Here is a 576,716-nt window from a genome sequence, read left to right on the forward strand (position 1 = left end):
TCCATCCGTCACTCTGTTCACGCATCCAGATGTCAGATTATGACTGTGTTGGAGACTGGAGCTAGGCACTTCGGAAGACACAAAGTATATATGTGTGTGTGCGTGTGCGTGTGTGTGTGTTTATGTTATGTTTGGGGAAGGGGGAATTATTGCATATATTTTTTATGGTTAATTTTTTTTTTTTTTGACAATGCTCTGCAGCCTGCAGGGTCCTTGTTCCCTGACCAGGGACCGAACCCAGGTCCTCGGCAGTGAGAGCACAGAGTTCCAACCACTGGACCACCAGGGAATTCCCTGTTATGGTTAATTTCTCCTCCTCACCTTCATTAGGCCAACTTTATCCTGTGCTTCTTATTTGTCTAATTATGAGAAAAACATCAGACAAATTCCAATAAAGGAGCATCCTACAATATATCTGACCACTACTCCTCAAAACTATCAAGGCTGTCAAAAAGAAAGTCTGAGAAACTACCACAGTCAAGAGGAGCCTAGGAGACATGATAACTAAATGTAACATGGCATCCTGGATAGATCCTAGAAGAGAAAAAGGACATTGGGTAATAACTAAGGCAATCTGAATAAACTATGGACTTCAGTTAACAATAATGTTCTTTTTCTAAATCACTCCTCAGTTCCAGTTAGGTAATATTGTCATTCCTCATCAAGGGTGGCCCCCAAAGTTGAGATAAAGAGAGATTCTGAGGTCACAGGTGGTTAGCAAATGTGCGTGCACCCACAGAGGAGGCCTCGGCCCTGCTTGGCTTCCAACTGCTATTTCAGCCTTGGACCCAGCGTCTCTCAGAGGAGCAGGGCTTGAACCCTCGGGCAAGCAAGAATCTAGGGTGCTTGACCAGACTAGGATTTCCCACAGGACCCAAGCCCATCCCAGACCAATTGTTTTAGGCCATTTCTTAAGACAAGCCCTTCACCTCTCAAACGGCCATAGATTTTACTTGGCAAGATTTAAAACCAATCCCCTTCACCTTGTTAAACTCTCCCCTTAATTAGCAGAGGGAGAAATGCCGTTATTGGAAGCAGCCTCTCTGAAGCACACTTCCCTCTGTTTGGCAAATTAACAGCATTTGGATGAAACTCGTTTGTGGTCCCAGTCAATAGCTCCAACCATAATTATTCAGTGGTGCTTGCAGTTTTCTCTGCTGAGAGCCGGCTGGGTGTGCTGATCTGTAATTGTCTCATATGCTGATGCAGCTTTCTCTTCCCACGATTGGGGTCTGCAGCAGATTAATCGAAAGCATCTTTGGGGAAACTGGAGGATGGACTTGCCCGCATCTGAACCCTTTCAGGCCTCTCCATGTCTTTAGGAGTCAGGTGAGCCTTTTTGTTTTCTTGTTGCTACCTACCTGATGCAAAGCCAAGCAGAACTTTTGGGAGACCAGAAATACTCCCACTTTATAGGATAATCATGTATCAGGCTTCAGATCATGGATAACAGTTATGCGCCAAGGGACAGTAAGATAAACAAACATTATTAGATTTCACTAATTTCAGAATTACTGATAATTTGGATGGGACGTTGATTAATGCTCAAGCAGATCTTTTCCTAAAGGAAAATGTAAACAAAACTGCAGGGGTCGAGGTTTAAGATATTTCAGAGGATTAATTCTTTTCAACATCACCTGTCTTTTGAAAGTGTGCAGTCACATGCAAGTAGCCGATTTATTCATTCCAAATCCTTCCGGAGTCTACTAGTTGAGACACTAAACTCCAACCCTGTATTTCTGTATTTCTCTAGACAGTTTACTTAGCTTTGTTTCTTAGTTGTTTTGGGTTTGTATTGTTTTTCTGTAAAGTAGAAATATGACTTAACTTCACATGGGTACCATAAAAATAAATGAAATAAAAGATATGGCAATGACTTTTAAGTCTAAAAACTGCTATGGTCAGTTAATTATTTCACACATTAAAAAGAGTATTTTAAATACTGAGGTTACTTTCCTTTTTAATGTTTTGACTATTTAGGCTTACTCCATGTTCTTGAAAGTGATCAGATCAATTCTTTTAAGACAATACAGACTAGATTTGGCTGTATTCCAACTCACCAACAGTTACTAAACAGACAGTCTTTTTACATGAAAGGGAATATAAAACCAATGGTCTCTATGTGAACCCAAGCCTAGGTAGCTCTCACCAGTTAGACTGATTATTAAGTGTTATAAGACACTACCTTGGCCCAAAGGCACTGAGACTCTTCTAGAACATCCTAAGAGTGATGTCATGCATGACTGCCCATTGGGTTCAGTGCTGAGAAGCGCCTCGTAGGAGGCTGAGGATCCAGTCATTTTTCTGTAGGAGAAAATGGCCTGAAGACTGAGCAGGGCCCTGGGCCCATGAAGCCATGGAATCTCTTTCAAATCCTTTTGAAAGTGTCTGGGGTTCACCTCAGTTATCAACACCCTCACCTGGTTTTTCATAAATGCTCACATGCTCGTGGTCCCATACAAAATGAAGCTGCCAGGAACCTAAACTGATCCTACCCACGGGTGACGTCCCTGCATGCTGATCTGAGCCCCCTGCTAAGTGCTGAACTTCACCAACTCTTGGAAGAGCCACATCAGTGCACCTTGACATCATCCGTTTGTTTCCTCAAGAACTGAAGCACCTTGAATGGGGTTCAGGAAGAACCTGCCTTATACCAAATCCCAGAAGCATTCCAGCCTCTGTGCAGGAAGACCTCTTCTGAGTCTGCAGAGATCATTCATAATCATTCGTACTGTGTTTTCATTTTCTCACGTTCAATCTCTGTCCACCACCACCCATTCATCATATTTAAAAAAATTCAATGTGAACAGTATTGAATATCTTCTCTGACTCACTCTCTCCTTATGTCACATGAGAAATTAAAGCAAACCCGTCAAAAGTCTCTGGAAACATAGACTCGGTTGGGAATAACTGTCTCTTTAAATGAAAGAGAATGTTGAAAGCTGCTGGTTCCAATCTGAGCACGAGCAATACTTTATCCTGGAAGAATTATTAGAAAGAAAGGGACATATATTTCTGTTGACACTGTATATTAAGTGAACTTTCTAAACCCTCTTTTGTCTGTATTAAATAAATATGCTCAGAGTTTCCTACCATGTCCTTTATTTCTTCTGGTTTTAAATAAAAGGGATTAAGACGCCTAATTAAGACACTGGAGGAAGGCCTGATCAGTTTTGCCAGTGCAAATTAGTTCAGAGGCCCAGAGCTGCTCCTTTCTGTTTGCTGGTATGGGAGGGTTTGTTTGATTTAACATGATTGAGGAAATGAAATATCCCTAAGACAAAGAACCAGTATTGCACTTCTGGAGAGCGGCTGGAGGGAAATTGGAAACTAATGCACATTAGCAGTGGATCCAAAATACAACCAGAAGGAGAAATGTTATTTAGAAGGAAAGTGATGTGACTAGACTAATCCTTTGCCATAGATTGTACCTTCTTCTTCCTTTATTTTCTTAAAGGAACATAAATGAAATAGAATCTAATTTTCTAACAAGGTCCCATGAGCTTGGGGCGTTATCTTTCCTTCCTTGAGTACAGGCCAGTTTCTATATGCATTAATTATTACTGTTCACAACATCTCTATGAAATAGTTATTATTACCCCTATTTTACAGATAAGGAATCTCATTTTCCAAAGGCAGATAGTGACCTAAAGCCAAATAGTCTTTGAGACTCTTGGTTATTGTTTCTGGTTCCATCAACTCTGAGCCATTTGGTAAGCCTGAAGAGAAGAAAGGTCCCAGTCATGGAAAGTAACGGCTTGTCCAATCCTAGTGTTGCACTGGGTTGGGTTCCTATTCAGTGGATCTGGTCAGGCCAGAATAATTCCCCAAGGGCAATGGAAAAGTGGGCAACAGGGAAACCTATAAAGTGTCATCAGTTGAAGTCAAACAACAAAAATGGCCTTCTCTTGTCCCAGTTTGGTCTTGCCTTCTGTATCAGAGCTTATTTTCTCCTCTTCCTTCTCTCCTGGTGTGCACAATTCTGCACTTACCTACTCAAGACTTTCTGCTCAACTTCTATTCTCAACAGTTTCAGTAGTTTGTTTTTTATCTACATATTTAATAAAAATTCAAATTCTCGTGTTATCTGAGGGAAGGGGAGATGAGGTCTTCTCTGTGGTTGTCTGCTGCATGTGTGGGGTACTAGCACCTGTGTCATGGAATTGTCTCTTATCCCTCAAGAGTTGAGCCCATTTTATGTCTGAGGTGGCCAATCAGACTTTGAGAAGGAAGAGGATGAAAGATGGATTGCTTTAATTTTTGTCAAGCTAGGCACTGTAATGCAGAGAAAACCCAAATCACCCAGTTCCTACTACCTGGGACTTCTATGACCGATAAGCCAAAAATGCAATACACACATTTGTGTGTGTGTGTGTGTGTGTGTGTGTGTGTGTGTGTGTGTGTGTGTGTGTGTGTGTTTGTATGGCATATGAGACACCAGGAATGTTAAGGCCTAGATATCAATAGGTAACTCATAATGGCGTAGAAATGGGTGGTGGCTACGAGAGGGCAAAGTGGTTTTGAAAAATCCATCCATAACTGTGGGATCCAGGAGTCCTGGAGGAAACACTCACAGAATCATAGAAGCACTGATTTCTTTGGTTATCTTGTGATGTCTGGCAAAGTATCCAGCCAGGGTTGATAGTCTTCCAGGTGTGAATTGTTTTAAGAGTACCCAGGATTTGCTTTAATCAGGTGTAGTGAGACACACAAACATGGAAATGACTGTCATGGAGGAAGAAGTTCTTTTTACTCACAGATCCCTAGAAGTGGGAAGTGTGGTATGCCATGCAGGGGGGCCACATGGGGAAGCACCAGGGTTGGTCAGGAGGAGCAAGGGAAAAACATGGCAAGAGCCTCTATTGTGGTTCCTCTAGAAGGAATGGGTGAAGCAGAGTAAGCAGGCTTAGGGTTGTCTAGTCTGAATAATTTCTCAGGCTTTTGGGTGTTGAGGCTGTCTCTAGTTCATTGGTACCTGGCCCTGGGGTGATTAGGGCAGGACAATAGTGGCCCTGAGTGTGAGAGCTGAACAAAGATGGTGGTTCAGGGTATGGGCTCTGGATTGACTGGTTTGTATATGAAAGGTGCACTCACAGGTGAGTTGCTCACTATCTCTAGGAACTGGCTAGTCCTGGGAGGGACAGTCCCTCCTGGGTCAGCAAGACCCCAAGATGTCCAAACACCAAAATATAAGAAAACTAAAACACAGTAATATAATACATGCATGTAGAGATGTACTTCCTGCAATTACGAAAGGCAGAGGAAGGGCTACAGGGGTATTTGTCTCATGTATGTTGGGGGGACCTTGACAATAATTCTTCATTGTCCAAGAAGGTTAATGGCAGAGGGGAAAATGCTACTTTTTTGGGTTTTTTTTTGTAAGAGTACAATTCAGTAGTTTTTAGTATATCCACAATTTGTGTAACCATCACCAATATCTAATTCAAGAATATTTTCATCACCCCCCAAAAGAAACACCTTACCCATTAATAGTCACTCCTCACTCTCCCTCCCCCCCAGCACCTGGCAACCACTGATCTACCTTCTGTCTCTATGAGTTTGCCTGTTTTGGACATTTTATGTAAATGGAATCACACAATATATGATTTTTTGTGTGTCTGGTTTCTTTCACTTAGCATAATGTTTTCAAGGTTCATCCACATTATAGCATGTGTCAGTACTTCATTCCTTTTTGATGTATTCCTAATGATATTCTGTTGTATGATATACCACATTTTGTTTCTCCATTCATCAACTGAAGGACATTGGGTTGTTTTTACTTTTTTGTTATTTTGAATAATACTGGTATGAACATTCATGTACAAGTTTGTATATGAATGTATATTTTCATTTCTCTTGGATATATTCCTAGGAGTAGAATTGTTGCATATATGCTAATTCTATGTTTAACTTTCTGAGGGACTGCCAAACTGTTTTCCAAAGTGGCTGCAGGAGTGATGTATAAGTCTTCCAATTCTACCATATCATTGTAGACATTTGTAATTGTCCATCTTTTTGATAATAGCCATCATAGTGGGTGTGAAGTGGTATTTCACTGTGATTTTGATATGCATTTCCCTAATGACTAATGATGTTGACCATGTTTTCATGTGAAAGCTCTATTTAATATGCTAGCTTTTTCTTTAATGCACAGAGAATGTATAGTAACTAAGGAAAAACTAAAAAATAAACCAAAAAGGCAATAAAAATCATCCTTAATTTTAGACCTCAGAAATAATTATTAATAATACTTTTAAGTATATTCTTTTCAGATTTTTTTCTAAGAAAGACTATTTTAAAAATCATTCCATATGTACTATTTTCTAATTTATCTTTTTTTCATTTAACATACATTGTGAACTTTGTTCCATGTTAATACCTATTTTCTATAATATCATTTTTAATGGCTGCATATTACTCCCCTGCATTCTTTTACCAGGATTTATTTACCCAATCCACTATTTTGGAGGGTCTGGATTGTTTTTAATTTTGTGCTAAGACAATTTGGCAAATAACCTCCTTGTATTCAAATCTTTGGATAAATAGGTTATTCGTTCTTTAGTATAAATTTCCAGAAGTGGAATCTCTGAGTCAAACAGCATGCAAAATACCAATACTAAACTTGTGTGTCATCGAATTGCCAAACTGTGCTTTGCTGAGTCCCAGTTTCTAGTTCCACTTCAAACTTGAGACCAAGGATATGTCTGGCCAGCTCTGTTGATTAGAGAATGGAATAAACAAAGCCAGGGCTGTGCGTGTGCTCTCTGCCTGATGAAACTGGAGTACTCTTTTCAGCCAGTTTATGAATGTCCTTCCTTGATCATGAGTCAGCAGAAGGAGGGAATGTGGCCATCTTAGGGTATTTCCTTCAGGTCTCACTCAAACATCACTTCCTGGAGGAGCCCCCCTCCCTCACCTGCTAAGACAGGCCAGGGGGTCTTTGTCTACCTTGGCTGTGACCCAGAAGTTCTCTGAGGGCAGGCACGGTGTCTAACTTGCTCAATCGTTTGTCCACAGCACCTGCATAGCACCAGGAGAATGCCTGTGTGCTGAATGACTGAATTAAAAAATGAATTAATACCACTGAGAGAAAAAAACGAAGCAAGCCTTAGTCATGTTGAGCTGGACATAAAGGGAAGCGCAGCTATGACTGATGACTGCAAACAGAGACAATAGAGTGGCCGAGTGCGCCATCTCTCTGCCGGCCAAGAAGAAAACGGAGGGAGCTCACACAATTGCATGTCCACTGTGTGCTCCACATACATCATTGTATTTAGCCCTCATCACAGTAACACCTATAGAGTAGGTCTTATTACCCCCATTTTAGAGATGAGATCACTGAGAGCCAGAGAAATTCTATTCTTCTCCCAAGATCTCACACCCATTAAGAGCAGGCACCACACACCAGATCTGCCTCCCTGCAGGGCCCCTCCCTTCTCCACTATAATGTCACATTCCATTTATTCCAGAAAACTGAGAACCAAACCTGACCAGGTGTGACCTGAGCAAAGCTATAAGACCTTATATATAGCTCCAAATGCAACCAACATTGTCCCAAAATGACTCCATGGAGATGCCAAACTGGAGATGGCCTGATCAGTCTCAAAGGCCCTCGCCCTGGGAGGCCAGTTCTGCTGATGCTCCTGTCAGAGGGGCACTTATTTTTAGGACCCGGGTCGCAGTGACTCCCAGAGCTGATGGTAGGGGTAAAGTGCAGGCTGCCCGGTCACCTCACAGCAGTCAGGAAAGCGATATATCTGCCAGCTAATTCTAAGAGCTGCTTTCCCTTCATGTAGATTTGTGACTCTCCTGGGCCCTGTAGGCACATTTAAACAATGAAAGGAGATTAACCACTCAGTCAGAGACATTTTTGACATCACCACCGTAGCATTGACTTTTTCCACTTCAAACATTCTGCAGGCGTAATTTGCTGCAGGGCCGCAAAGTACACCAGAAAAGTTCTCACCCTTCCGCCGGTCCGCCTGGGGAAGTCAGTCCCAGCTTCCCGCGTCCAGTCTCATAGCAAGACCACTGAGTGAGTTTGAGCCTAGCAGAGCCAGGCCAAAGTGGCCCACTTTGGAATCACCCAGGAGATCTTCCCCCCTTTAAATGGAGATAAGTGTTTCCTGCCCAACCACAGAGCAAAGTGTGAACTTGGCCAAGATGCGGCCAGGCCTGAGGTGGGCCATCACTGCCCCCTCTCCAAGAGAAGCGTGAGGCCAGGCTGGCTTTCCTTTTGAGTTCCAGAGTCTCAGATCCACAATTACTTTTTTTGAAATTTGGGGGCATGTACACTAACCCAGTTTATTGACAGGTTTTCAAGGAGTTATGAGCAGAGTCCCAAGGGTTGGAGGTAGGGGTTGATGAGACCCTCATGCCTCAGTCTGGCAAGGCTCTTTGAAGTCTGATCTGAGACCAGAATCCGGGCTGAATGCAACTGGGTGGGACTGGAAGAGAGAGTTGCAGAGATCTGCCGAGCACCTTGCCCTAATATTATCAGTGCTTTGTAATTCTGGCAGCTTCAGGATCCTAAAATGCTGAGTCTCTTCCTCAGGAGCAGAAAGGAAAAATGGAGGGAAACCAAATGAGAGGTTTAAGCAAAGCATGGTTTTTAATGGATTGATTTTCTGCTGCCTCCAGTCCCTTCAATAGAATACATTTCTATGAACCATTACACACAAGTACTCATAGAGAACAATTATAGTCGTGACAACATAAACCTCCCTGATAGAGGCAAGGCGTAGCCCCCGAAACTCCTTAAGTAAGCTGGGGAAAGAGTAGGGAACAAATGATGAACTCTTTAGGGCACTTGTAATTATGAGAAGAGAAATTATTCTTATTTGTCTTTAGGATTTAGAGATACACAGGCAGCCACCATCTTGGCTCTGTCGTCTCCAAACTTTTTGATTATTCATCCTACCTATAAAAATGCTTAAGCCTACATCCCCAATATGTTATATGTGATATGCATGCCCTACCATACTCATTTGTTATGTACATTTTACAATATACAGAAGAAATGGAAATTAACATAGAATCAGATAGAAATCAATAGACATAGCTGTTATAATATTCTCTTCCTTCATCTCAAAGGATCCTCTAGGTACATACCATTTGGGAGACTTTTGCTCTAAATGTCACAGAGTCTGTATTGGTTTGCTAGGGCTGCCCTAGCAAGATACCAAGACTTGTTGGCTTAATCAACAGAAGTTTGTTTTCTCCCAGATTTGATGGCTGAAAGTCCAAGGTCAAGGGGTCAGCAGGTGGTTTCCTCTGAGGCCTCTCTCCTTGGCCTGCAGATGGCTGCCTTGTTGCTGCCTTTTCACATGGTGGGCCCTCTGTGCACGCACGTCCCTGCTGCCTTTCTGTGTGTCCAAATTCCCTCTTTTTATAAGGGTGATGCCAGTCAGATTGGATTAGGGCCCACCCTAAAGGTCTCATTTTAGCTTAGTCACCTGTTTAAAGGTCCTAGCTCCAAATACAGCCACATTCTGAGGCACTGGGGTTAGGGCTTCACATATGAATTTTGGGGACACAACTCAACTCATAACAGAGCCTCTTCCTGATAATAGTCTGGTGGCCTCCACAGGAAAAAGGAAAGCATGATGTCTGACACTGGGACCGAGGGGAGGGCTCTTGGGAGCTGTTCTCAAGCCATTAGCTAACCACTTGCCTCCTGGCCCCCTAGGGATAATGTTGCCCCTGTGGTATAACTGTAGGACCATCTTTCCCAGATACCAAAGTTGGTTCCTCTAATATCAGGTAGTATCAGGCCATTGGCTGACTTCCCAGAGATGACAGATCACTTGCTCCTCAACCTCAAAAAGGGGAAATGCAAGGGAACACTCAAGAGTTTTGAACAGGGCTGGGCTGTCCTCCCGCAGACTCTACCAGCTGTGGAAGCACTAGCCAGGACACTGGAGAGTCTGATATTGGAGATCCAGTGATGAGTTAGTCCACAAAACTCCTTCCAACATGGTGAGAGGGTAGGGGTCATATGCAGGGCTGGTCCTTGGCAATACTTTCAAGGAGTGTCCTTTTATGTACTCTCTTCCCTCTTTGAACATCCTCTGCCCTCACATTTTTCACGGCTATCACTATAACTCATGGAACTTCCCAGTTCATATCCCTAAGTTTATTCCTTTTTTTTTTTTTTTTTTGCGGTACGCGGGCCTCTCACCGCTGTGGCCTCTCCCGTTGCGGAGCACAGGCGCCGGACGCGCAGGCTCAGTGGCCATGGCTCACGGGCCCAGCCACTCCGCGTCATGTGGAATCTTCCCGGCCTGGGGCACGAACCCGTGTCCCCTGCATTGGCAGGCGGACTCTCAACCACTGCGCCACCAGGGAAGCCCTATTCCTATTTTTTTAAGAGGCTAAAGTGGAGTGGGGAAAAACCAATCCAAAGCAATGAATCTCTAATGTTGGGCTTTTGGACACTGAAATTGTAGGTTAGGAAATATGTGAGGATAGCAGAAACCTTCTTGACCTTTCAAATCACCCCTTGGTGAGAGATACTGATTCTGGCTGTTCCTATCATTTAAAAGCTGCTGTTTCCTCTGTGCAATAGCTCTTGTCCATTGCTTCCAAAAGGGACTTCAGTGAGAAGGGTTAGAACCTGACTCCAGATGGTACTGATTCCAAGCTAGGAAGCAAGTTGGAGCAGTGACCTCCTGGATGGGAGGGAATGGATGGGGGGGGTGTCACAAGGGAACAGATAAAGGGAAGATAGGGCTTAACGGGAGGTTAAGACAAAGCCTCTGGCATTCTACCACTTGGGTCTGCTGCTTCCTACTGGCTATTTACTCTATGCCTCAGTTTCCTCATTTTAAAATTGAGATAATTCTAGTGTCTTAAATGAGAGAACACCAGTAAAGTGCTTACCACAGTGCCTGACATATAAGTACCAACAAACGTCAGCTACTTCCATTAATATGCTTTTGCCAAATCCGAAGACCTAAAATAAGGCAAGTACGCAGCAAACTTATCCCTCTTCAAAAGTGCTGGGACCCGTGGGATGAAGGACCTCTGGTAACGATTTCTTCCTACCACAGAATATATATATGTGTGAGGTTAGGATTTTGAATTATCTACTGCAGGGTAGCAGAGGCTTTTCAGGGCAAGATGGGAACAAGAGTTAACAGGCAAATGCTTATTTTTAGTTCCTAGCAATGCTGTGAAGAGATGAGGTGAACTCTGTCCAAAGACTTTAGCACTGGACGTGATGGTGATAATGAGAGGGAAAATTGGCCAGAAAAATTTTAACCTTGAAATCAAAGCTCAGACCCACGAGCCTTAAGCTTTTGAGGATCATAAACCCCTCAGAGACTCTGAAAGCTAGGTGTGCTCTTCCCAGAAAAACCTCACCGGCAATAAAACTCTACGTAGAATTCCAGAGTGACCCTGGACCCCTTGAAGCCCATCCATGGATCCTGAGGGAGTCTGACCCCAGATTAAGAATCTCTTGTAGGAGAAAGAAAAGCCGGCAAACTGACAGAGCTGATGTCAGGAAAGATCTGGAAACAAATGCATCAGGGTCAGATGCTGAGTCAGGCACCAGATTCCTGAGGAAGCCCTCTGGGGAGCTGCCAGGCCCTGCCATGAAGTTTGCATTCAAAAGTGATCCCCTCTGTGGATACAGAGTTACATGAACACTTAAACCAACGGTGTGTACGGGGCCCTGAGGACCAAGGTGGGCAGTGGGCTGTACACAGAAAGGAGGGGACAACAGAGAAAGGGCTGAGCAGGACATGGCATCCAACCCCCTTTGGTGGAAAAACCTTCTTCTGTGACCCCAGGAGGGCAGGAGGGAGGGACAGAGCAAACATGAATGGTGACAGAAGCAGACGTTACAGAGCCTCCCTCCAGCCCCTGTCACTGCTCTGTACAGACGTGGGGTTCCCAAGAATCACCCTGGATCGCTCGCTCTCTCCCACCCTACTTCCTGGTTACCTCTCAAGTCCATCTCCTCATGCCTCTGAACCACGCCACAGCCCTCATCACTCACCGCCATCGCTCTGCCAGACTCCTAGGGTCTCCCTGCCGCCCCCCCCCGCACCCTGTCCTCTTCTTTACGCCCCACACTGCAGCCGGCATGCTCTTCCTCAAGGGAAAATCTGATTGTGCCCTCAGAATAACACGCCGCCTCCTGAACACAGCCTCCCGCATACAGCCGTGATGCTCCGGTCCCCATCCACCCACAGGCGCCTGTGTCTGAGCACCTTATGGTCCAGCCTCTCCTCAGACCTCCCAGGACCTCAGCCGTGTCCCCCAACCCCCAGGCCTGCCTAACCAGCTCCCACTCGACCTTCAGGTCTCCGGGGGACATCCCTCGTTTCCTCCTTTAGGAAGTCTTCCTATCCTCCCCTCCACCCCCGACATCTCTCACCACAACCTCAGACTCCAGCCAGCAGAACTATTGATCCTGTGGTCCCCTCACAGTGCGTTCTCCTTGGCTCCAGGCCACCTCCCCCTCCTGCCTCAGTGGCTGGTGATGGGCCCAGACAGAGCTGCTTCCAATGCCTACCCCAGCCTCCGGGGGCTGGTCATGCCCTCCACGGGCCCTCAGCCCCTGGATCTCTCCCAGCAGAGGTCTTGCCTCACCTCCTACATGCTCTTTCTGGGCTGAGCCTGTGCCTTGGGCTGTCTTGTAGAGTCCCGGGTTCCTGCAAGGATGAATGGATTAATGCACTGACACACTTAAAACAGTGCCTGGAAAACGGTGGGCACAAGAATTGGTTGTTATTGTTGTTTCTGGTGTTATCATCCTGCTCATCATATGATCATTTACAGCTATAGTCTCAGCACCTGACATGTGGTGGTAGCATCCAACAAATTTTTGTTAAGGGAATGAATGGACGATAAAATTGTGTATCATTGCAGTCATCTTTGTACTTTTTATTTTTGTTTAAATGCTTTTTTAAAGAATCACTTTATGCTCTTCAAAATACACTAGGATAAGGAATCTGGACCCGGCAACCCTTGAAACTGAGGTACAGAGAGGCTGGTCCGTAGTTACAAAAACTGCCGGCTGAGTCTGGGGACAGAGCACAACAGATCCAGGTCCTTGCTGCCCTCTCCCCCTTCAGAACTAACTTTCTAGGAGAGTTCGGTGGGGGTGGCCCACCTTCCAGAACTCCTCCTCTCCTGACCCTTCTTTCTCCAGCTCGGGCTGCTGCACAGAGAGGAAGGGGGAGGGGGGAGCACATACACTCGGTTGAGATTTCATTTACTTGCGTTCATTTGCGTCACTTAATTATTGCGGTCTTGGGCCGTTTCTAATAAATGTGTTTTCCTAACCCACGGCCTCTGGGCTATCCTTCTCACCATATCTATTATGACTGAGTGGCTTCTTGGGAACCAGAGTGACCTTCTCCTCCGAACTGCGAGCTAAGTAGGGCATACTAAAGAGCTTCCTGCCATCCGCAAGAGGGATGTGGCGTGCAAGTCCCCTGTGCTCTGGTGACCAAGGCTTGTCGTTTCACTGACTGTCACCTGCCGAAACAATGGGCCCGGGAGCTTATACAACGGTGCACCCAGCTGCAGCCCAGCGAGGAGTCAAACCACAGCCTTGGGAAGGGGCAGGAGCCTGCTTGTGGCTTTAAATATTTAGGCAACTGGAAAAGCTCATCCATCTTGATCTGTTGGCTTCTCCAGGGGGATGTGAAGGTGCCGAGATTACATTAAGCAAAAACAGCCCCACCCCGGAGACAATTTAGATCCTAGGTGTTTTGCACCAACATTCCTATTCAAAGAGAATTCAGTGCCTGTACAGGGTTTTACTTCCCTCTGCTCAATACTTTGAGTTAAAATTCTTCTTTTCTTTCCTGCCCTCCAAAATAGATCACACTGGGCAACAGAAGCTGGGTATTTAATTGCAAACTCCACAAACAAATGAGCAGCTGTCTTTGTACTGACAAATGCATGTCTTTTGTCTTTCCAGACGCTTCAATAAGAAATGCACAGTGAACAGAGAACTGTATGCTTTTTGGGAAACAGATTTACCTTCTTAATTATGTTTTTACTTGCCCTCAGATTAAAATTAGTTTGCCTTGCCTGCCTGAGCTGACACCAGCTTGAGTGGAGAGAGATGGTTGAAGAGAGACCTAGGGAGGGAAAACGAATCTGGTAGGAAACATCTGCTGCTGGGATTCTGTGAGGAGGACGTCTCTGTGGACCTGCCTCAAAGAGCTGAGAGTCACCTGAGGTCACCACCACTCCCTCACTCACACAAAAGGTATTTCTAGGGTAGGTAGCAAAGATGTCACTCATCAGTTTTCAGGGGGAATTGTCCCGGCTCCCTGGGGACAGGTGTCTCTCCAAACTCACACATCCTCAGGATTAGTCTGTCAGTGGGGAAATGGAAATCTGGGCCCTGGTCTCCATGCTTGGACAAGGATAGAGACTCGACATTCTGCTCTAAATAAGAAACAGACACCGAGGTTGGTGCTGGCAAAAGAGGAAAACTGTGGGTCAAAGACAGGCATCGTCACAGCAAGCCCCAAAATCCTCATGCAGCAGACAATACACTCAGCAAAGAGAGGTGTGGTGTGCTACCTCCAGCCTGTCACTTTCCAACCTGTGGGCTGATTTTAGAAGCTCTAGCAGGGGGGCTTCCCGCTTCCCTGGTGGTACAGTGGTTAAGAATCCGCCTGCCAATGCAGGGGACACGGGTTCGAGCCCTGGTCCAGGAAGATCCCACATGCCACGGTGCAACTAAGCCCGTGCGCCATAACTACTGAGCCTGCGCTCTAGAGCCTGCAAGCCACAACTACTGAAGCCCACGCGCCTAGAGCCTGTGCTCCACAACAAGGGAAGCCACCGCTATGAGAAGCCCACGCACCACAACGAAGAGTAGCCCCCGCTCGTGGCAACTAGAGAAAGCCCGTACCGCAACGAAGACCCAATGCAGCCAAAAATAAATTTATTAATTAATTTTTTAAAAAAGAAGCTCTAGCAGGTAGAGACACTATAGGTGTTTCTGGGTCTGCAAAACTCACCATGGGAAGCTTCTTATGAAATCTGAGCAAGAAATAACTTCCATTTCATTAAACCACTGATATTTTGGGGTCTGTCTTTTACAGTAGCTAGCTGTAACTTAAATAATGCATCTTCATATTTATGAGGTGACAGTGACAGATTTTCCTCGGTTACAGTTTCCTCCTCCCTTCAATGACCCATATTGTGAATCCAAAAAGATACCTTCTTAGTAAATAGAAATTAGTTCACTGGTTTTGGAAAACAGACAAGATACTGAAAGAGAAGGTTATTCCTTCCAAGAATATGCTGAGAAAAGGAAGGCAAGTAAAGAGAATCTTGAAAGAGATTTTAAGCTTCTTAGTTGGTAAATAAGAGTGATTCTATAGGGCTTCCCTGGTGGAGCAGTGGTTAAGAATCCGCCTGCCAATGCAGGGGACACAGGTTCGAGACTTGGTCCAGGAGGATCCCACATGCCGTGGAGCAACTAAGCCTGTGCATCACAACAACTGAGCCTGTGCTCTAGAGCCCGCGAGCCACAACTACTGAGCCCGTGTGCCACAACTACTGAGCCTGTGCTGTAAAGCCTGCAAGCCACAAGTATTGAGCACGTGCTCCACAACAAGAGAAGCCACCACAATGAGAAGGCCGCGCATCGCAGCAAAGAGTAGCCCTAGCTCACCGCAACTAGAGAAAGCCCGCATGGAACGAAGACCCAACACAGCCAAAAATAAATAAAATTTTTTTTTTAAAAAAGAGTGATTTTATAAGCCATTTCTTTATGATGCTTCCAGTATACTTGGAAGGTAATGAGTGGTGGGAAGTGACATTCCCATGTTATAAAGGAGAAAGTGAATGCTTAACTTTGCTGAGAAATCCATCAAATCAAGGCTGCTGGTTTTGTGACTCCCATTCCACTGGTGAATGAGCTTTTGCAAATAAGACTAGTGATATTACCATATCAAAGGAGGTGGGTACAAGGCTCTCCTCCACTGTGATCACACAAAGAGAAAGCTCACACTGGAATCACCACTTTCCCCACAATCCTTTCCCAATTTACATTCTAATTAGATAAATTCTAGCATAGGTGATATAACAGAGAATGAAGCCTCAGCTCCACGCCAGAAGAATCATCAGAGACATTGTAAAGAAATGGGGTGAGGGGAATCGAAAAGGAAGAAAAGAGGTGGACAGAAAGAATGCTTCTTTCTCTTGCACAAACCATCCCTTGAGGGATCATCACGAGGTCCAGGGGCACTGGACGCTCAGCTCTCTGTGCAAACGAGTCTTTAGTGGGTACCTTCCATCCCTATATCTGCTGAGATTCAGATGGGGTGGGAGTAGTGACTTGGGAGGGTACATGCCAGGCTGTTTGTTGGCATATTTTACCTACATTATCCTACCCAGTCTCTGTGCCCCTCACAGCCAGTCACAGCACTGCCCAATAGAGTTCGCACAATGATGGCAATGTTCTATAATTCTGTCCAGTATGGTAGCCACTAGCCACATATGACTACTGAACACTTGAAATGTGACTAGTGCAACTAAGGAACGACATTTTTTATGTTGCTTAATTTTAGTTAATTTAAGATTAAATCACCACATGTGGCTAGTGGCTACCATACTGGACAGCAATGTGGATTAAGGTGTTGTGAGGGTACCAGTGGAACTATAGCTCACGAGGAGGAAGGCCAAGCCCATCAATGGGAACTGCAAATATTCTTGGTAAAACTCATCTAAAACACACTGTTGGAAAATAAAGTTACTGGAGGAAAGCTCAACTCATAAGGAAATTCTACAGACAATTCTTGTGTCCCTCTCTGTTTCTCTCTTTGGTCCATCTTGGGTTGCTAAGAAACAGCGGGTCTGGGAAATTATGCAAACATGGCTCTTGAGCCCTACAGGCTGGCACAGGAATTAGCGTTAGTTAATCGTTACCAACAACCCTATGAGGTAGCTACTATCTCTATTTTTCAGATGAGCAAACTGAGGCCTGGAGAGTTTGAAAAATTTGCCAAAGACACTCAGCTAGTATGTGGCAGAGCAGAGATTTCTACCCAGATCTATCTGTTTCCAGCATATTCTCAACCATATGCATAAATGTTCCATAATTCAAGCCACAAATGTGCTTTTCTCCTCCAGTTTCTTGCACACAAAACATCTGGCCCCCTGATTGTTCTCTTTCATTTCCCCTTCATCACTGGTTTGATGCTAAGTAAAAGAAGTTTCTGGTACCACCCAGCATTTGCATTGCACTTTACAGTTTATAAAACATCCTGACATTCATTATTTCATTTGATCTCCCCATGAAACTTATGAAAAATTATTATCATTTCCTTTGTTACAGGGGGAAAATGGAAGCTTAGAGAAGCTAAGTGACCCCACAGCTAGACAGAGGTGAACTCAGGGCTAGGCTCCAACCCTTCTGACTGGGAGGTCCCAGCTCTACCCCTGCTCAAAGCTGTGCCTCAGGCCCAAGTATGTGTCAGAGAGACTCTGGGGCAGGTGGTCAACCTTCACAGAATAATAATGACCACTTCACAGAATAAAGTTTTTTAAATACATAAAATCAAATACACGAGGTTTCAAAGGAAACCAATTTTACTGAAATAGAAAAATGTGTTTAATCATGTGTGTGATACACTGTTATACATGTGCTTCTTTATTAACCAGTTCTAGTAGCTGGTCTAATAACTTTTACAATTTTACAGCAGTCGTTGGTACAAGTGATATTTTAAAGTCTGTGCAACAACAGTGATATCGTATGAAGATATCTTTGATTTCTGACAATAATGACACAGATACTGCTTATGCCATTGAGGGTTTGTGGCTCACACTTATAATTGAAGAAAATAACTTTAAAGATGAGTGAAAACAAAGATTAATATTTTTCCATCTCAGTACACAGAATCTTTGAATTCTAGCCATGAATTCTCTGGGACCACACACTTGGGACTTATCAATGTGGGAATTCAAAATCCTCAGACTGGATCCTCTTTTCCAATGTAGGCAAATAGTCCACCTGTAAGATGCACTGAATCATATCCCTAAGCTCCCTCCTATAAGATCAGGGAGGAAATCTGAGATTGCTGGCTTGGATTAAGCAGGGAGAATCAGAAACATTTTAGTGGCCATGATGGTCAACTTGGGAGCTCAACTTCAGTATGTTCTTACTACATACTAGTACCTGGGAGTCAGAGTTTTCTATGTGCTCCATGAAAATGACCATGAGCATCCCAGCCATCCGTCTTATATCCATGTGGCATCTTCCTGCCCATGGCTCAGGGAAGTATGTCCAAGTATATCCTCAGATAGTCAGAGGCTTGTGGTTTCTTCTTTTATTTTCATTTTAAGCCTTCACTTCCATAACTGATTCTGACAATCTCATTTTGATAGTTCAGAGAATAGTATTAATATCTCTGCTTTATAAATGGAAGAAATGAGATACAAAATGATTGAGTGACTGATCACACAGTTTCACTGCAGGACTCCCAACTTTCAAAATGCTATTCACTATTTCGAAATTCGAGGGGGTGAGGTGGAGAAGGCAGACACACGGGAAATGAGGCCAGGTAAATCAGGCCAGCTGGTGTGCATTTTACAAGAACGTGCTCCAAGTTCCCAGAGTAAACACTTGAAAGGGAGAAAAGAGAGAAAGGTGACCCTGAAGATTTGTCATCTCAAATTTCACAAATCACACTGCAGATGGTGGCGTGCCCAGACCTTACAGCGGCTCTTGGCTAAAAGACGATGTTGGAAGTCACTAAGCTCTCCTGGACAGATTTATAGTCATTTCTTGATGTACTCAAGCAGAGTGACTGGTTGCCCCAAAACATTCCAGAAATCACATAGAAGAACAAATAGGGAAATGGCATTTATATGAGCTCACCTTTGAGTAAATCACTTTATTATTTTTCGGAAATATCATATGATGGATGAGAAAATCACTGAAAGCCTGTTTTACCTTTCATCGTTAGTCTTAGCCCATTAACTAAATGATAAACAAGGATTTAATTAAAAGCCACTGTCAGATTTAAAACTCATGACACACACCAGAAATAAGCTCAGTAGTTGAAAGGATCACAGTATAGAGGAGCAGGGGGAATTCTGAGAGAGTTATTAAACGGGAAACTCATTCTCAACAGTGGAGAAACCTCCAATACTTGATTTTAACCTGTCAAGGATCCTTACTTTGCTTTTCATCTAGTGAGGGATTTGGAGGTTCTCAAGTATTTGAAGCAATCTCTCACGCCCTGTCCTTTTACTTCTCTCTCCGGGCATTTAGTAAAGAAAGTCTGGAGCTAAAATATGGCCATATATTTTGTGTGTAATGTAAATAAAAATCAAAATGTCTTTTCCAAGCTTGGTATACAACTGTTACCAGTGTCACTTCTGAAATTCCTTCAGGATTAAAGTGACACAGGCTTTTTGAAATTCAACAGGAGATACAACACTTCCAAGCTTTAACCACAACGAAAGTAATACTTCATACCCACAAGAGGTGCAAGGGAGGTGGGATGGGAGAAATACCAAGGATTTACTCAGTGGCCTGGGAGGTACTTGTCATACTTGCCAAAGTGCAGAAGGGACAAAACTGTATGGAAATTCTTCCTCCTGGGCTGGTGGGAACAGAGATGGACACTTGTGCCACGTGGATGTAAGATGGATGGTTAAGATGCTCATGGTCATTATCATGGGGCACATAGAAAACTCAGTGACTCCCAGGTACTAGCATGTAGTAAGAATATACTGAAGTTGAGTTCCCAAGTTGACCATCATGGCCATTAAAACGTTTCTGATTCTCCCTGCTTAATCTAAGCTAGCAATCTCTTCCTGGGTGAGAGGTTTAGAGAAGTGAGTAGAGAAAGTATAAATGAGGCTGGTTATGAAAGTCCATCCTATAGTTTGCGCATGTCAAATATGCGAGGGTGCCCACCACTAACCAACCCCCAGCCCCCCCAGAGCAGACATCAGACACAGCCCCAAATCCCCTCTACACACAGCCTCCACCAGTCAGAATTGGTGTAAGAGATAGAATCCCACATACTGTCTCAGCCTTTGCCCATCTGGTTGCATTTTTTTTATTGTTGTTTTTGCTGTTTCTCATTTTCAGTCTCCTACTTGGTAAATGGTGAAATACCCAGTGGATTACACTCCACGCTCTCTGGTGGTCTAGTGGTTAGGATTCAGTGCTCTCTCCCGCGCCCCAACGGATTACTCACATGCGTCATCATATACTTAGTATAGTGGTTATAACTCGACCATGCTCGCTCCCATGCAGGAAAACATATCCAAACACAGGTATATGTCAGGGACAATATTCTAAAAATAACATGGAAACATTTCATTTTTTTAAAGGAAACAACAGCAAATTTCCTTTAAGTATTATAAGTAAGCGATTTCTTGCCACACTCCTTCACAGTTGTGGGTCTTTCTATCTCCATGAATCACTGCCAAAGACATGGGCAAGCAGCTTCAGGTCCAGGATAAGATACTCCAGCCCTTATCCTGCAAAGCTGATGATGCTGGTGAAAGTCAGCCTCACATCCAGCCCACAGCTTAGCAGTGTTGCTCTGTCCCTTTTGACCTGTTACCTGTAGGCAAACCTTGAGACCCTGTGGCTGAGAGGCACTGAAGGACGTAGGGGCAGCTTTGTCTGCCAATGCTTCCTCATGACATGCTTCAAAGGGTCCTGGGGTTGTAATAAAGAGAAGCCGGGACCTGCCAACCTCTCCCAGCCTGCATGCCCTCCCTGGAACACACACACACACACACACACACACACACACACACACACACACACACTGCCCACCCCGAATCCCCACGGCCCACACTGGGGCCCGTTAGCACTGGGCACAAAGAAGTCTCCAGTGAAAGCCAAAGAGACAGCAAAGAGAAGTTTGAAATCATTGGATGGCTTTACAGCTCAGCGTATAACCACAGCATCTTCCAGGCTGGTAACTCTCTTCCCTCATTTGCTGTTTATCCTGCGGAATCTGAAGTTTAATGAGGTTCAGGCAAGAAAGACTCATAGAACCACAGCTGCCAGTGAAGCTTCTATGCTGGGCGGGTAGGCAGGACCAGGAGCTTAATCACAGGCATCACCAGAGCCCCTGCAAAGGGGGAGGCTATATAAGATAAACCCAGCATCCCCACTGGTCTTTGTTTCCTTTCAGGGATTCCTGATGGCCTCCTCAGTTTCCTCTGCAGGTGAGCAGGGAAGCTTCCTGACTATTTCAGCTCATCGCCAAACTCAGTAATCAGCAAAGTCAGTTCTGGGATCACAACATATCAGGGTGGTGTTTGCACAGCGAGGTCAGCTGCACTCTAACCAGAACTTGACGGAGCGTCCCAGAGGAAGAGCCCTAGAAGCTGAGAAGGAATATTCATTCATTAGAGATGCAAGAATAGGATTTTCACCTTCCTAGCAGGCCACACGGGGCTGCAGCCCTTACAGGATAATTGAAGAAACCTTGTTTCGACAGCTCCCTGGGAAAGAGGCCTGGCCTTGGCGAGACACTGGGCCTCAGTCTTCTCCTTCAGCCCGGCGGTGAGAGGAATTAATGCCCGCGTTGATGCCATACTTGGGGCCCACCCAGGTGTGTCACCGCGTGGTTTATTTCATGGTGAAACGGACGCCAAGTAAAACCCGAGATGGTAAATACAGCGGCGCCTTTGGCTGGTTGAATCGGGGGTCCAAGGCCCTGCTGACTGGACAGTGCCCCAGCTCAGGTAGCTGTCAGAGTTCATTTCGTGCTTGTCTGGGAGTTGAGGGCTTTGTTGTTGTTGCTCCTAGAAAAAGGGAGGAGTTGGGGGGTCAGATTAAAGGAAAAGGAAGCAGAAGGGAAGGCTTGATACCCATTCCTGCTGAGTCTTTGTACTTAGAACATAGTGCAAACCTGGCAGACCAAGGGACACTTGAGATTATCAGAGTCATTTTTCTTCTTTTGCAAGAAAAATAAAATAAGGAGAGCAGGGACAGCCAGAGAGGGCCTTGTGGTGCAGCTGCAGAGCTGAAGGAAGGCCGGGCTCTCGCCCACCCACAGGCCAGGAGTAATGCCTCCACCGCCCCCCGCACAATGACTCACACTGCCCTCTCAAAATCCATCTTCCAAAACACTTATTTTCACGATGCTGACAAAGTACATTGGAGACCCAGCTAAAAAGGAAACTTTAATGTCTACGACTAATCTTTGATAATGATTGTGATATGAATATTTATTGAAAATACAATTAGAAGAAAATCCTGGCAAGCTATTAAATGCAAGTCCCTCAAATGGTACCTTTTAAGAGAGCCTGTTACACATCCGTGACCAGCAGCTTCCGGCTCCATCACTCAAGTGGGCGTCAGGGCTGACTACGGGAAACTCTACCAGCTTTCCAGTCCTGGGATCTACTGAACTGTCCCATCAGCTGACACTGGTACGCACGTCCCATCCCACTATAGTCCCCCAAAGACATCAACCTCATTTTTCTTAATATTCCAAGAATTTCTATGACTGGCTTTAGAATGAGTGGAGCATTAAAGGCAATAGTAAACTTTTCCCTGCTACATCTGTTTCGTTCTTGGTGTAAACTGGTCTGCATCTGATCCCTTCATGACCACTCCCACCACCACCTTTTTTCTCCAGATCACCTTGACTGTCTCCTTCCCTTCTCAGCCACCTGTCACTACTCTTCTTACTCTCCCCTAACTCCTTAAACTGTTCTTATTTGGGCCACTACCTGGATGAGATTATACCTTGGCAGAGAGAACATCATGGCCTGATGTGTTTGTTTCACAATTCCAGAGCCAAAGCATGTGGTTTCTTGTGTCTAGAATGATGAAGCGCCAATGTTATTATGGGTCGAATCTAAAAAGCGCTTTGGGCATGTTATTCATTTGACAAATTCGGTGTCCAAGTAAAAGGCACTTGACCCTGGAGATTCTAGGAACCGCAAGATGATATTCACGTCTCATGGATGCCCCAGTTAGAGGATGCCCTTGCTCCGTCCTGTTGGTTAGAGTAAAACATTAAGGAGGAAAATACAGACTGTATCATTTTTGAGTACTAATAAGTGCTTGTTCTGGGCCAAGTGCAGAAAGCAGAACTTAACATAACTCTGACCTCTGGACTTTTAGCTACCAAAAAGTTTAAAAAAGCTAACAGGTCAAAGAGATGAGACAGAACATTCTTTGCAAAACTGGAGATAACTGTGGGAAAGACTTAACAGAGGGTACCAAGAGATTTGCAGAAGACTAGTAAATAGACAATGTTTTTACTGAAACCATCATGGTGGAGAAATAAGTGGAAGATATAAAGAAGAAAAGGAGGTGGGCAAAGGAGACCACTGAGGACCAAAACAGCTTACACTGGAACCAGGGGAAAAGGAGAAGGAGTAGCTGGAAAGAAAAGAGAAGCAGAATTGTCGAGATAAAAAATAGGGAGCCCACGGTCCGGGAGGATCCCACATGCAGTGGAGCGACTGTGCCCGTGAGCCATGGCCACTGAGCCTGCGCGTCTGGAGCCTGTTGCTCCGCAACGGGAGAGGCCACAACAGTGAGAGGCCCGTGTACTGCAAAAAAAAAAAAAAAAGCAAAAAAAAAATAGCCCATATTTGAGGGAGCCCATATTTGAACCCAGCTCTCCTCCCATTGCCACCCTTCCTCTCCCCCTCTTCTGCCTTTGGAATCACTCAGGTTCCCAGACGCTGGTGCTGATTCACAGCTCTAAGTTTTGTTCACACTCCAGGTCTGCAACGCCCCTTTCCTCTGTCTGCCTGGAGAACTCCTACACATGCTTTGAAGACTCACCACTCTGCCACTTTCTCTGATCAGCACTCTCTAAACAACCAGCCATCGCAGAAAAGTTTTGGTAATATCCCTTCTTTATAGCGAGAACATGCACCATCTATAAGCCATGTCACTTTGCACCAGGTATTTGGTTACATGGATTTTTGTAACCAGATCATAATCTTCTACGGGATGAGAACTGTGTCCAATTACTCTTTATATTCCAGATACTTAGTGCAGTTTCTAACATATGATCGGTCTCAATAAATATTTATAGAACAGTTAAGAACCCATAACTGAGTATTAGAAATCATAGGCCTCAAGAGACTGAGTTTTAAAACATTTGTATGTCTTCATTGATGGATAGAATTTGGATAAATTTAGAGTAGAGATCAGCAAGCTATGGCCTAGAAGGCAAACCTGGCCCATCACCTGGAGTTTTTAACAGTTATTTTGATGTATAATTCACATACTATACAATGCACCTATTTCAAGTGTACGATTCAATGGTTTCTAGTATATTCACAAGGTTGTGCAACCATCACCACAATTTAATTCTAGAACATTTTCATCCTGCATTAAAGAAATTTCATGATCTGCCAATCCCCTTTCCCTTCCCTTATCCACCCCCGCCCCCAGCCCAACCTAAGCAACCACGAATCTACTTTCTAATTTGCCTGTTCTGGACATTTCATGTAACTGGAATCTACAATTTATAGCTTTTTACACCTAGCTTCTTTCACTTAATATGTTTCGAATATCCGTCCATATTATAGCATTTATCAATCAGTATTTCATTCCTTTATGTGGCCAAATAATATTCCATTGTGTAGATATGTCACATTTTGTTTATTCATTCAATTGAAGGATATTTGGGTTTTCCACGTCTTGACTATTAATAATAATGCTGCTCTGAATATTTACGTACAAGTGTTTGTGGGATATATGCTTTTATTCCTTTTGAGTGTATACCTAAAAGTGAAATTGCTGGGTCATGTGTAACTCCACGTTTAATTATTTGGGATACTGACAGACTCTTCCAAAGTGGCTACCTTATTTTACTTTTTTTTTTTGCGGTACGCGGGCCTCTCACTGTTGTGGCCTCTCCTGTTGCGGAGCACAGGCTCCGGACACGCAGGCTCAGCGGCCATGGCTCACGGGTCCAGCCGCTCCACGGCATGTGGGATCTTCCCGGACCGGGGCACGAACCCGTGTCCCCTGCATCAGCAGGCGGACTCCCAACCACTGCGCCACCAGGGAAGCCCTTATTTCACTTTTTTACCAGCAATGGATGAGGGTTACAATTTCTCCACATCCTCATAGTTTCTTGTTATTATCTGACTTTTGATTCTAGCCCTCATTGGATATGAAGTGTATGTCATTGTGCTTTTGATCTGCATTTTCCTAATGCCTAATGATGTTGATCATCTTTTCACAAGCTTATTGGCTATTGGTATAACTTCTTCGGAGAAATGTTTATCAAATCCTTTGCTCATTTTTTAATTGGATTACTCTCTTTTTGTTGTTGAGTTGGAAGAGATCTTTATACAGTTGACCCTTGAACAACATGAGTTTGAACTGCACAGGACCACTTATACACAGATATTTTTTCACTAAATACATACCGTGGTACTATACAATCTGTGGTTGGTTGAATCCACAGATACCGTACTGTGGAAACGGGGACTAACTAAAGTTATACATGGGTTTTCGACTGTGAGGAGGGTCGTTACCCTTAATCCCTGCACTGTTCAAGGGTCAAGTGTATATCCCAGATACAAGTCCCTTATCAGATATGTGATTTGCAAATATATTCTCCCATTCGGTGGGTTTTCTTTTCAGATTCTTGATAGTATCCTTTGAAGCATGAAGCTTTTAATTTTGATAATGTCTAATTTATCTTTTTTTTCTTTTGTTGCTCTTGCTTTTAGTGTCATATCTAAGAATCTATTGCCAAATCTGAGGTCATAGATTTACCCTTATGTTTTCTTCTAAGAGCTTTGTAGTTTTAGCTCTTACATTTAGGCTTTGACCCATTTTGAGTTAATTTTTATATATGGTATGAGGTAAGGGTACAGCTTCCCCCTTTTGCAGGTAGCTATCCAGTTGTCCCAGCATCATTTGTTTAAGACACTTCTTTCCCCATTGGACGGTCTTGGCACCTTTGTAGAAAATCAGTTGCCCCTCAATTCTATTCCACTGATCTATTTGTCTATCCTTATGCCATCAGAACTCTGTCTTGATTATTGTAGCTTTGTAGTAAGTTTTTAAATCAGAAAGTGTGAGTCCACTTCTCCAACTTAGTTCTTTTTCCTCAAGATTGTTTTGACTCTTCTGGGTCCCTTGCATTTTCATATGAATTTTAAGATCAGCTTGTCAATTTCTGAAAAAAAAAGAAAAAAGAAGAGAAAAAAAAGCCAGCTGGGTTTTGATAGATTGCATTGAATCTGTAGATCAGTTTGAGGAGTATAACCATCTTAATAATATTTAGTCTTTCAGTTCATGACTATGGAACGTCTTTTTATTTAGATCTTCTTAAAAATTTCTAACAATATTTTGTAATTTTCAGCATACAAGACTTACACTTCTTTAAGTGTATTCCTAAGTATTTTTTGATGTTGTTGCAAATGAAATTGCTTTCAAAATATCATTGCTAGTGTATATAAATACAATTTATTTTTGTATATTGATATTTTAGCCTACAGTATTCATTTATTAATTCTAATAGCTTTTTTTTTTTTTTCTTTTTTTGCAGTACACGGGCCTCTCACTGTTGTGGCCTCTCCCGTTGCGGAGCACAGGCTCCGGACACGCAGGCTCAGCGGCCATGGCTCACGGGCCCAGCCACTCCGCGGCATGTGGGATCCTCCTGGACGGGGGCGGGCAAGAACCCATGTCCCCTGCATCGGCAGGCGGACCCTCAACCACTGCGCCACCAGGGAAGCCCCTCTAATAGCTTTTAATGGATTTTTAAGATAGTCTATATGCAAATATCATATGTCTGTTTATAATATATCACTTGCAAATAGAGCTAGTTTTACTTTTTCCTTTTCAATCTGGATGTCTTTTATGTAATTTTTCTTGCTTAACTGTCCTGGCTGAACCCTACAGTATGATACTGAATAGATGATCAGTGCAGATATCCTACTCTTATTCCTGATCTTAAGGGGAAGGCATTCTGTCTTTCACCATTAAGTATGATATTAGCTGTGGGTATTTTGAAGATGCCCTTTATCCGATTAAGGAAGTTCCCTTCTGCTCCTGGTTTGTTGGGCATTTTTATCCCCACCACCTGTTTTCATAAATAAGGTTTTTTGGGAACACAGTCATATTCATTCACTTATATATTTTCTTTGTCTGCTTTTGCCCTGTTAGTAATAGAGTTGAGCAGTTGTGACAGAAACCATATGACCCACAAAGCCTAAAATATTTACTATCTAGTCCTTTATAGAAAAACTTTAGTGACCACTGATTTAGAAGAAAAAAAGCAGGGGATGGGGAAGCATGCCTGCTCGGGAAAGGGCATTAGTAAATGTTGCAGAGGATATAAAATGGAAGAGAAAGAGAGTGGCCATATTATGGAGGCTGAGAAAGCCTGGCACAAAAGAGAGAAATAAATGAGCCACTACAGGACATTCAGAAGACCTTAGCCTTGAAGGGAGTGATATTAGGAAAATGTAAAGCAAGGGGAAGCTTGAAGAAAAGGGCAGCCCCAGGAGGATGAGGAAATAATCCAGGTGGAGGTGACTGGGGCCTGGACTGGAAAGGGAACAGGAGACTGAGTGACCTTCTAAGAGCCCTGCAGGTGGTGCTGGGAAAGAGTGCCAGGGGAGGCGTCGATAGTTCTAGTTTTGAGTCTTGAGTCAGGCCCCCTCTTGGGCAGGTCCCTTCATCAACTTGACCTCAACTTTGTCATGAAGAAAAATGAGGGGGTTGAATACCATAACTATAAAGGTCTCTCCACCTTTACTTTCCACAATTTTATGCTTTTATTCCAAGGAAAATAAAAGCATATTCTCCCTTTTATCTTACCCTGGAAGGCAGGCTTGATATTTTCCCTCACATCTTCATTTCAAGGCTAGTACACACTACACAGTCCCTTTCAGCTACTTTGTAAGTTTGATTGTAAAGGCTGTGCCTGTGCTGACACATGGTCCTCAAACTTCATCGTAGATCAGAAGCCCCTGGAAAGCGTGTGAAAACACAGGCTGCTGAGCCGCACCCCCAGAGTCTCGGAATTAGTAGGTCTGGGATGGGGCCCAGGAATGTGCATGTCTAACAAGTCCCCAGGAGCTTGCTGTTGTTGAGACCACTCTCTAAGACCACTGGGCTAAGGCAAACATGCTTCCTCCTTATCCAACCCACTGTTAAAATATGAGAGTCAAAAATTCTCTCTTTCTCTCGGCCATTTGCTATCCAGCCACATCTTCCCTCGCCAACACACAGTTCCATGTATGTAGGATTCCTGGGACTCTTCTTGATGTCCACCCAGGCCAAGTAATCTGCAGAGAACCCCAGAGCTATAGCACTTCCTGAGACCTATTTCCTATATAATAGGTCACTTGCTGGGGGAGTCACTTACCCTCCATTGACTGTTTGGGAAATGAAGGTAATTCAACATCACAGAACGCCATAAGAATTGACCATCAAGAGTTTGCCAAGCACCCTGGAGGGTGCCTGATGAAAGATGGCACTAAGAATGGCAGAGTACCGAATGTGAAAGAACGCTGATTGAAGACTGTGCACCGAGTGAGGAAATAGGCTCCTGACAAACATGTAAGGTACAAAAGTTGACATTTACAGCTATCTGGGAACAAGGATTGCATACTTCTGCTCTGAGGCATTAGCAATATATATTTCAAGACATCTTTTAAAAACCTTTTCACGGGCTTCCCTGGTGGCGCAGTGGTTGAGAGTCCGCCTGCCGATGCAGGGGACACGGGTTCGTGCCCCGGTCTGGGAAGATCCCACATGCCGCAGAGCGGCTGGGCCCGTGAGCCATGGCAGCTGAGCCTGTGCATCTGGAGCCTGTGCCCTTCAACAGGAGAGGCCACAACAGTGAGAGGCCCGCATACCGCAAAAAAAAAGAAAAGAAAAGACCCTTTTTACATTTTCCAATAATGGACTAAAAAGAAGTCTGTTCTTCTTTGGGGACTGGCTTCTTTTCCCAGCTGCTGGCGGAGTTCATACCCCAAGGCTTCTAATTTCAACTTCTTTAGAGCACATCACAACCAACAGGCACATCCCAGCTCGCAACTCCTCATCCTGCTGAGCTCTGGCCTCCCGCCACCAGCGTCTCTGATTGTGGCACTCCTGTCTTATTCTGTCCAACAGATGCCTGAAGAAAGGAGAGGCAAAGTTGACTGTGTACTTTCTGGGAATGAAAGACCAGGCTAAGTACTTGATGTGCATTATCTCATCCGGTCCTTAAAACCTTAATAGGTGGGCATAGATCCTATGTTAACCCCATTTTATAGAAGAGGAAACCAAAACTTAGCGGAGGTAGCAATGTGTCCTTAGACATATAACTAGTGAGGCAGGAACACTGGAAACCTGACACTCCAGAGCCTGGGTTCTTAACCCCCCACTCTACCACGTTGGTGGGAAAGATAGATACAAGATAGCTAGATGTGTGTGTGTGTGAGAGAGAGAGAGAGAGATAGATGATTGACTTTAACCTCCATTGTTACAGAGTCGGAAATTCAACATCCAGTAAGAAACTCATGCAGAGCCTACCACCCTTGCTGTGTTTCCTGTCATGGGCAACACCTTTCATCAGCTACTAAATGGTTACTCCACGAGGGCAGTGATCATGTCTCCTCGTGTCCCCACAGTCTAGTTCCATGTTGGGCACACAGCAAGAGCAAGAAAATATTTAGTGATTGACAGAGAAGCCAAAACACCCTATCAGAAGGAGATACTTTCCCAGCCCCTTGTCTGATTGTGTGTAAAGACCTGTGTAGGCTCATGGGTCAGTTAGAGGTTAGAACCCACCAACTGTTTATTAACAGAAATTATTTATTCAGAATAAATTTAATATAAGGAGTTGTTAACTAGGTAGAAAGTTGTTATCTAGGCATCTGCAAGAACGAGAGAATTCTAGGAGGTAGCCACTGCAGAGAACACCCCACCCCAAACCCACCACAGCCCAGGTGCCTCACTGGCAGGAATGACCTTGATAGGAACGAGAAACCAGCAGGAAGTATGTAAGAAGCACGTCCCTTCTGCCTCATCCAGCATTGCAGTCGCCCTATAGCACCCCCTATTGGAAAGCCTAACAAAGAGCCGTCTGGCAAAGCAGAAATATTCTTTTCAGAGTCCCAGCTCCAGGAAATATTATACAGAAGGGTGGGTTAGGAGTGAGAGACAGTAGCTTAATAGCTGGAACAGCTCGTGATAACGGTGGTTAGGGAATGCAAACTTTTAACATTTGCTAAAACAAGAAGTTAATTGGGGTATTTCTCTTAGCCTATAATTGTTAGCTTATGCCTTTGCATTTCCCCTCACATCTCTTCCCAGTGGTGACTCAGAACCAACTATTCTGTAATTTTGCCAGACAAACCCTACAGAGATTGGCTGTTTCCATCCAGACTTGACGTAAATTCCAGGAGCTGCCAAAGGAAAGACGTGGAGCCTTGAGTTATGAATAAACTCTTTCTCAGCAACAGCTAACAGAGATTTAAGCACTCTCCTCCGAACTGAAGTTGTTTTTTGTTTGTTTGTTTGTTTTTTCCCACAACATCATAACTCTTTAGTAAAACAACCATATTGGGTATCTAACTTCTGTACACACTAACAAAAATTACTATTTGATTCTTCTGTTTCGGACCCTTAGAACAGGCAAAATGTGTGAACAGGTAAGTTCCAGGCGCTTCTCAGATTGAGCTTGCCCTCTTCCTGTATGAGATACAAGTCTTATCTAGAGGTTTCTTGAAACCTGAATCCCTGAGTGCAGGTTTTTGTGCATGTAGATTCTTCATCCCATTCTCCAAAATGTTTCTGTGGCTTTTTTTTGCTTGTTTATCCCTGCCCCTTTCCTCAGTCAAACTCAACAGTGAAAATCAATGTGTCTTTTATATCAGGTCCTGCTTTTGTTTAAAAGTAAACTATATCTCAAGCCCTGAAACACACTGTTCTCTTGCTGCTTTGTTCTTTGCTTCATCCCATGTATTCTTTTCTTTTTTTATTTCTGTCCCCAGCATTTTTTGGTGCGATCACACATGTTTTTCACCACATCTCCCCCTATGGTGGGTGTCCAGCCTATGCCTTCTACAAGCTTTCCTTCCACAGAGTATTGCACACCAGGCTATAAATACCATCACTTGCATAGGCTACATCTGGGCTGACACTCTGCAGAGTCAAAAATCCAAAAAGAAAATATACCTTGGAGAGCTTTTCATCACTGAAAGGGAAGCCCTGACCCAGTGAAGCCTGGATTCCTCTAGAATAGTAATATGTATGCAAGATGCTGTTTGCATAAAACATTTTTTGAAAATAATCAAGACGGATTATGGGAGCTATCCTTTGCTGTAGTGCAAAGCCAATTTAAGCAATAAAATACATGGTGTGGTCACATGGAGACATACACTCTGCATGTCATGATTGCAGACTTTATGCTTCTGGGGTCTGATCTGAATGATTATGAAATAGGAGAAGAACTGCTCCCCAAAAGGATGCTGGGAAGAACAAAACAATGTGTTCACTTTTCAACAGGAAAGGATTGTTTTAAAGATGAAACTTAATGTTGTTGAGGACATGGTGGGATATGTACTGACTGGCGTATAATCTCACAGTGGTTCTGATAAACAATTTGGAACTATATATCAAGAGACTTAAAAGTGTTAACATACTTTGTCCCAGTGATTCCAATTTCATGAGTCTATCCTAAGAAACAATCAGCAATGTTATTAAAGGTTTATGTAAAAGAATGTTCATGAAAATTTACTTATAATAGTAAAAAAAAAATTATAAGTAGCCTAAATAAAGAAAAGGTCAAATAAACCGTGGCACATTCATATGTTGGAATATTATTTGGTCCTTAAAAGTCATGTTATTGAGGAAAATTTAGTAACATAAAAAGGTGCTCGTGATGTAATAATATATTTAAAAAGCAGCAGAACACAGAACTGTATATATGTATATGTGGCTTGAACCGGATGTTGCAAGAAATGAATATAATATACCTGTGAGTGTGTGCATCCCCCAAATGTTTGGTGGATTTTACTCTCTTGTTAGGCTCTACTGTAATTGCAAAAATTTTTTTTTTTTTTTTTTGCAGTACGCGGGCCTCTCACTGTTGTGGCCTCTCCCGTTGTGGAACACAGGCTCCGGACACGCAGGCCCAGAGGCCATGGCTCACAGGCCCAGCCACTCCGCGGCATGTGGGATCCTCCTGGACCAGGGCACGAGCCCGCGTCCCCTGCATCGGCAGGCGGACTCTCAACCACTGCGCCACCAGGGAAGCCCCTCAAAATTATTTTTTAAATGAGAAAAAGGTTGTTTTAGAAGTGTATCTAAATTACCTGATTATAGAAAATGAAACTAGCATATTTATCATATTCTTTAAAAGTATGATCTTAGTTGAGTTACCAAGAACAATTGTCACAGTCAGCTTTCCATTTCTTTCCTTATGCATAAAGTCCACTGAGTTGTGAACTTTAAAAACATCCCTAGGGACTTCCCTGGTGGTCCAGTGGGTTGGACTCCACGCTCCCAATGCAGGGGTCTGGGCTCGATCCCTGGTTGGGGAACTACATCCTGCATGCATGCTGCAACTAAGAGTCCGCATGCCGCAACTAAAAGATCCCGAGTGCCACAACTAAGACCCGGTGCAGCCAAAATAAATGAATAAATAAATATTTAAATAAATAAATAAATTTTTAAATCTCCATTTTTCTTGTTTTCCAAGGCTGATAGATTATGACCAGATAAAGTTCCAGTGTCAGCAGCTAGGACAGCCTGCTGGGAGTTGGCTGTAAATAGGCTGTCCTGGGACACACCTCAGAAATGTTTGAAAACTATGAGAAAGAATTGATTTAATTTTTTTAAATTGAAAGATAAAATTATGTGTAGTAAAACACATTCCTTTCGAAGAAAGTTACTAAAAAATTGAAAGCTATTATGTTTTCTCTCAAACCTTTCAGAGTAAATTGGCTGTTCGAAGGAAAACTTCTCTGGTGGGGAAGAAGGAATTACTTTCTAATAAGTTGCTTAAATATTATAATAACTGTGGTGTGGGTACTTTATTTTTCCAGAGTTCTTCTATATATGTCTTCATCAATCCAATGAGGTAGCCAGAGCAGGTATTATAAATCCAAATTGTGGAAATTGTCAGAAGGATGATGACATTTGCCCAAAGGATACAAAGATTGCCTCTGAAGACATTGAGCCTGTTGTTGCTGAAGGCTTCTGCTCAGCTCCCAGGCCAATCAGAACCTAATATTATGTTCAGAGCCCGCTCCCCAGAAAGGACTCAGTTTAAGACCCAATATGCCTGAGGTGCGTGTCCAAGGAGCTGGAGCCTTCTCCCTGATCCACAACGAAAACCACCCATCACCATGTTCTCCACTGGTCTGGATCCCAACTGGGACTTGAACCCCACCTTCCCCGGGACACTTGTTGCCTACCTACCCTAGACTGGCCCCCTTCCCTGAGGACTGAACTGCACACCATTTGGCTTGGAGTTTCCTGGCTCTGACCCTTCCCTACCTCACACACACACCAAGCATACACACACACACACACACACACACACACACACACACACAATCACCACCATGACTGCCTCCGCCATTCAGACTGTCTTACTTGTAAGCTGAGTCCTGACAGCTTGTCACCAGGTCACAAATCCATTTAGTTGCCAGAGCTATAACAGAAGATATTTGTCCAGATTCCTTTGGTCTTGTTCCTTCCTCTCTCCCTCCCTCTTTGCTTCCTTCTTTTTGATTGTTATTTTGTTGTCCTTGAACCTCACGTGCCTCACTTCAAGGCACATTTTCATTATTTGTCCATTTTATTGTCCATTGTCTAGTTTATTGATGGATCCAGACTTATTCCCAAAGTCACCCTCTTTGTCCTTCCCCACAAGGCAATTATGATATGTTTAATGCATTTCTTCTTGATTATAAGGGGTATAACAAGATGTAAATTGTTGATTTGTAGGCATATATTTTAATTGACATAAACAGTTTGGCATTATAGATCTCATTCCATTCACTTTTTTTCACACAGTATGTTTTTATGATCCATTCATGTAGCTAGGTGTTCATCAAATCCAGTGCTTCTAGCTGCTGCACCCATGGATATAAACCCATGACATTTATCCATCCTCTCCCACATTCACCACTATCTAATTGCCACGAAAAGCAGATGCGCACAGAACCCACTCTGCCTTACTCACTGCTGAACCCCATCATCCTGCTGGTGTGTACTGCTATAAGCCTGAGCGTGCCTAAAACAGTGCACGCTGAAGCATGTCAAGGTTAGGCCCTAGACCACCAGACTACGTGGCCCTACATTTCTCCTGTCTCCCAGTCCTTACTAAGACAAGCTTAGCTCTGGACATGTCTCCAGATGGCGTGTTAGACTCTGCGTGAGCTTATAACAGGGATCAGCAAACTTTTCATAAAAGGACAGAGAATAAATATTTCAGGCTTTCGCAACTATTCAACTACACTATTTTAGCATGAAAGCAGCCATAGACAATATACAAATAAATAGATGAGGCTGTTTCAATAAGACTTTATTTACAAAAAGAGACAGTGAGCTAGATTTGACCTTGAGATGGATTTGGCTGTGAGTCGGCTTTGGCCATGGCTGTAGTTTGCCAATCCTGTTTTATAGCCACTGGTCTCATGGAAGAGAAATGCAAGTCGTTAATTCTGGGTATGCTTGTTGTTTTGCTGCCATATTACTTGCCTCAAATTACTAGATTGTCTACTGGTGAGAGGTTGTAGACGTGCCGTAATTTATTCAACCACTCTTCTCTTTATAGGCAGTTAGTTGTTTCCAATATTTTGCAACTGTAAACAATGCTGCAATAAATAAACTTGTACCTAGGCATTTTTGTATCATTGGAGGTATATCTTCAGGGGAGGTTCCTAGAAGTAGGATTGCTGACCACAAAGTAAGTGCTTCTATTGTTTCATTAGGTATTGCCAAATTTCCCTCCAAAAGGGTTAGTATATATTTTTCTAATATTCTTTGTGACAAAATAGGAAGTATACATAAAGCCCTTTTGCTGCATGCCAAAGGATAATGGCAGCCTTGAGAAAAGCACTTGTGCAAATATTTAAGTTGTGAGCTAAACTATCTACATATTTCATGAAAAACCAGTTTTTATTTGAAAAACTCGACTGACATACCAAAAATGTTTATTCAGACTTGGGAGTTTGACAGATATTTCCTCAAACATTAACAAATTGAGCCTGGGGGTGGGGGGGAAGTGACAGTATGTGTTGCCAATGATAAAATCCGAGGTTTCAAGCAAAAATTAGAATTTTTAAAACCTTGTACCCGCCACTGTGAGTTTCCTAACACTTAAAGAATCTTGGGATGATATTTACTAATGTGATTTTTTGATATTGCCTAATGAAATATGTCAATATTTGCAAAATCTGCGTAACAGTGAACCAACATATTCTAAATACCCAGTGCATCATGCTATAAAATCACACACAGCTAATAAAACCACTCAAAGAGCAAGGCAGAACGAAGGATATAGCTTCACATCCCACATGGCACACAGCCTTTAAGAAACTACCACTTGTCAAGTTCTGGTGTAATATTGGGGAAGAATATCCACAATTATTTGCAAAAGCTATTAAACAATACCTCCTTTTTCCAACTACATTTTTATGTGAAGCCAGATTTTCTTCATACACCTCAGCCAAACCAAAATATCACAACAGATTGAATGAAGAAGCAGATAGAATTCAACTGTCTTCTTGTAAGCCAGGCATTAAAAACATGTAAAATAATGCCACTCTCTTCATTATTTTTTTTATTTTGTAAGTATAGGGTTTTTTTAATACATTTATTTATTTTTTGGCTGCATTGGGTCTTCATTGCGCGCGGGCTTTCTCTAGTTGCGGCGAGCGGGGGCTACTCTTGGCTGCGTTGCACGGGCTTCTCACTGCAGTGGCTTCTCTTGTTGCAGAGCATGGGCTCTAGGTGCGCAGGCTTCAGTAGTTGTGGCATGCAGGCTCAGTAGTTGTGGCGCACAGGCTTAGTTGCTCCGCGGTGTGTGGGATCTTCCCGGACGAGGGCTCGAACCCGTGTGCACTGCATTGGCAGGCAGGTTGTTGACTACTGTGCCATCAGGGAAGCCCTAGGGCTTTTCTTGAGAATGTATTTTACTTACATTAACATGGAATGGTTTTATTATCATTACTTTTGTTTGTTTTATTGTGCTGAAATATGGATAACATAAAATTTGCCATTTTAACAATTTTTAGGCATGCAATTCAGTGGCACTAGTTACATCACCCCAAATAGAAACTCTGTACCCATTAAATAATAACTCTCCATTCCCCACTTCCCCCAGATGCTGGTAACCTGTAAACTGCTTTCTGTCCCTACAAATTTGCCTATTTTAGATGTTTCATATAGTAGAATTCATACAGTATTCTGTATGAATATATGAACATACAGAATTCTATATAGTAGAATTTCATACAGTATTATCCTTAACGTGTCTGGCTTATTTCACTTAACATAACGGTTTCCAGGTTCATCCATGTTGTAGAGTATATTAGAACTTCATTCCTTTTTATGGCTGAATAATATTCCTTTGTTTGTACATATCACATTTTGTTTATCCATTCACTTGTTGATGGATATTTGGGTTGTTGTCATCTTTTGGTTATCGTGAAAATTCTGCAATGAACATTTGTGTATAAGTATCTGTTTGAATCCTTGCTTTCAATTCTTTTGTGTGTATACCTAGGAGTAGAATTGCTGGGTCATATGGTAATTCTAAGTTTAGTTTTTGAAGTATTATTGTTATTTTTAATAAATCAAAACACAACATTTTTATTTCCACTTGAATTTCTAATGCAATAAACATTGTTAGATATAACCCACATAAACCAAGGTATTTGGGGTCCTCACTAATTTTTACTGGTGTAAAGAGATCCTGAGACCAAGCAGTTTTGAGAAGCACTGCTACACAGCAATGAAAGTTAGCAGATTACAGTTTTGCCAGCAACATGGATGAATCTCACAAATATCATATTGAGTGAAGTGCTTGTAATAAAGCTCAAACAGCCAAAACAAAACTGTATCATTTCCAGATGCATACGTAACTGGTAAAACCGTGAAGAAAAGGCTACATGGGAGTAAACAAAATCAGGACAGTGATTGCGTCTGGCAGTAAGGGAGGGGTGCAGTCAGGCAAAGACATATGGAAGGATTTGGGGCTCCTAATAATATTTTATTTTATTACCTGGGTGATAATTATACGGATGTTCATTTTACCAAAAGCTATTCTTAACTTTTTTTTTTAAGACCAGAGGTCTTTTTTTTTTTATTTAATATTTATTTGGTTGCACCAGGTTGCGGCATATGAACTCTTAGTTGCGGCATGCATGTGGGATCTAGTTTCCTGACCAGGGATTGAACCCGGGCCCCCTGCATTGGGAGCGCAGAGTCTTATCCACTGCGCCACCAGGGAAGTCCATATTCTTAACTTTTCTTGTTTTGTGTATTTTTTATTGTGAGTGTGTTCACAATTTAAAATAGGTTAATAAAAAGAAAATGATTTGGAGAATGGCAACACTTGAGGTAGGCAACAACCCAGAAGAAAGATAATAGTGCCTAAAGTAGGGTCATTTTCATGGTAATGGAGAGAAAGTCACGGGGAATAGAATTATCATGACTGGCTTTGACCATTGCCTGGGATTGGGGACGGGGCCCACCTTCCCTATGCACCTTAAGACTCTTTACCTGATTAAAAACTGAGGAGCTGGGCTTCCCTGGTGGCGCAGTGGTTGAGAGTCCGCCTGCCGATGCAGGGGACGCGGGTTCGTGCCCCGGTCCGGGAAGATCCCACATGCCGCGGAGCAGCTGGGCCCGTGAGCCATGGCCGCTGAGCCTGCGCGTCCGGAGCCTGTGCTCCGCAACGGGAGAGGCCACAACAGCGAGAGGCCCGCGTACCGCAAAAAAAAAAAAAAAAAAACTGAGATGCTGATCTCTAGAAAGAGATGGAGATGTGGCAATTAAGTCAGCAACCAATAATGTCTGCCATACTTCCAGAATTAATTAGTCACATTCTCTCTGCGCCATCATCTCTTACTGAACTCAATTTATTTCCTTGATTGCATGTCAATATCTAAAGTTAACTAATGTTTATTTACTTGGTTTTTGTACATGCGATGGAATGCAAGTTCCTTGACGGCTTGGTCTATATCTCCCTTCTTCTCAATGAACCCTCCACACTTACACAGTGCTAGCACCCAATCAACACCAAGGAGACCTTCCTAGATCCTAAGCACTTTGACTTTTGGAGATCCCATTCCACTCCACATCAAATCAAATGTGTTAACGTGTACATATTAACCACATTTAATGTAACTGGTGGGGTTTTTTGAAGATTTGTGTGATCTTTACAATTTTTACACTTTTGAACTTTGTAAAAGACTTGGAAGTGGACCATAAAAAAAAAGAGATTATGGTATATCTTCAATGGAAATCTATATGCTATCTAATGCACATCCTTCCACATTATCTGATTTATAGGGTTTGCACCTCTCATCGTCTTTGAACTATTTTACAACTCTGTAAATTACAGACAACTGATAGCAATGCAAATCATTCTTGTCTATAAACATGAAAATATATTTTGTCGAGTAGAGGGACAATTGATTTTCCTTCCCCCTCTCACTATGGAAAAAGCCAGTTTTGCGTTTATTTGTAAATTCAAGTAAATGTCTAGATGAGTCTCTTTGTAATCTCTTTTGAATCAGATATAATATCTTACTGGATCTTATTAATTAATGAGTTAAATAATATTATTGACATGTGTTCATTTTATATTTGTATGAGAGTCATGCTTTTACCTTTTAAAAAATAATTATTCTTTATCAGCTTTAGAGATCTTCCACCAATGTGCCCAGTGGATTCACCTGACAGAGCAAGAAAAATTGTACTGCCAGAGACATACATCCCATGGGCAGCTGAAACCCTGGTATGTCAATTCCTGACAAAGTGATGAACCTGATGTATAATAGAAACTTATTGACTCTCAGTTTCTCTGTTGTTTTTTTTTTTCCTCTCTATTTTGTATTTTGTTTTGCTTTGCTTCATTTGTTTTTTTTTTATTTTGTATTTTGTTTTGCTTTGCTTCATTTGTTTTTTTATTAATTTATAGCTGCGAAGTTATTCCCCAGTGGTGGTGGCAATGATTGGGAATTTGGTTTTGTAGTCTGATCATTTAATGATCTCTGTAAATGAATTAATGAATTATAGAAATCTATTTTCTATTAAGAAAAAAGGGTGACAGAGAATCTGGTTGGTTAGTCTTATTTGTTTTTCTATTTGTCTATTTTGAGCTCAAAGAATTTTGTGCCCACCAGGAAGGAGAGCAGCTCTTTGATATCTGGATCAGTAGTGAATTTTTATGTTTTTTGCCTCTCATATTTCTTAACCTGTAGCTAAAATTGTAGAATTGAAGCTTTAAGCTGTCTTTATGTCTGTATATCTCTGTGTCTGTAACTCAGGCCTTTACTTCTTATAGTATAAAGTGTGAAATGTTTTCCTATCTTGAGAGGGTACTAATAAATTAGATTATCAAGTATCTTAAAGAAGCTCTATTCTAATTGACTTCAAGAGATAAATAAGTGCCTATATAAATCAAATATTCCTAAAACTTTAATAAAATGAGATTTAATTTCTAACATTTTAAATGTGCTACACTAAAAATAATCCTTCAGAAACTCAGAAACATTTTAAGAATCCAAGTTACATAATTGAGATAAATCTTTGGCAAATATGACTGGTTTGATATGTTTGGTCTAACAGAACAGTTATGTCTTCTCTGATATAGCAGAGTCGAGTATAATAGAAACATACATTTTATTTTACTTAGGTTTACTTTTTCCTATAGTTGTACAAGTTACCGATCAAATAAACTAACATTACTCTTACATAATGTAAATTGGTGTTCAAGATTGTCATAACTTCAATTCAAGAATAATTATGTTTGTAGCATGCCAGCTTAAAGATAATTTCCAGGATTCCTAGGTGGCTTAAAACTTTGAACTGGGGCTTCTCTGGTGGCGCAGTGGTTGGGAGTACGCCTGCCGATGCAGGGGACACGGGTTCGTGCCCTGGTCTGGGAAGATCCCACGTGCCACGGAGCGGCTGGGCCCGTGAGCCATGGCCGCTGGGCCTGCGCGTCCGGAGCCTGTGCTCCGCAATGGGACAGGCCACAGCAGTGAGAGGCCCAAACTTTGAACTGGCATTAGATTGAGTTAATTAATAGATATTCATTGAATATCTAGATAATTTCTAAGATAGAATATTGAAACACAATTAATATGCTCTGGAGGGGATATGTCTATGAATCATGTTAATGAATACATTCATTTTTGCTACTTCAAGAACATATAAGAGAGAAGGCTTCTATGCATGGTTATAGAAAAGTGTATTCATGAGCTTTTGTGATGCTGGTGAATGGTAAAGTTCTCAATTACCCACCCCCTCACCTACTTTTCTCTATGAATGAGAAGTTAGTTGTTTTGATTAAAGGTTATAGTTAATATAAGTGGTTGCAATTACCCTTAGGAGCAATAATAACAGAGAAACCCAACTACATGTATGTTTTGATTTTTTCAAAGAAAAAGAGTGGTTTTATCCTAAAGCAGTAGTCCTCAATTTTGTTGGTCTCCAGATCATTTTACACTTGGGACTTGTTCAGGACCTCAGAGGGCTTCTGTGCATGTAGCTTATAACTATCAATATCATATTACAAATTAAAACTGAGAATTTTTAAAATACTGATCTATTATTAAATTTGAGGATAGTAGTAATAAACAAATTGCATGTTTACATAAACAGCATCTCAGAATTATAAGAAAACTTGTTTTAATCTTGTGGACCCTCTGATGTCTGTTGTAATGCAAAGTGTCAGATTGTTTCAGAATATGAAAGAGGATGATAAAAGAAAAAACTCAGAATATGAATGCTATTTGCCTTTGTTGATAAAAACTGAGTCTGAGAAAGAAGTTACGAAATGTGTTAAAATCTCAGCAAAGTTCAGTCTATTTTGATGGGTTTGCTTCCCTGGTTTACTGCTGAGTGTCTTTGTTTACAATATAAATGATGATTCTTTACTTTTTGTGTAAATTGCTTAGAGAGAAAAAATTCTATGTCTTACCAGAATAATTTTCTGTGTTTTATTTGGACTTTATTATGTCCTTGATTATTTAAAGAGAAAAAAGAACAAAGGTTCCTCATTTATAAAAGAAGTAACGTTCTTTCCAGTTGCCTTGCGGTCGATGTGTATTTTTAAATATTTTATTATCATTTTGATTAACTAGGTAATCAAATATTGTTTCTCAGGCATCCATGAGCCTATCTTAACGATAGGCTGTCTGAACTCCTTTGAAAACTTATGTTAATTGTTCCCTCCCAGAATAGGAAAAAACCTAAAACTCTCAGGATATTTTTTTATACCTAAAACCGTCTTTAGGTTTCCCAGAGAGACCCTGGAAAAACTCACAAAGTTATTTTTTCTTTTACTTTATAAAAAGAGAAGTACTAGAAATAATTAGGTTTGTTTGATGTGTGACTATTGTAAGAGTTTCATGGGAAGCACTGTCAGCAGAGATACAGCCTGCCCCAGGTTAAATGTGTGTTAAGTGAAATGGTATTAATATAATACACTTGAGAAAGTATATACTTTATGGGAAGTCCCTGGAAATTTGTCAGTATTCGTGCTTTCTATAATATGCTTTCACCTTAGGGGAAACACTGATTAAAACTCTTAAGAAATGGTTCCTTTCAAGTTTTCCTATATTTTATTACTGTCCCGGAGATGCTTTACCTCATCATATTAAGCCACAGCAGTATGGTATTATCAGTCATAAATTCAGTTATTATTTGAAATACTTAGCCAAAACCTTACTTCTTTAATTTGAATCTAGAGGCTTCTAGGACAATGGTTCTCAGTCAAAAATATACATCAGACTTACCCACAGAATATGGGTGTATAAATGGGAATATAAATACCCATTTATATATTTTGTAAAAATTTTTTTTAAAATCCAGACTTATTTACTCTCTTCACTTGATAGGCTTGGTATACTGTGTATATGTCTCAGAAGTGTTAATTATATGTTATAGCTCAAGATTTTTTTCTTTATAGAAATCATATTCATACATTTCTATAAACCAAAAGTAGCATTTACTGACTTCTTTGGAGATAAGTTTAATCAATATCCTTAGCGATGTTTTGTCTAAATTTCTAAAGTTACTTAATTATCTTTGTTTTGCATGTCTTCAGACATTTGAAGTTTCAAAATTATCAGTAAAAAATTAAAGACAGCCATTCTCAGTCTTTGTTATCTACAGATGGTTTTCATTTTACTCTGATGCTTCCCTGAAGTGATGCTATAGGATGCAGGCCAAAATTCACATATCGAGTAAAGAAGGACAATCTCAGAATCTCATGGAAAAGGACTTTACCAGGTACTTCAAACTACTGACATTTCAAAGAGTAGACTCTCGGGTGCAGTCTTCTGTGGTGACATCCCTTAGACAACTCTCAGATGGTTCTAGTGGGCTAAGATTTCCACAACTCTTTTCCAGTTGAGAAGCGGACAGCTTCATGCAACTGCTAACCCAAGATCCAACAGAACAAGACTTAATTATAGTACTGAATAAACTGATAAGGAAACATTTATTGGCTATCTGGAATATTGTTGATTTTTTTAAAATTGTTCCATTTTCTGGATCTATAAGAAAGCCATTTCTTCTTACACTTCTGTAACCCACAACAATTTAGTAAACTCTGCCTTTGTAAACCGAAATGAAACGTATTTTAAATGATATGTGACTCTCACTGGGTCTGCAGAACTCAGAAACTCTTAGTCTCCTCACTTTTCATAGCAATATAGTTATTTCACAGTTTCCATAAGAATAGGTCCTCATTTTTACCAGAATATAATTGGACAAATTGATTGTGCAATAAAGGCCTTATCTGAAGTGCTGTATTGGAGAATGGTGTTCATTTAATCAGACGTGACCGCCACTTTTTTTTTAGGAAACAAATGTTGGCTGTATTCATAGAACTAACAAAAAACCCTCCCAGGAAAGCTGGTTCGGTTCCTGGCTGACAGGGTCCCAGGCTTTCAGGTGATTAGTAAGGTTACCTCCTAGCAGATCAAGAACTGTAGAATATTTGGGGGTCTTAAGAAGAGAGGAATTCACTTAAATTCTTAGGACCTGTGGGTAAACTCTGGTAGAGAGAGTTTCTTAGGATTGGTTTCCTAGTCTCAAGATAGTAAATAATAGACGCTTTTAAATCTGTCTGAGATTGCTCATGAAAACTCCCAGAGAGTAGTTAATTTTGTGGCATTTGTTCAAGACCGTATGGCTCAAGATTTGCAAAGCAGACTTAAGGAAGCCTATATGTTAAGTGACCACGCTTGCTGCATTTATGTAAACAATCAGGTCAAACCTAATTAAGGTCAGCTTTATTTTGTGATCAAGAATAATCTTTCAGGCTTCCCTGGTGGCACAGAGGTTGAGAATCTGCCTGCTAATGCAGGGGACACGGGTTGGAGTCCTGGTCTGGGAAGATCCCACATGGCGCAGAGCGGCTGGGCACGTGAGCCACAACTACTGAGCCTGCGCGTCTGGAGCCTGTGCTCCGCAACAAGAGAGGCCGCGATAGTGAGAGGCCTGCGCACCGCGATGAAGAGTGGCCCCTGCTTGCCGCAACTAGAGAAAGCCTTCGCACAGAAATGAAGACCCAACACAGCCAAAAATAAATAAATAAATAAACAAATAAATAATTTTTTTTAAAAAGCCAAGCATTTAAAAAAAAAAAAGAATAATCTTTCTTTAAAATTCTACAATCACAAGGGAAGGGAGAGAGACTGTCAGAAAAAATTGTGAAAGGCTTTGAAATGTACCAAAAAGTACCTCCAAAATGATTGCATGTACTCATAGGCAATTTATATGTTATCTAGAGCACATCATTTTGGCTTATCTGATTCTGTGGGATTTAAAACTTTCATTGTCTTTGAGCTATTTTACAATTTTGTAAGTTATTTTTTAAAATGATAGCAATGCAAATAATTATTGTCTGTAAACATGCAAATTAATTCTGTCTGTGGGAGGAACAACTGATCCCTTCCTTTCCTCCATTATGGAAAAAGCCAGTTTTGCATTTATTTGTAAATTCATTTCATGACCCAATTATGTCTCTGCTCTTTGAATTCTCCTTTGAACCAGTTATAGCATCTTACTGATTTCCTCATTAATTAATAAGTTAAATAAAATACTTGATGCATATCCACTTTGTATATTTATATGACAGTCACGATTTTATCTTTAAAAAAATTATCCTTTAACATGTTAAATTCTTCCCGTTGTTCTTGTGGTGTAAACTCTATTAAATTTATTATTTATACATAACTATAAAAGAGTTGAATTGTTAACAGTTGACTGATATAATGTTAGTTTAGTAGACACTTAATTAGGCATTTATTAATTTTGAATCTACAGGAAGTTACTTCCTATCTTGGAGCTAATAATTTTATTATTGTAGGTGTTAAGTATTCTTGTAGACATTTGAAAAGCTCTTAAGCCCTAAGCACCGTGCTTAGGGGGTAAAAATCAATGAAATGATTGTGTAGTCACTCAACAAATATTTGTTGAATGAATAAATGAGTGAATTGCAATAATATCTACCATTTTGGTGGCACTTCTCATGTGTCATATACTCATACCTATCCTAGAAATAAGGAATACAACATGAGAAACGAACTAGGGAAGGAGAGTTGTTGGAAATAATAATCATCATGGTTATTATTATTATTAATATTTCCACTTGATAGGTAAGGAACGGGCTAACTGAGGGTGAATAACTTGCCTGCAGTTGCACAGTTCTAAGCACCAAGGGCAATATTGAACCTGGGTCTCTGATTTCAAAGTCCATGCCTTTTCTAAATCCCAGGGTACGGTGCTGGGTCTTCTGCCTACTCTCCTGAAGGAATCCGGTCAAGGTGATTCAAAGCTTCCCTTTTGGTTCATCTACCCCCGAGCCCCATATCCTTGAACTTGGCTAAGGAGACATCTTACTGGAAAGCACAGTGCTGCTGGGCATTGGATTTCAGTTCTGCAAACAAGGGACAACCCTGGCCCTGCCGGAAGCTGTGTACTCTTAAGCAAGTTACTCAATGTCTCTGTTAAAATAAGAATATTGGGCTTCCCTGGTGGCGCGGTGGTTGAGAGTCCGCCTGCCGATGCAGGGGACACGGGTTCGTGCCCCGGTCCGGGAAGATCCCACATGCCGCGGAGCAGCTGGGCCCGTGAGCCATGGCCACTGAGCCTGCGCGTCCGGAGCCTGTGCTCCGCAACGGGAGAGGCCACAGCAGTGAGAGGCCCGCGTACCGCAAAAAAAAAAAAAAAAAAAAAAAGAATATTAATAATAGCTAACCCTAAGAGTTGTTGTGAAGGAAAATGAGATAATGCATACAGTGGTCTTGACACAGTTCCTGGCACAGAGTAAGTGCTCAATAAGCGGTAGTCATGGCAACATCTTCCCGATTTCTCCTCCTCAGTGAATCAGGCATCCTCTGAACCGTAGCAGTCAGTGGTGACAGCATTGGGAAGGAGGAATTGGTGGTGGGAAGATACAATTTGCATAAGCATTTACATATTAAGAAAACTCTTTTATTCCACAATGGAACGAGTCTTTTGAAGCAAAGCTGTACAATCTAGTGACAATTTAAACAAATTCAAATTGGAAAGTTACAAGGAAGATTACAGAAGGAAACAGGAGGAGTCCAGCCTCAATGGGTCTCAATCCCAGAGGCCCTGAGCCAAGCAGACTCCAAAATGAGCCTTAACTCCTGCCTGTGCTGAGCGGGAATCCTTCCCCAGGCTCAGCAGTAACTGAAACGAGGCAGGAGCAGAGATCACAGGGCATGGGGGCCGGATCTACACCAAGCCCCGAACTCCAGTCTGGGTCCCAGTCTCTGTTCCTGATGAAGTTATTTGTCAGCAAATGGAGTGAAGCTGTAAGGGGCTTGTGTTGGTGAAAAAATGATCCTGTCTCTAGTGTGGCCAAGTCCTGAAATAAAGCTCAACTCACTTCGGTTGCTTTTGTCCGTCCCTTTGGTCTTAGTTGCTGTGTCTGCATCCAGGGCAGCTCTGGGTTAGTGCTGACCTCCTAAGGTGGGAAAGGACCCTTCACTCACTGCTGAGGGAGTGGGATCCTGACCAGGGGTATCATCGAGCTGGCCTTGCTATACTTAGTAATTGCGTCTGAAAAGAGTTTGGGGCTGTGCAGGGAGAGCTGGGGAGATAGAGAGCTGCCATCCCACAGGTACAGAGCAGGACAACCTATCACAACCACACCGCAGCGGCAGCGTGGCCTGGACGAGGTGCCTGGGCTTTGTTTGCTGTCAGTAGAACGAGGTTCACACCCAGCTCTGTTCTTGCCCAACAGAGTGACTTAATTTACTTAAGATCTCTAAACCTGTTTCTTCATCTCTAAATTAAGGGTAATTATAAATACCCCATAAGGTTGTTGTAGGGATTAAATGAGGTAAGTAAATGGAGATTAAACACACTGGACTCCCAGAGTGTTTTGATATGAAATGAGATAATGTATGAAAACCCCAGGCACTAACGGGGCAGCTGGCTTAGTCTGAGGGACGGCAGTAAATCACCCACTCTCCCCTCCATGATCTGAGCCAGCTGAGATCTAGAAATAGATGTCAGGAAAATGGAGATCAAAACATTAGCTTTGCAGCCGTTACACCTGCAGCCAAATGGGCTTCGTAACATTTCACCTGAGGTTCAGCAGAGGCAGGAAGTGTTACTCGGGGCTGTTTCCTTAAAGAAGCATGAGGATGGGGAGTTAAGTTCTTCTGACAACCATACATGGTACTAAAGTATGGACTTTCCTCATCCAAACCCTAACCTTTCAACTTGTGGTCCTGAAACATTTCCATCACTCGCCTATAAACTGACACCTTAGCAAGGGAAGTCTTCACAGATCAGCTTTCAGAAAAGCACAGTGCTCCGAGCCAAGGATTCCTGAGTGATCAGTTTCTCTTCCCCAAACTTAAACCACATCCAGACTTTGTATTTTCATCTGCAATCCTGTAAACGTCACAGCCATGTTTGAAGTACACCCTTAGCTTTTCTCTCCTCATCTATCATCACTGAGGACCAAGTGTGATACAAAGGGAAAGGTGAAAAGCACACTCAAGAAGACCCAGCCTCCTTGATTCTCTTCAGTGGGTACTGACGTCTCATCCACAAGCCTGGCAATGGACCAGGACTAGGTTCCTTCTGGTGCAGAAGACAAAACTCCTGTCAATTAAGAACTTTTTATTTAATACTAGGTTATTTCAAATCTTCTAGGCTTTCCTCGAAATGCTGATGAGCATATGAGCTCACACACACATACACACTCACACTCATGGTTCACTCTCAGCAGGTTACTTTCTTATGAAGTCTCCTACTTCATGTAGATAACATCGTTTGGAAAGTTCCTTCAGCATCACACATTTAAAGTTACAACCCACACACATCTGCATGCATCTTCTTTGCCTTTCCCTCTGCTTTAACAAAGGAGTTCCTCCTCCAATTTAAGTCAAGGTCTTCCACTATTCTTCAGATGCCATCATCTCCCTCCTTCGCAGAAATCTTTACTCTCAGTGACCCTTCTCTCTTTTGTACATGGAGTCTCTATATTTCAATTGGTTTTTCCCCCATAACTGCTCTCCCATTAAAAAGAAAACTCTCATAGGGAACTCTACTCAACACTCTGTAATGGCCTATATGGGAAAAGAATCTAAAAAAGAGTGGATATACTTGTATGTATTACTGATTCACTTTGCTGTACACCTGAAACTAACATAACATTGTAAATCAACTATACTCATCAATAAAAATGTTTAAAAAATAAAAAAGCAAACTCTCACTCAACCCCACCTTCCTCCTCCAGCTAACACCCCACCTCTGTCCCCCCAACCAAGCTTCTCAGAAGAGCTGTCTACTCTCATTGGTTGCATCTGTTCGCCTCTCACTCACCGCTCACCACCACTGTCTGGCTTTCTACTCCCCCGCCAGACAGCTCACACAAAGGCTGCCAATGATCTCCAATTGTTAAATTCAGTGGGTGGTTTTCAATTCTCATCTCATTTAAGCTCTGAGTAGCATTTCATACTTCGAAGACTCCCTCAGATATCTCAAGGCAACTGACTTCTCAGTCTAGCGTCTAGATTGGTTCCGATCTGGTAGTCTCAAGCCCAGAAGTGGTAGCATCATCTAACCAGCTGCACCCACCAAAATTAATCGGGAGTCATCCACAACTCCCCTTTCTTTTCTGCCCTTTATATGTAATCTATCGACAAGTACTGCTGATTTTACCTATTGCAAGCACACACCTTCCCGCTCCAAAATCAGGAAAATCTCTTGCTGCTTCTCACCACACCCCTTCCTCAGCCTGAGAAAATTCCCAAATGCCAGTCAGAATCATTGCCCCTGGTTATCTATAAACCCACACACAAAAAGACCCCTTGCCTCTTTCCCATAAATTATTTTCCATTTATGAATATGCAGTGATGAAAATGTGAAGCCATCATTTTCAATTATGTTCTTTTAATTTGCAGCAATGGCAAAGGGAATGGTCTTCCATGACCCCGATACTTGCTCCCTGCTAATCGATTATTATCTTTCATCCCTGTAATCTTGACATAATATCTATAAGGCAGAAGTGTTCTTTTCTTTTTCTTCTTTTATTTCTCTTTCCTCCCTGTGGTTGATCCTTCCCATGGATTTCCAGTGTCTCCTCCTGGCTAAAGTCATTGTGGATTTCCTCTCTTCTCCAAACAGATGGCTCAGTACGATGAACTTCATAGTTCTGTCTTTGAGAGATCCAATCTTTGTATTCCTTTCTCTCCTTTCCTTTACTTTTCAATAACAGAGGCATGTCAGGACAGAAATTGCTTCTGGTCTGGTACAGGCTGTGCTGTCGATGGCACGTATATTACTGAGGCGGGGCTTCACTTTGACTTGATACAAACCCAATCAGGATATGAAACTCTGAAGATATTCGTCTTTATCTGCAGCCTCACGGTTGTTAGGAAAGTAGGAAGGATATTGATGCATACGTATCTCCTTGTCGTCCACGCCAAAGAGACCGAGAGAGAGAGGAACCCCTGACATTTATCTCGTAAAAGAGACATGTGAGCAGCCAAATGCCGTTTGACAGGACAAATTTTTACTGCGCCTGCAAACAGCCCTGAATGTTGGTGCAGAGACCGCTGAGGCTGATCAACGTTCAACGGAGATACCAGGTCCCAAGAGCTGGGGATTAAGGGCATCATCTAATACTGAACTATGGACAAGATTTGTCTCGTTGGCCCTGTATCCAAACTGGGCATTTTATTTTCATTTCCTGGATTCTCCATGGGCTCGTGTTCTTCAGGGTGAGTGGCTGTGAGCCCTTTTCCTTCCCCTAAACTCTGATCTCCAGGCTGACCTTTCACACAGCAGTCAGCTGGGTTATAGAGTTGCAGAGTTCTTGTGAAGATTTGCTAGTTCTCCTCCAAAAAGAAAATTGGACTCCTGAAGACCCACAGGAGCATCACTGCTAATAGCAAACAACGAGAAGAGAGACCTGTGTAGAGACCTTGGCGAGAAAAGCACTCCAAAGCGTTTTTGCAGCAGCAAACCACATGGGGGTGGGGGCAGGGGAATTTCCGCTAACATGCTTGACAGTTACTCTGTAACTTGTAGAGAAGCCCTGCTTACTTCAGCAGCATTATTTTTTTAGATAGAAGTGTCTGATTAAGGACCTCGCAGAGTGATGCTGTTTAATTGCCACTGGCCACAAAGGCATCTGAGAAGCTTTATCTTCTGCCTTAAGCTCTTTACCCGTCTGCCCTCCTGGGGTCCTAGTAAACCTTCTTTTCCAGGGAAGGCATCTGTAGCTGGAGTCAGGCTGCTTGCTTCCCTCGCTTCCTGGTTTGGATACATTTTAACCTTTCATGCCTCAGTTTCCTCAACCATCTAACCATTTTCTATCCATCTTTTTGAGCAAGCCCTCATGAAATGTTAGCTCTCATGATTATCATTTTTACAAATGCCATAGCAGCGCTATGCTGAGGAGTAATCCTGTCTTGGTCAGGATAAAAGATGCTGGATACAGACTTTCAGTTTTACAAGATGAAGAGTTAAGATGGATGGTGGTGATGGTTGGACAACAATATGAATGGTTTTTGTTTGTTTGTTTGTTTTTGCGGTACGCGGGCCTCTCACTCTTGTGGCCTCTCCCATTACGGAGCACAGGCTCCGGACGCGCAGGCTCAGCGGCCATGGCTCACGGGCCCAGCCGCTCTGCGGCATGTGGGATCCTCCCGGACCGGAGCACGAACCCGTGTCCCCTGCATCAGCAGGCGGACTCTCAACCACTGCGCCACCAGGGAAGCCCCAATATGAATGTATTTAATACCACTGAACTGTATACTTGAAAATGGTTAAGACAGTCAATTTTATGTATGTGTATTTTACACAATAAAAAAAAAAAAGTAAAAAGAATGAAAACAAACAAAAATTTTTTTTAAAGGAGCTGGGTATGGCAGATAGAATTCTGGTTCCCCTAAAAGGTCATCATCCTGATCCCCAGAACCTGTGAATGTTACTTTACATAATAAAAGGGATTTCACAGTAATGATTCTGTTAAGAACCTGGAGGGGGGATTACCACAGATTACCCAGATGAATCCAGGTACAGGGGTCCTTATAAGAGAGAGGCAGGAGGGTCAGAGTCAGAGAAGGAGATGTGATGACAAAAGCAGAGGTCAGAGAGGAGAAAAAACTCTCTGATGCCGGCTTCGCGGATGGAGGAAGAGGGTCAGGAGCCGTGAAGGGTCAGGGGGCCTCTGGCAGCCGGAAAAAGCAAGGAAACAGATTCTCCCATGGGACTCCAGCAGGAACCCGGCCCTGCAGACACCATGATTTTTAGACCAGTGAGACTTCTGCCCCCAAGAATTGTAAGATAATCAATTCATTTTATTTTAAGTCGGTGGTGATTTGTTCCAGCAGCCCTAGGAAACAAATTCACTGGGTAATGGTGGGTGGAGATGTGGTCCCGATCAGAAGAGGAACACAGAGGAACCTCGGCAGGGGGCAGTCCCGGGCATCGTTCCATCCGGCAGAGGGCGCCTTGTGGAGGCCTCAGCCTGCGGGGAAGAGCAGCTACTCTTCATCCCCATGAAGTCTTGGTGTCAGTGGAGGTACAAGCTCAAGGCCAGAGCGGGTTGAGGGCTTGGGGGCCATCCCCAGATGGAAGATGGTACGTGAGAACTGAAAGTCCTTTGACTGCGGCCTTCTCTCCCCTTAGAAAACCTAAGAGGAAGGGCCCAACGTGAGGCTGTGCCTGCAGCAGCTGGTCAGAGTTTCCACATCCTGCCCGCGAGCTCCTGCAATAAAGCAGAGACAGCTCGCACACATGGCTTATGAGACGGGCTCCTCTTTCTAGAGTCTCTGTACTTTCTTCATTTGCCCCACAAGCCAGTTCTCCAAAATACTTACTGAATGAATAAACAAACAAATGAACGACTAGACAAAAACAACCTAACTGTTATCACAAAATATCACTGTTTTCCTTAGCTTGGGGGTGTGGGGCTGGAGTGAGACAGAGACCGGGGGAAGGTCCTTTTTCCTTTTCATCTCCCTTGAAAGGGCCTAACTGAGCTGTCCCCTCCCACATTCACACACCGGCGGGTGTCCTTGGGCCCAGGACAAGGAAGGTGTTTCAGAGCCCTGTGCTGCTGCTGTAGTTGGTGTACCCACAAAAGCTCCCAGAACATTCGAAATCCAAAGGAGCAGATGCTAATATCCCATCATCAGTGTTGCCTTTGCCAACGGCTAAAGGAAAACAAACCTTTAATTGAGCAAAAGACCTGGCATCAATCAGCGATGTGACTTCAGTCAAGCAGCAACGCCAGATTCCTGAGTCAGACATCCAACTGTGAGAATTGTTCTCTTCTGGGGCAGAGAATGCAAAATGTGGATATATGGCATCTCTTACCCAGCCCAGGACCATAACTCATTGTGAAAAAATCCTCTCTATCTGTTTTTAAATCTTCCTGAGTTTAAGTTGTATTCTAGCAAGACTTAACTAACTTATTTTGTAACTCTAAACCCCTTCACAGAAGTGTTGTGATTTATTATACATTGATGATAGTTTGTTTCTAAGAGACAGTTGGAGATGATTTAATTAGCAGAGAGAAAGAGGAGCCTGAAGTTAACAGTAGCAGGTCGGAGAATTCTGGCAAGATGGTGGTGATGCGGCAGCACAGGTTTGGGACCTCCTTGAATCCCCACAGGAAAACAAACAGAGCCACTAAGTAGCAAAACCAACAAACCTGGCCATGAACAACATTTATGACAAAACTAGCTGATGAGCTATCCCCATAAACCCCAAATGCAAGCAAGTTGGGATAAACCCCAACAGTAGCAAGCCCTGGGTGCTCTCAGCACATGTGGGAAAGCAGAGGGAAGCCACGAGGCATCTGCGGGCCTAGAACAGGAAAACCCCACATAGCTGACAGGTGGGGCCACTTGTGGGCCTGTGGAGAACAGCCGGTGCTGGGAGGGGTTTTGCCCAATCCAACTTTGGGGGGGGGGGCGGAGCACGAGGGATCTGCAGCCAGCTCTGAACTATGACCTTTCCAAGCTGACTAGCCAGGGCTTTCTTTTAGGATGAGACCCCGCATCAAGGAAATTGCTGGGAGTGGAATCGAAACTGAGCAGGATGGTGCTTTAGACTGCCTGCTCACAAAAGCACGTAAAAATTCATCTGCAGACATTTATGCCCATGACTCTCCCTCCCTCCTTCTTAGTCTAGCAGGCTAGTTTTGCTGCTCTGGGGTCACTGTTTTGTTGCCCCATCTGGATACAATTCTGCACTTGTCACTCTTTCAGACAGCTTTGCCACCACCCTCTGGCTTCATGCATGATTTCAATCAATTATTCCTACTACTGCACTCTGGAGCCATCAAGTCTCCTCCTTCCTTCATGTGACAGGTTTTGCATAGTTGGCAACAGCTCTCACACGTCCTCTAAAAGCATCTCTCTTTGAGGCCAGGCATTTCCAGTTTCTTCGAATGCACCTTCTGGAATGTGGCTTCCAGAATCCTCAGTCCTGGCCCGTGCCTCTGGGCTTCTTGCAGTTCAGTTCATGGTATGGCAGGAAAAACACCCGTCCTACAGCCAAAGAGCTTGTATTTAAGCTCTGGAACCCCCGGCTCCTGGCTAGCCTATTACCCCCTCTGGGACTCAGTTTTCCCGTCTGCAATATGAGGATAATGTTAAATCAGAGACTTATTTTGAGGCACAGTGAGATAATAAACGGAGCTACTTGGAGAACTCTAGCACATAGACAAAATATACAGAAATGTTTAGGCATTATTTCTCCAAGTTGGTAATCGTTGGCACCCCAAGTTGCGTTCCAGAAAGAGATCATTCCAGAAGTGATCTGTTAGAAGAGGATGCGATGGGACTGTCTTCTCCCTCACTCTAGTCTCCAGGCTTCTCTTAATGCAGTTTACTACCTGGCACACTGTTGGTCCCATGGAGTTGGCAGTGAGCTCAATGACAGCCCCTCCCCTGATGTGAAGTTTCTTATCATCCATCATATTACACAGCACCCTGATGAGAAGAGTTGCTCTCAACCCATACAAAGGGCCTTCTACGTGGAATTAGATCAGTCCATCATTCTTTCCCCAACTTGATTCAAAGGAATTTTTTTCTGGGGGAGGAAATGTGTAATAGGGAAGAAACTGTATTCTATTACAAGTTAATCACTAAAGGCATGTTGCCTATAAACTTAAATTATGCATAATGGCCCATCTCTGGGAATCAGGTAATGAGCATTAAGCTAAAATACCTTTGTTTAATTCAGAGGAAACATGCTGACCAGGCCCAAGTGTGAAAGACTTCAGGAAGGAAGAAATTAACACATCCCCTCCGGAGGCTGACCAAAGGCAGGAAATGTTTGACCTTACTCCCTCCCCTTTTAGTATAAAAGAAGCCTGAATTCTAACTCAGGCAAGATGGTTCTTTAGGACACAAGTCCACCATCTTCTCTGCTGACTTTCTGTATAAAGTCACTATTCCTTTCCCCAACAACTTGTCTCTTGATTTATTGGTCTGTTGTGTGGCGAGCAGTACAAGCTTTGACTTGATAACAAATGTACAGAAATCTCTGCAACTTTCTTATTTAAAAACGTTACAGTCCTATATGTCCAATCTTCATCTTCCTCAGTATCCGTCTATCAATCTTTAACCCAAGAACCAATCTAAAATTTTAAGTTCTTTTTATCTTCTGCCTATCTCCTCTGGATAACAAACTCCACATGCCAAATGTGGGATATATACATCCTTTTTCTTGATTTAGCTTTGCCTTTTAAGTTTCACGGGGTTTCCCCTACCAACATGTCAAGGTTTGTTACACAGGTCCACCATGTGGCCCATGGATTAAGGATTGTTTCCTTAATCACTGCTCCAAAATTCAGCCATCTTTAAAAGTTGGCAATAAAGTTTTAGAAAACGCATGAGAGTCACTGTTTTAATGAAAGGGTACTTAAAAAAACAGGAGGCAAAACATGTTATTCACTTTGGTTAAATAAACAGAACCTCCTGGGAGCCTGGCTACTTGGCTTCCAAGGCCAGAATCGATGGGCCAAGTCTCATGTGGTACCAGGTACCTTGAATTGCCAGCCAAGAGCAAAGAACAGAACATGAGGACTAGTGTGGAAAATCAAAACATTTACAGTCTACTGGGGTCATTTACCCTTTCACATATACATATATCCAGATATATGATTGTCCTTATACCCAACAAGTACACTAACCTCACACACCTTCTTGGTAAAAGGGTGACAATTTATTGGTGTGTAATAATACCATCTAATCACAGTAAGGCAAGGAATAGGATCTCACCACATCAGGCTTCAAAAAGAAAAGAAGATGGTGACTAACGTTGAGCTCTTGGTTAACAGTCTCATTGGTGAAAGTCCCCAAGTGATGTTGATGGAACGTCTATCAAACCACCATTGGTATTTGAGCAGCTAAGCAGATCAGAGACCCTTGTGTGATACTTACATCCATGTGGCTAGACCCTGGACTTAACTGGGTGTATCCTAACGCACAATGCGTTTATGAAATGCCCCAGACAAGATGGATGGAGTTTCACTGTCTCAGTCCCTCCCCTCCTTGGTGTCCCTTATGCTGTTGGTACTTTGTAGTTTATTATTTCAGAGAACTGCCTTTCAACTGCTTGATCTGCAGCTTATCACCAAATGAGGTTGCAAACTCTGTGAATTCAAGAACCAGGTCTTCAGATTTCTTTCTTTCCCTCCCCACTCAGCTCTTAATACTATGCCTTTCATAAAGCAAACATCCAATAGACATTTCCTAACCAAATGGCCTAATGTGGCTTTGGAGATATTGGCATGGTGTCAGTCCTGAATTGCATGGCACTGCATGAAAAGAACTATTAACAGGGGCTAGGGTTTGGACTCTTTCCTATAAAACCATCTTTCCCTACACTTATTGCAGACCCTGTGATTTATTCATCCTTTTTTCTACCTTGGCTGGTTTTTTTTTTTTTAAATCATGCCATTAGGATTTTGTTACTCATTCAGGTAGTGAGTTGAAGAAAAAAACTTTTCTAAATTGCTAGCATTCCAGTCGTGGGTTTGAGGCCCAAAATTGCTCCTGTGCAAGAAACGGTCAAGTGTGGTTGCTCACCTGAGAAGAAGAGCAGGGTAAGCCATTTGCCCCCAATCAGAGATGGTCCCACAAAGTGCAGAGAAGGCTGCTTTTGATCTGTGGCAGCCTACAACCTGGTCATTGCCTGAGGTCTGAGTCTTGATATTTTCCCCCCATTTTCCAAGTGTCTGCTTATTTAAATTTCATAGTTATCTGGTTATAAACTCCTAGAGATTTCAAGGAAGAAAACAGCAGGTCAGCTTGAAGTTAAAGAAGATAAATGAACATAGGCCAGGGGAATAAGAGCCAATTCCCACTGAAGACTCAGCTAGCCTTACGTCATGGGGACACCAGCCTGATTGGCTCTATACCAAAATTGAACACATCTGGAAATGATCATTTTGCAGTTTGCTTGGCCTCTTCCCAATGGCGAGACCTCACTGTCCTGTCTTATGCAAACTACAAATTCACACATTTCTGGCCAAAGGGGACAATTTATTTGGCCTGGCACGTCCCTGAGGATGATATGACTTGCTGTTAGCTGGTCACCAGCATATAAACCAAAACACACAAGGAACATGCTAGAGGGGGAGACAGGGTCATCACCCACAGTCACTATCCCTTAGGGTGCCTTTGGCCAAATATAGGATGACCACAGAGATATTGCCTCACCCCGAGTCCCTCTTAAGCCTGGCTAGCAGCTCCCCAGTGGTCCATATCAGGACTATCTCTACACAGTTAACAGACAGCGGTCATTGGTCGAGTCGACCAGGGCTTGACCTCAAAGATCCCAAGTCTAGAGCCTGGAACAAGGATGTGAATGATGTTTCTGTACTTCCTCCCCGTCATACGCAGGAATTTGGAAGGTCACTTTCATCAGATCCACAGTGCCAACCATCCCCTTAATGAAGACTGAGTCCAATGGGCTCCTGGCACACACCCTGGCAGACAGATTTGTTAAAAATATGAGAAAACAAACAGGCAAAAGAAATCAAACCAAATAAACAAAACCAAAAGGACAGACCTCTTTTCCAGCTGACTGGGCTTCCCTAGGCCTGCGTCCGGGTAGTACTCTCCTTCACCAAACCCGGGCCCTGAGCCTGAGCCCAGTCTTTGCCAGAGGACTGTCCATGTCCCAACCCACCTCTGTCATGAAATGTATCACTTCTCTCTACTCTAAACCACCTCCTGGTAAAAGCAAGAAAATCAAGGGGTACAGTTAGTACCCAATCCAATTAGGATGATGATCCAAACACCACTGAGTGGGCAAACCCAAGACAGAGGAAGGAACATTGGTCTCAAGGTTTCAAGACACAGGCAACGTGAGCTGCCCTAGTGGGTAGAGCGCAGGTGAAAGGCCTACAGATGAAGTCCCACTTCGTTCCTGTTGAACTTGATTGTGGTTCTAGCTCAGAAACGTTCTGCCTGGTAGAGTGCTGGTCATCTGACATTTCAGGGTTTGGGGAATAGTCATAGTCAAGACAGTGACATGGTTTCTGTGATTTTCCTTTGGGGAAGGAAATGGTGTAAGGGAATGGACCAGAGAAGAATCATCTGGCTGCATAGAAACCATTCGTGCAAATTTAAATAAAGGGACATTTACTCAAAAGATTCAGATTAAGTGGAATCCAAAAGAAGGTGATCAACTAAACACTGGAGCCAGGACCATTCTGAGGGCATCTGCGGGAGTGCCTAGACCTTCACCTCAGTGCCTGTCCATTGACACCATTCTGCTTCCTGAGCCCTCCCTCTTCATTTTCCAAGAAAGGGAATCTCATTGGCTTCTGACCAACCTTTTTTTTATTGAAGTATAGTTGATTTACAATGTTTCTGGTGTACAACAAAGTGATTCATTTATATATATATATATATATATATATATATATATATAGTCTTTTTCAGATTCTTTTCAGTTATAAGTTATTACAAGATATTGAGTAGAGTTCCCTGCGCTATACACTGGGTCCTTGTTGTTTATCTGTTTTATATATAGTAGTGTGTATACTTTAATCCCAAAATCCTAATTTATCCATCCCCCCTTCTTTCCCCTTTGGTAACCATACGTTTGTTTTCTACGTCTGTGAGTCTATTTCTGTTTTTAAAATAAGTTTATTTCTGTTGTTTTTTTTAGATTCCACATATAAGTGATATTATATGATATTTGTCTTTTTCTGTCTGATTTACTTCACTTAGTGTGATATCTCTAGGTCCATCCATGTTGCTGCAGATGGCATTATTTCATTCTTTTTTATGGCTGAGTAATATTCCATTGTATGTATGTGCCACATCTTCTTTATCCATTCATCTGTCAATGGACATTTATGTTGCTTCCATGTCTTGGCTGTTGTGAATAGTGCTGCTGTGCACATTGGACTGACCAAGCTTCTTAGTCAACTGCCGTCAGGGCAGGAGGGAGGATACACAGTAGAAGGACTTGGCTGGGTGGGGGTCACGTATACCTTTAAGAAGGGGTTGCAGGGCTTCCCTGGTGGCGCAGTGGTTGAGAGTCCGCCTGCCGATGCAGAGGACACAGGCTCGTGCCCCGGTCCGGGAAGATCCCACATGCCGCGAAGCGGCTGAGCCCGTGATCCGTGGCCGCTGAGCCTGAGCGTCCGGAGCCTGTGCTCTGCAACGGGAAAGGCCACAGCAGTGAGAGGCCCGTGTACCGCAAAAAAAAAAAAAAAAAAAAAAAAAAAAGTGGGTTGTAGAGGCAGGAGAGGACTGATGAACAATTCTGCTGCAGAAGACCCCCTATTTACTTCTTTAGTGATGAGAAAAGATTCTTATTTGCATCACATCAATCTGAACCAGAAGGGTAGACCCGGAGCAGGAGAATCCCTCCCAACCTGATCATCAAAACAGACTGAAGCGAGACCAGGTGCCTTCAGGTCAGTAAGTACGTAGAACATCTGGGAAAGCTGAAATGGGGACTAGAGGAAAAGGGCAAGAAGACATGCACATTGCAGATTAATTAAATGTCTTTAAACAACAGACTTCCTTGCTCTCCCTCAGACCCGGTCTCAACTGTGTTCCCACCCAGAGGAATGGTTAATTGGCGGGAGATCAGCGCATTTACATAGACTCACTCCAATTTACCAGGGAGGCAGGAAGAGCCAGGCAGAAGTGGCTGGTTGACATACTATTATGCAATCATCTGGAAATCTAATTTGTGGAACCAGGAGCCATCTGTTTCATGGGTAATGTGCCAAGGTACATGCCAACATCAGAACAAGCCTTCTGCTGTTGGTAACTAATTACATCTATGGGACCAGCACAGCTTGAGATTCAACTTACGTAACGTGATCTTCCACCAAATTATTATTGCTGCTTGGGTTTTTCTCTGAGTCGGTAAACGTAGTACAAGTTTTCTAACACGGCAGCAGAACGATGGAGAGGCTGGGGTAGCCCTGTGCCCCCAAAATGTGGTAGGTCAGCAGATATGAGGGGCAACCCCATCCTTGGAGCTGTGCAGGGGACTGTGGTTCTGCTATGGCCCGTTTTCCCTCCTGAGAAACAGGGAAGCCTGACTCAGGATGAATCTGGGAGATGAGGTCAGAGCCTAGAAGGGCTTACAGGTTGCTATCAGTGTTCCTTTTATACCTTCTGAATATATTTTCTCTTTTAAGGCACTTTGCTTAGAGACTAGAGGGAGTAGAGTATGCAGGAGGTATGAAATCTATGTCTTCACCCCTGTCACTGCAGATGACATGGTGGCCAACAGTTCAGATGACGGGCTGCTCTGCTGTAATAAAATCCTCACAGGGAAAGACCTCTTGTTCCCTGGTATCACCCACAACAGCCAGCACGCAAAAGGAAGGAAGCCGATAGTAAGTGGGTCTCCACCCTCTTCTGCAACTCCTATCCCCCAATCCCAGTCCACCCACAGGCAAGTTGTTCCCACAGAACCCACACAGACTAGATTCTAGGTTTTTGTAATGTTTAATAAATTATCATGGGATGGATGGATGGCTAGATATCTAGTCTGCCTAAAGAGACTTACTCTCAAAGCCCAAGTGATGGTACTTTTTTCATTGCTATTTTTTTTTAGACTGTATCAGCATCATCAGAAATGTGCCAAGAACACTGGGCATTGTACAGACCTCTCAGTACCAGCTAATTCTGGCCTTCCAATGGGACTGGGGACAGATCTCTCCTCCTGGAGAGATCTCCTGACTCCTGGGCTCCTTCTAACCTCTCATTAAATCCCTATCATGCTGGATTGGCTCTGAGCTTTAGTGATAAATAAATAAATGAATAAATAAATAAGACACCTCCTATTTTCCTGTCAGACCAGTACCTAGCCCGCTGCCCATATGTGATGAATACTTAGCGATGATCTAGTGCAAACAAGAGGAAAAAAACAAGGGATTTAACCAGCAGGAGGGAGTATGCTTAGCACTAAAAGAGCTAAGCTGCTAATAAAAAGCATGAATCAAAGGCACTTCGGACTCTCTGGTCCTCTGGGGATCAGTGAAGGGGTGTTGCATTAAAGCGGCTGCAGAAGGGAGCCCCCCAACAGGCAGAACGGTCATTAGGCTGGGCCCATTGTGAAAGGTAAATGAGGAATATTCGAGAAGATTGACCTGGCTTTCCAGAGATGTCTCTATTATCTATGGGAATGGAGGTTTCTAGCGATGTGGGTAATCCCACAAAACAAAATATCATAGCTAACACTTAATTATGGAGTGGATTCTATGAGGCTTTTGGGGTTTTTTGTTTTTAATTTTTGAAAAAGTGGTTATAGACTACCTTTCTGATTGTACTTTGCTTGGATGACTAGGAAAATGAATTCTATGCCCCAGGTGGCATAAGCCACACATAAGCTGGGTGACACATGGCAGTGGAAGGAACGTTGGCTGAGAATTCATGGTTCACTGTGATGACAGAGGTAACATCTGCCCAGGGGTGTGCTGGTAGTAACAACTGGCTCTACAATAAAAGCCCTGGTCTTCGGTGTTTGCCACTTTTAGTGATGAAAACCCTCTTCCCACGGCTGATTTCAAGGCACCAGTGTATCACTGAATGTGAAGCTGGGAAGAGGACCTGCCCCAGCATACCACTGTGTCCTCCAGAACAGGCTGGATTCAGGGGACAGAAGCCAGAAGACTCACCAGCATTGGTGGGGGCTGGAATCTTACATTTTTGTATATCTAGTATCATGATTACATTTAAAACTTACTTTTAATAAAAATTGGTATATAAAAAAATGATGTTAAGGAATACCTAAAGTGTATGACTTAGCCCACCACCTTGAAAAAACATTTGTCAGTAAAGTTCTCAGATTGGCATAGCATTGATTTCTAAAAGCTTTTAATGACATTTAATATGTAATAGAAATTACAGGGCTGAACTATTTACAGTAGCCAAGACATGGAAACAACCTAAATGTCCATTGATGAATGGGTAAAGAACATGTGGTATATATATACAATGGAATATTACTCAGCCATAAAAAAATGAAATAATGCCACTTGCAGCAACATGGATGGACCTAGAGATATACTAAGCAAAGTAAGTCAGAAAGAGAAAGACAAATACCATATCACTTATATGTGGAATCTAAAATATGACACAAATGAACATATCTACGAAACAGAGACAGACTCACAGACATAGAGAACAGACTTGTGGTTGCCAAGGGGGAGAGAGTGTTGGGGAGGGAAGGATTGGGAGTTTGGGATTAGCAGATGCAAACTAGAGAAAGGATAAACAACAAGGTCCTACTGTATAGCATAGGGAACTATATTCAATATCCTGTGATAAACCCTAATGGAAAAGAATATGAAAAAGAATATTTACATATTAACAAAAAGAAATTACAGTGTTGAAAAATTGCACTAAAGAGATCTATCATTAACTCTAAATTTATCTTAAAAGCTTAGGAGATTTTAAGAAAAATAAGAATTTTTTCAGAATCTCTTAATTTGTATTTTAGTCTCAATTTTATCAAGTTTTTTTTTTTAAACTATGCCTTTTCTTATAGATGTCTCTGAGAGTCCCTGATATTATATGCTTTTGTACAAACGGGAAAGGTAAAGAGGCATTTTCCCCTCCAGAAGTCAGGCACAAGTAAAACTCTAAACAACAAAGCAGAATTGTCCATGCCTTTATACTGATGACAAATTGGAATTATAATGGAGTAATCACAGTTCAGGCATACAAAACTGGAGTTGGGCGGCCACTGAGGATCTGGTCTCAGACATGTCTCTGCACGAACCTGAACTTTCTTTGAACTGTACCAGACCCAAGGACACCACCAGCCATCTTCAGAACACGTTCCAGCTGCAACCTTATTGTCTCAAGCTCTCCCCTTGTAACTATGCAACCATTCTGGCCCCCAGCCAATCCTGACTTAATAAGCACCCTTACTTTCTTGCCAGCTCCAATGATAATTCTTGATAAACAACTCATGTAACTAACTGTAACCTTGCAGTTTTTACCCTTATAAGCCTCCCCCATTTTGTAGTTGAGCAGACCACAGTTCAGGTGCTTCTTGAATCTGTGTCTCCAGGGCTGCAGTCCTAACAAACCCCAAATAAACACCTTTTTATTTCAATCAGGTCTTCTTTTCTGAAATTTTGGTTAACGCTCTTCTATAACTCTTCTATATTTTTGATCTAGAAAGGTTTCTTCCAGCTCTAGAATTCTGTGCGTCTCCATTTCTATTTAAAGGCCCTAGAAATGTCCTTTTGATGGGGTCCTAGCTGAATGAGTTTTCTTTGGAGACCCTGTCCTTCAGCAATGACTGGATTTTCTCCAGTGAGTTCTGCTGGGGGCTGTGGTAACAAGTGCGTAGTGAGCTCAAGATATATCAACAAGCCCCTGGTGGACCTTCTCCCTGGGAACACCCGAAAGCTTTTCCCTCTTGCAACCAGACAGTCATCTTGTGAGGTGGGAAGAAGTGGTAAGAGAAATGGAAATGAACTATCAGGCTAATGCTCTTTTTCCTACGTCAGGAAATATAGATGCAAGTCTCTGGGAGATAATCTCTGGGACAAAGTAGAATCTAGCAAAGTGAAGCAAGTCTCCAGGGTCAATGCCCTGATGACTCATCTCTCCACTTCTGAGCTATAAGAACTGTAAAACTTCCTGGGCCGGGTGTGGCTGGGAAATTGCTCTCAAGTGTGTGTTCCATTGCCCCTCTCTCTCTCCCTGAATCTGTCTTTCGTCTGTTCACTCATCACTGTCCAACCACAACTCCTAGGAAGAGTCAGATGCTTGAGTCCCTAAAATCTGGTGCCGCTTGCGTTTCTACACATCCACCTTTATTAGGTTCTGGGAAAGGAAACCACTTTAGATCTTTGTTCAGAAGTCATATGTTTCCAATATAGTTTTATGTAGTGAAATTTTCCCTGAAGCTGGTATTTATCTAACTCATTTTTTCTAAAGGAGCAAAGTCTGCTTCAAAATAGCAGAGTTACCTGATTCTCATCTAGTGATGGTTGCTAGGAAATCAAACTAGAATCACATAAGCTCTGACTTCCCTGTCTTGGGAACTCCTGGAGAATTAATGTAGGCACAATTCATTCAATGATGAATCAGCATGACCCAGTGATATCTTTTCTCTCTTACTGTTAACTTTTTATTTAAATAATTAACTTTTATCTACAGTTTGTCTTAGCTTCCCAGTTAGTCTTTAAACTCTCAGAAAATAAGTCTCCTTGCATGTATACCTTTGACTCCCTTCTCCCAAGTGCTAGTAACCAGAGCTTAACCAGTATGCACTGATTGTATTTTGAAGTAAGGTGAGAGAAATGGGAGAAATGGGAGAAATGACCCTGGTTGGAAAAAGAAGTCTGAGGTAAGTTCCACCGATAATTAAATGCATTCTTACAGCAATTTTCTTACTTTGGCTTATATTTCTGCTTTTTGCTCTTAAATATGAGGCCACAGAAGGGAAAACTTGCTGGAATATTCAAGAATTGTTATGGAAATTGGTGCAATTTCTTTGCAGAATAACTTTGCAAGATCTGTCAAGGCTGCAGATGTACACACGCTTTAACCCACGAGTCCACTGCTAGATGTATAAAATCCTCACACAGCAGAAGAAATTCACCAAAAAAAAGTTCACCTCAACATTGTCCGTAATAGTTTAAAAAATGAAAAAAACTTAAATGTCTGTCGGGAAAAGAAAAGATAAAATTGGAGCTACATTCATACAACAGCATCGTATTAATGCTCTACCAGTAATACTATACTACCATTCGCTATGACACAATGCTCTATCACGCTGCGCCACACTACATGACAGTTAAATGAGCTGGAGTCACATATGTCAACATGGTAAATCACTGAGCAAAATAAACCTATTTGCAGAGAAATGCATACCATACAATACCATTTATATAAAGTTTAAAATATGTCAAACCAAATTGTGTATGAATACATTATACAGTAATATACAAATATTTAAAGGAATAAAATCACTAAATTCAGTACCGTGGTTACCTTTGAGAAAGGGGAAAGAAGGATGGGTCAGAAAAGTATACACAATTTTTTTCTGGAATGTTTTATTTATGAAAATATATATTTGAAGAAAGCATAGCAAAATTTATGACTGGGTGAAGCTGAGAGGTAAGAGCCTGGAGTGTTATCCTCCAATCTATTTTTAATATATGATATATTGCATTTTGTTTTCAGAAACTTGTTTTAGAATGATGAAAGACCTAAGATTCCTTTGCTGGGGCAAGTCAGCATTGCGCAAAGCTGGGGCAAGAGAATGTACTAAGGCGTTTTTAGTTTAGGGAATTACAGCTTCATTCCAAGTTCTATGTACACATTAGAAAGTTCACATGAATTAGGTCTTTTAAATACTGGCAATAAAGCAAAGGAAGGTCAGACAATGAGGCATGATTTTTTTTAATATGTAGGAAATAATAAATCTTTGTTTGAAGAATAGTTAATTATAAAAACAGTACATACTTTGACAGCTAGCAATGCCTAAAGCAACAGTTCTGAAGCTGTAATGAGCATAATAATGCAGATTCCCAAGTCCCACCCTCACCCCACCCATGCTACTTCAGTATCCCAGGGCTGGAGCCTGTCATTTCCACTTGTATCAATCCCTCCAGCTGGTCAGTGAACAGGGCCACCACAGAGTAAACTGGGACTCTCCCAGGCAGGCTATCCCACCCCCTGAACCAGAGAACGTTAGTGATTCTGATCATAACAACACATTGCAAGCATTGCAGGGTCATAGTAATATTAGCAAATAAATTGCTCCTTGAAAGTCCAAATCTCTAAAATTATCACATCCAACATACTATCCAGCATTCATTCATTCACCAGATATTTGTTGAACGTCTGTATGTGCACAGTACTTCTCTTGCCTTCCTTACTTGTACTCTATGTTAATTTCTTGACATATATATATATGTAAATTTTTACATAAGTGCATAAATGTGGTTGGCTGGTTCATCATCGTTGCTTTCTGGTTGGTTTTTTTTTTCCCAAAGTTGAACTGATGTACGAGGAATGTCTTCTTTTTTTTAAGTGGAGTCTTTTTTTGTCCTTTTTTTTGTTTAACCACCCCTCCCATGCTTCTTTTTTTCCATCCATATCAGCCACCCCTCACCCAGATAATCCATGTTAACAACCTAGTAAGTACCACTCCATATGCCGCTTTATGCCCATATGATCTTATACAGACATATAAGATCTATCTTTAGACATACACCTAAACATAGCCCATCGACAGGCATGGATGTCTCAGCGCAGTAAAAGATAGTCTCCCTCCACCAGGAGCTTATCATCTTTGGGGGAGACAATGCACATAAATGAAAATATCAAGACAAAAGAGTGGTACAGTACAACGAAAAATAGATAGAAAAGGTCTATCATCTCATATGTTGTAGGCTTATGAGAGGCAAAAAATAGAAAGTGTAAGCACTCACTGTCATTGCCACCATGTCATGGACCACTCGGATCAGAATTAGCTTAATATTTGGGTTCTGTGTGTGCAAGAGACATATTCTCCCAGGTCAAGAAGGAAACGTCTCACCCTCAGAGGACAGAGCTGAGGAGAGAGTCCCTCCCCAGGGTGGAGCTCCCAGACCCAGGAACATCTTGGGGCTGGAACAAGGTGAAGGTCAGGCAAGCAAAAGCATGTGTTTAACTTAGCAAATGCCATGGTGATATTTGCAGGCACAATCATGCAAATGTTATTTGCTGTGAGAAATGCATTTCCAAAGCAGATGCTTCCCACCATCTCTCCACTTGCCTGCCTCAAAATGAAGCAATTCCTGGGCTTCCCTGGTGGCGCAGTGGTTGAGAGTCTGCCTGCCGATGCAGGGGACACGGGTTCGTGCCCCGGTCCGGGAAGATCCCACATGCCGCGGAGCAGCTGGGCCCGTGAGCCATGGCCACTGAGCCTGCGCGTCTGGAGCCTGTGCTCCGCAACGGGAGAGGCCACAACAGTGAGAAGCCCGTGTACCACAAAAAAATTAAAAATGAAGCAATTCCTTTCTCAGCCTCCCAGGATGGGGTAGTATGTCGGAGGCCTGGGATTGAGACTTGGCAGCCAACATAAAGGAACAGCTAAAATCCTCCTCTCGGCTGGTGAGGTGAGCTTCAGCCCTGGGGGTGGCAGAGCTTGAACTTGAAGGCTTCAGAGGACACGAGTCAAACCCCGCCTTCCAGGTCAGCCCTGTGTGCTGACTGAGAAGGGAAGTGAGACTTTGGGGTGAAGCTGACCACCTTAGTGAACCCAGAATTAGAGCCTAAGGGGAGCATGCGGGGAACAAAAAGCCTAGAAAATAAATGACACAAACCAACAAACTAGGAAAAGCAGCTGGGATGGATGAGACAAAGAAGACTGCTTCTACTTGAGAATCTTCAGTTCTCCTCGTTTACCGGGCAGCATCACTTACCCAGGTGGTTAGAAATTTTTTCAGTCCTCTTGACAGAACAGGAATGGTGGGTCACAGGGCTTCCCAGTCCTTGACAGGTCCAGTATCAGATGGAAAAATAAAGAAATCGGCTAAGCAAAGAAACCTACAGCACAACGTTTACTGCTACCAAGCTTAGCCCCATATCCACTCAACAGGGATTCTAGGAACTCACTCAAATCCTCTGAGAAATACTTCTTGCAATAGTTCCAGGTAAGGTGATATAATTTACAAGCCACTGCACTTGGAATTGAATATCTAGAAAGAAGGCATATAGAACGGTGGAATGAAAATGAGACATTTTCAGTGGCTCATGTTCCAGATCCTGCACTTGCCCATGGGGTGACCCTGGGTCACCTTAACCTCCCTGAGCCTCTGTTTCTTCATCTGTAGAAGGAGGACGTTCATGTCTTCCCACTTACTTCACCTGACTGACGTGATGAAGATCATGCGTGGTGATGACCGCTAAAGCATTTTGAAAGAGTAAAGGTTATAAAATGATAAGGTCCTTATGGCACTGTATCAAATCTTCTGCTGCTGAAGATTTGAGAGGAGCCTGCACGGCCTCAGGAGAGATGTATAACAGGGGAACGTTTAGCGAAGACACCAAGGCAGTGCCTAATTACCTGCTAAACGGGGTGCAGAAGAAAGCCTTCATCATTCAGAGAAGCAAGTGATAACTCTGGTCTACAAGATACAGTTTTAGAGAGAGGTTGAGAGTTAAGTCAGTCCTCGAGAATTTAAATAACTGGGCAGTTCAAGAACCCAGGTGACCATAAACAATACGGATGACTTTATCAGAGAGTAGAAAAAAGTCATCTGTACCCCCAAGGTGGAGCGTGTCTGTGAAGCTGAACCCAAATATCTCCCTTACTGAGGGGCCTCTAGGTGTACTCTACTGATTCTCAGCCACCGCCTACCTCTGAGATAAGAGACAATGCCAAAAGAGAGCCCTCACCCTTTCATTTTCTCACATGGCTTTCACTAGATTTTTCCTATGCAGGCCCAATGTTATGAAAGATATTTTATAATTTTAAAAATTCAAGCAGTCATTCATCTACCTCCAATCTGCTGTGTAACAGGACAAGGTGTAAATGACAAAGAAGCAAGTGTAATTATTTTTCCCTGCTCATTATTTATTCATAATATAAACATCTGCCAATCAACTTTTCCTACTAGCATGAGATAACCAGTGTTACCGTGCCAAGCTAATAATATAATTCTAGCCAAAAGGCGAAGGAATTGAACATTTTGTTAGCATACACATTATTATCTGTATAAATGTACAATTTCCTGAAGACTTTATGAAATATTGAAAATAGTTCAAATATCTCTAATGAGACCTGGAAGTCGAGATCTCTAGGTCGGCAATCACTTTTCTGGAAGGTAATTTATAATATCAACCTATCAACAATAGGAAGGTTGGAAAAAATTGCCTTGACTCCCTTAGAGCATGATGCTTGAACACTCAGCTGTGGGGAATTCTTCACTCAAAGTGACCCAGAAAGTGTGCCCCTTGCCCCTACCGTCCTGCTCATTATCCTGACCCCTCCTTTCTCCCACACTCTCCAGCCAGGAGTCTTGTCTCTCCATCCCAGCCTCAGGCAGGGGTACATGCTAAGCTTCTTCCAGACCAAGAAGTACAGTGCATGGGCTAACCCATCTCTAGTCCACTTATTCAGTGGGCTGACTCGCCGGGGACCACACAGCTAGCAGGGAGCTGAGCTGAGCCTGGCATCCAGCTTCCTGCCTCCTAATCCATTTCTCTTTCCAGTTCTCTGGAAGGCAGAAATGTTCATATCTTGGTGTAAAATAAACCTAAACCTCAGAAATGCTACCATGACTTTCTTTTTTTTTTTTGCGGTACGCGGGGCTCTCCCGTTGCGGAGCGCAGGCTCAGCGGCCATGGCTCACGGGCCCAGCCGCTCCGCGGCATGTGGGATCCTCCTGGACCGCGGCACGAACCCGTGTCCCCTACATCGGCAGGCGGACTCTCAACCACTGCGCCACCAGGGAAGCCCACCATGACTTTCTTAAAGCAGTGTTGTGATAACAGACGTTTCGGGGGCCTAAGGAGGAATATTGGAAAAGAAAATTTAGATAAAGAATGTAGCGAAACATCACCAATAAAGATCAAGAATGAAGGCACCCTGGCCTCCAAAGACTAGTACCAATGCACCAGGCAGGAAGACCCCTAGAAAAGAGAAGAATTGTTCACTGGTGGAAATGTCCCTTGAGCAATGTTCGGATCTGCTGGGTGGTCTCTGGGCAGACTGTCCGCTGGGAGGGATCACCGTACAGATGACAGGTATGGGTCACCCTGGATACTAACATCTGGTTTCCAGTGTCCTGATTCTTCTTTGAGATCAGTAGGAATTCTTTGCCCCAGGCCCACCCCCCCAACCCCTGAAAATAACTGATAACAGACCTTCTGAATCCACAGCGCCAAGACCCAGACCTGGGACTGAAGGTCCCCCTGAGATACAAACCCAGCCCGAGGGTGGGCCCAGAGCAGCCTCCCAGCTGCTGCCCTTGGGTCCCCTTATCTGCACTGGAGGGTCCTTAGCACCTAGGACTCTGGAGAGAGAAGAGGATAGGGGTGTGAGCTTTGACATCAGAACCTGGTACAGCTGTGTAACTGGGGCAAGGAGTTCATCCTCTCTATTTTTTTTTTTTAAAGAAGATGTTGGGGGGTAGGAGTTTTAGTAATTTATTTATTTATTTTTGCTGTGTTGGGTCTTCGTTTCTGTGCGAGGGCTTTCTCTAGTTGCGGCAAGCGGGGGCCACTCTTCATCGCGGTGCGCGGGCCTCTCACTATCGCGGCCTCTCTCGTTGCGGAGCACAGGCTCCAGACGCGCAGGCTCAGTAGTTGTGGCTCACGGGCCTAGTTGCTCCACGGCATGTGGGATCCTCCCAGACCAGGGCTTGAACCCATGTCCCCTGCATTAGCAGGCAGATTCTCAACCACTGCGCCACCAGGGAAGCCCCATCCTCTCTTAGTGTCATTTTCCTCATCTAAGTGTTGGCAGTGGCACTAATAATAAGACCTTCTTCAGAGGGTCACCGTGAGCATTAAATGGTGCTTAGCACAGCAGCTGGTACACTGTAAGTGCTCCATAAATGTTACCTGTTGCTATTAATACCCAGCATGCTTCCACCGTGTTGCTTTGGCGAGGACACTGCCCTGTGCTTCACACGATTCAAAGACAGTTTTCCCCTCTTAACAATCTGTCCTTCAGCACCCTGGCCAGAGACTCCAGGGTCCCCCGTGACGCTGTTTTACTAGACTTTACCAGATGGGATCAGAGGACACCCGGCCTGCGCCGTGGTCTTCAGCCCATATCACCAGCCTGTGGATTTGCCTGTCTCTCAGAACAAGTGCACCCTCTGTCTCTGCGATTCTTCCAAAAAAATGAAACCTTTGGTGACCAATGGGGAGCCCTTGACTCTCACCTCTGTTCTAGCCAAATCCCAGGGTGGCAGAGCACCGTCTGCTTAATTCAGTGGGGACACAAGATCTAACCAGAGGAGAAGTGTGATGGAGGACTGCCCCAGCCTCTCAAGTCTCTTCCCTCACCTCTCCCAAAGGAAATTCAGGTTGGAAAGCATTGCTTTAGTATCACAAAACTGGCTTAATGAAGGCTCTTGAAGACAACCGAGGTAGTTGCGACTTCCGATAGGAAAGGGAGTTGAAAAAATCCCCCCTGCGCATTATTCCAAGTTGTTTTCTTGAAGTTTCCAGAGCAGTCAAGCAATTCTTTCTTTGTAAAATCCAGGAAAAGCTAGAGAGATACACTCCCTGGGAAAACAGGACTCATTTACAGAAAAGCAGGGATGAGATGAGCCAAAAGCATAAAGATTACAATTGGAAGGGAGATTATAGCTGATGTGTATTTTATAGATGAGGAAACTAAGACTTAGAAAGACGAGGCACATTTCCCCAGATCACAACAGTCAGAGGACAGACGTGAAATAATAACAGAAATAATATGGCCGATAGTGCTTATTCTAGAGCTTCCCATGTTTCAGGCTTTAGGGGACTTTGAGCTTGTGATTCAGCCTCTCTGAGCCTCAGTTTCCCCATCTGTGTAATGGGGATAGTTATAGTGCCTACCTCAACTTTATAGGGTTATTTTAAGGATGAAATGAGTTCTTCTTGTAAAGATCTCAGAACAGTACCAAGCACACAGTCAGCACCGTCTGTGTAAGTTCTGACTACTACTATTATCACAAAAATGATTGTCACTGTTAACTTTTTAGGTTGATATCAGGGAGAAGTGAAGATGTTGCCTCTCACAAGAAGGGCAAATCCCGTGGCTTCATTCAAATGTCTTTGAATGAAGACATTCAAAGGCAATGTCTTCATCAGCCAAAATAAGTGTGGTTAACACCTCTGGCAAGAAAGCAACTGTGACCCTCCACACGGGGGCACGAATGTCACCTGCCAAGAAAACAGGGGCTCCAGCCAAGCCATGGCCACCCCATAGCCAATCCAGGCAGAGCAGAAGTCCCACCCAGCAGAAGGGAAGGCAGCCAAGGAGATGATGAACACAGAGCCTGTGAAGAGGAGAACGAGGAAGAGGAAAAGTATGACAGCGACTCGGGGGAGGGTGGGCAGTGAGCAGGGAGCTGCAGCTGCAGCAGGAGCAACAGAGACGAGATCTCCCGCCGGGAAAGCTTCCCATAGGACAGAGGACTGGAGGGGTCTGGATGGTGAGGGGTCCAACAAAGATGGCCAAGCAAATGAGCTCCAAAGACAATTCAGGCAATCGATATGAGAGTTTACCTATGTCCGTGAATTACTAGGGAGTTACCTCATTTATGAAAGCATGGGTTTTTTGTTTGTTTTGTTTTGTTTCCCAGCAGACATCTCTGCAGAACTTTTTCTTGGTATCTGCTTCAGCAGCCTGGTTTGGGATCCACTGAGGTGTTTAAACTGGTTAAATACTGGGTGGGGGTTAAGGGGTCCCTGAGCACATGCAGTATTCTGCATCTGAGGCTTGGGGAACCCTCAGGTTTCAGGGTTGTGTCTGGCCGGGTGCCTCATTTTCAGTCTTCAAGCCAAAGAGGATGCTCTCATAAGGTAGGTCAGCAAGCCCCTTGTGACAAAGTTCTGTCCCAGACCCTCTCCTCTGATCCCTCAAAGCCACCTGGTCATCTGGCAGGGACCACAATCAACCGCTTCCCTACTGAATGCAGAGGCTGTGACCTTGAAGTGGGGCTGGGCTGGCCCAGGGACACCCTCCCTGCTCTTCATCCAGACCGCAGGGCCGGCTAGGTGGCATTTTAAGGCAAAAAGCACCAGGCTCCTGAAAATAGGAGGGGTTCCCTTAACACCTCTCCATATATAGGTTTACGTGTCTGGTGTCTGCATAGCCACAAAACCCCTTGTCCACAGGGACAAGCCATTGACATCTATCAACTGGTGTCTGGATTTTAGGTCTTTTCCTGAACCTGACTGATTGGGAACGATGTGGGGAGGCTGTATTCATTTACTAAGGGGCTTTTAGTACGTGAAAGTGGATCTTTTCAAATAGGCTGGAAACAATTAGACTTAGGGGGACAAATACAAGCACAGTTTGTTCTGTAGCAGCTTCAACACGCAGGCTGCTATTGTCTTCTGTCTTCTCCCCTTGGCTTCCTTCCTCCTTCGGTTTCCTCTCCGTTCATTCCCTTGATGATCCCATCAACTCCTGTACCTGCAACCATCACCTGCAGACACATGATGCCAAATGCACACTCTAGCCCCTCTTTTCCCCTGACCTTGGTTCCATGCTCCTGAACTTCTCCTGAAGGGCTGCCAGCTTCTCAAACTCAATAACCCAGAACCAAATTCATCTTCTGCGCCTCTGCTGCTCCTTCTGAGATGCCTTCCTCACACGCTATCTCTATCGTACTCTGAGCTGTGAAACTGGAGTCCTCTGGTCTCTCTCTCCCCAGCCCCCAATATTCGATGAGCTTCCAAATTCTGCCAGTTCTACTCTCCTGTTTCCGTCCTCTCCTTTCTGCCCCCCTCATCACTGCCACTTCCCTAACTGTGGTTTTCACGTCTTCTTACTAAACTACTGCAACAGCCTTCTCACTGGTCTCCCAGCCTCAGCTACTCCTTGCCTCCACCCCGGTCCTTTCCAGACTCTGTTGTCGGATTAATCATCCAAAACATCGTGTTTCTTTATATCACCCCTTCAACTGGGAGAGGGGAGAGAGGAGGGGAGGAAAGATTGTTTCGTCCAGTCATTTTCTCCAGAATGAAATGCTAATTCCTTGACCTTCAAAAAGACAAAGAAGGGTGTGGAATGAGTTTTTCCTCATGAGCCAACTCCAATTGATCAGGGCTGGCTGAGTGGAGCACAGAGTGGAAAAGGGCCCGAAGGCTGTATCCAGAGTTAATGGAAAAGATGCCCAGGTCATGTCTTTCATGAGCACTGGAATCCGGCAATGGGACACCCATGCCTTCTAAGGGCCACCCCACTTCTATGCCTCCCATCCTTTGGCCCACCATCATGTTTTTAACATTAGAGCTCTCCAATCTCTTACTAAAAAAAAAAAAAAAAAAAAAACAGGACACAGCACTGTTTCCCAAACCTACTGTCTAGCCACCTACTCCTGTGCTTTATTCACAGTCATTCCTCCTCCCTGTCGCCATTAAACTACACTTCTGTAAATCCAACCTATTTCTCAAGGCCCTACTCAAATCCCATCTCCTCCCTAAAATCATCCTCATTTTCCCCTGAATAATATCTCCCTTAAACTCTTCAATCTGTAGCTCCTCTCTGATGTCACACCTTCCTTTCTATAAGCAGCTTGACAGTAGGAGTCATATGGCTTGTCCAGTATTTTGCACGTTGATAGACAAATATTTGTCAGTTGAATGAATGGATATTCACATGCAATATGTGTCTCTAATAAGGACGCTGTCCACCACTTATTTTTCAATTAGGTTAATAATGCAAGTATCACAATTGACTCATTGGCTAATTATTAGCAATCAAAGCTATAACAGAGATGCAAGCTGAGTTCCGACTCACCTGCAATTCCCTTTATTCAAAGCCCTGGGAACTTTATTATTGAACATTCCAGTCCTTTCTCTTGCCAGGCTCCCTAAGAGCACATGTGTGGAAGATAATTGAACCTCTCTGGGGCCCGTGTTCTACTGAGGCAGACAGCGAAGGCTTGGAGAGTGTCTTGGCAGCGTGATGCCATTTGGGGAATGTATGCAGATAGCCTGCTGTTCAGTTTACCCCCTGCAAGTTCACGTTCATTGTTCTCCCTCTGGTTTTCAAAGCCTCAAAAATTAGTTGACTCAGAGCGCCCCCAAATTAAAAGTAAAAAAATACATACCCTCAGTACACTAAAAAGACAGTGGTGGGTAGTGATCCTTGAGCCCTGATTTAAGAATGGGTCACCTGTTTGGTGTCACCTGTGTGGGTCCCAGAGTGGGTAAAGCTCAGTGGTCCCCTAACCTGATTAGCATCAAAATCCACTGGGGAGATCTTTTTTTCTAAAAATACATGGAGATTACTGGGTCCCATCCTATGAGGCTTATGAGTTTCTGATTTAGCTTGGTCCAGGATGAGAGTTTGAAATACATATTTTGGAAAACTTTTCCCAGGCAATTCTGATGTGCAGCTATGTTTGGAAGTCAGTGGTATGGAGCAGGGGAATGTGTAGAAGACAGGGTCCTTGTAAAGACTGAGGGAGCACTGCGCTTGCCCACCTGGCCTTGGAGCCTGTGCCTGAGGTCCATCCTGGTCCAGCAGGGCTGGGGAGGGTCTCTTCCAGGCGGGTTCTCACCAGGAGACATTGCTAAACAAGTAGATTTCCAGGCCCAGGCCCCCTCATTCTGAGGTAGTCAGCTTTGGGGATCCAGGAATTTAATCTAACAAGCCCTCCACGGAAAACTGATGCACATGGGGGAGGGGGCTTCCCTGCCTTTACAGACTTGGGCCCAAGCCTAGCTTTGGGGTTGCCCCCTACCAGCATTGTGAGCCTTTAGCGTTGTCCCCAAGTGCCCCCTCCCCCTGCTTCAGCACAGAGAGTAGCCTTCCTAGCTGACCCACCACAATCTGCAGAAACGGCTACGATGTCTTGGTTTTTGACACCCAGAGCTACAGGGAGAGTCTTCTGTTCTGAAATGTACAAGAATTTCCTTGCCTAAAGGGAGAAAAACTTGGACCAGCTGCAAGTCTCTCTCCTGTCCACAACTACCAGCCCACAGGCGTCAAGACCACCAAGGTGGTTAGGATAAGATTGCAAAGGATAAATGGCTCTTCCTCCTCTGTCTCAAAGCCCAGATCAATGCTCCACCGCTATGGTCTTCCCTCTGTAAGGTCTCTCCTACTCTGTACTTCTTGAGAATGATTAGAGACTTCTTTTTAGAGACTTTGCATTACCCTTAATAATGGTGAGGATTCAGCCACGTGGAGCTCCACTTTAGGCAAAACCAGGCCTGATATGCCCAGCCCCTCCGCCATGCCTCACCCTGACCCAGGCCTGCTGTGGACCTGCAGTCACGGGGTCTTCCCCACTGTGGGCAGCAAAAATTCCATAAGCCCCCATCTCAAGAGGCTCCCAGGGGAGTCACAGGAGGCAAGAAAGTCACCAATGGGGTTGCAGTGGGCCATCTGGTAGAAGGAGGTGTGCACTGCGTCGTGCAAGCTGAGGGGTCACATGGGTCAAAATCACCCTGTGCGCCCACCCCTAGCCCTGGACAACTGAGGGGTCCTGGGCCCCATCTCCTCCCCTTCCAAGTGACACTGACTTAAAGCCCTTTGTACAACTCTGGGCTTCCACTCCCTCCTGGTTTGCCTTCAAACCAGGCAAACTGGGTTCAAATCCCAGCTCTGGCACTTAGGAACGGCATGACTTGCTGCAAAAGTGGGAACGTTAGCACCTGTGTCACAAGCGTGGGGAAAATACAAATGAGATAATGCATGCATGATGACCATTCTGAAAGGCCGACTTATGACTCTAACGGTGAGAATTCCAGGCTTGGGGGAGAGAAGAGCAGGGCTTTGGCAGGCTTTTGAGAAAGCAGAAACCCTATGGCTCACCTTACTTCCCAAATTGTCAAGGGCTCTGACCCCTTTCTGCCTAGGCCTGTGTTGGAGCATCCGTCTCAGCAGCAGGAATAAGCACCACCCCCCTCAGTGAGGGCCACGTGGTGCTCCCTGTGGTGCTTACCTGAGCCCCTTCACCAATCAGGAGCCATGATAAGCTCCTGTGCAAAAGCAGGAGCTACCACACCTGTAGCTCCGGGTCCTTTTGGCAGTCCTCCTGGTCCTGAAGCACTGGAGACCCAAGCTCCTCTCCACCAGCATCTATGAACCCTCCTCCTAGGTGGCTGCCAGGCCCAGGTCTGCAGACCACAGAGATGGACAGTGATGGGATGGGGTGGGGAGGCTGCCAACAGGACTGAGAGCGTGTCTGATGGACACCTGGCCAGCAAAGAGTATTAGGCAGCATAATACAGGTGTGTCCGTTGTCATAGCAACTCCCTACCCCTTCTAATAGTCTGGCCAGAGTTGGAACCAGCCCTGTTTTAGCTATCCAAAGTGGACTGGTTTCTCAGGAGGAGTCATACCACAACTTCCTTTCTATCCCATGTCCCTGGCTGATGGACATACTTGAAATTCCTAGTACCAATAAATTCTTCCAGGGTTGGTGGACAGATTCTGCCTTGTCTACTCATTGCTAAGAATGCGTTTGGCACGACTGTTGTGTAACGAACCATCCTGAAACCTCATGGCGCAAAACAGTACGCATTGATTATTGGTCACAAGCCCACGGGTCGGCAGGGAAGTCTCCTGGCCTCGGCTGGGCTCACTCATGCACCGACAGTCTCCTCAAGGAGGGGTAGGCAGCACTCCTTATCTTGGCTGGATTTTCACATGTGTCTGGGGGTCAGCAGGTTGAAAGATAATCTATGATGTCCTCAAGCCGGGACAAACGGTGCTTGATTCCTCCATGTGGCCTCTATTCTTCTGTCAGAGAATAGCACCATCCTGGGCTGGTCTCCAAGGTGGCAGGGTTCTGAAAGAGAGAACAGAATCATCAGGGACTCTTGAGGCCAGGCTCTGAACTGGCATCGTTTCTGCCACATTCTACCAGTCAAAGGAAGTTGCAGGACCAGTCCAGATTCAAGGGTAGGAAAAAATAGATTCCTTCTATTCAAGGAGAAAGATGCAAAGCTACATTTAAAACTATATATGGATGTAAGGAGGGGGAGAATTGGGGTCATTTTTGTCGACAATTTACCACAACGTGGGAAGAGTCAATGCTGTGAAACAATTTTCCTTAAAAGCCATATATACTCACTTGGCAATACCTTACCATTATTAGAACAAATTTCTAATTAGGTTAATGCCTGATGAGTGAGTGAGTGAAGGAGTGAATGAATGAATGAAATTTAGTCCCTCAGACGTGAATTAAGCACCCCCTCCCCTGCATCCCCGCCCTTGCATAATGCAGGATTCCAGTCCCACTTGGCCAGAGCTCCGCTCCTCCCTCCAGGAATCCCATCACTGGAAGGTTCCGTGATTCATGACTCAGGGTTTTCCCAAGGCCAGCAGGGTGAAGTCAGGTCAGCAGGAATGCGGTCCAGGCATCGTAACCCAATGCCAGGGAGATGCCTCAAACCACTCAGAGCTCGACAGCTTCAGGACTCCTCCCTGGGGCTCAGCAGCCCCAGAAGTTGCTGAGCCTGGAGAATGAGCACACAACAGTGTCCTTTTTAAAAAACAAGTGGCACCAGTGAGGCCAAAAAGGGAACGTAGAACATAAATATGATTTGTCCCTGGGAACACTATGCTAATGCCTGCCCCAGGGGAGAAGCTGTCCGAGTTGGAACAGGGAAGCCTGGTGGGGGCACCCTAGAGCTTTCTGCACTCTCTGCCCCTCCCCCTATGCCACAGAATCACAGACTCCACAGCTGTGTGGTTTCTTTTTTTTTTAATTAATTTTTATTGGAGTATAATTGCTTGACAGTGTTGTGTTAGTTTCTGCTGTATAGCAAAGGAATCATGTATACATATATCCCCCTTTTTTAGATTTCCTTCCTGTTTAGGTCACCATAGAGCATTGCATAGAATTCCCTGTGCTATACAGCAGGTTCTCATTAGTTATCTATTTTATTCATATTAGTGTATATATGTCAATCCCAATCTCCCAATTCATCCACCTGCTTTCCCCCCTTGGTGTCCATAAGTTTGTTCTTTACATCTGTGTCTCTATTTCTGTTTTGCAAATAAATTCATCTGTACCATTATCTTAGATTCCACATATAAGCGATATTATACGATAGTTGTTTTTCTCTTTCTGACTTACTTCACTCTGTATGAAGATCTCTAGGTCTATCCATGTCTCTGCAAATGGCACTATTTTGTATACCCGGAGAAAACCATCATTCAAAAAGACACATGCACCCCAATGTGCATTGCAGCACTATTTACAATAGGCAGGACATAGAAGCAACTTAAACGTCTATCGACAGAGGAGTGAATAAAGAAGATGTGGTACATGTATACAATGGAATACTACTCAGCCCTCTTCCGTGTCTCACTGTTGAATGGTTGTCTCCATATTCCAGACTGGGATGTAAATTGGCCCTTGTTCCCCACGTGGATGTAGGTTGTTGATCTTGGGAGTTCAGGGAGGCCCCATCTAAAAGATAGGACCCCTCAGTGTGCTAAACCAGGGGTTTCCACCCCCCAGGCCATGGACCAGAACCAGTCCGGACCAGTACCAGTCCGCAGCCTGTTAGGAACCAGGCCGCACAGCAGGAGGTGAGCAGTGAGCCAGCAAAGCTTCATCTGCAGCTCCCCGTCGCTCGCATCACCGCCTGCACCGTCACTCCCCACCGTCCTCCGCCACGGGCCCATAGAAAAATTGTCTTCCAGCAAACTAGTCACTGGTGCCCAAAAGCTTGGGGTTGCCACACTAAACGGCAGGCCCAGGGAACCTGCAGCCAACCACAGCCCCTCATGTTTGGGAGATGCCTCCTCCTTACCCACTGTGCCCAGCCTGGCGCCTAAGGGAACCCGACAAACGGCCAACTTCTCTTGGTTTTGTATTTCACTGGTACCCTAACAGCATCCTTAGGATTTGCAAAGTTCTGAGCAGAGGCAGCTTCCCTCTTTACTTTCTTAAAAGCCAGCAGGGGGAGCAGCAAAGCCCTGGGGCCTTGTTTTAGTTTTATTTTTGACATCTGGTTCTTGCATACATTATACATAATCCCTTCATGCCCCACATCACTGTGATCAATTTGTTCCTTTTGGAAACAAGACTGTAAAAAAAAAACCTAAATAATTAACTCAAGGACATCTTCCAAGAAAAATACAAGAATTCAAAAGAGTAATCTTCCGCGTGAATGATTTGGGCCTCTATTAATTATAACTTCCTATTCATTGTGATTAATGATTGCCAGGATGACATTTAGAACAGAAATCTGGGAAAGAATAACAAAGGGAAAGCTGTCTTTGCGATAAGATCTAAACATGGAATCGTCTCTCCCAGGGGAAGTGGCAGGACTTCATTTCAGGATGCTTTTAAAACTAGTCCTAGCAAAGCCTGGCAGAACATGTTGGAAGGAGCAATTGTCCTCTAGAGGGAGATGAGAAATGCCCTCAACAGTTACTTACATCTGGGCTTTCTGAAGTGACTGACAGCTGTGATAACGGTGGTGACAACAGCAATAACAAAAACAGACAATACAAATTAGGAGAGAAGTTTATTTTTTAAATAAATTATTGCAACCAGCTTAACGATTTGACAGAAGGAAACTATCTATGAGCAGTTAATGCTCGGGAATTTCAGGTTCACAAACTTTCCTCCATGATTTTTATTTGATCTATTTTCTTTTTCTCCAAGGGCTCAATTAACACATTATTTGGGTCACCCACTAAGCCCGTTGCCAAATGTGGCACATATTTCAGATGGCAGCCTGTAATTTAGGAGGGAATCCTCTGGAGGCACAATCATCAAGATCTTTAGGACACGCCACAGTTCCCTGGTGCCTTCTCCAGGGTTGTGAGGACCTGTGGGTAACACACTGCCACTGAGAATGAGATGAACCTGATCTATGTGGTATTTGGTTGCAAACAAGAAGCAGTCTGAGCGCCTCGAAGCTCAGTAGCCCTGACCTCCACCCAATCTCCTAGAAGGAGCCAGTCTTTGCCTGGTTTCTGAGGGTCCCTCAGCTTACTACAGCCTGCTGGGGAGCCAAGGGGCCCCTGGAGGCTGCACCCCCTAGCACTGCCCCGCCAGCGCCCCCTTCCCCCCCCCCCCCCGAGGGATTCAGTGCCTCAGGTGCCCCCCTGTCCAGCATGGGTAGCGGAGACAGAAACCGTGTTGAGGATCGGCACTCGCTCAGACACGATTCACCCACTGCACCGTGGGCTGCGCAAGCCACTACTCAAGGCTCAGGGTGAGTTCCCGTCAGGGCACTGCTCTTTCTACTCACGTCTCAGCAGCCAAGTTACCTGGTACACACCCTGGTCACTGAAACAACCCACTCCAATCTGTCAGATGTGGACAGGGTTTCCCTTCACCGCAGGCTAGTTAACATATATTTTAGGCCACCTGCTAAACCTACCATAGAACATTCCACCGTTCAAAGACCCAGCCAGGAGAGGCACCACCCGCTCCCTCAGTGGATTTCCTCTAAGGGCCCCGTGGTCATTTCCTGGTTGAAGAAAACTGTCAGACCTGGCTTTCTATCATTGCACTTCCGTGTGTGTGTGTGTGTGTGTGTGTGTGTCTGTGTGTCTGTGTGTGTCAGTGGTGATTGTGATGACGGTAAGGGGGCAAGAACAATAAGGTGTCTCTCAGGACCCGGATCTCTTTTTTCCCAAGCATCTCCGCCCCTATATAACCAGGTAGATGCAGACAGAGGCAATTCTACCAAGCATCAAATGCAAATGGGTATGTGCTGAATAACCTACTGAGAGATTAATTTGCGTTGGTTTGCTTCAGTGGGAGTCAAAAATGAGGGACATTTTCCCCTCTCCCGTCCAAGGCCTTTGTGTTGAACAGCTGGGCTCCCTAGTCTCGAGGGAGTTTCCCTGGCATTTGCCACTGAGCACTATGGCCCGCAGTTGTAACTGCCCAGGAGACAGCCACGCATGCGCACATGCACATTTCCCACCTTCCCCCGTCTACAAAACACCCCCATGCAGAAGCAGCACTTGGTTGGGAAGACTGGGACGATTAAGCGTGGCTGGTGAAGGAGATGAAATACTGGGAACAGCCTTTTCCAGAAAGAGAAATGGCTGGTTTCTTCAAAGCTGAAGTGTAGGAAAGGACGACAATACCACAAGAGGTGGGGGCTGGAGCCCCTCCACACACACACAGCACCCGGAGACTGTGGGATCTCTCTCTGAAGAGATGCCGTTATGTGGATGCCCAGGAGATGGCCATTAGGCCTGGCAGCTTGGGGGCCTCAGTCAAGAGCCTACTTAGCCCAGAAGCGGTGGGCCACTCCATCCTTTCCTCAGCAGTGACCCTAAGACCGTGGTGACCAGAGACCCTGCCCCAGAAGATCATGCTCTGCCTCAATCTCCTAAGGTTCCCACAAGACCCCAAGGGAGGGGCAGGGCTAACCCTTAACCCATCTTGACTTCTTACCACGTATAAGTGGGAGCTCAGGCAGATTCCATTTTCTTCAGAACAGATCATGTGGTGTGAGGCCCTTATCCCCAAATGTGGTGGAGAAACTAGGAGAGATGTGATATTTAACATCACTGCCCCCCATGGAGACCTGAGAACAGCCAACGTGTCCTGTCCCACAGTGACACAGGACGAGCTCCATGTCTTACTTTATTTCCCAGTCCTAGGCAGCAAGTGAAAATCAGACTCTACCTTCTTGAACCCCCTTCCTTGTTGCCCACTCAGGTGGGCCTCCACTGGGCCTGGAGGGAGGCAGCTGGAGCAGTACTGGAATCACGGGGACAGGGAAGCATTTTTTTTGTTTTGCTTCGTTTTTGTTTTGTTTTGTTTTGTTTTTGCGGTACGCGGGCCTCTCTCCCTGCTGTGGCCTCTCCCGTTGCGGAGCACAGGCTCCGGGCGCGCAGGCTCAGCGGCCATGGCTCACGGGCCCAGCCGCTCCGCGGCATGTGGGATCTTCCCGGACCGGGGCACGAACCCGTGTCCCCTGCATCGGCAGGCGGACTCTCAACCACTGCGCCACCAGGGAAGCCCAGGGAAGCATTTTGGCTTTAACTCCTTTCTCTCATCCTTCCTGCTGAGTCCCACCCAGAGTGGGTTCTCAGTGGGTATTGTGAGTGATGAATCAGCCAGTTTTTCTCTCGCCATCTTTAAAACCCAAGACAAGCTCCTCCCTCCCCCTCCAGAGGCTCCACCACGATGACCCCCGCTTCTCTTCCCTGCAGCGCCTCTTCCCACCCTGAGCCCTCCTCTGGACTGTCTGGATTGCATTATTTATAGTCTCTTTTATGCCAATTAATAGGAACATTGCTAGTTATTTTTATGGGGCTTGCTTGTGATTTGTTAGCTGACCATATGCTGCTGCCGGGCAAGACCACGCCCTCTACTTCACTGCTGCCTCCAGCTGATACGAGTTTAAGCGCATGTCTCCATCTCTAAAGCCTCCAGACACCCACGTACACTGTGCCCTCCGCCACCCCAAGAAGATGGTGTCTGGGGCCTGCAGCTAAATCCTCGCTACCTGCCCCCCTCATTCCCTTTGCCTTTCCTACTTAAGCCAACGTTACACCACCTCCTCATCCAGGTTTGAGAGGGGTTTGGGAAATCAAAAGTGCCTTAAATCAATATTTTGTGAACAGAACCAAATTCAAGAATGGAAGCAGCCCACCAGCTTTAGACTATTAACGCCTGACTTGCTTGGTTTGGTGCTAGAAGTAAACATTTTTCTCAGCTGGGATGGATTTATGGCCCTGCCAAGAACTTGCATGGGAAGCTGGACAACCCCTGAATCTCCTTCTGCTTTTGGTTCCCCCCAGGGGCCTATGCCTTCATGTGGAGGAGATGAGGTTATCTACTTTGCCCCCAGCTCAGCACTCCCTTCTGAAGCCAGGCATCCCCTTTCCCTTTGGCTCAGTTCTCAGCTGGGAATTTCTTGCCAACCCCTTTCTCTGAACTCCAAGTGCTGAGGGGAGGGGAAGGCGAGGCTAGAAGGACACCCAGGCTCCCAAAGATGTTTTTAGGGCACTTCAGATGCAACCAGGGAAGACACCGGCTGACCAGGGATTTCAGTAATTTGCTGTCCTGGAATTGACTAGCACCTCCCATGCTGAATAGCTCAGGGCTCACCCAGTATATTCTCAGAGCATCAGCATTCATTCACAGCCATTTTTTACACCTGATCCATTCATGGCAACAAATTCCGGGTGACACCTTGAAGCCACCACACAGCCGTGTCTTTTTAAAAGGACCCCAGGCTCCCAGCAAAGGTGTCTGCTTTCTATAGCTAATTCAACCCTCCTCCCTTCTCACGCTGCTCAAGCCAAAGGGAGACAGAAGCTGTCAATTAAACAAAAAAGAGAGAAGAACAAGGTGAGGGAGGAAAGTACCCACGGGCAGGTTTCCCATCCGTCCACTGGATGCCCCAGGCTGAGGCCTGTGTGTGCAGGGTTGCTGGCTGACGCTCTTGCACCGTCCTCCCCTTTGCCTCCTCGCAGACGGCCCTGCTTGGTGAGCACTGCTTGGCCAGGCCTCCCACTTGGCCTGGCTCCCTTCAGGAGACTGCTCATCACCTGAGACGTGTGCATTGCTTGGGTGTCTTTGCGAGTTCACAGCGGGTCCTCGGCGGCCAGCCTTACCAGGTGGAGCCAGAGGACTTCTCCTCCACCTGCTCGGGTGCCTGAATGTTACCTCCTGGTCACATCTGCTACCACTCATAGTTGCTCATCTGCATTTGCTGTTGCTTGTATTCTGGTCTCAATTTGTTACAGCCATATTCCCACCACATCTGTGTAAGTCATAGCATTTGATCTACCAAAGGGAGACGGGGACCATCCCTCTCCCACTTCTATGGTAATGACTCTGTCTGTGCCGTTAGCAGGTGGTCCAGGCCACCTACTCCCTGCCTCTGGGTCAGGCAGAGATCAGCTCTGACCAGTTAGAGGGCCTGTTCCTCTGGACGCAGTGATTGGTTCACTTCAGGGATAATCTGGGTGTTGGGAGAAGGAGGGTCCTTCTCCTTCTGCATCGTGAGAACTAAAGACCTTCCTTGCAAGTCTAAGGCTCCTAAGTGGGGCAGGGCGTGAGGTGGGGGGGATTTGCCACCCCGCAGAGAGCCGCAGTGAGAATAAAACTCGGACTGAGCAGGGAAGAGCTGAGGGTTGGAGGAAAAGTCGGATCCTGAAGATGCCATTTGAGCATTTAAAACAGGAGCCTTTCCTGGTCACGCTGGTTCCACGAGCCAATACACTGCTTTTACACTGAAGCTAACTGAAGATGGAACTTCATCACTTACAACCGCTGCCTCGCTAATGTGTCTTCAGACCCTGGAGTCGTTTCTGTATTATTCAAAGGTCCTTCAGTTACAAGTAACAGAAATTCAGTTCAAGGTAAATGCCAAAAAGGGAGGAAAATAGTAAACGCCTGGAGAGGATTTGGGAATAGACAACCAACAAGGACCTACTGTATAACACAGGGAACTGTATTCAATATCTTAGAATAACCTATAATGGAAAAGAATCTGAAAAAGAATATATAGGTATATTTTATATATATATAACTGAATCACTTTACATCTGAAACTAGCACAATATTGTAAATTAATTCTACTTCAATTTTAAATGGTTAAAAAATAATACTATTAATCATAAACGAGACCAAAAAAAAGAAAGAAAGGATTTGGGTACAACTGGCCTGGGGGACGACAGCACTGGGACATTCTTTCTTAGATGCCATCTCTGCTTCTCTCTGCAAATCCCCACAAGGCAGATTCTGTGGCGGCCCCACTCTCAAACTTCGGCCCTCACAGCCCCGTGAAGAGACAACAGTCTCAGGGAAGGACTCTGATTGTCCTGCCCTGTGTGTCCCTGGACCCGTCCTGGCAGCTGGGGATGAAGGGCTGTGATGGGTCTGTCGTGGGTCACAGGCTCACCCCCGCCACAGGCAGAGAGGAGGTCTGTCACTAGAAGAAGGTACAGGAAAGGAAGAGGCGGTGAAAACAAAGCCACCTTGACGTCCTCCTGCAGGAGGACCCCTGATAAATCCCACTCAGATACCCCACACCTGGCAGTTGGCTCGGCCCTGCACTGTGGGCTCAAACGGGTCATTTCATTAACCTGGCAATAAAGCACCCCTACCATTTATGTGACGGAACTTTCTGGACCACACTTGAGTGGTAAAGTAGGGTTTAACTCTGTGCTTTAAAGCCATACAAATGTTTATTTGCAGGTGAATTTTCTTCTCTCCGTTATTTGACAGTTTCTCTTACAGAGGAGACGAGGACATGAGAGCGTGTCTCCAGATGTCTGTCTGTTGCTGAGCCACACGGGAACCCAGCAAGCATGGTGATCTACAGCCCGGGCACACCCCTCCTATGAGACCTGGCTCCGCCCACCCACCTGGATGATTTCCTGCCTTTCAGCTTTCAGAATGCTGGTGCGCCCATGAGTGCACGTGGGTGCCTGGTGCCATGTGTGTTCTCAGATGAGGAGGGGTGTGGAAAGACAGTGAAGTGCTGGCAGATCAAGGCAGGCAGCAGGAGAAAGGCACACAAAACCGCTTCTCCTCTCTGTGTACGTTGACCTATTTGTCACACGGAGAAGAGCTGGGAACACGGTAGGAGGCTCTTATTTCTAAATATCACTCATTTTAGATGCATTTTATAATGTCAGGAAGCGGGGCCCCAAAACCTACCAGATAATCTCCTTCCAGTGAGTTGTGGGCGATCTTGCTGGCTAGAATACTGAAACGCTGGACACGCTTCTTTCAAGGGAACACAGAAATCATGATGGATGAGGGCTGAAATATGTATATGTCAGAGAGGGCAACACAAAAATTATTTATAATTACTATATGATTTAGTGAATTAATATATTAATAGTACCAAAATAAAATTTCAATTCCTCAAGTCATTTATAATAATATTTAGTAATTGTCAGTATTCCAAGTAAAGTAGTTAATTCTTTTGCTGAATCATGTGTTAGTTAACTTTAATTGGCCTTAAAAAATTTATATCTCCTTGTAATTTAAACATTCCAATTAGTTACAAGAATTTTTTTTTGTGATTCAAGTCTATTAAAAACAATTTAATAATCAGACTTTAAATATGTTCTTATTCTAATCCCAAAACTATTGTCAATACTTTTCTTAACAATATCCAAGTCTTTATATTAACCGGTGATTCCTGTTGATATGCAAAACATTTCAGTTTGCTCTTGATAACAGCTGATGATATCAAAAAAATAGGCCAGATAATGTTAATAAACAACACATAAATATTTGTAAAGTATAGCAATGTTGGCATACATGCAATAACTAAAGGTGGACACTAGAGGGAGGTAGACAGAGAGGGTAGGAAGGAAGGAAAAAGATGGGATATAAAGATGTTGTATTCGAATGAAGAGTTTGACCCCTTTGGTGCTCATTTCCTGGAGGCCTTATCTAGAAACCTAATTAGAAATGTGATGTGTGATTCATGTAACACGAATTTACTTTATTTGGAAAGAGGCCCGAGCAAGTCAGGCTTGTCTCAGAAGAAAGAAATCTCATTATCACGCTCCCTCTCCTCATTCCACTCCCCACCCAATACTTGCATAATGCATTCCAGTTTCCAAAATGATTTCATATACATTATTTTATTTGGGAGGCAATGTGGTGTAGCAGAAAGAAAATTAGACTTGAGTCAGGGAACCTAAATTGGAGATGCCGGTAACCTTGGATAAGGTACTTAACCTGTCTAGGCAGAAGCTTCCTCATATGTAACATGCCAAGTGTTAGCACAGATGACCTCTAAGATCCTTTCAATTCTAAAACTCTATAATTTTATGACATAGCCTGTTTAAGAAAGAGAGAGCGTATGTGTATGTGTGTGTGTGTGTGTGTGTACCTAAGAATGTGTGTGTCCCACCTCAAATGTGAATTTTTTCAAATAAAAACACTATTCTGCCTTCACTGAAAGCATTTTCTCCTTTTGCCTTGGAAGAATAATGCAAATGTCAGGGAACTCCCAAGTTGTGAAACAGCCCCTCCGGGACTCAGGGAGTACCAAGATTGGGTTACAAAACCTAATGTGTATATGAAATGTTTCCATTAACTTATAAAATAGAATCCCAATAAAAGCAGTGGCTTTTTATTATTATTTAGATTTAGATCATCCCCTGCAGTGCTGAAAACCCAAAGGCAACCTCCTGAGTTTAGTAAGATCTTGGAATGAAATGGAAACTGAAAGTAGCAAGGGAAATAGATGCATTAGACATCATCATCCAACCTAAAGGGCAATTTTTGTTCTTTGTGTTCTTGTGTTTCTCTAAGCCCAGCAAACAGCACAAATGCTGAAATCTCATGAGAATTGTAAAGAATTCTTAACTTGCTAATCAATTCTAACTTTTAGAATTTCTGAATTATTTTTTTGGCTCAACTCTGGCTCCTCTGTGTCGTTTTCATTCAGTTCGCGCAAAGCAATCGTCATCCCCAGCCTGGAAGAAATCCTTTAACTCTCTTGTCTGAGAGTGGATGAATGCACGCCCTGCTTCTCATCTGTGTCTCTCAGTTCCCAAACTTTTGGCTCAAGGGGGAAAAAAAAAACGGAGACTATAGGAAAGTTCGGAATGGGCATCCAGGAGCCTGGTTCAGGGATGAGAGGGGTTCTGTTTCATGGACTATCAGGTCGAGACTTGGGCGGGAGACCAGGAAGGTCAGAGAGCACAGGCTGGGAGAGACTATTCCATGGTTCCCCAGAACAACGGTGTGAGCTGCCAAGGTGAGCTCCAAAGGCAGCTCTCTGGGTCAGTGCAACCCAATCTGGGAAGAAGAGAAAGCCAGCAAGGTTGCGCAGAGGGCCTCTAGATTCTCAGGTGCTGAGCCTATACAAGGAATACATTGCAAGCGTCGGCACATCCTCCTTTCCTGAAAGGAGGACTAGCAGGTACAAACATGAGAAGCACTGGAAAGCATTTCAACCCGATCCCTAGAGCCCCTTTCTCCAGATGAGTTCCAACGTAAGGGAAATACTTCATTCAACAGTATTTATTAAGCCCCTATTGGCACAGTTCTAGGCACTAGGGATCAGTGAACAAGTCTGACAAAAATCTCTGCTCTTATGAGCTTATGTCCTTATGAGGGGAAAGAATCTAAATATATGAAATAAATACATGATCTAGTAGGTTAGATGCTGGTGGCAGCTGTTATGGAAAAAAATAAAGTAAGGTAAGGAGGATAAGAAGTATTGGGGATCAGGGAAGAACTGTTTGCAATTTGAAAGAGTAGTCAGGGGAGCCTCACTAAGAAGGTGACATTTCAACAAATATTCTAAAAAGGTGAGGGAGAGAGCCTTGCAGGTATGTAGAGGAAGACAAGACATTCCAGGCAGACCGCCAGTGCAAAGGTCCTGAGGCAGCAGCAGTATGTTCCAGGGATAGAAATGTGGCTGGACCAAAGTGAACGAGGGGTAGGTATAAGGAGGTGAGGTCAGAGAAGTAATCATCTCCAAAAGGGCATTTGATGCCATTGTGAGGACTTTGCTTTTTACTTTGCATGAAATAAGGAACCATTGCAGGGTTTTGAGCAGAGGAGTGATGTAATCTGATATATATATAGTATTTTAATAGGATTGCTCTGCATTGAGATTAGCCTGAAAGACACATATAATTCAATGTTAAATGTGACTTTCCATCTGAATGCCCTCCCAAATGGGGCGACCTCCTAAAATCCCTCATGCTAATGTTACAGCTGCACCTACAACATCCCGCTCTCAGAAGGGTCCTCTGTGCCGAGGTGATCCCGCCATGAGGTGCAGGGGGTCGGCTCCATTCCTCCTTGGCTGGAGCCACTGCGAGATGGTGCAGAAGCACCCGTGGTCCCTTCCCAGACGCGTCCCACAGACTCAACCTTCTCCGGGTCAAGGCCAGAGCAGACAGCAGTCTCACGAGAGCAGCAGGCCGTGGGAAAGCAGAGGTGGGTACTTGAACTTACAGAGGAGAACCTCCACAAACTTGATACTTCACGAAGGCCCCTTTCCCCAGACCTGGGTCTCTCTTCCCTTCTCCATCCCCATCCCATCCGTGCAGCCCTCTCCTTTGGGGTCCCCAGTCCAGTCTCCTCTTCCTCTTCACAGTGGAGACTCCAGCCTCCCCACAAGGGGAGGAGCTGTTCCCCCAGATCCTTCCCATGCCCTTCAGACTGTACACCTCAGCCTCCAGCAAGATGCCGTCTCATTAGAGGTGGGGGAACTGGGGGTGGGAGGGGCGTTTGGGTCAGTCACAAAGACTGGGCAAACTCGCTGCATTTAGTGCCTCCAGGCCAGGGATGCTAACCATCTAGCAGTGGTCATTTGATCATGGTCATTTGAGATGGAACATCTCACATGCCAATAATCCCAATAAGAATCACTCAGGCACTTGAGATGAGGGCCAGACCCCAGGCTGTTCCCACCGGTGGGAGTCAAAGCTGACTTTCTCACTGGTTTGCCTGACAAGCAAGTGTGTTTGTCCAACATGAACTGCAGTTGAATATTCACTTTTCTTATGAAAACACAGTCTAGTCTCATATGAGGAAGGCTTATTCCTCCTGACAGCATGCATGCCTTTCACCTTATCCCCGCTGGCAGTAACCCCCAGCATCCCTGGACCGCATCTTGTATAGCACAGGTTCTGGAGCTGAGCTGCCTGGTAGGAATCCTGACCCTACCACTGATTCCTAGTGTTACCTGAGTGAGCAGGTTAAGTGACTCAGTTTTGTCATCTGTAAAATGGGGAGAATAATAGCACCCACCTCGTGTAGATGTGGAAAGAGAATACATGTCAGGGCTGAGCTGGGTAGTACTTGAGAAACTACATTCCCTCCTTGGAAAGGGCGCGGGGGCACTCCTGCTCAGCCCGTCCCCCAAAGATCATAATATGTAACACAGTATAACTGATTCACTTTGTTATACAGCAGAAACTAACACACCATTGTAAAGCAATTATACTCCAATAAAGATGTAAAAAAAAAAAAAGTAACACAAAGTACGCCTGTACACTGAGTGTGTATATCTTTCACATTTCCGGGTTAGTGACTGCTGCCCCAAACCGTAATTCAATGTGAATCTAGACACGTTGCTATTTTGCCAAATCTCATGGGACTTGACGAGAGCAGATGGCTGTCCGTCGTGACACGTCCCCAGAACTGTTCCATAATCACATAACAACATTCAAGGCATTCTGGAGAATAGAACGCTCTCCACAATTTTAAGGTGATGTCACTGTCGTGGTTCTTATTTCTTCTGGGGAATCATCTGAGTAAAACAAGAAGCCAATTTCACTTACTTGTGAAAGGAGGCAATCATCACCCCAAACCCTTACTATTTTAGGCAATTTTTCGACGTGCTGTTCCCCGAGACGTTATTGCCAGAACTACTACCAAATAGAAAATGTGATGGGTTTTTTATTAGATTTTTTGAACCTGTTCTCTGAATTGTGACTTTGCTCTTTCCCTCCATTTACTTCCTGGAGCCTCTCAGGTAGAGTGGTGCAATGGCATCCCTTTCTCTCAGTGAAATCAAGATGGCCATCAACACGCTCAGATTCAGCAGAGATTTTCTCCATTTTAGCAGGTCAGCTGAGTGCATAGGAAACCACCTACAAAGTGTGGTTTGTGTATATGTGTGTGTGTGTGTTGGAGGGATGAATGACATGGGCAGGGGCATATGTATGTGTGTACGTGGAGTATGAGGGATGTATGTATGGTTTTGGTGTGTTTTGTTTGTGGTGTGGGTATGTATGTGTGTTGTGTTGTGTGTGTGTGGTGTATACGGTGTGTGTGTGTGTGTGTTGCGTGTATGTGGCCTGTACGGTGTGGGTAGATGTAGGTGTAGTGTGGGGGGAGCGTATGTGTGTGGAGAGGGTGTGTCTGTGTTTCTGTGTGTTGGGTAAGGCAGACAGCCAGGAAAGGAAAGTGCTCTAAGTCAGGCCCTGACCTGGCCTTGGTCAGAGTAGTGCCCGATAATATATTTACATACATTATCTCTAAACCGCACAAGAGTTGTTTACAAATGAGGACAGTTGAGTGTCAGAGAGGTTAAGGGTAGGTAGCTTGCCCAAGGTCACACAGCCAGTAAGTGGAGTAACTGGGATCCAAATAGGCCTGGCTAAGTCCAAAAGCGCACACTCTCGTCATGATCTCAGATAGTATATCATATAACAGTTCAGGGGAAATTAAATCCCCAATGGATTTCATCAGTATTTCCTTGCATTTTGTGGTTCCTTTGCCCCAAAGTTCTTTCTACCCATTAAATTTGTTCCAGTATCAGGATTTATCGTGTGAGTGGCTTTAAGAGGCGGAAAACAGAGCTGAGTCTTACAATCCTGGTTACTCTGGAGCCAGTAAACAATCTTAATTCTCTACTCTGGACCTCAAGAGTGAGTGCGAGATGACAAAAGAGAAATAGAAGAGACGGCTCGGAATGACCACATTCAAGGAATTGGTTGGAGGAGAGATTGGGCACAGGGCAATTACGCTTGGTCATATTTATTTGTAAACCAGTGTCATGAAACACTAGCCCCAAACAGCATGGAACGGCGAGTTTATGGAAAAGAATGAGGAGGGGAAGAGGCTCAAGCCGTGATGAATGGATTGGAGACAGAATGGCTGTCAAGACAAAGAGGGACTCGCTGAGGCCATTAGGCCCAGAGTCTCTCACAGGTGAAAAGCCGGTGATATCCTGGCCCCATTAACTCACTTCAAACGCAGGCTCTGAGGACTGGTTCATAGTGGGGCCTTGAAAGAGTTGCAGTGAGTGAGGGCAGAGCACCTACCAACTGCAGCTACTCCCCAGTCTATTCTCTCTGCTCCAGGGTTGCCATCTGGTCCCACAGACCCTGGAACCATCCTGACCGTGGGGAGACAGGCCCAGGGACAGGCATTCTGACACATTTGAGTAGACATTGGTAGAACTTGAAATATCTAGGAAGAAAGGAAAAGTAGGCATTAGATACAGCTTCAGGTCCTAAGAGGCATGAGGCATCGTGATCTGTTACTACCGAGTGAAAGAACGAAACCAAGAAAGTGTTGAAAAGTATTCTGAGCTTGGTATAAATGCAAGGTACCATTATTTTCCCCAAAGAGATCCATGGGAGGTTGGTTCAGTTCGTTTATTCATCCCACAACTATGTATGGGTGCCTACTTGCTAAGTGTGCTTTCGGGGCTGGACGCGCAGTGGCAAACAAGGACTGGCCTCTGCCCTTTTGTAACTGATATGTCAGTTGGAAGAAACAGAATATAAGTACACATATAAATGAGATCATTCCAGCTGCAGTAAGTGCTATGAAAGCAGAGTGATGTGCAGCAGAGCCCCCGGAGGTGGAGAAGGCGAGCTCCTTCCGGTGGGCTCTGCAGTCACTCAATGGTGGGGTCATACCCCAGTTCCACCACTTACTAGCATCATGGCCTTTGGCAAGTTACTCCTCCTTGCTCAACCAGGGCTAATGCCTGCTTTGCAGAGTGCTTGTGAGAGGGATAGGGTTCAGTATGTGAAGCGCCAGCCACATAGCAGAAAATGAGAGTGATGATGGGGTTCTTGGTCACAAACAACATAATTCACTCCAGTGAGTTTAAGCAGCCAAGGGGTTTAATAAAAGATCGCTCAGCAAATATGTAAGAAGGCCAGAGAATTAAGCTCACATTCTGGAACAGGGCACAACTGCACCTAGACTGCTGCAGTGGAAACCCTATCTCAGCAGTTCTCCAGGTTGCCCTTGGCAGTAGGATACTACCTACCATTGGGAGCTCAACGCTGGGGCCTCCAAAAGCAGGATGTCTCTCTACCCTTTCACCAGACTAGACTCCACACAGCACTTCCTTCCTTACATTCCAAATTTGTCTCACGTGTATGTGTCTGATCGACAGATCATCCTTGGGAGGGTAGTGACGAGTGCTTATGGTTTCAATCTAGGGAGGTGGGACCCATAAAATGGGAAACTCTTCAAGCATAGAAGGGTGATCAGCAGTGCGGGGTGCTGTGTGTCTCAAGTGTCCATGTACAGAGCAAATAACCACATGGCCAGTTTAATATAACCCATGCCCAATACTACTCCTTCTCACTCCTAAGAGAACAAACCAGCACACAGAGAAAGTCTCTGCAGGTGTAGCATCTCTTCCTCTGAGGTTATGAAAGAAAGGGGGAAAGGGAAGGAGGAAAACAACGAGATACCCTTTTACATCATCATATCAGCAAAATGTAAAAGTCTGATGATACCGTGCATTGATGAACATGTGGAGAAAAGAAAATTCTCACATGTGGCTAATAGGAGTGTGGATTGATGCAGCCATTTTAGCATGGAATTCAGAAACAACCAATGAAATTGAAGAGGTTCGTGCGCTATGACCTAGAAGTTCAATCCTAGAGAAATTCTCAAATGTATACACAGAGACACAGGTAAGGATGTTCACTGTAGCACTGTTTGTCATACTGGAAAACTGGAAATAACCAGAAGACACATCAACCAGAAAATGGATAAGTAAATTGTCGCTTATCAACTAATAAAATACTATTCAACAGTTACAATAAGTGAGCTATAACTACTTACTGCAACATAAATAGATAAGACATGGAAATTGAGTAAAAGACAAGGCACAAAAGGAAAAAAGAAAAGCAAATCACAGTCTGATATCAATGAAATAAAACTTAAAAATGCAAAACAGTGCAATCACATGTTCATGGAAACACTGATGGGGAGTGTGTAAGTCACGCATGGCGTGTATTGTATACCAGTCGGGATGATGTACCTTTCTGCGGGAGAAAGAGAAGGAAATTGTTTTTTTTCCTTGCTCTAGCAAAAAATGAAAATTATACAAGATATTTCCACCACTATTGAAATGCCAAATTTAATCAAACAACAGTAAAAACAAAATAGCATAATATTACAGCCTTCTGTTTAAAACAACACTGTTCTGCCTCTTTTCCAATTACATATTAAATATGATGTCTACATACATATGCTTCTGTGTATGATTAAAATGTTTCACAACTTGAAAAAGCTAAAAAACAGTGAGATTTGGAATCACTCAACTCTGAGTAAAAACCCTGACTCTTCCACTTACTAGAAAAAAATTGTAAACCTCTCTGAGTCTCATTTTCTTCATCTGGAAAATGAGGTTAATAATACTTATTAGGTTGAACCTTATGAAATTGTCTCTTTTTCAGGACAAAAGTAGTTGCACATCAGCGGTGTCACAGGTTCCATCCAGCTTTATCCAGTAGAGCCCTGGTGCAGCCTGAGGGAGCGCGTGTGCGTAAAGGGCCGCTGGTTCCGCACTCAGTGAAGCGCTGCGCTTATGGAAAGGAGAGACATTTTGCTGGAAGGTTTGGGTGTGTCCCTCCCTAGAAGCAAAGGAGTCGCTAGATGACCCCTTGAGGTGTCCTAATCCCAGGGAGCCAGGATTCTATCTTGTGGGCCCGGAGTTACCCAAACCAGCAGAATACTTGCCAGTATCAACTCGTGGAGCACAGAATTTCCAGCATCTTTTCCAAAAAGAGTGTGGATTGAGGGAGGCCTTGCAAAGACAAATGAAGCTTTCTCTGGCTGGTGTCAGTTGGAGAGGCCTGCAGAGACACATCTGTTTGGCTCAAGTACAGGGACCAGACTGTGATATCAAAGCCAATCAGCTTGGCCAACCTGCACAAAAGGCCCTGAATAAGCCTTCTTCCAACCTTGAGCAGAAGAGCCTGGCACCTTTTCCACAGAACCAGCCTCCAAAGTGCTGCATGCATACCTTCATTACACTCAAGACTGAACAAATTGCCTAGTGAATGATTCTCAGTGGCGCCAGAAATGGCTGTGCATGGGGGTGTTTTTTTTTCAAGGGTGGCAGGAGGGCAGGAAAGAGCTGAAGATGATTAATGATCAAAGCCTAGAGGGAAAAACACACCAGCCAATTTGCGCCGATTTTCTTCTGTCTGAAAATGGGGAAAACCCAAGGATTATTCAAGCTTCACTGATGTTTTTGCAGCAAAGGAAATGAAAGGTGCTTAATTCACACACACACTCTCAGAGGTCCATTACCAGGCTGTCACCCGCACCAGCCAGGCCAGTAGGCTTTCCCTGGGCCCTCCTGTCCACGGGCACATTAATCTGCTCCCAGCTGTATGTCAATGCCTGGGCAACTGGCTGGCTGGGTTGTTGAAGAGGAGAAAGTAGACTTGAGAAAGAGTTGAAAAAAATAATCTGGACAGAAAAGCAACATTTTTGGTCTTTGCAATTTAACAATTAAACAATTGTTTAATTGACCCTAGCCCTGAAATAGTATTTAAGAACTTACCCAAATTTGCAGCAACTTTGGTGATCGAATTTGAAATTCCTGGGCCGATCCTTAACCTCTCTGAGTCCCAGTTTCTTCATCCATCTACCAGGGACATCTATAAAATGAGGACAATACTTTTCTCAAAGAGTCGTGGTGAGGATTATGAATCATGGAAGATGCGTGAGTGACACAGACTGGATGTTCCATAAATGTTATTCTTTTCTCCCTGGCATTTATGAGAACAGGTGATTTTCACATATATGACCCGTAGCATTTAATGAGTTCGGGGGGAGGAAAGAGGTAGGAGAAAATGTGTAGCATGCACTAGTAACTGGGTTTTGTTAAGTACCTAATTTTTCCTACTACCAAATGAATGTAAGTGCATACTCAGAAACCAGAGAGTGTGCCCGATAAAATCAGCACACAAAGGAACTACAAAATTTTACACAAATGAGGTAGCCCTTCAAATCACATGTGAACTGTCCAAGTGGAGAGCACAAAACAAGTAAGCCTCAGAGCCCCTTCAAGGCCACATTTTCTGGTAAGTGAATGCCTTTTAATTCCAGCTGTTGTTCCTAAAAGCACATTTGAAAGGGTGGGACAAATAAACAACTATAGGGGAAGGATGTTTGCACAATGAGAAAGGTTGTCCAGGCAGCACTCAGCTGTGAATACTTGTTTCCCCAGAAGTCCTTTCACCAGCAAAGGCTGCACAGAATGAATTTGCATTCAGAGAGAACTGCCCCTCCAGCATCTCCCAAATTGACCAGATGGGCACAGGGAATGCAAATTTACAATAAAAGCTCTAGAAAATCAATTGAGTTCTACAATGGGCATGTATTTCTTTTGTAATCAGAAGACAGTCGATCTCATAAAAAAGAAATAAAGAAAGCCAAAATGATTAGGGCTATACAATTGAGGCAGAAGTCTGTGTATATTAAAGCCTGATTTTTACAAACAGTTGTGGACAGAGAGACAGAGTACACAGCAATCCTTCTACAAGCTCTGATGTAGGGGAGCAACCAGCATAGTGTTGACCAGCAGGGGCCAGCAAGGGACATGAGTGAGTATGGGACATTCACAAACCACAGAGCTAAAGAGAAGACAAATGAAGAAGATGTTTGGACCCAGAACAAAACCACCTGAACATTGTTAATAAACCTAGAGAACAGGGGAGATTAGCAGTTATCAACAGAACTGCCATAAAGGGACAACACTTATAAGCCAAAAGTATCCTCTAGGTCCTACCCTCGGCAAGGTCACTTTAATAGTTTGTAGTTTGTCCTCTAGATCAATATCAGCCCCCTACCAAGTTGCACGATCTCAGTCCTCTGCCTCTTTGTATCTCCTTAAGAATCTCCAAAGGGATGGAGGACCTTTAGAAGGGATATTTGCATTTATAATCTGCCTCTCTTCCCTGTTTTAGCCTATGTCCACTCCTCCACTCCACTGGCCACTGTCACTCTGTTGGCCCTAATTAGTGACATATGCCTGGTGCACCTCAATCTACCAGGCTGCTGACCCAGATATTCTTCAAGTCCATGGCCACTGCCAGTTGCCTCTGCTCTGCTCTGTGTTATTGCAGATGATCTGCCACATTTCAAGACCACTGATGCTCCTCACACTATGCCCAGTCTACTCACCCCAAAGTCCAGATCTCCTTTGACCTTCAAACGCCTTCAGAGTCCACCCCACCAGGCACTGGTCCTGAGTTTTACCCTCACAACTGCACTGCTTGCCTGTGTCCCCAGCCAGTAAGGAAAAAAACGCCCCTGTTTTCTTCCTCTGCACTCGCACAGGGGTTCCCAAAAAAGAGTTTCTTGGACTCCCAGTCATATGGTTCTTTCAGTTTTGTCACACATGCTTCTTGCAGGAGTGCCTCCTACAGAGATTTTATGGAGATCAAAGATGAAAAAATAAAAGCACTGGACACTAGCGAAGCCCACAGTCCAGTGAAAGGAACAGACACTTACACAACTGACAATGATACAAAATAAGTGTCCGTTGTAGCATAAACAAAGTTGACACATGTGTACTTAGAATAAATTAATAAGCAAAGAAATAAATAAACAAAACCTCAGTGCCATCCTTCAATTTTCACTTGGGATCCAGTATATAATCAAATCCTGTCTTGTCAGCCTGTATTCTTATCCAGGCCACCATCAGCTCCCAACTGGTCCCCTGCTTCTGCCGCAGCCTCTGTAACCCATCCTCAGCGTGGCAGCCAGAGGGATCCCACCCATATATGAGTCGGATCCTGTCACTGCTCTGCTCAGAGCCTTCGAGTGCTCCCACCTCACACACCCTCACTCTGACTCCCACATGCCCACGTGCCCTGGGCTTCCTTCTCTTTAACTTCATCTCCTGTTGCTCAGCCCTCACCCACATGCCAGGTCAGCTACAGCCTTGACCCTTGGCATGGGCCGCTTCCTTTTCTGGGCTGTCTTATCAGATGACTGCTCAGCTACTTCCCTCACTCTCTTTAGGTCTTTGTTCAGCAGTGCTGCTCTGATCATGCTATCTAAAACATCCCAGTCTCCCCAGACAGTTACTACTATCTATATTAAGTATCTGTCTTGTTTATTGTCTGTCTCTCCTATTAGAATGTAAGCCCAAGAAGAGCAAGGGTTTTTATCAGTTTTTTCACTATGTGTACCCAAGTGCTTGGTAAATTATCATTGAATGAATGAGAAAAGAGGAGGAGAAGACATTGCATATGGTTCTTGAAGAATGAAGAGATAAAAGGGTTTTGATATTCACACAGCTACACATTAAATCAGGTTGTTCTCCAAGGGAAAAGGCCCAGAGGCTGTATTTACTACTCTGGTCAATTTTCCACAATCTAGAATCTGACCCTCAATCTTTTAAGTCAGAAACTCAACTTGCACCTTCTCTAAGGAATCAGGCTCAGGGTGACCAAATTATAAAAGCAGAAAAACACATTTACTTCCTTACAATTTTAAGAAAACTGTTATTTAGATGATAAAAGTCTATGAACATATGTAGTCAGAACATACGCTCCCCCTGGGAAGACCGTCTTAAAAAATCAACGATAATCAGAAAGCAGCTTGGTAATAATGAAATGAAATCAAGGAAAGTGAGAAGAAACAAATGTGTACTTGCCATCAAGCTTAGATGATTTGATGTACAAGTAGCCATTAGAATCCTTATGGCTGCGAATGACAGAAAACCCAACCCAACTGGCTTAAGAGAAAAGGAGATCTAATGGTTCATACAACTGCAAAATCCAGAAGGAGAGCTGACCTCAGGCAGGACTTAATGGAAGAGCTCAAAGGGATTCAGTTTCTCTCTCTACATCTCTTGTCCCTCCTTCCTCTTGGGTGACTCGTTTCTCAGACAAATGCTTTCCACATGGTGGCAAAGTGGCTGCCTTTGGCTCCAGCCTCACATGCACAACTCCAAAACTAGGTAAGGACACAGCCTCTTTTCTACGTTTTCTAGGAGTTCTGCCAAAGTCCTGAGACCCAAACACTGTAATCAGGGAAATGAAGCATGCTGACCAGTGTAGTCTCATCCCATACTCTGTGGCCTGACTTGGGGGTAGGACCCTACCTAAAATATGTGGCCTTAGAATGAGGTGAATCTCAAACACTAATTGAGAAACAAACACTATCAATGAAAATGAGATGAGCAGATACTAGGAGGAAAAATTTTAAATTTCCCCCGCAGCCTACAACTTAATATTATACGCTTGTCAATGGTGTGGGGATGCTCACAGTGGGCTGGGTATGCCTCCTACACCCAGTCTTCACATTACGCATGCTTTTTTCAACAGGTCTAGACATCTACCGGCCAAGACTTCCCCTTCTGTGGTTAGTGCATGGGAGTACACTCCTTTTCCTGGGGCCCCACTGCTAGCGAACCCCAGCTAACACATTCAGTCAATTACAACCAAGGCCTGCTGGTTGGGAACTCTTCATTCTCTCTCCTACAGATGACTTTGCATGTCTATGCTCTAATCCAAGGTAACTCAAGTCCTTTATGGGAAGAACACATTTGTACCCCATTGATAACTGGGGGCATAGTCTAAGTCAGCTTCTGCAGACACATTTTCTTTAGTCTTAAATTCCACCTTAATTTTTAATATAGATTTTGTATTCTATTCGATGGTATTTTACTTGCCTTCCAGTAAAAAATAGAATCTCCAGGAATATGTACCATGCCCACACACTAAGCTCTAGTCACCTGAGTCATCTTATAGACTTGGATGAAATGCCATCCCATGAAGCACACAATCTGGCTCGCAAATGTAGACGAAACAATGAGTTAGGTCTGGGATGTTTGGGGTATGAGGTTCAAGTGCGACATGCAAGTAAACCTGTCTAGTAGACAATTGGAGATATGGGCAGGTTGCTCAGGAGAGAGGTGAGGACTGGAGCTAGAAAATTAGGCATCATCAGCATGATGGGATGGTGGAGCCAGGACGGTGGGTGGGATTGCTCATGGCCCACGAGGAGAGAAGAGAAAGGCCTGCAGCCCACACAGCTGAATGATGGAGAAGGAAATGGGACCAAGAGGGTAAAATCAAGAATATCTGCCAAAAGGCAAAGACTCCAAGCAATTGCCCAAGAGAAGCAAATCAAGCTTCGACGCTGGCTATTCTGAGGGCTCCTGAGCCAGTGCAAAGCACTACCCGATGCGGAGGCTGTCCTAACAAACCAGGATTGATGGCCTGCTCTGCACAGAACTGGCAGCACTTACTCCGGTCACCATGGGGCTCTCGGCTGGCAGGGCTACTTGGCATCACCTCCAGTCCCAGTGATGCAACTGCTCTGCCACAGAGGGGCCACCTAAGCTTGCACAGGTGGGCAGAGCCCCTTATGGGAGGCAGGTACCTGAGGGTCCTTTCTGCTGACCTCACACCATTTGTCATGTGCTCCTCACTTGCCCTGGCCGAAAGCCCAGAAAGGAGGAGGAGAAGGTCAGAGTAGGCTGCTGTCCGCATGACAGTTTGCTAGAGGGCTTGAGCTGCCTCTTTAAGGATATCTATCTGCTTGTGAATGGCTGGACTGGACAGGTGACCTAAGGCTATTTTAATTCTTAGATCCTCTCCAGAGGTGACAGTCACCAGAGTGTTCATAATGGAATCTTTTGCTAACAAGGCTTCAAACTTTCCTGATGACCGAGCTTTGCACCGCTAGAAGAGGAAGAGCAAACGTGGATTCCACTCGCGCCAAGAGCCGGCCCCGTATCAGACACTCCACGCGCAGCTCCATCTCCAGAGTGACCCTGCACAGCAGGCACTGTTATGAGCTCGGTTTTACAGACAAAGAAACAGGGCTCAGAGAACCAGTCAGGGGAGAGCTACGTCAGACAGCATTTTCCAGTTTTCAAGAACAACTTCAGAGTTGACAAAGCTCTTCCATATAGAATATTTCCTTTTGACTTCAGATGCTCACACTGACGGCCAGAATTAACCCATTTTGCAAATAAGAAAACTGAGACCCTGAGAGTTTAGTGATTTGTCCGAGATTTGAAGGTTGAGCCGTCAGACCTCTGAATTCAGCGTTCTTTTCACAACACTTCTTATCCATTCCAGGAGAACGCCTGGAAGATCCAAATAGGCCATTTTCCCATAATTGACAAAAAATTTCCTAAACCAGAGGCCCTCTTTCTTGAAAGACTTAGTAGAAGCTCTCAAAATCTGCCAAGTCCCAGAGTGAATTCTGTGAAGTAGAAGTTACAAGGGGGCATCGGTATTACAGGGGCAATGAGTCCTCTGGGTTTAACAAAGCCCATGCGACCTCCCTTCAGCCACCTGCACCTCTGGATCTGGGGGACCCAGCGAGGTTTCCGTCTCGGCTGCTTGCTGTCTGTTCTTACACATCAAGCTTCATGAACTTGGCTCCCAGCAACACCTCTGTTCCCACCCTCACAGACCACTCTCTGCCAGCCATTCACCAACTAGCCATGGAATGCCCTGCAAGTCCCATGGGCTTTTCATTATCTTCTCATTTAACTTACTTGTATTACATGCTTCGTGCTCAGATGTCCTGCTTCCCCAGCAGGAGTGCAAGGGATCTTGTGTTGCTCCGCTCTGTAACCCTGCATGAGTCCACACTTAGAGGATGTATTTTTTAATTGATCTAGCCAAAAGCCAAATTAATTTTTTTTTACTGTAATACCCATTCTTCACCCAAAGTATTCTTTTTTTCTGTTAAAACGAGTTGCAATAATTTGTCAGGGGGAGATGCTGACGATTTCCTTTACGATTTGCTTTGCTGTGGAAGTCTCCTTTCCATGCAGGCTTCTTGGCATTGTTCCACGGAGAAACACCTGGCCGGTGGTTAGTTCTGAGCTGCCTTACTCCCTCTGGCTAAGCACCGGCCAATGGGGAATAGCAGGGTATTTAGAACCTTAGTAATATCTTTAGCTGACCGACTGGAATAACAACAACAATAATGATACCAAGTATTTGTATCATAATTTTTCGTTTTTTGAAATAGCTATTGGATTTGGGGGCTGGAAAAGTCCTAGAGACTGAACCCAGTTCTCTCATTTACAGATGAGGAAGCAGATGAAGCTCAGAGCACCTAAAATCCTGGGTGACCCTCACAACACTCCTCATGGGTCTGCAGCCCCCATTTCATAGATGAGGAAACTGAGACACAGACAGCGACTTGTCCCAAGTGACTCAGCCGACTCAAGGCAGAGCTGGGCCCAGACTTCCAGTTTCCTGGTCCCTGGTCTGGTGCTCTTTCCCCTTAGCTGCAGGGTCTCTCCCTTAGCCAAGGAACCATTGGAAGAGATACCAAAGAACCTCGGTCATCCGTGATATTGGATCTGACCTCGGCCCATCCCAGCCTGAAACGTTGCTTCCAAAGGCCTCCCTGATCTGAGCGGTTGTCTCTGCTCCCTTGCCTTCCCTGTCTGCCTTGAGTCATGAAGTGTGAAAACCCTGAATACCCTAATCATCTGTTAGAGACAACTTTGAGCTGAGGGCTGAGTAGCTTCCCGTCACTTTAATTAATGACAAGTATGTGTCTGAGGCTCCCTATAGCAGCAATTCCCATATGTCGGAAGACGTTTTAGCTCTAAGGGGAAATGCTATGCAGCTGTGCATGGCCCTGTCTGGCTGGAGGAGGTGGTGAGGATCAGGGACTGATCAGATTGTGGACCAGGCTAAGCCCCCAGCAACAGCTGCCCCGTCAGCAGGACGGTGTGGGCGCCCCCTGGTGGAAAGGTACAAGGTGCTTCCTGTCCCTTGCAGGGGCACAAAGGGAGAGGCAGTGAGAGACAAAGCAAGTTGGACGTCAGGCACAATCCCCCAGCTTCTTCTCAGGCAAGCCCGTATTGATAGCTGTTTCCCAGGTGCCTCCACACTGCAGCTGAAGAGCTGGGCTGATTCCGCAGCAAGTGTTTATGGTGAGCCCCACTTGCCATGGAATCAAGACAGATCCATGCTTCAGGTTTCCAGCTCAAGGAACTCACGTCTTGTTGAGAACTCAAGACATAAAACTCTGCTCCCGGTTTGGCCTGCCTGGCTTGCAGGTCCCTGTCTTCTATCACAGCGCCCTGATTTCCCTCAAGGGCCCCCCTCACTCAGTCCATGTGGTTCCCCTGCCATCGGGGAGGGCTCTCCAACCTAGACCACCCGAGAAGCGCCATCTGGGTCCTGTAAAACTCAGAGAAACGATCTCCTTCCTCTTCTACAAAGCCTCTCTTGACCCTCAGAAGTAGGTGTCCACTTTCTCCTGCGACATCCTCACCTCCACCTCCGCATACTTTGTACCACAACTGCGTGTTTATGTGTCGGTCTTCCCCTCCAGACCCTGGGCTTTTAAGAGCTGGGGTGTCTTTAATTATTTTTAAATCAGCAGCTTCTAGCACAGTACCTGGCACATAGTAGGTGCTCAATAAATGTTGGATGAGGAGTGAGGGACAAGACTCACACCAAAACTGTAAATAATCGTGTAAGTACAAGGTGGGCAGATCAGGTCCTACAGGCTTGTGGACATCTTATCAACCTCAAGCACTGCAAACCACAGCATGCAGAGGCATTATTGCATTTATTGGTGAGGCGAGATAAACCCCATCTGACAGGTCCCCCTACTCATATACCGGCCAGATGGTGCACAATTAAATAAGCAGCCTGTCACACACTCCAGCGACCCCAAGGCCATGCTGTATCTGAAAGTAAGAGGCTGGGCGAGAGAGCTTTCACCCCTGGATCAGGACGGTGCTGGGGGAAGGGAGCCTGCAGAGGAAGAGCGTTACACATCTCCCCTTAATTTTCTCAGTTTCTCATTTAGAAAAACAAAATACGTGCCTGAGGCAATCAAAGACCACCAAGCTATGTGGAGCCGATGCTTAAAAACAAAATACTAACCTGTAAGAAACAGTTACACATTAAAAGAGATTCGGAGCAATCCAGGGCATTCCTGCCCTTGTAAAATGCATGAACTCAATCAATAAACATTCTTCTCCACAGCTTAGCAGCCCCAGGACAACCTTGCCTCAATGGAAGAATTTCACCTTCGGTGGAAAGGAAGTGAACTCAGCCATGTTCTCGAGCAAATTCCAACTGAGATGCAGTTTTTCTTCTCCTTTTGTGTTCCCCCTCTAGTTTAGAGGAACTAGTGTATGGGCTGGTTCCCCAAGTTAGGATTCAGAGGAAGCTAAAGTAAGAGTTATTTCTTCATTGAGCCTCAGTATTCCTCTAAATCCACTTTCTGTTGGCCCCAAGCCAAAGTCAGTTATCTTCAGATAGAAGGAAATTGTTTCGGTGTTAATATGATTTGTATCTGGCAAACCCAGGCACCCCGCTGATTATCATCATCTCCCTGCCATTTAGTTCTTTTCAAAATGACGGTCTGTTGATCCAGCCATCTCCCAGGTTTCCAAGTTCATGGAAAAGGACGTCTCCACTGTACGGTTCATTCCCACTGTTCCTTGCGTTTCAGGGGGGAAGTGTTGACTTTCATAGTTCATGTACTTCCCCTGCCCCTTCAAATGAGGACCAATCACCAAGAATCTTTTGACGCCTACCAGGCACAATTCCAAGCCCAGGGCTGGCCCTCAGAGACTGCTGAGCACAATGGAGCTGAGTGTACCTGTCTCTTCCACCCTCCATTGAGACTTTGCCCTTGAAATTCATAACTGATAGCTTGGTGGCTTCTTTCTACAGAGGAAGCGGTAGAGCAGGACATCCTGCATTCCCCATGCCTTCTCTGTTTTGTTTGAGCCTTACAACCACTCCGTGGGGCTGGGTGAGAACTGAGCTTGTTTTGAGGAGCTCTGGGAGTGACCAGAGCTGGGATTCGGCCCTGGGTGTTCTGGCTCCAAGCCCAGTACTCTTTCCTCTCTACCTTATCCTCACATCCCTCACTGCAGGCAGCATTCACTCACCAGCACTTACACAGCATCTTGGCCCTGCCGTTCAGGTGCTGTGGGACCTTGAGCAGGTTTTATCTGAACCTCAGTTTCTTTATCTGATAACTGGAGCTAAGAAGGCCCCAGATAGCATTCCTCAGGGCTATGGCACAAGCTAAGCAAGATGCTGCAGATGAAGCTTCTGACACAGTGGTTATCCCTGAGTTACTGCTCAATGGCTGTTACTGTTAATGATTGTTGATGCTATTGTTACTCGGCTGAAACTGTTCTATTTCTGAGCCAAAACAAATCACTCAAATAGTAGGTCTTTCCTCAGTCTTGGTCTTGACGTCATCATCATTCCTGCATCCACCTTCCTTTTTTATTCTATAAGTTAAACAACCTGTCCTTTCAGCCTGAAGGATTTGTAATTGTTACCTGAGTTTCTAAGATATTTGGAAAGCCTCTTCCAGGGAGAATTCTTAGAGACAGAGTGAAGAGAAGGATTTAGGCCAGATACCTGTCCCATGAGGATGCCAGGCCTCTGGCCAACCAACCCTTCTCTCGTATCCCCTTGTGGAGCAGAAACTTCACTAGAGACCACAGTGTCGGGCTGGCGCCCTGGTCTGGATGTGGTCCTGAAATGGCACTGCTCAGCTGCTCGCCAATCCCCTCCCCATCCATCTGGGTACCATGTCCTGCTGACTCTGCCCCCATGACTCATTTGGGCTCTCATGTCACACCCATTGCCACTACCCCAGGCCATGCACCTCCTGCATGGACAATTAACTAGCCTCTAACTAGTCCTCTTGCCTTCAAGCTCTTAAGGAACCTAGCGTTCTAGACCAGACTGACATTCCTGGGGCCTGGCTTCTTTGGTGAGTCTTGTCAGCTGACTCCCATTTTATAAAGCAAACTTCGAAGCCTGGAGCCCAGGCCAGGCGGAATCTGGCCACACCCTGCCTCGTGTTACTGTCCTAACTGTCCTATGGTTCCACATTACGTCCCACAAAGCCCCGTCCAAGGGACAGACTCACCCAGGTGCTTTGAAAAATGTGTGTTCCCAGGCCTGACCCCAACTTACTTAGACTTACTGGGGGTGGAGCCCAGGAATCTGTATTTGTAAAAGGTGTTCTAGGCAACCGAAGCACTGCCAGGTGTAGGAAGCCCTGCCCTACACAGCTGCCAGGGAGATCTGAGCCCAGGCCCATGTTCACCACACACCCTCACTCTCTCTGCTGACTGCCCAGGCTCTGCCTGCTAAATTCTCCCCACCCTTCAAGGCCCACGTCCAATACCCACTCCTCCAGGAAGTCTCTCCAGATTCTTCCAGCCAGAAGTATGCTCCCCCTCCTCTGAACGCCCATAACATCTTGTCCCTCCCTCTCTGTCATTTTCTAGTCATTCCTTAAAGTCAGCCTCCACTACCTCATCTCCTGGCCCCGGGACAAACTCGAGACACATCCATACCTGGCTGCTCTCCGTGCCCTCTCCATCCATTTGCGGACAATAGTATTTATGTCGTAGGATCGTTTGACGGATTGAGTTTCCATGTAGAGTACTTCAAATCGTGCCCAGAAATGTTAGCTTTCATAATCATCACTGCCATCTGTCATCTTCATTCGTGTTCTTATGGTTATTTGTGTACCTGAGTTTTCTCCCTCGAGTTCCTGTTGAGGGCAAGACCATATCCTGTTCACCTTCCTGTGCTCCGTGGCACTTGGCAAAATGCCATATACCTACAGGACAGGCAGTGAGGCAGGATGGATGGATGACAGACTCTGATACGGCTAACTGCCTCTCCCTCACCCCTCTGTTTTCTCCCCACCTTTCCCTACTACTGCGATTTGCCCTCGAAGAACTTATCAGTATCAGAATTTGTAATTATATGTTTACTTTTTGCAATTATTTATCATCTGACATTTTCACCGGGCTCTAAGTTCCTTGAAGGCAGGGATTTTATTTTCAATTAATTAATTAGCAAACCCTAATTAATCCAAAATGATTCATGAACCTACCAATGGACCTTTTTTTTTTTAGTTCTCTTAATTATACTAATAGATGGGGTTCTGAATACCAGAACAGTTATAGTAAATGAGTCCTACTAGTAGCTAGAACTATTCAGTGACCACATGAGTCTAGATCAATGAGTAGTTAATTGTGTTATCGACTGGAGTACAAGGTAGGCGTTCAGAGTGTGGGCTCTGCAGTCAGGTGGGCTAGTTTGGGACACTCTCTCTTATTACCTGTGTGACCTATAAACAAGGGAGTGACTTTACTCTTCTATGTGTAAAATGGAGATAAGAGTAGATCGACCTCTTAGGGTTACCAGGCATGTGAAATCCTTACTCAGAAAGTTAGTTATTGTGATGATAATAATGTTGGCTTCCAAATAAACTGAGACTAGCCTAATTAAATTTTTATGGGTTACATCCTGTGCTTCAATTTTCTTATCTATGAAATAGTGCACTGGAGTTCTTATTTTATAATAAAAATGATGATCTGTTTACAAGGGGAAAATAATAATGGAAATTTAGGACCCATCCACGTACATCCTAACCCCTGACCAGAAATATACTCACTTTATAGAAAATAAAGTCGTCAAAGGTTTTACTTCCTTAAGAAAGTTTAAACAGACTTAAATGCTTCCTCCTGGCAAAACTAAAATAAGTGATTCTAGAACCAGAACAAAGAAAAGAAGGGAATGGGTCAATTCAACCACATTCATCTGCCTGTCCTTCTAGCTGCAGGACACTTGCCTTCCCAGAACTCTGATGACAAACACAAAACATCATCGTGACCCTGGTAAAATCCAGAGCTCTACGCAAGCAGTCTACGTACAAAATCCATTCAAAATCACACACTGCAGGGTCGCGTGTAATTCAAAGGGAACTGCTAATCTTCACCTGTATCTCGAAACGTACAGGAGGCTTTCTGTATCCGCAGGTTTCACATCTGAAATTTCCATTCGCGGTTGGTCGGATCTGCGGTTGTGAAAACCCGCAGCTACGAGGGCCGGCTGTATTCGTTGCGCTCCATCATTTTATGTAAGGGACTTGGGCATCCATGGATTTGGGGGCTCCTGGAATCAATTCCCCCATGAACACTGAGGGACAACTGTACAGTAAAAGTGATTCAATTCAGAACTCGCCACAACGTATCTCAGAAGCTCCTCCTCTCTGCCCTAAGAGGTCCTATTCTGGAGACATTTCAAACCCCAAATTCTTCCTCGAGCTCCAGCACCTGGCAAGGCACGCAGACCTTTCTCCTCCCGCCTCCCTACTCACTCCCTCTACTGAGAGACCTAATCCCTTTACACAGCCACCCTCCAGCCCTTCACACCCATCCCCCCTTTCCACATCACAGAAGATCTTGGACTGGGGCTGGCAAAAACTCTCCTTTCCTGGAGGACTGCGTGGGGCTGGGTAGTCAGGTTAGAGGATGAGCATTGTCTTCCCAGCTCCCCCTCTTTTAGTAACTGAAAATTCTGTTTTCCTTTTCTGATTGCAGGTCACTTTAGTGGGACTGTCAACTAGGCCCTGACTAGTACATGACTCAGGTTAGGTCACCAGACCCTCCCCCTTCATCCTGGTAGCAGTGCCCCAGTGATGCGTCTGATTGGTTCCTGCCTTTATGACCCCTCTAGCTACCCAGACCACTGCCATCGTCCAAGCCCAATTCTTCAGTCTTCCGTAGACCCTGTGAGCTGTCTGAAATCTTTCCAACAAATGTGTCTGCTTAACTTATCCAAGATGATTTCTGTTGTTTGCCACCAAAGAACACTAGCTAGTACCTAAAACTCACATATTAATAAATATGTCACCATCTCTGTGAGATTATGGCTGCAGCCCTGGACAAATGAACCTAAACTTAACTGAAGTAATTGATTGCAACTCATGGTCAAAATTAGCCTCCATTAAATTTGCTTTCTACTACCTTTGCTCATTCCCCAACAAAATCATTTGGACCTACCTAAAATTCTTGATGAAGAAAGGAATAATGGTTACTCAAACGTTTTGTAAAGCCTATGTTCAAAAAAAACCTGTAAGACATCTACATTTACATTAGAAGCATTATTAAAAGGATAACCACCTGTTATCTCTCTGCACTAACTTTTCCAATTATAAAAGTAATATGGCTTCATATTACTTTTAGAGTATTTCTAAATATATGAAGAATCAAATTTAAATGACCCATTAAAAAATTAAATAAATAAAATAAAACCTATGTTCACCTTCTAGAGACTACTTGTAGTAATAAAAACAACATGTAGCAAAAAGTCAAAATATTGGGGCTTCCCTGGTGGCGCAGTGGTTGAGAGTCCGCCTGCCGATGCAGGGGACGCGGGTTCGTGCCGCGGTCTGGGAAGATCCCACGTGCCGTGGAGCGGCTGGGCCCGTGAGCCATGGCCGCTGAGCCTGCGCGTCCGGAGCCTGTGCTCCGCAACGGGAGAGGCCACAACAGTGAGAGGCCCGCGTACCGCAAAAACAAAAAAAACAAAAAAAAAAAAGTCAAAATATTTAGCCTCTCTCATTTACTGACTGTGTGTCTTCAACTCAATCATCTAATCTCCCTGAACCTCATTTACCTTGTGTATGAAAATACATATAAATATACCAGCTCTTTCTACTTCTCAAGGTTGTTGTGAGGCCAAAATCAAAAATCAAAAAACAACAAACAAACAAACAATGCCTTGAGAATCACTAAATTTGTGGCCCAGGCAAAAATTAAAGCCACTCGTGGGCACTATCTTCTCCTAACTGGTTCTTCCTCCTCTTAACATCCCTTATTTAGCGAATCTTCCCACTTCTTTCTCCTCCCTCCCAGCTGCTACCATCCAGGTAAGGAAGATTGTCCTTTCTCAGCTACCATTACGGGGCTGGATAAAATGCACCCTATGGATATACAAGTATCAGTGGTGTCATTCTTTTAAACTGTGAATTCCTAGTTAGTCTGTGCCCATCGCAACTGTTTTCTTTGTGAATTTGTGTACAGTATCCAACCTAGGACTGCGGCACACGGGCACGTACTCAAATGCAACCAGGAAGGAAGGCGATGGGCCCACTCATAATGGATTCCCTGGGTTAGTGAGAACTGAAATTGCCTCAGCTCTTCCCTTTTTCTTTTTTCCTATTAGAAGTCAAGCTGGAGGCAAATTTTCTTCACTCTGCACTCTTGAAAGTAAGGAATCATTACTCCAGTGGAACTTGATTAGCTAGGGCTCCTGACCAAAATCTGTAACTATAAGTGATTTCTACTCAAATTTCTGTTAAAAAATTTTAAACTATAGTAAGAAGAGCAAGGGAGTGCCTGGAGGAGAGAGGAGCTGTGGTGGAAACGTGAAAGATGTGAAAAGCAGAGGAGCGCAGGAGGCCCAGAGAGGCAGGAGGCCTGGGCACGGGGGAGGGGCAGAAGCGGCGCTCACTGAGGAGCTTGTGTTCAGAGCAAGCCCCCCGCTCCACTGCTTTTTCTCCTTCCCACTGACAAACTACTCAATGAGACAGACGGAGCTTTTCCTCGGTACGACCAGCAGACTGCCTTCCAGGGCACTGCAGTCTGTTAACAGTAGTAATAGCTGTCATTTAGAGGCTCTCACTATATGCCAAGATGCAGCACTAAGTGCTTTTGAAGCCCGTAGTAGGTACTGGGGTAGATGATATTGTTGTTCAAATAGTAACCGCCCTTCCCCGGGTGTGGGAGGGATTATACTCTCCTCTACCATTCACTGGGACAGTGGACCAGTGATAGACTCTCTCTCTCTCTCCCTCTGGCAGGGGCCCCTCTTGTCACTCTGGCCCACAGTGAACGCTACCTGAGGCGGCAGCACTGAAACCAATCCACGGTGAACATGGAACATGAAAAAGAAGAAACTTTCGTGGCGATGGTTTAATACAGCATAACTTAGTTTCAGAAGTGGAGGCTCAGAGGGTAATTGCCCAAGATGACACCGTCAGCAGGTGGCAGCATCCCCTCTAACTGCAGAGCCCTCACTTTTCTCCCCCATCCCAATGGCCTTGGCTCTCCATCACAGCCTGACCCCGGGCAGCAAGGTCCCTGGGGCAACTGCAAAGGCAGCCTCCCACTTCTCCCCTTTGCCGGCTTCTCCATGACACGGGTCCTGTTTGCCACCTTCCCATTCTTCAGACGCTGCTTTGGGGACTTCCAGGACCTTGCATTTCTCTTTATCCCCCAGGCACCCTGACTTGGCAGTTACAGCCCAGGCTTTACAGTCAGACAGGATCCCAAAGGTGAAATCTAGGCTCTTCCTCATCAGCTGTGTGGTCGTAGGGAAGTGACTCATCCTCTCTGAGCCCTAGTTTTTTAAATGGAAGACTGGAATAACAACACCTCATCACTAAATGAGCCGGCCTGAGTAAAGGAAACAGGCCAACTACGCGGCCACCTGCCCCTTATTTGAGGATCTTTCCTCACTTGCTTGCTTGAAGAGCTGCTTGGTACCACTTGCCCCTACCCTCCTCCCTCTCTGGCCAGCCCATCCAAGGCCTCCCCTGGGCCCATAGGAGTCTCTCTCTCAACAAATTGAACTAAAATATCCAGAAACAAGTCAGTTAGATCCATGAGCAATTATCCAACCTTCAAACTTATCCAGAATCTACCCTCTTCTCATTACCTCCCCAGCTTCCACCCTAACCCAGATCACCGTCATCCTTCATGGGATCACTGAATCGGCCTCCTAACTGCCCCCCCGGCCCCATTCATTCGATTGTCTCCACACAGCTCCTGCAGCAGCCTGTCATGTGGAAGGCACACCACGTCCCTCCCCTACCCCCAGCCTCCCAAAGACCTGTCTCATGTCTTGCAATGGCCTGTAGGCTTGGCATGAACTGGTCACTGGCTGTGATCTCCCCTCCCCCACTCCACACAAGCCACACTTGTCTCTCAATGCCCCGTCTCAGGGTCTTTAGCCCTATTTTCCCCTCGGCTGGAAATGCTCTTGCCTCAGATATCTGCGTGCATCACTCACTCACTTTCTTCAAGGCTCTGCTCTAATGTGACTGGATCAGAGAGAGGCCTTTTCAGACAGCAGTTATTAAAAAAAAAAAAAAAAAAAAAAAAAACTCCACCCCAAAGGCACTTTCCAGACCCTCACTCAGCTTTATTTTTCTTCACAGCATTATTGCCATATAATAATATATCTGAAATATTATATCTCTGTTTGTTTAATATGTCTCCTCTACTGGAATGGAAGAGACTTTCCTGTGATATCTGCTGTATGCCCAGTGACTAAAAATACTGACTGACACATAGTAGGTATTCAATAAATTTCACTGAATGAATGATTGGGTGGATAATATTGGACTCAAACTAAAAAGCCACAGTGACGCCATGGGAAGCAATAGTCAACGGAGAGAAGCAGGAAAATGGAACAGACACACAGAGAAAAACAGAGATGGGAGACCATGTGTCCCAAGAGAGATGGAAGGAGAGGCAGCCGTACATGACTTCCAAGGCCATGTCCTGGGAGGTCCAGCTGTTTCCTGCCTTGGGATATAATAACACACACACGTACATCACACACACCCCACACATCACACACACACACACATACATACATACACACACACACCTACTTTACTGAAATGACCCTGAATGAGTTTCTGAGTCTTGCTGTCTAATGACCCCACACAATGGCAGTGTGTAAATACCCAACACAGAACCAGGCACACAAGTGTTCATTCACGTGAGTTCCCTTCCTCTCACCTGAAGCCCTAGCTATGAGCAGTTCCCGAGGTTGAGAACTTGCCCCCATCTTCCGTTCCCTAGAGTTTTTTTCCCGTAGAATTACCCCTCTCACAGCCTCTGCACACACCCCTCACCAGGCTTCACCCACCTGCCTCCCCACCTTGCACAGTGTGTCCGGTCCCCTGCTCTGTCCTCTGGGCTGTCATGATCTATGCTGCTTCCCCTGTGAAACGGACTCCCCATCCCAACTACCCTGACAAGGGCACCTTTGATTTTCAGTTATTCCTATTCAAAACTTAGAAGTCGTCTTTTAACACCCCTGTCCTTCACCCCTGCATCTGTCCACCAGCTTGTTCATTCTTCCCAAACACTTCCTAGAGTAACCTTTCTTTTCCATTCTCACAATGGATCTTACAGCCCTTCATCTGGAAATCCTCCTCTGACGCCAGAACAAATCAGGTCCCCATTTATGCTCTAATAGCCCTTGTATTTTGCTTTGCCTTGACCATGGTTTGCAACTGCATGTGTGTGATAGCACTGGATTACTGTCTCTCTGCCCCACTGACTTTACACTCCACAAGGGCAACTCTCAATAAATGCTGTTAGATGGATGAATTGAGCTACTTTTTCTCTCGTACCTTGTCCTCATCCCTAGCTATCATGGAAGCTTCCCAAAGGACGGAGCTGTGTTTATCACTGCCTGTATCCCCCCTCTCCCCCCGCCCGACCCCAGCCCCAATGCTTAGCACAAAATCAAGAGCACACTAGGTACTCCCTAAATAAAGGCTTATTGACTGGAGTGTCCCCGCCAATCATTCAGAAGTCGAGTCTGGAGAAAAGTAAATCCTCACTTCCAAGTGACCAGTCAGGCAACCGGGCCCCGCCAGCCCCAGGAACCCAATAACCGGGACCGTGTGTTTGCACAGCAGCCCACCAGGCTGGCAGCGCTTCTTTCCTTTGCCTCCTGATTCTGCAGTAATTAGAAACAGCAGTCATCGCTATGTCGCGTTCCCCGGAGCACCCTGCTGGATGCGCAGAACACATGTAGCTGCGAGACCACCTGCCGGGAAGAGACTAGAAGAATCATTTGCTGAACATGGCAGGGGTGATGGGCAAGGGGATGAGTCGCTGCATAACAAATAGCTGCCCCATCTTCCCCAAAGCCCTAAATAATTTCTCCACTTGAAAAAAAAAGAAGAAAATACACGATTAATTTTTCATGTAGATCATCTCACTTGGAAGCCTAGGGAAGGGCTGCGCATGCTAAGAGCCAAACTTGAGATGCCACGTCGCTGGCTTAGACACAGTCAGGGAGAGGGGGCAAAGGAGAAAACCCGCGGCGTTTACTTGTGGCGCTTGGTGGACAGGGAGGGGCAGAAAGGAGGGCGTCTGCTTGTTCTTTCTCTTTAAGGTCCTGCTTCGGTCCCTGGCGTGGTCACTTTCACTGTCACATTTGCCACAATAACACTGAAGGTCGTCGGACTTCTCCTCTTTTACACGAGGAAACCGAAGAAACCGGGGAAATGGGACACCTCGGCCAAGGTCACCCGGCCAAGAGGAGGCCGAGCAGGATTCCGAGCCCAGCGCGCACCCGCCTCCCGCAGACCCGCCAGCCGTGCTGACTCCTGGCAGGTGTTTAGGGAACCGCTGGGTGACCATCTGTCGAATAGTGTGGCGGGCTTGCCTTCACTGCCTCGGAGTTGTCTGATCAAGATTTCCCTGCCCACGCGTTAACTGTTTGCCGTCTGCCTGAGCCCCGACCATCGTGGGGCAGAGCGGACAGGAACGGAAGAGAAGGCGGCTCAGACTCTCTCGCTGCACATCCCTGAATCTGATTAGGGTCCCTTCCAATGCAAAACCCACCGCAGCTGCGGAATGTGTTACCGCAGAGAAGGAGGCTCAGAGCATCAGCTCTGAAACATGCCCGGGGGCTTACGTTTCCTCCACACTAGTTGTGTGCCCCTGGGCAAATGGCTTAACCTCTGTGTACTCATTTCCTAGGGCTGCCAGAACAAAGTGCTGCAAACAGGGTGGCTTAAAACAGTCCTGGGGACTAGAAGTCCAAAAGCAAGGTGTCTGCAGGGCTGGTTCCTTCTGAGGGCCCTGAGGAAGAATCTATTCCAGCCTCTCCTCAAACTTCTGTTGCTTGTCTGATATCCTTGGTGTTCCTTGACTTGTACATGCATCACTCCAATCTCTGCCTCCATCTTCAGGTGGCCTTCTCCCGTGTGTCTCTCTTCTCTTCCTGTAAGGACAGCAGTCATGTTGGATTAAGGGCCAACCCTCCTCTAGTATGACCTCATTTTAACTAATCATATCTGCATCAAACCTATTTCCAAATGAGGTCACATTCTGAGGAACTGGGAGGTTAGGACTTCAACATATCTTTTTGAGGGGGACACAATTCACCCCATAACTATCTCTGTGCCTCTGTTTCCCCTAAAGAAAGGTTGGATTACTATTAGAAAGAGATGGTCTCCCACCAGAGTCATGAAGGTCTCCGGGACCCTCTGTTGGGCTCCTTTGATGGATCTCCAGAAGCTGTCTTGTTCTATGAATTCCCTTCAGTCCCTGTACCTCTCTATAGCTGACGGATATGGCTATGTGGTTCTTAATCCAGAGAGCCTGGGATCTCTGAGCCCTTAGGATGCAGAAATGGATGAGTGCCCTGAGCTGCCACCTCATTTCAGTAGAGAAGACCTGAGGCAGCTTAGTCTGACCTGAAATTAATTCCCGTTTTTAATGAATTGCCCAGGGAATTCCTTTTCCAATTTCCCTTCTGGTTTTATAGTTTTCTTTAGATTTCCTTCCCTTCATTGTTCTCTCCATCCCTCCTGGGTCTGGAACTGGGAAAATGGTTTCTTCTCGGGCTGAACCCTCATGGTGTATGGTCATTGGTACTGAAACTTCCCTGTGGCCCCTGAATTCCCCACTCATTTCCTTGCCAATAGGAAGAAGCAGGTTTAAAGTGGTGGCATTGTCTTCTTTCCATGTCATAAAATTTTCTTCCATGTGATTTAAGAACCTCTGGGATGCCGCATGGGTCTCCCAGTGGACAACAGTGGTTAAACCCCAGCAAGCACACTGCTAGTGTTAGATTCTGGGTTTATGATGACGTGTGACCCCAGCAGCCAAGCCGTCACCAGCTGGCTTGGCGAAATTTTCAAAGCACTTAAAAAAATCCAGCTCTCCCTACACACCAATGAGGTGTTGATTAATATGACTAACTTTAATGTAGTTGATTAAGGCCATAAAAATCCATGAAGGTCTGTGTGGCTTACCCAGGCCCCTTCATTTAGCCCAAAGACAGACCATTTTTGCTGTATTGCAAACCCTGCAGGAGGAAACAAGAAAAGCTTTATTCTCTGTGTCCTTGTGCCATTTGGAGGCTGCTCCCTTTGCTCCTCTCCTTCCCACTACCCCCACCTACCCCCACCCCCGCTAGAATATAGAAAATGGAAAGCATAACTTTCCTAACGCTGAAGAGAAAAGTAGATATGGATGCAGTGTCTTTCATTTGAAAAGTGCCCTTCCTCAATGAATGCAAAGCCTTTTACAAAACTGCCATTTCCTAACATAGAAGAAGAGAACATTTATAAAGATGGAAGAACCTAGGCACAGATAGAGACAAGATGGTCCAAGGTCACCTTTGGGAGCTGGGGGTAGAATAAGGAAAGGTTGTTGGACTTGCCCAGAACTGCACAGTGTGGGGACAAGCTACCATGATGATGGCCTCTGAACACCAACTGCTGAGCAGGCAGTGGTTGCGTGAGAGCAGTCACTGAGAGCTGGCCTCGGACCCTTCTTTGCTTGGCATTTTCTCAGGACTCTTAGGGCTGACAGGATCTTTCCCTGATCCAGGTCCACACTGTCAGTTTCCAAGAATTAGTCAGAGGCTCCTGTGTGTTGAATGAACTGCCAAGTCATCACCAAGCCTTGGCTCACAACACTGAAATCATAATTACACCAACACAGGTGACCACAGGGGTCCCAAACTAGGATGCTTGACATTTACAGATAGCAATAGCATGACTGCTCATGTAAATTATATCATAAAATGCAAAGGAATTTAATTATTTTCTGTTGCTTTGGCAGCAACACAAAATGATTTTAAATAAAATATTTAAGAAGGATTTTTTTTTCATGTTGAGTCCTGAGAGATTTACTTTCTGGAGTAGCTATCCATTCATAAACAGTTAAAAGAGAGTTTATGTAAATATAACCTAATATTCATAATTAAAATTGAATAAAATGTTGATTTTAAAAACTTCCTTTTTGGTAAGTGTAACCAATGTGTGGTGGTGGATGTGAAATAGCTTCTGTGCTCCATTTTGTTAAAACTTTTCATCACAGTACTGTAATGAATGGTGTAAGGTGAAGGCAGTCAGTGTAGTGGTGCGAATCCAGGCTTTGGAACCAGTCTCCTGGGGTCAAGTCCCAATTCTGCTACTTACCAGTTATGGGACCCTGGGCAGTAATGTGGCCTCTCTGAACCTCCGTTTTGTCTTATGTAAAATGACAATAATCATCCTCTAATCTGTAGAGTGGAGGCTTAAATGAATAAATTGTGTGACTCTCTTAGTTCCATGCCTGCTACATAATAAGCACTTGAGAAACAGAAGTGGTTGTTATGAAGAGGAATGTGACAAATTTCAAATATGTCAATGCAAAGCATGATGGAGGGGGAGGGTGGAGGAGGAAGAATCTGGAGGGTGAAGAATCACTCACTATACTAGGCTACTACAGCTGGAGGAAGGGATATTTCACTTACAAAATGTGGACAATGCAAGAGAAAGATGGGTATTGACCCAGAAGAAAGTACCCTTCAGTAGCGTTAGAGAGACAGGCTGCCGGATTCTTTGAAGGACATAACCACAAGACCTATGGAGAAGACTCTATTGTGTAAAAGTGAGAGAGAGGAAGAAAACGTGAACAGTTGCTCAGACCACGCTAGCCTTTCACTGGTGTCACAGTATTTGTGTGGCATCTTGGCTAAAGCAAAAATATTTGGGGACAGACTTTTCCACTTAGAGCTATAGGCCCCTCTGTCCTCTGGAGTTCATCCTGGAAGCCTGCTACCTGCACCAAATCACCCCGTCTTGTATGGCTGGAGCTGGATGTCTGCAGATCCTCATGTCAGAGGATTTTCTGGGATGGGACAGCATCTATTGCCCCCTCGTCTATAAGTGAGGCAGGGAAATGCACTATGGAGAAACTGAGGTGCTTGCAGGAGGTTCAGACCTCACTGGTTTGAGCAGGTCATGGAATGCTAAATTTCCATGAGGTGGGTCCATATGTCTCAAAGGTGCCTTGATTGTTCAGTTCTTACTCCAAAAAGGACATAACTAACCTTGGCCAGAATCAACCTTTTGCATTCCCTTCCATAACAGGAACATCTTTGGCAGTGGGACCAGAATATTAGTTCATCAGCCAAGGTCATCCTGACTGAGGCAAAGCCCTCTGTGCTTCTCCTTAAGAAAGCATGGGGGCTCTCCTGGGGCATGTGGATGGCCTAACAGATCCATGACACAAGCTAGTCCTGGTCCTTAAGGACACCCTTGGTGTTAGCCTCAGCAGATGAACATGTCTCCTTGGCAGGAACAATAGCCGAGGAACCAAGTCTGTTATGTGGAACACTCCACCTATGTTTTAATTTTCCCACCTATATACAATGAGGATAATCCTAGCATATACTTCCTAGAATTATTTCAAGGATGAGCTAGTATACCTGAAGTGCTTAGAACAGTGTCTAGCATATTCAATAAGTGTCAATAAATAAAAATGTCACTCAATAAATAGTTCTCAATAAATGTCAGTGATAATGGTGATGAAGAAGAAGGGGAGGAGGAGGAAGGCTATGTCACCCAATGTCAACTAAATCCAAATTCCTCCAGAGAATTATCTTAGAATTTAGTAGGAGAAAAATTGTTTTCTCCAAGAGAAACCAATAAGAATATAAATTTTTTGTCCCTGTGTTTAGGATTCTCAAAGTTAAATTTTAATCCTCAGTTACCATCATGTTCACCCTCGTGGTTAGAATATTTGCTTTTTGTTCTCTCTTCGGTCCTGATTTTCTATTTTATTAGTCTAGTCTTTTATGTCCTTGATAGTAAGCTGTCTGGAATTCCAGTTACAAGAGGTGAGATATCAAAAATAAAATAAAGAGAAGACACTCCATAAAAGTTTGCTGAATTTATTGAATTGTTGAATCTTTCCACATAAACCAGACTGTTTCTGAAAAAACAAGTAGGCACAAGAGAGAGCAGTAACAGAAAAACATACTTCTGATTTTCTTGTTTATATATCAAAATTCTACCTATGCGAGCAATCCCATTTCTCTTATTTTCTGTAGCCATAATGCAAATCCCCTCTTCCTTGTGAGAGGGTCTGAGAATCTGTGTGAGGGCAGATGCTTCAAGAGGCTGATGGTACAAGTTACACACCATCTGTTCACCCTCTGCCTTGAGGCACGTGCAATTTCTTGTTGGAGGGGGCAACTTTAACAGCTAATTTCAGCTCTATCTCTTATTATCCTTTCACCACTGCCCTGCCCTGCCTCATGGAGGGAGAAAAGAAGAAAAGAAAAGGAAAAGAAAAGAGAAGAGAAGCACACCTGCATCCTTGAAGATCAAAGAGATCTCATTTGGAGCCATTCTTGAGGTTGCTATGGTGATGGACAATTCTGACCATCAGGGTGCAGGAGCCGCTGGTGCTGAGGAAAGAACTGAGCTGCAGAGTTATGGACACACAGGTGCAGAGAGAGCACCAGAGTGCCTCCTGGTTTGAGAAAATGACTGGCTTGTTCAGCCTACTCTCCACACTCCTGCAAGGCCTTTCTGATAGAAAGTCAGCCTCTTCACATTCAGCTGAAACATTATCTGTCCCTTCTCACAACTCTCAGCATGCTCTGGGGCTCTGGTGAGTCCTTTCTCCATCATGCTCTAATGGGCCCTCCAACGAACAATTTAAGGAGTGAACAATTTGCCTCTGAGTTCAGCTAATCCCAAGAGGAGACCAATTTCCCCTCTGATAGGTCCCTAGGGGACTGCCTTTCCTACTGCACCCCCAAAGCGATAATCTTTTGACTCTATTTCATACCAGGACTGGCTTTCACCTGTTTGCAGAGTGACAATAGGGTGTTTTAGGCAGACATGGTTCAAAGTCTAACCATTCAGAGGACATCCTCCTCCAAAGCTTTTTCTCCGTGTGCTTGCCCAGCCTTCTTTGCACGCCTCTGTTCCCTATCCAATTGTGTGCTTTTCTCACTTTGAGAAATGTTTGTTAAATCCATTAGATAAAATTCACAGCGTCTAAAAACTGAGCCGACTGGTTTGTGCTAACTAAAGCGAATTGGCAAGAACAACAGTAAAGCACAAAAAGCAGACAGAGACCGTTTCACACCCAAGGCTGTGGGCCCCCATGGAAAACAAGATGGGTAGAACCAACAAACATTCCCAGCCTTGTTCTTCTGACTGGCTCTCCCACAAAGTTGGGAAGGCTGAAGTCCCTTTTTCCCAGCCTCCCTTGAAGGTAGGATTGGCCATGTGACATCATCCTGGCCAACGATGTCTGCTAGGAACTTCTAGAAGGTTACTGTTTTTCCCAATAAAAAAGTACCACCTTTCTGTTCCTCCTGCCTTCTTCCTTTCTTGCATGAAGACACGATGGCTTGAGTAGCCATGTTACAACCATGAGAGAAGTACCAAAGGATCCCTGTGGCCTTAGCCTTGGCGCCATCAAACCTCTGAACCAACACCAGCAACAGCTTAGCTCCAGATTTCTTGTTCTAGAGAAAAATAATCCCAATTTTTTTAAAACCATTGCAGTCAGATTTTTCTTTTACTGGCAGCTGAATGCTTTCCTCATTGATATAGGCCCTCTCATTTCTACGTTCTCTTTCTCAGAATGTGTAGGGAGAAGCAGACGCCAAGGCCAATGAAGGGCTACTTCTTGGAAATTTTAAACTCAGAGTTATCTCATTCAAATCATTTGACGATGCCTAAGTGGTGTTCTGTGCATCATGTCTGTCGTTTATAGAAGTTGATTAAGTTAGGATTTTCTGAGAGCTTCAGAAATTCTGCTGTATGCTATAACGAATGGAACAGTATCCCAATTTCTTCTGATCAAACCATTTTGAAATGGAGGAGGGGAAGAGAGATGGGAAAGACAGCACAGCAGAATGGTGAAGTTACCTAGCACTATAATTTTCTGCGGGCATAGATGAAAGGTCCCTTCAGTAAGAAAAAATTCCGAAATGGCACAATAATGAAGAGAGAAACGGAGCCTTAATTTCCTTTTTATTTTTTGTATAACAAGCCTCAATCCCCAAAACTCAATCTTGGGTCCCTTTGAGAAATTGTCCACAGAGAAGAAAATGGAAGAGGGAACAAGGATAAATCCAACCCTCAAACATGACAATGGAAGATTACAAGACATTTTTCCAAACCACTTTTATTGCATTATATTCCCCAGTGATGTTGGCAAATGTTTGGAACTCTTCGTTCCACCTCCTAGACCCTGGACCTGTAGTTCATTCGAAGGTAGAGGTCATTTCCTCCAAAGTGGCAAAGAAAACAGGCCATCCAAGCACTTCCTACTTCCCTAACATTGCTTCTCCACCACATCCCCAGACTATACAAGAACAAAGTGAATCAAAGTCCAGTCCCCCAGGTTTCTCATCACTTTCATGCTACTCCAAAGCTCTACTTCAGGTTTTTTCAAGGGACTTTTTCTCTTTGAAGTTGTATAGGTTCATCAGGAAACTTTTTTTTTTTTTTTTTTTCAGATTTGCTACCCCATATCTGATCCAAGCTTCTGAGAGAAATCAGGGAAGACATAGACCACCTGCCCAAAGAGCTTAGAATGGTGCCTGGCACATAGTAGACACACAATAAAATATTTATGAAATTCATCTGGGAAAGTCATTTTGTAACAGAAGAAGATTCTATTACAAATGTTGAGTTTAGCTTTAAATTCTCGAAAGATTTTTATTTCATCACTTTCTAATTGCTTGAATGGCATTAGTATTTCACAATGGTACGATTAATTGACCAATTCTAGACCTTTGCTTAGAGGGCAAATGTGGCTTCATCACAGGAGAAGATCAGTATCTGAGCAGGGAAAGTGCTCGCCGTCAGTGGGGTGCTCCCCAGCTGCCTGCCAGGGTCCGGGGGGTCCTATCCCACTGGGAAATGGGGAATTGGTATGATGAGGCCCTGTTGATTTACCAGCCAACTGTTCTAGTTAAAAACTCAAAGAGCAATTTTCTTCTAAATGCAAATCATAGGCCCATTCACTAAATGAGTTAATTTGAATGACAATACGGTAGCAAAGAAATGCGGACTCTGCTCTTTCATCCCAGACTAGACCTCTATTTCTTAAAGAAAAAGCAAGGAGGAAGGGGAGGAAAGAAGAGTGAAAGGCAGGCAGGATCCCTGATGATGATTTGATGGCTCTCAGCTCCCAGAAATTACAATAAAAGGACAGAAAATTACAGCACCAATTTCTTCAAAATAGTCCTGTACTTCTTCAGGGACAGTCTGAGACACTGGCGTATTCATATATACAGTCTTTGAACTAGAAAAGATATTTGAGATCTCAGCCCTCCCTCTGTTAAAAGCCCAGTCCCCCTGCATCTGAATTGAAATCCAAAGTGAAAAATGTTTCTACCACCCCCTGGATCTGGCCCTGCTCCCACCTTTGTCCCCTCCCATTTGGGGGAGGACGCCTCGCATCCATCACATTCCTAATCACTCTGCCTGGGGGATATGCAGGAGGGTGCTGGGACTCTGACTTCTGTGTCTATGACAAATGATGCCCTTTCTACTCTGTGACACCCTTCAGGTGACACCCACCTACATTCTCAGAGAAAAAGGATGCCATTTCAGTTATTGTACAGAAGACAAGAATTTTAAATGGGGCGCCTACAGGTATTTTATTATCATTCTACTTATTGATTACTGGAGTCAAGATTTTTTCATATCACTAAGCCCTGGTCTCATTCTCCCATTTCAGAGCTCAGACTAGGCTGAGTCATAGGGGGACAGCCTCAAGCATTTATTTTGAATAATGAGACTGTTCAGTGAGGGAAAGGAGAAAAATAGAGATCGCAAGAGGACAAGAGGAAGTTCTGAAGGCAGAAGTTTGGGCAGCTGTGAAGTCAAGAGAGTTTGCAGACATCTAGGCAGGGAAAGCTCTCATCCCCACTTCTACCCTCCACCCCTCCTTCCCTAGTATGTCGGGGTCTCCAAGACCACCCCACGTTCAGTGTTTTGCCAGGAAGACTCACGAGATTCAGTGTTCAGTCACACTCATGGCTAAGTTTCATTACAGTGAAAGGATACAAAGCAAAATCAGCAGAGGGGAACAGGCACAAGCTTCCAAAAGTCCTATCTCAGTAGTCATAGAGGACATAATTCCCCAGAAGCAAATCGGGACAACACGGTTGGTACCATGCTACCCAGGGAAGCTTGACAGAGACTCAGGGACCCAGTTTTATCAGGGGCTGGTCATGTAGGCACCCTCTGCCTACCATGGCCACAAATTCCGGACTCCCAGAAGGAAAGCAGCTGTTGAGCATGAATCCCATTGTTCGCACAAACAGTTTAGGTGCAGGGAGCCACTCTCACCAGTCAGGGTGGTGGGAACCGTCCTGAGAGCCAAGTTCCCAGAGCCAAGCTTGTGAGCAGGCCTTTCAAAGACAGTAGTCGCGGGCCTGCTGTGTCAGCTCTGTCCACACACCCTCCAGGGTCTGCTCTGTGTCCCCTGTGGCACTATCCCCACCAAGAGGCCCACTCAGGGGGCTGAGGCCACTGCAGGGCCCCTCAGAAAAGGCCAGACAAATCTGTTTACATACATACATTTCAAGTGACCTTCTCTTCCTGGGGTGTCAGAGCTTCTGACAAGATCTCTTTGCCACACTTCACCGGCCCCAGCTTCTCCCTGCTCACCCCACTCCTCCACTCCTGAAGTCAGCCACCCTGGCTGGCTGGGTTTCATGGTCTGCCTGGCCTTTGGGGGTGAGTGTGGAAGCCCCCTGGCCACTCCCCACTCCAGAGGAGGTAGAATTCATTCATCAGGTATTTGCTGGGCATCTCAGGACACATAAATGGGCCACAGAAATGACAGAGAGTGGGGGGTTGGATACTGCAAATAGCTCCAGCAGGCAGGACCCTGATTTGAGCGTAAATCACTCTGGAAATCTCACCCAGAAGCACAAGTCAGGGATGAGGGAGAGAGTCCGGGGTCTGGGTTCAGATTCTGGCTCTGCTCCTTGCTAATTGTGGGGTCCCAAACTCTATGTTTGCAAAGTGGGGGTGATAAGCTCCACCTCATGTTTTTGGGGAGGATTAAATGAGATACTCAGCATAAGTGCTAGTTCTCTTGCTTTTCATTTTTTCTTTTCTAAAGGGCTCCAAACCTTCCCTGGTTCTCTCAATAGCTAAATTCCAACATTAAAGGCGTTCGAAGTCAGCTTTGTAGTATAAACAATAACCTTGCCTCACCCTCCCAGCAAGGATTATTGACCCAGACAAGGTCTGTTTGCTCAGCAGGAAAAGACTCTGAATAGAAAGTCTCCCACGGAAATCCCAGAGCCCCAGAAAGCTGGGCTGAAAGAGAAAAAGTTTAAATAAGTTGAAGGTGAGAGTTGATCATAGTCAGCAAATAGTTATTATAGCCCTAGTCCTGAGATGGGTACAGTGGGGACTAAAAGAGAAGTAGGGGACGAGAGCTAGTGGTCTTTGCCCCTGGGAATCGGAGTTCTATTAAGAAGAGAAGCCTCAGACACTTGGGGTAATAAGACAGCTGTACAGAATAGAATAAAATCAAAAGCTTGGTTATAGGGAAAACTGACTCTAGAATATGCTTAAGGAAGAGTTGGGAAAGGGGTGAGATGTTGGCTGGGCCTTGGAAGCAGGCAGCCTCTAAGATGGCCCCAATATCCCCCTCTCCTGGATCCCCCTTGTTTCCTAGGGCATCATCCGGTTAAGGACAAGTGCAACGTTTGCCCTCTAGGACCCTGCTGTACTGATGACTTCGCTATGTAAAATATGCTCCTTGGACCAGAAGCATTAGCATCACCTGGGAGCTTGTTAGAAATGCAGAACCTCAGGCTCCAGGCAGACCTGCTGCATCAGGATCCACGTGCTCACAGATTCACATTAAAGTTTCAGCAGCACTGGCCTAAAACAGGCTGACAGACTCACACACTGAAACACAAACAAAAATAAAACCCTAAGGTTATTCAGTTAATAAGGGAAAGTTGAGAATGGGGCTTAACTAATTAATGTAATCACTTATTCAATTATTTATTTAAAAGAAAACATTTATTGAGCATCTGCACTGGACATACACAGCTGAAAAAATATATGGCCTTGCCCCAAAAGAATCTACAGCTGGAAGAAGTGTCAGACATGTAGACAACCAAAGAAAAATGTGTAAACAGCCGAAGAAAAAGAGGTATTACAAGTACTACTACGGATGTATTTACAGGTACAGAGGGGGCACAAAGGAGGGGACATTCCCTCCACAAAATGCAAGAAGGGTCAAGAAAAGCTTGAGCTGGGTCTTGCAATATGGGTAAGTTTTTTTTTTTTTTTTGACTGCGTTGGGTCTTCGCTGCTGCGCGCAGGCTTTCTCTAGTTGTGGCGAGCGGGGGCTACTCTTCGATGCAGTGCGCAGGCTTCTCATTGCGGTGCCTTCTCTTGTTGCAGAGCACACGCTCTAGGGACGCGGGCTTCAGTAGTTGTGGCACGCGGGCTCAGTAGTTGTGGCTCGCGGGCTCTAGAGCGCAGGCTCAGTAGTTGTGGAGCAAGGGCTTAGTTGCTCCGCGGCATGTGGGATCCTCCCGGACCAGGGCTCGAACCCTTGTCCCCTGCATTGGCAGGCGGATTCTCAACCACTGAGCCACCAGGGAAGCCCTGGGTGAGTTTTAACCAGGGTAGGGAAAGACATTCTAGGCTCAGGTTTATAACAGCTTGGCCCACTTGGCAAACAGTTTGGTGTGGCTGGGGAATGGAAATGGCAGGTGGGTTTGGCAAAAAATGATGCTGGAGCAGGATACAGGGCACACTTGTGAAGGCCTTATGTACCCATGCTAGGGAATTTGGGCTTTCTCTTGTAAGGATCCGCAGACAACGTCTCGGGTTGCTTTTGCCAGCAAGTAACAAAAGAAGGCCCATCTAAATGTGGCTTAAATGATAAGAAAATTTAATTTTCTCATATAATAAAAAGTCCAGCAGTAGAAAGTTTCAGGAACTCATCAAGGTATGGCTCTGGGTCAGCTTCCATCCATGATCACAACCAGGTCCAAGCATCACAGCTTCAACACACAAAATCCCAAAGCAAGACAAAAGGGAGCTTCTCTCACTTGTGCCTTTTCTATTAAGGAGGAACGTACTTCTCAGAAACCCTCGGAAGGGCCAGTTGATCAGAACTGGGTCATATCCCTGTGCCCTAGTTGCAAGGGAATCTGGGAGGATGGATATTTGGCATTTCTGCATCCTTCCCAGGAGGTCAGCTCTGCCAGCAAGAGAGAAAGGTGTTGGGAATGGCTGGCGAACGGCAGCCATTAACACACCCCACAAATGGGTGTTGAGCAGGAGAACCATGTGATAAGACGAGCACTTGGAAGCTGGCTCTGGTGGCAGCATGGCAGAAGGACTAGATGGGGAGATAGAAAGTAATAGAAGTGCAGGTTGAAGACAGATCAGTGGGAGGTGGGATGGTGGACCGTTAGTGGCCTCTGGAGGAGCACATTTCTCCATGTACCCAAGTGAGATATCTCCTGAAACCCACAAAAGCAGAAGCGGGAGCACTTTCAGGGGCTGAGGTGCTCCATGAGCTAGTGACTTCTGTGTTATTCCAATCTCTGTAATCCCATCTCAACCTGCCAGATGAAGAGGCCTGGGGAAATTAGGACTGCATAGCACGCACCGGAATTCATTTCCCTTAAAACTATAATGACAGTTAATATTGAGCAGCTTTCCGTTAGAAGGCTCAAAAGGCTTCCTAGGTGCCAGCTAATGTAAATACTTAAGAGGGTTTATAGAACTGGACTCCCAAAAGCCTTTCAGCCTCACCTTCCACCAGCCGTCCTATGTACAAGTCACCTGGAAAGGGTTTTCAAAAGACTAAGACATAAAGCTCTGGCCTTCGAGAGCTCGTTCCTGGCTTGAGGAACAACACTTACACGTGTGTATGGTACAAGATGATGCTCTGATTAAGGATGCTGTGGTTGGAAGGGACTAAAGCCAATACAAACAAAGGACAGAGGATAGGAGACTGAAAATTCATGCCAGCCAAGGGTAGGAAGTGAAGTAAACAGAGCCCCGTGACATCACAAATCCCCGAGAGCTGAGGTCCTTCTTTCCTTCTCTCAGTGCATCATGGGTGCTTATACCCATGTGTCTCTGTATTGATTCCATTCTCCTGCTTCTTTAAAAAACAAAAACAAAAACCAACTAGCCTTTTCTGCTTACTATTTCTGCACAAGGCCCAGTATGGCCACCTGGATCTGTGTGGCCTTCCAAGTCCATCGCCTACTGCCAACTAACCACAATTTCAATATTTGGAACCAGGCCATGTCGTTAGCAGATGGTCAGCCTATGAATGGGGCTGCCCAGGGTCAGGTGTCTCTCTCTTGGTTCCAGTCAGCTGTACCTGGGGTCTCAATAAAGGTGGGAGAGAGGGGCAAGGCCAGATGTGCCTAGCATAGTCAGTCAGGATCTGGTGCATGTTGACATGGACACCCAGAAGGCCTAAGGCACAGGAACTAGGGGTGGAGAGTTTGTGGAGCTGGTGAGGAGACTCTGAGGTGGAGGTAGTCCTCTCTTTCTCCCATCGTCTCTATTTTGTGGATGTCCTTCCAAGATGACAGAGTCAGATCCCAGAAGTAGGAACATGAAAAGCGTGTAACTCTTCCCAGGCCACAGAGAAAAGGGAGCAGGGTCACTGGGAACCACATTACTAAGGTCATATTTTCTGAGAATTCAAGTCACTTCACCCTCCGAACCTCATTCCCCCATCTTAAAAATTAGAGGTTGCACTGAATGATTTCTAAGGTTCCTTCCAGCCATGTCATTCTATGACTGTGGGCTTTTTTCTTAAAGAGACGGGTCAGAAGAATAAAGAAGTGAGGAGAAAATCTTCCCATCATAGAAGGAGGGCATCATTACTCCTTTGTTGCAGTACAGTGTTTTGTAAGCATTATCACCTCTCATTTTAGAGAATAATGTGACCTGGGGGGAATTAAGATCTTAACTCTGAGGTGTAATTAAACAAAACAAAAACAAATGACCCCGAAGGAGACCTCTGTTCCCTACTGCAGTCTGTTCTGATGGTAATGGAAGAAAAGATGCTGGAAAATCCTCTGTATGTGACATCTGAAATGATAACCTTCCATGTCACTAGGCAGAAAAAGCTGAGGGCAGCTCCAGGGTCTGGAGCCTGAGAGAACTGAGGGGCTGGGTTGCTCCCAAGTGACTTTGGAGGTTAAGGAAAGCACTAGGACTGGAAGGACAGGGTTGCATTAAACTGATAATCAGGAGGGTTTATGGAGGGGCAGTTACTACCATGGGTCTCAGAACTTTCACTTGGACTCAATCCCTCATCCTGAAGCAGCCAGGCCCCCTGGCTGCTTCACCTAGAAGAGGTATTATAACCACCTGACATCTGTCAGAACCCTGCTGCCATTCGTGACAAACGCACTGGACTCTATCACGTGGGAGCAAATTAACTTGACCTTTAGGAGAAAAGGGAAATACGTCACCTTCCTAACACAGGCAAATAGGCAGATGGCCCCTGTTATGAAGAATAATCTCACTGTACAGCTTTTCAAGCAGGTAGAGAAAGGCCCTAAAAAAGAGCTGGGAATGAAACATTGAGATCAGAGCAAGGGCACATGGCACAAAGTTTAACTCTCATCAGCTTTCCACAGTGTTCTCACAAGTACCATTTTCTCGGAGTCTGATTTCTCTCCTTCCCTTCTAACCTTTCCTGGACATCTGATTAGCTTAGAAAGAGAGCCAGGGTCTTTTGTGTCACGAGACTGATTTGGCAGGGAGGTCAGCAGTGCCATTTTAGGGCATGGGATGTAAAGGGATAGGTTTCTTTCTAAGCAGGTGTCCAGGACAGCTTCCTTGGTGGTCCTTCGTGGGAAGGATGGTAAGAAGGGGGGATGTGAGATCCAGATACACTCCCCCTACAACCCTACTCATGAACGAGCATCTTCCTTTGCAGAAAGCAGTGGGATCCAGCCCTGGTCAGGAGGCTCCGTCTTATTTCAAGACAACCTGTCCTGTCTAGGGCACTTTGTTCCCATCGACCCGGGCAGTGCTTAGCTGGCAAGAGACACATGGAAAGCAATCCCTCTGACTAGAGAGGAGCCTGTCCCACGTGGCCTCGAGGTAGGTGCCATTTCAGTCAGCTTACACCTAGGCTTGAGGCTTTGCTGGTTCCCCTGGTGTAGCTGTATGGCATCTTGGAGTGAGAAGGTGGGCTGAGGCTCCTTGGAGAGAAATTCTTCTGGCCTGATGAATGGAGAAAGGTTGCCAGCTGTCAGGATGGGAGTTAAAGGCCATGGGAACAGGAAGAGAACATCCTTCCGTCTGCCTACACAAACTCACCCAGGCTCACCTCTTCTGTGAAACCTTCTCTGACCACTTCAACCCCCATTGACCTGCCCCTTGTCTGAACTCCTAATAGAATCATTGTCTGAACACTTAGGGGATCACAGAGCCGGGAGGATGTTTCTTAGGGATCATCCAGCACGTTGAGGGTTGGGATGAGAGCACTTCACAGATGAGGAAACTGAAGCTTAGCAAGGTGAAGTGACTTACTGGAGGCTTACCAGCTAGTTAGTGGCAGAAGTGGAACTAGAACTGAGCTTTCCTGACCAAGCAAGTCCCTCTTTGTCACATAGCATATATTCCCATGGATTATCAGTGATCTTTTCATGTGTGTTTCATCTCCTGCTTTATGTCTCGTATGAGGGTCTTTGAAGGGGCAAAGGAAGGCCTTATTGGCCTGTGTGGAAAGGCTTATGTAATGAGTTCCGCAATCTCAGCATGGAGCGGAAGGGAATGCCAGTGACTCAAAGCCTCCTGATTGCCTCCAAGGAAGACGGTATGGCAGCCTTACTCACTGCTGCCCCAAGAAGCCTCAGATAAAAAGGCCACACTTCCCTCTTCACCCAGGCCTTCCCATGGGCTCCCGTCTCCACATGGCTGCCTGGGGTCCCTCCTGGTCCTTGTGCCTGGATCGTGTTTGGATCCAGAGTCTTGGAAAGCATGGGTTCCCCCAACCCCTCTTCTCCCAGTTGTGGGATGGGGAGAAACTCTCACCCCCAACATCTTGTTTATCTCCCTTCCTGGATTTTGTGGGTCATCTCTCCCCACTAAAGAAGAAAAATCGGCCCCAGCCTTCTTTTCCAGAAGAAAAGGAATTTACTAGTTTAATCCAAAGGGTGCAATAATAACAGCTAATCCCTATTGAGTACCTACAGTGTGCCAAGTACTATTGTAAGACTTGACATGTATTAACTCACTTTATCCTCCAACAACCCTGTGAGGGGGATAACATCATTATCATCTCACTTTGCAGTCAATGAAACTGAAGCTCAAGAATGTGAACTTGCCCGAGGTCACACAGCTGGTAAATGGCAGAGCTGAGATTTACATCCAGGCTGTCTGGCTCCAGAGTCCAGTGGGGGAGGAAAAAGAGGGACACGTATTGAGTACCAATATATTCAATACATATCTGTATGGCAGGGACCCAAATCGCTTATTCCTCCATTCCAAAAGTCTATTGGGATAGTTTAATACTTTTTTGGAATAAGGTCCAAAAGAGCCCCCTGGGGCCTCTGAGTACTTCTGAATCTGGCATCCAGGATCAGGTGAAGAGTTTGTTCTTACCTGGGTGAGATGACAACAGCTATTATTTTCTGAGCAGTTGCTGTATGTCAGACACTATGCTTAGCACTCTACAGAAAGTGTCTTATTTCCTCTTTATCACACAACTTTATTGTATGTAATCCCCTCATTTTATGGATGGGGAAAGTGATTCTTGGAGAAGTTAAATAACTTGGCCGAGAGTGCATGGGGAGTAAACGGCAGCGCCCCTGCTCTAAGCCCTGCCGTGGTGTCCACCTCATCCAGAGTGGCGAGCTGAGCAGCAGTGTAACCTGACAGCCCTGAGAAGCTTTACACCCTGTAGGTTCAGGACTTCCTGTCCCTCACCATCCACCTTGGCTGCTTACCCAGCAGGGCGGGCAGTGAAGTTCAGCATTGACTGTAGGTCTGACTGCAGCAAGGATCAGCGAGCTGATTCTAGCTGTGACTGTGACCTTGGGCAGGACCACAAGCCACGAAGAGAGAACTGATTCATTGGGGTTGGGTGAGGTCCAAGAGTGATTCTTTTCTGGCCGTGATTCGTTACAGGTGGGCCAAGGGAAAGCAGGGATACAGGGAAGCAGTACAATGTAATGGTTGAGCGTGAGGACTCTGGAGCCAGACTCTTTGGGTTCTAAATCATAGACCTGCTACTTAGTAGCGACATGATTTCGAGAAAATTATTTAATCTCTCTGTGCTCTAGTGTCCTCATTCACAAAATGGAAATGATAATAGTATCTACCTCATGAGATTGTTATGAGGATAAAATTATGCAGTATTTGTAAAGCTCGTAAAATAGTATACGGCATATAGCAAGTGCCACATAATGTTTGTTAAGTAAGGACGGACAGCAGACCACACCTTAACTTAAAACTTTATACCTTATCTTTGTTGTTGTTGGGATGGAGGTGAGATGCTGTCGTCAAGGTGCAAAGTGGGGCTTACGCTGTGTGGCCATAAAGGGGGAGAGTTTAGGAAGGCCAAGCTTTCCTTGACTGATTCATCCCTCAAGTCATATTCCAGACACCTAGGAAGCAAGATTTGTGTTTCTCATGAGTTTTCATTCACCACAGTGACTGACAGATGGAGAACAGATACATAATAAATACACGTTGAATGATTCTCTCCGATATTCCTTACACTCCTATAGCTCCTCTCCTAGTTTAGTCCCACATTAAGGCTTACCTAGATGACTGCCGGTCTTTTAATCGGCTTCCTTACCTCCATCTCCTGCTGTCTCTGACAGGTGCTGAACACAGCTTCTCGACTAACCTTCCCAGGGCACACGCCACCCCAGTGCTCAGAAACCTCTGACGACCTCTCTCTGTTCTCATCACGAGCCTCTTGGCCCAGACTTCGGGCTCTGCACAATCTGTTCTCCGGGGACGTTTCTAAAACTGTTTCCTCCAACTTCGCTTTTGGCAGCTGTGTTCCTGCCAGACTGTTAGCCACCATTTCCCCACGGGTCTCTTCCACTTTCCCATGTCTGACCCTCCCCTCATCTCCATAGGTTCAAATCCTGTCCTGCTTTCAAGAATTACTCAAATGCTCCCTGATCCCTCCAGCCAGAAGGGGCTTTCACTTTCTCTGAATTCCATAGCACTTCGAACTTGCCTTCCATGCTTATCATATCCTGGTCTGCTTTATAGTTATTTATGAAGATAAATTATCTTCTCTTCAGCAAGAATGTAAGCTCTTCAGGGCAGGATGTGTCTAATGCATCTTTGTATCTACTATAGGGCCTAGAAGTGTCTCTCACACGTGCTAAGCACCGAACAATTATTGTTTGGATAGATGGATGGATGGATGGATGGATGGATGAGCAGATAAGCTCTCTTGATGCTGAAAAAGTTTCCGTGGGGATTCCTTTCTCTTTACTTTTTCAGAAGACACTTTAGCGCCAGGATCCACACTCACTTAAGCGTCCTTCACTGGGACTCTAAAGTCTCGATTTTGCTTGATCTGACACGTGTGTTAGGTGGTCCGCAAATTTCAAGATGGGGCCCTGAAGGGCATAGAAGTGGAAGAGTTAATGCCTAAATCCAAGACCTAAAGGAAATCCCTCTTTACTGGTCAATATTCAAACCATTTACCAGGATACTCAGTCCTGTGCCATTAGAGATTAGGAGATAGATGCCCCCAGAGTTGAAATTATTTATCAGTCACCGGAGGTACTGAGTGTAGAATTTACAGCTGGGGGAGGAAAAAGAGGGACACGTATTGAGTACCAACTATGTCTTATAAAAAGAAGTCATCTATCCACAAAATAACCTTGTGAGATAAGCACTATTTCCCCCATTTTACAGATAAGAAAACTTAAAAAGGTAAAGTAACTTGCCCAAGATCACACAGCTGAAAGTGGTGAAGCCCGGATGCAAACTCAACTCTGGCAACCATCCATCCTGGATCTTTTCACAAAGCAATAATGTCACATCCTTTGTTAGCCCTCACTGTGGCCTCACCCAAGTTAGAAAAGTATATGCTTCCTTGTATTGATGCCTTGAATACTCCATTGCTCTAGGTAGCCTCTTCATTTCACACCTCCACTGGACTGGTCAAGGCAATTAACTTTAATGGTGGGAACAAAGCACTCTTGAAGTCTCAGTGGTACAACATAATAAAGGCTAATTTCCCACTCATGTTAAGTTGAGTTGAGTTGGGCAATTCTCCTCCAAGCCATCACTCAGGGATCCAAATTTCTTGCAGCTTGAGACACTGTAACCTTAACATGTAGCTTCCAATATTACCTTGGAAGAGGAAGAGGATGGGGACAATCGCACAGGGGGTTTTATGGTCAGACTTGGAAGTGTCATACATGATCCCACTGAACAGAACCCAGCTGCATAGCCTCAACCTAAATCTAAGCGAGAATGGAAAATGTAGTCTTCATATGTGTCCAGGAAAAGGAAATGGAATTGGTAGACATTAGTCAGGCTCTGACACACCCACTGTACCAATCAGGGTTTTTGTAGAAAACAGATGGCACACCTAGCTGGGACTTTGAATTTAACAAAGGTACTATTTACAGCGGTGTGAATGGGGTTAAGGGAATCTATAAGGGATTTTGAAGCATCCAGGAACTAGCAGAAACAGGAATTGTATATCTCCCCTGTTTATGAAGTTTATAGCTCAAGGGCAAGGAGAGGAAAACATGTTATTAGAGCTCAAAAGAGCTGGAGCCATGGAAGGAGGGCTTCCTGATAGAAGCTATGGTTGTAGAGGGATGCAACCACTGCTAGAACTGCAGGAAATACCCCAACCCCCTCTCTCCTTCTACCCTCAGATCTCCTGTCAAAGCCAATTGGGAGCCAGAGGGCAAGAGAGGCTAGGTGATGCAGCCACAGTGGTCATGCTTCCAGGGTGCAGAGAGTAGCAGACAATAGATCTTGAGGATAGGGATTCACAAGAATAACCAGCATCCTAACCATTCCACCTGAGTATCTCCCTTCCCTAGGGAGTATCACTGTCCCTCAGACCCTGCCCTGTGTGCTCTCTCCCCATAGTTCTGCCTGTCCAGATTCATCTACCCCAGCTGGGCACCCTGTGTCACATGCCCCACACCCTCCCCTGTCCCCGCCACACCCTCACAAATGGGATGGGGGAGAATGCCGGATTGCCAAGAATCCTTAGTTTTTTCCAATTTGATGTGTAGAACCCAATACAGGGCTTTATAGCAAGTTATATTTCACTCTATAAGTCAGCCACCCTCTGTGAGGAGAAAGGAGAGGGTCAGGGCGGAGAGAACCCCGATTCTTTTTTTTTTTTTTTTGGCTGTATTGGGTCTTTGTTGCTGCGGGGGCCACTCTTTGCTATGATGCGCGGGCTTCTCATTGTGGTGGCTTCTCTTGTTGCGGAGCACGGGCTCCAGGCGCGCAGGCTTCAGTAGTTGCAGCCTGGGGCTCAGTAGTTGCGGCACGCGGGCCCTAGAGCACACGGGCTCAGTAGTTGTGACACGCGGGCTCAGTAGTTGCTGCGTGCGGGCTTCAGTAGTTGTGGCGCACGGGCTTAGTTGCTCCGCGGCGTGTGGGATCTTCTGGGACCAGGGATCGAACCCGTGTCTCCTGCCTTGGCAGGCGGATTCTTAACCACTGGCGCCACCAGGGAAGTCCCGAGAACCCCGATTCTGAGAGACTTGACCTTCTAGGCCCTGAATGACTCAGTCCTTCACGGCTTCCCATGGTCACTCTCCCCTCCCCCACCCTGTCCCTGTCCTTTTCCACCTTCAGTAACCATCCCCCGCTCTGGCCCCCCAAACCTGCATCAGACCTGGCTCAGTGCTGATTGCGATGAACTGTGCAGATACGTTCACAGGAACTTGGCACTCTGGCAGGGCCTGGAGAAGCAGCTGCAGTAATTACAGTGGATTTCTGGAATGGAAACTAATGATGCAAGGTCAGATCTAAAGTGCTTTTGATCCTCTTCATCATTAAAAGGCCATTAAAAGTACAACACATATATTATTGGACATCAAATCTACATTGATGTAAAAAGAAATTAGGCTGATAATTGTTCCCAAGGCCATTATCTCCAGTGAGTGGGGGCACATTGTACCTTGTGTGGTTCCACAGAAAGGCTTTCATTGACCCTGATCGGTTCAGTTTAGACAACACTGATTAAGCACATTCTACGTGCCATCTTAATCAGAGGTCTACTTCTGTGACTGCCCTGATTTAAACTGTGACTTTCAAGGACTGACACTCTGCTTTAAAAACTGAGCCCCAGGGGAAAAATAAACTTATAGGCCTTGAAAGACCCCAAAAGTTCATGGCAACAGCACTGAAAGGGAGCGCATGACCTAGTGGCTCCAGCGAGAGAGGCAAAACCACGTGTAAAATGATCAAGAGACCACAGAAGCATCTACTAGAGTGCGTCGCATGTGATAGATATTCAGTCAATATTGGTTTAATTAAGAAATTAACCAATGACCTAAAAGATCTTTCTTTATAGACTTCATGTAAGGATGGGGCTTAGGCCATTCTTAATGGGCTTAGATCCTCACTACTTCCCCTGAACTACCAGCAAAGAAATTCTCATCCAGAAGCCTTACACAGGCCAAGCCCTCCTCACTTAACCCCATCCCACATTTCTAATTATCCGGCAGCTACCGCCCCCTTGTGTCACCATGGCGCTCCTGGCCTGGCTTCTCATTGCCACTACCCTCCATTTGTCACCCAGGGTGTGAGGTTAGGTGACAACACCACAGTCTTATTTCCAGGCTCTCTAAGATAATAAAGAGGAAGAGGAAAGTATTAAGGTGGGAGAGTGGGCCACTGACTTCTCCAGAGATAAGATTGCGGGTGGGAGACGGTGCGGAAGTAAACGGTGGTACAGAGAGTCTCAGAGAGAGAACGGGTTATTAAATACTGGGTTGGCCATAATGTTTGTTTGGGTTTTTCCACACGATGTTATGGAAAAACCCCAACGCACTTTTTGGCCAGCCTAATGCATGGCACACGGCTCATCATTTCTTAGCTCCTGGACAAGAATAACTTCAGAACATGACGGACCCAGTCACTGCCAAAAACAGAAATAGGCAAAAAGGCTGTAACCAGTACAGGTGTGAGCTGTGACCAGAATAGGGTCTCTCAGAGCCCCTCAGCCTCAGAAGTTGGGACCGAGATATGACAGTAATCTAGGGAGAAGGGGATGACTGCAAGCCCAGATGAGACCAGGGGCAGGAAGGTCATTCTTAAGGTGCAGGCTGTTCTTCCATCCAAGGCCACCTTCAGAAGATATCACCAGGGTTTAATGTTCACCAACAGGGGACTGGTTAAATAAATGATAGTATAGCTACCAATTATTGTACTGTCTGTATATTGATATGGAAAGATCACCAATAAAAGGAATCAAAATACCAAGGGTCATAAAGGTGTTTGTATAAAAAAGGAGTGAAAAAGTGAAAAGAATAAGACACCAAATAACATTGGTTTCCTGTAGGAAAAGGAAGTGAGTGGCTGGACGTCTGAGGAAGGAAGGAGAATTTTCATTTTCATATTTGGATGTGACTATTATTTATTCAAAATATAAAATAAAGCAAAACCATTTTTAAGTGAATGGGGAAGGGAACTATCATTTATTGAAAGTGTATCAGGAGCTTTGCATATATTGTCTAAGTTGCTTCTCTCACTCCTATTGAATCCTACTTTTTATTTTTATATGTATTTTTGATTTATAAAAGTAATACATACTCAATGAAGAAAATTCGAGAAACTTTAACACATATGAGAAACAAACATACAAACAAACAAACAATCCCTAGCTGTAATCCCAACTACCTTCTGAGAGGACTACTGTTAAAATTTTGGTGTAAAGTCTTTCAGTTGCACAGTTGTTTTTATGAAAACGGAATCCCTGTGTTCGTACTGTTTTGTAACTTGCTTTTCTCACTTCTCACCGTAACATGAATATTTTCCCTTGTCAACATTATTCTTCTAGAAGATAATTTTAAGTGGATGCATGATACTGTTTAATATGGCATATCATTATTTAACAAATTCTCTACAAATACTGTTATAAACATTCTTTTATATGTATTTTATTTATAGCTCTGATTATTTTATAATCCTCATTTTTTTTCCCCAGAAGAGTTAAATAACTCCTTGAATTCACATGGGTAATAAACAGTACATCTGAGATTAGCATTCATTATGTCTGCCTCCAAAACTGGAGTTCTTTCTGCCACCTGACACTGCCTGCATCTTCTTACTAAAGAGCAGATTTTTAAAATTTGGTTGTATGGAAATGTTGTAAGTATTGTACTGCTCCAGCAGGAATACGTTTGAACCGAACATGACAGCTTCCTAGAGGTACAGAAAGTAAAACTAGATGTTAGCAGAGCTACGCAAACCTCAGTTCTCAAAGATGAGACTTGGGGCAGTCATCTGTGCTGTGCTGTCTGTTGTCAATGCAGCACAGTCACTGCCTTCTCCTAAAATCTCCTCAGCATTGCAGGAGGGAAGTCTGGAACTACATTTCTAAGGATCTTTCTTCCTTCATGGTTCTGGGTTATAGGCTGCCAATGAGAAGCACTTATGAGATTAAGAGAAGTACTTTTTCTCTGGTGGCAATTGGGGGCAAATATATAGGCAGATGGCAGAACTAAGGTTTGCACTGACTTCTGGGCAAGCTTCTGGGCAAACTAAGGTTTGCACTGACTTCTGGGCAAGCTTCTGGGCAAACTAAGGTTTGCACTGACTTCTGGGCAAGCTTCTGGGCAAACTAAGGTTTGCACTGACTTCTGGGCAAGCTTCTGGGCAAACTAAGGTTTGCACTGACTTCTGGGCAAGCTTCTGGGCAAACTAAGGTTTGCACTGACTTCTGGGCAAGCTTCTGGGCAAACTAAGGTTTGCACTGACTTCTGGGCAAGCTTCTGGGCAAACTAAGGTTTGCACTGACTTCTGGGCAAGCTTCTGGGCAAACTAAGGTTTGCACTGACTTCTGGGCAAGCTTCTGGGCAAACTAAGGTTTGCACTGACTTCTGGGCAAGCTTCTGGGCAAACTAAGGTTTGCACTGACTTCTGGGCAAGCTTCTGGGCAAACTAAGGTTTGCACTGACTTCTGGGCAAGCTTCTGGGCAAACTAAGGTTTGCACTGACTTCTGGGCAAGCTTCTGGGCAAACTAAGGTTTGCACTGACTTCTGGGCAAGCTTCTGCAAATCACCTGCTTGGGTAGTGCCAGCAGCTGAGATTGGAAGTGGCTTGAGATTCCAGCACGTTTTGATTTCTTAACCTTTAGCAGTGTCTTCCCCAGCCTTCACTCCTCCAGCTAATCCAGTGTTTGTCTAAGTCTCTAATTCCCTGTATTAAACCCTTCCTACTTGGAATAGCAAAGTAGTTTCTGTCTCCTGACCATCCATTAGCAAGACTTTAGATGAGAAACATGGTCTTTCTGAAAATCAGGAAAAATCTTTTTTTTGGACCCCCTGTCCTCCCCTAAAAGACTCATAAAGCTAGTGGGCTTGTGTGATTTTTCATTTGCCGCTGTTCAGGTCACTTTTTAAAGATATGCTGCATTTTTTTCCTGACAAACATTAAAAGGGCAGCTACCATGTGTCAGGTTCCCTGGATGGTGCCGGAGATCGGAGATATATACATAGGCTGGTGGAAGAGGCAGTCAGAACGATCAATAATACAAGTCATGGTCAGTTTGGTAAGAGCCAATTGAACTAAGTCTCTTCTGTGTCCTATGAAAAGTATATGGTGTCCAGGTGTCACCTCTCCTTGGGAGCCTCCCTACCTCTATAAGCAGAATGGTTCTTCCAAGGTAATGTGCATGCATGTACCTCCAGCATAGCTCTTAGATATAAAAGCCGATTTCAGCAATTTGGTCTGTCTCTACAAGACTAACCTCCTTGAAATAAGAGTGTGGCCTACTTACAGCATACTCATCTGGGTGCCTGTATATAGGCTCATTTAATAAAAGTTTGCTGAGTGAGTAAGCGAATGAATCTCTGCCTCTCACAGCCAATTTAGGATTATAGGTTCTTTCATCTTAAAATGGGAATTCTGTGCTCTGTGTAAATGCAGGGGTGTAAGTGGTGTTGAGCACATTAATTTCCTGAATGTTTGACCAATGAACCCTTGCTAGAGTCATGAAGTGCCCCATACTTCCCTTTAAAACAATATAAAGTTATGCTAATGCAATTATCATAATTATTTAAAAATCATGCATGCATAAAGATAAGGAAGGATTGAAGCGACTAGATAAAAATAAAAATAGTTTATTACACAGGGATTTTTATACGTTAGACTATGAGTGAACTTGTTCTTTAATTTTGATTTCTGTTAACGTTAAACTGTTTAGCAACAAGTACTCTAAAAATTGCTTGTAACAATGGCGGCCTCAGCTGTGCAGTTCCCTCATCTGTAGGTAAGGGTGGTGGAGTAGACTCCCCTCTCTTTGTGGGACTCTCTTTGAGTCCCACACACTCAATCTGTCAGCAAATTCTGTTGCCTCCACCTTCAAAGCATTCCCCAGATAGGACGATTTTTCTTCCACTATGACCACTCTGGCCTGATCCACTCTCATCTCTCACTCAGAAAATATTAATAACAACAATAACATCAAATATAGAAGCAGCACTTGCTATGGGCTGTTACAAATATTTTAACTCATTTAATCCTCACAACAGCCCTATGTTCTAAGAGTTTCACATTTATTAACTCACTTAATCCTTACAAAAACCCTATGAGGTAGGTACAATGTTTATCCCCACCGTATGGATGAGGAAACTGAGATACAGAGAGATTATGTAGTTTGCCTGAGGTCATGCAGCTAGTGGGTGGCATAGCTGGGATTTGAACCCAGGCAGTCTGGTTCCAGAGACTCTGCTCTTAATACCTAAACTCTATCACCCTTCTAGATGTATCTCCTAACTGGTCTCCGCTACTACCTCTATCCCCACAGGATATTCTCAAGGAAGCTACCAGACAAATCACTTTTTTTTTTTAACTGAAGCCAGATCACGTCATTCCACTGCTCAAAACCATTCAATAACTTTCCATTTCATTTAGGCTAAGCCCTTATGCTGGTCTGCAATGTCCTTAGTCCACCGGGTCTCTCACGACCTCTTTCACCTCTTCCTGCCACTCTCCTCTCCAGTCACACTAGCCTCCCTGCTATTCTTTGAACAGGCCAGGCATGCTCCTGTCTCAGACCCTTTGCATTTGCTGTTCCCTCTACATGGAATGCTGTTTCCTTAGTTAGCCACATTCCTCACTCCCTCATCTCCTTCAGCTCTTTGCTCTAATGTTACCTCCTAAGTGAGGCCTCCTCTAACTGCCCCCTCCCCGCCATCCCCCACTTAAAATGTTAACCCTCCACCTCCACTGTAGCGCTCTTCATACCCCTTCTTTGCTTTTTCCCTTTCATAATTCTTATGTTTCACGTACGGTCGTCCCTCAGTAGCTGGTGGTGGGGAATGGTACCCGGAGTCCCCGCATATACCAGAATCTGCAGGTGCTCAAGTCCCATAGTTGGCCTTCCATGCCTGCCGAGTCTCCTATTCGAAGATTCTGGGTGGAAGTTTCAATCTGCTGATGCGGTAACCCCCAAATGGGGAGAGCCAACCGTATATTCACTGAAAAACATCTGCCTAGAAGTGGACATGTGCAGTTCAAACGCTTGTTGTTCAAGGGTCAACTGTATTTATTGTCTGCCTCCCTCCTTGAGGACAAGAATCTTTGTTTGTCTTCTGCTCTGTCTCTCAGGCTTAGAACAGTGTTAGACACATAGTATGCACTTAATAAATATTGGTTCAATGAATAGTTTCCAAGCTCCTTCCAACTACCGCCATGTTCCTGCTCGCATTTAAAGAAATGCGTGAGCACTGCTTTGCTGCTCACTGGGCATACGCGCTGGCCGTGGGAATTGCCAACCACTGCCTTATGTGTGTGAGAATAAGGGAAACGAGGAAGGGGAGGATAGGGAAGGTGAGGTGAGATGTGAGGAGCTCTGGGCCATCAAGCATAGCGAGTCTCCACTAGAGCTACTAAGACCTGCCTTATTAATACTTAGCCCTGCATTATAAATCACATCATTGTCTTAAGAATATATTTTAAGAATGAAAAAAAGAACCCCAATTGTTCCAACAAAGCCTATTACTTTTTTGTTGGTGGCTGCTTCCACAAAAAAGCTCGGGATTGGCTCTTCTGGGCTACTTGGCATAGTCCAAGTCTGTGAATTGGAGGAGTGCTGGGTTCTAGGGGACCTCTGGTGGGTAGGACCAACTCCAGGGTAACTAATAGAATCTCGGGTAGCCTGGTTTTCTTAAGAATTGTTTTTGTGTCATGACTCAGAGGAAACTGTCCTGGAATACTTGTTGGAGGGGCTCCAAATGAGCTTGGAAGGCTTGAGCCCAGGAAGCTATAAGACTGGAGTAAGGGACTAAGTTAAAATGTTGGGGAAAAGTCACCAGGAAAGAACAGTCTTGGGGCAGAATAACCAATCCACTGGGCAGGCATCTCTTCAGGGGGGCTCCTGAGGTATACATTGGGAATGTAAAGTACCTTGGTCCAGGAAGTATGAAGCATGATGGGCTTTAGAGGATGAGGTCCTCCTGATCCCTGGACAGCTTCTTCCAGTTTTGCAGCCTCCTTGGAAAGCCAGGAAGAAGTCAGATGATCAGCCTTTGAAGCTTAGAAATCCTTCTTCCCCAGGTAGGCCATGAGGCGAGCTGATGGGGGTGTTCAGCTGCTCTGCACCAGCTCACCTGGGCGTGTGCCCAAACAGGGGCAGCTTTGACAGGCCAACTCCGATGGTCAACTGCCCCTCACCCCAACTTCTCTTCCTTAATTTTTAGGTCTCTCTGGCCTTTTTCCTTACTCTGCCACTGCTAGCTATATGAGTTTGAACAAGTTACTTACATTCTCCAAGCTGTAGCTTCCTCATCTGTATAACAGAGTCTATTAATACCTAGCTCATGGGATTGTTGTGTGGCTCAAACGAGATGTGTGTACAGCACACAGTAGCTACTCAATAAATGAGTGGTGGCTAATGGCGATGGTGATACCAGGCACAGAAATAAGATAGAAGGGGGTTGCTTGGCAGAAATGACCTTAGGGTCTTCCTGGAGGCTCCCAGCCTCAGGCCACGAGCAGGTCACTTTGAGTTTAGGCTGAGTACGCGGAGGGAGAAATGCCTGTTTGTACCATCATCACGATGCCCGCCCCCTTCCTCCCCTACCATATGCATGCTGTGCACTGCCCTGTCTCACATCCTTTCCTCTCTACCCCAATTCCCTGTGAAAGCAGCTGAAGATGCACATATGATGGGCCCTCTGAGCTCTGTCTAATTGCCAAGCTCATAAGCGCTCAGCACCGTGCTGGCAAACGAGGCAGTGGGGATGCATAATGTTAAGCTCTGGTTATATGAATAAGGAGACATGGCCAAGTGATAATAAGCCAACTCAAGAAGAGACATAATGTTAGGGAGGATAATATGAAAGAATAAAGAGAAGACTGAGGTAGAGAGGAGAGGGTGCAGTGGAGTTGGGTAGGAGGGCGTGGGATAAGGTGCAGAGCTCGGCTTGCTTCAGTGGGAGCCTGCAAGGACAGTGAAAAGAGCACAAGCTTAGGAGGCAGACCCAGGTTTGCATTCTGCCTCAGACACATCAGCTATGTGACCCTGGAAAAGCTGCTTAAATTGTTTCCTCACCTAGGAAAATGGGACTAACAAGAACATACCTCCACTAAATGGCTGTGGGAATTAAGTGATGTAAAGAGCCCTGCAGGTTCAAGGAACACGGTAGGTGCTCAGCAAATGTTATTTTCCTCTGCATGCTCGGAATTCCCATAGCCTCACAGCCAAGCCAGAAGAGGTGCCCTGGACCTAGCCCAGACTCTTCACCTCATCCTCATCTTGGAGCAAAGAAAGGAGCTGAGCCTCTGGGAAATGAGGCAGGTAGGAAAGCTAGGAGCAAAGGTCAGTCCAGACAAAGCCAAGACTTCTCACCCTTTCAACCAAACTGCAGTGAGCACTTACAGTACACTCAGCCCTTGGGATAGAAAGATGGATAAAATGTAGACTGTATCCCAAAGGAGCCAGAGGTTGGGAGGGAGAGACAGACACATAATCATGATAGCTAAGGAAGGAGTAAGGGCTTCACTCATTTATGTATCCTGATTTCAAAGAATCTGCTTTATTGTCCCTACCATCTAATTTGACTTGGAGTTTGGAAAACAATCCTGACAGTTTCCCTGGAGATCTGAGCAAAGTGCTGCAAAAGTGCAGAGAATGATGAATTCTGCTTAGGAGAGGCAGAAGGCATTTGATCAAGGTAATGACAATGATGAGAGTTAACGTTTATCAGTGTTCACGGAGCACTAACATTTCGGGCGCCAAGTGCTTCACACATACTCATTTCAATCCTCATAACAGCTTTATGAGGGAAATACTATTCCTGTTTTACAAGGATAAAGTCACACAGTTTGAAAGTGGCAGGATTTGAAGCCAGAGGATCTTATTCTAGATCCCACATTCCTAATGTCTATGCCAAATTGTCTCTCTGAATCTTGAGGAATAAATATTGTGACCATTCTGAGATCAAGTCCAGTTTCCCATCCTCCCCAACCCCGACTGGAACTACACCCAGACCAACAGAGATCAACCATTCATCTATTCATTTCATGTTCATTTAGCACCTACTCTACGTAAGGCTACGTAAGACTCAGAACTGTGGGACTTGTAGGGGGAGCAGCAACCTATGGCCCCCTTTCTCCACCCATGAGCTCTGTTTTGCTGTAATTTTCCATGACTCCAGAGCCTAGAGAGTGGAATTGGGACAGTCAACTGGGCTTCCTTCCCACCTCTGCCCCTGGTGGGCAGGAATGCTGGGACTGAGAGGCTCAAGATGTGACGAAGGGCTCAAAGGTTTGGAGACTCAAAGGGGTTTCCAAAGCAAAGGTTTCTCCTCTATTTCAAGAGTAGAAGAATTCTCTAAATGCCATCTTACATGAAGCAGATAAAGTGGAACTGCTGTGATAGAAGTGAGCTGGGGGTTTTAGAAACCCGCTCATTTAACATTCTCTATATCTTCTCCCATCTTCTCAGGTGACTCTTGAAGCCTCTCCGTGGAATGCAGTTTGAAACCCCTGTCCTAGGTAGAGCACTGGCAAAAGCTTGATGGTGCCCCTCCTCAGCTCTGCTGGCTGTTGAACACTGGCAGCATCTGAGCAAGCAAATGAGGTCAGGAAGCAAGGGAGTCATCAATTACTACTGTCATTTGGAGGTTAATGACTGTTTACATGATTCTCTGCCTTACCGTGTGCTCTGAATAGCCTACCACAGAGACATAGGCTCTGGGGTGGGATCAAGGAGAGAGAGGGTCACAAAGGGTGGGCCAGGTGGGGCTGTGGGCAAGTGGGACTTGTGAGTGGAGGAGATGACAGATATTTGCTCCTTGTGGCAAATACAGGAGAGGTCAAGGTTGAGAGGAGATGGAAAAGAATTAAATCAGAGAGCCATTCAGAATGAATGAAACCCTCACACTTGGTTATATCGCAGATGATCAAGGACACCATCATTAAATTCTGATCAAAAGGACACCATTCACAAGGGCAGGGGCAGAGCAGATTTTGGTTCCTTTCTGTTCTGTGTACTCTTCCCCAGAACAGGGGCCCAGCACTGCTTCTATAGGTGATACATCATGCTGCCTAGAAATTACTTCATGCCACTGTTCATTTCCCATGGGGAAGTCCGAAATATTTAGGCAGTATTACAGGCTGGTGCAGAGACAGAGCTTGAGAGTCAGAGGTGAATCTGAGTCTAGGCTTTGTCACTTATAATTTGTTTGACTTGGGCAAGTTACTTATTCTTTCAGTTCCCTCCTCTGCAAAATGGGAAGAATACTAGTTTCTCTCTCATAGGGTTGTTGTAGGAATAAAGGAGTTAATACATACAAAGCACTTAAAACAATACCTGGCATATAGTGGTTACTCAATAAACAGTTATTATCATCAAAGCTAAAAGGCCAAGTAACTACTAAGAGCCTCCTCTCATGCCAAAAATAGCTGGGGTCAAAACCTGGTTTGCCAGATTAAGGGCAATTCAAAACTGTATTTTTTTTTTTAAAACATGATAAAGCCTTCTCTCTCAGTCACATCCAAGTCTACTGCAGGTTCATAGCAGAGTGTGGCAGGCGGTTTTGTTCCGTGAAGTAATTCAGAGGTCCAGGCTCATCCACCTAGGCTCCATCATTGCTTAGGAGTTGGGTTTTTTACTAATGGCATGTAGCCTGGAGGCAAGGGATGGAAGAAAGCTTAGAGGATCGTGCAGGCTTAGACTCACACTTGGAAGAGCCTTACATTCTACTGGCCAGAACCTAAGTCACATGGCCTGACTACAAAGAGCAGTCTAGCTACGTGCCTTGGAAAAAGATGAGAATGTTAGGAGAGCACTGGGCCAGTCTTTGCTGCATCTTTCAACATTTTTTTTACCCTTAATTCAGATATGCATAAAAAGTTTTCATATGGAAAATACTGAAAAAAACTAGAGAGACTAGTGTAACGAACCCCCATGACCTATCACTCGGCTTCAACAGTTTTCGTCTCATGGCCAATCTTGTTTCATCTATACTCCCACCTAATTCTCCCTCCCTCTTGTATTACTTTAAAGCAAATCCACGATAGTGCATCATTAAATCTATAATAATTTCAGCACAGTACATTTTCAAGCACTTACTATGTGCCACTCACTGTGTCTGCACTAGGAATACAATGATGAATAAGATACAATTTTTGCTTTTAAGGAGCTGCAGCTGAGTGAGGAGCTTATTGACTAAAGCTTATTGAGATAAGCTAGACTGAGTCACAATGAGAAGAGAAAACAGAACTCTCTAACTTGGGAGGATATATCCTCCAAAAAAATCACCCTTGAAACGGGCAAAGTGACCACAATAATTAATAAACTTATTTCCCCTGACCTCCCTGCCTCACCAGTGGTTTTCCACAAGCATCTTCCCTCTTCCTTGAGAAGCTGCTCCTCCGAGAGCCACTGTAGCGTAGGAGCTCTGTAAGTCACAGGGCATGAGCTCACCGGTTGGTAGAGGAGTCTGATAATGGAGTGGCTGCTGAGAGGGGCTAAAAGAGGCCCTTTCTGGCCACGTGAGCTCCTGGGGCTCCCACTAAGCAATGACCTCAGGCTTTAACTCTGTCTTTTCTTGGAGGTGGGAAGGATAAGTGGCCTCCAGGGGTTAAGAGGCAGAATCTTAATCAAAAAGAAACTGAGTGTTGACAGCTCTGCTGGCTCTAAGCTCTCTCTGATCGGAGCTCAGGACACCTTCATGGGTCACTAACCTTGCCCCAGATGTTCTGCCCTAGATCATCGCCTGCACGTCAGTCACTCAGCATGCCAGGCCAAGCCAGGAAGAAAACACCACCCGTATCTTCCACCTCCTTCAGGGCCCCCACCGTGCAGAAGGCTAGAGTAGGAAATTCAAATGCAAGTAGGCTTGGAAATTAGACAAACCATCATTAGGTAAAACACACATGCAGATCAAACTTCATATTAAAAAAATGTTTCCATACATAAAATTCCAACATCGACTTCGGCCACAGAATATTCATCTGCATGAGACTGTGAAGCAAACCTGGGAAAACTGTTTCTGCTCAGAGGTGAAGCACAGAAGGCAAACAGTCACATCTAGAGTTCTGGAGGGGCTGGGTGATAGCTCAGATAGCCTTTTATTATAATCCAGCATCTCTGTGTGAGCACAGCAGGCTGAGCTGGGAACAGACACTCCGCTAGGACTCACCTTCCACAGGCAGCAGGCAAGCAGAGGCCCAAAGTGAGAGTGAACTCAAGCAAGGCACCTCCAGAGCACAGGGTCAGTCTGTTGCCTATCACCTCACAGAATCTCCGCTTGTCTCACTTGCCCATCTATTTTCTCCTGTTTTGGAAATGGGTAGAGAGTGAACAGAAAGAAGTATGGAATGCTAGTTCTAAAATTGTTGGAGAGAACCGGGTGGGGGAACAAGGTGAATTGAAGACCACGGTTAATAATGTCTCCCCTTAGTGTGAGCCTGGATGATCAAACTTCAAATAATCAAATGTGCTAAGGATACATGGGGTCTGGGTCACATAGTTTGGCTCTTCATGGCAGAAGGGCAACGTTACACAGAGGCTAGAAGAACAGGCTGAAGAGTCACAGTCCTGGGTTCAAGTCTCGGTTCTGCTCAGCCACCCATCAGCCATTTGCTTTGTAAATAATTGATCTCAGAGCTTGCCGAACAGGCTGTAGATGCACCACAAATGCCGTCAATTGCAAATTTTCATATAATTATAAAATACTTAAAGCAATTTTTTTAACTATTCAACATTTTATAACAGTTGAAGTTATACTTGAACACTATTTGAATGGCTCCTTGTGAGATATCTTGAATACAGTAATTGTTATTTTGCTGCGTATTACTTTATACCTAGTACCCACTGCCAGAGAGCAATGAGTGACTCCATCATGTATACCTTTCCTGACCCTCCACTGAATAGCTTTGTCAATTTTTTTTTTTTTTTTTTTTTTGCGGTACGCAGGCCTCTCACTGTTGTGGCCTCTCCCGTTGCGGAGCACAGGCTCCAGACGCACAGGCTCAGCGGCCATGGCTCATGGGCCCAGCCGCTCCGCGGCATGTGGGATCTTCCCAGACCGGGGCACGAACCCGTGTCCCCTGCATCGGCAGGCGGACTCCCAACCACTGTGCCACCAGGGAAGCCCTGTCAAATTTTTAACATAGATGTAGTGAATTTTTTACCTAGCCCCATATAGATGCTCCAAATCCCCTCAAATTTACCCCAGAATGCCAAACAAATACTTTTCTCTGTGTGCCATCTTGTGAAAAAGACTGGAAAGCAGTGATTTAATCTCTGAATAAATTTCCTCACATGAAAAATGGGAATAATAATAGTACATATGGGGTACTGTGAGGATGAAATAAAATGTATAAAACACTTAGAAGTGTCTGGAACACAGTAAATGAATAATAAATGCCAGTTATTATTTTTCCTTCTCTTTAGAGATGGGGATAATAATACCATCTGCACGTGGCCGACGTGAATATTACGCATGTGAGATAAAGCATGTTAAGGGCTTAGTACACTGTCTGGCACATAGTAGGAGGTCAGTAAACGCAAGGTCAGTAAGTTACTCGTGCTCTAATTATTCAAATGTACATAACTTTTTATGTTAAATTGTAACTTTCCAGTGCAGTTCATATGTGTACAACTTTCTGGTTAGACTGTAAGCTCTTTAAACTGATTTCATTCTCTTCAGGACCTACTACAGTCCTAGAACCATAGAAGCTGCCCAAAACATGACTGGAGATCGATTCTGCAGAGCTGTAAGCCTTTACAAAGCAATTTTATGTCTACTCTTCTTACGTAATTTCTCAAAGCAACAACGAAGAGCTATCTATATTTTTAAAGGTAAGAAAACTGAGGTCGAGACAAATTATGCAGCTTGCCTAAGATATCAGCAGGTTAGTTTCTGAGCTACAAGCAGAACCCAGGTCTGTTGACTCCAAGCAGAGTGTCCTTTTTACCAGATCCCATTACTGCACTGGGACTGCTGTATACAGCTGTACAGGGGAGTGCAATATTGTAGACACTGCAGATTTGTATACTTAAGTAATTTTCCTGGCAGATAGCAGTAAGAGTTTTGTTATACTAAGAAGTATATTACAATAATTGTTTAAAGGAGTACCTTCACCAAATTTCCACAATTAGGCACCTTACAGATTAGTGGAGGGCCTAATGTACTACCACCACAACTAGATTTTCCTCTGATGATTCAAACAATATTTTAGGATATTAAGCCCTTTGGATTATCAATTTGAACCTAAAAGATACTTAGAGCAGGGGTCAACAAACTTTTTTCTATAAAAGGTCAGACAGTAAATATTTTAGGCCTTGGGGGCCACACAATCAGTCTTTGTCACAACTACTAAGCTTTGTTGTTGTAGCCTTTGAAAGCAGCCCTAAACAATATGTAAATGAACAGGCACGTCTGTGTTACAATAAAACTCTGCTTAACAAATAAAAGGCCTTAGCCTATAGCTTGCCAATTACTGACTTACAGAACTCTGGCTATTTGAATTATCAGTGAGAATTTCTTGAAAGAGCGTTACCTCAGTTAGATCAAACTTGTTGATCCTCAACAGGTGTGAAGCCAGAGTCTGAAACTAGAGCTATCTGATTTCAAACCCCTTCTTCTGTAACTTGAGCACGTGTATGTTCTCATTCTTGGTGTGGTGACCTGCCAGTACGCAGTGATCAATTGTGAGGTATGTTTGCAAACAATTTCCAGTGTTTATGGATATTACTTTAAAAATAATGGAATAGGTCAGAAGGGACTCACACTTGTTTTGAATTCTTGAATGGAAAGAACAATCAGATCTAGTCCAGAGTGGGTTGTCACTGCCACTCTTGGCTTCTAAGGAAACTCTGACTCCTCAGTTCTTTTGGCCTTTGTCTCTACAAATTCCTCTTCCCTTGGCTTAGATGAAAATACAGCTGTGTTCTATGAAAGAAGCTTTAGAAGGAAACAAAGGTAGGAAAGAAAACAAACAAAAGAGGAGTTTCCAAATTTAAACAGGTAGATTTACAAAGCTTGTTATGTTATGTAATGTAAGAAATTAAGTTTCTTGATTGTAACTGAGATAAAGAAAAAGACCAGTCAGCTGGGAGATAAAGAAAAAGACCCAGTCAGCTGGTCTAGCAAACAGATAGGGCCTTGTTCCTCTTTGTTACCAGATTAAGCTGTCTAGGCTCCTACCCAGGCAGCTTCAGGTTGGCACTACTTATTTCCTGGATGGAATTTCAGTCTCTACAATGTGACCATAAATCCATGACCATTTTAGAAATTTGGGGCCAGAAGGAACTTGGAGGTTAATTAACCCCTGCTGCATGCTTGAGGTTCCCTTTGGCATCCAATTCTGCTTGGACATCCCTTCAAGGACAGGGAACTGTCATCTAGATTAGCTTGTGTCACGATCAACAACACTATTAGGAAGTTCTTTCGTGTGCTGAGTTAAACTTACTCTAATTGTTGCTGCTTCTGCGCACTGTAGTCACGTAAAACAACGCTACCTGCTTCTTCACATAGCAGCCTCACCAATATCTAAAGATGTTACCATGGAGTACCAAGCACAGGATTCAAGATGAGATTCAAGAATCCAATACTTGCCGTCTGGAGACTTCTGTTTTTGAGGGGTAGGGTAGAATGGGAGGGGGTGTCATAGCACTCTATTGGCAATACTGAGTTTATGGGCAACTAAATTCTCTAAGTCTTTAGTTAACATCTCCAACAGGCTGAAGTGAGACACAACTGGCCTTCTGAATCTAAGAATAAACTCCATTTGTAAGCTGTACAGTATGTTAAGGGCTCTGGTATTCATTATCCAATGCAGCGATTCTAAGCCCTGAGTATATGCTAGATTTACCCTTTCATTTCAATTTTTAAGCAACTTTTAGGGGCCCTAATTCTTGCCAACAATATAATTTACTATTATCTCAGCTTTTAGTCGCTAAAGTTTTTGATTAACGATGCAGAAAGAATAGTGATAACAGCTCACGTTTGTTGAGCTTTGTGCCAGGCACCGGGCTAAGAGATTTTCATATGTTAACTTATTTAACACTCACAAAAACCCTATGAAATAGTATGTACTAGTGTTATTTTCATTTAATCGATGGTTTAGTGAAGGTACAGAAAAGTTACTTGCTCAAGGTCACAGTGCCAATAGGTAGAGGACCCAGGATTTGAACCCAGGTAGACTTGACAAGAGAACTCATCCTTTTAACTACTATATCATATGGTTCCCATCACTGTCCTTTTTCAAAGCATTAATAAACTATGTGAACAAGTCGGGATAGAGCTCTATGGCAAACCAGCAGAGACTTGACTTCATCAAACCTTTTGAATGAACAGCTGATTCTTAATACAACTACCTATGCTCATGCAGCCTCAGCTGCTCTATCTTATCCACAAGAACAGTTACTGCCAGGCTGAAATCCTAGAGACAGCATGCAGAGACACAGTGATCCATGAGTGGTTAAAAGCCAGGCGGTCTGCATTTGTATCCTGGCTCTATCACCCTCTAACTTTATCACCACAGGCAAATTACTTAAGACTTCTGAGCTTCAGTTTCCCAGTCAATAAAATGATAGTACTAACCTTATTATTATGGTGATTATAAATTAACTCAGGTAAAGTATTTAGAAAAATTCCAGGTACATAGAAAGTGCTCGATAAATGTTAGCTATTACTGTAATGCTCTTTACTCTAAAGCCAGAAATACAATTAGTTTGGTATGTCTGGTTCTTACACAGTTATTACAGTTAACTTTTTAATAATCTAGTCTAAAACTTTACTTATAACTTACCGAATTTATCAGTCTACATGTTGGTACTCTACCTTCTTATTTTTAAAAATAGAAATATCTGCTCATTTTCAATCATTCAGCACCTCCTAGTTCACCATGCTTTCTTAAAGACTACCAAGAATCCTGATCTCTCTCTACACTGAGAACCACAGACTTGAAGTATATACTCTGATATCTTGACATTTGGATGTAATGGAGAAAAACAGCAGGATGCTGTTTTTTTAGATGCCCTAAGGTGGCATCTCAGTTTATGGCCTAGAGAGTCATCACCAGTCTGTGAACCTGACTGTAAGAAATCAAGATTGGTGGTCAGGACAGTTGAAACAGAGCCACTTTCGATCCTCAAGGCCAAGTCTGAGAGGGGCCCAGGATGTGAGCTATTACAGCACAGCTGTCATTTAGCACATTAAGTTACTTCTGAGCCCAGGATGAAAGCCAGCTGAGTAGACACTGCCCAAGAATTGGGACATATGCAGCATATGAACCTGAAACACTGCACAGCTGTTACCCATCTTACCAATCCTTTCCAGAGACAGAATCTTGAAGTCAGAGAAGAACTTTCTAGATCTAGTCCAACGGTTGTAAACTAATGGACCATGGACCAAAAGTAGCCACAGATTTCTTATTTGCCCTGCTTAGTGTCTTATATATTTTTTGAATTAGCTGCCAGTATTTAAAAATTTGAAATTTTGCATATAAATAGATTTGGCTCATCTTGAAAAACAAAGATCTGGCCACATTATGTCCTTAGCACAATAATCAGCTGAGCCTGAGTAGTAGCTACCCAGTTTAGACATATGGAACCCAAACAGACAACAACATTTGCAAACTCTGATTAAATCTAAACAATTCATTTCACAGGTGATGAAAATTGAGCTCTAAAATGATCTGACCTGTCCACATTAAATGGTAGAGTCAACATTGAAGGCCAGGTCTTCTCAACCCCAGTTCCATGATTTTCAGTAAGTACTGTTGATCTTTCTTCTAGGGAATGTGAGGTACAGGGACTTACCGGCTTGTAGGAACAATGACAAGGAGAAACAAAACTTAGAACTATGTCTTCTGCCTTTGCACCCACTACCCTTCATTTCCTATGCTGGGCCAGAAAATTCTTAGGCGCTGCAATCCACTAGGGAAGTTAAGTCTAGCCAGAAACTCCAAGCCCCAGCATTCCTCAGACTGCTGACTACACCCACAGTTCAAACTATCTGTGCTCTCTGTACATAGCACTGCACATTCCCAGCCTCCGCCAGATGCTCTCACGCCCAGCTGGGTTATGAACAAACATGCTGCTTTCCCTTTGTTAATGGCCTTTTCTCTACCCACACAGGTACTTTGGGAACAATGGCCTCCACGGGACACTGATGCTGTTGGAGAGGTTACAGTTACAGATGATAGGAGGTCAGTAGGAGCTCTGAACTCTCTTCCCAAAACACCAAATGGCTATGCCATGGCCTTCAATACATCGCTTTTACAAAAAAGCGCAGGTTCTGTCCTGATTGACAAAGGATGCCCTAGCCACATTCCCCTTGAGAATAAAGACACTGCTTTGTGAGAATCTTTGAAATCTTCAGCTTAAAAGGCCCCGAATACACAGTATCATAGCATCATTATACCTCAGAGACAGGATTATATTACCTAAAACTGTCCAAGGGGATATCTAGTTTCCTTTCTATCTTGGAGATGACAATGACAAAACTATAGTCTGTGTAAGTAATTAGGATAGGAACTGCAGGAGGAATGGAATAGTTAACAAAGGAACCATTCACAAGAGATCATTTTCTGTAGAAATACAAAATCAAGATTGTCTTATTTAAGAATAAGGAGAGAGTGAATCCACCGTTAAAATCCAAAAGGAGGGGTTTCAGACAGCTTCCGGGTTGGTGAAGCAGAATGCCTCCATGTGCCACTGTGCTGGGCTCCAAACTCCAAGAGGACTGAAGTTTCTTTGTTCTCGACCTCACCCTATGAATCTCTTCATCTGGCTTTTGGTTCCTGTACTTTAATACCCTTGGTAATAAACCACTCATCTGCTGTGTGGCAGACAGGGTCTTGGTACTCGAGCCTGGTGTCAGGTCTGAGCCTCTGAAGTGGGAGAGGTGAGTTCAGGACACTGGACCACCAGAGACTTCCATGCCCCATGTAATATCAATCGGCGAGAGCTCTCCCAGAGATCTCCACCTCAATGCTAAGACCCAGCTCCACCCAACGGCCAGCAAGTTCTAGTGCTGGACGTCCCATGCCAAACAACTAGCAAGACAGGAACACAACCCCACCCATTAGCAGAGAGGATGCCTAAAATCATACTATGTTCACAGACACCCCAAAACACACCACTGGACATGGCCCTGCCCACAAGAAAGACAAGATCCAGCCCCACACACCAGAACACAGGCACCAGTCCCCTCCACAAGGAGGCCTACACAAGCCACTGAACCAACCTTACCCACTGGGGGCAGACATCAAAAACAATGGGAACTACGAACCTGCAGCCTGCGAAAAGGAGACCCCAAACACAGTAAGTTAAGCAAAATGGGAAGACAGAGAAATATGCAGCAGATGAAGGAGCAAGGTATAAACCCAACCAGACCAAACAAATGAAGATGAAGTAGGCAGTCTACCTGAAAAAGAATTCAGAGTAATGATAGCAAAGATGACCCAAAAACTTGGAAATAGAATGGAGAAAATACAAGAAACGTTTAACAAGGACCTAGAAGAACTAAAAAGCAAACAAAAAATGATGAACAACACAAGTGAAATTAAAAATTCTCTAGAAGGAATCAGTAGCAGAATAACTGAGGCAGAAGAACAGATAAGTTCCCTGGAAGATAAAATAGTGGAAATAACTACCACAAAGCAGAAAAAAGAAAAAAGAATGAAAAGAATTGAGGACAGTCTCAGAGATCTCTGAGACAACAGTAAACACACCAACATTCGAATTATAGGGGTTCCAGAAGAAGAAGAGAAAAAGAAAGGGTTTAAGAAAATATTTGAAGAGATTATAATTGAAAACGCCCCTAACATGGGAAAGGAAATGGTCAATCAAGTCCAGGAAGCACAGAGAGTCCCACACAGGATAAATCCAAGGAGAAACACGCCAAGACACATATTAATCAAACTATCAAAAATTAAATACAAAGAAAAAATACTAAAAGCAGCAAGGGAAAAGCAACAAATAACATACAAGGGAATCCCTGTAAGGTTAACAGCTGATTTTTCAGCAGAAACTCTGCAAGCCAGAAGGGAGTGGCAGGACATATAAAAAGTGATGAAAGGGAAAAACCTACAACCAAGATTACTCTACTCAGCAAGGATCTCATTCAGATTCGACAGAGAAATCAAAAGCTTTACAGACAAGCAAAAGTTAAGAGAATTCATCACCACCAAACCAGCTTTACAACAAGTGCTAAAGGAACTTCTCTAGGCAGGAAACATAAGTGAAGGAAAGGACCTACAAAAAAAAAAACACCCCACAACAGTTAAGAAAATGGCAATAGGAACATACATATCGATAATTACCTTAAATGTAAATGGATTAAATGCTCCAGCCAAAAGACACAGATTGGCTGAATGGATACAAAAACAAGGCCCGTATATATGCTGTCTACAAGAGACCCACTTCAGACCTAGGGACACATACAGACTGAAAGTGAGGGGATGGAAAAAGATATTCCATGCAAATGGAAATCAAAAGAAAGCAGCAGTAGCAATTCTCATATCAGACAAAATAGACTTTAAAATAAAGACTATTACAAGAGACAAAGAAGGACACTACATAATGATCAAGGGATCAATCCAAGAAGATATAACAACTGTAAATATTTATGCACCCAACATAGGAGCACCTCAATACATAAGGCAAATACTAACAGTCATAAAAGGGGAAATTGACAGTAACACAATAGTAGTAGGGGATTTTAACACCCCACTTTCACCAATGGACAGATCATCCAAAATGAAAATAAATAAGGAAACACTAGCTTTAAATGACACATTAAACAAGATGGACTTAATTGATATTTATAAGACATTCCATCCAAAAACAAAAGAATACACTTTCTTCTCAAGTGCTCATGGAACATTCTCCAGCATAGATCATATCTTGGGTCACAAATCAAGCCTTGGTAAATTTAAGGAAATTGAAATCTTATCAAGTATCTTTTCTGACCACAATGTTATGAGACTAGATATCAATTACAGAAAAAAAACTGTAAAAAAATACAAAGACAGGGAGGCTAAAAAATACACTACTAAATAACCAAGAGATCACTGAAGAAATCAAGGAAGAAATCAAAAAATGCCTAGAAAAAAATGACAATGAAAACACGACGACCCAAAACCTACGGGATGCAGCAAAAGCAGTTCTAAGAGGGAAGTTTATAGCGATACAATCCTGCCTCAAGAAACAAGAAACATCTCAAATAAACCAAAAAAAAAAAAAAATCAGAAATAAATAAAGGAAACAACAGTAAAGATCAGTAAAACTAAAAGCTGGTTCTTTGACAAGATAAACAAAATTGATAAACCTTTATCCAGAATCATCAAGAAAAAAAGGGAGAAGACTCAAATCAACAGAATTAGAAATGAAAAAGAAGTAACTGACCCTGCAGAAATACAAAGGATCATGAGGGATTACTACAAGCAACTATATGCCAATAAAATGGACAACCTGGAAGAAATGGACAAATTCTTAGAAAAGCACAACCTTCTGAGACTGAACCAGGAAGAAATAGAAAATACAAACAGACCAATCACAGCACTGAAATTGAAACTGTGATTAAAAATCTTCCAAGAAACAAAAGCCCAGACCAGATGGCTTCACAGGCGAATTCTATCAAACATTTAGAGAAGAGCTAACACCTACCCTTCTCAAACTCTTCCAAAATATAGCAGAGGGAGGAACACTTCCAAACTCATTGTACAAGGCCACCATCACAGATACCAAAACCAGACAAAGATGTCACAAAAAAAGAAAACCAGAGACAAGTATCACTGATGAACATAGATGCAAAAATCCTCAACAAAATACTAGCAAACAAAATTCAACAGCACATTATAAGGATCATACACCATGATCAAGTGGGGTTTATCCCAGGAATGGAAGGATTCTTCAATATATGCAAATCAATCATTGTGATATACCATATTAACAAACTGAAGGATAAAAACCATATGATCATCTCAATAGATGCAGAAAAAGCTTTCAACAAAATTCAACACCCATTTATGATAAAAACTCTCCAGAAAGCAGGCATAGAGGGAACTTACCTCAACATAATAAGGGCCATATATGACAAACCCACAGCCAACATCGTTCTCAATGGTGAAAAACTGAAATCATTTCCTCTAATATCAGGAACAAGACAAGGATGCCCACTCTCTCATCACTATTATTCAACATACTTTTGGACGTTTTAGCCACAGCAATTAGAGAAGAAAAAGAAATAAAGGAATCCAAATCGGAAAAGAAGAAGTAAATCTGTCACTGTTTGCAGATGACATGAAACTATACATAGAGAATCCTAAAGATGCTGCCAGAAAACTACTAGAGCTAATCAATGAATTTGATAAAGTAGCAGGATATAAAATTAATGCACAGAAATCTCTTGCATTCCTATACACTAATGATGAAAAATCTGAAAGGGAAATTAAGGAGACACTCCATTTACCATTGCAACAAAAAGAATAAAATACCTAGGAATAAACCTACCTAAGGAGACAAAAGACCTGTATGCAGAAAACTATAAGACACTGATGAAAGAAATTAAAGACGATACCAGCAGATGGAGAGATATACAATGTTCTGGATTGAAGAATCAACATTGTGAAAATGACTCTACTACCCAAAGCAATCTACAGATTCAATGCAATCCCTATGAAACTACCAATGGCATTTTTCACAGAATTAGAACAAAAAGTTTCACAACTTGTATGGAAACACAAAAGACCCCGAATAGCCAAAGCAATCTTGAGAAAGAAAAACGGAGCTGGAGGAATCAGGCTCCCTGACTTCAGACTGTACTACAAAGCTACAGTAATCAAGACAGTATGGTACTGGCACAAAAACAGGAAGATAGATCAATAGAACAGGACAGAAAGCCCAGAGGTAAACCCATGCACATATGGTCACCTTATCTTTGATAAAGGATTCAAGAATATACAATGGAGAAAAGACAGCCTTTTCAATAAGTGGTGCTGGGAAAACTGGACAGCTACATGTAAAAGTATGAAATTAGAACACTTCCTAACACCATATACGAAAATAAACTCAAAATGGATTAAAGACCTAAATGTAAGGCCAGACAGTATAAAACTTAGAGGAAAACATAGCAAGAACACTCTTTGACATAAATCACAGCAAGGTTCTTTTTGACCTACCTCCTAGAGAAATGGAAATAAAAACAAAACTAAACAAATGGGACCTAATGAAACTTAAAAGCTTTTGCACAGAAAAAGAAACCATAAACAAGACAAAAAGGCAACCCTCAGAATGGGAGAAAATATCTGCAAACGAAGCAACTGACACAGGATTAATCTCCAAAATATACAAGCAGCTCACACAGCTCAATATCAAAAAAACAAACAACCCAATCCAAAAATGGGCAGAAGATCTAAATAGACATTTCTCCAAAGAAGATATACAGATTGCCAACAAACACATGTAAGGATGCTCAGCATCACTAATCATTGGAGAAATGCAAATCAAAACTACAATGAGGTATCACCTCACAGTGTTCAGAATGGCCACCATCAAAAATCTACAAACAATAAATGCTAGAGAAGGTGTGGAGAAAAGGGAACCCTCTTGCACTGTTGGTGGGAATGTAAATTGATACAGCTGCTATGGAGAACAGTATGGAGGTTCCTTAAACAACTAAAAATAGAACTACCATATGACTCAGCAATCCCACTACTGAGCATATACCCTGAGAAAACCATAATTCAAAAAGAGTCATGTACCACAGTTTTCACTGCAGCACTATTTACAATAGCCAGGACATGGAAGCAACCTAGGTGTCCATCGACAGATGAATGGATAAAGAAGATGTGGCACATATATACAATGGAGTATTATTCAGCCATAAAAAGAAATGAAATTGAATTATTTTTAGTGAGGTGGATGGACCTAGAGTCTGTCATACAGAGTGAAGTCAGTCAGAAAGAGAAAAACAAATACCGTATGCTAACACATATATATGGAATCTAAAAAAATAAAATAAAATGGTTCTCATGAACCTAGGGGCAGGACAGGAATAAAGATGCAGATGTAGAGAATGGAGTTGAGGACATGGGGATGGGGACGGGGAAGGGTAAGCTGGGATGAAATGAGAGAGTAGCACTGACATATATACACTACCAATGTAAAATAGATAGCTAGTAGGAAGCAGCTGCATAGCACAGGGAGATCAGCTTGGTGCTTTGTGACCACATAGAGGGATGGGAGGGAGACACAAGGGGGAGGGGATATGGGGATATATGTATGGCTGATTTACTTTGTTATACAGGAGAAACTAAGACAACATTGTAAAGCAATTATACTCCAATAAAGATGTTAAAAATATGTAATATTAAAAAAAAAAAGAATAAGGAAAGGAGAAATCAGGTGGCAACTGAACTGGACCGCAGATGGTAAGGCTGAACAGCTAAGCAAGTACTCAGAGTCAGAGCTTCTTACTTGTATAAAGAACCAAAAGTGAATGCACTGTCGAGGGGCAAGTGCTCAAACATGCATAGTATCAATGAAAGTTGAAACCAAAGAGCTTGCCACGGCCTGCCTCTTCCCTTCCAAGGATCCTGGAACAGCTCCCTCCATGTTTCCAAAAGGGAGACTGTCATCAGGAACAAGTAAGTGTAGAGGCAAATTCTCCTTTGTGCTTCCTTCTGGGCATGGCACTTAAAAAATTCCCTAGAGTCTGTATCTGGCATAAATTAGGGTGTTAAAGCCCAGTCCCCAAACTGTCAACCCCTAAGCCACACATCTATTCTATATGAGTCTACTGATCCTGGCTATTGCACAGCCTCCCAGGAGCACAAATGAAAAATCAGGTGGTTGGCTATGGTCAAAGTGGACATGTCTATTGCACCTTAAGTAAGATAGATTTATTCTCATTGAGGCAGAGGAGATTCTTATAGAGGCACCATTTAGACTCCAGTACTTTTCCTGCTTACTGAATATACAGTGATTACAGTCTCTCTAGCTAAAGGATGATGACAATCACTCTATGAGATAGCTTTTTAGATGTGGTTTTTCTTTTTTAACTCTCAAGCCCCTCGGAAGCTGAGGCCATTCATGTTCTCAACTTTCTAAAGAGGGAACCCAGGAAACAGGTTAGGCTCTATATGATAGAAAAAAACTAAAGCTCAGAGAGGGAAGCAACTAGTCTCATTCACCTGGGACACAAAGAAACCCTGAATTAGGGCTGAGAGCCCTTTGACAACAGGCATGAACTCTTTAAGTTCAGCTAAGCACTAAATCAGACTTGAGTGATAGGACCAGAAAGAACTTTTGTAACTGTTTTGTCATGAGTATGCAGGATGGCGGTATCCACATTCTATGAGCCCAGGCTAATAACTTTGTTTTCTAGGTAAGGCTCATTCACAAATGGGTCTTGTAACAAGGAAAAGACCCAAATCTTCCTAATCTAGCACTGGTCACAAATTTAAAACCATGTAGAGTTTTACACGCAATTCAAAACCATGTAGGGTTTTAAAGTACCAGGCCCTCATGGTGAAAGTATAACAGTGGTGAAGAAATGTCAGTCCTCCCAACAAGGCAGCCTGTATAGCATGTACTTGATGATTTGCAAAAAAGTGGCTCAGAAAAGCTTTTCAGAAGGAAATGGTCAGCAGTATTCATTAGCCCTTCACACCTGCAGGTTTAACAATTTGGTTAGTTCTTCATTTTTCCTTCCTGCTTAAAGCCACTGGCTGCTTAGCTATTAAGGTCAGAATCTAAACAGAGACCCTTCCCTCCCCCACCATACTTTTTCATTTTAACTCTCTGCTTCAGAGTTTCACTTCCTGTATGACAGAGTTTAAGCACCTACTGAACAGATCTTCCAATGGATAACAATGATCAACTTTTGACAAAATACAAAAAAGCTACCCAAAGTCATTGGATACTGAACAAAAAAAGCAGGTGAATTCTGGAAAGAGGCTGAAACTTAGAAGGGAAGGGTACAAGGTGAGTTTCTCATTTTTATGGCTTTTAGGCTGATAGAAAACTGCTGTCTTTCTGCCTGAAGAAACAGAGGACACCACAGAATCAGAGCAACCACAGCTGCTGGAAAGTGAGGATGGAAATCTCAGAAGATAGAAAGGCAAAAAAAGAGAGCTCCAAATTCTGTGTGTAAAATCTACCCAAATCTCTAGCTGACTCCTGAACCATACATGTGTGGGGCAGGCTCCAGCTAACGATAAAATAATTGGGATTTGCGCTGTTACCCAAGACACAGTTTACAGTTTGAGTTCAATGAAGTTAAACGCCTGCTAACACAGACAAAAAACATCAGCACTCTTCAGAGGAATATAACAGAATCCACAACATTAACATTTATAACATGCAGGATACAATCTAAATTTACTCAACATTTGAATAACCAGAAAACTGTGATTCTTTTTCTAGAGAAAAGGCAAATAGAGACCAACTTTGAGATGATTCAGATATTAGATTTAGCAGAAAAGGATTTTAAAGCATTTATTATAATGATGTTCAAAAAAGTAATGGAAAACATGCTTGTAACGAATAAAAACAGGAAATCTCAGCAGAGGAAATAAAAACCCATGGTTACTGATGTTCTGATGACAAGTGAGATGAGAATTAGAAAAATAACTCATATTCAAAAGTACCTCTGCTTAGTTGGAGATTTTTGTTTCAAACGACTTATTTGTACCAAAACTAAATTGAAAATTGCTTACTGACACTAGATGGTTAGTTCTGGGAGACCTGAATGGAGAGGTAGAAAGAATATAGGGAAGTTTGGTGGGGATATTTTACATACAGGTATTCTCATTTAGAGATGATGTGAAGAACAGGGCTTTTCTGTCTAGGATTCCTGATATTTAATACCAGGCCTGCTACTGGTTCTTACATGGATCAAATTTTTCTTTCAGAAGGTAAAACAATGCTATGAAATACTCCTACCAGGCATCTAAAAGAGGCAGGCTACAGAAAAGAGGAAGTGTTCTTATAAGGAGAAAAGTGATGTTTAGAGAGAAAGCAGAGAGAGCATCAAAGTCTTGTCGTCCAAAGTGATTCTGATGTGGAATTACTAAAAGGAAGTATTTGGAAGAGTTATTCCCAAGTCCATTTTGGGTCTCATACTGGTTCCTCTCTCCTTTGTTCACCAAACTCTATGTAGTATGAGATGCATACTTCAGAAGAGCCAGGGACCTCCCTCGTGGGGCAGTGGTTAAGAATCCACCTGCCAGTGCAAGGGACATGGGTTCGAGCCCTGGTCTGGGAAGATCCCACATGCCAGGGAGCAACTAAGCCCGTGCACCACAACTACTGAGCCTGCGCTCTAGAGCCCTCGAGCCACAACTACTGAGCCTGTGCGCCACAACTACTGAAGCCCACGCACCTGGAGCCTGTGCTCTGCAACAAGAGAAGCCACCGCAATGAGAAGCCTGTGTACCACAACAAAGAGTAGCCCCCGCTTGCCGCAAATAGAGACAGCCTGCGCACAGCAATGAAGACCCAATGCTGCCAAAAGTAAATAAATAAATAAAGTAAAAAAAAAAAAAAAGGAAACAGAGCCAGCTTCCCAACCCCACAGATTCCTGGTACTCTCAAAAGCAGGACATGATAGGAAAGGGCACAAATCATTTTCTGGATAAAACAACAGGTCTCAACTCACAAAAAGTGACAATAGCCACAATAAGAAAGAACAAGCCTGAAATTGTTAGCTTGGGAGTGGAGGGGATAGTTCCTCTGGCACTGAGGAGTATGATTATTTGATTCAATTAAATCAAATAAACAATGTCCAAAATAATAAAATAAAATTTCCCTAAGATGGTTCTGAGCAACTCTGTAATGTGCACCAACTAAACTCAGTTTTCAGTGTTAAAATGGACCAAGGACTCTCTGAGCTAAGCCACTCAATCTGAAACAGAAAAAAAAAAAAAAAAAAGTAAAGCAGAACTATAAAACTCTTTTTATCAACATTTTCCACTATACAGCTGGCCACATCATCATCTAATGATATAAAATTCTAGAAACTTTACAAAATTCCTTTTTAAAATTTATTTTTTGTTATCAAAGAGAATGTCCGGAAACATTGAGTACTAAAGAATCTGTTCATGGTATTGTTTTACAAAAGTTCCTAATGGAGTATGAATATTTTATTTTCTGTTGTATCCTTCACTTATTAATGATGAGGTGGATGAACTGGTACAATTACTCAAAAAAAAATTCCAGACAAAAACATCCATTCTCATTTTGAATCTGTTGATTGGAGTGAATTCAGTGGTTACAATACCACCACTGGCTAAGAATCAAGCTCCCCGCAGGAGGGAGCTATTTGAGTCATCTCGTTAGGTCACATAGGTCTCTCAGATATAGGCACCATGTTTGAAGTCTCACACAAAATGTCTGTGTCACTTAAATTACACAATGTGGCAGTGTTTGTTTCATGGGGACATAATCTTGAAAGAACGGGCAAAGTAGAAAACAACCTGTTTGTATGTTATACGTGAGTACATTATCGGACTGTGCATGGTTTTGAGGGCACGGTAGCCCTTGTTAAAGAGGAATTCCACCAGTGAAGCATCTGTCAGATCCCAGCTGCTCCTGGCGCTGGGGGTGTTGACTCATTTAACCATGAGTTGTTAGGTTGGGGCCTTCTTCATCTACTGTTTGGCTCAAACGGTTTGAACTGAGTTTGGTTGTCTTTCTCATCCATCTAAGCTTTATTTCTCAGCCTCAGGATATGTGGGGTACTTGACTGTTTCTATCTTCTCTCGAACTTTGTAGGAGGGATAGAGGCCCGTCCTTCCCAGTTTTCTGTTGACACCTTTAGAATAGCCATCCCAATGATTTCCAGCCACACCAATGATATCTCCAGGTTCCATGGGGATTTCATCTGCAGTTCGAGGTTGGTGAGGATAAATGGCAATCTGGTTGTGGGCATTTTGACCTCCAAAATAGTAGATGTCATCCAAAGAATGGAAGTTTGCAGAGGCATCGGGATGCAGTGTCTGCATGATTTCATAAGCAACTCGACAGACCTTGGGAAAGTATGAAAAAAAAATTGGTTAGTATGTGTAAGATCTCCTTCATAGCAATCCGAAAGCTCTTGGCCAAAGAGACTAGGACTAGACTAGGACCAGGACTGAGAGAATGAAAAGCAGTGGATTCTAGTCACAGGTTTTCAGTCCATTTGCTCTCAGATGATGGTACGAGTCATTCTTCATTTCTGTGCTTGTATTTTTTTTTTAACATAAAAATTATTACAATTAAGATCTCTCAGAGAAAAAAAGTATGTGTATATACAGTGCAAAGTATTTTATGAATATGAATTCATAACTTTATATTTATTAAAATATAAAATTTTAATTTTAATAAACATTTATTAAAAGCCACAGAGTGTTCCATGTTGGGCACTAGTGGTACAAAAATGAGTAAGACACAGTCTATGCCCTTGGTGAATTCAAGGTTCAGGATTAGAATCAGGATTATAAATACTTTACACAAATGCTGCTGCTCCCTTTCCTTCATTCAGTGTTAATAAATCACATACTCTTTTCTGCTAATTTGGACTGGGTCTCAGGACTCTTCTCAACCGAAATTCATGTAATTACTGACAATCAACTATTGCCAAATGAGCTAAAATATATCTGCCACTTCCGTTCTAAAGTGTGATGTGTGTGATGTGTAGACAGTAGCATCTAGACTGAAATCAGATGAACTAGGCTTTGGGGACGAGGCATCTACCTGATGCACTTAAGGCTACTTAAAAGATTCCTCTGTCCAAAAAATACCTACCATTCCCACTGGATGGCAGCTGGAATTTCACAATCTGAGCTTCGTTTCTTGAGCTTCATACTTGGTGGTAAACTATAACTATCTTAATGGAGGTATAACATTTTAAGCAATTGACAAATATATTCATTATAGAGTAAATGGGTTTCAGAAACTTTTCTAACAATAGGTGAAGACCAAAGAGAGAATACTATCATTTTGCTTAGAAAATTCTTCCATTATACACTGTGAACACAGGACTCGACTCAGGTCAATTTTCCTACATCTCCAGTTGTAGTTACCTCCGTTAATGAAGTTTTATTGTCCCTACACCAATACTTTTGCACATATTTAAAATGATACTAATAGTAATTGTTAATCTGCTCAGTGGAGCAATTTAGGATTACCCAGCAGTTCTTTAAAACTTTGGCATTCATGATATCAAAAACTGAATTCTTAAATGTTATGAGCAAATGGAATCTGATTAAGTTAATCATCAACTTAACTCCTTAAAAAGTCTGAATTTTAGGAACCCGAGGGGAGGTTTTCACATGCTATATGTAATTTGTAAATGAAACTAAGTTTAGATAGTATTTTTAATTTTGCAGATAGGGACTAAAATACAAGGAGATCTGCCCAAATTCTAGTGCTAGAATTTCAACTAGACATGGAACCAAGAAAATAACTTTGCTTTCAAATTTGCTACTTCATCAACAAACTAATTTTATATGGGTACGATTGAGATCACTGGTTGAATACTGAAACTATAACAAAATGAAGCTAAAAAAGATTTGGAACTTGAACTTCAAATTCAGCCAAAGGCCCACACAGCACAAGCAAAATCAAGTTAAGCCTTTGGAAAGAAACTAAATAATTAAAACAAAGCGGCTCCAATAATAGCAAAGTACAATAACAATGATAGAGGCATATTTACTGAGTTTTTTCTGTCAGACATTGTTTCTAGGTCTAATTTAATTGTCAGCAGCCCCATAAAAATTTATCATGCTCGTTTTATGGATGTCAAAGGTCAGTTAAGGAATATGCTCAAGGTTACACTACTATTAAGTGGCATATTCAGGTTTTGAACCCAGGCAATCTGTGTATGCTTGTTAACTGCTAAGCATATTTTTTCTTGCAGATCCTATTCTCCATGTTCACATTTTAATAGCAGAAAGATATCACTTAAGGCCAAGGCTGGCCTTGGGAAAACCTGAGAGTCTTATATTCAGGGCCCCTCCACCCACTTGTCAATTATCCCTAGCCAGGGATGCAAGACCTTGTACTGTCTTTCGGATGACCACAATGCCCACCGTGGTAATGAACCCTAATGTGTTTCCTCCTTTCATTAATAAACTTCTCACTCTCATAAAAACAACACTGCCCTCAGTCCCATACCCTTAGGGATGTGCTTTCTTTTGGGGTAACCCTAATAATCAGTTTATGTTTTGGTATCAATAGCTGTTGATGTATTAGACTGCTGGATAACACATGTACTTTCTTTTTAAAATTTTTTTTTGCGGTATGCGGGCCTCTCACCGTTGTGGCCTCTCCCGTTGCGGAGCACAGGCTCCGGACGCGCAGGCTCAGCGGCCATGGCTCACGGGCCCAGCCGCTCCGCGACATGTGGGATCTTCCCGGACCGGGGCACGAACCCATGTTCCCTGCATCGGCAGGCGGACTTTCAACGACTGCGTCACCAGGGAAGCCCCACGTGTACTTTCTTAAGCCAAAGAAATTATGAATGGTAGAACTTGCAGACACAGAGTGGACCAATCTTTCTCCTTCTCATAATAATGGCAATAATGAGAGCAGCTGAGCTTACTGAGCACTGTTCTAATAGCTGCGCTTGCATACATGCTTCCTCTCAACTCATTTAACTCTCACAACAACCCTATGAGTTGGTTACTGTTATTATTTATATTCTACAGCTGAAGAAACTATGCCAAAGAAAGATTAATTTCCAAAAAATAAAAAAAATGAATAAAGGAGCTAGTAAATGACAGAAATGTAATTAGAACTCTCTGTCTCTAAACCATACACTGAACTGCCTTAGGTTCTGAGGATAAGTACCTAGTACAGTGCCTGCCACAGAGCAGCCACTCAGTAAGTACCTTCTGAATGAATACTGCTCCATGCATAATACCAGTCCAACTGGTGATATTTAATCCTTAAGATCTATATATAACATTCTGAGTAATGAAAAATTTTTCTCTATATTAACCATGGGGCAATTTACTGCAAAGGGCAAGAAAGATTACTATGGTGTCAACGTTTGCATTTAATCACCCTAGGCTTCCTCTCTGGACTTAACAAATCCAAATCACGTGACAGGTAAATGAGGTCTTTCAGTTGATGTCAATACTCAGGTTTGATACTTGACAGGTAGCATGATTGAGAGGGGTAGTCTACGGTTTGCAAAGCAGTGCTTGGCCACACATATGTTTTATTTCATTTGCTGTTGATATGGCACTATATCATTTTTAGAACACTACTAAGCACACAGTAATGAGTAAAAGCAAAAATCCTGCCAAAGGATAAAACATAGATATGACTGTATTTACAAAAAAATAATTAAAAAGTGGAGGAAGGTCCATTAGTTTGAATTTTATCCCTAAGTAACAACCAGCTGAGCTTTGCATGAGCCTCCAAAGCTTTCTCAGAGCAGATGGGATCTTGGCTTTTGTCAAAATTGACAGGGCCAGAAGGATCTCCTAGTGTGAGAAGTTGGAAGTGGGCTCTTGTCTCACTGCGTGAGGCTGGGATATCTGTGAACTTTTACTGTAAACTGCTTTGTTTTGCTATTCAATGAGAGAACAGTATCTACTGTCGTTTCATGAACCATACCTCAGTGGAAATTCCTATCGAGAGCCATCTGTCTAGAATAAAATGAATGTAGTATCTGGTTTCTCCCTCTGGGCTTTCCAAAATCTGATTCAGAACGTGATGAGGCCAGTTGTGTTGTGTGTGGATTTGGAATGAAACAACAGAGAATGCCAGGAGAATGTCATATTAACTGCCACAAAGGGAAGTGTCTCAGGGTGAAAAAAAAGTAATTTTGTCCTATGGTGATTTTAATGATTGAGAAACTAATGAACAATGTTGACTGTTCCTTAAAAAATGTTGATTACCCATAGTCTTTAAAATGGACATCTACAAACCATTTTTGTAAATCAGATTCCAGAGTTATAAAACCTGATTCTAAAACTTGATAAACAGTATTTTAAAAAAGAAAACCTTTCTGATATTTTGCCCATCTACAACTGAGTGAGCTGTCAACTGCTGGAATTGGAACGCCAATTCCTTTGCTTCAGATTTTAGATGGTTTCATTAAATATGAAGGTAACTTAAATGACATAGGAGATGCTTAGGGCATAGGCAACTTCCAGTAACACAGAACAAGATTAGAGTATTTGGTAGAATAGTTTGGAATGCGATGCACTGCATAGCTTTCAAAACTTACTTGATGCTGTTGAAAAGTGTTAATATTGCCTCTAATTTTCAGACTAAATCCTGAAGATTGTTTTCTTCAATTTATGAGGCTTTTAGGACAAACTTGGCTATGAGAAAGAGCTCTGATGAAGGAATTCAGAAAACTGAGTGCAACAATAGTAACAAAATTAGAGAGTAGAGTCATATTCTTGGCTTTTAAAAACTTTTCACTTAAGGAGAGAGAATTCCCAGACCTCACTTGTGGATATAAAACCAAGAATGATTAGAAGCCCTAAGACTGAGAAGAATGGGTCCAAAACCTTATAAAGAATCCTGATTAAGGTGCCATGACATTTGTGCCTACAGTTTCTCAAACATCAATCCGGCCTTGCAATTTCCTTCTAACAATACATTTCATTCTTCCAGTATTGTCTACAATAGCACATGGTCAACAGATAAACTCTATTGTCATATAGCATAAAAGTCCTCAAAGGGTAGTATACAGGAGACAGAAAGTTTACATGACTGAAACTTCAGGATTGTCAAAACATTATGAAGAAGATACTAAACTTTTATCCCTTCTAACCATCTCTTGAAATGAGATTATCATCAAGCAAAGTTTGAAAGTTGGTTGTCCATGTTTTATTCTGGGCTGAGATTTGGTTCTCATTGTTTTATTCTCTTATCACCCTTCTGGATGTAAGGCTTTAGTCTTCTTCTGTTTTCTGCAGGAAAGTCTGCAGATTAATTTCCCTAAAGTCAAAACATACACCAGTTTACCTGCATTTGCTAAAGCAAATACTATTACTTATCACTCACCCTTTGGGAATGAAGAGCTTTTGTTTCTGAAAATTCATATTATGTGGTGACGCTCTCTTTCAATAAGCTTAATAAAATAGAGTTAAGGTGGTACCTCGGCACAGGAATTAATATGCCGAATGTTACTGGTTATTATTCTTTATGAAGAATTGTTACACACATCCAATGCACACAATGACTATGTGGAACCTAAGCATCACCCGTGACCATAAGCAGAGGTAATGGAGTCCTTGAACAGCATATCTCATGTTCCTTCTAAAACGTGAGATCATATAGTCTGAAATGGGGCCATGTGAAAAAAAGCTGTTAAAATAAATACTGTAGAGTCTAACAGGCAAAGATATACCTACACCTATTCCTTTATAAATAATAATAGCAGCTAACATTGCATTTAACATATTGCTGAGTACTATTCTCAGTGCTTTACATATAATAACACTTTAATCCTCACAAAAACTTTAGGCAGTAGGTATTACTGTTATTACCATTTTTACAGGGAGGGGGGAAAAGGTCAGTGATAGGCTAAGTAATTTGTTCAAACGCCACTGAGTCACTAAGTGGTCAAAGTTGGATTTAAACCCAGGTAGTCTGACTCCAGAGCCCACAATGTCTCATTCTTGTTCTCCGACTCATGAAGTCAATGGCTTGATACTTTGATGTCATCAGTGACGTTTTCTCAAACTCCACTGCTACTGCTGATGAGACATTTTGGGGGCATTCTTCAAACGATTCCGATTTTGGTTTATGGCAATTTTGGTTTGGTTTATGCTACAAGCCACCAACCAACTCATTCACACCACAAAAATATTAAACTGTACCAAATGCCTTTTTACTAAAAATATTTTCAAAAAATACTAGGGTGCAGGACTTCCCTGGTGGTGCAGTGGTTAAGAATCCGCCTGCCAATGCAGGGGACACTGGTTCGAGCCCTGGTCCGGGAAGATCTTATATGCCGTGGAGCAACTAAGCCCATGCACCACAACTACTGAGCCCACGTGCCACAGCTACTGAAGCCTGCGTGCCTAGAGCCCATGCTCTGCAACTAGAGAAGTCACCGCAATGAGAAGCCCGTGCACTGCAACAAAGAGTAGACCCTGCTCGTCGCAACTAGAGAAAGCCCGCACGCAGCAATGAAGACCCAACGCAGCCAAAAAAACCAAAAAACCAAAAAAAACCGGGGTGCAAGGAAGCCCAAAGATTAATCACTGAATGTGGAATTATTCCACAGTCTCAAATGCTACAGCTGTTAGTCACCAAGAAAGGAGGTGATCACATTTCGCAAACTGCTACTCACTATATAAATGTAAGGTATTTTTTACTGTTAAACTTTTATTCTGAGCCCTAACATGTCTTGAGGTATTCAAGTCTATCTTGGGACACAAAATATTGGTTTAAATGATCAGAGTTATTTTGGATGACCCTTGACTTGCCAAGAGTTTTTAGGAACAATATATAATCACAAATCTTATTCCTTTGGATACAACCAGACCTCTCATTACTACGCTTTCTTCATATAAACTGTTTTCTGGATCTGAGGTCTGAAGAAGACACAGAGGTTGATATTATGCATAAAATAGAACAAAGTAGTGTGAACAATATGCTCTTCAAACCTGGACAGGTTTCCAGTATCATGAAGTGACAGAGGTCCTGATTTCTGGGTCAAAACTAGACTTATGAGGCTATGAGGATCAAAAATTCTACAGCACATCCTTGAAAAGGGAAATAAACAAAAGATTTTCTTTCCAGAATGAGTCTAATGGCATTATTAAGGAGAGCTGGACAAAGGAAAGCAAAACATAGAGCACGTCCTTGTAAGTCTCAGTGTCTACCTCCATGTAAGGCTGGTAAATGTTTAGACATGTATATATTTATTTACTTTTAGAGCTTTATAACTAGAGCAGTGGTTCTCACAAGGGTGATTTTGCCCTTCCACTCCCCCCACCCGGGACATGTGGCAATGTCTGGAGACACTGTTGGCTGTCACAACTTGAGGTGAGGGTCTACTGGCCACGGACGCTGCTAAGCATCCTATAATGCACAAGACAGCACCTCACAGCAACTTATCCAGCCCCAAATGCCAACGGTGCCAGGTTGAGAAACCCTGGACTAAAGGAATACACTTTAGGAAGGCCTAAAATCTAGACCTACAGAGGAGGTGGTACCTCTGGGAAAGTGACTCTTGATTCAATCATTCTAACAAGAAGCATTCGAAAATGTGTTATTTGCACCTGTTGATCACATAGGCCCATAGCCAGATTCTCAAAAGCAGTTGAGAGGGACTAGGTAGTTACAACTCCTCCCCCCATCCCACCCCCTTCTCAAAGATAGGATCCTCACCCCAATTAGGGAGAATATCAGCTATGGATGCCTTCATGTTTTCCCTCTGAAGAGGACTGCTGCCATGTGACTCCTGTTCTGTGCAGCTGTCTTTGCGTCTTAAGTTGTATTCTTATGCCACATTGAAGGAACTCATACAGGCTTTGCTGGGATAAGTATCTTTCCAACAATCATATCACCATACCATTGTGACAGTGTGCACTGTCACGTAATAAAAAACTGTCCATTTCTTAATACTCTCTGCAGTATATTCCCATGTAAATGATGTGTCTTTCCTTTTCACACTTTCTTTTCTCTGCTTCTTCTAAGCTTTCAGGTGTATATTTATCTTACATGGCTTATATTTCTTTGTAATTATTCTCTGGTTATTTCATGTGGATATTTTGCTCACTAGATTCTGGACCAGGGTAAGAGCTGTATCTTCGATCTCCTTTGAAATTCCCTCTACACCTAGTATAGGTCTGAGCACAAACAATCATTTAACAGCGTGTTGAACAAACTAACCAATAATATGCACATAAATGAGACAGTTGAATAAAATCCACAATAAATCTTTCTATGCTGATATTCCACTGGGCATATAAGGCTGATTGGAGCACTCATAAAAACACACACACCAAACCAACAACATATTAAATATCTATAACAATAAACTCAAAGAATGATTATAATATGGTATTGCTTAAATATAATGTACAGTTTCTTGCTTGGTAGAAATGTTAAAAGGACCTGAAAGAGGAATTACATTTACTCTTTCTTATTTTCTATAAAGCAATCAAGTGAGGCAAAATGCTGAGCATTTAAGCCTCTCAGTATCAGTGCACTGATGTGTAGAAATGGATGGGCTCTGGTTACGTACTGATTGTATGCAAAATCAGCAAGTATTAAGTAAACTTAATTACTTGCTGTTTCTGTTAAATGCTGTGAATAAGCCAAGTACTTTAAAACAACCCCCGTAGCTGGCTTCAGTAGAGATGTATTCAACAACTGCTTGCAAACAATTAAATATTCAGTGCACTCAAATAGCTATGTTTTCTGGAATCTTCTCATTCTTTCACAAAAGGGATCATTCCCCAATATTAAAAACATTGTACCTGAGTCATGAAAACTAACATTTTTTTTAAAATCCAAGAACTTCCTGACCCAATATAACCAAAGAGTATTGATCACTTAAAAATGCTTACCTGGGATGAAAAAGTACACACTAGGAAGTCTGCCTGGGAGAGAAAGTGTATATCCAGGATCACACCTCGAAGTGAATTTTCTGTGTATCGATTATGTAGTCCAGCTGACCAAGAGATAGAGTTATCACTAATAAATTCATAACTGGGGTACCTGAAAAAAGAAATAAATTTATACAAACTCACTGAAATCATAGAATTCTGTCAGGAAATAGTATCCTATCAGCAGGAGGTAGCCAGCTCCTTTAACCAAGAGTCCCCCTCTTTCTGACAGTAAGGAAATCTTTAATTCTGGCATTCAATAGAGTAGCTGACAAAGCATCTTTGAATCCATTGATGGGGCAGAAACCATTCTGGGGTGTCCTGTATGTTAAAAGTTATTGGCATGACATAAAATACACATATGCACCAGAATGTCCCTTTCAATGCATGAAAGAATTGAAAACAGAAAGCTCTTTATTTTCATTGTAATAAGTGACCTTGAAGAGGTTTTTCAACCTGCTTTCATATTTTTTTCACACAGACACATTTTCATTTTATGCATTCCTTTCCCACTTTTATCCTTAAGCATATATCTTTATTAAAATATAACTCATACATTGCTTTTGCTTCTTCCAGTTTTACTGAGGTATAAGTTTTTAAAAGATCTATTATTTTATTTGTTTTTGGTTGCATCAGGTGTTAGTTATGGCATGCGGGATCTTCGCTGAGGCATATGGGATCTTTCGTTGTGGTGCACAGACTTCTCTCTAGTTGTGGCCTACAGTCTCCAGAGCGCGTGGGCTCTGTAGTTGTGGCGTGCGGGTTCCAGAGCACATGGGCTCTGTAGTTTGCAGCACGTGGGTTCTCTAGCTGAGGCACACGAGCTCAGTAGTTATGGCGTGTAGGCCTAGTTGCCCCACGTCATGTGGGATCCCAGTCCCCTGACCAGGGATTGAACCCGCGTCCCCTGCATTGTAAGGTGGATTCTTTACCACTAGACCACCAGAGAAGTCCCGATTGAGATATAATTGACATACAGCACTGTATAAGTTTAAGGCACAATGATCTAACTTACACACATCATGAAATGGTTACCACAATAAGTTTAGTGAACTTCCATCATCTCATTACAGACAAAATTTTTAAAACAGGAAAAAAAATTTTCCTTGTGATGAAAACTCTTAGGATTTAGTCTCTTAACTTTTGGTTGCTGTGGCTAGGACTTTCAATACCATGTTGAATAAAAGTGGTGAGACTGGGCATCTTTGTCTTCTTCCTGATCTTAGAGGAAAAGCTTTCAGCTTTTCATGGTTGAGTATTATGTTAGCTGTTAGTCTGTGATATCTTATGGCCTTTGTTATGTTGAGGTATGTTTCCTCTACACCCACTTAGTTGAGAGTTTTATTATAAATGAATATAGAATTTTGTCAAAAGCTTTTTCTGCAACTATTGAGATGATCATATGATTTTTATCCTTTGTTTTGTTAATGTGGTGTATCACATTGATTGATTTGCAAATATTGAACTATCCTTGCATCTACTTGATCATGGTATATGATCCTTTTAATGTACTGCTGGATTCGGTTTGCTAATATTTTGTTAAGGATTTTTGTATCTCATCAATGATATCAGCCTGTAAGTTTCTCTTTTTGTGGCATCTTTGTCTGGTTTTGGAATTGGGGTGATGTTGGCCTTGTAGAATGAGTTCAGAATTGTTCCTTCTTCAATTTTTTGGAATAGTTTGAGAAGCATAGGCATTAACTCTTCTTTAAATATTTTATAAAATTCACCTGTGAAGCCATCTGGTCCTGGATTTTTGTTGGAAGTTTTTTGATCAATCTTGATTCAACTCCATTACTGGTAATTGGTTTATTAATATTTCTTCCTAATTTAGTCTTGGGAGACTGAAATTTTCTAGGAATTTATCCATTTCTTCTAGGTTGTCCATTTACTCACATATACTTGTTTGCAGTAATCCCTTTTGATCCTTTGATTTCTGTGGTGTTGGCTGTAACATCTCTGTTTTCATTTCTGATTTTATTCATTTGGGTCCTCTCTCTTTTTTCTTGATGAGTCTGGCTAAATGTTTATCAATTTGTTTACCTTTTCAAAGAAACAGCTCTTAGTTTCATTGATCTTTTCTATTGTTTTAAGTGTCTATTTCACTTATTTCTGCTCTGATATTTATCATTTCTTTCCTTCTACTAATTTTGGGCTTTGTTCTTCTTTTTCTGGTTCCTAGAGGTGTAAGGGTGGGTTGTGTGTGTGTGTATAATTATTTCAAGTGGATCTCAAGTTCGAACACATTCTAACAACTCCACAGTTTTTATTCCTGCCTTCCCCTGCCCACATTTAATGTTTTTTGATATCATATTTTACATCTTTTTGTTTTGTGTATTCCTTAACCACGTATTGTGGATATAGATAATTTACTACTTATCTTTCAAGTTTCCTACTAGCTTTACAAGTGGCTGATCTACTACCTTTACTGTATGCTTGCTTTTACCAATGAGATTTTTCCTTTCATAATTTTCATATTTCTAGTTGTGGTCTTTCCTTTTATGCTTAGGGAAGTCCCTGTAACATTTCTTGTAAAGCCTGTTTAGTGGTGCTGAACAATTTTAGCTTTTGCTTGTCTGTAAAACTCTTTCTCTCTCTTTCAAATTTGAATGGTAGCCTTGTGGGGTAAAGTATTCTTGGTTGTAGGTTTTTTCCTTTCATCACTTTGAACATATCATGCCACTCTCTTCTGACCTGCAAAGTTTCTGCTGAAAAGTCTACTGACAGTCTTATGGGAGTTCCCTTGTACGTAACTAGTTGCTTTTCTCTTGCTGCTTTTAAGATTCTCTCTTTATCTTTTGTCATTTTAATTACAATGTGTCTTGGTGTAGACCTCTTTGGGTTGATCTTGTTCGGAACTTTCTGTGCTTCCTGGACCTGGATGTCTGTTTCCTTTCCCAGGTTAGGGAAATTTTTGGCTATTCTTGTTTTAAATAAGTTCCCTACCCATTTCTGTCTCTCTTTTCCCTATGAGATCCCTATAATGTAAATGTTGGTATGCTTTTGTTGTCCCAGAGGTCTCTTAAACTGTCCTCACTTTTTAAATTCTTCTCTTTTTTTTGTTCAGCTTGGGTGATTTCCACTACTCTGTCTTCCAGTTTGTTGATCTGTTCTTCTGCATCATTTAATCTACTGTTGATCCCTTCTAGGGTATTTTTTACTTCAACGATTAATTATTGCATTCTTCAGCTCTGTTTGGTTCTTCTTTACCCTTTCTCTTTGTTAAGTCTGCCACTGTGTTCATCAATTTTTCTCCCGAGTTCATTCAGCATCTTTATGATCATTACCTTGAACCCTTTCTTGGGTAGACTGCTCATCACTTTGCTTAGCTCTCCTTCTGGGGTTTGTTTCTTCATTTGAAACATGTTCCTTTGTCACCTCATTTTGCCTAATTCTCTGTGTTTATTTGTATGTATTAGGCAAGTCAGTTATGTTTCTCGTTCTTGGAGAAGTGACCTTATGTAAGAGATGTCCTATGGGGCCCAGCTACATACTCCCCTCTGGTCACCAGAGCTAAGGGTGCCTTGTATGCGGGCTGAGTATGCGGGCACTTCTGTTGTGGTGGGGTCAACTACTGTGGGCATGCTGGTAGGTAGGGCTAGTTCTCATCCCGGTTGGCTGCCAGGTCCTGCCTCATGTGGAGGCTGCTAGCCGTTGGTAGATGGGTCTGGGTCCTGACACAGCTGGCTACATGGCCTGGGAAGTCCCAGGGCCAGTGCCAGTCCACTGGTGGCTTGGGCTGGGTCCTGGTGTGCCTGGTTGCAGGCCTGCAAGTCCTAGGGTTGGTCTTGTGCTGCTGGTGGGCAGTGCTGGGTCCCAGTATGGCTGGCTGTGGGGTTTGGGGATCCTAGTACTGGTGCTAATCAACTAGTGGGCATGTAAGCCCCTGGTTCTAATAGGCTAGAAGGAGGACTCCAAAATGTTGTTTGCCAGAACCAGGGTCCCTGTGGTAGAATGAGCTTCCCACTGCCTGCTGCCAGTATATGTGTCCCCAGGGGGAGTCCCAGTTGCCTCCTACCTCTCTAGGAGGCTCCAACCTGCTTTCAAATTTGGTCACTGAGCTTTTCCTTTAGAATATAAACATCATGATTAAACTTCATTTAAACTTTTAGTTTAGAATTTGTGATAACTGAGACTTGTCTCCCTTAACCCCCATAAGCACCATCTTAACAAATAATGGTGACAGAAAACCATTCTAATACATTTATGAAAGCAAATTCCTTGTAGATGTCCACCAACTAATATTGTGGTAGTCCTGAGAAGATATGTGTTAAAAAATATTAAAACAGGATGTGTTTAAAAAGTCTACTATATGTTCAAATGATTCTACTCTGAATTAGAGGTTTAATTATACTCTAGTATAGAGTGAATAAATTTTCTCAGTGCATGAGACAGATCAGAGCTAAGTTGTAAACTTTCAGAAGTTACATGCAAAGGGGATAGTCATTGTACCTACTTTATATAATGTTTTAAGAATTAAATAAATTAAGCAATGTAAAGTGCTTAGAAGAGTATCTGACATGTAGTAAATGCTCAATAAATCATTAACTGTGATTGTTAAACATTCTTTCCCCATATATTCACCTGGTTTTATCTCTTACTTCCCTCTTAGATCTCTGCTCAAATGCTGCCTTATTAGTGAGGAGTTTGGCAATCCCTATCCCTTTTACTTGCTTAATTTTTCTCTATGGCTCTTACTATCACTGAACATAATATATATTTACTGTTTATTTACTGTCTGCATTCATTCCCCACCTCCATCATCCCTAACTAGAATGTAAGCTCTATAAAGAGAGGTATTTCATCTGCTTTGTTCACTCTATTATTCTCAGCACCTAGAAGAGAATCTGGAATATAATACAATACAAGGTCAACAAATATTTGTTGAAAGAATAATAGTTCCTATTTATAAGCCCTGAGGCAGCAGGAGTCAGCTTACATGTCTTTTTCCCACACAGTATTTCCCAAAGGTTAGGACTATGCCTTATTTTCCTTTGCATCACAGCATCTAGCACTCCACACAATGCTATGTGGATGAATACATGAACAAGTTAGTGCTACCTATGTCTGGGACGTTTTCCTAATTCCCTAACAGCTGCTTCAGATTTCTCTTCATTCCACAACCTCCAAGGCGTTTTCTCTCATAGCCTCTAGTAATGACTGTGAAGAAAAAGTCTCTGAGCACTGTTTCAGTGATTGGTATTCAGTGTTCAGATCCATTTGGCCTCATTATTTTTGACATTTTGCCCTCCTCAACTTTGAATCAGGGAGGTGAAGGAAATGTCACATTTGTTCTGAAAAGAAAACCACCAAAAAAACTTTTAATGTGATTCCTGTGAAGATGCAGATCCAGTCATGGGACAGAAACAGAAACAAATAAATATGAAAAGGCTGGAGGGTGGAGGAGGGGGGAAATCGTTAAAACACACCAGTACAGGTTTTATCCTAGAATAAAGACTAACTCTGTCAGCATGGTTTGGGTGCTCAGTGAAACAAACACAAGAGGGATCCTTTTACTGAGAAGTGATGGGAACATTATGCCCTTCCTACCTTAAAGGTCTCTTCCTGGAACCAAACCAAAAGGTCACCTAAGTTCCTCAGGCCTTATCTCTATATGCAAAAGATAGTTTGATGAAGGATACTGAGTGTTGAAAAACAGAAACAAAGTGAATAATGAGGGAAGGAGATTTTGTACTTCCAATAATGAGCATGAAACTTTCCACACAAACATGCTTCTTTCTTGTCTTATGCCTACAAGTATGCCAGCAGAAGTCTTCCACTGTGAGGCTGCAGAGATTGGCAATGATTAAAAAAAATATTTTTTTCTTCTTCCATCTTGCAAAAATTTATTTTTTATCTCACCCACAAAGTTGTAACTTGAAAGTATAAACTAACATCAAATTTTCTTTTGTGAGGTCTTTCTCCAGACAGGGCGATACTCCTCTTCTTGACTTCACTACCTAGTATACAACTCCTTCAGGACAATTATATAATGATACTGATTATTTGTTACCCGTATACCGCCTACCAGTTGGATATGCCCTGAGATAAGGAGCCACATATTATCTTTTATTTCTTTGTGTATTCCTAATGCCCTGTAACTGTCTAGCATATTAGATGTAGTTCAAAAAAATAGTGAAGAACTTTACCACTATTGCTGATTCTTCATTTCACATGGCAACCAAATGCTTTACAACAACTTTTAAACAAATTTCCTTACCTCTATTCATTTAAATGAACCTAATTTTAGGAAGAGCTTGTCCAGCATTTTTGATAAAGAGCAAACTAAATATGTAAATATTTAATCTGAGAGATTTTTAATGGCTTGTTTTTTCTCCTGTTTCACTCCTAAACCCAGTCTCCACAATCTTAGAATACAATGCTGGATAGACAACTTTAATAGTTCTTACTTCTTTGCCAAAGATTCTGTGATTTAAACACTCTAACAGTGAATTACCTAAGAGAGAGATCTCCACATTATCAGCAGCTGTCACAGTCACTAGGATGCTGGTGCTAAAATCTCGTGAATGAACTCAGTCTTAATCTAGAGAGACCTGAGGTGTAATACTAAGCAACAAAGCATTAACTACTAATCTTGACCCCTTTTACAAAGAATAAGCTAGTCAGAAAAATGGTTTCTTCTCTAACTGTACGAATACTATGCCTCATTTAAGTTTAATTCTCCATCTCTTCACCCTCTTGAAGCAGAAAAGTCTTATAATCACCTTGGATTCCATATACCTTGTTGAAAAATTAATTCATGGTTTGGTCTCCTAAAACAATAACAGAAGTTTTATGATTTGCTTAGGTATCAAAACCAATCCTGAGAGGTCAAAAGCAGAATTAATTCAGAGTGGAAAAAACTTTTAAGTAAAATAATGAAGGAGAAAAACGGTATTTAAATTCCTGAGAAAATCCTTGAAATGACTCAGAAAACCAAAGAATTTCCAAAGAGGAAAAAAATATGCACAAAATGCTATTGCTACATTTATAACAAAATGCTATTGCTACATTTATAAATGCTATTGCTACATTTATAGCCTGGAATACCATGGAGAGAGGAGTTACTAGCTTCTGACCACACACACACACATACACAAAAGAAAAAATCAAGCTTTACAATTCTTACAATCCAAGTAGATACTACTGCCATCTGTACTATAAGGGTTGCTTGGTGTAAAAATATCATGCTGTGCTATGGATCACTGCTGTAAAATATTCATATCCTTTTATCTAAATACTTCCAAGTCCAGAAATCTAGATTAAGGAAATAATATGGATAATTTCAGGCATACCTCATAGCACTGGAAATTGGAAATAACCTGTCGAATATTAAGAGAATGGTCAAGTAAGCAATGGCATTTCCATTCAGTGGATATGTAGTCACTAAAAAAAGAGATTTACAATGACTTTTTTTAGCAACCTGGGAAAAGGGATCTAGTGCTGTATTAAGTAAAAAAAGAGTTCAAATTATATAGTATATGATAAACTACACAAATGTATAACTACATAAATGACTGAAGGGAATATGTTGATATTTAAATAGTTGTTGCCACTGAGTAATGAGACTGTGGGTAATATTTTTTCCTTGCTTGTATACTTACCAACTCCATATTTTCTAATGAGCATGAATTATTTTGCCAGTCAAGGGAAAAACTTATGATGCATTCAAGAACAAGTCAAAGAGTAAATAAAGTAATACTTTAACATTTTTTCAACTAAGCTACAAATTCAGTCTGATATTTAAAAATGAAGGACTAAGATGAACTATTTCTACTTTGTTTCTCTCTAATAGGTCTGTAATATCAAACTGGAAAAATATTTGTGAAAATTTTTTCTTGTTTTATGTCCAAATGTTCATTTAATCTCTAACTCTTATACTTAAACAAGAATTATAACTATATAACTTGGCTTATGTTTGGCTGATGAATTTCTTGGTCTTTTGTTTGTTTGTCTGTGTGCACGCTCACCTGCGTGTGTGTGTGTGTGTGTGTGTGTGTGTGTGAGAGAGAGAGAGAGAGAGAGAGTGTCTGTGTGTATAATCAATAGAGGGAGCCTTAAAGAAAAAGCAATTTATATCAGGTTAATTTAGATTCTTAAGAGGTAGAAATAGGGTTTAAATGATTATCTAATGATATGGATAAATACCTGCATTATAGTATTCATTCCAGATTTGTTTTTCTTCCCAACCCCCATTTGTGACATAAAAGAGGGATTGAGAAATAAATTAATTAAAAGTCAAAAAGGTCAAATGATAACTGCTAATAAAATGTTTTCAAACAGATAGGACTGAAATGAACATAATTCAATACTTACTGGGCACTTACTAGAACTAGGTATAGTTTCTAAAGTGCTTATAACCTAGTGAGGGAGACAGAAGTAAGCAAGTGCTAAATACTAAGAGGAATGCACAGAGGAGAACCACTTAGTCAAGGATTCAGGGATGATTTCTGGAGTAGATGGTATTACTCTATAGTAGCACTACTCATACTGTATTGTAACTGTCCATTCCCCTACTAGATTGGGAATTCCTTGAGAGCAGAGAGTGTCTTGCTTATCATGGAATCCCCACCACCTAGCACAGTGCCTGAAATACAGGCAGGCGGGCTCAATACAGCTCAGTACAAGTTGGCAGTCCTTATTATTTCACTTACAAAACTCATCTTCTGATTTTTTGCCTTTTTAAAAAATATAATTTCCAAATTCCAGAAATTTTTATAAGATGAAAACTTACATCTTACACATGGTTTCAGTTGCCTGTGATTGTTGGTGAAGATAGTAAGAGCAAAAGGGCAAGCACCTACCTGGTGTGTTTTATTGCTAACAGTCTTTTGAGTTGGTTAGTATGATGGACTAAATGTTTGTGTCCCCCCAGAATTCATATGTTTAAGCCCTAACCCCCAATGTGATAATATTTTGAGGTGGGGCCTTTGGGAGGTACTTAGGGTTAAATAAGGTCATGAGGGTAGGACCCTCATGATGGAATTAGTGCCCTTCCTTACAAGAAGAGACACCATTAAGCTTGCTCTCTCCCTTCCAAGCACATAAAGGTCATGTGAGTATATAATGAGATGACTGCTGCCTACAAGTCAAGAGAAGGGGTTTCAGAATGAAATCTACACCTTGCTGGCACCTCACATATGCTTTGATCATAATAACAGTTGCACAAGTACACAGTTGTTTGAATTTAAAACCCCCAATAATCAGTAATAACATTCATTGTAACAAGAATCACAAGTCATGGGAATTAAGGATTCCTTTCAACTGAAAAGAGATGGTTCACTCTAGAATCATTAGTTCATCTAACTTACTTTGTTTTTGCCTCCTTTAATAAAGAAGGGTCATCTGTGGCCAAATATACTCTTTTTTTATCCACTTGCATTCTGCGAGCAAGAAGCTGAAAATGTTCTTCAACATGTACCATGTATTCCTCAATGGGGTGGAAGGCTGCTTCTGTTCCCACTTTGTCTGTGCGTCTGACATGGACTCTGCGGGGGCAGAGGGAGAAAGTCAGATTCTGCTGATAATGTTCTGATCCACTGAGTACTTTTAGGGTACTCAGCTTTATACCCCTATTCATGGTGGCATTATGGACATTTTAAACCAATTTTTCTTTCATTTTCACCATTAGAAAAAATAAAACCAATACTTAAAAAAATTCAAACACATATATTCTAAATATATTTGCATATTAATACAAGGGGAATTAGAAAAAATAAGTTAAGTCTTTGAAGAATGCTTTCTTATAAAGAGAAGGTAATTGGCATAATAAGGAATAAATGGGAGATTCCAGAATTAGACGGCATATAAGGCAGCAAATACCAACCAGCCTTCCAGAAAAAACTGGATATAATTTTTAATATATTTGACAATAAAGGATGCCAAGATTCACAGTTGTTATTATGGAACATTAAATATATCATTTGTAATGTTTTGATGCCAAGTTTTCTTTTTCTTCTTTTTATCCTGTACTGTCACTGTAATGCCAGCTTGTTGAATTTAAAGTTGTGCAAGGAAAACTCAGACCTGTATGGATTCTTCCTATAGCACAATCAAGGCAAGGCAAACCTTTTAAGAGTTCTTACTATTTTAAGTTCATGGAGCCATGCCAGCCTTTTTGTTGTAGGCATAATGAATTTCCTTTCCCGGCTTTTTACTCTATCAAACACAAGCAGATACTGATCTCATCTGTCCTATTTAAGGAAAGCTCCAAAACTGTAAAACTGGGGACACAGATTTACATTGTCCTGCACTGAATAAAGGCATTGACTTCCAACAGTATTTTAATGAAAACAGGAACAATAGTTAGAGTTTGTTTTCATAAGTAAAAACACTACTTAAATTTGCTCTTCCCACATCTCCCCTCTTCCCAAATTACTAAACCACTATTCATATGTTGGAAAAGAAAAAAGGTAGATTTGTTTCCTTTAGGTCACAATATGTGGGCATGTCTTAAGTCAAGCCTAGGGCCAGCTTTTTATTATGTATCTGGAGTGAGGGTTTAACTTCACTGGAGTTACTCTGACATCGTGGCTGTTCTTTCCTTTGCATTTCAGCTGATAGTCCAGATGTGAACACTATCGTATGAACACCTATCGTATCATCTTTTCCTTCCCACGTTCTTCTTAGTCACTGGTTCTCTCAGGAAATTTGGAATTGTTCACTGTGCTTCATGGAGATGAGATAGGGCGGAAAGAACAATTCCACTGAATTTCAATGAAAAGTTTCATGAGAAGAAACACTATTTGAAACTCTGATTTTACTGTGTTCTTGTTTTAGCTCTACTATTTAGAACAGGGGTCAGTAACTTCTATACATATGCAGACTAAGAAACAGGGAAGAAACGGGGTAGGAGTATGAAAATAAAGATAAAAACAAAGGAGAGCTATAACAAGAAGGAAAAATCAAAGGAAGAGTAGCATTTGACATAGTGGCAGAGTACTACTAAGCAATTTTCTCAATTTTCCAAGTATTCCTGAAATTAGGCCTGGACCAATAATTTGAGAGAGGACCTTAATGGAATTTTTATGGAAGAATCAGAATGTTAGGCCTGTGAAGGATATTAGAAGTCATTTGGTTTAATGTAACTCTTTCATCTGACAGTTAAAGAAACTGATGTCTCTGAAGATATTTCAGGGAACAAAATGACAATATAAGGCAAAGGGAGGCTGGTTTCTTTCACATACATTTTAACACAGTCTTTACAAAAGTAAAAGTTATTTGTGTACTTGCCTGATTTTCACTATCTATCAAAGCTCCTCCAGGGCAACGAATCTGGTTTTATTTATTCCCAATTGCACCAAACACAACAAATGAATGAATGAATGGATGATGGGCAGACAAAAATCTAACTGTTTAGTATTGTGTAAGTAGAAACCTTAGATACTACTATCTAACCTAGCATTTTGTTTTGTTTTGTTTTGTTTTAATAAATGAAAAAAGAGTGACAATTAATGAAGGCCCAGAATGACCAAGTAAGTTGTCCAAAGTCACACAACTTGTTGGTGGTGGAAGCCAGATTGGACCCCCAGATTCTTGAACTCTAATGCACCCCTCTTTCATTACAGCACACTACTTAAGTGTGCAAATAACTTAGCTGTCTGCGGTACTTCAAGTTTCTATATTTGGCCAATTCTCAATGTGGTGGATACTCCATGAAAAATTAATAAGGGTAGCTTTCTGGTATGTAAAACGACAGGAAGTCCAGACAAAGTTAAGCAGGTGTAAGTCCTGGTTTTGCCTTTATAAATCCTGGAACTTTGGGAAGAGATTTTCTTTCCTTAGTTTCCTCACCTGTAAAATGGTTATCTCTGCCCACATCACAGGATTGTGTTACAGAATCAATGGGATAATGCAGTTGAAGTTACTTTGGTAATGTAACTACTATAATGTATCTTTCTCCATCTTCCAAGATCCTGTTCAAACACTGCAGCTATGAAGCCCTTCTTGGTCCTTTCTTGGGAAATGGAAGTGCATTTCCCCTCCCTCGACCTCTCATAAAACTTTTTATGCTTTCTCTCAGGGCATTTATCACATTCTACTCATATAATGTTAGTTGTGTAAGTCTCTTTTCCCATGGACTGTGAGGAGTTAGAGGATCCATTAAAAAAAATTTAACCTCTGTCCCCCACAGTAGCAAGTATTCAATAAACATTCTGCAGATAAGTGAATGAATCAACACATGTATTAATATTAACCAATAGCTGACTTTATTACAAACAATAGAAGCTGCAGAATGCCATAGTCTAGCCTACAGATCTATTTTCAGGAATTACTTAAGCATCATCAGTCTCTCTGAAAGGTAATAATATTTTACAGTGTATTTTTTCCCACAGAACAAAAATCCTTTTTCATCCTTATATTATCACATCATCATTTTTAGGGCAGGTATTGCCTTCCCTATTTTACAGATGGAAAAAAAATCAAAGCTCAATAATACTATTATTAAGTAACTTGGCCCAGAATTAGGGAAAAGCCAGGAATATTACTGAGGTCACTTAACTCTCAGTCTAGTATTCTTCCCATTAGGCCAAGAACATTTCCCGTGGTGTGAAATCTGGCATCAGGACCCAGGAAAACTCCTTACTCCACAACTTTTTATGTATGGGTATAGGAGCACATGCTTGTGAGCAAAGATGCTCTTTTGGATTTTTTTTTGCTTCCAGGATTTCCTGATAGATCTCCCTTAACATAAGCATGAGACTGTACATATATACATGATAACTCCCAAGTGGGCCAAGAGATAACTTTAAACAATAATTTTAACATTATCTTACATTACTAATGATATCTTTATTCTCAAAGTAGCTTTCAAAACAAAAAAGAAAACAGAACATCAAAAATGCAAAAGAATCACCAGTGGCAATTAATGAAATCCAAGAATAAGGTGCAATAGAAAAGCTATAAATATGAGAGCTTCATCTCGTAACCCTGTTAGAGTAAGACAGGAGTCATGTATAGCATCTAAAATACTCCCAACAAAATAAGATTTTGCTGGTTTCCCCAGGAGAGACTGTTAATTTCAGAAATATGGTTTTATATATTTGTTGAATGAATAAATGAACAAACGATTAAGGGTGACTAAATTATGATGACTCAGCTGTTCTAAATGAACAAAGGAAGAATAATCTCCCTGTGGCCTAAGGTGAACTCTGGAACCTCTGTTTTTGGGTGGGGCTACAAAAATCACACTATATCTTGTAAAGTTCACACTGTATTGTAAAGGTATGTATCCCTGCTACTACATATCCCTTTTAGGAGGAACAAATCAGGTTCTTACCCAATAACTGGATGTTTGAAGCCTAGCTTCTTGGTGGCCTCTTCTATTTCTTTTTCCAGCCAAGGTTGTGGGCGGATCAAGTATTTGACAAACTGGGACACCCACCACACTGCAGGATCACCATGGACTCGTACAAGTCGATCTGCAAGGTCTTCTGGTACAGCCAGGGGTAAATATGGAGGACGAGGATGAAGACTGTCTACAATGGGGAGCTCAACCACCTGAACATTTTTGTCCTTTACTTCACCTGAGGGAATATCAAAACGTATCATCACCACATTGTATTCCTTGTACAACTACCATTTGACAAGAACTCACTCTGGGTGCTTTTATCTTCACAGAAACTCTAAAGAAGTATTATAATTTTCATTTTACAGAGGAAGTTAAGTAACTTGCCCTAGATACCAGAGTAAAAGTGACAGAGCTGAATTTCACATTCAGGTTGGTCTGCCCCTCAAGTTCATGGCCTTTTCTTTTCTATCATAATGTGCTGCCATATCAACACTTCATACCCCAGATAACAATGGTATCCATTTTTCTAGATTCCATATATATACGTGAATATATGGTACTCTTTTTTCTCTTTCTGGCTTACTTCACTCTGTATGACAGACTCTAGGTCCATCCACATCACTACAAATGACTCAATTTCGTTCCTTTTTATGGCTGAGTAATAGAGGGGTGGGATGGGGAGGGTGGGAGGGAGGCTCAAGAGGGAGGGGATATATGTATACATATAGCTGATTCACTTTGTTGTACAGCAGAAACTAATACAACATTGTAAAGCAATTATAATCCAATAAAGATTAAAAAAAAAAAAAGAAAGGTATCCGGCACTCAAAGCATCTAATCAGAGAATAACCATATCGCCAGTGGACATGGCTCCCTAGGCAAAGGTTCCGTTTTTTATAATTGTTTTTAAAAAATTTTTATTGGAGTACAGTTGATTTACAATGTTGTGTTACTTCTGCTGTTCAGAGAAGGACAAATATTGTATGATATCACTTATACGTGGAACCTATAATTGTTGTTTTTGAATTAGACATAGTGTTCTCAAAACTTCCAGCTTGCCATTATAGCAAATGGCTCTTGCATACTTTCATGACAGACCACGATGACTCTGGAGATATCTAAAGATTACAATTTTAAGGCAAGCATCTCTCTCTTTTGAAGAAAAAAATTTGATAGTTCTAAAGTATTTTTTTTTTCTTGGCCAAAATTAGACCTATTATATTCTCAATGATGATGAATAGAATCTGTGTTGATTGTTTACCTGGATATTTTAAATTTAAAGTTAGAACAGAGATAGAGAATTTCTGTAGATGACGATTGGTTTAAAAACCCAACTTCTATATACCATTAATGTTACTGCTGTTCTATCAACTTTATAATGCAATGAGAACAAACCAAAATGTGATAGACAGCATCCTTAGAGTTTACGCCACATACTAAAGACCACATAGTAATAACTAGAAAACACAAAGATATCAGGCAGAAAGCTTTCACAAATATAAAACGTACTGACTTAAATTTTCAATAACAAAAAGCATTAACCTGAACATACAAAATAACTCCAGTTAAGATGTTGTCATTGTGCATAATAAATTAGAATCACAGTTAAACACTGGACTGTCAAAGGAAGAATGTACTTGTAGAGAACAGACCTAGAATATGTTTAAAATGTATCCACCAGAATGAAACACAGTCCTTAAATTCTGTTTTTCTACATATATGAAAAGTATTTTTAAATAAATTACATGATCTGGGTATGTGATCACTCAAACCAATTGCATAGTTATTAGAAAGTCAGTATAACTAAGAATTAAAAACTTCTGGTTAATATTCTCTCTCTCTCTGATATATAAAACTCATTTCAGGAGTCTAAGAACAAAGCCCTTGAAACATGGCATTTGTTGAGGGAATAAATGGGAATAAACAAATTTACCGCCAGTATTTCAGTTGTCTAGCATGCCAGTTAAGAAAGAGTTGGGCCCCTTTATCAGATGAGAAACTGTAATTAAGAGTGTGTGGGGAAAGAATGAGCTGCATTTTAAATTAATCTCTAATAGTCTCCCTAAGGCAAGGAAAATTGGGGTGCTTTCCCTGATGTGGAGATGATAAGTAGTACATGTATGAGAGAGGAAAAAATAAGGAAGAAAGGTAGCTCTTTTTTTTATAAAAAACAAAGAGGGAAAGGAAGAAAGATCCTAGCTTCTCATATACAACCATAAACAAAAGCAAAATTAGTACAGCTACCTTCTTTTTGTGATTACTTCCTGAAAAGGTTATTCTAAATGTTCCATGTAACTAGCTCCAAACTTCATTCATGTGAAAGTATTACCTTCTAACTGTCCTAAGACCTCAAACTTCTGTACAGCTAGCCCTATTGACTATTTCATTTCAGAAGTGAAAACTATGCTTGTACCTTCAAGACACAGAACTCAGTTTATTTTTATTGACTCTTTTATTCATTCATTCATTCAAATATTTACTGAATACTACTATGTCAAACTCTGTACTAGGCAGAGTATAGAGTGATGACATGGTTCCTGCCTGTCAAGATTTCCAGTTCAAAAACCTCACCTAGAACTAGACTGCTTTTGGTGAAAGAAAAACAAACAAAATAAAACAAACCATCATCACCAACAAACATGCTACCCAAAACATATCAATACTCAGCTGCCTAGTAAAATATTAAGAAAGGGGTATTCATATTTATAAATGAAAAAAACTGTCACAGCATGAAAGTTTAGCCTCCTCAATAATGATACATTTCAAAATGAAAGGTAATTACATAGTACACACTATGTTAGAAGGTCTTTTCTTTTACTTGGTTTACCACATAACATTTTTTATTCTATTGGAATACACATTCAAAAGAATTTAAATCTGGAAGAGATCCTAGACATAATCTTATTCAGTGTTTTCTAAACTTCAGTCATTTAAGTACCACCTTTGTAATTCTCCCCATATCCATATACCATCTGTACTATTTAATGTTTTAAAAATTCACTTTTTAAAACTTAAATTGATTTATTTTATAGATGGTAATTAAAAATATAACTTCACTAAAAACAAACCATGTTATTAAACTCTATACAGATACTATTGCTTATAAAGAGCTCTGAGCTCAAGTCAGATTTTTTTTTTTTTTTGCGGTACGCGGGCCTCTCGCTGTTGTGGCCTCTCCCGTTGCGGAGCACAGGCTCCGGACACGCAGGCTCAGCGGCCATGGCTCACAGGCCCAGCCGCTCCGTGGCATGTGGGATCCTCCCGGACCGGGGCACGAACCCGTGTCCCCTGCATCGGCAGGCGGACTCTCAACCACTGTGCCACCAGGGAAGCCCTCAAGTCAGATTTATATTAAAAAAGATTATTAGTGAGGTTTTAAGGGGTGATAATTGCCTCTCCTTTATATCTCCTATGAGTTTGAAACCAAATGAAAAGCAGAGAGAGGAATAAAAAGGCAATCAAAATATCAGCTTGATTACCAATAAAGATGAACTGGAGAACACAGTTTTGTGTTCTGGATTGATGGTCTCATGGGTTTCCTAATAGTTCCCACCCAGTCCTAAGCAGAGTTTGTCAACAAAGGCCTTCTATGCACATGGTGGAGGAGGAGCGTGTCTTCTGAGAATGCGTCACACCATGAGATGAGCTTGACCTCACATGTTTGGTTCTTCCTCTTAACTCACCAGTTGTATAACATAGGACTTTCCTTCCAAGTAGAGGTGAAATGAGGTAGACAGAGCAAAAAAGCACTTCTGTACTTTTCCCTTCTAAGGAATGGAATTAACTTTGCTTCTATAGAGATTTTTGAGGAATAAACGATCCACAGTATCTGCCCCCGCCTACCTCCATCCCCAAACAACTATCCAGTGTTAAAGAACTATTAAAGATATCTTGATATCAAATTGAGACTGATATAATCAGAAAGACTGAACAAGGAATAACTCTCTCAGGTATGAGATTCAATGTTCATTTTAATGTTTTATCAGAAAACCACCTGACATCATCACATATGCCACCTAAAGTCACCTCTAGTAATCTGTGTGGTAGGTTTCAGAATTTGGGAAACACAGATTTATTTAAACTGCCTCATTTTCCAGAAGAAATAGACTAAGAGAGGTTAAGAGAACTTCTCAACGGTAATACAGCTGATGATCAGACTCTAGTGTTTACTCCACTACTTGTATTACCTTCTGCTTTCTGGAACATACATTTTTAAAAAGCATTTAAGTATGGCCCTATTGACCAATCAAGAGTGCCCTGCCACTCTAAGAGGACTCTAGTGTTGGTTAAAAAAAAAAAAAGCACTGCATCAACCTTCTAGCAAGAGAATGTTTCAGATGTACAAATCATACATAAGTTAGTACTATTCATCTGTAAAGAATCAGTGCAAACTAGCCTGGGCATTACACAACTGACTGCCCAGTTCAACTTGAATTGATTCGGTCATTATTAATTATCTCATATTCAAGACTACCTCTCTTGTGGATAATCCTCTTTTATCAGGTCATTTGCTGAGGGCAGCTCTGGCAGGAGCATAGGTAGCTCTTTGAAAGGGATGATCTCCACAGTTACAGGCAAGTACCTTTAGAAGAGCCCTCTTCCCTGCTAGTCAATTCATGAGAGACCCATTTAAAAGCACTACTCTGTCATCATTTCATGTAACATTAAGTCAGAGACACCAGCCCTGCAGCTAGTCAATTAGAATTATTAGTCTTCCAAAGACTCAATAGAAAGGGCTTGAGAAGCTTAATATCCACCATAAATGAATGGGTTCTGCTATAATGAAAAATGTTTCAAGGATAGAAAGATTTTGGGTCCCAGTGCATACGATTTCTTCTGTATTTACTGTCTTGTTGTGAGAGAAGCAGCACTCAGGAGGGGGAACTCTCCTAAAAACAGAATTCATAGAGCTCAGAATTGTCAAGGCAGAGAGGTTTGGAATAGGGTTGCCAGTTGAGAAAAATCTTCAATAAGACATCACTATCTAGAACTTAAATTCACTTGGTGGGAGGAGGGGTTATTAGTAACTTATCTGAAAGTTCTGATATTCTATCATCACTAACTTGACCAAAATTCTGTGCTATACTGAAAGTACAGAATAGCAGTACGTTGTCTAAACTAGTAATACTTCCTGCTCATATTACAGCAAGGAATTTGTATGATTAAATTATATCCACAAAGACTATCTGGACTTTTGGGATTTACACTTTCTTTGCCATTGTGTGGCCAAATATGACTGACTAAATTCTCACTCAACTCTCTGAGACTTGTTAGAGAAGGCAAGAGTAAAAGACCAAAAGTTAACTAGCGTGGTGAGACCTCTAGAGGCACGGGGGAGCGTTCTTGATTTTACTTGATTTATAGATCGCCGTTTAAAAAAAAAAAAAAAAATCACATAAATGTGTGAGCTCTGTTCTTTTGGATTTTAACATGACGACATTAATATTTATATCCTCATTTAATGACTGAGCTCTGTTCTCATTTAAAATGTGAAGGAAAGATACACTATTAAAAAGTGAACATCTGGGCTACTTTCCTTTTGTTTTACAACCACTGAGGCTGATAGAGATCTCTTCCTGAACTTGAATGAACAACTGTCACCTGCCATATGAATTCCATCACTGCTCTACTTAAGCAACAACTCAGAACACTGTTATTACTGCCAGTTTGAAGCCTTGAACCAACTGAGTGAAAAGTTCTAAATTCAATCATATGAAACACACTGCAGTGTTAGCAACATTCTTAAGAATTAGCATATCACACTGTGGGAACGACTGTGCAGCATTCTTATGAGGTGCTGCCTTCTTTTACTAGCAACAGAGATGCCTTGCAAAAGCAACCAGACTCATGGTTCACGGACCTCAATGATATTCTGACAGACTTGACTCTGGATTGAGGACTGAAAGAATAGCTAATGGAAAATATGTAATAACTTAGTGAATTATGCAGTTCAGGATAAAGTAGGCAGGACAGTGTCAAAAGAAAAAAGACCAAAGATATTTGTTTGCTCTGTACCACTAAACAGAAGGTTTCCTGCAGTCATTCTTAATGTTTCTGAAACAAATTTAGTCATTTAACTTTTATATACATATGTGTTACTTTGCCAAGAGGTTCCAGACATTCCACAGACAGCTTGCTCATAAAGGGGATGCTGCCAATAGTTTCTTTGATCATTCAGATTACGCAGGCCCTGGAACTCCATGGCTAGAGATTTTCGGGGAGTTTGTTGTTTGTTTCTTAGTAATACTTTCTCCTAACTTAGAACCTCCTACTAACCCCAAGGATCCCAAGGAATTCTTGAACAGCTTTTCTCATTGGTAAGAAACAAGAGAGTGGAGGAATGGAAAGCAGTAGAAACAAAGACAAGGCTTAATATCATCAAATTTAGCGAAGAGCCAAACCCCAACCTTTCTTTCCCCTATTCTTGTAAAAAAAAAAAAATCACAATTCCATTCTCATATTCCTCTTATTCTTTCATCACATGTCATGTCTCCTTGAAAGAAATAGCCAGGAGGAAGGACCTCATGGTAATACCAGCCTTTCATTCCTTGAGAATCCCTGCAAGAGGTGACGGAGTGAGCAGGTGCGCTGTCAGGATCTCAGTGGATAGAGCTGTCAGTTGGCATGCCGCATTCCCTTCTGCTTTGGGGGAATTTTATAGTTGCCTCTGTGGTTAGCACATACTTGGAGAGTTAGGAATGCGACATTTCATGCTGGATTTACAGCTACTTGTAATTTTTATGCTGTTAGCTTCCAATTATGTTAATCAGGAAGGCCTAATTAGGGTTCCTTGATGATAGGGTAAAGGTCCATCCTAATACCCTAAGATACAAGAATTACAACAAGAAATTCTGGATATTCCACGAGAGAAAAAAATGAACATACAGTCATTTTGGAAGAAGGAGATAATAACAAAATAGTTAAGACTTCTGTGGGATGTGAGGAGAGAAGACAAATTAAGTGTGGCACCATGCTAAAGCACTGATAAAACAGACAAATATCTTGGCCTACTAAAATAGGGACTGGAACATCAAACCTCCCTCATATTGTATGCTAGACCAATCCATAAAGTACCAGCAGCTCCAAGAGTCACCCTGCCATCATGCCCATCTTTAGCTCCTGCTGCCACCTCAGACTGCAGAGTACGTCTTCTTCCCCAGCTGCCTCCTCCTCCACTGTGGAAGAAAACAGATGGGCAATGGGGTACGGCTTTACATGACAAGCCACAGCTCCTGCTGTCACTGAGGCTCCAATCTGGTATAAGTCACCTGTTCCTCCCTCATTTCTCCTCTTCTGGGTTGTATTAGATCTCTAGAAAGAGAGCTAGTACTTTACAATCTACAGCCTCTGGTGGCAGAGCTGAGAAAAATACTATAAAGACATTATTCAAAGAATGGCTATATTTTACCCATTCTGGTTTAAATGGAGGAAGAGCAGGGGATATCCATAAATAAAGAAAAAGAACTACGAGGCAAAAGGCATGAAACCTTAATTAATGGAGCATGGAAAGGGGAGGGAGGAGGAAGATAAACATAGCAAACAGGGTAAAGAGGAGAAGTCTGAGATGGAGAGTAGTCTTTTGATTATTACTGCTTAAAAAAGATAATACTTTGTACAGGTTTGATACTTCACACGATGGCTCCCATGACACTTCGTTTATGCAGGGACTGCACAGCCACAACCTTCTTTAGAATCTACACTAGAATTTGCAAAGGAATATGTCTATCACTCCTTTGCCAAGAAGATTCCTACTATTTCTTATTATATGCAACATATTTTTCAACCTGTAGATAGTTATCTATCAATAAGCCACAAAGTCTTACCTGGTAGATCTCTAAATCAGAGGCCACCATTTATCATAATCCTATCTTCATCTCAACTGATAAGGATTCTGGCAGGGATACAGGTCCAGAGTCTGTTCTTTCCATATGCTTTACTCCTTGTCAATCACCCATGCTATAAGCCACTTCTAACACAGCTCCTGCATCCACCCCCTCCCCACCTCACCTCTCTATCAGCATCTTGAATTAAGAGCTAACATTTGCTGAACAACTATATGCTAGGTACTACACTAAACATTTTCCATACATTATCCCAATTAGTCTACAAAGTCTTTATGAGGTGAGTACTCATTTTACAGACGAAGTTAACTCAGTCTGTTCAAGGCCACCCAGCTAGCATTCAGAAATAGGAGCTGAACTTAGACATTCTGATTCCAGAGTTTAAAGTCTTACTCCAACCCTACTCCATTACCTTTAAGTTTCAGAGAAAGCCAAAGTGACTCCTCCTGTAATGAAAAACAGAGGCGGGAGGGGGCCAGGCTCCAAGTGTGAGTTTAAATAGCCAAAGGAAGAGGTAACGGAACTCCCATGTGTAAGGTACAGATCTCTCTCTACAGAGTGCACTGGATCTAGAAATTAATATTAAGTAAAGGATATAAAAACTTCAAACAGTTACCATGTGTACCCATATAAAGCTATTAGAAGCCATGAATTATGGCTTAACAAAACAATTTCATTCATTGTCATTTTGGGTTCACACTGGGATCCCGTAAGAAACAAAAATAATAGCTAGACAGCTGACCTCAAATTTAAATTATTTGTATGAAATAATTAAGGTGCTTTTTAGTCAATTTAAAGCTCATGGTTAAGAGTTAATAATACCTTCACAATTTGATTGTAAAGAGAAAATATGAATTAGACAACCTATGACAGTCTTATTTCCTAATAATGATATAATAAGCTTTCCATGAAGAAGAAATAGCCTACTTCAGAACAAAGAATCAGGAAGCAAAGTTATTATAAAGAGATTATTAAATTTGTAAACCATTCTCCCTATTACCTATTTACATACTTATTTTCAACTATTAAACATTAAAGCAAAACATATTCTACAATCTAAAATACTTCTGTCCTTAAAAAATACTTTCACCTTTAATTTCTTAAGTGGTATATTTAGGGATAAATAAAAATAAACAACTTTCAATTTATTCATAAAGACCTTATAAAACTGACTGAAGTATCTACTCCTGTTGATATGATCCAAAATTCAGGGTATAGTAACTGATGGCATCCAAAATAAACCACAAAATAAATACAAGTATTTTGTATTTTCAGAAAAAATTTCAGCCTTGATTATTATAATAATTAACTTTATTCATGTCAGAAGAATTTCTGAAAGATTAAAAAATATCAGAGAAAAACTTTCAGAGGGGATACAAAGTAATTTTTAAGTCAATTCAATAGTTTACTAAGTTGAACATACATAAAAGGGGAAATCACAATTGTGTTTATATATAAATTAACTTGTGCAGTTCAACTACTACCTCTCAAGAATAAAAAGAAATAATGTTTTTTAAGAGGATGGAGATCTTCCAAATGACAAGAGGATGATTCTCTTCTATCTGAAAAGATGAAAGTTGAGAGGGGATATGCTCAAAGCCTATAAAAATCATGACAGATTTAGATAATGTGTTCAAGCTGTGTTCATCAAACCTTAGAATTAGGAACCTTTCACTGGTGCTTGAAAAAAGTACTTTGAGAATAACTAAAATAAAGCCCATTTTACACAATAGGTAGAATTCTTACAGAACTCAATATCCCAAGAGAAGATAAAAGTCAAAAATGATATGTTTGGGGAAAAATGTAAATGTTCAGACCTTGACATCATGGATGGCAACTATATCTCCCATAAAATGTCACTGAGGACTACTGTTAAATCAGAGTTCTGAACTGGATAAATCAACGATATGACCCAAAATGTCCTTAGGCTTCAATGCATAGGAAACAATATATACAATATAATAAGACTATGTTACATTTTGGCTCTAAAGGATGCTTTTTCTTTGTGTACTAACACACTATTATTCTTTTCCTTGCAGTATGGACATAAGAGGCAGATACACCATTGAAACAATGATACAAGGAAGAAGAATAGAATATTACTTATGCCTGCTGATATTGCTTACTTGGTTAGAATAGATTATAAAATTCATAAAATAAAGGATACTGGAGTTCTGACATTGGTACCTCATAGTTAGGTTTTGTAGAACAAAACTCGTACATGACTATTTGCTCTCACCAGTATCAAACAACCAAAAAAGGATTTATTGAGAACTGTTTTAGTCGAGGTCACTTGTTGCAAGGACTAGAAACCTGATCAAGTTAGCTCAAGTGAAAAGGACATTACTGAAAGTATATAAGGGAATTGCCAAGAAACAAAGAACAAGAAGTACAACTGTATCTTATAGAAAATGGGAAGCCTGCAATTCTTACTACCTCTCTGTGGCCCCATGGTCTGGGCAGGTCAGCGACACTTTCTGCTAACTGACTTCTCTCTTGCTCGGGGCCCATCTTGTAGCCATCATCTTTAGACTACAAGATTTTACAACTTAGTCTCACCCTCAGATAAGCTAGAGTCTCTGTCTTGTAATGATACTAACATTTACTGAGACCATGTGCTGAATACTGTGCTAAATGCTTATGAATATTATTTCTCTTAATTAACAAAACTACCCTACAGGGCAAGTACACTTATAGATGACCAGTGAAGGAGTTAGAATCCAGACCAATCGGACTCCAGAGCTGGAGTGCTCAACTGTAAAATTAGATTACCTGTCAACAGGTATCTTATTGGCACAGCCCAGCCTAAAGGATTAGTTTCTCAGGATCAGGTAATCACCTTGGCCTGTACAGCTGTAACTACCTGTGTGCGCACACATATGTGTGTCTGTGTGTGTGTGTGTAGGAGGGGAGGAGTGGTTACATGATATACACAAGGCAGCAAGAATTGTATTGCCCAAATAGATGTTATTAGATGAAGTGTGAGGAGTTAATAACTGATGTATAGTAAACCATTGGCTTTTAGGAATTTAAAATTTTAGGAATTTCACTCTCAGAACATAGGGTAATTTTAAGAACCATCCATGTACGTATCTCTATCACTGCATTTACCAAGTTGTATTATAATTATGTTTTTGTAGCTGTCTCCCGCACAAGTCTGGAATGATGACATAAACCTTAACATATTCATCCTATTGCCTCATCAACTATCACTATCCCAGGCATACAAAAGGCACAAAATTAAGTTCTTAGTTGAACGACTGAACTTAATATATAAAGCACTATAATCAACATGAATCCCACAGTCTGCTGTAGGAAATAATCACTTAGTAAGTGAGACGACCATTCAGCATCACAATCTCAACACTATAGGTAAATTTCGAGATTTGAGAATATCACCAGTTTTATTGCTTTAAGATGCAAAATAGTCAAAACTACTCAGGTACTGCCTTTATTTAAGAACTTTAGCTGTCTCTTAGATAACAAATACATGAAAAGTGGTATAGAAATACTTGTTAAGCTATATTTATATAACAACCTTATTCTTCTTGTTGCTTGCACAGTACTTCAGAAATATATAGGCATTCTTCCTTGGATTTACCAACCATTTTTAAAATATATACTATCTAAATAGGATAGAACAGGAAACAAGATAATACTCTTGCTTTTGTTATGGTTTCACTGTACACTTTTTGAGGGAGTTGAATGGACCCAAAGAATTGTCTTTGAGAGTGACAAACACTATAGAATCTATATTTCAGTTATAAAATAATATCAGAATTTGTAGTTAATTTTTACATGATGTACAGGGCTTGATGGAACTGGAAATTATGCTAGACATGTTTTAGGTATGTTTCATTGCTAGAACAAAGTCTGTTCCTTCATTCAGAATTTGTAAGTTTCACACTTTGTATTAACTGGAAGTAGATAATTAAATTAATTTAAAAGAGTTTCACTTAGACTATTTCTACACATCATAACCAAAAATACAAAAATAAATTGAACCTTACATTTGAAACTAAGATTTTCATGTCCCTTGTTATTGCTGCTTGTGACCATTACTATCATTATAATAAAACATAGTGTACTTTTTTTTTTAGTTTCAGAGAATTTTCACATATTAGTTCAGCTTATTTGCAACAGAGCTCCTTATTCTCCTTAACAAGACCTACCTTCAAGAGAAACTATCTACCAGAGCCTAACCTATGGAAGTTTTACTGAAGCCTAAGCAACCTGAGGGGAGGGAAATATCCATCTCAAGTTCACTAAAAGACAGACCTAATCATAGGACTATAGAATACTTCCTTTCCCCCATGCCATATTACCACATCAATAGAGCTGCTGAATAATAACAAAGGATTACAGCTGAAAGAACTGCCTATTAAAGGAGTCTCTAAGAAAACCTAGAAAAAAACCAAGAGAGATGAAAAAATGAGGACACTAGAGGAAAATTTAGCATCTGACACCACAGCTAATAGTAAACACAGCCTAACTCCTAGCCAGATAAACATAAAACCTCACACTAAAGGCCTATCTATTTCAGTTCAGTTTTTACCTAATACATCATGTCCAGTTTTCAGCAAAAAATTATAAGATATGCTAAAAGGCAAAAAAAGAAAATACATACTGAAGGAACAAAGCAACCATCAGATCCAGACTCATATATGGCAGACATTTTAGAATTATCAGACCAGGAATTTAAAATAACTATGATTAATATGCTAAGAATTCAAATGAAAAAAGTGGACAAGCTGCAAGAAGAGATGAGTAATATAAGCAAAGAAATGGAAACTCTAAGAAAGAATCAAAAGAAAATGCTAGAAATAAAAAACACTGTAACAGAAATGAAGAATGCCTTTGATGGGCTCATCAGTAGGCTGGACATGACCAATGAAAGAATCAATGAGCTTGAACATATGACAACATAAACTTACAAAACTGATTGGAAAGAGAAAAAAAATGAAAAGGATGAAACAATATCCAAGAACTATGAGACAATTACAAAAGGGGAACATATATGTAATGGGAATGTAGAGGAGAAGAAAGAGAGAAAGGAACAGAAGAAATATTTGAAGTAATAATGCCAGAGAAGTTCCCAAAATTAATGACAGACACCAATCCACAGATGTAGGAAGCTCAGAGACAAATACCAAAAAAATAAATCTATACCATGAATGTTATACTGAAACTATAGAAAATCAAAGACAAAATCTTGAAAGAAGTCAATGAGGTAAGGGGAAACCTTATCAATAAAGGAACAAGAATAAGAATTACATAGGCCTTCTATTCAGAAACTATGCAAGCAAGAAGGGGGTGGAATAAAATAGTTAAGTTTTGAAAGAATGAAAACCCAGCTACTTAGAATTCTGTATTCAGTAAAATTGCCTTCAAAAGTCAAAAGGAATGAAGACTTTCTCAGACAAAAACTGAGGGAATTTGTCACTAGCTTCAGAGAGAAGGAAAATGATGTGTCGGAAACTCACATATTCATACACATGTATACAGAAAAGAGTATTAGAGAAGGAATAAATTAAAGTAAAATTAAATTTTTCTTTTTCATATTCTTTATTAATCCAAGAGATAAGAGTTTGTTCAAAGTAATAACAGCAACAAAATATTTGGTGGTCATAGCTTATAGAAAAGTGAAATAAATAATAACAATGCTTTAACGGATGGGAGGAAGGAATTGGGAATACTCTGTTATAAGGTATTTGAAGCGCTCATAAAGTGGTGGTATACTGTTATTTGAAAGAGACTTGTACTAGTTATAAATGTGTATTACAATCTTTAGGGCAACTACTTAAAAGAAAAGTTGTAATTTATATGCTAAGACAGGAGAGAAAATGGGGTCATATATAATGAGCAGTTAAAACCAAAGAAGGCAGATGAATAGAGGGAGATAATAAAGAAACAAGGTCAACACATAGAAAAGTCACAAGTATGGCTTATATTAATCCAACTTTATCAATAATCACTTTAAATGTAAGTGGCCTAAATACTCTGATTAAAAGACACGGACTGTCAGAGTGGATTAAAAAGCAAGACCCAACTATATGTGTCTACTACTTTAAGTATGAAGACACAGAGACATTAGAAGTGAAGGAATAGAGAAATATATACTATGCTAACATTAATCAAAAGAAAGCTGGAGTAGCTCTATGAATTTCAAACAAAGCAACAAAAATTACCAGTGATAGAGAGAGGCATTATATAATGACAGAGGGTCAATTCTCCAAGAAGACATCACCATCCTTAAAATATATGTGCCTAATAAGAAGGTGTAAGATTATATGAGGTAAAACCTGTTAGAATTGGAAGAATAAATTCACTATTTATTTTAATTCGAGGATTATTCACAAATTCACTATTAGTTAGAGATCTCAATACCACTCAATCAGTAATTGCCAGAACCAGCAGGCAGAAAACCAGTACAGATATAATTGAACAGGAAAGTATCATCAATCAACTGGATCTAACTGACATTTATGGAATACTTCATCCAATAACAGCACAATGCACAGTCTTCTTAAGCTCACAGGGAACGTTCACCAAGTTAGATCATATTCTGGGCCATAAAACACACCTTAACAAATTTAAAAGAACAAATATCATGTGACGTATGCTCTCAGACCACAATGAAATTAAATGAGAGATCATTAACAGAAAGATAGCTAGAAAATCCTAAGATATTTGCAGATTAAACAACACACTTATAAATAACACAAAAGTCAAAGAAGTCTCAGGAAATTAAAAAACTTTTTGAACTAAATGAAAATGAAAATAAAACATCAAAATTTGTGGGGTGCAGCAAGAGCAGTACTTAGAGGGAAATGTATAGCATTAAATGCACAAACTAAAAAAGAAGAGCCAAAATCAATTATCCAACTTAGGAAACTGGAAAAAGAAGAGTAAATTAAGTCCAAAGTAAGAAGAAAAAATATCACTGAAAATGAAAGTAGGAAAAAAGAGAGAAAAATTAACAAAACCAAAAGCTTATTCTTTGAAAAGTTCAATGAAATGGATGAACCTCTAGTCAGGGTAACCAAGAAAAAAGGAGAGAAGACACAAATTACTAATATCAGTAATGAAAGGGGGACCATGGCTGCTGAACCTGTGGACATTCAAAGGATAATAAAGGAGTATTGTGGACAACTCTATGCCCACAAATTCAATAACTTAGATAAAATGGAGCAATTCCTTGAAAGACACAGTCTACCAAAATTCATACAAGGAGAAATAAGTCATTTAAATAGGCCTATATTGACCAAAGAAATTGAATAAACAATTAATAACTTTCTAAAACAGAAAGCATCAAACACAGATAGTTTCACTGGTGAATAATACCAAATATTTAAGGAACAAATGATACCAATTCTTTACAATCTGTTCCAGAAAATAGAAGCAGAGTGAGCACTTCCCAACTCATTTTATGAGGATATCATTACACTAACACCAAAACCACCAAAAGACATTATAAGAAAAGAAACAGGCCAATATTTCTCATTAGCATAGATACAAAATTCTCAAGAAAACATTAGCAAATTAAATCTAATAATGTATAAAAAGAATTATACACCATGACTAAGTGGGATATACTCCAGGTTATTCAAGGTTCAACATTTGAAAATCAATTAATGTAATTCATCACATCAACAAACTAAAAAAGAGAAATCATATGATAATATCGATAGACGCAGAAAAAGTATTCCACAAATCCAACATCCATTCATGATTCATGATCCAACTCAATCTTTAGATTTAGCACAATCCTAATAAAAATCCCAGCAAATTACTTTCTGGATATCAACAGTGATTCTATAGTTTATATGGAGAGAAAAAAGACTCAGAATATCCATGACTATTGAAGAAAAAGGCCAAAGAGCACTGATACTACCTGACTTCTAGACTAACTAAAAAGTGACAGTAATCAAGACAGTGAAAGAATAGACAAATAGATCGATGGAACACCACAAAGAACCCATAAACAGACCCACACAAATAAAGTCAACTGATCTTTGACAAAGGAGCAGAGGCAATCCAATAGAGAAAGGACAGTCTTTTCAGCAAATGGTGCTGGAACAAATGGATATCCACAGGCAAAAAAAAAAAAAAAAAAAAAAAAAAAAAATTCTAGACACTAACCTTATACCTTTCACAAAAATTAACTCAACAAAGATCATAGACCTAAATGCAAAATGCAAAACAATAACACTTTTAGAAGATAAACATAGGAAAAAATCTAGGTGGACTTTGGTTTGGCAATGAGTTTTCAGATACAACACCAAAAGTACCATCCATAAATGAAAAAACTGAAAAGCTGGACTTCATTAAAATTAAAAACTTTCACTCTGTGAAAGACATTGTTAAAAGAATAAAATGAAAAGCCACAAATGGGAGAAAATATCTGATAAAGGACTTACAACAAAAATTTAAAAGAGCTCTTAAAACTCAACAATAAGAAAACAACCCTATTATAAAATGGGCAAAAAAGCTGAACAGAGACCTCACCAAAGAAGATATATAGATGGTGAATTAGCATATGAAATTATGTTCAACATTACAGGGAATTAGTACATTGCAAATCGAAACAGGATACCAGTACATGCCTATTAGAACGGCTAAAATATAAAACAGTGACACCACTAATGCTGGGGAGGATGTGAAGCAAAAGGAACTCTCATTCATTGCTGGTGGGAATGCAAAGTGGTAGCGCTACTGTTACGGACTCAAAGTTTGTGTCCTCCCGAAACTGATACACTGAAGCTCTAACTTTCAATGTGACGGTATTAGGAAGTAGGGCCTTTGGGAGGTAATTATGTTTAAATGAGGTAATGAGAGAAGGCCCCAATGTTGGGATTATTGCCTTTAAGAAGAAGAGGAAGAGACACCAGAGCTTCCTTGCTCTATCATGTGAGGATACAGCAAGAAGGAAGCTGCCTACAAGCCAGGAAGAGGTTCTTTAAGAAGAACCAAATTTGCTGGCACTCTCATTTCGGACTTCCCAGCCTCCAGAACTGTGAAAAATAGTGTCCTGTTTAAGCCAGTCAGTCTGTGTTATTTTGTTGTAGCAGCCCAAGCAGACTAAGACAGCCACTTTGGAAGACAATTCGGCAGCTTCTTACAAAGCTAAACATAGTCTTACCATACAACTCAGCAATCCCTCTCTTAGGTCTTTACCCAAATTAGTTGAAAACTTATGCCCACACAAAAACCTGCACGTGAATGTTTATACCAACTTTATTCATGACTGCCCAAAATTGAAAGCAACAAAGATGTCCCTCAATAGGTGAATGGATAATGTTTATCCATACAATTCAATAATATTAGCAATAAAAACAAATGTGCTGTCAAGCCACAAAAAGGCATAGAGGAACCGTTTTTAAAAAAAAGCAGTCAGAAAAGACTTCATAACATATGATTCCAACTATATGACATTCCAGAACAGGCAAAATTATAAAGACAGAAAAATCAGTGACTGACAGAGACGGTGATTAGGGAGAGGAGTGAATAGGTGGAACACGGGATTTTGAGGGCAATGAAACTATTCTGTATGATTATGTAATGGTAGACGCACGACATTATGCATTTAGCAAAACCCACAGAACTATACTACACAAAGACTGAACCCCAATGTAAACTACAGACTTTAGTTAATAATAATGAATCAACACTGGTTCATCAATTGTAACAAATGTACCACATCAATGCAAATGTTAACAGTAGGGGAACTGGACCATGGAAGGAGAACAGGGAAGGAAAAAAGAGGGAACTCTGTACTTTCTAACAAATATTTTTGTAAACCTAAAACTGCTCTAAGAAATAAAGTCTATTAATTAAAAAATACAGGCATTCAAAAAAGACTACACATAAACACACATATATTTAAGTCGTATTTTTATTTTCTTTTTATATTTTCTAAACTTTATGGGTTTTTCAACAATAGGTATTCATTGCTTTATATTTAAAAAAATATTTAAAAATAATTATGCCAAATAGAAGGAGTACATTTAGCATTAAGTGAACAACAATATGATCCAGATGAAACTAAATCCAGAAAATTCTGATCTCTGACACTTTATCCAATTAACACAATCTCTAATCCTTCTTTTTCTTGTTTTATATTAATTAAAAATCATGCTACCTCCCCTTGGGATTGTTTTCTGGAGAGAACAAATGAGGAAAGTGCTTTAAAAATTAAAAACAAAGATACCACAGAAACTGTTAAAAATTGTTAATGTTTAGAAAAAAATAGTCTTTCCTTTGACTGAAGAGGGAGCTAGGTCTGGGAAGGTTTCAATGAAACCGCTAACCAACTAATAAAGGCTAAACTTATCACAAATTACAAGCACAAAGAGAGTGTTCTATTAAATCAAAGGCTTTTTCAGTTGAACTGAAAGGATACGTGGAGAAACAGCTTAAATTCAATAAAGTATGAGTCATAAGTTACCTGAAACCTCTCCCCTGGAAAGAAACTTGTTCTATCTCGAAGTATTTAATTTCTACTTTAGGGCAGATGCTTTCAAGTTCACAACCTTAAGGATTTTCTGGTCAATATTGATACGAAGGCTATAATTTGATATAAGTGGAAATACAGCTTTCTCAAAGTCCTCTTTCTTCTATGGCAAACAGAGACATAAAATTTGCCCTTATATATAACAGTTTCCTACTCTTTGCTAATTGATAGAATTTTAAGGCTTAAAAGAAATCAAAGAGATAATCAAGCCCCTTTCTCTATTTATTGTCTCCAGACTGTTGTTAACAAAACAACTTTTAAAATTAACAACATTAACCCTTTATTGAAATGCCTTTCATGTAATAATATGTCATATCCATTAACAGACCTCAACCATTCACTTAAGCCCATCTAAGTAGCTTGATCAGGTTCCATTAAAATAATGTACGGTTTCTTTCATTCCAGCATGACATAGCTAAAGATTTATTTCATATTGAACTTTTTAAAAAAATGGATTCAAGAACAGGTGTCTCAGGCTAGATTCGGGACTGCATAAATAAGCTTTGTGTTAGGGGATGATAAGAATACATTTAAAATTTTAAGTGAAGAATGCCAGGCACCAGAGGCAAAAAGCATGCAGTTTTAAAAAAATGCTAAATAAAGCCAGCTGCCAAAAAGGGCAAGCTCACTGGTGGTTACAGCTGTTCACCATGATGCAACAATAACACGAAAGTTCTCTATTTCTTGAGGTATGTCTTATCCACTTGGTGGACTATGGCCTCTGCACATCATTTTTCTATACCCTGGGGTTGAACGAAAAGTTACTTTTTGCATGTCTACCATTTAATATTACCTACAATTACATCTCTTCTAATTAATTTAGGAGAGTTGACTGCATGATTCTTACCGTTCTATTTAATGGCCTCTGAGAGAATGTCAATTCTTCCATTTAGTGCCAAGAGGGAAAAATCTGTCCAAAACTCTGTTTTGAATTAGGAAATTGGGTATTGGATTGCAAATATGTGTTGTCTCTCATTCCAATGACAAAAGGGACTGTAAAATGACGAGTAAGGGAGAAAAAAAAGAGCCTGAGCTATTACCTTCTCCTTATTTCTGGTAGTCACTAACCTAAACACAGAAAGGAGGAAGGACAGGAGAAAGCAATGGGCTTTTTAAAAAAAATCCACAAACTGAAGTCTTTTTCTGTATCTCTTACCTGTGGTCCCTGTTACAAAATAGTATTTGATTAATTTAAATTAAACTAATTAAACATGGAGCTGAATAACAGCATATTATGTTTTACACTAAAAAAGCAATAGCTTTAAAATGCTAGTTTGCCCTTGACAACAGATAATTTTGTCAAAATATAGCTTGTGGAACCATTTATTTCCCTGTTATTTTAAAGAATGGCATGGCTAGATAGAGGGTTCAGACTATTTTTTAGCCACAATGCAAACATTTCATTCAAACTTTCTCCAAATGATTCTTTTTTCCCCTTTTCTTTTAATCTGCTCAGCACACTCTAAAGACACAGGTAATTCATTTCAATGAGAGAGAACTGCAAAGCAGTCTATGAGAAATTTACAGAAGTGTTTTCTTATGCATCTGTGGCCACTCCTGATTTTACTCAATTACACAGGTAAACACACTACTAAAATAGAGAGAAATATGTTTAAATAAATAGTTAAGGGCATATTACAGTTGTTATAGTAAAATATGCATTAGTCTTTTTGTTAAACTGAAAATGCCACTGAACACACATTTTTACATAAAATCTATTCCAAACAAAATATCTATATTAACACAAAAGACAGAAACCACAATTGCTATTTATCACTAATGTATATGTCTTTTCAGGCTAAGAAAAATGTTCAAAGAAGAGATTTCATTTAATCAAATGAGAAACATTTAATTTAAATGATCCACAGCAGACCAGGGAACAGTGATTTGTCCATATATACATTAATTACTTCAATACTAACATATTAATATTAATGATTCAGAAACAGAAGTAGCTTAAAGCTATTATCAGATTTTTTTTAATGTCACAAATATAGACATAACATTTATTATTCATACAATGGATGCCAGTCTGCACAAACTACAAAATTAGGGAATCTTTATGCCTCCCCTGCCTTTATTTTTGGTGTTTGGAATATTGTTCAACTGACATGGAGTAATTTATCCTTTTCTCTCTTTGAGAAAAATCCCTCCATATCCAACCATTTGATTAATAATTTAACTGTCATATTCTAAATTATGTTAGCAGAAAATGCATCTCCTGATGTAGTTTAATACTTTCCTGCGTGCTTAACTTAGAAAGTACAAATCTTTCAGGGTGACATTCATTGTTTACATCCCTGCCACTATTTACCACAAAGGGTTGAGAAATAATAACAATGCCAATCCTATGTCATATCCTCAATTTAATTAAAACATTCCTAACAAGCAATTCTATATTAACTTGACTACTTTTGCCCATGTTCTTCAAAAGCATGGTTACATTTATTGTTTTTCGCAAATCATTGCTAATGTGTTATAAAATTATGTGTTGAATTCCTATAACTACAAACCCTATCACAAAAATTGCAATTACTCTGAATGTAAACATTGATTTTCAGTTTTACCTATTCAATGACAGTTAAGAATGAATGCAAAATGCAAGGTTTATTTAACTAAAGCACTAATATTTTCAGCTGAAATATATTGTTATTTTAAAGAAATACATTACAGCTGAAAAAATACCTGCGCCTAGGCACCTTCTATCAGGTTTGTTTTGGAGTCCCTTGAGAAATGCAACATAATTAGCTCAGACTGATTTTTCAGTCACATTCTGCTAAAGGATGACTGAGAAGCAGATGGTTTAATGCTCTCTTCCATATAACTCAGCAAATCAGGGGCAGAAGGAAAAACAATGCCCAGGAGTTCTGATACTTTGGCACTACTCTAAGTAAGATGTAACAGGCACATAAGCATTTTTTATCACCATTCATCAAGCACTCCAAGTGTGCAGAATTCTATATCTAAGATTTCTGGTCATTTTACAATTTTTCCAAGACCAGTTCAAATGCCATTTCTTTTCATTCTTTTCGCTGGAATGACTGTACCTCCCAACCTTGGGACGGTTTATATCTTTGGTCTCTTGTTTATATCTTTATAACATCACTAACCACATGTTGCCTCATGAAACAGATTTTTTAAAAATGTTTGCGTTGATCTGCTATTTAGACTGGGAGCTTCTTGAGAACAGGAACTCTGTCTTAACCATCTACACTGAGATTGGCAAACTTGTCCTGTAAAGGGCCAGATAGTAAATATTTTACCCTTTGTAGTCCATATACATCAACGTCACATATTCTCCTTTTTCTAAAAACAACCCTTCAAAAATGTAGCCAGCCTTATAAAACCAGGCTTTGGGGGCTATGGCTTAATGATTCTGAGCATTAATGTTTAAAGATCAGGTTCTGAAGTCAGACTGGGGATTTCTTATTACCTATGGCAAATTATTGACCTATATAAAATGTGAATAATGATAGCACCTACCATATAGGTTTATTGTGAATATTAAATAAGATAACATATGCAAAGTTCTTAAGCACTGTTACATGGTAAGGTTCACTAAATGTTAGCTATTGCTGTACATAATATTACTTTCATAATACCTGAGCTGGGAAAGTATTCAATAAATGTTTACTGAATCAAAGATATCCAAAGACACAGACATACACACATATAGCTGAGATTTTGTATAGGAAAATGCTTTAGTCCGTAAAGTACTTTTAAACATAGCTATTTTTCAACATAGTATTTTTCAGTAAGGCCATCATATTTTTGAAACATTTTCCAAACATTTCCATGCCTATGATCTCATGTGCACTGCATCAGAAATCTGTGAATCACATAGATTAGGCTATATTTCTTTTAGTTGATAGATTTGGAAACGGAAAGTAAAATTTTTCAAGGATCATTTTGCTTAGAGGCAATTTAATTAAAAACAAAACAAAAAAACCAAGATTTCACACTAACTGAGTAACAGTTATTGGCCAGTACTATTAGGCAAAAAGGAGACAAAATAAATCAGACAAGAATCTCAAAAAAAGTCACTATAAATGTAGTTAAAGAGACATGTAAACAAACTATTTAAATATAGTATATTCATAAGTGAGAACATGAGGTTAACTGGAGAGAAATATGACAAAGGAAGTGATACTAAAAGATAAACAGGAATTCATGGGGTGAAATGGAGGAAAGACATTCTAGAAAGAAGAAATATGTTCCCAGTATATAAATAAAAGTGCACAGAATTTTCAAGGAATAAATCTGTAGTTGAACTGGTGAGATCAGGAATCCTGGGCACATTTTGAGACATGGGCAGTAGCAGAAGCGGCTTATTTCTTGTATTCTAAGTAAGGAGTTAATATGTGTCTCTCTAGACACTGAGCAGCCATGGAAGTTTTTGAGAAACAAAGTCATATTTGATTTTGGCGATATCATTCTTCTGGCAGCGTGGAGAATGGATTAAAAGGGGATTAATTCTGAAAGCAGAGGGGATAGTTAGGAGACTATTGAACTAATTTTCCCATAGAGGGGTTAAGCATATGAAGACAACTTAAAGATAAATATACTTCACTATGACCTAGTAACACCACTTCTAAGCATAGGTCCAGCTTTCCAATTAACATGTCAAAATATCTGATGGAAGATAAAAACTTGAGGTGTAAGGATAGACATAAAAAGAGCAGTAGAACAGGAGAACAGAAATAGATCCATACATTGTCAATTGATTTTTGACAAAGGCACCAAGACAATTTGATAGTGAAAGGCCAGTTTTTCAACACGTAAGTCTGGAACAACTGGATAAACATACAGAAAACAATTAACCTCAACCCTTACCTCACACTACACACAAAAATTAATATGAGAGGGATCATAGACATAAATATAAAAGCTCAAAGTGTAAGACTTCTGGAAGAAAACATAAAACAGTATCTTTGCAACCTTAGGATAGGCAAAGATTTCTTAGGACACAAAAAGCACTAACTTTTATAGTTATAGAAGAAAAGCAATTAACTGGACTTTAATAAAGTTAAAATTTTTGATCTTCAAAAGATACTGTTAAGAAAATGAAAAGGCAAGCCACAGACTGAGAGAAAATATTTGTAAATCATGTTTCTGCTAAAGAATCTGTACCTAGGATACACACATACACCCCTCCTATAAATTAAAAATAAAAAGTCAAATAACCCAATTTTAAAAATTAGAAAAGACTTGAACAGACAAGGGTATTGGTTACATTATCAAAACTCACTGAATTATACATTTAAGATCTGTTCATCTCACCATAAATTAATTTTATCTCAAATCAATAAGTTCATGGAAAAGACCAAACAAATTTCAAAAAACTATTCACAAATTTACAATGGTTGAAACTATATTTGTTTGTTAATTATTATTTTAGAGTAGGAGTCAGCAACCTTTTTTTGTAAAAAGCTAGATAGTAAACACTTTAGCCTTTGCAGGCCAGATGGTCTCTATTGCAACTATTCAACTCTGTCACTGTAGTATGAAAGCAGTCATAGACAAAATGTTAACAACTGGATGTGGCTGTGTTCTAGTAAAACTTTATTTACAAAAACAGGTGGAGGGCTGAGTTTGGCTGAGGACCACTGTTTGCCAGCTCCCTTTTTAGAGCATAAGATTTTATTTGTAACACACCGCCATAGAGATCTCTGTAGCTTTGCCATATACCATCACCTCCCACGTGATAATATGGGCAGTAAAAATATCTTTTACATATGGTATGATGTGGAAAAGTTTGATAAGCACTGCCCTAGAGAAACTAACACATATGAACAAGGAGACACACATAAAGATACTCAAAGATATATCTTTGTTTATAATGGCAAAAACGTGAAATAATTTAAACGTCCATCGATGAGGGAATCATGATACAAATGTATAAGAAAATACAACAGGTGAATGAACTAAATGTCCACTTATTAACACATATATAATACAAATGGGTGCCTCTAAGATGGTCATTCATGACAAGCCATAAGATAATAATCTTTCCTCTGAAATAGAGATATCACATCACTTTTAAAATGTAGATATCATATTCTTAAAAGACTATCTAACCTTCTGAAGTCAATCCAGATACTAATGGCTAGACATTTCCAAAGGATGCATATGGATGCTCTATATATTCTAAAATCTCAATTTGGGTGGCCCTACGGTTGGTACTGAATATAATCTAGAAAACAAGGGACACAGAGTGCAATGTCTCCTTCTGCCAGCCCTGTTATTGGGTATTCTCAACTGCATGGATCAAGACTGGCTAGAGATGGCAGCAGAAGCAGTTAATAAACCAGCCTACTCCCCAGTTCCTACTGTCCAATTTCAGTGGACACAGCAAGATGGGCAGTGACAGCAGAGAAAAGAAAATACTGGTGATTTACCCTTTTTTCAACAGCTTTTTCCATTATGCCTTAAAATCCCATTGGAGTGTTCCAGGCTAGTTTATTCTTAGCCACAACCTAGACATACTACACAAATAGCTTCAAATATAATATTTAATACCCAAAAACTAGAGAGGAGAGGAGCATGCGTCAGTGCTTCAATACTGTGTTTTGGGCTGCTTAACTAAACATAATCTCTGCTGGTCTGAAAGACGTAGTTCCATCTAGTCAACAGACAGGTACCAGACGGATGGTCAGTCAAAGGCCCTCACTTTTATGTATTTCTAATATTGAAATCTTCCATTGTTAGTGTTTGGAGAAAACTTCAATGAAGCCTATCTCCACTTTTAGGCAAGTAACTTGGAAATCAGCACCTTGGGTATGTTCAGATTCCTAAGCATTCATTTTGACACAGCTCAAATGGAGCAGAACCTTCACAGGAATTAATTCTTGATTCTTTTAGTATCACCTACATATTAGAGCTCCAAGACACCATGTTTTATTCCAAATCCTGCTTCTCCCTCCCCAAATCATCATTTATCAGCTTGGAGAGCTAAAGAACTAACTGAAGACTGACGTTTTGTAAGGAAGTTTCTCTGATTGGGGTCAGTGATGGCTTTAGCTAAGAAGGCACCCCAGTCCCCCAAAATAAAGGGAAACAGGCCAAGTTTCCTTGACAGGAGCATAGTCTAGTCCCTAATTAGCCTAGACGCTGTGATTTTACTGGACAAACTAAATAAAACCCAAGAGAAGAAGGGGATGATCTTCAGTTGGGCTGGGATTGCTAGGGAGCTGAAGCTGGCTCTCAGTGAAAGGATGAGCAAAGGGGATGGCTGTCTTCACCTTGCTCCTCCATCATAATTTCCCTCTTCTCTTTTCATTTATATTTCTGAATGAGTTTCATAAAAAGCCATCAAGTACTTCTAAGTTTCATTAATGTTGGTTGTTAAAGTTTCTTACAAGAAGCCCTGCTGAAATCCCATGACCCAATTATGCTATTTTTATTATTTCGCTTTGTTCCCATAAAACTAAAGTGGTAATAACAACATATAGGGTGATTTAGAACATAGAAAGCACTGTCAAACACAGTATCACTTTGAATCCTCATAACGACTCTGTAAGGTACATAGAACAGGTATTATGAAAGGTTGTGGGATACTAGTTAAAGTCACACAACTAATACCTTCTGATTTCATGTCAATGACATTGATCTGTCCTTGTAGACTATCCCTTTCCTCATTCTTTAAAGGCCCAGCTTATGCTCCCAATGATGCCTTTAATACCTTCAGCCAGAAACAGTTTCTCTATCTTCTGATGACCCACAAAATTCTATACCTCTCTTATGACACTTAACATATCCTATCTTTGTTACAATTATAGATCAGTGTGTCTTAATACACTCAGTGTAAGTTCCTGAAGGGCAGGGACTGGGTCTTATTTATCTCTCTATTCCCCACAGCAACTAGAAACACTCAAATTTTTACATGATGACTAGTGCACTTCCCTGCTTATGTGGGCGATCCACATATGTATAATTCCACCAAAGACCATGGCCTATTATTACTTCCTATTCCATAGAATTAGCCTATAATTTATATAAACCTGAGGAAGAGAGATAAGGAAATTCTAAATTTATATCATACCCAGAGCTCTGGCATATAAAACCAACCAAAAGGGCTAGGAGGCATTCTTAACTTTCTTTAGCATTTCAACAATTATCTTAATTATAGAATCATTCTAAACTTGAATGTGATCTACAGATTATAAACAAGTAAGACTCTTACCAAAATGCAACCAAATGATTGCATTTTGAAGAGAATATGAGAGAGAGAGAGAGAGAGAGAGAGAGAGAGGTAGGGTGGAGTGGGGAGAGATCAATGAACCAGGAGACTACTAGCTCATGAGAATAAAAGATTCTTTCCTTTATGAAAGAATTTCCTTTGGAATTCTTTTTTTATTCTTATCTCTATTTTTATTAAATAGATGCAGTGAAATTGAGATCATAGGTAAGAGGGATTTGCACATTATAAAATACCGTCAAATGTTATACATATACAGTTTGCATAATGACAATCTATACAGAAGTTTTAATAATGTCAATAATTTTATCCAACATTTATTGAGTACTCAGTGTATGTCAGGTACTCTTCTATGTGTCTGACATGCATTTATCTCATTTAATACTCCCAGTAAGTCTATGAAGGAAGTACTATTATTATTCCTATTTTACTTAAAAAAATTTTTTTTTATTGGAGTATAGTTGATTTACTATGTTGTGTCAGTTTCAGGTGTACAGCAAAGTGAATCAGTTATACATATACATATATCCACTCTTTTTTTTTAGATTCTTTTCCCATACAGGCCATTACAGAGTATTGAGTAGAGTTCGCTGTGCTATACAGCAGGTTCTTATTAGTTATCTATTTCATATATAGTAGTGTGTATATGTCAGTCCCAATCTCCCCCACCACCATCCCTTGGTAACTATAAGTTTGTTTTCTACATCTGTGACTCTACTTCTGTTTTGTAAATAAGTTCATTTGTACTCTTTTTTTAAAAAAATTCTTTACAACAGGGGTCCCCAGACCGATACCAGTCCGGGACGTGTTGGGACCCGGGCTACACAGCAGGAGGTGAGCAGTGGATGAGCGAGTGAAGCTTCATCTGTATTTACAGCCGCTCCCCATCACTCGCATTACCACCTGAGCTCTGCCTCCTGTCAGATCAGCGGCAGTGCTACATTCTCATAGGAGCACGAACTCTACTGTGAATTGCACATGCGAGGGATCTAGGTTGTACGCTCCTTATGAGAATCTAATGCCTGATGATCTGAGGTGGAGTTGAGGCGGTGATGCTAGCGCTGGGGAGCAGCTGCAAATACAGATTATCATTAGCAGAGAGGTTTGACTGCACAGAGACCATAATAAATCAACTGCTTGCAGACTCGTCTCAAAACCCTATCAGTGAGTGAAAAGAAGTTCAGGGCTCCCACGGATTCTGCATTATGGTGAGTTGTATAATTATTTCATTATATATCACAATGTAATAATAATAGAAATAAAGTGCACAATAAATGTAATGCACTTGAAGCACCTCAAAACCATCTCCCCCACCACGCAGTCCGTGGAAAAACTGTCTTCCACGAAACTGGTCCCTGGTGCCAAACAGGTTGGGGACCGCTGCTTTACAGAGTTCCACTAGAATGTTTAAAACATGACTTAATTTATAATAATTCAATTTACAGCAAATCTTTAAGAACACATAACATAAAAGGTGTATCAGTACTTACAAAAACACTGATAATTTCTGAGACAGGTATCAAGGTCATGTGGCCCAGACATTCCCACAGGAAATCCAGAGCACCTGGATTCTATTTCTAGTAGCCTTGGATAGTCTAAATAGACTTAAGAGGATATTTCAGAAACTTTTCCAATGAAACTGTTTTCACTCCACAATGACTCTGATGCTAATTATGTACTGCTACTTCCTAAATCATCTCTCTTTTAATCTCTGAACTCATTCTGCCAGATCTTTGTCTAAAAAGAGCAGGATATATTGCTAAAGAAAATTCATTCTTATTGATAGACTATTTTCTTAAAAAAACAAAACCTACAATTTAGTAAAAGTGCCTCACACAGCTTGCAGGGTAATAGTTTCAGATTTGGACCAGGATGCAGGAGAGGTGGGTTTTCTTTCTTTCTTTTATTACATTTATTGTGCTCTGGTCAAGTGTTTGACATTGTGTAAATAACCCAGAAGACCTAGGTCCTGCTACCATCTGGAGTCTCCTTCAAGATAAAATAAATAGCCAAAAATTTGAACACAGAATAGTACTTCTTAAAGTTTTCCTCCAAAATGCTCCCAACAGCAGAGGAGGGTAAACTTATAGTACTGAGGATATGAAGGCTGCACTAAACCTATGGGCTGAAGTCTGATGTTTCATCAAAATTTTCATTTTACACCATTGTATAACCTGTTTGTTTTATTATCTGAAAATGATTTAGCTTACATATTAGCAAATAAAACTGATAGTCCAGAAGAATGTACCATGTTTATCCTGGCAGTTTGCAAACCTCTGACTCACTTTCCCCAGGTTTACTCATAACTCGAAAGGAAAAGCATTTGTAGGATAAATACGGAAATAAACATCTATGGTTGTGTTTAAGATGTGTGGGTACTCCGGGCAAAACTGTTGTGTGGACGAAGCTTCAGCTCCCTGTTCCCATACTGTGTAACTATAACTGAGATACCATAGATATCTTCCTCTCTCCTGAAGTGGGAAGCTGAAGATAAAGGAAATATCATAGTGAAAGGTAGTTTGAGTTCTTCTGAGATACACATATATTCTAACTGGTATTTTACATTCCTGAAACAAAAATCTTCCTTTCTTTTATGGACCATGAACAGCAAAATGAGTCTTATATAGGCTGAAATAAAAGTCTTTACGTACCTGCAATGATATGTGTTTAGGTCAGTAATTCTCAAAAGAGCAAGGTGTAGGGCAGAGAGACCTATTAGAATCTTGAAGCTGGGATAGCGAGCTTTTCATCTACGCATGGTACCAATGCTGTCTTCAAATCTTCTCCCTGAACCACCACCCCTTCCCCACAAACACAGCCAGTTTTAAAATCACTAACTATATGAGCTACTGTTATAAGTGGGAGTATACCTTCTATCTCAGGTGTGTTGGTATAGAAAAAAATATTTAGGTAGCTGCAGAGAGACTCTCTGACTGGTTCAGAATTTTACTATGATTAAACGGTGGGTTTATTAAGCACAGAGATATTTTAGCACTTAGAGGTTATTCTCAGAGGTTATTTAATTTTACTGTGATTAAATGGTAGGTTTATTAAGCACAGAGATTTTAGCACTTAGAGGTTATTCTCAGAAGTTATTTCTCCTCTCTGGATCTCTTTCAATTTTTCCATGTAACTTTATAATTTTAAAAGGGAAATGTGTCTATGACACCCTTATAAAGGCCTAGTTTTCATCTCAGAGAAAAAGGATAACTTTTCTATTGTTACAGATTATAATCTAATAATGTATTCTATTATTATGTTTTTGTTTTAAAATTTGGGGACCAAACATAGACAGTGAAAATAAACTGTATGTGAAAATCATCTTAATACATTTTATAGCCCTTAATCATTTTCCCTTGTGATTATAGCCCTATAAAAGTGGATAGGGAGATAGGTACTGAGTATCATGAGCTTTCTTAGGATGAAACTGAGGTTCAGAAGCTATAATTAACTGTTGAAGTTCAGAAAGCTAAAAACAACAGAACTAAGATCAGACATGGGTAAACTCAGAGACCAGTATCCTTTCCTCTTCCTCATATTACCTAAACAGAGAAATAAAGACATTTTTGCAGCACAAGAAATCTAAAATATTATGTGTACTTATTTCATGTTTCTACTAATCAATCACCAAAGGCTGAAAATACTATTACTGTAAAAAATACTACATAGAAGTGTGTCCATAGCCTACCCTAATAGCCTATCCTAAAAGGCTGAAAATACTATTACTGTAAAAAATACTACATAGAAGTGTGTCCATAGCCCATCCTAAACAGAGAAATAAAGACATTTTTGCAGCACAAGAAATCTAAAATATTATGTGTACTTATTTCATGTTTCTACTAATCAATCACCAAAGGCTGAAAATACTATTACTGTAAAAAATACTACACAGAAGTGTGTCCATAGCCTATACCTAATAGGTATGTCTATAGATTATCAACCATATTATTAGTTCATCAATCAGTCCATCTGAGATAGGCCATTATTAAGGATACAAGCTTGTTAGATTATTTAGATGACTCCAATAGACATCTGAGTAGTTTTGTAAATGTTACAAATACTAGTTTCACAGGAAAAAGTTAAAGTATAATTTAATTTGTGTTCAGCTTGTTAAAGATTTTCCTTTTGACCTCAGTGAGATATTTGCTTAAACGATAGAACTAACATATGATCCAGCAATCCCATCTCTGAGTAATACACCCAAAGGAAATGAAATCACTATCTTGAAGAGATATCTGCACCCCCATGTTCACTGCAGCATATTTACAATAACCCAGACATGGAAACAACTCAAGCATCCACTGATGGATGAAAGGATAAAGAAAATATTATATATATACACACACAATGCAATATTATTTAGCCACGAGAAAGAAAGAAATCCTGCCATTTGCGACCACATGTCTAGGCCTTGAGGATATTACACTAAGTGAAGTAAGTCAGTCAGAGAAACACATGCACTGTATGATCTCCCTTGTATGTGGAATCTAAAAAAACAAACTCATAGGAACAGAGAACAGATTGGTGGTTGCCAAAGGTGAAAAGAGGTGGGGTGGGGGTGGGGAAGGTAGGGGGGAAAAGGGTGACGGTGGTCAAAAGGTACAGGCTTCCAATAAAAGGACATATAAGCTCTGAGTATGTAACATACAGCATGGTGACTATAGTTAACGATACTGTATTGTATATTTGAAGGTGACTAAGAGAGTAAATCTTAAAAGTTCTCATTACAAGAAAAAAAGTTTGTAACCATGTGAGGTGATGGATGTTAACTTATGACAGTAATCTTTTTGCAGTATATACATATACCAAATCATTATGTTGTATACCTTAAACTAATACAATGTTTATATGTCAATTATATCTCAATAAAATTAGAAAAAAATTGCTCAACAAACGTGGAAGACTAAATTACCTTCCTATTCTCTCTATAAAAAATGGTAATGCAAAATTGTTATCATATGGAGATTACCCAAATTTTAAATAAAATGCAGGAAAAACAGCATTACAGAAGTGCTTTAGGCAGTTAATAAAAATATAATGTTTTTTTCTGGAGTATGTGAGTTTGTGGTATTTGTCAGCTTTCAAAACTTACTGAGTGAACGCTAAAAAATATTAAAAATGAAATTTTTAATTAAACAGTTATGGCTCCTAGATGACACCAAGAGCCAACTGAAAGCAATCTGGCTTCTAACTTTGCCCAGTCTCTGAAGCAAAAGCAAAACGAAGAGCTCTGACACCTGAATTAAAACCTGGGTTTTAGGGAGGAACACAATCATACAACCATCCAAACGGAAACCCTGTAAGTAACATGTGTTTTCAAAATGAAACATAAGTCTCTCAGTATTCAAACTTTACAATGAACTATTTCTAGTTTCCCCAATGACTTGATGTTCTCTTGCCTCTTTTCACATGTTGTGCCCAATGACAGAAAATTCTTCTATCATATCTCTACCTGGCTGACTCCCACTCATACTTTGGGTCTTAGCTTAAAAATCACTTCCTCCAGAATAATCCCAAATATATGTTAGATATGTGCTTCAGAGTACTATGGACTTACCCATATCACAATAAATTTTAATTGTTCATTCAAGTTGTCTACCTTTCCCCCTAGGCTGCCCCTGACAGCATGTAGTCCAGCATGGTGCCTAGCACATAGCAAGTACTTTTATTAAATTACTTCTAGTTTAAGGTTGCCTCCATGTAAGGATGCCAACTAAAACTCTTTGACCAAAACCTTTTTTTCAAATGAGGTATGGAGAGAAGGTAACCATCCAATTTAGGTAATTAAATACAGCAAGTGGCAATCTACTTAAACATGCACTTAAATCAGACACCTCTAGGGCATTAGATTTTATCATATTTACAAACAGTTTCTTACTAGTCATTATTTTCATTTAAAAGAAAGCTTTTCAATTAGATTTATCAAATTAAGTAATTCAGTTCAATTTATGACAATCAAATACAAGAGAAGGAAATGCAAACACCCAAATGGTTTAACTGCTAATCTGAATAAATGTGCAATTTTTAGAATGGAAAAAATAGTGGAGAACTGAGTTTAAATAGCTGAGGTGCCCTATTGCTAAATCATTTATTCAAGAGCATTTTTCTAGCAACTAGAAAAGCATCTTGGAAGCTGGTCGCCATACATAGCCTAAAACAGTCAAAATACTTTTAAAAACAAATCAATTTTTGTTGAAAGATACTTCAAACTATTAAATACCAATATTCCCATTCTGAATTATCATAAGGAATCTAGTTGGAAGAATTGGGTCTATGAACATGTAGTTAGTTCAGGTTTAGGAAACATTTTGCGATACAGAAGAATAACTGACCATTTTATCAACAACTTTAGAACAGACAGGACATCTATAGGTGACAGGGAAACGTTATTACTAACTGGAAGCATAATTTCTAATATTTTGCTTCACTAAACCAAATTATACTACAAAGGATACGGTTTCATACACAAATATTAAAAAATGAAGGAGAAAAAAGGAACTCAACTTACACCAAGGCATGATTTGGCTATTCAAATGATCAAATGTGCATACTAATTCCTGTACTGGTGACAGATTTGAACAGAAGTCACTAAATTCCACCTGTAAGCACATCATGTCAAGTGTGTATGAACAATAATAATCTCATGGCAGTGGTGCCAAGGGAAATATCCCAAGGTTCTTTGTACAAGTCAGAACAATAACAGATTTAGTTGATGTATGGCTAACTGAAGGATTAATGTTATGAAATTTCATTCTGATTCCTCTGATTCTAGAAATAGGTTAGTTTCTCCAAAAGGTACACATATAGATAATATACATAAACAGATACAGAAGTGGATGGCAACCATACTTCTCATAAAAATGAAAGTATTCTAAGTTCAAACATAAACTTCTTCCTTCTTTTAGATATAAGATTAGCATCTAAATTATTTTAGTTATAATGAGTTCTGCAAGAATACTGAAAATAACTGCTAGTTTAATTAACTAAAGGTGTCCAATAGGCACAGTTTAATTCATTAGCATGGAGAAAAATTTTATATAATACCTGCAGTTATAAAGGAAGTATCTATTTAATTAAAATTATAATTCTATGCTGCCATGATAAAATGATTTCTTTGATCAAGGATGGCAAATGACTAAGAAGAAAATACCATTGGTAACTCTTCAGTACCTAAAATTATATGAAAGATTTGGAAAAAGTTACAGAATAGGGGGAGGAAAGAGGACAGAGATATTAAATTCGTCATCTTATTTAGTTCCCAAACATTCAGGACAGTTTCTAATCGTTATTCTGCTAAGTAAGGTGTTTGACATGAGCTTACCAGGAAAGACTTAGACTGGATGTAGGTAGAGTGAATGTACTAACCAGAATTCTGTCATTTGTAAGCTGTGTGATCTTGGAAAAGCCACTTAGTATCTACCAGGCCTCAAGATTCCACATAAATAAAGGAAGGATAATTTCTAGAACCTGTTTAATTGTAATGTCAAGAAATTTTGAATGCTTCAAATTCAAGTCATTGTTAATCTTCATGTTCTGTAGTTGCCACTACAGACTACAAGATGTATGAGGAAGGCTTACAGTCAAACAAACCAAGTACCTAGTTGTAACATATAGGCATGGCCAACCTACACACTGAATTTGACAAGTCTAGTAAGGCTAACCTTTTACTTTTTTATTAACTGACTGCTACTCAGAAAGCTGCCTCTCCCTAGAAACAGTGAAACATAAGAACTTTGTCCTATGCCGGCTATATGCTTCCGCAATCAAAGAAACTTGAAACTGAACTAAGTTCACAAAATGAAAAAGTTAGCCACAGTGAGACTGACAGAGTTGCTTTTCCTGTATCTTCCTAACCTTGACATCTAATCTGTACCAGCTATAAACTACAGACCAGTCAATGGAAGAGGTAACCTCAAAACTAAAACTCAGGTAGGTTCTAGATGAAGAGGTTCACTTTAAAATTTGAAGTGAGCTACAAAGAAAAACATATGTTGATATACCAAATAAGGTTCCTAAATAATCCTACGGAAAACAAAACTCATATCACAAGATAATACTTTAAATCCATATAGCACATTTTATAGAGCAACTTAAAGCATTTTATAGAAATTACCCAATTGACTTTCTTGACACTTCTGTGAAGTCAAGTATTACCTGTATTTTCCAAAGAAGGCAAAAAGAAACAAAGGAACTAAAGTTACTTACTTTGCCAATGACATAGCTCTCCATTGCACATCTAGGGTTTTAACTTGTGACAAAAAGTGCTCAGCTCCATAAGAAATTACATTAACTGAAATGCCTCAGCATTTTGAAAAATACTGGACTTCTCACAAGAAGTGAGTGCAGAGATAGTGTACTGACTTACTTAGCATTTCACCTGGTCACTTAGTTCAGTATCTGCCACACTGTCGGCACTCAATGAATAAGGGCTACTAAAGATAGCTAACAATTACTAGAGCTCATATATCAGGTACTGTGCTAAGTGCACTATACATATTAGTTCATTTAATCCTACCAACAACTCAAAGAGGTAAGTAAATTATTACTTTTCATTTTACTGATGAGGAAATGAAGGCCTAGGTTAAGTAACTTGCCCAAGATTACAAAATGATACAGCAAAGATTTTAACAAAGGTAGCCCAACTTGGGACCTTGTTTAAAGATCGTCGTTGTAGAAAGAACAAGAGACTAGCAGTAAGAAACTCTATCTATACTCTATTCCCTGTTTCACCAAGTCCTTGGAGAGAAGAGAAATTTCTTGCTAATCTTTGTATCTCTTCTCAGGCCTAGCATGGTACCTTAATCACATTATTCCTCATTAAATGTTTCCTAAATAAAATTAAAATCACATGAACAAATTAGGCTTCATTGTCCTCAACTGTAAAATGGAGATAAAGGTACCTGCACTGTCTGCCTAAGTAGTTCTCACAGTGTGGTCCCTGGACCTGGAAACTTTGTCAGAAATGCAAGTATCAGGCCCCATCCCAGGCCTATTGAATCAGAAAATAGTATTTTCTGACTCAAGGTGATTCTCACACATGCTGAAGTTTGAGAACCACCAGTCTACCTTAAAGGATAATTTGGAGGATCAAATGACTACAATAATGTGAAAGCACCCAAAAAAGTGGAAGTATATCATCATCATAATCATTAAAAGAGTAAATTATGTTCCTTGAAAAAACTTAGTGATTTTGCTAGATCCAGATAAAAATGAACATCAGAAATGAAATTATCATGAGGGAATTCCCTGGTGGTCCAATGGTTAGGACTTTGCACTTTCACTGCAGGGGGCATGGGTTTGATCCCTGGTCGGGGAACTAAAATCCCCACATGCTGCGTGGCACAGCAATTAAAAAAAAAAAAAAAAGAAGGAAGAAATTGATCATGAAACATTTTGTGAATAAAAATTATGATTCCAGATTTTATCTGGATAATGTATAGCACTCACTGGATGCAGAGAAAAAGACGACTGTAAGCCATAAGGTTGTACGTAGGAATCTGATAACTTGGTTATGCAGTGGTTCAACACAGAGAGATGACAAACTACACAGGCTTCTTACCTGACCAGTGTCCAGTGGAGATGCCAGATCTGTCTGTGCAGGTCTCACTTACAGGTCTAAACACAGTTTCCCATCCCCCAGTAGCATAGCGCCAATTGTGAGATTCCAAGATGAGTGTTCGCTGGGTGCCATATGCAATCATGAAGCAGTAGACCACATGATGGAGCTGACAGCCATAGCCACAGCCTTTGTTGATATTACACACTAGTTTCTTGGCTTTGCTGCAGTCCTTGGGATTCTGTCAGTAAGGAAGAGAAACAAAGGTGAAGATCGGCTGTACTGAGAGGTTAACTTCTCTTTATAGGTGACAAATGTCAAAAATCATATAATAAGCCAGGACTAATCCAGTATATCTTATTAATTAAGCAAGGAATTCAGCTTTAAATTATATTTCAAAGAATCCACTGAAGATTTTATGTGCATACTTACGGAGATGGCAGTGAAAAACACCAGTTACTTTGGAAACATCACTAAACAACCATGAAATTAAGCAGTTACATTTTAAAAAATATTCTTTCACTTCTCTATCACTCAGAACATGCAAGTATGATCTTCTCTGAACTCAGAGTTGCACACACTGAAATCTTTATAAAAGAAGCAAAATAGTTCGTTTATTCCAGGTGCAGTTCAGCATTGAGATTATTACCTTCAACGGATGAAACAAATCATCTTAAAAGAAAAACTATAATTTAACTAATAATTCCAACTATTCCAGAATTCAAGATGTCACCAACAAAATGTACTTCTTCATTATGGAAGTAAAGCCACTGAGTAAAAGGATATCTGAGTTCAACAATTAAAAAATATCAGTCATGGGACTTTTTCACAAAACCAATATTGATGATACCAGTAATTTTTAAAATAAAATGTAGAGCATGTTTTATATTGGATGTATTGAGAATGTGCTACGCCAATGTTTAATCAGGAGATCCATTTTTCTATTTACATGTTTTGCTATAAGATGAATAGCAATAGTGGTTAAAACATTTAATATTATCTAACAGTGGGTGCCATGGGGTTAAGCAAACGTGAAAAATTCTTTTTTCCCATTCTAAAGTTTCATTCCACTGTAATTTGTATGGGCTGTTGCTAAATATCCCTAGGCATCTTAGTTCTTCAAATAAAAATTTGTTTTGACAAGGACTCCTTAGCCTGAGAAATTGTTCAAGCTGTTCTGTCTGCAAGGGAAGAGAAAGGATGGGTACCTTCAGGAACAGAATCTTTTCTTCCACATAGCAAGAAGCAAGGTAATCAGTTCTCAATTTAGATGAGGCTTTAATAAAGCAGTTGCCAAACCACAAATCTACAACTATTTTCTAGGGATATCATCTGCTCCGTAAAGTAGAGCCCTAGAAACAAAAGCTAGGATGGTAAGGTTATAAAATGATTCTGAAAGAAACGCTGCAAAACGAAAATGCCACACACCGTTACTTTCAGAAGTATCTTTCATACTCAGGCGTGCCACTGCAGGTTGGTCCTTTCAGATCAAAGCAGACCTATACCATCAAGAGCCTTCTGAAGAGTTAGAGCCCTCATGAACCCAAGAGAGCCCGGATAAAATTCAGCAAGACGTGGTCAATACTGTTTCCTCAATCAAGTACTAGAGTTGCTGAATTCTCTTCACTTGAGACTTTGAACCCATGGCAGGCTCCTAAGGCAATAAAGATGCCCACTCAGGTGCTACAGCCACAAAAGAGTTAAGAAGAACAGAGGGGGTGTGATGTTGGGAGACCAATTTATCCTTTACTTTCCTCTAATATTATACAAGGATCTGGGAATAAAGAATATTCAAAGCTTTATTATTAATTCAATAGTTCAGAGAGAAAAGAATATCGACATTTGTCAGATTTTTCATGAACTGTAAGAAATCCAGCACTTTGAATATCTCTAAAATTCATATGAATGAAAATGTCCTTCATATATTTTTCAATAAACATTTCCTTTTACAGCTGCTTTTAGATGTACAGAATTATTGCAGAGTTAGTACAGAGATCCCATATACCTCACAACCAGTTTCCCATATTATTATATCTTATATTAGTCTTCACATTTTTTAAAGGAAAAAAAGAGTAAAGGAACATAATAACTGAAACAGATGACCTTTAAGTTTTCAAACTGTAGATTTTTTACTTAAAAGAAGACACATCTGCATGAAAAAAAAATACATCTACTGTGTTTCTTAAGAGTTTAATTAGAACCCAGTGTTTCGAGCACAAGAACTGAGGCCTAAGAGAAAGAAGAGGGTAATTTATGATATGAAGCGTAATTCAAGAGTCTTAATGTGTCTCAAAGTAAGCTGAAGAGAGAATATATTAAATCTTTCTGTTATGTATTGATAACACAGAGAACGGGGAAAAAATCTATTATGTATGGTTCTGGAATGAGAAAGGTCTACATATACAAGGTAACCAATGGAAGAGTCTAAGGCAGGAAGTGATAAGAGAAAATGAATGGCTGTTTAGAATGATAACAGTTAAACAAAACACTGAAAAAGCTCAGTGCCACAGCCCGATTTCTTACTGAAATAATAGTTAAAAGTCTGCAAAATTCAAAGGATCTTGCTCATAAAAGATTCAGAAATAGGAGAGAGACAGCGAGAAACAGAAAAAGTGTATGTGTTTCTAACACAAGATTAGGCTCATCAGAACAAAGATCTAGAAAAAACAAGCAGATATATAAAAGGTAAACAAAGCAACAACTCAGATGGATAGGGATTTACTCTGATGGAAAGGAACCTTACAGAAAACCCCTTACCTGACCTAAGTTTTTGTTATCCGCCACTGTTATGAAGTAGCAACAAGTAAGAGATTTATGGGAGTCTATAAAAGGGAAACAGAGCCATTGTTATACATACATACATGCATATATATAATCCTCAAATTTCTTACCAAATAGACTTTGTCAATTACCACTGATCCTGGTTTTATACTTTTCTGTTCATGTCTGCAAAAAGCTTGAAGGTTTGTCTCATCCATAAGCAATAATATAGAGAAGGGCCTCATTACTAAAAGAAGCTTTAATCATGTTATCACTTTAACAGGGTAGCTATTTCTGATGATAAAATCTGTTTTTCATTTGCTTCTTGTGTGCCTAATCACTCTCTTGTATATTTCTCTACCAGTAACGCCAAAATGCAGGCAGATAGTTTTGTTCTATGTTATATTGCTTTATCTCTTTCCCCTCCCTCCCGTCTTATGGTACTCCCTCCACTCATCTCTCTCTCTCTCTCAGACACACACACACACACACACACACACACACACACACTTGAAATATGATACACTCCAAGCAGATTTAGGCTCACTAGGAAGCACTTCTTATTCGTGAGTGGGAGATGGGGAAATACAGATTGAAAATGCTACCCCGTAAGTCCCCTGGGACAGCATCCTACTTCTCCGTCCTTCTGCCTTGAGTATCACTCACTGATCAAGTATAGGCGAACGTTTGTTCATTTAATAAATATTTATTAAGCACTTAACTTATACAAGGAAACTTGGGAGATGACAATCCAATAGAATAAGAAATTATATACATAAATAACTACAATAGACAATTTAAATGTTTTAAGACCATGGTAAACAAGGAATTAAGGAATGGAAAAGGAAAAAAAAGTCACTTTCAGCTGGACTGGAAAGGGCTATGAATAAAACTGCATTTAAAATAAATCTTTAAGATATAATTTATCGTGTTTATGAAATGCTAAGTAAATGTACTTTTTCCATTATTCAATGGAGGCCTATATTGCAAAGAATAATTGTGAAGGGCAAGGTAAAATTACTTTATAAACTCTACATATTATATTTATAACGTAGGATTTTTGTATACAGGGCCTTCTTAAAGTCAGACTCATCAATAGGCACATGCATTCTTGCTTCTTTCGATGATGATGTTATTTAAGCTTTAGAATAGGAGGCAAATTTGTCAAAATTACTTAAGACAACGTGCTCTAGTTGAAGAACTGCAGAGGTTTAAGATACAACTTTTTTTCTAATTCAAGCTCTGTTATGAATTCAATTGTGTGATTCTGCTTCAATTTGGTAATTTAAAATTGAGATAAAAATTACCTCCCTCCATAACCTCTTCCTGCTCACCTATCCTTCCATCTCAGAGACACTATGAAGCTAAAATACATGCTATATGCTCAAAACTAATTCAAACATACTTCTCATTTATCCTCATAATCTCAAGAGACATTACTTCACACTGGATAAATGAACTACTTTTTTGCATTTAGTGCTACAAGGTGGCCCAATCATGGGCCCTTGTAAGCTAACAATGTCATGTAATATTTTTACAGTTATAATTCTGAAGCAAAGCTGTCACCATAGGACATATAAGAAACAAGGACTTAAGATAAAATGGGGTTCTTCTGTATTCAGTTTCCTTTTGTTCAGCTCTTTAAAAAAATTTTAACACTATCTGAGGCATTTCTTATGATGCTGTTAGTTTCCAAGAATGACCCTATCTCAACAGAACTGAAAACTATACTTGCTCTCACTGTCCTATAAGTCAACATTGGGAAGTGTATTTAAATCAATATTCCTCTAACTAACACAGTATATTAAAGGAAGCAGCAGCTCTTAAACCTAAATGATTACTAATTCGCTAAAGGCACCATCAAAATGCTAAAATATCTATTTTACTTTGGTTACAAATATGAAAATAGTCTCTCTTGGATATATTTCAAATAAGGAAGCCAGTTTAATTTCTACTTTGCTAAAAAAGAATAATTTGGAATCAACTAGTAAACCACAAGCATTATTATATTACTTAGGCACTGCTAGGATTTAGAGGTTTCTACTTCCTTCACTTAGTAAATTAGTAGTAATTGTGAATTAATGATATAATATTACAAAATATAGTACTGACTCCATGGCTTTTAAATTAAATCACAGATAAAGCCTTTTGCCAGGACTATTTAGATTTTCCATACAAATTAAAGCCTCTTCAGAGGAAAATTTTCCAGCCGCAATGTAATTTCCCTCACTTATCTGCCCAGTTACTACAGACCAAAACACTGCAGAAAAAGCCTAAATCAACAACAAATAGAAAGCATTTAGTCAATATAAACTGGATATAATATCTCCAGGCGTCTCTTGCAAAGAAAAAATGCTCAATAACAATTAGTTCAGAAGAACTGCATGTACAGAGACAAAGGTGATGTCAAATCCATTGTCACAAAAATACACTAATTGGTGGCAAGCCAAAATTTAGAATTCAGGTCTCTTAATCCATCGCCCAGTGCTCTTATCCGCTCCCCGCCCCCCCCCCATGATGTCTTCAACACAAGATGCAGCAAGAAACACAGGCTCAGAGCACTTACCTGGTCATTGTTTCCCTAGATTTATGGATGTATCCTTGACAAATAAAAATTGATTATATTTAAGGTGTATGGCATGATGTTTAAAAATATGTAAACACTGAAATGATCACCACCATCGAGCTAATTAACATATCTATCACCTCACACAGTTACGATTTATTTTTTGGTGGGGAGAACAGTTAAGATCAACTCTCTTAGCAAATTTCAAGTATACAATACAGTATTAATAACAACAGTCACCATGCTGCACATTAGTTCTCTAGAACTTATTCAACCCACATAACTGAACCTTCGTACCATTTGATCAACATCTCCCCCTTTCCCCCACCTTCCTGACCCTGATAACTACTGTTCTGCTCTCTGCTTTTATAAATTTTTTAGATTGCACATATAAGTGAGATCATGCAGTATTTGTCTTTTTTGTGTCTTATTTCATGTACCATAATGTCCTCCAGGCTCATCCATGTTGTTGTAAATAGCAGGATTTTCTCTTTTGTTATGGCCGAATAACATTCCATTGCTGTTTGTACACACACACACACACACACACACACACACACACACACATTTTCTTTATCCATTCATCCACTGATAGAACCATAAGTTGTTTCCATATCTTGGCTATACTGAATAATGCTGCAATGAACATGCGGGTGCAGATATCTCTTTGAGATACTGATTTCATCTCCTTCAGATAACATACTCAAAAGTGGGACTGCTGGAATCACATGGTAGTTCTATTTTTAATTTTCTGAGGAACCTCTATATTGTTTTCCATAATGGCCATACCAATTTACATTTCCACCAACAGGAATGGGGACAAAGGTTTCCCTTTTTCCACATCCTCCACAACACTTATTATCTTTTACCTTTTTTGATAATAGCCATTCTAACAATTATAAGGTGATATGTCTCTTTGTAGTTTTGATTTGCATTTCCCTAATGATTAGTGATGTTGAGCACCTATGCATATACTTGTTGACCCTCTGTATGTCTTTTGAGAAATGTCAGTTTAGGTTTTCAGCCCATAATATGATCAGGTTATTTGGTTTTTTGCTATTGAGTTGAATTCCTTACACATTTTGGATGTTAACCCCTTACCAGACATCTAGTTTACAAATATTTTCTCCCATTCCATAGATTGCCTTTTGATTTTGTTGTTTCGTTTGCTGTACAGAAGCTTTTCAGTTTGATCTAGTTCCACTTGTTGATTTTTTTTTTTTTTTGCGGTACACGGGTCTCTCACTGTTGTGACCTCTTCCCTTGCGGAGCACAGGCTCTGGACATGCAGGCTCAGCAGCCATGGCTCACGGGCCCAGCCACTCTGCGGCATGTGGGATCTTCCCAGACCGGGGCACGAACCCGCGTCCCCTGCATCGGCAGGTGGACTCCCAACCACTGTGCCACTAGGGAAGCCCCCACTTGTTGATTTTTTATTGTTGTTGCTTGTGCTTTTGGTGTCATATCTAAAAAAATCAAATGTCAAGGAGCTTTCCCCCTTTGTTTTCTTCTAGTAGTTTTAGAGTTTTAGGTCTTACATTTAAGGATTAAGAATCAGAACCCTGGGGATCCTTCCAGCTCCTCTCTAATAACATTCCTTCTATAGGGAGGAGTTAAACCACAGATAGCTCCAATTACCGATAAAGAAAGGTCACTAAAGGAATGAGCCAGGTAAATTAAATTTTATTCTGCTCTTTGTCTGCTCTAATCATAAGACTAAACAGTTTTTAATTTGCTTGTTTAAAAAGATTTGCAACATCTAGCTTTAAAAAGATTTGCAACATCTAGCTTCTCAATAATGAGGAAAAGATTCATTAATAGTGTGGTGAAAGCACTTCATTGTATTGGAAACAATTTGATTTTATTTCTCTAAAATTATTTTCAAAACCAAAGCAGAATATGTAATGAAGCAAACAAAAGAACTGAAGTACTACACAGTGGTAATTAAAATAAAGAGTCTGGGCATAGTTAACCATGAAAGAGAAAGTTAAAAAGCATTCTCATTTTTAAAAGCCAAGACTGGAAATCACTGTCTCTTAACATATTAAACAAGAATATTTTCATAGCAAAGTTAAAGGTAGTTTCAGAGGGGTGCTTTCCACCCCTCTGGCAGAGAACAATCTGTTTTAAGTAGTAAGAACAACACAATAGCTGACCCACAAGTAGGCCACCCAGTGCTTCAGGAAATCAATTTCCCTGGGGTATTTCATAAAACTTCAAGAGTATAAACTTAATGGAGAAAAGATATCAAGATACACAGTTTACAGGCTATTATCCTGATGGATTGAAGCAAATGGTAGATAGTTATTACACAGTTATAGAAGAGGCAAGCATCTTCTTGGTAAGTAAAGCCAATTAATTGGCTTACTTTAAATGCATTTTTTAAACTTCTGCTCTTTGCCTAGAAGTCTCTACTGAATGTCTGGAAGCCATTTTTTAAAAGATAGAAATTCTATAGATCCAGTTGAAAGCATGTGGGGAATTTCTTCTGCTAATGGTCTTTGAGACAGTATTCTGTCATCTCTGGGTGTTCCAGGTAGTCTCTAAAAAACCTCTATCTCAGGTTCAAGTACATCAGAGCAACCTTGGTAATACTGTCTGCTTCCATAAGGGCCACAAAGGGAAGGCAGACAAAGAATGAGATGCATCCAAGTTTAATTCTCTCACTCAAAATCTAATGTAAACACAACTCCCTCCAAGGCTAGAGAAGAAAAGTTAAGTTACCTGAGGAGCCAGATTCTGCCAATCCTACATAAATGCATAGAAGACCTATCTCCTCAAGCACCTTCAACAGTTCTCCCTAAGTTTATAGCCTGATTCCCAGGTCTCAGAACCAGCTGAACTGGTCAGGTTGAAAATAGCATGCTTACAAAATTAAGGTTGAATTCCAGAAAGGCCCTCCACCCACCATCATTTTTTTACTTAACAGGATTCATGGGGTTCTCTCCTCAAAATCAAAATACAGGCATGCTATGGCAGGCAGACACTCTCTTAAAAAAACAAAGAGGGAGAGAGGAAAAGGGGGGAGGAAGTAGTAGTATGGGAAAGAGGGAGGAGGAAAGGAGAAGAAGGGAGGGAAAGCCGGAAGAGAGAAGAGAGAAGAGAGAGAGGAAAGAGGGAAGAGGGAAGAGGAGGAGGGGGTGGGGGTGGGCAGCGGAAGAAGAGGGGAGAAGGAGAAAGAAGGAGAAAAGTAAAAGCAAGCTCCAGAATGGTTAACTCTGCCTTATACAGGATTCAAAAATAAAGTAGATAGCAGACACAGAAGAGAAACACTGGCTGGAACTTTGTTCTTGTGCAAAGGCTGCTGCAGGTGCTTTGTTTTTTGTCTTAAATAAAAGTCAAAATAACTTACACGGTTTTGCCAGCTCTTCCATTCTGCAAAATGTCATTCTTCAAGGTAGAAATGGTACTGATAGCACTTGTCTACTCACTGGCTTTTAAATCAAACCATCAACAATAATTAACCCAGATGTCAAATCTTGCTACTTTTTCTCCTGGAGAGAGGCTTTGCTCCACTTCTCCATGCAGCTAGCCATGCACTGAGAATCCACTATTAGCAGAGCAGAAATTTCTTTGGAATCCCTGGTTATTATTATTTCGATTAAAAAAACCCAACCTGTTAAGATCACTGCCTCAGTTTAGCACTGCTCTAACCAATTCATGTTATTTTCTTTACTTTTGAAAATCTTAGACTCTGCATTTTTTGCTGTTTATTTGTAAGTAACTTAAGACCCTTAATAAATGGCAAAAACAGTAGAGCTACTGTGTACCTTTCACACAGCTTTCCCCAATGAGAACATCTTACTTAACCACAGTACATTATCAACATCAGGAAATAGACATTACACAACATTATTAACTATAATATAGACCTTATTTGGATTCACCAGGTTTTACATGCACTCATTTTTTTTTTGGTATAGTACTATCAAAACATGTAGAGACTCATGTAACCATTACCATAATCAGGATATAAACTGCTGCATCAAAACAAAGAAATTCTCATACACTATCCCCTTTAGAGTCACACCCTTCCCCAAACCTTAATCCCAGGGAACCAGTGATCTCTGTTCTCCAGAACCAATGATCTCTTTTATCACTTGGCATAATGCTCTTAAGATCCATCCAAGTTACTGTGTGTATCAATAGTGCATTCCTCCTTATTGCTGGGTCGTATTCTGCCATGTGGAAGTACCACAGTTAATTCACCCATTGAAGGACATTTGGGTTGTTTTCAGGTTTTGATTATTACAAATTAAGTTGTCATGTATGTGAGTGTACAGATTTTTGTGTGGACATGAGTTTTCATTTCTCTAGGATGAGAATACAGCAGTATAACTGCTGAATCACACTGTAAGGACATGTTTAACTTTATAGCAAACTGCCAAACTATTTCCCAGAATGGCTGCACCATTTTATATTCCCATGAAGAATCTACGAGAGAGCTGGTTGCTCAGCATTACTTTAGCCATTCTGATAGGTGTGTAGTGGTATCTCATTATGTTTTAAGTTGCATTCCCCTAATAGTTTATGCTTTTGAACATCTTTTCGTGTGCTTATTTGTTATCCATATTTACCCTTTGGTAAAGTTGTCTATTCAAAACTTTTACCCATTTTTTTGACTGGATTGTTTCTTACTGTTGAGATTAGAGAGTTCTTAATACATTCTGGATACAGGACCTTTCTTGGATGTGTGATTTGCAAAGACTTTCTCCCAGCCTATGGCCTGTCTTTTCATCTTCTTTAACAGGGTAACATTCTCAGATCAAAAGTTTTTAATTTTGATAAAAGTCCAGTTTACTTTTTTTTCTTTTATGAACCATTCTTTTGGTGTCACATTTCAGAACTTTTAGCCTAAGTCACAAAGATTTATTCCAAAGATTTTCTTTATAGTTTTACATCTAGAAAGCTTTATAGTTTTACATGTCACATTTATTTTATCTGTCAGATTTACTATCCATTTTGAGTTAAATTTTAAGTAAAGTGTGAGGTTTAGGTCAAGGTTCATTTTTTGCTTATGAGATGTCCAATGATTCCAACATTATGTATTGAAAAGACTATGCTTCCTCCATTGGATTGCTTTTGTACCTCTCTTAAAAATCAATTGCCCACTCATAGGTATATACTCAAAAGAACTGAAAACTGATACTCAAACAAATACATGTAGAGGCATATCATAGCAGTGCTCAAATAGCAAAAGGCAGAAACAGCTCAAATGTCCATCAGTGAATGAATGGACAAATATTGGTATATCTATACAATGGAATGTTATTCAGCCATAAAAAGGAATGAAGTACTAACACAAGCTACAACATGTATGAAACTTGAAAATATTATGCCAAGTGAAAGAAGCCAGACAGAAAAGGTCACATGTTGTATGATTCCATTTACATGAAATATTCAGAATAGGAAAATCCATAGAGAATGCATATTGGTGGTTTCCAGGGGCTGGGGGAAGGGGAAAATGCGGGAATGGAGAACCAATGCTTAACGGGTATGGAGTTTTCTTTTGAGTTGATGAAATATTTGGGGACTGGATAGAGGCAGCGCTTGCATAACCTTGTGAATGCACTGAGTGCCACTGAATTGTTCACTTTAAGGTGGTTAATTTGATGTTATGTAAATTTCACCTCAATGGAAAAAAAGGAAGTTAGCGTGCCTATGTGGGTTTATTTTAGACTCTGGTCTGTTCCACTGATCTAAATGTCTAACCTTCCTCCAACACCATACACTATCTTGATTACGTTAGCTCTACTTGTAAGTCTTAAAGGTAGAAAGTGTGATTCCTCTAACTTTATTCTTCTTTCTCAAAATTGCTTTACCTATTTTAGTTATTTTGCCTTTCTATTTAAATTTTGACATCAATTTGTCTATACATACAAGAAGAAAAAGACTTGCTAGAGTTCTGATGGGAACTGTGCTAAGCCTATGGATCAAATTGGGAAGAACTGGCAGCTTTGCTACGCTTAGTCTTCCAACCCATGAACACAATATGTCCACTCATTCATTTAGGTCTTCCTTCATCAGCATTACACAAGTATTTTAAGTATTGCTTTTTCATTTTTACGAATAAGTGTAAATGGCATGATGGCATAAAATTTTGGTTTCTAATTGTTTCTTGCTGAGATGTAGAAGTATGATTAATTTTTGTGTGCTGACCATATATCCTGTGACTTTGCTAAATTCACTTAAATGTTCTAGGAGTTTTTTGTTTGTTTGTCTGTTTTGCGGTACACGGGCCTCTCACTGTTGTGGCCTCTCCCGTTGCGGAGCACAGGCTCCGGACGCGCAGGCTCAGCGGCCATGGCTCACGGGCCCAGCCGCTCCGCAGCGTGTGGGTCTTCCCGGACCAGGGCACGAACCTGTGTCCCCTGCAGGTGGACTCTCAACCACTGCGCCACCAGGGAAGCCCTAAGAGTTTTATTATTGTGTGGTTATTGTTTTTTGGTAGATTATTTGGGACTTTTCTATGCAGACAATCATGTCATTTGCAAATACAGACAATTTTCTTTCTTCCTAGTATGTATGCCGTTTATTTCTTTGTCTTGCCTTACTGCCCTGCACAGAACTTCCATTACTATGTTGAACAGGAGTGATAAGAGCAGACACCCTTGCCTCATTCCCAATTTTAGGGGAAAAGCCTATGGAAATAGTCTCTCACCATTAAGTGTGATATTACCTGTAGGTTGTTACCTGAAGATGCTTTTTTAACAGATTGAAGAATGTCCTTTCTATTCCTAGTCTGCAGAGTATTTCATCATGAATGGATGTTGGATTCTGTCAACATTTTTTTATCATATGTCAACATATTTTTTATCATTTTAATATATATATATATCATGACCGAGTAGGGTTATTCCAGAAAAGCAAAACTGGCTAAGTATTCAAAATTCATTCAATGTAATCACGTTAACAGTTTAAAGAAGAACTACATGATCACACCAATTAATAAAGAAAAAGCATTTGACAAAATCCAACACCTATTCCTGCTTTCCTGTGCATGATTTGAACTGCATTTAGTATTAAATTTTGGTTCGGCTATAGTGTTTTATTTTTTTGTAAATACATACCGTTACAGAGTATTTTAAATGGCTGCTCTGGGGGTTACAATTTATATACACACAGTTTATTACAATTTACTCATACCAACATTTTACTGTTTCAAGTGGAATGTAGAAACCTTGCTATAACTTTCAGGTCTGGTTTACTCTCTCCTCTTTTGTCTTAAAAATTACCTTTATATCTCAGGGAAAACTGAGAATGAAAAAAAATTACACTGAAAACTATATCAGACAATATTATAAATTTTGCTTTTTACCATCCATCCATTTAAAAAACTTAAGGGGAGGAAACTAGTCAGTTACCCTGTATCTACTCTTTCATTTGTACTTTTTTCATTCCTGATAGTCCATGTTTCCTTCTGTCATCACTTTCTGTCTGTCTGAAGAATTTCCTTTTTGACAGCAAGTCTGCTGGCAAAAAACTCTCTTAGTTTTCCTTCCTCTGAAAATGTCTTAATTTCATCTCATATTTTCACTGGACGAAGAATTCTGGGTTGATAGTTCTTTACTTTTGGCACTTTAAATATGTCTTACTACTTCTTTCTGGCCTCCATGTTTTCTGATTCAGATGCATTGCAGGTAATGAACTGCTTTGCTCTGGCTGCTTTAAAGAATCTTTTCTTTGTCTTTAGTTTTCAGCAAATTACTTATAAAGTGTCTGGGAATGGATTACTTTGGGTTTTTCCCTTTAGGAGTTTGCTCAACCTGATGAATATGTTGGTTTGCCAGATTTAGGAAGTTTTCAACCACTTCGTCCATCCTTCACTCTTAATTCTCTCTGAGACTCCAAAGATAGAAAAAAAAAAAAAAAATTGTTATTGCCCCACAGATCCCTGAGGCCCTGTTTACTTTTTAAAAAATCTTTATTCTCTCTATTGCTGGAGTGGATAATTTCCATTGATCTAACGTCAAGTGCAGTGATTCTTTCTTCTGTTATAGCTATTCTACTATGAGTCCGTTTTTTTCACTGAGGTTATTATATTTTCTCAGTTCTAAAATTCCTATTTGGTTTTTCCATGTATCATCTATTTCTTTACTGAGGCTTTCTATTTTTTTACTTGTTTCAAGTCTGTAATTGCTTATTGGAGCATTTTCATTATTATAGCTTCTTTAAAATCCTTGTCAGGTTGTTCCAACATCTGTGCCATCTCAGTGTGGTGTCTGCTGATTATCCTTTGTCATTTGAATTATGATTTTCCTGGCTCTTGGTATGATGATGAATATTATCATATTATCATAATATTATCATATTATCATAATATTATCATACTCTGCTTTCTATTTAAATTATCTATTTTAGTAGGCAGTCAAACTGTTTGGACTCCTACCTCACGTTTATGAGCTGTGGCTCAAATGTCAATTTAACTGTTAATGGCTTTTCAGTGCTCTTTTGTCCTGTTCCACTTGTGGACTACCCAGAGGCCAGTCTGAAGCCTGGGTGGTATATCATACCTAAGTTCAGTTCTCAAACCTTTTTCTATATTGATTCTGATAGGTTTCATGCATGGGATATTCAGAGGTCTGCCCAGGGTTTCAAACATAGATTCTAAAAGTCCCTTTATCTAGCTCCCTCCTCTTCACAACCCTCCCTCTACTCTAGCGGAGGGAAATGGGAACTGCCTCATTACTGCAGTGTGGCGATGGTGAACAAGGCTTTGCCCAAAGTCTCTGCAGTTGTAACACCAGTTGGGAGAGGTAGGGGCAGGGCAGGTATGGAGGACATGGCTATCTGCTCGTCCTCTACAACTGTGACACCTGAGGGGAGAAGTGGTGAAACATTTTTCATTATGCTCACTTGTGATAGGGTAGATATAATAAAAATGGGGCTTTTTCCAGCTCCATCCACTGATATTTCTAGTTTGGAGGATTCTCCAGCACCCCCACCCAGAATATACAGGAGGCAAAACAAACAAGCAAACAAACAAAACACAAGAAAACCACTGTGTATAGGATTTTTTTTTTCAGTTGCAATTAACAGGAAGAATAGGGTATAATGTATTTACTATATCTTATCCAGAAACAGAAGCCTGTATTTTAAGGCCAAGATATTCTCAAACATTTAATGCATATTTAACTCATATCTATAATGCTACTTACTTATTGGCAAACGGATGACTTTGTGTTTCCAGAGGCATTTGATCGTATAAGTTCCTTTTAAAAATGGTAAGCTGGGGCTTCTCTGGTGGCGCAGTGGTTAAGAATCTGCCTGCCAGTGCAGGAGACACGGGTTCGAGCCCTGGTCTGGGAAGATCCCACATGCCGCGGAGCAACTAAGCCTGTGCGCCACAACTACTGAGCCTGCGCTCTAGAGCCCACGAGCCACAACTACTGAGCCTGTGCGCCTCAACTACTGAAGCCCGCGCACCTAGAGCCCATGCTCCGCAACAAGAGAAGTCACCACAATGAGAAGTCCGTGCACCGCAACGAAGAGTAGCCCCCCTCCCGCAGCTAGAGAAAGCCAGCGCGCAGCAACAAAGACCCAACGCAGCCATCAATCAATCAATCAATAAAACAATGGTAAACTAATTTTTTTCAACAAGTTTAAACTTGAAAATAATATGGCACTGTATCGTCCTGTGTAAAAGGAAAACATAACATTTGTTTGAATTAAAGAACTCTAGTAGTGAACACGAAGAGATCATTCAAAGCCTCTATAGGATGTAGGCTTTAAACACAGGAAGGATTCCTTATACATAAAAGCTTTCTCTTAGGGTTCAGCTTTATTTCCTTTTTCATGAATTATATAAATAGGAAAGGCAGGGCACTAAGTCTTTGGTTGCAAAGCCAAACATAGTATCTATCCTGCCCCTAACCCCTTACATATAATCAATCCTCTCACATGGCATAGTACAACAACCCCTCCTTATTTCTGATGACACTTGCAGCTTCAAGATATGGTCTCCTCTGCTAGCCCTCATACTTCTAAACCCAGTAAGTCCAGCCACCTTTAATCACTCCAGGTGGAGAGGATTCAGACCAAAATTCAAAATAAAGCACATAAACAAACAAAAAAACCTCCAAACAAGCAAACAGACAAAAACCCACCAACCTCAGGTAGATCTGAGCAAGAGAAGCGTCCAAAGCCACAGGACTATTCTATTGTCAGAAGGTTAACTAGAATTCTTCCAAGCATCCTAGATAGCCTCTTATATGCATCAGCTTGATAGAAGAAATAACGGTGTGAAGATATATAAAAATACTGAATTTGTATACGTGATGTATTTTGTTTAATAATGAACAGTGGTTATGACAATAAAAAGAGAATGCAGTAAAAGTGCAATTGTTATGGCAAAGACATGAAATAGTTGAGAGAAAACAGTAACAAACAATGGTGAAAATAATGACCTGTCTCTATCCATTCAGATATACTCAGTGACCCCCTACTTCTCCATATTGAAATCTCTAGGTGTTTCTTTTTCTATCTGCATCTTAATCTTTTTGGCTATTAGAGCCTCTTGTGATAGCATGACAACAATAGCCCAAATAAACCAGCAGAGCTTTAATATAGAGTAAAACAGAAGAAAATTATGAACTAAAGGAAAACTGTTACTAACCCTCATTCCCTCTCTACCTCCAACATGCAAGATATTGAAGATAAAGTACAATGAAAACTGATTTCATTAGCACAGATGCTTCAAATCCCCTCTTGTAGACCCTGATATTATTCAGAATAAATCAAGATTTTGTTCCAGTATTTAAGCAGGCATCATTTTGCATTTGAAAGCTTCGCTATCATTAACGTTCTTCCTTACTATGTCTTAAGAGAATCACCGTGCTCTTAATAATGATTTTAAGTGAACAGATAGTGCCCAAAGTTTGTGACAGAGCAGAGAGTATATATTCCTGCGTCCTTACAGACCGTTCATATCTAGTCCCATGATCTAATGAATGGGAAAGATAACTAATTGTTTGGGACAGGATCTTCAGCAGGTGGCTGACAATGGGATATGCCCAGAGAGCTGACATCTCAAATACAGACAAGAGTTCATATATAATTGAAGGAATCAGAGGAAGAAATAAAGGTAAATAGAAGGCAAAAATATTTAAGAATTACTTCCATCACTGTCTAGGCCACAGTTGGCAAGCTCTTCCTGTAAAGAACCACATAGTAAATATCTTTGGCTTTGCAGGCCACATTTTCTCTGGCACAATTATTTAACTTTGCCACTGTAGCCTGAAAGCAGTCATAGATGATATATAAACAAATGTGCATGGCTATGTTCCAATAAAACTTTATTTACAAAAGCAGTTGACGTGGTTTCGGCTGGAGTGCAGTAATTTGCTGACCTCTGGTTTAAGCCAGTAAAATCTGTAAAAATAGTGTGGCAAAAGGAAAACCAAAATCAGGTAAGACGGGTAGGAATACATGCTCCCTAAGGATAGAGAAAATTATATCTTCTTCTATTCTGTATTCTACTGTAACAGGGAAGAGATAATTTTGACTCCATGCTGGATCTGTTTCTTTGACTTTCGCCTTTGCTTTTCGTTGCTTTTATTATTATAATTACACATAATGGCCTGCCTCAGGGAACCCTGCCCACCTGTGAATAGCTGTAAGAAAGAAGAAATTAACACATCCCAGCCCGAGACTGGCTGGAGATGTTTTGCAAGACTGGTGGCCTGGGCTTCCCTGGTGGCACAGTGGTTGAGAGTCCGCCTGCCGATGCAGGGGACATGGGTTCCTGCCCCGGTCCGGAAAGATCCCACATGCCGCGGAGCGGCTGGGCCCGTGAGCCATGGCTGCTGAGCCTGCGCGTCCAGAGCCTGTGCTCCGCAACGGGAGAGGCCACAACAGTGAGAGGCCCGCTTACTGCAAAAAAAAAAAAAAAAAAAAGACTGGTGGCCCTTTTTACTTTACTTCTTCCCTGCCTCTCCCTCTCTATTCTGCCTTTTTAACTTTACTTCCTTCTCTGATTCTATAGAAGAAACTGGCATCCAGACCCCTATAAGATGGTTTTTTGGGGGACCCTAGTCCGCCATCTTCTCAGTCTGCGGGCTTTCCGAATAAAGTCATATTCCTTGCCTCAACACCTCGTCTCTCGATTTATTGGCCTGTCATGCGGCGGGCAGTGAGCTTGGACTCAGTAACACTACTTTGAGAAAACTTCTGAGACCTCTTATCATTTGTGAGTCACATAGATTTAGTCCCTCAATAAACCGAAGGAGATTCTCCAATGCCCACATTACTTTCTATTTAAACAAGCAGCATTATTTTCCTGATGTGTGAGCTGCTAAAATCTAGGCTCATCTTTCTGACGACTAGTTTTACCTAGTGAAACTGAGTTCCCTTGAAACCAAGTTCCCCTGCCAAATGTATGATTAACTTCTCTATCCAAAACTGTATTCCTTTTTTGTTCTGCCCATGTTCCCCCTCAGGATTGAGGAGTATCAAAGAAAAGGGGAACTGAAACTGAGCAGGACCCTGTGGGGCCCTCCCCGGTACTAACAACCCTCTTTGTCCCCCATTTCTTGTTTGTATAAAAAGGTTTTAGTCTCCTAGGTCTTCCGAGTTCCAAAGAGCAGACTCAAAACAGTTACTAATTAGGGAAGTGAGGGAAAGCAGAAACAAAGCAGCAAGAAAAGTAATGATTGTAAAACAGAGCCATAGTTCCTCCTGAAGGGGTATATACATAACAGTCTGACGCATATCTTTGAGTTGTTCTGCAAAAACTAAGACCCTCACCCAGGTGGTAGATGGTGACCACAAGCACACAGACTCCAGACTAGTTGGAACCAGGAAGATTGATGATTGAGATTCCTGAAACCTCACCACCAACCAATCACAAGAAAGTCCACAAGCTGCAACCATCACCCCAAATGTTGCCTTTAAAAACCCTCCCCAGAAAGCCATTGGAGGGTTCAGGTTTTTTGAGCACGAGCTACCCATTCACACACTGATTGGCACCCTGCAATAAATGCTGTACTTTCTTTCACCACAACCCAGCGTCACTAGTTTGGCTTTGCTGTGTGTCAGGTGAGCAGACCCAAGTTTGGTTTGGTAACACTAGTCCATAAATATACTTGGAATATTAAAGGATTTGTTCTACTACATATAGAACAAAACTGAAAACTGGATGGGAACAACTGATATTCATTTTTTACCAGCTGGAAAGAAAGATGCATGATAGATATAATGGGCAGGGCAGGATATGTTTAACATTTCTTCTGTGAAATAATCAGGCTTTCTACTCACACCTCTGAGTTTTAATCTACTTAGCACATAATTCTATATTCTACCACAACTGAGTTAAACTTTTTATAATCCAGAGAGAAAATCACCTCTCATGACAACTGTTACGATTAAAGACAATAATGACACTTTCCATAGGATTTCCATATTACCAACCTCCTATTTTCTTCAGATTTGTTCATTCCTGAAAAAAGAAATTTATATTCTCTACTGACTTTTGCAAATTTCTGTGTATTGCACAACTGGTAATCTCTTATAATGATAATGACGAAGACAATCATCTTAAGTGGAAAACACACACACACACACACACACACCAGGCAGAATCCATGTCTGGAAACTTCACATTTCATGGTCCTACTCATTTAGTTATTTAAAAGTTATACCTCATTTTCCTCTATTTTAATGTAAACCCTGACAGTTAGCTTTTCTTTCCATAAAAGGCAAGTAGCTGTCTTCAGCTTTAATTGCCAAAGCACCCAATTCAAAGAGGGGTATTTCCAATGAATACAGTGCAGCCTCAGGACTAGCTAAAGACCCCCCCCAACCCCCCCCCCACCCGCACTGAGGCTCCTTTGTTTTAGAGATCTCGGTTGATTTCAGTAACTGACCATTTGGGCCACTTCTTTTTTCCCTTCCCCTTGCTTTAAATTCTTGCTCTTTTGTTTTATATTTGCCAAAAAAGAGTGAACTCCTGAAGGCCCTAAAAATCAGAACCCCAAGCCCACACGTTCTCTCTCTACACACACACACACACACACACACACACACACACACACACACACACACACACACACACACACACACAAAACCTGGCTGTGTGGCTCCAGGTGTGCTATGTAATTCCCAGGTCGTGTAAATAATAAACCTTTATTTATTTCAGTTTCCTGATGATTATTGCTAATGGGTGTCTTGCAATCATAGTAAGAACCACAAGGGCCAGTCCAACCACAACCCTGCTTTCTAATAGGCTGAGACCAGCACAAAACATTTATTAACTAAGTACATGAGAAACCTAATTGTCAAGGTTTCTGTAGCAAGGTCCCATTTGCTAGTGATGGGTAAATGCAAAAGAGGATGTGGCTTCACGGGCCAATATTACAAGCAGCCCTGAAGCTTATACCATCAGTCACCTTCAACAAACCACCAAGAAAAAACAAACACTGGCTCTTCAAACTACTTCTTAAATGGTGAATATAAAGACTTGGAGTTAAGACTCTTCCTTTTCCCTCTGCCATTTACTAGGCAAGTTATACAAACCTCTCTAATCCTCAATTTATTCTGCTTACTGAGTATAAAACAACACCTGCCTCATGAGAGTTACTTTGCATAATACCTAGCAATACAGAAAGTGCTTAGAAATGGCAGCTTGCAAACATTCTTCATCCTCATAACTTCCTTTAATGCACCAGAAGAACAAGAAGAAATATCTGCTCCCTTTCGCCTTCCCAATTTAAGGTCTTTAATGAGACCTTGAGATATCTGGATGTTTCACCATCTATTTTCAAAATGCCTGACCCAAACCTTGAGCCCAGTATAACACCAACGTAATGACTTGAATGACTCAATTTTCCATAGAGAAACAAGAATCAGTGCAAACCTTTCTCAGATGGGTTTTTGAAGTGATGTGAGCTATGCAAGTCACATACACCACCCCCTGATATTTATCACAACTGGCATTTTTGGTTTAGGTAGGTCAGATTTAAAAACATAACACATAAAACACATAAGACATCCAAGCACTCAAACATCCAAGCTCTTTTAGAAAGGCTATCACAGTACCATAATGGATGTGTGAGAACTATCATGCCCATTTTCTAGGATCAGAGCATATCTATATATATTATAATTAATTGCACAGACATGTAGTTGTATGCTTTTATGACATCACTGAGCCCTACTTATGACTTATTTGATCTTCGATCCTTAGTCAATACTCTATCCTGAGCTAAGTAATTACGGGGAGGGAGCAGAAGGTGTAGTGAGGCGTACTGAACAGACAGAAAAAGTCAGGGGATAGGCCACTCAGTTTTGGTCTACGGTAACCAGGACTCACACCTACAGCATAGCTGCCTTTCGCAAAAGTTGTAGGCAGTCAGTTAACAGAGGCTGATAATTATAAGATGGTCAGTTTGAGAAAGTGCTGCATACTCCAGGGAGTGCTGGAGAGTGAAAGTGAAAGTCCTAGTCAGAGGTTAGCACTCTTTAATGGAAAGCTGCTGTTCCAATATCAAATTAAAGCAAAATTTTAACTGGAGGCAACGTAGTCTTTATTGTATCTATGTACTTGAGACAGAACCCACCCAATCTTAACAGTCAGCATCTATCACTTTTCATCTAATTTTGCAATGTCTTTCTCTATTTCAGGCTTCTTACCGTTAGTGTTCTTGGGTAATCCTACGTCTCTGGAGCAGGACTGAGAACCCCCTAAAGGGACTTCAGGTTCCCTCCTACTTCAATGAGAAGAGCTTTCTTGTGGGCAGAGTGGATTTACTGAGATGTATTGTAACAGGAAAGAGCTAAATGGACTCCGTTAGATCTGTTTCTTTGACTTTAACCTTTGCTTTTCATTGCTTTTGTTATTATAATAATACAAAATGGGCTGCCTCAGGGAACACTACCCCTCTGCTGTTCAACTCACAGGGAGACAATCTGACCCTGTCCACCTGTGAATGGCTGCAAGAAAGAGGAAACTAACACATCCCCTCACCGAGGCTGGTCAGGAGATGTTTTGCAAGACAAATGGACCTTTTTTTTTTTTTTGGTACACGGGCCTCTCACTGTTGTGGCCTCTCCCGTTATGGAGCACAGGCTCCAGACGCGCAGGCTCAGCGGCCATGACTCACGGGCCCAGCTGCTCCGCGGCATGTGGGATCTTCCCAGACCGGGGCATGAACCCGCATCCCCTGCATTGGCAGGCGGACTCTCAAGCACTGCGCCACCAGGGAAGCCCACAAATGGCCCTTTTACTTTACTTCCTCACCGCATCTACCTCTCTGATTCTATAAAAGGAACTGGCAGCCAGACTCCAGTAAGATAGTTTTCCGGAGACACTAGTCTGCCATCTTCTCGGTCTTCTGGCTTTCCGAATAAAGTCGTATTCCTTGTCTCTGGCTCACTTGTCTGTCGTGCAGTGAGCAGAGCGAGCTTGGACTCGGTAACAGTATGCTTCAGGGACGCTCATTTACACAGGTCCTTTCAAAGGCCCTGGGAGGAGGGGGACTTGTGTAGTGTGTTCACCTGGTCAAAATTTGCAAAATTTGTCTACAATGAGTTAAAATAGATGTCTCTTTCCACTTGAAACTCCCTCCCATCCACTTCACTTCCCCAGTGTTGGTGTCGGTATTGGGTGGAAATGAAGTGGCCTTCAACATTTCTGGGGTCCTCTTATGGGAAAATTAAGCTGGGGATTCACTTAGTTTAGATTTAGAGGGATACATGTATGTGGTTCACGGTTGCTTTTGTGCACAGTTATTTTTGTGACATAAACATAGGTACAGGGCAAGAGGTTGCACTGTGATGTGAACGTGCCCCATGGTGCCCAGGATGAGAAGTATCAGGTAATAAGAGAAGTGGAGTCAGTTCTCAGTGATGCCTAGTCAACACAAAAGTTTTCTTCTCTCATTAATAACCTCAAAAATGTAGCGTATATGATTTAAAATGCAGCATAAAACAATTATATGTCGCATACTTTTTTCTGATGAGAATCACATGAAACAGAATTTATATGAATTCCTTTGTATGCAGGGCACAAGCTTATAGCAGTACTATAAACACAACGTATGTCTGTATGTGAAGTTGCAAATGTTATGTATCACAAATATTAATAATTAAAAAAACTTTTTTGATCAACCATGCTAGAGAAAAATCTGATTTAATCTTCCCTTTTTCTTTATAAAAAATATTACAAAATCACTGTCAACTCACCTTATAGAAAATATTACAGATTGTAATCAAAGAGTACGCAGCCAAGAAATGTGGGGAAACAATATTATAGTGTCAGGCAGTTAACAAAAATTTTTATTCTTCTGGAGTTTTGTGTTTGTGGTATTTGTCAACTTCATAAAATCTATAATTTGTTGGGATGTTTTTCATTATAAATAGTTGATCCTTACTATCCATGGATTCCAAAATTGCCTACTAGCTAAAATTTATTTGCAACCTCAAAATCAATACTTGAGGTGCTTTCAGGTCACTTGTGAACATGTGCAATACAGTGAAAACTGGGAGCCTCCTGAAGCACAAGTTCTCAGCTGAGGTCAAACAAGGTGCCACTTGACCTGCTTGGTTCAGCTCTCATATAAGAACAAGTATCCTTTTTGTGGTCTATTTAGACTTAACAGTATTTCATGTTCACTTTATGGTTGAAGAACTTTTCAAATAAACATATAAAAGATTAAGACCTTAAGAGAATTACTTGGTCCATTCTACTTGAGCCTAATAGTATACCTGGGGTTGTCTTCAGTAAGAGTATTATAATCTTTTACTCATTTTAGTCTTTTTATACCATGCCATAGGGCCTTCAACTCTGAAGAGAAAATAATCTTAAGACAACCACAGAACTTTGTCCCACTGAAGCCCAGTTGCCCTAGTTCCTTTTTATTTTCCAGTATCTTGTGAAATTGCTTCTCCCAAGTAAAACCAAGGTATGTGATAATAAATGAATGGAAATCTAAAATTGAGACCAAACTTAACTGTACTATATGACTGTAAATCAAGCAGGATTTTCATGAGACATAATGATATTTGCTCAATTCAAAGGACTGGATAACCGCAGAAAGAAAGGCTTAGATTTAAAGGACGTTTATTATGGATCAAGACAAGGGTTTTTTTTCCTCCCCACTTCTGGAAATCAAGCTTCTTTTTTAAAATTTAATTAATTAATTAATTAATTTTTATATAGCAGGCGACAAGGGTTTAATCTAGGCTTTTTTCTTTGTACTAGGTCTTGCATTATACCTTAAACAAATCAGCGTTTCTAAAAAATGCTTGTTGGTGATAATGAGAAGTGACAATAAGTTTCATGAGTATAAGTAAAAATCTAGTAAAACTGAAAATGTTTTCAACTATACAAACCAACTGAAAGTAAATTATAAAATTATCTGAATTATTTATCAAGAATACAATAAGGTATTTAAATGACTAAAATCTCCCAAAGAGATTAAAAATGTTAAAAATATTGGCTTTTATTATATCTTTTCCCTATTATTTTCTACTTAGATACAAATTATTACCATCTTTATATAACAGCTGGCTGATGGCTAAATAAGGAGAGCCTTCTAAAATCTCCATCAATAAGTTATATGAAGTGCTTATTTTTATTTTGAATACAGGTACCAAAAGTCAAAGATTTTCTCCTTTATCCCCCTTTTTAGCTTTATTTCCTAGTATACTATTTATTTTCTAAGCCCCGTTGAAGTCTTTCAGAATCTAAGTTGCTTAAATAGTCTTTTTACAGTAGTATTTCACTTAAAGTAAAGGTATGGAAACACCAGTAGATTTGAATATCAATGAAACATGTAATGGAAAAATGTAATCACTCTAAAAAAATCTGTATAAATAGCTCAACTCTTCTGATTAAACTCTCTAATCCAATTAGTTAAACCAGTGACAAATCATTCTTTTTAAAGGAATAAAAATTCAAGTCAGAAAGCATTCCTTACAAATACGTATTTTTAATTTTGTTGGAATGGGTGAAAGGACCCTTATTCACCTCCATCCAGAGAAGTTGAAGAGTGACTGGCATCTTTAATCTCTGAAAAATCATACATTACAAATACAGTTCTTAACCTCAAAAATGGAAAAAATGATTGTAAATACATTGAATATTTAAAGAAAAATATTTTTCTAAAATATGGCTTTTCCTATTGAGATTTTCCCCATCTCCTTTAATATTAAAAATTTGCATTTTCTTTTCCAATAAAAAAAAAGAAAAGCATGAAAGTAAGCATTTCTTAATTAATATTTGAAACTGAAGTTAAAGTCCATGTGAAACAATGTTTTACTGTAAGTCTGAAAGATTTAAAAAGCCAATATAATTTTAAATCATTAGCATGATTTACAAGTGAAATTTTCTAAGACAGAACCACAGAAATCAGCACATAGAAGATGAAATTCACACTACTGGTGAAAACACTTGGCCACTCAAAAACCAAGAGGAAAAAAGAAACTAAAGCAAGTGGCAGGTACTTGTTACTGGTGGGTTGGGGGTGGTGCTAAACTATGGCCAAATCATAGTTTAAATATAACTTTTGTGGTGTGAAAATTTAATGAATATGTGGAAATGGAAGAAACTCAGAAACCAGAGTTATTTCCATTTCAAATGAGGATGATAGTTCTGAGCCACCAGCTGTTTACAGTTCATTGAATGAGGTTCTAGTTGATAGGAGATAATTACCTCTTCCCTACAGGAGGCAAGTGTTTCTCATTCTACAGACACCTCTGATGAATGGCCATGGGGGTATGAGACCAAGAAATCATGCCAAGATCAGTTTCGTTTTTAACGAACTCTTGAAACACCTGATTTTCTGCTTTTTCCTATTTAAGTATAGGAAAATGTGCATCTTAAAATATACAGAATAAAGTCACTGGCTATTATTTTGCTTTTATAAAGCACCTTAACCTTAAAAGGAAAACAGAGTGATTATACACAGAAAGTATATATACCATCAATAGTACTAGAAAAGGATGAGCACGATCATTTCAACTTCAAGCATTTGGAGTGTTAAATTCTATTTACTAATACATTGTTTTCCCCTGATTTAAGTTTCTTTTCAGTTAATGACACATTACCCCATTCATTCCAGCTCCTTCGGCTACTTGGATAGGCCTATCAATTTGATCTTCCCAAACTCTCTCAAATTTGTCTCTTCACTTCCAATGCAAACTGCTACACACCTCAGTATTTCTCGGCTTCAGTATGGTCCTCGTATCCTAAACGCTCTCCTTGCTTCTAGTCTCTTACAATGAATCCAGTTCAAGCAAAATACTACTTTTCAGATTAATATCACTAAAGCAGCACTCTCATCATGCCACTCTTATGTATACAAATCTTTCAAAAGCAGGTTGTGATTCCAAAATAGAAAAAAGCTTATGGCGTATTAAGCAAAAAACAAAATTTAAAAGTAAATCAATACTATCCTTACAAATATGTAACACTGGGTAAGCATATTAATAAGAGCTAGAAGAGAACACACACAAAAAATGAAGAGCATATATTTTAAAGGGCCTGGGACTTGGAGTTTACCCTTGATTTATATTTCCCATTTGTTGTTATAATGATGTTTATACAATAAATAAAATCGTTCAGCAACCATTTACTGCTTATGCACTATAAAGCTTAACCTGTACCCAAGGACCTCTGCAATCTGGCTCCCAAACCTACCTTTTCCAACCCTCCTTTTCGCACAACCAAAACTCCAGACAAACTAAAATATTCTATTTCTCATTGGGTTCCTGTACTGTTCTTTCCCAGGTATGGACCATTACTTACATCATATGCTCCAGCTAGTATGCTCTTCTCCATTTCTGGGTGTGTAAATCCTACCTAATTATCCTTTACAGCTCAGTTCAAATAATACCTTTTCCACATAGCTATCCCTGACAGGTTCCTCCAATGAGCATTTCATCTAATCTCTCACATAAATGCAGCACTTCCTATTTTGCACTGTAGTTTTTGTATGTCCGTGTGTCAGAAGTAGCCCCCATTAGGGCAGGGACCTTCTTTTAGCTATCTTTGTATTCCACTCAAGGAGTAACATACAGTCTTTTTGAATAAATAGGTAAAATGAGTGAACAAATACTTTCAAAAAGTGAGGGCTAGGAAGACTAAAAACCAACAGCAACTCTTACTTTTAGTTTTATTATGATTCTCCTTTTTTTCACTCAAGTTAATTTCTTAACCTAACCTTCTTACCTGAAGATATGTTATTCTCCGCTGGACCAGCTCTGTCAGATCTTTGGCCTCTTTTTCCCGCCAATCACCTGCTCCATCTGTTTGACTGAGGTAGTATAAATCCGTCATTATAGACCTATAAAAAGCAAACAACATTGTGGGTCTAACTTATTTGTATTTCATCACAGGATTACACAAAGTCATAAAAAGAGAGTCAAATTCTTCATAAAGATTGATGCTCACACTGATGCTGGTACTCATTTTTTATTTTCTATCAAGACTGTGAAATTCAACAGTGTAGTCTCTAGCAGCCGAGATTCATTCCTATAGTAAATCTTTACTGTTGAGAAGAACATACTTCTCAACAGCCCCGCCCCCCCGCCCCAGGCCAATTATGTGCACTTATATCCCAACACAGAGCACGTCAGAGATCAGGGGAAATTGGATACCCATAGCAAAGAAATAGGTAGATTAACATAAGGGAGAGAAATACATTGGTGACAGCATTTGAATATTACCTTTTTGTTCTCTCTACTGTCACCTCCTGTCCCCTCTTAAATTTCTTCTTCATACTTGGAAAAATATCAGAGGAAAATTTTGGCACAACTCTTACCCAACGGTCGAAACCAAGGGTCAGCAAACTTTTTTCAATAAAGGGCCAGACAGTAAATATTCTACGCTTTGTGGGCCTCTGTTGCTTTTGTAGCAGGAAAGCTGCCATAGACAAGATGTAAAAAAAAAAAAAAAAAGTGTGTGTCTTCCAATAAAACTTTATTCACAAAACCAGGCTATGAGCCAGATTTGGTCCTGAGGCTATAATTTGACAATTCTTCCTCTAAATTAATAAAATGATTGTTAAGATACTTTCCCATCCTGCGTAGTAGTTCCAATTACAACATGCTCAATTTCCTGCAAAGTAAACTAAAATACCCAGTATACTGACCGCTGGTGGAGATGGTTTCATTTATATTACATTAAACAAAAGCTATGACTTGCATTTACCAACAAAGAAAAGTAAAAAGCAAGACTCCTCTCTTTCTCTGACACTCCCTACCAACCCATCAGCAAACATTTCGCCAAGCTCTGAACAAGTATCACCACTGGCATTGCTACCAACTGAGCCACCACTTTTCTCACCTGAATTGTTACAGTAACCTCTGAACAGGTCTCCCTGCTTCCACCCTTGCCAACGTCTACAGTCTATCCTCAATGTAGCAGCCAGATCCTGTCAAAATATCAGTCAAATGATGTTACTCCTTTGCTTTTATTGAACTGACTCTTCATCTCAATCAGTCAAACCCAAAGTTACTAATTTGACCTACAAGGCTCCAGACAATATGGCCTCCCTTACCTCTTTTTATTTATTTATTTATTTATTCATTCATTCATTCATTTATTTTTTAAAACATCTTTATTGGACTATAATTGCTTTACAATGGTGTGTTAGTTTCTGCCTTATAACAAAGTGAATCAGTTACACATATACATATATCCCCATATCTCTTACCTCTTATATCTCCCTACCTCCCACCCTCCCTATCCCACCCCTCTAGGTGGTCACAAAGCACCGAGCTGATCTCCCTGTGCCATGCAGCTGCTTCCCACTAGCTATCTACTTCACATTTCGTAGTGTATATATGGCCATGCCACTCTCTCACTTTGTCCCAGCTTACCCTTCCCCATCCCCATATCTTCAAGTCCATTCTCTAGTAGGTCTGCATCTTTATTCCCATCTTGCCCTTAGGTTCTTCATGACCTTTTTTTTTTTTTTCTCTATTAGATTCCATATACATGTGTTAGCATATGGTATTTGTTTTTCTCTTTGACTTACTTCACTCTGTATGACAGACTCTAGGTCCATCCACCTCACTACAAATAACTCAATTTCGTTTCTTTTTACGACTGAGTAATATTCCATTGTATATATGTGCCACATCTTCTTTATCCATTCATCTGTTGATGGACACTTAGGTTGCTTCCATGTCCTGGCTATTGTAAATAGAGCTGCAATGAACATTGTGGTACATGACTCTTTTTGAACTCTGGTTTTCTCAGGGTATATGCCCAGTAGTGGGATTGCTGGGTCATATGGTGGTTCCATTTTTAGTTGTTTAAAGAACCTCCATACTGTTCTCCATAGTGGCTGTATCAATTACATTCCCACCAACAGTGCAAGAGGATTTCCTTTTCTCCACACCCTCTCCAGCATTTATTGTTTGTAGATTTTTTGATGATGCCATTCTGACCAGTGTGAGATGATATCTCATTGTAGTTTTGATTTGCATTTCTCTAATGATTAGTGATGTTGAGCATTCTTTCATGTGTTTGTTGGCAATCTGTATATCTTCTTTGGAGAAATGTCTTTTTAGGTCTTCTGCCCATTTTTGGATTGGGTTGTTTGTTTTTTTGATATTGAGCTGCATGAGCTGCTTGTAAATATTGGAGATTAATCCTTTGTCAGTTGTTTCATTGGCAAATATTTTCTCCCATTCTAAGGGTTGTCTTTCCGTCTTGTTTATGGTTTCCTTTGCTGTGCAAAAGCTTTGAAGTTTCATTAGGTCCCATTTGTTTATTTTTGTTTTTATTTCCATTTCTCTAGGAGGTGGGTCAAAAAGGATATTGCTGTGATTTATGTCACAGAGTGTTCTGCTTATGTTTTCCTCTAAGAGTTTAATAGTGTCTGGCATTACATTTAGGTCTTTAATCCATTTTGAGTTTACCTTTGTGTATGGTATTAGGGAGTGTTCTAATTTCATTCTTTTACATGTAGCTGTCCAGTTTTCCCAGCACCACTTATTGAAGAGGCTGTCCTTTCTCCACTGTATATTCTTGCCTCCTTTATCAAAGATAAGGTGACCATATGTGCGTGGGTTTATCTCTCGGCTTTCTATCCTGTTCCATTGATCTATATTTCTGTTTTTGTGCCGGTACTATACTTTCTTGATTACTGTAGCTTTGTAGTATAGTCTGAAGTCAGGGAGCCTGATTCCTCCAGCTCTGTTTTCTTTCTCAAGATTGCTTTGGCTATTCGGGGTCTTTTGTGTTTCCATCCAAATTGTGAAATTTGTTGTTCTAGTTCTGTGAAAAATGCCAGTGGTAGTTTGATAGGGATTGCATTGAATCTGTAGATTGCTTTGGGTAGTAGAGTCATTTTCACAATGTTGATTCTTCCAATCCAAGAACATGGTATATCTCTCCATCTATTTGTATCATCTTTAATTTCTTTAATCAGTGTCTTATAATTTTCTGCATACAGGTCTTTTGTCTCCTTAGGTAGGTTTATTCCTAGATATTTTATTCTTTTTGTTGCAATGGTAAATGGGAGTGTCTCCTTAATTTCACTTTCAGATTTTTCATCATTAGTGTATAGGAATGCAAGAGATTTCTGTGCATTAATTTTGTATCCTGCTACTTTACCAAATTCACTAATGAGCTCTAGTAGTTTTCTGGTAGCATCTCTAGGATTCTCTATGTATAGTATCATGTCATCTGCAAACAGTGACAGCTTTACTTCTTCTTTGCCAATTTGGATTCCCTTTATTTCTTTTTCTCCTCTGATTGCTGTGGTTAAAACTTCCAAAACTATGTTGAGTAATAGTGGTGAGAGTGAGCAACCTTGTCTTGTTCCTGATCTTAGTGGAAATGGTTTCAGTTTTTCACCATTGAGGATGACATTGGCTGTGGGTTTGTCATATATGGCCTTTATTATGTTTAGGTAAGTTCCCTCTGTGCCTACTTTCTGGAGGGTTTTTATCATAAATGGGTGTTGAATTTCGTCAAAAGCTTTCTCTGCATCTACTGAGATGATCATATGGTTTATCTCCTTCAATTTCTTAATATGGTGTATCCCATTGATTGATTTGCGTATATTGAAGAATCCTTGCAATCCTGGGATAAACCCCACTTGATCATGGTGTGTGATCCTGTTAATGTGCTGTTGGGTTCTGTTTGCTAGTATTTTGTTGAGGATTTTTGCATCTATGTTCATCAGTGATATTGGCTTGTAGTTTTCTTTCTTTGTCACATCTTTGTCTGGTTTTGGTATCAGGGTGATGGTGACCTCATAGAATGAGTTTGGGAGTGTTCCTCTCTCTGCTTTATTCTGGAAGAGTTTGAGACGGATAGGTTTAGCTCTTTTCTAAATGTTTGATAGAATTCACCTGTGAAGCCATCTGGTCCTGGGCTTTTGCTTGTTGGAGGATTTTTAATCACAGTTTCAATTTCATTACTTGTGATTGGTCTGTTCATATATTCTATTTCTTCCTGGGTCAGTCTCGGAAGGTTGCGCATTTCTAAGAATTTGTCCATTTCTTCCCGGTTGTCCGTTTTATTGGCATATAGTTGCTTGTAGTAATCCCTCATGATCCTTTGTACTTCTGCAGAGTCAGTTGTTACTTCTCCTTTTTCATTTCTAATTCTATTGATTTGAGTCTTCCCCCTTTTTTTCTTGATGAGTCTGGCTAATGGTTCATCAGTTTTGTTTATCTTCACAAAGAATCAGCTTTCAGTTTTATTGTTCTTTGCTATCCTTCCTTTCATTTCTTTTTCATTTATTTCTCATCTGATTTTCATGCTTTCTTTCCTTCTGCTAACTTTGGGGTTTTTTTGTTCTTTCTCTAATTGCTTTAGGTATAAGGTTAGGTGGTTTATTTGAGATGTTTCTTGTTTCTTAATGTAGGATTGTATTGCTCTAAACTTCACTCTTAGAACTGCTTTTGCTGCATCCCATAGGTTTTGGGTCGTTGTGTTTTCATTGTCATTTGTTTCTAGGTATTTTTTGATTTCCTCTTTGATTTCTTCGTTATTAAGTAGTGTATTGTTTAGCCTCCATATGTTTGTATTTTGTTACAGATTTTTTTCCTGCAATTGATATCTAGTCTCATAGCATTATGGTCTGAAAAGATACTTGATACAATTTCAATTTTCTTAAATTTACCAAGGCTTGATTTGTGACCCAAGATATGATCTATCCCGGAGAAGATTCCATGAGCACTTGAGAAGAAAGTGTATTGTGCTGTTTTAGGATGGAATGTCCTATAAATATCAATTAAGTCCATCTTGTTTAATGTGTCATTTAAAGCTTATGTTTCCTTATTTATTTTCATTTTGGATGGTCTGTCCATTGGTGAAAGTAGGGTGTTAAAGTCCGCTATGATGATTGTGTTACTGTCAATTTCCCCTTTTACGGCTGTTAGTATTTGCCTTATGTATTGAGGTGCTCCTATGATGGGTGCATAAATGTTTACAATTGTTATATCTTCTTCTTGGATTGTACCCTTGATCATTATGTAGAGTCCTTCTTTGTCTCTTGTAATAGTATTTGTTTTAAAGTTTATTTTGTCTGATATGAGAATTATACTCCCCTTTCTTTTGATTTCCATTTGCATGTAATATCTTTCTCCATCTCCTTACTTTCAGTCTGTATGTGTCCCTAGGTCTGAAGTGGGTCTCTTATAGACAGCATATAATACGGGTCTTGTTTTGTATCCATTCAGCCAGTCTATGTCTTTTGGTTGGAGCATTTAATCCATTTACATTTAAGGTAATTATGGATATGTATGTTCCTGTTACCATTTTCTTAATTGTTTTGGGTTTGTTATTGTAGGTCTTTTCCTTCTCTTGTGTTTCCTGCCTAGAGAAGTTCCTTTAGCATTTGTTGTAAAGCTGGTTTTGTGGTGCTGAATTCTCTTAACTTTTGCTTGTCCATAAAGGTTTTAATAATTTCTCTGTCGAATGTGAATGAGATCCTTTTTGGGTAGAGTAATCTTCGTTGTAGGTTTTGCCTCTTAATCACTTTAAATATGTCCTGCCACTCCCTTCTGGCTTGCAGAGTTTCTGCTGAAAGATCAGCTGTTAAACTTATGGGGATTCCCTTGTATGTTATTTTTCCCTTGCTGCTTTTAATATTTTTTCTTTGTATTTAATTTTTGATAGTTTGATTAATATGTGTCTTGGCATGTTTCCCTTTGAATTTATCCTGTATGGGACTCTCTGTGCTTCCTGGACTTGATTAACTATTTCCTTTCCAATATTAAGGAAGTTTTCAACTATAATCTCTACAAATATTTTCTCAGGCCCTTTCTTTTTCTCTTCTTCTGGGACCCCTATATTTTGAATGTTGGTGCATTTAATGTTGTCCCAGAGGTCTCTGAGACTGTCCTCAATTCTTTTCATTTATATTCTTTATTCTGCTCTGCAGTAGTTATTTCCACTATTTTGTCTTCCAGATCACTTATCCGTTATTCTCCCTCAGTTATTCTGCTATTGATCCCTTCTAGAGAATTTTTAATTTCATATATTGTGTTGTTCATCACTGTTTGTTTGCTCTTTAGCTCTTCTAGGTCCCTGTTAAACGTTTCTTGTATTTTCTCCATTCTATTTCCAAGATTGTGGATCATCTTTACTATCATTATTCTGAATTCTTTTTCAGGTAGACTGCCTATTTCCTCTTCATTTGTTAGGTCGGGTTGGTTTTTACCTTGCGCCTTCATCTGCTGTTTCTCATTTTGCTTAACTTACTGTGTTTGGGGTCTCCTTTTCACAGGCTGCAGGATCGTAGTTTCCGTTGTTTTTGGTGTCCGCAGTGGCTAAGGTTGGTTCAGTGAGTTGTACAGGTTTCCTGGTGGAGGGGACTAGTGCCTGTGTTCTGGTGGATGAGGCTGGATCTTGTCTTTCTGGTGGGCAGGTCCACATCTGGTTGTGTGTTTTGGGGTGTCTGTGGCCTTATTATGATTTTAGCAGCCTCTCTGCTAATGGGTGGGGCTGTGTTCCTGTCCTGCTAGTTGTTTGGCACAGGGTGTGCAGCACTGGAGCCTGCTGGTCATTGAGTGGAACTCGGTCTTGGCGTTGAGATGGAGATCTCTGAGAGAGCTTTCGCCGTTTGATATTATGTGGACCTGGGAGGTCTCATGTGGACCAATGTCCTGAACTTGGCTCTCCCACCTCACAGGCACAGCCCTGATGCCTGGCTGGAGCACCAAGAGCCTGTCATCCACATGACTCAGAATAAAAGGGAGAAAAGAAAGAAAGAAAGAAAGAAAGAAGAAGATAAAATACAATAAAATTAAAAAGTTATTAAAGTAAAAAATTTTAAAAATTTTTAAATAAATTTTTTAAAAAAAGGAAAGAAAGAAGAGAGAAACCAAACCAAAAAAGCAAATCCACCAATGATAACAAGCGCTAAAACCTATACTAAAAGAAAAAAAAAAACACGACAGAACCCTAGGACAAATGGTAAAAGCAAAGGTATAGAGAGAAAATCACACACAGAAGCATACACATACACACTCACAAAAAGAGAAAAAGGGAAAAAATATATATATATATCGTTGCTCCCAAAGTCTCTCAATTTGGGATGATTCGTTGTCTATTCATGTATTCACAGATGCAGGGTACATCAAGGTGATTGTGGAGATTTAATCCGCTGCTCCTGAGGCTGCTGGGAGAGATTTCCCTTTCTCTTCTTTGTTCTCACAGCTCCCGGGGTTCAGCTTTGGATTTGGATCCGCCTCTGCGTGTAGGTCGCCTGAGGGCGTCTTTTCTTCGCTCAGACAGGACAGGGTTAAAGGAGCCGCTGATTCGGGGGCTCTGGCTCACTCAGGCCGGAGGGAGGGAGGGGTACGGAATGCGGGCCAAGCCTGAGGCGGCAGAGGCTGGTGTGACGTTGCACCAGCCTGAGGCACGCCGTGCGTTTTCCCGGGGAAGTTGTCCCTGGATCACGGGACCCTGGCAGTGGCGGGCTGCACAGGCTCCCCAGAAGGGGGGTGTGGATAGTAACCTGTGCTTGCATACAGGCTTCTTGGTGGTGGCAGCTGCAGCTTTAGCGTCTCATGCCTGTCCCTGGTGTCCGTGCTGATAGCTGCTGCTTGCGCCTGTTTCTGGAGCTCCTTTAAGTGGCGTTCTTAATCCCCTCTCCTCGCGCACCAGGAAACAAAGAGGGAAGAAAAAGTCTCTTGCCTCTTCGGCAGGTCCAGACTTTTTCCTGGACTCCCTCCTGGCTAGCTGTGGTGCACTAACCCCTTCAGGCTGTGTTCACGCTGCCTACCCCAGTCCTCTCCCTGCGATCTGACCAAAGCCTGAGCCTCAGCTCCCAGCCCCCGCCCACCCCAGTGGGTGAGCAGACAAGCCTCTTAGGCTGGTGAGTGCTGGTCGGCACCGATCCTCTGTGCGGGAATCTCTCCGCTTTGCCCTCCGCACCCCTGTTGCTGCGCTCTCCTCCGCAGCTCGGAAGCACCCCCCCCCCCGCCGCAGTCTCCGCCCGCGAAGGGGCTTCCTAGTGTGTGGAAACCTTTCCTCCTTCACAGCTCCCTCCCACTGGTGCAGGTCCCGTCCCTATCCTTTCGTCTCTGTTTATTCTTTTTTCTTTTGCCCTACCCAGGTACGTGGGGAATTTCTTGCCTTTTAGGAGGTCTGAGGTCTTCTGCCAGCGTTTAGTAGGTGTTCTGTAGGAGCTGTTCCACGTGTAGATGTATTTCTGATGTATTTGTGGGGAGGAAGATTATCTCCGTGTCTTACTCCTCCATCTTGAAGCTCCTCCTCCTCCTCCCTTACCTCTTTGATCTCATCTTCTACTACTGTCCTCCTTGTTTACTCTATTTCAGCCACATAGTCTTGTTACTAACCTCTGAACATGTCCTCCTCCTCCTCCCTTACCTCTTTGATCTCATCTTCTACTACTGTCCTCCTTGTTTACTCTATTTCAGCCACATAGTCTTGTTACTAACCTCTGAACATGTCAGCCATGTTCCTACTTTAGGACCTTTGCATTTGCTCCTCCTTCCCCTGGAATGCTGGTTTCCCAGATACCCATCCACATGGCTCACCCAAATGTCCTTCAAAATTTTGCTCATATGTCACCTTCCCCAAAAGGCTATCCAGACTATCTCACTTAAAAATTCAACACCCAGTCAGCATCACATCCCTTGCTTTTCCTTCTCCTCTGTCCCTGCTGTATTTTTCTCCAAGCAATTATCATCTTCTAATATATATCATTTACTTCTTTATTTTATTATCTTTCTCCCCCTACTACAATTTAAGCTCCATGGCAGCAGGGTATTTTTCAAACTCCCCTCCTTGCTCCCAAACCAGCATTTAGAACAGTGCTGATCACATAGAAAATGTTCAGTATATATCTTTGAATAGATAACTGAATGAAAAAGTGGCAAAAATTTTCAAGAATTTTAGATGAGATAATATTCAGAATTTTTACCTTCCACAAATCCAATTTTGTGCTAGAGAATTTCTGGGAATAATCCTTAACTAGTAATAACTCCAGCTTTAGCCCTTCTCTGCACTTTATATTAACTCTTCTGTTCTGGGAATGCTTATAAGTATGTGTTATTTGCTTGTGAAAATTATAAAGTTAGAAATTTATTTCTATTTATCAGAAAGTATACAGCTGTCCCTTGAACAACTCAGGGGTTAGGGGTGCTGAACCCCCTACAGAGTTGAAAATCTGCATATCACTCTTGAATCCCCAAAAACTTAACTAATAATAGCCTACTGTTGACCGGAAACCTTATCGATAACATAAACAGAATTAACACATATTTTGTATGTTATATGTACAACAATCAAAATGTTATGCACCAACAAATATCAAAGTAAGGGGTCTGGAGTACAAAAATGTGGACTCTGTTCACTGTAAATATGCAAAATCAGAAAGATTTTGAATCAGAGGAAAAAGAGCTTTGAGAGCCAGACAGATCTCTCTCTCAGTTTGGGATCCAACTCTTACCAGCTTTGTGTCCTAGGAAAGTTATTTTGACATCTCTGAGACATAGTTTCTTCACTTTAAAATAAGTATTATAAAACCTTCCACACAGTTTTTAAAAAAGGATTAGTGATAATACAAACAAAGTAGTATATGTGGTGGCTGCTTGCTACAGACTGAACGTCTGTGTCTCCCCCAAACGCATCCATTGAAACTTAATGCCCAGTGTGATGGTATTCAAATGTGGGGCGTGTGGGAAGTGCTTAAGTCATGAGGGTGGAGCCTTATGAATGAGATTAGTGCTCTTGTAAAACAGACCCCACAGAGCTCTCTAGCCCCTTCTTCTGTACGAGGGCACAGTGAGAAGGCACTGTCTATGGAGCAGAAAGAGGGCACTCATCAGACACCAAATCTGCCAGCACCTTGATCTTGAACTTCTCACCTTCCAGAATTGTGAGAAGTAAATTTCTGTTGTTCACAAGCCACGCAGTCTATGATACTTTTTTGTCATAGTAGGCCAAACAGACTAAGACATTGCTATTTATGCTAGAATGCCTCAGAGAGTTGCTTCAGAACTTTTACCTTGTGTCTGAAGAGTACCTACTAATAATTCCACAACTAAGAGGAAAGATCAATTGGGTATGAGGGTGACAGTAATATGTGGGACTGACAGCCAGTCAGAAAAATGACCCAATACTCAGTGCCTTATAGCACCCTGAAGAAAGGGATTGATCAGTGAGGACTCATTTAACAGACGATGAAACCAGCCCTCAACAACTGTGATTTATCTAGGAGTACATGACATAGTCTCAGTTCTCTTCTATTCCTGGTTCTTAACTAGATGATAAACCATTTAGGAGCAAAGCAATGGAAGCCCACTGGAAAAATAATTAAAGTCTTATTTACTATCATAGAAAATTATCAGAACTACATACGGTTAACAGAGAATACCTGATAATAGCCCCTTTGAGTAAAACAAAACTATTAGTAATATGCAAATAAAAATTCAAAATCATAGCCACAGTTTAGAATATTCATCCAACTAACAGTGGAATAGCTTTATACAATGCTTTGGGATAACAGGGTCATCTGTGAAGCATTTCAGGCATTTGTTCAATGCGTCAACATTATCCATGCACAGGACACTTCACAGCTTGACTATTTCCATGTTTACCCTTTTAAAATAGGATAAGAGTCTAATATGTGATGCTTTATCTGTTTTCATATTATTCCCACCTAAGATTCAAAACATTTCTTTCATGAAAAGGAGTAATTTTAGTTGGAAAAACCACATCTACAACTTACTGCCTCCTTTAAGAAACTAACTTACAGTCTTACACACTGAACAGAGGTTCAAGTTTTTTTCAGATTATGAAACTGAGGCCCCTATGGGCTATTATGTAGCCTATGGTATTAGTTTATAGTTGCCGTGAGAAAAGTTACCACTCATGAAATTGTGTGAGTTGATCATGGAAACACAGGAGATGTCTTTCCTTATAATGGTGTTACAGGGCTAAGCTGAAGTTTATTTAAGTTATTTTCTCAGTTTTATAGGCCTCTTTTCCGTTACTCTCATCACACCCATTATTTTTCACATTTCATAGGTTTCATCATATCCAAACATGGTCATTTGCTTTTTCCTACCCATCAAATAGGAGTGATCACAAAACTTGTTGAAAGTCTCAACTTTAAATAGCAGTATTGTTTCTGGAGATGTAGTACAGTGGGATAAATAACCAGTCTATCAGCAAATGCCTGTTGAAGGAATAAAGGAAATTCAATATGCTCTGCATGGTGTTACATTAAATTAAAGATACACACACACACAGACAAATAGCACTACATTCCATGACAATCAGTATATAGCCCCAAGCAGGTAAAAAACTACATTAGGTGTAATTTAGAGGGGAAAATTCTTTGAAATATATAAATTGACATGGTTTATGCTTTCATGTCATAGTAATCAAGCCATCACTTTACCACTGGGAATGAAAGCTGATCTCTGTATATTTTAATAAATTAGAAAACATAAAAGTGAATGTTTTTACCAAGTTACATCACTACTAAGTCTTAGCAATCAGTTATTTATATTTATCCCAATATCTGTCAAGAAAGTGGAATAACCACTTTATAACTAGAAGACCAAAGACCAAAAATAGTACACTAATTTTTTATGATAATGCGGTCAGAGCCACAGTATAAGTCACTCTATTCCAACAGTCAACTAAAATTAAGCTTCCTTTGTAAAACTTTTTTTCTTGGCCTCCCCAGTGGAGACCATGTAAGGAAGACAAGCCCAGGAAATGACTTTAAATTCAACCTACAGTTGACCCTTGAACAACACCGTCTGAACTGTGCGAGTCCAGTTATACGCAAATTTTTTCAATAAATATCGGAAAAATTTTTTGAGATTTGAGACAATTTAAACTCACAGATGAACTGCAGTCTAGAAATATTGAAAAAATTAAGAAAAAGTTAGGTATATCATGAATGTATAAAATATATGTAGATACCAGTCTATCCTTACATAGGCATAAAGGCATTAAATTCTATAATTTAATATAAAATTAATAATGTGTTAGTTTTCTTACTGTTTTAAAACTTTGCTTTCAAAAAATTACATTACCATACAGTATGCCTTCCTCATAGCTGGAGAAACTGCATATCAGCCGATCATCATAGGTAAGTGTTTTTTTTAAATTTAACAATGTTTCCAATACTGTATTATGAATATGATTGTAAAACTGTATGCCATAAAAATTTTAAAACAATTCATTTATTAGTGTATAGGCTAGGCTACCATGAAGCAATCATATTGATTACACTACCTCCTTTAAAGCAATCATTGCTGTTACAGGTATAATGCATGTATTGTTATAGCTGCACATAAATGCATTTTTTTCATGTTATCTTTTCATTTTTGCTTTCTAATGTTAGTAATAATATCTTCAGTGTTTTGTATCATATAAGACAATATAGATGTAGGTACTGACAGACAATTCATCTTGTAAACAGAGGACATAAACTTCCAGTATCAATAAAGATAGTACAGTACTGTAAATGTATTTTCTCTTTTTTATGATTTCCTTAATAACATTTCCTTTTCCCTAGCTTATTTTAAGACTACAGTATATAATACATGTAACATACAAAATATGTGTTAATCGACTGTTTATGTTATCAGTAAGGTTTCTGGTTAACAGTAGGCTACTAGTAGTTAAGTTTTTGTGAAGACAAAAGTTATACGTGGATTTTTTTTACTGTGCAGTGGATTGGTGCCCGTAACCCCCACATTTTTCAAGGGTCAGCTGTAGTTCTTTGCTAAGCCAATAATGTTTAGACATTACCATCCTGCAAAATTTGTCACCTTTTAGCCAAAGACATGAGGATAATCAAACAGAAAGTTTCAGTTCTGGCCCATTATTGGGAAACATGGTGCCTGAAAACCATTCTACAGAAATTCCGGATTTTCAGTGACTCCATTCTCAAATTAAATCTCCTAGAGGTATCCCTCAAGCTGGTAAACTGGATGTCTTGGTTTTGACTATGAAGATACCAAAAAATCTAGGACGTGGGTGGTGAATCTAAAGGCCTGAGGTATTAAAAGCCTGAGAAATACAAACCCAGGCAAAGTACCAGCAGAATAGTGCTATTCATTTGAGGGTAGAATACACATGCCTGAAGATAAGTGATAGACTAGACCAACATCTGTGACTCTAAGAGAAAGCCAGCTATGACAGGCATCAAAACCTCTTCTTCAAAAACTGGGCTACATTTATGTTCTTCGTATTTTCTGTTAATTTTCCTATTTTTATACCTTAATATTCACAAAACTCTTTTTAAATGTTCTAGTCTGTCTCAATTATGCCAATGAAGAACCACAAGCAGAGTATTTTGCTTATACCTTATTCAAAATGTTGAAGAGGGAAATTCTCCCTGAGGGCCAGCACAGAGCAGATATAATTCAAGGAAGAAAAGTCCAAGGTGAAGGAACTGACATTTATTAAAGTAAATGTGACTAAGGGAGGCTACACCACAGAGCCTAATCCATAGGTAAATATGGATCAAGGGCAATACTTTGGTTTGCTCCTGGGGCAGAAGTAAGCAGTGCAAAGGATAAAAATGTGACCAGGAGACAGACAGGCAGACAATGCTCCCACTGCCTCCCATGTTGTCTCAGCAGGAATTTTAGAATACCACCATTATGACAGCTCACATGGGTGGAGAGGAGTCCAGGAGGGCAACAACAAATACAGCTCATACTACCACATAAGGCAATAATTATGCTATTTGGTGAGTGATGTCCACTAGGCTTATGTTTAGGTTCCAGATCTTCCTATTGAGCACTGTGACAATCTCCCCTTACCAGTGCCTTCCTTGGAGGATCTAAGAATTTTCTATTTATATCCTCTTACAGGACTTTCCTTGTGCAGGTCTGAGTAGAGTCTACCAGAACCTACAATGTGTCAGTGACTGTGGAAAGTGTTTTATATATTTTCCCACATTTAATCATCACAATGCTGTAATACAGCAATTATATCTCCACGTGTAGAAGAGAAAAATAAAGCTCAGAGAAGTATTTAGCAATTAAGAGAAAGGATTTTAGAATATAACAGCTCTGCCACTTACTTGCGTAAGCTATCTAAATTCTCTAGGTCTGAGTATAACTTTATTTATAAAATGAGGAGGCTATCAATATTACTATGTTGACAAAATAAGATAATGAATGGAGAGCCTTTATCACAGTGACTGGCATGTAGGAAATCCTTAGTAAGTAGGTTTTTTTTTTTTTTTTTTTTTTTTGCAGTACGCGGGCCTCTCACTGACGTGGCCTCTCCCGCTGCAGAGCACAGGCTCTGGACGCGCAGGCCCAGCGGCCATGGCTCACGGGCCCAGCTGCTCCGCAGCATGTGGGACCCTCCCGGACCGGGGCACGAACCTGCGCCCCCTGCATCGGCAGGCGGACTCCCAACCACTGCGCCACCAGGGAAGCCCAGTAAGTGTTATTTTTAATGTCAAAATAATTCTTGAGTTTGGAAACCACACCCAAGGAGATGTAAGGTGGGGGCAGGCAAAACAGAACTAGGGCCACAAGATGAGACATTCTTTTCCACCTGTAGGTTCTCCTCCCAATGCAAATTTTATTTTAGGGGAGAGTGTTCCCTAACACAAGATGGAGAATCACAATCTGGCTGATAGAAACTAAGTGATAAGCAGAATAAGGACCACTTCATATGACAATGTCTCCCTTTGTCCAAGGATATTAAGAGAAATGTTCTAGTACCACTTAAAAATAAGCCTGGATTCCTTAGTAGAAAAACAATCATACAAAAACATTTTGTCCAAAGGAATTAAAAGCTGGAGAACGAGTACCTACATTCCAGCTTAATGTAAGAATCAATTAAATCACACATCAAAGAAATTAAGTGTGTATGTAATGAAACAAAAAACAAAGAATAATAGATTTGAAGGTTCGCAAAACTATTCAAGAGTGAAAATTTCAATTCTTGGACCTTTCAAAGACTGTTGAGTAGAGTCCACCTTATAAAGAGAGTGAAAACACAAGCTACTGGACCACAATGGTTATGACCAGCAATTCTGATCAAATAGATCCATAAGCTATTAACCTACCAATCTTGCCCTATAACCAGTCAGATATTGTACCCCTTATCTGATTTGAAGTGCTTTTGTTACATAGTCCCCTACACACAGTAGCAAAAAGCCAATCAGCTTAATTAGCCATAAGTATCATTCATCATTTTGGAAACACAGCTGATCTCAGTCTTAGCAAAGCTGCTTTACATATTACTGATAATGAGATGATGCAAACCAGGCAGGAGTGATGAGATTGCTACTTTACTAGATTGTTTCTCAATAGTTTCAGTCAACTTAATTGAGAAATAGCTCATCAGTCCTGTGAGCCCTCCTGTCCTTTAATAATTAATATAATTTAAAATAAGAAAGAAGCAACTCCAGTAACTATTTCATAAACTGGTGTTTGGCACCATAAAGATGACAAAAAGAGCCAAAGTGACAAGGATTAAGTTAAATGTATCTCTGGACAACCAAACAGCGTGGTAAGACAAACTCTTCATGACACCCTCAGAGGTTGAGGGCCAAATCTATGAGGCTGTAAATCCAAGCACTGAGCCTACAACTACTACATAAATAATAAAACCATAATGACAAAAATAACCACTCTCAATTGCTGATTTCCCACTTGCTATTTCAAAGAGACAGGCCAGGGTCAATTCATGATCAATGATATCAAAAGCACCAGGTAAATGTGACTGTATTACTAAGAAGTGTGGTCACATACAGTCATTAGAATGAAATCATCAACTGAAAAATCAAATAATACTAATGCTTGAGATCAATACAGCAGGTAATAATAATATGCTACTCTGTATTTATTTATTATACCAGCAGCACCTCTAAATTCTTAAAAAACCTTCTAAAAGACAAAGAATATTGCTAATTAACTAGCAGTTGATCACCCAACTGTAGCAGCAGGCAGTGATCAAGCTCTACTAGATACTAGCTCTCAAGTAATAGGCTAATCAGGTCAATAGCATTTTGCTAAAAATCTCAGGTGAGCTGAATCCCATATCAAATATGATACTTGGCATCCAAGCTGCATTAGTGACAGGTATTTTAAGTAATGAACAGTGGGGGCCACATTCTAGAAAAGAAATATGGTCCCCTCACTAAAAGGAACAGCATCAAGTGGGGAGCAAAAGAAGAGTCTTTCCCCACAGTTTACAGATAGGTCCACTAATCTACAGAGAAATGTGATTTTTTCCAAGAAACCTAGACAATCTCTATCAGTGGTGAACGCATAAAGAGAACCAGGGATTCTGTAGAGCCTTAGTTCTCAAAGACCAGCAACTTCAACATCACTTATGAATGTGTTAGAAATGGAAATTCTCGGGCCTCACTCCAGACCTACTGAATCAGGAACTCTGAGGATGGGATTTAGCAATCTGTATTTTAAGAAGCTCTCCAGGTGCTCCTGATGCCTTGCTGAAGTTTGAAAAGCACTACAGTAACAACAATGACACACAAAATTTCTTAACAATTTCGGACGGAGCACTTTTGGCTTCCCTACTTTCTAATTTACCTATGTGCTGAGAAGAGACTGTTGTGAGATATGCCTCTATTTATCAGATGATAAGTACTGAATTTCAAATATCTTCAATAGTATCTATGACCACGACTTTACAAGTTAAAATGTTTGGAAACTAAATTTTTCTACTTAGTATGACAATTGAGGACATTAGCAATATTTGTGATTTACTCAACATTTAGTTTTTTATATTAGGGTGCTAGGAAATTTATTTAGAAAATAAATAAGAGTTCTGCTCCTAAAATTGACTTAGTTAAAATATACCTTCCATAATAACAGTGCAATAAACCATTCATATTGTTCACACATATAAAAAGAAATCTAATATACACTAATAAACATATATAAAAGGATTTCTGATTTATATACTTTAGGTATGGTGTATTACTTTTTGAAGAATTTTAACAAATTTTTAGATGCATTTAAGAAACTACTGAGCAAACAGTCCATGAAATGTAAACGAACAATTGGATGTATTTGGTAAGCAACATTATTTTTTATCATTCACATTCAATTAAAAGAAAGTCCATACTTCATTGCTTAGAATCAGAATTACACTCCAAATCAGAAACACTATGATAGTTTTATTTTTAGTGATTCATATATAACTGAAGTCTCAAGACTACTTTTAGATACAGGAATCACTTAAATCCTCCAAAGCAAGTCAAACATGAAGTCAAGGGCACTGAGTACAAAAATCCTTCTATGTCAGGTTTTCTTCCAGTCCCATCATGCTTCCTATCAGCCCATTTCCTTCCCTATATATCCTTGACTTCTAATAGATACTCTCTGTTTTGCAGAACCCACTGTTAAAATTAATTGGAGCTTCCAGTTTTATTCAGAGGTAAATGACTTTACTCCTATAACTTGCCCTTCATACCTTTTGGGATTCTCAATTACAGGAGAATATTTTTACCTCAATTATTTAATTTTCTTTAGTTGCATAATATTCATAAATCTTTCAATGGAACAGGATTATTTTTACAAGGAGGTACAAAGTAGAGTGTGAAATAATCAAAGAATGCACATACATGCCTCCCCAGCAAATAAAAAAGACATAACTTACTGAACACTAACTAAATAATGAGTGCTTAGTACTGCAGGGTAGAGAAGAAACTGAAGTTAGAGTTCCAGTCCTCAGGAGATTACACTTTTTCAGGGAAAAAAGCCAAGTTATTACAAAAGAAACAATGATGTCCATTTATGAAAGCTGTCCTCCCAGGAAATTACAAGTCCTCAATTACTTTTGAGTCCCCCATCTCCCTATATTAGATCAGTTACCAAGTTCTGCAGCTTCCATTTTTTATGCATTTATCCCTTTCTATTCCTACTACCAACTACCCAGGTCCAGAAGCTCATTATCACTTACTTGGACTTCTGTAAAATCTTTCTCATTTCCTGACAACAGACTTTGCTTCACACAGCTCTCAGAATGAGCTTTCTAAAATGCACCAGTTAGACTTGTATCCAGAATAAATGAAGAATGCTTATAGCTCAATAAAAAGAAAAAAAATTCCCCCAAATTAAGCATGTGATTTGGAAAAGACACTTTACCAAGGATGATATATGGATGGCAATTAAGCACATTAAAAGATGCTCAATATCATTAGTAAGGAATTGCAAATGAGAACCATTATGATATACCACTACACTCCTGTTAGAATGGTAGGAGGAAAATGTAAAAATTGACAATACCAAGTGCAACAAGGATACAGAGCAACTGGAACTCTTACACACTGCTGATGAGAATACAAAATAATACTACCCTTTGGGAAACAGTTTGGCGATGTCTTAGGGAATTAAACATTCACTCCATACATCAGCAGTCCCCAACCTTTTTGGCACCACGGACTGGTTTCATGGAAGACAATTTGTCCACAGACAGGGTGGAGAGGAGGGGAGTTCAGGCAGTAATGTGAGTGATGGGGAGAGGCAGATGAAGCTTTGCTTGCTCGCCCACCGCTCACCTCCTGCTGTGCGGCCCAGTTCCTAAGGAACTGCCATACATGACCCATCGAACCCACTCCTATGTATTAATCCAAAAGAAGTGAAAACATGTTTCCACAAAAAACGTGTATGTTAATGTCAACAGTAGCTTTATATATACATAATCGCCAAAAAAATGAAAACCCAAATGTGCTTCAACTGGTGAATGGATAAACTAACTGTGGTAGATCCATACGATGGAATATTACTTAGCAATAAAAAGGAATGAACTACCCATACACAAAACAACATGGGTGAATCTCAAATGCATTATACCAAGTAAAAGAAACCACACTCAAAAAACTACATAGCGTGATTGCATTTACATAAAATTCTGGAGAAGGTAAAATTATTGGGGCAGGAGACAGATTGGGTGACTGCAAGGGACTGGTGTGGGGGTGGGGCAGTGCTGACTCTAAAGAGGCAGAAGGAATTTTCCTGGGGTGGCAGCAGTGTTCTGCATCTGGATTGCAGTGGTGGTTACAAAACTATGAGCATGTGTCAAAACTCACAGAACTACAGACTAAAATATGTACATTTTACTGTAAATAAATTATGCCACAATAAAGTTGATTTAGAAAGGAAAAAGAGGAGGATCAGTGTTTCTATCAGAACAAAGTTCTAAGATAGAAAGAAACGCCTTCTGAAGAAACAAAAGCCCATAAGTTACTTCTCTATAACTGATGTCTTTCTAAACCAAAAAATGATGAGTGATTCAAAGGGAAATCTGAACAAGAAAACTGATAGACTCAACCTCTGATTCTTCAGAGAATACAGGCAGTCCAGAGACAACTTGTACACTGTGATTTGGGCAAGTGTAAAAAGAAAATGGGGATTTTTGTGTACTGTAAAAATCACGAGAGACAAACAAAAGTCTTTTAATTCTAATTCTTACACTTATCTTGGAAATTACCAGTAAGACGGCATATTCTACATACATACAAATCCTCTCTATTTGTACATTCATTACTTTAAAGGTTATTTCTCTAATGTTTGGTTGTCCTTTGCTCATTATTTGTATCACTGCATTTTAATCTGGCTGCCTGGAGTTAAAGTACTACCCTGCGAAGCTGTATCCCAAGTTCATTATAATTTCTGCTTAAGACAGCAAAAGAGATCGACTTGGATATTTTGGGTACCTTTCCTTTTTTGTTTTCAGTGAAATATTATTATTTAACATTTACTAAAAGGTAGTGTCAAGAAACATAATGTATTTAAACCGGAACTCACAAAAAACTTAACGTTGATTTACATCAACTTTTCAGGGCCCAACACTTTCATTTGTACGTGTTTTCCAATTTCTACATATAGTCACAAAATATATGCACAAAATAATTTATAAGTAATTATTTTAATTTGGAAGAGACCAAACAATGAAATACTCAAGTAATTAAATCACTCAAACTTTAAAATTAAACATTCTATCAGTAGTCAAGAGCCAAAATTATCCTTTAAATACCCTACAGGCTTCCCAACTCAAATCCTCTTCAGATGTACACTTTCCTATAAAACTGCAATAAGCAAAGCACACAAGCACACTGCTCCAAATAACATAACTTTGGTGCCTAGAATCAGCTTAGGGTAGAGAAGCATTAAGGACAGAATTAGTCAGTATTCGGTCTAGTGGTCTAAGTATGGCTTGATTGCAAGCTAAGCTAAAAATTTCAAAGGGACTGCCAGATCTGTGGCCTAATAAGTCAATGCCCCTTGAAATTTATGCCATCTTATTGCTGTAGATTCACTAATGCTAAAATGATTCCAATAAACTGACAGATTTTATTTGTAATTTCACTTAAAACAGCAGAGCAATGTTTCAAAATCACTACAATAATGCTGATGATGTTAATATATATGAATCTGTTGGTGGTGGGTAATTCTTTTCCTCTTCATAGTGGTAGGTTGTGTTAATACAACAAGTTTTCTTCTATTGTTCACGAATGAGACAGTAATTGCCAACAGAATCCTACTGGGAATACAGACTTGCATAAATAATAGGCCTAAGGACAGGTTTTCCATATCTATAATGATTCTCAGGTACATTTTGTTCTGCATGAACACACCAACACCGAAACGTGTCCTTTCCTATGGAGGATAAACTCCATATCTTCAGAAATGTGCAAACAAGAGGAACAAATTTAACTAGGCAGATTTCAGGTTCTTCTTTCTAGCAACTAAATGGAAGAGCAATTAACAGAGTGCTCCTTTTTATCAAAAACTTATTACCCTTTCACTAGAAGCCCTAAAAAGTTGCTATTTTAAAGTTTTCAATGCTTCAGTTAGAAACATAACTGACAGCCTCAGTATGAGTTCCAATGAATGTACTGTAATGTAAAACTGTACATGTCACTTCAAATATTGGTTGTATAATAAGGAAGTTTAAAGAAGACATTTTAATGCATTGTTGGCTGACACCACTATCTTCTGAGTTTATTTAGGGTATAAAGATTTCTAGAAATTCATTTAAAATAATATTTTCTGGTGATGAACTACATTTGGCAATTATTGTCCACTGAGCCCTCAGGTACTCTACTGCTTCTAAACATGGTAGGTATCATTTACCATTCAGCAGGGAAATTAACAAAAGTTCCCATTTCCCATTCTTAGATTATAATCTTTACTAAACCCCAAATGAAATGTAAATGTAGTACCTTTCATGATGTCCCAAATCTGACAGAAATTCATCTGCATGTCTTTGGAGTTCATTTCCTTCTAAATTCTTTAATTTCTTCAACTCACTTTGTAGAAAAAACCAGAGCTCTTTAGCTCCATTTTCAATCCTCCTCCTTAGGACTTCATGATCCTTCCCAAGACCTGCAGTCAAAGAATAGAGAGCATCAGCATTTCCAACATTTTGATGAAAGGAAATTTTCAATTATTTGTGCTAATGCCAACATACTGAAGAGGAAAAACAATGTATTGTTACCTACCATTTCTAGTTTGCTTCTTATAATTTTCAATCTGTTCTTTGGCCTTCACAAGCTGCTCTTCTAAAGCACGAACCCTTCCTGAAGCTGGCCCCTGATCAATGGGGCCTTCTGGTATTCTGTAGTTCAAGGAAGAAAATGTAAACATTTAGCTTATAAATTATGCAACAAAATACATGTTTACTTTGCTAAAACATTATTTATTGGTAACTCTAGAAGTCACTGGACCATATCATATATTAGAAGTACCAAATGAAATTCTTCTCTCCAAAGCTATAGGGTAAGATGTAAACACTGGAATGAAACTGAACAAACACACACAAAAAAATCCGGCTCATAGATGTATGATCTTCTAGGAATTAAGGAACCTTTAGAACTGTCTCCTAAAAACTTTCATCATACAACTTAGAATAACACCATCAGTGGCAAAGCGATCAATTCTTCATTAGTGCTGAGAATAACAAAGTTGAAGGAGAGGGCGACAAAAAGGCTTAAAAGGAGTAAGAAAGCAAATAACTGAACCTGTGTCTGTGTTCAAATAGCAAATACAAATTATTTCTAAATTAACTATAATATCAGATATAAATCTGTGTTCTGATTCATGAACTCATGACCTCAGATTACTAAGCATGGGTTTTATAAAGAAGGGAAAGACAAGGATAGAAGATGAAGTACACCAGAAAAAACACCTGAAGATTAATGTTCTGTTTACGTCAGGAATGGAAAAGATCAGTCAACAAGACAAAATGTTGGAATATAGCAGAGGAACACCAGGATCCCTTGCTTATATTATCAACCTGTACAGCTTCTTTCCAAACTGTCCTTGTTTCTAACATATTTTATTTTTATGTGACTTTTGGCAGTATTCTGTACTCCATTATGGCCATAAAAGATATCCACATCCTAATCCTGTAACCTGTAATGCTACCTTAGGTGACAAAAGAATCCTTATATGTGTGATTAAGTTAAGGACACTGAGATAGGGAGACAGCCCTGGATTACCCAGATGGGCCATAATTGTAACCACAGTTGTTCTTATAAGAGGGGAGTAGAAGGAAATTTTATTATAAAAGAGGAGGAGGTGATGGGGTTAATTAGTTTTGAAGGTGGAGGAAGGGGTCATGACCAAAAAATGCAAGGAAGGCATCTTTAGAAGCTGGAAAAGGCAAAGAAACAGATTCTCCCCTAGAGCTTCTCTAGTGAATGTGGCCCCACTGACACCTTGGTTTTGACCCAGTGAAACTCATTTCAGACGTCTACCCTCCCAAACTGTAAAAGAATAAATTTCCATTTATTGTTTTAAGCCACAGAGTTTATTGTATGTGTTACAGCAGCAATAGGAAACTAATACATATACACATATTTACATACATGCATACATATACATATATACTTTCTTCTTTTCTTTTTGCGGTACGCGGGCCTCTCACTGTTGTGGCCTCTCCCGTTGTGGAGAACTGGCTCCAGATACGCAGGCTCAGCGGCCATAGCCCACGGGCCCAGCCGCTCCATGGCATGCAGGATCTTCGCACACCGGGGCACGAATCCGTGTCCCCTGCATCGGCAGGCGGACTCTCAACCACTGCGCCACCAGGGAAGCCCTACATATATACTTTTGAAAAAATATTAAGAAGATTAAATAATGGCTGATTTTTCTTCCAAAATCTATTTGAATGAGAAACTGCCTCTAAAAGTACAAAGCACAGTGTCTGTCAATAAAGCTTAACAGGAATATTGTATCTGGGGTCAGTAATTCTACAGATGAGCTGTAATATCAAAATGCCTGGGATATCTATTCTTACCATCACAATCACTTTTGGGAAACAATTTCTAAATTATACTTGGCAGAACTTAAACTTAGCTATCAACCTGAGGAGAAAACTAATACAAGGAGGGCAGACAGCAGAAGCAAGAAGAACTACAATCCTGCAGACTGTGGAATGAAAACCACATTCCCAGAAAGATAGACAAAATAAAAAGGCAGAGGGATATGTACCCAATGAAGGAACAAGATAAAACCCCAGAAAAACAATTAAATGAAGTGGAGATAGGCAAGCTTCCAGAAAAAGAATTCAGAATAGTGATAGGGAGGATGATCCAGGACCTTGGAAAAAGAATGGAGGCAAAGATCGAGAAGATGCAAGAAATGTTTAACAAAGACCTAGAAGAATTAAAGAACAAACACCTAGAAGAATTAAATAACCAACACACAGAGATGAACAATACAATAACGGAAATGAAGAATACACTAGAGGGAATCAATAGCAGAATAAATGAAGCAGAAGAACGGATGAGTGACCTGGAAGACAGAATGGTACAATTCACTGCCATGGAACAGAATAAAGAAAAACGAATGAAAAGAAACGAAGACAGCCTAAGAGAGCTCCGGGACAACATTAAACAAATAAACATTCATATAATAGGGGTCACAAAAGGAGAAGAGAGAGGAAAAGGACCCGAGAAAATATTTGAAGAGGGAGTGGCACAATATATTAAAAGTGATGAAAGGGAAGAACCTACAACCAAGATTAATCTACCTGGCAAGGATCTCATTCAGATTCGACGGAGAAACCAAAAGATTTATAAACAAGCAAAAGCTAAGAGAATTCAGCACCACCAAACCAGCTCGGCAGCAAATGCTAAAGGAACTTCTCTAAGTGGGAAACACAAGAGAAGAAAAGGACCTACAAAAAGAAATCCAAAACAATTAAGAAAATGGTAATAGGAACATATATATCGATAATTACCTTAAATGTGAATGGAGTCAATGCTCCAACTGAAAGACACAGGTTTGCTGAATGGATACAAAAACGAGACCCATACATATGCTGTCTACAAGAGACCCACTTCAGACCTAGGGACACATACAGACTGAAAGTGAGGGGATGGAAAAAGGTATTCCATACAAATGGAAATCAAAAGAAAGCTAGAGTGGCAATACTCATATCAGATAAAATAGACTTTGAAATAATGAATGTTACAAGAAACAAGGAAAGACACTACATAATGATGAAGGGATCCATCCAAGAAGAAGATATAACAATGATAAATATATATGCACCCAACATAGGAGCACCTCAATACATAAGGCAAATGCTAACAGCTATAAAAGAGAAAATAGACAGTAACACTGTAATAGTGGGGGACTTTAATGCCTCACTTACACCATTGGAAGATCAACCAGACAGAAAATTAATAAGGAAAGACAAGCTTTAAATGACACAACAGACCAAATACATTTCAATGATAGTTAAAGGACATTCTATCCGAAAACAGCAGATTACACTTTCTTCTCAAATGCACATGGAACATTCTTCAGGATAGATCACATCTTGGGTCACAATTCAAGCCTCAGTACAGTTAAGAAAACTGAAATCATATCAAGCATCTTTTCTGACCACAACGCTATGAGATTAGAAATCAATTACAGGGGAAAAAAAACACAAACACATGGAGGCTAAAGAATACGTTACTAAATAACCAAGAGATCATGAAAGGAATCAAAGAGAAAATCAAAAATTCCTAGAGACAAATGACAACAAAAACATGACAATCCAAAACTTGTGGGATGCAGCAAAAGCAGTTCTAAGAGGGAAGTTCAGAGCAATACAATATTACCTCAAGAAACAAGAAAAATCTCTAATAAACAATCTAATCTTACACCTAAAGGAACTAGAGAAAGAAGAACAAACAAAACTGAAGTTAGCAGAAGGAAAGAAATCATAAAGATCAGAGGAGAAATAAATGAAATATAAATGAAGAAAACAATAGCAAAGATCAATAAAACTTAAAAGCTGGTTCTTTAAGAAAATGAACAAAATTGATAAACCTTTAGCCAGACTCATCAAGAAAAAGAGGGAGAGGACTGAAATCAATAAAATTAGAAATGAAAATGGAGACGTTAAAACAGACACCGCAGAAAAACAAAAGATCATAAGAGACTACTATAAGCAACTCTATGCCAAAGACAACTTGAAAATGGTAGTCATGAAAAAGGAAAACCTTAAGAAATGGACAAATTCTTAGAAAGGTATAACCTTCCAAAACTGAACCAGGAAGAAATAGAAAATATGAACAGACCAATCACAAGTAATGAAATTGAAACTGTGATTAAAAATCTTCCAACAAACAAAAGTCCAGGACCAGACTGCTTTACAGGTGAATACTATCAAACACTTAGAGAACAGCTAACACTCATCCTTCTCAAACTCTTCCAAAATATTGCAGAGGAAGGAACACTCCCAAACTCATTCTATGAGGCCACCATCACCCTGATACCAAAACCAGACAGGGATACTATAAAAAAGAAAATTACAGAACAATATCACTGATGAATATAGATGCAAAAATCCTCAACAAAATACTAGCAAACAGAATCCAACAACACATTAAAAGGGTCATAAACCATGATCAAGAGAGATTTATCCCAGGGATGCAAGGATTCCTAAATATACGCAAATCAATCAGTGTGATACACCACGTTAACAAATTGAAGAATGAAAACAATATGTTCATCTCAATAGATGCAGAAAAAGCTTTTGATAAAATTCCACACACATTTATGATAAAAACCCGCCAGAAAGTGGGCACAGAGGGAACCTACCTCAACATCATAAAGGCCATATACGACAAACCCACAGCAAACACCATTCTCAATGGTGAAAAACTGAAAGCATTTCCTCTAAGATCAAGAACAAGACAAGGATGTCCACTCTCGCCACTATTATCCAACATAGTTTTGGAAGTCTTAACCACAGCAGTCAGAGAAGAAAAAGAAATAAATGGAATACAAATTGGAAAAGAAGTAAAACTGTCACTGTTTGCAGATGACATAATACTTACACATAGATAATCCTAAAGATGCCACGAGAAAATGACTAGAGCTCACCAATGAACTGGTAAAGTTAAGGATACAAAATTAATGCATAGAAATCTCTTGCATTCCTATACACTAAGAACAAAAGATCAGAAAGAGAAATTAAGGAAACACTCCCATTTACCACTGCAACAAAAAGAATAAAATAACTAGGAGTAAACCTACCTAAGGAGGTAAAAGACCTGTACTCAGAAAACTATAAGACACTGATGAAAGAAATCAAAGATGACACAAACAGATGGAGAGATATACCATATTCTTGGATTGGAAGAATCAATATTGTGAAAATGACTATACTACCCAAAGCAATCTACAGATTCAATGTCATCCGTATCAAATCACCAATGGCATTTTTTACAGAACTAGAACAAAAAAATCTTAATATTTGTATGGAGACACAAAAGACCCCAAATACCCAAAGCAATCTTGAGGGAAAAACACGGAGTTGGAGGAATCAGACTCCCTGACTTCAGACTATACTACAAAGCTATAGTAATGAAGACAGTATGGTACTGGCACAAAAACAGAAACATAGATCAATGGAACAGGATAGGAAGCCCAGAGATAAACCCACGCACCTATGGTCAACTAATCTATGACAAAGGAGGCAAGGATATACATTGGAGAAAAGACAGTCTCTTCAATAAGTGATGCTGGGAAAACTGGACAGCTACCTGTAAAAGAATCAAATTAGAACACTCCCTAACACCATTCACAAAAATAAACTCAAAATGGATTAAAGACCTAAATGTTAAGACCAGACACTATAAAACTCTTAGAGCAAAACATAGGAAGAACACTCTTTGACATACATCACAGCAATATCTTTTTTGACCCACCTCCTAGAGTAATGGAAATAAAACCAAAAATAAACAAATGGGACCTAATGAAACTTAAAAGCTTTTGCACAGCAAAGGAAACTATAAACAAGACAAAAAGACAACCCTCAGAATGGGAGATAATATATGCAAATGAATCAACGGACAAAGGATTAATCTCCAAAATATACAAGCAGCTCATACAGCTCAATATCAAAAAAAGAAACAACCCAATCAAAATATGGGCAGGAGACCTAAACAGACATTTCTCCAAAGAAGACACACAGATGGCCAAGAGGCACATGAAAAGCTGCTCAACATCACCAATTATTAGAGAAATGCAAATCAAAACTACAGTGAGGTATCACCTCACACTGGTTAAAATGAGCATCATCAGAAAATCTACAAACAACAAATGCTGGAGCAGGTTGGAGAAGAGGAAAACTTCTCACACTGTTCGTTGGCATGTAAGTTGACACAGCCACTACGGAGAACAGTATGGACTTTCCATAAAAAATTAAAAATAGAATTACCATATGACCCAGCAGTCCCACTACTGGGCATATACCCAGAGTAAACCATAAATTCAAAAAGACACATGCACCCCAAAGTTCAATGCAGCACTACTTACAATAGCCAGGTCACGGAAGCAACCTAAATGCCCATCGACAGACGAATGGATAAAGATGTGGTACACATATACTATGGAATATTACTCAGCTATAAAAAGGAATGAAGTTCGGCCATTTGTAGAGACATGGATGGACCTAGAGACTGTCATACAGAGTAAGTCAGAAAGAGAAAAACAAATATATATTAGCGCATATATGTGGAATCTAGAGAAATGGTACAGGTGAACCAGTTTGCAAGGCAGAAATAGAGACACAGATGTAGAGAACAAACATATGGACCACAAGGGGGGAAAGTGGGGGTGGGGGTGGGGGGATGTGGTGGTGGGGGTGGGGGGATGAACTGGGAGATTGGGATTGACAAATATACACTAATATGTATAAAATAGACAACTAATAAGAACCTGCTGTATAAAAAAATAAAATTAAAAAAAAGACATGAAATTTTTAATACCTTTTCTAGCATTTTTATATAACAGATGAAGCCAAATTAACTGTTAATTACTTGACCACTTCAGAATGCATGTTTAGTAAAAAGCTCCTGTTACAGTTATATCAGAGTAAATAAGGTATTCTATAATTTCACATGAACTTGTATGCACTAACACTGAACGTTAGCAGGAAAGATAGCCATCCTCTAAGCATGAGTTTTCCAGGCTACAGAATTTGAATTTAAAAAGCCTTCATTTGTATACAAACAACAGAATAATGATAAAATGAAGAGAGTTGGTAGGTGCACAATTACCCAGTTTATGAGCACAAATATGTATACATTCATAAATGAGGCATTTCCTGGTATATAGTTTTTAGAACTTGGCTTTTACTTTCTGAATTAGATGGCTGGGTTTTAGGAAATAATTTCAAACAAAATAAAAGTACCACCCCTTGTAATTTATTCAATATTTTAGCAGGAATATACCATAGGATAAGCATTTCCTTTTCAAAATATACTTTAGTGATACAAAATTTCACAATAGAAAGATATGTCTAGGTCCTCCTTTTTATCTCATTTCTTCATACGTTGATGGAATAACGTTAGGGGAAAATAGGCATGAAGAAATAGCGTAAGGTCTTTTCAGCAGAGTTCCATTAAGTACTAATGCCAATCTAATTCTAATAAAATAGAAATGAATTAGTGATTTCTAATAATTCATTAGATTATTAGTGATGCAATAATCTAATCCAACTGTGGATAAACTATAGGTAAAGGAAAGTAATAGAGAAGTCAATGTAAAAAATGTACAGAATAAGGACTATTGGAAAGGCCTATTCTTTCCAAACCCCATAAAGAAAAAAGTCAATCTGCAAGAACAGTCTCTTTATCTGAATATTTAGGTAATTGAATGTTTTATTATATTCATTGTGCAAAAAGATATATAGAATGTCTTCTGGCCAAGATGAAATAACAGAGATCAGATTTACCATTAAGCCTGAAACAACTGAAAACCCAGATAAATTGTATGAAACAATGGTTTAATAAAACTGGAACCAGGAGAAAGATGGATGGCAAAATATGTGGTTCCTGAGTTCAGTCCCTCTCAGGGAAAGGGAAACTAGCAACTATCCATAGACAAGATTCCTTTCTGAAGATCCCAGAACAAAGAGGTGAGTCTGAAGCATCCCTTTCGACCACAAAATCTGAGAAAAACAGCATGAGAAGGGTAAGAGGAGTGTTTTCACTTTGACCATAGCCCCCCCACCAAGGTCAGTTCAGTGCTGCATTGAGGGGATCCCCTGGGCCTAAAGTTTCTCCTGTGGGGAAAGGGGAGTGCAAGAGGACATGAAGCTCCCCCAGCATTCCAGATACTTCCTGGGAGTGATACCGAGCAGGGTCCTGTGGAGCTCCTGGACACAAAGCTTTTCTGTGCCCCCCATTTCTTTGATGACAATCAATAGCCTTCATCAGCTTCCATGACATTCCTTGAGTTCCAACAGGCAGATTCAGGCAGTTGTTAACTAGGGATGGGAGGGGATGCAAGACCAGGGAGAAACAAACAGTCAAGAGAAACAACAGTGCAACCTTGGGGGCAAGGTCCTGGTTCCCTATCAAGGGATACACAAAACAATGTCTTTGAGTTGTTTTGCAGATACTGAAACCCCCTCCAGGTGGGAGAAGTTAAGATTAACAATGGTATGTTGTCCACAAGCATGCAGACCCTAGACCAGCTGGAACCTGAAGGTTGATGATGCTGACTCCTACTCACCCCACCACCAACCCATCAGAATAATGTCCACGTGCTGATCATGCCCTCTTTAAACCATTACTATATAACTTCTCAGTATCCTCTTCAAGTTGGGCCACATTGTTTTTCAAAGCAGTAACCTGCTGTGTTCCCCTGTGCCTGGCAAAGTAATAAAGCTATCCTTTTCTACTTCACCCAAAACTCTGTCTACGAGATTCAGTTCGGCACCGGTGTACAGAGAAGCTGAACTTTCGGCAACAGGAGGCCCACTTAAGCACTCACAGGGATTATCACGGCAATCAGTTAGAGAAGGGGAAAGGGGCTCACAGCAATGAGTGTGCGAATCCTGGCAGACTGCATTCCTGCTAGTGGTTGGGCCTGAGCGGAGATCCCATCCAGCGACTCTGACCATTTGCAGAGCTGAGCCCGTGACCCCAGCTGGTCAGGGAATCTGGCTGGCATTTCTGCCTTATTGGGTCCCCAACCAGAGTGCTATCTTGGTGGAGGACCAAATTCTAGTACTCTCCCTATACAGGGAAGTAAGTCAGCAGCCCCACCCAACTGCTAGGCATAGCCTCCAACCCCACTTAAGCAGGAAGACTGTCCTGAGATGCTAGGCAGTCACCCAGCACATCCTACGGCCCACCCAAGCAAGGAAGCAAGTCACTGGCCACACCCAACTGCTGAGCATAGCCTCCAACCCCACCCAACAGTGAAGACTGGCCAAAGATGCCAGGCAGTTGCGGGCTGCCATGCAGTACATCCTACGGCCTTCTTAGGAGGAAAGCAAGTCGGTAGCCACACCCAACTGCCAAGACTAGCCTACAGCCAACCTGACCAGGAAGTCTGGCCAGGGATTTAAGGCAGACACAGAGCCCATTCTACAGGCCTGCTCAAACAAGGAGCCGAGCCAGAAGCATACTATTGAACATAGTCTCCAGCCTCACCAGGTTGCTCAGCCAGAGACCCTGGTCAGCTCTAGAGTCCATTCTACAAGCCCGTTCAGGCAGAGAGCCAAGCCAGCAGCCTTGCCCAACTGCAGAGCATGACCACTGGTTCTGTCTGACTGAGGAAGCCCAAACAGTGACCCTCAGCAGCTTTGAAGCCTGGCCTGACTGTGTGGAGCCCAGTCTACAGTGCTGTACAGCAGCACATCATAGCCTACAGCCCACCCAGTTGCTAAGCATAGCCTGCAGACCCACCCAATTTTGGGGCAGAGCCTGTGGTCCCAATCTGATCAAGGAGTATGGCCTGAGTTCCCATCTGATCACAAAGTCCTGTGTATGGCTTTGACTGAATGTAGAGTCCAGCCAATGGCACCATCAAACCAGGGGGACACAGCTTGAGGCTCCACCCAACGATGGATGAATGTGGAGCCCAGCGTGCGGCCCTGCCCATTCCCAGAATGCAACCAGCAGCACTCCCTGAACACCAGGCCAGAGAACACGGCCTGAAACCCTGCCTGAGCAGGTGACTGCAGAGCCCAGCAAATATCCCTGCCTGAACACAGATCCTAGCCAGCAGTTCTGTTTGAATGTGAAGCCCAGCCATGAGGCCTACCCAAATTCAGAAAAATGACAGCCCTCTGGCTCCCCAACCTCAGAGCACGTGCAGTAGCCCCATCTAACTAGAGACCCTGAGAGTAAGCATGGCTTGTCCAAGGCTGCTACCAGCTGCCCATCCAGAACCCCAAGCTGAGCTGTCCGGTAAAGGCCTTTCCCTGCTGAAGCAAATCTGTAAAGGCTGTAAAAGAGATCACTTTCTCAAAGGAGCAGATATCCACACAAGGATAGAAAGATCATGAGGAATCAGGTAAACATAACACGATCAAAGGAAACTAATAAAGCTACAATAACTATACCTAAGGAAATGGAGATCTATCAAGTGTTTAACGAAGAATTTAGAATGGCCCTCTTAAAGAAATTCAGAAAACTATGAGAAAACATAGATACACAGCTAATAAAAATTAGGAAAACAATGCATGTAACGAAATTGTAAATTCAACAAATAGAAACCATAACAAAACAGAAACAACAGGAATCCTAGACCTGAAAAATACAATGACTAAAGAATTCAACAAAAAGCTTCAATAGCAGACCTGACCAAGGAGAAGAAAGAATTAGTGAACCTGAATACAGCTCATTTGAAATTATCCAGTCAGAGGAGCAGAAAGAAAAAGAGTGAAGAAAGATTAAGGGAATTTATGAAATTCCACAAGCAAAACAATCTACGATTATTGGAGTCCTAGAAGGAAAAGAAAAGGAGAAAGGGGAAGAAGTCTTACTTTAAAAATAATTCCCAACTCTGGTGAGTGATCTGAACATCTAAATTCATGAAGTTTATAAGTCCCAAGTAGAAAATCTGATGGAGTTTTAAAAATCTGCAGAATACAAAATCAACATATAAAATTCAATGTATTTCTACATTCTAGGAAAAAACAATGGGAAATTGACATGTCAAAACACATTATTACTTAACCATAGTGTAAGAACCATGAAAAAATGAAATATGACTCAGTAAAAGAGGTATAAAACCTACAAACTGAAAATTATAAACTTTGCTTAGAAATTGACAGGCCAATTCAAAACTTCATATGGAAATGCAAACACCTAAAGCAGTCAAAACAAATCTGAAAAAGACTAAGAAAACTGAAAGACTAACATCATCTGATATCAAGACCTACAGTAAAGTTACAATAATCAAGATGGTGAGCTACTGGCATAAAGATAAACAGAGATCAATGAAACAAAATAGAGTCCAGGAATAGGACCATACATATATGTAAAACTGATTTTTACAAAGTCACAAAGGTAATTCAGTGGAGAAAGGATACCTTTTACAACAATAAAACTTCTGGAAGAAAAAAAGATATATACCTTTATGATCATCAGTTAGGCAAAGTTTTCTTACATATGACACCAAACGCATGATCCATAAAAGAAAAAATTGATAAATTAGACTTCACTGAAATTGAAAGCTCTTTATTTAGAAAGACACTCTTAAGACAATGGAAAGACATGACACAGACTAGAAGAAAATAGCTGCAAATCCTGTATCTGTTAAAGGATTTGTGTCTAAACTATATAAAGGATCCAATCATCAGAACACAATCCAAGCAAAACAAAAATAAAAACAAAAATGGACAAAGAGTGCTTCCCTGGTGGAGCAGTGGTTGAGAGTCCGCCTGCCAATGCAGGGGACATGGGTTCGTGTCCCGGTCCCGGAAGATCCCACATGCCGCGGAGCGGCTGGGCCCGTAAGCCATGGCCGCTGAGCCTGCGTGTCCAGAGCCTGTGCTCCGCAATGGGAGAGGCCACAACAGTGAGAGGCCCGCGTACCGCAAAAAACAAAAAAAATGGACAGAGAGATTTGAATAGATACTCTGCATACAAAAAAAAATTAGAATAGCAAATAAGCACATTAAAAGATGTTAAACATCATTAGTCATCAGGGAAATGGAAGAAAAGTATACTGTGTGGCTGGCCTGGTTCATTGCTTCTATTTAATGTCATGGAATATGAAACAGGGTTTCTTGTAGATAATCCTCATTCCCTATTAAAAAAAATGCCTACATGTTCAGTTTTTCTGACATGATGTACATTTTAAAAATTATCAAATTCTCCTGAATAAGACATTTGAAGAAAATCTTCATTCAAATATGAAGTTGCCCGTCTAATACACAAACATAAGCCCCACTCTTCAGGGAATTCAGCAGATCTGTCCAAAAATATGAAAACCAGTAAATTCCTGCTTTGCAGTCAGAATATGAAAAAACACTGAATTTGTAGCCTAAGTGTAGTGATTATACAGCTCTCTCAGAGAAATTAAACTTTTGTCATCAGAAATATATTTAATAATTCATTTAAAACAGGTTGCCTTTCTTAAATATCAATACTTTCAATGATTTTGCCATGAACATTGGAACAGTTAAAGATATTAATTTAAGAAAAAGAACCTAGGCACAAATAAACAATATTAGGAATCAAAAGAGAATCATAAGCACAGGTAAAGAATTTTAAAACTCATCACAAAATACTATGAATATTTTCAGGCACTTAATTTTAAAATATGGAAGAAATAAATAACTTCCAGAGGCAATTGAATTACCAAAATAGATTCAAAAAGAAACAGAAATTGAATCAGTAATCAAAAACCTATTTAATTTAAAAAAACTCTAGGATCAGGCGTTTTTATACATGAGTTTCACAAATGCTCATAAGACAGCTATCTGAATTTTTTCCTAGGGAATATAAAGAAATGAAGTTCCAAAATTCCATTCCTGAAATTAGTATAAGATTGATAGAAAAATAGCGTAAAGGTCAAGAAAAGGAAAATTAAAGACCAATTCAATTAAAAACTTATTTTTAAAATCCTAAGTGATATATTAATAAAGACAGCAATGTTTTAAAAAATGACTTTATTCCAAGAATACCTAGTTGATAAGGAATATATAGCAAAAAATCCCTAGTAAAAATCACATTCCATGGATCAAATAATTAGAAGTATTCCTTTTAAAGTTAAGAACAACAGAAAAAATGTCTGCCATCACTGCTCTGTTCACCACTGTGCTGGAAGTCTTAGCCAAGGCAGTAAGAAAATGTAAGACTTACAAACAAAGGAAAGGAAGAAACAACTGTTGTTATTCACAGATGATATGGTCTTTAGTGTAGAAAATCCAATATAATCCACAAACTAATCGCATTAAGAGTTCAGGGAAATTTCTAGATACAGTATTAAGATATATAAAAATTAGTTTAACGTTCCTAAACAACAAGAATTACAAAATGTATCTTTTTTAAAAATCACATTTAAAATAGCAATAACAAAGTGATAAAGTACTAAGGAATAAATCTAAACAAATAACAAGATTTGTATGAGAAAAATCATACATTTTCTGAAGAATTAACCATTCCCCAAATTGACTGGATATAATTCTAACAAAAATTACAAAAGGATTTTTTAATTGAATGACAAGGCGATCCTAAGATTCAAATGAAAGACCAAAATCCTCAAACAGACTAGAAAATTTGCAAAATAATAAACAGGAGGGAGGATCTGCCCAATCAGATAACTAAACATAACTTTAGTGTGGTACTGGCATAAGGTCAGATCAATTAATGGAACCAAAGAATAAAGCAACCAGAAACATCCCAAAATATATGATGGAGGTTATCATTCTAAATTATTAGGGTAAGATAAAGTAGTCAATAAGTGCTTGCTTAGACAGCTGGCTTCCTACTTGGCAAATGTGAAAATTAAATAATCAGACAATCAAAAATTTTAAATTTTAGAAGAAATTTTATATTCCTCATGACCTTGGAAAAGAGGTGAATTTCTTAAACAAGATTTTAAAAGCCCAAACTATAAAAAGAGAGATTGATAAATCTAACTGCCTTAAATAGGAACAGGAATTTGTATGCAATAAAGTTTATAGGCAACTCACCAATGGAGAGAGGATAATGGAAAGTATCTAAATTGTTACCTAGATTATGTAAAGAACTCCTTCAAATCTATAAGAAAAAGACAATCTAATAGAAAAATGTACAAAATATATGAACTAGCAATTCACAGATGAGAATTTTAATGATTAATAATCCTGAGAAGTGATCAACTTTAAAATTTTAGTTGCCAGGATATTCAAATTAAAACAGAGATAGATACCATTTCTTACCTATTAGAATGATAATAATTAAAAGTAAGACATAGGGGACTTCCCTGGTGGTCCAGTGTTAAAGAATCTGCCTTCCAATGCAGGGGACATGGGTTCAATCCCTGTTCAGGAAACTAAGATCTCACATGCTGTGGGGCAACTAAGCCCACATTCCACAACTACTGAGCTCATGCGCCTCAACGAGAGAGCTCGTGTGCCGCAAACTACAGAGCCCACGCACCCTGGAGCCCGTGTGCCACGACTAGAGAGAGAAAAAAACCCACATGCCACAACTAGCGAGAAGTCCGGGCCACAACGAAGAGCCCACGCCCCAACAAAAAGATCCCACACGCCTCAACAAAGACCCCGCATGCCACAACTAAGACCTGACGCAGCCAAAAATAAAAAATAGATAAATAAATAAAATAAATATAAAAAAAAGACATTGAATGTTAGTGAAGATATAGAGAAATTGGAACTCTCATATGCTGTATTAGTTTGCTAGGGTTGCCATAACAAAATACCATAAGCTGGTAGCTTAAACAAAATAAAATTATATTTCCATAGTTATGAAGCTAAAAATCCAAACTCAAAGTGTTGACAGGTCTGGTTTCTTCTGAGGCCCCTCTTGTTGGCTTGCAGGTGGCCAACAGGCAAATGAAAAGATACTCATCACAACTAATTATTAGAGAAGTGCAAATCAAAACTACAATGAGGTATCACCTCACACAGGTCAGAATGGTCATCATCAAGTCTACAAATAATAAATGCTGGAGGGTGTGGAGAAAAGGGAACCCTCTTGCACTGTTGGTGGGAATGTAAATTGATATAGCCACTATGGAGGATAGCATGGAGGTTCCTTAGAAAACGAAAAATAGAATTACCATATGACCCAGCAATCCCACTACTGGGCATATACCCAGAGAAAACCATAATTCAAAAAGACACATGCACCCCAATGTTCACTGCAGCACTATTTACAATCGGTCATGGAAGCAACCTAAATGTCCATTGACAGATGAATGGATAAAGAAGATGTGGTACATATATACAAGGGAATTTTACTCACCCATAAAAAGGAATGAAATAATGCCATTTGCAGCAACATGGATGGACCTAGAGATTCTTAAGTGAAGTAAGTCAGACAGAAAAAGACAAATATATGATAACACGTATACGTGGAATCTAAAGCATTATATAAATGAACTTATTTATGAAACAGAAATAGACTCATAGACATAGAAAACAAACTTATGGTTCCCAAAGGGAAGGTGTGGAGGAGGGGGAGGGGGAGATAAATTGAGAGTTTGGGATTAACATATACACACTACTATATATAAAACAGATAAACAACAAGGACCTACTGTATAGCACAAGGAACTATATTCAATATCTTGTAGTAACATATAATGGAAAAGAATCTGAAAAAGAATATATATATGTAAATATATGTGTGTGGGTATATATATATACACACACATATATAAAACTGAATCTCTTTGCTGTATACTTGAAACTAACACAATTTTTTAAATCAACTATACTCAATTATATATATAATTAAGTTTTTTAAAAAGTAAAAAAAGAATATTGCTATAAAAATATCAAGTAAAATATCTTTTATTTAGAAGAGATTAATCAACATAGCTGTTCATCAACTACCTAAACTTTTAGTCATTACTATAGAGGACTAGAATAGCTAAGATCATTTCACCCAGTAAAAACAATTTTTTAAAAAAGCAATCTATAAAGAGACTGTATATTATTGGCATCCTGCCAATTAACTACTAAGACTACCATAAATTTGGACCATTTATAAATATGAACTAAACTGGCTGAAAATTGGCATTACACTGAGTAACTCAGAGACGCTCATTTTTTATTTGTTTTTTTTTTTCAGTTAGAATTTTAAGTGGCCACTCATGGAACTAAAATATTCCCAGCAAAAGCACAAAAAGTAATTACATTTATTCAAATGTCAAGCTTTGCCAAGAGCTTTGTCAAATTAGACAGATGGAAGAGACCTATCAAGAGAAAATATCATTTTATGCAAATGAACTGCTTCCTGTGGTTATACTTATTCATTTTAGCTAGTGTGTAAAAATTCGAAATGGAACCCAAGAAGGCGTAGAAGGGTCAAGCAACAACATCAGTTTTAACAGAATAATCACATGGGAAAATCTGTATTGAAATTCAGCTCTAAGGTACTGTGATATCAACACAAAATAGGTCTCAGGCTCAATTCTCCAAGGAAACCTGTGACCATGTTTATTTTGACAAGTGAAATAAAGTGTAAACCAGACCATTCTTTCATCATCCAGCAGCCAAAAACAGAACAATCTAGAGTGACAGTTGTCCTTGCTCACTTCAAATGTGACAACAGCACCCCTGTTAATGTAATTGCTTATTCAGTGTACTGCTGAATTTTCTTTAAATTTTACTTAGAGTTTCACTGAAAACATAATACATGAATAGAGGTTTCTTTTTTTTTTATACAGAGGTTCTTGTTTTTTTGTTTTAATTTTTTATTATTTATTTATTTATTGTGGCTCTGCTGGGCCTTCGCTGTGGCACGCAGGCTTTTGTTGCAGTGTGTGGGCTCTTTGTTGTGGCATGTGGGCTCAGTAGTTGTGGTGTGCAGGCTCAGTAGTTGCGGCACATGGGCTCAGTAGTTGTGGTATATGGGATCTTAGTTCCCTGACCAGGTATCAAACCCAGGCCCCCTGCACTGGGAGCATAGAGTCTTAACTGCTGGACCACCAGGGAAGTCCCTAGAGGTTTGTTTCTTTCTTAAGGTACAACATTGTATACAATGAATAAGTCTAGTCCCCATGGACCCTCAACAGAGGCAAACACTGTTGACAGTGTCTTATGCACTTTTCTAGAAATGTAATATATATGCCTATTTATTAATAGCTACAAAATATTCACTTCATGGAGACATCATAATCTATTTAACCCTTCCCCTACTGATGGTGATTTAGGTTGTTTTTATAACCACTTATTTGATTCAAGTGCTCGTCTCTCCTCTCTGCTACGTTAAATCTGTGAGGGCACTGTTCTATATCTAGCACCTAAACACATTCTCTGACACACAGTAGCTGCTTCATAAACACTTTTGAATAAATGAACTAACAAATCACTGGCTACCAGAGCCAAGGGGAAAAAGAAGAATGAGGTGGTAAAGGCAAGGATAAAAAACAAAGCTCTTGTCAAGTAGTCAGCTAAAGATCAGAGCGAAGTGAAAAATAAAGCACTCGTAAAACTGAAGTATGAGTAAATGGAAAATCCAATTACTTTGTCAAAGATCTAATTGACACACTTTTTTTAAACTCATGCTTTGCATTAAGAAATGAATACCTTTAAAGGAAGAAAATGCCCAAGATACAGGTTGTAGCAGGAAATTTAAGCATATTATTCTAGGTTTTCTAGGTTGAAATATTATCAAGCTATTCTACTTTTAACACTTAGTGGGTTTTGGAGAAATTTCTACATTTCAACAACATTTCTCAATAGTAAGAGCTAATTTTCTTCATATTCTCAAAAGGGCAAGAGTCTGGTGAGAATATCTTCTGGGCATTGGATTTACAGCAGATTGCTGAATTTTTGCCAGAGCTTATGTACCAAGTAGACCTCTTAAAATAAACTATTATTGTGGGGCTTCCCGGTGGTCCAGTGGTTGGGAGTCCACCTTGCAGTGTGGGGGATGCGAGTTTGATCCCTGGTCAGGGAACTAAGATCCCACATGCCGCGGGGCAGCTGGGCCCACACGCCGCAACTGCTGAGCCCTCGCACCTCAACTAGAGAGCCCGCCTGCCGCAGACTACAGAGCCCATGCGCTCTGGAGCCCTTGCACCACAACGAAGAGGCTGCCTGCTGCAACTAAGACCCGACGCAGCAAAACCCCCACAAAAAACAGAAAAACAAACAAACAACTATTATTGGAAAGTTCTTCTTACAAATTAAGGGAGCAGTGAATGACTTTATTAAGAAATGGAAAGACCTGGATGGTCTGCCAGTTCACACTACTGCAAATCTTTTAGATTTGCAAGGTTCAAAGGATAAAATGATAACACTGCAACTACTAGTTCAAAACGTGAAGCAGAACCCTTACAACAAAACCTTGCAAAGCACAGAGTATCCCTGGATGTCTGGCCCAGGAATGTAGCCTCAAATTCTTCTAAGCAGATGCTTCCTGTAACACAGTGGTAAGGCCTTTATATGACACAGGCCCAAACTTGAATAGCTTGCTTATAACCCTATACCAGCCATTTCCTAGCATGAGTAAAAATTTAGAACATCTCAGAAAATACTCATATCAAACTAAGAATATTTTAAAATAAATAAAATTAATTTTTTGAAAATACATTTCCCAAAGAGTAATTTTGTCTCCTTTCAAACATACCTTTGAGGGCTTCCCTGGTGGCACAGTGGTTGAGAGTCTGCCTGCCGATGCAGGGGACACGGGTTTGTGCCCCGGTCCGGGAAGATCCCATATGCCGCGGAGCGGCCAGGCCCGTGAGCCATGGCCGCTAAGCCTGCGCTTCCAGAGCCTGTGCTCCGCAACGGGAGAGGCCACAACAGTGAGAGGCCCGCGTACCGCAAAAAAAAAAAAACATACCTTCGATTTTTAAGAAATGCTTCAAGATAAGGCAGAGTTGAACCACTTAAAAGTATGTGTGGAAAGGAGGAGAAAAACACAAGTAATTATCAATGAATTTAGGTTGTTCTCTTTTCTCCTCTCCTCCTCCAACTTCTTTTCAGAAAAATGATTATCTTATTTATATTCCTGATATAGAGTGGACACCATATTCTGAAAACATATATTTTTCTGTTTTTGCTGATGACTGGTTCTGTCTTTGCTTATTTCACATTTATAAGGTGGGAAACTGGACTCAGGCAAAAATTAAGTTCTTATGTTCAAAGGTTTGTTTTAAAAACATTTAAAAAATTATTAAAATATCTGTAAATTTTTACTAAAATTCTGAATAAATGATGTCTTCAAACAATATTTCAGTCTTTGGAATAGATAAGTGTAGTATTACGGAAACATAACATTATTTTCCTCCACAACTCAATGATGAAAATAAACTCAGTTGAACTAGGGAAATAAGCATAAGACCCCTAACCAAACACTCAATGCTAAATTAGTCTAGATTTAAATAGATGCATACGTATACTCTTTTCTCCAAAAAACTATATATATATATATATATATATATACACACACACACACACATATATATAGACACATCTAAAAGTAGAAACATGTATACTTATACTCATAATAGAACTCCTTCTATTTTATTTTTCTTAGTTGTGGCAATGCGTACTCTTAGTTGCAGCATTGTGGACTCTTAGTTGTGGCATGAGGACTTCTTAGTTGCAGCATGTGAAATCTTAAGTTGCATGCATGTGGGATCTAGTTTCCTGACCAGGGATTGAACCCAGGCCCCTGGCACTGGGAGCATGGAGTCTTACCCACTGGGCCACCAGGGAAGTCCCTAGAACTCTTTTAACTTAAATAAATTGACAGATTGCTAGGACTATAACATTTTTGGGGGTTTATTTGTTTGAGCAGAGAAAGGCTTATTGCAAGTACCAAGCAAGAAGAACAAGTGGCTTGTACTCAAAAACCCTGAACTTCAGGATTATGTTTTTAAAGTAAGGGTAGTTCTCATTAGTCCATCTGAATGCTTATCACCAAACTGCTGGTTTCCAAAGGGCTCAATTTTGCAAAGCAAGTTTTGTTGTTGTTGTTTTTTAAATTTATTCCCTACTCTTGTTGTTCTACATCAATAATGAAAATGATAACAGTACAGTAATAATAGCTATTATCATATATGGTACTCTCATTATCTTCAAGGTACTATGTTTAGCATTTAAGATAACTATTTCATTTACAGCAACTCAGAACAATCATGAAAAAAGAGGTATCCTTATACATATGGAAATGGAGGTCCAGAGAGGTTAAGCACCTTTGTTCAAGGTTCCAAAGCTAATAAGTGGTGTAGCCAGAACTGGAATCCAGGCTTTTTATTATTCTTCCCTCCTGTTAGTTAACAGAATAAATTAAAATACATTAAGAACAAATTCACTGTGAGATGGCGTAAGCTGTAAATACCCACCTCAATGTTACCAGGATTTATTTGTCTATATTGGGCAGTGATGCTAGAGCGAATTATCCTCAGCTATTTTAAGATATGTGTAAAAAGTTTCCAGGCCTCCAAAGAAAACTTTCACTCTTTACTCCAAGCCAAGCCACTCTGGGATATATAACATTCCAATAAGTGTGACTAAATCAGATTAATCAGCACCATCACTGTAACTGCTGATTAGGGCAGCAGTATAGAGGTTAAAACCACAGGTTTTAGAGGAAGTCAGACCTTGATCAGGGGCCTACTAGCTGTGTGATTCTAAACAAGTTATTTAACTTTTCTAAGCCCCTGTTTCCCTATCTGTACTATGAAAATAACAAGAGCACCACTCACATTGTGAGTTCAATGTGAGCAAGACTCACATTGAAGAAGAAATGCTTCAAAATAGTGGGGGCTCAATAAATGTTACCTATTAACACTTTCACTGTGTTCTATTGTGGAACAGCACAGACTACTATGGAATATCTTTATGGTACATCCCTAAAATTTTATAAAGATTATAAAGAATATGATGACAGCTTTGCCTTATGAATTAAGGTGCTGAGATAACTAGGATGACTGATCTTTTAAAAATGTAATAACATTCTAAGTATCAAAGTAAGTGTTTATACAGGACCATGCTCGGAAAACTCAATATACTACAATATAGAAAGTCCTATGAGAGAAATTTTCACAAATTTTAAGCTACAATTTATTTTTTAAAAAGAATCTCTTAAGTCATCAAAGAATCGTGTAGTTTCTTATCTGGTTTCTTATTATGCTATCTTGGAGATGTTAGCTGAAAACTATTAAAAGGATAAATAAGATTTAGTAACTTCCCTAGCTATTCTGCACACCCCCACTATAGTCTCCTAGGAAAATCTGAAGGAAAATGAAAATGAAAGAAGGGTGGCTTTTAAAAATGTCAGTCACATTAAAATAGCTTATCATATAAAGAAAGGAATACAATCCTTCTCCAGATACCAGTCTTCATAGCGGCTGTAAATGAATTAAAATCTTTGGAAAGAATTCTATATAAATTATACGCGAATACCGAGAATTCTAATTGAACACTGCTGTTGTCAAAGCAATGATCAATAAGTACATTTAATCTTTATGCATACTCACAACCAAGTAAAAACTGTGGTTTTTATTATATAGTAGATCTATAGTTAAAATCATACTACATCCAGTTTGCATATGCATTTGCATGGGATCATCTCTGTGTATGTTTATTTAACTCAGTTAAAGAAATAATCATTCCAAAAGGGCAAAAAAAAAAAAAAGTCAACAGAATCTAAATGGGACAAAAATTAATTTCAATTCTACTGACAAAGATTAGATTCCAGATCAGCAATTAGTCAATTCATTTTACAAACTTCTTTTCCATTGTTATTAGGTAAGTTTGTATTTTCTAGCCCAGATGATATTACAGTATACTGATACTTCAAGAAACATAGAAGGGCAAAGTAATTACGTTGTTTGAAAAACAAAAAGCATTTTACAAACAATAACCTCTTATCATTGCTAAAGAATTTCTGGAAGACTCAGTGAAGATATGCTACAGTATCATGTGAAAGGTAATATAATTGTAAATATTATCTGTTGCTTTGAAAGAAAAAGGAAGGGAGGTGGAGAATACCCACTACATCCACAAATAATAATTCTCTTCTCAGAGAGCAGCTACCATGTCATATTCAATTCCATGAACATGGCATGGCCCAGCCCAAGTGCTGACATATAGTAAATGCTCAAGAAATGCCTATCAAATGAATGATGCATTAAAGAATGACTAGAGATTCCCAACAAGTAAAAGAGAGGAATATTTTCCACAAAAGATAGAAATACATGAAATGCATTATTCCCAATGCTGATAAACCCACACAAGTTCAAACAAAATTGCAGTAAATCATTGGACAGCAGATCCACAAGGATTATTTTAGGGGAAAGGGTGATTAAGCATGCCTGCAAATTTTTAAGGTTGTATCCTGGAGGATATACTGTCCTATAACAAATTGCAATGTCCATTAGTATCATTATTAGATAGAACTAAGCTATCTGCGTGAAAGAATGACGTTCCTTAAATGCAAGTCCATCCTCTGGTAGAGTCCTCTTTTGCTTTCCACCAAAGGTTGAAGTTTGAAGGACCCTTTATGTCTTTGATAATTAAGGAAGACCTCACCACTTGTGTATTCATCCTCTAAGAGAACACAATCACATCCCCTATAAGAAGCCATTGCTAAAATAAATAGGAAAAAAAAATAGGTCATAGGTCACACCCCTCCCCCACCAAAACTGATCGTTCTTTTGTCCATAAATTATAAATGTATACTTTATTTCAAGTCACACTCACACAATCATTTTTTGTGAACTACTTTCCAGCACAGAAACAATGATGACACAAAACCAAAGTGAAAAATCCTCATATGTATCCAAAGGCATTCAGTGCCTGTTTTAAAAATGGAGCTGGCAAAAAACCAATTGCACATACGGCTGCAAATGCACAAAACTGCAGAAAAGCTTTCATAATTAAGCCCTCAGTTAATAAGCAACTGGGAACTTCCTGAAGAACTAGGAGGTGAGATCTAGAAGCAATGATCTTTGTTTATTCCCAGTTAAAAAAATTTTTTTATTGTTTTGCAATAGATTTTACACCTTTCTAGTCACAACCAAGTCATGCAAAGAATTGTTTTAATCAATCTGTGACTTGCTTGCACTGTTAACCGTATCTGTAAAGTGCAATGCTACTAGATTATATATCACACACACGCACACGCACACATACCACAAAAGCCTGCTTTAAAAATACACATTTTTCTTGGTTACACACCAGAATAGTTTAAGAGAAAGGCAACAACTAATTTTCAGCTGAGATATTAAAGGTGGGGCCCACTTCATAAAGCGTTCTAGCCTCAAACTACACTACCTGAGAGATTAAGACCAAGGTAGCGATTCTCCTCAGCTTCCCCTCCTGTCACCAATGAAAAAATGATCACTGGTTTGCAACAGCACAATCATAACAACACTACCAAACCTTTACTAACTTAACAGTCTTTCATCCAGCAGTATCAGGCTGTTTTGCCAATGCTAAGGAAACGATACAAAACCCCAGTGAGGTAGACATTATCAACAACTGAGGGTTAATCCTTTCAAAGAAAGACTTGGGTTTTTCTTATATACCATCTTGCCTTGTCAGAACAAGGAAGTTAAAGTTAAAAGATATAATGTATTTTAAGCTTTCAGAAGTAGAATCTTACGCCACTTTCATGTTCTAAAATACTTCACAGTCTAAACCTGAACTAAATATCAACATTTTTTATTTGCCTTTCATCAAAGATGGTGACAAGTGATAGGCCACAGACTATTAATATCAAGTTCAAAGATAAATTTGAATTTCTTCATACTGAAATGGGAAAATTTTAAACTAATACCACACTCACTTAAGTAACAAATGTATTCACACAACTATTCTTATGAGGGAACAATTCATCATATGCCCCAAGACTAGGCTTTGTTTCCAAAGCATCAACAAAGTACTTCCTGTTTTCCTCCATTATTATACAACACTATGTGTTAAATACGTGTGTGTTAACAAAACATAGATAAAATAACCCAAGCTTGCAGGATATAACATTTTCCTAAGTCAACACAGAAATGCTTTTGTTTGTTTTTCCCCTCCAATGAAATTACAAATGTGTAAAGTTCTCAAAATATAGCACTAACACCACTTCTCCCCACAGAGATTTTTGTCAAAGCAGATGGAGTGGCAGAAGGAGGTGAAAGATTAGTATCCTTTGCCCTCAGGCATATAATTACAGCCTGAAGTATGAGATCTATTTCCAAAGAACACCTGGAGCCTAGGAAAACAATGTCTCAAGTAGGATTTCACTGAAGTACTGAACCCATGTAACTATACATGGTAGCGTCTTGAAACCTTTTGTCCGGAGAAAAAATTATAGGTTTTTACTATAAAACCGACTTCACAAAAGGACTGTCGTTCTCCCATATGCCTAATATATTCTGAACACTAATCTACATTTAGGAAATAGACAAGTGACACACTGGGTGCCATGATGCTGCCATCTAGGCAATGAAACCTTTTCCGTGATTAGTATTCCCCATTGTTTGCTAAAGAGGAGAGAGAGAGACATTTCAAGGGATTTTCCCAATGGTATCTGTTTTTTGACCCCATGATGCAAAGATATAAGAACAATTCTACGGCTAAGTCAAGGTGTTCAGATTTCAGCAAAAGCACAAACTCTGCTCCTTTCCTCTCTCTTTATATCCCATGTGACAAATGAACTGGCTTTGTTGGGTTGAAAACACTCACTGCAAAGTTATTTCAAATTCCAGAGTCTTAGAATTAATGTTTTTCATGGTTTAAGTGACTATTAAAATAACAAATTTTCTGCCCATGAACTCATGGTCAACAAGTGATTTTTATTTTTATGCAATCATAAAGGAAAAAATGTGAACTTATAGGGACAAAATCAAGTAGGCAGAGCTCTCAAACACCAAACACACGGCTAAAGCAGATTAATCTGACCAGTCCACTGGTGTGTCATGTATTTGTTTCTTTCCTCACAGAGAGGGAGGATATCTCTGAACGGATGCACAAGAAAGTGGTAGAGGCAACTGCCTGTGGGAAGGGGAACTGAGGGGTTGGAGGGTGGGTTGGTGCAGGAAATTGTCACTGTATACCCTTTTGTAGTATTTGAATGTTTTACCATGTCTATGAATCATCTTTTAAAAAACTGGAATCTCATGTCAAATATTATTAAAGTAAGTTACATATACCTTTATTACTGTGAGAGGAAGGGAAAGAAATGAGAGGAAAGGTCTTCATACTGAATGACTGATGGTGAACAACTCTGAGTCAATACGTTTAACAAGGTCCTTGACAAACAAAGGGTGAGTATCAAAGCAAAGATCTGGGAAGCGCCATGGTGTTCTCTGTAGAATTTTAAGTCTCTGTGCCAAATTCTTATTTTCAAGCTTGTATAGACTCACCGTTCCTTGTTTCTTCTATGTGCATACAGTTATATAATGCTATTAATAGACTCTGATATTGCAAGAAGAAGTTTCTAATGAAATCAGGACTCTTTCTAAACGATGTTCCACCATAAATAAACTCACCCAGATAATCTGTAAGAACAAGGAAGTAGTAACCATTGATAGATTTCATGACCTTTTTCCCTGGCAAACACTCACTACTTAAAATTGCCTGTCTTCTGCATATCATTGAAGAAAAAAACCAAAACTGAGGAGGGAGGAGGGGAAAAAGGAAAACAGTGAAAGAGGGGTTGGAGAAAGAAAAGAGAAGGAGGGAAAGAAAGGAGAGAAGAAAGAAAATCTGATAATACGATCTCTGCAGGACTAAGAATCACTGTTCAATCAAAAGACAATTGTTAGTGCTTCTTACATGCCAGGTACTTAAGGACACAAACATGAATCAGAAACATCTACTACGCTCAAGGAGTTCACAACTTGGTGGAAGAGTCAGGCACAAATGCTGAAATATGAATTACGCTACACAGTAACAGTTATGACTTTGTATATAAGAGTTTGGACTACAGCAAGAAGAGACAACGTCTGGTGTAGCTAAGGACTTAAAAGGGCATCCTGAAAATTAAGGAAGAGTTTGTTGGATGATGAAGGAAGGGAAAGCTATCTGAAGCAGAAGGAAGAGTATGAGGAAATGAACAGCAGTATGAAAGAGCACACTGTATTCAGGAAATGTGGATATAATTTTATATGGCTGGAGCGTATGGCACATAGGAGAATAGAAAGTAAAAGTGAAAAGGAAGGTTTTATGGTAGAAAAAGGAACAGTGGGAAATTAAGCTAAACGATCTACTAGGGTCAGTTTTCTTAAACCATAGAAGAATATTTGTTTTAAAAGTAAATTAATTGTATAAATATTCACTGGGGCAAAGGTTGGTGTTAGTATTTTAAAGAAAAAAACAATTCTTTTCAGAACACAAATACAGTAATTATTGATGTATAAATGGATGGTACTATATATCAGGTCCAGTGGGCTCTCTAATTAGAAATAGTTTGTTAGACTTATTTTGGTTTACAGGAACTCAAAAGCAGTACAGCTGTATTTATCTTCAAATGTTATATAACTCCCAGTTGTCATTAATTCAGATTGATTACTTTCCCCTCAAACAAGCAAATCAGTAATGTTACCACACAACTAATACATGGGTACATTTGCTTTTATAAAATCAGGCATGCATACACAAAGTAATTCCGCAAATCTAAGCCCCAGTAATGTTTATATTTAGCAATATTTTAACAGTCCAAGAATGCATGAGATTCAACGTTAGGACTGTACTGTCATCTTTTACGCCTAATTTGTAAAAGCTTCTAAATGCTACCTAAACTATATAATTTTATTCACAAAATAGTAATAGCACATGTACTAAAATAGGTAAGTTTGCCTAAATAAATAATTTCAGCCTATTATGTACAGACACATACACACAGATGTACAATGCACACACACAGGGCCTATTATTTGTTCTCTTTGTGATACAGTGTGGCTCTATACACCACTACCCTAAAAATATCTCAATTCCATCTATTATTACTTGTATAAGAGAGGGAAAAGAGCAGTAGAAAAAGAATCAGAAGACTTGGACTCTTGTCCTAGTTATAAAACAAACTAAATATTTGACTTACATCATTTCTGGGCCTCATTTTTAAAAAATCTGTTAGTCATAACTTTTTCCTAAATAAATACGTACTTTAATAATTTTTGTAAAAGTTATTACATACTCTTTGAAAGAATTAACGTGACTTAAAAGGAAGTACGAAGAGAGAAACCTCAAATAAATACTACTACATAGAAAGTTAAAATAAGTTAACTTTTACATTAAGATAATTCTAGTCATTTTAATGCCTACATCAAAATAGATTTGAAAGCTTTTATAAAAGTTGGATATACTGTTTGTGCTTTTAAAATATAATACACTTAATCTTACCTGAATTTAATAGAAACATGTCAGTGAAAATTCATGAATTTCTCAATTTCAAATGGATATTTTCTAAAAGATCTAAGGTTAAAAAAATATGAAAATATTAATAGACTGGAGTAGTGTCTTTATAAGTACATTTAAAAATTTAGATATTATTAACTAAAACACAAGAATACTCTTATGTACCCTCAACTCAAAATTTTGTTGGCATGTTATTTTTCACACTGTCAAACTTTATAACAAATATATCAGATTCCATAATCATAAATTGTATAAATGTCTTGTATTTCATATTAAATAGCGTCACTGCCAATTTTGTTACCGATTTGTTTTACCTTTTAATTGGCTGTATTTCATAATTAAGTGATTTTTTTTTTTTTTCAAGAAGGACTCATGGGTACTTGGGAATGTCTGCCTGCTGAATTTATACTTACTTGAATGGTATCTTGGCTAGGAACAATATTTCTTGATCACAGTTTCTTTATTTCAGAAGTATATAGCTATTGTTACACTGATCTCCAGCACTGACTGTTCCTGAGAAGACGTTTACTAAGAGCTTCATTCAACCTTCCTCCTTTGATAGTCTTTCTGAAAACCTGGAGAAATATCAAAGTTCTATCATTTAACCTAGGTACGCCAAGCAATCAAAATCACTAGGACTCAAAATATTATTTTGACTTGAGGACTCAATTGTTAACTCTTTTCATGAAAACTTTATTATATCTTTGAATAATTTTTCTCTTCCACATTTTCCATTCTCTACTTCATGCAAGTATCTTAATGCTGGATCTTTGCTGGTACTCCATATCTATTACATTCTGTTTTAATTCCTTGCTTTTTCATCTTCATTCTCTGTGATATGTCAAGCTTTTCTTCAATGTCAGTAATTTAATATTTAGCTACTATTTCTATCCCTTGCTATTTCCACTTTATCGTTTCAGTAATTATATTTTAAGATACCATATAGCATGTATCTTTCTGAGGCAAGGCAGTCTGACTTCCATATGCTGAGTCCTGCCAGCTCTGAGGAAATCAGAAGCTGTTATTTCCAAAGGAAACTATGATAACTAGACATGCCACTCCTCAGCCTTCATTGTTACATAACAACTTTTTAAAATCCCTTTAATAATATTTACTCTCCTATTTTGGCTCCTTGTATCAAGTTTTAATAAAAACTACAAGTAATCATACCTCTGTCAAAAGAGGAACAGCTTAAAATATCCATATTTTTATAAGTGCATGTTAATGTTATTTCCTGTTACTTCCTATTATATATAGCTAGAACCTAACCCTGGCTATCATTTCAAATCAATCATTATTCATGTTAGGAAACCATAAAATTGAGAAAGAGAGAAGGAAAAAGACAGAGATAGAGAGAATATCCTAAGAGTTGATGTGGGAGGGAAATGAGATAGAAGTGTTTTAAAATAAAGTAAATAAGAAATATATGAACAAGTAGGAATATTTATTAAAATAATTAAATATTTAGTTTACATATATCCTCAGATTGCAATACATTACTACAGCCAATGGTGACATTATAAGGTCTAAAAGAACAAAGTTGTCTTGAAGTTCAGAAGCTTGGGTTCTAGTCTGGGTGCAGTCATGCACCTTGGGGGAAATATTCAGTAAGCCAACCGATATTCCATCTCTTCAGCTGCAAAAATGAAAGAGTTAAGAGAGATAATCTTTAAAGTCCTTTTCAGTTCTCAAATTCTATGAACAAGTAAGTAATGTATGGTACAAGGTATGGTAGCCAGACTACAAAATGGCCCCAATGAGCATCACCTCCTGGTGTGCACTCTCTTGTAGAGTCATTTATAAAGTAAAAAAAAAAACAGTCATCAACTGGAAGTACAGACCATGGTCTTATAAAGTTTTTAAACATCATTAATAACCTTAGCAGTTAAAGTCAAAGAAACATCTCCAGGCCTACTCTTTCCTAGTGATGGAATATTTGGAGAGGAGAAGGGTAGAATTCAGTAAAGAGAAGAGAGGCAAAATGGCAACCTATATGGCATGCACTTTAAACACCCATCTTCCTACAGCTACCATCAATTCTTGTCAATTTTTACACTTTGACATAAAGATACATATATATTTTTTTCTAAAAGTCCAAATACCATTTACAGAAAATGTCAGGGTGCTTCCCAAATAAATTAATCTCAAGAATTTTACCTTGAAGCAGTTTGGATTCAACAAAAGAAAAATGAAGAACAGGCAGAACAATCAGTGAAGAAAAAAAAAGAAACATATTAATCCTTACAGTGAATTTCTCTAGAATATTTTGGTATTAGAATTCTAAGTAAATGCATTCCTAAGAACATATTGAAAAGTTACTCTGAAGGAGGCACTATAGAGTATAGAAAGATGAATGAAACAGCCCCTGCTTTCAAGGTAGTTACAAAGGAAGAAAGGGGTTAAGATAAAACAAATCCATAAATGTTTTTAATACAATGTCTAGTAAAATACTATGAGAGATAATATGAGACTGATTTTATGCTAGAAGGAACTGAGGAAAGGCTTTGGAGGAAGCTGACTGGACAAGAGCCTTGAAAAGTGGACAGGATTTCAGTGGACAGAAAGAATTCTCAGGGCAGCGGAGAAGAGTATGAATGTATGGACATTTAGACATCCACAGATGCATTTAATATATACAGAAACTGCATTCTCTTGAGGCTTGAACCTTGAAAGCAAAATGCACTTTTTAATTTGCTTGGTTCTCTAAATAGAGAAGTTTAAAATATTTAAATTAAGTCTGTTATATCTTTGCACATTAATATAACCCATAATTCAATTCAGCATATGCTTGCTTGTTTTCACTTACTAGACTAGTAATAATTGTTCATCTAGGGCTTCCCTGGTGGTGCAGTTGTTGAGAGTCCGCCTGCCGATGCAGGGGACACAGGTTCGTGCCCCGGTCCAGGAAGATCCCATATGCCGCGGAGCAGCTGGGCCCGCGAGCCATGGCCGCTGAACCTGCGCGTCCGGAGCCTGTGCTCCGCAACGGGAGAGGCCACAACAGTGGGAGGCCCGCGTACCGCAAAAAAAAAAAAAAAAAAAAAATTGTTCATCTAACTTAAGATTTCTTACCTGACTACAGATAATCACTTTACAGATGACTGCCCTACAGGTGTAACATTGTAGACTATAGTTGAGATAAGTGGTCATTAAAAGAACCATTTATGTAAAATATAATTTCTACAAAACTTTCTATTTCCTTTAAATGAGTAGACCAGGCAAATACACGACATCTGATCTAAAGCAGAAGTTCTATATATACAAATATTAGAAACAAAGTAAGATAAAAACCATAACTTACCATACAGGACTATCAATAATATTAGATTAGTCAGTCTCTATACAACTGTGCTACAATGTCAGTAAAATACATTAAAATATCGTACCACGTGGTATATGTGGTATATGTGTTTGTGTATACTGGTGTAAGTGTGTTCTAACCTACACTCTAGGAATAGTAAAATACTTTATTAGGGAATAAATACTTAAAGATGTGCTTATATTTTGTTGCTGAGAATTTTTGCACATTCATCAGAGATAGTGGTCGGTAGTGTTTTGTTTTGTTTTTGTGGAGCCCTCATCTGGCTTTGATATCAGGGTAATGCTGACCTCACAGAATGAGTTTGGGGGTATATCTTCTTCTTCAACATTCTGGCCCATATAATTAATAAACTGGCATTAGTAAAGCCTTACATATCAATAATTGTTCTATTTGTAAATATACTGACTTCTCCAATCAAAAGACATAAAATGACTAGATACATGTTGTTTTTAAGCTGGCTAACATCTATTCCGCAGTCCATGGATCAAGGAGTAATTTTGATTTTCAAGTCTTATTCTTTAAGAAATACATTTTGTAAGGCTATAGCTGCCAAAGATAGTGATTCCTCTGATGGATCTGGGCAAAGTCAACTGAAAACCTTCTGGAAAGGATTCATCATTCTAGACGTCATTTAACAACATTCGTGATTCACGGGAAGAGGTCAATATATCAACATTAACAGGAGTTTGGAAAAAGTTGATTCCAACCTTAATGGTAGACTTTGAGGGGTTCAGCACTTCAATGGAGGAAGTCCCTACAATGTGGTGGAAACAGCAGGAGAACTAGAAGTGGAGCCTGAAGATGTGACTGAATTGCTGCTATCTCATGATAAAACTTGAACGGATGAGGAGTTGCTTCTTATGGATTAGCAAAGAAAGTGGTTTTTTGAGATGGAATCTACTCCTGGTGAAGATGCTATGAAGATTGTTGAGATGACAAAAAAGGATTTAGACTATTACATAAACTCAGTTGATAAAGCAGTGGCAGAGTTTGAAAGAACTGACTCCAATTATGAAAGAAGTTCTACTGTGGGTAAAATGCTATGAAGCAGCATTGCATGCTACAGAGAAAACGTATGTGAAGGTAGAGTCAATGAATGCAGCAAACTTCACTGTTGTCTTATTTTAAGAAATTGTCACAGCGACCCCAACCTTCAGCAACCACCACCCTGATCAGTCAGCAACCATCAAAATCGAGCGAAGACTTTCCACCAGCAAAAAGATTATACCTTGCTGAAGGCTCAGATGATGGTTAGCATTTTTTTAGCAATAAAGTACTTTTCAATAAAGTATAGTTAAGTAATTTAATTATATACATATTTTTAGATATAATGCTATTGCATACTTAATGGACTACAGTATAGTATAAACTTTATATATGCACTGGGAAACCAAAAAATTTGTGTGACTCACTTTATTGCAATATCTGCTTTATTGTGGTGGTCTGGAATTGAACCTGCAATTCTCCGAGGTATGCCTATATATGCTGCCTAAAAGAGACTCATTTCAGTTTTAAGGACACACACAGGCTCAAAGTGAAGGGATGAAAAAGGATATTACATCTAAAGATCTGATGCAATCCCCATCAAAATTCCAATGACATTTCCCACAGAGATAGAAAAAACAATTGTTAAAGTCGTATGGAACCACAAGAGATCCTGAACAGCCAAAGCTATCCTAAGAAAGAAGAACAAAGTTGGAGGCATCACACTTAATGATTTCAAACTATAAGCTATAGTTATCAAAACAGTACGGTACTTGCATTAAAAACAGACACATAGATCAATGGAAAAGAATCAAGAGCCCAGAAATAAACCCTTGAATATGTAGTCAACTAACATTTAATAAGGGAGCCAAGAATACTTACTGAGGAAAGGATAGTCTCTTCAATAAATGGTGTTGGGAAAACTGGATACCCATTGCAGAAGAATGAAACCAAACCCCTATCTTACACCACTCACAAATATTAACTCAAAATGGACTAAAGGCTTAACAATTAAAACCATAAAACTCCTGATAAAAACAGGGGAGAAAGATCACTGTTGGTCTTGGCAATAACTTTTTGGATATGACACCAAAAACACAAGCGACAAAAGCAAAAATTAACAAGTGAGACTACATCAAACTAAAATGCTCTGCACAACAGAAATAATCAACAGAATGAAAAGGCAATCTATGGAATGGGAGAAAATATTTCAAAGCATATATCTGATAAGGGATTAATAGCCAAAAATACATAAAGAACTCATGCAACTCAAGAGCAAAAAAAAAATCTGATTTAAAAATGGGCAGAGGGGCTTCCCTGGTGGTGCAGTGGTTCAGAGTCCGCCTGCCAATGCAGGAGACACGGGTTTGTGCCCTGGTCTGGGAAGATCCCACATGCTGCGGAGTGGCTAGGCCCGTGAGCCATGGCCCCTAAGCCCGCACGTCCGGAGCCTGTGCTCCGCAACAGGAGAGGCCACAGCACTGAGAGGCCTGCGTACCGCACAAAAAAAAAAAAAAAAAAGGCAGAGGAACTGAATAGACGGTTTTCCAAAGAATACATAAAAGTTCCCAACAGGTACATGAAAAAATACTCAACATCACTAATTATCATATCAAAGAAATGAAATCAGTATCTCCAAGAGATAGCTGCACTCCCATGTTCACAATACCCAAGACATGGAACCAACCTAAGTGTCTGTCAACAGATGAATGAATAAAGAGTATGTGGTATATATACATACAGTCAAATATTATTTAGCCATGAAAGAAGATGGAAATCCTGCCACTTACGACAACATGGATGTGCCTTGAAGGCATTATCCTAAGTCAAATAAATCAGAGAGAGAAAGAAAAATATTGTATGATCTCACTTATAGATAGACTCTAAAAAAGCTGAACTCATAGTTCTGGTGGTTCCCAGAATCAGGGGTAGGGGGGATGAGGGTGGGGTAATGGATGAAGGTGGTCAAAGGGAACTAAGTGACCAAATTATTAGATGAATAAGTTCTGGGGATCTAATGTACAACATGCTGACTGTGATTAAGAATATTGTACTGTATACTTGAAAGTTGCTAAAAGAGTAGGTCTTAAAAATCTCACACCACACACACACAAAAGGTAACTATGTGAGGTGATGAATGTGTAACTAACCTTATTATGGTAAAAATTTCACAATATATACATATATCAAATCATCACGTTGCACACCTTAAGTGAACACAATGTTATGAGTCAACTGTACATCTGTAAAGCTGGGGAAAAGCTCATATCTCAAAGGCAAAAGCAATATTAAGTTCTTTAGCCAACTATATTTCCAATCAAAGGTAGTTTGTTATTAGCTAGGTAGATACTAGAAATATTATTTCATTGGTAAAATTAATTCAACATATATGAAAATGGGAACCAAGAAATGCTGTAGAAGCACTTTGTGAACAATTTTGTAAACAACATGTACGAATGTAGTAAATCCAGTAGACCATAATCTTTCGAATGACACCTTAGGCCTAGGTTTCAAACCCATATGGTGTCCAGCGGCTCATTCAGACATTCTCTGACACCTGAACAGAAGGTAGACCAAAACCTGTTATGAGAATAATGTCACAACTGCCTCAAGAGAACCTTTCACAAAAGATACTTCAAGAATAACTAAAAAGACTGAAAGCACGGACTTTGACAAAGTTACACAACAGACTGTGTGACTGTTTTTGCACCTACTTACTAACATTTGTGTGTGGCAGAATTCAATCTGAGTCTTGCCTGCACTGTAACACATATTAAATGTTAGCAAAACTATGGGGGAGAGGCCTATCTTCCTCACTGACTTCTAGCTTTTGGAAGCTACCAATAACTATCAAAAAAATCAAATACTAATGACTTGGTTGGTTTGCAACGATCTCCTGTGCACTTGCGCACATGCATGTATGTGTGCACGTGCACCCATGCATATGCACAGTACACAGTACCATCAGTATTGTGGAGAAATGTACTCTTCATAATGCTAGGAAGCCAGAGGCATATTTATTACTGAGATACACAAAAAAGACTTTTGCTTTCTTCTCAAGGATCAGGATAAGGTTTTACTGATGTTATGTTTGGCTCAAGAACTAACAGATCCCACAGTTTGCACACATCCCCTTAAATGGAAATGCACATATTGTTTGTGTACACTCTTCCAAAAAGGTGACGCTGTGCCCAAATATAAAAGGATTATTATGGCATAGTAAGAAATGAACTCAGATCTATTCAAGGTATTACCTTGTGTGGACAACTGCACCAGCAGTTTATGACTCCATCAGGGACTCTAAAGGGCCATAGGAAGCTACATTTAGATGTATTACATCTATTTCTACTCCATATGGTCACACCACTTCCAAGAAATTTATGAATGGTTGACCAAATAAATTTAGAACTTACAGTATGTGGTTTCTTCCCACAGATTCTATGACCCACGTGAAACACTGCAGTACTGATCATAGTAAACTGCTGTGTCAAATGTGCTACTTGTATTTATTTATACAGATTATAAGCTATTACTGCAGTTAAGCTCAATAAATATGAAACAGAATCCCCATAGCTTACACAGGTGCATCTATATAACTTAAAGATGTAGTGATTCAAGTGGCCATTTCTAATACTGATATATGGAAACCTCTGATCATATTTAACAATTACCAAGGGACTGTAGTAATAACTAGGATAGTTTGTCATTATCTGTAGGCTAGTAAAACATATTGTCCTGAGATAATATTTAACAGAAGAGGAACTTGAATAGGTATAAAAAAATGACAGCATAGGCAGTGTACTTAAAATTAGATCCAACTTCGTAATTCCTCGGAAGATTCTATTTTTAACTTCTGCCATTGACTTACAGAAAAATGGCTAAATCGTTTTAGCTTTTGTACATATCATATGGTAAGAGATAATACTTTTGAAGTGCTACTGAATATAACTGAGAATTAACATTAAACTATACTTTTGAGTGTCCCTTTTGTCTCTATTTGCAGATACAGTATTCCATATTTATTACTCCAAACATCATACTCTCTTATGCATTTCTGACGTAAAATATCTCTGCCAAGCAACAGCTTTTGCATACATTTTAAAAGAACAAAAGGATTGTATTAAAATCAAACTTATTTTATTTGAACCAGCAACAAGAAAAGCACAGTGTGCTATTCTATACTATACCTCCTTCTAGCCATTGTAATTCATAAGCTAACTCTAATTTATTGAGTTAGAGTCTTTTTATATTTACATTGACATAAATTTTATATTTTTTTGCTTTCAGACAGCTTTGTCTAGAATACTGATCAAGCTAAACAACCACTGTTTCATGATTTTACCTAAATGAATTATAAATGTCAATATGACATCTCAAAAATATTTTAAAAACAAACAAAAAATCTTCCCAGTGAAAAAGTTCACCTAAAAGAAATGTGAGAAATAGCCCAGTGAAGTTTTGTTTGTTTTTTTTTTGGTACACAGTAATAGCAGATTATGTGTCATCTGTAAATCAAGTGACACTGAAATTGATGAATCACTATGGCCATATTTCCTGTTACTATTTATCTTCCATTATTAATAAGTGTCTGGAACCATAGTCAGCTCAGTAATACTAGAATAAAAGAGTAAAGAATAAATGGTACGGGCTTCCCTGGTGGCGCAGTGGTTGAGAGTCTGCCTGCCGATGCAGGGGACACGGGTTCGTGCCCCGGTCTGGGAAGATCCTACATGCCTCGTAGCGGCTAGGCCCGTGAGCCATGGCCACTGAGCCTGTGCTCCGCAACGGGAGAGGCCCAACAGTGAGAGGCCCGCGTACCGCAAAAAAAAGAATAAATGGTAAAAAATGTTTAATCAAGCCCCTAAACTCAAATATTCACACATTATAAAATATTTAATGCATACTCACTTTGCCTATATGACATTTATACATGGAAGAGAAAATTCAAACAAAGTTTTTCAATTTAGTTATTTAAGATTTTAATATTATTATTCATGTGACACCTTTCTTAAAGAATGGTGCATTCTTCCCTAGAGGCCTTTCTGAGTAGTTATAATAAATAATTAAAATTCCTATATTTTAAATAAAGTTCATGATGGGCAACTATAATTCTCATATATAAAAGCACCAATCGTTTAAAAAAAATCATATAATTCAGTCATGAGAGCCAAAATTCTAAGTAACAAAGCCTATTCTATACTCCTTTGTAACCTAGTATATTATTCAACCATTTTGTCTCTGTAAAGACTTACAAATTTATTGAATGTGATCATCTATCCCTATCAACTTTCTCTAGTTTCAGATGCTAGTCCCAAAGAGGTTAACTGATTTTTTTTTTTTTTTTTGGTTAACTGATTTTTTGGGGGTAAATGGTCACTCTGAAGAATATGTACATTTCATGAAATCTAATCTGTTATGCTAAATATTTAAGATAATTTTTTCTATTAAAAAATAAAAACAAGCATTCTGAGTTCTATGAAAGTTTGTAAGGTCATGTGCTTTTTAAATTGTCAACTACCATTAGCTAAAAAGCTATTTATTGATGAACTACTAATAGATAGGAGTTCTTCTACATATGCTTTTAAATATCATTTAAAACTTAACAACACTGCAAAATAGAGATTATTATTACCATTTTACAGGTGAAAAAACTGAGGGTCAGAAAGATTAAGTGACTTTTTAAAGATCATTAAGTTAGTAAGTGGTAGACTTGGGATCCAAACCCAAATCTGAGAAACCCACGCTCCTTTCATCTCACCCAGCTGAGCCTTGAGATGAAACTCCAGACCTAACCACCACCTTCTGCAGCCTTGTGAGAGACCCCAATCAGAGGTACCAGCTAAGCTGTGCATGGACTCCTGATCCAGAGAAACTGTGAGACAGTAAGTATGTATTGTTTTTTACCACTGTTTGTGGTAATCTGTTGTACTACAATTGATAATATACCTGTTTAACAGGTTAGATATAAATAATTCGATGCATTTTGTTTTAAAATTAGTTCTAAGAAACCTAAAATAAACTAAAGAACAAATCATCAAACATGACTCCCCTTTTTACTCCACAATTTATCCAGTGCCTTTCACTAAGCTTTGCCATTTCCTTCCTGTTTATAATATTAGTGGCCTACATTTTTTGATTTCAGAACTACAGAAATTCTACTTGACTCCATTTGCTCTTCAAAATCATGTAAACAGCTCCAGAAATCTTACACTGTATTTTTTTCCCAAATACTGAAAGTTAATTTACTCTAATTTTCTCTGCTCGGTGGTGATTCTGACATTATATATGATAGCACCAATGCAAATGAGGAAAGCGATTATAATTCCTAAGCAGAAAGCATGATCTTACCCTATATTCCACAAAGCTGGCTTTTATTAAACCATCTTTGTTGGAAATAAGAAGTGGGCAGAGCTTAGAATGAAGAGGAAAAGGAATTTTTCTCTACAGAATGGACTTCCAGCTGACTCTATAAATAAGAAAAAATGTCCACAGTCCAATTCTCTTCCCTGCCCCCTCTCTAAATACACAGACTTCCCTATTCAATATGTCAAGACAAGCTACAAGAAATTATAAAGGAAACACTCCTATCCAAGCAGGGAGCACATCAGAATAGGAGGGTTTTCAATGGTAGATGTGTATTCTGTTGTTTTTGAATATTCTATAAATGTCAATTAGGTTAAATTGATTGAGAAAATGCTGTTCAGCTCAGTTATATCCTTACTGATTTTCTGCCTGCTTGATCTATCTATCACTGAAAGAGGGATGTTAAAGTCTCTAGGTAAAATAGTGGATTTATATATTTGTCCTTGCCTTACATATTTTGCCTCATGTATTTGATGCTCCGTTGTTAGGTGCATACATGCTACGAATTGGTTGTCTTCTTGGAGAACTCCTTGATCATTATGAAATGCTTCTTCTTTATCTTTGATAATTTTTCTTATTCTGAAGTCAGTTGAATGGTTAATGGGGAGGAAAGGAATCTGACAGAAATATTATGGTCTATGTTCTAGTCTTCTGGACGCCCCCCCCCCCCACACACAACAAGCAAAGAATATTAGGACAAAAAGGATTGTGGCACTTTTATTCTGACATAGCAGTTACTTTTACAGGCACCATAGTAATGTGATTACAAATTTGGATTATGGAGGGATAAATTAGGAGTTTGGGATTAAAATATGCACACTACTATATGCAAAATAGATAACCAACAAGGACCTACTATATAGCACAGGGAACTATACTCAATATCTTGTAATAACCTATAATGGAAGAGAATGTAAAATATATATATATATATTTGTGTGTGTGTGTGTGTATATATATATCTGAATCACTTTGTTGTACATCTGAAACTAATGTAACATTGTAAATCAACTATATTTCAATAAAATTTTTTTTAAAAAAGAAATTTAAAAAAAAAGGAATTTGGATTAGGGAGTCAGTGTCTGGATCTGAACTTCAGATCTACCTTTTACAGTTATATAAATTTCAGCAAACTACTTAACTGTGCTTCATTGTCTACATCTATAAAATGAGGATAATGTGAGTATTTAAGTCATAAGCCTGCTGTAGGGGTTGAGATAAACTGCTTATAATATGGCCTAATACACAGTAACAGCTATTGTTATTTTGCTGTCTTGCTGTTCCTGCAACTAATGTTGTTGTTTTTAGAACAATCAAGAAGCTGGGAGTAAAAGCAGAAGCTAACATCTTGGCTTTGAATCAGCCAATGAAATACACATAAAACCCTGGGTATGAAGAAGAAAATTAAGAGAACATAATAAATGTTGATGAAAACAGCATGACATCTTCAATATGCTATTCTTCTACTAATGTTCTGTCCCCATAAAAGCTAGTAATGATAATCGTGTGGAAAAATATATGTGGTCCTATGGTTCTGTGCCACATAACCAATTGCTATATCCATGAAACAGGTGCAGTGGTTGAAAAATTTCTTGTCATGGAGATTGTTGCTGACCCTACAAATAAGAGTATGTTAATGCTATTCCCACACTTCCTCCTCTCCAAACCCATGATTACTGTGGGTCACCTGAAATGAATGGAGGAACTTCTACCTTGTGCAACACATTTTCTGGCAATTACTTCCATATGGATGATTCCCAAAGGTATCTTCCTCTCTCATCCTGGCCTTTTCCCTGATTTCTAGATTAACTTTCTAACGTTCTACTGGATAGGTTCCGCAAGCACGTCAAGCTCAATCTATCTAGATCTCATCTTGATCTCTTTCTCCTAAGAGATTCACTGTATTGGTCAATGAAGCAGAGATTACTCTGATAGTTAAAAACTTCCAATCCACCCAAACTCCTCCTTTCCTTTAACACACACCTGAGGATACAATGGGAGAGAAAGTTAAAAACAAATCCAAGAAAAACCTGAAGAAACCGGTCTTAAAATGGTCAAAAAATCCCACAAAAGGTTTTGAAAATCTGGAAACTACAGGGGCACTAAACACATAACCAGTTTTATCCGTGGTATATTAGCTTAATTCTGGGGCTCCCAGGGAGACTAAAGAGCAATTTTAAGACAGACTAAAATTTCTCAGTCTTGTGATATTACAAGACAAAGTTCTGTTTGAGACTTACCTTAAACTCATAGCTAGTGTTTTTATGCAGTGTTTGCCATATTTAGATGCTACATAGTGTAAGAGGCCAAAGAGCAAAGCCTAAAACATCTAAAAGGCAGACTAAATTTCCCACAGTATTTTAAGTCTTCAAAGAAATCCACCAAGTTCTTAACCAAAAGCATGGAAGATTTACGCCTGAGGAACAGGGAAGGAACAGAAGTGGGCTAAGTTTTACTAAAACCATAATGCAGCCATGACCCAGCTCAATCCCTGATTGCACTGAATGAGATAATAAGCCCAGAGATAATATATCCCTAACAGAGGGAAACCTCTGTAACCTCCATACTAGTTTTACACAATATTTTGTCAAAATATTTTGTCACAATATCTGACAAAAATAAAAATTACTAGACATGGAAAGAGTCAAAAAATGTGACCATTAATCAAAAGAAAAATAAAAGTTGATCAAAAGATGATACAGATATCATCCAGGTATTAGCAGACAATATAATAGTTATAGCAGAATAACTACTTAGAGAAATTATAAAAAACATGGACAAAGTAGATGAAAAATAAAGAATTTACAAAGAAATTTGAAATTATCCAAAAAAATGGACTAGATATTCCAGAATCAAAATATATAAAAATTAGTATTGGGTGTGTCTAACATCAGAATGAATGCAGAAGAAGATAGATTAACTAAATTGGAATACAGTTCAAAAGAAAATATATAAAATGAAGTACAAAGACAAATCAGATTGCAACAGACACATAAAAGGCACGTGAGACACCATAAAAGGAAATCTGCTAATATATGTAAGTGGAGTTCCAGGAGAAAAGAGAAAGAGTAGTCCAGAAGCAGTATTTAAAGAGATAACGGCTAAGGATTTTCTAAAACTGATAAAACACATCAAACCTCAGAATTAAGCTCAGTGAATTTCAAACTGGATAAAAACAAATAAAGTCATATCTGCGTATCATTGTCAACTTGTATAACACCAAAGACAAAAATTAAAATGCAAAGTAGCCAAAGAAAAAGATATACTTCAATTAAAATTGCTGACTTCTCAACAAAAACTATGAAAGCTAGAAAACAACAGAATGACGTATTTAAAGTGTGGTAAAAAATTACTGCCAAACTAAATCCTATGCTAGCAAAAATATCTCTCAAAACTAAATGTTTTTAAAAAGTCTTCAGAAAAAGAAAATCTAAGAGTTTATTGCCATCAAATCTGTACTACCAAAAATACTAAAGGATATTCTTCAGGCTGAAATCATCAGCATGGAAGAATTAAACTGCAGGAAGAAATAAACAACATTAAAAAGAATAAATATATAGTTAATTATAAAGGAATATGACAATTTAAATCAAAATTATAAAAACATAATGTGCAGTTTATAACAGACATTGGGTTAAAATATATGACAATAAAAAGACCAAAAGTGGATGTGGGGGAGGGGTGTTAAAGATTTAAGTAGGACAAAATTCTTGCACTGTTCTAGAAATGATACAAATATTACTTTAAGATAGATTGCATTAAAAGGGTATATTTGATAGTATCTAGGGTAACCATTAAAAGAATAAAAATGTATAACTAAAACTATTATAATTGAGAAAACAGAATAACAATTAAAAAAACTGTTTAATCCAAAAGGAAACAGCGAAGAAAAAAATAAGAGATGAGACCAAAAGGGAGGAAAAAATAGCAATGTGGTAGACTTATATCCAGTAATTACATTAAATGTAAATGGATAAAACAACTGAATAAAAAGGCAGAGATTAACAGACTGAACAAAAAAAACAATAAAATCCAATCCTATTCTTGTAAGAAACACTTCAAATAATTAAATCTGTTTAAATATATTTAGTAAAAAACACATGAAGGTTAAAATTAAAAGGATGAAAGAAATGTCATGCAGACACTAACACAAAGAAAGTTAGTGTAGCAATATTAATACTGATACCAAATAAATAAGACTTTATAGCTAAAAAAGTATTATTAAAGACAAATGAGGTCATTAGAAAATAAGATATTCCTGTAGCAAATGAAATAGCTTTAGATGTATCAAAGAAAAGTTGACAGAGGTGAAAAGAAATAGATCTGTAACCACTGTTGGAGATTTTTAACATGGCTTTCTTTTTAGCTGATAGAACAAGCAGATTAAAAAAATAATGCTATATAAATTTAGAAAATACTAGTAACACAGTTAACCAACCTAACTTAAATGACATGTGTAGAAGAGCATATCCAACAAGAGCAGAATACACATTTCTCTTAAAACATTCATCAATGTAAGTCATTTGCTGAGCCATTTAAAATTTCAAAGAACTGAAATGATACAGAATATAATTCTATCTGGTTGAAGAACACTCTAGAAATCAAAGCCAAAAAGATAACAGAATAGTCCCACTTAGAAATTAAGCAACACACTCCTTTAACTGTGAGTTAAAGAACAAAAAAAAAAAAAATCACAAAAGAAATTTGAAAATAGTTTTAATTGAATAACAATTAAAATAGGTCACTGTCAGAACTTTCAAGATGCAACTGTGCTCTCTAAAGCTGTGCTTAGAGAGAAATTTACAGCTCTCCAGGCAAATGTTAGAAAAAAAGCAATGCTTAAAATCAATAATATAAAATTCTTTCTGAAAAAGCTTTAAAAAGAACAGAGAAACAAACCCAGAGACTATAAGAAAAAAATTATACAACTAAGAGTAGAAATCAATAAAATAGAAACAGACATATAACAGGAGAAAAAAACAACAACCAGAGATTCTTTGAAAAAGTAAATAAAATCAATAAACTCTTAGCAAGATAAAAGGAGAAAATACAAACAAATAAACAATATCAAGAATGAAAAAGGAAACAGTACTACAGATATTACAGGTCTGAAGAAGAAAAGTAAAAAGGAATTATGAAAAACTTTATGCAACTTTTGAAAACCTTGATAAAATGGACACATTTCTTGAAAAACACATTTTACCAAAACTGACATAGGAAAAAATAGAAAATGTGAATGGTCCAATTTCTATTAAGAAGATCAAATCTAGAATTTAAAGCCTTCCCACATGTCTCCTGTCCTTACCCAAACCAAGCTCCACTCCCCTGCAGCCAAAAAAAAAAAAAAAAAGACTGCAGGCCAGGACAGCGTCACTGAAATTCTAACAAAGATTTAAAATAGAACGAATACCAATTTTATACAAACCCTTCTAGAGAATAAAATTTTCCTGCACAAACTTAATACCAAAACCCAAAAGACATTATAAGAAGGAAATATTAAAGGTAAATATGTCTTGTTAACATGGAAAAAAATCCACTAGCAAATCTAATACAGCAATATATGAAAAGGTTAATACAAATTCCAGGGAGAAAGCATCTGATTGTCAGACTGAGAAGGCTAGGAATCTTGAGTAAAAATCTCACTAAAATATTCTAACATAGGGAAGGAGTATTTTCCATAAGGAAAAATAAGATATTCTTTTTTTAGAAAAAAATTTATTTATTTATTATTTATTTTCTGGCTGCATTGGGTCTTTTGTTGCTGTGTGGGGCCCTCTCTACTTGCGGTGAGCGGGGGGTACTCTTCATTGCAGTGCACGGGCTTCTCATTGCAGTGGCTTCTCTTGTTGCGGAGCTCGGGCTCTAGGCGCGCGGCCTTCAGTAGTTGTGACTCACGGGCTATAGAGCACGGGCTCAGTAGTTGTGGCGCACGGGCTTAGTTGCTCCGTGGCATGTGGGATCTTCCCGGACCAGGGCTTGAACCCATGTCCCCTGTATTGGCAGGTGGATTCTTAACCACTGCGCCACCAGAGAAGCCCAGATATTCCTGATACCATAAGGAATAAGGGATGCAGGGCTGCAAAATTAAAAGTAAAAAAGAATGGAAGGTTACAGCTAGATATTCTACACACTCCAACCCATTCACTTGCTGTAGGAATACAAGCAGTACACTCTTTATAAGCGAGATGAGCGATTATGGAGAGGATTGCCAACAGCAAATCCTCCAACCAACTAACAGGAACAAACACATCTCCAATTTCTAATACCAGCTTCTCAAAAAGAAGAAGTAAGATATGACCTGTGAAAAATCCTACCAGTCTCCTTTCTACCCATGTCAGTGTTTCATAATTTTGTTGCCTGAGACAAATTTTTCCACCAGAAGATTATTGCTTCAGCTCTAATCCAACCGAGGAGACTAGTACGTAGCTCAGAAAAACAGATAATCGTAAGCTAATTATACTTCCTCTGTGGTCTGTAAAATTTACAGTTTATAGCTAACATCTAAATTCCAGAAGAAAATTTTTCTTTCCTGGACCAAACAAACAAACAAACCTTATTAAAAGGCCACAAAGTCACATTTGAATTTTTTAAAATTATGCTCCCCAAAATAAATGGAAATAGAATAAGGAATTAAGTTAAGAGGAAAGCTGTCAATTGAGCACTCTGTAAATGTTACAAGTTCTGTCCGGTTCTGACTTCTGTCACTGAGGTTCACTGCTCAAGGGGTTTCTGAACAAGGTTCAATAATTTTCCAGGTGTTTTCTGCTAAATTTCAACTCTGAGAGGAAGATTGGCAGGTTCAAGTCCTAAAAAGAAAAGATCCTGTGAACTGATAGCAATTTCACATTACTAAAGGTTAAGACAAAACAAACATGAAAGATGAAAGGCATTCCTGTAGGGTGGCAGGCTTAAAAAGTGATGATTTCGGGCTTCCCTGGTGGCGCAGTGGTTGAGAGTCCGCCTGCTGATGCAGGGGACACGGGTTCGTGCCCTGGTTCGGGAATATCCCACATGCCGCAGAGCGGCTGGGCCCGTGAGCCATGGCCACTGAGCCTGCGTGTCCAGAGCCTGTGGTCCGCAACTGGAGAGGCCACAACAGTGAGAGGCCCGCGTACCGCCCAAAAAAAAAAAAAAAAGTGATGATTTCTAAGTTTTTAAAAGAAAGACTACTACATGTATACTCAATGTGCTGGCAATCAACAAATAAGGAAGGGATGTTTGGGGAAAGCGAATAAAAGCATGAAGGGAACATGGGAAAATAAGCAGGTGTACCTTGGTACCAAAGCCAACAGATTAAATCATTAATTTAGGTCAGCATCACCTCGTGTCTAGATTAATACTGTATTTCCCAGTTAATTTCACTCCAGTCAAGCACATGGCCCAAATCCATCTGAAAATCTAAATCTTCCTCAACCATTTTCACTACATCAATCCTCTGCTGAAAACCCAGTTACAGTTCCCTATTATCTATCAACCAAGCCTACACTAAACTCTGGCTGTTCAAGACCTCCATGATTTGACCTAACCTATTCAACATTACTTCTAGAGATGAGAAGAGTGGGTTAAATATGGCTACAAATTCTTTGCAGCTCCTACCTCCATTCCCTGAATATGGAGTATCCCTTTGATTTGCAAAGACTAACAGAATGTGGCAGAAGTGACACTGTGCAACTTCTCATGCTTGGCCTCAAGAGGACTTGCAGTTTCTGCTCTTTCCCTCTTGGAACACTACAGCGTAAGAAACCTGGGCTATCCTGCTAGAGTAGCCAGATAGAAGGGAACCAGCTGATGGCCCCAGCTAACCACTGAACATGTGTTAGGTCATCTGGACTGACCAACCACGATGGAGCCATCAGACGGCTGCAGCCACATGAGTGACCCCATACATAATTAGGAAAACAGCCCAGCTAAGGCCAACTGAAATTGAATAATCAGGAGCAAATAAATGTTTATTGGTTTAAGCCACTATGTTTTTATTTTATATATACGCATATATATAAAACATTTTATGTTATATATAAAACCCCAATTTCTTAAAAAAATTCAGTAAGAAAACAAATAACTTAATTTTTAAAATAAGCAACAAATTTGAATAGATACTTCACCGAAGAAGATATATGAATAGCAAATAAGCACATGAAAAAAATTGTTCATCATCGTTAATCATCACGTAAATGCAAACTGAAACTATGAGATAATACTACATATCTATTAAAACATAAAGTAAAAATAGCTGACAACAGCATGTGCTAGCAAAGATGAGAGCTATAACTCTCAAGCACTGTGAGTGGGAATGCAAAATGGTACAGGTACTCTGGAAAACATTTTGCACAGCTTCTTACGTAAAGTTAAAATGCACTTTACATGTGACCCAGCCATTCCACTCCTAGGTATTTACCCAAGAGAAATAAAAACTCACTTACACACAAAAACTTATAGGGCAAATGTCTGTAACAGCTTTGTTCATAATTGCCAAAAAAATGGAAACACTAATAACATCTTTCAACTGGTGAATGCATTTAAAAACAAACAAGACTGATACATGCATACTATGGAATACTGCTCATCATTAAAAAAATTTTTTTTAATAAAATGAACTACCAATACACAAAGTAGCACTGATGAATCACAAGTATATTATGCTAAATGAAAAAAGCCAGACTCAAAAGGCTACCTACTGCATGATTCTATTTATATAACATTCTGGAACAGGAAACAAACATAGGACAGAAAACAAATCAGTGGATGCCAGGGACAGAAGGTTAGAAGAGAATTTAACTACAAAAGGGCACAACAGAATTCTGGGGGGAGAAAGAATTCTTCTATAATTTGATGGTGGTACTGGTTACATGACTATAAGGATTTGCCAAAATTCATAGACATGTATGCTAAAACAAGTGTATTTTACCATACAGAAATTATTCATCAATAAGGCAGAATTAAATATACATACAGATACACATGTACACACAAAGATACACGCAGCAATCTCCCATACATCGTATTAAAACGTTTGTATCCCTCAGAGTAATGATTTTCAAATTATTTTCCTAAATTTGTAGTAGTATCAACAAAATTAGCAAACACTGGCTAGAAGGTTGGGTAAATGCTTTTTAAAATTATTGTCCTGAATCTTAAAAATTGTAGTTTCAGGCTTCTGGGTTACTTTCCAATTCTAATCCACACACCATATCTCAAAGAAATGACCTAGTTTACAGACATCTGAATTAATCCTTTATAGTCTACCTTCTGAATATACTTTCTTATAAGAAAAAGACACAGAAAAAAGACACAGAAAAGTATGAAATATTACAATAAGGGGAAAAAAGAACACCAATGCCACTAGTGCCTCCACTGCTCTTCCTTTTATGCCAGGGGCTCTAAAATAATAATCTCTTTGAATAAAACACAAATGGCCCTACCAATAAAGTTGATGGAAAGGCCTGAAGAGGTTTTCTTCCCTAATTATTTACATATTTTCCTGAAATTATACGTGTGTGTGTGCATGTCTGTGTGTGTGTGTGTGTGTGCGTGTCTGTGTGTGTATGGGCTCATTTTCTCCATCTGTACTTTCAGATTGTATTTATGATGTTATAGAATGACATATTAAATGTCTCAGCTCTTAGAAGTTGTCTCTACATTTGTAGTAGTTGAGAATTTAATTTTTTGCCAACATGAAAGACTATAAAGAAAGTGACTTCAGAGATCCAAAGATTATTTTGCAGAAGGAACAACTCATATTAAAGGCAAGCTTTCCTTCATGCAATAGAAGCAAATACTTGGAAGTCAGACAAGCCAAGTGAACTATCAATATTTAAGTTGAAATTAGGAAAAAAGTGAGCAATTTTTTATTAGCCTAAATTGTTAAGAGGCAATATGTTTTCAAGTAGTAAAACTCTCATAACGTAGAACAAGATCTTACTACAAAGCATACTCCAAAATCAACTACTCTTGCTGATCTCCTACGTGAGATGTTTAGTTGAGATTTCTGAATCATTTACTTCTCTCTGGTTTCTATTCAGAGAGGCAAAACCGTTCATCAGACCCCTGGCTTTCCACGCATACTGCCAGGATTCAAAGTAAGCTCCATCATTTGTGAGAAGTGTGACCTAGGGAAAAATTAAATCACTTAATATCCCATTGATTCCTCATCTGTAAAATGGTTATGAAAACAGAACCAGCATCCCATAAAGAAGCTGTGGAATTCAATGAGATAATCCATGCAAAGTCCTTGGCACAGTACCTGGCACATAACAAACTCTCAACAAATGATAGCTATGATTACTAACCTCCAAATTATCAATCTTTGGTTCCCATAACAAACGATTAAGACTCTACTGAAAGACCACTCTCTCCATGATCCTTTCTCCCTGGCTCTCCCCAAAAATAAAATAAAATGATACACAAATTCAAGAATTTAGCTGTCCACTTTCTAATTCTTGCATACTTTGTATTTTGCTGAATGGTACTACTGCTCCTACAAATGACAGGGCTGATGTTTCATTCATTGAAACAGTAAAACTCTTAATACCTAGCACAGCCTTCCACAGAACATAAAGAGATCAAAATGATATCATGGTGAAAAAACGTTATGGAACTAAACAAAAGGAAAGAACTGAGTTCTAAATAAAGAGTTGAAAGGCGGTGAGGGAAGGGAGGCTCCAAGGGTGTATGACACTGCCAACTACATTCTTTCGTCACAGAAGGCTCCTCGGCCTCCACAAAATAGCTCTCTCCCCTTCTCCTTCTCCAACTACTCTGAAAATTCTATGCACAACAGAACGTTTCCACTTTCGACTCCTCAATGTATATTTTTCTCAAAAAGAAATGAATTTGTGCTCTTTTTTTCTACACTAATTTCCTTTAGAGTCAATTACCACCTCTAGACGACTCTCACCTCTTCATCTTCTCAAATCTCCGACCTCTGTTTTGAGAGACAGCAAGCACTAAGTATACAGTCACCTTCATATTTAAGTATGAGGAATTAGAAGATACTAGATAATTTCTAAATTCAATAACTTTGAAAACAAATAGTACTATCTATTTAACACTATGTTCACTTGCTTCCTGAAAATAAAAGTCTTTGTTTTTCCCAATAGTTGATGACTTCTAACGCATACATGTCACTTTTTTTTTTTTTTTTTTTTTTTTTTTTGCCGCACCACAGCTTGTGGGATCTTAGTTCCCTGACCAGGGATTGAACCCAGGCCCCCGGCAGTGAAGGCGCAGGGTCCTAACCACTGGACTGCCGGGGAATTCCCCATGTCACATTTTTTAATAGACTGGAAGTAGCAATTATAATAATTCTCTAGATTCCAGACACAGTTGTTTTATTTAAGAATGAACGTTTTCATTTAATAAGTTATAGTTAGACTAACTCAGCCTCTCAATTATTATGTGTTTGTTATAGTCCATGATGAAAATTTTAATATGTACTACTTTAAATCATACAAAGTTTACATTTATCAAAATTATCAAGATGCTGAAGATAATTTTAAACAAAATATAAGTAAATTAAACGGCATAGTTTTTCTATATTAAAATTCATAGGCAAAATAAGATTTGCCATTATAGAGTAACTCTCTATGTTAAATACATAGAGATATCACTAGCACAAAAAGTACCTTACTAAGATATTTAAATTTTTGCAAAAATAGCAGTTTACAGAAATCATTAAGTATTTTTTAATAGCTGACTGAAGCCTTGCACCTAAAAACAAAGTACAATATTTCACCATTCTTCCCTCAGTTTGTTAGAACCTACCGGAGAGATTCAGCCATTCGTCTCAAGTCTTCATTTTGCTGTTTTAAGCGTTCAAGCTTTGCCAAAATCTTGGACAGTTCTCGGCTAGAGTGATCAGGGTGGTCATTATCTCGTACCAAGTGACCACCTATATAAAATAGCAAGGTCCCCCAGGCAAAAAGAATGAGCATAATCCAACGCCAGGAACCAGTCCATGGCCGCATTTTCAGAGTTTCAGTTCACTCTCCTGGGTTCCTGGAACTCAAGGAATTGAAAACATCGTCACTCTATTTCTAGCGAGTGCAAAGGTAGTAGCCTTCTGTTCTTTCAACACATGATGCTTCAGACAAATTAGTCTCTCTGGTAGTCCTGTGATGACTCTTTCCAAGAGATCCTCCTGGTGGTATGAGTAGGAAGCTTTACTGTCCTGTGCTTCATGGACTCTACATGCTGTGGAAAGAATAAAAAATGTATTTAAATTAGTTAGGATATGTAAAATGGCATATGCTGAGATTCATGGAGTTAAAAGAACCATATTGGTGTTGACTAGCCAACTGGCTGGCAAATAATGTAATTGCCTAAAGTAAGTAAAAAGCAAAAGCTTTTAGGTCTGCATATTAAATCAAGGCTGTACCAGATACATTAATTAGCTCTAAGCCTGAAAGTCCTCCAAATGCCATCATCACTTTTCCTTCTAACAACACTGTGCAACAGCACATATACGGAGATTAAAAGATTGTTATCTTTGAAAAACCACTCAAAACCAAACAAAATGTACTCAACTACATATTCTGGGCTAATGTTTCCATTATCTCAAACTGAAACATGTTCTCTGCATGAGTGAATTCATTCTTACAAAATCTCAACTCCACCCCACTCCATCTCACTGCTCAGCTGCCATTACACCACTTAACGCTGCAGGTGACAGGCATATTGTCACTTTTAGGAAAAGTTCTAAAAGTGGCATGTATATTAGCCAAGCAAAGGTTATCACAGCCACCAAGCAGCTGGCAACCACTCCAAACATCACAAGCAAAGGTTCATATGTATTATGGTAGATTATTCCTTTCTCAAATTTATTTAAAAATACCAACAATTGCAATAGAAGTCTAATACCAGTTAAATCTCAGTTATGGAGCATCTTAAACTACAAAATGGATATGCTTTCTCAGGCTTGGTTATTGGTTTCATTTGTCACTTCTCCATCATTAGGCTTAGAACTTCCTTTGAAAACAAAACAATTTTCTTGCCAAGGAGATAATTTGTAGGCAAAGATATAACTTTAATACCATTTGATAAGAAAAGTCTTATCTCCAGGCACAGAGTTCCTTATAAAAGAGAAGAAAAGAAATAGTTTCTATATACAAAACTGAATGTGATGGGTACTTAACCACTAATAAAACAGTTATGAAAGACTAGATAGAAAAGTTGGAGAAGAGGTTTCAAAAATTAGAGCACAGGACTACTATTATCCTCCTTTTGAACCTCAAATCTCAAATGCTTTTAAATGGCCAAGTACTAAAAGAAAAGAAAATCTCTTCAAAGGAGTGTCCCAGTAACATTCTACTTCCTTCCCATTTATTCCTACACTATTTTCCTCATTGTTTCTGGTTTACACTGACTAAACAAAGGATGAAAAAAATTGTACTCACTGAGAATGTTAGAAAGCCAAATAAAGTAATAATCCAAAGAAAACTTGGTGTTTTGTCTTTTGTTTTAATATCTATTCTTAAGTCTAATGAGAACATTCTTTTTATTGACTCCACTGTTCATTCTGTCTCTCAAAATCCTTTCTCAAAAACCTATTCCTCTAATTTCAGGTAACCCCCACTATTCACTAAACATAAGAATAATTAAAGTCTATTTAACATCTCAGGTATTCAACATCTCACAAGATCCAGTCATGCGAGGTCTACTTTTTATATTATATAGAAAAAATGCAGACATTCAGGGATTCTTGGTTAAAAAACAAATTAAAAAATCCACTCTGATGGTCTAAGGGATGGATTTAATTCAGTAAGTCAACAAAAGAAGTATTAACATTTGAGTTAATAATACTGTTTGTGACAACACATGCAACCCTGTAAAATGCTGTCATACCATATGCTGAACCCATAATGTATCCTAGTCAATTCTAAGCTACACCAGTAAGATATTAGAAATGTTTAATCTTTCCCTTCATAGAAAAAGTTAACTTAGACAAGTGTGAAAAAAAAAGACAAGTGTGATAAACAAAAGTACAGAGAGTTTTCTAAACAAGAATCATTTCAATAACAAATAAGAAAAAGTTGTTCTGTAACATTTTACTTAGAATTATAACAAAAAAATTATCATTAATATTCAAAGCCAGCAAAAGTATAATATAATTTGAACAGAAACAAGTTTAGAGAAACATAAATTTTGTTATACCAAGTGCTTTGGGATTTTATAAACCACCATCAAAAGTATCCAAGATATTAAATTACTATTTTTTGCAGCAATATTGATAATGCATGAGTTATAAAGCAAGAAATTATTGTAGGAGCAAAACATGGTCATTTTCTTAATTAATAGCATCATTTTAACTCTGTTTTTAGAGAGATACTTCCCCAAATTTTGTTGTTCTTAAAACAATATTTTTAAAGGGATCAACGAAAATAAGCCAAGCTGAAAACCAAGTAGTTTTCTATGTAATTTTCCTTAGCATGGTTTAACAGAGCAGGTATAGAATTTCTTCCTTATCCATAATGAATGCCTGCTTACTTACTTACTTACCTATCATGTTTACTGTTTATTTTTGAACGATGCCTGCTAAAATGTAAACTTCATGATTTTTGTCCATTTTGTTCACTGACGTATCCAAAGTACTTAGAGCAGTATTTACAACTTAGTAATAAATATTTTTTAATAAATAAGTGAATGAGTTGAGTGAAGGATGGCATAATGGCATATGACATATGACACCGAATCTTGAGAACTTATCAGCTTCAACTGCATTTTATGCCCCACTTAAGAAAGCAAATACAAATGTAGAATGTAAGGCAGTGCTATTATAAGGAAAATAAAATCATTCAAAACTTTAGGATTTATTATTATCAATATATATTTTACAAGACAGCCTCAAATTATTAAAATAAACTGGTCTAAAAGGCCAATAAGTCAGCAATCTTATGGTCACCCTTCAGCCATGAGAAAATAATTCTCTATGTCGTATTTTCCTCATCTAGAAGATTCACTTTGCAAAAACAATTGGATAACTGAAGGAAGTACATACAGCCTTTGATATGAAAGCCACTCAATCTATTTGTGAATGAATTTATTAGTGAAAGTACTTCAAATTTATTAGTAAAAATATTTCAACATTAACTACATGAGCTAATTTCTGACTAAAATTTACATAGCAGTATTTGCTAAGATATCTTCTGAGTGGGTTGTTTTCAAGTATTTACAAATTCATTCCTGTTTGAGATTCATATACTACCCTTCATCTGCAGAACAGTAAGTGGATTGAAATGTGTCAGGTTTCCTTCTGCAAATTTATTTAATTAGCAATACCACTTTTTTAGTAATAGTAAAATATTTTACTTATTTAAAAATTTAAAACTTACTTACTTAAACTTACTTACTTACTTACTTAAACTTACTTACTTATTTAAAACTTACTTATTTAAAATACTTTTTTAATAGTAATAGGTATTTAAATGATTCATTTCTTTTGGTATTTACAGAGACTCTTTGGGTTATACTGTTTAATGTCTCTGAAACAAAAAAAAATATGTAAAAAATATATGTAATTTTTCAAAGTAATTTCTTGAATCTGGAATCTAAAGCACATCATCAGTAGTAAGATCAGAAGCTTTAATGGAGTTATTATGAGGCTTACATGAATAAAGCACTTACAAGGCTTGGCACATAAGAGGTGCCCAAAAAAAGGAAATTCTATTTTAATGCTGACAAAATACGCAGATTAAAAATATGGGTGCTAGAATCGGCAAAGTCTGAACTAGAGTCTTGGTTCTGCTATATCATAGTTAGGTAACCTCACTGAGCTTCAATTTCCTTATCTGTAAAATGGATATATTACATACTACCTCTCCCACCAAATACTGGGAGAGGCTTAAATAAAATAATCTGTGGGAAGCACTTAGCACACCAGTGGCAAACTGTTATTATATCATACATATTAATACTGTAACATTATTTTAAGATACAATTATAATATTTTATATAATTTATATACCATATGTTTTTATAAGCAGTTTCTAAAATGGCTGTCAATGATCCCTGTGTCCCATATTCGTGCTGTTATGTAATCTCCTCCTCCAAGTATGGGCCGGACCTAGTGACTTACTTCTTATACACAATAGAATACAGGGAAAATGATAGGATTTCACTCCTGAGATAAGGTTACAAGAGATATAAGCTACCACACTGTGAGCTGCCCTATGAAGAGGCCCATGTGGAAAGGAACTGATTCCTGCCAACAACCATGTGAGTGAACTTGGAAATGGATCCTCCATCAGTCAAGCCTGGACCACGCCACTGTAGCTTGGTTCACATTTTAATTTCAGGTTTTTGAAAGACCCTGAGCCAGAAGATCCAGCTAAGCCATGGCCCAATTCCAGACCAACAGATAATAAATGTTTTTTAAGCCTCTTAGTCTTAGGGTAATTTGTTATGCAGCAATAGATAATGCACATGTCTAGTTTCCTACTAGGCTGGGTACCTGGTCTTCAATTCATGTATTATTCTGTCTGTCCCCAGCAAGCTGTACAAAGTCTGGGGTACAGCGTAGGCATCCAGGATGCAGGACAGAAATGAATCTTAATTACAGTTCCTTAATATCCTGCTAATATCTCTTACAAATACTATAAAAACTAAACTCAATTTATAGCAAATAAGAGATCTAGTAAAAGTATAATTATTAGTTTTATATTATACCAAAAGTCTGAAAGCATTTCTATTAATGTTTACTAAACAGACTTCCACTTCTAACCATGAAAGAATAACTGGTATTACATTTGTCCTCACATATAAACAACTAGAAAACTCATATATTCTTTTTTTTTTCTTGTTTCTTTACAACCCTTTAAAAATGTAAAATCCATTCTTAGCTCAAGGGCTGTAGCCCAGATCTGCTCATGAGACCAGTCTAATGACTCTAGTCACAGAATAAAGGCTATGCTAACAAGATCCATAACAAAACTTAAAAACAAGCTACAAAAACAAGCTAAAGGTGATCCAAAAGTAAATTAATGCCTATCAAAATAAACTCAACATTCTTTAAAGAAAGACAATAAAATACAGATACTCAACAATATAAAGTTCACACTGTCCAGCAACTAATCAAAACTTACAAAGAACATGAACATGGAAAGAGATCATCCGGTGACGCAGGCATCCAAAAACCTGCTAAAGGCTAAGGGTGGACTAGAATACAGAGCAAACACTCCACTCCAAGCCCCAAACCAAGAATAAGGCAGCAGTAGTCCACCACCTCAGGAGTTTTAAGTCTCTGCAAAAACAAGACAGACAAAATTTCTGCCCTCAAGAGGTAATATTCTAGTGGATTCTAATCACAAAGGGAAGTCACTAAAACAAGCCCCAGAGAAGCCTCTTCTTGCAACAACTAACATTCTGAGTAATTCAGTAGAAACTGAATATAAACCATATCACCTAGTTACTTTCTTAGAAATAGTGTAATCATTCCATTAGAAGCAACAACGACGACAACAAAATGCAGTACCATTTACAACACTATCAAACTGACTTTTCTTATACCTAACATATAAGAAAATGACCTTCTACTTCTTTTAGCATCTGACTATGCGAAAATGATATTTCCAAGAATCACATTCAAGTGGCTTCACTTTAATGCTAAGGCCAAAAGATGGAATCTGTGACAACGTGTTACAGAATCAAATGACTAAGAGCCTGGCCTGTTCTGCTGTGAACCATGTTCATTAGAAGATTGTCCTCTAAACTTAAAACTAATTCAGTACTTATTTAAGTAATATAAATATGTATACCCTATGCAAAGGGAAATATAGCATTATATGTCAAATATTTGCATAAACATGCCCTTTGATGAGAAACTCCACTAGCAGGAATTTATGCATTTTAACACGTGAACAAAACATATCACAAGGGTATTCATTACAATGCTGTTCGCAATAGTTCCAAACTGGAAAAAACATAATTGCCCATCAATAGAAACATGGTTGAAGAAATTATGAATTACTTTTCCAGAAATATGTATTTTTTAACTATGATGCCAACAAGTAGGAAAATGTGGCCCATAACTAAGAAGAAAATCAGTCAATTTAAAACAGACCCAGAAGACAGAGATGATGATAATAGCAGATAAGGACACTAAAACAATTACTATAAATATGTGTTAGGATTTAAATTTTTAAAAATGAATACATTGATTAAAAGAAATAAAAACTAACAAACATCTATAATTTTTTAAAAATCTAAAAATTAAAAAATTCTCTGGAAATGATTAAGAGCAAATTAGATACTGCAGAGGAAAAGTTAAGTGAATTTGAAGACAAATAGAAAATATCCTGATCACAAGAAAAAAATTACAACTATATATGGTGACATATGTTAACTAGATTTATTATAGTGACAATTTAACTATATATATATATCAAATCATTGTGTTGTACACCTGAAACTAATATATGTCAACTTAGAAAAATTACCCAAAAAGAAAATTATCCAGGAAGAAAAAAATCTGAAGGAGGTTTAATAAAAAAGTAAATTTTTAAAGTAACCACTGTTTACAGCACTTCAGATATCACGGTGTTTGACAGCTTTCAGCACAGTCACAGCACATTACAGTAACTATCATCGTGAACTAAAAACTGTTCAGGAGCTAAAACTCTAATAAAAGTCACCCATCAACATTAGCAAGAAAACAACTTACATTAATCAGCTTTGGAAATGTACCGGCATTCCCCATTTTTGCATTCAGTTTGAAAAAGGACTTCTCAGAACAAAACCTGTCTCAAACCTGAAGTAATGTACATTGAAAGCTAGCTTAGTCACGGGCATATAAAGAATTTCCAATGTATTTTTAAATACAAATAAAACCATAATTTGGAGGAGAAGATTAGTCACGGCGGGGCGGGGGGGGGAATACATAAGTGTTAAAAAGAGTTTCAGGGGGCTTCTTATTGGAAAAAAATACAAGCAAGTGGGCAATAGAACAACATCTTTAAAAGTGCTGAAATTAAAAAAAAAAAACGGCAAAACTACACTTTGTTATCCATTGAAAATACCTTCAAAAACAAAAGCAGGGCTTCCCTGGTGGCACAGTGGTTGAGAGTCCGCCTGCCGATGCAGGGGACATGGGTTCGTGCCCCGGTCTGGGAAGATCCCACATGCCGCGGAGCGGCTGGGCCCGTGAGCCATGGCCGCTGAGCCTGCGCGTCCGGAACCTGTGCTCCACAACGGGGGAGGCCACAACAGTGAGAGGCCCGCGTACAGCAAAAAAAAAAAAGAAAAAAAGCAGGTTTCTGTAAGTTTTCATTTAACTTGGGTAAATACCTAGGATTGGGGATTGCTGGGTCATATGGAAAACATACACTTATAATAAGAAAAGGCCAAACGGTATTCCAAAGCAGCTGCATCATCCTGAATTGTTACCAGGAACAAATGAGTGTTCCTGTTGCTCTACAGTTTCTCCAGCATTTGGTATTTTCAATTTTTTTTAAAGTAATTCAGATAGTTGTGTAGTGGTTCAATCTGGTTTCCATTTGCATTCAATTTCTCTAATAACAAATGACATTAAGCATGTGATCATCTATTCATGTGCTTATCTGCCAACCATATAGCTTCTCTGGTGAAATGTCTATTCAGATGTTTTGTACATTTCTATATTACATTGTTTACTTTTGAGATTTAAGAGTTCTTTATATATTCTTGACAGATGTCTATAATCAGATGTGTGACTTTTCAAATATTTTTTCCCACTCTGTCACTTGCCTTTGCATTCTCTTAACAGTGTCTTGCATGCAGCAAAAAAATTAATTTTTTGACAGAATATAAAAAAATTATAATTTTTAAAAATAGATTTGGTTTTTTTTTAATAGATTGTGGTTTGAGTATTATATCTAAAAATTCAATGTCAATCCAAGGTCACACATATTTTCTCCTACATTTGCCTTAAGAAGTTTTAGTTTTAGGTTTCAAAGTTAAAAATACACTTGCCCAGGATTCCCGCTCCTACCTAGGTATCACCTCAAGAAAAATGAAAGCTCATGTTCCCACAAAAACTGGTACACAAATGTTTATAGCAGCTTTATATATAGACAAAAATTGGAGGAAAAATCAACATGGTCTTCAACAGGTGAATGAGAACATTCATTTATCAAAACAAATGATCATGTATCAAAAACAAAGGACTACTACTCAGCAAAAAAAAGGAACAAGCTATTGGCTCACTCAACAAAATAGGTGAATCTTATGAAGAGCCCAGAGATAAATCCATGCACATATGGTCACCTTATCTTTGAGAAAAGAGGCAAGAATATAAAATGGAGAAAAGAAAGCCTCTTCAATAAGTGGTGCTGGGACAGCTACATGTAAAAGAATGAAATTAGAACACTCCCTAACACCATAAACAAAAATAAACTCAAAATGAATTAAAGACCTAAATGTAAGGCCAGACACTATAAAACTCTTAGAGGAAAACATAAGCAGAACACTCTATGACATAAATGACAGCAAGATCCTTTTTGACCTACCTCCTAGAGTAATGGAAATGAAATCAAAAATTAACAAATGGGACCTAATGAAACTTAAAAGCTATTGCACAGCAAAGGAAACCATAAACAAGACAAAAAGACAACCCTCAGAATGGGAGAAAATATTTCCAAATGAAGCAACTGACAAAGGATTAATCTCCAAAATATACAAGCAGCTCATGCAGCTCAATACCAAAAACACAAACAACTCAATCCAAAAATGGGCAGAAGACCTAGATAGACATTTCTCCAAAGAAGATATACAGATTGCCAACAAACACATGAAAGGATGCTCAACATCACTAATCATTAGAAAAATGCAAATCAAAACTACAATGAGGTATCACCTCACACAGGTTAAAAAGGCCATCATCAAAAACTCCACAAACAATAAATGCTGGAGAGGGTGTAGAGAAAAGGGAACCCTCTTGCACTGTTGGTGGGAATGCAAACTGACAGAGCCACTATGGAGAATAGTATGGAGGTTCCTTAAAAACTAAAAATAGAACTACCATATGACCCAGCAATCCCACTACTGGGCATATACCCTGAGAAAACCATAATTCAAAAAGAGTCATGCACCACAATGTTCACTGCAGCACTATTTACAATAGCCAGGACATGGAAGCAACCTAGGTGTCCGTCGACAGATGAATGGATAAAGAAGATGTGGCACATATATACAACGGAATATTACTCAGCCATAAAAAGAAATGAAATTGAGGTATTTGTAGTGAGGTGGATGGACCTAGAGACTGTCACACAGAGTGAAGTAAGTCAGAAAGGGAAAAACAACATATGCTAACACTTATATGTGGAATCTAAAAAAAAAAAATTTCTTTTTCCGAAGAACCTAGGGGAAGGACAGGAATGAAGATGCAGACATAGAGAATGGACATGAGGACACGGGGAGGGGGAAGGGTAAGCTGAGACAAAGTCAGAGAGTGGCACTGACATATATATACTACCAAATGTAAAACAGATAGCTAGTGGGAAGCAGTCGCATAGCACAGGGAGATCAGCTTGGTACTTTGTGACCACCCAGAGGGGTGGGATAGGGAGAGTGAGAGGGAGATGCAAGAGGGAAGGGATATGGGGATATATGTATACATATAGCTGATTCACTTTGTTATATAGCAGAAACTAACACAACATTGTAAAGCAATTATACTCCAATGAAGATGTTAAAAAAAAAAAAGGGTGAATCTTAAATGCATTTTGCTAGGTGAAGAAAGCTAGAACCAAAAGATACATATTGTGTAATTCATTTACCTAACATTATGGCAAAAGGAAAACTACAGGGTGAAAAAATAGATCAGCAGTTGCCAAGGCCTGAAGCTGTAAGGAAGGGCTGATTATCCAAGGGGCTCCAGGGAAAATTTTTACACTGATGAAACAACTCTAAATGGTACTGAAGAAGGGCACATTATCTCTGTGGTATTCAACCCACAAACCCATAATTCCAGTCTAAAAATGAGAAAAAATACCAAAAAATCCCAAACTGAGGGTCATCCAACAAAATACCTGAGCCAAATATACTTTTCAAAACTATCAAGGTCATAAAAAACATGAAACAATGAAGAAACTGTCCCAGATCAGAGAAGACTAAGGAGACATGGTATCTAGGATTAGATCTTGGAAGAGAAAAGGGACACTGGAGAAACTGGTGAAACCCAAATACAGTCTGTAGTTTAGTAAATAATATCGCACCCTGTTAATTTATTACCTTTTTTTTTTTTGCGGTACACGGGCCTCTCACTGTTGTGGCCTCTCCCGTTGCGGAGCACAGGCTCCGGAGGCACAGGCTCAGCGGCCATGGCTCACGGGCCCAGCCGCTACGCAGCATGTGGGATCCTCCCGGACCGGGCATGAACCCGTGGTCCCCTGCATCGGCAGGCGGACTCTCAACCACTGCGCCACCAGGGAAGCCCTAATTTATTACTTTTGACAAATGTACCAGGCTATGTAAGATGTTAACATTAGGAGAACCTGGGCAAAAAGTATATGAAAACTCTCTGTACTTTCTTTGCAAAGTTTCTGTAATTCTAAAATTATTCCAAAATAAAAAGCTTTTAAAAGATAAAGGCAAAATAAATACATTTTCAGAAAACAAATGCTGAAAAAAACTTGTTGCCAACAGATACATTCTACAAGACATATTTAAAGGGATGCTTTTCAGGCTTAAAGAAAATCATTGTGGATGGAAACTTGAATGTAAACAATGAACAAATTTATGAGCAGGTATAAGTGAAACTTTTTCTCATTTTTAATTTCTTTTAAAATAAATTTGATTCGAAAAACAAAATACATTTGATTCTTTAAAACTAAAATAACAAATACTATAGGGTTTGTAACAATGTCATAAGATGTATGACAGGCAGAAAAAAGGATATGGTTTTTAATTTTTAAAAAAATTTTAAAAATTGATTTCTTTATTTTTGGCTGCATTGGGTCTTCATTGCTGCACGCGTGCCTTCTCTAGCTGTAGCGTGCAGGCTTCTCATTGCGGTGGCTTCTCTTGTTGTGGAGTACGGGCTCTAGGTGCATGGGCTTCAGTAGTTGTGGCACACAGGCTCAGTAGTTGTGGCTCGCAGGCTCTAGAGCACAAACTCAGTAGTTGTGGCGCACAGGCCTAGTTACTCTGTGGCATGTGGGATCTCCCCAGACCAGGGATCGAACCCATGTCCCCTGCATTGGCAGGCAGATTCTTAACCACTGCACCACCAGGGAAGTCCCAAGAAAATGGTTTTCAAGTCCCTACGTTATACTTCAAGAAGTGTGAAAGTATTTGAAAGTTTGGTGAAATAGGTAAAAGCTTCACATCGTAAATTCTATCAATGAAATATAAAACAGATAAACAATAGAGGGAAAAAAATCAATGACACTAAAAACAAATTCCTTGGAAAGATCAATAAAATTGATAATATTCTAGATGAACTAATCAACGGGAAAAAAAGAAGACATAAGCTGCCAATATAAGGAATGAAAGAGGAAGCATCACTACAGATGCTACAAAAGGATAATAAGGAAATACAATGAACAACATTGGGTCAATAAATATGGATAAAAATATAATAAATAAATAAATAAATAAATAAATAAATATGGATAAAATGGATAAATTTCTTAAAATAAACTGCCAATGCTCAATCAAGAAGGAATAAATAACCTGAATAGCCACAGAGCCTTGTATCTATTAAAGATGATGAATGTGTATTAATAAACCTTCCCACAAAGAAAACTCTAGGCCCACCTGGCTTTATGTGTGAATTCCACCAAATATTTATAGAAGACACAACAGCCACTTTATTAATGAATCAAAAATTTGAAAAACTCCAAGTGTCTAACCAACAGCTAAATGGATAAATAAACGTAACACATTCATATAAATGGAATATTATTCAGTACGAAACAGGAACAAACTATTGATTTACACAACATGGGTGAATCTCTAAAACATGCCTGGCAAAAGATGTCAGGGACAAAAAAAGAATACACATTTATATGAAGTTCTAGAACAGAGAAACTAACATATAGTGACTAAACTCAGACCACTGATTGCCAGGGAACAAGCAGACAACTGATTAAAAAGGGGAATGACAGTTATAAGAAGGTATAGATTTAAGAAAAATCATCTAAGTGTACACTTAATATATGTACATTTTATTGATGTAAGTTATGCTTCAATAAAGTTGAAAAATCATAACAGAAAATTTAAACTATCTCCATTTTGTGAATATAATTGAAAATGTCAATAATTGAAGGATGCCAATTCATTAAATGGCTAAATTATGTGCTTGCATTTTGAGTTTCAATGAGACAGATTTTCTTCAGCAAAATCATCATTGTATATTCCTACTTTTAATGAAAAAATCAGAAGTAATTATTCTACACATATGATCAACTTCAATCCAAATGTTAATGTGAAAATTTTATCTTTTACACATTTCAAAGTGAGAATCAACTAAAATAACTAGTAATATAATTAACAAACTATACTGAAACTGTTCTGAATCTTCTTCGTAGCCTATCTTTTTCTCAAAGTGAAAGAAAGCATCATAAATATTCAAATAATAATGATTCCTTAGATTGTAATAAATATCTACTATAGTTTAGAGTTATCATCTTTAGAAGAATTTTTTAACAACTGGAAAGAATAAAAAGCAAATCATTGTTACAGAGTGCTTCTTAAGGTAATTCAATGTAACAGAATAAACTGAAAATTTCAACAGAAAAATAAAATAAGTTATTCAGCAAATTTAATGAATGACTACTATAATGTAGCAAAGGTTAAGCATGACTGTTATATTTTAAAGGCATCAGGTTGATAAAGAGAAATATAAATGAAATTTTTAGAGAAAAGCTATTTATCAATTACAAAGTACAAATATTTAAAGAGCCCTATGCATATATAATTCAAGTCAATTCTAAATTAATATAGGTCCAAGACTATATATTTAAATATCTTCTCAACTGATCTCAGTTCATTTTCAAATTAAGTACTGTTGAAGAACTTATTTAAAATCTTTCTTACTGTCCAGCCTCCATATATGGGAAAAGGGCAGTAATAAAATTGAGTTTATTAATTTAAGAAAGAAGTAGGAAAAAGCAAGTAAAAACAGTATCATAAATTAAGATGGTCCTTTCATGCTAGTTGAAATCAACTTATTTGTATAAAAGCAGTTGGTGAAATAACTAAACTGATATGTGGAATGAAGGGAGTAAGGCAGGGGAGGAAGGAAAGAGAGAAAGTGAGGGAAGGGAAAAGCATGGAAGGGAAAAAGAGGGAAGGGCAGGAGAGGAAAGAAAAGGAAATTTTTATAAAGCCCCTACCAAGATTATAAAATTCAATTTTCATTCATTACTTACAGAGTCATCTATCATACTCTCACTGTATGCTTATCAGTAAGGTCACAGTATATACACATATGAACTTAAAATGCCAAGTATCCTGACTACATGAGCACAAAATATTAATTCACTGAGACCAGCCAATATCTTAGAAATTAATCTTCCTAGTTATGAAGTACAAACACATAACCACATTTATGAGGTTTCTATCAGGAGCATCTCACTCACCTTAACTCAAGATAACATACCAGGTTGTGTTTACTGATGCAAGTAATTTATACTATTCAAATGGATCCAGAAATCTGGCCTTTGCATCTGTACCTTCCACCTTAAATAAATCAATACCGCTGAAAAGTGGGAACACTAACAAATTCAAATAAAATGTATATCTTACAATTTCATCTGGTTATGAAGTATATACATAATATACACTCGATTGGCAACATCATATAGTAGAAAGAGCAACCATTTCAAATCAATCACTGGCTATAAATATACGGGCAGTTTACCAAACTACAAAATGGTCACTTCACTTAATTGTGAAGATCACATTAAATAATATAAGTAAAAGTGGTTTAGAAACTGTAACACAATTTAGAAACATTGTTACTATTATCTTTCCCTTGCCATCAGAAACTAGGTATACCAGCCTTCTGCCAGTTTTTAGAATACGTCAAGTTCTTAACCTATCATGGGGCCTTCATTCTTGCTGTTCCTTCTACCTGAGCTGAAATCCCTTTGGCTTATTCTTATAATTCAAACCTCTACTTAAATGTCACCTCTTTTCAGGGACAGTCCATGACAATACGTATCAATTATGACATGCTAGGACACACATAAGAGAAAAATCCAACTCAAAATGGCTTTAAAAATAAGGAAATAAATTTCTCAATTGACAAAAAGTTAATTAATTAAATCGCTCCATGAAATAGTCAAAAAACTCTTTTCATCTTTCTATTCTACCTGCTTGGCATGACAGCCTCTGTCCTCGTCCTAGCTCTCTTCACGGTAACAAGTTAGCTGCCTCAATTCCAGCCACAAGTAATTATGTGTAAAAGAGCAATTGGTAATTTCTTCTAGTCAGTCTCATTTTAAAGGAAACTACTGAAAGAAGTCTCCCTCAAATTTGCATATCCTATTAACAAGAGTGAGTCACCTCATCCCTTGCAAAATCAATCACTGGTAAGTGAAATGGGATTACTATTATGGCTTAGACTAATCAGGATTTATCCCTAAAGGTAGGCGCCAAAATAAAATCGGTACCATGAAAGCAAGAATGAATGACTGTAAAACCCTACAAGAATGCTACAATATCTTGTCTTTAAAAAAAAAAAAAAAAAGCACTCACCACCCCCCATTATTCTCTATCACAATACTTATTGGCTTATTTATTTCCTATAATAAAAGATATGTACCAATAGAGCAGGGATTTAGAGCACAGTGCCTAAAATAGAACAAGCCTTGTATTAATATTTGTAGAAAAAAGTGAATGCATGAATATTACACAATGTGCATATATTTATTTAATATCTATAGTCAAAATCCTAGGCAAAATAAAAATAAAGTTTTCGAAGAATTAGAACTAAGATTCAAAGTCATTTTCATGTTTATTCATTTATATTTACATGCAGAAAATGTCAAAAGTAGATGCTCAGAAAGAAATATATCCAAATATAATTTCAAAACAAAGACACTTAAGCCAACTCTTGATAACCTGCAGAGTCCTCCAATACTACATTTAATAGTTAATAAGGGCCGACAGATGTATAGCAAAAATTACAAGTCTCATACAACAAATAATGACTAAAGAGGCACAATCTTTCTAGAGAACTCTTTCTAAATAACAATAGAGATTTAAAAATTCAGATTCAAAGAGATTTAAAAGAGTTTCTACAGAACAACAGAGATTCAAAAGTGTAATAAACATATTATGCTACTGAAAATTTTAGTGGGATATACATTTTTTAAAAACACATTTCAGGGCTTCCCTGGTGGCACAGTGGTTGAGAGTCCGCCTGCCGATGCAGGGGACACAGGTTCGTGTCCCAGTCCTGGAAGATCCCACATGCCGCGGAGCGGCTGGGCCCGTGAGCCATGGCCGCTGAGCCTGCATGTCCGGAGCCTGTGCTCCGCAACAGGAGAGGCCACAACAGTGAGAGGCCCGCGTACCACACACACACACAAAAAAAACCAACACATTTCAATCCTCATATAAGAGGCATGATACCGTTTAAAGGCTAATCTTTACTACTGCATGTATAAAGAATAATATACCGATATTATTGGCTAGCATTCAATTCATTAATACATGAACCAGATGGGCGGCATAGAGACAATTTATATATCCTAAAATAAGAGAAGTTTAGATAAATTATGGTGCAATCACTGGTGAGATGTTATAGCTCGGTTTAAAATGTAAAGTATGAAGACAAATACACATAATATAATGTTAGGTGAAAATGCAGGATGCCGAGGGATTTGATGATGTTGATGCGTAGCATCATACCTTGGAAAAGTATATGCTGTAAGGTCAGACAGCTCTGGGTGTATTTCCTAATAATACTTAAATAGAATTGGGCCAGAAAAGAATCGGGCAAGGCATCTTACTTTCTCTGAGCCTGAATTTTCTATCCTTGAAATGACTGTAATAATTCCTATCATATGGGCCTATCATTCTAAGTATAATGATGAAAACAGCTACATTTATATAGTGCTTCCTGAATGCAAGGTACTTTTCTCTTTACTTCACAATTATAATACTATTTAATCTTTTCAACAATCATATAAGTACTATTATCCCCATTTTACAGTGGAGGAAATTAAGGCACATTGAGATTAAATAAAGTCATAAAGTCAGTAAGTGGCAGAACCAAAATCAATGATACCTTTTTTTTTTATTATTGTTATTAAGAACCTGCTCACTTCAAGAACTGCAAGGGAAGCTAGAAAATCTCCTTCACACGTACTTTTTAACCCAAGGATAAGCAACTATATCACTAGGATAGGTCGAGTCTAACTCAATCCAGAGATTTAAGGGCCTCAAGCTTTTCCTTCTAAATAGCACACTATTAGGAAAACTAGATAAAACAACTCCAGCTGACCTAATTTTTTTTACATTTAAAGTACAGTGAAGCAACTTTCAGTTCCAGACCAAGATGGAAAAGATGTACTTCTCCCCATCCCTCCCACTATGAACAGCTAAAAAACCCTGGCCACTTTTTTTTTTTTTAACACTTAATGGTTTATTAATGTTCGTTTTATAAAAGCAACCCCAGTTTCCTCACTGGGTTACTTACACATTTCTTTACTCTTGACCACCAATAATTCTCAGGATTCTCAAAAGCTTTTACAATAAACATGTAGTTTTTTGTTCCCCATTTATAGTAAATATTGTTGACTGCAAAATTCTAAAGAAGTAAGCTGTCATTCGTCAAACAATTCGCCTGAGGTAGACAGATTTGGGATATTTCTCCTTAAGAGTCGGCCACTGAACAATGAAGTAATCAGAGAGGTGAAACAAGATGACTGTGTAAGGTGGAAAGCAAAGGCAGACCTGCTAGGGATCTAGGGGCTAATGGAGCAACACGGCAGGCAGTAAGTTCTCTGAGTTTTCTTTTTGCTTCTTAAATGCAAGAAGGAAGAAAGAGCATAGGAAATAGCAAAAACATGGGTAAATATAATATACTTAACTTTCTGTTCTTGAGTTTTCTACATTATGTTTGACAGGTGAAGCAAAAAAGTATACAACTGTTGTAGTTCTAAATATATGTGGAGGAAATATTTAAGACCATCATGTGAGAGAGAGTAATGCAACTTTAGAGGTAAACTTTCTACACTTCACTCAAATTGGTAAAACATCAATACACCAGTAGATTGTAACAAGTTATGTATTTTTAATACAATACTTAAAGAAACTAGTAAAACATCTATACAGAGATGCACTCAATAACATTTAGCAATGTAATCATCAGAGGCTTAATAGAGAGTGAGTTTTAGAGTCAACTAGAACAGTGTTTGCCCATTTCCTCCACTTTCTAGCTGTGTGACAGTGGCCAAATTATTTAACCTCTCTGTAAATTAGGTAATAACATTCATTATGGACCAATTAGAGTTAAAACATAATAACTACAATTACTATAGCTATTATTATTATATTTTGGTTGAGTTAGGCTATTAACTCTGTCTCTTTAATTTATTTACTTTTGCTAGTTTAAATGAATATTTAAAGTAGTCTTGAACTGAGATATGTATGGAAAGTGCTAGTCATGGTGACTAGCATGTAGTATGGGATTGATAAATAAAAGCTATGATTAATTATCAGTAAATAAAGGAGTTATGGTTAGCCTTTCCTTAATTCCATTGACTTTGCACCATAAAATTTTAATGCCTCCTTGACATAGTCTTGGCAGTGATTTTTTTAATTTGACATCAAAAGCAAAAAAGGCAACAGAAGCAAAAATAAACAAGTGGGACTACATCAAACTAAAAAGCTTCTACATAGCAAAGGAAACCATAAACAAAATGAAAAGGCAACAACCTATAAAATATTTGGAAGCCATATATCTGATAAGGGATTAAGATCTAAAATATACTGAGAAATACAACTCAACAGAAAAAATAAACAATCCATTTTAAAAACGGACAGAGGATCTAAATAGACATCTCTCCAAAGACAACATACAAATGGCCAACAGGTACATGAAGAGGTGCTCAACACCACTAATCATCAGCAAAATGCAAATCAAAACCACAATGAGATACCACCTCACACATATTTTTATCAAAAAGACAAGAAATAACAAGTGCTCATAAGGATGTGGAGAAAAGGTAACCCTTGTGTATTGTTAGCGGGAGTGCAAATTGGTGCAGCCACTATGGAAAACAGTATGGCAGCTCCTCAAAAAATTAAAAACAGAACTACCATATGATCAGCAATGCCACTTCTGGGTATTTATCCAAAGGAACAAAATCAGTATTTCAAAAAGATATCTGCAGCTCCATGTTCACTGGAACATTATATTGTTCACTAGAACAACAGCCAAGATATGGAAACAATTTAAGTGTCTATCAAGGGAGAATGGATAAAGAAAATGGGATATAATATATATAATGGAATAGTATGCCACATAAAAAAAGAAAATCCTGCCACTTGCAACAATATGGATGAAGGTTGACAGCATTATGGTGAGTAAAATAAAAGAGACAGAAAAAGACAAATACTGTATTATCTCACTTATATGTGGAATCTAAAAAAAACCCAAACTCACAGATACAGAGAACAGATTGGTGATTGCTAGAGGCTGGGAGTGTGGGAGGTAAGTAAACTGAGTGAAAGTGGTCAAAAAATACAAACTTCCAGTTATGAGATAAGAAGTCCAAGGGAAAAAAAAATCTCATAACAATAAAATATTCCTGTATTTTTTAAAAAGTGAAGACAAAGTATTTTATTGTTTTATATCTGGGTAGTGCTATATAATTTATGATTTCAATTTATTCCTCAAAAAAAACTATAATTATGATTTGCCACCCCTTTACAGATGAGGAACTGTAGCTCACACCAATTAAGTAATTTGCTCAAAGCATTTACAAAGCTAGTATAAGCTAAGGTCAGAGTAGAGGTCTTTTGTCTATAAATGTAATGCCCTTTCATGACACTATGCTGCCAATCAATTACAAAAACATATTCAAGGTCACATAATTAGTAACTAGAAGACACAGAATTCAAAACCAAGTAAGTTAAGCCCTCGTGCCGAAGACTTTATTATGCGGTTGATACAAATGATTAAAATATAGATAGACAGATGGATATTCAAGTTCATTACTAAGTAAAGATACGTTAAAACACATCAAATTAGACACATTAGATACTCCAAATTAGCAAAGATTTATATTAAAGACTGAAAAACTAATAATATTATAATGGAATATTATACTGCCATCACCAAAAGGAATTTATTCTTGAAGAAGATATTCTATCACATAGAATGGATAGCTAGAGATTTGAGAGTATGCGGTATTTCCACACCACTCAAGTTACGTGTACTGTCCAGGAAAATCTATAAAACAAAGAAAAAAAGGAAATAAGATGATAAAAAATGACGAGTAAAGTATGTACTGTACTTAATTGTTACTAGCCTTTAAATAAACAAAATTTAAATGATAAGAGATATATGGAGAGGAATGAATAGATCCACAAGGAAAAACAAAGATCAAAACTATATAGGAAACACATTCGATAAACTACAATAAAATATATGACCTCCTGAAGTCTTTCTAGGCCTATAATTCCACACTACCCAAATAAAACCAAATCATAAATTAGGCAACATGATTAAAGAGACTGTAACATTCTCAGCTCAGGCATCTAAACCTTTGTCTATCCAAAGCTACTGAACTAAATATGTCAAGTCAATTATTCTGGTGTCACACAAACCATTTAAAAGTGAGGGCCCAGGTATCAATACATAATCAACTTTTTAGAATAAGCTTTATGTAAAAGAGTGAAATAATCTCAACCATTTGCTGTATAGGCTTCAAAATAATCTCTTCTCAACCTCTTCTACAGAAAATAGCTAATCCAATGTCTTCTAAATTTTTTTCCATATTTGCCAATCCAAAATTTTTAGAGGAGACACCCGAAGTAGCATTAATAAGAATATATTTACCAGAAGAAAACTACAAAGTTATGAGTACTTCATTTAACAATAGCATAACAACCTAACAATAGCAATCTATGAAAAATTGTTAATATTCTAACGACAAAAATGATTTATGCTCCGCCATCAATTTTGCCAGCTCCTCTAACCACCCCCAATATCCAACAAAATGTAATTTAAAAACTAATTGTACAAATGTTACTGTATTGTTAAAATATTTTTCCCATAAAATAGTTTCATGTTTCCCATTAATCTAATAAAATTTCACCAGTATAATCAAAGTAGATCCACAATCTTCTCAATCCCTGAGTCATTTATGCTACTCCCCTTCAATTCTCATTTATCTTAAGTTCCCCCACACATCCCACGTTGTACAACAGCCATTAAATCTCAGTGGTGCTTTATTATTTATGCTCCTTCCCCTCAGGAATATATTCTACACATTACAGAATACCCAAACACAGCAGTAACTTGGCTTAAACAAGATTGAGGTTTATTTTTTCCTTTTGTAAAAGTTGTCTACAGATAGGTGATATAGGAGACAGTGGTTGCACGTATCCTCAGGGGCCAAAGCTTCTAACTTTTCCACCACTCTAGGTACCTAACTTCCATCATCAAGATCACCTCATGGCCCAAAATGTTTGCTAAAGTTCCAGTTTCCATGTCTTCAATACAGGTCAAAAAGAAGAAAAGAAACTGAACAGCAAAATGGGGTCTCTTACAGCTGAATCAGTGCAAGCACACACATAATGCTTCTACTTTTCTTTCTTTTGCCAGAACTTAGTCACATAGCTGGGAAATATAGTCTTTTCTTCCAGGCATCAATGTGCCTAAGCTAAAAAAAAATCAGGATTCTATTACTACAGAAGGGGAAAACAGATTTTAGAGCTGGGTAGAATCATAGGAGCCTGCATCATGACTCGCTATCCGTTTTTCAAAACTTCTAAATAACCCTTCATATTGAGAAAAGTTTTATATTGTATCTTTAATATGGCTGATGTAAAAGATTTTCCCAATAAATGCTTTTACTTCCTTGGCCAGCTGTGGAGTGTGGCCAATCCCAAACTGTATTACGGTAGGTACACCAAGATTGCAATTCTGAAGTCTTATTGGATAGAATTTTTCATCTACCACATCTTGTGCACCAGCTAGGATATAAAAGTTGATTTGTTCTGTATAAGTGACCTAACAGAATGTTGGAACACACTGTGTTGTCCTCACCAATTAGCAACGGAGCTCCAGTATGGTCTCTTCAGTTACAAATCCTGAATCTACGCTTACTTCACAGGCACATCTGCTACATCATCATCATATTAATCCCCTTAGAGTACCATCATTTACTGAACATTTACTAAGTCTCTGTGCAAAGTGTTTTATTTATTTATTCATTCAGGCCTCATAACATCTTTATTATGTTATTTCTGTCCTCATTTTATAGAAGATAATACTAGCAAACATGTATGAGTGCTCACTACATGCCAGGTAGGTATAAAACACTCCAAGTGTTATACAGATAGATACTATAATTATCTCTAATTTGCAGATGAGAAAGAGGAAGCAGAAAAGTTAGTGACCTGCCCAAAGTTACACAGCTTATTAAGTAGCACAACCAGGATTCAAATCCTCACAAACTGGCTCCTGTTCACTCATTTAACTAGTAAACTATACTAATATCAAATATACCAGCAGAGGTTAAGTAATTCACCTAAGGTCACAAAGCCAGAAGGAGCCAAGATTCATAGCCAGATCTATTTCGTTATGGAGTCCTGTTCTCAACTTCAAATGAATCAAAGCAATATGGCTTGGCTGACCAAAACCATTATTATTGAGGGATTATGACTCTTTAGTAGCAAAGTAACAAGGGAACACGCAACCAAAATAACAAACCTAATCCATGAATTTCAATGGTAAACAATTTAGAAAGATGAAATGCAGTGCATCCATGTCACCTAGGTAACACTATGGGTAGACACATCTCTTTCAGCAATAACAGACCAAAACCAAAAGCAGGTTTGACAAATGGATCTAGTGGCTGTCATATATCAGTTTAAATTTTCTCACAAGTGAACAGTCATTAGTATCTAAAAGATTTTGAATAATTAGGTATCTGCATTTTGTATCTGCTATCAAAAAAATTAAAGAGTTAAACAATCTTTTGCTGTACCAAACCTAATAGCTGTATCTAGAAGCAGTAATTTTTACAGGTATCATTAAACAGTTTTTAAGAAATAATAAAAGTAACAAAAATTCAGACATTTTGGTACCATCTGTTAGTTAGTGCATTTATAGTTCTCTCAACTATAATTATAACCCTGACCCTTATCCCTTGAGAGATATGTAAATCATGGCTATAAATTTCTTCAGAATTTTTTCTTAAGATTTACTTACAGGCAATTCTGATGCTAGAGACAAAAATGCCTTCTTTAAGCCTGAGCACACAACATTCAAATCACAATGCTACTACTGACTCATTTTCAAACATTCCCCTAAGAATTTCAAGTCTCTCAACTAAGAACACCATAGAAAAAAAAATGACTACCAGATAGGGCACCTTGTACCTAGTATAGTAACTGAAACACTGTAAACACTAATGATGAAGGATGAAGCTCATGTTGCCAACCGAAACAACCATACGCATACGTCTTTAACTCTTTCATGAGCACCTCAGATCCTTTAAAAAAAAAAAAAAAAACACTTTAGGCTCACTGTATCATTCTTCACCAAATACATCCTTTTTTTAAATTCCAAACTTAATGAGACATTCTCAACTTCACACCAGTTTGTATCTACATTCTACTTCCAATTACCAATGCTTTTAAACTAATTGGAAGAATTTTAAAGAAATAATGAGCAGTACTAAATTTATACTATTTCACTGTATCTCAATAGATGGAATATAAAACAGATTTGTTTTTTATTAGCAAAAAGTTTCTATACTAAGTAAGAGTTATGTTAAGGTTTCTGTTTTTGTTTTTTAGCTATATTGAATCATGTTTAATCGAAAAAAAGTAACATAAAACAAACAGTGCTCTTCAGAGAGGCATAAAAGTACCCAAAAGAATCAGCCTATTAGTTAGGGTTATACTAACTTTAATTTAATGCATCAGTTGACTAGTAACTAGTATTAGACGAAAAGCAGCCAAAGCAGGTTTTATTTACAGGATGTGCAGGACATATCACTTGCTAAGAATATCATTCTTCAATTTAAAAGTGTTAAGAGATCTCTACTTTCACCCATCAGGGAGTAATATAATCCAGAATTAATTTTGATATGTAAGCAACTAGAAAACTGGACAAACTACATATATGACATTGGACAACAGGTAGCTCAAAAGTGATTTCAAAAAAAAGGGAAACAAAAAAGGTGAGCCCTATAATTACCTAGCATGTCTTTCTGAAAGGACTTTTGGGACTGCAGGATGCTGGAGCAGAAACCCAAACAGAAGTCAGTACATTGCTGAGTTGAAAAGACAGGTGAGGATAAGCCTCTTAGATAGACTCATCCACCAGAGGACAGACAGCAGAAGCAAGAAGAACTACAATCCTGCAGCCTGTGGAACATAACACATTCACAGGAAGACACACAAAATGAAAAGGCAGAGGACTATGAACGAACAAGACAAGACCCCAGAAAAACAACTAAATGAAATGGAGATAGGCAACTTCCAGAAAAAGAATTCAGAATAATGATAGTGAAGATGATCCAGGACCTTGGAAAAAGAATGGAGGCAAAGATCAAGAAGATGCAAGAAATGTTTAACAAAGACATAGAAGAATTAAAGAACAAACAAACAGAGATGAACAATACAATAAATGAAATGAAAACTACACTAGAAGGAATCAACAGCAGAATAACTGAGGCAGAAAAACAGATAAGTGACCTGGAAGACAGAATGGTGGAATTCACTGCTGCAGAACAGAATAAAGAAAAAAGAATGAAATGAAGACAGCCTAAGAGACCTCTGGGACAACATTAAATACACCAACATTTGCATTATAGGGGTCCCAAAAGGAAAAGAGAGAGGGTAAGGACCCAAGAAAATATATGAAGAGATTATGGTTGAAAACTTCCTTAACATGGGAAAGGAAATAGCCAACCAAGTCCAGGAAGCGCAGAGAGTCCCAAGCAGGATAACCCCAAGGAGAAACATGCCGAGACACATAGTAATCAAACGGACAAAAATTAAAGACAAAGAAAAATTATTAAAAGCAACAAGGGAAATATGACAAATAACATACAAGGGAACTTCCATAAGGTTAACAGCTGATTTCTCAGCAGAAACGCTACAAGCCAGAAGGGAGTACTCAATATATTTAAACTTATGAAAGGGAAGAATCTACAACCAAGATTAATCTACCTGGCAAGGATTTCATTCAGATTCAATGGAGAAATCAAAAGCTTTACAGACAAGCAAAAGCTAAAAGAATTCAGCACCACCAAACCAGCTTTACAACAAATGCTAAAGGAAATTCTCTAAACGGGAAGCACAAAAGAAAAGGACCTACAAAACCAAATCCAAAACAATTAAGAAAATGGTCATAGGAACATACATATCGATAATTACCTTAAATATGAATGGATTAAATGCTCCAACCAAAAGACACAGGCTTGCTGAATGGATACAAAAACAAGATTCATATATATGCTGATACAAGAGACCCACTTCAGACCTAGGGACACATACAGACTCAAAGTACGGGGATGGAAAAAGATATCCCATGCAAATGGAAATCAAAAGAAAGCTGGAGTAGCAAAACTCATATCAGATAAAATAGACTTTAAAATAAAGAATGTTACAAGAGACAAGGAAGCACACTACCTAATGATCAAGGGATCAATTCAAGAGGAATACATAACAATTATAAATATATATGCACCCAACACAGGAGTACCTCAATACATAAGGTAAATGCTAACAGCCGTAAAAGAGGAAATCGACAGTAACACAATAATAGTGGAGGACTTTAACACCTCACTTACACCAATGGACAGATCACCCAAAATGAAAATAAATAAGGAAACAGAAGCTTTAAATGACACAACAGACCAGAGAGATTTAATTGGTATTTATAGGACATTCCATCCAAAACCAACTAATCTATGACAAAGGAGGCCAGGATATAAAACAGAGAAAAAACAGTCTCCTCAATAAGTGGTGCTGGGGAAACTGGACAGCTACATGTAAAGGAATGAACTTAGAACACTTCCTAACACCATACAGAAAAATAAATCGAAATGGATTAAACACCTAAATGTAAGGCCAGAAACTGTCAAACTCTTAGAGGAAAACATAGGAAGAACACTCTTTGACATAAACTACAACAAGATCCTTTTTGACCCACTTCCTAGAGTAATGGAAATAAAAGCAAAAATAAACAAATGGGACCTAATGAAACTTAAAAGCTTTTGCACAGCAAAGGAAACTATAAACAAGATGAAAAGACAACCCTCAGAATGGGAGAAAATATTTACAAACAAATCAACGGACTAAGGACTAGTCTCCAAAATATACAAACAGCTTATAAAGCTCAATATTAAAAAAACAAACAACCCAATCAAAAAATGGGCAGAAGACCTAAATAGACATTTCCCCAAAGAAGACATATAGATGGCCAAGAAGCACATGAAAAACTGTTCAACATCACTAATTATTAGAGAAATGCAAACCAAAACTACAATGAGGTATCACCTCACACCGGTCAGAATGGGCATCATCAGAAAATCTGCAAACAATAAATGCTGGAGAGGGTGTGGAGAAACGGGAACCCTCTTGCATTGTTGGTGGGAATGTAAATTGATACAGCCATTATGAAGAACAGTACAGACGTTCCTTAATAAACTAAAAATAGAATTACCATATGACCCCAGAATCCTACTACTGGGCATATACCCTGAGAAAACCATAATTCAAAAGGATACATGCAACCCAATATTCACTGCAGCACTATTTACAATAGCCAGGTCGTGGAATCAACCTAAATGCCCACCGACAGACAACTGGATGAAGAAGATGTGGCACATATATACAATGGACTATTACTCAGCCATAAAAAGGAACGAATTTTGGTCATTTGTAGAGATGTGGACGGATCTAGAGACTGTCTTACAGAGTGAAGTAAGTCAGAAAGAGAAAAACAAATATCGTATATTAACGCATATATATGGAATCTAGAAAAATGGTACAGATGAACAAGTCTGCAAGACAGAAATAGAGACACAGATGTAGAGAACAAACATGGACCCCAATGGGGGAAAGCGGGAGGGGGTGGTGGTGGTGGTGGTGAGATGAACTGGGAGATTGGGATTGACATATAGACACTAATATGTATAAAATAAATAACTAATAAGAACCTGCTGTATAAAAAATAAAATTCAAAAAAAAATTTGCAGTCCTCATCTTAATTACCTGAAATATTTGAACTGATTTATATCTTCCTCCTTCATATCTCCCCTCTTTTTTTTTTAATTGGCATCTATGGCCCACTCTCTCCCAGTTTTCCTCCACGTGATTCCCCATTCTCATCACCTTTGCTTATTTCCCTTCAACTCCCTGACCTCTGAACTCTGGAGTGTTTTCTACGTAGACTCATCTCTAAGTTGAATTCACTCTCACAGCTTTCAATACCATCATATACTAATGAATCTCATATTTATGATGCCAGTCTCAGCCATGACGCCCAAATTCCAAAAAAACAGAAAAAAAAGAAAAGACAGGTGAGGTCAGAGCACAGAAAGGCCAAAGCAGCAATTATTTGGCGGGGGTGGGGCGGGGGAGGGAAGTCCTGAAGTCAGAGAACAATGAAAAGACCAATTTTTTTAAGGGGGGGCGGAGGGGAATTTCCACTTAAATTTTACCTGAATACCAATTTGTATATGCAAATTAAGGTTGAGCAAAAACAACTTCTGGGAAAGAATAATTGCCAGGTAATAAAAGGTGAATAATTCCCAGCTTACACAGGGCCAGGAATCATCCATGTTCTCACAAACAAGATAAAAAGTCCTCATTGAATCCTTGGGACATTCAGTAAAGACACAAGCAGAGAGGTCCACCTTAGTAATAAGGCTAAGAAAGCATAAGAGTAAAGATTACTCTTTACCTGTCCCCAGAAAACCTTAAGAATATTAACATACACAGAAAGGGAAGAGGCAAGAAAAGAATTTTGATGCTGCTAAGTATGTCTTAGAAAAGCTCAGTCTCAAAACTCTCCCACACACGTGGTTCCATATTACCACGTGCTACTTTGTCCTGTGTGCCACTCAAAAGAGCAGCCGCCACTGCCACCACAGGAAAGGAATTTGAGATGCTGGGAAGCATTGCCATGCCCAAGAATAAAGGTAAAGAAGGTAAAAACAGGTACAAGGGTAAGAAAGAAAATGAATCCAAAAACGGTTGGTGTGTAAAGCGTATGAATAAGCGTATGCTCAGGTAATCAGAACGTTGGGAAATGAATGAGTAGAAGCAATGTGCTTTGATGTGTAAAGAGGCTATGCCATATCAAAGGAAAAATGAGGAAAATGGTTTAAATAAATACCTCAGATATCTTATTGGTTGGTCTGCCTATCAGGATAACAAAGCTGATGTAATTTCAAAATACAATGCAGATAAAGCTATAAGTCTGAAGGTATATGGCAAGTTTCCAAAACATGCTAAAATCAATGAAAAAGATATATTTGGTGCTGGAGATGATGAAACAATCCAGTTTGCTGATACTGGAGATGATGATAAGGACCATGATGATATATAAATTGAACTCCCTGTTTTACATTCCAAGTTTCCAAGATGATATGGCTTCCTTTTCCTTCAGAAAGTTAATGAGACTTCTATGTAGCTTTGCAATTTTATATTGGCATCCCTTTCCTAAATGAATACATGAACTCCTGATGCTCAAATACTCTTAGTAGCAGTTCTTTGGTGTTCCTGATTGTTTTCTCATTAGTTAGATAAAACTCTGACACATGTTAACAGATAACTTTAAGAAGTGAACTTTTATAGAACCCAAGAATGTCTGATTCCAAAGTCCTATTTTCTTAAATGTAACTTCCTTAAAAAAAAAAAAAAAAGAATAGTCTACATGAGTGGTATATTAGAAGATTAATGAGAAAATCCCAATATGCAAGAGAAAATGTTTAAGAGAATACTGTAATTGAAATAACAGCATCTGTCTTACAGATAAGAAAACCAGGGCAATTAAAAGGAAATAAAGGGGGAGGGTCACACAGCGAGCAAGCATCAAACAGGAATTTCAACCCAGTTATTTGAGTCCAGATTCTACTGCAAGGAGGTCTTCCACAGCAAGTATCTTCCCATGTCTAGACCATTCATCTAAACAAAGGATACCCTATCAATAGCTAGAATAAGGGAGAAAAATCACTGCCATCACAAGAATGCTACCATAATGAACAGTGACCTTTAGAAGAATCATTCTTCCTCAAGAGTTCTCTTGTTTTCCACCTAAGAAGACCTTTGAAGCTCTAAATATCTTAGCAGTATGAACTTAATTTAAAAAAAATAAGGATTCCTCCAAAATTTCCCCTCATCATTCATGAATTCAACCATAGTTATTCACTTGCCCACTGCCTACCATGTGTTTGGCACTATACTGAGTACCAAGGATACAATGATGCGCAAGACAGAGACGGTCTTTCCCCACTGTTTTAGTGGACCTTAGAATCTACTGGGAAAGAAAAAAGTGAAAGAAATAATTACACCATTAATTTCTTAGGTTTCTAAATATGCTGAGCCTGTACCCAACACAGGGCTTTTGAACTTCTTGTCTGAAACACACTTGCCCAGATATCCACCATAGTCCTTCCCTCATCAAATTCAGTGTCACCCTCTCAGTGAAACCTTCCCTGACCATTCTATATAAAAATGGTACACTCCCCACTCTGACATTCCCTATTACCTTCCTTGATGTAGTCACCTTTCTCTAGAACATTTATCACCACCTGACATACATATTTGTTTAGTTTCTTTCTCTCTACAAGTGTATAAGCTCCATGAGATCAATAATTTCTATTTTGTTGACTGGTATCACTCAGAATCTAGAACAGTGCCTATAATATAGCAGACACTTAATAAATATTGCTGAATAATAAATAAATGAGTACAATAAAGGAAAGTATGAGTATCATGAGAAGGTATTCATTTCATTTAGACTAACGTACACAATGTTTTTATCCAAATACATGTCTTTTATAACAAAATACCAATTATAAATTCTAACTATCATTCATGTATATGGTATTAATTTAGGCATTGTTTAAGTTTTTCTATAATTCCTTTTTTTATAAATTCCTTTTAAACATTTTAAAGTATTTACAATAGAATGACTTACTGCTAAAAAGATTAATATTTTTATACTAGAAGGGAGCCAACATCTAACAAAATGATTTATTCTCGATTTTATAAACTAGCTCACCTTAAAAAATGAAGACAAGATGAAATGTACCATTCTACCTGGATTTGATATTACCACATTCACTGAACTGGAATAGGCATCTTACTTTTCAGAAATAAAAAGAAAAAAAAATAAAAATAAAAGAGAAAGAGAGAAACGATCTAAAAAATCACCTTCTATGGCACATAGCTAAATATCTAGGGAAAAAAATTGTTTCAAATTTAGCATATCACAGTCCAAGGGACTTTGTGGCCTGACAAAAACTCTTATTTTGAAGAGGAATAATACTTTCATTTATACCTAAATAATGTTAAACCAAATGTTAACCTTTAAAGGTTAACATGATCATTTAAACAATTATTTAACAATATAATTTAAAAAAGATAAACAGACCCTGAGACAAGTTTTCATATTCAATCACATATCATTTGGAACTCCAATAACTAGAGTCAACATGATCCTCTAAAGGATTAAAAAAAAGTAAAGTTGCTACAGTATTTTTAATAACATGAGTTTGTTACAAACAATCTATGTGTAAAATGGAACATTTTTCATGAGTCCATTAATTTCTCCTGATACAAACACAAGTTATTGGAAGAAATTAAGAAAACAGTCATGAAGTAACAATATTGACCTGCATGACTATACTTTGAAAACCTAAGAATATTGACCAGATGTAATCAGGACTCCCAAAATCCATATGTTCTCTCCCCTAATTAAGAAACTTAGAAGTCATACTAATCAAAGGAGAGGGCAAAAACAAATATTCAGATATAAAATGCAGTTCAATATTATATCTATTAATAACTACATCCAAACTAAGTTTTCATATACATAAAAAACCTAAGAATTTTCTCAGCTCTCCACCATCTAATTATGTAGACATTCCTCAAAGTATCTACAAAACAAAATTAAAATTACTACTAAATATTTTTCAACCATTACATACATTAAAGAAACATTATTGTTCATTTTAAAACTATACCTTCTGAGTGTTAACAGTAAATGTTAAATGTAATCATTTCCTTCTGGTTAATTATATTCCTCCAGAAACAAAATGCAGAATTCCTTAGATAGATTTTTTACATTTACAGGACAATGGACCATCAACCAGTAACTATGTTTACTGATACAGATACTAAGTTAAAAAAAATTTTATTTAAATCAATTTATCCCAAACATTTAAAATTAGCTTATTTTTAAATAGTCACTGCAAAACAAAAGACAGAAATACATAAAAGATAAAGGAAAGATCACAGGAAACTCACCTCCTAGAAAACATAATTCCTTATTACCATTTCTCCACCATCTCTCAAGATATTTTACACAAATGTAAATAATCTTAGATTAAAGGAATCGTTCATACATCCTATTCTACAGCCTATTTTGCTTACTTTTTTTTCTTTTTTTTTTGCGGTATGTGGGCCTCTCACTGTTGTGGCCTCTCCTGTTGCGGAGCACAGGCTCCGGACGTGCAGGCTCAGCGGCCATGGCTCACGGGCCCAGCCGCTCCGCAGCATGTGGGATCCTTCCGGACCGGGGCATGAACCCGTGTCCCCTGCATTGTCAGGCAGACTCTCAACCACTGCGCCACCAGGGAAGCCCTATTCAAATTATTTTTAAGAGCCTATTATGTTCTACTCACTGTTCCAGGCAATCTAAGTTCCATGAGTGTAGGTACTGATTCTATTTTATTCATTGCTTTGTTTCCAGTGTTTAGTGGAGTGTCTGGTACATAGTAGACTCTCATATATGCGCTGAATGAATGGATGATCATCCTTGTTCATTCATCCTTCCTCACTTCTACAATTATCTCCTTTTTTTTTAACTTTGAAATTAGTTCTTTCATTTTTTTTTGCCCTACAAAATAATGAGCCTATAAACGTCTTCACCACTCAGCATTCAGGATCTCTACTGGGAGTCAAGAAAATAAATATGGAGGAAAAAAAGTAGTGTTACAATGTTACCTCTTGGAAACTCTGCTCAGCTGTGTTTAAAATTCTCAAAGTTCCTTTTTTGAACTTCAAAACATCATCCAAAGGAAACGTGAATCTAACAGCTGGTTGTAGGTCTTCCTTTGGTCTTGCTAACATTTCAGTGGAAAAGGAGCAGTATTCAAAAGGTCCAGCAGGTGCACCCAGAAAAACCTTAAAAATCCAACTAAACTGAAAAATGATGACTGAATTCACAAAAGATTAATTTTGCTTTTCCAGAAAAAATACTCTGAGAGAGGGAAAAATACCACTGAAACATCAAAACACACCAAAATGTTTTTATTCCAATCAAATTTTGGTCTTTTAAATTATTATGAAATAGATCTGTTGAGAAACCTCTAGACATACTAATTCTGTTTTCTATCATCTGGAAATCCAGGTACTATAGGGATTAAATTAGAATCATAAGCCTGGAAAGAACCTTGAGACACATATAGAGTTCATCCTTCTGCATTTTACTCACTTACACTTAAGCCTTTTTACATGCATAAGAAATATATCCACAACAAAAATTCATCCAACTCAAGGTAGAGGTGGAGATAGGAGATTAAGTCAGAGTTAAGGAAGGAGTTTGGACAAAAAGATATAAGTCATTCAAAGGATGTTGTTATTGGAAAAGACTGTTTTGGAGAGTGTCATGATCCAACTTCCATTTTAGTATGATCACTCCAAAATTCACGCTTGAACGTTAAATGCATGTGTTAAATACACATGCTTGAATGGAACATGACTATCGATTATGGCTATGTATTTTACCTCTTAACTGGTTAGGATGACATGCAAAAATCTTAGCGTGAGAGGATGCTGGTTTGGATCAGATTGTGAACATCTCTTCAGCTTCAAAAAGTATATGCTACCAGTTTGTTGTGTTTTCATAAACACACCTTATTATTCTCATTAGATTGTAAGCTCTTCAGAAATAGTATCATGGTTTTATTACTCTTTATATCCCCAATACACAGTAAGTATTCAATAAATATTCTCTTTATATCCCTTAGAATACACAACAGGTATTCAATGAATATTCACTGATATCAGTGAAAATACAGATATTCATGTAGCCCAGTCAAAGAGAATTTCATTACCTCAAATATCTTTAAATGTTAAAAAATATATAAAAATACATGACCACAGTTGAACAGACATTTGCACACCAAGGTTCATAGCAACATTATTCACAACTGCCAAAAGGTAGAAAGAGCCCAAATGTCCATTGACAGATAAATGGATAAACAAAATGTGGTACATGCATAAAACAGAATATAAGTCTTAAAAAGAATGAAATTCTGATACATGATACAACATGGATGAACCTTGAAGACACTATGCTAAGTGAAAGAAGTCAATCACAAAAGGACAAATGTTGTATGATTCAACTCACATAAGGAACCTAGAGTAGTCAAAATCAGAGACAGAATAGTGATTAAAGGGCCTGGGGGTCAGGGAGAATGCGGAGTAAAGTTTTTTTTTTCTTTTCATTATTTTGACTTTTTTTTTTACTGAGGTTTAGTTGATGTACAATACTATATAACATAGTGTATATGTTATACATATACACTATGTATAACATAGTGATTATGTTATATAATATAGGTGTATAACATAGTGATTCACAATTTTTAAAGATTATACTCGACTTATAATTATTATAAAATATCAGCTATATTCCCTGTGTTGTTCAATACATCCTTATAGCTTATTTTATACATAGTAGTTTGTACCTCTTAATCCCCTAGACCCTATATTGTCCCTCCCCTCCACCATCCCTCTCCCACTAGTAACCACTAGTTTGTTCTCTGTATCTGGGAGTCTGTTTCTTTTTGTTATATTCACTCGTTTATTTTTTAGATTCCACATATAAGTGACAACATTTAGTATTCGTCTTTCTCTGATTTATTTCACTTACCATAATATCCTCCAACTCCATCCATGTTGCTGCAAATGACAAAATTTCATTCTTTTTTATGGCTGAGTAGCATTCCATTGTGTGTGTGTGTCTGTGTGTGTGTGTGTGCGCGCGCGTACGTGCACACGCATACTGTATCTTCTTTATCCATTCTTCTGTTGATGAACACTAAGGCTGCTTCCATATCTTAGCAATTGTAAATTATGCTGCTATGAACACTGCAGTGCATGTATCTTTTCGAATTAGTGTTTTCGTTTTTTTTGGATATGTACCTAGGAGTAGAATTGCTGGCTCATATGGTAATTCTATTTTTAGTTTTTTGAGAAACCTCCGTACTCTTTTCCACCATGGCTGCACCAATTTATAATTCCCACCAACAATGTATGAGACTTCTCTTTTCTCCACATCCTCACCAATATTTATTTGTATTCTTTTTGATGATAGCCATTCTGACAGGTTTGCGGTGATATTTCATTGAAGTTTTGATTTGCATTTCTCTGATAATTAACAATGTTGGGCATCTTTTCATGTGTCTGTTAGCCATCTATATGTCTTCTTTGGAAAAATATCTATTCAGATCATCTGCCCATTTTTTATAGGGTTGTTTGTATTTTTGATGTTGAGCTGTATGAGCTATTTATATATTTTGGATAGCAACCCCATGTTATAGGGGCTGGGGGTCAGGAAGAATAGGAAGTTAATATTTAATAGGTACAGAGTTTTATTCAGAATGATGAAAAAGTTCTAGAGATGGATAGTGGTGATGTTTGCACAACAATGTGAATATACTTAACACTACTGAATTATACACTTTAAATGGTTAAATGGTAAATTTTGTTATATATTTTTTACCATAATAAAAAAGGAGAAAAATATATAAATCATATTACTTTATGAATGACTTGTCCAAATAATACCTTGCAATCACAGAATTCTAATTGTCCTTAACATTAAATTATTAAGAAAAATGTAGTTTAAATTATTACCCAGTTTTATACTTATCTGTTTTTTTTAAAAACAAACACAATACCCCCCCACAAAAAAAACCCAAAAAACAAAAACAAAAACATCCTTGAAGAAAATAAAGTTATTTTGATCTCAGCCATACCCATAATGCATTTAATCTAACTCTGTAAATCCTTTGCTTTACAACAAAAATACTAAATGTGGCCATAATCAACATATCCTTATGTCCCTAACATTCACACATAAATTCATATCCATCTTCTCAGCAGAAGCTTGTCTTCGCTCAATGTTTTTGCAATTCAGTTTTTATTGTATTTTCTTCTATTCTTTTTTTTGCAGGTAAAGACTATGCATGCAAAGACTATACTTTGTGCAACATTTTCAGGGTTGTTAATAAGCATCTAATAAGGAGCTACTTAATGTCAAATAAAATGATAAACTGGAAATTCTTAAAAGTAATTAACACTTTGTATGCTAATTATTTCCTAAATTTTGGGAAATGTGTAAGAAAATAAGTTAAAGTTTACATTTACATTCATCTGATTACATACAAAAGCTGACTCAACTGCTACAGAATATAAAAGCAATAATATTTTGCTGCTGGTTTTTATAAAAGTGATTCATATTCAAATAAACCTAATTGAAATTCATGGAATTATAACATCGTTAAAATACAAACTTCCCAGTTCGTCAATCTACAACCCTTCAATACAATATACCACATATACATCAATTCCTATTCTGTGATTATGTCAAAGAAATTATATTGATTTAACACATAGCTAAGTTCACCAATAATACTGATCTAATTCATAACTCATTTATGAGTCTTGACCTTAATTTACTAACTAAAATTTAGTATTAAATTTTAATACTGGTTTATTATTCTTTCTCTGATAATTATCAAACCAGAAAAATTTCAGTACTGAATAGTTTTCCACGGTCTGCCCATAAAACCATTACTGTACACTGAAGTCTCCTTTTAAAATAAAGTCACCTAAGATAAAAAGAACAAAAGCAAAGAAATAGGTACATTCAAGTGTTTGGACTCCCTAACATACTGCCCTATGCATATTCTTTCTAGAAGTAGCTATTGGGTTGGCCATAGGGTGCCTTTGGTTTTTAAGTAAAAATAAAAGATATGTTTTCATTTTCACCAAGAACTTCATTGACCAACATATTCACCCTTTTGTTCCACTGCCTTCTGCCATTTTTCAGGCAACTTCATAATTCCATCTTCCCAAATCTTTTTATCATTTTGAGCAAAGAACTGTTCCAGGTGCCTTTTACAGTCTTCCAGGGAATTGAAACTTTTTCCATTAAGAGAACTTTGTAAAGACCGAAATAAATCGCAATCCGAAGGTGCAATGTCTGGTGAATACGGTGGATGAATCAGAACTTCCCAGCCAAGCTCTAACAGTATTTGCCTGGATATCAAAGAAACATGCGGTCTTGCATTATCCTGATGGAATATTATATGTTTTCTGTTGACTAATTCTGGACGCTTTTCGTAGAGTGCTGCTTTCAGTTGGTCTAATTGGGAGCAGTACTTGTTGGAATTAATCGTTTGGCTTTCCACAAGAAGCTCATAATAGAGAACTCCCTTCCAATCCCACCATATACACAGTATCACCTTCTTTGGATGAAGACCGGCCTTTGGTGTGGTTGGTGGTGTTTCATTTCGCTTGCCCCACGATCTCTTCCATTCCACATTATTGCACAGTATCCACTTTCATCGGCCATCACAATTTGTTTTAAAAACAGAACATTTTCATTACGTTTCAGTAGAGAATCACATGCAGAAATAGTCAAGAAGGTTTTTTTCGCTTAACTTATGTGGAACCCAAACATCAAAGTGATTCACATAACTAAGCTGGTGCAAATGATTTTCAGTGCTTATTTGGATATTTTGCGTATGTTGGCTATCTCCTGCATGGTATAATGTTGATTGATCTCAGTTAATGTCTCGATTTGATCGCTATCAACTTCAACTGGTCTACTCGACCATGGAGCACTGTCCAGTGAGAAATCTCCAGCACGAAACATCACAAACCACTTTTGACATGTTCGATCAGTCACAGCACCTTCTCCATACACTGCACAAATCTATTTATTGCGTTTCAGTTGTGTTTTTACCTTTCTTGAAATAATAGAGCATAATATGCCAAAAATGTTGTTTTTCTTCCATTTTCAATATGAAAATGGCTACACAAAAATTCACCAATTTTGATAAGTCTTTTTTTATATGCACATTGATATGACAGCTGTCATATACAGTCTAACAAAATTATTTCGAATAAAGTTAAAGACAACTAAGCACTACTAGAGCCATCCTATGGAAAAAAACGAATGAACCTTTTGGTCAACCCAGTATTTCAAGCGAAAATAAATTCTTCAATCTTGAATACTTTGAATCTTTCAATACTTGATTCAATATTTGAATCTTTCAATACTTGAAAATAAATTCAAGTATTGAAAATAAATCCTTCAATACTTTCCCAATGAATTGTATTAAGCAAAAATTAAGTAAGCGAGTGTAGAGAGTCCTCCCATTAAAAAAAAAAAAAAATCTAGAGATTTACTTTTCCTTATTACATTCCTCCTACTATATATTCTTTAAAAAATATTCTGGATTTGGTGTCCAAAAGATCTAACCAGTAAAACTCACATATTTATATCAGTTTTTTAGCAATTTAACATTCAGATTTAGATTCAACAAAAACCTCCTAGACTATATGAGGAAATGAATTACAACCACAACTTTACAACATGAGTATTAATGATCTTATGTCAAAGGAAAATTAGACTTGGAGAGACAAAATAATTTGATTTTACAATGATCTCATGACGAGTAACTAGTGAATTCAAGGACTGGAATCCAGACATTACTACTGATGCTGAAAGGAACTAGGAGGAGAAGTAACACCGGTCCATGCCAAATATGAGCCAGGCACCTTGCATGCATTTCCTCAATTAGTTCTTACCAGTGCTCTGTAAGGTAGGCACTATCTTCATTTTGAAGATGAGGAAACTGAGGTAAGAAATGATTTGACTTCATCAAGGTTTGTACAGCTAGTCAGCAGCTAAGACAGGACAGAAACCATGAGATTACACATTGATAGATTCTGTTCTCAAACCACTACTTGTGATCCAAGGAGGAAAGTTCATTTGATGTATTTTATTTTTGTGTTTGGTTTGGTTTGGTTTGATTTGGTTTGGTTTTTAATTCTACAGAGAGGGGAACAATTTCACTGAATCCATTTTAACAAGATTTCTAAATCCTGTCTATGTTATTAATCCCTGTAGTGTCGCTATCATAAGTCTGCCAGACAGACAAATGATAACAATGAATATTCTCTCCCTTTACAAATTCTCCCCTGTCCTTTCTCATCTGCTTCTGCTCTTCCTCTAGATCAGGGGTCCCCAACCCCTGCGCCACGTACTGGTACCAGTCTGTCAGTGGAAAAACTGTCTTTCATGAAACCAGTCCCTGGTGCCAAAAAGTTTGGGGACCATTGCTCTAGATCACTCAAAAGAATATGGATACCTAGAGGTCTATTATTCAGGAGCAAAGGTCAATAATTATCAAATACTGGCTAGGGCATGGGGGATTCATACATATTTTACAGTTTTCAAATTTTGCTACATGGAACCAAAGAGTTGTAGGAGGTATTCCTTCCTAATACCAGTAAACGAAAAAGTGCCAGGTAGGTTTCATTTGTAAAAGTAACCCCCATAACTCTTTCATTCATTACACCAAGGTTGAGGTAAGAAAAATGTTTAAGTATTTTAAAAAATCAAAGTTTTAAAATTCTTACTCTAAAATATGTAAGAGGTAGAGGTGAGGTAGGTGACAGTTTGTTGTATTTTTTAAAATGAGTTCCTCATCTTTTTTCTTTCTGATCACATATTTATGATGTGAATCCTACTAAAAAAAAATTAAAACTAAAAAGAACTCGCATATTCCCTGTTGTTGCTGGATTACAGATGTCAATCATATCCAGTTGATTGATGCTGCTGCTGAGTTCAGATATGTCCTTACTGATTTTCTGCTACATCTGTCCATTTCTGACAGAGGAGAGTTGAGGTATCACCTACTACAATTGTGGACCGATCTACTTCTTTTTGCAATTCTGTCGGGTTTTGCATCACACATTTTGACGACCTGTTAGGTGCATATACATTAAGGATTGTTAAGTCTTCTTAAAGAATTATCATTATATAATGCTCCTATTTATCCTTGAAAATCTTCCTTGCTCTGCAGTCTGCTCTGTCTGAAACTAATATAGTTACATCAGCTTCCTTTTGATTAGCGTTAGCATGGTATATCTTTCTCCATCCCTTTAATTTTAATCTATATGTGTCTTCATATTTAAAGAGAGTTTCTGTACACAACATATAGTTGGGTCTTGACTTTTGATCCAATCTGACAGTCTGTCTTTTAGTGCATTTAAACCACTGCTATTTAAAGCAACTATTGATATACTTGGGTTAATATCTACCATATTTGTTACTGCTTTCTACTCATTGCTTTTGTTCTTTGTTCCTGTTTCTGTCTTCCACTCTTTTTCTGTCTTTTGTGGTTTTAATTGAGCATTTTATGATTCCATTGTGTCTCTTTTCTTAGTATGTCAACTACATTTTTTTTAACTTTTTTTTAATGGTTGCCCTAGAGTTTGCATTATACATTTCCAAATAATCTAAGTCCACTTTCAAATAACACTATACCACTTCATATGTAGTCCAAGTACTTTATAAAAGAATATTCCTAATTTCTACCTCCCAACCCTTGTATCACTGTCATCATTCATTTCACTTATATATGAGCTATCATCACTGAATACATTGTTGCTACTATTATTTCAAACAAATTATGTTATCTGTTAGATCTATTAAGAAAAATAAAAGTTTTTATTCAAGCTTCACTTATTCTTTCTCTAATCTTCTTCTTCTTTTTTAAGGTAAATACAAGTTTCTGGCCTATATAATTTCCCTTCTCTGAAGAACTTCGTTTAACATATCTTGCAAAGCAGGTCCACTAGCAACAAATTCTCTCAATTTTTGTCTGCCTGAAAAAGTCTTTACTCTCCTTCACTTTTGAAGGATAATTTTACAGGATACAGAACTGTAGATTGTTGGTTTTTCCTCTCAACACTTTAAATATTCACCCCACTCTCTTCCTGTTTTCATAGTTTCTGAAGAGAAGAACTCTGTACCTAAGGTAATTCTTTCTCCTTTGGTTTCTTTCAAGATTATTTTCTGTATCTTTGATTTTCTGCAATTTGAATATGATATCCCTAGATAAAGCTTTTTGGGCACTTATCTTGCCTGGCATTCTCTGAACCTCCTAGATCTGTGGTTTGGAGTCTGACATTAATTTGGGGAAATTCTCTGTCATTATTCTTGTTTCTTTTTCTCCTTCTGGTATTTTCATTATGCATATGTTGTACCTTTTGTAGTTGTCCTACAGTCCTTGGATATTTTTTCTTTTTTCCAGTCTTTTTTCTCTTTGCTCTTCAGTTTTAGAAGTTTCTACTGACATATCCTTAAGCTCGGAGAAAGTCTTTCCTCAGCCACGCCCAGTCTAATAATGAACCCATCAAAGCCATCCTTCATTTCTGTTATAGCTTTTTATCTCAAGCACTTCTTTTTTATCCTTTATTAGATTTTCTATCTCTCTACTTATATTATTCATCTGTTCTTGGTTGTCTACTTTTTCCATTAGTGCTCTTGGCATATTAATCATAGTTGTTCTAAATTCCTGGTCTCATAATTCCAATATTCCTGACACACCTGAGTCTGATCCTGATGCTTGCTCTCTTTAAACTGTGGTTTTTGCTTTTTAGTAATAGTATGCCTTGTAATTTTTTTGTTGGAAGTCAGACATGATGCACTGGGTAAAAGGAACTGTAACGAATAGGAATTTACTAATGTGGTTAAGGTGTGGAGGGGAGTAGAAGCATTCTACAGTGCTATGGTTAGGCCTGTGCCCACCGAGCCGTGAATGTCACAAGTTCTTTTCAGTCCTATGCTCCCCTCCAAGGTGGAACAGGATGGCTACAGGGGACTGGAATGGGATATTTCTCTCCCCACCATGTGGAAAGCTACAGTTGGGTATTTCCCTTCCTCCAGGTCAGTTAGTCTCTGATAACACCTTAATAGATTAGGCCCTGGTAAAATACTTTCTCTTGATAGCAGATCTTGTTAAGAAAAACATGATGCCTTGGCATATTTCAAAATGGTTACTCTTCCCTCCCCCTGCAGGAAGCACCAGGCGCTTCTTCTCAGATATTCACTGTGAGGACCTGGTAGAGCTCCTAGAAGCAAACTCATGAAAGTGTGGGGGGCTCTCTATGACTGGGTCCCCCTGGAGTTTTTACCTCAGGCTTGTCCACATGGAGTTTCCCCTAATTTGTTAATCACACTTCAGATTTTCCTACCCACTAGTGGTGCCCTTGGAGGTTTTTGCTAGGGTAAGTTGTCATTCTCTATATTTGCCTGTCTGTCTCTCTAATTTGAGAGCAGAGGTTTGCCCTGTGACCTCACTTCTCTGATGGATCTAAAAAGAGTTGTTGATTTTTCAGTTTGTTCAGTTTTTTACTTGTGGTTAGGATGGAGTGATGACTTCTAAGCTTCTTACATGTCAGATCAGAAACAAAACAAAACAAAATCCATTTTCAATTTTTATGTTTTAACTAACTGATAGAGTGATATATAGCACTCTTATGATATTAGGGAGAGAAGAAACAAATGGAAATCTAAATTTGTCTCAATGGCACATGAATTACCTAAAATATGATTATTCATAGTGGTTACCCTATAAATAATACCAAAATGCAAATTATTAAACAATACACTTCATCATTTCTTTCTGAAACAATGAAAACACATAGATGAATATCGTAGGTTATGGTTTAGATCCCGCATCATTATTATACACTAAAATATTTCCTAAATAAACACTTGATTAAATTTCCATAAGAGCTTTTAAAAAAATCTATCAATAAGTACTGCAATGCACTGGTTATCCCTACTGTTGAATTGCAGAAAAATAAGCCTGTTTCTTATTCCTAAAGTAGCATTATAATGTCTTCTACACAAATTTAAGTTTTAAGATTCTTCCTCTGTGGGAAAAGAAAAATCAGTAGAAAGCTAAGATTTGTAGGTGACATTTGGATGCCAATTCCCAACATTTTCTATTGCCATGAAATTAACCTTTATCAAAATTACTTTACTTAGATTAGTCAACTGTGCTATCTGCTGTTCTTATAAGCAAGAAATACAACTAATTTTTTTTTCCAAATCACACTGTAAAACAGCTCATTACTTTTTATATCTCCGACTTAAATTGCATTCAACTTGAGTTTTAACATACTTAATAAGCCTCCAAACACAGCAAGAATATCAGAATGGCCAAACCCAAGGGAACATATTAGCAGTATCTTTGCTTTACATAAATGTAAATTTTATTATTATTTCCACATCTGTGGTGCATTAGATACAACAGACATTTCTGAGCCCTTTGTACAGTGAACAGATGGTGAACCATTACAAAATTAGGAGCAAGCGTTACATCTTAAGGAATTAATAATGTTATTTATATTAATAATTATTAATAATGTTATTATTAATTACAAAATTAGGAGTGAGCATAACATCTTAAGGAATTATTAATAATGTGATTATCCTTCATTCAGAGGATAACTACAGAGTTGCACATATAATTTTCCTAGGAGGATCGTAAGGAATTAGAGTGAGATATACGGAGAATGGTAATAGGGATAGCCACAAAAAGAACTGGGAAAAGAGACCACACAGTAACAAGTGAAAGATTATATAAACACTCCTAGAAAAAAGAAAATCTACCCAAAAAAGGATTGTCAAATGAGGATGAAGATGGATTCTTGTGAAAAATGGAAAAGAGTGCTCTAAAAGTTTCACTTTTAATTTGCTGAATATAAAATATATTCCTGAGACCCCACATTCCTGAAACCCCAAAACGAAGTCAATGTCTAAGTAAAACTGAGACTTAGTACTTGACATAGTTTCTAGCTAAAGTAATAACCAACAAAATGGATCCAATTATGGCAGTTTACAAGAGATAAATGAAAACATCAAAAGCAAAAACAAAAAATATTAAGACTATCTAGTCATGTCAGTTTATGTAAAAATAAACTATTCAGCTGAGAATGGCTATGTAAAAGGGACAAGATAGCCTAGCAGACAGAGCACAGAACATAGTCCTGCTCCAAAAAACTGTATGATTGTTTTGAAAGTCATCGTATCATCTCTAGAGCTGAAATAATATAGACTCAGTGGAATCTTTTGAGGAATAACGATATGACATAAATAAATAAATAATACAGTTTCTTCTGGGTGAGAAAACACTACCTAAAGAGAAAAGCGTTTTCTAACCTTTTAAAAGAGAAAATTTTGATTTATTTACAAAGTTACTTAAATATTAAGCATGAAAAACGGCTTACCTTTCTTCCCCTAGAACATAAGATGACGAAATCACATATTTCCAATGGAAGATATTACTGCTTGAATCTGGGTCACTAAAATTACCAACTGTTTAAAATGAGACAAAAGAAAGCAGTAACATTAATTATCTACAACTATACATTTTCTTTGTTGTTAACATAAAACTTACTTACAGGAAACCTTAAGGCCCCTCAGGCCTTGAAGAGATATATGTCCCTAGGTTTGAACTCTCCAGGGAAATCTTTGAAGCAAAGATTCGACAAATAGTTAAAACTATTTAAACAATTCCTGTTCACGAAATGTAAATGGTTTTCTTAACTAAAAAAATTTTTTTAGTATTTACTGTTATCACCTTACTTCAATCCTTTTTCCCTAAAAAGGAAAACACTAAAGTCCAGCTAATATAAAAAGGCCTCACTGTTTTGTTTTGTTTTTTTTTTTAAAAAAGGTGGGGGAGAGGAATATTCAAACAGCTTCAAGGACAAAAAGCATGTTCTAGACCAGCTCTTATTTACAGTTCCTCATCTAGAATTCAACTAACATCCAACTGCAGCAATCAGCCAAGCTTGGCAAATTAAAATAACAGTAATTTTGACAGATTATCTTCTATAAATATTCAAATATGGACGTTTGTGTGCATGCAAGGGTCTCTATATGCCAATCAAAATGCTTTGTTTAGGATCCTAAAATTGAGCATTTTTTCACCCCTCATTTCTGTAGGGGTGCCCTGAATCCTTAACTTTCATTTTAACTCTTTCACCTCAAACGATAAAGAGGCCAATTATTTCAATTCCGTGACCTGAATTGTATTATCTACAGCCTGAATTTTAAAAAATTTAAGAGTTACATTCATAAAAAGACAGAAACAAAGAACCTAGGATCTTAAAAATCTAGGTCTGTAAAGACAAAAGGAAAGATCCAGGAATTGGGGTTAGTGGGGATGAGGGAGGTAGGCAGAGGATCTTGAAGGATGGCAACTGAATAACTTTTTAGTCATGTGATCAGGTATGCCTTGGTAAAGTAAAATCCAAATGTAAAGAGCAATTAATAACTTCATAAATTTGGGCTGTATGCAAAGTTCAATTAAGGTAGATCACCATTTATTTGGCTCAAGGAAAGAAGATCCTCTGCTTTGATGACAACCTGAAGTACATCAAAGTGTCAAAAGTGGAAAAGTGCATTTAGTATGAAATTCAAACCAAATTTTTAAAATCCATAGATAGCCCTATTTAATCAAGAATAATGGCTTTAGTGAACACAAGCTATCTGATGCATGAATTTCCTAATTGTCCTCCTATCCTATCTCCCATTAGTTTCCCTTAAACATATACACAATTACTGAAAAGCCTCAGATGTTCCAGGAAAACTACAAGTGATTGGCATGCCTCTGCGTCTGGAGCAGCATCAAAATTATGGAAGAAAAGTCAACCTATTCTGAGGCACTGTCCTTCTAGTGCCACCCGGAAAGAAATGGCTATAAATACCTCTACTCAAATTGCTCAAAATATTTCTAGAAAGTGGCCTTGCAAGAAACTCTTCCTTAATGATCCACTCCTTTCAACCACCCAAAACCAGGTCCAACAATGGATCCAAGCCAGACCAGTGGTTTGTTCTCAAAGCAGGAAAGAGAGAAGAAAGTTTGGTCTAGGGACTAGTAGCTTCAGCCTCCACTGGGCGCTTCTTAGAGATGCAGAATCTCAGGCCCTAACCAGTGACATACTGAATCAGAATCTGCATTTTAACAAGATTCCCAAATAATTCACATACATATTAAACTTTGAGAAGCTCTGCAGGAAGAAGAATATTAGAATGAGAGAGAAGGTATAATCTTCTGTTCAAAGATTAGTTCCACTGTAGGCCACTGTTTGGCCAATAAGCAACCAATTTTTAACCTCTGGTTTATCAGTACTCCTACAATGTCTGTATTTTGAATAAGGGATCTTGAAAAACAGAAATCCCTTTAGAGTCAAAGGAATGAGTAATGGACTCTCAGTTCCCAAGAAAGGCTGTGACAGTTATCTTAGAGCACGTAGTCCTGTCTCATGCCCCCAAATCACATTAGCTAGACAAGTAATTTAAAAATAATAATAATGACTCCTTTCATTCTAAATCCTAGACACTAAGAGCATGCAGGATCCCTGTAGCTAAGAAAGAGACCAAGAGAGGAGGAGAAGGCTATATGTGCTGGTTATTCAGCTACAGTCTCCCAGCAGCAAATCCACCCTTTAATACTCAGCTCAGTAACGCTGAAAATAGAACTCTGGAAACTACTTTTCTCTTTTGCCAGCTAGCTTCCTCATACTGCCAATGAGAACACTAAAAGGAGAAACTTGCTTTTTCCACTCAGCATTGCCCTAGCACAGGCCCTCCACCCCAGCAGCAGCAGTTGGTGACAGCCACAAGTTTTCTCTGGCTCTCTCAGAAGTACCAGCAACAGCCAGAAGTTTTGAGCCCCAGCCCTCTGGATGACTGATGCTTTCTGCAATTTTTGACTCTGTGTTATTCCAGTGTTCCCCTTTTGCCTTTTCAGCCTCTGACACCTGAGAACCCACTCCCTGTATTAAATTTTCTTGGTAGAAATATCTAGCGTAGATTGTTTCCCTGTCCAGATTCTAAATGATATATCATGACTAGATGGAATAAAATTTCAGCAAGATTTGATCAGTTTGGAAAACTACTTTCCCAAAACATGATAGTCCATGAGAAAACATTTACTGCCTCTCCTCAAAAATATGTACAAGAAGGGAAACAGAGGCAAGAAGTACAGTTGAGAAAGAAAAAAGAGGGAATATAACCTAAGAAAGTAATGTACTAAAACAAATATTATGGTAGAAAACACACTTTAGCTCCCAAAAACATAAAGAAAGGGCCAATACAAAGTCTGAAACAAATATAAGTTTTCCACCTTAATAAAAATCACAGAATTTATGAAGTGGAAGGAACTTTATTCTTCTGCCTCTGCCACTGTTCAGTTTTGTTAAAGCAACTTTATATTGAGTTTGAATTACTATACTTTCAGGAAGCTGTTGAGAAATTAGGGAGAGTCCAAAGAAGATTATAAAAATGATGAAAGCAATAGGAGATAGAAGCCATGAAGAAGGGTTCAAGGAGTCAAACATTTTAGTCCAGTATAGTGTGAAGATAACTTCAAGCCAAAATTATTAGCTGCCTCCTAGTTAAAGAGTTCTGACCAGCTATGCTTCATCATCCCTACAGATGCTTAAAGGGATAGAAGAGAACAGTAAATGAAGACATAAAATGGAGCTACTTAGCTTACTGACTCTCCTTCACATCACTAAAGTAGTAGCTCTTAATGCTATTCACACATGAGAATGACCTAGAATATTTTTTTACAAAAAAGAAAAAAATGATAATGATGATGATAATGTCCAGAACACTAATGCCAGAGATCTGATTTAACTAGTCTGGGGTAAAGCCTAGGCATGTTTTTTAAAAAACAAAAACAAAAAACACCCAAGTTTTTATAAAGTACTGACAGAAGGATTCAGAACCACTAGTAGGACATTCTGTAACTTTAATACTCAAGTTATGATCTGAAGACTAGCTACATCCAGATTACCTGTGGAGCTTGTTAGAATGGCAGCAGCTCAGGCCTATTCCAAAGCTAGTAGGAATCTACATGTTACCAAGATCCCCAGGTAACCTGCATGCACATCGAAGTTTGAAAAACATTGTTCTGTAACAGTTTGAAAAGGGTGTGCGAGAAAGAGTGTGTGTGAGTTTGTGTGTGTGTGCGCGCGCGCGCGCACGTGCACACAAAACTCCAGCCTAAAAATAACTTTCTAAATTAAGCTTTTCTAAAGTTTTAAAATATTAATTTTGTTAACTTTTAAAGTCTATTAGCATCTACTGAGACTACTATTTTAGTGAGTGAATAATAACTAATACATGTTCAGCCTGTACTATTGCAGGCATTGTTCTTTGCTAAATGATTTAATCCTCAACATGTGTAAAAAGTAGATAATTTTATAATCCCTGTCTTACAGATAAAACCGAGGCAAGAGTTATATAAAATAAATAACCTGCCCCAGTTCACACAACTAGTAAGTGGTAAAGCTGAGAACTGAACCCAGATAGTCTTGTTTAAGAGTTTAGACTCTTAACCACAAAAAATAATACTATGTTTACCAATACCATACCAAAACATTTTGAAATAATTCAGAAGAAAAGTATAATTATTGGAAATAAAAATGCTATAAGAATAAAGGGAAAAAAATCAGTGTGCTTTTCTCTGATTTAAAAGGAAAACTATCAACAGTTATAATAGTAATATAATCACATCAATACTGTTACGGGTTTGTGGCCCACACTTAAAACAGAGAGGAACATGACAGAAAAGGCAGTAACTCAGATTACCTGTAATGCCAACACTGTCAATATTTTGGGGTGAGTGATAAACATACCAATACTGCACACGGGCCTCCTATGAAAGAAAAATGTCTGGAGAAAACCACTTTGCTCTATGTATTTGGGAAATAACTGAAACCCCATGTTAGGAGACACATTCTCCGTGATGCCTCCTTAATTCACCCTGCACTCTTACCGCCACCGCCCCCTCCTCAGAAAAGAAAAGGACATAAGGCTATGATTATTTTTCACAATGAAACAGGCGTGATATAAAATGTAGTCTGATTTTTCTCCTCTTCTGTACCCCACTGCTCCTAACTTCTAAAAAAGTTCACTCTCTGCTTCTGTCACAACAGAAGCAAAATCTCCAGTCCCAGGAAGACCCAATGATTCTTTCGAAAATGCTGAAGACTACTTTTAAAGAAGAGGTCAGACAACAGGCTCAATAAAAGACCTACTAGAAAGGTTTAATAATTCATGTGAATTCTAAATAGCACAACAGAATATAGCCAAAGTTCCCAGAGATAAATAATATTATTGTATTGGCAAACAGATTGAGTTTAAAATATGCAAAATTATATCCTATGAGTATTTAAAGCAGAGCAACAATGTCTATGATGTTTAAGCTTCATTCAGTCTAAGGACACTCCCCAAAAGTGAAGTGTACAATACCTTTTTCATTAACAATGACAAAGCCCTGGTGACCTCATTTCTGAGAATGAACAAAACTACAGACATTAAAAATGGAGTTGCTTAACCCACAGAGTTATTAAAGTGGATGCTGGAGCCAGAAAGATTTGGGGGGTAAAGATACCAATGCAAAGACTCACTGAAATGGAGTCTTCTAAAGACCTAAGTGTAAAATTATGACTTGAAGCCAATTCATTGGTTCCTTTAGGTAAGGTTTTACATGAAGAATCTAAGAAAGCTGAGGTTCATGTGAAGAACTGTAGGGATGAAACTTGACTTCCCAAACTGTGGATCTGGAGTAAGACTTCCCAGGAAGCCAACACAGACAAAACCCAGAAGAAGAGTGTTCTTAGGAGGGAACACAACCGTCGAAAAGCACAGAAGCTGAGCATTCCTGATATGACTCTTTCATTAACTAATATGACTAATAAAGTGACCCATACCAAAACTCCTTGAAAATTTCCATCAGGTTTTAATTATTCATATTAGTTATGTAAATTATTTATAGTTTTATTTTCCTTTCTAGTTAGCACCAGAAAACCACTGTCTTCACCTCTCTACCTATCTTCATAATAGTATGTTCTCAATCTGCCTTACTTTCCTACCTTATTCAAAAAGACTACATTATTTGAATAATAAGTAAAATATGCTATATTTATGAAAAAATTAAAATATACCTCAAAGAAGTGATATTTACTAAATAAAAGTTGAATGAACAAATATCACTACCCTCCTACCCTCATAACATGGAAAAAATTTAATGGAAAAAATTTACCAGCTCCATCACCAATAAAATAGAAAGCTTATTATATCAAAGAAACACAACTATTTAAAAACCACTAGAATCATTTTTTAATCATCAGGAAGAATAAATTTAAAAAGATGATTCTCAAAATTCATGGTGAATCAGAATTATTTATTAAGCTCGTAAAACTGCAGAATCCAAGCTCCGTGACCAGAGATTCTGATTCATAAAGTCTGAGTTTCTAAAGATGAACCCAAAACTCTACATTTTAACAAGCTTCCTAAGTGATTACCATGCAGATTATCCTTGAACTACACTTTAATATATACTTCACCTTCGAATCCACTGTCAACACCTCAATAAGTCTTTGAAGTCTGGTCAGAATGCCCACTCCTGAGTCTTATCTTAACAGCCTCAACTTCTACTTAAACTACATGCTTGGAACTAACACAGAGAAAATAATTATAGCAACCAGTTATTGGACATATATTACTATGGGCTATAAAACTTTGCATGATCTATTATATATACATAAGAATTAAATGATATTTTTCATGTAAAGTACATAGTACAGTGTCTGGCTAAAACAAATAAATGCTCAATAGAAGTAGCCGCTAGTTGAAAACTAATGTCCACACAAAAACCTACACATGGTTGTTTATAGTAGCTTTATTCATCATTGTCAAAACTTGGAAGCAACCAAAATGTCCTTCAGTAGGTACTGAATGGATAAGTAACCTATGGTGCATCTAGACAGTGAAATACTTACTATTCAGTGCTAAAAAGGAATGAGCTATCAAGTCATGAAAAGACATGGGGGAACCTTAAAGTGAATGAAGTCAATCTGAGAAGGCTACATAGTGTATGATTCCAACTAATATGCCATTTTGGAAAAGGAAAAACTATGGAGACAGTAAAAGGATGAGGAATTATCCAGGGCTAGAAGTTGGGGAGAAGGGATGAAAAAGCACAGAGGATTTGGGGGCTGCAGTGAATGTACTCTTTATGATTTTACAATGATAAATACATATCATTATATATCTGTCCAAACCCACAGAATGTACAACATAAAGAGTGAATCCTAAGGTAAACTGTGGACTTTTGATTATGATGTGTCAATGAAGGTTCATCAATTGTAACAAATGTACCACTCTGGTGGGGAATGTGGACAATGGAGGAGGCTATGCATATGTAGGGGCAAAGCATACACAGGAACCCGCTGTACCTCCCTCTCAGTTTTGCTGTGAACCTAAAACTGCTCTAAAAACAACTGTCTTTATTAAAAAAAAACAAACAGTAAACTGCTATTATCCCTAACATCAGAGATATTATTTTGTGGGGGTCCTCCTAACAACCCTAAGAGGTGGTTGCTACTATTTCCAAATTGCAGTTAAGGAAACTAAGGTTTAATAACTTGCCTGGGCAAGTAACTTGCACAGAGATAGTTAAGGAGCAGAGACAGCATTCAAGAGAAACCAAGTAACTCCAAAACCCGAACCCTTTACTCTAACCTAACTTCCTGAAGCAGCCAGGCAACAACAGCCACTACAAAACCACTCCAACAGTCATAACCACCCTTTACAAGAATTTTCCTGAGCCATCTCCAGGTCAGTCATGACTTAAGCCCACTCTCACAACGTTCCTGTAAGTCTAAGAATTAAAGAAGGACAGGCATAGGACTCTGATGGATGGCTGAGGACAGGTAATCGTAATAACCAATATTAAGTATGGGTTAATGAATGAACTACTTTGCACTAAGGAATGTTCTAATAAATATAATACTTAGTGAGTGTTTAATGTTTTCACAGTACTTTAGAATTATAAGTTACTCATAACTCCATGACAAGGGTCAATATGACTGTTAACCTTCCAGCAGAAAATATGAACAGACAGGTTAGTAAAATCTAGTCTAAAGTTAAACAGCTAACACTAAATAACTTTAGATTTCATTAACCTGTCAAACTCAGTCTTGGGACTCTCCACAGATAAGGACTATGATCCTTAGTTAAGAGTCTAAGAAGCCACAGAAGGGATCAATTCAAAATAACTAAGAATTCTATATTTCATCCACACAAAATATGAACGTAATAAATATGAAATTCAAAGTTCTCTAACATGATGTTTCCTACGCAAATTTCATAAAATTTTATGTTCCTAATGATTAAGTTTTGTATATGAATCATTTATTTTTTAAAACACTGTAACTTTTCTCAAAATATCTGTTTTTCCCCTCATCTCAAATTGCTCCCAGGTGGCTACTGTTTTCTTTCTTCCAAGTATATTTCTAGCTTGCTTCTTCCCACAACCCATCCCCCAAATGGTAAGCATTGGTTTCCACAAACCTCCCTTACCCCCACCTGAACCACAACTACATTCACAACAAATAAAACACAATTAGTCATGGCAAAAAAGATTTATATACTGATAACATCATCATAGCACTAAAACTACAAACTCAGAAAATGAAAATTACTGGTAAAAGTACATTCTATTCTGTTAAACTGTACAGAGCAGAACTTGTATTTTAACCCAGTATCTCTTAACAAGTTAACACAAGCCTTACAGCTGTTACTTAGTTTTATAAATCTTACAGTTTTACAGATAACTAAGAAAATTTTTAATGAAATGCATTAAAATTAGGCTCTTAGCCAAATAAAATATGATACATAATACAGGACAATATACGTATTTAACTCAGCCAGAAAAAACACATACCTCTTATTTGTTCACTGTCTTCTTAAAGGAAATAAAATCTTCACTACCTGTCCCATACAGAGAGTCTGATTCACTGGAGTGCTACTGCCCAAGGAACCCCAGTACTACAGGAGGAAGCCAAAGAGTGAACACTTCCTTCTACTGGAGATCTGTTCATTAAACACGTAAAAGTATGTATCTCCATTATCTAAATTTTTACAAAGAACACATATTACACTTTCATAGTTAGAAAAGATTTAGTCATTTTTTTATGTGATAAGTTTATTTTGTTCAGGTTTTTCTTTTCTTTTTCTCTTCTTTTTTTTTTTAAGGAAAAAGCAGATTTTAGAAATCCCTGCCTGAGGAATGATGTAACCTTAAACATATTAAATCCCATAAAAGCAAATCAGTGAAATCAGTGAGGTTCTGAAGGGTTCCAGACAGAGGCACAGAGTCCCTGAACCAACAGACACCACATTTCATGAGTAAGAACTGTGTGCTTCTCTTCCAGAGCTGTCTACAGAAAAAGCACTATGCTCTTTATATAAAACCAGGGCCCAGAACTTATATAAAGACCACAGAAATTATTTGGAATGCCCTAGAAGTCCCTCTAACTATAACGCACAGTACCTCAAACAACAGGAAGCCTAAATGACAGGAAGCCTAAACATTTGGTAAATCCTTCCCTACCTCTTCTTACCAAGTATAAACAATGTTCCCCCTCCTGAGCAGATTCTCTGGACACAACTGAATAGTGATGCCTTTCCACCTCAGATTGCCCTCCACTCCTCCACAGGGGGTGAATAAGCCATCTAATTGTAATTCAGTCAGAAATTTTTTAAGAACATATCTTTTAATGGTATAAAAATGCACTGTCCATTAAGGTAGTCAGTAGCCACTAAGCATGTGAAATATGGCTAGTTTAAACTGAGAAATGTTGTAAGTGTAAAATACACACTGATTTCAAAGACTTAGTAGGAATAAAAGAATGTAAAATATTTCATTAATTTTTTTATTAATTAGTTTAAATAATATTTTGATATATTAGGTTAAATAAAATATATTATTAAAACTAATTTAACTGTTTCTTTTTACCTTATTTAATGTGGCTACCAGAAAATTTTAAATTACATGCATGGTTCACATTATATTTCTATTGTACAGTGCTGATCTATATAAACTAATGATCATAAGCCCTTACTAAACTTCCTATATCAAGTTTTCATGCTTATATAGCATCATAAAATCTAGTCCTTACAAGAGCCTCACCAAAATTCCCTTTCCCTCTGATTTGCATAGTAGATTATATTCAGGTTCCTTCCTTTCTGATACCATCATGCAATCTTAAAATGTTGAATAAATTCTATATTTCACCTCCTCCACCACCACCACCTAAACCAAGTTATTACCAGCCTTAAAATGTTCATCTTTTATCTCTAATGGCTATCACATTTAGAGAAGGAAAGGCAGAGAATTTTTCCCAGAGGGGCCTCCAAGTTATCTTTAAAAAGCAATATGTGGTAGCATTAAAGGTTTGGTCTCTAGAACCAAAACGCATGAACCCTGCCTTCTACTGTGCAAAGCTCAGCTCCCTCATCTGTAACAAGGGTAAATACTATTAAGTTAGCACAATGTTAAATTAATATTTCATTTAACTAATTTCAATATTAAAATATCAATACCATAGGTTGTTGTAAGATAAAATAAGAAAAGCATTTAGGACAGCATCTGGGACTTTAGTGCTAATAAGTGTTAGCTATTATTGTTATCATTATTTCCTTTTTTGTCCTGCTTCCTGAACCTATCATTCTCTTTCTACTCCTGGCTATTCCATCAATAGGTTCTCTCTTCAGTCAAGCCTGCAACATATCCAACAAAATGTAAAGTATACACAACAGCAGATGGAGAGGGAGGTCATTTGGGGCCGACAAAAACAAAGAACACCAAACACAAGAGCCCATAAGAAAAGTGTACCGCATCACATAACAGAAAGATTCTTCGGTATGAGGAAAGCTAATTCTGGGACCCTGTAAAAGGTATCTTTCAAGGGGGTTGGAATAGATGTTCCTAAAGTCCCCTTTTAATCAAACTCTATGCCCCTGTCAAAGTATCCAACCCAGATGTTAAAATCCGGAACCTATTCTATTGATAATATTCAACAAGACTAAAAACTGTACATTCTTTGTGACACTCTGACTCAGCTACTGACTCATATCGTACACCCAAAAATTAACAAGCTCCTATCTGCATCTATTGTAGAGCCTAAGTTTAGACCTCTATCACATGGCAACCCATGTTAAAAATCTGTCCACTCTTACCTAAAAACTCAAAAAGCAATATATATATATATATATATATATATATATATATATATATGTACACACATATATGAAAAGGTCAAAATGCTCACTTTATCACTCATGAACCTAGAGCAGATTCAGGTGAGATTAAGGTTTATTCAACCTTAATAAACCTTAATATTATTTACCTTTGTGAAGTCTTCGGTTTTTAAAACAATTTCACGTGATTTCATTTGATTATTCCAGTAATCCTATAGTCACATCAAAGATACAGTCTCATTTTTTATGCAGTACCTGAATTTCAAAAGTCTGATTAATTAAAAATTATTCACTTTAGTATGTCTTAATAAGCAAGCTTTTAGTCCAAGACCGTGCTGGTCATAAGTGACAAAAGCCAGAACTGCACTGCACTATATCACACCATGCTAGAGCCTTTCTCAGAGAGAACCCGTAAGGGAAGGAAGAAAATGAAAGAAGACAGTGACAACAAATTTTGATAATGAGATAAATGTATGGCCAATCCTTAAATAAAACTGAATTGCTTTTCACATTTCATTTTTCCTATCTTATTAAAGTCTCAAAGTTTTATTTTCCTTCCTAAGAGTTTCTGTTAAGTTTCTTCCTTTATCCTCACAGTATTAGTTGTACTTTCATCAACAAAGTATACTCCATCTCAAATTTTACCTGCTATCTGCCCTCATACATATAAGCCAAACTATGTTTTAAAAGTTATGCAGTTTAAAAGTTTCCTCATTCTGCTTTAATGAATGTTTTACTATTCACTTGAATTCACCAGTATTCTCTGAAATGGCTTTTGTTCAAAGCTACCCTCTAAAAATAACCTACTATATAAGTTCACATTCTGCTGATATATCCACTAGACTTACGTGAGAAAAGAATTGGCAGCTTCTCTATAAAGTACCTACAATGAACAATCAACATTAGCTGACACTAAGATAATAAAAGCAAGTTAACTTGCTACCTATTGTCACTACTGAGTTCATATTTAGAACATCCTATAAACCTCCCTTTTAATCAATGACTTAATGTAATTCACTTGACTTCACTGAATCTGTTTCCTTACATGCAATAAAAAGAAAGTTGCTCTAGATATTTGGAATTTCTTCTAAGTTCTAAAGAGTTCCTGAGCCTGGGGATTTAAATCCAAGTTTATTTACTCTCTAAAAGTTGATTTATTATTTTAATGAACATATTTTGCACCTTTTCTATCTACTGTACTTGAAGGTAAGAACTATATATCTTTGTATCCTTACTCCTTTGAACGTGGTGCTATGCACATACAGGCATGTTTCAGCTGCCTTTCTACCTTAAGAGTTGAATTGTTAGCTTTGGCAGAAGACTCTTTCCATTACCTATGTGTGATTCAATGGCAAATCACTACAATTTCTGAGAAGATAACACTGTAAAATTAGGTTAAAATCCAAGTTATGTTATTATAGCCCAGGATGGATATTCAGCATGAGTAGCATCCACAAAAGAGATGGTAATTAACTGGGACAGGGACACTGGCCCTAAACCTTGCTCTTAGTCACAGTTCTTCATAACCCTTATATCCGTTTCCCAACTGATGAATTGAAAACCAGACCTTAGAATGACATCCACATCCTTAGATCATAAAACTATAGGAAGGAAGAGTGAGGGAAACATTAACATCGATGTGTATTTTACTTCTGATTCAATCTAATAGAACTTGCTCCAAAAATTAAGAAATTTACCAAATTTGTTCTTAGACAAGGTGAAAGGCAATTTCCTATTACAGTAAAATTTGAAGAAATATTTTTTTTAAAACATAGACATAAGGTTTTTTTTAGGTATTTCCAGTCAACCTGTAATAATGTCAACGTTATCTTAAATTTAGACTGAAAGCCTATTATCCCTCTAAGTATTTTTAGTAGATGCCTAGGCCTTGATAAAAATCACTAAACTGTGTTTGGAATACTCATACATCTATAAAATTCAATGCAGAAACAAGCAGACAACAATCGTTTAACTGTGCACAGAGCAGTAGGAAAACAAAAGTTTCTGGGAACCTTAATAAAGAGTCACATATAATCATTACATCCGCATGCAGTTAAACACATGACACTCCGCTTTCGGGAATCCTGAGTTTACCAAAACTTTCACAACTAAATTTGGGTTACTTGGGGTGAGGGAAAGAGATGCGAAAGGGGAGTGAGGAGCCTTTAAAAACCCCTATTTTGACTAATCTGCAGCTGTAATTACAGCTGTTCTGAAGCTTTTCTTGGAACTGCCCAATTACATTTTTTTAAAATAATAATAACCAAAAGTAGTTTAATGAACTGAAGAATTTGATAGGAGGACTTCTTCATAGTTAAAGGCTATTTCTATTGTTTTTGCTCTGCAACTAATAGATAAGGATTGTTACATAAATGCAAGAAGCTTTCTCAGCTTCCTTGAATGTTGGAAGTTTTAACATAAAAAAATACATTAGAAAATGCACTGCACTTCCTTCCTTTAGCACTTCTGCAGAAACTCACATTTTATATTTCTCCTCCCTCGCCATGCCATCTATTTGGCATACCTATGAAACAAGTCTATGACCCAAAGCAGAAATATGTATGATATCAATAAACAACACATTGAATCTGTAACAGAGAAGAGCCAATTTTGACTCCATGTTGGATCTATTTCTTTGACTTTAGCCTTTGCTTTTCATTGCTTTTGTTATTATGATCATACATAATGGCCTGCCTCAGGGAACCCTGCCCACCTGTGGATGGCTGCAAGAAAGAAGAAATTAACACATCCCCTCCCCGAGGCTGGCCATTCCAGAAGATGTTTTGCAAGAGTGATGGCCCTTTTTACTTTACCTCCTCCTGCCTCTCCCTCTCTATTCTGCCTTTTTTACTTTACTTCCCTCTCCATTCTGCCTTTTTTACTTTACTTCCCTCTGTGATTCTATAAAAGAAACTGTAAGATGGTTTTTCTAGGGACCCTAGTCCACCATCTTCTCAGTCTGCCAGCTTTCCGAATAAAGTTGTATTCCTTGCCTCAACACCTTGTCTCCCAATTTACTGGCCTGTCGTGCAGTGAGCAGAGCAGCTTGGACTCAGTAACAAATCCTTTTGATATCATTCCAAATATATTCTCTAATAGTGTATTTACATTTTAAAAAAAAGGTTACATCATACACCAGCACAAATGGAGTTATACACATTGTAGACTCATTTTTGTGTTATATTTTAGATATGATCAGCATCTCAGTTCTCTCGATAATTATTCATTCAAAGGGACAAATATTTAAAAATCACAAATGTCATTCCGGTCCAAGATGGCGACATAAGAGGCTCCCAAACTCACTGCCTCCCACAGACACAATGAATCTACAGCCAAACACGCAACAAGTTTCTCTGAAGGAAATTCAAGAACTAGTGGAGTGACTACTACACATACAGTGAAATGAGAAAAAACCTACATGGAATAGGTGGAAAGACTGAGACAGTTGTTTCGTAAAACCCACTCTCAGCACAGCAACATACAGTTGGGAGGGAATTCACAACTACCAGCTGCTCCCTAAAGAATGAAGAGTTTAGACCCAACATCTAGCACCCCAACTTTTAAGACTTCCATCTGAGGGATGGGCCCCCAAAACACCTAGCTCTGAAAGCCAATGAGCTTGCATCCAGAAGACCCAGAAGCTAAAGCAAACAAAGAAACAGTTCTTGGCGGGCTCTCTAGGGCTGTGGCTATCCCCCCAGGGCTCAGTGCAGAGGCAGCAGACAGAAACAGCCTGAAGGTCAGGTTTTTAATTTAACACATATCTAAGGGCCAACTGCAATCCTCTCCAGAGATCAGGGAGGGCATCAATGTTCTCCCTCTGCCCCACTCCAGGTCGCCAGTGCACACATCTGGTGCCTGGATTTTGCAGCAGCTGCCCAAAGGACACACCCCTTCATAGGCTGGCTCTGGTACCCATCAGGGCTGCATTCACGGGTTCAACAGGATTGTACCAAACAAAGAAATAGTTCATAACTGGCTATCTCCCTTCCCCAGGGCCTGACACAGAGGAAGGGGACAAAACACCCATCTCCCAATCATTTCCTGAAAGAGACCTAATTACCTACTTTAAAAGCTGTTGCCTGAAGGTCAGGCTTCTAGTTTAGCATGCATCTAAGAGACATCAATCCTCCCTGAAGACCATAAGCAAGCAGACTATCTTGCATTCTCCCTGTAGATCACTCCAAATCATGCATATCTCCATGAAAGGAGCTGTACACATCTGGCACCCTCACTATTGTGACTGCTACCCGGGGGGTTGCACCCCTTGATTGCCTGGCTCTGGTACCTAGTCAGGCTTATGTCCACAGGTCCCACAGACATTAGTAAACAAATAAATGGTTCTTAAGTGGCTAATCCCCAGGGCTCAACATAGAGGGAAAAGACAGAAGAACCCAGTCTTTACCTGAAAGACATCTACTTGCATACTTTAAAAGCTGCCACTTTAGGGTCTAGCTTCCAATTAGCCTGCACAGAGGTGCTAACTGGTCTTCCCTTCTGGGACACTTGACAGGTCTTGTCATACGTCCAACTACAGGAAGCCATGAAGAAGGTGCCTTGGACAATCACAAAGGTTTGAGAGACAACCAAGAGCTACAGCTAAACTGAATGAAAAGACTCATCAACTATAATACATGAGGCCATTCCATCAAGTCTAGGAGAGGTGGCTATTTATCTAATGCACAGAAACCAACACAGAAAGTCAAGGAAAATAAAGAAAAAGAGGAATATGTCCCAAACAAAAGAAAAAGACAAAACTCCAGAAACAAAGCTTATAAAAATGGAGATAAGTGATTAACCTGATACAGTTAAAAATAATGGTCATAAAGATGCTCACCATAGATGAGAATAACACATGAACAAAGTGAGAATTACAGCAGAGATAAAAAATATAAGAGAGGGGCTTCCCTGGTGGCGCAGTGGCTGAGAGTCCGCCTGCCGATGCAGGGGACACGGGTTCGTGCCCCGGTCCGGGAAGATCCCACATGCCGCGAAGCGGCTGGGCCCGTGAGCCATGGCTGCTGAGCCTGCGCATCCGGAGCCTGTGCTCCGCAACAGGAGAGGTCACAACAGTGAGAGGCCCGCGTACCGCAAAAAAAAATTAAATTAAAAAAAAAAAAAAATATATATATATATATATATATATATATATGAGAGTACCAAACAAATCACACAGCTGAACAACACAATAAGTGAATGGAAAAACTCAATAGAGGGGTTCAACAGCAGATTAAATCAAGCTAAAGAGAAGATCAGCAAACTTGAAAACAGGGCAGTGAACTTCAATCAATCAGAGAAGCAAAGAGAAAAAAAAACAATGAAAAAGAATGAGTATAGTTTAAGGGAATTATGGGATATTGTCAAGCTGACCAATACACACATTATAGGAGTCCCAGGAGAAGAAAAAGAGGCAGAAGGCTTCTTTGAAGAAAAAATGGCTGAAAACTTCCCTAACCTAGGGAAAGAAACAGACACTCAGATACAGGAAGTCTACAGTGCTTTAAACAAGATAAATCTAAGCTGAGATACATTATAATTAAATTATCAAAAGGTAAAGACAAGGACAGAATCTTAAGAGCAGCAAGAGAAAAACCACATGCTAAGTAAAAGAAAACCTCAAAAGGATGTTCAGCAGATTTTTTCAGCAAAATCTGAAAATTTTTTAAAGGACAGAAGGAAGTGGAATAATATATTCAAAGTGCTGAAAGAAAAAAACTACCAGCCAAGAATACTCTCCCCAGCAAAGCTGTCCTTCAAAGTTGAACAAGAGATAAAGGGTTTTCCAGGTAAGTAAAAGCTTAATGAGTTTGGGGAGAGTTCCCAAGAGGGTGGAGTAGAAAGACCCTGAGTTTACCTCCTCTCATGGGCACACCAAAATTATAACTATTTACAGAACACTGAAAAAGACCAGAACTACCAGAAAAGATCTTCTACAAGTAAAGACATAAAGAAGGAACCACAACAAGATAAGTAGGAGTGGGTGATGTCATGGTACAGTCAAGACCCATACCCAACAGGTGGGTGGCCCAGAAACAGGAGAAAAATTACAATTGCAGAGGTTCTCCCCCAGAAGCAAGCGGTCTAAGCCCCACTTCAGGATCCCCAGCCCAGGGGTCCTGTGCCGGGAATATGAGCCTCCAGAACGTTTGGTTTTGAAGGCCAGCAGGGCTTACTTTCAGGAGACCCAGATGGCTGTGGGAAAAAGAGAGTCTTAAAGGGCACATACAAAACCCCACATGCTCAGGGATCCAGGGCAGCCAGGGAAGAAGCAGTAATTTGAAAGGAGTCTGCATCAGACCTACCTGTTGTTAATCTTGGAGAGTCTCCCAAAAAGGAAGGAGGCAACTGGAGCAGACACTGGGGACACAGACACTGGAGACAGACATTTTGGGGAGCTCCTTCTACCACGTGGACACTGGTGCTGGCAAGCATCATTTTGGAATCCTTCCTCTAGCTTATCAGCCTCAGGACCCAGCCCTGCCCCTGCTGACAAACCTGTTGGCACCAGTATTGGGACACCTCAGGCCAAGCAACTAATTGGGAGTAAACACATTCTCATCCACCAGCAGGCAGGTTGCCTTAAGATCCCTGAGCCCTGGATAAGACCCTGCCCACCAGAGGGCCTAGGACCTGACCACACATGCCAGTGCACAGGCATAGACCTGGGACACCCCCCATCCCCCCATCCCCCTCCCAGGACCTTTAGCCATAAACCCCAGGACTCAGCTCTGCCTACCAGTGGGTAGGCACCAGCCCCACAGTGCACTGTGCTCTAGCCTCGGGACTAGCCTCACCAACTAGCAGAGGGACACTAGCCCCAAAACAACCACAGAACCATAGCCTGCTGTGCCAGGACTCTGCCCACCTACCAGCGGGCCAGAACCAGCCCTGGGACCAGAATGAGGGGGGCCAACCAGACTGGGGGCAACCAAGCCTACCAGACTACTTACTAGTCAGACCATCACAACAGAAGGACCCATGCAACCCACATAGGGACACCCCTAGAGCATATAGGTCTGGTGACAAGAGGTATCACCTCATACCTGTTAGAATGGCTATTATCAAAAACACAAGTGATACCAAGTGTTGGTGAGGATGTGGAGAAAAGAGAACTCTTGTTCACTGCTGGCAGCATTGTAATTGCAGCTACTATCAAAAGCAGTATGGACGTTCCACAAAATATTAAAAATAGAACTACCATATGATCCAGCAGCCCCACTTCTAAGCATATATCCAGAAGAAATGAAAACAGAGCCTCCAAGAGATAATCTAAACCCTCGTGTTCATTGCAGCACTATTCACAATAGCCAAGATATAGAAACAACCTAAATGTCCATCTTCATATGAATGAATAATGAAGATGTGGTGTATATATACACAGTGCAATATTATTCAGTCATGAGAAAGAAAGAAATTCTGCCATTTGCAACAACATGGATGGGCCTTATACTAAGTGAAATAAGCCAGAGAAAGGCAAATACCACATAGTATAACTTCTATGTGGAATCTAAAAAAAAAAAAAAGTCAAACTCATAAAAACAAAGAGTAGAAAAGTGCTTGTGAGGGACTGGGAAATGGGGGAAAGGAGGGTAGAGAGAGGTTGGTACAAGGGTACGAACTTTCAACTATAAGATAAAGTCTGAGGATCTAATGTAAAACATGGTTACTATCATTGATAACACTGTATTGTATAACTGTAATTTGCTAAGAGAGAAAAATGTTCTCACACACACACACACAAAAAGATAAATAGATAAATAGGTGAGGTGATAAGATGTGTGAATTAACTAGATGGTGGGAATCCTTTCATAATGTATACATAGATCAACTCACCATGATGCATGTACACTTTAAATATTTTACGATTTTATTTGCCAATTATACCTAAATAAAGCTGGGGGGAAAGTAATAAAAAAAATCACAAATTTATGGAACTTTCTAAATAACTGATTTGTTAATTTTAAAAATGTCCTAAACATCTGAGATTTTACATAGCATGTTTTTATTTCTGTCTCTGGGTAACAGGAATTTCTAGAAAAACATCAAAAGTAAATGAAGATACTTTCTTGAGAAGAAATAAAAAAGGATGTCTTTCAGAGTTCCCAACATTTAAAGATAGGGAGACTAAAAAAGATACTTCCCAGAAAATTAAAGAAAGCTAAAGTAGTGAACATTTGCTTTATATTGATATTATCAAATGTTACAAGTGGAGGAGAATGTCGTTTAGGGAGCAAAGTAATATATTACGAAGGAAAGGTTTTTGCCAGTGACTTACTATTTAGATGTAGATAAATCTGTTCTCTAACTTCCTCTGAATATCAAAAAGAGAAAGCCACATTACTGAAATTTTTGTGATCTTATGCAGAACAAAAAAAAATAACTTTCTCATAAGTTATGGAAGAGTACTTAAGTACACATGGTAATACTAAAATACTGATTACATCTGACACATTTACCCTGAGAGCTTCACAGTATATCAAATATATTTTCCATAGTTATGGTAAGCATATCCATGTAGAAATAGCAGATATACTAATCTTCATATTTTTTTCATTCAAGCTGGTTTGAAAAGTACAACATTTGTGGTGAGCTTGATCAGGAAAGAATAGGAAACTCACTTCTCTTTCTATATTCTGAAAAGGTAGGAAGAAATGCCCCAATAATCCTAAATATGATGGCTAAACAATGATATTTTCCTAAAGTCTAAAGAGGCCAATGTCTTCCATGGATGCTTGTACTTAAACTGAAAGGTAAGCAAGCATTACAGGAAGAACACAGGGAGCCACAAAGCAAGAGGCAAACTCAACAGATAATAAGAGGATTTGCATATTCAAAGAGGACAAGGATAATTTAATTTAATTTCAAAGCATAGATTATATTTATAGGAGATTGTATACACTTGTAGTCAGAAAGTACCTCATAAAGGCAAAGAAATCACATGAAGCAGACAAGTCACCAAACTCAGAAATGAACAGTGTTAAGCACCAGCTCCTAGAAACCAGTCATGCATTAAGATAAAAGAGAATAGCTAATCCATTCAGTCACAAACTGAGCTCCCTGAAACACACCTACCAAAGTTTGCAAACTAGCTATTAAAAATGATCTCATTTGACTTCTGTTAGAATCATTACAGAAGGATAAGGCAAAAGCTTTTGACAAAATTCAACACCCATTTATGATAAAAACTCTCCCGAAAGTGGGCATAGAGGGAACCTGCCCAACATAATACAGGCCATATATGACAAACCCACAGTCAACATCATTCTCAATGGTGAAAAACTGAAAGCATTTCCTCTAAAATCAGGAAAAAGAAAAGGATGTCCACTCGCACCACTATTATTCAACATAGTTTTGGAAGTCCTAGCCACAGCAATCAGAGAAGAAAAAGAAATAAAAGGAATACAAATTGGAAAAGAAGAAGTAAAACTGTCACTGTTTGCAGATGACATGATACTATACATAAAGAATCCTAAAAATGCCACCAGAAAAATACTAGAGCTAATCAATGCTCTGGTAAAGATGCAGGATACAAAATTAATGCACAGAAACCTTTCACATTCCTATACACTAATGATTAAAAATCTGAAAGAGAAATTATGGAAACAATCTCATTTACCATTGCAACAAAAAGAATAAAATATCTAGGAATAAACCTACCTAGGGAGATAAAAGACCTATGCAGAAAACTATAAAACACTGATGAAACAAATTAAAGATGATACCAACAGATGGAGAGATATACCATGTTCTTGGATTGGAAGAATCAATATTGTGAAAATGACTACACTACCTAAAGCAATCTACAGATTCAAGGCAATCCCTATCAAATTACCACTGGCATTTTTCACAGAACTAGAACAAATCATCTTAAAATTTGTATGGAGACACAAAAGACCCCGAATAGCCAAAGTAGTCTTGAGGGAAAAAAATGGAGCTGGAGGAATCAGAGTCCCTGACTTCAGACCATCCTACAAAGGTACAGTAATCAAGACAATATGGTACTGGCACAAAAAACAGAAAAATAGATCAATGGAACAAGATAGAAGGCCCAGAGTTAAACCCACACACCTATGCTCAACGTATCTATGACAAAGGAGGCAAAGATATACAATAGAGAAAAGATAGTCACTTCAATAAGTGGTGCTGGGAAAACTGGACAGCTACATGTAAAAGAATGCAATTAGAACACTCTCTAACACCATACACAAAAATAAACTCAAAATAGATTAGAGACCTAAATGTAAGACCAGGCACTATTAAACTCTTAGAGGAAAACATAGGAAGAAAACTCTTTGACATAAATCACAGCAAGATCTTTTTTGATCCACCTCCTAGAGTAATGGAAATAAAAACGAAATAAACAAATGGGACCTAATGAAACCTAAAAGCTTTTGCGTAGCAAAGGAAACCATAGACAAGATGAAAAGACAACCCTCAGAATGGGAGAAAATACTTGCCAATGAATCAACAGACAAAGGATTAATCTTCAAAATGTATAAATAGCTCATGCAGCTCAATATTACAGAAACAAACAACCCAATCCCAAAATGGGCAGAAGAGCTAAATAGACATTTCTCCAAAGAAGACGTACAGATGGCTAAGAAGCCCATGAAAAGCTGCTCAACATCACTAATTATTAGAGAAATGCAAATCAAAACTACAGTGAGGTATTACCTCACACCAGTTAGAATGGGCATCATCAGAAAATCTACAAACAACAAATACTGGAGAGAGTGCAGAGAAAAGGGAACCCTCTTGCACTGTTGGTGGGAATGTAAATTGACACAGCCACTATGGAGAACAGTATGGAGGTTCCTTAAAAAACTAAAAATAGAATTACCATAGGATCCAGCAATCCCACTACTGGGCATATACCCAGAGAAAACCATAATTCAAAAAGACACATGCGGGCTTCTCTGGTGGCGCAGTGGTTGAGAGTCTGCCTGCCAATGCAGGGGACACGGGTTCGTGCCCCGGTCCGGGAAGATCCCACATGCCGCGGAGTGGCTGGGCCCATGAGCCATGGCCGCTGAGCCTGAGCGTCTGGAGCCTGTGCTCCGCAGCGGGAGAGGCCACAACAGTGAGAGGACCGCGTACCGCAAAAAAAAAAAAAAAAAAAAAGACACATGCACCCCAATGTTCATTGCAGCACTATTTACTATAGTTAGGTCATGGAAGCAACCTAAATGCCCATCGACAGACAAATGCATAAAGAAGTTGTGGTACATACATAGAATGGAATATTACTCAGCCATAAAAAGGAATGAAACTGAGTCATTTGTTGAGACGTGGATGGATCTAGAGACTGTCAAACAGAATGAAGTAAGTCAGAAAGAGAAAAACAAATGTCGTATGTTAACGCATGTATGTGGAACCTAGAAAAATGGTACAGATGAACCTGTTTGCAGGGCAGAATTTGAGACCCAGATGTAGAGAACAAACATATGGACACAAAGGGAGTAAAAACACGGTGGGGTGGGGATAGTGGTGTGCTGAATTGGGCGATTGGGATTGACATGTATACATTGATGTGTATAAAATTGATGACTAATAAGAACCTGCAGTATAAACAAACAAACAAACAAAACAACTAATACTAAACGTTCTTTGGGTTATTTGTATGGAAATAAGTTAATATAAATGTTTCAGACATTACATGAAATTTCTAAAAATCTTATATGTTCTGGTATAATGTTATAAGTCATAATTCTAGTTATTACTTTAAAATGTATATCTCAGAAATAAATTTCCTTGTCAATTGCATTATTATGACCTTTCATCAAATCTTTAACCGTGGTCATTTTTAAGTCTTTTGTCATTTACAGATAGTTCTGGGTGTACTCTGATGCTTCTGCAAATATGTTACTATAAAAGGGTTTCATCTTCAAGGAATTCACGGAAAAGACTCTGACAAGTACAGGTTTCTGGTAACTGACTATACTGCTGAACTGAATGACTAAGCATTTTCAGAACTCTAATGGAAAACTGGGGAATTCATAAAAGTGCTAACAAAAGATCAAGATAAAAAAAAAATAATTACATGGGACTGAGTGAACTGATGAGGATGATTATAATTTTTGTGACTTTCTGTTTGAATAAAAAAAAAAGAAATGATATTTGAAAATAAAATACTTTTTAAAACCCAAGTATTACACATGCAAAATAATTGCTTTTACAAAGGAGGTGTTTTTTGGGGAAAAAATTGTCAATACAAAATTGTGCACGACGACAGACACTTGCATTAGCTAGGGTTGGAACATAAATAGATGGTAATTCTCATCTCAACGGACACACACAAAAAAGCATTTGACAAAATTCAACATCCATTCCTGATTTGAAATCTCTGCGAACTAGGAATAGAAAGGAAATTAATCAATCTAATAAAGGGTCTAGGAAAAATCTGTAAGTAACATCATACTTAATTGTGAAAGAAAAGATACTTTCCCCCTAAGATTAGAAGAAAGACCAGGATGACCACTCTCACCAGTTCTATTCAACATTATACTAGAGAGTCCAGCCAGTGAAGTCAGCCAAAAAAAAAAAAAAGGAAAGAAATAAAAGGCATCCATTATGGAATGAAAGAAATGAAACTCTTCATTCACAGAAGATATGTCTATGTAGAAAATCTAGTGGAATCTAAGAAAAAAATACTAGAACTGAAAAGTTAACAAGCTTTCAGAATTCAAGGCCAATATACAAAAATAAATTGCACTTTTATATGTTAGCAATGAACAAATGGAATTTTTTTTAAATACCATTTATAAAAGCAGAAAAAATATACTTAGGAATAAATCTGGCAAAATATTGAAAATATCCGCACACTGAAACCACAAAACATTGCTGAAAGAAACTAAAAATCTAAGTAAATGGAGATAGCCTCATTCATGGGTTAAAAGACTCAACACTGTTAAGGTTTCAATTCTGCTGAAATTTATCTATAGATTCAATAAAAATCCCAGTAGGCTTTTTAAAATAGACATTTACAAATTGCTTCTAAAATTCATATGGAAATGTAAAGGACCTAGAATAGTTGCATCACTGTGGATCCAATCAGGAGAGAAGCCACACAGAAATTTGAAAAGCAAAAGTTAAGTATACAGAGTCATTAACTATAACAGGAGGTTGAAGTAACAACGGTTAACTAGTGAGAAGTAAAGAGAATCTAAAGAATACAAGACAGCCAATACCTCCTACGTCTGAGACAGAGTGCCTGAGCAAGAACCTCTCCCTACTCCTCCCCAGTCATTCCTGGGCTGACATCCAGACCTTGCTGGAGAGGGCACAGGCCTGTCTCACTGAATGGTAGAGAAGTTGCTCTGGTGCCATGCCAGCAGAACTTGTTCCATCTGCCTATGGAACTTGCCAGAATTCCAGCCGTCAGGGAGGTATGAAAAGCTGCTCACCTGGAAGTGTCCCAGCAAGGCACTGTGCTACAAACCACATGAAGGAGAGATACAAAGAGAAGCTGCTAGCTCTGGGCTGCCGGCTGCTAAGTTCACTGCCCTCTGTGCACTGCAGAAGCCTAGTAGCGCTGGTAAAGCCACACATGCTCAGGGGATGTACAATGGGAAAGCTAGACACTAGAGAAGATGAACATGCTGCTGGAGTCCACGAAGCAAGCACACAGGAAGCAAGAAGCAAAACTCTTTCCTTCTGCAATGTCTTTCCAGCATTCTCTATTGACAAAGCTTAACACTGTGCCAGTTGGCAAAAGAAAAATATTTAAAGGACCTGATACATTTTCACAGAGCAGGCGAAAAGGATAAATCTGGAGCTGAGAGCCAATAAATTGACAACCAGAACAATGGCCAATATTTTGGCTGGAAAAGAAGAACGAAGTTAGATGGGGAGCATGACCTGGCTTCATGACTTCTTATAAAGCCACAGCAATCAAAACAGTACTGGCACTGAGACAGACAAAGAGATCAGTGGAACAAATCAGGTAGTCTGAAATAAACTCACACATACATGATGAGCTAATTTTTGACAAATATCAAAAGGACAGCCTTTTCAACAAATGGTGCTGGAAACAACTGGATATCACTATGCAAAAACATAAACCTCCATCCAGTTTTTGCTCTATATTTTAAAAAACAATTCAAAATGAATCATAGAACTAAACATAAAACCTAAAACCATAAAACTTCCAGAAGATCACCTTGTAGAAAACCTTTATAACCTTGGATTAGGCAAATATATCTTAGATACAAAAACAAAATCATAATCCATATAAGAATAAGCTGATTGCCTGGACTTCATCAAAATTAAAAATGTGTGTTCCTCAAAAGGTACTGTTAAGAGAATGAAAAGACAAGCCACAATCCAGGATAAAACTTCTGCAAAGCATAGAATCAAGACTATATGAAGAGTGCTCAAAACTCAATAATGAGAAAACAACCCAATTAAAATAATGGGTAAAAGATTTGAACATTTTACCAAAGAAAATCTACAAATGGTAAATAAACACATGAACTGATGTTCAATATCATTAGTCATTAGAGAAATGCAAATTAAAACCACAAGAAGAAACCACCACACACCAGTTAGAATGGCTAAACTTTAAAAGAATGACTATACCAAATGTTGGTAAGATACAGAGGAACTCTCATATACTGCCAGCAAAAAAAACCAAAAAACAAAAAAATGGTAAACCTACTTTGGAAAACTATTTGTCAATTTCCTAAAAAGTTATACACACACCTACTGTACGATCTAGTCATTTCACACTTAGGTATTTACCTAAGAAAAATGAAAATATGTGTCCATACAAAAACTTGTATATTAATGTTCATGGCAGCTTTACTTGTAAGCGCCAGTAACTAGAAAGAACCCAAAATGTCCATCAACAGATGAATGGACAGACAAACTGTGATATATCCATATGTGTCACTTATCAATTTATTGCCACCTCAGCTCTGAATGCATCCATCAATATATGCTGTATGATAAACAAGAAAATTCCTTTCAGTATTCCTCTTTCAACATGCCCCATGTTCAGCTCTCTCAGTAGAGGGCACTCAAGAGACATTGAAGCAAAAGAGGCTCTCCAGCAGTTTACTGAAAGGACTCGAGGGGGAAAGAATGTTAGGTGTGGGTATGAGGCTTCCAGTAGAGTGCTATCCGAGCCACCTGCAGAGAAAACAATCCTTCTGTGACCTTGAAGCCTCAGCCTGGCATAATAAGGCGTCAACATCCCTCTTGACAAGGAAGCCAGAGCCCCTAAGCACTCTGAAGGTCTCTTGCCAGCACCGTACTCCCTCTACAAACCCGCATTGAGACTGAACATAGTTGTCTGTGGCCCAGATGGATACACACCAAACTGTCTCTCCTGTAAGCCCCCAAGGCAGTGCACACACTCCAAAAGTTTCCTGCCCCTGCTGGTACCTGGACTCCCACTACACACCCATTCCGCCAGTTGCTGATCCCCTGCTCTCCTCTTGCATTCCTATGAGTTGCCTATTGCTCATCTGGCAAGTTTGGACCACCTCTGGCCTATAAAAACATGAACTTATCTGCTGCCCCGTAGACTGAACCACATCTTCTCCACTGAGGTCTTAACCTCTTCTAAATTTGTCCTCCTTGGGTACCCTTCCAAAGCTCTACAGTACCGTATAAAGCTTCCTTATATCTTATAGTTAACTCTTTTGTCATAGTTAATAATTCTTGATATTAAACTTTCCCTACTTAACCTATTATATGGTTTCCGTCTCCTGACTGAACCCAGATTGCTACACCATTCCAGAGAATACCAATCAGCAATAAAAAAGAATGAAATAAGGATACATGCAACAACATGGATGAATCTCAAAATAATTATGCTGAGTGAAAAAAGCCAGCCCCCTCCCAAAAGTACATACTACAGATTCCGTTTTTTAACACTTTAGAAAATATACTAATTTATAGTGACAGAAAGCGTATCAGTATTTGTCAGAAAAAGGGGAAGGTCAGGATGGGGTGAGGGAAGGAATTACAAAGGGACAGGAAGAAATTCTGGGAGGTGATGGATATGTTCACTATCTTAATTGTGGCAATGGGTTCACAGATGTATACATATGTCAAAACTTACCATGTTGCATATTTCAAATATACTCAGTGCTTTGTATGTCAATCATACGTCAATAAATCTGTTTTTAGAAAAATAAAAACACACTCCCTCATCACCCCCCAAAATATACAATATTGAAGTCTAAGAGGAAAATGAAATATATGCTACAGAATTATAAATTAATTAATTATAATTGTTTAATTATCTGGGAATTAATATCCAGATAAAGAGAATTAGATTAATATCCAATACGTAGAGAATTCCTAAAACTCAACAACCACCCAAAACAAAAAGCCCAATTCAAAAATGGGCAAAGGACTTGAACAGACATTTCTCCAAAGAAGATACACAAATGGCCAATAAGTACATGAAAATATGCTCAATATCGCTAATCATTATGGAAATGAAAATAAAAACCATAAAGAGATACTACCGCACACTCATTAAGATGGCTATTAGCAAAAAACCAAAACGTTAAGTGTTGGCAAGGATGTGGAGAAATTAGAACCTTGTGCACTGCTAGTAAAAATATTAAATGGGGTGGCCAATATGAAAAACACTATGGTGGTTCCTCAAAAAATTAAAAATAGAATTACAATATGACTTAACAATTCCACTTCTGGGTTTATACACAAAAGAATTAAATACAGGGTCTCAAAGATATTATTTATGATAGCCAAAAGGTGGAAGCAACCCAAGCGTCAACTGACAGATGAACTGATAAACAGAATATAGTATATACGTACATCGAAATATTATTCAGCCTTAAATGGGAAGGAAATTCTGACACATCACACAACATGGATGAACCTTGAAGACACTATACTAAGTGAAATAAGCCAGTCATAAAAGGATAGATACTGTATGATTTCACTCATATGAGGTAGGCAGAGTAGTCAAATTCAGAAACAGAAAGCAGAATGGTGGTTAACTGGGGTAAAGGGCAGGGGATTGGGAAGTTACTATCTAATGGGAATAGCTTTGCAAATGAAAAAAGTTCTATGGATGGATGGTGATGATGGTTGCATTAACGATGTGAATGTACTTAATGCCACCGAACTGTACACTTAAAAATGGTTAAAATGGTAGATTTTATGTTATATGTATATTTTATCATGATTTTTAAATTTTAAATAAATAATTTTAAAAGAAAAAAACAGAGTTCGCATTTCTATACTTCGTTATAGTTTTATTAGTCCCCAAATGCAGATGTTACTGTAATAGTGGGGTAGAAAAAGCAGATTCAGATAAAAAAGCAATCATAGTCAACAAGTATTCTAAACCCCCCAAACATGGGTTGACATAATACGAAGTACATATTTATAGGACTCTGCCTCTGATTATTGACACAGAGCTCTAAAACCCTTGTAACTTCCTGAGTGATAGGGGTGCCAGGAATATCTTTTGTTCTTATATTTGGTCTTTGACCCTAGTTCCTGACACAGAGTTCCCAAAACCCTAGTAATTACCTCAGTGAGGGGGTGGCAGAAGCATCTTACACAGAGCTCCTAAATCCCTTGGAATTTCTTGATGGAAGCGTCTTTTGTTCTAATGAGGCTACTCTTGGTGGAGCTTCAGGGTGGAGGCTGGTCACCAGAAAGACCAAGCCATGATTAGAACCTTGGAACTTTCAGCTCCACCTCCTAGCCTCCAGGGAGGAGAGAGGGGCTGGACACTGAGTTAATAGCCCATCACGTCTACATAACGACACCTCCATAAAAATCCCTGAACTACAAGTTTGGAGAGCTTCCAAATTGGTGAAATAATCAATTTACCGGGAGAGTGGCACACCCCAACCCCACAAGAACTGAAGTTCCTGTGGTCATGATCATTCTGGACGTGGTCCTATGTACTTCATCATCCAGCTGTTCATCTTTATCTTTTACTATAGCCTTTAAAATAAACTCGTAAACATGTTTCCCTGAGTTCTGTGAATGATGATAGCAAATTATCATACCTGAGGAGACTGTGGGAGCCCCCCACACCCCCGATTTGTAGCTAAGTCAGACAAAAGTGTGGGTAGCCTGGGCACCCACTATTTGCAATTGATGTCTGAAGTGACAGGTAGTCTTGCGGAACCGAGCCCTTAATCTGCGGACTCTGTGCTAACACTCAGTTGGTGTTCTCGGAGAATTAGAGAATTGCTTGGTGTGGAAAACCCACACACCTGGTGTCAGGAGTGTAGTGAGTAGAGTAAAGTGAGTTTTCTTTGAAAGGGCCAGATACTATGAGCCACTAGGGACACAAAGATAAGCAGTCCCCATAATTAAGGGGTTTCTGTTGTAATCATATTTACACATAGGCAAGAAAGCAAAACAAACAGTTTCATTAGATGACATTATTAACGGCATTATTTGAAACGGATTCCAATACCACCCAGAACAAACTGCAATGATCAGTTTTCAAATGACAGTAGCAAAATACTGGTTTCTTCATACTAGAAAATTTTAATCCAATTCCCCCACTCTCATACTGAAAAGGGTCACTCCTGAAACATACCATTTATGAGAGAATAGATGGAAATACATAAAAGAATCTTGCAGATTTGTGACAGACTTAACATCTAACATCATTGGCCATATCTGCAGAGTAATCAAAATCACTCCACCCTCTGGACAACAATTCTTGTTTTTAGGCATTGCCTTCTAGCCTTATCATTCAACTTACTACTGCTGATAAAAACTAAGAACTTTAGGTATGTGAGAGAACCCACATTAAAAACAGACAATTCACCCCCCCAAAAAAAAGGAGGGAGGAAGAAGCAAAAAGAAATACATATCAAAAAAGTATGAAAAATGTCAAATCTCACTCATAAACAAAGAAATACAAACTAAAATAAGAGATCCTTTTTATCAACTAAGAAATCTTAAAAGTTCAATAATACCCAGTGTAGACAAAATATGAGGAAAAGTTTGTAAATTGGTACAACCTTTCTGAAGGGAATTTGTTTCTGTGAATCAAGAAACTCAAATAATTAAATCTTTTGAGCCAACAAGTTTCTCTCAAGGAGTTAATGCTAAGGAAAAATTAGGCAAAATCCTTTTGTACACTAATACACAGGCTATATATAATACATATACCATATGCCATGGAGATCTGTATTTTTAAACAGCTCCTCAGGGAATTCTTATGATCACCTGGTTTGGGAACCATGACTCAGTGAACAAATATACGTATTAAAAGAACACCTAATCAGCAACTTTTGTGAGCCTGGCACTATACTGAGAAATACATTATCATGTTTAACCAAAAGAGATAGAGGGGTTGTTTTAAAAGCCCCATATTCCAAAAATACTGATAATAAAAGCCTTAAAAGGAATTTTCACTGTTCTATTTATTACCTCACTTAACAGAATTCATGTTTTTTGTTAACTGTAAGGACAATTTCTAGTTACCATCTCAAATTTTCCCATTAATTTATATTACAAAATGGGAGTTATTCTCAAAATTAGATAAAAATGACATTTAAAAACACAACATAACAAAAATTAGTGGAGTACCCATGATATAACTGAATAATCAAAATAAATTTCACAGTACAAATATCGTATCGAAATATCCTAATAATCTTATCTTAAAAATTATAATTAACTGGATCATTAAAATCTTTGAGAAAATATCTATATCAGCTATATCTACAATGAGGAAATGTTCTATATATACACTATTTGGTAGCCACTAGCTATAGTGGCCGTAGAGCACTTGAAATATGGCAAGACTGAAGGATTAAATTTTTAACTTTTAAAATTTAAATAGCCAAATGTGGCTATTGGCTACCATATTAGACAGTACTTATCTATACAATAATCTCTGGTTCCTTGCAATTAACAGCTCAGGCAACCCTCTGTTGCCTGTTGCTCTGTTCCTTCCCCCACATTCTCTGAAATCCCCAAGCTAATAAACTAGCAGTTACTATCATTCATTATGTATTGACTACCTCCTATGGGCCAAACACTGTGCAGAACCCGCATAATCCGCTCATAGAACTCACAGCTGGGACCTATCAACCAATCCCACCACCACTGGCAATATCTTAGCCTTAACTTATTTATTTATTTAAATAAATTTATTTATTTTATTTATTTATTTTTGGCTGTGTTGGGTCTTCGTTGCTGCGCACAGGCTTTCTCTAGTTGCAGCAAGCGGGGGCTACTCTTCGTTGCGGTGTGCAGACTTCTCATTGCGGTGGCTTCTCCCGCTGTGGAGCACAGGCTCTAGGCGCATGGGCTTCAGTAGTTGCGGCATGCGGGCTCGGTAGTCGTGGCGCATGGACTTAGTTGCTCCGCAGCATGTGGGATCTTCCCAGACCAGGGATCGAACCCGTGTCCCCTGCATTGGCAGGTGGATTCTCAACCACTGTGCCACCAGGGAAGCCCCTCAGCCTTAACTTATATTTATTCTTTTTATTCTTCTTAAAACAGTTTCATCTAGTAGTTACTATATCTCTTACTAATAAATATACTTTGGTTTTACTTAGAACAGGCATTGATAACAGGATTAATCTTTTATTTATTCATTTTTTTTGTGAAAGATTTAATTTTTTTTAAATTAAAAAAAATATTTTTTATTGGTGTATAGTTGTTTTACAATGTTGTGTTACTTTCTACTGTACAGTGGAGTTTCCTGTGTTATACAGCATGTTCTTGTTACTTAACTATTTCATACATATTAGTGTACATATGTCAATCCCAATCTCCCAATTCATCCCACCCTCTCACCCCGACTTTCTCCCCTTCGTGTCCATACATTTGTTCTCTACATCTATGTCTCTATTTCTGCCTTGCAAACTGGTTCATCTATACCACTTTTCTGGATTCCACATATATGTGTTAATATACGACATTTGGTTTTCTCTTTCTGACTTAACTCTGTATGACAGTCTCTAGGTCCATCCACATCTCTACAGATGACCCAATTTAGTTCCTTTTTATGCTTGAGTAATATTCCCTTGTATATATGTACCACATATATGTCTTCTTTACCCATTGGTCCGCTGATGGACATTTAGGTGGCTTCCTTGACCTGGCTGTTATAAATAGTGCTGCAATGAAAATTGGCATGCATGTGTCTTTTTAAATTATGTTTTCCTCTGGGTATATGCCCAGTTGAGGGATTGTTGGGTCATATGGTAATTCTACCTTTAGCTGTTTAAGGAACTTCTACACTGTTCTCCGTAGTGGCTGTACTGATTTACATTCCCGCCAACAGTGCAAGAGGGTTCCCTTTTCTCCACACCCTCTCCAGCATTTATTGTTTGTGGATTTTTTGATGATGGCCATTCTAACGGGTGTGAGGTGATACCTCACTGTAGTTTTGATTTGCATTTCTCTAATAATTAGTGATGTTGAGCAGTTTTTCATGTGCCTCTTGGCCATCTGTATGTCTTCTTTGGAGAAAGGTCTATCTAGGTCTTCTGCCCTTTTTTGATGGGGTTGTTTTTTGGATACTGAGCTGCATGAGCTACTTGTATATTTTGGAGATTAATCCTTTGTCTGCTGATTCATTTGCAAATATGTTCTCCCCTTCTGGAGTTGTCTTTTCATCTTGCTTATGGTTTCCTTTGCTGTGCAAAAGCTTTTAAGTTTCATTAGGTCCCATTTGTTCAATTTTGTTTTTATTTCCATTACTCTAGGAGGTGGGTCAAAAAAGATCTTGCTGTGATTTATGTCAAAGAGTGTTCTTCCTATGTTTTCCTCTAAGAGTTTTGTAGTGTCTGGCCTTACATTTAGGTCTTTAATCCATTTTGAGTTTATTTTTGTGTATGGTATTAGGGAGTGTTCTAATTTCATTCTTTTACATGTAGCTGTCCAGTTTTCCCAGCACCACTTATTGAAGAGACTGTTTTTTTCCATTGTATATCCTTGCCTCCTTTGTCATAGAATAGTTGAACATAGGTGCATGCGTTTATCTCTGGGATTTCTATCCTGTTCTATTGATCTATATTTCTGTTTTTGTACTAGTACCATACTGTCTTGATTACTGTAGCTTTGTAGGATAGTCTGAAGTCAGGGAGTCTGACTCCTCCAGCACCATTTTTTTTTTTTCCCCCCTCAAGATTGCTTTGGCTATTCAGGGTCTTTTGTGTCTCAATACAAATCTTAAGATTTTTTGTTCTAGTTCTATAAAAAATGCCATCGGTAATTTGATAGGGATTGCATTGAATCTCTGTATTGCTTTGGGTAGTACAGCCATTTTCACAAAATTGAATCTTCCAATCCAAGAACATGGTATATCTCTCCATCTGTTTGTATCATCTTTGATTTCTTTCATCAGTGTTTTATAGTCTTTTGAGTGCAGGTCTTTTACCTGCTAAGGTAGGTTTATTCCTAGGTATTTTATTCTTTTTGTTGCAATGGTGAATGGGATCGTTTCCTTAATTCCTCTTTCTGATCTTTTGTAGTTAGTTTATAGGAATGCCAGAGATTTCTGTGCATTAATTTTGTATCCTGCAACTATACCAAATTCACTGATGAGCTCTAGTAGTTTTCTGGTGGCATCTTTAGGATTATCTATGTATAGTATCATGTCATCTGCAAACATGGATAGTTTTACTTCTTCTTTTCCAATTTGTATTCCTTTTATTTCTTTTTCTTCTCTAATTGCCGTGGCTAGGAGTTCCAAAACTATGTTGAATAATAGTGGCAAGAGTGGACATCCTTGTCTTGTTCCTGATCTTAAAGGGAATGCTATCAGTTTTTCACCATTGAGAATGATGTTGACTGTGGGTTTGTCATATATGGCCTGTATTATGTTGGGCAGGTTCCCTCCATGCCCACTTTCTGGAGAGTTTTTATCATAAATGGGTGTTGAATTTTGTCAAAAGCTTGTTCTGCATCTATTGAGATGATAATATGGTTTTTATTCTTCAATTTGTTAGTATGGTATATTACATTGATTGATTTGCATATACTGAAGAATCCTTGCATACCTGGGAAAAATCCCATTTGATCATGGTGTATGATCCTTTTAATGTGTTGTTGGATTCCGTTTGCTAGTATTTTGTTTAGGATTTTTGCATCTATATTCATCAGTGATACTTGTCTGTAATTTTCTTTTTTTGTACTATCTGTGTCTGTTTTCGGTAACAGGGTGATGGGTGCAGAGGAGTGTTCCTTCCTCTACAACTTTTTGGAAGGGTTTGAAAAGGATGGGTATTAGCTCTTCGCTAAATGTTTAATAGAATTCACCCGTGAAGCCAGCTGGTCCTGGAACTTTTGTTCGTTGGAAGATTTTTAATCACAATTCCAATTTCATTACTTGTGATTGGTCTGTTCATATTTTCTATTTCTTCCTGGTTCAGTCTTGGAAGGTTATACCTTTCTAAGAATTTGTCCATTTCTTCCAGGTTGTCCATTTTTTGGCACAGAGTTGCCTGTAGTAGTCTTTTATGACGCTTTGTATTACTGCGATATCTGGTGTAACTTCTCCTTTTTCATTTCTAATTTTATTGATTTGAGTCCTCTCCCTCTTTTTTTTTTCTTTTTTTTTTTTTGCGGTACGTGGGCCTCTCACTGTCGTGGCCTCTCCCATTGCGGAGCACAGGCTCCGGATGCGCAGACTCAGCGGCCATGGCTCACAGGCCTAGCCGCTCCGCAGCATGTGGGATCTTCCCAGACCGGGGCACGAACCCGTGTCCCCTGCAACGGCAGGCGGACTCTCAACCACTGCGCCACCAGGGAAGCCCTCTCCCTCTTTCTCTTGATGAGTCTGGCTAGAGGTTTATCAATTTTCTTTTTCTTCTCAAAGAACCAACTTTTAGTTTTATTGATCTTTGCTATTGTTTTCTTTGTTTCTATTTCATTTATTTCTGCTCTTATCTTTTTTTTTTTTTTTTTCGGTACGTGGGCCTCTCAGTGTTGTGGCCTCTCCTGTTGTGGAGCACAGGCTTTGGACGCACAGGCTCAGCGGCCATGGCTCACAGGCCCAGCCGCTCTGCGGCACGTGGGATCCTCCCAGACCGGGGCACGAACCCGCGTCCCTTACATCGGCAGGCGGACTCTCAACCACTGCGCCACCAGGGAAGCCCTCTGCTCTTATCTTTATGATTCCTTTCCTTCTACTAACTTTGGGTTTTGTTTGTTCTTCTTTCTCCAGTCCCTTTAGGTGTAAGGTTAGATTTTTTATTTGAGATTTTTCTTGTTTCTTCAAGTAGGATTGTATTGCTATAAACTTCTCTCTTAGAACCACTTTTGGTGCATCGCATAGGTTTTGGATCATCTTGTTTTCATTGTCATTTGTCTCTAGGTATTTTTTATTTCCTCTTTGATTTCTTCAGTGATCTCTTGGTTACTCAGTAGCATATTGTTTAGCCTCCATATGTTTGTGTTTTTCATGTTTTCTTTCCTACAATTAATTTCCAATCTCATAGCATTGTTGTCAGAAAAGATGCTTGATGTGATTTCAATTTTCTTACATTTATCAAGGCTTGATTTGTGACTGAAGATGTGATCTATCCTGGAGAATGTTCTGTGTGCACTTGAGAAGAAAATGTAAACTGCTGTTAACCTTATGGGAGTTCCCTTGTATGTCATTTGTCATTTTTCCCTTGTTGCTTTCAATAATTCTTCTTTGTCTTTAATTTTGTCACTATGTGATTACTATGTGTCTCGGTGTGTTTCTCCTTGAATTTATCCTGCCTGGCACCCTCTGTGTGTCCTGGACTTGGGTGGCTATTTCCTTTCCCATGCTAGGGAAATTTTCAACTATAATCTATTCAAATATTTTCTCAGGTTGTTTCTCTCTCTCTTCTCCTTCTAGGACCCACAGAATGCAAATGTTGGTGGGTTTAATGTTGTCCCAGAGGTCTCAGGCTGTCTTCATTTCTTTTCAGTCATTTTTCTTAATTCTGTACCACAGCAGTGATTTCCACCATTCTGTCTTCCAGGACACTTATCCGTTCTTCTGCCTCAGTTATTCTGCTATTGATTCCTTCTAGTGTAGTTTTCATTTCAATTATTGTATTGTTCATCTCTGTTTGTTTGTTCTTTAATTCTTCTAGGTCTTTGTTAAACATTTCTTGCATCTTCTCGATCTTTGCCTCCATTCTTTTTCCGAGGTCCTGGATTATCTTCACTATCATTATTCTGAATTCTTTTTCTGGAAGGTTGCCTATCTCCTCTTCATTTAGTTATTTTTCTGGGGTTTTATCTTGTTCCTTCATTTGGGACATATTCCTCTGCCTTTTCATTTTGTCTATTTTTCTGTTATTGTGGTTTTCTTTCCACAGGCTGTAGTTCTTCTTGCTTCTGCTGTCTGCCCGTTGGTGGATGAGGCTGTCTAAAAGGCTTATACAAGCTTCCTGATGGGAAGGACTGGTAGAACTGGGTGTTGCTCTGGTGGGCAGAGCTCAGTAAAACTTTAATCTGCCTATCTGCTGATGGGTGGGGCTGGCTTCCCTCCCTGTTGGTTGCTTAGCCTGAGGCGACCCAGCACTGGAGCCTACAGGCTCTTTGGTGGGGCTAATGGCAGACTCCAGTAGGGCTCATGCCAAGGAGTACTTCTCAGAACTTCTGCTGCTGGTGTTCTTGTTGCCCCGGTGAGCCACAGCCACCCCCCAGCTCTTCAGGAGACCCTCCAACACTAGCAGGTAGGTCTGGTTCAGTCTGCTATGGCGTCACTGCTCCTTCCCCCTGGGTCCTGCTACACACACTACATTGTATGTGCCCTCCAAGAGTGGAGTCTCTGTTTCCCCCAGTCCTGTCGAAGTCCTGCAGTCAAATCCCACTGGCCTTCAAAGTCTGATTCTCTGGGGATTCCTCCTACCATTGCTAGACACCAGGTTGGGAAGCCTGACGTGGGGCTCAGAAGCTTCACTCCAGTGGGTGGACTTCTGTGGTATAAGTGTTCTCCACTCTGTGAGTCACCCACGCAGCAGTTATGGTATTTGATTTTATTGTGATTATGCCCCTCCTACCAACTCTTTGTGGCTTCTCCCTTGTCTTTGGATGTGGGGTATCTTTTCTGGTGAGTTCCAGTGTCTTCCCGTCGATGACTGTTCAGCAGTTAGTTGTGATTCTGGTGCTCTTGCAAGAGGGAGTGAGCACACATCCTTCTACTCCGCCATCTTGAACCAATCTCCTATTTATTCTTTCATAAGCATAATCACTGTGTGGTAAATTTCAACCCCCTCCCCCCTCAGGGAAGATTGTTTTAGTTGACATAACATTAAACTATTAATATTATGTCATATTCTTCATTAAAAGCACCATCATTGATTTAATATAGCTTTTTGGGAGGAGGGGCACACTAACATATTAACCATACTCATCAATTTTTAGGATGTATTAAAATAAGGTGAGTTTATCTTTGAAAAGAAAAAAAAAAACTGTAAATGAAATAGAAGCCTAGAAGAAAATCTAGACTAAGTCCTTTTCTTATTTACATTGGTAAAAGGGCAACTTAATCTAACTCTTTCACTCCGTGAAGACACAAGCAATAGCAATTCCATGAGTTTCTTCAAGTCCATTAAGGACTAAGTGATTTTTCATTGCTACCAATGCAAAAAAAAGTTTGAAATCAATAACTGCAAGAGAAAAGCTTTGATGATTCTTTCCTCGTCCCTTTAGGCAATCATCATAACTTTACATAATTAAGTAATACACATTTCTTTGGCAGGGCAATTAAACCCTTTGGAACTTTATTTACGGTAACACTGCTAAGAAAATAAATACAAAACTTTCTACCATGGTGCACTGGTCAAAGGCTCAAACTTTGGCTACCAGAACTCAAAACACTAGAGAGGCTTGCCCTCTATCTTTCATGAAAATAAGGGTCTAGCTATAGATAAGAACAAAGCAGAAAACAATTTAAAGCATATTACAGTTGACCCTTGAACAACATGGGTGAACTTACACATGGATTTTTTTAAATAAATATATTGGAAAAGTTTTTGGAGATTTGTGACAATTTGAAAAAAAATCACAGATGAACTAGGCATCCAAGAAATATCAAAAAAAATTAAGTATGAATGCATAAAATATATATAGATACTAATCTATTTTGTCATTTACTACTATAAAATATACAAAAATCCATTATAAAACATTAAAATTTATCAAAGCTTAGGCACACAAACACAGACAGTACATGGTGCCATTCGCAGTTGTGGAAAATGTAAACAAATGTAAAGACGCAGTATTAAAGCATAACTGCATCAAATTAACTGCAGTACATACTGTATTACTATGATAATTTCGTAGCCACATCCTACTGCCATTGTGGTGAGTTCAAGTGTTGTGAGTATCCACTTAAAAGGCCGTGTGACGCCAATCATCTCTGCATGAGCAGTTTCTCTCTCCAGTAAATTGCATATTGCAGTAAAAATTGATCTCTTTTATTCCTGTGTATTTTTCATAATGTTCAGGGCAGTACCGTAAACCTTGAATAACACCATGGGACCCATACAAAGTGCCACTAGTGATGCTGTAAGTGCTCCCAAGAAGCAGAGAAAAGTCATGACATTACAAGAAAATGTTGAATTGCTTGATATGCATCATAGACTGAGGTCTGCAACTACCAAGACCCGCCATTTCAAGATAAACGAATCCACTGTAAGAACCATTGTAAAAAAGAAAAGAAAATTCATGAAGTCATTGCTGCAATGAAGCCAGCAGGCACAAAAACCTTGCACTTTTTGCAAACTACCTTTTTTTTTAATCACATATTGAAAATTCAGTTTTTATGTGGGTGCAGGATTGCTATACCTATAGAGTCTAATATGATTTGAGAAAAACCGAAACCATTATATGACAACTTCAAGCAAAAGGAAGGTGAAGGACCTAAAGCTGGAAATTTTAATGCCAGCAAAGGATGGTTTGACAATTTTAGAAAGAAGTTTGGCTTAAAAAATGTCAAGACAACAGGAGAAGCAGCTTCCATAAACCAAGAGGCAGCAGACGAGTTCCCAGACACCATTAAGAAAATCACTAAGGAGAAAGAATATCTGTCTGAACAGGTTTTAATGCAAATGAAAGAACCCTATTCTGTGGAGGGAGAAAAGCCATAAAGAACATTTACTAGTAAGGAAGAGAAGTAAGCACCTGTGATCAGGACTGCCCTTATCTATAAAGGTGCTAAACCCCTAACCTTGAAGGGAAAAAATAAACACAAGCTGCCACTCTTTTGATTGCACAACAAAAAGGCGTGGACAATGAGAAGCCTTTTTCTGGACTAGTTCCATTGATGTTTCGTCCCTTAAGTCAAGGAGTGCCTTGCCAGTAAGTGATTGTCCAATATCAAAAGAACCTTAAAAGTCAATGCCCATGGTCACCCAGAACCCCATGAGTTCAACACCAAAGGCGTCAAAGTAGTCCACTTGCCCCCAAATACGTCTCTAATAGGACCCTTAAGGCTCATTACACACAGTCCTCTACGGAAAGCACTGTCAATACGATGGAAGAGAACCCGACACATCATGAAAGTCTGAAAGAATTACACCACTGAAAATACTATCACTGTTACAGAAAAAGCCGTGAAAGCCATCAAACCCAAAACAACAAGTTCCTGCTGGAGACAACAGTGTCCAGATGTTGTGCATGACTTCACAGGATTTATGACAAAGCCAATCAAGGAATCGTGAAAGCAACTGTGAGAGATCATGAAAGAGATGGCAAAAGAAAGTTGGGGGTGGGGGGGGGTAACGAGTTTCAAGATATGGATCTTGGAGAAATTCAACAGCTAACAGACTGGGAATTAACAGACTGGAAACACCAAGGAATTAACAGAAGATGACTTGATGGAGATAAGAGCTTCCAAACCAGTGCCAGACAATGAGAAAGAAGACATAGAAGAAGGAGTGCCAGAATAATACCCAAAGCAATCTACAAATTTAATGCAATCACTATCAAATTACCCATAACATTTTTCACAGAACTAGAACAAATAATCCTAAAACTTATATGGAACCATAAAAGACCCAGAATTGTCAAAGCAACCCTGAGAAAAAAGAACAACGCTGGAGGCATAACCCTCCCAAGGCTTCAGACAATACTACAAAGCTACAGTAATCAAAACGGCATGGTACGGGCACAAAAAAACAGATATATGGATCAATGGACAGGCTAGAGAGCCCCAAAATAAACCCACACACCTATGGACAATTAATCTTCAACAAAGGAGGCAAGGATATACAACGGAGAAAAGACAGTCTCTTCAGCAAATCGTTTTGGGAAAGCTGGACAGCCACATGTAAATCAATGAAGTTAGAACACTCCCTCACACCATACACAAAAGTAAACTCAAATGGCTTAAACACTTAAATACAAGACATGGCACCATAAAATCCTAGAAGAACACACAGGCAAAACATTCTCTGACATAAATCATAATAACATTTTCTTAGGTCAGTCTCCAAGTCAATAGAAATAAAAGCAAAAAATAAACAAATGGGACATAATCAAACTTATAAGTTTTTGCACAGCAAAGAAAACCATAAACAAAATGAAAGGACAACCTATGAACTGGGGAAAAATATTTGCAAAAGATGTGACCCACAAGGGCTTGATTTCCAAAATATATAAACAGCTCATACAACTCAATAACAACAACAAAAACAAAAAACAACCCAATCAAAAACCAGGCAGAAGACCTAAAGAGATACTTCTCCAAAGAAGACATACAGATACATGAAAAAATGCTCAAGATTGCTAATTATTAGAGAAATGCAAATCAAAACTACAATGAGGTATCACCTCACATCAGTCAGAATGATCATCATTGAAAAGTCTACAGACTTTGCTGGAGAGGGTGTGAAGAAAAAGGAACCCCTCCTACACGGTTGGTGGGACTGAAAATTGGTATAGCCACTGTGGAAAACAGTATGGAGGTTCCTCAGAAAACTAAAAATAGAATTGCCACATGATCCAGCAATCCCACTTCTGGGTATATATCCAGAGAAAACTAATTTGAAAAGATACATGCACCTCAATGTTCATAGCAGCACTATTTACAATAGCCAAGACATGGAAGCAACCTAAATGTCCATCAACAGGTGGATGAATAAAGGAGATGTGGTATATATATACACAATGGAATACTACTCAGCTGTAAGAAAGAATGAAATACTGCCATTTGCAGCAACATGGATGGACCTAGAGATTATCATACTAAGTGAAGTAAGTCAGACAAAAAAACAAATATCATATGATATCATTTATATGTGAAATATTAAATATGATACAAATAAACTTATTTACAAAACAGAAACAGACTCAGACATAGAAAACAAACTTATGATTACCAATGAGGAATGGGGGGGGGACAAATTAGGAGTCTAAGATTAGCAGATACAAACAATTATATATAAAATAGATAAACAAGGTCCTACTGTATAGCACAGGGAACTACATTCAATATTTGTAATAATCTATGATGGAAAAGAATATAAAAAAGAAAACTCATCTAAGGTGTACGTGTGGTCTTCCTGTGGAAAACTTAATAACTGTACAGCAAGAACTGTATGAGATTTTTTGTATCATTATCATCAACATCACCCAAGTATTCATTGTGTAGAACATCGTGCAAAACTTGTATTGAAGTGCATAGCCTATCCTTACATAGGCATAAGGTGAGTGGTATTTAAAATAAAATTAATAATGTGTTCATTTTCTTACTGTTTTATAACTTTGCTTTCAAAGAATTACATTACCATACAGCATGCCACTCTCTCATAATTGGAGAAACTGCTTATCGCCACAGGTAAGTAGGGTGTTTTTAATGTAACAATGTTTCTAATATTGTATTATGAATATGACTGAAACACTGTATGCCATAAAAATTTTATAATGATTCATTCATTAGTGTATAGGTTAGGCTACCATGAAGCAATCATATCAATTACACTAGGCTACCATAAAGTAATAATACTGCTGCCTCTGTTATCAATGCATGAACTGTTATAGCTGTAAATAAATATGAATTTCTTTTTCATACTATCTTTTCATTTTTGATGTCTAGTGTTAGTATCAGGTATTACATCTACAGTGTTTTGTATCATATAAGATAATACTGATGTAGATACTGACAGACAATTCAGGTTCATCTTGTAAACAGACAACGTAAACTTATGATATTTACTTAGAGGATTTTCAACTGTATAGGCTGGGAGGAGGTGTCAGTGCCCCTGAACCCTGCATTGTTCAAGGGTCAACTGTATTAGCAAGGGCCATAGGCACAAGTTCTGATCCTTCACCCCAAAAGGTTAAGAGAAAACAATTTTTTTAATTATACATGGCTAAAAACCTACCACAATCTGGGAAAGAAGACACCTCTCAAGCGTCTGAAATCAGTTCTCAGGAATTTACTACCTACAGATTAATGCAGTTCTCAGGAAAAAATTTTATGCAGAGAATACTAAGTGTCAGACACTGTGTTGGACACTGAAGATAGCACTAAACAAACTGAACTTATTAGTCAATGGCCTTAAGGAGAGTCCATGATGGATCCAACACAATCTAATTCAACAGCAAGTTGAAGGTATTACTTCTGGGTTCCTCCATCTAACATCTGTTCTAGGGCATTTTTCCTGGCTGTCATTTAGCCTAGATTGGCATGCTTTGGCAATCCCTATCCTACTTAAAGCCTACCTTATACTCCTTTTCTCCTCCAGATTCTAGAATAAAGGTCTACTTCAGAGATTTTTCCTTTAACTTTTTTCTTTTAGTGATTTCATGGTACTCAAGTTTTTCTAAAATTTTAATTATATTTATAATTTTATCACAAATCTATTATCACTTCATCAACCAAAATTTCTCCTGAATTCTCAATTTAATTATCACAATTTATATTTTCCTTTAATAGGTTACAGTGATGAAAACCAGCAAGCCTTAAAACTAATGAGTTCTTAATTCTTCACTTTTAAAGTGTTAAAAGGTATTCTTTTAGCATGCAGAAATATTCTCCTGGCACAGTCTTTATGAAAATGAATTAAAGTTATTTATATTTCACTCAAATCTGACCCTTGCTAGAAGAGTAAGGAGGAGGAGGAGGGGGAGTGGGGAGGAGGAAGAAAGAAAAGAAAAGGAAATCCTCCATTCATCAAATACTTTTTTTTTTTTGCGGTACACGGGCCTCTCACTGTTGTGGCCTCTCCCGTTGCGGGGCACAGGCTCCGGACGCGCAGGCTCAGTGGCCATGGCTCACGGGCCTAGCTGCTCCGCGACATGTGGGATCTTCCTGGACCGGGGCACAAACCCGTGTCCCCTGCATCGGCAGGCGGACTCCCAACCACTGCGCCACCAGGGAAGCCCCATCAGATACTTATTGACCACCTATTCTTTGTGTCAGGAGGTATATTTTAGGTGCTCAGGATATGTCCTAAGGGGTTGGCTGGAAGGAATGGCTCAGTGTCCTTACCCCTGGCTTCATTCCCCTTCACCAGAATCTTGCTCTGGGATATTTATCCCCTCCTTTGCATGTCATAGGAGGACCTACCCAACTATGAACCTACCCAACTATGAACAGTAGAAACTGTAGGAGTAGGAGCAGCAGTTTTCCTGGTTTTAGCCAGGCACTCCAGCCTTTAATAGCGCGTACATAGTTCAGGCCCTGTGCATTTAGGCATTTAATAAAGGTTTTCTTGAAAAAGAAGAAAAACGTTCCTCATAGAACTTTCTTTCCAGCATGAAAATAATCAATAAACAAATACAAACACATACACATATGTGTACATACACACAGAGAGGGAACAAGACTGTTATACATAAGATAATGTGACAAAAAGTTACAAGATATTTATTTCAGACTGAGTAATCAGGAAAAGCTTATCTGAGGCTGGCAACTAATACAATCTTCTTAATAAAGTGTCACTGTATAACACTATCACTTCACAAATTCTGACTTTAATTTAACAATACGTATGAAAAGTACCATTGTAATTTTCTTTTTTTTCGCCGCACCACACACCATGTGGAACTTCCCCGACCTGGGATCGAACTCGTGCCCCCTGCAGTGGAAGCATGGAGTGTTAACCACTGGATCACCAGGGAAGTCCACCACTGTATTAATTGACTAACCAAGTATTTCTGTAAAGCATTCTCTAGAATCTAAAATTAGATCAATTAAAAACTCTACTTTCAATCACAATTAATCAAACTGTCAAGTAATCTACTGGTACGTAAAAGAAACAAACGTTTTTAAGCCATCCCCTTTCCCACGTAGCAGTTTTTTACAACTCCTAAACTACAAAGTGTATACAATAAATTAAACTATCACCAAAGGATAACTCTCCTAGGATTTTTAAGAACATACCTGATTATGAAGCACTACTACTACCTGGTAGTAATGCACAGGAAGTAATAAATATTTTTAAGATAAGATTTATCTTCTATTCTGCAGCTGCCTATATCATATTCCCTCAAGTCAGGAACTCAGAACCTAAAACACAGTAACACCATTGTTCTAAAAATCTAAGTATCTAAGATAGATACTATCTAGGGTGGAGGGTAGAATATCTCTTTTCAGAACATTAAACATACAAACAAAGATTTCTGTGACTGTTAATGCATTTCCAACCTCCACTGCCCAAGAAAAAAGACAAAGAAAACTCAAAGCCATCAAGCGTTTGACTATCATCAGGTCCCCTTAGAAGGTCCCTCAACATTTTACAGACCTGGTTCTAGAACCTAACTGAAAAGATTATAGGAGATACAACCTAGACTTGACTACATTTGTCTCTTGACTTTTCTGCTGCCTTCATCAGTTATCACTGATAACATCTAAAATAAGTTATCACTGATAACATCTATATTTTTAAATACAGAACTTTAAAAAAAAAGACATCTCTCCCTACAGTTTGGCAACACAGTTCAGATTCCTCTAACTTATCCCAAGTGAGTCAACTTACTCAGACTAGAAGCTGTGAAGAGTTTCTCTCATCAACCCTTGCTATATGATTATGCCTACGTCACATAGGGAAACCTAACCAACCTGTGGTCTCATTCTATGACAGAATTTAAACATAAACCAAGAGCCTGTTTTTTCTGTACTACTCTTTTACAATATTAGGGTTCTTCAAAAATTTTTCAGCACTAAATTAGCTTCAGGTCAGAAAGGCACACCCAGAACAGGTCATTCTATAAACAATATTCTCTATATAGGTACATATGCAAAGAAATAGAATGGTCTTATGTACTTTACTAAAGTTAAAACAATGCAAAAAAAAACATGCTCAATGAATAAATAACTAAATAAAATGGGGCTTCCTAGAATCTAGTCTTGGCAAACTCAGCATCTAAGTTAACTATCCAAGCACAGCTAGTAAATCCAAATCAGGAATCAGACCACATCTGCCTTACTCCATAGCTTACACTCTTTAGAGCAATTCTAGAACTCACATAAACATCCTGATTGACCTGAATGCTCAGAGAAGTACTAAGAATCCTCAGGAATAACAACAAAAAAAGCGCTTATGTTTAACTAGAGAAAAGCTTTACATCTAGGTTGATTTTTATTTGGAATAAGTCTAATTATAAAAGTTTAACCATATTATCATGCATAAAATAAGAGTTACCAAGAAACATAAAGAAAGGGAAAACACAGGGTAACCATTTATAACTAGAACTTGAATTATCCGAATACTTTTTGAAAATGAGGGCAATTTTATTAAGTTTTTGTGAAATAGTCACTTTTTTTCTCTTGAAAATCGTGCCTAAAACTTGATCTAATCTCCCATCTTAAATCTGTAAGGAATATAAAGTTGTCCCCAGTAAAAACAAGTATCATCTAGTAAAAGTAGCAGCAGCAGCAGCAGTAGTAGTAGAAGGAACAGGAGGAGTAGCAGTAATAGCGTTAGAAATAGCACTGTACTAACAACACAGTAGTAATAGTAATGGAAGAGGTAGATGCAGTAGCAGTAGCACAGTAGTTATAGTAACATTACTAGTAAGCATAATATGCCAAGAAAAATATAATTTTGCTTTGTTGATCCTGAACCATGTAAAATATCAGGGTCCTTGTTAGAAGCAATAATTCTTTTTCTACAGATCCATAACTGAATGCTAGGGTACACTGTAACTTGAACAGAGAAGTCTAGAGTTGAAGAAACTTTGGAGAACAGGTACTTGAATTTTAGCTTTAAAAATATCTCTGCAATCAACTCAACGGTCATCTCCTTCAAGTGCCATTCTCAAACTCTTTAGTCTTCCACTCTGGGGATATCATTACTCCCTCCCTATGTTCACAAAGCATATTTTATATGAGCACAGTTCCCTATTTGTCATAACTGTAGAGACTTCTGTCTTTCCTTTGGACTTTTGCCTCCTCAAGACTTTAATTCATATCTTATCCATGTGGTTGTCTCGGGCACTCAACAGGGTACCTGAATCACAATAAAAGTTCAATTAACAATTGCCCCGTTTAAAAAACATTCAATTATCTAGTGTATAATTTACAATGAAAATTAACTAATGGTTGCTAAGAAGTTGCTGAAGATTGTGCATAAAGAATTAGGTGGGTTCAGAATCATCAGACTCAGCAGAAGTTTCTATAAGTTTCTGTTAGTACTGACTTTCCATTCAAATGACTAGACTCAATTCAACTCTAAACACAAAGTCACAGGACAGAGGAAAAGTCAGAAGCCTACAGAGAAATCTAATAAGGAATCCTGACAAAGATGTCAAATTAAACCCACAAACATGAGGTAAGAAAAATCCAATTTGTAAGTACAACATAAAATATTAAATTATTTGACTAAAGACAATTTACAACCTAAGGGTGAGAGTCTAGAATACCAAGTTTGACATATCTAAGAGATCATTTTTATCACCTAGTTACAAGTTTTCAATTTTTTCGACTAGAACTGTGTGAATCACTTTGGCAGTATAAGCCCTAAAGCATTGTTTTCTAATCATATGAGGAAAAAAATCCATTTTTCAAGATCCAGTAAAAGTTAATTAGCCCTGTGGGAGAGAACATGAAATACATAAAATATTCCTTAAAAGAAAGACAGAGAAACTAAAAGAAAGAGAGACTGAGACCTCTGAAAATCCAGGCAAGGAAACAGCACAGAGAAAAGCTAAACCAAAAGACATGGAAAAGCTAGGGCTTCCCTGATGGTGCAGTGGTTAAGAATCTGCCTGCCAATGCAGGGGACGTGGGTTCAAGCCCTGCTCCGGGAAGATCCCGCATGCCGCAGAGCAACTAAGCTTGTGCGTCACAACTACTGAGCCTGCGCTCTGGAGCCCGAGTGCCACAACTACTGAAGCCCACGCGCCTACAGCCCCTGCTCTGCAACAAGAGAAGCCACCCAGTGAGAAGCCCCGGCACCGCAACGAAGAGTAGCCCCTGCTCACCGCTTAGCCCGTGTGCAGCAACAAAGACCCAACACAGCCAAAACTAAAAAATAAATAAATTTATTTTAAAAAAAAAAGACATGTTAAAGCTAAATGCACACACAGTTTATCACAGTGATAGGTCTGATCAACCTAATAATACCTTTCTAAATGAAAAAATATTACTATTAAAAACACAATGATGCAGAATGAGAAAACACACTACTAATTGCAAAAAGAAAAGCACAGGTTTAAAAATAAACTATGATCACAACTATGTAAAATAATCTATACACAAAAGGACTAGAAAGCACATACACCCACATGGTAACTATAGTCATGTTACACTGGTGGAATTAAGGGTGATTCTCTTATTTTAAGAAGAAGTTGTCTAAATTTTCTGTAACACAGTAATTTTTTAATATGAATGTTTTACAAAAGAAAATAAAGAAAACTACATTTTATGTATAATTTAGACCAATTTCTCTTTTTATGTCTCAATTTCTACCAAGGTATCTAATACTCGTGATGTGCATTAAGTTTTTTAACACATCACAGAAAATTTAAGGATTAACATTACCCTATTCTACTCATAAAAATAATTAGTGAGCAATGTACTAATTAAATTAAGACACCCAGTCTAAATAGGTCATCCAATTAATTGGTTCCATAAATACAAAGTATCAGCACAAGGTTTTAATAACCACTCTTAGCATCATCAGTATATTTATCAGAGTGCAAATCAGTGTAATTTGACATGACCCTATTCCCAAACAGGCTGTAAAAATCTGGTATTTTTTGTAAGGTATACACGTATAAAAATGAAACTTTGACTATCAACATAGGAAACAAAGGTGGCTGTCGCCCCCAAATACACTTGCCAAAAGAATAACAGTAAATGGGCTAAGAACAAGCCATCTCACCAATAACGTAAGTCAGTCCTAGTATCAACTTCCCTCTAGAAAAGTTCTTTACTCGTTCTTGCAAATTACAATGCATGACCTCAAAATGTACAAACCTGATGCCAGAAGGAAATCACATTCCAAATGAGTAATACTGCCAAATCAGGCAAAGGGTTTTGTACCAAGTCTTTACCATTACGAAACTGTGGAAAAGATTCAAAACTAATCTTCAATCAGGTCCAGCATGTAAAGAATTTGGAATTCATCAACCTTGTCCTTACAACAATAAAAAAGCTGAAAAGAAAAAAAGAAAATCAACCACTCTTCTTAAATCTGTCAGAGAATTAAAGCCAGAGAGCAAACCTCCACCCTGAAAACTAGAGAGACAGGTAGATACAGAGAATAGCAGTGTGCAAGAAGCAAAAGCCCAGGAAGATAAACCCTCAGATGGAGCCAGTATTAGTAGGAACACTTTAAACAGTAAATGACGAATTGCTGGAGACTCAGTGTAGACTAGCTTAAAAGGAAAACCTGTGAGGGGACTCAGTCTTTGAAAGGTCCCAACAGTTTCTTGAGTTTTACCTCCAGAAGCCCTACCACGTTTTCAACTGTGATAATCTGAGAAAAATCTCTTTGTTTCCAGCAGGGGGAGGGGAAAGGTAATCATTTTTAAATATACCCAGAGCTCTCTGTTCTTCTTAAAAAGGACTGCCTGAAAAAATAAACAAAAAAAAACTATTTTAACAGAGCCTAACATACCAGGACTTTACAGTGTCTAGCCAACCTGGGATAAAGGAAGTACCTAATTCCAGCTCCCTCTACCCTTCAAACAGGGGAAGAGATACCCAAATCAGGCTTAAAAAACTGAGACCTAATCACAGTACTACAGAACTCCCACCACCTTACCTCCACATCAATACAACTCCTGTACAATAACAGAGGATTACAGGTAAAGGAACTTCAAGTTTGAGACCCTATTTAAGGATTCTCTACGCAACCCAAAGACAACACAGCAAACCAAAACAAGGACACTACAAGAAATATTAGCCTCTGACACCACAGCTACAGCAAATAGTAAATGCAGCCTAACTCCTAGTCAGATAAACATAAAACCTCACACTAAAGGCCTATTTACCTCCTCTTTTTTATATAATATATCATGTCTGGATATCAACAAAAAAATTACAAAGCCTTGTAAAGGCAAAAAACACAATCTGAAGAAACAAAGCATGCCTCAAAACCAGACTCATATACAGCAGAGGTTTTAGAATTATCACTGGGTTAAAAATAGCTATGGTAAATATGCGAAGGGCTCTAATGGAAAAAGTGAGCAACATGTAAGAACAAATGGGTAATACAAGCAGAGATATGGAAACTCTAAGAAAAGATCAAACGGAAATGTTACAAATCAACAACACTATAACAAAAAGAATGTCTTTGGTAATACGACACCAAACCAGATGCAGGAAGCTCCGTGTACATCAAGCAGGATAAATACTAAAATACTTATACCCAGGCATATCATAATAAAACTACAGAAGAATAGATGAGAAAATCGGAAAAGAATCAAGAAAAAAAAAACCGAGAGAAGGAAAAATAAACCTACCTAGAGAGGAGCAAAATAAGAATTACACTGAACTTCTCTTCAAAAAGCATGCAAGCAAAATTAGTAGAGTGAAATACTGAGTGTTAAAAAAAAAAAAAACACCAACCTAGAATTCTGTATCCAGCAAAATTATCCCTCAAAAGTGAAAAAGAAATACTTTCTCTGACAAACAAAAATTGAGAGAACTGAAAACCTACTGACCTGCCTAGCAAGAAATGTTAAAAGAAGTTCTTCAGACAGAAAGAAAATTACATAGGCAGAAACATGGATTACATAAAGAAATGATGAGCATAAGAGAAGGAATATACAAAGGTAAAATTAAATCTCTTATTTTTCTTATTCTTAATCTAACAGACAATGTGTTCAAAGCAATATATTTTGTGATCACAGCTTACAGATAAATTAAATGAATGACAGAAATGCTATAAGGCATGTGAGAGAGGAATTGGGAATACTCTGCTATAAGGTACTTGTAGTATCCATGAAGCAGTGTAGTGTTATTTGAAAATGAACTTGGATTAGCTATAAATGTATGATTGCATACTCTGAGCAACCACTAAAAAAAAAGTTTTTTAAGAAATATAATGATATACTAAGATAGGATAGAAAAATGGAACAATATAAAATGCTCAATTAAAATGAGAGAAACAGAGTGGAAGGCCAAAATAAAGAAAAAGGAAACCAAAAACCCAAGAACAAGAGCAAGGAATAGAAAACAGTTAAAAATACGGTAAATATTAATTCAGGTATATCAATAATTACTTTAATTGTCAGTGATCTAAATATACCAATTAGCGTGAAGCAAAAGACAAGACCCAACTATAGGTTGTCTGCAAGAAACCCACTTATAAAGGCATAGATATATTCAAGGAAAAGGGATGAAGTTAGATACACTATGCTAACACTAATCAAAAGAAAACTAGAGTAGCTATATTAATTTCAGAAAAAGCTGACTTCAAAGCAAGGAAAATTTCCAGCAATAAGGAGAAACAGTATGTAATGATAGAGGGTCAATTCTCCAAGAAGATATAACTATCCTTATACACATGCAGCTAACAACAGAACAAAATACTTGAGGTAAAAACTAGTAGAACTGCAAAAAGAAATATATAAATTCACTATTATATCTGGAGATTTCAATACCCCTCTATGAGTAACTAACAGAACCAACAGGCCGAAAATCAGTAAAATATCATAGAACTGAATAGCACCATCAATCAACTGGATCTAATTGACATCTATAGACTACTTCATCCAACAACAGCAGAATACACATTCTTCTCAAGGTCAAAGGGAACATTCACCAAGACAGACTACATTCTGGACCAGGAAACACACCTTAAGAAATTTAAAATAACACATTATAGGAACTATGCTCTCAGACCACAATAAAATTAAACTAGAAAATAATAACAGAAGATAGCCAGAAAATCCCCAAATATTTGGAGAGTAACAACATACACAAATAATACATGAGTCAAACAAAGTGCTGAGGAATTTTTAAAAAATTTTTTTAACTAAATAAAAATGAAAATAAAGCATCAAAACTTGTGGGATACAGCAAATGCCATACTACATTTTCTGTCTGAGAGAGAAACTTATATAACACTGGACGCATATATTTAAACAGAAGAAAGCTAAAGTCAATCACCCAAGTTTCTGCCTTAGGAAACTAGAAAAAGAAGAACAAATTAAGTTCAATATAAGCAGCAGAAAAGAAATAATAAAAGTCAGAGCAGAAATCGATGAAATTGGAAACAGGTAAACAGTAGAGAAAATCAACAAAACTAAAAGCTGATTCTTTGAAAAGATCAACAAAATGAATAAACCCCTAGCCAAGCTTCCCAAGGAGAAAAGGAAAAAAGAAGCCAATTACTAATATCAGATATGAAAGAGGGGCCATCACTAGCAATCCTACAAACATTAAAATGATAATAAAGAAATATTATGAATAGCTCTATGCCCACAAATTTGCTAACTTAGAAGAAATGGACCAATTCTTTGAAAGACACAATCTACCAAAGCACACATAAGGAGAAATAGATCATCTGAATAGGCCTGTATTGATCAAAGAAACCAAATAAACAATCATCTTCCAATAGAATGCTGTAAGTCAATTATACTTCAAGAAAAAATAAAAGAAAAAAAAGGAAAAAATGTGTTCAACATGGTTTTTCCTTCCTTCCTTTTTTTCTATGGAGCTGCAGGAGTAGCTGGGGAGGAGGGGAAGGGATTCCTCTAGGTTCTCAAGCATCTATAAATCAAAAAAATAAACACTACATAGAAAGTGAAGACTGTGAACCATAAAAGAAATCAAGTACATCCATACCCTACCATCATGCTCACCTCAGAAAAGGTTATTTCATTTTCTGAACTCAGCTGAGACAGTGCAGCAACAACACATTCTTCTAACTTTAAATGAATTAACTGACCTGAAGAACGTCTCCCTTCTAAATACAATATTCAAACTGAAAAATAAAATATGTAAGTCAGAGAGATGGGCTAATTCCATGTTTACCTAATGTCTTCATTAATGATCTTCACCCAAGTAAACAAAGCATAAATTAAGTCAGAATACATTCCCAAGTCAGAATCTATCAGATCAGCACTTAAGCATTCTATTTCTTTTTTCAATTATTTCACTCCAACAAAATGAATACCAACATGATATATAGCAGACCCTCAACAATTACAGAACTTTAGAACCTGAGAGCTAGAAAGGCCCTCAGAGATCCATTCCTCTTCTCTTCTTCCAGACGTCCCATTTTACCCATTGAGAAACTAATAGCTGGAAAAGACAGTAACTTTCCCAAGCTAGTTAACAGCAGGACAGCAACTACAACCAAGGCACCTTGATTTCCATATTGGTACACTTCTCACTACACGTCATGCTGTTGTCAAGAACTCTGATGAGCCTGAGATTCCTACATGCAAGCTAAGCAATCGGCCATGACAGTTTCATGGATACTGAGAACCAAAACCATCTAGCCACACACAGACTGAACACTGAGGATCAAAACCATATACTCCTTGTACTGCATTGAATACTGTCCCCCCAAAATTTATAAACACTAGAACATGTGAATTTGACCTTGTTTGGACACAGGGTGTTTGCAGATGTAATCAAGGTAACATGAGGTCATACTGGATTAGGGTGGGCCCTAATCCAATGACTGGCATCCTTAGAAAAAGAGGGAAATTTGGACACAGATACAGAGTGAAGATCACCATGTAAAGATGGAGGCAGAGATTAAAGTTATGCTGCCACAAACCAAGGAACACCAAGGCTTGCTTAAAAATACCAGAAGCTAAAAGAGAGAGGAAAGAATTTTTCCCCTAGGGGCTATTATTTTAAGCCACCAACTGTGTGGTAATTTGTTATAGCATCCCTAAGAAACTAATACACCTACACACACACACATCTTTCTGTGTACATTAGCCTGACTTTACTAGTCCAGTGCCTTCATTAGCATACTCTACTATTCCAGGAGATTCTTGCAGGGACATAACTTGATTGTTCATTACAGAAGCTTCAGGAAAGACGCATCAACTCTTCAACAGAAAGCATCAACAGTTTTTAAAATCCTTGCATTGCTGTTTTGACCAATTCTACTGTAAATTGTTATATCATGATACTTATTCACTCTTAATCAAGCCCGATCACCACCACTGCAAACTCAAATTAAATCAAACTTCAAATTCTAAATTTTTTACCTTGACTTTGCCCCTCTAAGGCACTATCAAAGTTCTGTCAAGGTGGTGTTCTCCTTTACTGCAGTAAGCAATAAACTCAGCTTTGTTTTATCAATAGGTTGTGTTAGTGATATTTGGTGAGCCAGCATCAAATAATCCTGGCAGAAAATATGACACTCCTGGGTCACAGACAAAGAAAAGTTTACTACTCAAAACAATAGCAGTAGCCACTGTATCATCTTTTGCATTGGTTCCCAAAGCTCTAATCCCTAAAGGGCAATACAAGGAGAGCCAGATGATGCCTGCACATACAGTGAGTTACATTACAGGAGAAGAAAGCAGAAGCTTATGAAACACCAATATTTTAAAGGAGTTGCAAGCAAATGTACCCCACCTACTCCCCAGAGGGATTATCTTGACTATCCTGGACAGCAAGGAAATCTGCCCTCTGTCCTTATGGTAATACAATTTCTATCTTCCCAGGCTGTTTGCTATGCAAATTTCCTCGAGAAGATTGCCCTCAACAAAAGCTGCCAATGCCTCTGCTAAGAAGATGTGCTGAAGCACAAGAGACTCATGGTGAACCAGATCCCAATAGGTGTCTCCTCTGTCTTAAGGGGCTAAAGATACTAACTTCAGGATGAAGTTAGTGTAATAAAATGAGCAGAAAATGTTCCAGGAAGAAAAAAAATTAGAGCAAAGAGGTATACTTCCTGTATAACTTAAAACCACTTTGAGTCTCTTAAACATGGCTTTAACTCTCTTAACATGGCTTTACATCAAATATCCAAAAGTAAATAATTATACGTTTGATTCCTATTTTTATTTTAAATTATTCCATTTCTAAAACAGTATATTGAACAAGTTTTTTTTTTTTTGCTAATTTTCTAGGCTCAGTAGTGCTCATGAAAAAAAAAAAGAAAACTGTTTGGTATTTCTGAACTTCACCAATTATACCTGTAAATATGATTATTAAATGAAATCCTCCAGAGCCGAATATAATTCACATTTTAGGGTCCTTAGATTTTAAACAAGAAATCTAAGGTCCATATCTATCTAAAGTTTGTAAAAATTTGGGTCTTATTTAAATATTATACTTTTTTTTTTTTTTTTGCGGTACGTGGGCCTCTCACCGCTGTGGCCTCTCGCACTGCGGAGCACAGGCTCCGGACGCACGGGCCCAGCGGCCGTGGCTCACGGGCCCAGCCGCTCCGCGGCATGTGGGATCCTCCCAGACCGGGGCACGAACCCGTGTGCCCTGCATCGGCAGGCGGACTCTCAACCACTGCGCCACCAGGGAAGCCCTAAATATTATACATTTTAAATTAAGCCAAATAAAAATTTTTGAGGCTGTTGAAAAATAAAAAATAATTTCTTAGATTTTTCTAGCTATATATTCGATATTAGCATATTTTTTGCATCTGTTTGAAAATTAAGATCATATCTCATACCATTTCAATAGTATCCTGTTTCAACTTAAAATCAATTGAAAAAGAAATTAAAACTGAGTTTTGTAAATCAACAATTTTAAATTGAGCAATTTAACTTTATTCCAACCCTAAGATCAAGCAATGATCCCATGAGGAAGAGAGGCAGGATGATGAGTAAAATGAGCACTACATAACACGTCTCCAGCTATCTGTGTGACTAAAAGCATATCACCTCACCTCTCTGGGCCTCCATTTTCCTATTTACAAAATAACAACAGGCATTAGACTAAATGTTCAAGGTCAATTTTGCTTAAGAGTTCTATAAGGAGTACAGCTTTCACAGTTCTAATTCTATTTTCTCATGATTTCAGAAAACTGACTTCCTACTTCTTGCCCTGACAATCTTGAAGAATCCATGGATAAAATGTGCTCTAGTGAACTCAAAGTAGCCCACTAATGGGTGGGACTAAGTCATTCATTCAGCAAGTAATAATACTTGCTGTAGGAATATTTACTTCAGAAAGCACCAAAATCTAAAATGATCCTTGCCATGAAGAAGTTCAATCTTCTATTTGAGAACTCAGAAGTAAGTATGTACATGAAATTCTAATAAACTTTAGGAAATATATGATATTTGTCTTAAAAATTTATTCCATGCTCTTTGGCAAATGGAATCTGTATTGCCAGATGCTAGCTATTCATCCCTTTTCTAATATTTGACCTTCAGTAATATTTTTGATGTTGTATTATAAAGTTATGCCAATTGACTTTTCACACCCAACCTTTGTCCTCTTTACATACATTTTTTTTTTTTTTGCAGTACGCGGGCCTCTCACTGTTGCGGCCTCTCCCGTTGCGGAGCACAGGCTCCGGACGCGCAGGCCCAGCGGCCATGGCTCACGGGCCCAGCTGCTCCACGGCATGTGGGATCTTCCCGGACCGGGGCACAAACCCGTGTCCCCTGCATTGGCAGGCGGACTCTCAACCACTGCGCCACCAGGGAAGTAAATTTTTTAAATAGGAGAATTCTTATAAATACTTGTCTTTTCTAAACAGGTGACTCTCGGAGCTACCTATATTGTGAGGGTTAACTATATAAAAACCTGTAGATTTCTGATCTAACTGTATACTCAAGAAAGCTACCTGATTTTTCAATAATCAGGAAACACCATAAGTTTCAATATACCCCCTAATAATTTTGCATCACCTCTCTTCTTTTACTCAAAATGAACATAAATTTTAGGTATCATCCCCTACCCACAAGATCTGTTAAATTTTTTCTAGTTTACTTTTAATGACATTTTTAAAAATAAATGCAACCCAAAAAGGCAACAAATCATCATGGTCTCTTAATAACAACAACAAAAAGTAACATTCTTTTAATAAAGAATATATAATCAGGGCTTCCCTGGTGGCGCAGTGGTTAAGAATCCGCCTGCCAACGCAGGGGACATGGGTTCAAGCCCTGGTCTGGGAAGATCCCAAATGCCACGGAGCAACTAAGCCTGTGCGCCACAACTACTGAAGGCCGCGTGCTCTAGGGCCCATGTGCTGCAACTACTGGGCCCACGTGCCGCAACCACTGAGCCCACGTGCCACAACTACTGAAGCCCACATGCCTAGAGCCCGTGCTCTGCAACAAGAAAAGCCACTGCAATGAGAAGCCTGCACACGGCAACAAAGAGTAGCCCCTGCTCGCCACAACTAGAGAAAGCCCATGAACAGCAATGAAGACCCAATGCACCCAAAAATAAATAAAATTAAATTTAAAAAAATATTTTAAAAAAAAGAAAATATAATCACATTTTTATTTTCAAATTTATGGCTCCATAGTAAACAGTGGAACTTATTCCTGAATTGTAAGGAGAGTATAACATACAAAAATTAATGTACTGGGTTGGCCAAAAAGTTCATTCGAGTTTAAGTAAAACTAAAAGAAACATTTTTCATTTTCACCAATATTTCAACATATTCATTAACCAAGAGAACTCTTTGGCCAACCCAATAATATGCCACATCAACAAAATAAACGAAAAACTCACATAATCATCTTGATGCATAAAAAGCTTTTGACAAAATACAACATCCTTTCATGATAAAAACACTCAACTAAATAGGAATAGAAGGAAACTACCTTAACATAATAAAAGCCATGTATGAAAAACCCACAGCAAACATCATACTCAATGTTCAAAGACTGAAAGCCCTTCCTCTAAGACCAGGAACAAGGTAAGGATGCCCACTTTCTCCACTTCTATTCCATATAGTACTGAAAGCCCTAGCCAGAGCAATTAGGTAAAAAAAAAGAATACAAGCCATTCAAACTGAAAAGGACAAAGTAAAATTATCTCTGTTTGCATGTAATGTGATCTTATACGTAGAATACCCTAAAGACTCCACCAAAAACAGCTGTTAGAACTGATAAATGAATTCAGCAAAGTAGAAGGATACAAAGACAAAACTCAGTTGCATTTCTATACACAATGAACAATCTGAAAAGGAAATTACAAAAATAATTCTATTTACAGTAGCATAGAAAAGAATAAAATACTTAGGAAATAACCTAACCAAGGAGGTGAGAGATTTATACAATGAAAACTACAAAATATTGCTGAAAGAAATTAAAGAAGACATAAATAAATGGAAACACATCTGTGGTCATATACTGAAAGACTTAATATTGCTAAAATGTCAATACTACCCAAAGCCATCTACAGATTCCATGCAATGCTTATATCGAAATCCCAGTGACTTTTGTACAAATAGAGACAAACCTATCCTAAAATTCACATGGAATCTCAAGGGACCCTGAATTGCCAAGACAATCTTGAAAAAGAACAGAAAAACTGGAGGATTCACACTTCCTGATTTCCATATTTTACTACAAAGCTATAGAAAACAAAATAGTGTGGCAATGGCATAAAGACAGAAACAGAGAGCTTAGAAGTAAACTCTCATACATACGGTCAAATGATTTTTGATATGGGTCTTAAGACCATTCAATGAGAAAAAAGAAGCCTTTTGAACAAATGGTGCTGGGAAAACTGGATATCCACATACCTAATATCATATACAAAAATTAACTCAAAATGGATAAGTACCTAAATGTAAGACCTAAAATAATAAAACTCTTAGAAGAAACAAAGGGCAAAAGCATCATGACATTGAATTTAGTAATAATTTCTTGGATGGGGGGGCACCAAAGACACAAATTAAAAAAGTGAAAAACAAGACAAATTTGATTTCATGAAAATTAAGACTTTTGGGCATCATAAGATACTACCCACAGAGTAAAAAGGCAACCCACAGAACAGAAGAAAATATTCACAAGTCATGTATCTGATAAGTGATTATTATCCAGAATATGTAAGAACTTCTAAAAATCAACACAACAGCAACAAAAATAACAAAAAACCAGCACAACTCAAAACTGGAAAAAGGACTTGAAAAGACATTTCTCCAAAGGAGATATACAAATTACCAATATGAAATGCCATGAAAAGATGCTCAATGTCACCAATCATTAGGGAAATGCAAATGAAAACTATAGTGTGATACCACCTATTAAGATGGCTACTTTAAAAAATAAAGAAAGAATAAATAGAGAGATAAATAAATAAACAAACAAGCAGAAAATAATAAGCATTGGCAAGGATGTGGAGAAGTTGGAACTCCTGTGTATTACTAGTGGAAATGTAAAATGGTACAGCTCCTGTGGAAAACAGTATGGTGGTTTCTCAAAAACTTAAAAACAGAATTATCATATGATTCATATGATGAACAATTTCACTTCTGAGCACATACACAAAAAGAAATGAAAGCAGGGTATTGAAAAGATCTTTGTATACTCATGTTCATAGCCACATTATTCACAGTAGCTAAAACATGGAAGCAACCCAGCTATCCATCAGCTGATGAGTGGATAAAAAAATGTGGTATATACATACAATGAAATATCATTTAACCTTACAAAGGAAGGAAATTCTGCAATATGCTACAAATGGGTGAACCTTGAGCACACTATGCTAAGTGAAATAAGTCAGTCACAAAAAGACAAATACTATATAATTCCACTCATATAAAGTACTTAGAGTAGTCAAAACAATAAAGTATCATGGTGGTTGCCAGGAGTTGGGGGGAGCACAGAATGGAGAGTTACTGTTTAATGGGTACAGAGTTTCAGTTTTACAAGATGAAAAGTTATGGGGATGGATGGTGGTGATGGCTGTACAACAATGTGAATGTATTTAACACCACTGAACTGTACATTTAAAAATGGTTAAGAAGGTACATTTTACATACATTTTATTAAAGGAAAAAAAAAAGAAAAAATAGTATGACTGCAATAATCACCAAAAACTAGAAACTCCCCAATGTCCATCAGATGGTGAATGGATAAACTAACAGCAGTATATCCATACAATAGAACACTACTCAGCAATAAAAAAGAATGAACTGCTGGTACACACAACATGAGTGAATCCAAATGCATTATGCTAAGTGAAAGAAGCCAGATTTTAAAAGCTACACACTAAATGATTTCATTTAAATGATATACTGGAAAAAGGAAACAACAAGGACAAAAAACAGATCTGTGATTTCTAGGGATTGAGGTAGAAAGAGAGGTTGACTACAAAAAGGCAACGTGAGTGAATTTCAAAGATTATGGTAAAGAACATATATTTGTCAAAACTCACAGACTGAACAAAAAACAAATAAAAATTTGAGTGTATAAATGAAATACGAACAAGAACAAAACTTTTTTTTTTTTTTTTTGCAGTACACGGGCCTCTCACTGTTGTGGCCTCTCCCGTTGCGGAGCACAGGCTCCGGACACGCAGGCTCAGCGGCCATGGCTCACGGGCCTAGCCGCTCCACGGCATGTGGGATCTTCCCGGACCAGGGCACGAACCCGTGTCTCCTGCATCGGCAGGTGGACTCTCGACCACTGCGCCACCAGGGAAGCCCAAGAACGAAACTTTTAAAAGCTACTAAAAATTTCAAAAAATTTTAAGATGAGCTGTTTATTTCAGCATCAAATATGCCACACAACGATGCCAAAAGTACAGTGTACCATATTCAGCCACAACTTGTTTTATCTTGCCCTTACTTTACAGTAAAAAACTATAAAACAGGAAATAAAATATTTTTCCATTTTATACACTACAGATTGTACATAGTAGGTAGCATAGTAGGTACATAATTCAATAGAGTTTAGATTGACTTGGCCCTTCTACTTCACTGGCATATACATATGTAGCTTTAAATACAAAATTATCCATTTCTCAAAATATTAACATATAATTGGAAGAGAGAAGTACTGTCCACAAAATCTACTAACCTGAATTTGATCAGCTAATCAATGAAGGCAATAGAGCCCTTTATTGTGAATGGAAACATCATCAGGGTCATGGGTGCTCTCTTAGCAAAAGCAGCAACCTAGAACAAATAAACAAACAAACAAGCATTGGCACCGCCCACTGCCCAAACCTCACCCCTGCTTAGGCCCCACCCTCCACAGCCAAGGCCTTTTCCAACTTTTTAATTTCTCCTCCTCTTTTTTACTACTGTGGTTCTGTTTTACCTTCCGATTGTTGTTTCATCTATATTTTTGTTTTTATTTTTTTTCTAACATATCTGTTAGTTCCCTAGTCTAACTTTATTGTTTACATTGTTATTGTTCTCCCTTTTTTTTTTTTTTTTTTGCCACACCACTCGGCTTGCAGGATCTTGGTTCACGAGATGGGGATCAGGCCGAAACTCCTGCAGTGGGAGTTCAGAGTCCAAACCACTGGACTAACAGAGAACCTCAGACCCCAGGGAATATTCATCAGAATGAGGTCTCCCAGAGGTCCTCATCTCAGCACCAAGACCCAGCTCTACCCAACAGCCTAGAAACTCCAGTGTTGCAAGCCTCAAGCCAAACAACCAATAAGACAGGAACACAATCCCACTCATTAAAAAAAAGGAAAAAAAAAAAGAGACAGCAAAATAATATGTCACAGATGAAGGAGCAAGGTAAAAACCTACAAGACCAAATAAATGAAGAGGAAATAGGCAATCTACCTGAATAATAATTCAGAGTAATGATAGTAAAGATGATCCAGAATCTCAGAAACAGAATGGAGGCCCGGATTGAGAAAATACAAGAAATGTTTAAAAGAGATCTAGAAGAACTAAAGAAAAACAAACAGAGATGAACAACACAATAACTGAAATGAAGGGATTAATAACAGAATTACTGAGGCAGAAGAACAAATAAGTGAGCTGGAAGACAAAATGGTAGAAATAACTGCCGAGGAGCAGAATAAAAAAAAAAAGGATGAAAAGAATTGAAGACAACCTCGGAGACCTCTGGGACAACTCTAAACACACCAACATTCGAATTATAGGGGTCCTAGAATAAGAAGGGAAAAAGAAAGGGTCTGAGAAAATATTTGAAGAGATTATAGTGGAAAACTTCCCTAACATGGGAAACGAAATAGTCACCCAAGTCCAGGAAGCACAGAGAGCCCCATACAGGATACACCCTAGAAGAAACACACCAAGACACATATTAATCAAACTAACAAAAATTAAATTCAAAGAAAAAATATTAAAAGCAGCAAAGAAGAAATAAAAAACAACATACAGAGGAATCCCCATAAGGTTACGAGCTGATTTTTCAGCAGAAACTCTGCAGGCTAGGAGGGAGTGGGAGAATATACTTAAAGTGATGAAGAGAAAAACCTACAACCAAGATTACTCTACCCAGCAAGGATGTCATTCAGATTCCACTGAGAAATGAAAAATGTTTCAGAAAAGCAAAAGCTAAGAGAATTCAGCACCACCAAACCAGCTCTATAACAAATGCTAAAGGAACTTCTCTAAGTGGGAAACACAAGAGAAGAAAAGGACCTATAAAAATAGACCCAAAACAACTGAGAAATCGTAATAGGAACATACATATGGATAACTACCTTAAATGTGAATGGATTAAATGGGCCAACCAAAAGACACAGACTGGCTGAATGGATACAAAAACAAGACCTGTATATATGCTGTCTACAAGAGACCCACTTCAGACGTAGGGACACATACAGAGTGAAAGTGAAGGGATGGAAAAAGATATTCCACGCAAATGGAAAGCAAAAGAAAACTGGAGTAGCAATACTCATACCAGATAAAATAGACTTTAAAATAATGTTACAAGAGACAAGGAAGGACACTACATAATGATCAAGGGATCAATCCAAGAGGAATATATAACAATTATAAATATATATGCACCCAACACAGGAGTACCTCAATACATAAGGCAAATGCTAACAGCCATAAAAGAGGAAATTGACAGTAACACAATAATAGTGGGGGACTTTTAATACTTCATTTAAACCAATGGACAGATCATCCAGAAAAAAAATTAATAAAGAAACGCAAGCTTTAAATGACACAACAGACCAGATAGATTTAATTGATGTTTATAGGACATTGCATCCGAAAACAGCAGATTACACTTTCTTCTCAAGTGCACACAGAACATTCTCCAGTATAGACCACATCTTCGGTCACAAATCAAGCCTTGATAAAGTTAAGAAAACTGAAATCATATCAAGCATCTTTTCTGACCAAAGTGTGAGACTGGAAATTATTTGCAGGAAAAGAACATAAAAAACACAAACACTTGGAGGCTAAACAATATGCTACTAAATGACCAAGAGATCACTGAAGAAATTAGAGAGGAAATCAAAAAATACGTAGAGACAAATGACAATGAAAACACGATGATCCAAAACCTATCTGATGCAGCAAAAGCAGTTCTAAGAGGGAAGTTTAGAGCATTCAATCTCACCTCAAGAAACAAGAAAAACCTCAAATAAACAATCTAACCCTACACCTAAAGCAAGTAGAGAAAGAAGCACAAAGAAAACCCAAAGTCAGCAGAAGGAAAGAAATCATAAATATCAAAGCAGAAATAAATGAAATAGAAACGAAGAAAACAATAGCAAAGATCAATAAAACTAAAAGCTAATTCTTTGAGAAGATAAACAAAACTGATAAACCCTTAGCCAGACTCATCAAGAAAATAAGCGAGAGGATACAAATCAATAAAATTAGAAATGCAAAAGGAGAAATCACACCTGACACCGCAGAAATACAAAGGATTATAAGAGACTACTACAAACAACTATATGCCAATAAAATGGACAACCACAAAGAAATGGACAAATTCTTGGAAAGGTACAGTTTTCCAAGACTGAACCAGAAAGAATTAGAAAATATAAACAGACCTATCACAAGTAATTGAAGAAATTGAAACTGTAATTAGAAGTCTTCCAACAAACAAAAGTCCAGGACCAAATGGCTTCACAGGCAAATTCTACCAAACATTTAGAGAAGAGCTAACACCTATCCTTCATCAAACTCTTCCAAAAAAGTGCAGAGGGAGGAACACTCCAAAATTCGTTCTACAAAGCCACCATCACCCTGATACCAAAACCAGAAAAAGATATCACAAAAAAATTATAGACCAATATCACTGATGCAAAAATCCTCAACAAAATACTAGCAAATACAATCCAACAACATATTAAAAGGATCATACACCATGATCAAGTGTGTTTTATCTCAGGAATGCAAGCATTCTTCAATATATGCAAATCACAATGTGAAATACCACATTAACAAATTAAGGAATAAAAACAATATGATCATCTCAATCGATGCAGAAAAAGCTTTTGACAAAATTCAACACCCATTTATGATAAAAACTCTCTAGAAAATGGGCATAGAGGGAACCTATCTCAACATAATACAGGCCATATATGACAAACTCACAGCCAACATCGCTCTCAATGGTGAAAAACTGAAAGCATTTCCTCTAAGATCAGGAACAAGACAAGGATGTCCACTCTCGCCACTCTTACTCAACATAATTTTGGAAGTCCTAGCCACGGCAATCAGAAGAAAAAGGAATACAAATTGGAAAAGAAGAAGTAAAACTGTCACTGTGCGCAGATAACATGATACTGTACATAGAATATCCTAAAGATGCCACCAGAAAACTACTAGAACTAATCAATGAATTTGGTAAGCTGCAGGATACAAAATTACTGCACAGAAATCTCTGGCATTCCTATACACTAACAATGAAAAATCAAGAAAGAGAAATTAAGGAAACAATCCCATTTACCATCACAACAAAAAGAATAAAATACCTAGGAATAAACCTACCTAAGGAGGCGAAAGACTTGTACTCAGAATAAAACACTGATGAAAGAAATCAAAGATGACATAAACAGATGGAGAAATATACCATGCTCTTGGATTGGAAGAATCAATATTGTGAAAATGATACTACCCAAAGCAATCTACAGGTTCAATGCAATCCCTATCAAACTACTAATGGCATTCCTCACAAAACTAGAACAAAAAATTTTACAATTCATATGGAAACACAAAAGACCCCAATAGTCAAAGCATTCTTGAGAAAGAAAAACGGAGCTGGAGGAATCAGATTCCCTGACTTCAGACTATACTACAAAGCTACAGTCATCAAGAGAGTATGGCACAAAAACAGAAATATAGATCAATGGTACAGGATAGAAAGCCCAGAGATAAACCCACGCACATATGGTCACCTAATTTAGGACAAAGGAGGCAAGAACATACAATAGAGAAAAAACTGTCTCTTCAGTAAGTGGTGCTGGGAAAACTAGACAGCTACATGTAAAAGAATGAAATTAGAACACTCCCTAACATCATACACAAAAATAAACTCAAAATGGATTAAAGACCTAAATGTAAGACCAGACACTATAAAACTTAGAGGAAAACATAAAAAAAGCACTCTTTGACCTAAACCACAGCAAGATCTTTTTTGACCCACCTCCTAGAGTAATGGAAATAAAAACAAAATTAAACAAATGGGACCTAATGAAACTTAAAAGCTTTTGCACAGCAAAGGATATCATAAACAAGACAAAAAGACAACCCTCAGAATGGGAGAAAATGTTTGCAAACGAAGCAATGGACAAAGGATTAATCTCCAAAATATACAAACAGCTCATGGAGCTCAATATCAAAAAAAACAAGCAATTCAATTTAAAAAATGGGTGGAAAACCTAAATAGACATTTCACCAAAGAAGACATACAGATGGCCAAGAGGCACATGAAAAGATGCCCAACATCACAAATTATTACAGAAATGTAAATCAAAACTACAATGAGGTATCACCTCACACCTGTCAGAATGGCCATTATCAAAATATCTAGAAACAATAAATGCTGGAAAGGGTGTGGTGAAAAGGGAACCTTCCTGCACTGTTGGTGGGAATGTAAATTGATACAACCACTATGGAGAACAGCAGGGAGGTTCCTTAAAAAACTAAAAATAGAACTACCATATAACCCAGCAAACCCATTACTGGGCATATACCCTGAGAAAACCATAATTCAAAAAGAGACATGTACCACAATGTTCACTGTAGCCCTATTTACAATAGCCAGGACATGGAAGCAACCTAAGTGTCCACTGACAGATGAATGGATAAAGATGTGGCACATATATACAATGGAATATTACTCAGCCATAAAAAGAAACGAAATTGAGTTATCTGTAGTGAGGTGGATGGACCTAGAGTCTGTCATACAGAGTGAAGTAAGTCAGAAACAGAAAAACAAATACCATATGCTAACACATATATATGGAATCTTAAAAAAAAAAAAAATGGTACTGATGAACCTAGTGGCAGGGCAGGAATAAAGATGTAGACATAGAGAATGGACTTGAGGACATGGGGGGAAGGGGAAGCTGGGGTGAAGTGAGAATAGCATCGACATATATACACTACCGAATGTAAAATTTAGTTAGTGGGAAGCAGCAGCATAGCACAGGGAGATCAGCTTGGTCCTTTGCGATGACCTAGAGAGGTGGGATGGGGGAGGCTCAAGAGGGAGGGGATATGGGGATATATGTATGCATATGGCTGATTCACTTTGTTGTACAATAGAAACTAACACAGTATTGTGAAACAATTAAACTCCAATAAAGGTCTATTAAAAAAATTGTTATTCTGAGACAGAACAGCCTATAAAAACATTTAATAAATAATTGCAAACCAAAAATAAGCACATTTGTATATTGCCTTATTATTTACATTATCTGATAGCTCTCATTGAAAAGGACAAACCACTGCCAAGTCAACTACTCCCAGGGGCCATAAACAGACAATTCCTAAATAGCCATTAACTATAAAATCTGTTAAGGCTCATTGCGATTCCTTCCTAAAATTTCACCCAGAAGTCTTTACCAACCTCCCACAATAATCCAGTATTATGGGATTTATGCTTCTAGCCATTATGGAGTAACTGGTACCAGATTTCTCTTCAAACAGTAAACAACTGCAAAACTAGACAAAATATAGGACGCAACAGTCTCCAGACAATGGAAAACAATTAGTGTAGATCTGCATTCTCTGAGAGAAGGAAACAAGCTAAATAAGCCTACATGCACCTTGACTTTCTGCTATGAGACAAGTTATAGACACTACTGCAGGCAGGGAGATTCAAAGCAAAGCACAGCAGTGTCACTAACGTGAAAAGACAAAGATCAGAGTTCAGAAAGTATAGGTGGCAGGAATTACTGGAATAATGTACCAGAGAGGAGGGAGTAATGCAGAAAAAAGCTCCACACATCTTCTCTTGAGTCTTTGACTTAATACTAATTTGCACATATTTGGGGGAAATTCCATAATGCAAGAGGAAAAAAAAATCTGCTGAGGAGCTTAAAAAATGAACAATTCAAGGTTCATACAGAGCTAGGGACATCTGAGTTGCAATTAACCACAGGAGAGAGACCTTGTATACTCTGGACAATAAGTAGAGACCTCAGCAGGGCTAAATTAGTCCCAAAATAAAGATTAATCTATAACGATACCAGCAGAGCTTAAAAACGAACCCTGAAGGAACAACCTGATCTTCAACTTAACATCTGTAACCAGATGGTTAGCTAAATGGAAAACCTCATAATTCACAGGGCATCAGGTAAAGTATTCATAAAGGTTCTGCCTCAGGAATACAGCAAAATTACATTAAATGGTCCCAGTAAGGAATACCTTAAAGGACTAAATACTTCCCAAGTAACTTAAATACATTCCAGAAAAAACTTCAAGAATATTTACAGGAATACAGAAATATCCAGTACCCAACAAGGTAAAATTTACAATGTCTTCTTTTCCATGCCTGACAAGCATTAACTAATTTGCCAAGCAGGTTTTGGCGGAGGGGAGGGGCGGGGAGGCAAGAAAGTAGAGCCAAATGAGGAGAACTATCAATCAAAACCAACCCAGAAATGACAGTAGAACTAGGAAACTAGGATTTAAAGTTATTATAAATGTGTTCCATATGCTCTAGAAGCTAGAGAAAAGATTGAGTGTAATTTAAGTTAAAACATAGAAAAAGGACCCAAATTGAACATCTAGAAATGAAAACTAGAATGTTAGAGATGCTCTACCTGACACTCAGTGAATTATATTTTCCACTCTGTCTGATGGATTCAGGCTCTATTCCTGACATTGTGTGAGCTCTTTATTGTTCCCTCAATTCCTTTTGGGTGGTTCTTCCTTGACCTCAAGCAGTTTCCTCACAGGTCTGTACTGATCAGTACTCAACTGAATTCTTGGAAGGGACTTCTGCAGATGTGTAAAATTCTCTTGCAGCTCTCTCCTCTCTGGTACTCTGCTCTCTGAACTCTAGCTGCCTTGGCTCCTTAGGCTCCCAGCACCATCTCCTCATTTCAGGGAGATCTCTAAGCTCCTCTGGGGTTCTACTGCCCTAGCCCATACCTAGAAACACTCTCCAGGCAGAGCAAGCATAGGTCTCATCTAATCTGTTTCCTGTCTCTCAGGGATCGATGTCTTTTGTTGCCTGATGGCAAATGCCTTAAGAACTGTTGTTTCATGTTTTTTGTCTAGTTAGCTGTTTCAAGTAAAAGGATACCAATCCGTTAGTCCTACTTGGCTGGAAGCACTATCTTAAATATTTTAAAGGGAGACTATGAGTTAAACCAACTTTGTAATAGCACTGAAAGCTAAGATTTTCCAAAAATTAGATGTATTCGGTTAACAACACTCACATGTTAATAAGTTATCCTGAACCATATAATAAATGCATACTATGTGATAGAAAAGAACAGTAACCATGAAAGTGAAATAGGCAATACCAGCTGAGTGTAAAGAATAAATGGCATTCAGTAATCAGAAATAAAAAGTCAACACAAGGAAAAACTAATTTCGGGAAAGATTTCTCTGAAAGAAATGTACATGGGAATATATAACCAAGGATGCAGCATATGATTTCATATATGCTCAAATCAAATGTATGGAGAAAATTATTCATTTAAGAGGAAATGCTGGGGCTTCCCTGGTGGCACAGTGGTTGAGAGTCCGCCTGCCGATGCAGGGGACACGGGTTCGTGCCCCAGTCTGGGAAGATCCCACATGCCGCAGAGCAGCTGGGCCCGTGAGCCATGGCCGCTGAGCCTGCGCATCCGGAGCCTGTGCTCCGCAACGGAAGAGGCCACAACAGTGAGAGGCCCGCGTACCGCAAAAAAAATAAGAAGAAGAAGAAGAGGAAATGCTATATGTGCTTATCGGTGGCATTGGAATTCAGGTCAAATGTTACAAGATCTGCTGTAGACTAATCAAAGGTGAAGATACTAAAGGAAGAGAAGCAAAACAAATAAGTCTTCAGGAGAAATACAGTAGAACCAAATGAACATCTTACTCTCCCCATGACAGGTAAAGGAAAATATAAAGAAAGAAAAATCCTTTAGAAGATGTTTAAAGAAAGAACTGTAAAAAAAAAAAAAGGTTAGGAATTACAGGTTTTATTTTCAATCTCTGCTGTTGAACAGAGTCAGTCATTTTTATCCATATAGGAAGGAAACAGACTGTGAACTAAACTGAACATACTCTGAGTAGGAAAAGAAAAAACAGCACATGGCCCGTTGATTCTTATCGTCAAAGAAACACAACTGTCCTGTTCTAAAAAAGGAAACTACACACACAAAAAAATCATCACATATGAAATGAACAAAAAAGTAAATTTGTGGGAAAATCATGTTTAACAGATGACAAAAGAAAATGTCAGGGATGAAACTGGTCACTTTTAAGAAAAAGAGAAGAGAGGTTCTGCATGTTTATATAAAAAGCTATTTACCCATAGGTAGTGAAGCTGTGAACACATGTAAATTAAAAATCTAAGTATAACTCAGGCAATGCAGAGCCTTATAACACTGATGATCCCAAGACCTTCAAACAAGGAGGTAATGCTGTATAGATGAGACTACCAGACTGAAGTGGGCAAGGGTAGGAGTAGGGACAGCCTACAGGAGGCTGTTTGCTAGGAATAATTTTACTACTAGAAATTTGTCAACCTCTCTATAGTATGGCTTATAGTATGGCTTAGATTTGAAAAGCAGTAAGATAGGACCTCAACGTCTTTTAGCTATGGATCAACATTAAGAGAGAAAACACACAGAGGTAGAAATAAGCCCCAAAGGAGAAGAAAATACTGACTATGTTGTACCACTCTTTCCCTCTCCTTTCCCTGCAGCATTAATTAATACGCTAATGAATCTGTTATAACAAGGGAACTTGCTCCTTTTAGCATACTTTGTAAATGGGCAAATAGACATCACTAAAGTAGGTGATATTAAGAAAATATGGGCCCAGGGGCCAGGGCCTCTGTGACGATCAGGATTTGAGTTTGCAGTCTTCAACTGGGAACAGCTTTGGGTTTTAGCTTTCTCCAGGCCACTTAGAGTAGTTCACGGCAAATCTTTTAATTAAAGCATGGAATACGAAAACAGAAAACTTCAGCTAGTGCTTTAGTCTCATAAGAAATTCTACAGGCATGTGTCTTATAAGCAGTATATGGCAGAATTTTAAACCAATCTGAGAGTCTCTGTTTTTCAGTAGAAATTTCAAGCATTATTTTTGACTACTACTTACTACTGAATGTTCAGTTGGTGAAACTGAAGGTCTTTCACTCAGAAGGAATAAATCAAGAAGAAGGTCATGGATGGCTGAGATTAAATGGAGCCCCCAAAAGGTTGTACAGTGTTTAGCAGCTAGAACCTGAGGCTCGCGTGCTCCTGAGGGGCTGTGAATGGACGGCCCCGGCCCTCCTGAGCACCCTGCCCTTCCGAGTAGGATGTCACTGCGACCCCCCAAATGGAGCCTCCTGCTGCTGTCATTCCTGAGTTTCCTGGTGATGTGGTACCTCAGTCTGCCCCCACTACAATGTGACAGAACGCGTGAACTGGATGTACTTCTACGAGTATGAGCCCATTTACGAAAAGACTTCCACTTCACACTTCAAGAGCATTAGAACTGCTCTCTTCAAAACCCATTTCTTGTTATCCTGGTGACCTCACAACCCTCAGATGTGAAAGCCAGACAGGCCATTAGAGTTACTTGGGGTGAAAAGAAGTCTTGGTGGGGATATGAGGGTCTTACATTTTTCTTACTAGGCCAACAGGCTGAAAGGGAAGACAAATTGTTAGCATTATCCTTAGAGGATGAACACCTCCTTTATGGTGACATAATATGACACGATTTTTTATAGACACGTACAATAACCTGACCTTGAAAACGATTATGGCATTTAGGTGGGTAACTGAGTTTTGCCCCAACGCCAGGTACATCATGAAGACAGACACTGATGTCTTCATCAATACTGGCAATTTAGTGAAGTATCTTTTAAATTTAAACCACTCAGAGAAGTTTTTCACAGGTTATCCTCTAATTGATAACTATTCCTATAAAGGATTTTACCCAAAAAACCCATATTTCATACCAGGAGTATCCCTTCAAGGTGTTTCCTCCCTATTGCAGTGGGTTGGGTTAATAAGTATCATGTCCAGAGATTTGGTGCCAAGAATCTATGAAATGATGAGTCACGTAAAACCCGTCAAGTTTGAAGATGTTTATGTTGGGATCTGTTTGAATTTATTAAAGGTGTACATTCATATTCCAGAAGACACCAACCTTTTCTTTTTATATAGGATTCATCTGGACGTCTGTCATCTCAGATGTGTGATTGCAGCCCATGGCTTTTCTTTTAAGGAAATTATCACATTTTGGCAGGTTATGCTAAGGAACACCACATGCCATTATTAATTTGACATTCTACCCAAAGCCTAGAGAAGGGAGGGATACTTTCTGGAAAATGTTAAAGTTAGGACTGTGAAATCTCCAATGGAAAACTCGTGGGAAGGTCACTGTGTGGCTTACACGGAACTGAAACTCTTGCCCATAGACTGGAGACTGGAGGGTTGCACTTGACCTGTGATTTATTTTGACAACAGTCAAGTCAGCCCTTTTAAAGATGATATTCAGAGGAATTAATAAACATCTTATGAAGGAATGGGAGGTTTCTGTTAATAAAACTAATAGGATCAAACAATTTGAAGATGTCATTCCATAGACTAGAACTTCTTAAAAGGGTTTCATTGAATTATAAGCTCATTTGTCCATAACAACAAAGCAGTGTGGAGTATTTTTCATTGAACAATCTAGTCAGTTCAGGGTTTTGTGTATATCTTACATGGATTACCAGTTTTTTTAATATGTAGTTCTGTGGAAAATAACTGAAGCTATACCAAACAAAATTTCATCTGTTTTTGGTCATTCACAAGATACTTCAAGATGTTGCAATATTTCAGAGTTAATATCAATTATTATTTAATATTACTTAGAGTTTTACACTTCCTGGGTGTTTGAATGTTACGGTTCTTTCAATACTATATAAACAGAATAGTGAAAATCACTCTTTATATTTAAATTTTTTCCAATTACTTCTCTGATGAGTTTATTATGAATAGCTCCATTAATGTGAAGTCATTGGTCATTATCGCATATCAGTAATCTCTTGGACTTTGATAAGTACTTTGTCGTGGTAAAATAGAGAAGAATGAAAGCAAGAAGATCTGACTTATTGTCTTATTTTTAAAACTATAATCCCCATTGTATTTAGGTGTCACTTCATTGGTCTCATTTTTCCACCTGGAAATTAGGAATAATATAGAATGCCAGGCAGCATATTTCCTTTTGGAAAGGACTCTGAAGCCAAAAAGAAAAGAGAGAATGTGATGGCCAGAAAGAATATTATGAAAGGAGTGTCATATTTCAGTGCTTGAGTTGGAAAGAGAAGACTAAAGATTCAAGTGTCGTTGTTAATTGCTCCATGTTTTTTCTCATTAACAATCAGTTTGAGAATAAAAAGGAAAAGAGAAAAAAAACCTGATAACCAATATGAATTTGAAAAATAAACAAAAAACTGAAAAGCCTTTTCAGTTTTGTCCACTTTTTGTCCACTTTTTCAATAAAATGGACAAAGTGTTTTGTCCACTTTTTCAATAAAAATGAATTCATTATTCTAAAACTGTTAAACTCATATTTATTGGTAAGCAAACGTTTACTATAATGATCCTGAAACGTAACATTACTTTGAAGCAAAATAAAAAACCAAGTTAGGAACTAGAAGTCCTCACTACTCCCTCTCCTATTCTGAAGTTGTCTACCTTGACAACATAAACTAGTAGTGCATCAACTTTACTCTATCGATCTTCTTAACAGTTAATAGGGCCCAGTTAAATTTTTATTCATATTTTGGCCTAGGTAAATTTGTAAGTCCTGTTTGACATTATAATGTCAATTCCCTTTTTTTCTTCCTCTTCCTCCAGCCAGCGCTATATGCCAAAAATCATTGAAACAGAAATTTAAGTGACTTCTGTCATCCTTAGTCCATAAATTTGTTCAGATAAGCTTTGTAGAATCACCTAAAATAAAAATAAGATTTCTGAAAAATTAGAAAAGAAAATTATATCTGTATCTATTACAGTCAATATCCTTTTATAGTTATAAGCCTTTCAGTTAGTCTGAAATCAGAAGGCAAAGTATTACAATTTCCATCATTTATAACACCATCACTCCTTTTAAATTCCCATGGGAAATAATAACTTAACTTTCTAAATCTTTTTCAACTTGATTTACCTTATACTTGGCTATTTTCCCCACCCCGTCCCCCACAAGACTGTGCACACCATGAGACCCAAGACTATGTCTATTCATCTTTATATCTTTTAGTGGTTTCTAGCACACTGCTTTGACACACGTTAGTATTTAACATTTTCTGCTCACCAATATCCCTTCTACCCGTCTCACAAGGATACTGCAAGGATCAAAGAGTATATTTGTGAGAGTACTTCACAAAATAAAAGTGTTTTGCAGATATCAGATGAATTTAATTTCATTATCGATGATTATTCTAAATCCTACCTGGCAAGTAGTGGAATGTTCTAGGGAATGAGAACAGAACAAATGGCATTCGACAAGCAAGTCTGATGGTGGCTCCACAACCTCCTTTACTCTGTCCTCCATTCTATAGGTTCTAGAGTCCACTTAGTCATGGTAGAAGCTCTCATCACTCTGACATCATCCACATCACTACAGCCCAAAAATCTTCTGGCATTTTATGGTTTCCAGCGCCAGGTCCTGTTCTAGCTCCCCAACTATAGTTCATAACAATTGGCCTACTTACTATAATCTTCTAGCTAGCCCTTCCCTTACTGGATTAGATATAGAGGTAAAAATCAATAAGCCAGTCTTATGACCTAACGTTACCTCTGGGATATTGAGTAAATGACTTGTGTTTCGGTGCCATTTTTTAAATGCCAGTATAAACATGTAACATTGCCACAGCTGCACTCTAAGTAGGATATGAAGATCCCAGTATCTGGATAATCGTGACTTTTAAGAACACATTCTGGCACTGAAGAAAGAATCCTGAAACAGAAATGAAGAGGCTTAGGTTCTAGTCCCAGCTCTTCATATTAATTTACTACATGATTTTGGATATAACATATCACTTTCCTAGACTTCTAGTTATTCTTCTATTAATGAAAGAATTGGAATAAATTGTAAAGGTCTCTTCCAGCTCTAAAATTCTGGGACTGAAAGCCTGAACTACACCTTCCAGGTGCCATTAAAATTCTTCAGCTTATATTTCAATTCAGAACTCAACTGTTAACTACTAAACATGCCCTCTTCCCCAACAACATTCTAAATAATTCATCTACACAAGATATGATTTGAGTAACCAGTTCTAGAAGCAAATGTTTCTTTAATCTTTTGCTAAAAAAAATTTCTCTCCAGTACAAAAACTTCTTTTTGTTTCATTATTATAAAACAAAGATATTTTCCTACAACTCTTTACCATCAAATATATGATTACACCTCCCAGAGTTACTGGAAACTGACAAAAACAGCTTATATTCACCAAGTTCAGCAATAAACTCACATAAAATTCACTTTACAAAACCAACCCAGGACACGTTCAGCACCACTACATTAAAAGCTTTTTTTTAATTTTCGCATAGTTTTACATTACAGAAAAGTTGCAATGATAATACAGTGTTTCCACATACCATATACCCAGATTCCCCTATTGTTAACATCTTGCATTACTCTGGTACATTTGCCACAATTAAGGAAACAATATTAATATATTACTATTAATGAAATCCCATGCTTTAGTAGGGTAAACATACTCAATATCAAAAAAGTTTTTCAAAACAAAATTCTTCAAAAGAGCAATGGAAACATAAAACATAGTAAAAGACACATAGCAAACAGAATACAAACAGCAAATATAATAAATAATTGTCACAGCTAAGCTCAAGGTATCAGTGTCAACAGTAAATGCAAAGAGCTTAACTGCTCTACTAAAAGGAAAAAGATTTTTGATCAGCTCATGACCCAAAACCCAACTGTACACTATATACAAGGAGCACCTAAAACAAAGTAATTAAGAAACATTAAAAGGAAAAAGATATGAGAACAGGTATAACAGGCAAATACAACAAAAAAGAAAGCAGAGGTTATGATCTTATTAACTGACAAGGTAGAATTTAGGCCCAAAAAAGCACCTAACATGACAAAGTAGGATTTTTTTTTTTAATGCTAAAGTACAAATTGACAATGAGGAAGATAAATCAGTTACGAATATCTATGCACCAAAGAGCACAGTCATAAACTTTGTAAAACAAAAATCTACATTAGATAGATGAAGAAATTAACAGAAACAGAATAATAGTAAGTAAAGCTATAGAAGACATAAGCTATGTAATCAATAAGGTAGATTATATTATATTGAACTTACTATACTTAACTTTGTACTCTGATAGAGAAAACAATCTCTATTTAAGTGGACGTGGACTATTCACAAAAACTGATCATATGAAAGGTCATAAAGAAAATCTCAATAAGTTTAACAGAGTAGAAATAACACAAACTATGTTCTCTGATCACAATACAACTACACATGAACAACAACAAAAAGCCCTTCCTACTGCAAGTTAAAAAATATTCTATTAAATAACTTTTGAATGAAATGAAAAACAAAAACTGCAGAATACATAAAATCCCAAATGGATCAGGAAGTAAAACACAAAAATTAAAACTATGAATATCCTAGAAGAAAACACAAATGATTCCAACTATATCCTGTAATGAGAGAAGTCTAGCAGTGACTGAAAATCCAAAGGCAAAAGATACAATTTTTAATTGATACATTCAACAATAAAAACTGATTTTTGAAATATAGATGGCCAAAACTGCCAAAAATTATAAGTAAAGGCAAAACACAAACTGTAAGAAAATATGTGGCTACTGAGCACTACTGCATACTTGAATTGTGGCCAGTCCAAATCCAGATATGCTGTTAAGTGTAAAACACACACAAGATTTTGAAGACTTGGTACAAACAAAAGAATTTAAGTATCTCATTAATAGTTGTTATGCTGATTACATATCAATGATAATACTCAAGCACTGACATGGTGGTATTTTAATACATGTGATAATATTTGGATCTATAATTAACTGAAACTTTATTTTTAATTTTTTAATGTGTAATTTAAGCTTTCTTTTTGTTTTGTTTTGTTTTACAAGTTTTTGTGTGGACTTAAATCTTTATTTCTCTGAGATAAATGCCCAGGAGTGCAACTGTTGGGTCATGTAATTAACTGCATGTTTTATTAATTATTATTATTATTATTATTTTACAAAGCTGCCAAACTGTTTTCCAGAATGGCAATATCATTTTCAATCCCACCAGCAATGTATAAGTGATCCAGTTTCTCTGCATTCTGGTAAACATCTGATATTGTCATTATTTTTTTTTTAATGGAAAGGGAATCTAAGAGAGTGGATATATATATATATATATATATGTATAACTGATTCAATTTGCTGTACAGCAGAAACTAACACAACACTGTTAAGCAACTATACTCCAATAAAAATTAACAAAAATAAATCAATAAAAATAAATTTTAAAATTGAAAAATAATGTGTAATTTAAGTTTTCTAGTAGCCACGTGTAATTTAAGTTTTCTAGTAGCCACATGTAATTTTACATTTCTAAGAAGTCTTAGAATAAATGATGCCCCTGAAAAATGAACTTAGAACCCAGATAATAGTATCTAAATCTTATTCTCATATCTGAAGCAGGGAATATATAAAGTGAGCCTGGGACATCATTGTATGCTTGACAGAAAGAATTCAAAGACGAATAAAGGCCCATCAGAAAGACACAGAGAACACACACCCATACACACACACACAAAAAAACCCCACAAAAGTAAGCTTGAAGGGGCTCCCAGTGGCCAAATCTGAACATCAAAAAAGAAGTTACCTTAAATGACTGTAAAATATTAAATAAATTAAAATCAATGAGACTATGCATTCTTTTAAAAATGGGAGAGTGGGTAAGTTCCATCTCCAGTATGGTAGAAGCAGCTTATCCAGACCAATCCTCCTCTAGACAACAATTATAAAACTTGACAAAAAACACCACCAACCTCTGAAGGCACAGGAAAATAAACAAAAGCAGACAGATTCTGGAGGGCATATATACTTGGAACAAAAAAATGGCAGGAGTAAGTTTCTAAATATACTGTGTATAGCTGGAGGGCAGGCCACAATCAGTGGCTGCACAAACTAAAATTCCAACAGAGAACCACAGTTTTTATGTGCAGTTTTTTTCTGGAGTGCCAGAGGAAGCTTTCAAAAGCAACCACCAACACCGGAAAGTGAGGGAGAAATTCCAGAAAGAAGAGGATCAGACAGGGGAAGTCGTAAACCCTATGTTTACCTCTGCCCAAATCTTTGGCAGACCAACCAGCTGACCAATTAACTGCATATATGGAGGATACACACCAGCTAATGATTAAAAAAAAAAAAACAAAAACAAAAACCCGACAGTTGAACTGTCTCCTAAGACACAGAGTTTGAAGTATGAGTACAACAAAATTAACTGCCTGCTAAAACAAAGATATCAGCCCTTTTATGGAAGACTGTAACAGAATCCATAACAATCAAACTTAAAGATTATAATCCAAAATCATTTGAAATAAAGGCCAAGAAAACGAGACCAAACAAAGAAACAACAACAAAACAACAAATAACAAGCTTGTGGAATCAGATGTTGGTGATTTAAATCCTTTAAAACAAGGATTTTAAAAGAGCTATTATAATTATGCTCAGCAATAAAGGAAAATATGCCCACAAGGAAATGTAAACCATAAAGAAGAACCAAATGGAAATTCTAGAATAGTAAAAGAGTATCTAGAACAAGAACAGATTGGAAATAACACAGAAGAGTCAGTGCACCCAAGCTCTTGTACCAGTGCACCCAAGCTCTTGTACCAGCTTCCACTGATAAAAACTTTTCCTTGCTTTTCTCTAAACCTTGGTCCAGAGAACCATTCAAAACCAAGACAAAATTATTTCCTTTTCACTGTTCTGAATCTTTGGAATTGTTAAATAATCAGTATTCAAGACTGGTTCCTCTCAAGAACCTTCTATCACCTGGATTCCTTAAAAATGTACAGTAATTCAAAGCTTTGAAATTTATCTCAAAACAGAAAATTGAACAGGAAAATTCACGTAAAAAAAAAATCAGTAAATAACTATCCTCTAATAACTAAAAGATATATCCACAAATTGGCCTACTGCATATAAAGTATGATCCACGAATCAATTGGGATCCACAAGGGATCCACAAGGACAAAACTATTTTCATAATAACACTGAGATTGTAACTGCCTTTATCAGAGTTACCATTTGCATGCACAGTGCAAAACCAAAGATGGATAAAAATGATGGTGCCTTAGAATGAATCAAGGCCCTGTCATCAAACTATATTAGTAGTCAGTGTATGCTTCACTGACACACAACTGGTGGGGAGTTGGGGGAAAGGTGGAGGGAAGCTAGTTTTATAAGAATATTCTTGATAAAGAGTAAAAAATTTGGGAATCCCTGGTGGCGCAGTGGTTGAAAATCCGCCTGCCAATGCATGGGACATGGGTTCTGGCCCTGGTCCAGGAAGATCCCACATACTGAGGAGCAACTAAGCCCATGCGCCACAACTACCGAGCCTATGCTCTAGAGCCCGCGAGCCTAGAGCCCGTGCTCCACAACAACAGAAGCCACCGCAATGAAAAGTCCACGCACCACAACAAAGAGTAGCCCCCGCTCACAGCAGCTAGAGAAAGCCCGCGTGCAGCAACGAAGACCCAACACAGGCAAAAATAAATTAAAAATAAATTTTTTAAAAAAAGAGTAAAAAATTATTTTTATTTTTTAAAATCTCAAACCTTCAGAACAGATCTTAAGTCTGTGTATTGAAATGGAGGTATGCAATAAAGCATTTCTGTGTATACCGAAGGACAACTGTCTTGAGGAAAGCCACCTGTGAGATTGAGTAGCAAGCTGAAAGAGCCAATTTCCATGGAACACTGTTTTTACCTGAAAGAATTATGGTTGTTAGACCTGCGTATTTGGTAGACATTTTCTTAAAAATGAACAAAGTAAGCCTACCTCTTAAGTGACAGTTGCTAATGATAACATTTAAACTTTCAAGTGAAAATTACAAGTTGGGGAAACATGTATTCATCACCATGGGTTTTACATCTTCCCTTGAGATCGGTGATGCTATCAACAAGTGGTATTTTGATGTTATATAATGAAACATGTCAACATTTGGAAGATTTGCATAACTCAATGAACCCGTATTTTCCAGATGAACCAAGTTTAATGTTATAAAACCATATACGGGTTACAGATCCATTTAAAGTACACAGCATAGCCATGGATTTTAATGTAATAAAGTAAAAAGGTTCACTGATATAGTTTCAGATTTCACAGTTTAGAAAACTACCATTTGTCAAGTTTTGATAGAGAATCAAAAAAAGATCACAATCATCTAAAAATCTAAAATTACTTCTCCCTTTTCCAGCTACATATGAGGCCATATTTTCTTCATATACTTCAGCCAAAACAATATATCATAATATAATAAATGCAGAAGCAAATATAAAAATCCAGACATCTTCTATTAAGCCAGACATTAAAGAGTTCTGCAAAAATGTAAAGCAATGCCACCCTTATTAAGTTTTTTTGTTTTGGAAATTAGTTATTTTTAATTAAAATGTTATTCACATAAACATGTAATGAGTTCGTTATTTTTAATGAATTAATAATTATATTAAATTTGTTTTAATCTAATGTGGTATCAGTATAATCCCCCAGAAAGTTTCCTGTAGTATCCCTCAATAATTTTTAAGAATGTAAAATGGGTCTTAAGGACAAAAGTTTGAGAAATACTACTATAGAGCAACAAGCTGATTTGTCAGAAAACTTCCTCTAATCTCTATAGAATTAGAAATAAGAAAAAAAAAACTGACTGTTATTATTATCACCATAGTTCCATTCAATTCAGTACAAGTAAAAACAAGTGTTCCTCAAATACAACAAAACATTGCTATTAATCTTAAATTAAATTATTTTCCCTCAGTAAATAATCACACTTATTTTTTTCAAATATAAAAGAAGGAAATTTTAGAACCCCTAAATATTTTCTCATTCTAAATTTCTCTATTCCTATTGTATCATTAATGTTGAAAAATGGTCAATGGTTTCAGATGGAATGGGATACATTTAAAAGCTCAAAAAAGAAAATAAAATTGTCAGCTCTTCCTGCTTATACTGACATTCAATGCATAAGAGTATCACAGTACTGCTGAGAATAGGAATAATTCTAAAATTCCAAACTATTTACTTAGCAGCTGTTATCACCATCCTTTCAGATCTATATAAAACTATGACAAGTGAACAAAGTTTATGAGATTTTTCAGGATAAGAGGCAGCTATGAAAATAAAATGCCATCAAAAATACATGGTTTTAAAGTAAAACTTTTAAAGTAAAACTCAGCACTGCTTAATTTTCACTGATAATGTTATAATTATTGTCTACCATTAAGTTTATATTAATACCTCCCTTTTTTTAAAGTCAATAAATTTGGAAGTACTAAAAGAAATTTAAAAAAAAACAAATAATGAGATTGTTTGCATCCTTAGTCATAGAGTTTGTAAGACATTTCATACCAGTAGCTATTGCTTATTGCTGATGAAGTCACTTTGTTTTTGCCAAATTAAGATAGAGTCTACAGAAGACTCAAGTAGCCAGGTACAGTGTTTAGGTTATTTGGTAACAACAATTTTTTTTTTAGTACTTACTATGTTCCAGGCATTGTTCTAAGTGCTTTTTTCTTACATGAGATAACTCATTGAATTCTAACAACCCTCTAAGTTCTAAGTTCATCTCTACTTTATAGGAGAGGAAACTGAAACAACACGACTTGCTCAATGACACAGATTGATCAAGTGGAAAAATGGGATTTGAACCCAGGCAGTCTGTCTCTAGAACATGGGCTTTAAATGACTATATGACACTGCCTCCCTAGTGATGTATGCTAAGATGAAAACTAATGCTTTCAGTGACTGCCCGGGTTATCAATGACCATGGATTGCTTTCAATTTTTACTGAAACTCTCATTATCCCTGATAGTGTGGATGACTCTTCTTCAAACACTCCAGTCTTGACACCTGTTTTTGTTGTTCTTCTCTCAATATATGTTAGTTCTCCTTTGCTGATCATTTTAACAAATATTTGCTGGACACCTAATAAGACCCAGGCATTATACAAAGTGCTGAAGATACTGCAACTAACAAAAGTTAAGGATCCCTGCTCTTCTGCCTGTCTTTTTTTAAAAAATAAGAGCTAAACTATATACTGCAAAAAAATTAACATCTGCTTAATCTCAGTGGTGGATACTGTCTGCTATATGATATACTATACTTTTTTAATATGTCTGAAATGTTTCACAGGTTAAAAAAAAAATCTCAGTAAAGACTATTGGAGGAAAGGGAAACAGGGAAAGAATAGGGGAAAAAAAGGGAGGAAGAGAAGGGGAAAGAAAAGAGGAGGGATAAGAAGAGGGCAAGGAGAAGGGAGTGAGGAGAAGGGGAAATAAGAGGAGAGGAAAAGCATGAATGACCTGCTAACTCTACCTTCCACAAAGCTGGCTGGACATTTTAAGTATATGATACCCATAAACAAATTTTCTCTAGGTATCTCATATTTACTATGGCCCAGCCAAATAACATTGCTTAAATGAAGCACTTGTTATCTGAGACAAACTTTCTTACAAATCATTTTCAATGTTCAAGGCCAAAAGCATTATTCTTTTTGTTTAATTGTGCTTAGCTTGTTAACCTTAAACTGAACTGCAAACATTATTATATTAACTAAACTTGTATATTTTTATCATCAGGTTCATATAAGAACAATTATCAAATTCAGTTACATTATAAGGTTTCTATGTCACTTTCACTGAAATAACTTTATAAATCAGTACTGGCTACTGATAAACTAATTTGCATTTCAGAGGCATATATGCATTTCAAAAGTTTACTATTTCAAAACAGGAAATAAAAATTCACCTAATCTCCCTATAAAATAAGACTTCCTGCAGAAGCAAACATTAATTGGAAGAAAATATAGCACACTATTTTATTCATTGCTTTTACTTGCCACTTGAGCTTTCCTTAATAGATAAGTACTTAATAAATGTTGTTTATGAGCATTATAAAAATGTGAAAAATTAAGAAGCTGTCTTTAATTAACATAGCCAAAGAGATATCAACATATACTATCACACCTATTTACTATTATGCCTTTTAAAACATAATTCTATGCTGTACCTCAGTAAAATGCTTGCTTTTATGCATGTCTTTATGCTAAAGAACTAAATGTGAGGAATTTAAGGATCTAATGGTATGCTATTGAGTGTTTAATGTGTACCAAGTGCTTTGACTAATTACAGCTAAGTTCTATTAAGTTCTACTAAGTTCTATTAAGCATCTATCATGTAACAGCCACTATGTTGATTATTAAAATTATTGATTGGCATTAAATTATTTCAATTAAACTTCTAATAACAATGCTATGAGCTAGTTGTTAACCCATTTAACAGACAGAGAAATAGAAATTTGTTAATTTACTTCTCTCTTCAAGATCATACAATTAATATTTGGTGGAATGAGGTCTGCTATCAAAGGCCATGATCTAATTCATTATTCCCTTCACTACATTGACTGAGCACCTCTGAGCCAGGCACTGTGAGGGAAAAAAAGGTACAAAATCACAGAGGTAAAGATATTCACATCCTAATATCCATTCAAGAAATATTTCTTGAGTTCCTATTATGTTCCAGGAACATAATGTTTTATGCTGAATCAAAGTTGCTTTTACTGGTGGCTCTTAGTTGAGGCTCTCCTCAACTAGTATTAACTCTTATTATATAATCATCTCCATCGCCAGGGAATTTTGGAGAAATGTGTGATTTCACAGAATCGGCAGAAAATTACAAAATAAGCCTGGAACAACTTTTCATACCAGCAGCAAGAAAGCAATAAAAGACAACTAGGGACATATAAAAGGATTCAGAAACCTCTTAAAGAGGCTCCCACTAGTCAAAGATGGGACAATTTGAGCTTTATTAACCATATTAATTGCAATGGATTAAAATCTAAATATGTCTAAATCCACGAGCTCATAATGATCCTTAAATAAACTAAAACACCTTCAGAGGTTTTTAGAGCACAAATTCACTACCTTGAAAACTGGTAACTAAAAATAAAGAATTAAGCATTTATCCTGCCTTTCCTTGTAAATTGTACTATTTAATAACAAAATAGCAGTTGAAGAGAATATTCTATGTAAGTACCTTAAATCATAAATAAAAGAGAAATAATTTAGAATATCACCATTCTGCAACCCCCAATGAATTACTGGATCTAGGCATTAAATATCAATGGCTGCTAACATCACAGAAGAAGACTCATCCAGATATCAAGTGCCTCCTGATGAATATAACACCTCATATAGTCTTGCCAGGATCACACCTGATTCTGATCAAGCCTCTAGATCCCACGGAAGATCTGCAGGACACATAAATAAGAGAAAAACATGCTGAATTACACCATTAGTATGCAATCAGCAGAACCAAACTGTGGGAAACCCTACAAGTCATTCAGGGTTCAGTAGCTAAACTGTACGGAAAAGAAAGAGATGAGAGAGAAACCTACAGATTAAAAGGCTCAAAAGACATATCAAATTCAAAAATAAAATAGGTAAGATTAAAGTGTACTATCTAGTAGTACACACTTGGGTGATGAAACTATGGATTAGCTGGCTGAAATTCCAGCTCTATCACATTCTTGTGTGATCCTGGCAAGACATCTAATACCTCTATGCTTCAGCTTCCTCATGAGTGAAACAGAAAATAATAACCATAATAATGAGGAAAATATAGTTAAAATGTTTAGCGAAGTGCTCACTGGACAGTATTTTGATTTCAATAACAATTATTACCTATTCAAAAATGTGACATTGTACTTCTAGGTCAAATTCTTTGCACAGAATGATTATAGTACTAATTCTTTTAATATAAAAATTTTTCTGTATATCAGTCACTTTTTGTACAAATCCTTCAAAGTTAAAAAAATCTAATAAAGAAAACACCAAACAATACTTAACCAAAGTTTATTTAACCAGTACTTAGACCAAATGCCTTATAAAGCAGACATGTATTTAATTTGAGGGAACATAAATTCATTCCTCTTGGGCAAATACCTAGTGGTGAGATTTCTGGGTCACATGCTAAGCGTATGTTTAATTTTATAAGAAAATGCCAAACTATTATCCAAAGTGGCTGTACAATTTTGCATTCCCATCAGCAATGTATGAGAGTTCCAGGTGCTCCACATCCTTGCCAACTTGGTATTTGTCAAAGTTTTGTTTCTATTCTAAAAAGTATGCAGTGGTATCTCTTTGTGGTTTTAATTTGCATTTCCCTAATGGCTAATAATGTTGATATACTCAGGAGTTTTATTAATATGACATTAAATTCTTCTTGTTTAAGGACTATTTTTAATATTTAGCACTCAGCCTGTTAATAGAATGAAATAGTTTTATAAACTAAATGAAGCTTGATGCAGAATCATTTACAATACTGCTAATTTCAAATTGGCCTCATAAGCAATAATAGAAAGTTTATGCAAACATTTTCAATTCATTCGGTATAAAATGTATTCAAATAAAATCAACTCAAATAAATTTTTGGCAGCTTTTTTCATAAAAATTGAGAAAATTAAGTAGCTTCTTTTTCAACTTCCTGCTTCTCATCTTTACAGAAGCTCCTTCCACAAAATAACCTAACGGTAACGGTGTCACACAGCATTTATTTAGTGCCTATTTTGTGCTAGGCACTATGCTAAACCTTAAGTATACAAATATGAATAAGTCAAATGACCCTGTCCTCAAGCAGTTAATTTCATATATTTTTAAAAATAACTACTTTCTCATTTTTTTTAAATAGCCTTTCTCTTTTAGAACAGTTTTAGATTTAAAGAAAAATTCACTCCATATACTGCCCTCCCATTCAGTTTCCCGTAATAGTAACATCTCACATTAGTATAGGACATTTGTGAAAATTAATAAACAAATTCTGATATATTATTACTCACTAAAGCCCATAGCTTATTCAGATTACCTAAAGCCCTATTTCTGTTCTAGGATCCTATCCAGGGTACCAAATTATATTTAGTTGTCATGTCTCTTTAGGCTCCTCCTGGCTGTGACAGTTTTTCAGGCCTTCCTTGTTTTTAATGACTTGACAGTTCTGAGGTATTCTGTAGGATGCCCCTCTTTGCCATACTCAGTTTTAAACTTAAAAAATTTTACTCATTAAACAAATCTCATTGTGAACCAAAGTTTGGTTCAAATTTTTTAATTACTAATTTTAATTACTAATTGTAATTTTTTAATTACTAACACAGGTATATTTTTCTAAAAATACATGAAAATATTCTAAGGTACAGTACTATAAACCGTAATTAAACTGACATCTATGTTTCAACAAACCTGATCTCTAACTCCATCACCATAGTGTATAACAGGTCTCCATATATGAAATAAGGAAGGAAATAAATTCCCAAAATTATAATGAAAATAAGTTACCTGTCAATGTATTGTCTCTGTCAAAATATCTTGCCACTTATCCAAGATACCATCTTAATAAGAAATTAACCACTTAAAATGTGTGAAAATACATTTCCTTCTGTATAAATTGCTTATTACATTTATTCATCTTTTCCTCTTTTATTTAAGTGACAGATGTGGTTTTGATTATATTATGAAATGTAGTTCTGGGACTTCCCTGGTGGTCAAGTGGTAAAGAATCTGCCTTCCAATGCAGGGGACATGGGTTCGATCCCTGGTCAGGGAACTAAGATCCCACATGCCGTGGGGCAACTAAGCCCATGTGTCACAACTACTGAGCTCACACGCCTCAACTAGAGTCCACATGCCGCAAAGTACAGAGCCCACGCACTCTGGACCCTGCGCGCCACAACTAGAGAAGAGAAAACCCACATACCACAACTAGAGAGAAGGTGCACACCGCAACGAAAGATCCGCATGCCTCAACGAAAATCCCGCATGCACAGCTAAGGCCCGACGCAGCCAAAAATAAATAAAATAAATGAATAATAAATTTTTTAAAATCTTTTAAAAAAATGCAGTTCTAGTTCTGTTACCTTGGGTCTAAAATAATGACTACAAGATTCAGCTGTTATAAATTACTGCACAGGTAAGGAAGTTTCTCCTCAATCTCATTTAGGTCAAGGGTACTTCTCATCTAAAACAAAAGAGATAACTGGACTATGGTAAAATGTTCCCGTAATTCTTGCTATGGTATCTCACTTCTTGCCTTTACTGGTTCTTCTTTATTGCCCTAATAAACTCTAGTGCTTGTAACTTACATACTAGCCACAAATGTCATAAAAATCTAAGAGTTTTTTTTAAAAAAAAGGCTTTAAATCACCAGAGAAGTTAAGTCTTTCCCATCAAGAAGGACTCTGGATGGATGCAGAGTTCACAGAATTCACTTAAGACACAGAAGTCACTTTCTGCAACTAATTGACAACCTGGAAAACTAGGTTTTATCAAGAGGAAGTAATACAAATAAAATGTGTTGCAGCAAGTGCTAATAATTCCAAATCTAACTAAATTCTATCAGAACAAAACCAACAAAATAAAACTTTATTTTTTCAATAAGTCAACAGCATAGAGAAAAAAAAGAGAGGAGGCAAGCTATTCTAATTTAAAAGAAACAAAACACATTACACAACCAATTATAGTAAGTAGACCTTTTTAGAAGAAACTTAAAACAGGTGTTACATAACCAATTATAGTGAGTAGACTTTTTGCAATCCTGACTCAAACAAACCAAATGCAAAATGACTTTGTACATAATTGGGGAGTATTAATTAATTTTAAGGAATTACAGTTAGTTGTTTTTAGGTATGATAACAGCACTGTAGTTACACCACAAAAAAAAAATTCAAGTTTCATCCTAAAGTATTTATGGATAAAACAGCATGATTTCTGGAATTTTCATGAAGATACATCAACAAAAAAGTGTTGAGGGAAAAGACAACACGCCCAAAATGGAGTCACTTGTGTTAAGCCCCATGTCCACAATCCAAGACTTAATACCTAACTTAATTGCAATTTCAATCTCTCACAGGAATGTAATCTTAAACAAGTCAACCTGGAATTTCCTGGTCAGCAGTAGTGAGTTAATCTGCCTGATAGACCCCTTCAATTCCCCCAAAGAAAGATGAGGTAATCTGCTTTTTCCTTGTCCCTGTCCCCTTCTGCCTATAAAAGTCTCCCATTTTGTTCAGCTCTTCATAGCTCCTTTCTATTTGCTAGATGGAATGCTGCCCAATTCATGAATCACTGAATAAAGCCAATTAAATCTTCAAATTTATTCAGCTGAATTTTGTTTTCTAACAGAGGGTAGAGGTTGAAGTTGGGTGATGTTTCATGGGAAATCAATATAATCTCTATTTTTGTTTTTGAAGTTCAAAATTACAAACAGAATGAAAAAATAGGTAAAGCTTTAGTACCTAGAGATTAAAGTGTCTTCTCTTCGAGCAATTTAGCTTCTGTTGACATAAATGGGACCTAATACAGTGTCTGTCATATAGTACTTCCTCAATAAACAAACATTTGCTGAACAAATTATTGAACTGCCTAATCAAAGAGGAAAACAGACCTCTGAGACAATAAAAGTGTCCCTATTCAAAAGAGGTGACAAAAATTTCTAAGAAAATGTGCCTCTCTGTCAATTCAGGGCAGCAGTACTGACAAGTTTAGGAAACCACTCAGTACAAGAGCAGGAATTTTACAGACAAAAGAAAAGCTATCTAATAACATTCTCATGAAAGGTTCAGAAGTACAGGGAAAGGTTGCCCAGAGGCAGCAGGAAAGAAAATTTGTGTCAGGAGGGGGAAAATGGGATATTTTGAAAACTAGTTCATTCTCAGGAGTAACATATCCTTAGGGTGATACCTAGTAAGATAACTTCTCTCTGACGCATTGCCTTCTCCTTTACCTGTATTGCAATTTAGGTACTTCTTCATCCATTTATATTAAAACCAGTGTGGCATTACTAAAAGTATTCTGATCACTCTTTACAAATTTTCTTTCAATTGCCTATCTATTGGTCTATCAAAAACAAAGACTTTAGGAAAAATCTCTAGTTCTAATTTAGAAGAGCAAAGTATATGACACTGCTTAAGAAACCACAGATGATTCTGCCATAAAATAAATACTGGGCTGGCCAAAAAGTTCCTTCAGCTTTAAAGTAAAAATAAAAGACGTTTTTCATTTTCACCAAGAACTTTATTGAACAACATTTAACCGTTTTGTTCCACTACCTTCTGCCATTTTTCAGGCAACTTCTTAATTCCATCTTCCCAAAACTTTTTATCTTTTTGAGCAAAGAATTGTTCCAGGTGCCTTTTACAGTTTTCCAGGGAACTGAAACTTTTTCCATTAAAAGAATTTTGTAAAGACCGAAATAAATTGAAATCCGAAGGTGCAATGTCTGGTGAATACAGCAAACGAATCAGAGCTTCCCAGCCAAGCTCTAACAGTTTTTGCCTGGCTATCAAAGAAACATGCGGTCTTGCATTATCCTGATGGAAGATTATGCGTTTTCTGTTGACTAATTCCGGATGCTTTTCCTCAAGTGCTGCTTTCAGTTGGTCTAACTGGGAGCAGTACTTTTTGGAATTAATTGTTTGGTTTTCTGGAATAAGCTCATAATAGAGGACTCCCTTCCAATCCCACCATATACACAACATCACCTTCTCTGGATGAAGACCTGCCTTTGGTGTGGTTGGCCGTGGTTCATTTCGCTTTCTCCATGATCTCTTCTTCCATTTCACATTATTGTGCAGTATCCACTTTTCAGCACCCGATACAATTTGTTTTAAAAACGGAACATTTCATTATGTTTCAGTAGAGAATCGCATGTGGAAATATGGTCAAGAAGGTTTTTTTCACTTAACTTATGTGGAACGCAAACATCAAAGAGATTCACATAGCCAAGCTGGTGCAAATGATTTTCAGTGCTTGATTTGGATATTTTGAGTACGTCGGCTATCTCCCACGTGGTATAACGTTGATTGTTCTCAATTAATGTCTCGATTTGATCGCTATCAACGTCAACCAGTCTACCCAACCGTGAAGCATCATCCAGCAAGAGATCTCCAGCACAAAACTTCGCAAACCACTTTTGACGCGTTCAATGAGTCACAGCACCTTCTCCATACATTTCACAAATCTTTTTTTGCGTTTCAGTTGTGTTTTTACCTTTCTTGAAGTAATAAAGCATAATATGCTGAAAATTTTTTGCTTCCATCTTCAATATTAAAATGGCTACACAAAAAGTCACCAATTTTGGTAAGCTTTTTTTAAAATGCACACTGATATGACAGCTGTCACAAGACAATATAATAAAACTGCTTCAAACGAAGTTAAAGACAACTAAGCACTACTAGAGCCATCTTACGGAAAAAAACCAAACGGATATTGTGGCCAATCCAATACTTTTTGCATTATAAAAGAGACATAGGGAACTTCCCTGGCGGTCCAGTGGTCCAGTGGTTAAGACTTTGTGCTTCCATTACAGGGGGCATGGGTTTGATCCCTGGTTGGGGAACTAAGATCCCACAAGCCTCACAGCCAAAAAAAAGGAAAAGAGACATAAATATTAAATGAATTACAAAAGACAATATTATTTTCAATAGTAGGGATAGAAAAGTAAATGTTTTAAGCTCTGATCAGATCCTACTATTTACCATCCCACACTTCAAAGGACCAGTATAGTCACTGGTTCATAACTTTCCTACACAGTATTCCTAAAATAAAAACAAGATCATTTTCTCTTTATAAAGAGGTCCAAGAAAAGGACTAGAGGGCTCAGTACTTAAATGATGGTTTCTTAGCACTAGGAGGTTTCTGTGCATATTTTATTATTGCTAATGTTTAGGGGGACATGGGCTTTTTTCCTTTAAAAATTCTCTGCATCCATAAAGAAAAACTTGTAGTTTCTTTTCTTCTCCACGAAACATTATAGTTTATCGAATAAGTAATTTGCTTGAATAACTGAGACGGCACAAATTTTGTACTAGGCAGGAACTTTCTTCAAAATGACAAAGAATATAGCTTCTAACATCTTTTTAAATTTTTTTAAAATATATTTATTTAGGACGTCCCTGGTGGCGCAGTGGTTAAGAATCTGCCTGCCAATGCAGGGGATGTGGGTTCAATCCCTGGTCCGGAAGATCCCACATGCCGCGAAGCAATTAAGCCCATGCACCACAACTACTGAGCCTGCATTCTAGAGCCCACGAGCCACAACTGCTGAGCCCACGTGCTGCAACTACTGAAGCCCATGCACCTAGAGCCCATGCTCCGCAACAAGAGAAGCCACCACAATGAGAAGACTGTGCACTGCAACAAAAAGTAGCCCCCGCTTGCCACAACTAGAGAAAAGCCCACACGCAGCAGTGAAGACCCAACGCAGCCAAAAATATATATACATATATATTTATTTATATTTAGGAATATAGTTTTAAAGAAACTTCTGTACCTTGACTTGACCCTCCAGTTCAAGTGCCCAACACAGTCTGACTTGAAATTATATCTCAGTTGCAAATTATCAGAAGTTACTAGAAAAGAAATTCTAATTAGCCCAGATGATGTACACTATCCATTTTCTGAGAAAAAGACTGGATTGTTTCCTTCCATCTCTATTTCTGCTTCTAAGTATTAGTATGATTCTCCTAAACCAGCTTTTCCAGATCCTTACAGCCTCTTTCCCTGCTAGGTGCAATTCCAAAAACCAAGAACAGAGCTAGTATTTGCTCATCTCACATAACCATCCATAAACTATGAGGTAATAAGCTTCCATTTGGACCATGTGACTAGAGTAGGGGTAGGATGAGTTCTCCAAAAGAGGCAGGTAAGAATGAGGGTATTAGTGATTTAGACATAATCACTGGAGGAGTTGATGATGGCTAATTAACCAAACTAATCTATGTCTACCACCACTGGGGGGCAGGGGAGAGGAGGTGGTGGTGGTACTTAATGGCTACACATTATTTTTTGGAAATTATATCTCTTTCAATAGAAAATAAAATACCAGCAACTACACATAAATTCTTTTATATTCCAGTCTAAAAATTTTCTTTATAAGTAATTAAAATGTCAGAAACCATATATCTAGCATTTACAACTGCTTCTAATTGTAATTCTGTGTCTGTGAAAAAATATAGCTGAAAATGTTGGAAGTAGAGACTTTCGGGATTTAAGAAGTGGGAAAGTGAAATGGTACCAAGAGTTCAACCACAGACCAGGAAGCAGGAGAATGGAAGGTGCCTTAGGATAGAGGTGGGAGTGGGTAGTAGATTCAACTATAAGTAATAAAACAAAACAAAACAAATTAACTGCACCTTAAATAAACCAAAAGTTTATTTCTCTCTGACATAAAATAATCTGAAAAAAAAAGGCGATCTAGGGCTGTTCTACCATGTCATCAACATACGGTATCCTTCCACTCTCCAGTCCACCATCCCTAAAGTACAGTCCATCCTCATGGTCTAAATTGGAAGCTGCAGAGAAGAAGATAAAGGTACACCTCTGCCTTTAAATAAAACTTTGGGAAGTATCACATACTTCCACTTACCATTTATCAGAACTTCTTCACAAGGTTATAAACCTATCTGTAAAAGAACCTCAGAAACTTAGTCTTTCAGCAACTAGCACTATCTCGTGCTCACTAAATAGCTAGGTTTTGTTAACTTGAGAAAAAGACAATCTGACATAGTAGATCAAAGGCAAGAAAAGACAGATGAAACAGGAGATGTGAATGCAAATCTTCCTTCTCTAATCTAAGCTACAAAATGACTGGAATGAAATATTACTTACCTGAGAGAGAAGAAATGGAGAAAGAGGAGAAGGATCTTTAATTCTATTTCTTAGGCTATTTCTTTCTCCTCCTCATATTGCTATCAAAAAAACTCACTTGAGAAGTAACAAAAGTGTAAGCCAAAATAATTTGACTCAAAGTTGTAAAACCTCCTTACTATACAGAAGTAGAAACCAACTTGTTTAACAAACAGAAAACACCAAGGCAGAGAGATAGTTTAAAACCAAACCAAAAAACAAAATCACACTATCACTCTTCTACAGTTAAGACTTTTAAGTTACTTCCCAGGTCCAGAAGCTCAACCCAAACTCCTCTTCATACCCACTCCATTGTTTGGTAAACCTCTCTCTTCGTATCCATAGAGCAGATCTAATATAATCTCCCTGGTTCCCCTGCCTTGCTGTTTTAAGGATTTTACTGTAGCTACCATAGACTCACAAGAAGAAATTACAAAGTTTAGAAATATCTTATAAAATTATCTGGGATCTCAAATATTCTCACTTCACTGGACAGAACTAATGCTGTCAACTAGTATTCAGTCACATATCTTCTTGTCTCAAACAAGCAAAGTGTATTTCTAAGTCCATAAACAGTTAAATATATTTCAAAGAATCTTTCTTTAATACAGGCATGATACAGAGGTGGCAGCGGTGACAGTGGCAGTGGTGGGACCAAATTAAGACCTTTAGAGGCTCCAAGTACAGAAAATATAATAATATAATCCTCTACCTCCTCCCTACGAAATTCTAAACTAAGATTAAATTATTCCAATAAATTCTTTTTTTCCCAATTACTACTTCCAAAATTTTTTTTAATATTAAGTGCTTTTAATTTTTTTTCAAATTATTTTTCCTTTGCTTTGTTGGTACCCTAAACATTTGTTGGATATGCCTTTTGGGTAATCAGCATAAGCAGTGGTAAGAAATAGAAGTAAAAGCCGCTGCAACTTGAGGAGGTCCACTCGGTGTCAGGTATTTTACATGCATTATTGATAATTCTTACCACATATCTACAAAAGGGAGATATTATCAACCCTGTTTTGGTGATAAAGAAATGGCTTCAGAGAAGCTAGATAAGATGCCCAAGGTCACTCAGGCAGTAAATGGAGGAGCAGAGTATTTGAAACAGGACTTTCTGTCTCCTATGTCTGATCCATCAGACATATTTCCTGTAGGGCATTTCTTCAGAACCTGCTCCTGGACAAAATTTCATTTCAGGGAAACAATGAAGAATGATTTTTAAATGCATCATTTGATAGTACTCAAATCTTCCGTGGAACCTAGTCACTGATAATCCTAGATGATGGCTACAAACATATAGCCAGGACTGTTGCATTGCACAACTCCATAGAGCACTTTTTTTTTAGTATGAATGGTGTCCTCTGGATTGTGCGATGTCGCGGCTATATCCCAAATGCTTGTCAAAGGCCTTGTCAAGGCCATTTACTGTATTGTTCCGGAAAAAAATGCAATCATTTTTTAAAAAGCAAATACACACCCTCAGAGTGTTAAAGAAATGTATTTTAAAGCACAAGAAAATATACTCAGTATCATGAGTCATTAGGAAAATGTAAATTAAAACCACAATGATAAAAATCTCCTAAAAGGGCTAAAAAAAAAAAAAACTGACAATACTAAGTGCTAGGATGAAGATCAACTGGAACTCACGCACGTTGTTGTTGGGAACACAAAACAGTACTGTCACTTTGGAAAACAGTTTGGCAGTCTCTCATAAAATTAAACATACACTTACCATATGATTCGGCAATCCCGCTCCTAGGTATTTATCCAAGTGAAATGAAAACTTACGTTCATACAAAAAGTTATTCTCAAATGTTTATAGAAGCTTTATTCATAATTGCCAAAAATGAGAAACAACCCAAACATCTCTCAACAGATGAAGGGATAAACAATGTACATCCATACTTAGCAATGAAAAGGAACTATTAATACATGCAACAACATGAATCAATCTCAAAAACATTTTCTAAGTGAAAGAGGCTGACTCAAAAGTCTACATAACTGTGATTCCATCTATATGACATTCTGAAAAAAGCAAAACACTGACCATAAAGAACACATCAGTGTTCACTACGGGGTTGGAGACAGAGGGAAGAGGCTAACTACAAAGGGGCAACAGGAGCTCTTGTGGTGGATACATATTCTATGCATTTATCAAAACCCAAAGAACTGTATTATCACAGTGTGAGTTTTAGTGCATGTAACTTTTTTAAGACTTCTACTTTTTAACACATGGAAAAATACAGGAAATATGCCAAATGAAGAAAAGAATAAAAAAGAAAGAAAAGGTTTTTAAAAACGACTATTCTAGAAATGGTTATCCTCTGGAGATAATATAGCTGCCTCCACTGAGGTGTGGAGATAAAATGTAAAATGCTTAACCCAAGGCTTACCATATAGTAGATTCTCAACTAATACTAGTTCCTTTCCCTTTCCCTGCTTCCCTCTCCTATGTATGCATTTCTCTTTCCCTGTGTCTCATACTCCCTTCCTTTCCTCCTCCTCTCTAATGGCTATAGATGGTTTTTGCCTACTTCACATTCCTTCTCCCATTCCTCTGGTTTATAGTATTCCCATCCTTTGGGGAACTAATCCTCCCCCATTTTATGTGGTTCTGATGACAATGCCAATGACAATTCTCCACAGTGATTAACCCAAGGATGGGCCCCATTAGAGGCCTTCCTTCAGAAACTTAAGTTCTCAGTGGTCTGAGTCCACACATCTCTGCTATGAAAGAAGCCTTCTAACATAAGAAGATAATAAGACCAACACAAAGAAAGAAGTAAAGTCAGGAAATGGAGAGGATCTTGAAGACATCATTTCAATTTCTGGATCTGGTTGTTCCTGGACTGCTCCACCTCTGTTCTTCCTACTTTACAAAGCCAGAAAGTCATCTTGTTTTAACCATTTTAGAATTGTTGTTGTTTTTAATCCTTCCCATTTGAAAAGAACAAAACATTTTGTTTCCCTAAGGGAACAGAAATAGTAAATCATCTCTTTACTTGCTGTGGCCTTCAGTTAATTTACTTTTAGTATTAGTGGCTATTAATATAGAGATATTACCAAGCCCTACTGTAGGGCAATCAAACATGTGTGGAAAGAGGCAAAAATAAAAGATAAAGCCAGAACTTCCCTGGTGGAGCAGTGGTTAAGAATCCGCCTGCCAATGCAGGGGACACAGGTTCAAGCCCTGGTCTGGGAAGATCCCACATGCCATGGAGCAACTAAGCCCATGTGCCACAACTACTAAGCCTGTGCTCTAGAGCCCACGAGCCACAACTACTGAGCCAGCATGCCTGGAACCTGTGCTCTGCAACGAGAGAAGCCACTGCAATGAGAAGTCCACGTACCGCAACAAAGAGTAGCCCCTGCTCGCCATAACTAGAGAAAGCCCGTGCGCAGCAACGAGGACCCAATGCAGCCAAAAATAAATTAATTATTTAAAATTTTAAAAAGATAAAGCCATATATAAGTACAGCTGACCCTTGAATGACATGCATGGGTTAATCCAAGTATAATTTATAGTCAACCCTCCACATCTGCGGTTCCTCCACATTCACAGATTCAATCAACCACAGACCTTATAGTACTGTAGCATTTACTACTGAAAAATATACAGGTATAAGTGGACCTGGACAGTTCCAACCTGAGTTGTTCAAGGGTCAACGGTAGACTGAAAATAGCTACCCATTAAAGATTTACATTCCAAGTGTCAGGAACATTAAAGACAGCCTTTAATGTAAATTTTAATCTTTAGGTTTTAAGTCTTCAATGCAAATGGTGCTCACTTTTCACCCCTTCACATTTTTACCACTCTACTCACTCAAAGTGAGGTAATACAGATACATGTTATTTTGTGTCACTCTGGTTTTAGATTGTTCCAATATCTGAAGAAAAGCAACAGCACATGCCAATAGGAAAAACACCCACATGCAGTAAGGACTAAAGCAAAAGTCTTATGAGTTGACAACATATGATAAACTTCTAGCAAGTCTTTCTTCAGTTTGCCTGCCTGGAATGTCCCTACTTATTCTTTGATGCTAAGCTTAAATGTCACTTCCTTTCAATACAGCCTTCCCCACCTATCACACCCTAGTAGAACTGCCTCTTCCTCCTCTCCCTCTATTATAGCAATTACAAAATTATAATTATTTATATGTTAGTAGTAATGAGAACCTAAACTTCTGTGGTTAAAAAAAAAAGAGGAAATAGAAAAGAGTTGATAAAGTAGAGAAACACTATAGTATTCACAGCTTGACAACTGAATGGATCTGATTGGGAATTCAAAGATAACTTCGAATTCAAGTTTGGAAAATGGAAGGGATAAGCCAACAATAAAGGAAGGAAAGTTAGAAAGAATAATACATTTTAGATGAAAGAAAATGAGCACATTGAGCTTGACTGAACAAACAAGTGGAGCTCTCAAGCTGGAAACTGAAGTTCAACATTTACTATATGGGTGGGAGCTGTCTGAAAGAGGTACTCACTGAAGATAACATTACAAGGAGAAAAGTCTAGATTAAGAAAAATGTGTAAGGCAAATACTTAATAAAGAAGTTGACCTTGTAAATGAAAAGAAAAGTTGCTAGAATATATGGGAGAACCAGGAGGACTACAAAGTTATAAGGAAAAGCAAGGAGGAAAAGGGATTCACGGTGTCAAATCTGAAGAATTAAAAAGCAAAAACTAATACTAAAAAAAGTCTCCATTGGGCAGTTCAGAAGGTCACTGGTAACAACAGAGAGAATGATTTTACTGAAAAAGAAGGTAGAAAAATTGAAATAGGCATATTGCTCTTTCTTTGGGCTGTGGGTAATACCAAAAAAGGCCGGGGATGGGAAGGGCAGGATGTGACAGAAAGAATAAGGAAAGGTGGTTTGGGGTTTGCTTTTTTGTTTTTTAGGCCAGTAAAGATGTTGTTAGGGGAGACTGAAATTAAAATGATAAAGGAGTGAACTAATGAACCTTATATTCTAAAGGGTAGCAGGGATAAAAAGTAGTCATGAAGTAGTCATGAAAGCCTAACGGACACATCCCTGACACCAAATGGTACAGAGGAGGGGAAACTGCACAATTTACAGATAAAGAAAAGCAAAGCTGAGGAAGCCTCTGTTTGATGGTCTTAACCTTCTTACACTTTTCAAAAAAAAAAAAAAAGTAAGTGAAATAACCTGCAAAGTCTGAGAGCAGTATGCTGTTGGGGGCTAGGAAAGAGGTAGAAAAGGGCTGAAACAGCCCCTGTAGGAAGTCAAGCAGAAAAGAATTGTTAACAAATATAAGTAAGTATTTTGGAGCACCCTTTAAAAGTTTTCTAAAACTTTTAAATTAATCATTCTTATTGCTTTAATGCGGTTCTAGTCTTGCTCTGATGCTTTGCTTAAATATCAAATTAGTATTTCATTACTCAAGAAATCTATTTTCTTAAGAACAAGTATTTGAGAGAACTATATAAAGAACAAGAATTCTAAACCTAGAAATGGCTATACCTTCTGACAGTTGCTCACTTATTATTATTAAAAATTAAAATTACCTGGGAAAATATGAATGATGATCATCTTTAATATTTTGGAGCTTCAGGAGTTATAGAAAGAAGTGTCTCTTTCCTTTACACTGAAATTTTTCCAATTACATAATTCATATTTAGGTATTTTATATGTAGTACAACTTCAGTAGGACATTTAAAGTATACGGTATAGCATATATTCAAAAGAATATTGTTGCCATAAAAACAGTCACCTTAGAAAGCTTTATTACTTATTCCTAGAATGCTGCCATTGCATAAAAAGCTTTGGGATTCAACTTTTGGAACTCCTTATCAGTCTTAACACAATCTTCATAATACTGTCAAAAGTGACAAATCTTCATTCATTTAATATAGGTTTGCTTTGGGGATATTTTTGGTGATAATTAGATGACTTATGGTATTTATTAAAAATACCATTCTGAGCAAAAAGTGTGACTATAAAGCATGAAACAAATTTTCTTATGCTGCTCTAATGACACCATCAGTAAAATATATTTATAGCTACATTCCCCTCCTTCACAGTGCCTGCTCTGTGGGTTACCACTCACGTTCTAGTATGTTGGGTAAAAATAAAAGTTCAATCATTTTATAGCCATACTTCCTACTACTTATAGATGATATAAGAAGGTCTGATAGTTTCTAAGAGTCAAAATTATTGAATATTTGAAAGTAGTCACAGTACTCTTATTTTTTAATTTAGCTAGTTGTTATTCAATGCCCTATCTTTTATTATACTATACTGAAAATGCACATTACCCCCTTGGAATATACCTGATACCAGCTACTCAGTCAGTTGTCTATACCTGCTACACGTACATAAACACATGCACAAACATATTTTTTAATTCCCTGTATACATATTTTTTTCCTAATTTGTCACCTGAATATTATCTGTCAGCTTTGCCTCCAGATGAGGCCTAGGACTATCTTCCCAACAGTAGCCATACACTTCCTTCGGTTCTTCTTTGAAAAACACTCTAATCCCACTTGGCTGCCTTGAGCCCAACCTGGCTCAAACATAACTAAAGTTGCTTCACCCCACCTTCTACTTCCAAAACAAAAGAAATAACTAAAAAGCATAATTTTTTCCTATGTTCATAAGAAGCTTCGATCACTTTTAAAGCTCTACCTCTGACAATTATTCAACTCTGCCTTTATTCTCTTCAAAAGTCTTAATTATTAACTCAGCATTTAAGACTACCGCTATTCTCAAAGTTGTACACAGGAACTAAGAAATGCCCAAGAAAAAGTTTAATCAGCCATCTTGATTTTTCAAGGCAATCTCAAATTTGCCATTGCTGAGTCATCTCTTCAACCATAAGCCTTGTTTTTGATTCAGAAAAAACATATGTTGACATAAAGTGCTTACACTTAAGGGGAAGAGTTAAGGTACATTCTAGGGAAAGGTCAGTGAATGTCTACCCAGGTGTGAAAACTGGAATAGAAGAAAATCAAAATAAATCATTTTATGGAGAAAGAAGCAGAGGCCCAGAGAGGACAAATGGCCTACCCAATTTACACATCTGGGTGGCAGAACCAATACTAGTATCCAAGTCTCCTGATTCCAAGTTCAAACCGTCTCTACTTTATCCATTCTTTCAAATTACTAAACAGGGCTATACTAAGTGAAAAGAGCCAGACACAAAAGATTACATATTGTATGATTCCATTAACGTCAAATTTCTAGAAACAGCAAAACTATAGAGACAAAATACAGACGAGGGGTTGCCTGGAGCTGGGGGTAGGAACACGGGTTGGGCAAACGGGCAAAAGGGAGCTTTCTGGAAGGTGAAAGTGTTCTAAAATTGGATTGTGATAACTGTTGTACAGCTGTATATATTTACAAAAACTTGTGAATTTTATGGTATATAAATTATACTTCAATAAAGCTATCCAAAAAATTACTATGAAATAACTCAGATTTTAGCTTTACATCTGTGGAGCTCTCAAAAAATTTTATGTCAAAAAGCATCACTAAAACACAAAGAAAACATCCTTTTTTCCAAACTTCAGATCCTTTCCCTTCAGAATTTCCAAAAGTTAGGTACCTTACTTTCTAACCTTACATTTGCCATGGAAAGAGAAAGTGACAGGTACTATGCAAATCTACACAGAAGAAATGTGCACGATTCTTGTGAAAATACTTTAGTTATTGATCACTATTTCCTTTTAGGTAGGATTCTGCATGGCTCTAAGTGAACCTCTGTAGACAGTTATAGAATAGAGGATGTGCTCTTTTATCTGTTATCTGACAAACTGCTCCAGAACAGAATTCTTCCGTGATTTCATTTTCATCATTATAATTTGTGCCATTATAAACACTTATAAGAGTCCTTTCATTAAGAGGAACCATTCCTAACTGCATATTAGCAAGTTTCTTTAGTTTACTGTTTGTACATCCTTATTAGGTATACATCTCTTCAAGCCTACTCAGCACAATGAGCATAGTCTTCATTTACTTACAAATTAAAAATAACATTACATCACTCATTCTATGAATGCTTTACACCTATAAGTATCAAGCTGATACTTCTACTGTTTGGACCTTAAAAATAAACAGTTTTAATTAGTGAAGGCCCAGATGTCTGTAATCACGTCAGAGGAAGCAGTCAGAATTACTCAGTAAACCTACATTTCTCATGGCTGAGACTCATTTTACCAATGCTAAGGAAAGACCTTTTGGCCCAAGAGCTTCAATTACCACCCTCCTAAACCTTAGAGTTTCACTAAACTTTCTAAAAGAGAAAGAAAGGGGGTTACAGTCAAGATGGCAGCGGAGGAGGACTCACAGTTCGCCTCTCCCCACAACTAGGGCACCTGCCAGACGCTGGTGGGGGACCTCAATGCCCAAGGAGATGGGACAAACCCCCAAGCGACTAGGTAGGACATGGGAGGACTGAGGAGGGAGGAGAAGTGTAGGCCGGACAGGACCCGTGCCCCTGAGGGGTGGCTGGGAGGGGGGAGGGGTTCTAACACCTAGAAGGACCCTCAGCGGCTTGGAGGATCAGGGTGAGCGTGCCTATCATTTCTCCTGCCCAATCATTCCCAGGAAGCCTGTGGGGCTCCCAGGCCAGGTCCTCCGCCCTCCAAGGTCCCCCTCTGGGCCACGTTGGTCCTAGGGGTGTAGGAGGGAGGCAAGGGAAGAAGAGGAGAGACGGATTAGGGAGGGGCCCTCCGGGATCGGAGGATCTGGGGAGGTGCAGACGGCATTTCCCCTGCCCACTCGGGCCCCAGGAAGCCTGCTGGGCTCCGGGGCCTTGTCCCCTCCATTCTCTGGGGCCCCCTCCGGCCTCATGGGTTCTAGGGGCATGGGTGGGAGGGAGGAAGGGGGAAGAGTAGGAGAGGCAGACAGTGGGACCCTCCAGGGCTGGGGGATCAGGGGAAGTGCTGCAGGCGTTTCCCCCACCCACTCGGCCCCAGGTAGCCTGTTGGGCTTCTGGGTCTGGTCCCCTGCCTTTCGGGACCCCTCCAGCTACATGGGTCTTAGGGGCATAGGAGGGAGGATGGGGGGGAAGAAGAAGAGAGGCCAACGGGGGGGTGCCCTCCGGATTGGAGAATCAGGTGGAAAAACACCTAGCATTTTCCCCACCCACTTGGGCCCAGTGAGCTGCTGGGGTCCTGGACCTGGTCCTCCACCCTCCAAGGCCAAAGGCACTCCTAGGCCCCTCCTGCTGCCTTGAGCCTAAGCCCCATCCCTCACAACCCCCAGAGCCTTTTCGGGCCCTGTGGGTCCTAAGCATAGGCCCCACCCACACCTAAACCTCACCCCCGCCTAAGCCCCACGACCCACGGCCAAGGCCTTTTCGGGCTTTTTTTTCCTCCTCTTTTTTACTATTATGGCTCTGTTTAAAGCTTTTGCCTTGAGCTTAGGGATATGGATGCTCATATACTCCATCTGTTCCAGGATTCGATTAGATATATTTCAACTTTGTTAACAGTTTTGTGTGTCTCACACAAAGTATTAACTGTGCAACTGTGCCGTTTAAAAAAGAAAACAGAACATTGTTTCTACTACCATCCTCAAATATTAAGTTCTGTAAATTTATTATGTGCTATACAAAGTACTACCATACTCAAGATTTTTAAAGAGTGCTTCCTTGGTCCAGGTTTTCCTGGACTGTGGATTTCATAATTTTGTAATTCTGCCACGTTCCTTCTTGAGCTAGTCCTTTTTGTATGAGTCCCAATAAATATCTCATTATGCCAAAAAAAAAAAAAACTTCCAGTTGTTGTTTCATCTATATTTTTACTTTTTTATTCTTTCTAACATATCCGCTACTTTTCTAACCTTATTTTATTTTTTACTCTTTGTTATTGTTCTGCTCCTTTTTCTTCTTTCCTTTCTTCTTTTTTTTTCTTTCCTTGCCACCCCACACGGCTTGTGGGATGTTGGTTCATGAGCCAGGGGTCAGGCTGGAGCTCCTGTGATGGGAGCTCCGAGTCTGAAGCACTGGACTAACAGAGAACCTCAGACCCCAGGGAATAGTCATAGGAGTGAGGTCTCCCAGAGGTCCTCACCTCAGCACCAAGACCCAGTTCCACCGAACAGCCTATGAACTCCAGTGCTGGAAGCCTTAGGCCAAACAACCAGTAAGACAGGAACATAAACCCACCCACCAAAAAAAAAGAGACAGCAAAATAAAGGAGCAAGGTAAAAACCTACAAGACCAAATAAGTGAAGAGGAAATAGGCACTCTACCTGAAAAAGAATTCAGAGTAATGATAGTAAAGATGATCCAGAATCTCAGAAACAGAATGGAGGCACAGATGGAGAAAATATAAGAAATGTTTAACAAAGATCTAGAAGAACTAAAGAACAAACAAACAGAGATGAACAGCATAGTAACAGAAATGAAAAATACACGAGAAGGAATCAATAACAGAATAACTGAGGCAGAAAACGAGTAAGTGAGCTGGAAGACAGAACGGTGGAAATAACTGCTGAGGAGCAGAATAAAGAAATAAGAATGAAAAGAATTGAAGACAATATTAGAGACCTCTGAGACAACACTAAACGCACCAACATTCAAATTATACGGGTCCCAGAAAAAGAGAAATAGAAAGGATCTGAGAAAATATTTGAAGAGATTATAGTGGAAAACTTCCCCTAACATGAGAAAGGAAACAGTCACCCAAGTCCAGGAAACGCAGAGAGTCCCACACAGGATAAACCCCAGGAGAAACACACCAAGACACATATTAATCAAACTAAGAAAAATTAAGTTCAAACAAAAAATATTAAAAGCAGCAAGGGAAAAGCAAAAAATAACATAGAAAGGAATCCCCATAGGGTGATCAGCTGATTTTTCAGCAAAAACTTTGCAGGCCAGAAGTGAGTGGGAGGATATACTTAATGTGATGAAAGGGAAAAACCCACAAGCAAGATTACTATACCCAGCAAGGATCTCATTCAGATTCAACAGAGAAATCAAAAGCTTTACAGACAACCAAAAGCAAAGAGAATTCAGTACCACCAAACCAGCTTTACAGCAAATGCTAAAGGAACTTCTTTAGGCAGGAAACACATGAGAAGAAAAAGACCCACAAAAACAAACCCAAAACAATTTAAAAAATGGTAATAAGAATATACATATCAATAATAACCTTGAATGTAAATGGATTAAATGATCCAACCAAAAGACACAGACTGGCTGAATGGATACAAAACCAAGACCCATATACATGCTGTCTACAAGAGACCCACTTCAGACATAGGGACACATACAGAATGAAAGTGAAGGGATGGAGAACGATATTCCATGCAAATGGAAATCAAAAGAAAGCTGGAGTAGCTTTCTTTTACTCGTATCAGATAAAATAGACTTTAAAATAAAGACTGTTACAAGAGATAAGGAAGGACACTGCATAATGATCAAGGAATCAATCCAAGAAGACGTAACAATTATAAATATTTATGCACCCAACAAAAAAGTACCTCGATACATAAGGCAAATGCTAACAGCCATAAAGGGGAAATCAACAGAAACACAATAATAGTAGGGGACTTTAATACCCCACTTACACCAATGGACAGATCATCCAAACAGAAAATAAATAAGGAAACACAAGCTTTAAATGAAACAACAAACCAGATAGATTTAATATTTATAGGACATTCCACCCAAAAGTGGCAGAATACACTTTCTTCTTAAGTGCACATGGAACATTCTCCAGGATAGATCACATCTTGGGTCACAAATCAAGCCTCAAAAAATTTAAGAAAATTGAAATCATATCAAGCATCTTTTCTGAACACAATGCTATAAGACTGGAAATCAATTACAGGAAAAAAAACTGTAAAAAACACAAATACATGGAGGCTAAATAGTGCACTATTAAATAACGAAGAGATCACTGAAGAAACCAAAGAAGAAATAAAACAATACATAAAAACAAACGACAATTAAAACACAATGACCCAAAACCTATGGGACACAGCAAAAGCAATTCTAAGAGGGAAGTTTATGGCAATTCAATCTCACCTCAAGAAACAAGAAATATCTCAAATAAACAATCTAACCTTACACCTACAGCAACTAGAGAAAGAAGAACAAAGAAAACCCAAGTCAGTAGAAGGAAAGAAATCATAAAGATCAGAGCAGAAATAAATGAAATAGAAATGAAGAAAACAATAGCAAAGATCAATAAAGCTAAAAGTTGGTTCTTTGAAAAGATAAACAAAACTGATAAACATTTAGCCACACTCATCAAGAAAAAAAGGGAGAGGACGCAAATCAATAAAATAGACATGAAAACGGAGAAATCACAAGTGACACCGCAGAAATACAAAGGATTATAAGAGACCACTACAAACAACTATATGCCAATAAAATGGACAACCACAAAGAAATGGACAAATTCTTGGAAAGGTACAATTTTCCAAGACTGAACCAGGAAGAATTAGAAAATATAAACAGACCTATCACAAGTAATGAAATTAAAACTGTAATTAAAAATCTTCCAACAAACAAAAGTCCAGGACCAAATGGCTTCACAGGCGAATTCTATCAAACACTTAGAGAAGAGCTAACACCTATCCTCACTCTTCCGAAAAAGTGCAGAGGGAGGAACACTGCAGAATTCGTTCTACGAAGCCACCATCACCCTGATACCAAAACCAGAAAAAGATATCACAAAAAAAGAAAATTATAGACAAATATCACTCATGAACGTAGATGCAAAAATCCTGAACAAAATACTAGCAAACAGAATCCGACAACATATTAAAAGGATCATACACCATGATCAAGTGGGATTTATCCCAGGAATGCAAGGATTCATCAGTATACACAAATCAATCAATGTGAAACACCATATTAACAAATTAAGGAATAAAAACCATATGATCATCTCAATAGACTCAGAAAAAGCTTTTGACAAAATTCAGCACACATTTATGATAAAAACTCCCCAGAAAATGGGCAGAGAGGGAACCTACCTCAACATAATATGACAAACCCACAGGAAACATTATACTCAATGGTGAAAAACTGAAAGCACTTCCTCTAAGATCAAGAACAAGACAAGGATGTCCACTCTCGCCACTCTTACTCAACATAGTTTTGCAAGTCCTAGCGACAGCAATCAGAGAAGAAAAAGAAATAAAAGGAATACAAATTGGAAAGAAGAAGTAAAACTGTCACTGTTTGCAGATGATATGATACTATACATAGAAAATCCTGAAGATGCCACCAGAAAACTACCAGAATTAATCAATTAATTTCCTAAGGTTGCAGGATACAAAATTAATGCACAGAAATCTCTGGCATTCCTATATACTAACAATGAAAAATCAGAAGGAGAAATTAAGGAAACAATCCCATTTATCATCACAACAAAAGAATAAAATACCTAGGAATAAATCTACCTAAGGAGATAAAAGACTTGTACTCAGAAAACTATAAAACACTGATGAAATGTGTTTCATCAGAAATCAAAGATGACATAAACAGATGGAGAAATATACCATGTTCTTGGACTGGAAGAATCAGTATTGTGAAAAAGACTATACTACCCAAAGCAATCTACAGGTTCAATGCAATCCCCATCAAATTACCAATGGCAGTTTGTACAGATCTAGAACAAAAAATTTTACAATTTGTATGGAAACACAAAAGACCCTGAATAGCCAAAGCATTCTTGAGAAAGAAAAATGGAGCTGGAGGAATCAGGGTCCCTGACTTCAAACTATACTACAAAGCTACAGTAATCAACACATTATGGTGCTAACACAAAAACAGAAATATAGATCAGTGGTACAGGATAGAAAGCCCAGAGGTAAATCCACGCACATGTGGTCACCTAATTTATGACAAAGGAGGCAAGAACATACAGTGGAGAAAAGACAGCCCCTTCAATAAGTGGTGCTGGGAAAACTAGACAGCTACATGTAAAAGAATGAAATTAGAACACTCCCTAACACCATACACAAAAATAAACTCAAAATGGATTAAAGACCTAAATGTAAGACTGGACACTATAAATCTCTTAGAGGAAAAACACTCTTTGACATAAACCACTGCAAGATCTTTTTTGACCCACCTCCTAGAGTAATGGAAGTAAAAACAAAACTAAACAAATGGGACGTAATGAAACTTAAAAGCTTTTGCACAGCAAAGGAAATCATAAACAAGACAAAAAGACAACCCTCAGAATGGGAGAAAATGTTTGCAAACGAAGCAACGGACAAAGGATTAGTCTCCAAAATATACAAACAGCTCATGCAGTTCAATATCAAAAAAACAAAAAACCCAATTAAAAAATGGGCGGAAGACCTAAATAGACATTTCTCCAAAGAAGACATACAGATGGCCAAGATGCATACGAAAAGATGCTCAACTTCACTAATTATTAGAGAAATGTAAATCAAAACAACAATGAGGTATCCCCTCACACCATCATCAAACAATCTACAAACAATAAATGCTGGAGAGGGTGTGGAGAAAAGGGAACCCTTTTGCATTGTTGGTGGGACTGTAAATTGATACAGCCACTATGGAGAACAGTATGGAGGTTCCTTAAAAACCTAAAAATAGAATAACCATATGACCCAGCAATCCCACTACTTGGTATACACCCTGAGAAAACCATAATTCAAAAGGACACATGGGGCTTCCCTGGTGGTGCAGTGGTTGGGAGTCCACCTGCCAATGCAGGGGACACAGGTTCATGCCCTGGTCCGGGAGGATCCCACATGCCGCGGAGCAGCTGGGCCCATAAGCCATGGCCGCTAAGCCTGCACATCCAGAGCCTGTGCTCCACAACGGGAGAGGCCACAACAGTGAGAGGTCCACGTACCACAAAAAAAAAAAAAAAGAAAAAAAAAGGACACATGCACCCCAGTGTTCACTGCAGCACTATTTACAATAGCCGGGACATGGAGACAGCTTAAATGTCCAATGATAGATGAATGGATAAAGAAGATGTGGTACATATATATACAATGGAATATTACTCAGCCATAAAAAGAAACGAAATTGGGTCATTTTATAGATATGTATGGACTTACAGAGTCTGTCATACAGAGTGAAGTAAGTCAGAAAGAGAAAAACAAATATCATATATTAACGCATATACGTGGAATCTAGAAAAATGGTACAGATGAACCTATTTGTAGGGCAGGAATAGAGATGTAGAGAACGGACGTGTGGACACAGGGTGGGCAAGGGGAGGGTGGGACGAATTGGGAAATTAGGTTTGACATAAATACACTACCATGTGTAAAACAGATAGCTAGTGGGAACCTGCTTGTATAGCACAGGGAGCTCGGCTCAGTGCTCTGTGATGACCTAGATGGGTGGGATGGGGGGGATGGGAAGGAGGTTCAAGATGGAGGGGATATAGGTATACAAATAGCTGATTCACTTCATTGTACAACAAAAACTAACACAACATTGTAAAGCAATTTTACTCCAATAATATATATATATATATATATATATATACACACACACACATATACAATAAATAAATAAGGAAAAAAAAATCTGAAACTTATAAAAAGAAAACAAAATATTTAGCCTGGCTTAAGCTCTAATTTTAAATAACAGATTTTCTCAAAATTACACTCTTTTGCCATTTGGTAACTGACTGAATTAAGAAGTTATTCACAAAACTCAAGACACACAAAAAATAACAATCTCTAGTTAATACATCTCTTTCAGGTATAAGTACAATTCCATGTGTTAAAGAAATCGAATCAGTCAGATCTCTAATGATTAGGGCCCTAATTATCAAACATACACTTTCTCCTTATGAACTTTCCACAATAACTGGCTTAAATCTGCTAAAACTACTGCCATGAAAGAACACTGCTGTTGTCCATTTTAGTTTCAGAGCTGGTTCTCTTCAATGGACACAGGTTCTTATTGTTTGGGGCAGTTTTTTTTTTTTTTTTTACATTATATTATGGCAATGAGGGACACGAAGAAGGTGAAGAGATATTCTAAAAACAATTCCTTGTATTCAGAAACTCCATAGATGAAGACAGAAATAGCAGAGGAGGCATGAGACTGCATTCCAAGAAACTGGAAGAAGGGATTACCATATACTAACAGTAGGCAGAACAATAATGTGACTGATACAGGACCCTTAACAATGAACCAAAATCTCCCATACCCCTTTTTATACAGAGTTACAAAATCATTTTTAATAAATAATATTGAACCCCACATCAACTGAACTTCAAGTCTCTTGCCTACTGCTGCAAAAGAAAATGAAATCATTATAATAAACTTATTGTAACATAAAAGGTAATGTTGTACTAGGAAATGTTCTATGAACTCTAAGGAAACAAAAACCCTACAAAGATGGTAAACTCCCACATTTTCCACCACTGTTGGGAGAGGAAAGACAACAAACAGGGAGAAGAAGGAAGTGGATGGAGAGGAAAAAACTGAAGAAATCTCCCTTAACTCCAAATAAGGCAGGCTCATCAACCAGTACACCCCCTCTCTCAACCCCCCTCCCTTCACTGACTGTCCCGAAGCTACAAACTATATTTTTCCACCTTTACTACTTTATCAAGATATTACAACAAATTATATTTTAAAAATTATACAAGTGATTTTAGAAACTAGATTATGGAACGTTAGTATGCTTTACAGTTTGATGGTTTGTAAATATCATTTTTTACTACAGGCAAATTTACTCTGGCTCTAGGTATTAATGGCATATTAAATGGCATTTATCTCATCTAAGGGATAAAATGTAAATAACCAGCCATAAATTAGTATAAATTTAAAACTCATTCATGGTTCATTAACAGTCTTAAATGAATCTTTACAGACACAAAACAGGTTCATTTTAGTTGTATATTTGAGGTAAATCAAATATAACAATCTCCCATTTTCACTTTACTTTTGTTCATTTATAATCAGAAAGTTACAGCATTTAAAGTTCATATAATGTAATGCTTCTTATAACTCAGATTGTAAAATAAACATGACCTTAATTTCCCATTTACATCTAAATCTAAGATTAGTATCAACACTTTATTTTGTAATGTGAACTTTATTTACACTAACCAGTCATAGAGACTGTGACAAGTAGAAATGCTAAGTCTGATCTTCTTAACATAAATGTTAAGTCACGTTTACTCAGTTTATCCTTGAATCAGTTTAATTAAAAAAAAACCCAAGTTCTAAGATATAATAAGTATAGGGAGCATTTCAGTAGTGATCTTCAAAGTTTTATTCCAGTGCTTTAATGAAGAGGTTATATTACAGACCAGTGCAAAAGAGAACGACAGCAAAGGCAAGTTTGAACTACATCTGTACCAGCCTTATATTGATATAATTTGTCAATTTTTTAAAAAACTTAAAATTCAAAACACATTTCCCCTTTGCATGTCATTTTCTCACACAAAAACTATCACAAAAGATATTTTTAAAAAGTAGTAAATCAGTGTGGTATTGGGTTTTAGCAAATAAAGTCTATTTTTTTAAAAAAGTAAATGAAGTTAACCCTATAGCTCTACTTTCTGTAAAGAGTATGAATAACTCTTACATTGAAATACATGGCATAAACCCCTTGGGCCCTTATGTGCTCTTCCTCCATTAATAGGAAAATCTACAGTATTGTATAGTCTAAGCTATATGTTTAGAATATTGTACAGATTGATATAAAGTCATTTAATCAAGGAAGAAAAAGCTATGCCAAGTGAATGATATGATTCATTTTATTGGTTTGAATTCCTAATTATTCCAAGGAGAAAACTGTGGGATGATGGAGGATGGCTGGAGAAGGGGAGATGTAGGCAGGAGAGTAGAATGTAGAGAGAAAGGAAGGTTGAGACTTGAGACTGATCTATTTATATACATATATATATATATACATACACACACATGTATATATACACATATATATACATATATATATCTTAAATGCATACACATCCCCATATAACATTCTTCTGTTCGGAATTTTAAAAGGGTTTTTTTTTAAATCAGTTGTAAACATCTTTTACTTTTAAACATGTTTTTCTCATTATAACAAACTACAATTTAATAACAATTCAAACTGCAAAACCATATACTATTTGGTACAGAAATATAAGCCAGAGAATCATCAAGAGAAGAAACAGGGAAATCTTGTAGCAGTCTCTAAATCCTACACCTACTATACTACAGTTGACTGCAGAAGACTGGAAGTTGATGTTTCATCTGAAAAGTACCAATAGGACCAGTACTGAAGCAGAGTAGAAAATTACTATAAAAGCAATACTTCTGGTTTCAGAGTTGTTTAGAATCTTAGTTTTGTTTTATTTTTAAGTAAAGAAACTTATTTACATGTTTATTTTTATATTTACTCTTATGATTATGAAATGAAAACACTTTCTTTTGCTTTTATAAATGTGCTATAATATGAAATGGGTGCGTTCACCATTTAATTAAACCAAGAGATTTACTAAATTCACTTTATAGTAAATCAAAAATAATCATTAAAGAAATGAAAAAAGATATAAAAATATTCTAGAATGTCTTATAAAACTGATTAATTTACAGCATTAACCCCTTAAATATAGTAAACACCTTACTATTCTGTATCTTACAGATATTTTAATTTTTTTCAAAGAATCTATTTTTTATTTTAGCAGCATTGAAATTCTATTTACACAATGAAGAGCAATGGAGGACAACCAACCAAACCACTACCCTCAGAAAACTAAATATTCTATTGATTTTAATATACACACTATCAATTCTACCCTTGAATTTGAAGAATATGTGACCTGTGAGAAGTAAAATCAAAACCTAACTGATTACGGTTCAGAAACCTAAATAAAGTGCCATAGATCAAAAAATAACTGCTTCATATTCAAAGGCACAAGTTCAACTTCACAGATCGTCTGGACTCACTGGATTATACTGCAGGAGAGAGAGGTTAAGAAGTGACCTTGGGATCCTGCTCTCCAGATGTCTGAGGGACCCATTTCTTTATTAAAAGTATCTCTACTTTTGATAAATACCTAGCTTACTACACACTTAATGTCTTTGCTCTTATAAGACTCTACTTGAAGCTCTTTTGAAATTTTAGGACTGTAGATATTATAAAGAAAAAATTTAAGAAGATGCAACATGCACAAAGGGTCAACATATACTCCTTCCTTTCTGATGCAATGCACAAGAAGGTTAAGAAACTACTATCATACACCCTTAAGTTTAGGGACATATTTTCAGAGATTTTAAATCAGAAATTCAATAAACGTTACGCATTTACTTCCCATTATTTCAGATCATGAAAGAAATTTTTAACTAATTTGTAATATACTATATATATATATATATATATACATATATATATATACTCCACAAATAACGATCTACAGACATACATCCATACAAAAATTCCCTTATTCTTTTAACTAAAAATTCAGTTTATGTTTCTTCTGGTCATAAAAATCCAGTTTGGGGTGTTTTAAAAGTTCAAACATATACTAAGCCATGCTTTGCTTTGGCACTAGCTCCCCCTCCAGACCAACCTACTGATATAACTGCACTTAAAAAAACAAACAAGTAAGAAACACAAGTTTTTCCAAGCCACTAGCAATTTCAAAATTCACCACTTTTAAAGACACTCCAATTCCTTAAAATAACTAGTTAAAATCTGTAACCAAACGCTGCAGAATGTAATCAGAGGTACTGTTTTTTCAATTCCATATGTCTCAAATAAAACTGACTTGTAGGGAAACAACTTCAAGTGACAATTTCAATTTAAGAACATCCTAAAGTACAATCTATATGATGCTATATTTTATGGAAATTATTTTGATCACTAGCCTAATAAACCACAACATACTCTTCATGTTAACTCACTACTTGATCAAAGACACATTTTGCATGTTTCTGCAATCTATGCAACTTTCATTCCAGCTGTTCAGCAATTCAAGAATTCTCAGTTTATAAAGCAGGAAAAGAAAATTCATGCCTCCAAACCATCCTTCTATGTTCCTTAAATCCTATTCGTTTCTAACTCCCCGCATTTTTACATATTAAGCTGTAAAATCACAATTTCAAATGTTTGAATTCCCACCCTATCCCTACTATTGTAGTAGTTATAAATCAAGTAATTAAGACTTTCTATATACACTTTATGATATATTTCACAAGGCTAGCAATGTATGCAGCCTTATTATACGGCATAGGATTTTAGGTTAATTTTAAGTTATTTTTGAAGAAGAGAGAATACAGCTTATACTTCAGTATAACTCTACAGTGCTGCAAATTTCTCTCCTAAAATGTTTCCTATATGATGCACCCTTTAAAAGAAGTATGCATAAAGACAAAATTTAATCAAAAAAAATAAATATGCACTTAACCCCAAGAATAACAGGGGATAAAGAAACTATAATTAAACCTTGCCTGCAGTTTCTAAAGAGAGCCAAGCCAAAGTTCAATCAGTTACTTGTGATGAGTTTAATTGTAAACTGATAGAAAACTTTTGTCGAAATTTGGTCTGCGTTCCCTTGAGGTTTGTGGTTTCTTTAGGAGGTTCTGGCTTTCCCAGGTCCACTTTCTTTAGTTGGCTTAAGTCAACTGTAAATTAATTCAAACATGGGAAGAAGAAACAACACCTCTCCCTGCCTCTATCCAAGGCCTCAATCAAAAGTAATATACAGCAAAACGCTAAAGCTCACCAAGGATAAATTTTAACCACGATACTGCCATTTAACTTAAGAAATACACTGCATCTCCGACGTTCTGTGGGGCTGAGGATTGCAAACCCCACTGTGAGTGAAAAACAGGTGCTGCACACGACAGCCCACTCACTCTTGCAGGGCAAACCTTTAACTAATAAATAGGGACTCACTTAACCTTCCCAAATAAGTTTGGATACTCTAAAGCCGCAAACTCATCATTTCCACATCAAACGGGGGTGCAGCGGCACTCACACCGTGCACTGCCCTGGCACTGGCCCCTCGCCGGGAGCGGATCTTTGCACGGGTCCACTCCCCGATTTCCAGCCGGAGAACCACTCACGAAAGCCCCTAACGCACAGGAATGCTCTTCCCCACTGTCTGTAACAACATGGAGCGAGTTGCTGGCGAAAAGGTAGGTAGGTGTATTGGAGAAAAGAGGGACACCTCCCACCCCCGCCCCCATCCCTTCTCCTCTCCTCGGCTTCGGCCCCTTCCCTAACCAAGGATGCGCGACGCCGGGGGCAGCCGCCGCGCCGCTACACGCCCCTGCCGGGGCGGCAGGCGCCCCTAGTCCCCTGCCCGCGCCCCCCGGGCACCGCAAAGGCACCCACCAGAGGGTCCCGGGGGCTCCCTCCCCACTTTCCCCGGAGCCGCTGGATAAGCAGCAGCAGTGGCAGCAACAGGCCCGGGGGGTTGCCTGGGGAAAAAGAGCAGCGACGGCCGTCAGGCACCTCCCCAGAGCCTCCTGAGATCCCGCGCTTGCCCAGCCCCAGACCCCAAGACGTGCGGGGCCGGCTCCCAAACGCCCCCTTACCCGAGGCGGGAGCAGAGGCGGTCTCCGCAGTTCCCCAGTCGCCGCCGCCGCCGCTACAGCCCTCAGCCGCAGCTGCCCCGCGTTGGGGTAGTGGGAGGGGTGGCTGGGTGGAGGATGCTATTCCCTACTGAAGGAGAGGAAAAAACGGAAACAGGAACCGCCGCCGCCGCCGCCGTTGCTTAACGGAGCCTTAGGCGCCACTGACTGAGGGAGAGCGCGAGGCGGCGCGAGCCAAGCAGTCGCTGACAGCGCGAGAGCGAGCGTGAGCCGGGTCCCGGGCGCGCGACCCCGAGCAACGCCGGCCCCATTCCGCAAGGAGAGGAAGGGGACGGGGCGGCCGGGGGCTGGGAGGGGGCGGCGGCGGGCGGGGGCCTGGAGCGGAGGGACACCGGCTACTCCGGTCGGCCGGAGATAACACGCGCACGCGCCGGAGCTGCTCTGACTACGAGCGCAGGCGGGGAAACCTCGGCTAGCGCAAGCGTGCGCGCGCGAATGGGGGCGCGCGCCCCTCAGCGTTCCAGGCTTCTAGGAGAAGGCGCGCATGCGCTGGCCGCTGCCACCTACGGGGACCCCGGCATGTGCCAGGGCTTCTCCCTGCCCCCTTCTCGCCGCGCCCGTTGATAACGTAGTCGCAGCATCCACCGCCCGGCTGAGTTGCGGGCTACAGCGGGACCCGGAGACTTCCAGCAGGGCAGCAGATGTGCGCGCGGGCGCCGGCTCCGACACGAGCGTAGGCCGCCCTCTACCGCCTGAAGGCCGGAGGCTAAAGGGGGCGCGAGTGGAGCCGGGCTCTCCACTCCAGGGAGCGCCACCTCCGGTGAATGCCGTATTTTCTACCGCCGGGAAACGGACTGGCCCGTGCCAGTTCAGCCCGCGGCCCTAAGGAGCACTGGTATTGGAGATCTGGAGCAGGCTCCTTGCTACTTTTCAGGAGTGATCGCTGCTGCTCAGCCCCTGCAGCCCAGGTCTGGCCGCTCCGCTGCAGCTTGCAGCACGATCATAGAATGGCATCGCAGCCACATGCGACTAGCGAAGCCCTGTTTTATCTTGTGAGAGCTGGTCTTCCACATTCACCCCGACAGAAAGACACACACACACACACACACCCGCCGCCACGAGGGCCCGAGTTCGGTGCCTGGCCTCTCCCCCGACCCACGGCTGCAACAGCCCCTCCGAAGCGGAAGTTTATTCAGTACGGGAAGGAGAACATGGGGCGGGGGGGAGGGGGCTATTCCCTAGGATGCTTCCTACCGCTCGGACTCGGGAAATTCCTGGCGCCCGCGATGCAGAGCAGTGGGCCGAAGAGCTAGACCAGTCAAGCCCAGACGGCGAGCTGAGCCGGAGGACCTGATCGCGCAGCCCAGGCACACAAAGTAGTCGCGGGCCGAGGGGAGTGCCATGGAGGCCAATCAGAGACGCGAGCCGCGTGAGTGGAATGCGAGCCGGCCAATCAGAGGGTGGGAGGATGAGCTTCCCGTACCGAACTCTTCCCTGTACCCTGCGGACCCAGATCCCAAGCCTAGGGTGCAATACCTTGGGAAAGGAAATGGTGCCCTAAAGACAAAAAAATTATTTCTCTAGACTTGGGTGTTTTTAAGTAAATGCCTTAGGTACTTATCCCAGAGCAAAGAGCGGCGGCCTTTTACATGCCGAGTATGAACGGATCACAGAAAAGAGACTTAAGAGGCAGTGGTCTGCCAAGACTGCAATCTGCCTAAAAACACTAATAAATTTACATTTTTACTGACACCTTTTTATAGGCCAGAAACTGTATTACAGAAATACAAATAAGATGCTGCTGATTCAAAGAAGAAAAAAGTTCCTGTCCTCAAGAAGTTCAGTTTCCTCTGAAAGAGGTTTGCTGGACCTTATGACTGGTATTTATCCTCAGACCTTTAAACAAAAAGCTGTCAGCGAAGTGGTAGTTTCCAGTCATTTTATGATTGTTATCTCCCTGTAAGAAGAGAAATTTGAGAGAAAAGTAGACTGACTTAGCTAAGGTCACACAAAAATATACTGGCAGAGCCAGAATGATACTCTAGCTCAGAGTTTAGACACCATCATTCAACCATCATTTATCTAACCCATGGGTGCTATCCTCCACTGAAGAGGTTTCTCCTCTAAGCTTATAAATTGAGCAAAATTCTGCTATAAGAGCCACATACTTTAGTTGTTGGAAATTATCAGAAGTTTTAGGCTTATGACATAGTAAGATAGATTAAAGCCAAAGTCTTATCAGTCAAACTCTAGGTAATTTTTAGAAGTCAGAGATGAGGTGGATATTTACTTTTTAATTTAAACAGCACTTTAAAAAAATATTTTAGCAAGCATGTTTAAAGCTTACCTTGTATAATATTTTAAGATCTCCAACTTCAAAGCTTTAATTTATATTTGCCTCAAAACATCTGGGTTTTTTAATCTGGGCTTCATTTTTCCTTTCCAAAAACCTAGGCATTGAAATATTTATATTCTCTACCTCCTTCTGCTAAAAAAAAATAAAAAATTCTGTCCAAGGAATGTTAATCTAGGATTTAGTGCACTTTAATAGGGTGGCATAATATATATTGAAACACCAAATAACTTTGGTGTCTCTAAAATATACTCAAAAACTAGTTCTTCAGCAATTAGGATTGTGTTCTGTTGAGTCAGTGTGCGTCACAGCCTCTGACAGAACACTGTTATCAAAGCCCTTTCCAGGACATGCCCAGCATTTAGATGCCACCTCAGAACTGGAAGTATCAGTTAAACAACTGATTTGTGACAACCAATCTTTACACATTGAGGTCCAGGCCAATAATGAATTTCCATAAAATTCCCAACAATTCCAGTTTTAAAAAAACACATTTCTTGGGGCTTCCCTGATGGCGCAGTGGTTGAGAGTCCACCTGGCGATGCAGGGGACATGGGTTCGTGCCCCGGTCTGGGAAGATCCCACATGCTGCGGAGCGGCTGGGCCCGTGAGCCATGGCCGCTAAGCCTGCGCGTCTGGAGCCTGTGCTCCGCGACGGGAGAGGCCACAACTATGAGAGGCCCGCGTACCGAAAAAAAAAAAAACATTTCTTTTACTCTCACAAGAGAGATAATTACTGAAACTCTGCCTTCTTCTTGCTAGGTTAAATTTCTGACAGAGAAAATATCCCCAAAAGATTCTAAACATCTCTGGCCACCAGAAGACATCTCTGTCAAAGGCTGTTTTCTCCATAAGCTCCAGCCTCCCCCTCTGCTTCTAGGCCCTCTAGCTCTTCTTACCCCAGCTGCCTGCCTCTGCCTCTCATCATCCCTAGTTTCTTACATTTGCCTGAGCAAGTAGAATTGCTCCACCACTTCCTCCATGGCTCCCTCACCAACTAGGTTTTATGCCTATCTCTGCTTATCTGAAAACTTACAGGCAAGTTCTGCTCAACAAAACATTGTACAGAACATTCTTCATGACATGTTGTACTGAGAACTAATCATTGTACAGAACATTCTTCATGACATGTTGTACTGAGAACTAATAGAACCTTGTCCATACATTTTATTCTTTTTCATAAGCCTGCGTGAAATTCTTAGTCATCAACTAGAGCTGTGGAGTCTTGTGGATGGGGTGAGGAGGAATTAACCATTAGACAATGGAAAAGGTCAAAATGAAAGTTAGTGAGTACATGAGTGGCCATTTTATTGAGAGATTAGCTAGATCAAAGTTAATGAACTTGAATACTATCACATTTCCAAAATTTTGAACATTCATGTAGGAACTAGTTTGAAATTGACTACCATTTCATTAATGACTATAATAAAAATAATAGATGAGGTGTAATATTGCTGAGTGCCAGGCCCCATAATAAGCTTTTTACCTCCGTTATTTAATTCTCAAATCAACCCTTTGAGGTGGGCCCCTTATTATAATGGTTGGGAGGATCAGAGAGAAAGGTTGAAGAGGTTCTCAGGAGGTTCAGCAGCAGCTACTTACCAAATAGTTTAGAAAATTCTCCATCTCTGTCATTGTGGACCAACTGAATATCAGCCCTAGAAACATTTTTTTTTATTTTATTTATTTTATTTTTGGCTGCACTGGGTCATCGTTGCTGCACACGGGCTTTTCTCTGGTTGTGGCGAGCGGGGGCTACTCTTCGTTGCGGTGCGCGGGCTTCTCATTGTGGTGGCTTCTCTTGTTGGGAACACGGGCTCTAGGTGCACAGGCTTCAGTAGTTGTGGCACACAGGCTCAGTAGTTGTGGCTCGTGGACTCTAGAGCACAGGCTCAGTAGTCGTGGCGCACGGGCTTAGTTGCTCCGCGGCATGTGGGATCTTCCCAGAGCAGGGTTCAAACCCATGTCCCCTGCATTGGCAGGTGGATTCTTAACCACTGCACCACCAGGGAAGCCCGCCCTAGAAACATTCTTGATAAATTTTAATTGCTCTTGTTTTCTAATTGTTGCTCTAGCTACGTTTTACTTAGAGGATTCCTTTTTGCAGCAAATCATCCAAAGGACAGCATTGTTATTACTACATGCAAGAAGGTGTGACCTTGAGATAATCATTTTACCAATTTCGGCCTTAGTTTTCTCATCTGCAAAATAAAAGGGTTGGACTAGATAAACTTTAGTTGTTTGCCAGTTCTAAAACAATAAACCTAGCTAGTTTGACACACCATTGGCAGTAACTACAACAATGAAATATGGAAAAACAGTCCATACTTTCAAATCCAATAAATATTTTAAGTCACTTTTGAGCCAACTCCTTAAATAGAAACTCTGTCTAACTACACCTACTCGTTAAAGAGCCAAAGCCAGTCTTTCCAATCAGAAGGTTAAATAAAGTGACTGATGTAAAGACTGATGAAACTGGCCAAACTATCCCTCCTTGCCTGCATGGCTGAAATTACTGTCTTCTCCATTAGGATAAAGTATCAGATAGTTCACACTGTTGATTTCTTATTCAATCTACTCCTGTTCCTTCCTTATTGAGTTCCTTGTCTTTATTTTTATTTGTTTGTTTTTTAGGTAACCATCCAACCTCCGGCTACAGAAGGGCAACTCAATTAGTCTGAGTCAATCAGTAAATGAATTCCCTTGTATGGTACAGACTCGTAAGGCTTACCCTGTCTTTCCAGGCACGTACAGAGATTACATCCCTGCCACCCACCCCAACACTTGTAGTTCGGTGGACCATGTGACTAGTTATAGTCACTAGTCTATAGTGGGTTGTGGATAAAGGTGATATGTGTCACTTCCAGATAAAACACCTAATTGCAAGTATAAGTCCATCTAGTGTTACTCTTCCCCAGTCTCAAGACCAGTATTGTTGAAGATGATACAGCCTTTGTCAACCTAGGTCCCCCAAGAAAGAACAATGTGGAACAGCCCACCTCCCACCCTTATCAAGTCAGAATGGATATATAGTTTGAGTAAAAACTATACCTTTATTGTTTAAGCTACTGAGATTTGGGGGTTTTTTTTTTTTGTTTTTATTGCTGTGTGACCTAGAATCTAAGTTATGCTAGGTCCTAGACTACCCTAATTATTACACCTGAAAACCATTGTAGTCCTGGGGTAAACTGGTCCCATCAACTGAAGCGAAGGATTTTGAGCCCATGCTTTGGGGAGAAGATTCTCTCTTTCCTACCAGGTATGAACAGGTCAGCCTATAACCCAGATTGCCACTGGCAGCAATCTAACAACCACAAGAGGAACTAAACTTAGAATGAAGTCGACACACTAAGGATGGCAAACAGAGAGAAGAACCCTTGAAGATATGATTGAGCTGAAGGTTATATCACTCCTGAAGGCTAATCTTCTGTGAACTTCTAAATCTGCAAAATAATAATTCTGCTTGTTTGTTTCTCCAAAATGCTGTAAGCAGAAAAATACACCTTGAATATCATTAATTTCATCACATTTCCTAACACAGATCTAGCTCAAGAAGCACTCAAAAATATTGGATGAATTAAAAATATAATAGCTCATACTCTTGCCTTCAGAAATAAAATATTACTTGCATTAACAAGGGGGAAAAGAAATTTGATTCAACTCAGTCTTTTTACAGGTGAAGAGAAGACCCAGGTATGTTACAAAATTTATGAAGTTCACATAGCATCGTTATGGCAGAACTGAAGGGGAAAAAAAACCTACTAATTGCTTCATCAGAAACGACCATAGTCTGGGCATATACCCAGAGAAAACCATAATTCAAAAAGACACATGCACCCCAATGTTCACTGCAGCACCATTTATAAGAGCGAGGTCATGGAAGCAACCTAAAAGCCCATTGACAGACAAATGGATAAAGAAGATGCGGTACACATATACGATGGAATATTACTCAGCCATAAAAAGTAATGAAATTGGGTCATTTGTAGAGACGTGAATGGACCTAGAGACTGTCATACAGAATGAAGCAAGTCAGAAAGAGAAAAACAAATATTGTATATTAATGCATATATGTGGAATCTAGAAAAATGGTGCAGATGAACTGGTTTGCAGGGCAGAAATAGAGACACAGATGTAGAGAACAAACGTATGGACACCAAGGGGGGAAAGCAGGGTGAGGGGGGGAGCGTGGGATGAATTGGGAGATTGGGATTGACATATGTACACTAATTTGTATAAAATAGATAACTAATAAGAACCTGCTGTATAAAAAAATTAAATTAAACTTTTAAAAAAATGACAATAGTTTCCAACTCAAGATGGAGAAGTAATGAGACAGTATATTACCCTGGTAGTTAAAAACTTTGAAATTAAGACAAAAGTAGCTTACTTATTAGCTATATGATCTTGGAAAAGGTACTTAACCTCCATGAGCCCTGGTTTTTCCATCTGTAAAAGAGGATAACAATCTCTAACTCATAGAGTTGTGAGGAATAAGTGACTCAACATATAAAAAGCACTTAGCGGGCTTCCCTGGTGACACAGTGGTTAAGAACCCACCTGCCAATGCAGGGAACACGGGTTTGAGCCCTGGCCCAGGAAGATCCCACATGCAGCGGAGCAACTAAGCCCAGGCGCCACAACTACTGAGCCTGAGCTCTAGAGCCCGCGAGCCACAACTACTGAAGCCCACATGCCTAGAGCCCGTGCTCCACAACAAGAGAAGCCACCGCAATGAGAAGCCCGCGCACTACAACGAAGAGTAGCCCCCACTCGCCACAACTAGAGAAAAGACGGCGTGCAGCAACAAAGACCCAATGCAGCCAAAAATAAAATAAATTTATATAAAAAATTAAAAAATAAGGGCTTCCCTGGTGGCGCAGTGGTTGGGAGTCTGCCTGCCGATGCAGGGGACACGGGTTCGAGCCCTGGTCTGGGAAGATCCCACATACCGTGGAGCAACTAGCCCCGTGAGCCATAATTACTGAGCCTGCACGTCTGGAGCCTGTGCTCTGCAACAAGAGAGGCCACGATAGTGAGAGGCCCGCGCACCGCGATGAGGAGTGGCCCCCACTTGCCGCAACTGGAGAAAGCCTCGCACAGAAATGAAGAGCCAACACAGCCATAAATAAATAAATTAATTTAAAAAAAAAAATTAAAAAATAAAAAGCACTTACCAAAATGCCTGACACATAGTAAACATTCTATATATTGCAGCCATATCAAAGGATGTTTATTCATTGCTAAATCAACTTTTTTTTTCATTAAGATAGATCCTGTTCTCCTTTATCATTTAATTCAGGCCGCTGACCTATGTTTTTCCATAACATATAATTATAGTGAAGTCTATACAATTGTGTAGCCAGTATACACCTTTCCTATAAAAACGCTCCTCCCATTTCACAATTCTATCATATAATGGCAGCTAGAGAAGTCATATTACCGCTGACTGTCCCCTTGAACACAGCTAACTGTTCAAGAGGTGGATATCAGACCCAAGATGAGCCAAGGAAGCCATTCCTCCAAGATTTTTAGACTTTGGAAGAGAGGTCATGCCAAGTCTCACCTAGATATAAAATCTGGGAAATGTCATTGGACATGTTTTTTTGCCAAGTGGAAAAAATACATTCTGTATTGAGAAAATACAGTCAATGGACAGGAAGCAGAGAGGATGCAGAAAATGTCTTTGTTATACTGGAATTCCCAGTTCCAGGTTTTCTTGACCATTGGTAGAATCTCTGCCTTTCCTTCTGCTTAGGTTTGCCTCTTCCAAGGGTTTCCCCCATATTCTTCCTATATATTTCCCATTTTGCATAAGCGAATTCCAGGTGAGTTTACTTTAGATGCAGTTAATGTAATGATATGCTATATGATATCATAAAATAAAAAGGGAAAATCTTAGATTCATTATCTTTATTGACAACTTGAATTATACCTCTAAGAATATAATTGTCAAGTTTATAAAAATGAATCAATAAATTTTTATCAAATGCCAACTACAGGAAAAGTACCTGTGGCAGAGATTTCAAATTACCCTCTCTTATCTATTCCCTCGTTCCTTCATGGTCCTATTGCCAATCAACTAAAATCTTACATTTCCCAGTCTCCTTTGCAGTGGGTGTGGCCACATTACTAAATTCTGGCTGTTGAGATCTAAGCATTATTTGGGACTTCTATTTTTTTTTAAAGAAGTCATAAAAAGAAAGGAGTTATACTCTTTTTCTGCCTACTCTCCATCCTATTACCTGGGACATGATATGAAGACTGGAGCCCTTTCAGCCATCTTGGACCACGAGGAAAATAGCCATACCCTAGGGATAGCATAATAGTGAGTAGGAAAGAGCCTGGCTCCCTGACAAATATGTGAACCCTCCATGCCAATCCTGGAGTGCTTACCTCCAAAATTTATGCAAAAAAAAATAAGCTTCTATCTTATTAAAGCCTCTATCATCTAGGTTTTTCTGTTACATGCCACTGAACCTAATCCTGATACAATGCCATAGTAGTTTGATAAATTATATTGAGTTAAGTTGGATTGTTAATGCTTTGCAAAAAGAGAAACAAATCCCAAAATGTTTGAAAACATTTGAAAGAAATGTAACAAAGACAAGTACATGCTACTACTATACTTTAAAATTTTAAACCAAAACTAAAACTACAGTCTGGGGAAGGATGGGATAGGTGAAAGAGAAAGAATTTTTTCAGAGAGAAAAATTCCAGCCAAAAAAATAATTACCCCTGTCAAAATGTTATAAATACTTGCTCCAGTAAGAGTGAGCTTCGCTGAAGTCACCAAAGTTCCAATGTTCCACTTTACAGGGGCAAAAACTCTATGACTTCACCCGAGGAAACATTGGGTTCTGAGGGGAAAAACTAACTCTAACCAAACTGACAAAAGTCTGAAATACCAGAAGGCCCCTTGAGGGCAGAGATCCTGCCTATCTGTCTTAATCACCGCTATGTAGCATATTTGTTGAATGAGTTCATTCATTTTCATTGCCATAGACCTGCCAAGGGGAAAATCAAGAAAGTAATAACCTCTGGTTAGTCAGGATCTTCTACAGTTTCCATGGGAACAAGGCAGTATAGAGTTGTGGTTCAGAACGTAGATTCTGACTATATTTGAATCCTTGCTCTGCCACTTAATAGTGATGAGACCTTGGGAAAGTTTTTAAACCTCTGTCTTATTTTTTCATTCATGTAAAATGGGAATGATAATGTTATCTGCCTCATCGGGTTGTTGTGACTGTATACTGAGTTATTACTTATAAGGCTCTTAACAACAGTGCCTGGCACAGAGTAAGCACACAATAAATGTTAGCCATTTATAGTTCTACAAAAACCCTGAGCTAAAGCAAGCCTTTGTGAACACTACTGTTATTATCTGATCTAAATCCGGTCAAGATGACATGAAAACAGAATCTCAGGAAGGAAAAAAAAAAATGATTGACAAGATTTCCTGGACCAAAGGCTGAATATCATTTCATTTCTGCAGTACATGCTACAACACAACTCTTGGTATTTAAAACAAAGAGTAAAGATTTTAAAAACAACCCCCTATAAATTGTGCTGGCATGATTTACAAGTAGACTTGTAAACTCACACAGATAGGGTCAAGTGGGGCTAACTTATATGTATTTCAAAGTTGATCATTTAAGTTTAAAATACATTCCCAGTCTTCTGGGCTCTTACACTCACATGTCAAACAGCTGAGAAGTCCATTCAACTTCCAGAGAGGGAAATCTTGTTGGGTCTTCACGTCTTTCTTTACTCAGTTACATCATAGATCTTCCGGCCTTCAGTCAGGTATTACTTCTGATCCAAACTACTGTGTCAAGGTCGTGGAGGTTGCCCCTTCAGCAGGGGGTATGGGCATGAGCATGGCAGACCCTTTAGTAGAGGCAGGAGGTGGGCAGACAAGAATTGACATCTCTGGTACCCAGCTGTACTCCTTTTCCTTGCTTTCTCCTTCAATTTTTTACAACTCTACCAATCCCTCTAATGTTCACATGTAGACCTTACAACTCTATCCTTCTACTTAGCAATTCAACTCAATCTCAGCCTTCATATTGGCCTATGAAAATTTCCCAGTCCAGTAAATTTGTTCTAGTAAATGTCAGTCTTGATTTTGTTTATGAAGTCAGGTGGGCTGTGTTGGAGTTTGTCTCCACGTGGACCATCGAGCTCCCCACCAACTAAATAACTTGCCTGCCTTACAATGGTCTGATCACAAGGTGAGCTCTGGTCACAAGGAGAAATCATAATCTGTGTAAATGTAACACTTGGCTCCTTTTAAAAACAGCAAAAAGGTAAAAGCCCTATGATAATGGGACAAAACTGTCTTCACATAGGAAAGACAGACATTTTAAAAGCTAATCTCTAAACAAGTTTTATTAAAAGCTAATGCTGGGCTTCCCTGGTGGCGCAGTGGTTGAGAGTCCGCCTGCCGATGCAGGGGACACGGGTTCGTGCCCTGGTCCGGGAAGATCCCACATGCCGCGGAGCGGCTGGGCCCGTGAGCCATGGCCGCTGAACCTGTGCCTCTGGAGCCTGTGCTCTGCAACGGGAGAGGCCACAACAGTGAGAGGCCTGCATACCGCAAAAAAAAAAAAAAAAAAAAGCTAATGCTATCATGTGTTGAAACAAAGAGTTTACGAATGTCTAGTATATAAATAGTAGCAATAGAAGTCATATAGCTCTGAATTAACAACAAGGGAGACTGGAACTAATGTCTCTGCCACACGCAGCAGATGACCTACACAATCATATGTGGCATGGCTCTGGATGCAATAATTTAAGAAATAACCAAGAGATGAAATGGATAGCAGGAGGTGAATTCCAGAAATTATAAAAGACATGATAACTGGTTAGGTGAAAAAGTGACTAAAGATAAGTGAGATCTGAGGCTTGAGTGAATCATCATTTGATACCATTAAAATAATTCATGGTTGAGTATAACCACAATTAGAATTCAGGTCTTCTGATCCCAAACCAAATATTCTTTTCATTGTGTCAGGCTCAATATTTCATTTACAAAAAAGCAAAATTATAACAATCACTGAATCAGATGGATTTATCATTGTTATCCCTAGCGTCTGGAATAGTGCCCGGCCTCTTAGATGTACTCAATGAATAGTAATTGACTGAATGGATGAGTGAGTGAATGAATGAAGAAAGTGGAATTTATTTCCACAGAAAGGATCTGACTAAATAAAAGTAGTTTTGTCTTTACATGTTGCTAGATCTTGCAAATGGTTTCCAATAAATTTCTAATAGCTTTTAATAGCTATTTTTAAAGGATCATAGGAAACCTTATATATACTTATGTCCACATTCCTAAATAATAGAAGAAATCCAATTAACTTTGTCTTTCCTTTTATAGGAGTATTCTTCATTTTAAAGATAAGTGCCTAATAAAATAATCTATACAGTCCTTTCACTTTTAACATTCTGTGTGCCTCTAAGAGGAAATGTGCTTGATTAGTTCTCCTCCACAACTTACAATGAAGGAATATGCCAACTCCTCCCAGATAGATATGGCTGTGGTGGCCATATTTTTTTCACCAAGTGGAGTGAAACTAAACCTAACAACTAAACCTAATACTTAAATATGAATTTTCCTGAAAAGCCTAAGACATATGGACACGATAGGGATGAGTCTGAAATATGTATTTAAAGTCTGCATTATAGTTATGCTTCCTCACAACCATGCCCTTAAAGTGTCCTTGGCTGTATAGCAGGGCTGATGTTGGCCAATACGGCAAAATTCTGATTAGTCAGGAGTCTATTTTTATCGTCTGAGCCCATGTAATAGTATTTTGAATATTCAAAGAGTATATCTGTCATCTATGAGCTTAACTTAGTAGCAGGGGGGCTAAGTGAAGCTCTGGTAAACAGGATTGCACACAGATAACTTTGATTTTGTGGTAGGAGAGTTTTTATCCTTCCTTCACTCTCTCCCAATTACTACTTACCACTTTGCTCATCAAAGGACCTGGGATAAATTTTACATTCATCACATCAAATCTAGAACTCCACTATCAGCTGCAGATGAAGACAATTTAAAAAAAAATTTTATTGGAGTATAGTTGATTTACAATATTGTATTATTTTCTGCTGTACAGCAAAGTGAATCAGTTATACATATATCCACTCTTTTTTAGATTCTTTTCCCATATAGGTCATTACAGAGTATTAAGTAGAGTTCCCTGTGCTATATAGTAGGTCGTTATTAGTTATCTATTTTATGTATAGTAGTATGTATATGTCAATCCCAATCTCCCAGTTTATCCCTCCCCCTCTCTTTCCCCCTGGTAATCATAAGTTTGTTTTCCACACCTGCGACTCTATTTCTGTTTTGTAAATAAGTTCATTTGTATCATTTTTTTAGATTCTACATATAAGTGATATCATATGATATTTGTGAACTAAGACCAATTTTTACAGGTAGAAACTAACCTGAATAGTTTTGATTTTGGGGGGTTTGGTTTGGTTTGGTATTTTGGTTTTAGGCTTAAGTCAGTCATGCTCTGACAGTATCATGGACCATGTAATATCTGGAGATTCCTCCTGTATTCATGACTCATAATTTTCCACTTATATAGTTCTAGAGAAACCAAACTGCTGGGTATGGATACTCATTAAATTGCTTTGCACAAAAGAAAGGATATTGCTCTTTTTATTACAGTCAAAATGAAAACTGAATAAAGTGTATCAGATTTCCCCTAATATCCCTACAATCTTCTCCAGCTGCTAGAATCATCTCCCAAAGCTTTCTAGACTCAAGAGCACCTCAAGTTACTGTCCTCCTTTATGTTTCCCAGCCTCTTTGGTAGTCAGGTTGGAGCCATGTTCTAGCCACTAGGATGTGGACAGAACTTATTTAAGTCACTTCCAAGTCTGGTCATAAATGCCCCTGTGAAAATCTCCAGCTCTTTCTTCCCCTGCCTCGGTGATCTTGGAGCCTGCATATTCCACATGATCTCATGCTAAGAAAAAGGTAGGCATCCCAGATCCCTGAGTGTCCACTAGGAGGAAAACCACCCTACAGGCATTGGACTGTGACATGAGCACGGAATAAACCTTTATTGCTTTAAGCCACTAGTGTTAATTAACCAACAACCATACTGGCTGAGAGGATAATGGGAGCTAAAATCCACCTCCTGACTTAATTACCAAACCACATGCCTTGGCACAGTCTTTTACCAAAATGAGTGAGTTTGTCTGCATCTCATCCTCTTCTAATTCACATACAGATGCCATAGGACTAGCATGGCATTGACTGAATCTCCACTCGATTGATCATCCTGCCTCCACTTTGCAATCCCTCTATAAGAGGATGCCAGATTAATGTTTCTAAAGCACAACACTGATCATGCCATTTCCTGCTCGGAAACCCCCAGAGGAGCCCCACTGCTTCATGGATTAAGGCCCCAATCTTTAACATGGTCTCCAAGACCCTCCACAATTCATTGAACAAATCCACCTATGCATCCTCGTTACTACCTTTGTCTTCTCACCCCCCCACCCCGTGTTCTCTGGCTCTGGAAGCCTGCATGGCATGAAGCCAGGAGCTCCCTCAGCCTGACTCCACAGAACAGGCATTCATTTTCCTAGCTTATGGAACCTCCACCTTCACTGACTCCGAGAATTTCCATAGTATAGAATTTCTTCAAGGCTTCCAAGCCTTCTGGAGTCACCTTTTCCTTTAATATCCAGATTCAAAAGCTCGTCTTTCATCCTGTGTATTATAAGGGCACCTCCATCTGCTAATTTGTGGGGGGAGGGGAATCTGTCTCACAGCTGTTCTTGAGTTCTTAATTCACTTTATAGCCTGCTCCTCCATTTTGGTTCTGCAGCATAACAAGAAATCAGCTGTATTCTCACCCCTGGTTGGACCCTACTTCTGAGCAGTGTGTCACTAGCAACTCATCTTACCATGAGGGAACCAAGAGGTGAGGGAAAGACAACAACATATAATACAGCTACTCCTACTCTGTGTAGCAGCTAGGATTCGCAGATGAGATACAGGATGTCTAATTAAATTTGACTTTGAGATAAACAGCAAATCATTTTTTTAGTATAAGCACATCCCAAGTATTGCATAACATACTTATGCTAAAAAATTTTTCATTTACCTGAAATTCAAATTTAACTGAGCATTCTGCATTTTTATTTGCTAAATCTGGCACCCCCAATAGAGGCCTCCCTTCCGTTAAATTCTTGAGCTTTGGTTCAGACTGGGGGTGGGGACGGGTGGAAGCAGGACTCTTCCGGCCAATGCATAATCCACCAAAAACACTGCCGTTTTAAATAACATTTCCCCCTCAGCGAATGCTTTTCTCCCTGTTATTCATGTGTTATAGTAATTTCTACACAGTAATATCCCACATATGACAAAAATAAGCTTCGTGAAGTCAGGAATATTATTCTTCCTATTCTTTCATTGGCTGGCTGGACCTCGGAGCCATCTTTCTGGCACTGACTATCTACTTGCTACATTAGTGTTTCAAGAATTCAAAACCAGCAACAGCACCAGAAATTTTAAAGCAGATAACAGAGTCATAAGAAAATGCCTTGGGCATCCTAGCACTTTCTCTGACTTACATTATGAGCCATGGATTTTTAATTTTGGATTTGCACATGTTTCCAAATATCTCCCCATGTCTTCCAGGTGACATGGGACATTCCAGGTGAATCAGACACTCATAGGAACACAGGTTATGCCTAGAAGTCATTCCTTTAAGATAGCTTGCCAGAGATGTAACTCTCTCCCTCAAACATAAAAGGTGGGTGTTATTTCATTCTCTTCTAAACACACTTACATGTTACCTGCAGCCTTGGAATGGAGCAAACGGGCCATGAGTTAACATATGTGAATCTCACAGCCTCACTGTCCAGCTCCTGCACCCTGTACTTTCTTGGTTGCTCATCTGGAAGCCAGAAAGATGGGTGGGTTAGATTATAAAGGCTAAACACCATAAAATGTATATAGGACCATTAGAAACAAATGGCCTTGTTCTCTCAAGCACCCATATTCAAGCAGGCATTAGGCTCCACAGTCATTAGGTATCTAGCACGATGGTTCTTTTCATAAGGAATGGGAAATTAATCACAGCCATGGAGGTACCCTGTACTTTCCTAGAGTAATAGTAGAAAGAGTAGGTGTGGTCTGGTTCCTTTAAACACATAATCTAGAGATGGGGAAATTTCCCAGACTGCTTTATGGAAATCTAACCCTTTTAGAGAATTTCAGTTACTTCACTAAAAAAATATGTGTACGTATATATATCCAGTAGCAAAATTTTTAAACTAGATAACATATACACATCATTAAAAAAATTCAAAGGATATGGAAAAGTCCCTCTTCCATACTGTCTCCTAATCTTCCTCCCCTGAGGTATCAGTGTCACCGGTTTGTATATCTTTCTAGATGTATTCTCTGAATATACAAGCATGTATGTATATGTTGCCTAAAAACAGATTTAATTCCTTTAAAAATCTTCTTTATTGCAAGAGTATGAAATATATATAGTGATCTTTTTTTAATTTAATAATATAATCTCTCGAAGCATTCCATATTAGTGCATGGCACTCTGGCTCAGTATTTTTGACTATAGTATAATATTTCATTGCATGAATGTACCACTAACCAATCCCAATATTGATCGACTTTTTGTTTATTTCCAACTTTTGCTATAATAAAAGCTTTTCAATTACTTCTCCCTGTTAGGAAAATGGCTTCAAGTACTACTGAGCTATTCAACAGATATTTATTGAACACCCATCCAATACACAGCACCAGGCCCTGTAAACAATAATGAAACTAAGAATATTCCTACACATTTCCCCTTCTTCAAACTGTTTGGTCATTTTACATGTGTGTGCTCTGGGATTTGTAATTGTCCCTCCCAGGTCTGTAACTAAAGACTCCTTCTATTAAGGACTCATAACTAAAGACTCATCTATTAAAACACTAATCTTCTCTTCTAAATTTACTTTACTATGGCAAAGTGGGAGTTCCATAAGTACAAATCTTTTAACTATCACATCGGAGACTATATATCAAGTCTCTGCAAAGATACACCTGTGCTTAATTTAGAATTACAGAATTTAAGAGACAGGGAAAAACCTAATGATCATACAAACCAACCTCTTTATTTTCTAGATGAGAAAAGTAAAGCTAAGAAAAGGAGAAATGGGGCTTTCCTGGCGGCGCAGTGGTCGAGAGTCCGCCTGCCGATGCAGGGGACACGGGTTTGTGCCCCGGTCCCGGGAAGATCCCACATGTCACGGAGCGGCTGGGCCCGTGAGCCATGGCCGCTGAGCCTGCGCGTCCGGAGCCTGTGCTCCGCAACGGGAGAGGCCACAACAGTGAGAGGCCCGCGTACCGCAAAAAAAAAAAAAAAAGGAGAAATGGCTGGGCCATGGCCAAACTCTAGCTTATTTTTCTGATACAAATTGGTTCAATATACTCCCCCATCTTCCATTTAAAAATAAAAACTGATTTTCACTTGTGGCCATGATGGAGTAATAGGGACCTGATTTACCCTCTATCTTAAACAAATGGAAACCAGACTAAATATATATAAAAAACTGTTTTCAGATATTAGACAACATGCAGCACAAAACAGTCATCTCTGAAAGAAGAAAAGCACATGACGTGAAACTATAATTGCCCCAGCGTACTGCCTAGAGAGATTCCAGGCTACGGCACAGGCAAGGGAACCCCACCAAGCCTGGCAGCTTCCCTGAAGTTAAGAATTCAGATTGGCTAAGGTAGCTAGAATTTGTAGGGTAGGAAAGCTGCACAGAGAGAGACAGAGAGTTCTAGAGTTCCGCAGGGCCTTCCTCTTGAGTCTTGAGCTGAATACTGATCAGCACACATGTGTGAGGAAACTACCTGGGGACAGGAAGAGAAACACCTGAAAGGAGCAATTACTGGCATTCACACAGGGCTGGAAATAATCCACATTCCCAACAGCCTGAATGGAAAAACCTTCTAACACACTGAGTGTCGTGTTGAGTACTCAGAAAGGCATTGCCTCATTAGCAGGCCAAGGGAGCCCTATTTTAAGGCGGCTCTGCTTCTGCCCATCAGAGTTTAAATGCAAGCCTCAAAAAGATCAAACTGTTTCCAAGTAACTTCACGGTGTCCCAGAACACAATTCAAAAATATTTAAAAGAATGAACCCCCTCCCCCAAAAAAAGTCCAGCCTCAAACAATGTGAAATTCACAATGCCTGTGATTCAATTTTTTATCGGTACTTTTTCTTTAACCAGGCATTCAAATTGAAGCAGGAAACCCCAGAATGAGGAAAACAAATAAATCCTTCAATAGAAACAGAGCCAGATATGGCACAGGTGATAAAATTAGTAGGCAAAGACATTAAAACTGCTATTATCAACAGCTCTTATAACTGTGCTCTATATGTTTAAGAAAGTAGAGGAAGGAATGAGCTTGTTAAAGAGAGAGAAGGAAGGCTTTTTTTTAATGAAGTTCTATTCTTTTTTTAAAATTTATTTATTTATTTATTTGATTTTTGGCTGTGTTGGGTCTTCGTTGCTGCACACAGGCTTTCTCTAGTTGCAGGACCGGGGGCTACTCTTTGTTGCGGTGCGCAGGCTTCTCATTGCAGTGGCTTCTCTTGTTGCAGAGTACAGACTTTAGGCACGCAGGCTTAAGTAGTTGTGGCATGCAGGCTCAGCAGTTGTGGCTCACGGGCTCTAGATTGTGGGCTCAGTAGTTGTGGCACATGGGTTTAGTTGCTCCACGGCATGTGGCATCTTCCCGGACCAGGGCTCAAACCTGTGTCCCCTACATTGGCAGGTGGATTCTTAACCACTGCACCACCAGGGAAGTCCCAGAGAAGGAAGATATTTAAAAAGACCAAAGTTGAGCTTCCTAATATGGAAAATTCAATATTTTAGATGAAAACTCTGAACTGCTATGGGAATTATAATTTTTGCCATTATTTCCATCTTATCAACACCATAATGAAAATAATATTTTCATTGGGTCTAAAAATACTCCTTTTCACATAAAAATCTCAATGTGTATCAAAACCACCAATGTAGTGTTTGCCCAGTAAAAATATGTCCGCTGCACTCACTATTGGTATTTATAAAGAACAGAGCAGCGCACAGCTTTTTCTAGATGCAAAACATGTCAAGCCAAGCATAACTTCTATTCAGAAGTGTTTCAAGTCCAATGAAGAACAAAAAATTGGGTGCTGGGACTTCATTTTTAAGCTTGGTACATGTGTAAATTAAAGAAAAAAGTTCTATATGTACCACTTAGACATAAAATAAAGCTAGAGATTTTTAGACCCTTGCCGGGATCGGTGATGTTAGTATTCCCAACAATTTGTTGATGAGCTGCAGTCTAAAGTACCTAACCTAAGAAATAAAGATAAGAAGGAGAAAATGAAGCAAGAAGCAGAAGTAGGACCAAAAAAAGGAACTCTTATGTAAAGTGGGAAAAAATGTGAGGACTGCGGTTTACAAGTGCATATGAATCTCCCTGACAGAGGCTGAGGAGGAGATAACATGAAAATGCAATTAAATTTAACCAACAGTTATTGAGTGCCTGTTATCCGCAATACACTGTACCAAATGAAGTACTATCCCTTTCCTCCAGCAGCACAAAATATGATGCAAGAGATGGATGCAGATACATAAATAATCGTATCATAAGTCAGATTGATAGCTGCAATAACGGAGACATAACAACAGCTACAGGAGACCAGAGGAATGAAATAACTGGTTCTTGGGGTAGGAAAATAAGGGAAAACTTCACATAATAGGTGACATTTGAACTGTGTGCTAAAAGACACAAGGGGTTTTACTATATATAAATGGGGATTACCTGGTTATCCTCCATTTAATTTCCCCCTCCCTCATACCACCATTTATTCTTTGCCTCTCTCTGCCCCACTTTTTAATCAATAGACTGCATCATCTGACCATTCTTGGTGGTTGGCTGGCTCCTAGTTGAGTTTGGCCAATTAAAGACACCTGCCAGAGACTAGCGGGAGGAGGAGAGTTTGGGGTGTTTGTTCACTGTCCCCTCTCTGCTACAGCATGTGGTTTGGCAGTGGCTCTAACCCTCCCTGCCTACATTTCCTAGTGATGGCCCTCTCTCCAAGGCTTCAGCTCTCACCGAGATGTGGTAATCGTATTTCACCCCCTTGGCCTTTGAGCCTACAGAAAATAAGAGCATCCCACTCTGTTACTCTATGGATGTCTCAGCCACTCTTGTAGCTTCCCTTTACCTTGACTGTATCTCTGTAAGTCGTCCCTTTGTTTGAAGCATCTGAGCTGAATTCAGTCCTAGACAGAGAGAATAGTATAAGCAAAGGCAAGAAGGAATATATGTCATGATTCAGGAACCATGACTGCACTATGGGGAACCTCATGGGGTGGGAATCTAGGCTAGAAGAGAGTGGTTTTAGAGAACGGGGGTCAGATTGTGAGCACCTCACTAAAGAATTTGGGCTTTATTCTTGGGTAAGCGTAATCCAATGGTGGTTTTTCCCCCCCCCCAGTGGTGGTTACTGAGTGGATACAATCAGGTCTGTGTTCCAGGAACACCTTTCTACAAGCATGTGGAGGATGGACTGAAGGTGAAGATCCAAGTAAGAAGTTACTGCAACAAGCTCCTAAAATGGGGCATAGGATGGTGGTAGGGAGAATGGATTTGAAATTGGTCAGTATTAAAACCTACAAGGCATGGCAAATAAGTGAATTGAGCGGCAAAGCCAAAGAAAATTTTAAGGGTGGTTTCTAGGTCTCCAGCTTGGGATAATGTGAGAATGGTAGCCCTATAAACATAGAGACAGAGGTTCTTCGAATGGGGAACATGAGTTTGATTCGGATCACCCAGAAAGTGAAGTGCTGTGGAGCATCCAGTCTGAGATGCTCAGCAAAGAGCTGGAAATTTGGGTCTATGTATCAGGAGAATGTAAGACCTAAAGATAAAAATTGATATTCTAGAGCTATGGTTCTCAGTCCTGGCTGTACTTGAGAATCACCTAAGGAGCATGTTAAAAATAGATGCCAGGACTTCCCTGGTGGCACAGTGGTTAAGAATCCGCCTGCCAGTGCAGGGGACACGGGTTTGAGCCCTGGTCCGGGAAGATCCCACATGCCGCAGAGCAACTAAGCCCGTGTGCCACAACTACTGAGCCTGTGCTCTAGAGCCTGCAAGCCACAACTACTGAGCCCACGTGCCATAACTACTGAAGCCTGTGTGCCTAGAGCCCATGCTCCTCAACAAAGAAAAGCCACCTCAATGAGAAGCCCGCGCGCTGCAACAGAGTAGCCCCCGCTCGCCACAACTAGAGAAAGCCCGTGCGCAGCAACAAAGAACCAACACAGCCAAAAATAAATAAATGCTTTTTTTTAAAAAAAAGCATCTGTTTAAAAAAAATAAGACAGATGCCAGGATTCAACCCCAAATCAATCAAATCCAATTTCTTGGTGGTATCAGGAATCAGATTTAATTGGTATGGATTTAATCAGACTTGATTGGATTTAATCTCGGTTTGCACTATAAAAGAGCTCCCAGGTAATTCTTATGTGCATCCAGATTAAGAAGCACTAATCGAGCAAAGTAGGAGCAACTAAGAATGGGTACTTGAGGACAGCAGCATTTAAGGTACTGACACGGGAAACGATAGAGTGGCAGATAAAGATAAAGGCAGTCAAAAGAATTTAATCAGGAGAGTAGCTAAGCACATCACATGCCATGAACAGGTGGAAGAGGAATAAGAAGAAGTCATTACTGATCTCCGGGAAAGCAGTCTTAGTTGCTGCAGAAGCCAGCTTGCAAGAGGCAAGGGGCAGATTTTAGATAAGGAATTGGAGGGAGGGAGGGTAGACTACTCTTTCAAGGTTGGCTATGTAGGAGAAGATAACCGGTAACTTAAGGAGCAAAAGCATTGAAAGTTTTTTGGACTTTAAGAAGGAATGCAGGGCTTCCCTGGCAGCACAGTGCTTAAGAATCCGCCTGCCAGTGCAGGCGACACAGGTTCAAACGCTGGTCCGGGAAGATCCCACATGCCGCGGAGCAACTAAGCCTGTGCACCACAACTACTGAGCCTGTGCTCTAGAGCCCACGAGCCGCAACTACTGAAGCCCGGGCGCCTACAGCCCGTGCCCGGCAACAAGAGAAGCCACCGCAATGAGAAGCCTGCGCACCACAACGGAGAGTAGCCCCCGCTCGCCGCAACTAGAGACAGCCCACACACAGCAATGAAGACCCAACGCAGCCAAAAATAAATAAATAAAATAAATTAATTTTTTAAAAAAGGAATGCATTAGTTGATGAAGGTAATGAAGATACACCGTAGAGAAGGGGTTACTGGAAGAGCAGGGCTGCAGAGGAGCCTGGAGGGGGTGGCATCAAGGTTTATCAGGGGAGTCAGACCAGGAAAGGCATACCAAAGAGACGGGTTTCATTTGAGAACAGTTGAAGGAGTTCAAGCCATTTTTTTCATAATGAGTTGGAAGACATGGGTGCCTGCAGAAAGCAAAGAAGGCACAAGGAAGAGGGAAACAGGGCAGAAAAGAGTTATTGAGAGCTTCCCACGTGCCAGGGACTATGTTGAAATTCTACCAAGTTACCCCATTTGGTAATTAAATGTGCTTTTGAAGGACAAATATTGTCAGATGGAATAAGAAGCAAATAATTAGGCTTGTTCTGCCCAATTTCAGCCATCTAGTCACCTTGCTCCTCTGGTACCATTACTAATTAATGGCCCTTTAAAGCTTGGCCTGCAATTAGTTTTAAGTTAAATGCTCATCTCTACCTGAATAGGGAAAGATTTCAGTTATGATAATATTTCCTTAGTTTAGTTTAAAGGGAAAAGCCATGGAAGAACACTTAAGAAAGAGAAAAGGCCTATTATTGGGAATGTTTCATTAGTGAGTGCAAGGAGAACTGGAGTTTCAAAAAGTTAGTGTTTAATGGTCTGAATGAATGGCAATAAATATTTAGGAAGTAGAATTAACCTGCGTATTTTTAAGTTCCTCTTTTAAACGTAAAAATGTAACTTGAGTTTACAAGTCCATCAAGGGCTAGGGCTGTGCTACCTCCTTCTACAATGCCTGAGCAATTGTGGAGCAAGTGTGGACTCAGTGGGTAACAGCTGAGGACTGAGCCATCCTACTTTGCCAGACCCTCCCATTATTATCCACGCCTTGCGGTACAGGCAAGCAGGCCAGCAAGCTGGATGACTTCCAATTTCCCAGATGCAAATGGAGCCTCTAGATAGGAAACTTGGGACACTGGCTATCCTATTCTCTTAGAAACACTCTCCAAAGTTGGGATCAGGACCTTTAGAAGTAGCTACCAAGGGTTTCCTTCACTGACATCCAGTGAACCAAACGGGGGAGTGGGCATAGCTGCAAGGAAAGGCAGAAGACTTGACCAACCTATTGGAATGAGCCTTGGGGGACCCCAGAAGGATGATCTCTCAGCTTCCAGAAGTTCAGTGGGAGTGGAGGTGGGGATGAGGTTGCAGGAAGGCTGGGAAAGGCTGGGATGAACTCAGGGTAGCACCCCTATTTGCCTCTCCACAGCTTAAATACTGAACTACTATAAATTATTTCCAAAGCCATTCTTGGACCCCTTGCCATAGGCTGCTGAGCCTTGCCTTAAAAGACTGTAGTGCCTGGCATGTAAGGAGGTCGGTGCTCACTAGGTAGTTATTGAATGTGAGAACTTTGCTCACATGATTCCGCTTTCTAGTGTTCCTACATATTATTTTTATTTGTTTAAAATTTTCCTTGTAAAGTTTTAAGTATTACTATATTTTTTCATAATTCTTTACATTAAATAGTCAAAGAAAAATTTTGATGCTATAAGGTATACTCACTATGTAGACAGGCAGACGTTTTCCTTATCGTCCTGTGGACTTATTTTGCCTATAGTCCTGAAAGTTATCTAACACAGGTGTACTGAGGGAGTATTAATTTGAAACTCCAGGGTGTTCTGTCCTCTGTTTCCGAAATTAATAGCTTTCAAGTGAAATTGTTGTGGCTAGAAGACCTTCAAGGGTTACATCACCTGACACTTACTTAATGCATTTCTTAAGAGAACGCGTTATTTCTCTCCCAGAGGCTAGTTTTTCTCTATTACATCCTGGGCAGGTAGATACAAGACAAACATTTTCATTTCACCTCCATGCTAAAAGGTCAAAAGGACGACAAAATCAGAACTAGAACCCACACCTTTGGCTTTACTGCAGATTTCATCCTATTTAACTTTTATCCACAGGCCTTCTGTTCCTGGTGGCTGGAATTATAGACAAACTGGCTTAAAACAAACCTCAGCTTTCTCTCAGCTTTTTCCTTAGCAGCTCATCTTCTTAATTCATGACCACACCAGCTTGGTCAAGTAACTCCTAAACTATAATAACAAGAACAGTAAACATAATTTTATATAGGATCTTTCATACAGCTCCATTGCAAACTGGTTTGCCAACTTAAGAGTTATAGAATTACAGAGCAGCATTACTGAATTAAATAATAAGTAACAGCTGGTACTAATAATTAACTTAATTTATGGTCTAGCAGAACTGTCACAACTGAGGCAGCTCTCCCTCCGCCCCCGGCTCCGTCTTTCCTTCCCCCTCCTTCCTCCTTCGGCAACAGCGCCCAAACCAAGTGCTGAGATTGTTATATTAGTCACCATAAAGTCAAGTCATTTCTTTACTCTGTAGCTTTAGGACCTTATGCTATTAAGAATTTCTAACCTTTTTGGAGTTGCATTACCCCATCATTGTTTAACTTCACAGCTGCTTCTCCTGATGTCATGCACTTGGTGGGAGGGGCTCACTAGGAGAGATTGAAATCTCTCAGGAATTTGCAACAACCTCAGAAGGGCTCTTGCTTTTCGCCAGGTCAAGGTTGACAAGTACTGTTCTACCTGGTAACCTTGTAAAGAGGTTTCACTTAAATCAAGGGACTAAAACTCAGACACATCAGCAAGGTCATACTGGAGTCACACGGCAGAAATTGGGGATGATTCTGTCTTTCCAGTGTCTGTGTATGGCAGCTTTCCATGGACACTCTGATCTCCGTGGTAGTTGGAAAGAATTCAAGAATGTTCTTATACAAACCTGAGTTAAATACCCATGTAGCTTAGATTTAACACGGAATGCTGATTTTATCACATTTATTAATCACTTACCTCCCTATCTACTGACCCCTAGGCTCTAAGTTCTAAAGCAGGAATATGGGCTTTCCCTTCAATCAAAATAATGAAACTTGGTGACCAAACTCTCCAGGGCCACCAAAGCTGCTCCTTCTGTAAGATATGTCCTTGGGGCCAAAGGGAATTAGAACTTGGAGGCTTTTTACATTGTCTGCAGCAGCATGAGGGATAATTGTCAGTGTCCTCTAACTCTGATAAAATTGCCAACTTATCTGAATGAAATGTATCTCAATAACACTCCATGCTGGGGAGGGGGCCCTGAGCAGGAAGCAGCACTAATGTTTTATGTACCTTTTATTATTGTGTAAAATGATTAACTGACAATTTATTACTAGGTTAAGATATCAAAACAATTAAAATGAACATAGAAATCTAACATTGCCAGACTCTTCCGGACTACATGAGCGTAATTGACATATGCATCTTTCTCCTTCTCACATGAAACTCTTCACAGGAACTCAGCTGTCTCTCTAACACCTCCCTACCTAGAGGTGACAGGCAGGCCCAGGTCTGGGTCCCATCAAGCTTGGAGTTGTTTTTGTGTCAGGGCAAGAGGTCTCTTGGTTTTCCTGAAGATGAGCTTATCCACTGTAAAATAAATCAGTGCTGTTTAACTGTGGACTGAACCAAGAGAGATTCCCAGTTCTTGCCATACATTCTTCCTGATTTTGTCTGGCTGATATTACCACCAAAACAGAAGACTTCCCGACAACTGTCCACCAAATCCCACTGCCCTGCAATATCTGCTAGAGAAATAATCCATTGTGGAAAACTCTGTTTGCCAAATAGAACAGGAAATTTCCTTCTACAGAAAGTTCTTCAGTTTTACCCTTTGCTTTCCCAGAATGAGTACAGACCTTTTATATTCTTAAATTCAGAGGGTCTAAATCGCTCTCTCAGAGTCAGCATTAGACAGACTTGATTTTAATACCAGTGGCACCAGTTACTTGTTATAAGGCTCTCTGAGCCTATTTCATCATCTGTAAAATGGGGCCAAGTCTAGTGAGAGCTCATGGTACCCCTGCCGCATTCCTGCTATTCCCTTCCATTCCTTGACTATGGTGATTGTCACCCTGAATATTACTGCCTACAATATTTGCCATGTGTAGCAACTAGTTTAATTATGATAATATGAGTTGGTAGAAAATAAATTTTTGAAAGTGATCAGACTAATTTTGCAATTTCCTGGGCTCATTTCAGAGGGTGGTCCAAGGAACTAGGCAAAGACCAAGGTTCTCAGTCCTCACTGAGCTTTGGGAACCCCCCTCACCTTCCAACTTAACAAATGACCCTGGATGTTTATTTATTAGAGACTGAAGAGCTTTTGTAAACGAATTACCACGAGCAAACAGCACTTACTGTAAAGCAATAAATAACAGTAAACCCTACCGTATCTAAATTCATTGCTCTAAGCCACAGATTGTAGGGAATGGTTAGGTTTAAAACTCACAGTTGGTTAAGATTGAATATTTATAGGCACTCTAGTCCAGCTCTCCTTGGGGAGCCAACAGTGCCAAAGTAACAGGTCTAGAAGGCCAAATAACCTGTATCAGTGTCACCTTTGGTGTTTCATTGAGGGCAGGGGAAAAAAGGGAGAAGAAGAGAAAATCCTGGGTTTACCCAAACACCTTTTTCCCAGGACATTTGAGTATGTAACACATTACAGGTATACTGACCAATAAAATAAATAGAAAAATCGTTGTTGTCCAGTTAAACATGGCAGATTAAACACCACATTTATCTTTATTCTCACAAAACCAATTCAGCAAAGGAATTTTCCAGTGACATAAACCCACAAAGACTAAAATACACTAGATAAAGACACAGCACATGAGAGAAACAATAGTCAAAGAAAGCAGAAAACTAAACTTACAGGAGAAACAATCAGTCTCAGAATTCCAGAAAGACTCAGACACTGGGGCAATGGATACCTCCAGAGGTCAGAGTGCTGGACAGGCCTAAAAACAGGAGAATTGGTTGAAAGTTTGTATAAAACCCATTCAGATCACTTCTAGTTTCCCTCCCTGAACCCTCCCTTCCAGGCAGCTGCCCCTCCCACACTCCTCCAGGATTTTATTTGGGAGAGGGACACTAGACACAGTTTGAAGAGGGGTGGATAGTGACACTGAAGACAGTCTGAACACCGCTCCCTTCCCACACTTGGTCTGTGGCACATTAGTTACTGGGCTTATAGCCCAAAGGTCAAACTGTGGGATTTTTCTGAGAAAACTTACAGGCCCAAGAAAAATTGGGATCCCAGTTATTGACTCAGAGCCCACCTAGATTGGCCAAATTTAGCATATAAAAATACAGCATGCCCAGGTAAACTGAATTTCAGATAAACAACAGATAATTTCTTAGTATAAATATGTCCCATGCAATATATGGAACATACTTATGTTAAAATGTTATTTCTTGCTTATCTGAAATTCAAGTTGAACTGGGCATCCTGTATTTCATCTGGCATCTCTATCTTCCCCCCCAAATTCCAGTCGGCTTCTTAGTGCCTCATTCTTATACAGGAACAAAAGCTAAGAACATCAGATGTGTGAGAAAAGCCTCTGACAGGAAAGACAGGGGCCCAAACCAACTAACGGTACAAAAGAACTCAGAAGAAACGGAAACACTGAAGGAAACAGAAGAGAACTAAATGTCCTAGAATGAATGTCATCAGAGAGATCAGAGAAAAAATGCTCATGAAACAAGAACAGTATTCTATTTAAAAAAGAAGAAGAAAGGGAGAAAGGGGAAGAAGGAAGAAAGTTCAGAAAATAAGAAAATTCTTGGAAATTAAAACTTTACTATAAGTTTGGAAGATAAGCAGAGGAAGTCTGGTGTGGGGTGTTGGAGCCCAAGGCAGGTAGGAAGATATCTGTGCGGAAACGCCCCAGCACAAGGCAGGAGAAGTACAAGGTAAACCTGAAAGAATACATTGTGCTGGAAAGCAAAAAACTGCTTAAAGAATGATGGGGATATGTCAAAAGGACATGACCGGCAGCTTGAAGGACTCCTATTGACTAAATTGGGGGCAATCCAAGCATCAAAAGACATACTGAATAAATTAAACATTTGATAAGTAATGGGATATTTGTATAGTACTGTGGGGGGCAGGAGGGTGAAAGTAATTAATAGCAATTTATTGATGTTCTCTTTTGTTTTGTTTGTTTTTTCACCGCACTGCGCAGCTTGCAGGATCTTAATTCCCCGACCAGGGATTGAACCCAGGCCCACGGCAGTGAAAGCGCTGAGTTCTAACCACTGGACTGCCAGGGATCGCCCATATTTGTATATTTTAAATTAACTCCCCACTAAATACTTTTTTTTTTTTTCTTTTTTTTTTTTGCGGTACACGGGCCTCTCACTGCTGTGGCCTCTCCCGTTGTGGAGCACAGGCTCCGGACGCGCAGGCTCAGCGGCCATGGCTCACGGGCCCAGCCGCTCTGCGGCATGTGGGATCTTCCCGGACCAGGGCACGAACCCGCATCCCCTGCATCGGCAGGTGGACTCTCAACCACTGCGCCACCAGGGAAGCCCTAAATACTTCTTAATTACAAAATAACTGGCCTGTAATTTTCAAAAGCATCACAATCATGTAAGTCAAAGAGACTAAGGAATCTAGACTGAAGGAAACTAAAGACATAACTGAGACAACTATTAAAACTTGAATGGGACCTAAGTTATTGTATAGTAATATATCAGTGTTAACTTCCTAATTTTCATAACTGTATTGTGGTTTTGTAGGTTATGTCATAGGAAATACACACTAAAACTTGGGGGGTGATAGGGCAACAAATCAACAATTTACTCTCAGTGGTTCAAGGAAAAAGGTTCTGTACACTGTACTTGCAACTTTTCTGAAAGTGATTGTTCAAAACAACCAAAAAATATATATACCATGCAGTTGTCAGGATGACTGAATGGGCTAATATATATAAAAGACTATGGGTGCTATAAAACAGTGGTTTCCTCACATTTGGACCTCATGGTCCGGGAGCACTAGTTACCATCTTTTTATTTCACTACAGGATGACGTTAAGAAGAATAAAACTACCATCAATTATTACTAACATTTCATAAATAATTATTTCTGTGAGGGGCATCTTACTTTGGCAGGGATACAATCTCTTTAAAATTGAATGCGTTTGCCTCTAAGTGAAACTCAGCACATTGTCTCTCTTCTTGTAATTTTGCTATTGCACCAACTTGTGAAAACATCTTCATGAACCAGGCTATGTTGCTAGATTTGGGACCCAATTTTTCCTCTCCCCCTGCCCACTCACCTACCCTAAAAGGCTGCACTGTCCAATAAGGTCACTAGCCACGTGGGGCTATTAAGTTCTTGAAATGTGGTCAGTCCATTTTAAAACGTGCTGTAAGTGAAAAATACACACTAGATTTCAAGAACATAGTATGAAAATAAAAGATCTCTCCTGAATAATTTTTATATTGTTTTCATGTTGAAATAATAGTATTTTGGACATATTGAGTTAAACATAATATATTATTAAAGTTAATTTCACCTGTTTCTTTTTTACTTTTTAAAACATGGCTACTAGAAAATTTTAAATTACATATGTGGTTCATTTATTTTCCCTGAACAGCACTGTTCTAAGGTCAATCCTGTCTTTTCCAAATCAGTTTACAGGCTTTTGTTATGCTGAGTTGGAAGATGAAGAGAAATGGGATTGGAGAGGAGGGAGGAAAGGGAAAGGGGCAATGAAGAGGGGGAATGAGCATGTGGCCTGGGTACGGGGACAGTTTGAGGGGTCCCGTGAGTAAAAGTCTCTGTCCGGTGCAGATTAAGGAGAGAAAAAGGAATTTAAGAAGTATTCCTGGGTTACAAATCAGATTCCCTTTAGTGTTCTTTTAGAGTTTTGCATCTCTACAGGTTGTAATGCAAGTTTAACTTCTTGGCTCCTGGTTTACCTTCTTTGATTATGGTTCTGGGAAACTGAGCTTCCTGAGGGCTTCAGGATTTATTCAGGTTACTTTATTATTCTAAATATTCATTGAATTAGTCCAGATAGATTTTTAGGACTTTTCTTTCCATCTGTTTTCCCCACTCTTTTCACCCTTCCAACTGGGGCCCAGAGTATGAGAGTAGGTTGCTCAGTGCTGGAACGACCCCTCCAGATTCCCACCCCACCCCATCCACCCGATCTCCTGTCCCGTTAGACCTCACACAGCATTCCTGTGGGGTTGACAGGTGATAGTACTAATGGAGGTCTCATCCCAATTGAGACCTGTCTTACCCACTAGGCTCCTTTTTAGAAATGAAGAATCATTTGCTTAATGAGATGTCACTTTCCTACTGTCCCTGGGCATTAATTATTAGGCACTTTACACTTCCTCTGAGGCAGATGGTTCCAGATACACACTGCTCCCTCTCATGGGGAAATCCACCTTCTGAAATGTAGGAACAAGTCTTCAGAATGGGGGCACAAGAGACAGACACCAGCCATAGCCAATGCATCTGACCAACTCCAAGTGTGCCCGCCTGCCTCAGGCTCTGGAGAGGTCTAGAGAAGCTGCAGTCCCGTCCCTAGGGACTAAATGAATTGCTCAAGGACACACAGCCTTTCCACCTTTCCAGTTCCCATTTCTTCAACTCTTCCCTCTCCCCCAACTTTCCTTTTCTAGTTCTCTCTTGCTCTCCCTCTTCCCCTTCCAGAAAGAGTCTGTATCTTCTGTAGAACCATAGTGTGTATGCAGGACCAGTTTGCTACTTCTGACGGTATTGCATTTTAAGCCTTTTAACTGGCTACAGAATGAAAAACTGGTTAGAAAGACTTTCAATCTCCAGGATATAGTTGGAAACTCTAGGATATTTTGAGGGGCGGGAGCCCTTTCCCAGGGCTCTGAAAGCATAACACTTCAGTAAACTGCTTAATTTAGCTGGGTGAAGTAGATCTTTTCAGGAGTCTATTCTGAGGGATCCTATAGCTCATTTGCCACTACTGCCACTACTGACCAAAGTGATGCTTTGAAAAGGGCACAGAGCTTTGGCAGGGCATATGCTGAGTACTTGATCTGGTGTGCTGGTGTGTATTAACAGCAATAATTTATAATAATGTCATTGTGATCAGAGTGTAAGACTTTCTAAGGATTTCCTTTCATTGCAAAATACCAGAGAAGTATTAAAAATCAGAATAAAAACTTGTGTAACAGCTTTCCAGGGCCCAATCTTTCCAAGGTTGGTTCATTCAAGTCTTACCTCAAATGTCACCTCCTCAGAGATGTCTTTCCTGACTACTTACTCTACAGTAGTAATTCCCCAGCCCCATTCACTCTGCATAACACGACAGTGTATCACTTTCTCCATAATATTTACCACTACCTTAAATTTTCTTGCTCACTCATTAACTGGCTGTCTTCCCCATTAGAACATAAATGCCACAAGAGGATTATTGTCTGTCTTGTGCTGTGTCTCCAATGCTTGGCACATCTTAGGTGCTCAATGATTATTTGCTGAATGAACAAGAGAATGAATGAGAGAGTGAGCAAAGGGAAGAATTTATCAGGCATTAGGAGAGGAATCATGCCCCTCTTTGCTCTTTAGGGGGCCAGGGTAATTGCAAACACTCAGCCACTCATTGGAAATTGCAGAATATTTAAATGAAGCCACAGACAGTCAAGGGTCTTGCTAGTAGGCTGCCCAATATATCTGAAAGAGAAATCCGATGTGCTTTAACTGGAAGTGATACTCCCCAAGATAAATGTAGCCCAAAAGGGTAGAATACCCTGGGAAAGTTCTTGCCAAAGAGATTAGAATAGAGTGAGGGAGAAAAGATTAACGTGAAGTTGATCACTCTGAACTTCAAAAGGTACATACTGTACCTGGGAACACGGCCAAAGCACGAGGGGCGGATGTGGATTGCAAACCCTCAGGTGCAAGCCCTGGCTCAAAGAGAAGGCATGTGTGGCCCAGGAAGGATGTGACATTGTAGAAAATGAAATCAACAGGCTCATTAATGATACAGATGTAACTAGATTTCAAGAAGGACTTGGGCCTATTAGGAGGGTCATCCCAGATCCCTTTTGGCAAGATTTCAGACAAAAATATGTGTGGTCCTATAGCACTCTATTGGGAAAGGCATAAACCTAGGTGAGCCTGTCTGGACCAAGTGGACAAAGGCAGGTCAGTGGAACTCCCCTCCCTTCAAATGAATACCTGCCAGCACCTAGTGGGGTAGGGGCAGGATGCTGTCAGCTGGGGTCTGCTCCCTTGAGGCAAGAGGATGCTTGCACTTGTATGAGCTCTTCACTTTTCAAAATGGTTTCATGTCTGACACCTCATTTTACTCCCATTTCAAACCCGTGAGGTTGGGAGGGCAGTTGCTGTTTTCATGGCCGTGTATAAACACGGAGACTGAGCACAGTAAGTTTGTGGCTTGCCTAGAATCAACTTGCTTAAAACAGTAGGAGAAACAGTGCTCTCTCCACAAGTTTCTAAACATGTGGAATCCTGCAACAGAACCACTTGAGAAACAGGGCTTCCCTGGTGGCACAGTGGTTAAGAATCCACCTGCCAATGCAGGGAACACTGGTTTGAGCCCTGGTCCGGGAAGATCCCACATGCCGTGCAGCAATTAAGCCCATGCACCACAACTACTGAGCCTGCACTCTAGAGCCTGTGAGCCACAACTACTGAAGCCCGTGCGGCTAGAGCCCGTGCTCCACAACAAGAGAAGCCACCGCTGTGAGAAACCCGTGCACTGCAACGAAGAGTAGGCCCCGCGTGCTGCAACTAGAGAAAGCCTGCGTGCAGCAACAAAGACCCAATGCAGCCAAAAATAAATAAAGTTATATAAAAAAAAGAACCACCTGAGGAGCATATTCTAAATGACCCGCCTCATAAATCCTTAATAAGAGGACCCCTGGGGTCAGGGTCCAGAAATCTGTGTTTTTTGAATTCCAGGTAATTCTTATGCATACGAATCATTTAGCCTGGCATACCATCCTCAACTCTAAAACAGTTTGTAATCCCTGGAGCTCTTAGCTCAATTCTGAGCTCATCTATTCCCGTGTTCTTTTTCCTCAAATACTCCCTATTTGAACTGGAAACACAGGGAGTTCCTTAGAAGAGAGGGTTGTGTGGTTATTAAGAGAAGGGTGAACAAACGTTGATAGGGACTATTTGAAGCTCCAGCGAGGAACACTTGTTAAACAATCATTATTAAACTGCAGGTTGTAAAACATGGCAAAGCCTGGGAAGTTGCTTGCTCTTCAGTGATTAAAGCAACTTGCAACCCAACTAGCTGATCAAGTGTTCCAGGACTCAAAAGAATTGATGAAGGGCTTTAGAGTCATCACAGCTGGCAAAACCAAAGCTCCACTGGCAGGCTGGAGGGTTGTTAAAACAAGATATGTTGCAACAAGTTCTGGAGCAAAATAAAGCAAGCACTTTCAAACAGCTGTTGAAAGTTTACAAAGTAAGGATGAGGGGAGGATCTACCACAATATCCAAGGCAGTTTAAGGAAAAAGGACCAATAGAGAATGGATTCTTCGGAAGTGGGGAGCAGGATTTAGAATCCATTTTTGATGTAAAATGTTGTAAGTTTGTATAAGTGAGTCACTAAGAGTAGTGTCCTTACTTCTATAGTAAATACCTTACATTTGTACAGCTCTTTATGGCTTAAAATCCTCCATGTAACAACTCTCAAGGGATCCTATAGCACCTTAAAATTACAAAGCCCTTCCACCATACTTCATTACTTATAATCTTTATCACTGCTCTGCAATATTTATCATCTCCATTTTGTAAGTTAGAAAAGTTAGTAAAGACTCATAAAATTAAGGGATCTGCTGAAGATCACCCAACTAATTTGCAGGAAAGCTGGAACTCAATTTCAGGGCTTTCCCATTTCTTCAACTTCCTCCCTATTGTTGATTTCTGCAAATAAATAAAATGTAGCTCTGGCTATCGTAACATTTGAGGGCTATCAGCCAACTTCCCATTTGACAGATGAGAAAACTAAACCACTTAAAGTGGAGGCTTTTGCCCCAGATCACATGGTTATGAAAAGAGTTCAGATGCTGGATCCCCATCTTCTGATCACCCAGTTCAGAGTTTGTTCTTTGTCTTGCTTCCTCTTGTATTTTGTTGGCAGCTAGATAATAAATCACACATGTTAATTTGGAACTTGGAATAAATACCTTTAATAAGACAGCCCCCTAAAGTATGGGAGCCTAACAGGTTCCCATTAAAATTTTTTAAATTCATTAAATAGATTTAAAAGGGCATCTCTGACCTTTTACATTTGGTGGCTTTAAAAGCTTGGAGCTTTCAGCTTCTCACACCTTGATATTATTATAATCAATATACTTGCCACATTAGGAAGCATAGAAATATCTGCTTTGAGTAGTGTCCAGATTGTTCTTATAGATGGCTGTAAGCTTCAGATAATGGCAAAACTGAAGGAGTAGTTTTATGTTAGACTTTAGTAAAAGGGAGAAAATGATGGAAAAGAAAATTGGATTTAAAACATGTTTTCTAAAGTTACCAGTTACTGGAGGCGGCATGAGGGCTAGCTCCAAGATAAAAGGTAAAAGTGAGTGTGCCTTGCAGGGTGTGAACAGATATTTATTCACCCATGTTCATAGCAGCATTATTCACAATAGCCAAAAGATGAAAACAACCCAAGTGTCCACCAACAGACAAATGGACAAGCAAAATATGGTATATCCATACAGTGGAATGATATGCAGCCTTTAAAAGGAAGGAAATTTTGACACGTTGCAACATGGATGAACCTTGAAGACATCATGCTAAGTGAAATAAGTCAATCACAAAAGGACAAACATTGTAAGATTCCTCTTATATGAGGCTCTTAATAGTGAAATTCGTAGAAAGTAGAATGGTGGTTGCTAGGGGCTGGGGGAGAGGAGAATAGGAAGTTAGTGTTTAATAGGTTTAGAGTTTCAAAAACATGAGTGTGCCTTGTTTTTTGGTTTCCTCCCTCATTTCCTATGGGCAGTAGAATTATATGTCCTTGGGACAGCCCAGGGACCCTAGATTCAAGCTCCAGGTTTTTTCATCCTATCTCAAAATTCCCACTGAAAACAGCACTGCAAGGAGACAATAAGGCAAATCCAGAACGTGGGACATTTTATCAGACAGATGGCCTGGCCTCTTCAAAAGTCAGTGGCCCTATAAAAGAAAGATGGGATTCTAGATTTAAAGAAACATAACCAAACACAATGCATGCATGTATGATTGGTTCCTAGTTGGAAAAAACACTCTGAAAGACATACTGGGAACAACAGAAAAAGTGTGAATGTTGGCTCAGCATTAGAAAATATTTTAAAATCTTTGTCAATTGTTTTAGATTTAGTAATGGTAATGAGGAGAATCTCATTTGGAGTAGCTACATGCTGAAGTAGCAATATTTAGGAGTGAAGTGTCATGATGCCTGCAACTTACAAATGACTGAGGGGAAAAATACACATGCACATGATAGCAAAATAACCACACAAAATCATGAATAGCAGGAAAAATGGCAAAGTCAAAGAGAAAACAATTACTGAATCTAAATGGTGAGTATAAAGGTGTTCACTGAATTACTTTTTCAACATTTTTGTATACTTAATAATTTTATTATAAAATGTTTAAAAATCGAGTATTTGTGGATTAATAACTATTAAATCACTAATTGATGGCTTCTCTAGCTAAAACCACCATCACCACCAATTACTGAGTGTTGGGTTTACCAGGCACTTTGCTAAACCTTTACTCATACTATTTCATTTAATTCCCAAACACTCTATAAAGAGGGTACTTTCATTAGTCTTACTTTTGTAGATGAGCAAACTGAGATGCAGAAATTAAGTAACTTCTTCAAGATTCTCAGCTAGTGAGTACAGCATCAAGATCCACACAATCTGGCTGCAGACTGGGTTACCTCTTCAGAACTCCTGGAAGCACTGGAGACAGCTTTAGGCTCTGAGGCAAGCCCGTGACAGAGATGTGTTGGAACCCGAAAGCCTTGCAAAGCCGCTCAAACCGTGGCTATTAAGGGTATTTTGTCAATTGTTTGTCAACAATAGACACTACCCCTAGGTGGTATTTTACCACCTAGGGGTAGTGTCTATTTAACCTGCAGAATCCCAGGTAAGAGCCTTTGTTACCTGGATTGTGGTGGCAAATCCAGGTATTTTGCCCTTCCCAGGGAGGCTCCAAGAGGGTTTAACAGCTATTATTTCATCTGTAGCCCTAGGCAGGCGGGAAGCAAGTGTAAATAATTGTTTCTAGTTGCAGCTCCACAGGCTTGCCTGAGGCTCCTGGTTCTGTGATCCACCTGGCTTTAAACAGACAACAATAACTACAACAGTTACCATTCATATAACACTTGCAATGTGCCAGGCATTCTTCTAAGTGCTTTAAATATACTAACAAATCCCCACAACACCCCCATGGAGTAGGTATGTTATTATCCCCACTTTAGGGAGGGGAAAACTGAGGCACAGAACATAAGTGCCAAGGTTGCACTGATTCCAACAAGAGGCTGCTTGTAGCTTCTGTTAATACCGATGGGACCCAGGAGCTGCCTCGTGGTTCTTGGCAGTCCTGGGGAGACCTTGTCCCAGTGCTTGCCCCTGACCCTGTGAGTTTAATGAAGTCACCACCAATCCCCACCGTAGTGGCACTAAATGAGGCCTCTGCCCTCAGTGCCTTGCCAGACACTATGTGAACCTATGTTCTGTCCCTCCTCATTCCGAACTTGGCCTTGTCATTCTTTGTTTCTTATAAAACAGCAATAACTCCCAGGTGATTTGATATCCAAACTAATCACCCCACCTTGCTACCTCCCTAGGATGCAGTGACCCAGCCCTAATAATCCACAGGAAATGTGCAAACTTATCTTCAACAGAAAGAGGAGAGGCCTTCCTGGTCAGCGTCACTTGATACGGCCAACCACAAAGCCAGCCACTTGACCTGAATGTAAAGTGGGGCAAAGCTAGGCCTCCCCAAGACACACATTCCCCACCCATATTCTCCCACCTGCCACTGTCTGGCTGTGTCAAATGAACACCTATTAGTAAGGTGCCTGCAATACTTTTTTATTTTTTAATAAATTTATTTATTTATTTTTGGCCACGTTGGGTCTTCGTCGCTGCGCGCAGGCTTTCTCTAGTTGTGGCGAGCGGGGGCTACTCTTTGTTGCGGTGCGCAGGCTTCTCACTGTGGCAGCTTCTGTTGTGGAGCGTGGGCTCTAGAGCGCAGGCTCAGTAGTCATGGAGCACGGGCTTAGTTGCTCCGCGGCATGTGGGATATTCCCGGACCAGGACTCGAACCCGTGTCCCCTGCATTGGCAGGCGGATTCTTAACCACTGCACCACCAGGGAACTCCAGTGCTTGTAATACTTTGTTAACTTTGCCAAGGGGACATCTTAGGATCCCTTGGAGACAGCAATATCCCACGTGAAGCACTGACTCTCTGGTGACAGAATTTCAGCTGTGATAATCAAACGAGGCTTATTTTCCTTTCTTCTATAGGGAAAAAAGAAAGAAAAACAAATGAACAATTTCTGTTCCTCTTCACTGGCTCTACAAATCAGCCAAGGCTTTATGTTCAGTGGTCTCCGCTCCCGATTTTTTCTTGGGGGATGACAGCAGTAAGCTAATGAGCTAATTAACGGCTTCTCTACAATTCAAGGGTCAGGCCCAAGAAAGAATTAAGCTGGAGGTGCCCCAGAGGATGGAGTGGGGATGGGTGGAGAGAAGCTGGAGCTTCCTGAATGAAGGAGAGAGTTGAATTCTATAAGCCTGGGGGGACATTAACGGGGAGGCATCCTCAAATGGTGGAGATCCTGCCTCCTCTGTGCAGGGCTCTGGAGGTTGTAGGGCTCTGGGAGAGCAGTTGGTGCCTAGCAGTTAAGCCTCCAAAATGTCTCTGTAGGAGGGTCTCAGTGGCAGCAATCTGGGGAGAAGAGGAGGACGCTCTCAGCTGTTTATATGGCTATATACATGAAAATGAGCAATTATATTACTTATCTATAGCAAAGAATGGGGAAACTGACCCAGATTATGGGCGGAAGATCTAAAGTTTCCTTAAAGCTCCTTCTACCTTCCCTCTACCCCAAACTTGGCACAAAACTATTGCCTCAGGGACAATCTCTAATTTATGACCTTGAAAACATGGTCAAGGGCCCTCTTACGGCAGAGCCTGCAGTGAAGTAGACACTATGATTAGAAATCTTTTAGTCCAATATCTGCATCTCATAATAAAAGAAGCAATATTAATGGTGGCTTTTTTATAGACTATCTCAGACCCTTGTCCCACTTTCCTGTTACCAAGCAGATGCCTGGATTCTAGTACTGCCCAGTGCAAGGGAAGAGGGAATTTCAATAATAATTAGGGGAATAATAATTAAGGGAAGAGGGATCCCACCAGCCAGGCCAAGAATGGACTCAGAGCTTCATTTCAGTTGATTTGGAAAAATAAAGAGCTGTGCATTTCCTTGCTCCTTGATGAAGTGGAGCAAATTCATATCAGCTATTTAGGCATGGGTGGGAGGGCAGTGGTGGAGGAGGGGAGCGGTTAGAGTGATCCTCAAGTCACCAGGCACCTGGAGAAGCTGCCAGGCTCTGCCTCCCTCCATTTGCCTTTAGTTGGCAAAAGACAAATTAACCCAGCACCTCCTGAGCCAGAGTTTGCAATGCAGAGTCTGCAAGAATGTTTGCTCGGGGAGCCACACTGTTCTTTATCTCAGCAGGTGTAATTCCATCACATGATTGTTTTGTATCTGCTTTTCCCTGCTCCAGCCCAAGCTTGCCAACTCAGACAAGCATTGCTGAGAAATAAATAGTCCTTCTCTGTGTCAGCCCAGAAAGTATTGGGGGTCCCTTTACATAGAATATAATGAGCATTTCCTAACTTCTGGGGTTAGAGAAGGCCTCTCTCTCTGCCCTGAGGCCTACAGTTGAATTTCCTCTTTGCAGGCAACTCACTGGCTTCTTGGGGGAAGCTAGGCTGACCCTGCAGCTTCCCCTTCCCTGTCCCAAGCTTCACAGGTCATTAGCAGTCCAGTCAAAGACAGAAGACTTCAAGGAGAGGCAAAAAGCCCAGCTCAGGGCCTCCATAGGGACACAGCCACAAGAGCTGTGCTGCCTTGGAAACTTCCAGAACAACCTTGCTGTCTCTAGCCCCAAGGGTTATTTCCCTTGTGCTTAACATTACCTTGGGCAGATAACTTTCACCACCTGGGAACCGCTGACAAGGAAACCAAACTCCCCAGCCCAAGTACCAAAGGTTCAGCCACTCACCCCAGGAGCAGGGGAAGGTAAGACTTGTCCACGGAGGGTGCCTGCCCATTGATACCTAAAAGGCTTGTGGGGTCCTGTGAAGCCAGGTCAGGGTCTGACCTTCCTCTTTCAAGCCACAGACGTTCCCTCTGCATGTCTGTTTAGGACTGAGCTGGCTTGGGAGACTGGGATTCTGAGCAGCTCTGACAGGGACCAAGAGAACCTAGGTACCCGGTTGGGGTCCTGGGACTCCTCAGGAGGGGGCTCAGACCCTTGTGGTGACCTAATGTTTCACCTGCCCCAAGTTCTCTGAGTGTTTTTAGTTTTATAGGCTCTTACATGAACATCATCATGGGAAAATAAGTTTTAGAACTCACCCCTTCCCTTGTCTATGTGCATACATACTTTTTGTGTAGAGTTGTTTTCTCAACATCGATAACTGTTACCACTTTCCTACCAACGTAACTGCTACAGCCCAGCCTTTCATTTTGTAGCTCCATGATTCTAAAAGTTGTGTGTGCATCATTTGGAGTGCTTGTTTAAAGCTCAGATTTCTGGGCCCCTTCCAGGGTGAGACTTGATTCTATACGTCTGGGAGCGGGGCACAGGATTCTGCTCCCCTCCCCAGATACAAGACCATAACACTTAAGGATAATACATTTCTTATAAACATAATACAGGGTAATATACACAAGACGGTAGAAAGGAAATCTTACTGTTTTCTTCAGTGCTTGTTAAGATACACAATAGCCACTCCTGTCACTTAGACACCTCTGATGGATGTTGGATTTTCTCCATTTGTCCCTCAGGATCCATTCTCTCCCCTTCTCCACCTGCTCTTTGCCCCCCAACACTGAGCCACGGGGACTGCATCCATGGGCTCCCTTTGCTCTCTAGCCTCTGGAAGAGTTGGCCAATGAGGGTGGCATATTTATTGCCCTGGTTCCTTCCTGCCAGGCGGCCCTCTCCATCTGCTTTCTTTCTAGGTTCCCTTAACTGGATCAGGGCTCCCTTGCCCTTTCAGGTCTAGTGGTGGTAATGGCTCCTGCACCTACTGGTCTAAGGGTTGTGTAGCATCCCTTGTTCTTTATCTCAGCCCAACAGGTCTCTTGCAAATAGTGCCTTTATTACAATATTCTCTAATGACTCAATATAAGGCTTTTTTGGGGGGGGAAAGAGGGGTCAGGACCCTGACCGATGTAACCTTTAGAACATTTTGCTTTTATTAATATTTCTAAGTTCATAGGGGGAAATTTTTAACTTGATTTTGCCCTTTCCCAAGTTTCTGCAAGTGAGATTTGATTTTCCCTTAGAAAAAAATTTCCCTAGTAAAGCTAAAGTAGCTTTTAAAAAATTTTTAAATATAGAAAATAATTTTTGGTCTATTGTGAGAAATGAAACCCTTACTATATTTGCTTTCAAGAGATTATTTTGGATAAACAAGAAAAATATTCTTATAAATTCTGCATATTGAACAAGCACTGCCAGGTGGCTCTGATGCATGCCGGTTTAAGAAGCGCTGGGTAAGTGGACTCTTTAAGCTCCTCACAAGGCAGCCCTCTTAAGACATCAGCCCACTTAAGACATCCAAAGTGGCAGGATGTCCTTCCACTAGGGCCCTTATCAATGAATTTGAACAAAAACAAGTTTATGTAAAAAGCCAGCCTGGGACTACGCTGGTGGCGCAGTGGTTAAGAACCCGCCTGCCAATGCAGGGGACATGGGTTTGAGGTCTGGTCTGGGAAGATCCCACATGCTGTGGAGCATCCAAGCCAGTGCGCCACAACTCTAGGGCCCACGTGCTGCAACCACCAAACCTGCGTGCTGCAACTACCAAAGCCCGTGAGCCTAGAGCCCGTGCTCCACAACAAGAGAAGCCACTGCAATGGGAAGCCTGCGCACCGCAACGAAGAGACGCCCCCACTCTCCGCAACTAGAGAAAGCCCACGCGCAGCAACGAAGACCCAACGCAGCCAAAAATAAATAGATAAAGTACGAGTAGTATTTTTTTAATTAAAAATAAATAAATAAATAAAGTACGAGTAGTATTTTTTTTTTAATTTAAACTCAAGGCTTTCCCTAGCATATGCATTTCTTCATGTTCCCTATTTTTAAAGTTACCTATTTGTCTCCCAAGTTCACAACAGCTTTTCTGTGAAGCTCTTTATCCTTGCATATCTGAAATGAGAACATTACAAGTTGCACTGCTTCGGCAGATGGAGCTGTGCCCAACAGAAGCCTAAGCCTGGATTCAGTCCTATACCTTCTTTCCCAGCATGAGCACCTGACTCAACTTCAGAAGTAGGAGAAGGTTCTGGAACATCATCTTGCCTTAGTCTACCTTCTTCAACTTCAGTCCTACCCACTTATCCTTTTCCTGGTCTCAATGGATATCCAAATTCAATCCCTTTAAAGATGTTCAATAGGAGATTGTTTGATTATAAACATAGTATGCTCATTATTGTTCGATTATAAATATAGTACGCTCATTATTGTTCGATTTAAACATAGTACGCTCATTACTGTTCGATTATAAACATAGTACGCTCATTATTGTTCGATTGTAAACATAGTACGCTCATTATTGTTCGATTGTAAACATAGTACGCTCATTATTGTTCGATTGTAAACATAGTACGCTCATTATTGTTCGATTGTAAACATAGTACGCTCATTATTGTTCGATTGTAAACATAGTACGCTCATTATTGTTCGATTATAAACATAGTACGCTCATTATTGTTCGATTATAAACATAGTACGCTCATTATTGTTCGATTTAAACATAGTATGCTCATTATGTTTGATTTAAACATAGTATGCTCATTATTGTTTTGAGTTGCTCATTGGAAGCTGTTGCTGAGTACTGCTAACTACTAAGCTTTGTTTCCGTGGTCCACTCGCACGCCCTGGAAGGGTTGTACATGGGTTAGGCTAGGACAAGTTCTGGCACATGGGAACTATAGGAAAATCTGGAACGGAGGCCAAAAGTGACCCAGGAATCAACTCTCCTTTACCTTGGTGTGTGCCCTGCTCTCCTCAACAACTTCACACTGGCCACTTCTTGACAGCCTGCCTTAGACTTGACTTTGATTTTCTGACACTTGTCTGCATCAACTTACACCATCTTTGCTTGAGGCTCCAGTTGCTAGTCGTCAGGCTGCCATGTCTTCTGTTCTCTGAGCTTCCCCTGTGAGCTCTGAGCAGCGAGCTGCTCCCTTGCAGACTCGAGCCTGGCCTGACCCTTTTTCTGATGAAAGGCAGGTCCCACTTGATTGTCAGTTTTATCTGACACAGAACAATGAACAACCAGAGCCACTTACTCCCCAGCAAGCAGGAGTAGTCATCATCAAAAGCTTCGAGGCAGGTGATGACATAATCAGAGCCTTGTTTAGGGAATATATATATATTTAAAACTGGCCATAGTGAAATGCAGACTTGCCCCCTAAGGTCTGCGCAGCCCAGGGAATTAGTACAAGTGGAGGTCCACATGCCACATGTCTAAAAGTTATAAATCACACCAACAAACTATGAAGTAAAATATGTTCCATCCTCCCACACACAACATCCTCCCTTCACAACAATGTGAAAGTCCAGGTTCAAATACAGAGTTCTTGAACTTCTCAGAGTTCCATGCTGGGACAAGGTAGAATGAGGGAAAGTTGGCCCCTGGCCCCTGGCCACCCTCACTTCTCAACTCGGGCTCCATCCCACATGACAAGGAGCCTTGAGTACATTCAGTGGACACGTCCAAGCTCTGTTCACAGTCCTGCTCCCACCTTACCATACCTCTCTCCAACAGACAACTGTCCCTTGGGCACCTTTTAAGCCTGGGAGTAAATACAACAACTGTGTGGTCTGCCCTCAGGAGAATGCACCTGGAGGAAAAGGCTGGCCCAGGCCCAGGAAACAGGCTCTAGAAAGGGAATTGTGGCTTTGAGTGGAAGCATTCACTGGCCCTGTGGATTCTTTCCTCCTAAAAGTTATAGCCAAAGTGGGCCAGAGGGGGTCCCTCTAAAGCATGGGACCCAAGGCAGAGGGCAGACTGGTGAAATAAGACCAACAGCAGGGAAATCACTAGAGAGGTCGTGAAGGCCTCAGGTAAGATGGTTAGTCCAGAAAAGGAGGGAGAAGTTAAAGAGACATTTAGGAACAGAACGTGAGCAGACATGCAAAGAGGCAGAGACCAGTTCCTCAGCAAACTGCCTGGCTTCCTGGGTGCCTACTAGGTCCTGGGTTCAGCCCCCGCTGAGACTCACCCTCACTTTTCCACTGGGCTCTGTAGACACCTTATAATGTAAACCCTCCTTTTGCCTAAACTAGTTACTGTTACTTGGGGAAAAAAAAGTCTCAACTAAAATACCACCAAAGGAAATCAAAGTTTTCCCAGACAGAGGAAGAGTAGAGAAAGAAAAGGGCTAAAGACAGAAGCTTGTGGGAGTTACAAACTGAGGATGCAGAAAAAAGGAAAAAGAGCCAGAGGAAGAGCTGTCAAGGAAGCAGGGGAGAGAGTTAGCTCACTAGGGGAGCGTTTAAGAAAGGGGCTGGTCAGTTGGAAGATGAGGCCTGAGAAAGGCCACTGGATTTGGTGACTTAAAGGTCACTGGTGACCTTTAAGAAAGCACAACTAGAGGGGCTTCCCTGGTGGTGCAGTGGTTGAGAGTCCGCCTGCCGATGCAGAGGACACCGGTTCGTGCCCCGGTCCGGGAAGATCCCACATGCCGCGGAGCGGCTGTGCCCGTGAGCCATGGCCGCTGAGCCTGCGCGTCCAGAGCCTGTGCTCCGCAACGGGAGAGACCACAGCAGTGAGAGCCCCGCATACCAAAAAAAAAAAAGAAAGAAAGCACAACTAGAGACAAACATTGGCAAATGGACAACCGACACTGTGCTGGGGAGATTGTCGGAGCTGCAGCTGTTCACACACGGCTGAAGCCTTTCTCGTTCCCTGTATTGGCAGTGGGGATGACTGCCCTTGCCCATGCTTCCCTACGCTGTCCACTGGGCATTCTGGGGAACACTGGCACCCCCAGGGCCAAGGCTGGTTTGAAATGTATCAGAGAATAGAGAACTGAGGTGTCAAGATCCTGGATGGGACTTCTTAAGGACAGAATCTCTGGAAAGAAACAAAGAAACCAACAAAGAAGCACCAGGTTTTTGGAGATCCCAGGTCTTCACCTAAAACTCTTAGAATTCCCTCTTTCTCTGTCTCAACAATACAGGGGTAACAACAAATAAGTAAAAATAACTTCTTATTTAAAGAAGCGCATTCCTGTCTTCCTGTTAATACATCTGATGACAGAAGGACCCAGGATGTGAAGGCTGCAGAGTTTTCCAGGGAGAAAAGGAACAGGCAGGACAGCCTGTGCCCAACTTGTCCACTGTGACTGTTGCTCAGAGACAGTCACAGAAGAGAGAACTTCAGAGTGTGAGGAATGAGCCTCAAGACGTAACAAGCACTCAGATTAGCTTCTCCTTTGAGTCCCCACCCCTGACCCCATCCCACTCCTCCCACCTCAGCCCTCAACCACAATGTCCACCCTGAGTGACCTCCAGGCTGCACGACCCCTCCACACCTCCTGCAAGGGGTAAAGGGAGGACAGAGTCCAACGTCTAGTTCTTCTTCCGAAGTTTATGCAAAAGGAACACTGTCAGCATCTCTCCCCTCCAGAGGCAGCACTGTGCACTGTCAGCACCTCCAGACACCCCCTGACCTCCTGCTCCCTGGAGAAATAAAAAATAACTGCTCATTGGAGAAATGGGAGAGCCCTGAGCTTTTCCCATTGATTTCTCCCCACCCCCCCTTTTTTTTTTGCGGTACGCGGGCCTCTCACTGCTGCGGCCTCTCCCATTGCAGAGCACGGGCTCCGGACGCACAGGCCCAGCAGCCATGGCTCACGGGCCCAGCCGCTCCGCGGCATGTGGGATCCTCCCGGACCGGGGCACGAACCTGCGTCCCCTGCATCAGCAGGCAGACTCCCAACCACTGCGCCACCAGGGAAGCCCTCTCCCCTTTTTTGATTCAAACATCTGCAGCCCCTGGGTGTTTAGAGCCCCCTCTTAACTTTCTCTGCAGGGCTATTCCTTGAGGTCTTTCCTCCTCAGGAGACAGAACTTTTTCAGCCAGGAGCTGAGTTTGCTTTTCTCCACTGAGGAACAGGAAGGACTTTACTAAACCACACCATATTTTCACATATCGACCTCCTTAATTGCCTTGTGGGACAGGTATCGTTATCTGCATGAAAGAGAAATAGATGTTCTGAAGGTCCAGTGACTTGCCTAAGGCGGCTGAGATCCTAAATGCTGGAGCCTAGGACTGAACTTCTGCCTTTGACTCTAAAATCTGTGCCAGGCTGATGAAATCTAAGGCTGGGGGCCTGGCTAGGGGCGGGAGTGTGGTGTGGGAGATAGAATCTCAAAGCCCTGTCTCTCCCTGTTTCTGGGAGCCCAGACTTTAGAAGTAAAAGAACACACGCTTCAAAGAGAAAGAGGAAAGAAAATATATTACCCTTAGGGCAATGGCTTTAAACTTTTTTTTTCCCCAAACACATAGACTTTTTTTATTTTTTTATACAGCAGGTTCTTATTAGTCACCCATTATATACACAGCAGTGTATACATGTCAATCCCAATCTCCCAATTCATCACACCACTACCCCCACCCCCACTTTCCCCCCTTTGGTGTCCATATGTTTGTTCTCTACATCTGTGTCTCAATTTCTGCGCTGCAAACTGGTCCATCTGTACCATTTTTCTAGGTTCCACATATACACGTTAATATACGATATTTGTTTCTCTCTTTCTGACTTACTTCACTCTGTATGACAGTCTCTACATCCATCCACGTCTCTACAAATGACTCAGTTTCATTCCTTTTTATGGCTGAGTAATATTCCATTGTATATATGTACCACATCTTCCTTATCCATTCGTCTGTCGGTGGGCATTTAGGTTGCTTCCATGACCTGGCTACTGTAAATAGTGCTGCAGTGAACATTGGGGTGCATGTGTCTTTTTGAATTTTGGTTTTCTCAGGGTATATGCCCAGTAGTGGGATTGCTGGGTCATATTGTAATTCAATTTTTACTTTTTTAAGGAACCTCCATACTGTTCTCCATAGTGGCTGTATCAATTTACATTCCCACCAACAGTGCAAGAGGGTTCCCTTTTCTCCACACCCTCTCCAGCATTTGTTGTTTCTAGATTTTCTGATGATGCCCATTCTAACTGGTGTGAGGTGATACCTCATTGTAGTTTTGATTTGCATTTCTCTAATAATTAGTGATGTTGAGCAGCTTTTCATGTGCTTCTTGGCCATCTGTATGTCTTCTTTGGAGAGATATCTATTTAGGTCTTCTGCCCAGTTTTGGATTGGGTTTTTGTTTTTTTAATATTGAGCTGCATAAGCTGTTTATATATTTTGGAGATTAATCCTTTGTCCATTGATTCATTTGCAGATATTTTCTCCCATTTTGAGGGTTGTCTTTTCATCTTGTTTATAGTTTCCTTTGCTGTGCAAAAGCTTTTAAGTTTCATTAGGTCCCATTTGTTTATTTTTGTTTTTATTTCCATTACTCTAGGAGGTGGATCAAAAAAGATCTTGCTGTGATTTAGGTCAAAGAGTATTTTTCCTATGTTTTCCTCTAGGAGTTTTATAGAGTCCAGTCTTACATTTAGGTCTTTAATACATTTGGAGTTTATTTTTGTATATGGTGTTAGGGAGTGTTCTCATTTCATTCTTTTACATGTAGCTGTCCAGTTTTCCCAGCCCCACTTATTGAAGAGGCTGTCTTTTCTCCATCGTATATCCTTGCCTCCACTGTCGTAGATTAGTTGACCATAGGTGCGTGGGTTTATCTCTGGGCTTTCTATCCTGTTCCATTGATCTATATTTCTGTTTTTGTGCCAGTACCATACTGTCTTGATTACTGTAGCTTTGTAGTATAGTCTGAAGTAAGGGAGCCTGATTCTTCCAGCTCCATTTTTTTCCCTCAAGACTGCTTTGGCTATTTGGGGTCTCTTTTGTCTCCATACAAATTTTAAGATTTTTTGTTCTAGTTCTGTAAAAAATTCCATTGGTAATTTGATACGGATTGCATTGAATCTGTAGATTGCTTTGGGTAGTATAATCATTTTCACAGTATTGATTCTTCCAATCCAAGAACATGGTATATCTCTCCAGCTATTTGTATCATCTTTAATTTCTTTCATCAGTGTCATAGTTTTCTGCATACAGGTCTTTTGTCTTCCTAGGTAGGTTTATTCCTAGGTATTTTATTCTTTATGTGGCAATGGTAAAAGGGAGTGATTCCTTAATTTCTCTTTCAGATTTTTCATCATTAGTGTATAAGAACGCGAGAGATTTCTGTGCATTAATTTTGTATCCTGCAAATTTACCAAATTCATTGATGAGCTCTAGTAGTTTTCTGGCAGCATCTTTAGGATTCTCTATGTATAGTATCATGTCATCTGCAAACAGTGACAGTTTTACTTCTTCTTTTCTGATTTGGATTCCTTTTATTTCTTTTTCTTCTCTGATTGCCGTGGCTAGGACTTCCAAAACTCTGTTGAATAAGAGTGGTGAGAGTAGACATCCTCGTCTTGTTCCTGATCTTACAGGAAATGCTTTCAGTTTTTCACCATCGAGAATGATGTTTGCTGTGGGTTTGTCATATATGGCCTTTATTATGTTGGGGTAGGTTCCCTCTATGCCCACTTTCTGGAGAGTTTTTATCATAAATGGGTATTGAATTTTGTCAAAAGGTTTTTCTGCATCTATTGAGATGATCATATAGTTTTTATTCTTCAGTTTGTTAATATGGTGTCTCACGTTGATTGATTTGCATATATTGAAGAATCCTTGTATCCCTGGGATAAATCTCACTTGATCATGGTGTATGATCCTTTAATGTGTTGTTGGATTCTGTTTGCTAGTATTTTGTTGAGAATTTTGGCATCTATATTCATCAGTGATATTGGTCTGTAATTTTCTTTTCTTTTTTTTTTTTTTTTGCGGTACACAGGCCTCTCACTGCTGTGGCCTCTCCCATTGCGGAGCACAGGCTCCGGACGCGCAGGCCCAGCGGCCATGGCTCACGGGCCCAGCCACTCCGTGGCATGTGGGATCCTCCCGAACCGGGGCACGAACCCGTGCCCCCCCATCAGCAGGGGGACTCTCAACCTCTGCGCCACCAGGGAAGCCCTGTAATTTTCTTTTTTTGTAGTATCTTTGTCTGGTTTTGGTATCAGGGTGATGGCGGCCTCAGAGAATGAGTTTGGGAGTGTTCCTTCCCCTGCAATTTTTTGGAAGAGTTTGAGAAGGATGGGTGTTAGCTCTTCTCTAAATGTTTGATAGAATTCACCTGTGAAGCCATCTGGTCCTAGACTTTTGTTTGTTGGAAGATTTTTAATCAGTTTCAATTTCATTACTTGTGATTGATCTGTTCATATTTTCTATTTCTTCCTGGTTCAGTCTTGGAGGGTTATCCCTTTCTAAGAATTTGTCCATTTCTTCCAGGTTGTGCATTTTATTGGCATAGATTTGCTTGTAGTAGTCTCTTAGGATGCTTTGTATTTCTGCAGTGTCTGTCGTAACTTCTTTTTCATTTCTAATTTTACTGACTTGAGTCCTCTCTCTCTTTTTCTTGATGAGTCTGGCTAATGGTTTATCAATTTTGTTTATCTTCTCAAAGAACCAGCTTTTAGTTTTATTGATATTTGTTATTGTTTTCTTTGTTTCTATTTCATTTATTTCTGCTCTGATCTTTATGATTTCTTTCCATCTACTAACTTTGAGTTTTGTTTGTTCTTCTTTCTCTAGTTCCGTTAGGTGTAACGTTAGATTGTTTACTTGAGATTTTTCTTGTTTATTGAAGTAGGCTTGTATTGCTATAAACTTCCCTCTTAGAACTGCTTTTGCTGCATCCCATAGGTTTTGGATCGTCGTGTTTTCCTTGTCATTTGTCTCTAGGTATTTTTTGATTTCCTCTTTGAATTCTTCATCTCTTGGTAACGTATTCTTTAGCCTCCATGTGTTTGTGTTTTTTACGTTTTTTTTCCCTGTAATTCATTTCTAATTTCATAGCGTTGTGGTCAGAAAAGATGCTTGATATGATTTCAACTTTCTTAAATTTACTGAGGCTTGATTTGTGACCCAAGATGTGATCTATCCTGGAGAATGTTCCGTGTGCACTTGAGAAGAAAGTGTAATCTGTTGTTTTTGGATGAAATGTCCTATAAATATCAATTAAATCTATCTGGTCTATTGTGTCATTTAAAGCTTGTGTTTCCTCATTAATTTTCTGTCTGGATGGTCTGTCCATTGGTGTAAGTGAGGTGTTAAAGTCCCCCACTATTATTGTGTTGCTGTCAATTTCTTCTTTTATAGCTGTTAGCAGTTGCCTTATGTATTGAGGTGCTCCTATGTTGGGTGCATATATATTTATAATTGTTATATCTTCTTCTCGGATTGATTCCCTTGATCGTTATGTAGTGTCCTTCCTTGTCTCTTGTAACATTCTTTATTTCAAAGTCTATTTTATCTGATATGAGGATTGCTACTCCAGCTTTCTTTTGATTTCCATTTGCATGGAATATCTTTTTCCATCCCCTCACTTTCAGTCTGAATGTGTCCCTAGGTCTGAAGTGGGTCTCTTATAGACAGCATATATATGGGTCTTGTCTTTGTATCCATTCGGCAAGCCTGTGTCTTTTGGTTGGAGCATTTAATCCATTCACGTTTAAGGTAATTATCGATATGTATGTTCCTATGACCATTTTCTTAATTGTTTGAGGTTTATTTTTGTAGGTCCTTTTCTTCTCTTGTGTTTCCCACTTAGAGAAGTTCCTTTAGCATTTGTTGTAGAGCTGGTTTGGTGGTGCTGAATTCTCTTAGCTTTTGCTTGTCCGTAAAGCTTTTGATTTCTCTGTTGAATCTGAATGAGATCCTTGCCGGGTGGAGTAATCTTGGTTGTAGGTTCTTCCCTTTCATCACTTTAAATATATCATGTCGCTCCCTCTGGCTTGTAGAGTTTCTGCTGAGAAATCAGCTGTTAACTTTTTGGGAGTTCCCTTGTATGTTTTTTGTCATTTTTCCCCTTGCTGCTTTCAATAATTTTTCTTTGCCTTTAATTTTTGTCAATTTGATTACTATGTGTCTCGGTGTGTTTCTCCTTGGGTTTATCCTGCCTGGGACTCTCTGTGCTTCCTGGACTTGGGTGTCTATTTCCTTTCCAATGTTAGGGAAGTTTTTGACTATAATCTGTTCAAATATTTTCTTGGGTCCTTTCTCTCTCTCTTCTCCTTCTGCGACCCCTATAATGCGAATGTTGTTGTTTTTAATGTTGTCCCAGTGGTCTCTTAGGCTGTCTTCATTTCTTTCCATTCTTTTTTCTTTATTCTGTTCCACGGCATGAATTCCACCATTCTGTCTTCCAGGTCACTTATCCGTTCTTCTGTCTCAGTTATTCTGCTATTGATTCCTTCTACTGTCTTTGTTAAACATTTCTTGCATCTTCTCTATCTTTTCCTCCATTCTTTTTCCAAGGACCTGGATCATCTTCACTATCATTATTCTTAATTCTTTTTCTGGAAGATTGCCTATCTCCACTGCATTTAGTTGTTTTTCTGGGGTTTTATCTTGTTCCTTCATCTGGGACATAGCTCTCTGCCTTTTCGTCTTGTCTATCTTTCTGTGAATGTGGTTTTTGTTACACAGGCTGCAGGACTGTAGTTCTTCTTGCTTCTGCTGTCTGCCCTCTGGTTGATAAGGCTATCTAAGAGGCTTGTGCAAGTTTCCTGATAGGAGGGACTGGTGGTGTGTAGAGCTGGGTGTTGCTCTCTGGTGGGCAGAGCTCAGTAAATCTTTAATCTGCTTGTCTGCTGATGGGTGGGGCTGGGTTCCCTCCCTGTTGGTTGTTTGCCTTGAGGAGACCCAACACTGGAGGCTACCAGGCTCTTTGGTGGGGCTAACGGCAGACTCTGGGAGCGCCTACGCTAAGGAGTACTTCCCAGAACTTCTGCTGCCAGTGTCCTTGTCCCCACGGTGAGCCACAGCCACCCCCCGCCTCTGCAGAAGACCCTCCAACACTAGCAGGTAGGTCTGGTTCAGTCTCCTATGGGGTCAGTGCTCCTTCCCCTGGGTCCTCATGTGCACAGTACTTTGTATGTGCCCTCCAAGAGTGGAGTCTCTGTTTCCCCCAGCCCTGTTGAAGTCCTGCAATCAAATCCCGCTAGCCTTCAAAGTCTGTTTCTCTAGGAATTCCTCCTCCCATTGCCGGACCCCCAGGTTGGGAAGCCTGACATGTGGCTCAGAACCTTCACTCCAGTGGGTGGACTTCTGTGGTATGTGTTCTCCAATTTGTGAGTCACCCACCCAGCAGTTATGGGATTTGATTTTATTGTGATTGTGCCCCTCCTACCATCTCATTGTGGCTTCTCCTTTGTCTTTGGATGTGGGGTATCTTTTTTGGTGAGTTCCAGTGAACTGTCGATGATTATTCAGCAGTTAGTTGTGATTCTGGTGCTCTTGCAAGAGGGAGTGAGCGCACGTCCTTCTACTCCGCCATCTTGAACCAGTCTCTCTGGTTTTAAACTTTTTTGACGTCACCCATAGTAAAAAACACATTTTATTATCTTGACCCAGGACATCATATAAATATAAACATAAACATAAATATAAATATAAACCAAAAGTTTTACCAAGAGGATGCACTCGGATATATTTTATTCTAATCTTTTTTTCATTTTAATAATGGTTTTAACCCACAAAATTGATTTCATTGCCCAGAAAGAGACCTTGACCTGCAGTTTGAAAAATGCTGCCTTAAAGCATAAACTCACATTCAAAGACATGCCCTCATACTACTCTTGTATAAAGAGCCAACTGGGACAGTGCCCAACACATAATATGTGTTCAGGAAATATTTGTTGAACTTCTGGACTTTTAAGGAACCAATAATCCACAAGTTAAACAATTTGTTCTGTAAACTCTCCAGTTTGCTGTATGTGGAAAAGATAATCCTAATTCCAAATTTCAACAAGCAAATCATCCACAAACACAAAACTCTAAGTTGATTTCTGTTGTAAATCTAGACTTGAAACTCTAAATACTAGCAGACACATCATTCAACAAGCATGAGTTAAGTGTCTGTTCTGTACTGTGCAATGTCCTAGGGGCCAGAGATACAGAAACAAATCAGACCCAGCCCCTGCCCTCACGGATCTGGGATATGGTGGGAGACTGGGAGGCGAAGCCAGCTTTAGAATGCAGTGTGAAGAGGGTGGCACAGGCTGCATGGGAATGGAGGAAACAAAGTCAGTTTCCTAGAGGAAACAGTCAGTTTCCTGGGAGCCAAACCCGAGCCTATACTGGAAAGATGAATAGTAGTTAGATGGGAGGGTAAATAAAGGAGTGCTGTATCAGGCAAAGAGAATAACATGTGCAGAGTTGTGGCAGCCACAGTCGATTGTCCCCCTACAGCCGATCCACATGTTTCTTGTTGGTCGTGCCCCAATTACTTTTGGAGGACAGGGGATTGTCCCCTGCTACTCCATATAATTCAGGGAAAAATCCTGACTAACATGAACCAGTTGTGATGGTCCCATTCTCCATGCCAGTTATTGGTTTAGGAATGGGCATAAAACTCAGATCTGGCTAATGAGATTCAAGGGCATATCTTCTGAAAGGGGACTTCAGGAAAAGTTGCCTTGTTCTTAAAAAGAGACTCATGGTAAGAAACATCCCTCATCTTCTACTGGTTGCTGCATTGTCTCTATGGGATGCCTGACTGTAATGCAGCCATGTAGTGACCATGAAGAGGGCGGCAATCAGAAGGATAGAAAGACCAGGGACCTCGGTGACCTTGGTGAGTAGCTAAACTAACCAATCCTAAAGCTACTCTATCCCAGGACATGATATCATGTAAGATAAAAGATTTCCCTATTGTCAAAGTCAGTTGAGTCAGGGTTTTATGTTACTTGCAGTCAAAATGAACCTAAACTGATGCAAAAGCTGTGGAGATATAAAAGACATGTTCTGGTTTCTGCAAGGCAGGATTTGAGATGCAAAGGCCAGATCATACTATGCTACAAACTTCAGCTTCAAAATGAAACAAAAGTGACTGTTAAACATATGAAAAACTCAACCTCACTTTTAAAGAGAAATGCACTTTAAAGCTACAATGAGATGTCATTTTTCATCTCCCTATTGACAAAGATCAAAAAGCTTGATAATATCCAATATTGCCAAGGGGAAACCAGCACACCCATTTGTTGCTGATTATAAACAGTATAAATCTATGGAAGGCAATTTGGCCATAACTGTCAAAACTAAAAATGCACTTGACCCAACAACTCTACTTCTAGGCATTCATCCTATAGACACACTTCCATGTGAGCAAAATAACATGCACAATGCTACTAGTTACAGCATTGTTTGTAAATGCAAATTGGCTGAAAACTAGCCATTTGACCAGCAGTAGGAAACCAATTAATAAATCACATTACATTCATATTGAATTATATGCAGCCATTAAGAAGAAGGAAACAATTGTGTTTGTACTGACATGAAAATACATCAAATAAATATTGATAAGTGAGAAAAGCAATATGCAGGATAGAATAATATAGAATGGTGCATTACTATTTGTGTGTGTGTGTGTGTGTGTGTGTGTGTGTGTTGGATTTTTGAAAATGCAAAAACCATGTCTGGAATGATAAACAAGAAACTGATAACATCAGTTGCCCTCAAGAGGGAAGTTAAGTGGGTAGAAGTCAGAGGAGGAAAGAAGACTACTTTCATTATATAGCTTTTTGTACCTTCTGAATTTTATGCCATGTGTATATTTTAGCTTTTCAAAATGATTCATTAACAAAAGGAGGGGTCAATCTCAATGATAAAAAATACCTTAAGTGAAGAATATCATAAGATATTAAACTAGAAAATTTTAAATTATTTTTACAAATGCAAAAGGGTATTTAATTTTCCATATTCATTCATTTTTAAATGTTAATAGAGGAATTCCCTGGTGGTCCAGTGGCTAGGACTGTGCGCTTCCACCACACAGGGCACGGGTTCGATTCCTGGTCAGGGAACTAAGATCCCCCATGCCGCGTGGTACGGCCAAAAAAAAAAAAATTTTAATAGAGATAGAATGAGTCTTCTTCACATAAGAAAGAGTGCCTAATATTGGACATCATATTCAATGGTGATTTTGTAGAAGCTGTTGTCACTTCTTAAAGATCACAACAAGATGTTATCCAAGAAACTGGAAATAAAGTTGATTTCAATATTAAATTGGTAAGATTTCCCCCATCACAAACATGACTGGTTATATACAGAGGTAAATCTAGAGGTTGTAAATTTGTGACTGAAAGGTTGAGAAGAGCCAGCATTCCAGCCCAGGTGCTCCGGGAGTAATTTCAGGGGAGCATGGAAAGAATGCAACAGTAGTGCAGAACACAGAAACTTACACATAAGTTGAAAAAAGACCCAGTACATACAAGGGAATTAGTCAGCCAAGCAAGCACACCAGTTCCCCCTAAACACAGCTAAGGGAAAGGAATCTCTTTACTAAGCAGACTCCCACATACACTTCCAGCCATAGAGGGCTGTGATCTGACTTAGCTGAGAAACACTTGAGATCAGCTCCGTCCTTGGTCTGATTTCATGCTTCCTAAGCATTGCCTGATAATCTGGCTGCCCCTGAGGCCAATCTAAGGAGACAAAATATGATCGTCAGGCTGACTTGAGCAAGCATTCTGATCCACTCAAAAATGTCGTTAAGACTTTAGCTGGTAACAGAACAAAGATTTGTAACAAAACAATTCACAAAAGAACAAATATTAATAAATATGTAAAAATATTTCAATTTTACTAGTTATCAAAGAGAAGCAGATTAAAAGAAGCATGGTATTTCTTTCACTAAATTAAACTTAACCACCCCCCCAAATTAAAATGCAAATTTCTAAATCAGGAGCTGATGATATTGGCACCTGTATTCATGGTGGGTAGTATCATAAATAGATGTAATCAATTAGGAAAATAATCAAGAGTCCTAAAAATGTTCATGTCCTTTGACCTAATACATCTCTTTTAGAGAATGGATCCAGAGCAGAGCAGCAGAAGCATGAAACCATTGCCAAAGTCCAGGGTTCCATCCTGACATGGCCTCCCTGTACGGGGCCTTCCCAGGCCATATTCCTATGTCTGTGCTTTTCAGTACAGTAGCCATTAGCCACGTGTGGTTACTGAGCACTCGAAATGTTGCTAGTCCAAACTGAGATGTGCTGTAAGTGTAAAATATACACCAAAAAAAAAAAAAGAGAGAAAAATAGATCACTAATAATTTTTATATTGATTATATATTGAAATGATAATGTCTGGATATTTGGCTTAAATAAACTATACTATTAAAATTAATTTCTTATCTTTACTTTCTTTTACTTTCTTAATACGGCTAAGAGAAAATGTTAAACTACCTATGTGGCTCACATGCTATTTCTTTTAGACAGCACTGTCCTAGTATTTCTGTAACATAATGTGACCAGCATCTTAGGTAATCAGCTCTATTTCTAATCAACATGGTTCTCTGTAGCTAGTGCTGTGGCAAGGCTGACTTGTTTTCTAGAAAAAGGAAGAGGAAGGATAAATGTATGACCCGGCAGAGGAAAGGGCCTCTGCCATAATTTTTCCCCCAATGCCCTTGCTCCCGTGCCTGAAATTCTCCATTGAGCCACAATGTTGGGTTGGGTTGTTGAAATGGAAGGAAGCCACCTGGCAGTGACTGCTTCCCCAGACTTATATCCCTCTGTCTCCCACATCCCTCCACTTGGGTCCATCCATGATGTCACCAGAAAGATCTACAAAGATAAAAAGGTCATATCACGCCCCTGCTAAACATCCTCCAGCTACTTCCCTTGTGACTTAGAATAAAATCTGCATGCCTACCTTGGCCCCAAAACCAAAGGACATGGCCTTGCTTCTGTCTCTGGCCTCTTCCTTCTCCTTTCTCTCCCTAGGCTACAGCCACACCAGCCTCATTTCACTTTGTCAACCTGACTGACTCCTTTCCCTCTTTAAGTCTCCTGAATGTACCATTCCCAACCTCAGGAAGCCTCTCTAGTCCCTTTCTAGAACATCAGTGTATTTTATTTCCTTTATCATACTTACAACTTCCTGAAAGTATTCTTATTGTGTTTCCTTTGTTACCACCTGTCTTTCCTTCACAAGGTAATAAACTCCATGAGAAGAGGGATCCTGTCTATCCTGTTCACTGCAGCATCCCCCATCTTAGAACAGCATCTGGCGCATAGTAGGGGCTCCACAAATATTTGTTGAACAAGCCTATGAATGAATGCCAAATTACTCTTTCCCAAATGTGCATTGATTTCTCTTGTCTCAAAGGAAATCTTGCCTCAAAGTATCTTTGATTTTGCTATGTCTTCCTACCTAAGGTCTTTATTCCTCATCTAAAATGACTTACTTTCCACTTCAAGCAAAAACTATCCAACTCAAAAGCGTTTGATGAGGGACTTCCCCGGTGGTCCAGTGGTAAAGAATCCACCTTCCAATGCAGGGGACGTGGGTTCAATCCCTGGTCTGGGAACTAAGATCCCACATGCCGTGGGGCAACTAAACCCATGCGTCACAACTACTGAGCTAGCATGCTGCAAACTACACAGCCTATGCGCCCTGGAGCCCACACACCACAGCTAGAGAGAAGCCTGCGCCACAACGAAAATAAAAGATCCCGCATGCCTCAATGAAGATCCCACATGCCGCAACTAAGACCCGATGCAGCCAAAAAATAAATAAATAAAATAAATAAATATTTTTTAAAAAGCATTTGATGATAAGGAGGGTATTTTTTGTTTTTTTAATCTCACATAATAAGAAGTCCAGAAGTGGCACAATTCCAAGGTTGGGTAACTCAGTGACTCAACGATGTCCTCAAAGAACCACGTTTTTTCCAACCTTTTTCCTCTGCCACCCTCAAAATGTGGCTGTTGACCTCATCTTCCCCCTTTATGTTTGCAAGATGACAATGGCAGCTTGAGTACCATGTCCTTACCCGACAGCATCTCAAATCCAGAGCATCTCAGACTCAGAAAGTTTCCCAGAAGTCCCTTCTTCAGAGTTCCCTTTTACGTTCCATTGCCCAGAGTTGTAGGGCATGCCCATTCCTAAACCAGCCCATTTCTAAACCAGTTACTGGCAGGAGCAAGGAATTTCCATGATTGGCTTAAAGAATCAAGATCTGCCTCTCTTGGGCTGGGTGAGTCCCTTGTCTCCTGTAGTAGAGGTACTAAAATTTAACAAAGGAGTGGGTTTGGGGTGGTGCGATGGGGTCTAGGAAGAAAAAATGGTCTCAGAATAAGCCACTGAGAATTTTCACAAGCCACAAAACCCTACTAGTTTTTTCAAGTGCAACTCAAATCTTAGGTCTTTCATTAATCCTGCTCTGATTAGCTGAGCCAGAAGCAGCCACTCTCTCCTATGAATGTAAAACCTTCATTTCAGGTAAAAAATTTTGGTGTCATTCCTAATTTCTCTGTTTATAACCCCATACCTTAGCTATTTTGTCTACCTTCAAAATATATTCAGAATTAAACCTCATATCACCAACCTCAGTCCTATCACTTCGGTCCAAGCCATCATCATTTCACCCCTGGATTATTATAGTAGCCTCCTGACTGGCCTCAGGCTTCTCCTCTTGCACCCCTAAATCTACCCTCACACAGAATGATCCTTTCAATGTGTAACTCAGATCATGTCACTGCTCTGCTCAAAACTCTCTAATGGCTTCAGAATAAAATCCAAAATTCTTCCCACAGCCTCCAGAACATTGGCGATCTACACTTGTCCCTTCTCTAACCTTATATCTTGCCCATCCCCTCTCACTCACTGCCCTCCAGCCACACTGGCCTACTTGTCCTTCTTAGAACCCACCAAGCACACTCCCGCCTCAGGGCCTTTGCACTTGCTATTCAGCTTGCTTGGAAAATTCTTCCAGATATTCTGATGTCTTGCTCTCCCTCTTTCTTCAAGTTTTGACTCAAGTGGCACCTTATCTGGGAGGCATTCTCTGACCTCCTACCTAAAAAAATTCACCTTACTCTGCTTCATTTTCCCTCAGAGCACTTGTCACAAGTTGATGTATTATAATTTATTTGTTAACACTGTCTTGTCTCATTAGAATCTAAGATCCATGAAGCCAGGGGTTTTATCTGTTTTTTCACTGGTTTAGCATGTAACATAGCATATAACAAGCACTCAATATATATTTATTGAATAATTGCATAATCCTTTAAGCTTTGTTATCTGTTTGATTCACTTGACATGGTCCAAAGCTATTACCTTTGCATGTGCATGTCCTGTCTCTTCAAGCTTCTTAAGGGCCAGAGCTGAGTCTTAAAGCACAATGTCTGGTATAAAGAGGGCATTCCAAAGTTTATGCTGTTGACAGATTTGGAGAAAAAATATATTAGGATAATGAGAGTTATCATTTTTCTAACCTGGTCTTGGCAGGATGATGAGAAGATGGAGTACGGGATAGGACAGCACATTTAAGAGAGGGCTTGGGGTTTGCCCTTAGAATAGGGCCCAGATTAAGTCCTTGAGGAAGAGGAGAGAAGCATCTCTCTGAAACTGAAAGGAAAATACAGGAACACATTTCCTCCTCCACAGTGTCCCCTGGAACTGGTCTTTCCACGTTTGTTCACATTCTAACAGTACAGGTATATGTTAGAGATATCGTGGGTTCAGTTCCAGACCACTGCAATAAAGCAAGACACAAATGTTTTGGTTTCCCAGTACATATAAAAGTTATATTTACACCATACTGCAGTCTAATAAGTGTGCAATAGCATTATATCTAAAAAATCAATGTACATACTTTAATTAAAAAACACTTTATTGCTAAAAAAACTAACCATCATCTGAACCTTCAGTGAGTTGTAATCGTTTTGCTGGTGAAGGATCTTGACTCAATGTTGATGGCCACTGACTGATCAGAGTGGTGGTCGCTGAAGCTTGGGGTGGATGTGGCTATTTCCTAAAATAAGACAACAATGAAGTCTGCCACATAGATTGGCTCTTTCTTTAATGAGCAATTTCTCTGTAGCATGCAATGCTGCTTGGTAGCATTGAACCAACAGTAGAACTTCTTTCAAAATTAGTCAATCCTCTCAAAACCTGCCTCTGCTTTATGAGCTAAGTTTATGTAATATTCTAAATCCTTTGTTATCATTTCTACAATCTTCACAGCATCTTCACCAGGAGTAGATTCCATCTCAAGAAACCACTTTCTTTTCTCATCAATAAGAAGCAACTCATCTTTTCAAGTTTTATCATGAGATATAGTAGCAATTCAGTCACATCTTCAGGCTCCACTTCTAATTCTAGTTCTCTTGCTCTTTCCACCACATCTGCAGGGACTTCCTCCACTGAAGTCCTGAACCGCTCAAAGGCATCCATGAGGGTTGGAATCAATTTCTTCCAAACTCCTGTTAATGTTGGTATTTTGACCTCTTCCCATGAATCATGAATCGTGTTAATGGCCTCTAGAAAGGTGAATCATTTACGGTAGGTTTTCAATTTACTTTGCCCAGATCCATCAGAGGAATCACTGTCTATGGCAGCTATAGCCTTATGAAATTTATTTCTTAAATAGTAAGACTTGAAAATCAAAATGACTCCTTGATCCATGGGCTGCACAAGGGATGTTGTGTCAGGAGGCATGAAAACAACGTTCACCTCATTGTACATCTCCATCAGAGCTCTTGGGTGACCAGGTATATTGTCAATAAGTGGTAATGTTTTGAAAAGAATCTTTTCTCTAAGCAATAGATCTCAACAGTGGGCTTAAAATATCCAGTAAACCATGTTACAAACAGACATGCTGTCATCCAGGCTTTTTTGTTCTTACAGAGCACAGGCAGAGTAGATTTAGCATAATTCTTAAGGGCCCTAAGATTTTTGGAATGTTAAATGAGAACTGGCTTCAGCTGAAAGTCACCAGCTGCATTAGCCCCTCACAAGAGAGTCAGCCTATCCTTTGAAGCTTTGAAGCCAGGCATTGACTTCTCCTCTTCAGCTACAAAGTCCTAGGTGGCATCTTCTTCCAGGACAAGGCTGTCTTGTCTACACTGAAAATCTGTGTTTAGTGTAGCCACATTTATTAATGATCTGAGCTAGATCTCCTGGATAATTTGCTGCAGCTTCTACAACAGCACATACTGCTTCACTTTGTACTTTTATGTTATGGTGACAGCTTCTTTACTTAAACCTCATGAACCAACCTCTGCTAGCTTCACACTTTTCTTCTGCAGCTTCCTTTTCTCAGCCTTCCTAGAATTGAAGAGAGTTAGGGCCTTGCTCTGGATTAGGCTTTGGCTTAAGGGAATGTTGTGGCTGGTCTGATCTTCTATCCAGACCACTAAAACTTTCTCCATATCAGGAATAAGGCTGTTTTGCTTTCTTATCATTCATGTGTTTACTGGAGTAGCACTTTTCATTTCCTGCAAGAACTTTTCCTTTGCACTCACACCTCAGCTGACTGTTGGGCGCAAGAGGGCTAGCTTTCAGCCTATCTCGGCTTTCAACATGCCTTCCTCACTAAGCTTAATCATTTCCAGCTTTGATTTAAATTGAGAGACGTAGGACTCCTCCTTTCACCTGAACACTTAGATGCCATTGTAGGGTTATTGACTGGCCCAATTTCAATACTGTTGTGTCTCAGGGAATAGGGAAGCCCGAGGAGACGGAGAGAGATGGGGAATGTCTGGTTGGTGGAGAAGTCAGAACACACACAACATTTATTGATTAAGTTCACCATCTTATATGGGCACAGTTCATAGCACCACAAAACCATTACAATAGTAACATCAAAGATCACAGATCACCAAAACAACTATAATAATAATGAAAATGTTGAAATATTGTGAGAATTACCATAATGAGACACAGAAACACGAAGTGAGCAAGTGCTGTTGGGAAAATGGCACCGATAGACCTGCTGGATATGGGGTTGCCACAAACCTTCAATTTGTAAAAAAAAAAAAAAAAAAAAGCAATATCTTGGAAGTGAAATAAAGCAAAGTGCAGTAAAATAAGGTATGCAACTGAATAGGGCCTCACTCCGGCAAAGGTCTACTTAAGAGAAGCTAAACAGAAGAGAGCAAAGCCACAAGTGGTTTAAGGTCACATGGAGTCACTGCTCAAATTTAGGAAGGAAATTCAGACTTACTCCAGGTCCCACCCCCAACCCCCCGTGCCCCCCCGGTACTCCAACCTCCCAAGTACGCTGGGGAGGTCCCAAGAGGGGCACTGGAGCCCCGGGAGAGCAGGTCCTGTTAGCCCAGCTCTCACTTCTGCCCACGGTTCTCACCCTAATTCTAGCAGCAGGGCCATTTACCAGGCTCCAGGGAACCAGGCCACTTTCAATTGTCAATAGCATTACACTTGCCAGAGGAGAAAGGGACAAAGGAGGAGACTGAAGACAGTGCTTTAAACAGAAGAAGAAAACGATATCATTGGCTGTGCCCTAAGCCAAAAAAGCAAATGCCAGGAATAACTGTGAGCGTTGTGTGAAGCCAAGTCTGCGCAGACAGGACCCGGGTGGAGGAGGAGGCAGGGCCTGAGGTGGTCTGAGGACGCAGAGCTAGCGCCCCAGGGGCAGGGCAGGAGGAGAGGGACATATCGTAAGCAACCTTAAAAGACTCATTTTAGCATTCCGCAGGAAATGAGAAGCAGATGGGTTGGTGTGGAACTTGTTTACGTGTTATTGGTCTCCGCGAAGCTTCCAGGGCAGAGTTAGGATTGGAAAAAAGGGGTATTTTAGGCAAATATTGACATGGTCTCCATTCTGAGAAAGTGGGGCCTCTCTTAATTGGATCATCTTCCCCTTGAGATACAGGCATTTAGGCTGAAGGACCCTCATTGCCCCATACTAGGGCAGGCCTGGCTAGGGCAGTACTGACCCGCTTGCACCTTCTTAAGGGAACTGAGTTAATACATCTTCTCTCTTGTTTTTTGTCCCTACTGGACAGAGAAGCAGAAACAGAGACCTGGACATGTGGAGGATAATGAAATGGTTCACATCAAAGGTCCTGAGGTTTGCAGAAGTCTTATTAGAACACAGATTACTGGGTCCCACCACCAGAGTTTCTACTTAGTAGAGCTAGGGTGGGGCCCAATGGCCACACATTGGATCACCTGGAGATTAAAATATACTGATGGCTGGGCCCTATTCCCCAAGATTCTGATATTAACTGATCTAGGATATGACTTGGGTATTGTCTAAAGCTCTCTCTGTATTTCTAAGTTACAACCAAGGTCAAGATTCATAGACCTATTTCTCTTTGACCTGCCATCGTCATTACATCCGTGGTTTAATTTCAACCTACCTTCAAAATATGGCCTCCAGATGGTTAGGACGACAGGAGACCATGGGATCCAAATCTGGCATAAACCGACATTTGGGAAAAGAGGCTAAAAAAAAAAATCACTTTCTGAGACACAAACTATTAAAAATCTATGTAAATGCAGGCAATTACTCTCTTATGTAATCTGTCCAGGAAACAGAGCTCCTGAAAGATGTTTTGTTAAGTAAGTTGCTGCCAAGAGGCAGAGAAAGTAATCGTCTTTAATGCTTATCAAGCACTCACTACGTGCCATGCAGTCTTCCCAGTGCTTTTATTTTAAACTCATTTAATTCCCACAGTAACACGAAGGTAGGGGGTATCACCATCACCAATTTAACAAATGAGGAAACTGAGTCCCTGGGAGGTGAAGTAATTTGTCCCAAATCACACAGTTAACAAGTGACAGAGCCAGCTCTCAAACTTTGGTGTGCGTCTGAATTACCTACAGAGACAGTTCAAAATACGACGACCAGGCCCCATCGCAGATCAATTGGATCAGGATCTCCTGCACTGGGTCTTTATCAAAATTGTTTTTAACAAACTCCTGGAGAGTCAGTGGTTCACCAAGGTAAAGAGACCATAGTTAGGATTTTAAATGAAGGCTTTGAAATTAGATTACCCTAAGTTCAATTCTTTCCCCATCACTTATAACTGGAATCTCTGAACAAGTTACCTTTCCCTTCTTCATCTGGAAATGAGAATGATAGTAGTTTGGGGGGTTGTTCTGAGCATTATGTGGGTCTAAGGCACAGAGTGCAGTGACAGGTCCACTGCCAGTGCAGCAGAAGGACATTTTGAGACATTAACTAGGTCTTCCTTGCACCCATCAACACTGCACACTTCACTGTCCTCTCCCACTGTGTCATCCAAGGCATGCCCTGTGCTAGGGAAAAGTGATGCTGCTACAGCTGGAATGGCAAGAAAGTCAGTGCTTAGCTTTTGATATTCAAATTAGAGTACTGAACACAAGACCTAGACTTGGGAGAAAGGACTTTCTGAGCTTTCAACAACTATTTGAGCCTAACCAGTAGACAAATAGGACTGATCCAAAAGAGCCGTCCAAGATAACCAGCCCTCAGGCAGTCCAGTAGGGTTACTTGGACAGTAGGGATGCGTGGTCTCCAAGAGAGGCCCCAGCCCCCTGTCATCTTCCCAGGGTGAATCCCCTCAGAAGAGAGGGAAATGTGGTTGGGGGTAGAACACCAGATGAGCTTTGAGGAAACTGAGAATGGAGAAGGCTTGTGTCTACTTCCTATCTAGGGAGGGCAGCTGACTCCACAGATGTGCTTATACCACATTGATATGGGGTCAACAGAGAAGAGATGGCTTTACAGGTGATAAAGGAAGAGAACTCAGTGACAGCCTTGTTTCCTGTGGCCCCAAAGAGGTGTGGGAGAGGAGCTGAACCCTACTCATACTCTGAGAAGTTAGCTGAGAGTGACAGCCAGCGGCCCGAAGGAGTCACACCATGGAGGAACAACCATGGATGGCAGAACAAGCTAAGCAAACCAGATGGGCATGCAGCCACCTTTGAGGATAACTCTGGACGCCCAGTGGGGAGGACCCCATGCTCAAAGACAAGATGGGGCAGCTACTCATCTTGGGAGCTACCAACACAGAGCACATGGTGTTACATGGTCCCCCCCTCTCACTCCGATCCCACTGAGATTCCATCTAAAGTGGAGCAAGGGAGAGAATGTGAGTGTGAATTAATCTCCTTGGTAGTTCCTAGATTAATTTTTCTGCATCGCACAGAAGGGGAGTCTGAGATGAAAACTATTCTGTTTTAGAAAATCAAAGACACATATGTATGTACCTGAAACTATCTTGTAAAATTAACATCTACTAGTTAAGACTATCAAGTTTCCTAAACCTCAAAAGACATCTAGCATGACTCCCTCAAAATATAAATTGATTTAATCAGCAGAGTCAGCAGATATCTTGGAAATGGCAGCATGTCTATGATGAGGAGTAAGATTTTGGTGACTTGTAAAAAATTTTTAAAAAATAAATAGCGAAGGGCTTCCCTGGTGGCGCAGTGGTTGAGAGTCTGCCTGCCGATGCAGGGGACACGGGCTCATGCCCTGGTTCGGGAAGATCCCATGTGCCGCGGAGCGGCTGGGCCCGTGAGCCATGGCCGCTGAGCCTGCGCGTCCGGAGCCTGTGCTCCGCAACGGGAGAGGCCACAACAGTGAGAGGGCCTCATACCGCAAAAAAAATAAATAACTATAAATAAAAATAAATAAATATTGAAAAAGGAGAGTTTAAGCCCAACATTATTGCAACACTATTGGGGGAAGAGAGAGACACTGTGTCTGACTGGATTGCTATTCCAGGTTCTGGGTGGTGTCCCTGTAGTCAAACACCCAGGGTTCCCATGTTCTACTGCAGCCTGGATGCACAGCCCATGAGCCTGCTTTACCACTTTACTACAAGGTGGGATTCACCAACCATGGCAAACTTGGTTTTCCAAACACCTAAAGGACAGTGGTACAGATAGTAGGCGCAAGGACTCTATTATGTGGAAAGGTGTACCCTGCCCTGAAAATCCACACACTGGCATTCTGACTTATAAATAAGTCTCTGGTGAGTTAATTAATGGAAGCCTCCTAGATTGGGTTGCCAGATTTAGCAAATAGATATACAAATATTGCAGGGGCAATACTTATACTAAAAAAATATTCATTGTTATCTATCGAACTCAGAACTGACTGCCCTGTATTTTTTCTGTCAACCCTACTAGAGCCTGCTCACTGCCAAGTGGACTGATAAAACGGAGGTCCGCATACACAAGACTGAGAGCCAGTGCTGCCTCTGAGACCACCTTCACCAACACCCTATGGAGGGCTCACCTAAGGTACCAGCCCGGGGTTAGGGTTAGTCAGTCTCTCTCTCTGTCTCTTAATCTTTATTCACTCAAAACCTTCTCTTCATTTATACACAAAGTAAATAACCTCCCTTATTAAGCTTCTCAAGCCTTTTACTACCTGTTCATTCCAAGACCAAATTTACAACTTGGACAATAAATGCATAAAATTGAAAGCCACTTCTTGGTGGCTTCCAAGGAGGTAATTAACATTATCAACAACATCTACTACGTTGTAAGATTAGTTTCTTCCCTGCAGTTGCTAGTTAAATATGAAGTTTTATTAATCTTTCAACAAAGAAGTTTTCTGTCCCTTGACCTGAATTTTATCTTTTCCCTGATTTTGACTCAACCACAACCCTAGTCTTTATATCCATTGCATGGTGGGATCCCCAGGCTTCAGATCACCTTCTAGAAAACTCGGACGCCTGTGGGGAGGACACCATGATCAAAGACAAGATGGGGCAGCTACGTGATGGATGTCTGTAGGGCCATTTCATTTGTGCTTAGGGAAAAATTAAAGTAGGAGGAGCACCGCAGAACAAGCAGAGGAACAGATTTGGTTTACAATTCAGTGAGCAAGAAAAGATCTTTCTCTTTATCCAAGCCAGCTCTCCTTCTCGGCACTAACATATCACAGGAAATCAGTGTCTTATACTTGACTGTGCCTTCCCTTTGTCATCTTCTAAAGAGGTCTCTGCCCATAGAGAGACAATATTGATTCGTTATCCCTAGACCAGTTGGAGCTACGTTCATGCTACTTGACTCAAGCCATCATCACGCTCCTCCATTCTAGAGATAAACTGCAACTTTTGCTAAGGAACTTGAAGAGTGTCTCTGGTGAAGTAGGATTTAGGTCATTCCTCTGGAATTCTGGTTTTAATTCATTGCTGGCATTTCTGAAGTAGTTTAGGGTGAACATCTGAGATAAATGAGTCATCTCAGTCCTTCTATTTCTTCTATTTCCTATTATTTTCTAACTTAAACATTTCAGAACTAAGAATTAATATATCTTCCCAATGCTGGAAACAGGCAAGTCATTCTGTAAAATATATTGGGAAATTAATGGACTTCCATCTGGGGAGAAGTAAACAAAAGTAGATTATGATTATATACATGCCTGTTTATCTATAGACCTACAGTATTGGGAGCTGAAGAATGGTTGAGCAGTTCTAAGCCAGGCTTGTCATTAGGTTAAAAAAAAACCCAACCAGCCAACCACCAATTTGGTTTTTCTCCAACTGTCAGCTGGAAGCAGGGAGAAGTGAAACGTTAAACTGAACCAAAAAGGGATTTGGAGTTTTTTGAGGGGTGTTTTAAAGAGCTAAAAGGTGCCCCTTGTTCTCCACCAAGTCAACCGTCCTTAGATTCTGGGCTCCCAGGAGAGGTTGGAAGAAATCTCTGCTCCCATTGTGGCTGTCGCCTTATTTGATGAAATAGATGTGATTAGGAAACTTCCTCAGGTCAATCACCCAGGTGGTTCGGGGGACAAAGGTGACCAGAAGCAAGGCCCAGAGGGGGCTAACAACTCCTTCCACGGTGAGCACTTGACAGCAGGCAGGACCAACTACATTATCAACCTCAGTGTCTGCTCTTCTCCCGGTCCAAAGTGCAAACGTTCTCCCCTAGCTATGGCACAAGAACACTATGAGAGGCATCCAATCCATTCCTATATAAATGTATCTTCACATTACATATGGTATTTTGATAACTAATATGAGTACAGCACCTACATTTGTAAAGAACTCTCAGATACATGATATTATTTGATCCGGTTACATACAGGCCTTATCAAGATGAGCAGGTGTCAGGAGCAATCAGGAAACAGTGGGGGTACTGACGTTCCCCACAACCACTGGGTCAGAGAAACCCATCAGTATGATCTTACAAAGAAATTCAGTTTATTTGATAACTGAAAAAAAGAAAATTGCAGGATAGTTTGTACATCGTGAGCACATTCGTGCAAAAGAAATATGGTTATGCCTATATATGTACATACACAGATAGCTTTATTCATTGTATCTATACTCACATAGGCAAATATATAGATACATGTATATGAGTATATATTCAAATGTTTATATATACAATTTTACAATGAATATTATTATTTTATGTTGTTAATTTTATAGATATTTTTCCATAACAGCTTATAGAAAAAAACCGAACGAATGTTTTGGCCAAACCAATATATTTATAATATTTATAATATATGATATTTTATAATTAAAGAACATTATAACAAGGTATGTTTAAGAAAAAAGTTAATTGGTGTTAGCATTTCTTTTTCCCACCCTCACTTAAGGGAAGAGAAGTGGTTGTTGTTAAACGTGTAGATTGTACTATATTTGGAAAATTGGCCTTAAAAGGGAGGACTCTGATAAGGCCAGGACCCCACTCCAGTAGTTTTGTCCCCTTGGCCCTATACAAACCCCATGTTGCAGAGGGCTAGCATGACAGCTGTGTTGTTGAAGGACATCTGTTTCTGAGAACAACTCAAACTCATCCATGGGTGGTTCAGTCCATGCTTAAGTCAGAGGATCAAAAATATAAGGCTGTACATACCCTCTCTCTGATCAACTAATCATACAGCCGTAGATGTGCACACATTAGGGTTAAAAGAGAAAACGATGGCAAGTCCTGCACCAACTTCCAGGAAGGTAAACAGGTGGAGTGGGAAAAATAGGGAATATGAATCGAGCACTTGTGAGTTTGAACCCCAGCTCTGCTGCTTACTTACTTGTGTCCAGAGGCATGATCTTAGGCTCTCTGGGCTTCAGTTTCCCTCTGTGTTAAATGTGCCCAATAATACCTATATCACAGGACTATTTCATATACACATCTCAAGTGACACTCTCTAGAAAGGATGCTGAAAGCTTGGTTGTCAGAGCACACCAGGCGACCAATCAGATTTTGCTGATATCCCACATTCACTGCATCAGGTAGAATTTCTGCTTCTTTGTGTACATTGTAGGGTTACTCCCATGCATTCCTCACAACTGTGAACAAATTGGGTGTGTTTTGTTTGCCAGGAAGTAACACTGTCAATCCTTCTACAAACAAACCAACACAAGAGGTTGCAGTTCTGCAAATAAACCCCACATCCTTCAAAAATGAAGGAAGCTTTGAGAGACACTCAGGAGAAGGAAAGAGACTGCCACAGTCCGCTCCCTTCCCTTTTCTAACGTAATCTTCATTAGAAGTCAGCCACCTATCCCACCCCCTTACATTTCCAAAGACCAAGAATACCATACCTAGGGAAGCGGACCCTGAAAAACATGACAGGTCTTCCTAGCCATCTGGGAAATTCCCTAGAAAAAGGAGGTTTGGATGCAAGGAGATTCAATGTGCAAGAAGTTATACAATCTCTTTAGTCCTCAATTTCCTCAGCTGTGAAAGAAAGAACTAATGACTCCTAAATTCTCTTTTAATCGTAACATGTTATGACTATAATCCTCTCTCTCAATCCTCTCTGCTCTATTCCCATTGCTCCACCCTGGTTTGTGCGATCATCAGCTCTTCCCTGGGTTGTTGCAACTGCCTCTAGTCTTGCTCCTCCAAAATCACGCTTCACAGAGCTTGCAAGATGATCTTTCTAAACTGCACGTCTGCCTCAGGTACTCTTGTGACTCTCCATTACCTCCAAAATAAATTCCAGTTTCTCAGCACAAGCCTCAAAGACGTGTCTACCTTCCCAGCATCATGTGTCACATCGCTACTCCTGTAACTGAGCAAGCAGAACTCCTTAGACTTCCTCTCTCACCTCCACGCTTTGCTATTCCCTTTGAATGGAATGTCCCTCCCCACATCTGCCCAGCCAACTCTTCTTTCAAAGTTAGCTCAAGTAGCACATTCTCCAAAAGGCAATTAGATGTCTCTCCTCTGCACCCCAATAGGACCATGTGAAATACTTGTATCATAGCGTAATATTTTCATACAGCATTTAGAGTTGCTGTTTCTGAGTAGAGACTGGCTTTCTGCTCTGGCAAAGGACTCAGTCCTAGTAGCATCACTGGTGCAGGTGACGCTCATATAAGGGGCAGGTACGCAGATCCTCTGTTCTCTCTGGATCCTGCAGAGAGGCAGGGTCGGGCGGGGTGTGGCTGGATGTGCTCTGGAGCAGCACTCCTAAGGAGGAATCACTTGTTGCTCTTTCTTTTCATAGGTCAGCTTGAGAGGGGCTGTGCTGAGGGGGTAAATATCTTGGGGTTCAGACACTAAGCGGTATGAGCTTAGGGGCCCATTGCTTAGGGAAGTGCTTGAAATGCCCAGCTTGAGGTCTCCTGGTCCCACAGGAAGTTGAGATTGGGTACAGCCGGTCCCCCTGTTGGAGAAAGGGGGAGCTAGCCCACTGCCTGGCAACCCAAGGAAAATCTCCTGGGATAATACATTGGTCAGTCCTACTGGTCAAACCACTTTCTACACATATGCCCCCAACCTACTATATAAGGTACCTAGTACCTAGTATTTTAAAAGCGCTCAGTAAATAATTACAGACGCCACTTACTGAGGGCCTATTGCACGCCAGTAACTTGATCTATTTTATTCCTAGTTCTCACAATGACTGTACAAGATTATTAGTTCCATTTTACAGATGAGGAAACTGAAGCTTGAGAAGGTTAATCGACTTGCCTAAGATCGTACGGCTAGTAAATGGTGGAGCTGGAATCTGAACTGACATCTCGATCACTCCAAAACCAGTGCTCTTCCTCCCCAAGCTATGTAGCCTCTCAGTGTGATGTTCTCTCCCTCTCTCTGCAGGGACTTGTCACTTATTGTGCTCAAATCCATGCCTTGAGTGCCCTCCTACTGAAATGTGTTCCTCCAGTGAGGCCTCTGGACTCTTCTGCCTCATTATAAGCTGACCTGCAGTTTTTTCCTTACCTTCACCCAGTCTGATCTGCTCTCTACCCTCCAAACCCAGTGTGTACTTGAACTCGTCTGCTGTTGGTAGAAGTTCCAAGTAAGTACATGCAATGAAAAGTCAGGAGCAGGAACAACATGGCCTCTTGGAGACAGGAACCAAACTTGATTCTTTGGCAGGGCCCTTGGAGACAGAATGACCCCCGGTTAGCCATGTCTGGGCCCTGAAGTGGGAAAGGCCTCTGGTCTTTTCACTCAGCATGATGTCCAGGGAATGACCCAGAACATGATGACTCTGGCAGAGGTAGCTGCTCTATTCCCCAGGCACTTGTAAACCGGAACAATCACCATCTTCCTCCCCAACTCTTCATCAAAAGCTTTTATTAAATAGCCTAATTATTAAACAAGACAGGTGGAAGAGAAAGGTAGGAAATTGGAGGGTTGAACTGAGCTTTTTCAAAAGCCAGAAAAATGACTCAGAGTGTGTAACACCTCATCTGGAGAACAAACTGGATGTTCCTGATGCAGCCGGGTGCATTGTTAAACCTGTGGAGAGAGATAGGGAACAGACCACTTTTTTTCTCTCTCAGTCACAAATAACTGCGAGCTCAGAGCCGAACTGGTGAGCTTCTAGAAAAAATCCGGAAGATTTATTCTCCCAACAAGGGCCAAAGAACTCACAGAATCACAGGAGAGAAAAATATATGCTATCTGTTCAAGTCAGTGTTTAGAATATTCTAAGTGGGAAGACATTTTATTAGCAAATCCACTAGACTATAAGCTCCTTGAGGTAAGAAATTGTGCTCTTATTTATTCTTGATTCTAGGATGGGGTCCAGTGCCGGGCACATAGTAGGTGCTCAATAAACGTTCACTAGAATAAAGCTGAAGGCAGGAGCTGAGTCTTGTACGACGTTGCATCCCTCTCAGCGCCTAGCACTTAATGAATGAATGACAGGGGCATTCATGAATGAGAAATGCCGTTTTAGACTTGCCTTTGAAGAAAAGCGTACGCCTTTGCAAGCAGCGGTATCATCTCCCGAGTTATTCAAGAAGTCTGTGTTCACTTCCTAATTACATCTTGAGTTTTACCTCCTTAGAAGGCAGAACTTTTGCTAAAATAATCTGGCTGCCAATAAGAAACAGTTCTGCTGGCTTGTCTTCACCCTCATGAAAAGCCAATCTGTCCTGAACTTCTGGAACCACCAAGGCACAGGCCAGGCCTTGGATTCTCCTGGGAGCTGGTCTAATTTGCTTCTAGCTTTTCCGGTTCCCTCCCTTCTACTCTCTCCCATCCTCCTTGTTCTGGGTCTCGCGCCAGCTGAGTTTTGACTCCCTTTGTCAAGCAGCTCTGCTTCTGCCAATCCAGTAAACCTCACCTCTCTCAGTTTAGCGTCTTTACAGAGACAGGACACCAGAAACATACGGATAGTCAAGAAAGCACATAATGTGTAGGAAACTGAGGCAGGAGCAGCGAGAGGCAAGAGCTCCTCCTCACAAGTATCCTGAGCAAGGGCTCGAGGGCCATGCTTGTTTTCTTCCCCTCTCACGGAGACAGGTGCAAGTCACTGATGGGGCTTCGTGTGGGAGCTGAGTCTTATACAGCTTTGCATTCCCCTCAGTGTCCAGCACTAAATGAATGAATAACGTATTAGCTCCCCTCACAAACACATAAAACCTCTCTGTTTCACAGCTGAGGGATGGAAACTCAGAGAGCTCAGTAGATCAGCCCCTCCAGGCTGAGCTAGGTTCCCCTTCTCCGGGCACCCCTGGTGGGACCTTACCTTAGCATTTATCACAATGGGATATCGTTATTTGTTTATATATCATTTTCTACTCAATTTTCTGTGTGCTCCCTGAGGGCAAAAACTGTGTCTTTCATCTTTGCACTTCTCAAGGATAAAGCCCTCAATAAAAGTTTGCTGAATGAATGACTTGCTCAGGGTCACCCAGCTAATACGAGGCTGAGCTGGGACCAGAACCAAGCCCTCTGTCCCCCCAAATCCTATATCCTTGCTGTCCTACCAGGACACTTTCTGGAAGAAAGTGGGAAGTGGACCTATAGAGAAGCTAATTAAGCATTTGGCAGGTTTATGAACTATGTTGAGAGGTTTTCTTTTTAACTTTCCTTTTCCTTCCTTCTTGATATTGGTGGGAATTCTAGGCCGCTACTCTGAGCTGAGCCAGGGTCACATCTATATTCTTGCTCCTGAAATAGCTGAATTCATCACCTCTTCAGAGGAGGAAGTCTCCACAGATGGCTTTGAAGCTCCCTCTCCTGCCCTCCTGCCAGGTGTGAACAAACACTTCGAAGTAATTTGGGGATGACTGGGAGAAAATGTCAAAGGCTTTGATCCATGTTTCTTGAAATATTGGAGAGTTTTCTGTTCTTGTTGGTCCTGAACAACTAGGCTGGAAATTTCATGAGCAAAGGTTTGTTTCTCCCCTCATCTGGTCACACATGTTGATTGTGGAGGACCTATTCTGGCCACCCACAAGCAAGATGCCGGTACCTGACTTTGATGAAATGAAGGTGGCCACGGTGAAGAAAGAGGTAGTCAAGCCTGCACTGCTGCTGAGAGTGAAAGGGACTTCCTGGCTCCAGAGGAAAGCCCAGAATAGAAAGGCAGCAGGCACAAAGGGTCCTAAGGACTGTATTTGGAGTGGTCGAGAGTTCGGGCTCTGGGACTAGATATGCCTTAGTTTCCAGTCCTAGTTCTACCACCTACTGATCCTCTTACCCTGGGCAAATTATGTAACACCTCCATGCGTCAGTCCTCATGTGCCAAAAATCAATGAGCTAATTAATCCATGGGGGTTTATTACTCTCCATAATAAACCCACCCAGTTGCATTCTCCACCCCTTTCTTCATCCCTGCTCTGTGCCCTGAGACTGAGCCTTAGAGACTGACCTCTAAGTCTGTATCACCAAGTGTCCTTTGTCCTCTGGCTTCTGGTTGGATTCAGCCAAAGGGGAGATACTAGTAGAAGAATAGCTGATCAGAGGAATAAGAACCCATGGTATTTATTCCCCTGGCTTTCACAATGGTGGGCCACCATTTCAATAGAGGCTGTATACCTCTACCTCCATCCCCAGCTCCTGTCAGGCAGCCCTGTCCTGTAGCTAAGCTCTCTAAAGGTTCCATTAACTCTGCTTTCTCACCTTAGACCTTCACACCTAGAGATGCTCATGGCCTCAGCATCCCTTGTTGGGCACCCTAACCCTATGCATACTTCTGTATATAGTCCTTTTGTTAGATTCTCCCTATTTTACCACTTGAGTGTCCCATTTATCTCCTTTCAGGACCATGTACTAATGTGCCTGACATATAATAACTGTTCAATAAATGTTTCGTGTTTCTCCTCCTCCCCTCCCCCATTCCTTCATTATCCTCACCATCCTCTTTATTATCTCAGTATAAAGCAGAAGAGCTAGAGGGAAATTGTACTGGTGGTCTACTGTTGTGTAACAAGTTATCACAAAATCAGCAGCTTACAACAACACACGGTCTCGTTATTTCACAGTCTCTGTGGGTCAGGAGTCCAGGGCTGGCTTAGCTGGGTTCTTTGCTTTAGGGTCTCACCAGGCTGAAATCTGGGTGTTGGTGGGGGCTACAGTCCATCAAAAGCTTGACTGGGGCAAGATCCACTTCCAAGCTACCTCAGGTTGTTGGGAGAATCGACCTCTTTGCAGCTGTAGGACTGAGGCCCCCATCTCCTTGATGGCTACTGTCAGCTCCTAGAGGCCACCTTCAGTTCTTTGCAGTGAGATCCCCTCCAGTGGCCCTCTCACCACACGGCAGCTTACTTCTTCAAAGCCAGCAACAGAGAGAAAGTTTCTTGACTTCAGGGAGGGCCCAGGTCCTCTTCAAAGGGCTTCTACCTGATTGAATCAGACACACCCAGGGTAATCTCCCTTTGTATTAATTCAAAAATCAACTGACTTTGGACCTTAATTACATTAAGAATCCCTCCACTTTGCCATATAATGTAAACTAATCAAGGGAGTGACATCCCATGACCTTTGCAAGTCACAGGCTCTCCCTGTGGTTCAAGCACAGGGGATTACACAAAGGTAGGGACACAGGAGACTGGAAATCATCGCAGGGCACCTTACAATGACACAGAGATCTCATCAGGAGGTAGAACAATATTCATTCACCAGCTACTTTTATAGAGTTTTTCACTAAGGTTAGGAGAGGTGCAGGGGGAGACAGGTCTTGCCAGTGGGGAAGGACAGAAGCTAACGCTAATGGAACACTTGCTTTGTGCTCTGCACTGCATGCTCCACTTTCTACCTCTGGTCCTCTACCATCCCTATAATTGTCTACTATTCTTCCACCTTTCAAATGAGAAAGCTGGAAACAAAGAGTTTGAAGCAATTCACCCCAAGTCACACTGATACCACCTCTTCAATGGTTCTCAAGGCTTTAGATAAGAAGGAACAAAAGTTATGGAGGTCAATGTTTGGGAGCTAAAAGGGGCCCTCTATGTACATTCTTCTTTTTCATAGAGTCGGTATATATGATTTCAGGGAAAGGAGATTCAGTCTTTTTTTTTCTTCCCCAGAAAAGACTTTGCTAACCCCAATAGCATAACCACTTAGCACAAGAGTCATGTATCCAGAAAAAACATTTAAAATTCTCAGGTGGGTGAAAGAGCCACCACCCTGTGTATCTGTCAATGAACACTTCACTTCCGTTCAGGATACATATGAAAAAAAATCACAATTTATTGCGTTTTGGCTAACCCTATACTATGCATTAGCGTTTTTTAACTTTTAAAAGCATCTCCACATGTATTCCGAAGCTCTGTGCTTTCCCTTTTTTAAAAAGGACCAACTTTAGAAATCTCTCAAGAGCATGAATATTTAGCTTCAGAAGCTTTGGGAACGGGATGGATTCTTCAAGGAAAAAAAATAACACTTTCCACCAATGCCAGGAACTCATGAGAGGTTCTTGGATCAGCAAGATTAGTACATCAGTTGGCAAAGTCTTTACTGGCCACTTTAGCCAGTATCTAATCTAGTATGCAGCCTGCTGCATAGAAGGCATTTGATAAAAATATGTTGAGTGACTGAATTAGTGAATGTATTTTTTGGTCCTAGCTACATGCTCTTTTTCAGTTTCTTCATCTTTTCCTTGTTACGTCATGAATGTGTTTCCTCATTTTTCCCTTCTTTTAATTTTAAAAGATTCTATAGGCTTGTAAAACAAAGAAATGGCAGAAAGGTATAAAATAAAATTTTAAAACTCCATCCTTTCCTTTACTTTGTTCTCTTTAGAGGTAACCACTGTGGACTATGTGATGTGTATTTTTATTACAAAAGTGAGAGTATACGATATATTTATTTGCTCCTTGGTTTGCCTCAGTCTTTTTAATGGCCTCTTTGCATTTGTTAGCATATGTAGCAGACACTGTCCATGATCCACTCATATCCCTTTGGAAACCCTTATCATTTCCACACATTACAGCCTGACTGCCAATGGGCAGTACCTCCTCCTTTGTTGGGTAGCTCCCTCCAGCCACTGAAACCAATTTGCCAATGGATGGTTGAGTGGAAGTACTTGAGAATTAATGTCCCTCTGGGAGACAGCTTCAACAATGACTAAAAGTTGTAGGAGTATAAATACCCCAGCTCCCTGGCTCATTGGCTAGGATAATTCCAAGTGACGTGCTTTGCACTACCTTCAGAGTTTTCCTGAAAGATTAAACTTTAGTCACTCACTGGCTTAATAACACACCCTTTACTGGCCATCTGTCCTTCCCTGCATCACTTCCCCAGTTCCCTACTTACGCTCCCCAAACATCTTGCACCTGAATCCTAGTCATAAGACCTGCTTCCAGAAGAATATAAACTGAGCATGGACATGCCCCCGTTTATTTAATCATTTTCTTATTAATGCCATTTATTGCTTCTGATTTTCAATAAAAATAATACTTCAATAAAATCTTTATCCACTTGGCTTAAGCATATGCACATATTCCTGAATTACAATTGCTAAGTCAATGGGAAAACTACATTTGGTATTTAAGAGACGATGCCAAACTGGCCCCCAAATGGTTTATTAATAACATCCTTACTGGGACTTCCCTAGTGGTCCAGTGGGTAAGCCTCCATGCCCCCAATGCAGTGGGCCAGGGTTTGATCCCTGGACGGGGAACTAGATCCTACTTGCATGCTGCAACTAAGAAGTCCGCACGACACAACTACGAGCCCGTGTGCCACAACTAAAAAAGATCCTGCGATGCTGCAACTAAGACCTGGCGCAGCCTAAATAAATAAATATTTAAAATACCATCCTTACCAACAGCTTGTTGGCGTTTACTTGGCCTCACCTCTTGCCAGCACTGGATATTATGGGTATTTTCATTTGTTCTGTTCATTTAGACAAAAATAGACGTATCATATTTTGAACTAAATTTCTTATATTAATTAGAATAAACATTGCAGCATTTCAGGTACTTACCAGTTGTTGGGAGGGGAACACACAAAACACACACACACCCAATGTAGAAAAAAAATTAAAGTCTGGATTTAATTGGCCAGTGATATACAATCTTATCAGCAGTGGGGTGGCCACATGGAGCAAAGGTGGATGTCTCAGTGCATCTTTCCCTGGCCCCAGGCCTCGGGGTGGGGCACACCACACCTACAAGGGGAGTCAAGCCAGATGTAGAAAAATTCAAGTCTGACTATGCCTTAAACTTTCCATACTCAGAGTTTTTGTCCCCTTATACAAACAAGCCTTATTTCTGTCTAAGGAAAGGTTTATCCAACTTGAACTCTCCTGGTTCTTGAAACAAATTTAAGGCTGGCTTTCCCTGAATAATAGCTCTGCCTATACCTTTTCAGTTTTCTGGAAAGTCCATTTCCCTGAAGACCATCCCTTGCCTATGATTTAACACTCTTGCCTAGATGGTTCTGAAACTTATGTGATTGGCCAGTTCATGTCCTTTGTCCGTTTTCCTATTGAATTATTTTTATTTTTTGTATTTATTTGTTGAAAAGTTTTATATATTGTGGATATTAACCTTTTGCTTGTAATATATGTTGCAAGTATTTCCTCTTACTCTGTTGCTTCTTATTTGCCTTGGTTTACAGTGGTTTTTAATTTTTATTCAATCACATCTGTACATCTTTTCTCCTATGATTTTGGATTCTGTGTCTTGCTTAGGAAGGTCATTCATTCTACCCAAATATCATAAAAATATTCACCTATCTGTTCTTCTAGAACCTTTATCAACTTGTTTTTTTCTTTACATTTAGATCTTTAATCCATCTAGAATTTATTTTTGTGGATGAAATGAAGGAAAAATCTAACTAGACGATTTTATCATTTCTCTACTACTATAAGTGAGATATTTTTCCCATTGCATTTTCTGAGTGTTATTGCTAGTATATGTACACGTGCTTGCTCTGAAGATTCAATTCCATCATCTCCCACTGTCTCATCTCAGTAGGGACTAGATCTTTGTGTTAAAGGAAGATCCTCTCAGACTGGTCAGCATGCCTGCTATGTAGCTATTAAGTTATCTTGCTTGGCCTTTGTTTCCTCATCTGTTAAAGTGGGGAACTTGGACCAAATGCTCCTTGTAGTCCTTTCCTGCATTAATAATACTAAGGCTTTAAATATTTTTTTTTTCTTTCTGGTCAAAATACAGTTCAATTTCAAAGGGGAGAAAACAGTCCTGTAGTTCTAGTTGCTAAAGGGCGTTGAACCTCTTTACATTTGAAACTGATACCAAAGGTGGTGAAACTTAGCATTCTCTTGCTCTTGGGTTCAATGTCTTGGCTATTTTTAGCTAGATCTGGCACCTTTGGAAATAGGACACTTGAAATACAGAGCTAAGAGCAAGGTAAGGCAGCCACTCAGCATTTATCTGCTTTCCGTGAAATAATACGCTTCTTTCCAAAGAAAGGGCAAGGGGATGCAGCAGTGGTCTCCTGCTTTTAGGATACTCTTTTTCTAATGACCTGGCATTATAGAGTTTGCCAAACCTGCCCTGGAAGCTGTCTACCCATGACCAAGGGATTCACAGGATGTGAGCCCATATACCTGGTGCTATCTCCCAAATGGTTTCAACTGTAAATTCAAGGAGAAGTTTGATGTTTAGGCTACTCAAGAGAAGCACAAGTATTCACTAAGTGCCAGATAACCTACAATTCCTACCAAACCTCTGGGTCAGCCTTGATTTGTGTTATATTGCTGTCATTTAATTTAAAATATTTCAGCATAGTTAACATGACAAATGTGTCACCTCCACTGTTGGAGCAGTTATTAACATTTGGAGTCCCCAGAAAGAGATGTACTCTTCAGAGATGAATAGCATCTGAAAAAAGACCCTAAACAGAACTCGAAGCAAAAAACACTCTAACAAGAGAGGGATACCACAACAACTTCAACTACCTTTATCTATAATAACACCGGAGGGCTTGTTAGTTAGCATAGTATATGTTAGATATTAGTTTTCACTGGTAAAATGAGTTGTGTTCAAGATAGGTGCATTGGCTAAAAATATAGTATAGGTGTTTTATGTTGCCCAAACAGTTCAATAACTGATGTCCTTCAGGATGGCCTAAGCCAAGGATTCAATCTGATCCAGTGAAAGCCACCCAACAAATGATTCTATTACCTAATCCCAACTAGAAGGTTCTAGTGGCAGATCTAACAGTTACTGTAGCTTTGAAGCAGTGATGAGCATAAAAAAGATTTTAAGATAACAGGAACAACAGCAAAGTGATAAGAAAATATCTGTGATTTTTATTGGTAACAAAGTCATAAGTTCTGTTAAGACTATTGCAGTTTATTGCCTACATCATTATTGAAGGAAATGCTGTATTTCATTTAGAAATTAGTAAAATTTTTTTTAAAATGTTTTTCATTCAAGTACATAGAGTCTCTGAATTCTCCTCACTGACCTCTTAGGGGGCATAGACTCAGGGTAAGAACTCCAGTGCCTAGTGTACTGAATGTTTGATACTAGAGAAGCCCCTCAAAAAAGCCTTATTGCTAATGGTGTCCATCAGGGGATGCCAATGTCCTCGCCAAGGGGGTCTCTCCTGGAGATGCCAGAGCAGCCTGTATGGCTGGGCCCCCAGCAGAATCTCCCCAAATCTGTGTTGCTTGTGCCCAGGGTACCAATAAAACCCTTGCAAGAGCAGGCCCATCATCTACGGTGAGCTATGCAAAAACATAAGCAAGCTTTAATGGGGCATCAGCCTGGCATAGGCCAAATTCTCTCTCAGCAAATCCAGTTTTTCCTAAGAAAGCATAGCGGAGACCTGTATCAGACTCCAACAACAAATACACTCATTCACTTTACCACCCAGAGAACTTTTCTCTTCCAGCCACTGTATGTCCACATTTGCATAATTAAATGGGCCATTACACTGGTTTTCCCAGAACCAAGTAACCATCTGCCCTAAAGCTGTATCCAAGTCTTGCATCTTGCAAAACCCAAGGCTCATTTATGGACTCTTTAAAATCTGGGTTTACTGTGATTTTCCGTATGTGTCTTCTATTCTCTTCACGAAGATTTCAAAGGTCTTTAGGACAAAACTCAGTCCCAGTTCATGCATCCTGTGCTCCCTTCTCCCTGTACAGTCTCTGAAGCACATGGCCCAGCCCTGCAACCATGACACTGAGATCTCCTTCCCCATCTGTGTCACTGACCACCATTGCTCCCACACCACCCAGTGCCCTGAGGCTGGTTTTGTTAGGGAAACCACTGACTGAAACTGCCCGCCCTGGCCGGGCAAGATAGTAACCACTTGCATGAGTTCTCTTACAACAGGAGGTCCTGGTAAGGAACGCAGAACTAACAAGCTACCACCAATCAGAAGAATTCTGGAAAGGTCAAAAGGAGAGAGGAGACACCAGTCCATATGTCCTACCACCCTCCCAGAATCCTTCGCTCTGGAACCCATCTTGGCTGAGTGATGTGCGTGCCACCAGGAAGAACCCTGAGTCAGAAAGATTGGCCAGAGACAACCCAGAAACTAACCCCATTACTATAAAACCTGAGACTGCAAGCCACGTGGCAGAGCAGTTCTCCTGGGTTCCCTTACCCTCCTGCTCTCCATCCAGGCATCCCTTCCCAATAAAGCTCTTGCTCTGTGAGCATGTGTGTCTCCTCGGACAATTCACTTCCAGATGTTAGACAAGAGCCCATTCTTGGGCCCTGGAAGGGATCTCCCTTCCTGCAACAGTTTTACAGCAAGAGTCACTGACCAACATGACACTGCCATTCATGGCGCATGACCTGTGATGAAAGGCAGAAGAATGGCTTTCTCCACTTCCAGCTCCTTGTTCTCTCTTGTTCCCAGGCCAGGAGGCAGTTAGTACCCTGAGTGACTTAGTCATCAGGAGATAAAGCACAGAATCAATCTAAATACGTGAGCTGTGATTTATGTCATAGAGTGTTCTGCCTATGTTTTCCTCTAAGAGTTTGATGGTGTCTGGCCTTATATTTAGGTCCTTAATCCATTTTGAGTTTATTTTGGGGTATGCTGTTAGGGAGTGTTCTAATTTCATTCTTTTACATGTAGCTGTCCAGTTTTCCCAGTACCACTTACTGAAGAGACTGTCTTTTCTCCACTGTATATTCTTGCCTCCTTTATCAAAGATAAGGTGACCATATGTGTGTGGTTTATCTCTGGGCTTTCTATCCTGTTCCATTGATCTATCTTTCTGTTTTTGTGCCAGTACCATACTGTCTTGATTACTGTAGCTTTGTAGTATAGTCTGAAGTCAGGGAGCCTGATTCCTCCAGCTCCGTTTTTCTTTCTCAAGATTGCTTTGGCTATTCGGGGTCTTTTGTGTCTCCATACAAATTTTAAGATTTTTTGTTCTAGTTCTGTGAAAAATGCCAGTGGTAGTTTGATAGGGATTGCAATCCTTTTTGACCCACCTCCTAGAGAAATGGAAATAAAAACAAAAATAAACAAATGGGACCTATTGAAACTTAAAAGCTTTTGCATAGCAAAGGAAACCATAAATAAGACGAAAAGAGAATCCTCAGAATGGGAGAAAATATTTGCAAATGAAGCAACTGACAGACGATTAATCTCCAAAACATACAAGCAACTCATGCAGCTCAATATCAAAAAAACAAACAACCCAATCCCAAAATGGGCAGAAGACCTAAATAGACATTTCTCCAAAGAAGATATACAGACTGCCAACAAACACATGAAAGAATGCTCAACATCATTAATCATTAGAGAAACGCAAATCAAAACTACAATGAGATATCATCTCACACCAGTCAGAATGGCCATCATCAAAAAATCTACAAACAATAAATGCTGGAGAGGGTGTGGAGAAAAGGGAACTCTCTTGCACTGCTGTTGGGAATATAAATTGATACAGCCACTATGGAGAACAGTATGGAGGTTCCTTAAAAAACTAAAAATAGAACTACCATATGACCCAGCAATCCCACTACTGGTCATATACCCTGAGAAAACCATAATTCAAAGAGTCATGTACCAAAATGTTCATTGCAACTCTATTTACAATAGCCAGGGCATGGAAGCAACCTAAGTGTCCATCAACAGATGAATGGATAAAGAAGATGTGGCACATATACACAATGGAATATTACTCAGCCATAAAAAGAACGAAATTGAGTTATTTGTAGTGAGGTGGATGGACCTAGAGTCTGTCATACAGAGTGAAGTAAGTCAGAAAGAGAAAAACAAATACCGTATGCTAACACATATATATGGAATCTAAGAAAAAAAAAAGAAAAAAAATGGTCAGAAGAACCTAGGGGCAAGACGGGAACAAAGATGCAGACCTACTAGAAAATGGACTTGAGGATACGGAGAGGGGGAAGGGTAAGCTGGGACAAAGTGAGAGAGTGGCATGGACATATATACACTACCGAATGTAAAATAGAGAGCTAGAGGGAAGCAGCCGCATAGCACAGGGAGATCAGCTCGGTGCTTTGTGACCACCTAGAGGGGTGGGATAGGGAGGCTGGGAGGGAGGGAGATGCAAGAGTGAAGAGATATGGGGACACATGTATATGTATAACTGATTCACTTTGTTATACAGCAGAAACTAACACACCATTGTAAAGCAATTATACTCCAATAAAGATGTTTAAAAAATAAAATAAAAATAAATGCACGAGCTGTCTCTGCCACACCTCCCTGTGGGAAAGGCCGTTTGAGGTGTGAGGAGCTGGTGGGTGGAAGTTGTGCAGAGGCAGTGGGGGAGGGAAACGACAGGGGGGAGCAAATGGGCAGGGCCTCTGTCTTCCCAGCCTCCAGGAGGTACTCAGTCACCATGATGGAAGGTCGTGGTATTGGGGTCAGGAGGGGCAGAGACAAAGGCCTGCCCCGGCACCTCTGCACTCAGCCAGTACCCGTGGCCTCTGTGCACAGGCTGCCTGCCAGTCTGGGCATTCCTACCCTGGTTGGTTGAGGGTTGGCAGGGGGTATTTATTAGCACGGGGTCTTGTTACCTAATTGTAGCATGGAAAAGAGAATAAGAAGAGAAACGCTTTGCAGGAAAACATCCCTTCTCTCCCAGCTCCACAGGCCCTTTACCCCTCTGACTTGATCCCTTAATTTCTCCAGATTCATGACCTTTCTTATAAGTGGTCCCCTCTGGGGTTCTGACAGTGGTCATCTCTCCAGGGACTCCTAATTACGGCCCAAGAGAAGCATTAAAGTGTTAGCCTCCACACCCCAGGTTACAGGCAAAGAGAAGCCACAATTAACCTCTATTCCAACAAAGGATTCCATCTATAGAAGCTCATTTGTTTCCCCCTCTGCAGCTGGCTGGGCTGGTGGCTGGGAGTGGGAGACTTCTCAGGCACTTTTTTCGTAAACCTTTCTTTTACATCCAGGAAGTGACCAGTTCTACAGTTAAAGTGTGTGTTAGGGGCATCTGGGCAACCAGCTAACTCCCTGTATTTCCTGCTTTTCTTTTCCCATTAAAATAGCAGAGGAGTTGTTTCACTTAGGCACTCCCTTTCTGGATCTCGAAGAGAACCCAGAGGCTATTTTCAGCCAGAGGCCTCCCTGTGTGAGTGGTGTAAACCCCACCCCATGGCTGCCTTAAACTCACCACCCTCCCGCAGTACCAGGAAGCTTAAGGCAAGCACCGCAGGCTCTGGAAAGAGCTGGATATCCTACCACCACCCTACCACCTCCATTCCCCAGCCCCCCTGCCACCAAAGTTACCCAGTGTGGCGTTAATGCACTAAGAAGAGCCCTGCTGTCTACCTTCCTAGCTGCGTGTTCAAGGATAAGTTAGTTAAACTCTCTGAGCCTCAGAAGAAGGATAATGATAATGATAATACCGACTTGGAAGGTTTGCAGAGATTAAACCAAGTGGGTTTTGTAAATGGTGCTTAAGAGACTTTAGAAGCCTATTCAAGTGTTAGCCACACCATTTCTCAGAACGCGGGGCTAGCGAGGGGCTCTTCAGAACTCTCCACGGAGCCCAAAGTATCAGCACCTACAGTGGCTCTGATAATAACCCTAGAGAAGGAGCCCTGAGAAGATAAAGTGGGGCTTTTGTCCTGTGTCCTCCAAGGACAACCACAGAGGAACCTCAGTGCTAGACACACAGTAGTCTATCAGGAAACATTTGCCAGATTCCCAGTGGTTTGGGAGAACTGGCCAAGAGGCTTAAGAAAATATGTAAAGCACCTACACCTGCCTCAGATAATCTGAGGTGACAGTGTCACCCACAGCCCCCGAAGTTGTGGTTGCCCAGGGATAACAGTAGAGAAAACCACCCCAGTTTCAGTCTGACTGGATCTCATGCCTGGTCGCTCCCATCCCATGCTCTTTTACTCTCTCTTTAGCAGAAGTGGTGATGAGCCAGTCTGTCCACAAAGGGTTAGTAACCTTCAGGCTGTCATCCAGGTGATGCCTTAACTGGAGTCCAGACTCCTATTTACTGACACATAATTCTTTGCTTTGACAATTGTGCCTGAGTGTTTTAATGCCTGGCCAGCCCTGCTGTAGTCTGTTTGACCATGTTTTGAAAAGGGACTCTGGTGCATGTTGTGGTAATTAGCACAGCACCATGGGCTGGTGACGTGGCGATGTGATGGACTGGAGCAATTTGAACGGAGCAGCTGGTTTATTTTCTGGGGCTTCCTCCCGCTGCTGCTGTGTGTCCGCAGGCACCACGTAGCCAAGAAAGACACTGGGCCAAGGACCTTCTGTCTGATAGGTGTGCATGGGGTATGGAGGTGTTTTTCTCTTAGATGTCCTTCAAGACCTCTTATCCTTGATCACACAGCTAGGAAGGTAGACATCAGGGCTCTTCTTACTGCATTAACTCCACACTGGGTACTTTTGGTGGCAGGATGCTGGGGACTGGAGGTGGTGGGGTGATGGTAGGATATCCAGCTCTCACTAGAGCCTGAAACACTTGCCCTAAGCTTCCTGGTACTGCGGAGGGTGGTAGGTTTAAGGCAGCCATGGGGTGGGGTTTACACCACTCACAGAGAGGCCCCTGGCTGAAAATAGCTTCTGGGTTCTCTAGCCGGTATTTTCCAATGGCTCATGGTGGAAAAAACTCTGATGCAGTATTTTTGCCTGTGACATTCCTTTGGGGTCAGTGTCCACCAGGTTAATTCGAGGGGAGTGTGGACATAAAGGAAGACCACCCAGATGAGAACAAGCAGAGACTGTTTTTGCCAAGCTTGCTGTAGCAATGGACTCAGCCACGATCACTTGCTTTTGGCAGAGACTCAAAGACAGGTAGTGGAGTGGGAAAACCGCATGGTGAAAAACAGGGAAGGCTTCAAGGCTTCAAGGCTCTGATTGGAGGTTTTGGGCATGAGGCTACCTGGAAGCAGAACACCCTATGTGATTGTTTTGGAAAGCATATTTGACTGTCTGTGGTTGGTCCTGACTTGAATGCAGGGGCAAAACGTAGGGAAGTTGGCGATTATGGGCTGATGGCTACAGAGGCTGTAATTTGGCTTCCTGGGCCGTTGTTGCAGAGCTTGTGGGTCAGAGTTCAATTTTCGTATATGGTCTGGCCATTGTTCATCTGTATAGTCAGGCTCTCAACAGAGACTAACTTTGAGACTGCTAGTCAGTCTAGATTACCTAACTTCATTTTGGGACAGTTATGAGACAGGCTGGGCCTGGGACCCTTTGCTGCAGCGCCTGCCCCTGGACAAACATCTCCTCAAACAACAAAATACAAAGAAACTATAAGGGACTAAAAATAACTGCGGACAGATTATGGACAAAAGAGACAAAAAGACCAAAAAACCCAACTGCCACTTCTGAAGAGCCCGGAGCAAAAATAGGGTGTCAGGAGCAAAAGCGGGGTACTGTGTATGCCCCTGCACTCAACATCACCGAAGGGGTGGGCAAAACACCTAAGCCACCCCTCCATACCCTCACCCCACATAAGGAACCCGCTTGCCGCATCTCCAGGAGGAGCCAGGGAAACTGTTACTTGTTTTCACTCCCTCCTGCAGCTGCAGGAGCCCCAGTAAAGCCTTGCCTGTCCTCTAGTCAATTCCTATTGATTGGGGAAGGCCAAGAACCCTGGTTGGTATCAGACAAACTGCTGCTCAGTAAAAAATTATTTGCAAACAAAAAACAAGGCTGGAAACAGCCAGAATGCTCAATTTTATAGAGTTAAGAAAATTAAGGTACACCCATATTGTGCAAAAACTTTTAAAATATGTCTCCAAAGAGATTTTAATGACATTGGAAATGTTTATAAATGGGATGCAAAATGACAAACAATTCAAAAATCATACAAACCATGTGGCTACAGGTATAAATAAGCAGAGGTCAGTCAGAGGGTCTTCCTTAATTTTTAGCTAAGATGTGCTCAGACACCCATCACACAGGTACAGACAGTGTCCCATGTGCCCCCTGGGAAAACTTGCTGGGGATGTGAATGGTCTCTCTGTGAGCTCCTGCTTCCCCAAGGTTATCTGAATTCTGGAATAGTGTCTCATCATCCCCACACACTGCTTCGGAACTGCGTCATGTCAATCTAGTTGTGGAGCTCAGCTTTTTCCTTAATTTCAATGAAAACTCACTCATCTAAGGCCTTTTCATAGTGCACAGAGGGATTTAGAGCCAGCCAAGCATACCAAAAAATGAATATCATCTCTCTCGGTCTCTCATTCCTCAGGTGTTTTCCACAGCTCTCAGACCTCCTCTTCTTTCTCTTCTGCCTGTTTTCATCTCTGCTGCCATCCTCAAGGGAAAAACAAATTCTTCCTATGATCTTATGCGACAATTCATCTCTCTCCAGTCCCTACTTGCAAATGCTGCTTTCCCTTAACATGTCCAAGGACTCTGTCAAAGCTTTAAAGTTACCCACTGTACTTTTTGAGCGCCCCAGATTACACTCACTCTGAGAGACAAGGCTCTTTTCCTCCCAGGCCTCCTCTAGAGAGCATGGGAGGGAGTGGATGGGGACGGGTGGTTTTTTTCCAGTAACACAGGGTGGAAGACTAGAGATAGTGTATGAAAAGCTCCTAGCACAGCCCCTAGCACTTGTGATAGCCCTTGTTTCGTCAAACATCCCCAAAGGGTACCTCCTCTAGTTCTTCTGAGTTTCCCAGCTCCATCAGCTTTTGTAGATCACTGACGCCAGATGTGCAGGTAACTTCCTTGTCACTGATTTTGGTGCAATTTCGCCCATCTGTTAAAGGTTAGGACTTTTTACCAAATCATCTCAATCAGTGCCCCCTGTGTTTTTCTAATGTTTATCCAAGAAGTCCTTATTTTGAAATCTCAGTATTAAGTTTCTGTTGATCAGCTCTGATAGTCCCAAGAAAGTTATGTTTTAACCTTTACTGTCGATTTTTCCCCTTTTAAAAGTGGCGAGGATCTGGGCTGGAGACAGCCATATTTGTTCTGGGGCTTAGACATGTCAGGGCTGGTCTAGAGAGCCAGTGGGGAGGCCTGTCAGGAACCTATTTGTATGAGGGACCCAGGAACCACCAAGGAAGGACTCTTGCTAGGAGAGGAAGAAACTGGTAGACACGAGCTGCCACAGATGACTTGTGGGGGAAGGACTGGTTTTGAGTAACAGCTGGTGTGTGCTGCTCAGATTGTTCCCACCCAGCAGGCTATGGATGTGACTAAGTCCCGGGATGGGCCTGGGGTGGTGGAGAACTGAGGTAGGCACAGTCACAGAAAATTTCTGTGAGATATTGGGGTGCACAAACAACACAATGGGGACATGTGGAAAGGAGTGTGGATCAGGAATACTCCTCAATCTGCAGAGCCATTTGGGACCAGGGTAATAGGAACAGCCTAAGAATGCTTCCTGCTTCAGCAGGGGGATTCTTGCCCTTGGAAGCAACAGCCCAGTGAGGTGGCCTAGCAGAGAAGCACACGGTGACTTTAATGGGCAATGATGGTGCCTTTGGTGAAAGCTTCAGGGGGTGGCAGCAGCGGCAGTGGCCTCAGTGCTGTTGACTCAGTGTTGACATCATTGGCTTCCAGTAGGAGGCAGTGTATCAGCTCAGATATTAGCACCCTACATGGTGGGCACTGCAAAATGGCAGTGGAGAACTCAGCATCAGACAAGACCAAAAGAGACCAGAGCAGAGGAGGAGGAAGCTGATGGGGAACCCAAGAGAAGAGTGGGATTCTGTAGCCAAGAAGACTTCCTTGTGAACGTACCTAAGGTACCCCTGAAGACTCAGAAATGTTTAAGGGGAACGTTGAGGAACAGCTGGATTTCCAGGAATTTTTCTGGTAAGGACAGAAGCCATACCTAGCTACAGTGTATTGAGTATTTGACATGAATTAACACATTTAATTCTCATAGCTATCTAAGAGGTAGGTAATGTTAGCCTCATTTATCGATGAGGAAGGATGAAGTTAGGGAGAAAAAATAACTTACAAGGGGTCACATAGCTTGTAAGATTTGAACCAAGTCTATTTGATTCTAAAGTCAATGCTCTCCCAGTACAACAGTGTCTCCAAAGAGGATCGGAATTCAGTCAACAAATTCACTCAACAAACATTTGTTGAACGTCTATTATATGCCAGGTACTGCTCTAGATGCTCACCATACGGCAGTGAACAAAATTCCAGCTCATATTAGGTTTAAAATGTGGACGTAATTGAAATTATAGCCCTAATGTTGCTTCCAGGCTGGTCTAACCTTGGACACGTGGGTTACATAAGCAAACCTGAATAAGTCTGAGGCTTGAGATAACTTGGATTCCTAGTACACCATTACTCAGCCATGCTCAGGGCCAGTTGCCAGTGTCTCCGCCACCACTTGGCTGTACATAAGCTGCTCCATTACATTGATTTAGAAGAAAAATATAGTTCACTTAACCTCTGTTCTACAAAGAATGAAAAGAACTTATGCTGGAGAGCACTTAAGAACAGGGGAACAAGAATGCCTCACCCAAGGACAGAAATAGAGGACACAATGCTTTTGACAATTGCTGATGCCTATGCAAGAATGTGTTGCATTTAGAAACAGCACCTACCCATACAGTTTATACACCATTAAGTTCTCAGCCACATCCCTTAGAACAGATAGAAGGCCAAGATAGGCAGGTCAAAAACATTGTGAATAGAGTTATACTACGGATGCTATGGCAATACTGGCAAGGGGGCCTGCTGAAAGTCAAGCCTAGCACTATTGCTAGAAGTTTTCTATACCCCAGTGTGAGAGGTTCAGAGTACATGGGGCCATGATTTGACTTCCGATTTAACTAAATCAATGACAAAGGTAGTATAGCATAATGGTTAAGAGTGTGAACTCTGGAGAAAAACTACTTGAGTTTGAAACTCTATTGTGCTAAGTTACTGGCTGTGGGATCTTGAGTAAGTGATTTAACTCCTCTTTCCTTCACTTCCCTCATCTTTAAAATGGAGATAACAATAAAAGCTACCTCACAGGATTATTATAAGGATTAGCAAAATATGTGTTAGCTATTATCAATAGAGTGAGATTCTTTACATCATAGGTCATGATGAATATAACGCAGTGTGTTTACTAAATCCTATTTCACTTTTCCTCTTTCAGGGCACAGAGGAAGTTGATATATCCCATTGTTCCTTTCGCTTATGGTTGGGTTTTCACCAACTGCATGTTGGTAGAAGTGATATAAGCCACCTACACACTTGGGTCGTTTAAACATCTTGCGTGATACTGCAGATTTCTTTCCCCTGCTACAGCAACCCTGGAAGCCATATGATAAGATGGTAACATTCCAAGATGGAGAATCTCCATCAGCCTGGGTCCCTGGGAGATTATATGGAATAGAGCTCACCCCACTGCACTGTTATCTATATTGGACATGTAACATGAGCAAGAAATAAAAGTTTATTGTATCAAGACACTGAGATTTAGAGGTTCATTGTTACCATAGCGTAACCTCTCCTGTCCTGATGAATTTATAAAGCTGTATCGACCAGTTGCTAGTGCTTCTTCCCAGCACAGTGGGCTTTCATATTCCAGAGAGACCTGGGGTTTTAAATGCCTAAGTGCCAGGTTATCTGCTCAAGTCCCAGGGTATGGAGGTGTCTTCATTTAAGCCCTTTAACTTCTTAAGAGCCATGGGGTTTTTTTATACTACTGAAAGCTATCCATATTTTTAAAGGAATGATGAAGCATTTCCCCCTTCCTTCTCAAGCTAGATCTCAGCAGAAAGTCTTGTCACTGTTTTTCCAACTGCCATACTTATTCATTTTACTATACCCTGACTCATCAAGTTTCCTTCTCTTGACAGGCTGTCCAGTTCATGGCCTAGCCTCTATGAAATATAAAGTCTGCTTAAAATATTAATGTTTCCCTTTTCCAGAATTTTTTCACACTTAAAACTAACACTGGCACTTAATAACACAGGACCTCATTTGGGGGACTTTTTTGGAGTTTTTCACTCCAGTGAGGTTAAGGGCAGGGACCTTCTTTTAGATCCCCAAAGGCCCCAATGCAGCATTAGGCTTCAAGTAGATGGCCTGTAAACACTTACTGAATTAAATTTCTAGGCAATGTATTTAAACTCAGGGTTGCCACATTCCTGACCCTTTCTTCCCAGAACAGGTCTGTGGGTGAAGAAAGATGGCTGGAAATACGGCCACACTCTGGCCTTTTCTCCATGCTCATTGGGAAGGTGGATGTGAATATTGTAGGGAGCTGGGAAGGGGTGAGAGAGTCGGGGAGTTGACACAACATTTACTTCTACTTCCTTAAATATCAGTTAGTAAATATAGTTAAGTTCTTATCATGAGCTGGGAATATGTACTGACTCTATAGGTAAGCCATAGCATTCTCTGAGGACAGGGACCATGTTTTCTACAGATCACATATTGACAGTTCTTTCATTTCAAATGAGACCTAGTGATAAGACCTTGTATTTGTGTAATTATTTAAAATAATTATACACTTTTAATTATGGAATTAAATTACACATCTTGAGGTACTTTATAATTTATTGTCTCATCTGCTCTTTAGAATAACCAAGATTCCAAATACTTAGTTCAAGACTTATTCCAAGAACTACCAAGTTCAGAAAGAGGTTTGAAAATGTCCCTTAGGGGCTTCCCTGGTGGCGCAGTGGTTGAGAGTCCGCCTGCCGATGCAGGGGACACGGGTTCGTGCCCCGGTCCGGGAGGATCCCACGTGCCGCGGAGCGGCTGGGCCCATGAACCATGGCCGCTGACCCTGAGCGTCCGAAGCCTGTGCTCCGCAACGGGAGAGGCCACAACAGTGAGAGGCCCGCATACCGTGAAAAAAAAAAAAAAAAGTCCCTTAGGATTTTTTTGAATTTCTATCTACCCAGCAATCATTTCCCTCACTTGAAAGTTAGTCCTGGGTTCAACTCAGTGCCCACTGCTAAGAGCTAGCACCTTACAAGTGCTGCTAATCTTGGCTGGTGTTGTTTACGAGAGAAGAGGCAACTTCCTGTTTCTTTAGCCCCAGTGGCTAGGCAAATGCAGAGTTGTTTACCCTCTCAAACTCTACTTTGGGACAAGCAGAAAATGATCACTGACTGAGAACCCCTTACCCAGGGTATCACTTAAGATCCCAGACACCAGAATTTAAAGCTTCACTCTTGCTCCAGTTGGTCTGGGGCCTGGCCCTGGAACTAAACCAACTGCCAGGCTTCCCAGGAAGCCATCAACTGCTGCTGGGAGGTGGGGTCGGGGGAAGCTCAGAGGTAACTCAGCCTTCCTGGGCTCAGAAAGTTAGAACCAAACTGGTCTCGGGGGACAAGAGAAAGGAGTGGAGACATGTCCTTATCAGAGCCCTCCCCTTCCTTGGGTTCTGTGAGGAAGCTCCAGGCTGCTTTTCCTCTGCCTTTTCCAACCAGTCCTTCCCCTCCTTCTACCTCAGTGGAAGGGCCTTCTTAGGCCCTTCTCAATTTGCCTGACACTCAGGCGGTTCCCAAGCTAGATTTCCAGTTTTTAACCCAGGAAAGTGCTGGGCACCCTAGGACTAGCTGGTCACCGTAGGCTTTCCCTAGGGCTCTGCACCCATGTCTGGTCTCTCTCTCCATGGTCTCCTCAGGAATTTCACTGACGCCAGAGCTTCCACCAGCCTTTAATGCTTAATTCCCAGAGTGCCAGACTGATCAGCACTTGGGCCACCCGCCTGATAGTGCTGTTTGCACATCTAAACTTAAATTCCACGGGCTCTGAACTAACTCACCACCTCACTCCTCCACTCCGCCAACCCCGGCCCCACTCCTCTCCCCGTGTTTCTGTTTTCGTCAATGCCGCATCACTGTCCCAGTTGTTCGAGATTTCTTTACTCGTATTTGTTGAGTATCTACTTTGTGCCAGATTCTGTTCTAGGTTCTGGGGGCTTGGCAGTGAACAGAAGTCACCAAGCCTTCGCGGAGCTTGCCTTCTAGTCAAGAAAGACAGAAAAGAAACATATATATACACACACACACACACACAGAGTCAATGAGGGGCTGAATACTACGGAGAAAAATTACACAGGTATAAGGAGTGCTAGGATGGGGGTTGTAAAAATAAACAGCTCGAGGGGAAGTTCAGGGAAGCCTTTCTGATGTACTGCCAGCTGCACAGAGCCCTTGAAGGAAGTGAAGAAATGAACCGCCATCTATCTGGGGTTAGAGTGTCCTGAGCAGATGGCACAGTCAGCACAAAGGCTAGTGTAGCTGGGCAGACAGGGCAAGAGAAAGAGCCATGAGATAAGTACAAAACAGGGTGGTCAGGCCTTGCAGATGAAAACATTTTATTTTGACTCTTCTACCCTCTAACATATTGCAAACCCATGACAATCCCACCTCTGCAGGCTCTCTCCTTTCCATTTCTGTGGCTACCACCTCATAAAGATCCTTATCACTTCTCATTTGAATCATCAGATTGGCCTCCTGGGTAGACTTTTTGCTTCTTGTCTCTCCCTACTCTAATCTTACTCATGACTGCTATAATCTTCTTGGAGCGCAGAGCTGATTGTCATCATCGTAAGGTCATTAGCATACACTTATGTAGCTCTGAATAAAAGTGTACTCAGAAAGGAGGGGGACGGACACAGGGGATGTGTTCCCACAACTTCCCAGCATGTCCTTGTCAGAAATAGATAGAACCGTCAAAAGTATGTTGTCAAACATGTCAGACTTCTCTTTTTACGCCACAATGTAAAAAATGGCAAATTTTTCATCAAAATAAAAGTAAATAGAAAGATGAATTAGTCAGAACCCCTTTGGTTGCCATTAACAAAAACCTAGTTCAGGCTGTCTTTTCAAAGGCAATATGTTAGCTCATGTAATTTAAAACTTGACAGCTTCAGGAATGGCTAGTTTCAGGTGCTCAGCAAGGGCAACAAGAACTCTACGTGACTCTGTCTCTTGGATCTGCCCTCTCCCTCTGCTGTCTTTATTCTCAGGTAGACTCTGCCCATGCAGTGGCGAAGGTGGCCACCACTGGCTTTGGCTTACGTCTTCTCAGCTTAGCAACTCCAGTGGAAAAAGAGTGCCTCTTTCAGCAGAAGTGCTGACTCTCATTGACCCTCCCTGGACAAAGGACTTACTCCTCAACCAATCACTGTGACTGTGGTTGGCCAAGTCTGGGTCATATACCTGCCCTAGAAGCAGAGTGGGCGTGGTGGGGGTGAGGTCATCCCCACCTGAACTACGCGGAAAGAGTGGAACACGGGTGGTTCCCAAAGGACCCTTTGGTATTGAGGAAGGGGGAGGGGATGGTGTGTAGGCAAAAACAAGTTTCCACAAACAGAGGCTAGGAGCTCTGCTGCTGGTGAGCCCTAACCTCAAACACCTCTGAGTAATCAGCAGGCCTCCACCCTCAAATAACCGTAGTCCTATTGTGCCTATATTTGATTATTTCAATAATGCTCTTCCTCCAGAATCTTAAATGGCTCTCCCCTGCCCCCCCCTTGCCAGTCAGCAATCTTCCTGCTGGGTCTACTTCACTTGCTTGACAAAAGGGCCAAGGATGAATAGGGTCTCTATCTATACATGATCAGGCTCGCAATAAACTGTAGCTGTTGTTAGGGAGAGCTATGGTAATGGGCACAGGCAGTATTATTGACCCCTCAAATATCATAGGTAGGTGTCTACTGAGACTGCGGAAAGGAAGAGCCACCTGTGTAGACTGAGAACAATCCCACCTCTCTGACATGAAACGTCACATTACTCTGTCCTGTCCTGCCTTTGCATTATATGCGTACATAATATATATAAGTATATATTTGATATATATATATGTACACACATATAAATTCATTTAATAGACAACAACCCATGAAGCAGGCAGGATTATCCTCATTTCACATACGGGGAAGGTGAGGCACAGAAATGTTGAGCACCTTGCCTCCTGTTTCACACAGCTAATAAATAGAGGACCCGGGATTTGAACCCAGGGCTCTCCGATCCTAAGCCCTGCTGTAAACCCACACATCATCCGGTTTCTATGAAGGGGAGGGAAATGACTCCTCACATAAAGCCACCCACAGCTCTCAAAGCACTGGAAACTCACCAGCGGCCATGACTGCCTCCCAGGCAAGTAGGTGGCCAGATTTCACCTCATTCTACTCCTTTAAGGGGCACAAAAATGGAGCAGAACCAGGATTAGTAGCTTGACAACAGTATACTCAGAAAGGCAGAGGAAGTGGGGGCGCTCAGGCCCCCTGCCACGCTCTCACCTCAAAGATCCTTCCACCAGATAGATACCGCCCACGTCTGAAAGCTGTCAGTTGTGGTTGGAACAGCGTCTGTGTAAACAGAGCCAGGCCCATCGTACCCCACGCTGCACCCTGCTCTGTCTGAAGACTGTCTGCAGTCCCAGTTTACTCGGTGCCTCAGCTGTTTCCACCCGCCTCGGGCTGATGGAGGTGTCTCAGCCGCGGACAGGCTCCTGGACATCTCGCAAACAGAGCCTACTGCCCCTCAGACCTCGGGTGGGGAGCTGAGCCTGCAGCCCCACCAAGGCCCCAGAGGGCCAACTGCACAGGCCCTCAGCGGAGAACTTTCAACCCCCAGTGGCTCCAGCTCAGAGGCCCCCGCTCCTACCGACACTCCGACTGACCCCTGGGGGACTCGGGTGGCAACTCTTAGCCGACGTCGTGAGGGGGTCCTGCCTAAACCCCGGAAAGCTCAGGGCCTTGAGAGGACCAAGTGGGCCTGAAAGTCAGTCTCAGCAGAGGCACCAGGGGAGCATGCGCAGCACGGAGGCCTAAGAGCATCCTGAGCAGGTGGCCAAGCGAAGCAGCAGGTGCAGAATATGGGTGTAGGTGTGGTGCGTGTATAAGAGAGTGTGCTGGCCTGGTGCTGGCAGGGCACAAGGCTTCTGCAAACAGTCAGCCGGAAGCTAACGGCCTGGACTCTCTGAGGGACGGCAAGGCAGCAAGGCCCTAATGAATCCGGCTCTAAATGCGCCCGCTCTGGGCCAGAGCTTAAGGACTAGGGGAGGAGGTCCACAGCGCAGAGCTGGGAGGCAGGCCTCAGGAGTTAGGTCACCGGGTAAGAGAAGTAGGGCCCAAGAGGAGCCCCTGGGTAAAAAAGCAGCAGGGTGGAGCTGAGCTAGCATGTGGGAGAGAGTGCTGGGGAGGGAGGGCGCCCTGCCCACAGTCAGACCTGGAACCCAGAGCCTTGCATTTTAATGGTCATGTAGGAGACGTGACACAAAAATCTGTGACGAAGAAAGGTAAATATTTACCATATTAAGTCCAATATATTCAGATTTCATTGTAAGAAAATATTTTAAAATACTGAGTCCACCATTTGATAGAAAGAGAAGTCTAAATAGATTCAATTTTTTAAAATATATTTTATACTTTTTACTGTGGAACACTTTACCCACACCATCACCTGGATTATCTGGAAGCAAAACCCAAACATCCAATCACCTCACCCATAAACATTTCAGTAAATATCTCTCAATTTTATGGTAGTAGTTCTCAACCCAGTGCCATTTGCCCCTCACCCCACCCCGGGGACATCTGGCCGTGTATGGAGACAATTACTGATTGTCACAACGTGTGTGTGTGGGGGGTGCTACTGACATTTAGTGGGTAAAATCCAAAGATGCTGGCAAACATCCTATGACGTACAAGAGAACACCCCACCACAAAGAACTGTCTGGCTCAAAGTAACAATGGCGCTGAAGCCGAGCCGCGCTGTTTTAGAGTCTAAAAGATAAGGAAGGACCTTCTTAATACATAAATACAATATTATTAGCATACAGAAAAATTAACAGTAAGTCCTTAATATCAAATATCCAATTAATATTAAAATTCCCTCAATTATCTAAAATAATTTTTAAAAATATTTTTGTTTAAATCAGGAGCCAAATAAGGGTCACACATTGCAATTGGCTGGTGTATTTCTTGGTCTCTTTTTTTTTTTGGTCTCTTTTATCTATAGGTTCTCATCCCTCTTTTTTTCCTTATAATTTATTATAAAAGAAATTTATTTTTAATTACGGAAGAACACATGAATATATTCTTGATATAAAAATTAAGACATTACAGATAAAGCTAAAATTTCCCTACCACTGATACCTAATCCTAGTCATCTCTCCAAAGAGTAACTAATTTATCAAAATTGTGTGTATAAGATTATGCTCAGCTATGGTTCAAAAAACAAAACAATAACAACAAAATTTCAGGTTTATTCATTTTTCAGGAAAATAAGCCCAAAGGTAGGCAGTCCAGGGCTAGTCTGGTAGCTCCATGAAGTTTTTAGGGTCCCAGGCTGCTAGCTCTCTGATCTACCATCTGTGAATGTAGTTCTCATTCTCAAGGCCAAGATGACTAACGGAGGCTCTGCCCTCTTATCTGCATTCCAGGCAGCAGAATGGAAAAGTGGTGAAGAAGGGAGTATCTCTCTGTATTAGTTTGCTAGGGCTGCTGTAACAAAGTACCACAAACTGAGTGGCTTACACCACAGAAATCTATTTATTAACTCATAGTTCTGGAAGCTAAAAGTCTGAAATCAAGGTGTCAGCAGGGTTGGTTCCTTCTGAGAGCTGTAGGAAAAAAACCTATTACATGCTTCTCTCCTTTCTTCTGGTAATTTGCTGGCAATCTGTCATTCCTGGCCTTTGGAAGCATCACTGCGTTCTCTGCCTTGATCGTCACATGGCATTCTCCCAATGTGTGTGTGTCTATGTTAAAATTTTCCATTTTTATAAGGACACCATTCATATTGAATTACAACCCACCCTAGTGAACTCATCTCAATTATTTATATCTGCAAGGACCCTATTTCCAAATAAGGTCATATTCTGAGATACTGGGAATTAAGACTTCAGCATATGAATTTGCAAGGGTCCACAATTCAACTCATGTCACTCTCCCACAAGAAGATTTTATAGAAGTCTCTTACACCTCTCTGCTTAGACTTCTCTGGCCGGAACTTAGTCTCATAAATACACCTTGCTGCGAGAGATACTTGGGAAGCTAGGCTTTAGCTGAGTACATGGCCATCCCCCCAAAAGTCAGTTTTCTGTTATGGAAAAGAAAGGGAAAATGGCTACCAAGGCAACAGCTAGCAACGTGCCACGGAATGTATCCTACCAGACACTTTTCTACACATTGCAAACATATCTATGTACCTTTCAGGAGACACTTAGTGTTCAAGTCTTTATCCAGACAGCTTTAGCTCGCACGTAGCACCCACTAGAAGCCAGGCACTGCGTAGGGCTTCATGTTTTCTTCTATAATCCTCAGAACACCCTGTGAGCAAAGGCAGGCTTAGTTTAAGCCTCAGGGCCCCTCACTAACACAAGGCCCTTTCAAGGCCCCACTCCTCATTGAAACTTTGGATTCTTTTTTTTGAAAGGGTCCCTAAACTTATGCATGCCTCACATCCTGGGTCCGTTCCTGCCTACAAGGTAGGCATTATTTTCCTCATTTTATACATGAGGAACTTGAAGCACAAAGAAGGCAAGTAGTTTGTCTAGAGGCACAGAGCCAATAGTGAAGTTGAATTTTAAACCAAGGTCTATTTCCAAAATTCAGGCCATTTCCCCTATGCCTTGCCCACCAATGGTTGCTGAAAATACCCCAGGATGCGTTCTCCCATGCGGACGCTTAGCCACAGCCCCAGATGGGGGTTTGGACTTTCTGAGAGTTGGCTGCTGACCGGGCCATCTGAGGCTGTTCTCAGACAGATCTTCTCATGGGGGGAGGAAACATCTCCTGTTGAAGAACCTGAGCTGGGGTCCATCCCCAGGGAGCACACTTGTAGTAGCTTCCTTGAGCTCCTGTAACAAAACTAGGTGGCTTAAAACAACAGAATTTATTCTCTCACAGTTCTGGAGACCAGAAGTCTGAAATCACACGCCCTCCAAAGGCTCTAGTGGATAATACTTTCTTGCCTCTTTCAGCTTCTAGTGGCCTGAGAATCCCTTGACTCGTGGCCACATCACTCTGCTTCCATCTTCACATAGACTTCTCCTCCATGTCTGTTTCTTCTCCTCTTGTCTCTCATAAGGACACTTTGCACCAGAGATTTAGGGCCCACGCAGGTAATCCAGGATGATCTCATCTCAAGATCCTTCATTTAATTACATCTACACAGACCCTTTTTTCAAGTAAGGTCACATTCATAGGTTCCAAGATGTGGACATATTTGGTGGGGGTGGGGGTGGGGGGTTGGGTACCATCCAACCCACTACACACTTTGTCCCAGAACAGCAGATTTCATTTCCAGGACCAGGGGAAGGGGTAGGAAAACACGGTTATACACACTGTCCTTCTGGTCCATTTTGATTAGCAATGGCAAAAGGGACCATGGTAGAACTGCAGGGAGAGTGCTACTCATTTTGGAAAAGCGTTAAGTGGACACAATTACCCAGAGCCTTAAAGTCAGGGAAACTCTGAAGGTTCTGCCAAGAATAGGCATGTGGGTGTCAAGTTTTTCAGTAGAATGGTGAGATACGCTGGCATGTTTTTCTGTGTTTGCTATCCACTTTAGAGAGGTCCCTGTGAAGTGAATTTTAAACCTGGAAGCCAAGTCAGGAGGGGCACAGGAAGACAGAAGGATGAGAGAAACATTTCCCACTTATCAAGCTATGAGTTCCATGGCCTCACTTCTTACTTAAGAGCAAGGTGCTGGCTAAGGATAATGATGGAAAGTTCCTGATGCCAGGTTTTGGAAGTGGGAGAAAGAAATCGTTTCAGTCCTATACCTGTCGCCGCCATGTCTTTTAACTGATTCGAATTCAGTGTTAGCAACGTATACTCATTTACTGAGAGCACATCAGGCAGGCTTATTTTCTTAGGTATTATTACTTTCTCCACTTTCCAGATGAGATGTTGAGATTCAGGGAGATTGAGGGACTTGCCCAAGATCACGGAGCTGTACATGGTTGAAACAGGAGTTTAGAAAGTGTCTCCTGGTTCCTAACTCGGTGCTCTTTCCACCACAGCACAAGACATGAACATTCCTTCCTACTTGCTGGCTCCCGTACTGGTGAGGAGGTAAAGATGGGAGCAGGCCTGTCTCCTACCCACCAGATTTTGGTGCTCCCTCCCATTTGAAGAGCGTGCTGTAGCAGGAGGCATGCAATCAGTGTGTCTGTAGGTCTCCAGCAGGAGCACAAGAAACAGCCTAATTAAGGTCTGCAGCATGCCCCTAAGCCTCCGCAGCCACTGGAGTTGATTCCCATGTGCTCTCAGCACCTGTTTCTGTGGTGCGATGCACTGTGCTCTATGAGCATGAAGTATTAGTGAGCAATTTCTCCAGCCACACAGCTCCTGAGCAACCGGAAGCCATCCCTCTTCTAATTTATGAGGGACCAGCATGTGCAATCAATAGGTGTCCCACAGGTTATTAAGAGAGAGAAGGATGGCCCCGGTGGCCCTGTTTACTAACAGGGAAATGGTCTTCTGGCAGCTTCTGGCACATGGCCTGTGAGAGATTTACGTTTCCTTTTCAGTCCACAAACAGAGCCCTTCCCTTTCCATCTCAGCCCTGAGCCTGAAGACAGCAAGCTGGTGGAGGCTCGATCTGAGAGAACCCTTCCCTGCACTGTCATCCCAGAGGGGACACAGAAAGGAGGGGCCTGGGGGTGAGTGTCAGCCCAAAGCTTTAATAAGGTCATTTATGTTTTAAGGCCCCAGAGAACACTAGCGTTCCAGGACAGGGCTGAGACTTAAGGGGTGGGAGAGGGTGCATGGATGTAAGATTAGTCCAGTGAAGCAAAAAGAAATAGGCGGGGCTTCCCTGGTGGCACAGTGGTTAAGAATCCGCCTGCCAATGCAGGGGACATGGGTTCGAGCCCTGGTCCGGGAAGATCTCACATGCCGCGGAGCAACTAAGCCGTGCACTACAGCTATTGAGCCTGTGCTCTAGAGCCCGCGAGCCACAACTACTGAGCCCGCGCGCCTAGAACCCATGCTCCACAACGAGAAGCCGGTGCTCCGCACCGCAATGAGAAGCCGGTGCTCCGCAATGAACAGCAGCCCCCGCTGGCCGCAACTGGAGAAAGCCCACATGCAGCAACGAAGACACAATGCAGCCAAAAATAAATTAATTAATTAATTTTAAAAAAAAAGAAGAAATAGGCAACTCCTGCCAGGCTGCCAGAGGGGAGGTGGTGCTTGGTCAGCCTTTCAGGCTTTGGAGAAACTCCTTTATTCACTCTTTTGCCTTCTCTCATTGTTTTGGGTCCTTTGGTTTCAGGTATTTGCAGCACTTTTGCCGTTTACTTTTTAACAGTTTTGGAGGAAGAGGGCATGTTGGATTTAAAAATAAAACAGCAATAGCATTGATTTATTTAGGTAAAGGGGAAGGAAGTACATCCTCCAGCCCACTTTCTGGAAGGCAGCATGGTGAAATGTAGTGGCTCTCAAACCTTTTAGTCTCAGGACCCTTTTACTCTTAAATTTTATGTAGGTTATATCTATTGGTAGAAAATCTAAAATCTTTATTAATTAACTTAAAATTACAATAAATCCACTACATGTTAACATAAATTACGTATTTTCATTAAAAAAAACTTTTAAAACAAAGAAAATTAGAAAAGTGACATTGTTTTACATTTTTGCAAATTTTTTAAAGGTCTGGATTAATAGACAGTGTTGCAATATGTTGTTTTGGTTGAAGCATGTGAAGAAAATCTGGCTTTACACAGATATGTAGCTGGAAAAAGAGTATTCAATAGTCTTTTTAGATAATTGTGGATATTCTTTTTTGATACTGCACCAAAACGTAACAAGTTTCTCAAAGATTAGTTGCAATGTGGAATCTGAAAGCATACCAATGAACTTCTAGTGTTCTGTTACATTAAAATCCATTTGGCCTATTGTGCGCCTTGAAGGAATCTTTTACCCACGTATGGTTTTATAATACCACGCATAGGTCATTGTAAAATGTTGCTTCACTGAGTTATGGAGATGTTCTAAATGTTGACACATTTCATCATATAATATCAAAGAATCACATTCATAAGTATCACCATTGATCTCTATGGAAAAATTCTTAAGTTTGGGGAAGCTGTCAAGCTCCACAGTGGTGAATACAAGTTTTCCAAAATTCTAGTTTTTGCTTGTAAGCTCAAATTTTATCATCGGCAATAAATACTATCACTTGTTTTCCTTGAAGTGACAGAGGCCCCCTTTGTTCATGTTGAGAAAACAGCTGCCGAACACCCAGCCTGAAAAAGCATTCTTGGCCTTTTAGTCTTTCAAGCAAGGAAAAAAAAAGAAAAGATGTTCGATGAAAACAATGGCTATTTCTACTCACAAACTCACAGTTCCATTGCCTAAGTGCTTTCCCTAGAGACAACCATCACACTTCAGAATGCAATGAAAGTACTTTTTGCATACCGCCAACTTTTATTACACAGAATGTTGTGAAGAGTGTCAATATTTAATAAGATTAATCATTTTTACTGCTTCATAAGGACATCCTTAAATGAAACTGGCATTTGTTTTTACTGCTAGTGTGTGGCAATGATGACTACTAAAACATGGTGCCTGCTTGATTCATGCTCAGATGGTAGGAATTTTACCCACCACTGCTTTTGCACCTTCAGTGCAAATGTCAATAAGGTGAAAAGGGCAACAAATGTTGTAATATTATTATGAAGATAGTTTTAACTTCATGAACACCTAGGAAGTGTCACAGGGATTCCTCAGAGGTCTATGGACCACACTTTGAGAACAGCAGGTATAGGAGATGCAACGAATGACTAAAGGTCAGTGAATTCTTACCCCAGCTTTGCCTCAGGCTAGCTCTGTCTACTGCAAGTCATTTCACTCAAGTGTCTCTGTATTTGCCACATAAACAAGTTGGATTAAATAATCTCTATCATCTCACTGTCAATTTAGGAGCCCTGTGGGA

General features: G+C 39.7%; 1 protein-coding gene and 2 pseudogenes across 7 annotated transcripts; 2 read left to right on the forward strand and 1 right to left on the reverse strand.

The window, feature by feature from the left end:
- Nucleotides 1-162,056: 162,056 nt before the first annotated feature.
- FUT8 (fucosyltransferase 8) lies at nucleotides 162,057-476,354 on the reverse strand. Of its 7 annotated transcripts, none has more exons than XM_060141031.1 (12): nucleotides 476,231-476,354; nucleotides 422,024-422,121; nucleotides 361,906-361,993; nucleotides 318,934-319,362; nucleotides 269,209-269,324; nucleotides 268,930-269,092; nucleotides 247,479-247,593; nucleotides 220,990-221,227; nucleotides 184,868-185,114; nucleotides 180,900-181,076; nucleotides 171,550-171,700; nucleotides 162,057-163,047 (listed from the first exon to the last, which is right to left on the reverse strand). In XM_060141031.1, exons 4-12 carry the CDS (start codon nucleotides 319,134-319,136, stop codon nucleotides 162,730-162,732), a joined length of 1,728 nt encoding a protein of 575 aa, XP_059997014.1. In that variant the 5' UTR covers nucleotides 319,137-319,362; nucleotides 361,906-361,993; nucleotides 422,024-422,121; nucleotides 476,231-476,354; the 3' UTR covers nucleotides 162,057-162,729. The 7 variants fall into 7 exon arrangements, with proteins under 7 accessions (XP_059997014.1, XP_059997005.1, XP_059997020.1 ...); XM_060141022.1 differs by lacking the exon at nucleotides 476,231-476,354 and adding an exon at nucleotides 474,980-475,163; XM_060141037.1 differs by lacking the exons at nucleotides 422,024-422,121; nucleotides 476,231-476,354 and adding an exon at nucleotides 474,980-475,163.
- On the forward strand, nucleotides 346,475-346,900 carry LOC132529800 (eukaryotic translation initiation factor 1A, X-chromosomal-like; annotated as a pseudogene).
- On the forward strand, nucleotides 431,834-432,902 carry LOC132527760 (UDP-GalNAc:beta-1,3-N-acetylgalactosaminyltransferase 1-like; annotated as a pseudogene).
- Nucleotides 476,355-576,716: the final 100,362 nt, after the last annotated feature.

The sequence above is a fragment of the Lagenorhynchus albirostris genome, chromosome 1, assembly GCF_949774975.1.
Source record: "Lagenorhynchus albirostris chromosome 1, mLagAlb1.1, whole genome shotgun sequence".
Classification (NCBI taxonomy): domain Eukaryota; kingdom Metazoa; phylum Chordata; class Mammalia; order Artiodactyla; family Delphinidae; genus Lagenorhynchus; species Lagenorhynchus albirostris.

Bases quoted from the DNA above. Each gene is read 5' to 3' on its own strand.
- FUT8 (XM_060141031.1), bottom strand. From the start codon at position 319,136: ATGCGGCCATGGACTGGTTCCTGGCGTTGGATTATGCTCATTCTTTTT. The intron at 269,325-318,933 runs GTAGGTTCTAAC...CTTGAACTACAG, and splicing joins CGAATGGCTGAATCTCTCCG to AATACCAGAAGGCCCCATTG. The intron at 181,077-184,867 runs GTAAGAACCTGA...CTGCCCCCGCAG, and splicing joins TTCAAACATCCAGTTATTGG to AGTCCATGTCAGACGCACAG.